We start from the raw sequence: 576716 nt of genomic DNA, 5'->3' as shown, positions 1-576716 counted from the left end.
GCTTCATGTGTGTGAGGTGAGCACCTTACCACTAGGCCATATCCCCAGCCTCTATCTTCCTGTTACCCATTTCAGACACACTGGCCTTGCACTCTCCACTCACAGGCAATGCCTCAGCGCAGCCAACGGGCCCTGACCGGCCACCCTCGGTCACCGGGGTCAGCCTGTGACTCTCCCCAGGAGAGCTGGGCAGGGGGCAAATCTCCAACCAGCCTCTGGCGGGGCCAGGGCCTGTGACCAGCTCCTTCACTCCGCTCTCCGGGCCTCCTCCGGTGTCGGGAAGAAGCCATGCACTGGGGAGCGGTGGCCTGCCCAGGGCTCAGCTCCGCAGTCCCCACCAGCCTGAGCCCATTCCCTGCCCTGACGCCACACCTTTTAATTGCTCCAAATACATATGGTGGGGAATCTGAAGAAAGCCATCTGCGGTGGCTTCCTGGCTTCGGGGTATTGTGTGCTGACAAAGGTGTGACATAAATTGAAACTCCTTTTGCTCAGAGCTGGGTCCGGAAAGTCCGTGCAGGGAGAAGGATTTCTCACCATGCACAAACCGAGCATTGTCAACAAAATTACCTTTTCTGATTAAAATCTGCATCGCGGGGCCTCCCGCAGTTGCCAGCATTTTGCTGACAGGAGCGACTGTGCGTCCAGGCGGCCGGGAAGGCCGTGGTGATGGGTGGTAAACCGGCTCGGCTCACAGGCCGACACACGTTGACTGGTTCATTGTGTGTTCGTGGCATTCTCCGTGCAAATCATGCACAGCCAGGCTCACTGCCGGCTCTCCAGCCACGGTGCACGCGTGTTCACACTGACCTCGGCGCCTCCCGGAACGCACACGTCCAGCAAGGAGAAGCATGCCAATGAAAACAAGTGTGCAAGCCAGTGTGCAGAATCATCTGCGGCATGTTCATCTCAAACAGTATTTCCCTTCACAAAAGCATTGCTCTTTGAGAGAGGAAGGACGATCAAGGAAAGGATGAAATCTAGAAAGGATTCAAATTCACCATCCTACCAGGACTAGCGTGCCTACAGCTTGTCTTTGTAGGAATTTAGTTGCTGTCTCCCTCACCCCTGCCCCCCCCCCGCCATGGCCCACCTCCAAGACCAGTTCTGAAGTCAGGCTAATAAAAATCCACAAACACCTCTGCACAGCCTTCTTGACAGAGGAGTCCACGCTAATTACTTCATTTCACAAATGCAGAATCTGAAACCAAAAACCCAAGTCTTTTATTTGTTCGGGATTTGATTTTTGTCCTCAGAACACCAAAGACTGCCTTTTCATTCTGCTCAACTTTCTGATTATGAGTAAACACTTCACAAAAGCCAACATCAGCCAGAAGGACATAAATATGTTTTGTTTTTTTCAATCATTGTCTAACCATTAGAATAGATTGTCCTTGTCTTTCATTTTGTAAATCATTTTGTTGCTTGGGTAATACAAAATAGCTTTGACTTGCAAAGAAAGGCACAGGGAGAGGAAAGAAAAAAAAAGAGAGAAATTTAGCAAAATGATTGATCTGCAGTGATATGGCTGGTATTTTGATAAATCAAATGAAGCCAAGTGAACAATCTAGTCTACATACAATGAACCTTGCTCAGTCCTCTTCTGGAACACCAAGGCTACAGGCAAAGCCAGTATGCTGGGCAGAAGAAACCACGACAGCGCTGAAGTCTCCAAGTTCAAAGGCTCAGCCCACCTGAGGCAGAAGAGACAAGCCACACACTCCACTCAGCTCAGCAGAGCTCAAGGGCTTTGGGCCTCCTTTCCCCAAAAGTCATGCAAGTATTTTTATGCATCAACCTAAGCAGGTTTCACCTGGGAGGAAATTCCCCCCCAGCACCGCATAGAAACAGGAAGTGCCCTGTCTATTTCTTTGAATACTTACCAACGGATTCTATGAGAAAAGTCAGTATCTGCAAACCCAGGAGAATCAACTTACGCTCCACAGTGAGACCCTGTCTCAAAGAATGAAAGGGCTGGGAATGCAGCTCAGTGGTAGAATACTTACCTAGCATGTGAGAAACCTGGAGTTAGGTACACACACACACACACACACACACACACACCAATCAATAAAGGAACAAACACAAGAGGAAATTATCCTCAATTTAATGGACTGGCAGAACCAACCACCCTCTGCTAATGTCCAGCAAATGTGCTCACAAGTGGGCACACTTGGCTATGGGCAAGAGGACAAACCAGACTAATGGTGTAGTCACTACAAGCAAGGCCTTCGCACCCAGGAATCACGGACTAAAGGGTAGACAGCAGGCCCTGCTCTGGCATTGGTGGAGATCCCCAAAGGGCATAAAAATCCTGGTCTCTTCCATGAAGCGGGTTAAACACCTACCCTCCTTTTGTGTCTGTGTGTCTCTCAAGCCCCCCACGTCCCACTTGGGCAGTCTGGATGTTCTTGTGAGTGCTCCCCAGGGTCAAAGTCTAAACCATGCCATAGGCACTGCACTGCAAGGAGGTGAGAACGTGCCCCTGCGATGAATCACAAAGCATTCTTTGTGACCCAACCCCACCACCATTTCCAAGAGATCCCAGAAGGAGAAGGCACTTCCTCCCGGAAATGCCTCTGTTCTCAAGGAGTAGAGCTGGTCATCACCAACTGTCTTTCCCCTTGGATCCCTGAAGACAAAGCTGATCCCAGTCCTTGATGAACAGATAATTTCCCATCACTGATCATGGAGGCTCCAGATGGACCAAGCAAATAACCGGGAACTTCACTCTTCTCGCCGGGGCCAGGTTGGGTGGCCTGTCGTTGTCATTCACGGGACAGGAAGGACCCAAGGGGCGTGGCCTGCCATGCTCACCTCTCTTTTCTGTTCACTTCGTGGCCTCCCGTCTCTCCATTTTTCTCTTGGTATGGAGTGTCTTTTCACTACCTTCTACTCTCATCCTTTCCTAAGTTCTAGCTCGCTCTTTTGGGTTGGCAGACACCAGAGGGCAACATAATCTCACCTTCTTGCCAGTTCTCCTATCTCACCAGTAGAGGGAAGAGTTTGAGAGAACCTGCAGGAGCTTGGAGGGAATGATTTTGAAATATGGGATTCATCAGTGTGACAGAGCAGCTCTCAAAAGCACGCAGTGCCAAGGCGTTCAGTTCCCATTGGTAAATAAGCTGTCATGAAACTGTTTAAACACATATGAACTCATCAGAGTGATTCATCGACAAGACTTCTGTCTAGGCTGTGTTTTTCCAACTGGGTTCCTGTAATACCTATAATCCTAAGTACTTAGGGATCTGAGATCTGAGGATCCTGGTTCAAAGCTATTCCAGCCAGTGATACATTTCACCAATTAACCACCAGAAAGCTGGAAGTGGAACTGTGGCTCAAGAGCTACGGTGCTATCCTTGAGCCAAAAAGAAAAGAAAAGAAAAGAAAACATAGTGCCCAGGCTCTGAGTCCAAGCCCCAACACCTGTGTACACACACACACACACACACACACACACACACACACACACAGTAGAATTTCTATCCTATCTATTTCTATCCTCCGTGATACCTAAGGACATGTCTTCAAGGTCAGATTCTCTATCCTTCATTCATCATTTATACTTTTGAGATCTTATTCTCATTTTGGCTCAGAGATCATTGGTAAGGCGTTTAGCCCTGAATGTCTGGTTTGGGGTGCACAGTGCTTCAGCAGTGTCCGTGCTTTAAGGGACCATATGGGCTGATTTGGATAAGAGAGGCTGAGAAGTCAGAAGCGATGAACCCTGCAGAGCCCTGGGCAGTAGGAGCCCATGTAGCCCCCCTCAAACGTGGGCTCACTACTTGCTCCCATTCTGCCAAGTGCACCAGAGAACGTAGAGAAGGTTCCTTTGAAAAGAAATATTTGCAAGGGAAGGACTCCTAAATTAGATGTATGCCACTGAGTTGATGTTTATCCAATAATCATCCTGACCAAGTAAACATTAAAACTTTTAACAAGTAGGCAACACAGAGCTAAGCGAACTGCTCAGCCATGGCAATTTGCTTTGACTGTTTGGACCTAATTACCTGGCCTGGAGATTTTCTGCTTGGTATCCCCAGTATTTGAACCATATCCAAAGCCAGAGTGTTAGATGCCAGAAGTGGTCTTTGTAAGACCCTAACAGCCTGTGGCTCTCTTCTTCTTTAGATGGAGTTTTATCCTAGATGCTGGACTTTTTGCCTTCTTCGCCAACCCTTTTCTGATCATAAATATGGGTTCTCATCATCCTGAGGTCCAGAAAGAGACTTAAGCATTCCCATGAGTCATTTGAAACTGGGGCAGAATTCTTGATGTGCACATTTGTGACTCTGGAGAATGGGCCTCAAAACTTCCACTAAGCTCTCAAAGGACTCCAGACCTTCCTTCTCACTGGACCTTCATGTGGACGAGGCCAGAGGTTCCCAGTGAATGTTCAGGCATGGTGTACAGGTGTGTGTGAGCTCTGGGGGACTGGGCGGGGGCAGGAATGGCCACAGCTGGGCTTCTTGTGCCGAGAACTGGGAGAACTGTCCTGTGACCCGGGGCAAGGAAACCCCGTAGCCACTGCAGCAATCTGCGCAGAGCTCCCAGTCGCCACCCGTGCCCTCTGTTTTTCCCCTCTCCCCTCCATCTCCTTAACTACCCAGAGGGAAGCTCTCCACCCACCCCCCTTGCTTCCCTCCCAGCCTCCCAAGCTCACAGAGGCTTCTTCTAGTTCATCTCAAGATTCTGTGAGAAAATGAAGCTGCCTGTCAGGCTGATGGCACAACATAACAAAGACAGTTTCACACATGGTACCCAGCCAATATGTAGATCTTTCATGTGTTGATTTACAAACAACTTTTTAAAAAACGTTCTTCCTTTCTCCTTTTTCTTTTTTTTTTTTTAGTCACTCATGGGGTTTGAACTCAGGGCCTGGGCACCGCTCCTGAGCTTTTGAGCTCAAGGCTAGCATTCTACCAGTCAAGCCATAGCTCTACTTCCAGTTTTCTGGTAGTTAATTGGAGTAAGAGTCTCATGAACTTTCCTGCCCAGGCTGTCTTCGTACCACGATCCTCACATCTCAGCCTCCAGAGTAGTTAGGATGACAGGCGTGAGCCACTGGTGTCTCGCTGTTCCTTTCTCTTTACCTGACCCATCTGATCCTAGATAGAGCTCTGATCTGAACCTTCTAGCCAACACTTCATTTCCAAAATGTCTCCTCTCTGGGAAGGGGCTATAGCTTAGTGACAGAGTGCATGTCTAGCACACACAAGGTCCTGGCTTCTATCCCTAACAGCCTCTAGGAGGACTAAGTGTATACTAACTGTGCTTACTAACTGTAAGCACAGTTGCTCGTGAGGAGGTGCTGTGGTATACACCGTCTGTGAAGGTCAAGAACACAGGTGGTGGGCCCCTTGGAGGGGTAGGGGGTGGGGCGGGTCTGCTAAACCTGTCACTGCCCTGAAGGCCCCAGGTTTGCAGAGTTCACTTTGCTACCAAATGTCACAAGTCCACAAAGATGTCTTTCCTTAACATCTATCACCAGTAACTCTAACGCCACAGATCAATTTTTAGACTTGTTCCAATGGCACAGGGTCTCAAGACCTTCTTAAATATTGAGGCTGAGACAAGTCACTTCCTTCTTAATGAAACTGACAATCATATCCAACTCAGGATCGCTCCACTTGGAAAGCATAATCCCTGGCAAATCCTTTAGGAAAACAGTGAATTGTGCCTGAAAATCACTCACATTCATTTTTAAAAAGTCATCTAGAGTGATTAAAAAAAAGACTGCATGATAGGGTTCCTGAACTAAATAAATTATACATAATATATCAATTATTACCTATTCATTTTAGAAAATAAAATCATGCATAGATAGATAAATTGCAAAAGAATTTCAGTCTTGTTTTTGTTTTTTGCCAGTCCTGGGCCTTGAACTCAGGGCCTGAGCACTGTCCCTGGCTTCTTTTTTGCTCAAGGCTAACACTCTGCCACTTGAGCCACAGCGCCACTTCTGGCCACTTTCTATATATGTTGTGCTGAGGAATCGAACCCAGGGCTTCGTGTATATGAGGCAAGCACTCTACCACTAGACCATATTCCCAGCCTCAATCTTGTTTTTAAAATATTTACTGGGTTGCTAGGTACTGGTGGCTCATACTTGTAATTCAGCTATCTGGAGAGTGAAATCTGATGATCAAGGTTCAAAGCCAGCCCAGACAGAAAGCTCTGAGAGACTCTTATCTCCAATTAACCAGCCAAATGTCAGAAGTGGAGCTATGGCTCAAGTGATAGAGTGCCAGCCTTGAGCAAAAAAAGCCAAGTGAGTGTGAGGCCCGAGTTAAAGCCCCATACTAGCACACAAAAAAATTATAAAAATACAAAAATTGCTGGATTTACAGAAAATGAGAACTGAGCTCTCCTTTGTGTCCATATGGTAATAATCCATCATTACAGGATTACTGGTCATAATTCACTACCCTACAGTTGATCCTACCCCAGGACCAACTTTCAAGGGCCAGAGGACTACATTTGGAGTAGAGGGAAATGAGAGCACAAGCAAATGAACATAAACAAATGAAACACTTCCATTCATAGACCTCAAAGTCAACCTCCTGCTTACGCCATAAATGTTACACAGCTTTAACTTGATGGATATGTTCAGACCCCAGTTGTCAAAGCCCTGAAATTTTACATATTACAACAATTACCAATGTTTCTGATTTTGGTAACAAGAGCCATTTGAAATGAGATAGATACTCATGATGTTTATTTATTTCCTGTTAACTTGAGTCACCCAAGTTTGTACATAGTAAACATTTTTTACTTTTGTGTTTTTTTTGTTTACTCAAGTTTAAAAGTACAATGTTTTCAACACCTTTGTATTTTCCTTTCCATTTGATCTAATTCTGAAAGTTGCTCTCCTATGTACTCCTGCTGTGGACCCCATCAGAGGAAGGCAGAAGGGCTTTCTAGAGCTGCAGCTGTGTATTGGTCAACGGCAGAGCACTTGCTGCGCATGTACAAGGTCCTGGGTTCCATCTCCAGCAGTGAAAAAAACTTGAAGGGGCTGTTTACTGATACTAACCTCGTAACAGCTTTGGTTTGTTTCGTTTTTGAAGCAGGACCTGTTATGGAACCCGGGCTAGCCTTGAATTTGAGATCCTCCTGGCTCAGCCTCTTGAGTGCTAGGGTTTATAGCTATGTTCCACCATCTCTGGCTTTAAGGTTTTAAACACAATTTTTTGTTGTCGTTGCTAGGATCTGACTCGAGCGCCTTGCCGCGCTTCCTAAGGAAGCACTTTACCAATTGTGCCTCCAGTGCTTTTTTAGTTATTTTTCAGATTGGGTCTTGCTTTTTTTTAAGCCCAGGCAGGCTGGGATCACAGCCCTTCTACGTAGGGAGGAGATCGCAGGCACCTGCCACCACACCTAACTTATTGATTGAAATCAGGTCTTGCCAAGTTTTTGCCCAGGCGGGCCTCAAACTGTGACTCTTGACCCATTGTGCGGGCTTAATAAGCTTTTTTTGCCCTAGTTTTCAAAGCCCCCTGAGCATCGTTATACCACCTTGTCCCCCCAGCAATCTTATGAGGAGAGGGGCAGGGAAAATGTAAAGCTACTGCTGTGGTCTGAGGCCCAGCATCATGGAGTTGTACTCAGCCCCTGCTGACAGACATTTATCATCTAATAGAGTTTCTCTCTTAAAACCTAGACGCGCAATAAGAAAACTGAGCAGAGAAACAATTCCATGCACCAAATAGCTTAGTGGGTTCCTGGACTCAGGCAGTGTCCAAACCCCAATTATATCTTGCTGTTCCTGGGCTGAGTGACCTGCATCTTGCCTCCTCTACAAAGCCTTCCTTAGCTGGGGCCTCACTGGCTCCCACCTCCTGAAATCCCAGCTACTCAAGAGGCTGAGATCTGAGGATTGAGGCTCAAAGCCGTCCCTGGTAGTAAAGTCCATGAAACCCCATCTCCAATTAAATGGCAAAACACTGGACTGAAGTCATGGCTCAAGTGGTAAAAGGCTAGCAGTGAGCAACAAAACTAAGCACAGTTTAATACTGGTATGAAAAAAAAAATAACTAAAAGGCCCTTCTTAATCCACCTGCCCCCTAGTTGTTCATGGGTACTCCACTGAATCCCATGTAACTTTGTAACTACAAACAATCCTGAGCAAAAAAGCTAAGGAACAGTGTGCCCAGGCCCTGAGTTCAAGCTTCAATACCAGCACAAAAAAGAAGAAAGACAGAAAGACAGGGGAAAATGAAAGAGCTGAGGCTTAAAGATGCTCATCCGTTTCATCAGTTTGCCCAAGGTCCCAAAGTCAGGAAGGTGCAGGGTGCAGGTTGAGAAGAGGAAGCGCTTCTGCTTCACCACCTGCATTCAGCTAGAGCACAATGCTAGGCCATAAAAAATCATCCATAAACAAAAGCCCTGATGACACGCCTTCATTTTCCCCCTCACTGATTCGGAAGTCCATGTTTAAGGGAAAAGAGAAAATGCTTGCAACAATTTATCTAGCACTCATCAGAAAAAGATGTCACCAAAGAGCAGATGCAAAGTGTAAGCCCCAATCTGGGTGGAAACAGGAAGTCGGCAGGCGAGTGGATCATAATAGCTCCCTCTAGGAAATTCTAAGACCAGAGGCTCAAAGCAGACCATTGCCGAGTTCTGAACAACAACTCCATTGGCCTGTTAGCTTTAAACCCCAGTATCCAAGTTGTGATCTTAGGAAGGCTTGTTAGGAGAGTTTGCACAAGAAAGCAGCGAGGACAATCGAGTTCTGGCCTTTCCCAAACACAGATCAGCAAGCAGGCAGCGCAGAGGTGTTTAATTTGGAAGTTGATAGCTGCCTAAATTTGGAGATCTCCTGTAGGTGCACAAAGAGTCCTCAATGGCGGCTGGCAGAAATCCTTAGAAAAACAAAACAATCCTCTGGGTTGTTGGACTCACACGCACTACTTTCACTCCCCAGCACACGGTCACTGAAGAGGCTGTTTTGATTCCAATTACAGGGGTTCGTGTGGACTGCCTGCGGTACAAATGTGCATGTGACAATGGTGACAATGGTGACAATGGCACTGCTTTGCTGGCTGTCCGGTGTGATTGCAGACACTGCTGGCAGCTGGCTCGGTTCGGAGTGTGGAAAGGCCACGGGAGATGGTTTTGTATAGGCTTGTCTTCTCCCTGCACACATGGCTCCGTCTCCTCACCAGAGTAGAGGCTGGATTGAGGAGGATTGACTCTGAATATGGGAACATATCCTCCACCCCCAGGCTCCTCTCTCCAAGTCTTAAGAGCCTGGACTTCATTTCGGGGATCCTGGCTGCGCTGGGCCCCCTGTGAAGCCCAGACTGCTACCATGTGCAGCACATGTGCGCGCAAGCCAGCAGCTGTGGGAACGTAGTAAATCCACTCACATACTGACATAGCCCAATGACTAATTCAGGCTTAGTGAGGAAACAGGGCGTCTGACAAGCAGAAACAACTGAATTACATTTGGAGGGGTGAGGAAATGACACCCCCAATGGGCTTGATCTCACCATTTGGTTTGGAGTGGGAAATCCGGGCAAGCTCACTGTGGGAGGTCACCCAGATGTCAGCCCTGCCACCCACCAGCTCCGAGTCTGATTATAGGAAGAGCCGGGCAGGTGTTCGGGGAAGGGGAGGAAGAAGTGTAGGAGATGGTAGTTTTGACTAGGCTGGATATGAGTTAAAGATCTGAAGAGAGAGGCAGTTTCATTTGTAGTTAGATACGTGGGCTTTACAATGCAGAGAAAACTGGGTTCTGATCCTGGCTTTACCACTTTTTCTATGACCAAGAGTTATAACTCATGCCTCCGTTTCCTCCTCTGTAAAATGGGGACAGAAATAGGATTCCTATCTAATGGGGCCACTTCAGGAATAAATAAGAACATTACATAAAGTACTGGGCAGGCATATGAATGTATAAAGCTTGGTTGACAATGGACTGTTAATGACAGGTATTAATCACAATAGTAAATTTTCTTTTATTTGTTTGGTTGTGGGGCTTAAACTCGGGGCCTAGGCACTGTCCCTGAGCTCTTTTGCTCCAGGCTGGCACTCTACCACTTGGAGCCACGGTGCCACTTCCAGTTTTCTGGTGGTTTATTGGTGAAATCATCTCATAGACTTTCCTGCCCAGGCTATCTTTGAACTGTGGTCCTCATTTCTCAGCCTCCTAAGTAGCTAGGATTACAGGTGTGTGAGCCACTGGCACCTGGGCATAACAGTGAATTTGAAATGATGGAAAAGGTACTTTGCATTGTTCACTATGCTGATAGATATTCTACTAATCAGCCTAGCTCCCGAGACCGTACGGAGTGAGACATAGGACGAATGAGTTCGAAAGGTCTATTGGACAGCATGGTATCCAGAGTTAATAAATAATGTTCTCTTAGAAACTCACGAGGGGAGTACACATATATCTCACCACAAAAACTGGTAAGCATGTAACATAACACATACATTTAATTAGGTTAACACAGCCAGCCCTCATGTGTGCCTATTTCAAAATGTTGTGTAACAAATACAATTTTTGCTTGTCAATTAAAAATGATTACGATTTTTTAAATGCCTCACACTTACTACCTAAAACATATTCTTATCGCCCCCTCACTAGAACAGAGGCACCACCAACACTAATGATTTGGGAACCATGCTTCTGGCCCTAGCTAGAAGGTGTTACTAGGACTCTACTGAAGTCTGTTCTGAGTCAGACCTCTGCAAACACTTCCTCCCTCCTGTGGACACGCGTTCCCGAAAGACAGAAGGCATGGAAATGCCTGAAGCACAGACAGGTCTTCAGCCATTGGGTTTGGGATGCTTCAACTCCAGAATTTACTCGACTGGATATGGTAAAATTCTTCACTAGGAGCCAACAAATATTGTGCATTATATCAAGGAGCACAGCAGTGGCCGCGATCACCAGATTTCTATTGACAAAGTGCACCCACCGAGAATGCCCCGTTCCACTTGGATACTTTGAGCCCACCAATCAGAGCCCGCCAATGCGCCCTCCTCCTTCCAGGAGATAGCAGGGAGCGGCTTGTTCACACAGGGCTCCCCAACCCAGAATTTCATGGCTGTAGCACCTTATAAACAAGCTGACCGAATGAAAAATGAATTATCCACAACTAATAACCAGTAGTAAACTGGAGCAAATATGGATCTGATTATGAGAAGCAGGAGAAGTTGAAAATCTCCATATGCTTCTTGAAGCACTCTGCCCCGCAGCTTCGTCCTGGGGGATGGCCACAGTGGGCTTTGCCCTGCCCCTCGCAGCCTTTGGACCCCAGGGCCCCCCTCCCCCTCTTCTTACCCTCTCCCTCCCACACGCTCTTGGGCCTAAATCTTGCTTTGTTGTTTTTTTTTTTTTTTTCTGGGCCACATTTTGTTTGAAGCCCCTATGTTTGCTGTCTTGTCGATGTCAGAGTTTGAACTCAGAGCCTTGCAGATGACGTGCTCAGCTGGCACTCTACTCACTGAACCAGGCCTCCAGCTGAGCTTTTCGCTGCCTAGTTTGGAGATGCAGTCTGGGCTGTTTGGCTGGTGCTGGCCTCCAATCTCAACCCGTGACTAGCAACCCCCAGCCCCCCAGGAGTTGGATTACAGTCATGAGCCACTAGTGCCAACTCCGTACTTTCTTTTCATAGATGGACTTTGGGTGCTCTCTCCCAGGATCCGGGTGCATTTCAAGTGCTTGCTTTCTCTACGGCATCCCCTGCCCGACGTTGCTTGGCTGTGGTGCACGAGGGGAATTTGAGGAAGCATCTTCCAGGTTTTCTTTGGACTCCCTCCTTCCGTGACTTCCTACCCCACTGACGGTCGGTACCCATCAACACAAGCTATTTGAAGGTGCGGGACAGAAGAAACTCTGAGGGCGGCTGTTTGCCGACACCATCATGAGAGCCGCCTTCAAGAATTTAAAGCAAGAGAAGTATTGAAATAGAGCCCCCTCGTTTATTATTTCTTGTCCCTCGGGTGGGCACAGGAAGTGCTGAGCAGAGGGAGGGATGGACACATCACTCTAGGGTCACTGGAAAACTCTCAAGTTTCTACCTAGGACCCTAATTTATGCCACAAGCAGGAGAAGGGAAAGTAGGAAAGGAACAAAACATTCTGTAGATGAAAGGCTGGCTGCAGAGGAGGGGGGGAGGGAGGGAGGGAGGGAGGGAGGGAGGAACCGTGAGGCCTATAAGGGAGGGAAAGCTGAGGGGCCACACAGGAAGGGGGAGGCGACCTTGGGAAGGAAGCCATATCTGCTGTTAGGATCCAGGATCCAGAAAAATCTCACATGTCTACAGGAATCAAAAGCCCAGCAGCTGAAAGAAAGAGGCTGGGACTTAACTTCCAGGCAGGGCCCAGCAGCACGGCACAGAGCAATGTCTCACCCCCCCCCCCCCACCTGTGCCACCAGCGAAGCCTTCCCAGAGCCACCGGCCCAAGGGAAAAACCAAGACGATCTGGGCAAGAGAAATGGGTACAAAACTCACCATGCACACCATTACTGACTCATGTCCCCCAAATAAGGCCGAGAGGACAACTTCTCCAACCAGACTGGAGAAAGCTCCTTCCCCTGGGCGGATTGCTAGCTCCTGGCATCCCCTATTTGGGAGAGGGGGCTTTCAGCCTTGACATTCTAGGGGCTGCTACGTGGCGCTGACAACAATGAGCAAGACAAACCTGATTTGACAGTCTTGGGTGACACTCATTCGCACTTTCCTTGCTGCATGCCCAGCCTCTTACTGGTTCACAATTACAAGCCCTCCTGACACACCACTAAATCCAGCGAGAGACACTGGGTGGGTTTCCTGCTGCAAGAATCTCACAGGTGTGTCTGCGAGGCACAGCTCCTCTGTGGGGCTGGGAAAGGGTGAGGACTCAGCTCTCCACAGATCCCTCCCTCCCTCCCTCCTCCCTCCCTCCCTTCTTTCCTGTGCCATTACTATGGCTTAAAGGCAGGGCTTTGGATTTTCCCTCTAGCTTCTTTGCTCAAGGCATGGTTCAAAGCCAGTTCACACAGGAAAGTTCATGAGACTCATCTCCATTAACCATAAGGAAGTTGCAAGTGGAGGAGTGCCAGCTTTGAGTGAAAAGGCAGTGCCTAGCCCTGAGTTCAAGCCCCAGTACTGACAGGAAAAGAGGAGAGGAAAGAGAGGAGAGGAGAGGAGAGGAGAGGAGAGGAGAGGAGAGGAGAGGAGAGGAGAGGAGAGGAGAGGAGAGGAGAGGAGAGGAGAGGAGAGGAGAGGAGAGGAGAAAGAAAGATCAAGGAAGGGAGGGAGGGAAAGAGGGAGGGGAGAGAGAGACAGAGAGACAGAGAGAGAGGACTGTGCAGAAGTAGAGAAGTAGGGGAAGATGAAGAAGGAAGATCATCCGTTCCTGAAGATCACCTGTTCCTGAGGGCCGAGGGGCAGTGCCAGCTGCGTCTCATAAGCCAATGTGTTTAATGCAGGTGATTGGCGGAGTGGTTATTTACTATTGGTTTTGTGTTAATAAAGAAACTGAGGCTCTGAAATAGCAAGTATCTCATCTAAAGCCCCGACCTACCCTCTCTGGAACCCGTGGTTTGTGCACAACTCTCTTACACCTTGGCCTGTAAAACCACAAAGCTATGAGGCAACTAACTATTCAGGACCCTAAAGAAGAGTCATGTGCAACAGTGTTTCAGTCAGTAATGAGTATTACAGCAGTGGTGCTATAAGACTATGTCCTCGAATGACATAGCCATCTTTATGTAAGTATTCTGTGACGTTAGCATGATAAAGACTAATAATGTTTCTTATGTTCCCAGCATTCAATAATGAGTGTGAATAACATTTTTGCGTACTTGAGAGCTTATGTAATATAACCAGAATTTGGCTGGAAATAAAATAACCTTTGCCAGGTGCTGGTGGCTCACACCTGTAATCCTAGCTACTCAGGAGGCTGAGATATGAAGATTGAGGCTTGAAGCAAACTCTGGAAGTAAACTCCAGGAGCTATTTATTTATTTATTGCCAGTCCTGGGGCTTGAACTCAGGACCTGAGCACTCCCCAAGCCTCCTTTTTTGCTCAAGGCTAGTGCTCTACCACTTGAGCCACAGCACCACTTCTAGCTTTTTCTATGTGGTACTGAGGAATCGAACCCAGGGCTTCATGCATGCTAGGCAAGCACTCTACGGCTAAGCTACATTCCCAGTCCTACGGGAGGTCTTGTCTTTAATTAGCTGCTAAAAAGCTGGAAGTGGGTCTGTGGCTCAAGTAGTAGAGCACTGGCCTTGGACAGTGCCCAGGCCCTAAGTTCAAGCCCCAGGACAGGCATGGAAGTGGGTGGCAGGTGTGGCAGGACCCTGAGGACCCCTCAGCCACTTAAGTGGCCAGCCTAGGACACAAGAGACGTTGGGTCAGGACCCCTCAGCTTGAGAGTGGTCCTGTGTTTCCCTTGTACTGTGGTATAAGTCTCACTTCCTATGCATGCTTTAAACCATGGAAGTTCAGAAGCACACTGCCTACGGCTTTGTGTTCTTGCTTTAGCTTCTTTGCTCGAGTCATGGTTCAAAGCAGCTCACACAGCAAAGTTTGGGCTCCAAGGCAAACTGACTGGATGAGAATCCCACTGCCACCACTTCTTCGCCACACAGGTGAGCTTTGTGTGTCTCCCTCTCCCCATCTTTAAAAGGCGAATGAAAAATAGAATGTACCTCAGGGAGTAGTTGTGAGAAATAAATATTAGTTTAGTCAGGCACAAGTGGTTCGTGTCTGTAATCCTCGCTAGTCAGGAGGCTGAGATGTAAGGATCATGGTTCCAAGACAGCCTGGCAGGAAGGGTCTTAAGACCCGTATCTCCAATTAGCTAGCAAAAAGCCAGAAATATAGGTGTGGCTCAAGCGGTAGAGCACCAGCCTTGAGTTCTCTTAGGGACAACACCCATGCCCTCAGTGTAGGCCCCAGTACCACAGGGAGGAGGGACATTTTCTAGTAGCAATCATTCAACAGACATTAACTGACCCAATGGGTACAGCCCCACGGGCTATGCCACTCATTTATGACTTTGCTATGAGCAGCACCCCCCGGAATTGTGCAAGTACGCTTGCCACTAGCTTTGCTGATGACAGAGCCTAACACCGCCCCCCCTCCCTCCATCAGAGCTGCCCCCTTCCCAGCGTTCCCAAGCACGCTGTAAGCACTCTATTAGAAGAGTCAACATGGTCTGGTATGGCTTGCAGTTCATCTGGATGCGAGCCTCCCTCGCTGAACGGAGAGCTCGTTGTGCTTGGCTGGAATCTTATTTCTCTTGGCATACCATGAGCTACTCCCCAGCTCACACAGACGACCGGCCTGACTAGCATGCAGGGCTGCCAGAGAGCGCCAGAATGCCGGGCAGACAGACCAACTTCGGGATACAGAAAATAACCTTCACTAGATGCAAGTGAGGTCAAGTTCCCCCAAGTACAGTGCCCGGCACACCTCTGTCAAGGTAGCAGGGGCCTCTGAGGGGTCTGGCGCTAACACAGGTCCCCCGGTGCCACTGAGAATGACAGCAATTATCTAAGTTGGGCTTTGTTTGATTTGTGAGAGTCAAAACCAGGGAATGTGGCCCAGTTTCTCTTTTGAAATTGTTCCCTTCGTTATATTTGAATCTCATGACTCTTTGCTTTGTTTCAAACTAAATATCAAAAGTCTTCTCTCCTCTCATCTCCCTGACAGTTCTTCAATATACTGTATTAAAAACTCTCTGAGGACAAAAAAAAAAAAAAAGACTTTCAAGTGATATTTAGGACCTTACCACCCCTCGCCTTTCTTCATTTGTGAATCGCTTGGATGTCTCATAACACCAAGGGGGGAAAGTAGCAAAACGCGTTGCTCTTGTTACTGCTCCTGTCTCACAGAGAAAACAATGCAGCCACTGACGGTGGCCGTGGCCGTGTCATTTACACCTAATGCCAATGGCTTGCTCCACTGATTTGCACACACTCTATAATAAGTGGGATATGTCATTCCTATGTGCAAAAATGATTTGAAGTGAGGGGCTGGCGGCTCATGCCTGTGATCCTAGCTATTCAGGAGGCTGAGATCTGAGAATCACAGTTTGAAGACAGCATGGACAGAAAAATCTGTGACTCTCATCTCTAATTAACTACCAAAAAGCTGAAAATGACCCAAGCTAAGGGTTAATGGTTCTGGCGCACACGTACACACAGAAGCTACAGGACATGAACTTAATACATGTTGCTTAACTTTGCTTTTCTTTGTGTCATAAACTTGAGACACAACTGAGGACTGGGCTATCAAGGTTATTGAAAGATTCTCTCATACACATCTATTCGGCTGTTTAATCAACACTTCTCAAGTATCTATGCATCTACTAAGTACCCTACATGGTCACTGATTAAAGAAATGTCACTGGGCTCTGGTGACACAGCTACGCAGGTGGCTGAGATTTGAAGATCACAGTTCGAAGCCAGCCTGGGTAGGAAAGTCCATGACACTCTAAGCCCTATTGAACCACCAGCAAACTGAAAGGGGAGCAGTGGCTCAAAGTAATAGAGCAGTAGACTTCAGTAAAAGAACTCAGGGACAGTGCCTCTGTCCTGAGTTCAAGCCCCACCCCCCACCCCCACACACAGTCTTGTTAGCCTTTCTATCAGGATTCTTAGCCTTAGCACTGCTGGCACCTGGCTAGGTGATTCTCTGTGGGGGAGGCCTCACACCTTTAGGGTGTTCAGCAGCAGCTCTGGCCTCTTCCCAAAGGAGAGGCCTCAGGCAGAGATGCCAGTGGCACCTCCGGCCCCACTATGACAACCGAAAGGCTCTCCAAAGATTGCAAAAGGGTGAGTAGCTGCCAAGAACTGACAAGGGGAAGGAATGAACAGGCAGAGCACAGAGGCTGTTTAGAGCACTGAACTTACTCTGAATGATGTTGACAAGACCCTCAGAAATACAGGACCCTAACAACTTGCCTTCGTGTCAGCGGTAGCCTCTGAGTGATAATGATGTTAGTGTGGGTCCACAGACTGTAACAAATGGACCACCTGGTGGGGGGGTGTGGAGAGCTGGGGAGGCCAGGGGAGAGGATGGAGCATGGGAGACACCTCCACATTCTGCCCAATTTTACTTTGAACCTGAACATGCAGATAGGTAGGTAGGTAGATAGATAGATAGATAGATAGATAGATAGATAGATAGATAGATAGATTTTTTGTGTGTGTGCCAGTCCTGGGGCTTGAACTCAGGGCCGGAGCACTGTCCCTGGCTTCTTTTTGCTCAAGGCTAGTACTCTGCCACTTGAGCCACAGCGCCACTTCTGTCCGTTTTCTATATATGTGGTGCTGAGGAATCGAACCCAGGGCTTCATGTATACGAGGCAAGCATTCTTGCCACTAGGCCCTATTCCCAGCCCATGAATATATTTGTATACATGTAAAGTGTTTTGGGTTTTTTTCAGTGTTGGGATCAAACCTAGAACCTTATACATAGAGCTCTGCTACTGGGATACCTCCCTGGCTCTAGGCTTTTTGAGATAGTGTCTCTCTTAGTAGCCTAGGCTATCCTAGAACTCCCACCCTCCTGCTTTAGCCTTCTCAGCACTGGACTACAGATAGATACCACCACACCCAGCCACCCAGCTAATTTTTGGGGGGTTTTTTTGGCCAGTCATGGGGCTTGACCTCAGGGCCTGGGCACTGTTGTTCAACAAAACTAGTGCTCTACAATTTTGAATTACAGCACCACTTCTGGTTTTCTAGTGGTTAACTGGAGATAAGCGTCTCACAGATGTTCCTGTCTGAGCTGGCTTTGAACCATAATCCTCAGACCTCAGCCTCCTAAGTGGCTAGGATTACAGACTTGAGCCACCAGCTAATTTTTTAATTACTTTAAGTTAGTAAAAGTCTTGTCAAATATCTTGGGAGAGGGAGCAAATTACTATTTTTCTTATAATACTCTGCTCACAACCAATACTTTTTAAAATATGGTGGTAAAGTGTTTATAACCCCCATATTAGCCATTTTCAAATGTATAGTTCAGTAGAGTTGAGTATACTCCTAACATTGAATATCCATTGCTACCTTTTTCATCATCATAAAGTGAAACTGTACCACGGAGCAAGTTTCCCATTTCCCCATTCCTCAGCCCCTGACAGCACCATTCTAGTTTCTGATTTGGGCATTTCTAAGTAATTGATGGAGTCCTTTTGGATGGACTTACTTCACTCACGTACTGTCCTCTAGTCACCTATGTTGTAGCAGGGGTCAGGAGTTCTTTCCTTTAAGGGATGAATAACGCTGCAATGTGAGTACAAACTACATCAATTTTGTCTATCCATTTATCTACACTTGGGTAGGTTTAGGGCTACTATGTTTGGAGGGTTGTTGTTTTTTTAACTATATTTTTTGTATTTTCTTTTTGGCACTAGAGATTGAATCCTAAACAGCACTTGCTAGGTTTGCCACAGATCAACATCCCAGACCAGGACTGCTGTGGATAAAATGAGAATGCGAATATCTGCTTGGCGGGGGGGGGGTGGGGGGGTGGGGGGGGGTGGGAATATGGCCTAGTGGCAGGATTGCTTGCCTCATCTACATGAAGTCCTGGGTTCAATTCCCCAGTACCACATGTATAGTAAACAGCCAGAAATGGTGCTCAAGTGGCAAAGTGCTAGCCTTGAGCAAAAAGAAGCCAGGGACAGTGGTCAGGCCCCAGGACAGGCAAAAAAGAAAAAAAAAATCTGCTTGGGTTCATGCTTTGAATGTTTGTGATTACATATAGTTAAGAGTATACACCTAGCAACGGGATTGCTAAATGTGTTTTTCATCCAATCACTTTTTTTTTTAGCCATAAGAAACATGGTATGGCAGTGAATTATTCAACTACTGGTAGAGGAGGGCAGTGGCCAGATGGCTGGTAAGATCCGCTTAGGGCTTCCACCTCCCTTCTGCATAGGACTTGGGCAAATAGCATTTCAAGAATTAAACAGGGTAATTGGATAACACCGTCTATAGAGGACGATTACATGCATCACAAGTGAGGGTAGCGCTGAGGAATCACTCGCGTTCTCAATATTAAAAAGTTGCCACTCGGATGACCCTCCTAGACCTTCTAAAGTATTACTGGAGACGTTACTGCGTGTACGCTTAGGTGTGTCTACCAACTGATTAATCCAGTATCATAAGGTAGGATAATACCTGCCTCCCGGTTTGCCTGTTATGGATACATCCGTTCCCACAGTCCTTCTGCCTCCTCACCAAGGGCACTGTACTGTGGGAAATAGCCCCAGCCACCATTCCTAGAGACCCTGACCATCCTGGGCTTGAACACTGTCCCGGGTGCTGTCAAGGCCAGCACTCTTAACACTTGAACCACAGCTCCACTTCTGGCTTTTTGGGTAATTAAGAGGAGATGAGAGTCTCATGGATTTTCCTACCTGGGCTGGGTTCCAATTGTGATCCTCGGACCCTCCTGAGTAGCTAGGATTACAAGTGTGAGCTAACAGCACCTTGCTAGGAATAGGATTTTTTTAACACACACACACACACACACACACAAATAATTGCTGGTATACTGTAAAGAATATATGATTTTACCAACAATTCACAGAATAGCTCAGGATGGTGAAAAGCACCAAAGAAGAAATTTCAGGCTAGAGCCCCCAGTGGTGGAGAAGGACTCCCCACCTTCTCTTGAGCAAGGGCTGAGAAGCAGAAAGCAAGGAGGACGCTAGCGAGTTTCTGAAGCTTTGGGGGTTTTCACACAGCGAGGATGCCCATATTGTGTGATCAGATCAAGTGAAATCATCTGTCAGCCTGTCTGTTCACATAGCTATGCTATTCATAGAAAGCGTACCTCTTCCCCATATAAAACACCATATGCCTCTTCTCTTACCTAATTAGGTGCAGGTTTGCTGGGTTCCTAGGGACCTATACTGTTTTTCCAGGTCTGTGGATGGAGGGAGAAATAATGCCAGTGACTCAAGGGGCTATTTCTGGACCTTCTGTAGAAGACCCTGCAGGGATATCAAGAGCAATAGGGAACTATAATAATTAACCATAATAATGAACAAACATGAACGTGTGTGAGGCTTGAACTCAGGGCCTGAGTACCTTCCCTTAACTTTTTGCTCAAGACTAGTGCTCTACTATTTAAGCCATAGCTCCACTTCTGGCTTGGTGGTTAATCAGATAAGAGTCTCACAAGACTTTCCTGCTCAGGCTGGCTTCAGACCTTGATCCTCAGATCTCAGCCTGCTGCATAGCTAGGATTATACAGACATGAGCCACCGTAACACATTTGGGCTTTTTCTCTTGTCCATGCATACAACACTCCTCCATGATCTCAACTAAAAAAGTGTAAAGTTCAGCCAGGCACCGGTGGCTCAGGCCTGTAATCCTAGCTACTCGGGAGCCTGAGATCTGAGAATGGTGGTTCAAAGCCAGCCTGGGCAGAAAAATCCCCATGAGACTCTTATCTCCAATTAGCCAGCAGAAAACTGGAAGTGGCTCTGGGCCTCAAAGAGGTACAGCACTAGCCCTAAGTGAAAAAGCTCAGGGACAGTACTCAGGTGCCGAGTTCAAGCCCCATGACCCGCCTCCCCCAAAAAAAGAAACAAAGAAAAGAAAGCATAATGTTCTTTATGAGCACTAGTGGCTCACACCTGTAATCCTACTTACTCAGGAGTTTGAAGTCCAGAGTATTGCAGTTTGAAATCATCCCAGGCAGAAAAGTCTATGAGACTTTCATCTCCAATTACCAAGTAAAAAGCTGGAAGTGGAGATATGGCTCAAGTGGTAGAGCACCAGCTTTGAGCAAAATTGTCAAGCAAAAGCATGAGGCCTTGAGTTCAGCACACCTATTCACCACAACCCCCCCCCCCCCATGCACACACACACACCTTCCAAACCTACATCTCTCATCCTATTGCATTCTGGCCTAGTTCCTATATTCTGGCCCATTTCACCCTGGGTCTCTAGAACTTCATATCTTCCTATCTACCTGGCACCTCCTTATAAATTACTTTCTGTTCTTCACTGGTTCCAGCTCTTCCCCATGTCAAAATGCTACTGCATGGGTAAGTGTCCTCCAGTCTTTTCACTAAGCTGTGGCCACACTAGCTTGTTCTGGTCCTCACTCAGTAGTTGAACATGTCAGAGGATGTTCTGCAATATCTGGAAACATTTTGATAGATTCAGTAGGAGAAGAGCTGCTATTACCATGTAGTGGGTGAAGACCAAGGATCTACAAAGCACCCTATAAGGTAGAGAAAAGTCCCTTGTGAAAAAATAAGAACAGGGTAAGAGCATAGCTCAAGTAGTAGAGCAACTGCTAAGCAAGCAGAGGCTCTGAGTTCAAATCTTAGTACTGCAAAAGAATAACAACAACAATAATAAGTAGGTACAGATTATAGAGATGGAGTATTCTTTGTTATTATAATCCTTTTTCCTGGAAATCACATCCAAAGCTTCATTTAGGAAATACCACACCTGTAGTCCTAGATACCTAGGAGACTAAGATCTGAGGATTGAGGTTCAAAGCTAGCCAAGGCAAGCAAAATTGATGAGATGCTTATCTCCAAAAGTAACCAGCAAAAAGTCGGAAGTGGGGGTGTGTGGCTCAAGTTGTAGAGCTCTAGCCTTGAAGGAAAAAAAATCTAAAAGAAAATACCAGACCTTGAGTTCAAGATTCAGTACTGGGACACCCCCACCCCACTGTGTGTGTGTGTGTGTGTGTGCATTTTAATGTAGATGAAGGAAGTAAAAACAAACTTTTTTCTACTTAAACATTTCAGAGAAGAGAAGAGAGGAGATGGGAGGGGAGAAGGGAAGAGAGAGAAGGGAGGGTAGGAAAGACCCAAGTGGCAGTTGGGTCCCTAAAACCAGGCAAGGTCCAAGCAGTGGTTTACACAATAGCTTGGGCAAACTCGCCTAGCTTCTGTCCTTCACTACTTCAGTGGAACACGGGCGCCCTTTAAAAGGCAGAGTCAGACACACAATCCCTCCCTGAAAGGAAATGCCAGCAAACTAACCTCTCCTTATTTCTTGTGAGGAAAAATGATTTCCTTTGACTGTTTAGTCTAATAAGCAGGAATCTGGGACCCTCTGGCTCCATCCTCTGTGTTGTCATGGTGGGGATATGGGGCGGGAGGGGAGAGAATTCTGTAGGACTTTCAAACATCCAAAGCAAAAAATAAAATAAAAATCCCAGGAAGTCAAGACTATACTGTATAGCTACTAAGAATTTCTTTACTTTGTGAATATTTCAAGGTATATCAATTATATCCCCCCCCTCACTTTTCCTCTCAATTGTAGGACCAATCAACAAAAAGAATACTCACATGTAGAGACTGAGATCTGAGGATCATAGTTCAAAGCCAGCCAGGGCAGGAAAGTTCATGAGACTCTTATCTTCAATAAACTACTCGGAAAAAGCTGAAAGTGAGGCTGTGGCTCAAGTGGTAGAACACTAGCCTTGAGCACAAAGAAGCTCAGGGTGTGTGTCCAAGCCCTAAATTCAAGGTGGGAGGAAGAATATTGTTTTCAAAAGAACAGAGGCTGGGGATGTCTCTTGCTAGGAGAGGACTTGCCTGGAGGTGGGGGCTGGGAATACTAAATGAACTGAGCAACTATCAGAAAGAAGTCTGTCTTAACCTGCGGTCATCCCTGCCTTCAATTCCTGCCAGAGGACCTGGTCCAGTGAACTGCGTATGAGACAGAGTGCTTGCCTCACCAACTCAACTTCTCACACCTCCTTGTGGTTTAGCACCCCTTATATTCATTGAGTTTTATTCCTGGCAGGTGTCCTGGAGAGACTTCCTATGGAAAGTCAACAGTGGCTGAGAGCAAAGACACAAGCAGGCCTCTGGTTTCAAAAGGCAAGGCAGCCATACTCTGTGATGGGAAAATGGAACCAGGTTGATAGGGATTCCCTGGGTAGAAGCCAGTACAAAGGGCCAAAACTTGGGTCAAGAACAAGATGGCAGCCAAGAAGAAGGAAGAAGAGCCCATTCCGTCAGCTTGCTGGGATTAAGTTTGTGGTTTCAAAAAGTATCCAGGAAAAATCTAGAGAGACTTGCCAAAAAAAAAAAAAAAATGTCCAAAACCAGAGTCCTGGGTTGGGCTACTCTGCCCAGCGTGCAAAAGTCCCTAGGCTTACTACTCAGCACTGGGAGGGGACAAAAGAAAGAAGGAAGGGTGGTGGGAGCTGAAACTAAAAAGTCCTGCGCAGGAACACAATAGAGGGGTGGAGAAAAGGAGGTCCGGGCCCAACAGGCAGCACTGCTGGCAGGAGTCGGGATGGAGGCAGCTAGCAGCTGGACTTGGATGGAGCCCAGAAAACTTTGACTCAAAGGAGTTGTTTCAGTTTAATACCCTCCCAGAACTGTGGAAGAGGAAAAAAGGAAAGGGGGGGGAGTCAGAAGTCTCAAGAGGAAGGAGCTTTTTGTTTTAAAGGACTACCTCTTAGGCCTGGCCCTAATTTTCTGGGTTTGATTCTTAGTTTAGGAGATGTTTTATGTCACCCATGAGAGTCTGCATTTTTGTGGGATTCAAATATTCCTTAATTAGGTGTTGTCTCTTTACAGAAAGAAAAGACGCCTTTTATTTCATTTTATTTTGCCATTTTAATTTACTCCCTTTCGTGTTTAATAACTAGGTAGGGAAATGTTAAACAGCTGCTGTAAAATATTACAAACCCTGCTCCCAGGGAACAATGAAATGGAACTTTCCAACGCTATCTCCCATCCCAGATTATGGTGGCTGGAGAGAGAGCTCACAAGTCCCAGGTTTGGGGAGCCAAGGATTAGGGTGCTGGTTCTCACTATACCAGTGTGGTCTGGCCCCATTCTGTTCCCCTCTCACTAGATCTTCATGCTTGATGATGGGGATGGGTTGGGGGGGCTTGGGGTAGAGGTGATATTTAAATGGAGGGTCAGGAGTCACTGGGACTCATGCCTTCCCCAGTGATCTAATTCCCCCACTTCTTGTACAACACCATTCTAGGGAAGGTTCAGACTACTTTACTCCCACTCAAGAATTTGCCACTGTGAAACTCAGGAAGTCAGATCACCCCACCCCACCCCCCCAAAAAAAATCCACAACAAAGAAGCAGAAATGACCAGGAAAATGTTTAGCACTGGTCTACAAGACACTGGCTTTCTCAATATGTTCTCAGTTTTAGGAAAGGGACAGAAAGGGGGATGCACTATCGTCCTTCTACAGCTGGAAGTGGAGGGGGGCTTGTTCCCTATCTGTTTTGGGGCTGGCCTTTTCACAAAGGGCCAGTAGTTGTCTGCAAATTGCAGGAGCTTCCCAAGGGATGTGAATACAAATTCACAGGGCAGCCCAGGGCACTGGCTTCCTTCTCCTGAGCTGTGTATGAAGCCTATGCACTCATTTTGCTGGCAAAAGAGCCTGTCATAAAATGTAATACTGACTATAAAACAAATCAGCGCTTTGAAACGACTTGCTTCAGATGTTTTCATAAATCCCTAATGGCTCAGGCACTGCCTGCTATTGATAATATTAATGTGTTAATAGTTCCTCCAAAGCAGGAGTGCTAGTAGGTCTGCACACACACACACACACACACACACACACACACACACACACACACACACACAGATGGGAACACTATGAAACTGGAAGTCTATGATTTGGCTCTCCTTAAATTTTAGCTGCACTTTGCTGACCTTGGAAAGTCAGATGTAAGCAATGTGATAATCTAAATTCTTGGTAGGGGGGCTGGGATGTGGCTTAGCGGTAGAGTGCTCGCCTACATGCATGATGCCCTGGGTTCAATTCTTCAATATCACATAAACAGAAAAAGCTGGAAGTGGCGCAGTGGCTCAAGTGCTAGCCTTGAACAAAAGAAGCTCAGGGACAGTGTTCAAGCTCTGCGTTCAAACCCCAGGACTGAAGAAAAAAACAACACAATTTTTGGCAGGAGCTACTTTTAAGGTGGATTACATTAGTTCATTAAAATATATACTAGGCTTGGCACTTAGTATTATATTACAGGTTCATGCCTGTAATTCTATTATCCTAGCTATTCAGGAGGCTGAGATCTGAGGACTGCAGTTCAAAACCAGCCTCAGACTAGAAGCATGGCTCGAGAGGCAGAGCACTAGCGATATGCGAGAAAGCCAAGTGAGAGCACAAGGCCCTGACTTCAAGCTCTGGTACTAGCACACAGGACTATTTTTAAAAAGCAGTAGAGAGAAAGGGAAGAATGATAAAGAGATGAAGCTGATTAGAACTCACATGTATGTCTGTGGAGATGTCACAGCACAATCCCCTTGTACAGCTAATGCAAGCTAATATTTTAGAAAAGAAAGAAAAAAAATTTTTGCCAGTCCTGAGGCTTGGACTCAGGGCCTGAGCACCGGCCCTGGCTTCCTTTTGCTCAAGGCTAGCACTCTGCCACTTGAGACACAGTACCACTTCCAGCTTTTTCTGTTTATGTGGTGCTGAGGAATCAAACCCAGGGCTTCATGCATGCAAGGCAAGCACTCTATCGCTAAGCCACATTCCCAACCCAGAAAGAAATATTTTAAAGGAATTAAGATAAAATGGTCAAAACAGTGTTTTTTTTAATGTTACCCATATTTTATCGCACTTTTTCCACTGGGTTTGAACTCAAGACCTCATGCTAGGTGAATGCTATACCCTCAACCCTTTTGTTTGGGTTTGGGTTTGGGTTTTCCACAGTCTCAGTTTCTTTTCTCAAGCTAATTTTAAATTTGAGGTCCTCCTGCCTCTGCCCCCTGAGAGGCTGTGATTATAGACATGCAGCACCATGCCTGGCTTTTACCCTGATATTTTAACTGATGAGGGAAAGTATACAACAGACATTAGACTCCATTACAACTCCCCGTGTCCTCTCCTGCCTTTCACTACAGCAGCCCTAAGCCCTGCAGCTCTGTCTCCCAAGTTCCAGAATATCAGCTTCGAGAAAAGCCAGTACGTGGCCTAGACCAGGGCCCAAGAAGTTTTTGTCTATTGGTGCTCCAGACCCTTCTAGAGCCCATTAAATTCCCCTTTGTGGTGTGGTTTCTGAGCTTCCTTACCAGCAGGCTTCACACCGATTGGAAGGTGTAGAAAACCTGCTTCAATGTTCATTTGGGGGCTGGACTGGCACAGTTAGCAAGGATAGCACTAGCCAAATCACAGTGTTTTCCCTGGACTCGCCTCATCCCTTGGTGCCTTACTCCCAGAAGTGCTTACCTGGAATGATTCTGCCTCCTCACAGGTTGAAGCAGCAAACTATCAATGCCACTGGGGTTAGGGCTTCCCTTTTGAAAGTACAGAAATGGCCAAAAAAAATCAAACTTTGCCCTTAGCCCTAAGAAGAGGCAAATGTGGTAGATCCTCCCTTAGTGTCTCTTATATGTCCTTTTCCAAAACCAGGCTGCCGAAAACTCTCAGGTTGCCAGATACAGATGGCTCATGCTCGTGATCCTAGCTACTTTGAGAGGCTGAGAACAGGAGAGTTGAGGTGTCAGGCCAGCTCAGATAGAAAAGTTCACAAGACTCCTTCTTAACCTAGAGTGCAGTTTTCAACCCAAGCTACATGGGAAGCTGGGATTAGGAGGATCACGGTGTCTGGCCAGCCCAGCCAGAAAAGTCTACGAGATTCTATCTTAGCTACAAACAAGCCAGGCCACAGCCCTTCCTTAGCGATTATGACACTCGGTAAGCACAGTGCCTAGTGGTTTTCACAACAAAGGACCCAATGGCGAGGACCCCAGTCAAATAAAGAGTAGGACTGGAGGATCCTACAGCCAGCCAGGGGCGCCCACTCAGCAGGACTCTGCTGAGCCAAGGAAGGCGTCAGGAGATACTGCCTACCCAGGGACATGAAGAACCAGCTCAGAGTCAGACCCATGGACAAAACATACCCAAGTGGTGGGTTAAAAACAGTTAGGGGAGGCTGGGAATATGGCCTAGTACTAGATTGCCTGCCTCGTATACATAAAGCCCTGGGTTCGATTTCCTGAGCACCACATAAACAGAAAAAGCCAGATGTGGAATTTGGCTCAAGTGGTAGAGTGCTAGCCTTGAGCAAAAAGAAGCCAGGGACAGTGCTCAGGCCTGGAGTTCAAGGCCCAGGACTGGCAAAACTAAATAAATAAATATAGGGCTGGGAATATGGCCTAGTGGCAAGAATGCTTGCCTGGTATACATGAAGCCCTGGGTTCGATTCCTCAGCACCGCATATATAGAAAATGGCCAGAAGTGGCGCTGTGGCTCAAGTGGCAGAGTGCTAGCCTTGAGCAAAAAGAAGCCAGGGACAGTGCTCAGGCCCTGAGTTCAAGGCCCAGGACTGGTAAAATAATAATAATAATAATTAATTAATTAATTAATAGATAAATAAAAAAAAGCAGTTAGGACTTGGAACCTGGGCAGAGATTCATAATCCACACATTACTGAGAAAATGCTTTGCTTAGTACCCAGAGTTTCTAAATGAACCACTTCACCAAATTCTCTGCCAGCTTGTAAAATCCGTCCTTGACTTGCTTCCTTTCTCTAAATGTTGCCGTTGTTCAACAGTGTAGGAGGTGGGAGATGGGAGGAGTCAAGTGGTCCTAACTCCGGTTGGGTCCAGATGTGTGGGTCTTGATTATTTGCAAAGTTGGATTTGGAGTTTTCTTGTTTGGTTGGCTTGTTGTTGTCTTTTTGAAACAAGGTCTGACTATGTGGCCCAGGCTGTCCTCAAACTAGAGATCTACCTGACTCAGCCTCTTCAGGGCTGGGATCACAGGCATACCAGCAATATGGAATTGCCACATCCAATACAAGGATGGATTTCCATATATTTAGAAGTATGTATAGGATTGACTGATTGGATGCACATTTATGCACCCACACTGCTGAAGCAGAAATGTGTGCAACAGACTGAAAGGGATCTGTGCTCACAAGGTCTGGGTTGGACATGTTGTCAAGCAAAATTATAACTTGCTTTGTGTATGTCCATTGACTTTTCCTGTTTAATTCTTCAGTAGGCCTGAATATTGTAACTACTTTGTCATGGGCTTATTCATTTGTCATGGGGAGGGGATAGAGACGAATACAAAGTTACAAAGCACTTTTTGTAGTTTTAAATGTGCTTCTCCCAAACAATTGACTGGCTGGCTGTGGGTTCTTGTCTGGATCCATTTCCTGTTCTTCTGGCTTTCTCCAGTTCCTAGCCTCCGCTGAGAGTAGCTGGACAGCCCAGCCGCCCTGTGGTATCTTCAGCATTCAAGTAGATAGGGAAAGCCTATTTTGAAACAGAATCCCAGCTGCCCTCTGCTGCTTTCTCATCCTTATATCTAGTAGGCAAACAATCCCTAAGACCCTGGGACAAGTGACCTATGTCAGCTTTGGAAAACAGGATGAGTAAGAGGAACAGAGTGAGTGTAGACGAAGGAGGCCTGGGATAAAATACACTTCTAGGAGCTCAAAGTGTTGTCATGGGGTTGGCTCACAAGACAAGAAGACTTAAGAGTTCAGGGCAGGGCCCCTAGCAGTGACAGCATCACTTCCCAGGTGCCACGGGCCTCTCGCACATGCCCAGACACAGCTGGCGGAGCTGAGAAGTCTGGGGCCACACCTGAGCTGACCCTTTCCCTTCCTGCCTGACCACATCACTCACTCAACTGAAGCTAGGGTCTGGGTGGGTTCACTGGAGTACAAACTCTCCAAACACGGATTGGCCTGAGGGAGATCACAGAGTCACCACCAAGACAACAGCTGCCTAACCCTTTCACTGCCTTTGAGTCAAATCCCAGATCAGCCAGGCCAGGCCAGGCCCCAAAGACCAAGAGCAATCCAAAGGACGACGCACGCCCTCATGGAGTGTACTTGAGCAAGTGACCGATGGATGGCTCCCCTGGGATCGCTTGTCTTCCCACTCGTGGCCTGCAGGTCCCTAAGTCCTTTCCTAATCACACAGCTGTTCACACTCTCCGGCTCCTTTGGGAACCCGCGCTTGTGAGCCCTCCTCCATTTCCTGAGTCAGGATCGCCTACAGAAGTTGAGCGTGGAGGGACTTCTCCAAGTTGGATGCGAGATCTAGACTGGGGCAAAGCCACGAGGGCGCAGTGCCCAGGCGTCTGAAACTCCTCCTCGGCTGTGCGCAGGATCTGGCCGGCGCTGGCGCTGCGGTGCCCTCGGAAGGAATCACGACTCCTCGCGGAGCCGTTGCTCGCATCTTTCCGCACACCCCCCCCCCGCCCCCACTTGCTAACCACTCGCCCAGGACCGCGGCCCCCACATGAAAGTACTTTTGCAGCCCGCACACCCAGAGAGCTGCCCCTGCGCACACCAGGCCCGCACCTCCCGCCCCGTGATCCGCCCAGATGCTCAAATGGATGGGATCACACTTGCATGCGCGCTCACGCGCACGCACACACCCACCCCACTAGCGCACGTGCGTGAGCCTGGCCGGTTTCCTTTTGTGCTTGTTTTGCAGGCCAGGAGTTTCTTTCTCTGATCTCTTCGATCACCCCCTTCCTTCCCGAGCTCCCTGGTCCCACCCCCCATCTCGCCCTTTGCCCGGGACCGAGAAGAGGCCGCAGCCGTGCGCCCCACTAGGGCTGAGTTCTGGGAAAGGTTGGGGCTGCGGGGTTGGCCTCGGGCCTGTGCCCTGTTTGTTTTCCTTTCGCCCCCTGAATGCTAGATTAAGACGTAAAGATTACCCGGGCCGAATAATGCCGAGAGTCAACACTCCAGCAAACAAAAGTGCTTGCACAACTCGCCAACCCCGCTGGGACTCGGCCGCGGGTTGGGGGGGGGGGGGGGAAGAGAACGCGCTCCTCGCTGCTAATTACAAATAAATGATGATGTGCTCACTAAGTAATTGATTTAATGAAGTTCCTATGAAACTATTAAACCCGGGTGGAGGTCAGGCTGGAGGCGCCCCAGAGCGCCCATTGAGGGCTGTTTAACTCCGCCAGGCTCCTCGGAAAGACATCGGGGCTAATAGGTGAAGTCACAGCTGCGCGCGCCCCGCCGGCCGCGGGCACCCTCGCGCCCTCCTCGTGCCGCTCCCGCGCGCCCCGCCGCCCGCGCCCCGCGCCGGCCAGCTTACCCACGCCACTCCCAGCCCCGCCGCCGGCTCCCGAGGGGCCTCTCCAAAGGGATCCCCCGCTCTCCTGAAGAGCGGGAAGTTGCACGCTGAACTGGTGCGCACCGCCGGCAGTCGGAGGCGAGCACGGCCGCCCACTCCTCCCGCCCACCCCACCCCCGCCGCCCGGCAGCCTCTGCAGCCAGTGTGCCACGCAGGGTGCTAGCGCGCTCTTGGCAAGGCGCCTGGGGGACAGGCGTGTGCCCCGGGCACGGGCTGGGCAGGGCTGGGCTGGGGGGGGGGGCGTTGTACGTATGTGGGTGTCGGTGTGTACATAGGTGTAGTTGCGCGCATTCGGACTTCCTGGGCCCGAAGGCCAACTTTCTGCATCTTTTGCCCTGGCCTGGAAACCTACTTGGGGGACGGGGGAGGGGGGAGGGGGCGGGGAGCAGTAGTAAAGTCGGGAGAGAAAGAGAAAGTACCACCAGAAGATCACCCCGGCGGGTGGTTGGGCCTGGGAGCTCCAGTCTCAGGTTTGCTGCGATGGCCTTCGCTTGCCTCCCCGCCCACCCCCCCACCCCCAACACCCAGGTTCCTGTCTGGACCCCCACAGACATTTCTCCGCCCTAGAAGGACGCCCCAGATCCCACTGGGGTGGAGGGCCTGTATCTCAGGGCCCACCACCAGAGACACCACCCCTCACGTGCCTGGAGAGCCCGGCCTCTGCTGGAAGGCTAGGAGCTATTTCTCCCACGTGGCTCTTGGTGAGAAGGGGAGCTTGCTTCCTCCAGAAGGTCAGGCAGAGCCTTGAGGGGGTACATCCAAGATGGAGAAGCAGACGCTGCAAATGGATCTGTCCAGCAGCAAGGGGTTAAGTCACTCACATCCACACCGGAAAGCACATTTGACCACACACACACACACACACACACACACCTGGGCCTTGGGTAAAGAAAGAGGAAGCCCTTGGCTGGAGCTCCACACCAAGAGACCAGGGCACCCATAGGGGTTCAGTCTTCAGAAATCAATCGCCATGATGCCCTCAGCCACCGCTGTGCCCAGCCAAGATTTGTCTCTCCTTATTGAGAACTGATAGTTAACAGAGTTTCTTAAGGCATGCATGAATTTCACTTATGCCACAGTTAGTTGGCAGTAAGTATCGTTCCTTTTTTTTTTTTTAATGGTAGGAATTTCCAACTGCTGAAACCAATTTCTATTTGAATTTGAACCAAACACTTGGAATGGTGGAAGGGGGAAAGGGGATATTTTTGGTGTGACTGGGAGCCCACCTTAAGCAGAACTCTACTTCTGCCTGGGTCTTTGATTACAATGAGGGTCTCAACCTTTCATTCATTAGGGAATATTGACCAAAAAAAAAAAAATCTGTATTAAAGCTTACTTGAAGTCTCAGTTTGGCGATCTGTAAAGTTGGATCTGGGTGTTTGTTTGTTTGTTTAAATTATTATTATCTGGGGGAAGGTGTCTACATTTGTTTGTGTTCTAGGTAGAAGACCTGTAAAGGAAGAAGACCTGTAAAGGAGCCTGTTTGGCTGCAAGCTTTTGTAGGTCTTTACAGAACCAGTCCTTTTGTAAAATAACGCCCCGCCCGATTGCCTAAAGGATATTCCACCCCCACACACACACCCCCACCCAGGGCTGGGGTTTTAAATTTCCCCACGCAGGAATGATAAAAGAGAAGGGATGTGTGAAGGGGAGTCCCGCGTGGCCCTTGTTTGCTAAGCCGCGCCCTCCAAACTGCGCCCAACGCCAGCGCTCTCCGCCCCCTCCCGGGGCGCTGTCCGCATTTGGTTCGCCTCTCCCCTCCCCTCACCCCCCCCCCCGAGTCCCTCCCTGGTTTTCCTTGAACGCCTGCTGCCGGCTGAAACCCCCCCCCCCCCCCCCGCTCTCCTCGGAGCAGGATGGGCGCTTCTCTTCAGCCTGCAAATGAAAAGTGACATTTGCACTGGGCTCCGCCAACGCGTGAGCCGAGCGCGCGGACACAGGCCCATTGACCGAGCGCGGCCCAGGGGCCGGCGGGCCCGGCGGCCTCCGAAGCGGCTGCCTTAATTAATACCATCTTAAATAGTCCAAGCGGCCACCGAAGACAAAGTTGAAGAAAGACTTTAAGGCTGAGTGCCCCTCGACAAGCTCTTTCTCCCCCGTGTCATTCAATATTTAATGCGCCCGCTTGTAATGCTACTACTGGTGTTCCTTTCTCAGCAAGGACATTATTTTTTCACGGTGCCCATAGCCAGGGAAAGCCCTTTAGGCAAAGAAAATCAAAATGTTTGTTGTTTTGGATGACTTATAACTCTTGTTTAACACAAGCACTTTCAGGAAAGTATAACAGGCGCAGCCTCCAAAGCAAACAACACAATCCTTGTGACAGAGCGGGACACAAAAAGCACATTGTCTTGCGGACTACCCCTTTCTCCGGTGCTAGATGGGGGCCTGTCTCCCAGTGAACACCACGATGCCATTTCACTTTTGAACTATTGTTTTTTAGTTATGCCATGTGGTCAAAAGGAGCGAGGAGGGGGTTGTTTCCAGACTCCTAAGACAAACGAGTTGCCTTTTCAATGAAATCCCCCCGCGATCCTTGAAAACCGGGAGTTTAAATGTCACCTCCGCCTTTCTAATGGGCACAGGGCTGGAGGCGACCCTTCAAAGGGCCTCGGTGATAAACGACCCTTATTAAATATGGCCCGAGCTGCTGGGAAAGGAGTCCCGCGCGCGGGGTGTGCGCGCCCGAGAGCGCCCCTCGCTGGAGGACCCCGGAGGAACCAGGGCGCGAGCCGCCCAGGGTGCAGAGGGAAGCAAGCTGGGGTGGGGGAGGATGGGGGTGGGTGGAGGAGGATGGGGGGGTACAGTTGTAATACAACTTCTTATCTGCCGCCCCCAACACGCCCGTGCGCCCCATCCCCGGAGGCTCGGCGGCGTGAAAGGTTTGGTGCGTTTCCCGCCCCCCCCACCCCTCCTCCCCACCCCAACCCCCCCCCTCCCGTGACTTCTTTTTGTCCACGGCCGAGTGGCGTCTGCAAGTCTGAGCTGCGAAGTTACTGATTTGCAGGCTGCGCGTTAAGGCAGCCCATGTAAGTAATTTCTCCGGGCACCCCAGCAAAGGAGAACAAATCGCTGACAAAGGCGAGCGCTTTCGATTCAGCGGCGTCGTTAAGGCAACCCCAAAGTATTTCTCCTATAATAAGTTCCACTTCAAAGGGTTTCTCATTCAGCCGGTGACTGCTCCGCACTTTTATTAAGTCCGGGCTTTTTCACTCGGAGGAATCATCTGTTTGGTTATTTTTCATCGTGTTTATTTTTCACTATTCACACAGTACTTGTATTAAATAAACAAAGAACAATCGCTCTGCAAATAAAAGTGCTTAGGTGGGGAGGGAAAGAAGAGGACCTGAGGCTCTTAGTTACCCAGCCTCTCTGGCCCACAGACGCCCCTCTGACATTACCCACTCCCCACCCCCCCCACCCCTACTCCACTTTCTCCTCTTGGGTCTTCCCTCGCTCAAACTAGGAAATCCACAAAAAGAAAGAAAACACATACGTGCCCACCTAGATGTGCTTTAAAAAAAAAACAACAACAACAAAAACATATCCCGTGTTTCTGGGGCGCTGAAAATGGAGTGAGCTAACTTGGCATGGAAGTAAGGTCAGTGCAACTGTATCTTAATAGTGTCTCGAGTCCCGGGGACGCGGCTGCCAGCGGCTCGCGGGCCCTGCTCATTGCCATAGCAATCCTGACGCGCTCTGCTCCGCTCGGCTCTGCGTGGATGTGGCAGGAAAGCAGTCGTTTGAATTTCAAAGAACGTGCTTTTGGACTTCTCCCTGCCCGACTGGGCACTTGCGTTGGTTGGATGGCCCTGTGCGCTCTGGAGTGTTTGCGCGCGTCCGTGGGTGTGGGGGTGGGGGTGTGCGTCTGGGTGTGTGTGTGTGTGTAGGGGGGTTTCTGAGAGGTTTGGTTCACAGAGGGGAACCCGCACAGGCAGCCCCAGGGGCTTTTTTTTTTTTTTTTTCATAGTGATTCCCCTTTCCATTCCTCTATACATGGAAGTTTTTCTGTGGTGAGGTGTTGTGTTTTGGTATCCTGAGGCTGATGGGCAAGGAGATGGGGAGATGACAGAATGGAAATAGTAATAAGAGTCTGAATTGGTGTTTTGTTTTGTTTTGTTGCCTTGTGATCAAGACTTCCTTTAAGGTGGTCACTTGGGAAACCAGATTGTCTTTCCTTCTCCCTCCCCAGAGGTTTTATTTCTTAACCAAACTGGTATTATTAAAAAAGAAGAAAAAAATACTGCTGGCCAGCATCTCCCCTCCTGTTTCATAGCCTAAAGATGATAAATGAAACCACCATGGTCTCAAAGATTCCAGTGTGAAAAATATCCATTTTAAGAATGTTAATCCAAATATGTTTGTAAGTAGTTGGGCTCTACTTCCAAGGCCTATGGGGCCCTTTTCCCTTCAAGTCCACAATGCCATGACACTTGTGTGGTCATCTCCAACCCAAGAGAGTATGCTTCCCACCCTCAAGCTCCTTCTCAGTAGCTTTGCTCTTAGGAGCATTAGCTTTACCAAAAAGCAACTGAATGGGAGACATATTTAACTTACAAATAATCATGTGTTTGAAGATTCCCCCAGCCTGGAAAACAAAGGTAGAGGGTTTTAAAGTGTTTTTGCTAGGGCCACGTTTTGCCTAGGGAAGATGAAGTCTTTGATGATAGCCAACTTAGTGTCAATAAGTGGCTTTCTTTGAGACATATTCAGATGGGAACGTCTTGCTTGCCAATTGCCATAGAAATCTTAACACACCATGAAGATTGTCCAAGCGCCAAGCCTTCCGTTCTGGACTAAATTACTTTGAAGTGGCTCAGGACGAGCAGTGGTCAATTTTAACTCTATAGACTGGACGGAGAACGCTGGGAGTAGGAGATTGTGCGTTTTAAAGCAGAAAATAAGAAGGGGAAACTTGTTTTATACACTCTATACAAGGTTCTGCTCATTGTCAGATATCTTTTATCTTTTATATTTCCCATGAATGATTCATGTCTTGGTGGCTTTGTGTCACCCCTTCTTTTCACAAGAAACTTCATTAGAGAGCTATAAGTTTTCCCATTGATTGGAGCCCTCATTTACGAGTGCCCCCACCCTCCTGTGCTGGTTATTGTCATCCGGCTTAAAACAACTCTTGGCAACCTGTTTCACCTCTACTACATTTAATAAACCTGACTTCTAAAAGCCACTATAACCTTTTGGAGAAATGCATATTGGCATTGTTTTTAACTACTTGCCTTTTATCAGTTTTGCGCAAGGGAACAAAAACAAGCAAACACTCAGCCTAGCCAAATCCAGCAATTTAAGCCACTTGAATATCTTGTTGCCACAAATCTAATTCTCCTGAACATCTGCCCCAAATGCTCAGGCTAAGTTCCTTCTATTCACTCATTTCCAAAATAAACAATTTCATTTTGATCTCCCCCCCTCCCCCATGCACTGGGATAATTTGATGCCCACTACCTAATTTCTCTATCAACTCTTTACCAAGTTTGCCTTTACTTTCTTTGTCTGGAAGCTTCTCACTGTCCCTCCCTCTTTTCTTTAATTATTTTTTACTTTAGAGGTTAGGCACCAAAGATATGCTAACATTCTTTTTAGCTTTTTTTAACTGACTAGAATCACTAAGCATATTAACTTCAAGAAATGAATGCAATAACTCCTGAGATTTGCTCTTCTGCAGGGATTAGTCTTCATAAATACCTGGTACTTTTCTAGATTACAATGTAAGTTAAGCCAAGCTATAAAAATATTTTATTGCATGAGAAAAGTCTAAACGGTCAAGGGAGAATGAGCTCATGCTCATTGCCTTAGCAACTGCTGTTGTAAAAGAATGACAGATATGCCACTAGGTAAAATGTACCAATACGTAGGAAGAATACCTTTATTACATTTGTTACTTCATAATCATTCTTGCTTCCTTCCTTTCTATTGGAGGTACACTTTGTTTTATGTGTATCAGGAACCAATAAATCTGTGGCAGAATTAACCTATGCATGGCAAAATACATAAAATACATAATCCTTTGTTTCATAATAAATAACCTATAGCATAATAAAGAATAGTGCAAACTACCATTAAAAAGTTGTATAAATAAAAAAACTCATTATACATCAGGAATTACTTTGTTCTACTAAGCGTAACGATAAATTATCCACCCAATATTCATACCTTATCTTTTTCCAAGGTGAAAGGACTTTGAAAGTGAATAATATAAAAATCAAATAAACTTTTAAAATGTAGAATTATTTTATATTCAAGTTTTAGGTCTTTTTCTTTATGAAGGAGGGTCTGCATGTTTCATATTTACTGCAACAATCTGAAGACAACATCAAAAGGCTTTCCAAGATACAGCACCATGCACTGTACTAATTAATTCTATCAAAACTCTACTTAATCTCATGAACACATGAAAAAGACATGCAGGAAGAGTCTTAGTTCTTCACATTACATTGTTCATTCAAGTTTAAAAATATATTTTTCCATTTTCTTTCCTATTTTTTTAAATAAGCCATGGGCCATAAATGATCATCTTTCACCAAAATGTATAATATAACTCTTTGGTGTGCTTTGAACTCTTCCAGGGGGGGAAAAAAAAGATGCCTAAAAATAAATTAATTCTGCTGTACAAATAAAAGTGTTCACATACAAGTTATTAACAATGACAAGACTACATCAACCACTCATAGCACACAAAACAAATTTCTACAAACCCTGGGGAGGGGGCGTCTTCAGGGTCTCTGAGGATAAATTAGTGCTCTTTAGTATATTTGTATGATGTCTCTGATGGACTACATTTTGCACAGGAGATGTGTTGTACCAACCTAAAATAAATTGACTAAGAGTTATTGTCCTAGGTCCTTGACCTTTTTTATCCTAGCTTGACAGCTCTGGCAAAGGTCACACATTCATCAGTGTTTGGTGGTAACTATAAACCTTTTAAAAATTTAAATATGTATGGCAACTCCCTCCCCTTTTAATGTAAATCATATATACTCCAGACTGTCATTGTAAAATAGAATTCAGTGCTCAGTGCACAGGTGGAAGAGAATGCACTAAAAAGGAGTTCCAGGCATCAAAAAATATTTTTTTTAAAAAAAGGTTGATACAGTAGTATAAAAGAGGGGTTTGCCTGTTTTTAAAAACAATAGCTTTTCCCCCAAAATAGGCATGATGCCATGTTCACATCTCCTTAGACTTGACTGTGAATGTTGACATCCCAAAAAGCTTAGGACCAAAAACGATCTCTATTACCCAAGAAGTTTTAACACTGGTAGGCAGCATTTTGAGATTTTAAATTTAAAAAAAAAAAAGACCAAAAAAAAAAAAAAAACCCAAACAGAAAGAACAATAAGTTTCTTAAAAAAAAAAAAAAAAGAGGGGAAAGCAAGCACTTGAATTTCTTGTACATTATAAAAGGTCACAGTTTCACAGTTGTCTATGCAGCAGCTGTTTTTCTCTCCATTTCTGCTCAAACAATCACAGTAGCACAGTATATGGAGATATGTTAAGGTTGCTGCACTGTTTTTAAGTCATACAAGGGTATCGAAGAAGTAATCCTGTATAAAAATACCATGTTAATGTGAGATCAGTAATAAAAACATGGAAATTAAGCAGTGTAAATATTAGAACTAAAGATTTTTACAAATACTTTTGGACACAGGCACAGTCCAGGATCTGTTGGCAATGCAGCAAGTGTGTGGTTTACAATCAAGAGGCCTTGCACAAATCAGGGCCCAACAAGAAGGCTTAAAAGCAGCCCCTGTTATGATGTCAAAGGCATCCAAGAGGCATTCTGGGAAAGGCAGGGGGGCTGGTTAAGTTATGACTTAATTTTTTTCCTCCCATACATATGTATAGCATTGGTAGTATGTTTTTTATCGCCATCAACCTCTCCATTTGTTTTCCTTGGTACAATATGCCCCTCAATCCTATCCCCCTGTAGTGTACAAGTCCAGCTTGGTTGCTTTTTATTTATTACTATTTTTTCTTTCTTTTTCTTCTGAGGTTCTCAAGATGGAACCCAGGGCCTCACATGTGATAAGAAAGCACTCTACCACTGAGCCACATCCCCAGCCCTGTTTGTTTTTAAAGGACAGGGGGAAAAAAGCCCAAATATCTTAATTAAATTAATTAAATGTACAAACACCATAGGGTTTCATACTGAATAAATAGGGCTAATTAGACCCGGTGGCAAGTCTGAGTCATGAGTTTGTCTCAGGCTCAGCTCTGTCCCAGGTTAGGACATGGTCCAAGGGCTTGTATTTATTATTTCACTTATTAATACAAATACATTCTAATGTATAGTCCGCACAACTTCGGGGTTCCCATACATTTCCTCGTCTTCTGACTCGGAGGTGGTTCCATTGCTGGAAGGTGTGTGGAGGTGACCGGGGGCCCCTGTGGCCTGGCAAACGTACCACTCGTTGAGGTTGGTCACTTGAGGGGACAGAGTGCTGGAGCGACTCCTGGCTGGGTCCAGCACAGGTGACAAGGGAGCACCCACCGGCGTCCCCACGGCTGAGTAGGCGAGAGTCCCCGGAGAGGGTGGGGGGGACTTGCAGTGAATCTTCATGTGCTTCCTCAGGGAGCTGGGGTGCGTGTAGGACTTGTCACAGCCTCGGATCTTACAGTAGTAGGGCTTATCACTGGTATGCACATGGGAGTGTTTCTTTCGATCACTGCTATTGGCGAACTTCCTGTCACAGCCATCGAATTCACATTTGAAAGGCTTTTCCCCTGCAACAAAACACAGGAAAGGTTAACAATGGCTTTCCAGAGACTTTTCTCTGGAGAGAAATCTTGGAGACAGGGGGGATGCATTTTCCCACTTTCCTGAATAGTAGTAACTCCCAGCCTCAGCCTCAGTCCCATTCCTATGCTCCAGGACACAGGATGCAAGGGAGAAAAGATACTGTCGGGAGAGGGCTGCCTCGACTGGCTTGGAGGCTTTCCTGGTCCTGAGTTAGTAGGAACCAGATGCCAGCCTCTGAAGAGACACTGGAGTCAGAATGAAATTCCTATAAATAGAATAAGGTCCAAGATATGTGCCACTAAAGGCCCACCTGGGACCCCCGATTTCTCCCTCCACTCCCTGTAGAGTCAGAACACCCAAAAATATAAGATCCATCCTGTCAAGACAAACACTGATGAAATGATACCGTAAGCACTCATCCTGAATTAACAGTGATCTTGGGTGCAATAAAATGAAAGTTATGGTATTAGGGTATTCCTAGAATTTCACTGATGGAAAGGAGCAGCCAGAGCGGGCATGGCATTCAAAAGGGAAAGAAACTACACGCTACTGTCTTTCAAAATAAAGTCACCTGTGAAACACACAACCCCATTACAAGATTTTATAAGGCTGGTGGGGGGGGGGGGGGAATAGATTACAGGCCTCCGCATTCCATGATCTTTCTCACAAGACCATGGCAGAGCAGAATCTGGGCAGACATGAGTAAAGATCACAGCCTCAGCAGGACCTGCCATTGACTTGTGCTCTGAGAAAACTGCTAAAACAATAATAAAAATACAGCATCTTTTGGCCTACCATTTCTTTAAGCTGGCCTGACCATCCCAGGGACACAATGCCCTAAACACAAGGTCACTTGTCCAGGAAGTTTAGATGCTTAGTAAGACAACTAAAGAAACCCAGCCATACTACATCCTGATGTTAGGAAAATCATTAGGGAAAACATCAGGTAAAAGTAGAACTGAGTTTCCTCTGTCATCTTGGTGTATATGAATTTGATGTGTTTAACTCCATAATTGAGTAAGTCCTCTCACACGTGGTATTGTATATTTCCTTTTTACATTTAGACCTTAAAAATCAACAGCTCTTCTGCTTTGTGTAGATAACTCATTTTTAAGACTATTAAGAGATGGTAATTTATATAAATTTCTCATTCCCTATGAATATTAATTTTCTCATTCCCTACAGATTCCACTGGAATCTTTTCTTTTAATTACCGATAACTATTTTAATGGCATTGTTTGCTAGCACATCTGAAAACACTGATACTTGTGCAACTTTTCCTATCGGTAAATATTTTAGCCCACATTAATATATTACCTTACAACTACAAGGAAAACTTAGTGATAATCACAACTTTTGAAAATGTTTAGAGTTGGAACAAGTTTAAAAATATCAGTGGTTAGTTTTCAGTTCTGCATTAGACTTTTAAATTGAAGCAATGCTAATTTAACATAGCCTCTAAATACACACACATATAACTAGATTTCTCCAATGAAGTTTAAGTATGTTATTCACTCTGCAAATGTGCAATGTTGTTTGCAATTCTTATCTACATATCCCAGATTGGGGGGGGGGGAAGCACTGAACATTATTGTTTCCTCCACTCCAAAAGAAAGAGTAGCAAATACAACCCTGTAAAGCAAGACAGGGAAAGCTTGAAACCAGGGGCTGGGGAAAGGAGAAAATAAAAAGAAGTATGATCGAATGACCCACGTGTCATTTACGGGGCCTGTGATGGGGGAACCCAGCAGCACATTCTTGTCTTGTTTACATCTCAGATACTGACAGGAGTATCTACAGAGTTTTGAACACCCAGTGCCCTGTGGATACCGCCCAGTTCCTTCTAGAGTCTGGATATAAACGCAGGGGAGGGCACGTGGGTCAGGAAACAGGCCTTCGTGAGTGGCCTGGGGATTAGTCCTTTGATCAATCTGTTCAGGGATCCAGCTAACTCCCAAAAAGGGAGGGAGGGAGGGAGGGAACTTGAAGATGGCTCCTTTCTAGACATAATATCCAGAACAGCAGCAGCCCAGGGACGGCCCCCAAAATGCCAGGTGTCAGGTGTGAGCTTGACCCAGAGGGGCCGGCACCCGTCCCCAGGGGAACCCCACACGCTTGCTCGCTTGCTTCCCCAGGCCGGCGTGGCCGGGCTGCAAGGGGTGGGAGCAGGGCAGCCACCAACACCGAGCCCACCGCAGCTCACGCTCCACCACGCCACCTCGGCTCCTGCGGAGGGGGCCCGGGGCGGGAAGGCCAGGCGCGCGGGATGGCCAGACTGTCCGGAGGAGATGGGGAAGGGGGGGGGGCAGCCGGCTCACTCAGGGCGCTCGCTGCCCGCCCCCCGCCGTGGCGAAGCGATGGGTACCGAGTAAGCAGCCGCCGCCCCCCCACCCCCCCCCCCAACCCCCCGGACCTGGGAGTTTTTAGGAAGATCTCGTGCGTTTCCTTTAGGAAAAGCCATCAAGGCAGAGCGATCCAATTAGAAAATAAGAGGATGCCACGGAAACACCAGGCTCCCGCCGGTCCCGTGCGCTGCCACGGGCCTGGGAGGTGTCGAGCCACAGGAACAAGGCCGCGAGAGCACGCGGTGACCCCGATGCCGCTGCTTCCCCCCCCCCACCCCCCCACTGCACGCAGCCCCGGCTTCCCGGGTGGCCGCAGGCCGGGCGTGGAGGCCCTTCGCACCCCCCCCACCCCCCCCCCCGGCTGCCGGCCCGCCGCTACCGCGCCGATAAATCAGTCAAGTGATTACTAAACGTAAACTCCAGCTCCTTAAGCATCCTCCGAGGAGTAATATTGTCGAACCTATAAATCCCGCCCGCACCGGCGCTCGGCAGCGCTACAGCCCGGCGCGCTCGCGGGGATCCTAGGCCGCACCAGACCCCACCGGGCCACCCTTCCACCGCCACCCCCCCCCCGTCAAAAGAAAAAAAAAAAGCAAGGCATGGAACGTAGCGGGGGAGGGTCCTTTCCCCCCCCCCCAAGTTACAAGGCGGGTAGGCCTCGGCGATCGCGGGAGGAACCGCTGTCCTCCCAACTAGCCCCGTCCTCGGCAGGACGGGAGGCCAACTCCTCCAGCACACTCGGGCGATCGGGACGTGGCCACTGCGTGCCGGCACGTGCCGGTGTGTCACTAAGACGGGGAGGGGGGGTGCGAGGTGAGTGAGGGCATGTTGGTGTCACGGGAGTGCATGCCCCCAGGGCGTGAGTGTGTGCTCCTAGGGGTACAGCAGGGCTGGGTTGGGTGGTGGTGGTGGTGGTGGGCCGTCTCCAGAGGGCCCCGAGTGTGCCGGATCTCTCCTCTCGCCTTCTGCACCCTGTCTGGGGAGGAGGCGAGGGAGGAAGGGTGGGAGGAGGGGGACACACACACACACGGACCACTCGCCCCGCGGCGAACCCCACGTGCCCCTCCCACAGCCGCCGGTCCTCAATGCCGTCAGTGCCGCGCGGGGGGCCTGCGGGCTGGTGGTGGCGAAGGCCGCGCGCGCGCGCGCGCCCGCGCGCCAGGACGACCCCAGCCCCGGGCACACTTTCTTTCTTTTTTTTTTTTTTTTTTTTCCCCCATGAGCCCTCCCCGTCCTCCCGGGGCCGGGCGGATGGGGGCGAGGGGGAGGTGGGGGGGGCTGCCGACCGTCCTGGGCGCCTTCCTGCTCCTGCTTCTGCTGCTTCTGCTCCCGGGTGGCGGCGGCGACGGCGGCTGGAGCGCGTGGCCGGTCCCGGCGGAGGGGCTGCGGGCGCGCTGGAGACTCCGCCGTGTGGGGGAAGCCAGCCCCGGCAAGGCCCCTGTGTATGCTATCGAATTACTTATTCATAGAAAAAAAAAAAAAAAAGAGGAAAGGGAGGGGGGGGGAGAGAAAAAAAAAAAAAGAAGTCACATGTCCGGGTTATACGTATGCGAAGAGAAGCAGCAGAAGGAGGGAAAAATGAAGGCGCGAGCAGGAGAGGAGAAGCGGCGGCGGAAGCGGCGGCGGCGCAGGAGGCGGCGCAGGCGGCGGCGGCGCGGCCGGGGACGGACACCCACCTGTATGAGTGCGCTTGTGGATCTTGAGGTTCTCGGAGCGCGCGAAGACCTTGCCGCAGCCCGGGAAGGGGCAGGGGAAGGGCTTCTCGCCCGTGTGCACGCGGATGTGGTTGATGAGCTTGTATTTGGCCTTGAAGGGCTTGCCCTCGCGCGGACAGTCCTCCCAGAAGCAGACGTGGCTGCTCTGCTCCGGGCCGCCCACGTGCTCCACCGTGACGTGGTTCACCAGCTCGTGCATGGTGCCGAAAGTTTTGGAGCAGGGCTGGGCGCCGCCGCCGGCCGGGGGCGGCGGCGGCGGCGGCGGCGGCGGCGGCGGCGGGGGTGGCCCGGCCAGCTCGTCCGGGTCGATCCACTTGCAGATGAGCTCCTGCTTGATTGGCTGCCGCATGTAGCGCAGGAAGGCCCCGGCCGCCCCTGGGAGGTGGTGGGGGTGGTGCGGGTGCGGGTGCGGCGCGGGCGCCGGCGGCGGCGCGTGGTGTTGCAGGTGGGGTCCCGGGCCGGCCGCCGCCGCCGCCGCCGCCGCCGCGGCCGCCGCGAGGTTCAGGTTTAAGTTCACGGCTCCGTAGCCGTGCAGGGCGGCGGCCGCCGCGGCCGCCACCGCCCCGTAGTGGGCATCCCCCGAGCGCGGCGCGAAAGGCGGCTCGCCACGGCCGTAGAGCTCGGCGGCCGCCGCCGCCGCCGCCGCCGCCGCCAGCCCCAGACGCATCTGGCCGTTGAGCGGGTGCGGGTGGCCGCCGCCGCCGCCGCCGCCGGGCGCCCCCGGAGAGTCGTGCAGCGCGGGGAAGAGCGCCGGGCCGCCGCCGCCGCCGCCGCCGCCGCCGTCCGGGCCCGCGTAGGTGCCGCTGGCGGAGATGAACATGCCGGCTGAGTGGGGAGGCGGGGCCGGGTGCTGGGGGGAGCTAGTGCCAGACCGCTGCTCCCCTCCGAGCGGGGCCCCGTGCATGGCCGCCGCGGGGGCCGTGGCGGAAAGGTCCCTCCGGAGGACGAAGTCCCTGCTGTGGCCTTTGCCGCTGCTGCCGCCGCCGCCACTATTGGTGGTGGTGTAGCCCGAGAGGGCAGGCGGAGGGGGAGGGGGAGGGGGTGAAGGGGAGGGAGGAAGAGGAGGGGCTGAGGGCGGGGGCGCCGAGGGCCGCGCGCCACCGCTGCCCCCGCCGCCGCCGCCGCCGCCGCCGCCGCTGCCGCCGGGGTAGGTGTCGGCGGCGCTGGGGTGCGCGGTGGAGGAGGCTGCGGCGGCGGCCGGAGCCTCGGGCTGCCCCCGGAGTGCCGGGGAGGGAGGGCCGAGGCTCTGCGCGCTCGCCCGGGCCATGTGCTCGGGGCCGCGCCGAGCGACGGCCACGCCGGGGTCAGCGCCCGGGTCCCGCGGCTGGAGGCGCGCGGCGGCGGCGGCGGCGGCGGCGGCCCCGGCACGGAGTTGGGAGTGGGCGGGCGGGCCGGCCAGCACCGGGAAGCCTGTCATGTTCTGAAGCGGTTGGGCCTGAGCCGTTGCCAAATCCGCTAATCTCAGCGCTGGCGGGTTCCTCTTGCTCAAAGGGGGCTCCATCGTGACTATACAATCAGGCCCATAGACCCTCACTGGGGGGACTTTTTTCCCTCTGTCCGCCTTAAAAAACATGTATATATTAGGCTCTCTTTAACTTCTTTTGTCCTGGCCTCCTAACTCTCCTTTTCCGGTTCCCACTCTGTCCTCCAGCGATTGGCAGAGTGAACGCCACATTTGAGCTGCACAGTGGGACCGAGATTTTGGAAATGGCACGGGTGGGATTGGAGGGAGCCGCGTGATTGGCAGCGGTCTCGGCTGCCCGATTGGCTCCCGTTCAGGCCCTCGGCTCAGCGTGTAACCGCCCCCGTGCTCTCGACCGCCTGCGCTTTCGCTTCGCGCCCCCCTCCTCCTCCCCTGGAGCTCGGCGTCCCCGCCTCCCCGGGGGATGCCCAAGTTGCACTTGCAACAAAGTTTGCGCTTGCCCTGCGCGCGCAGCACCCTGCACGGAGGATGCGCCTCGCGGAGACGGTCGCCTAGCACGCGGTCCGAAGGCACCGGGGCCAGGGACCGGAGAGCCCCCCAGCAGTAAAGGGGCAGAGGGGGGGGGGGGGGTCGATGGGTGGGAGGCCCCAAGCTCCAACACCTCCGTCTGGTAGCACTGCCCTTAGCTTCGATTTCTACCCTCTTGGAAGATCCCTGGACTGCTTGCTGAGTGACGAGGGTGAACATCCTAGTGGTAATGCCAGAAACTTCTTACTTGGACACCCAGTCTTCCTAACCACCCTGGGCTCAGACAGGAGATAGAAGGAGGAAGCTTATTATAGTCTATTGGTTGGTCGCAAAACATTTTTTGGTGATTTGGTTCTGCAAAACATCACGTGAAGTCCAAGCAAACCGTGTTCCCAAGGATCCATCTTCCTTCGACTTTGTAGCTCATGGAGTCCCTTTCAACTGGGTTCAAAGGAATTGGCTCTCTTCTCATCGGTTCTAGATCTGCCACTTCCAATTAGATCTACTGGAGGGGCGGGGGCGGCAGAATATGAGGCACAAGGCTAACTTTGGCATTTCTCTAAAGGAAGCCCTTAAATAATCAATTCCCTTTAAGCAGCATTTCTTCTTCCTACGCACTCTCCACGCGTGCCTCGGTTCCTTTGAAAGAATCACAAGCTAGAGTTGACCCCCAAGATATTTTAAAACCAAGAAATAACCTCCTTACTAATAGAATAACCTTTCACCTTCTTAAACTCAGATGTCTTACCAAAACAAAAAAAAACAGTTGTTTTGTTTTTTAAGCGACCAGGTCTCTTTCCATATGTTTGCTACCAAGTTACATTTTTTAAAGGAATAGATCCCTGCATCACTTTGGGGGGGGGGGGCAGGGGCAGACAAAGGTGAGGAGCCCCTCCCACACAAAACACTTTTAGTGCCTTAAAACGTCATTTCAATTTTTTAAAGAAAACATTTTAAAGTTTGTGATGTTCCAAAATTGCAAAGTATGGTTTTTTTTATATTTTTTTTTGCTTTTTTCATGAAATTATTTATAAAACATCAGTAATTAGTGGAATGTGACCCCCCCTCCCGTTTGAGGGGTATGATAAAACATGTTCCCAACTCCACTTACAATCCAAGGAAAAGTAGTTCTCACAAAACCATCATGTAGTAACTGTCCTAGGGAGAAATAGTTTCAAAAGAGTTGATTTGCTCATGCCATTGACACTGGTATGAGCAGTGCTTCAGGGAGCGCTTCCCTATGAGCCTTAGAATGTTATTTTCTTTGATAAAGCGGGCAAGCAAACAAAGGCAATAATTTTATGATATTTCTCAAATAAGTTTTTTCTTTACATTTAAATGAAATAAAAATATAAGAAAATTGTATGAGTAGAAACAACAAAAAATTTTAAATAAGCAGCAGAGACAAAAATCTATATATGTATTTGGAAATGACCAGTCCTTTCACAATTTTGTTTCAAAGACTTTAGACATCTTAAACCAACCACAACAGGGTCAATTGAGAACTATGCTATCTCCATGAGTGATTTATAAAGGAAGCATCATATTGGAAATTACCACTATTCTTAAGCATTTCAAATGGGTTTTCTTTATTTGAATTTCTTGGCAATGAGTGTCCATACTTGCAGTAATGGCAGCTTTGAGTTCAATCCTGCAGGTTATAAGCAAACACAAAACCCAAAAGGAATGAATAAAGAAAGAAGAAAATAAATACAACCTAGCCCATAATATAGACTGTTGAGCATTTTTATTGTGCAATAAAATGGGCACCTCCACCCCCTTCAAAATAGCTTTTCGTCAAAATTACAACTGCTTTGTTTTATTGAATTGCTGAAATTTAATGGTTTAATGGGTGGAGGCATGAAGGAAAGGCTGTAAAAATGTGAATAATGCTACAGCAGAGCCGTGCGGAATCTGGAACCCGCCTCCTTGTACAACTCTTGTTAAACACAGCATGATATGTATCTGTCATCGATTTAATATGTCTTAATTCAAATATAGCTCCCTGATCAATTTCTTTTTATGGAAGCCTTAAAAAAGAAAAGGCTTCTTAGGAAATAACAGAGATTTGGATAGAGACTGGAAAGAGGGATATTTACAAAGTGACTGTAATGAATATTTGCAAATTTATGACCAAATCCAGACTCTAAAATGATAATTGACTCAGGTAAATCGACTTGAGATGCTAATTCTTAAAAGAAAGGACTAGGAGCAAAATTTCAATCAACACCAATAAGGCGCCAATAAACCGCCTGCCAATTAAACCTGAGAATAGGCCTAGCTAGATGGTCCTCAGGAAGGCTTGTGGTGGATTTCCGGGATTGCTTTTCTTTATAAAAGAGCTTTTTATTTTGTAGACGCGCTTTTTGTTATTGTGATGACCTGCCTGACCCCAGGTGCGCTGTTTCTTTTTTCAAGCTATTTGGGAACCAAATCAAACCCCCTTAAATCCCGAGTTTCTAAGGACCCAATAACTGTCACACTTCCTAAATAAACACCAACAATTTCTAGGGCATTGAAGAAAATAATCAACTAGTTTTAAAAGCACCGGACTACAAACGCCGTTATCCTCTTCTGTGGACTTAGCCGACAGAACTGGTGCTTGGCATCGCATCGGGACCACTGCCCACAACTGTGTGCCCTGGTCGGCAGTGTGTGTGTGTGTGTGTGTGTGTGTGTGTGTGTGTGTGTGTGTGGTCAGCAATGCAGCACGCCACGGAAATGCCCTTTCTGGAATCAGTAAAGGTTTGGGGGAGTCCTCGATTTCCAAATCGTTCAGTTGCACCCCAAACCCAATCCTGCTTCCAGCCCCCAAACAAAGCCTCTAGGAGGCTGAGGAGGTGAGCAGCTCAGTAAACTCCAGCTGGCCGGAACCCGGCCGCCACTCCGCCCGCTCCACCGCTGCCTTTTGAGGCCGCGGGACCCGGTCTCCCGGGGATGCTCTGGCTGGCGCTCGCGGCTTCCCGCTGCGGGGAGGATGGGCTGCGTCTCCCCAGCTCCGGGGTGCCTTCGGCTCCTCACTGAACAGCCAAGTTTCCTGCAAAGGGTGTGGGCAATTAATAGACTAAGGGAAGTGAATTGGACATTTCCTGGCTTTTGAGTCTTTGTTTGATTGTTTCTGCTGCAAGGAGGAGAAGGGCACTTGGGAAAGGTGGGGTGGACAAAAAAAAAAAAAAAAAAAGGGAGTTGGGGGGACCCACCCGGCCGTCTTTTATTGCCCCTGAATTGCTTTACGACTCGCTGGTCCCGCGTGGTTTCTGAGAGGGCGGCCTCCCAGCAGAAGGGTTGGGTGCCTGGCTGTTTGGGAAAGTCTAGGGCCATTGGGGTTGTGTTGGAAGCGGGTTCAAGGGCGAACTGAGCACGAGCTCCTGGAGGAATCGAGAGACCTTTGAAGCTCGCCCAACAGCACCCACAGGTGCTCTACGTGGACAGGCATAGGAACTGCTGGCCTGCACTGGGAAGGGGGTGCTTGCTGGTCCTTCAGACCTCTCTGTTACACGTTCACGAACTGGAGCCAGATAGGCAGGAGGACCGGTGAAGCAGCATTTTCCCTCAGCTCTGTCAAGGACAGAAGTGATGGGGACTTTGAGTTCAAGAGCTTTTCTTAAATCAGCTTTTCCAAGCATCTAGGCAGCCAGATCTGAGTCCCATCTCTGGTCCCCTCCTGCCCCATCTGCAGCCAGAGGGAAACAGATTCCCTTGCCCTCACCATTCGGCATCTAGATCCAATGGGGAGCACTCAGGGGGGCTGTGCTTGGGCCCAGAGACCTTAGTACTCCCAATTGCCTTCTGAGTGTCTCCGAGGATTTCCTCTTTCCTGCCTTCCCAAGCTCTTGTAGAAGCTTCAAGTTTTAAGGATATGTGTGGAGCTACAAGTATCCCAAAATGTACAGGCTCAAATTTACTTCCGATTTTACTCATACATTGATATAATAGGAACAAGGCAGATCTTTCCATCTCTGGTACTGTGACCAGGAAGCTGGATTCCATGGGGTTTCTGTTTTGTTGTTTTGGATAGTCAAGTATTGGACACGTCATGTCCTATGTCCACTTGGCCTTTATGGTAAAAAGGTGTGGAAAATGTATACTCTTATTTCTCCAGTATTAAAGAACCAAGTGTATAAAATCCGCCTGTGGTGAACTATTCCCATCTGGTCCTCTATCATTTTTACCGTCAGAGATAAAGATTGCTAGAGAAAGGCCTACATTTGGCCATAAGGATTGGTGGTTTTTTGAGAAACATGTGTGTTCTAAAATATGTCCAGAAGGGCAAGTTAATCACCACATAACTCTAATATGTGGCCAAGGTAATATTTGTTTATATTGGTCCCGACATAGGCTGTCCTGTGCTTCATCCTTGTAGGATGTCTAGAAAAGAAGCAAGTATGGGTTTGGCAGGATTTTCTTTTTTAACTTCAGTTTTTTTGGGGAGGGAGGCAATTTCTCTTCACTCAACATCCCTTTCAGTATCTATACTTCAGTATTTATAGAAGCTGTGTAGATAAATCAAATACTGACATGTTGATGGATTTACTTGTGTAAGCAATATGGTTGACATATGGCATTGTTATTTATGAATGACAGCATAAATTGTATTACAAAGTCTATTGCAATAATACTGTGGTTTATTGGAAAGCTGCTGGTCTGTCACAGGTTTTCAACCTCCCTGAATGTTCTTTGCCTGGGAGCCCAAAAGATAACTAACAGTCCTCAGAATAATTAAACACATTCATGCAAGCTAATGCCTCCTGGGTTTTTGTTTGTTTGTTTGTTTTGTTTTACAGCAATAGAAACACTCTCATCAGGAAAGAGGGAATGAAGTGAGGACAGGTCTTTTCCTTTTGCAAAACCACCACCACTGTCACAAATACCCAGTTGAGGGCAGAGGGCGGCTGATGGCAGGCTTTTCCCCCCCTTTGACAAACACAAAAATAGCTGTACTACTACTAGTGAGTGTGTATTTGATAGAAGGATCTTTTATAAGCCCAACTATAGCATGGTGCATTTTAACTGTAGGAAGAGGAATTCTTTTGGCAAGCGGGAGAGAAACCAATCCATGACACTTTGACTAATGCCCCATTCTTCAAAATGGTATTTAAAAAGTTACAACACTGGCTGACATTGTCACAATTTCTCCTTCTTTTACATTAGATTTCTCTAAAATCCTCACAGTGAACTTTTGTTCTAGGTGGGCTTTGCACAGGGGGCTCTCCCACCACGTATATGGTCCTTAGTGAGTCAGGGGGTCACCTGGCCTGCCTAGAAGTGCTTGAGACTGCTGAATCAAAAGTGACCTGCAACTCACTATCCTGCTGACGATCTTATTGAGTTTATGAGCCTGTGATATAGAGGGAAGTGCTAGAATCCCATCAAAACCTTCTTCTCCCAACTCCTCCCTCATTTTCACCCCTTTTCTTAAAGAGGAAATTTAAGAACTGAAATATTGTGACTAACTGCTTCTTCTTTCCAATTTAACAGGCAGTTTGGTTTGTATGGTTTTTTGGCTTCATTTGCTCAGCAGTGTTTACTTGTATGTGTGAGAGACTATGGTCTGCACATGTAGAAACACAAAAATGCACATTCTGAAAAAACAAACAGCAACAACCACAACAATAAAAAATAAACCCTCTCACCGAGGCCCACAAAGCAAAGAGGTGCTCCATTGGTGAGTGCTTGGGGTTTTGATGGGATTTCTTCCTTTTCCTTTGATTACCTCTAGTTGCTGAGAAATGATCACTGTTGGTGTGAACAGGGGCCGGTTCTGCACCAGCCCCAGGCTCAAGCTTTGCCGGTTGCCTCGTGCAGTGCAGGGTCTATTAAAATTTCCAAAGAACAATTTTAGAGAATTTGCAAAAGGGAACAGTTGTGGTTCCAGAAAGTCTGCCTCTGCAGACTGGCCTCTACAAATCTGTCGGAAAAGTGAATTCACTCACAAGATGCAGAATACAATTTGGCCTCCCCCCTCCCCATTCAGCAAGGAATCCAAGTCCATTTTTTTAGAGGCAATAACTGAAAATCTTTGCACCTCTCCCTCTCTTTTCTTCCCTCCTTCTTTCTGCCCTTCTCCGTCTTTCTTCCCTCTACTTCCAAAAAAGAAAAAAAAAAACCTGACAAGAAGGAAAAGGGTTTTGCAGTTTGCAGAGAAATAAAGCACTTCTGAGAGGAGATGGAGACGTGACTTTGAACTTGGCTCAGCTCCTCTGTGTCCTGCAGAGAGAGGAGAACTGGAGCGGGAAAAGAATAGCCAGGAGGGCCCAGCCCGCGGGGTCTCCAGCGGGAATGAAGGCGTCTGCCCCACCGCCTGGCAGCGCGAGGCCCCCGGAATCTAGCTCGAGCAAGCGCCCAGCAGCGCCATCCCCAAATGCGGGCGCTGCAAAGGAGGAATCAAAGGGAAAGCAGAGAACGGGTCAAAGAGGAGAAGGAGGGAGGGGTGAGAAAGTGGTAAAGGAGGCAAACTTGGAAGTCTGTTGGCTTCAAAACAGGAAGGGAAGTGAGATCTTTGAATGTGCAGGACTGTTGTTCTCACAACCAATTTCTAGGAAAATACTTTTTGGATAAACCATTCCTAGGCCCTCCCTTCATCCTCCCCTTAAAAAAAAAAAAACCCACAAGAAACCCGACGAATACACGAGCAAAAGATGGTGAATTGGGCATTTGAAATTGATTCGAGGTAGCAGGGCACTCCCTTTCTGCTTGGAGAGCTTCTCTTCCCTGCTCTCGTCTTCTTTCCCCCTCTCTTCTGTCTTGAGGAGTCCAGCTCCGCAACTGCTTTCCGTTCCTTTTACACAAAAATGAGAGGCGTGGAAAGAGAAACATTTCCCCCCTTCCCGGAAAGGCGAGAATCCCAGGCAGGCTCCCTCGCTTTCAGCCCAGATGCCAGTCGTCGCCCCACTTCTGGTCCACACCCCCCCCCACAACGGCTGGGACTGGGAAGGCGGGGAAGGGGGGCGGGGGGGGGCACACAGCAGGGTAGTCACAGGGCACCTCACTGGAAGGGGACCGGGGTCAGCTCCCACAGTGAGCGGGACTCCGAATCAGACTTAACATGGGGGAGCTGCCGAGCCGGCTCGGAAGTCCCCGATTCTGCCCTGATTCCGCAGCGAGAGGATGCTTCCCGCGTTTTTGTGTTCATGTCACTTCCACGTAAAATAAGAGATGCATGTGGGTTATAGTCCCTCACCTCCAGTTTTATTCCAACGGGTAGAGATTTGGAAGGGAAATGTGTTCCAGGCCAAGCCAGGGAGAAGGACGCCGGGCTCAGGCCGCCCCTTCACACCTCGTAGTGCCCCGGCCCTCGAGGCACCTCCTCCGGGCGGTGCGACCCGGAGCGTCCGGACCAGTAGCCAGCCCCGAAGGCCTGGGCTGCAGCCGGGGGGTGGGGGGGGGGGCTCGGGCCGCGGGGAGCACCACTGACCAGGGGGGAGTCTGTGCCCCCAGAGTGAGGAGATTTCCCTTCTAGAAGGTTGAAGTCTGGTGGCTGCTTCTCTCCTCCCAGCCGCCCCCCCCCCCCCAGCCCGACCTGCAGCCAAACTCGGGCTTGAGCTTCAGCTCGGCGGCGGGAGTCCCACGTCCCGGCCCATGGTGGCCGCCACCGCCGCCGCCAGGGCTACCGGGCATCCACCCCGAGGGTGACACTCTTTTAAATGATTTCCAAACAACCTCCTCCCTCGCGGGGGGCCGCTGCCCTGTGTTTACGGCTGTAACCGGAGCAGGACGCGAGCCGCGGGGGGAGCTGGGCGAGCCCAGTGGCAGGTGGGGACCCCCGCTCGGCCTGGGGGGGGCGGCGTCTGGGGGGGGGGCCTGGTGGGAAGGGGAAGCGAAGCCTGGCTTCAGTTATGCCCACCAGCCTTCACCAGTCTTTGCCAGCACAAGGCCAGTTTATTAAGGGGGGGGCGGGGAGGAGGGTGTGCGTTTCCCCCCCCCCCCCAGCCCGCAGGAGGCCAGTCCCCGGGGCGGCTCCCCCAGGCCCGCGGTGGCCAGGGCCCCGAGGCGCCCTCTGCGTGGGGCTGGGGTTTTCGGTGTGGTTGGGGTTGGCTCGGATCCCTGGGGAGTTGGTGGCCTCGGTAGAAGGACGTGCGCGCGGGGTGACAGTGACCCCGCTCCCCGAGCCGGTGCCCATGCCTGGCGCGGGGCTCTGGGAAGCACCGGCCGGGAGCTCCGAGCCACCGCCGCAGAGGCGCAGCCAAACGCCGCGGGGCTGGCAGGCCGGGCGTGCGGGTACGTTTCCCCGGCCGTTCCCGCTGCAAAGAGCTCGGGGGGCGCCGGGGAGGAGGGGCGGGCTGGGTGCGGGGCGGAGGCGCCGGATTGACGAGGCCGCGGTGGCCAATCGCGGCGCCAGGAGGGCGGGCAGGGCGGGAGCCGCCGTTCAGGGGGCGGTGTGACCGAGAGAGGCCTGGCCTGGAGCGGGAGGGAGGAGAGCCCGGGCGAGGCTGGGGGGGGGGGGGGTTGGAGGGTGGGGGGAGGATGAGGACGCGGGGGAGGGAGAGGAAAAGGAGGAGACAAAAAAATAAAAGGCTGCGGCGGCTGCGCCCACCGAAATAAACAGGGGTGGTGGCGAATGCCGGCCGCCGCAGCCCGGAGGGGGGAACCGATCGCTGGGGCCGCGGTCTCGGCTCGGCCCGCGCGGGCGCGGTACATCCCGGACCGGCCGCCCAGGGCCAACCCGCCGGGAGAAGGGGTCGAGGGAGAGAGGGAGAGCGCGAGATCACTTTTTTTTTTTTATTGTTGTTATTGTTTTTCTCAACCCAGCCTCCCTCTCCTCCCCTCCCCCTTCTTGCCTACTCCCCACCCACCGTCTCCTTCCCCCCCCCCCTCCACCTCCCCATCTCTCCCGCCTCCTCCTCCTCCTCCTCCTCCTCCGGCACAACTTAAAGAAAGAGGGAGAGGCGCGGCTGTTTCCTTCATCTGGGGGAATTCGCGGCCGCAGCAAGTTTACTACTCGAGGCGCAGCCAATGCCAAGCCCGGAGGACGAGGAGGGCTAAGCACCGCAGCTGCGGCGCCGAACAATACCCGCAGCGCGGGGCGGCGCGAGTAGGCAACTCGGGGGAGGGAGCGACCGCCCCGGCACGCCGCGAACTGGGCGCCGGGTCCCCGCCCGCCTTCGCAGCGCCCCAGCGGCGGTCAGGTGGAGCCACGGGGGGTGCTGGACTCCCCGCGCCCAGCCCCGGGAGTGGAGCGCGCCTCCGTCCTCTCCTCGCCTAAGCTTCCTGACTGGCGCACGGCCGGCCGGCCGCCCGCCTTCGGGCTCCGTGGCCCTCCGACTGCCGTGATTTCCTTCCCCGGGTGCCGCTCGGCGCGGCCGGGCCCCGGGTCCGCGGGGAGAGCGATCGACCGAGCGTGTGAGTGCGTGCGCGCGCGAGTGCGCGCAGGGGTGGGGGCCGCGGCGCGGCGCTCGCCCCCCGGTGGCCCCCCTCTCCGCTCCGCTCCCCGCACCTCCCTCCCGCTCCCTCCTCCCCTGCCCGCCCTCCCCTGCCCTGCCCGCCCGCCCCCGCCGCAGCTCCTTTAATACACTTTGGTTCTGCGCCGGGCTTTGGACTCTTCTCCTCCACCTCCTCCTCCTCCTCCTCCTCCTCCTCCTCCTCTTCCTCCTCCTCCCGCGCCGCCGCCGCCGCCGCCGCCGCCGCCTCCTCCTCTTCCTCTCCGCGTCTTCGCTCGGTGCCCGGCTGCCCGAGGCAGATCCAGGCGGCGGCGGAGGCGGCGGGCGCACGAGCGCGGCTCCCGGGACTGTAGCCACCGCCACCACCACCGCCGCCGCCGCCGCCGCCGCCGCCCGCGCCCCGGAGCCCGGCGATCGCCCGACTCAACCTCACGGAACCCAGAGAAGGGAGCGGAGGCGGCGCGTTAGCGCGGGGCTCGCCGGGGTCGGCGGGGCGGGCGGGCGTGCTGGCCATGCTTCTGGACGCGGGGCCGCAGTTCCCGGCCATCGGGGTGGGCAGCTTTGCGCGCCACCATCACCATTCGGCCGCGGCGGCGGCGGCGGCGGCCGCCGAGATGCAAGACCGCGAACTGAGCCTGGCGGCCGCGCAGAACGGCTTCGTGGACTCGGCCGCCGCGCACATGGGGGCCTTCAAGCTGAACCCCGGCGCGCACGAACTGTCCCCGGGCCAGAGCTCGGCGTTCACGTCGCAGGGGCCCGGCGCCTATCCCGGCTCCGCGGCGGCCGCCGCCGCCGCCGCCGCTCTCGGGCCCCACGCCGCTCACGTTGGCTCCTATTCCGGGCCGCCTTTTAACTCCACCCGGGACTTCCTGTTCCGCAGCCGCGGTTTCGGGGACTCCGCGCCCGGCGGCGGGCAGCACGGGCTCTTCGGGCCGGGCGCCGGCGGCCTACACCACGCGCACTCCGACGCGCAGGGCCACCTCCTCTTCCCCGGCCTCCCGGAGCAGCACGGGCCGCACGGCTCGCAGAATGTGCTCAACGGGCAGATGCGCCTGGGGCTGCCGGGCGAGGTGTTCGGGCGCTCGGAGCAGTACCGCCAAGTGGCCAGCCCGCGGACTGACCCCTACTCGGCGGCGCAACTCCACAACCAGTACGGCCCCATGAATATGAACATGGGTATGAACATGGCAGCGGCCGCAGCCCACCATCACCACCACCACCACCACCCCGGTGCCTTTTTCCGCTACATGAGGCAGCAGTGCATCAAGCAGGAGCTCATCTGCAAGTGGATCGACCCCGAGCAGCTGAGCAACCCCAAGAAGAGCTGCAACAAAACTTTCAGCACCATGCACGAGCTGGTGACCCACGTCTCGGTGGAGCACGTCGGCGGCCCGGAGCAGAGCAACCACGTCTGCTTCTGGGAGGAGTGTCCGCGCGAGGGCAAGCCCTTCAAGGCCAAATACAAACTGGTCAACCACATCCGCGTGCACACGGGCGAGAAGCCCTTCCCCTGCCCCTTCCCGGGCTGCGGCAAGGTCTTCGCGCGCTCCGAGAACCTCAAGATCCACAAAAGGACCCACACAGGTAACCGCGGCCGGGGGCTGGGACGAGGCGCCACGGGGGGAGCAGGCTCGAGCTCTGAGTGTGGAGAGGGGTGTGTGTGTGTGTGTGTGTGTGTTCTGGGTGTGCGGATGCTGGACGCCGACAGCCAGCCGGGGGCCCTGGGACAGGAGATGTTTTTGTGTGTGCGAGCGAGCCAGCGGCTTGTTTTTGTTGGAGGATGAAAGAGTATTACTGGTCTGGGTATTTTTTTTTTTTTTTCCATCTGCGGAAATCGAGTTGAAAACGATCAGTCATATCAGATGGATGCTTGGGGTGAAGCAACTGCCTGGTTGGCTCAGCCTCGGTTAATAATTTCCAATCTAAAAAAGAACGCCCAAGATAAAACTGCTTTTCTAACTCGGTGCCTGGGAAGCGAGCCTGGCGCGGGTTTTGGCAGCCTGTGTGAATGTGCTTTTCTGCCCGGGAGTGTATGGTCTGTGCTTGAGTGGCTTGTGTGTGTTTTCCCACTCTTTTTTTTTTCCCCCCTCGGGGGTCCAAACGCCTTTCCCGAGAGGACTGTTTCCCATTAAAACGAGCCTGGTGTGAGCTGAAGCTGTAAAGCATTTCTCGTTTTAAAAGTGTTTTTAAAAGCCAATCTTGGGGTGAGTCGTGGGGACTTGACGGTGGTTTCGCAGCGGTTTGTGAAAATGCTGTAATGGGCACCGGAGGGTTTGCGATTCCCAACTTGGGGACCCACACACACACCTCGGTCGGCGCGAGCTCCACGCCGCTCGGCCCCGCGGGGCGAGAGCCGGGCGGGAGAAGAGAGCGAGCCCCCAAACCCACGCTCCTCCCGCTTCATAGATTATTCATCTATGGCCAGGTCTCAGCGAAAATCGTGCCAGACGATTTCCTAAAAGAAAGCCAAATGTTTTAGCAACTTCCCCCGTCAATATTTACTCCGAAGTGGGGATACGCCAGCGGCCTATTGTTCTCTTTTGGGTAGGGAGGGAGTGGAGGTGCGAGACAAGCTCTTAACAAGGTTTAAAATTTGAGAAATGTATTTGCATGAAATGCTCGCTTTTTGAGTCCTGTATCTGAGCGGATGTCTCTTAAAAAAAAACACAACAACACAACAATTTAGGTGCTAATGGAATTTAACGTTAAATGGTCCCCTTTCCAAGTGGAGCAGTGTTGAGTTCTCACACCTCTAAATGACTCCAAGCGTTTGGAATCCTGGCACCCGAGATGCGGCTTCGCCAGAGAATTAAAACAGGGAGATTTTCAAAGGTTTTTTTTTTTTTTTTTCCTTATCCCAGCCCCCAGCCTTCAGCTGGTATTTCTCTTCCACTCTTCGAGAGCTGCCTTTTCTTTTTACTATTTATATATTTTCTCCCCACTTGTTTTTTTTTTTTTTTGAAAGATTGGGGGTTGTACTGGAGTTCTGGTTAATTTAACTTGCCGAATTTTGGATGGAAAAAAAAATACTGGCTCGGTCTGTATCCACAGTCCGGGTCCCCCCCCCCCCCCCAAGACAGCCGCGCAGCAACTCCAAATGTAATTGCCTGCTGGCCCCAAGCAGACAGCTAGCAGCCCGCAGCCTGTGCGATTCTGATAATGCCCCAAATATTTTGTCACAATAACAGCTTCTCCATGGCGAGACCAACTTGCTAGGAGATGGGAAATCCAAGAAGCCCTTGGGGAAGGCGGGCCTGGCCGAAGGAAGTTCCCCCCTATGTTTGCTAGAAATGTGTGAAGGCCATCAGTCTGAAAATAGACAAAAATTACTAAATAGTCAGGTGTGTGAGTTGGAGAAGGGGTAGGGGGAAGAAAAGAAAAAGAGCATTTGGGGGGTAGAGGGGGGACCTGTTTTTGGGGGGGAGGGGTATCAGCTTCCTTCTCCCTCCACTCCCCTGACACATGGCGGCGGTTCTGCCCTGGGTGTGTGTGGGGGGGGGGGCAGCCTGGGGTTGAGGGTTCCCGGCTGGGCGCGTCCACCCCACTAAGCGCGGCTGTTTGCGCCCCCAGGAGAGAAGCCCTTCCAGTGCGAGTTCGAGGGCTGCGACCGGCGCTTCGCCAACAGCAGCGACCGGAAGAAGCACATGCACGTCCACACCTCGGACAAGCCCTATCTGTGCAAGATGTGCGACAAGTCCTACACGCACCCCAGTTCCCTGCGGAAGCACATGAAGGTACCCCCGCGGCCTCCGGGAGGGCCGGGCCGGGGCTTCAGGCCACCGGGTGGGCAGGGTCCCCGGGAGGGGGGGGTCCCGGCCTCACAGCAGCTACACTCACACCCAGTCCCCTCTGGTCCCCCCTCCCGGCTTTTGTCTCGCAGGTCCATGAGTCCTCCCCTCAGGGCTCCGAGTCCTCCCCGGCCGCCAGCTCCGGCTACGAGTCCTCCACGCCCCCGGGCCTGGTGTCCCCCAGCGCCGAGCCCCAGAGCAGCTCCAACTTGTCACCGGCGGCGGCGGCAGCGGCGGCGGCGGCGGCGGCAGCGGCGGCGGCCGCGGTGTCCGCCGTGCACCGGAGCGGAGGCTCCAGCGGCGGCGGCTCCGGAGGCGGCGGCTCCGGCAGCGGTGGGGGCGGCGGCGGGGCGGGCGGCGGGGGCGGCAGCGGCTCCGGAGGGGGCAGCGGGACAGCCGCGGGCCACAGCGGCCTCTCCTCCAACTTCAATGAATGGTACGTGTGAGGGGCCGGTGCCTCTCTCCCTCTCCCTGTCCCCCCCCCCACGCCCACCTCCCACACCCCCTCGGGTGTAGACCGAGGGGGGGGGGGTGGATGGAACCCTTGTGATCGTGTTGTTATTAAAATGACCAGATCTGATTTTTATGATGATGAAAATGATTTTACCAGCAGAAGGATTTTTAAAAGTTTTTTTTTTAAAGAAAAAAAAATTCTAGGCATGAAAGCAGAATATCCCTCTAGAGTCTCCGAAGCTGAAAATATGAAATAAGTTTTAAAAAAATAAAACCCACAGAAATATGGAAGCAAACCTTCCTGTCAACTCCTGTTCCCACTCTCCTTTGCCATGTTCTTCCCAGCCCTCTGACAAACTGTACATAGCGGATTCATTCCTTCTCCGAGGTGATTTTAATGGCTTCTTGGTGTATAGAAGTTCGTCCATTTGTAAACTCCGGGTTGCGTTCTTTTCCCTCTCCTCCCTCTTTCCCTTCCCCAAGTGATGGGCTTTTCTTTTCTTTTCTTTTTAGTTTACCCGGTTTAAGTAATGTGGAAGAAAATGGTTTATTTTGTATTGTGGTATTGAATATTGTGTTCCTTTTTATGAGGCAACTTGATTGTAAACTTCATGCAACTATAGACTGGAAAAAAAAAACCGTGCCAAAGTCTCCCTCCTGTTTGTTCAACATGCGTCTCATAGCAAACACATACACACCACCAACGCTTGTGAATGTATTTTTCTGTTAGCTGGGTTTACATGTGATGTTTTAGTGCTTTTGCAAGTTCAATTTGTTAGTTCCTGTATGAACGATTGTGGAAGAAAAATAAACGTCGTGCCGTTAGCTTTTTCCGTAATAACACCCTTCCTTCTGTAAATACCCGTTACCATATTTATCCATTTGTAATTAAATTATGGTATTAACTTGCTACAGAGGAAACAATATTTATAAAGAATGTTTCTTAACTATAAATATGTACAATTGTGGGCATAAACTGTTTCAGATTTTTTATTTGAAGGTTTTAAGTGGTTTGATCATTTCTTGTGATTTGTTTTGAGAGTAATGCATACAGAAATATAATAAAATGTGTTGAAACTGCATGAAAATACTATTGTTTTTTCCTAGTAGAGTTACTAAAGAAAACGGGAAGGAGACAGCTTGAGGGTGGAAAGGGTATATGGCTATGGGAAGCTTCACCGCCCATTGGGTGAGGAAGGTGTATGGTATGCATAGAAAAGAGGCCAAACTGCCCCTTTGGCTGAAAGTCCCAAAATTATCTCCTACATTCCTTTGTTTAGTAGCTGAGAATGAATTAAATTTTTGGAAAGCCCCTGTGAGGAATGGCGGCAGGAACCTCCTGAGTTTCTAATGGCTCCATTATCTGAGGGAATGCCTTTCTTTCTTTCGGCTATTTGGACTGGATTTAAGAGCACTAAACATTTCCTTATTCTTTGTTTTCCCCCTTCCCTGCCCCCTTCCTCTCCCTCCCTCTGAAAAGCCGAGGTACAGTTATTTTTAATTGCACATTTAAAACTGAGCTGAGTACTTTGTTTTTGAACTTGGCCCAATGATTATAGTATAAAAGAGCTCATTTCTACCAGAAGTTTTTTTTTCTTGAAATTTTCAGCACAGTCTTGCTCAAGACATCCTGCTTATCTTAAGCAAAGCAGCTCTGAACCAATAATCAAGACTTTCAAGAGAAACTAATGAAGAGAAAACATTTTATTGTATTTTATTTGAGAAGAGGATAGGGAAGCAACTAGCCTTGGCCCCAAAGAAAAGAGAACTGCAGCAAGGATTCAGTAAAATAAAGCAAGACAGATTGCCAGGTGGAAGTACAGGATCTGGAGCATGGTTTTCTGGAGCCCTTGCCCCCATAGGAATTGGTCAGAGTTTTCAAACAAGACTGAAGAAGGCAAAAAAAAAAAATTTTTTTTTATAACCAGGAGTGTCAGGACAGAAAATTATTTTTGAACCCCTGAGCCATCAAGAGCTCTTCCTTACCCTGGGTATCCTTGTAGCTTGGAGAGGCCCCAGTCCATCAAGAAGCTCTGCCCCCAGCAGTGAGAAGACCCCGAGGCAGCTCTGCTACACCTCCAAAGGATTTCTTAGTGCTGGGCTGAGCCAGCAGGGGCTGAGACTACCGTATTCTTCCCCTGGGGTGGCCACGGAGCCTTGGGACCAGGCTGGGAAGCCTGTGAGGGGTAGGGGTGTTGCCGGGAGAAGGGCAATGCTGACCTGGATGCTACACTACCTGTTCAATGGGGAGGAAAGCACTCCCTCCAGCCCGGGGCCTAACACCAAGCTCACTCTCCCCAGTGGCTCTGTGAACTGCCTAAGCACCAACTCCGAAGCAATCAACTCTCTATTAAAATCGAATTTATTACACCTAATAATATTAAGCAAAATTATTAAAATAATTGGCATATGTTACTGATCCTTGGGAGAGTTCATTGAACACATTATAAGCTGTGAGAAAAATCATTTGGGGCTTACCAAAGCCTGTCACCCATGGTGTGGAGGCACGGAGGGACAGGGAATCAGATTAAATATTCATCATAATTTATGTGAGAATCAAATGGCCTGTTTCTAATGCTTTCAACTTTTTAATTTGAGGGTGAGATGTTGGTTTTGAGACACCTCTCAAACTTTAGCATCCACCCAAGGCTTTGGGGCTTTTTTTATTCTATTTTCAGAATGGGAAAGGAATGAGCTCACAGCGCGGGCTTGAGGTACTCTTGATTCGGGTGTTTTCTAGACCTGTGGGAGAGCTACCCAGGGTATTTAAATCTGGGAAGTTGATCCCAGTTTTCACTAGGAAAACAAAATAGGAAAGGACGAGGCAAGAAAGGTCACAGCTCGAAAGACGGTTTACAAGCCCACCCTAGGATGGACCGAATAGAGTAGGGGGGTGGAGGGGTGGAGCAGCTTTCCAGCAAAATGGCTCCCAGCTTGTCCCTCCCATCCCAGGGCTTTGTCCAGCGCGACTGTAAGGCCTAGTGCTTCTCTTCTGCCTGTTTTTACACCATTAGAATCTCAGGGTCTGGACGAGGGGGAGAGTGAAGGCTATCCATAATATCAGAATTGCTCCACTTAATTCAAGCGGGGGACTTGTGGTCCAAAGCCTGCCTGACAATCTGATGCTTGGACTAGAGCTGAGCAGGCACGAGAGCCGCCTCCCCCTCTTCCCTGAGCCTCTACTCTAAATGCACCTGAATGCTAACCTGCTCTCGCCTTGACTCCAGAGCGTGTGTGCGGCGGTTCCAGCCCGCAGGAAGGCCTGGCCTGGCGAGACTAGAGCCTGGCATCTGCCCGCCACCGCGGTCAACTTGAACTTCGGGGGATCCAGAGCTCCCTCCCTCCAGGCCCAGCTCTCTCCACCACCAAATAACTTCTCTTAATGGGACATTCGCTTTATCCGGAGGCTGCTGGAGCTCCCTCGGGAGGTCCATCATCATCATTATTAATTATCCTGATCCTCCCTGTATTATTAATGACCCCAATGATAACTGGCATGGATATCAAACTTCTCCCAGCTCAGGGATGTCCTACGAAGTTTCCGGGCGGGTGGAGGTCACTCCCGGAGCAGAGGTCTCATCGGTTCTGCTCAGGACGTGGGCAAGGCGAGGTCGACCCCCCCCCCCCACAAGACTGGTAAACAAAACAAAACACCTCCCAGGCCCTGCACACCCACCCCACTACCCCAGCCCCTTTCCTCTCCTCCGCTGGCCCCTCTGCTCTTCCTCCACCCCACCCCCTAGCTTCTTTGTCTCTTCTTTTCAGACGGATGTTTTCAGTCTCAAGTGGTTTTTATCTTCCGCACAAAATCCTGAGATCAAGGGCAGATCACTGGCTGGACCGGAGGCTCAGCTTTCCCTGGGCTCTGCTATTCTACATCTCCGTGTTGCTAGAAGGCTGTCGCTGGAAGAGAGACGGTGGATTGCCTGGGTTGGGGCTGGGGTAGATGTGTCGGGATAGGTAGGGCCTTGGGGAGCACTGGAGTCACTGAGTACTGACCTTACCCTGTGTCAGTGGATGCCAAAGGGCATTCGAGGTTAAGAAATAAAGGGCCTTAAAGTAACACCCCATCACGACCTGGCTAAACTTTGGAGATATGTGTGTGTGTGTGTGTGTGTGTATCTTTTTTATTTTATGATGCTTAAACGGATGCAGGCTTCGGAAAGCCATTCTCAAGATCCAAAGTAAAGGTTCAACCCATACTTACTTGTGGATTGATTTGATCACGATGTGCTATCATTCTGGTATCTCAGTAACTTGGAGCTCGGGCCTACTGCTACCCCTAGCAGGCCACAAAGAATAGTTTCCATTTTTAATTGGCAGCTCAGAGCTGAGCTGGGAGAAATGTCACCCTTTCCTTCCCCCCCACCCCCAACTGGCCCAACTCCAGCCCCCACTCCCAGCTGATTGCTGCTTTTTTTTTTTTAATTGTGGGGGGTGGGGGGAGTCGGAAAGCCACCCAGATCTTGCCAGACTGGATCGAATGTTCGAACATCAACTATGGAGCCCATCCTGCTGGGCGCGCAGGAGAAGCGGTGTGGGTTTGGACAGGGTGTTGCAAAAGAGAAGTCCTGTAAACCACAACCAGAGCAGCCTGAGGGCCCGGGTTCACGGCCAAGGCTGTGGGGTGACTAGGGCCCCCTCCCTCCCGAGGGTCCAGGCCCCGCCCCTGAATGCCGCTGCCCACTTCTCTGTCCCGGGAACTCCGGGTTGGGGTCCTCCCCCTGCCGCCCCGCCCCCGCCCAGCACAGCCTGGGCACCCTCGGGGCCAGGGCCCTCCCCACCCAAAGCGCCCCCCCCCCCCCCCGCCCTCAGGTCCTATTGTTCCCAGGGGAGGACGAGCTTTTGAAGAAGTGACAGCTCGCTTCGCCTTCTTTCGCTAGTTGCCCTGCCCTCGTCCAGCATCTTTCCTGCCCCGTGGTGCGTGATGAGGTTTTGGGCACACCCAGCCGCCAGGCTTGGGGGGCGGGGTGGGGGGGAACACGACTGGGGAAACCACTTCCCTTGCACGCACGTGCTCAGACACACGCATACTGCACACCCCACACGGATCACCGACGCGTGTAGACGCTCGCCTGCCTGCTGTGGCTTGTGCGTCCCGCAGCCACGGGCTGCGGACCTGAGGCTGCCGAAAGGCGGGTGGGGGTCGGGAGGAACAGCTCCCCTTAACCCCTCTGCTGGCTCCCCTCTCTCCCACACCTTTCTTCCGGCTCTCCGAGGCCAGGACGCCACTGCACGGGACCCAACAAGGTCTTTTGGAGGGGCCACACGCCTGAGACACGCACCCCCAAATCCCCATCCTCAGGCTGAAGATGCTACTCGCGGTTGGGGGGGGGGGTTCCTCGGGCCCACTCCTAGGGACTGAGGCCTGGTTGCCCTGCCCACTACCACTACGCCTTCCCCTTCCTCAGGTGTGGATGTGTTTTGGGGAGAGGGGTCTTCTCGCCTCGTTTAATTCTGGAGGGAGGAAAGAGCTGACACCCCCGCTCCCCCCCCCCACTTGCTTCAATCTCTTCCTCTCCCCCCCATCCCCCAGGCTAAGTCACTCTCCCTGAGGAGCTGAAAGGAGCGCCCCCCCCCCCCCCCGCAGCTAGAGGAGGAGGGGGGGTTAGAAAGCATCACAATAATGTTAATAATGTCAAGGATAATCATCCCGGTGAGCGCTGCTCCGCTCTTGGGCTGCTTCTCAGAAGCTGGCAGAGGCCTCCGGGCACTCCGGGCCCCGGATTGGAACTGCAAGCGTTCCCTGAGCCCCCCTCTTTTTTGTGGGTGGTGGTGGTGGTGAGAGGGGCTCGGCTGTGGAGCCCTCGGGGGGGGGGGGGGCCGGGACCCGGGCAGGGCGAGGCGGCCGGACCTGCTGGGGGCCGCTCCGGAGCCTGGAGCCTGGCTGCCCAGCGCGCTGGTTCTTTTCCATTGCTTTCTCTTGGCCGACTGGGCCCGCCGCGGTGAGTGCGGTCGACTGTGGTTTCCGGAAACTCTTTGGAGTTTGTGGGGTTCCTGTGCCAGCTACCAGCACCGCCCCCCTCCCAGCCTCTCCCTGCTCGCCCAGGAACGGTGGGTTTAATGAGCGCCCAGACCTGTGGGGAGGGCGCGGGAGGTCAGGCGCAAGCAGGGCCGGGCACCCCACGCGGCTCGGGGATTGATCCTGCGGGGGAGATCCACAGAAAAGCCGGGCGTTTGCCCCGGAATACTGGCGAGCCAGGGTGGGGTGGGAGTTTTCACCACTCTGGACCCCTCTTTGCCCGCGTCGTGTTGATTGCACAGTGCGCTTGGAGTGAGCTTTCCTTGCGATGTCCCCGCCGCAGGCCCGGCTCTCCCCTGCTCTCCTCCTTACATTTTCCTGGGAAACGCCCAGGAGGAGAAAGACTCCGGAGTCCCCTAGACTTTCTCCCCCTTCCCAGGAGGGGTGTGATCTAGAGCCTGCAGCTCACGTTCCTAGCGGGGCTCGGCTCACTAATTTTGAAAATGTAGGGGACCCTATAAAATAAATTGTTTCAATGTGGCTTTGGCAAGTCTGTTTCTTGACTTCCTCACCCTTATTGTTTCAAAGACTTCGTGTGTCCTTGGCCTTTAAACTTCCTCTTGACAATTAGATCTCTTCTCCTCCCACCAGTGGGCTCCTTTCTACCCCCCAACGTGGGCATTTTGACTCCCAACTGTTCTTCTTTCTTAAGTCTCTAGAACTTGGTGCTGGCTTTGCCAAGCACAGTGTTCCAACCTAGCACCGAGTTCTTTGGCAAGCTAGCTCACCCAGTTCCTATGAACTCACTGTTTTCTTTGATATGGGTAAGCAGTAGTGAAATATGAGTCTGGAACCTATGGGAATTTCCAGAAGGATTTATGCTTCTAGCCTTGATATGCATTTGATAATTTAATTCTGTTTTTCCTAAAATAAAGCCATATTTGTTTTTTCCCCTGCCAAACGGTATCATTTGACAGTAGAACCCATGAAGAAATTTCAGTTGGATGATCAGGAGAGAAAAGAAACAAGTGAGCCCATTTCTGTGACATACTATGCACAAGTGTGTTGAAATCCATGCCAGAAAAAAAAAATCAGCAGTGATAGAATAATTTCCAGCATTATTCTAATCCTTAAAATTTTGGATAAAGTAAGTCCATATTTCACATCATTGCCAATAGATCCCAGCACTGAAATCTCCTGAGGATTCTGTTTCACTTACACTTTTCAGTTCAAACTTTTTTCCCCCTTCACACAATGATTTATTATGTAGGTAATTTTAGGGGATACAGTTTACAGCTTGAATTATTAGACTGAACACCTCTGGCTGACACCACAACGCCTTTTTTTTTTCCCTGCTTGCAGCTGTGAGTCACAACCCCATTTTCCTACCCAACCCACTGTACATTCCTTCACAATGTATACTTCCTTCTTGCAAAGATCAAACATGCTTTGGTCAAAGTGTTTATTTTAAAATACAGGAAAATTAAAACTAAACACAGCTCTACTAAAAAAAATCCCCAAATGTATCATATTTTCCTCCTCCTGTGCCCACAAAAAAGCAACAAATTGCACCACTTTCTAGAATCAAATTTTGAATTGGAGAACACACAGGCACAATACAGACATATTTTTCATTTTCTTACTGAAGCACACCAGAAAACCTCCCACTTACATTCATAATTGGATTCCTGTTTAGATGCTTTTAGTCTTTACTATTAAAATATCACAAGCCAGAAAATAACAACATATCATTAAGATGCTGACAGACATCTACTTTATTTGCCAAACTCCAAATGCCTTATTCCTAGTTGACTTTTCCATCCTAGCCTTTTCTTTTAATTATATCTCACAGAATATACTTTGAGGAGAGAAGGATATTTTGGAGTATTTGCCAAATGGAAAACAAAAGGTCTCCCAATAACTAAGTCATAAACAAGTTAACAGTCCTTTGGTGTCTGTACTTTCCTTTTTTTTCTTTCAAATTCAGGTGGAAAAAAAAAACACCACAAGATAAAATCACTTTTTCTCAACACTCAAATCCTATAGAGAGGATTTTAAATGTGGCTTTTGGTGGCAAGCTGCCTTTCTGTAGGGTATTTTGAATGCTTTCTTCAAGCTTTCCTCTACTCCCTTGTGAAAGAGAAATAGACTTTAGCCACCTCTTTCTCTGAGGCAATTTACTCGGCTTCTCCAGCCACGGACTTCTCTAACCGGGCAGAAACTGTTGGGCTGTTTTTAATCAAGTTTGGAAGCAGAATCTTTTCCCTCTGACAACTGTGCCCAGGGGTGGATCCGGCTGAATGTCTGGCGCTGCGGGCAGCGGGATCAGCCACCCGTTTTTCAGACACAACACCAGAGAATAGCATTGAAATAATCGTGTGCAGCAGAGATGTTTAAAACATGTTCACCGCTCTTACTTCCCACACTTCTGAGCTAAAAGGCAAAAGAAGCCCAAAGAAAACTTAAAAGGATACTCACTCACCTACCAGAGGCAGACCAAGAAACCATAAAGAGGCTTGATACCTTGGAAAACATTTCAAAAACACTTCAAATTACATGCTGGTTCTGACCAAAGGCTCTAAAGATGGTTTAAGATTTGATTGGTGAAAACTTTTCTAGAAACTAGCTTTAAGACTGGAGATTTCATTCTAGGAAATTTGGAAAATTGGAGGGCCTATAGAAAGTCATCGGTATTTCTTTCTCTTCTTTCTATCCTTTAAGGAAAGGCAAATTATAACACATACTATTTGGACTTTTGTTGTAAAAGAAAAAAAATATTTAGCCTTCATATAATAGTGAAGATTCTTGGCAGGGCTGGGCATGAAGAATTTTCAAAAACTGAAACAAAACAAAGAATCAAATTACAATCTTCCTTCAAAATACATTTCTTTCTTTGCTGGGCTCTCAAATGCTCTGTCTGATGATTCTTTATTTAAACAATCTCTTCAAATTAAAATGTATTGGCTATTTATTTCCTTTAGATAGCTTAATTTCAGACACATACATATTCCTAAAAGCCTTAAATGGAAATCAATATTTTTTAAAAAGTCTCAGCCAACATTTCATATGCCAAGCCAATGTATTCTGAACTTTTTTCTCATTTAGTATATTATCAGATATATATAAATTCTCACCTTGAAAATGTAAACTCTTCTGCCAATCATGTATAACTGAGAAACTAATTTTATAATATGCAATTGGAATGGTTTAAAGTATACTTTAAATGCTTTGAAGTCTGAAATACATTTCAACTACCTTCAAGTAAACACACACACACACTTCTTGAGAAAATTGTTTCAACTAAATAGCCTTTTCAACCATCTGACTTCAAATTACCTTCTAGAAGCATTTAACATAGCCATTTTTATAACAAGCCCAAACCACCATCATCTAAAGTTTCTGGATAATAGTTTTCTAAATCTACATGTAATTTATTAATTCAGAAATGTAACAATGGTTGACTATTGGGGAAAATCTTGCTTCATCTGCTTTGAACCTGTCACATAGAATGCTATAATAATTTATATGTGTTTTTTTTTTTACAATTGATTTCATTTGTTGATAGTATACTATTCTTTCATCCCAACATTCTTGTAAATGAAAATAGAATGTTAAGTGCCCAGGTTGAAAAACAAAGTGCCTTGTGCAGAAGCAAAAGATGGTTCCCTAACAGATGCTACTGGTGGTGTCTTTTCTGCTAAATCATCTCAAAGCTAATTTAACCTCATCATTTGTGTTTCTCTCTCTCTCTCTCTCCCTCCCCCCCTCAGGTTTGTAGTTCAAGTGCAGTCTTTACTGCAATAGTTTTCAGGTTCTGGTAGCAGGGATGTTACCTATTTGTTTCGTTTCACTTTGTGTTTAAAATGTCATAAAATAAATTTAAAAATCTTTTTAAAGAGAGTCTTTTCAAGAGGCACTTCCTTTCCTGCTGTCAGACAGTGCTGCTCCCCAACCTCTTGGCTGGAACCCTTGCTTTCGATTTGTTTCTTTCACACATTTCCCTAAAGAACGGGGCTCTTTGCGCTGTTTACTTCTGCTTTTCAAATGCATCGTTTCTATCCTGATCTTCCTCTGAAACGAATTACTATCGAAAGTGGATCAGGTTCGTTCCAAATACGGGATTTGGATCGATATTCCCATGCTACAAATATTTTTTAAATGGATTTTGTTGCAAAAATCCACATTTTGCGAAGTATTTTCAATTGAAATAGGGTTATCTGCATCTATTATAAACAAACAAAAAGTAGCTATTACTGTCTGCTAGACCTTCCTTTATTATTATTTTTAGCCCATGTATCATTACCTAACTGGTATGTGTTCTTCTGTCCAGCTCTCAATGATCTAGTTGAATTCTGGACATTGTGCCAAGAGGTGTATTTGAAGCAGATAAGTATGCATAATACAAATGCGTTTTGTTAGACCTGATGGATGCTATTTTTCTTTTAATAGGTTTGTAGCAAACTAACACAATAACACAATGTATTCCTTTTCAAGGTACATTGTTGAAACAGGTCTATTAAGCCCGCGTTGAGCTATTTCTCGCTTCTATTGAACAGTCTGTTGCTCAAACACAACAGCCAACAAACGCCAGCTGCCTCAACAAAAGTAGAAACCTAACCCTTTTATGTAATGTTTTAACAGAAAGGGTAGCTCTGTTTAATTAAAAACATTGATGATTCAGTGAAACAATGGAAACTCAAGTTCAAGTGGTGCTCTATTGATTTAAGATGATTTTTACTAGCAATGGGTATAATTCATCCCTCCTCCCCCTCCAGCTCTCTCTTGTGTAAAGGGGGTTCCTTCTTGGGGCATTATTTGGGTGAATAGGGAAAGACAGAGATGGCTATTGCCTTAGAAACCTGATTAACGCACGTTGCTTTGAGGGTAAGGTGTTTAATTTATAAGTGCACCCCATATTTTTTGTCAGTTTACTCGCGGTGGGGGAGCTTTGAAAGTAGCTCCTCTCAGCAGGTTAAAAAGTGAAGTCTGCGTCCTGGCATTTAAATGTCTTTGTTATTGTGTCAAGCAAGTTGTTGAAAACTGCATGCCCAGAATACTAAGGCAGCTAGGAGGGGCAAGTTGTGCGTGCGTGTGTGTGTGTGTGTGTGTGTGTGTGTATGTGTGTGTGCGCGTGTGTGCACACGCGCCCCTGGGCGCAGGGCTGTATGTGCGCGAGGACAATTAATTTCATCAGCTGCTTGCTAGCCGGCGAGGGGCTGACTGCTCCTCCCTGCAGAACCGACGGCCTCGGTGTTCAGCTCTGGAGGGGAAGCAGGACCCCCACCCCCCCACCCCCGCCCCCCCCACCCCCGCGCCCCGCGCGCCCGCCCGGGGAGGTTGTCTGCCCTGGGGAGCAGGGCCAGGGCATCCGGGTCTTTCTCTGGTTGGGGAGCCTTCGAGGATCCCAAGGTTCAGCGTCAAGTCCGCACCGCCGGGGCCGGGCGGGGAGGTGGCCCGTGGCCACGCGGGAGGGCCGCGGCCGCCAGGTCGGGCAGTGGCAGGTGCTTCCCGTCCCCGCCGCCGCCGCCGCCGCCGCCGCCATGCTGGGCGCCGGGCCTCGCGCAGAGCGGCTGGCGCACTTTCACCCCGCCATCCCCGGCCCGCATGCCGGGGCTTCACCATTCCTGGGCCGTGGGGAGAGAAGAGGGCTCCTGTCACATCCTCCCACAAAACAACCGCAGGGAGGCTCAGTGGTCCACGCGCGCGCGCTTCCAAGGCCAGGCCGAGGCTCCCCAGGGGGGCGGGATAGGGCTCTGGGTGGGCGCGGGCCTCGCGGGCCTCGCGGGACTCGCGGGCTTCTCCTGGCGGCCCAGGCCTGGCCGCCACTCCCTACAGGCCTTGCCCGGCGCGTGCGGCAGGCCGCCCCCCCCCCCCCCCAGCTGCACTTCCGCCTCTTCTCCCGACATGCAGTGCGCCCACAGGTGAAAGGGCCCCGCGCCTTGGCGGGCTTCCTGGGCCCGTGCTGTGGGCTGCTCTTTCCTGGACGGCGGGCGGTGGAGGCCTCGAAGGCCGGAGCGGGAGGTGAGGCCTAGGCGAGGGTGTAGCGGTGGTGGAGGTGGAGGCCCAGGTAAGGGCGAGGCAGGAAGTTGCTCCTCACCATCTAGTGGAGGAGGAGGAGGTCCAGGTGAGGGCGAGGCCTGGAGGCCGCGCCTGGCAGCCCACTGTGTGTGTGTGTGGGGGGGGGGGGGAAACCTGGGAGCACGTGGGCAGAGAGACACCCAGGAGGGGAACGTCCACCTGGGCCCCTCAGGCGCAGAGTGAATTATTTAAGCCGTTCCTGGTGTTTAAAGAGGTTTTTCAGTTTTTAAAGAATGTTGTAAAAAAATATCAGCCCTTGTTAACTCCCTCATTACATGTTTTTTTTGCCCCTCAGCTGAACAAGCCCTATTTCCTGAGACCGAGGAGCTATGTAAGGGTTTAAACATGTGTCAAGTGTCTTATAAATAATACAGATTCATAAAGAAGAGGAGGGAATTTAAACTGATACCTGGAGTACTTGGCAACAGCTACATTTTGCTGCGGGGTTATTTTTGGCTGTAGAATTGTGGTAAGGAAACCGCTTTGAGATAGTGGCACCTCCTGGAGCTCTTTCCTTTCTTTGGCTCCTTGGCATTGGGTCTGAATGTTGTTCTAGCCCTGGAGGAGCTACCCATGTCCACTCCATGAAAGAATATCCAGTGTTCTGCATGATGTATGTAATATTCAGGACTTTGGAGGTAACTTGTCTCCTCGTTTTTACCTTTTGCTTTTTTTTTTTTTTTTTTCCTTCAAAGTATTGTGGCAGTGCTGTGACTTTTCACCCTTCTTGTCAGGAAGAGGGTTAGTGCTGCTTCTAGCCAAAATGACAGTAGGAAAAGAGGAGATCTGGGTTTTCTTTTCTTTCTTCGTTTTTTTGTGTGGGTCCTGGGTCTTGAACTCAGAACCCTGAGTTTTTTCTGCTCAAAGCTAGCATTCTACCACTTGAGCTACAGTTCCACTTATTGCTTTTTTGATTGTTAATGGGAGATAGAGTCTCCTGACAGACTTTCTTGCTGGGCTAGCTGTGAACATGATCATCAGATCTCAGCCTTCTGAGTAGCTATGATTACAGGTGTGAGCCACCAATGCCCAGCAAGATTGTGATTTGGATTATGCCAAGCCATTTAGGTTTTTATAATTCTTGTACCTAGGAATGCTTTAAAAGGAAGGTTTTTCTGGTGTATTTTGAGAACTGAGGAAAATAAGAACAAAGGATTATTTTGCAGTAAGATGACATATGCTGGAGAGAAATTAGATTAACTGGGCTGGGAATGTGGCTTAGAGGTAGAATGTTTGCTTAGCATGCATGAAGCCCTGAGTTAGATTCCTTAGCACCACATGCATAGAAAAAGTCAGCCGTGGTACTGAGGCTCAAGAGGTAGAGTGCTAGCCTTGATCAAAAAGAAGTCAGGGACAGTGCTCAGGCCCTGAGTCCCAAGCCCCAGAACTGGCAATAAGTAAATAAATAAATAAGATTAACTTTTAGTGTTTTAGGTGTGGGTGTGACTTAATGTTATTCCTGTATGTTGATTCCAATGTAGCATTTTTCATATTGATTTCCATTTGGAGAATTTTTTTTCTATTTCTAGCTATTTAAGATTATCTAAAGGGAAATGTAGGGGTTAGGACATTGTCCCCAAGCTTTTTTTCTCAAGACAAGTGCAACTAACTGATTGGAGATAAGAGTCTCATGGACTTTTCACCCAGGTTGGCTTTGAACTGCTATCCTGAGATCTCAGCCTCCTGAGTAGCTAGAGTAGCTAGGATTACAAGCATGAGCCTCCAGAACTTAAAATATTTTAAAAATAAATTCAGAAGTACCTTAACATGAAAGCATTATGCAAAGAGTGTAGTTTATTTTCAGTGTAGTACATTTAATTTGATGAATTGGATTTGATGAATAGTTTACAAATCTATCTTTCTCTCAACATTCTTTTTTTTTAAAAAATGTGTGTGCTAATACCAAGACTTGCGCTCAAGGCCACGAGCTCTCCCTTGTCTTTCTTGCTCATGTCTGGCTCTCTGACACTTGAGCTATGCCTCCAGTCTGGCACTTTACTTATTATTTGGAGATGGAGTCTCCAGGACTGTTCTACCCAGGCTGGATTTGTGCAATCTTCCAGGTCTTAGCCTACCAAGTATCAATGTGATCCGCCCATGCCCAGCTTCTCCCAACACTCTTAATTTGTCTATAATGTCTCTTATATCTGGAATATATTGTTAAATTTTCCTTGAACTTAGGCAGTATGCATCACTAATATTCTTATGCCCAAGAATGTCTTAAGGTAGACATTAGTGGCTCATGCCTAAAATCCTAGCTACTCAGGAGGATAAGATCTGAGGATCATGGTTTGAAGCCAGCCTAGGCAGGAAAGTCTATGAGACTCTTATGTCTAATTAACCACCAAAAAACATGAAGTGGAGCTGTGGCTCTAGTGATAGAGCACCAGCCTTGAGCAAAAGAGTTAAGTGACAGAACCCACAAATTCCACCCCTAATCTCTCTCTGTCTCTCTCTCTCTCTGTCTCTTTTTCTCTCTTAATTGGGTGCCTGTGGCTCATGCCTGTAATTCTAGCTACTCAAGAGTGTGAGACCTGGAGGATTAAGGTTCCAGGTTAGCCTCAGTGAAAAAGTCCATGAGGCTCCATCTTCAACTAACTAGCAAAAAGCTGGACTGGAGGTGTGAATTGATAGCTTAGTGGTAGAGTACCAGCTCTGAGTAAGTACCAGACCTTGAATTTAAGCCCCAATATTGGCACCCCTCACCCCCCCCAAGATATCTTAGATATTTTGGGGGACAAGAAGTCTAGTAAACAATTAGACATATTTTCTTGAACTATTTATGTTCTCAACTTTGCATGCCCTATTATTGCCTAATCTTTGTGGACTATGGTTTTTGTCCGTGTCCAGATATCTCTTAGTGCATTGTCATTTTTTCTGGATATGGTTGGTCATGATTGTACTAGCTTTGGAGATGCCAAAGCTTTGCAATGTTCATTGTTGAGCATTTGTGATGTCTTGTGTTAGAGAGTTGCAAAATGGCCTGTAATGTGCTCCATTACTGATTTTTTTTTTTTTTTTTTTTTTTTTTTTTTTTTTTTGCCAGTCCTGGGCCTTGGACTCAGGGCCTGAGCACTGTCCCTGGCTTCTTCCCGCTCAAGGCTAGCACTCTGCCACTTGAGCCACAGCGCCGCTTCTGGCCGTTTTCTGTATATGTGGTGCTGGGGAATCGAACCTAGGGCCTCGTGTATCCGAGGCAGGCACTCTTGCCGCTAGGCTATATCCCCAGCCCCCTCATTACTGATTTTAATATAAATTGGTATTTTCATTTTTAGCCATCTTTCTTCTTAGAACCTAGGTTTGAATCTAAGATGGTCTGAGTTAGAGATAATTCCTTGACTCAAGATCTCTGTTACATTTAAAGTTACTCTTCTCTAGATCAACCTACCTGATCTTCTATTTGTTTAAGATAATGTATTTAATCCTGGGAGGTTTTTCAGTCTCTCATGTAAGTATACTTCATGTGGTTGCCTTCCTCTCCTTTTAGATTTGCTAAGTTATCTGTGAATTCCAGTAAGAGAAAAAGTTTAGACTGTGTAGCTAAGACATAGTTGGAACTATTTTCTTTCCCAGTACACTCAAACAAATGTCGGTACATACATCCCAGATAGGCAGATGAAAACTTTTCTGAGCTTAGTAAATACCTTTTATGTCTTTTAATGATAAAGAATGTGGAGGATGAATAGTCAATATATACATCATTTACTTGTTATTCATTCTTTAGCATTAGCCAATTATTGAAGTGACATATCTGAACTTTGTCTAAGATAACTCTTTGTTGCTAAAGTCAGGATATTGATTTTTTTGTGCTAGTCCTGGGGCTTGAACTCAAGTCCTGGGGACTGTCCTTGAGCTTTTATGCTCAAGGATTTCATGCCCAGGCTGGCTTTGAATTGCAATCCTCATATCTAAGCCTCCTGAGGAGCTAGCTTTACAGGCATGAGCCACAGGCACCCAGCTTTGACCTTATTCTTTATGGTACCACTTAGGCCATGAAAACACATTTTTCTTTTTGTAGGAAAGTGCTAAGTGCATAGTACTTAAATTACTGTCAGATAACTTATTGTCTGTGAAGCAAGTTTGGAAAATGACTAAATAGAAAGCAAATCTGAAGTATGAAAATAATTATTACTAAGTATAGTGCTGGGAATGTATCTGAGTGCTAGAGCATTTGCCTATCCTGTGTGAGGCCCTGAGTTGGATCCCCACCACTACAAAGAACTATTTGAACATCATGACACACAATTGTAATCCTAGCAATGGAGAGGTTGAGAAAGAGGACTCAGAAGGTGAATTCTAGGCCACCCTAAACTATACAATGAGCTCTAAGACATATTGGCAAGCATGGAGACTTTTCTTTTCCTTCCTTCCTTCCTTCCTTCCTTCCTTCCTTCCTTCCTTCCTTCCTTCCTTCTTTCCTTCCTTCCTTCCTTCCTTCCTCCCTCCCTCCCTTCCTCCCTTCCTCCCTTCCTCCCTTCCTCCTCCCTTCCTCCTTCCCTCCTTCCCTTCCTTTCCCTTCCCTTTCCTTCTTTCCTTCTTTCCTCTTCCTTCCTTTTTTGGCCAGTCCTGGGGTTTGAACTCAGGGCCTGGGCATTGTCCCTGGCTTCTTTTTGCTCAAGGCTAGCACTCTACCACTTGAGCCACAGTATCACCTTTGGCTTTCTCTATATATGTGGGGCTGAGGAATTGAACCCAGGGCTTCATGTATAGGAGGCAAGCACTCTACCACTAGGCCATATTTTACTTTCTATCTCAGAAAATAAGAACCACAGGAAACCGCAAAACAAAATAAATTATAATTAAATGCATTTAAATTTCAATATATTTTATAGGTATTTAAAGATGGGCAAGATAATATCAGAAACTGTAGAGGTGGACACTGATGAGATCTGAGAATTGAAGGCCAAAGCTAATTAGGGCAGACAAACCTGAAAAACTCATCTCCAGTTAATCAGCAAAAAGCCAGAACTGGATGTGTGGCTCAAGTGGTAGAGTGCCAGCCATGGGTAAAAAGTCAAATGAGAGCTCAAGACCCTGAGTTCTAGCTTCAGTACTAGCACAAAAAGAACCAAAAGCCAAAACAAACAAATAACTCCCCACCCACCCCTAAACACTGTAGGATAACAAATTTCAAAATGCCAAAATGGCACTTTGAAAGGACTTAAAGAGTATAATATGACCCAAACTAAACCCAGCTCAACTGTTATTGAACAATAAGGACTATACACAATTTCACTTCTTTTTTTTTTTGTGGTGGTGAAGATCAAACTTTTCAGAACCTGCTGGACACCCTAGCCCAACCAAAAGTTTCAGACAAAAAAGTAGACTTTACCTTACACAGGTTTGTGATAGTAATTATAGAAGTATAGGATGCATAGGAACAAGAAATATATTAAACACATAGGAGATAGTAGACCACAAAAAGAAATTATGTGCAAAGAAACAGACTGCCAGCATGTACATGTGAGGATGCTGAGACAATATATAAAAATAACGCTACTTTATTTAAAAGCATACTGGAGACAAAATTTACCAAAACTGAGATAAGACAAAATAGAAAGAACACATAAAGCCTGGCACTGGTGGCTCACACCTATAATTCTAGCTACTCAGGAGGCTGAGATATGAAGATTGCTTGTTTGAAGCCAGCCCAGGCAAGAAAGTCCATGAGATTCTTATCTCGAATTAACCATCAGGAAACTGGAAGTGGAGCTATAGCTTAGAGTGGTAGGATGCTAGCTTTGGACAGAAAAACTCAGTGACATTGCCCAGGCACTAAGTTCAAACCCCACAACTGACAACAAAAAAATGAATATAAATAAGACATAAAATGTGTGTATATACATGTAATTAATGTATTATTAAAAGTTGTTGAACAATTACCCTTATTCTGGCTCCTGGTTGAAATGGAATAATTGGTAGTAGAATATAAACACTATAAAACTGGACAAAATAACTGTTTGCTTACCTTTTAATTCTTGGATAATGGGTATCTGTTAGGGAAACAAAAGTTGAGCCTCATGATTTCCCTGATGCATTGTATGGAGGCATATTCTGATCCGTTGTACAGAAGATGGAGCTCATGTAGAATACACAATCTTTCTGACTTGAGAAGATGTAGATTGGATATTTAGGATGTTAAGCTTTCTAATTGCGAGGCTGGGGGTACCAGAGAGGAAGAACTACGTAGAGAAGCAGTACCAAAAATCTCATAAGGGCCCCTAAAGTCTTTGGCGGACTAGAAGTTGTGTAAGCATAGGGAGAGACTGTGCAAGACCTGGCGGAGAACAACTACGATGATCTGCTGAGTGGAGATTCTAGAGACCACACTGTGCTGGGAGATCTGGGCTTCCAAGCAAGCCAGATGGGAGACCCCTCATTAGCCATTCCAGTTAGCAGCTTAGGAGCATGGCTACTCTAACAGTAAAGGGATATATCTTCAAGACCTGTATGTACCAATTTTATATTTAATTAACCAGAAATGATTAAGCTGGTTTACCAGAAAAATAATCTGCAGTGCCAGAATGAAACTCTGCTTGAAGAAAGATATAATCCAGACTCAAAAAAATAAAGTAGTGACCACAATGTCTAACCTAAATGTTCAAAATTATTAGATACAAGGAAGCAGGGAATTAAAATCTATGACGAGGAAAAATTGTTAGTAGAAACAGACAGAGCTTAGTGGTTAAGAGGGTCCAGGTTTAATAGCACTGCAAAATAAAAGAATGAGTGAATATTCACAATGAAAGAAAGAAAGAAAATAAGCCACTGAGTTGACAGAAGTACCAGTATAAGCAGTCAAGGACTTAATATCCTTGCTGAGTATTCTTGTTTCCCCCCCCCCAGATTTCTCAAGTAAAAATTGGAAACCAGGAAATTGGGCTGGGAATGTGGTTTAGTGATAGAGTACTGGTCTAGCATGCATGAAGCCCTGGGGTTTATTCTTCAGCACCATGTAAACAGAAAAAGCTGGAAGTGGTGCTATGGCTCAAGTGGTAGAGTGCTAGCCTTGAGCAAAAGAAGCTTAGGGACAGTGCCAGGCCCTGAGTTCAAGCCACAGGACTGGCAAAACAACAACAGCAGCAACAATAGCAACAAACTATGAATTAAAGGAAAAGAAGGACCTAAGAACAAACATGTAGGGAATTTCAGCTGAGAAATAAAAACTGTCTAAAATAGGCCAGATGGAAATTCAGGAACTGGAAAGTGTGATATCTGAAAGAAAATTATATAATTTGAGCTTGATAGTAGGTGTGTGTGTGTGTGTGTGTGTGTGTGTGTGTGTGTGTTTAAGCATGTATCACTAAGTGGGCTTGAACACAGGGCCTCATTTTCTCACTTAATTATTCTGCACATTGTTGGTTCTCTACAGCTTGAGGCATACCTCCAATCCAGCTTTTTTGCTGGTTAACTGATGATAGTGTCTTGCAGACTTTTCTGTGTGGGCTGTCTTTGAGTTGTGATCCTTAGATCTCAACCTCCTGAGTGTCTAGGATTGCAAGTATGAGCCACTGGCACCCAACCTTTTTTCTTTTCCCTTTTTCTTTTTTTTCCCATTTATTCACTCATTCATTCATTTATTTTTGAAATGGGTTGTTTGAAATAGGATTATAGGTGCAAGCTACAACTCCTGATTTCACTTAGCAAAAGATAAAATCAGTAAATTTAAAGAGAAGGCAAGAAAAACTACCTGTTATGGTCTGCATATAGTTTGAGTGAATCCTGCAAAGCTCATATTAGAAGCTTGATTCTTAGGGTGATGGTGATAAGAGCTGGTAGGACCTTTGAAAAGGTAGAGCCTAGTAGAAAGCTGCTAGATCATGCAGGTGGTGCTCTCAGAAGGGATAAGCACAATTCTCATGGGCCTTTTTTTTTTTTTTTTTGCCATTGGACTTGAACTCAGGGCTGGACATTTTGCCTGACCTTTTTTGTTATTGTTGTTTTTGTTTTTTGCTTGAGGCTAGTGTTCTATCACTTTGAATCATAGCTCCACTTCCAGTTCTTTGGTTGTTGGTTGAAGATAAGAGTCTCATGACTTTCCTTCCTGGGCTGACTTCAAACTGCAATCCTCAGATCTCAGCCTCCTGAATAGCTAGGATTACAAGTGTGAGCTATCAATGCTCAGGTAATTCTTTCTTTTTTCTTTCTCTCTCCCTCTCTCTCTTTCTTTCTTTCTTTCTCTCTCTCCCTCCCTCCCTCCCTCCCTCCCTCCCTCCCTCCTCTCTCCCTCCCTCCCTCCCTCCCTCCCTCCCTCCCTTCCTTCCTTCCTTCCCTTCCTTCCCTTCCTTCCTTCCTTCCTTCCTTCCTCCTTTCCTTCCTTTTTTTTTTTTTTTGTCAGTCAGTCATGGAACTTGAACTTGGAGCCTGGGTGCTATCTCTTAAGCTTTTTTTTTTTGCTCAGGACTAGCACTCTACCACTTCAAGCTACTGCTCCACTTCTGTTTTTTGAGTGGTTAATTGGAGCTAAGAGTCTCATGGGGACTTTTCTTTTTTTTTTTTTTTTTTTTTTTGGCCAGTCCTGGGCCTTGGACTCAGGGCCTGAGTACTGTCCCTGGCTTCTTCCCGCTCAAGGCTAGCACTCTGCCACTTGAGCCACAGCGCCGCTTCTGGCCATTTTCTGTATATGTGGTGCTGGGGAATCGAACCTAGGGCCTCGTGTATCCGAGGCAGGCACTCTTGCCACTAGGCTATATCCCCAGCCCCTCATGGGGACTTTTCTGCCCAGCCTGACTTCAAACCCTGATACTCAAATCTTAGTCTCCTGAGGAGCTAGGATTACAGGTGTGAGCCACCAGTGTCAGAAAAACTTTTCTTTTTATAATACTGAGCCTTAGGTATTTTGATATAGCACCAGAAAATGGACTAATGGACTAAGGCTGAAATCTGAGGATTGTGGTTCAAAGTCAGCCATCTGTAAGACTCTTAACTCCAGTTAACCAGCACAGAGCTGGAATGTGAGGTGTGGCTCTAGTGGTAGAACCCTAACCTTAAGAAAAAGCCAAATGAGGGGTTGGGAACGTGGCTTATCGGTAAAGTGCTTGCCTAGCATGCATGAAGCCCTGGGTTCCATTCCTCAGCACCACATAAACAGAAAAAGCCAGAAGTGGTGCTATGGCTCAAGTGGTAGAGTGCTAGCCTTGAGTAAAAAGAAGCCAGGGACAGTGCTCAAGCCCTGAGTTCAAGCCCCGGGACTGCCCCTCCCCCCCAAAAAAAAGAAAAAAAGAAAAACGCCAACTGAGAGCCTGATGCTCTGAGTTCAAGTCCTAGTACCAGCACAAAGAAAACAAAAACAAAACTCTACACATTTGAGTCATTTAGCTTGCCTTGTACAAATATATTCCTAGGTATATGGATCTCTATGTAAATTCATGAACATTTCAAAATATTTGTGGTTGTCATAACTGAGGTGTGTGAGGCAGGGGTGTTTGCTACTAGCATCCTTGTAGTATATCGGGTTGTCCTGCACAGCAAAGGATAATCCAGTTTAGGAGGTCAAGAATTCCACTATTGAGAAACCTCAATATAAGTGTTAAATTAGGCTTCTCATACACATAGTTCATTGACCATTTTTGAGTCTTGGATAAAGTTTAGAGCTTATCTCCAGCAATGGTAGAATGAAGCAGATGTTAGAGTCTATCAAAATTTTCCCATGACTCAAGGCAGATTTTACTACCCACCTGTTCAGTTTTTACAAATTTTCTTTATAGATATCATCTAAAGAAAAGTTTTAATCGATTCCTCTACTTTCAGTAAGTAAGGATAAGGAAGGATTAAAAAAACAAAATTAACATGTCAAAGCATTTTCATTTTCTTTTATGTTTTCTAGAAGAGTTTGGAATGTCATCTTAAAAAATCCCAGAGCCAAGGAAGAGAAAATGGAGAAATTCCACGTCAAGAATTCACTGTTAAAAAATGACCCTGAGAGGGTGACCAGAGTTCAGGAAGGGGCAGGGAAGTGCAGAGGGCATTTCCATTCTCACACCTGTAAGTTATTAATGACCTTTGAAGTGATTGTTGATGGAAGCACTTGTACATTTGAGCTGCTTCATGTGTATACTTAGTGTATTCAGAGAAGTGCCTGGCTTCTGGAATATCTTCAAGCTGAATCAGAGATCAAACAGCAAAATCCATGACTAGGGAATATTGTGTAGCCATGTGACATATGGAAGGACCAGAGCATGGGAACCAATGCCTAAATAACTACACTGTGGATTTTTAACTCTGGATGATTCAACATTACTTTCATAACTTTACAAATATAAAAATCTCATAAAATAATGTCCCAGAGTTTCATGATTATCCAGCAGGGGTAACGATTTTATATGTTTTGGGTTTGATAAATTTTTTCTTGAAATATTAGAACCTAATTATCCTGTTATTGGATAGCTTAACCAGCATTGCTGGTTAAATATTTTAAACTCTTTCAACATTGTGTTTCCTGTTGAGAACTAAGTCAACAATTTTGTTTGCACTTAACAAAGACAGAGTCATGCCCAGTCTAACTTTCTCTCTGTCCTTGGGAGCTGATACATGAATGCATTCAGTAACTATAGTTTTCCTTTAAGAGGAAATGGCTAAATAAATACATCTGTGCCCTGACACCTATTTTTTCATCGATATTTCTTAAATTATTTTTCATATTTCTACTAGTGTATCTTTGTAACTAGATTAAAATACATCTGTGCCCTGACGCCTATTTTTTCATCGATATTTCTTAAATTATTTTTCATATTTCTACTAGTGTATCTTTGTAACTAGATTACCAATAATTGTTGATATGGCATGGTATTAAGAGACAATCCTAATGAATCCAGGGAAAATATAGATTATGATTTATAATATAGATTACATATTTATAATATAGATTATGATTTATAATCAGGGATAGTTTTACTATTTGGGCAAGGGGGCAGTACTTGGGTTTAAACTCAGGGCCTCCATGTTTGCTAATGCTCTACCACATGAGCCATACTTCTGGCCCTGCTTTTTGTTGGTTAATTGGACATGGAATCTCAAGGACTTTTTAAAAAATGAGGCTGGCTTTGAACTTTGATTCTCCAGATCAGTCTTCTGAATTGTTAGGATTATAGATGAGAACCACTGGCGCCAGCTGGCTCATTTTTTATTAAAGAGATTCAGAGTGATGGTAGAAGCTAGAAAGACAGTACGAGGGGCTGGGGATATGGCCTAGTGGCAAGAGTGCTTGCCTTGAATACATGAAGCCCTGGGTTCGATTCCCCAGCACCGCATATACAGAAAATGGCCAGAAGTGGCGCTGTGGCTCAAGTGGCAGAGTGCTGGCCTTGAGCAAAAAGCCAGGGGCAGTGCTCAGGTCCTGAGTCCAAGGCCCAGGACTGGCAAAAAAAAAAAAAAAGAAAGACAGTACAAAAGTAAACAAGCTCATGATATTAGTAAATTCTGAATAAAATCTGACCGGATCCAGTGATAAGAATGACAAATATATTATGGCCAAATTTAGTTATCCCACTATCTCAAAGTGAGTTTATCACTTGAAAATCAATTTTATTATAACTAGTGTAATGTGATTTACTAGACTACAATGATAAAGAATCAGAACCATGTAACCATATATATATATGTATATATATATATATATATATATTTTTTTTTTTGTACTGGTACTGGGGTTTGAACTCAGAGCTCTCACTCCATCTGCTTACTTAAAACTGGTGTTCTACAACATGGGCCACTCTTTTAGTCCATCATTTTGTTGGTTAATTGCTGATTCAGTCTCTCAGACTTTTCTACCTGGGCTGACTTTGAACTGAGATCCTCTAGATCTCAGTCTCCTGAGTTAGCTAGGATTGCAGGCATGAGCTGTGAGTAACTCAGCCATGACTTAATGCATGGAGAAAAAAGAGCCTACTCTTCATGAGCTAGGAATATGAAGAAACTTAGAAACTTCCACACATGATAAAACCTATCCAAACACAAAAAGAGCAGCAAATAGAATTAATGGTGAAGTACTGGTAAAATCTTCCCTACTGTATTAGGAATGAGGATGCTTCAAATCATCATTCCTGTTCCAATTTTTAGTTGAGAGTTATTCTCAAGTAATTTGAGAAGAAAAAGTAAGCATAATATCTGCAGAGAAGACACCAACATTCTTTACAGATGGTATGATTGTGATTGGATTGTTAGAAGGAGTAAGAATATTTAGCAAAGTTGCTGGATACAAAGGCAGTATTAACAATTCAATTACATTTAGGGGCTGCTCAGTGGTAGAGCACTTAACAAGTACTTTTCAGGCCCTAGGTTTCATCCACCTAGCTCAAAACAAACCAATCAACAAAAACTCTCCATTTATATTTAAACACCAGGAACACTCTGTTAGAAATACAATGAAAAAGATTCTGTTTATTATACTCCCCCAAATTACCGGATAGTTTAGAAAATGTAACAAAACAGGTTGTTCAAGAGAGCTAAATAAATATAGTTATTTTTTGTAGATGAGCTAGACCCAATATTTTAAGAATGATAATTCCTTAGAGAGACACTAAAACTCCTTTATCTCTGACAGAGTTTTTCTTTTTTCTTTTTTTTTTTTTGCCAGTCCTGGGGCTTGGACTCAGGGCCTGAACACTGTCCCTGGCTTCTTTTTGCTCAAGACCAGCACTCTGCCACTTGAGCCACAGCGCCACTTCTGGCCATTTTCTGTATATGTGGTGCTGGGGAATCGAACCCAGGGCCTCATGTACATGAGGCAGGCACTCTTGCCACTAGGCCATATCCCCAGCCCCAGAGTTTTTCTTTTAAGGAGCGGTATGTATAATTGATATAAAATAACAAAGTCTAAGAATATACTGCACATATCTGAGGAAAAAGAATAAGATTATATTACATCTTAAAATTTCCTATACAGTTAGAGTAATTGAGACTGTTGAATTGGTACAGAAATAAAAGAAATAGAGCAGTGGAATGAAATAGAGAACTCAGAATCAAAGCACAATACATATTGACAATACATATAGTGTGGGTACTATAAGTCAGTAGATATAATAAGGTTATAAAAAATGGTCCAAGTACAGTTGATTATCCAAATGGTAGGAAAGCAAAGTTCCCTATCAAAAACCAATATATAAAAATTAATTCACAGCATATTAAAGATTTTAACATGAAAGACAGAGCTATAAAAAATCTGAAAATGTTATCTTTATGACTTCAGGAAAAGAAAGATGGTAACAAAACACAGTGTTCAAACCAAAAATGAAGGATGAATCAATCAGATTACCTCAAAATGCATTTTAATTTGTCTAAAGACAGGCATCGAAAACAGTATAAAGGGTCTGGGAATGTGGCTTAGTGGTAGAGTGCTTGCCTAGCATGCATGAAGCCCTGGGTTTGATTCCTCAGCACCACATACACAGAAAAAGCTGGAAGGGGAGCTGTGGCTCCAGTGCTAGCCTTGAGCAAAAGAAGCTCAGGGACAGTGCCTAGGCCCTGAGTTCAAGCCCCAGGACTGGCAAAAAAAAAAAAAAAAAAAAAAAAGAAAGAAAGAACATGAAGCAATCCCCAGCTGTAGGGTAGTTGTACTTGGAATACAATGATAGGGTTATGATTAGGAAAAAGCACTGTGTGATGGGGGAAAAGCCTTCAAGTATTAGCAGTTTGCTGTAAGCTGTATTCTGGGTATACAGGTGTTACCATTTTCAGAATTGTATGATTATAGTATATGTTCTTATTTATGTGATACTTTTTTTCTCTTTTTTCTTTTTGGCCAATCCTGGGGCTTGGACTCAGGGCCTGAGCACTGTCCCTGGCTTCTTTTTGCTCAAGGCTAGCACTCTGCCACTTGAGCCACAGCGCCACTTCTGGCCGTTTTCTGTATATGTGGTGCTGGGGAATCGAACCCAGGGCCTCATGTATATGAGGCAGGCACTCTTGCCACTAGGCCACATCCCCAGCCCTTATGTGATACTTTTCACATTAAAAATGGATAAAAAGGGGCTGGGGATATAGCCTAGTGGCAAGAGTGCCTGCCTCGGATACACGAGGCCCTAGGTTCGATTCCCCAGCACCACATATACAGAAAACAGCCAGAAGCGGTGCTGTGGCTCAAGTGGCAGAGTGCTAGCCTTGAGCGGGAAGAAGCCAGGGATGGTGCTCGGGCCCTGAGTCCAAGGCCCAGGACTGGCCAAAAAAAAAAAAAGGATAAAAAGAATACTTAATTAAATTTACATTTATAGTGCCTATTGCCTTTTTCAAGGGCATAAACAAATCATGAGCTTGGAAATTAAAAAAAGTAGGCTTTTTTCTTTTTTTTTTTTCTTTAGACAAAAAGGCTTTTTTACTTGGATGTAACTTTAAACTTACAGAAAAATTGTAAGAGTGGTACCAAAACTCCTGTTTGTTTGTCCATCATGGGGCTTGAACTGTGGGCCTGGGTGCTGTCCCTGACCTCTTCAGTTCAAGGCTAGAGCTCTGCTACTTGAACCACAGCACCACCTTCGGTTTTCTGGTTAATTGGAGATAAGAGGTTCAAGGACTTTCCTGCCTGGGCTGGCTTTGAACCGAGATCTTCAGATCTCAGCCTCCTGAGTAGCTAGGATTACAGGCCGGGGCCACAGGCACCCAGCTTCCTGTTTATTTTTTAATGCAATTGATTAAATGTTAACTTTGTATATTTGTTTTATTATTAAAGAGATTAACATATACACAGTTGTGTCTAAAACTTTGGAAATAAGCTGTATACATTATTTTATTTATTTATTTATTTTGGCCAGTCCTGGGCCTTGGACTAAGGGCCTGAGCACTGTCCCTGGCTTCATTTTGCTCAAGGCTAGCACTCTGCCACTCGAGCCACAGCGCCACTCCTGGCCATTTTCTATATATGTGGTGCTGGGGAATCGAACCCAGGGCTTCCTGTATAGCAGGCAAGCACTCTTGCCATATTCCCATATTCCCTGTATACATTATTATTTCCTCAGTAAAAGGACATATTCTATTTTTAATCTTAGTTGCCAGTGTCAGGAAATTTAACATTGAAACAACTCTTTAAAAATGAACCTGCCATCCAACATTCATTTCAACTTGACAAGGGCCCTCACACTGTACGTTGCTGGCATTTGAGTTTTGCCTCCACTAGAGGTTGCAGTGCACGTATTGCATTTAATTGTCATGCTTCTTTAGTCGATTTTATCTGGAATTATTTTTCAGCCTGTCTTAACTTTTATGCCAATGCTATCTTTGAAGAATGTTGATTTTTCTCCCCTGGTCCTGAGGCTTGAACTCAGGGCCTGGGCACTGTCCCTGACGTTTTTTGCTCAAGGTTAGTGATCTACTACTTGAGCCACTGTTCCTCCACTTCAAGCTTTTTTGGTAGTTAACTGGAGCTCTGCGTCTCAGGAACTTTCCTGCTTGGGTTGGCTTTGAACCATGATCCTCAGATCTCAGCCTTGGGAAGTAGCTAGGGTGGATTCCCAGCACTGCAAAATAGCAATGGAAAGTCTTGTGGTTTTTGTCCTAATAGTATTTAAAAAAACAACAAACCAATCCTGGGGCTTGAACTCTGGGTCTGGGCACTGTCCTTTATCTCCTTTTTACTTAAGGCTAGAGCTCTACCACTTGAGCTATAGCTCCACTTCCAGTTTTTTTTTCTGTGATTAATTGGAAATAAGTCTCATGGGCTTTCTTGCCCAGGCTGGCTTCCATTCAGATCTCAACCTCCTGAGTAGCTAGCATGGGGAAGCATGAGCCACTGGTGTCTGGCTCTAATAGTAATATTTATACCACTATCATAATTATACAGTCCTCTCCTCTTTCTTTTTTTGTTTTTTATTTTTATCTTTTTTTTTTAAACTTTTTTTTTTTTGCCAGTCCTGGGGCTTGGACTCAGGGCTTGAGCACTGTCCCTGGCTTCTTTTTGCTCAAGGCTAGCACTCTGCCACTTGAGCCACAGCGCTGCTTCTGGCCGTTTTCTGTATATGTGGTGCTGGGGAATCGAACCTAGGGCCTCGTGTATCCGAGGCAGGCACTCTTGCCACTAGGCTATATCCCCAGCCCACTTTATTTTTATCTTTCCTTATTATTTTACTTTGTTGCTGAGGCTTGAACTCAGGGCTTCTTGTTCTCACTTGGCTTTTTTCACTCAAGGCTAGAGCTAGATTGAGCTATGCCTAAAACTTCCAGCATTTTGATGGTTAATTAGAATAAGCTCAGGAACAGTGCCCAGACTGATCCTGAGTTCAAGCCCCAGGAATGGCAATAAATAAATAAATAAAAATTTAAATTCTGAATATTTTTGTGACTATGTTTGAAACTGTGTGTGTGTGTGTGTGTGTGTGTGTGTGTGTGTGTGTGTGTGTGTGTGTTGGTACTGTGGCTTGAACTCTGAGCCTGAGTGCTGTCCCTTAGATTTTGTTGTTGTTGTTGTTGTTGTTGTTCAAGGTGAAAAAGCCACAAGTTCACTTCTGGCTTTTTTGCTGTTTAAATGGAGATGAGAGTCTCATGAACTGGCTCCAGACTACAATTTTTAGAGCACAACCTCCTGAGAAGTTAGTATTAAAAGCTTGAGCCACCAACCATCTGGCTTGTCTGTAACTTTTATATCTGAAGGTTGTTTGGTTTGGCTTATGTATTCTGTTTTACAATATCTTAAATATGTCACTTCATTATCTTCTGGCATGAACTGTTTTTTTTTTTTTTTTTTTTTTGGCCAGTCCTGGGCCTTGGACTCAGGGCCTGAGCACTGTCCCTGGCTTCTTCCCGCTCAAGGCTAGCACTCTGCCACTTGAGCCACAGCGCCGCTTCTGGCCGTTTTTCTGTATATGTGGTGCTGGGGAATTGAACCTAGGGCCTCGTGTATCCGAGGCAGGCACTCTTGCCACTAGGCTATATCCTCAGCCCTGGCATGAACTGTTGTAAAAACATAGTCTTCTAAAACTATGCTTTTGGGGCTTGATATTTTTTTCCCTAGATGACTTCTCTTTTTTTTGGTGCTGATCCTGGGGCTTAAACTCCAGGCATGGACGCTGTCTCTGAGCTTTTGTGGTGAAGGCTAGTGCTCTACTTTAGTGACAGCTCTATTTCTGACTTTTTGATAGCTTATTGGAGGTAAGAGTCTTATAGACCTTCCTGCCCAGCTAGCTGGCTGTGAACCTACCATCCTCAGATCTCAGCCTCTTGAGTATCTAGAATTACAGGTGTGAGTCACTAGTGTCAAGCTTTTTTTAGGTAAAAAATTAAAAAAAAATTGTCTTCTCTCATGGCTTCTATGATTGTATTAATTTCTTTTATCTAGTTTTGAATATTAGCTTATAATTTTTATCTGGTTTGTTGGCATATGTTTAACTTGCTCCTATTGTCTTTAGTGACATTTTTTGGTTTTTATTTCTGTTCATTTTCTTGTTTCTGATAGTAACTTTGAGATATGGCTGCTCTTCCCTTTGTTACTCATTTTTATGGGCATTTAGTTCTCTTGAACCTTTAAGATGGGAAGAATGACCCTAAGTAACTTTACTAGCTTTGTAGTTTCAATTTTTCTCCTCTGTTGTTTTCACAAAGATTTCAAAAACAGTGCCTTGTTCTTTGTGAGATCTCTTGGTCTTATTTGTTGCCTAGACCTATTGGTACCTTTGCCCTTAGGGTCCTGTACAAGTCAGTTTGCATTGTATTTCCAACAATTTCATCTCAGTGTGGGCTTTTGTTCTATCTTGTTGCTGATTCTGTTCCTGATACTGTTTCCATCCATGTTCTCAAGCTCATCACACTTGTTCCTAGCTGCTTCCTTTACAAATGTTGATATTACCCATATCTGAGGGTTTCTGACTTTTTTTTTTCCTTACCCACTTCTATTTTGGTGTTATGGAATATACTTTATCACTTAATTTTTAATATATGTATTTTTAAAAAATAATTTTGGCTTTTGTAAATGTTCTATATATATATATATATATATTTTTTTTTTTTTTTTTGGCCAGTCCTGGGGCTTGGACTCAGGACCTGAGCACTGTCCCTGGCTTCTTTTTGCTCAAGGCTAGCACTCTGCCACTTGAGCCACAGCGCCACTTCTGGCCATTTTCTGTATATGTGGTGCTGGGGAATTGAACCCAGGGCCTCATGTATACGAGGCCATATCCCCAGCCCTGTTCTAGATATTTTTAAAAGGTGAAAAAGCCATCTTTATACACATGAAATGCAACAATGGAGCTAGGTGTCAGTGGCTCATGCCTGTAATCCTAGTTTCTTAGGAGGCTATGACCTGAGGAGTACAGTTCAAAGCCAGCCCAGGCAGAAAACTGTGGAACTCTTATTTCCAATTAACTACTGAAAAGGCTGGAATTGAAGCTGTGGCTCAAGTGGTAGAGCAGTAGCCTTCAGTTTAGTTCAGGGACAATGTTCAAGCCCCAGGATCTGCCATCCTCCTTCCCTCCCCCCCCCCCACGAAAAATAAAAGGAAAGAGAGAAAGAAACAAATTGATTTAAAGTAGAACAAATTCTGTTAGCTTTTAGAAACTGTATTTTGACCTTACTTATTCAATGGGATATATTCTAAGGGCAAAAAGAACTACAAATAAATATTTATTTAGTAAACTGTTATTTTGGTGTAGTATTTTTATTATTTTACAATTTTTTTTTTTTTTTTTTTGCCAGTCCTGGGCCTTGGACTCAGGGCCTGAGCACTGTCCCTGGCTTCTTTTTGCTCAAGGCTAACACTTGAGCCATATATATGTGGTGCTTGGGAATCGAACCCAGGGCTTCATGTATACGAGGTAAGCACTCTTGCCACTAGTCCATACTCCCAGCCCCTATTTTACAATTTTTTAAGGTTGTTAGGTTTTTAGTTTGCTACTATATTTTGTTAGACTTTGGAAATGCAGAAACTGCATCACGATCACCATCTTTTACAGTATCTTTTAAAAAGCTTCATCACAGGCTGGACATGGCACATATTTGTAATCTTAGTACTTGGGAGTCTGAGGCAGACAGATTGCAAATTCAACTCCAGCCTGAGCAACATAGTGAATTTGAGGGTATCCTGAATTATATAGTATGATGCTATCTGAAAACAAAGGTGTCAAAAACTGTCATTCTGTGGTTTATCAGGTATTGTTAAGATAATTATTGTGCTAACTAGTAAATGTGGATTTGCTTCTTTTACTTTATCAATAAAACCTTACTCTGAAAGTGGAGGTGTGACTCAAGTGGTAGAGCACCAGCCTTGAACAAAAAATTCCAAGTAAAAGAGTGAGGCCCTGGGCTGAGAATGTGGCTTAGTGGTAGAGTGAGTACTTGCCTAGTGTGCATGAAGCCCTGGGTTTGATTCCTTATTACCACTTAAACAAAAAGCCGGACATGATGCTGTGGCTCAAGTGGTAGAGTGCTAGACTTGAGCAAAATCAGGCTCAAGGACAGTGCCCAGGCCCTGAGTTCAAGCCCTAGTTCTGGCAAAAAGAAAAGATAAAAAAGGAAAAAAAAAAAAAAAAAAGAAAGAGTGAGGCCCTGAGTTCCAGCTCCAGTACCAGCAGTAAAAGAGACAAAAACCCCACAAAAAACTCAAAACCCCAACTACTTAAAGGTAATACAAAACATTATGACCTAACAAAACTAAACAAAATCCCTTTAAAACCCCAAAACCAAAACAAGACCTTTTTTTAGTTGATCAGAAATGAGCAAATTTCTGTTTTTGAATCTTTGAAGTTCATAAATTTTCCGTCTCTTAAATTAATGTCTTCGTCTGTGTTATCTTGTGTCTCCCTCTTGGGGGAGTCAGCCAGCTGACTTTACCTTTACTTCCATAGAGGCCAGACTCTGTTATTTCAACTGTGTTCTCTCATTTCCTAATTTTGGTCTTTTTTTTTTTCTATTTTGCCTTTTCTTTCTTAAAATAATATCCCCAAACTCACTGCTTTCAAAATGCATATAGTGCACCAGTGGAAAGCATATATGCCAAAATATATTGTCAAAATATGATGCCATAAGATGGCTCTTATGTTATCAGAGTAAAGAAGAAGGAATAAATATTTCATTTTCTTTTCTATTTTCTTTTTTGTTATCTTGAGGCTTGAACTCAGGGCCTGCCTGGGAGCTGTCCCAAGCTCTTTTGCTCAAGGCTAGCATTCTACCACTTGGAGCCACAGCTCCCCTTCTGTTTTTTGAGTGTTTAATGGGAGATAAGAGTCTTTTCTGCTTGGGCTGGCTTTGAATAGCTATCCTCAGATCTCAGCCTGCTGAGTAGCTAGGATTACAGGGGTAAGCCACCAGTATCTGGTGGAATAAATGTTTCTAACCAGAGAACTCTGAGAGAACTTGGCAGAAGTTCAGAGAACTGAACTAGGCCTGAGGAATAGCTAGGATTTATCAGAAGTGGAAAATAACTTACTGTGTTGTGCATTGAACCCAGGGATTGTGGATTGAACTCAGGGCCTCATACATTCTAGTCATGTATTATATCACTGATGTTTACCTGCAAAGAAATGATTCCCTTAAAATAGATTCCTTTTTCTCCCTCCATCACAAGATTTTCTCTGAATTGATCTTATTTTTTCATAAGCAATTGTGACTTATAGAAGCTAGGAACATATATACTCTTATTGGTGAGTGTGGCAGTAAATTAAAAATAATAAATTAAGAATTGTGCTGGGTGCTAGTGTCTCAAGCCTATAATTCTAAATACTTAGGAGGCTGAGATCTGAGGATCATGGTTCAAAGCCAGCCGGGGCAAGAAAGTCTATGAGGCTCTTACTTCTAATTAATCACGAAAAAGCTGGAAGTAGAACTGTGGCTCAAGTGGTAGAATGCTAGCTTTGAACAAAAAGAGCTCAAGAACTGTGCCCAGGCCCTGAGTCCAGGCCCCAGGATCAGTAAAACAAAACAAAAACAAAATAAAACAAAACAAAATTTACTTACAGTAGCACTTGAGAGGCTGAGGCAGGTGGGTTGTGAGTTAAAAGTTTAGTTTACATAGTGAGTTCTAGAACAGTTTGGACTATGTAAGAATGGTTTCAGGGGCTGGGGATATGGCCTAGTGGCAAGAGAGCTTGCCTCGTATACATGAGGCCCTGGGTTCGATTCCCCAGCACCACATACATAGAAAACGGCCAGAAGTGGTGCTGTGGCTCAAGTGGCAGAGTGCTAGCCTTGAGCAAAAAAGGAAGCCAGGGACAGTGCTCAGGCCCTGAGTCCAAGCCCCAGGACTGGCAAAAAAAAAAAAAAAAAAAAAAAAAGTGGTTTCAGAAAAGCAAAAGAAGAAGAGAACTTCAATAATGAGTCAGTGATGAACAATATCAAGATTATACAGAGAGGGCTGGGGATATAGCCTAGTGGCAAGAGTGCCTGCCTCGGATACATGAGGCCCTAGGTTCGGTTCCCCAGCACCACATATACAGAAAATGGCCAGAAGCGGCGCTGTGGCTCAAGTGGCAGAGTGCTAGCCTTGAGCAAAAAGAAGCTAGGGACAGTGCTCAGGCCCTGAGTCCAAGGCCCAGGACTGGCCAAAAAAAAAAAAAAAAAAGAAAAGATTATACAGAGAAGTAAAAGTTGAATGCACTCTGAGGTAAAGCAGTTGGCTTTAGTGATTAGGAGTACCTAAAAATTCTTAGTGATTTAGTTTGTTTTATTTTACTTCTGATAGTGATTGCTAAAATTACATTTTTAGAGTTATTTAATACTTAGGAAATTCCTGTAGTCCAAGATATTACTGGACCCTAGGGCCTGGTAACAAACATAATGGGATCTTGTCTAAAAAAAAAAAAAAAAGGTGAGGTGGGGTTGTGGCTTAGGCAGTGAAACACTTTCTTCGCATGCCAAAGACCCTGGATTCAATCCCTAGTACTATTAAAAAAAAAAAAAAAGAAGAAAGAAACATTCACATGGTGCCAAAGCCAAATATTTGAAATATATCCTTCCAAATTCTTCTATCTTATTCCTTTTACCCTTTTGATAACACTCTTTTTAAGTTTTTCCACATTCAACTAAGTCTGGTTGCTTCTACCCATACCCCAACCCCCTATCCTTCAGGATGAGAACAAACATTTACTTTCATTCTGCAGTTTGGAGCGTGTGTAAACTTTGGCAGCTGATGTGTCATGGGTCAGAAAGCTGGAAGGGTCAGTGGCCACTCGGTCATCCAGTAACAGGTCATCCAGTCAGCTGGACAGGATTTGATGACAGTAAGAGTGTTCTTTAGTTTGGGCAACAGTGAAGGGGGCCTTTTTGTGTGTGTGTGATAGTTCTGGGGCTTGAACTCAGGGCCTGCGTGCTGTCCTTGAGCTTTTGTGCTTAAGGCTAATGCTCTACACTTGCTTTTTGATCCTATAATGTAGTCTTACAAACTTTCCTGTCCAGACTGTCTTTGAACTTCAATCCTTAGATCTTAACATCTTGAGTAGCTAGGATTATAGGCATGAGCCACTGGTTCCTAGCTTCTTCATTTCCTTTCATAGGTATATAGTACTTCATAGTGTGAATACTCTGGTATATGTTAAGAGGGAAGAAAAGTACTAGGAAGCATTCAAAGCATGGGAAATCTGTAAAAGTGGTCTTTTACTTTTACCTTCTTATGGATAACTCAAGGGTCTTAGAAGAGACTGAGATGCTTGGACCAGTAGAGAGATGGCTAAACAGAATATTATCACAAGATCGCCTCTGGTCCTTGTCAACAAACCTTTGTTCTCTGTGGTGAAGAGGAATGGGAAGAATCTGAGAAAAGAATAGGCAGTTTCATTCTGTTATTCCTCGCCTAGCATGACCTGAGGTCCATCTGCCTCTCACAGGAGAGCTCTCCTGTGCAGTGTCACTGTCATGTCAGGGAGGTCCTGCTTTCGCCTTCATGAGACTTCTTCCCTTATTGTGGCTGTTTTTTCTCTTGACAGATGAGATGTACCCTTCAGAAATCTCTGAGCTGAGTTAAAAATAAAATAATTTAACTCCAAAGTCCTGTTATACCTAAGCTATCCAGATTTATCCTATAGATTATTTCTTATCTCATGTTACACTCAGTGATATTGTCCAATTAAGCTTACTAATGATAATGTGCCAGCAAGTATGACATAATAGTATAGACAGCAATATTAATATGTGCAAAGTCTTCAGTCTCTCAGTGGAGAGAAAGAATAGGGAAAGTGGAACATAAAAGCTGTTTACTACTCTGTTTACCTCTCTACCCCTTCTCCTCCCTCTTCTCAAAAGGAAGAGCTGTCAATAAAATTGATCATATTTATCTGATCTAGTCATATAAAGATTAGGTCACTTGTATCACCTTCCTGTGGTCGTACCTACGCTATCTCTGTAATCTTATCTGAGTACATTGGAAACCGTGTATACTGGTATTAGAACTAGGAAATTGAAAGGGAATACCAAAATTGAGAGACACAGGGTAAAAAAAGACAAACAACTACAAAAGCAATACTTGCAAAACTGTTTGGTGTAAGTGAACTGAACACCTCAGGGGGGGAAAGGGAAAGGGGGAGGAGAGACGGGGGTATGAGGGACAAGGTAGCAAACAGTACAAGAAACGTATCCAATGCCTAATGTACGAAACTGTAACCTCTCTGTACATCAGTTTGATAATAAAAATTTGAAAAAAAAAGATTAGGTCACTATAGTTTAAAGGATTATTTATAACCAGGTGTTGGTGCCTCAATGCCTGTAATCCTAGCTACTCAAGAGGTTGAGATCTGAGGATTACAGTTCAAAACCAGCCTGGGCAGGAAAGTGCATGAGACTCATTTCCAGTTAACCACCAGAAAACTGGAAGAGTTGCTGTGGCTCAAAGTAGTAGAGTACTAGCCATGAGCAAAAGAGCTCAGGAACAGTGCTCAGGCCCTGAGTTCTAACACCATGACTTAAAAAAAAAAGATTATTTACAAAGCCCATGGGGGGAAGATTTGAACAGTCCTGAAAAAACTACAAAAGTGGAGTTGAATAGAAACACAAACCCTGTTCTTGGATAAGATCACCTAGTACCATAAGCCTCTCAAGTTTTCTCAAGTTAACATATAAATTTAATCTAATCTGAATAAAGAATGCCAGTAGTTTTCTCTAGAACTCAATTCCAAACTTCACATAGGAAAATGAATATGCTAGAATTTTTACGAACATACTCAAAAGCAATAGCAGTAGAAAGGAGCTGGCTTTACCCCACGTGAACATTTACTATAGCTGGGTGATGGTGGTTCACACCTATAATCCTAGTGATTCAAGAGGCTGAGATACGAGAATTGAAATCTGAAGCTAGCTGGGACAGACAAATCCAAGAGACTATTTATCTCCAGTTAACCAGCAAATAGCTAGAACTGGAGGTGTAGTGAAAGTGGTAGTGTTAGCTGTGAGATGAAAGGCCTAGCAAGAGCAAGAGGCCCTGAGTTCAAGCCCCAGTACTAGCACAAAGAAAAAAAGGCAAATATGAAAAATTAGGAAAAGTACTCGGCATCGTTTCCTTATATAAAAAAACACAAATTAAAATTTACTGAAATACTATTCTCGATTTATCAGATTCATAATGTTGAGAGACTATACTCCCTGGTGTTCATATACATTGCGTGATGACAGCTCTTGTTCTCAACTATCTTTTCCAGGATGTTTATGGAGCAAACCGCCAGGAAGGACAGAAGGTATTTGTTTCCTTACAAAGATGATAAAGGTGACATTTTTCAGTGGGGAAAAGTTTGGTAGGACTTTTTCAAAACTATTAATAAGAATTGTGGTTTCCTAGACTTGTTGGCCCAAGCCCACCAAGCTATAGCTTCCACTGGGCCCTTCTTGTTATTACTGTCAGATGGATGGCAAAGGGAACCATCATCCACACGAAGCTTAGGCTCCTGCAGTGCTCTGAGGAATAGAATCTTTGTCTCTGACATAGGAGTCTAGTGTCTTCCACCCTTTCCCACCACGTTGTGCCAGGCTAACCTATTAGCCTGAAGAGAGGTTAAAAGTCTAAGAACCTCCTCAGTTCTCATAGAAGTCCACATACTCTGTTGGTAAATCTGCAGAAAAATAGGTATCCTTATTCAGCTGGTGTGATTGTAAAATTGCAAAACCCACTTAGAGAGAAATTTAGTTATAGCTAACAAAATCATAAGTGTAGGTACCCTTTGACTCAGTAATTCTAAAAATCTGACAAAGTATGATGTACACAATGTTGTGCACTGTGAAATTTTATATAAAAGCTGTAATATTTATTTATTTATTTATTTAGCCGGTCCTGGGGCTTTCAAGTCAAGGTCTAGGTGCTGTCCCTGAGCCTCTTTGTGCTCAAGGCTGGCACTCTACCACTTGAGCCACAGTGCCATTTCTGACTTTTTTGAGTAGCTTTTCTTTCTTTCTTTTTTTTTTTTTTTAAGATAAGAGCCTCGAGGGGACTTTTCTGCTTGTGCTGGCTTCAAAGCAAGACCCTCAGATCTCAGCCTCCCGAGTATCTAGGATTACAGGCATAGGCCACTGGTGCCTGGCTAAAGCTGCCATTTTTTGAATATAGGTAACTGCTGTAAGTTTACAAACAGTGCATATACACATCCACAAGGAACTATAAGCAGCCTCCTAACCTACTTTGTGCCAAAGTGTGATTTCTGGCTTCTAAGATAAACCCCCCAAGCTCCTTAGTATAATAATCACTTTTTGCAGGATCTCGTCTTTGCCTATTCCTCATGATTGGCCTCTAATCACTTCATTCAACCAAGTTGAAGCATTTGACTGTACTTTTTTTTTGGTCTTTTGTTTTTTGGTACTGGGGATCGAACCCAGGACGTTGCACTTGCTAGGCAAGTGCTTTGCCACTGAACTACATCCCAGCCCCGAGTCGAAGCATTTGTAATTTGAAAAAGCATGCTGCTAGATGCATGCTTCATTATTACAGTTCTTTGTATTTTTTCTCTTTGAAAGTCCTTTACCCAGAATGTACATATGTCTATCATTTCATTAGGTTTTGAGACTCAGCACAAGTGTCTCCAACTCTGTAAAGGCCTTTCCTGACCTAAATAGTTATTTTGCTGCTGCTAAGAAGGGCATGGCTTTATTTTCATTTAACTTGTGCCAATATTATGAAATATGCACACATAAAAAGTTTAACAAAGAAACTTGCCTAGGTGTCAGGCACCATTGGACCATGTCAATAATTCTAGTTACATCTAAGAGATTGAGATCTGAGGATTGTGGATTGAAGCCAGGGTAGGCACCAATGTCTGTAAATTCCATCTCCTATTAACTAGGGGAAAAAAATGCAGAGCTAGAGGTGTTGTGATAGAGTAGCAGCCACGAGCACCAAGCTGAGTGAGCTGAGTGAGAACACTAGGCCCTGGAACCAGTAAAAAACCCAAAGCAAAAGCAAACCAATTAAAGCGACTATGTCCCTACCAATAAACCATATTGTGACACTTTTCCATTCTAACTTGTATTTTTCTTTTTATTTGTTTTGGGTGGTAATTTTTTTTTTTTTATTCAGAGTTTTGATATGTAGACCAGGCTAGACTAGAACTTAAGTTTCTCCTGCCTTACTTAGCCTTCTGGGCACTATCATGCCTAGTTTAGGTGATAAAATATTAGTAGCTATAGTTGTAGCCATGCATATAGAACAGTATTTAGCATAGTGGAGTACACTGTTATACAGAGGCGAATGGAATCTCATGCATTTCTGAGAATTTTTTTTATGAGAACTTCCATAATGGTCAGGTTCACATTGCTGGGTCAATAAATTGTGATGGCAATGTCACTTGACATCATGTCTACTTCAAGCTTCAGTTGCTGTAAAGGAGCAAAGTTGTGAATATAGCAGGCTCCCTGGTCTAAGTATGTATATACTATTTAATTTTGGATGATAACTTAATGAGTAGGAATCTGCAGTAGCAAACAACAGAAGAATCTAGCTAGTTTAAGTATAAATGGAATCACCCTGTGATGGTAGGTCACACCTGTAATCCCAGCTACTCTGGAAGCTGAGATCTGAGGATTTCCGTTCAAAGCCAGCTGGGGCAAGAAAATCAATAACCACTGGAAAACTGGAAATGGAGTTGTGGCTCAAAATGGTAGAGCACAGCCTTAATTAAGCACAAATGTTTAGGGACAGTGCTCAGGCCCTGAGTTCAAGCCCCATGACTGACAACAGAAAATGTGTGTGTGTGTGTGTGTGTGTGTGTGTGTGTGTAAATGGAATGTATTTTTAAAAGATTTAACTCCCAAGATCTTCATAGGGCCTAACAATTAACTAGGAGGATACATAGCCAGGAAAAATATGCCCCATTGTGCCTACAATGGACACTGTATGGACGTTTGATGGCAGAATTTCTGCCACTGGTGTTTCTTCTGAAGTCTTCTACTCTTTATAGTAACTGCTTCATCACCTTGCTATATGGGCCAAGCTGCTGCTGTAGCGCAGTCAGTTGTCTGAACTCTAGCTGCTAGAGTCTATCTTGGCAAGAACTTATCATGAAATGATGGTAGACGCTCATAAAACATGGCACATGTCTTTGACAGCAACATGCTGCAAAATGATCTTCAGGCTAGCCTCAATGCTCAAAGTGCTGAATATATGTCTCTGTTGGGATAAGGGTAAGATTTAAAAAAAATATATATATAAATATGTAATTGCCTAGTCTGCTAGTTTTTAAACTCTTGGAGTCAGGCAATCTTTCTGTCTCCTGCAGGAATAGCAAGGACGACAGGTATGTACTTGTTAATTAATTGATCAATTAATTAATTTTATTTATTTTTAGGTAATGCTAAGAATTTTACCCAAGGCCTCTGATAAATGCTCTGTCACTGACTTATAACCCATACATACATACATACACATACATATGTATATGTATGTGTGTATTAAAAATTATACATATTGGTGGAGTACAGGATGTATAGGAGTACATTGTGGCATATCAATACATGTGTATAACATAATGATCAGATGAGGTAACTGCATATCATTTTAGACATATATAATTTCTTTGAGTTGAGAACATTTCTATCCTCTGTTTTGTTATTTTTAAATATTCAATTATGTTCAACCTTAATATTTAGCATATCGCAGCTTTGTAAGAAATAAAAGGCAAGTTTTTTATATTACCATGGAATATTCACAAAAAGTATGCAGAACAGTACTGGTTCCTGAATTATATTTAGAGACATGCAAATTGCATTTGGACAAGTTTTTCCTGGCCCATTTTTATAACATCTGTGAGCTACGATGTTAAAAATTATGTATGTATGTATGTATATATGGTTTATTTTTGCAGTGATGGGGATTGAATTTAGGGCTTCATACATACATACTTGACAAATTATCTTTCACTGAGCTGCACCTATAGTTCTATTTTGTGGGGGTGAGGTTGAGACATAATTCAGCCATGTAACTCAGGCTTGCTTCCAACGTATGAACTGCTGCTTTCAGCCTCTCTAATGCTAGAGTTACAGATGTGTGCCTAGCTTTCTCTCTCTCTCTTTGTTTCTTTGGTTCTTGGTACTGAGATTTGAACTCATGGTTCTCTCCTTGCTAGGGAAGCAGTCTATTGCTGGAGCCGTGTCTTTAGCCCTTCTTTGCTCTGGTTATTTTTTTTTTTCTTTTCTTTTTTTTTTTTGCCAGTCCTGGGCCTTGAACTCAGGGCCTGAGCACTGTCCCTGGCACTGTCCCTGGCTTCTTCCCGCTCAAGGCTAGCACTCTGCCACTTGAGCCACAGCGCCGCTTCTGGCTGTTTTCTGTATATGTGGTGCTGGGGAATCGAACCTAGGGCCTCGTGTATCCAAGGCAGGCACTCTTGCCACTAGGCTATATCCCCAGCCCCTGCTCTGGTTATTTTTGAGATAGGGTATTGCTTCCTGCTTGAACATGTGCCTGGACCACTATTTCCCAAGTTTAGTCTTCCTATTGTAACTGGGATGATTGTTATGTATTACCATACTCAGCTTTTTCCACTGGGATCGAGTCTTGCAGACTTTTCTGCTTGAGCTTGTCTGGAACCACAGTCCAGTCCTCCTGATCTCATCTTCCCATACAGTTAGGATAACAGGCACTCACCACCATGTCCCCCCTCCCTCCTGCCCATTGATTGAGAAAGGATTTTTCATGTATTCTCTGGCTGTCCTTGACCCTCAAGCCTCTGAATCTCATCCTCCCACATAGTTGAGTAGGCATGCGCACTGAAGCCCCCTGCTTCCAGTCCTTAAAAAAAATCATTTTAGAAGCATTGTTAAAGAGACAAATAAGCAACAAAAGTGTATATGGTTCTCCATATTTGCTCTATTCCTTTATAGGAAATGTTTGCCAATCAGTTGCCCATTATTGAATTCTTGGAGTAGAAATGCTTGCCACACTTTTAGACATCTTGGTGGTTATTCATAGGGTAAATAGTGTTCTTCATATTTTTACTGTGAAGACAAAGTGTATATGTATGTGTGTGTGTGTATTGTTTCTAGGGCTTGAACTCAGGTCCAGGTGCTGACCCTGAGCTTCTTTTGCTCAAGACTGGTGCCCTACTGCTTGAGCTACAGCTCTACTTCTGGCTTTTTTTTTTTTTTTTTGAAGTTTACTAGAGATAAGAGTCTTGACTTTCCTGACTTTCTAGGCTGGCGTCAAACCATGTTACTCAGATCTCAGCCTCCTGAGTAGCTAAGATTACAGGCCTGAGGCATAGCTAAGATTACAGGCCTGAGGCACTGGCATCTAGATGAAGACAAATTTTTTAAGCAATGGTTTACTTCAGTTACATTAGTAGTTAAAATTTTGTCACATTTTGGATTTTGAATACTTCCTCACTGCCAACATTTATGAATTATATAACTTACTATTATGGATTTCTTCATTCCATTTTCGGGAAGAGATCTACTTTGTTCTGCTCTTAGTTCTTAGTTCTTCTTCCTTCTAATATGTGTATAGCCATAGCCACACCAGGAAGGGAATTTTTGGAAAGGTTCCAGTCTAACATACCTAATGAATATTAGGACAACTACCACTGTACCTTTATGCAGCAAATAGTCAGGCAAAATTTCTCCTCACATGGTATAGTGATCAGAATTTGTTCAAGGAAATTGAGCCATTATAAATGTCATGGTTATGGAGTGTGGAACATGGCACAGAGTAATCCGCACTTAACTTCACTAAACACCAAGCATATATAGTTCAAAGTTCAAGGTCTCCTAGTGTATAACAGTCTTGATATTTGTTGTGTATGAGGCTGATCAAGCCTCAACCCTGTCCTACAACCCGGTCTTCTTTCTGATCTAGAACTAATATATGACAGTAAAGTAGGGCAGTTGTAATAAGAGAATGAGAATTGAAGTGATTTTTTTTTGTGATTTTTCTTTTTTTTCCCGGAACCAGGGACTGAACCCAGGGCCTCTCGCTTGCCAGGCAGGCGCTCTTCCGCTGAGCCAGATCCCCAACCCCTTGAAGTGAGATTGGCATTAGATTTCTTAAGTGCGACATGAAGCCAGAACAGGATGTAAAGATGCCTAAGGAATTCTAAGAAATAGCTCTCTAGGCCTGGACCTGAGATGCGGTAATATGGCCAAGCACACCCAGAAGGTCGGCATCATCGGTAAATATAGCACCCGCCATGGTGCTTTCACTCGGGAAGATGGTGAAAAAAAAAATGGAACTCAGCATCGCAAGTGCACCTGCTCCTTCCGTGGCAAGACCAAGAAGCAGAGGCGAGCTGTGGGTCTCTGGCACTGTGGTTCCTGCATGAAAACAGTGGCTCGTGGTGTCCAGACCTACAACACCGATTCTGCCATCACAGTCAGGTCTGCCATCAGAAGACTGAAGGAATTAAAAAGACCAGTAGAAGCGCTGCCATCTGAGATATCCCTACCCTACAATAAGTGGGTCAATTTATATAACAACAAAAAAAGAAATTCTGAGAAACAACTTCTGCTTCCGCCCATGGTAGGATAAGTTACTAGCTCTCCCACTGTGGACACAAAATAGGACAAAATATAAGGAACAACCTATTGACAGACATTGGGGAACAGAAAGCGGGCACTGGGGATGGTAGGCATCCCATGTGACACAGCACTGGATCTACAAGCTAGCAGGTATGCACGTGGTAGCTTATACTAAGTACAGTAGGTACAAGTTCAGTAGGTAGTACTTCAGCAGGTTATTACAGTGCCATAATTTCCAAGGAGATTCCTCTGCAGGGAGGGGCAAAGGGCAGGACTCCTGAGTGCTGCGGATTGGATGATCCAAAAGCGGCTAAATGTTGATTTGCTGAAGCAAACTTTACCCCCCTAGCAGGCCGCCAAACTCAGGCACCTTCTTTCCTCCGGGGTCGCGCCGCGCGCGGGTCCGCGGCCTTCGGGTCCTAGCGCGCGCGCGCGTCTGTGCGCGCGCGTACGCGCCTCGCTTGAGCGAGTTGGCAGCAACCTCCTTTCCCAGCCCCGGCTGGGAGGGGGCGGGGCCGAGGCTCCGTGACTCCGGATTGGCCGAATCCCCGGCGCTCCCCTTCCCCGCCCCTCCCCCTCCCACGGGGTGAGAGGTCAGCCGAGCACCGGTCACCGGGGAGTACCATGGCGGGGCTCTGGGTGGGAGCGGTGGCCCTGGTGGCGGCCGGCGGACGAGGGCGGCGGCCACCACAACAGTTGATGAAGAGTGCGGGCTTATGGACCCTGAAGGTGAGCAGGCTTCCTCTGGGTGGCGGCTACGGGAGACCGACCGCCGGCTGGGTCCCGGTGCCGGGACCGTTCGCGACGACGCGCCATCCCCTCCCCTTTGGGCGCTCGCTCACCGGGGTTGCGCCACCGTCTGCCCTGTGTTCGCCACCTCCATCCCCGAGTTCGCGCCCGGGGCCCGCGGGGGAAGCGGCGGTGGGCGGTTGGCTCCGGGAGGCCAGAGGCCTACGGAGGCTGCCGGGCCATCTGGAATCCACTTTCTCCCCCCGCCGCCGATGGCCTCCGGCGAGGGGCCCTGTGCTTGTTTTTAAAAGAGTCTCTCACAATTACCATGTTCTCTTACCTCTTTCCTGCTTCTTTGAAAGGGACATTGTGAATTGCTGTTTAAAATAGTTAGGACTCTGAGTTTATCCTAACTTTAAGTAGTGTATCGTGTCAGCAGTGCGAATAGATTTCGCAAGTGCCTGCTTGAATTGCATACCGAAATGTGGCCTGTTTTATATGCCCCGGTTAGCCTAACTAGAAACCATGTTTCACTACTGTGCACCCATAGGGTGTCATGGTGACAGCTTGACCTACATGTTAGAGTATTTGTGTGTCTCAACTCTTTTTCACTTCCACGCGGAGTCTAGCAATTTCTGGGTATAGATGTGCTAACTTGAGGGTTTATTACGTCCTTTGAACACAATTCTTTAAAATCATGTTCTCTGAAAATCTGTCTGCCATCTGGGTAGGCTTCTTTTAAATCCTTCCTTCCTTATTTCATTTCCCTCCTTCCTTCCTTCCTTCCCTCGTGTGTTTGTCTCTGTCTCTTTCATTTTAAAGCTTATTGTAGTTGGGCTCAGGATGGCACATACCTGAAATCTCTTCACTCAGGGGCCGAGGTGGGAGCACTGTTAGTTTGAGGTCAGTCCTGGATACATAATGATACCCTGCCTTAAAGGAATCAAGTCCCTTCCCTCCAAAAGGAAGACCAAAGGGAAAATTTGTTTAAAAGATTGCTCTGTATAGGTCAGGTGCCAGTGGCTGATGCATGTAATACTACCTACTCTGAAGGCTGAGGTCTGAGGATCGAGATTCAAAGCCAACCACAGCAGGAAAGTTTGTGAGACTTTCATCTCCAATTAACTATCCCAAAAGCCAGAAATGGAGCTGTGGCTACAGTGGTAGTGCTAGCCTTGAGCAAAAAAAGCTCAGAGACAGTGCCTAGGCCCTGAGTTCAAGCCCCTGGAGTGGGTGAGTGCACGCACACGTGCCCACGTGTACACACAAACACAAGTGCTATATAATTTCATTTATGACCACTGATGGGATTAGATTGGAAAACATTTTAAAGATGACCTACCCACCCTCCTTCCTTATTTAAAAGAGGGAACGGAGGCCTAGCTAAGCAGGGTGAGAGCTTGGAATAAGCTGGCATCCGTGTTCACTTAGTGTCACTTTCAAGATGCCAGTCTGTGCTGTTCTTCCTGTTGCCATGTAGCTTTTGTTCTTTATCATTAATACTGTCTTTTATTCTTTGCCACATCAGTTGCATTTGCACAAGAGGCACTATGACTATGATATTTGGACTCATGCATTTGCACAAGAGGCACTATGACATATTGAAAATATTGAAAAGGAGTGTTTTTTCTTTCTTTTTTTGGCCAGTCCTGGGGCTTGGACTCAGGGCCTGAGCACTGTCCCTGGCTTCTTTTTGCTCAAGGCTAGTACTCTATCATTTGAGCCACAGCGCCACTTTGGCTTATTTCTATATATGTGGTGCTGAGGAAAGGAACCCAGGGCTTCATGTATGCGAGGCAAGTACTCTACCACTAGGATAAATTCCCAGCCCCAAAGGCATGGTTTTGAAGTCAGTCATATACTCATTGGACAGGACCTCAACTTTTCAGCTTCTTTTTCCAACAAATCTGTTTTGAACACCTCCTATATAAATTTCAGCTCTAGGGAGATAGATGTGGTTTTCTATCCTAGAAATTTTAGTCAAGTAGTAAGAGATAAGTAACTGCCATTGCGGAGAAGTCCTGGTGCTGTAATAAAACTAACTAAAAGGATTTGACCAAATAATATTTCGATCTCTATTCCCTATGTGACTGTTCTGGTGCTTTAATTAATCTATTAATTCCTCACTATTATTATAGAATCCCCACTGACATAAGATGGAATGATCTCCTTATAATGTATGCCTTTTAGGCCTAGCTTCCACATATGAGTGAAAACATAATATTTTGTTTTTTAGCTTGCCTTATCTCAATATGATGTTCTTCTAAATGTACCTTATTTTTCTTTTTGCCAGTCCTGGGCCTTGAGTTCTGGGCCTGGGTGCTGTCCCTAAGCTCTTTTTGCTCAAGGCTAGCACTGTACCACTTTAGTTACAGCTTCACTTCGGGCTTTTTCTATGATAATTGGAGATAAGAGTCCCATGGATTTTCCTGTTCGGTCTGGCTTGGAACCGCAATCCTCAAATCTCAGCCTCCTGAGTAGTGAGAATTACAGGTGTGAGCCACCAGCCCCCGACCTATATGTAAGTTTTACTTCTAATCATGGACCCCCAAACCAACCACAAATTCCCCTGCATTCCTAGCACCTGAACATGACTTTTTGTTATGGTCTGAATATGATATGTTCAAAAAAGGCTTATGTATTGAAGCATTGGTTACCAACTAAGTGGATTTTAGGAAGGCAGATGGATCATAAGGACTATGGATTAGGTCATTAATAGATTCATCATTTGATGGCATTATTGGGAAATGGTGGGAACTTTTAGAGGTATGTAATTTTAAAGGCAGTAGGTCATTGGGGATGTGTTCTCAGGGGGCTATCTTGTCTAAGGCTCTTTCCTGTCTCTCTTCTTCCTGTCCACCATGAGATAAACTGCTTTGCTTTACTACAAGCTCCCTGCCATTATATACAACCTTCCCTCAGGTCTATGGCAGTGGTACCCACTGGATTGAAACCCCTGAACTTGTGAGCCAAAATATGCCCTTTCTCCTTTTTGATTAATTCTCAAGTATTTGTTATAGTGATAGAAACTTGCAAAATGTACTCTTGAAGGCATGTCACCCCAAATGCCTAAGAGGAAATAATGTGTTTCTACCTAAAGAAAAAAATCCTGTATTTATTTTTCTATGTGTTCTCCAAACTCACTCATGTTAAAAAAGTTTGAATGAGAATGGAGAAGGGAGAGCTATAGAGGGGCTGAGATTGATTGGAATACATTGTAAATGTGTGCAAACTTAACAATGAAATCTTCCCCCACCAGAATGACTAATGTAAGCTAATAATAAAAATAATGAAACAAATAGGTTAAGAAATTATCATCTTTTAAATATCTCCTTTTCCTAACTCTCTTTTTAGAAAATGACCCTAATTTTCTCCTTTATTTAAAAAAGGCCTGGGTGCTGGTGGCTCACGCCTGTAATCCTAGCTACCCAGGAGGCTGAGATCTGAGGATAATGGTTTAAAGACGGCTCAGGAAGAGAAGTCCCATGAGACTCTTCAATTAACTACTGAAAAACTGGGAGTGGGGGCTGTGGCTCAAGTGGTAGAACACTAGCCTTGAGCATAAAGAAGCTCAGGGACAGTGCCCAGGCCCTAAAGTCAAGGCCCACAAATGATAAAAACAAAAAAAGGGCCTACTGCAACTTTACCTTTCTTCTGAACCTGATCACAATGATATTGCTCAAGAGTGAGGCTCTGAGTTCAAACCCTGGTATTATTACCAAAGGCAAAAATTAAAGGATGAATCTACAAAAAGCAGGTGACTACCTATGTAAATCTATAAACAGTATGCTAAGAACTAGTTTCTGCAATAATCTTGGAAGGATTTTATTCTCAAATGTCTTGTGAGAAGCTTACCAAAATGTTAGCAAGTTTTACTTCTGGGCAATTCTAAGTTTTTCATTTATGCATAAACATTCTTCTTCATGTTTACTAACTAGAATGAACTACCAGTTTCAAGGAACCTATAACTTAAGCACTCAAACTTTGGGAATGAACTACCCAGTGAGACTGCCATTTAAATGAAATGCAATTTGTAATTGGTCTGGAATCATACTATCCTAGTTTCAAATCTTCCTCTGCCAATTGTGTCCTTATGTTCCCTAACTGCTCTGAGCTTTGCTTTGAAAATTAGGATTTATTTTGTGCTGGTCCTGGGGCTTGAACTCAGGGCCTGAGCACTGTCCCTGGCTTCTTTTTGTTCAAGGCTAGCATTCTACCACTTGAGCCACAGCGCCACTTTGGCTATTTCTATATATGTGGTGCTGAGGAATCGAACCCAGGGCTTCATGTATATGAGTCAGGCACTCTACCACTAGGCCATATTCCCAGCCCCTCTGCTTTCTTTCTTGGCTGACTCTTATCACTTGAGCCACGCCTCCAATTTTAAATTGGGATTTTTTTTAACCTAGTTGATATATGGATAAAAATAATATATTAAAGCCATATAAACAATACATGAAAACTAAATAAGGCATACAATAGCTCTATAAATTATAGCAATTATCATAAAACCAACATCCTGTAGCCATTAAATGTATGCAAAAGAAACAAGTAAATTATTTAAAGGAGACGTGTTTAAAAAGCTGATACAGTAAGCAACATCCTGTAGCCATTAAATGTATGCAAAAGAAACAAGTAAATTATTTAAAGGAGACGTGTTTAAAAAGCTGATACAGTAAGTGGTGCTGTGGCTCCAAGTGGTAGAGCGCTAGCTTTAGCAAAAATGCTCAGGGACAGCAACACGACTGAAAGTGCTGTGCTTACTCTGTGGGGGATGTGTCATTGGGATTTGTGGGGAGAGTGGAAGCAGAGAAAGCAGGTGGCTGCTGGAGAAGTCCTAAGCTAGAGATGATGGTGACTCATGCTTGGGGGGGTGATAGTGCTAGAGTAGATGAGAACTGGTCAGATTTGGGTTGTTACTTTGGAACTCAATCCAAGATTACCTGCTTTTGGGTTAGGAGGGAAATATACAGAAATAGAGGAACCAGGAGGAACCAAGGGTAACTTTGTTTTTAAAAAATTGGTCATGGGGCTTGAACTCAGGGTCAGTGACTGTCCTTGAGCTTTTTTGGTCAAGGCTTGTGCTCCACCACTGAGACACAGCTTCACTTCTGAAGAGTAACTCTTTTTTTTTTTTTTTTTTTTTTTTTTTGTGGCCAGTCCTGGGGCTTGAGCTCAGGGCCTGAGCACTGTCCCTGGCTTCTTTTTGCTCAAGGCTAGCACTCTGCCACTTGACCCACAGCGCCACTTCTGGCCATTTTCTGTATATGTGGTGCTGGGGAACCAAACCCAGGGCCTCATGTATACGAGGCAAGCACTCTTGCCACTAGGCCATATCCCCAGCCCTGAAGAGTAACTCTTAAATGTAGACTTAAAAGTCACAAATTAGCTGGGTGTCCATGACTCACTTCTGGAATCCTAGCTACTCAGGAGGCTGAGATCTGAGGATCCCAGTTTGAATTCAGCTAGGCAATGAAGGCTGTGAGGCTCTCTCTCCAGTTAGCTACCATAAAGTCAATTGTGTAGCTTTGGTTCAACTGGTAGAGTGCCATCCTTGAGCATAAAAGTTTAAGGGCAGCACCCAGGATCTGAATTCAAGTGCGTGCACGTGTGCGCACGCACACACACAGACACAGGCACACATGCATACACACACACACACACACACACACACACACACACACACATCACCATGTGATTTAACTTATATGAAATCAACAAATCTCCAGAGAGGCAGCTCCAGAAAGGCAGAAAGAGGATCAGTGTCTAGGAGGAGAAAAGATGCTAGTGACAACTGTGAGTTTCTTGCTGGGTGCTGGTCACTCATGCCTGTATTCCTAGCTATTCAGGAAAAGTCTATGAGACTCTGAACTTCAATTATCCAGCAAAAAGCCAGAAATGGAAGTGTGGTTTAAGTGGTAGAGCACCTAATTCACTGGGAGAATTAGCCTTTTTTTAAGGGCTCAGTAGCTGCAGTTGGCTAGTGGCTATCATAGCCCACAGTGAAGTTCCAGAGCATAGATTGTGCCCTTTGGAGAACCCTGTGTTAGTTTTTGGCTGTGGGCTGGGAACAGTAGCTTCCAGGCTTGTTGGATGGAGACCTTGATGGATGGTTGTGGAAAATCGTTGAGATGAGGGAGGAGTTGGGAGCCATGGAGGGCTCAACATGGCAGCTGGAAGACACCACATTGCTTGGGGAAGAGGGTCTGCATGAACATCAGCAATACACGCCAACAGGTAGACTGGAAAGAATGGCCTGGTGGGGGTGAATGATGAATTGGAGAGTTAGCATGTGTAGTTTCCTGGCATTCCAGCTTAGGACGGAGGCAGAACCCAGCATATCTTGAGATTTGAATAACTCTCTCACATGTGAGATGTTCAGCTTAACTTCTGGCAGCCAGTGAATACAGGGATGGCTACTTAGGTTCTGAAGACTAAACATTCTGTACTTAGGATAAATTGCGAATGGCCTCAGTATGTTTAGAGAGGACCATTTTCTCAGAAAGTCAGATGCTAAAATCAGCTGAATATGGAAGTTTAAGCTTATACTCTTTAGCTACTTAGGATTTGGGCATCATGGTTTGAGACTAGGCCAGGCAAAAAGAAGTTTGTGAAACTTCATCTGAACCAGTTGCTAGGTGGGTGATACTCACCTGTTATCCTAGCACCATGGCTGATCACCTTTCTCTCAACTCTAGCAGCTTGGGGAAGCACAAGTAGGAGAATAATACTAGGTGGGCCTGGGCATACTTAAGAAATGCCAGAGTTGGGCTGGGGATATAGCCTAGTGGCAAGAGTGCCTGCCTCGTATACACGAGGCCCTAGGTTCGATTCCCCAGCACCACATATACAGAAAATGGCCAGAAGTGGCGCTGTGGCTCAAGTGGCAGAGTCCTAGCCTTGAGCAAAAAAGAAGCCAGGGAAAGTGCTCAGGCCCTGAGTCCAAGGCCCAGGACTGGCCAAAAAAAAAAAAAAAAAAAAAAAAAAAAAAAAAACCAAAAAAAAGAAATGCCAGAGTTAAGATAGCTCAGTATTTACATTTAGGCCAGAGATCTTAATAGCTACATGATTAGTCTAATGGTAACTCCTAAATAGCTCTGGTATAATTTTAAGAAGGGAAAAGCTGTACTTGTATTTAGTTTTGTGTAATACTTTTAACTTAATTTTTTGGCACTTTGCAGTTTATTATTATTGTTTTTTATTTTTTGTGCCAGTACAGGGGCTTGAACTCAGGGGCTGGCCACTGTTCTTAGTTTTTTTTTCAATTTAGGAAGTGCTGTAGCACTTGAACCACAGCTCCACTTGTTGGTTAATTGGAGGGAAGAGTCTCACAGACTTTCCTGTTTGACTTGATTTTGAACCACCTTTGATCTTAAGGGCTCCTGGCCAACACTTTGTAGTTTATAAAGACTCACTTATCCTTTTAAGAAACATCTTGGAAAGCCAGGAGGTGTCATCATCTACATCTTAGAGATGAAAACTGGAGCTTAAGGAAACGATTTGCTTCATGTCTTGTAGATACAATGTAGTGGAGCTAAGATATGGCCCAGGTCTTTTGACTGTGTGTGGGTCATGGCACTTTTCATGGGCCATGCTGTAAATAGGCATTTCTTTTCCAAGTATGAAAAATGTAGGAAATCTTTCTTCCTGAGGAAGGGAGTAATAGTATTATATTGTTGGTAAATCATTTTGTACATATTGACTATTCTCTTTTGGCTTTGATAGTCTCCATACTTGTTAAATGAAGTTCATTAAAATTTTTTCCTTGTAACTTTTCTTCTGGTACCAGGGTTTGAACTCAGGGCCTTGCGCTTGCACAGCATTGTCCTCTAGCTGGTACTCTTATCTCCTGAGCCATGTCTGCAACCTGACTATTTATTGGTTAATTGGAAATGGCATCTTGAGAACTTATATGTTTAGGCTGGCTTCAAACAATCATCCTCTAGGTCTCAACTTGCAGAGGAACTAGGATTACAGACACGAGTTACTTAAACTTTTTTTTAGTTTGTGATAGGTCTAAATTCTCCTGCCTCAGAACTTTTGTTGTTAGAATTTTATCTGTTTGTCCATCTGTCTACCCAGCCACCCACTTATTTATTTTGGTAGTACTGGAGTTTGAGCTCAGGTACTTGATTGCTGTACCACAGCCATTTTTGCCTTAATTTTAAGGTAGGATCTCACATTTTCCCAAGGGGCTGACTGCTGATCTGGGAGCCCTTCTATCTCTGCCTCCCACATAGATTGGACTGCTGTGTGCCACCGTGTCTGACATATTTGTTGAGATGCTGTTGTCATACAAGAATTTGATTACGAGACACAGAGAAGCCACATTTTTAGAGGTTGAATCAGGTGTCTATTAAAAAGCCAGCAACTGCGGGTGTATTCATGTCCCCCCCCAAAGAAACAGAAACCAGGAAACAGAGCCACGAGGGTAGTAGAGAAAAGAAGGAGCAGAAAAACAATCCCAGTCAACTAGACCAACTGTAATGGAGAGCTGAAGAGGGATGCCATGGTGACTTGAGGAGAGACAGGAGACATGAGGCAAGCCGCAATGGGAGCTGAGGTGTTGGGCCTAAATAGGGTCGTGGTCAGGAGGCAGGGTCAGAGGGAGCTTGAGAGTTCAAAGAGTCTCATGAGTTCATGGTACAGATCTGGCAGGTCTTGGACCCTATTTGTATAAGTCCCTGCCCCTGCTTCTAGGAATTCAAGCATGCCTGTCACCTGGGGGTGGGGATGGGATTTCACGATCATCCACCAAGATACCTTGCAAGATGTCACCAGTTAGACCCAATATCCATATTTCAATGTCTTACTAACATTTTGTCTTGTCTGGCCATGAATCTTAGTCCTTCCAATCTGCCTCCCTATTAGCTAGGACTATAGGCTTGTGCTACCACAGCTGGCTTTTTGGCTTTTTGAATTTTTCATTTTCAGATTTCTGTGAGGTCTTGTCAAGAGTAAACAAACAGGTTTTATTATGCTGACTCTAAACCAGTTCAGACTTGCCATGGAAAGGGCTCACATCTTGTTTTATCTGAGTACTTAATCTGTTCTCTTTCTGCTTTAATGATTCCTACTTTTTGTTACTAGGGGCCTCCATGCTTTTTAAAACTTTGGGCCACATTTTTACAACTTCATATTTCTACAAGCTGTGTCATTTTTACAACTTCATATTTCTACAAGCTGTGTGCTTTTTTTTTTTTTTTCTCTCCAGTTGTGGGGCTTGAAATCACAGCCTGGGTGCTGTCTCTGCACTCCTTTGCTCAAGTTTAGTGGTCTGTCCTTTTGAGCCACAGCTCCACTGTTTTTTTGAGGGGTTAATTGTAGATAGGAATCACATGGACTGTCCTTCCTGGGCTGGCTGTGATCTTCAGATCTCAGCCTCTTGAGTAGCTAGCATTACAGGTCTGAGCTATCAGCATCCAGCTTGTCCTTTTTTTTTTTTTTTTATAATGTCATATGGTTTCTTAGATAATCAGAAGCAAGTATTTAAAAATAGCAATGAAAAAATTTAAGAAAAAAAGAGAACCTCATTTCACTCAGGTGTACTGGCACATCTACTATTTGATCAGGTGTCACTTGTAATAGAGTAAATTAGTTTTAGAGCTATGTGGTATAGTTTGTTGTTGTTGTTTTTTTTTTGTTTATTTAAAATTGTTGATAGTGGGCCAGGAGTTTGGCCTAGTGGTAGATTGCTTGCCTAGCATGCATGAAGCCCTAGGTTCAATTCCTGGGTACCACATACACAGAAAAAGCTGAAAGTGGTGCTGTGGCTCAAGTGGTAGAGTCCTAAATGTGAGCAAAAGAAGCCAGGTAGAGTGCTCGGCCTGAGTCCAAGCCCCAGGACTGTAAAATAAATAAATAAATAAAATAGATAGTGTTCGAAAGTAAACACAGCATTCATTTGATTCAGACATTCCTCAGTTCTTGGCTACTTAGACATTTTTGAATTTTTCTCTTTGCTTGTGTTATATCTAGCTTAGTCTGTTCTTCTTAAACCCATCTAATGAGATATGATATAGTCCATACAATCTGAGATATTTATTGAAAGCTACCCAGAAACATAATGTGTAATTCATACTTGTCAAAATCAGTGGTATTGTGGTAGGGAGTAGAGCTGACTCCATCTTGATTAGGGAAAGATGGTAGCAATTGTTAAAATGAAGTTAAATATTAAGTCAACCTGACCGCAAAATTCTGCTTCTGTCAATGGCTTGCTTAACTCGTTTGTTGCTTGCTCTACCCCCTGCGTCAACCCCCTACATCTGTGCTAGGCTTTTTCATTTATAAACCCCAGCTCGCGGACTGTTAGGGGGTCACACTTTTAGCTCCCAAGACTGTGCTCTGTCCTTCACTGTTCAGTTCGTTTTTTACTTCCCCAATAAATGGATCTTTGCTTGAAACTGTCTCTGCGTGGTGGACTCTGGAGGGATGTGGGTTTGAGTCCCACTTGGGGTACCTCCCCTGGACTCTGTAACAGTATTAGTTGTTTTTTGTTTTGTCTACCTCGGTATAGTTCAGCAGTGAGATCATTGTCAGGTCTTCTTGACTCTCAAGTTTATTTTGAATGAAGTTCATGTTTTCAGATAAATTCTCTGAGCTCTCATGTGCATTGGGTTTAGAATTTATAATGGCTCTCTTAGTAAGAGACCTTGGTGAAAAGTCACCTTAGCTTTTATTTTTCTAGTAGAGACCTGGGGGATTCTAGTGGGTTGCTTTAGTTGTAGAGATATTGTGAGGTTGAGTTAATACTCAGTTTAGTTAGTACTTAGGCTGTCCATTCTTTCCCCAGAGTTCTTTCTCTGTGGTAAGCTTCAATCTCTTGTGTTGGGTTCCTCCCCTCTATCCTTCTTTCCATTCCTCTTTACATCTCTTACCCTCCCTCCCTCCGTCTGTTTCTGTGTCTGTCTGTCTCTCTTTCTCTTTTTCTTTACTTTCCCTCTCTTTCCCTCCCCTCTCCTCCTCTTCCTAATCTTACATAAGTACACTGTGATTTAGTTGTACCTCTAGCCCTTGTAATGTATCTTGAAACGTTGTTTATGACTTTTCTGACCTTGTAGTATCAGTGTGCATGTTCAGGAAGATCTTTCTTTGGATTTACTTGACCTGTTTACTATTGTATTAAACTGTTGTGGACAGTTCTGATATTTTAGTTTCTTTTGTATGCTAAGGGAATATGTTTGCAGTTAGGATTTCTTTTTCATAATTAAGGTATATTGCTTAAGCTACCATTGACTGACAAAATAGTTTAGAACTGGAAAAATCACCCTGAAAAAATCTTTTTATACCTTCTTAGGAAGAATCTAACTCCTTTTCTCTTCTTTTTAAAATAGCATGTTCCACCCTATTCAAGACAGTGCCTAGTGGTGTCCCGTAGCCTGGGCTCAGCAGGATTTGATCCTAATGAAAAAGTAAGTATCTAATAATACTGTCAAGTGGCTAAATTGTAATAGTTTTCTTTTCCTTTTGCTAGGTACTGGGACTTGAACTCAGGGACTTATGTATACTAGGCATGCATTCTATTCTTACAGATAAGATTTCATTTTCTTTCTCTCTCTCTCTTTTTTTTTTTTTTGGTTGCTTAGGCCAGTCTTGTACCTTAATCCTCCTATCTCTACCTCCTGAGTAGCTGGAATCATAGATGTGTGTAACTTTCACTTTTTCTTTAAAAAAAAAAATTATAGGCTGGGAATATGGCCTAGTGGTAGAGTGCTTGCCTTGCATACGTGAAGCCCTGGGTTCGATTCCTTAGCACCACATATATAGAAAAAGCTAGAAGTGGTGCTGTGGCTCAGGTGGTAGAGTGCTAGCCTTGAGGAAAAAAAAAAAAGCCAGGGACAGTGCTCAGACCCTGAGTTCAAGCCCCAGGACTGGCCCCCCCCCCAAAAAATTACATATTTTTTATTTATCAAAATAAATTTAGAAAACCTCTGATTTATAGGCTCTACATAGGAATGTACTAGGTATTGGTGAAGAAGTGATGACAGAACTCCAAAGACTGAGCCACTCATTAAGCAAATCTGAGGAAGGGTGCAGCATAATGGGCACATCAACCAGCTTTGGGAAAGCAGGCTTGCAACTGCTCTCAGTTTATGTCTGTTATTTTGAGGCTTTGAACATTGGTAGCCAAATTTGCAAAATTGAATTCTAGATAATAGGAAGCAGGCTGGGTGGTAGCTTACTAGCTATAGGATGCTGAGATCCTAGGGTTCCCATTCATTATAGCCCAGGCAGGGAGTTAGATGAGACTCTCTCCAATTAACCCCAAAAGCCAGAAGTGGAACTGTGGCCCAAGTGGAAGGTGCAAGCCTTGAGTGCAAAAAATAAGGGACAGGGCTCAAACCCTGCATGCTCCAGAACCAGCATTAAAAAAAACAAAACAAGGGGCTGGGGATATAGCTTAGTGGCAAGAGTGCCTGCCTCGGATACATGAGGCCCTAGGTTCGATTCCCCAGCACCACATATACAGAAAACGGCCAGAAGCGGCGCTGTGGCTCAAGTGGCAGAGTGCTAGTCTTGAGCAGGAAGAAGCCAGGGACAGTGCTCAGGCCCTGAGTCCAAGGCCCAGGACTGGCCAAAAAAAAAAAAAAAACAAAAAAACAGGATAATGTTAAGTAGCTGACATTTAGAGTATATGCTTTCACACACCAACCATGATGCATTTATCACATAATAGTTACTTATAAGCACAATAGACTATGAAATAAGTTCTGATAGCATTCCCATTTTACAAATGGAAATTGAGCCTCATCACTAGTGTAAGTCACAAATTTAACTATGCAAAAGTCTACGTTAACAGTGATACTCGTATCATAGTGCTCTGTGCATCAGAAAAATTTTCTGATAAGAAAACCCTCCTACTTGCAAAACCATTTGGTTTAAACCAACTGAACAACTCATGGAGGGAGAGAGGGAAAGGGGGAGGGGGAGAGGGGGGAATGAGGGAGGAAGTAACAAACAGTACAAGAAATGTACCCAAGGCCTAATGTATGAAACTGTAACCTCTCTGTACATCACTTTGACAATAAATAAGAAAAAAATAAATAAACAACAACAACAACAAAAAAGAAAACCCTCCTGACAAAAGAAATGCATCTTTATATCAGAAGCACAAAACAGTCCAGCTAAAGGAGTCTTGGTGTATCAGTGTTTTCCATTAGGTACCAGGGAAACTCGGTTGATCTACCTTCATTCACCACATGCCAATATGAAACATATCATTGGATTTGCCAGGTCCAGATCTTCTTTCCCTTATTCTACTTGATCCCCAGTACTGCTGTATGTTTTTGAATAATCTCTTGAATACTGCTGTCATGGGGGCTAGTGATGGTGACAGACATCTTTCTTTTTCTTAAGGATGGATGAGATTATCCAAAAACATAGGACCAAGTTCCCAGGAGGACTGACCAACTCAGTTCTGTTGGTCTCTGAATAGGCGACATGCTGGTTGTGGTTTTATACCCCAGCAGTGGGGATTTAAGCATGGGGAAGGGAAAACAAGAAGGGAAAGTGCTAAGCACTTAAAACAAACAAACCAAAGCAACAAAAGAAGGCCATAGCTCACTATAATCCTTACTACTCAGGCAGCTGAGAACTAAGGATTGGAATTTGAAGTTAGGTTGGGCAGGAAAGTCTGTGAGACTCTATCTTCCAAATTTGGTGGTCATTTAGACTTCACATTGTTTTTAAAAGACAATCTATTTGGTGTGGTTTCTCTGGATATAAGCACAATAGGTACCTGTGTGGAATTATTGAAAATATATCCCACTCCAACAGTTACACTTATTAGACTTTCCTCTCATAGACAACTCATAACAGTAAGGATTTTCCAGAATTTAGAAAAGAAATTGTCATGTAAATTGTTAAGCATTTAAAATTTTTGTCTTTTTCTTTGCACTGGACCTGAACTGGGGCTTGAACTCATTCATGGCCTGGGTGCTGTCCCTGAGTTTTTTTTTTTGCCAGATCTGGGCCTTGAGCTCAGGGCCTGGGCACTGTCTCTGAGCATCTTTTGCTCAAAACTAGCACTCTACCACTTGAGCCACGGTGCCACTCTGGTTTTTTCTGTGTATGTGGTGCTGAGGAATCGAAAGGGCCTCATGCATTGCTAGGTAAGCACTCTAGCACTAAGCCACATTCCCAGTCTTTAGCCCTGAGCTTTTGTGCTCAGGACTAGAGCTCTATCATTTGAGCCACAGTGTCATTCCCAGCTTTTTTGGTGCTTAAAGAGTTTCACAGACTTTCCTGCCTGGGCTGGCTTCAAACTGTGATTCTCAGATATCAACTTCCTGAATAGACTATAGGTGTGAGCCACTGGGTGCCCAGCCTTTTTTTTTTGGCTAAGCACTGTTTTGAGTGGGTGGGTACTGGATTTGAACTCAGGGCTTCAAGCTTTTTAAGCAGGCTGCCTTATCACTGAAGCTACTCCACCAATTCCTTTTTTGCATTGGCTTTGTTTTTTTTTCTGGTGCCAGTCCTGGGGCTTGAACTCAGAGCCTGAGCTGTGTCCCTTAGCCTCTCTGTGCTAAGGCAAATGCTGTACCACTTGAGCTACAGCCCTACTTCCTGCTTTTTCTGTTTATGTGATACTGAGAAATTGAACCCAGGGCTTCATGCATTCTAGGCAAGCACTCTACTACTAAGCCACATTCCCAACTCATCCCTGAGGTTTTGTGCTCAAAGCTTGTGCTCTACCACTTTAGTCACAGCTCTATTTCTGGCTTTTGGTGGTTAATTGGAGATAACTGTCTCAAGGACTTTCTTGCCCAGTTTCAAACCTTCATCCTCAGATCTCAGCCTCACAAGTAGCTAGGATTACAGGTAGGTGCCACTGACGCCCAGCTGCATTGGCTATATTTGAGATAGGGTCTTGCTTTATGTCTGGGCTGGTTTGGATTTCAGTCTTCCTATTTGTGCTTCTCTTTGTCATTGGAATGACAGGCACACATCTCTGTGCCCAGCCATTGGTTGAGATGGATATGAACTTTTATGCTTGGGGTGGCTTTGAACTGTGACTTCCCTATCTCTGTCTCACAAATTTCTAGGATAAAAGACTTATAGAGTACTTTTGAAAAAATATTTTCTTTGTGTGTGTGTGTTTTAAATATCATTTGAAGATTTGCTTTTGTCAGGAGAATTTATCAGTAAGTCAACTTCCTACTGATTGATGATTACTGATCATCAGTTAGTCCATTAATGAAGAAATTAATCTGGTCAATAGATGCTTTAACAAAGTAATGGTAAGGTCAGAATTTAGTTGTTCCCTGGTTGTCAATCAATACTAAATATAACATCTAATATTATTCTTGGAAGTAAATGTTCACTAAGATCATATCTGTGGTTTAATTGTAGAAAAAATATTTTTGGGGGCCCCAAAATGAGATTTAAGATTTTCTATTTTTTTTCTCTTTGTAGACATTTGATAAAATTCTTATTGCTAATCGAGGAGAAATTGCATGTAGGGTGAGTAGAATTTAAATTATTTTCCATTTTCCATGAAATTTATTGAGTCAATTTAAATATTAACTTGTTAAAGATAACATTGATGTATTTTCAATAGGTTATTAAAACTTGCAAGAAGATGGGCATTAAAACAGTTGCCATCCACAGTGATGTTGATGCTAGTTCTGTAAGTACATTTTTACTTAGTTTAAATATAGACTGGATTTGGCTCAAGTAGAAAAAAATGTGAATTTTAATTTTCTCTTGGTCTGCAAAAGGCATCTTCAAACTTTAAAACTGTCTACTGTTATAGTAAGCAAAAGTGGAATCATCACAACATCCTCAACATCCTGTTTGTTTTTCAAAGCCTTAAAGCCTTATGATAAACTAAAACGTTGTTAGGTCAATTGTGGTCAGCAAGTGAAGTTTAAGGGAAGCATGGGAAAGTTAGATTTGAAATGTTTACTCAATGCTCCTTTATGAAAGCACGTTTCTGTAGCTTAACTCCAGTATCACCAGGGGAATGCTATAATTGTTTAACCTTTCCTAAATGCTTTAATGTGTTCAGCTGAAAGTTTGATGAGTGAGAGATAGCCTGATGTTAATTGGACCTGACCAAAAGGAGGTGTAGCATAAAGCAGTGAATGATATATAATTTTATGTGGCATTTTTAACACAGCAGGTGTTTTTTAAGCAGTAATGAGCTTTGAATGAATAGGAAAAAAAATCCCATGGGAAAAGAATGCAAATTATTAGATTGCGGAATGAAGTATTAATAGATATACTCTAAGTTACTGTTTTTTATTTCTCCACACTACTTTTGATAAGTAGATCTTTTGGTAATGTCAGCTTTCATAGTGTAGTAATTTTTTTTTTTTTTTTTTTTTTGGCCAGTCCTGGGCCTTGGACTCCGGGCCTGAGCACTGTCCCTGGCTTCTTCCCGCTCAAGGCTAGCACTCCGCCACTTGAGCCACAGCGCCGCTTCTGGCCGTTTTCTGTATATGTGGTGCTGGGGAATCGAACCTAGGGCCTCGTGTATCCGAGGCAGGCACTCTTGCCACTAGGCTGTATCCCCAGCCCTCATAGTGTAGTAATTTGATGCAAAGGATTTTCAAGTTCGACGGTGATTTTTAATTTTTGTCTTATTTAGAATTATTGTTCAGTTTGTCTTATTGTAACGTAAACTTTTTTTTTTTTTTGCCAGTCTTGGAGCTTGGACTCAGGGCCTGAGCACTGTCCCTGGCTTCTTTTTGCTCAAGGCAAGCACTCTGCTACTTAAGCCACAGCGCCACTTCTGTCCGTTTTCTATATATGTGGTGCTGGGGAATCGAACCCAGGGCTTCATGTATACGAGGCAAGCACTCTTGCCACTAGGCCATATTCCCAGCCCTAACTTAAACGTTTTTGTAACTATTTTTAAAAACCAAAATGGAAATAATTGCAAACTAGTATCCTGAAAACAAATGTTAATTTATAATTTGACAGTTGTATTTAAAATATTTTTTAATGAAAAGTAATTAAATCTGTTTTGTATATTTTGCTTGAAAAAAAAATTTGCTGTTGGCTTCTTTGCTAAAATTTGTTTTAACCATGAAAATTTTAGTACTAATTTACATTCCTTACAAAGTACTCATGAAATAATGAGAAAACCTTACTTTCATTACTCTGTTTCTTGATTGGTAATCCAAGATATTTACCAAAAGTCAGCTCCTTTAGAAAAAAGTTTATTAAGGTCACCAGCAAACTAGGCTGAAAATAGTAGTGAATAAAGCAGGAATTATGGTTCATAATTTAAAATATGATTTGTGAAGCCTCATAATGGGAGCATAGCATTCTCAGCCAAAATTTTACAGTAGGGACAAAATCAGGGAAACTTGTTCGGTTTCTGTTTCATTCACAAGAGAAAGGCTTTTAGCTGAAAAGACGAACTCCTGCTTGCTTGACACTTGATCACAGAAGTTTTCATCATATAATCAGTATCAGGGATGGGAACAATTCAGGCCATAATCATACATGTTGTTAGTGTTTAAGGTGAACATTTTAATGTAACTTGAATTATAAACTACATATTTTATATGTTAATGCAAAGTGAAATGTGAGTTGTAGTAGTAGGAAACTACAGCAATAGCTGATTGTGAAAGCTATTAATCTATCTTAAATGCAAATAATTTTTAGTTAAGTAGGAAAAGACTGGCACCAAAAAAAAAAAAATCAACTTGTGTCTGTTGCTTGCTCTTCCTCCATCAACTCCTTCCCTGCCATTTCTCTTCTTTCTTAACTTTACAAGTTGTGAAAACAGTTCCTAGCTTGAGAGCTGTACAAAAACAGTCCTAGGATTGAATCTGGTCTGCTTTCAGTGGGCAATATTGTGCTGATTGAAAATCAATAAATATTTGTGTAAGAAATAAATACTTGGGCTGGGGATATGGCCTAGTGGCAAGAGTGCTTGCCTCGTATACATGAGGCCCTGGGTTCAATTCCCCAGTACCACATATACAGAAAACGGCCAGAAGTGGCGCTGTGGCTCAAGTGGCAGAGTGCTAGCCTTGAGCAAAAAAAAAAAAAAAAAAAAAAAAGAAGCCAGGGACAGTACTCAGGCCCTGAGTCCAAGTCCCAGGACTGGCAAAAAAAAAAAAAAAAAAAAAAAAAAGAAAGAAATACTTGTCTGGTATGGTACTTGTCTGGGACAGTAGTACTGCCCTAGATTCCTACCTACAATATAGGCAAGTTCTTTTTTTTTTTGCTTGGTTGTGGAGCTTGAACTCAAGGCCCGGGTGCTGTCCTGAGCTTTTTTGTTCAAGGCTAGTGTTCTACCACTTTGAGCCACAGTACCACTTCTGGTTTTCTGCTGGTTAATCGGAGATAAGTGTCTCTCAGACTTTACTGCTTGGCCTGGCTTTGAACAGCCATCCTCAAATCTCAGCCTCCTAAGTAGCTAGATTACAGGTGAGCCACCAGCACCCATGGGCAAGTTCTTGACTGGTAAATTAAGGAATTTATCAGCAGTAAGCTTAATGATTACATTCAATTGTCTCCTTTGCTGCCTGCTCAGAAATCTGTTGGTGGTCTTTTTTTGTTGCTGTTGCTGTTGGTTGTGAACTCTGGACCTGGGTACTGCCCCTGAGCTCTTCAGCTCAAGGCTAATAAGTTCTACCACTTGAGCCACACATGTCCAGTTTTCTAGTGGTTAATTGGAGAAGAGTCTCATGGACTTTTCTGCCTGGGCTGGCTTTGAACCTTGATCCTCAATTCTCAGCCTCTTGAGTAGCTAGGATTACAGGTGTGAGCCACCAGCACCTGGCCTGGTGTGGTGCTAGAAAGTGTACACAGCCTCGTACCACTGATTTGCATCCCCAGCCCCCCCCCCCCCCCCCCCATGCCTAACGTATTTGAATCCTTTCATCTTTTATTTTTTTTTAAAGATACTTATTTTAAAGGCTGTCTTGATATTTTGATTTGCTAGGTGTGTATTTCTACTTCAGTTCTTCCTCATGGGGTGTGTGTGTGTGTGTGTGTGTGTGTGTGTGTGTGTGTGTGTGTGTATTTTTTTCTACATGTTTAGATTTTGGCTTGTCTTCCTATTTGATGTCTTTATTGTTGAGTTTGAAGATGGGTTGAGTTGTAGAAATGGCCATGTGGGGTTAGGTGTTAGGTTCATTTCTCTTAGGCACTCTAGGATATTACTGATCTGTTGCTCCTTCCCTCCCTCCCTCCCTCCCTCCCTCCCTCCCTCCCTTCCTCCCTCCCTTCCTTCCTTCCTTCCTTCCTTCCTTCCTTCCTTCCTTCTTGTCATGGGGCTTGAACTCAGGGCCTGGGTGCTGTCCTTGAGCTTTTCAGCTCAAGGCTAGCACTCTACCACTTTGAGCCACAGTGCCACTTGTTGGCCTTGAACTGTGATCCTCAGATCTCAGTCTCCTGAGTGGCTAGGATTATAGGCATGAGCCACTGGCACCTGGCTCTGACACTCATTTTTGTATTTCTTGGCATGAAGGTTTCTGAATTATTTGGATAGTGACAAGAACAAAGTGAGATTGCATACACACAGGTACCTGTTGGGTAGGCCCATGGTATCTAATTTGTAGAGGAGACTTTATCCTTTACTTTGACCACAGAGATACTGATAAAAAGTAATTGTTTCTTTCTGAGTAAAAGTAGGTTGATTCCCTGCCCCCTTCCTGATTGAAAATGTAACCTTCAGGCACCTGGTCTTTTACTAGGAAGTTTTTCTTTGAATCTTTAACTTAAAACAGAGTCTGGTTACTTTGTTAGAGAGTTCAAGCTTACTCCTTTAGGTTGTAACATTCTCATTTTTCAAAATTGTCAGTGGTATCTGCTGTTATAGATATAGTGTTTCTTTAGCTTTCTCTCTCTCTCTCTCTCTTTTTTTTTTTTTTTTTGCTATGCTAGGGATTGAATTTAGGGCATTGTTCATGCTAGTTAAGTAATCTACCACGTCCACTTTGTTTTTGTTTTGTTGTTTGCTTTTTTGGTGCCTGTCCTCGGTCTGGAACTCAGAGCTTGGGTGCTGTCCCTGAGCTCTTTTGCTCAAGGCTAGTGTTCCACCTCGTGAGCCACAGCTCCAGCTCAGTAGCTAGGATTACAGGCCTGAGCTGCTGGCACCCAGCTTCATCTTTGTTTTTGATCCCTGGAGATTGCTTGTCAATTCTGTAAGCTAAGCTATTCATTTAAAGAATGTTTGTTATCTTTAGTCTAGGATTTTTGGTGTTTGTAGGTAGAATTTGTGGGTTATCTTGTTGGATTGTACTACCTAAGTTATTCCTTATTGAGGAAGTTTTTTCCTCCTGTTGTTTGAGAAGACTGACCTCGAGCAGCCATAATGTCAGTACCTTTATGATGATGAGAGTAGTGCAGCCACATCCAGGGGATGAGGTCAAGTCAAGCACTGTAAAAGTCCTCGAATGGGAAATAGTCAGGGCTGGAAAAAGCAAAATGGGAATTAAGCCTCGTAATAAGTCTTGAATTCTTTTTTTTAGTGTTTCATTTTGCAGGCTCTAGGAAAGCACACTTATTATTCCTTGAAAAGATTTGTGGGTAATAGTTTACTAAGAGAAGATAGATCTAGTATAGGATTGTGTCCAGCTGTGATTTTGACTGGGATTGTTTTGTATCTGTAGATCAATTAGAATACAGCTCTTACAGCCTTAAGTTTTTTACCCCTGAGCATGTGATGTTCTCAAATGTACTTAAGTTGCTTTAATTTCTTTCAGGATGTTTTGTGGTTTAAATTACAAATTTATATGAGTATAAGTTTACAAGTTTATATGTTCTTTTTTTTTTTTTTTTTTTTGCCAGTCCTGGGCCTTGAACTCAGGGCCTGAGCACTGTCCCTGGCTTCTTTTTGCTCAAGGCTAGCACTCTGCCACTTGAGCCACAGCGCCACTTCTGGCCATTTTCTGTATATGTAGTGCTGGGGAATCAGACCCAGGGCTTCATGTATACGAGACAAGCACCCTTGCCACTAGGCCATATCCCCAGCCCCACAAGTTTATATGTTATTGTTATTCCTAAGTATTTTATTACTTTTAATTCCTTTATAAGCATAACTATTTTAATGTTAATTTTTTGTTGCTTGCAAATGTATACAAATACAACTTATTTTTGAATAATTTTTGTATCTTGCAAACTGGTTGAGCTATTATTAGTTCTAATGGTTTGTTAATGGATTCTATAAGGTTCTCTAAGATTATGCATGCCATGTGTGACAAGGATAGTTTTACTTGTTTCTGTCTGGATGCTTTTTATTTCATTTTATATTTTTCCTTGCTTTGATTTTCTAGAACAGTGTTGCACAGAAGTGTTGAGAGCAGGCATATTTGTCTAGTTCTTCATCTGCTTTTTGTTCCCTTCCTTCCTATTTGATTTTTGGAAGCTGAGTCAATCTTTCATTGCTGGGATAAATCCTGGTTAGTTATGTTATATAATCTATTGTATGCAATGTTGAATTTAATTGGCTAGTATTTTGAGTCCATATTTGAAAGAGATATTGGCCTGTCGTTTTCTTGTGATATCTTTAGTTGGTATCACATGGAACTGGCTTCATGAGTTGGAAAGTTGTCTTGAATCTTCTGCTTTTTGAGAAGAGTTGGAGAAACATTAGTATTTTTCTTTAAATGTTTGATAGAACTTACCAGTTCAGCTATCTGGGTCTGGGATTTTCTGTAGGTATTTTTTTGTTGTTGTTGTTAACAAGTAAAGAAAGAATTATTATTGGTTTATTAAGCTTTTCAATTTCTTTTGTCAATGTCTGTAGTTTTAATCTTTCTAGGATTCATCTAAATTATCTAGTTTGTTGGTATAAAGTTCACAGCATTTTCTTATCTTTATTTCTGTAAGGTAGGTAAGTAATGTTTCTTCTTTCTTGGTTTTAGACATTTGAGTTTTGTAATTACACAAGCGTTATCGAGTGGTGTACATTAAAGGCAAAAGCAAGGCGATGATTCTCAGTTTCTAGTTATACAATGCATTGAATAGCTTTTTAGAAATAAGAAAATTTCCTGTGGTGGTTGATGTAACAAATAATGAGGAAATCTCTAATATATATATATATATTTTTTTCAACAACATAGAAATAAAACCTTAAAAATTATAACTGGAAGAATAAGAATAAAGATGATAATATACTGTCTGGTATAAATTTAAAATCAAAATGTGAAGATTTACAGGGGACTTTCTATTTTTTTTTTGTCAGTTCTGGGGCTTGAACTCAGGGTCTTGTCCCTGAAGTCTTTGGCTCAAGGCTAGCCCTATACCACTTTGAGCCATTGTGCTACTTCTGGTTTTCTGGTGCCTGATTGGAGATAAGAGTTTGATGAACCTTTCTGCCCAGGCTGGCTCTGAACGAGATCCTCAGATCTCAGCCTCCTGAGTAGCTAGGAGTACAGGTGTGAGCCACCAGTACTTGGTGATTTCCTGTTTTTATACAGAGAAACTGAATACTTTAAATACTAATTAGCCCTAAATTAATCTGCACATCTTTTTAAAAAATTAAATCCTGATAATACAATGCATTGTTTTGCATTAACCAAAGAGTAAATGTACAATAATTACCTAGGAAATTCTGAGGAAAATTGATGGGGGAATATCCTAACTTACTAATTATAAAATTATAAATACTAATTATAAAAATTATATTCTAATTTACTAAATTATAAATTAGGACAAGAAGAGACAAGTGTGTAGAATAAATTTATAGATTTTAGGCGGTGCTAAACACAGCAGTGTTTCTTTATTATTGGTAGTTCTAGAGAAGATAAATATAAAGGACTATTTTCTTTCTTTTCTTTTCTGGCAGTATTGGAATTTGCTTTACTTGGTAGGTTGGAAGCTGTGCTTCCAGCCAGTTTTCACTGGTTATTTTAGGATAGGAGCCACACCTACCTCCTTTCTGATGTCATTGGGATCACAGACCCAAGCTACCATTTTCAGTTTCCCTTTTGTGGAGACTTTTCTGCTGGGTTGGCTGGGCACTGTGTGCCTCATAATCTCAGATTTCCATGGAGCTGAGGATGTCAGGTTCTTGCTCCTGTGCTCTGAGTTGAGAAGGAAGTCTTTCAAACTTTTCCATCCAGGCTAGCCTTGAACCTTGATCCTTTTAAATTGCTAGGATTATGGATTTGAGCCATTGGCACCTGGGTAAAAATGAGAGATTTTTAATGGTTTTTGTGAGTAAGAATTTCTACATGGGCAGGTACATATCACTTCATTAGTGTGATGAACAGTGGGAACAAAGAAATTTGCAAGTTCAGATATTATACCTAGGCTCCTCAGAATATACTTGGGTAACATTTATTATTTCATGTTCTATGTAATATGAAACCACTAAAGCTGGAGTTTTAATTTTTTAAAAATGAGATTTCATTGGGTTAAATGAAAAACATTGGGAGTCTAGTCTTCATTTCAAATGAGGAAGGTTATTCAGTCTTTGACCTCTTTTCTGCCTGTCTCTGAACTGAACTCATCAATGTTTCGTTGCTTTGAGTAGTCATGTTGACTTGAAATGAGAAGTATCTTATATTTACTGCATTGAAACAAAAACCTAAAATCAAGAAAGTACTCATGGTGACTTACAACTTACCCAGGCAGCCTGCTGTTTAAAATATGATTCCTGGTGAGTATTGGAGTCTCAGCCTTAGGATTCTGTAATGAGATTGAGTGGGATTTCCTGTGAACACTCTGGGATGATTGACAGGAAGGTGAGGGCAATCATCACTTTTCATGCCTACCCTTGATAATATTTCCCTGCTGGCTGGGAGAGACTGAGGACAAATAGAACTTCGAGATGTCTAAGTAATTAGTGTATGTTGGTTCCAGCTGAACAAACTGGAGGGTAATGATCAGATAAATGGAGATAGAATACATTAATGTAGGCTAAGGTATAGAAGACCTTAGGGAAAAACATCAAAATTTTATGTAGTAGTTGGAATATCTTATCTTACATCTTTTCATATATATCTTTGTTAGCATATTCTTAGTTTCATCCCAGAGATATAGAGATTATAGCAACTTAGAAATCTCAATCATTAATTTTTTTCTTCTTTACATGATTCCATCATATTTCTTGGTTGGACAGGAGTTAGTTTTTTTTTTTTTAAAGATAAGGTCTTTCTCTGTAGTCTAGGCTGGCCTGGAACTTATATTGTATAACTGAAGCTAGGTTGGAATTGTGATCCTTCTGTAATTCCTGATTGCTTTAAAATGCTCACCTTTAAAATCAAGACAAATAAAACATACACCAGTTTAAAAAAATAACAAAATCTGTTAAAGGACTTATTTGTAAGTAGAAATTATCACTGATCCCTAAATAGGAATAAATGACAAAGGTCAAGTTATCTTTTATATCAGGTAATCTTTTATTTTGTGCGTGTGTGTGTTTCTATGTGTTTATGTGAGTACACTTGTAGCTGAGGTGGTATGTATAGTAACATTTTTAGATTACCTTTACTAGTAAAGGATGTTAAAATGCTGGCCATCTTGTTTTATGTTTCCCAGTTGGGCTTAATTAGATCAGAAACACTTCTAGACATTTAGATTACAATAGGAAATCTATATGATCATTCATGCAAAAATATTTATAATTGTCATCCTTCAATAGGAAGTTTCCTTAACAATATAAAATGTAATGGCAAAACCTCTGAGTAGTGACCAAATTAATAGGATTAAATATTCCATTTAATTGAAAGGAAAGGAAAGGATTTATTTCATGAAGGTGATTTTGTATCTTGGAGTGTTTTTTTTTTCTACCTCTCCCCTCCCTCCCTAAGTTCCTGTGTGAGTCCTGGGGTTTGAACTCAGTGCCTAAGCTCTGTCTCTGAGCTCTTTTTTTTTTTGGTCCTGGGTCTTGAACTCTGGGCCTGGATGTTGTCCCTGAGCTTCTTTTTTTTTTTTTTTTTTTTTGGCCAGTCCTGGGCCTTGGACTCAGGGCCTGAGCACTGTCCCTGGCTTCTTCCCGCTCAAGGCTAGCACTCTGCCACGTGAGCCACAGCGCCGCTTCTGGCCGTTTTTTCTGTATATGTGGTGCTGGGGAATCGAACCTAGGGCCTCGTGTATCCGAGGCAGGCACTCTTGCCACTAGGCTATATCCCCAGCCCCCTGAGCTTCTTTTGCTCAAGGTTAAAGCTCTTCCACCTGAACACCCTTTCTGCCTTTTTCTGAGTAGTTTATTGGAGATAAGAGTCTCACATGGACTTTTCTTCCCCAGCTGGTTTTGAACCAGATCTTCAGATTTCAGCCTCCTGAATAGCTAGGATTAGAAGTTTGAGCCACTGGCATCTGGTTTTACTTTTTATTTTTAAGCTTTTATTAAAATGAGGTGATCTTTTCAAGGAGAATCTGTCATTATGTTTCTTTAGTTGTTTTTTTTTGTGGTACTTAGGAATGGATCCTGTATACTTAACTCTAAGTGCTCTACCATATATATATATATTTTTTTTGGCCAGTCCTGGGCCTTGGACTCAGGGCCTGAGCACTGTCCCTGGCTTCTTTTTCTCAAGGCTAGCACTCTGCCACTTGAGCCACAGCACCACTTCTGGCTGTTTTCTATATATGTTGTGCTGAGGAATCGAAACCAGGGCTTCACATATACAGGGCAAGCATTCTTGCCACTAGGCCATATTCCCAGCCTTAAGTGCTCTACCATTGAGCTCTTCAGCACTTCATTCCACGTTGCATCTTGAGATGCAGTTTATGTGGTCTAAGCTGATCTTGAACTCCTGTATTGAAGTTATCTTTTTACCTTAGTCTCCAGAGTAGCTAGGCCTGTAGACAAAGTTTTCGTGTGTGCGCGCATGCACGTGTGTTCTGGTTTTGGGGTCCCTAAGCTTTTTTGCTCAATACTGGCACTCTATTACTTGAACCACAGGTCCACTTACCAGTTTTTGGTAGTTAATTGGAGGTAAAAGTCTCATGAACTAGCTGTCCTAGCTAGCTTTGAACTGTAATTACACATACCTCAGTTTCCTGAGTAGTTAGGATTATAGGTGTGAGCCACTGACCCTGGCTAAAGTCTACTGATCTCATCTAAAAATACCTTCACAGAAATATCCCAGTGTATTTAACCAAAACCTGAGTAGTACTGTTGGCCTAGTAGAGTCAACCTGAGTAGTTAGGATTATAGGCTGAGCCAGCAGGTGCCCGGCTCTCAAAGGGTTTTTAAAATTGCCTTACAGAAAGGCAGTTCATTAACAGAAAATAACTTGAGGAGTCCATAGCCTCTCTTTTTGTGGGTGCTGTAGGTGGGGATGACGGTGACATCCTCAATCCTCCCAGTCTTAATACCTGAGTGACCAGTGGCTCTGAGGGCTGCCTGGGCTCCAGGTCCAGGGGTCTTGGTCTTGCCAGAAAGATCAGTGACATAGACAAAGGTGTCATTGAAGGATGCCAAAATGTGGCAGACACCAAATACATTTTCTCCTTAGCTTCCTGTGGTCCAAAACTGATAACTTGTTCTTTTTTTTTTTGGCCAGTCCTGGGCCTTGGACTCAGGGCTTGAGCACTGTCCCTGGCTTCTTCCCGCTCAAGGCTAGCACTCTGCCACTTGAGCCACAGCGCCGCTTCTGGCCGTTTTCTGTATATGTGGTGCTGGGGAATCGAACCTAGGGCCTTGTGTATCCGAGGCAGGCACTTTTGCCACTAGGCTATATCCCCAGCCCCTGATAACTTGTTCTTCCTTCTTTTCCTTCCCCTTGTGAGGTATCATTTCTGTTCATTGACACTACCAGACTCTGCCACGGGAAAGATTTCAAACTTAAAAGTTTGTCTTCTAGTGAAGCTAAAGACTAAGAATTCAACATGTCTTTAGACAAATTTAAACCATTAGACTTTTCTGTGAAGAGCTAATCAGGAGAAGAACGCATTTAGGAAGTTAACACATTTTCTTTTCTGCTATTAGTGTCATTGGAAAAGCTTATTTTACAGAAATAATATACTCTCAATTTTAAACGTTTTGATTATCTTTGGCTTGGCTAAATTACCTTCTCTGCATTTTTGGGCAAAATGGAGTATGATAGGATCCCTGGTAGGAATTTGTTCACATTAATATGGCTCATCAGGGACATTATATTTAATTGGAGATCCTGCAGAATAGTAGCAGGAGGCTGAAGAGAATTATTTAGCATTAGCAATGGCTCGTCTGGGAGTTGTGCACTAATCAAGGCACTGGAGTGGTAGCGGTGGGGATGATGGGAATTATGACGATTATGACATGTAAGCATGTCTGCATATGAACTGGACAGGCAATGAGTTAATCAAGAAGTATATTAAATGGCTCCCATGCTGATTCATTATTATCTACCATAGTGCCTGTCAGGATGTGTATTTAAAAAATACAATTATTGCTGAATTCAATATGTATGTGAGCTGAATCAGCCATCATTCTTTGTTTTCAATAAAATAATCTTAAGAGGCTGGGGATGTGGCTTAGTGGTGGAGTGCTTACCTAACATGCTTGAGACCCTGGGTTCAATTCCTTGGTACCACATAAATAAAGTTAAAACAAATAATTCTAAATTGACTTACATGTATAAAAATTGTATCACTGTTGGTTATGAGATTCATGTTTTAAAATATAGTTTTTTAAAAACATTTTATAATGTCTTTAGTTTCAGATTCATTTAAAAATTTGTCCTCACTGACATTCATTTTAATACTGTAATGCTGTGGCTTATTTTCAATAGTATAAACAGTTTAGGTTAAAAAATAAAATTTATATATCTTTATTTTCCATGATGAAAAAATAATTCTAGCATTTCAGAGGGGAATTAATGTTTAACACATGAAGTTACCGAAAAATCAAAGCATTTATCTTTTCCACCATGAAAACGCTTGAGAGCCAGAGTGGGGGTGGGAAGCATCTTTGCTGTGGTGGGTGGTCTCTTGTGCCAGGTAGACCCATTCTGTGCTCAGCATGGTTAGAGCCATCTGTCATGAAACTGTCAGTTAGAAATGCTAGAAATGTACATATTTTGGGGAAATGGAACTAATAAATTGAATTGCTTTTAGAAAACAAATTGAAATGCAGCATAAATCCATGAGCAAACTGGATTATTTTTGGGGACAAATTTATAGTTCCCATACAGATGAACACCCAAGTTTTTTTTTTAAATTGTAAGCACTGCCAAATTCAATAAAACTTTCTACCAAATGGAGACCTTTATATATTAACTTAATTAAAGCAATATTATGGATAATACTCAAAATGTTAACCTGTGGGAGGTTGTTATAGAAATTCATTATCTATGGAGTCAGTGTTAGTGGTCATCAGCAGCAGATTTCAGACTTACAACCAAGACCCTCCCTTTGGAGCTCTGAGCTCAGCAGGTTAAATTGTCAAAACCCGGCAAAGCTTCTTAAAAGACTGATAGTTTAAGCCCCCTGGAGTTAAAGGTAAACCAATCATTCCAGTCAGGAAGGACTATGACTTTATTTAGGAGTCAGGCAAAAATTCCATTTAGACAGAGAAAAAAGGATTTATATCAGAGTACCTTTATGTATGAGTTACTTTGTTCATTTATACGTCCATGTACTTTGCTATTGAACTTTAATAACATTCCAACTTTTTCTTAGCCCCCTCCCTGGTCCTAGGGATTGAATTCAATTTTTCTAGGCAAGCACTTAATACTTGAGCCATACTACTAACCTCTCACCTTTTTTTTTTTTTTTTTCTAAAAAAAAATTACCTTTAGCCCAGTGCTGGTAGCTCTCGCCTGTAGTTCTACCTACTCCGGAGGTTATCATGTAAGGATTGTGTTTTGAAGCCACCCCAGGCTGGAAAGTTCTTGAGATTCTTATCTCCAATTAACTCCTCAAAAACCAGAAGTGGAGCTGTGGCTCAAAGTGGTAGAGTGCTAGCTAGCCTTGAGTAAAAGAGCTCAGGGAAGGGACAGAGCCCAGGCCCTGAGCTCAAATCCCATAACAGACAAAAACAAAAGCAGAAAAACCCAAACCTCTCCAAACTTTAAGTAGTTGTACAATGGAGTTGCCACTTAACAAAGCACTTTGTGTATATTATGAATACAATGTATTTTGATCAGTGTCAGCTCTTTTAACATTAACCCATTCTTTCCCTCATTCTTAATTTTGTAGGCTATACCTTAGATTTTGTCTGCATTTCCCCCTGCCCTTTTCTCCTTCATCAGTATACTCTTTTCCCTTGATCCTACCCCACCCCCATGTGAGTATCCACTTCCTTGTGTTTTATTTTGCTGAACATTGATTTTGACTACCTAATGAGTTACGCTACTTGAGCTCTCTCTTGGATCTAATGTATTTAAGTTAATACACACATACACTTACATACCTTTGCATATATTTACTTATGAGTTTTTAAGTTAAATCTAGCTTCCACATAAAAGGGAAAACATGGCTCCTATGTCTTTTTGGGCCTGACTTTACTTAACATAATTATTTCCAAGTCTTTCCATTTCTTTACAAATAGTACAATATCATTCTTTCTAATAGATTAGTAAAATTCCATTGTGTGTGTGTGTGTGTGTGTGTGTGTGTGTGTGTGTGTGTGTATGCCACATGTTTTCAATCCATTTGTCCATTGATGGACATCTGAGCTGATTCCATACCTTGGCTATGGTGAAATGGTGAATAGTGCTGAAATAAACATGGTTGTGTTGGTGGTTTTACTGTATCCTGGTTTGTAATCTTTTGGGTAAATGCCCAGAAGTAGAATTGCAGGATCACAGAGTAGTTCTATGAGAACATTCTCTTTAGCTCTTTAGCCCATTTATTAATTGCGTTGATGTTTTTTGAGAGTTTAATTTTTAAAGTTCTCTGTATATTCTGGATATTAGGCCATTGTTTGATGTGTAGCTGGCAAAAATCTCCCATTCTGTGCTCTGTCTTTTTTTTTTTTTTTTTTTTTTGGCCAGTCCTGGGCCTTGGACTCAGGGCCTGAGCACTGTCCCTGGCTTCTTCCCGCTCAAGGCTAGCACTCTGCCACTTGAGCCACAGCGCCGCTTCTGGCCGTTTTCTGTATATGTGGTGCTGGGGAATCGAACCTAGGGCCTCGTGTATCCGAGGCAGGCACTCTTGCCACTAGGCTATATCCCCAGCCCGTGCTCTGTCTTTTTTGCTTGTTGGCTCTGCCCTTTGCTGTGCAGAAACTTTTTAGTTTGACGCAGTCTCTTTCATCAAGTCTTTCTTTGATTTGCTGTGCTTCAAGTTGCTTGTGGACTTTGTCCTTTATAAAACAGAAGTGGATGTCCTAAGACCTTCTGAAGATTTTGTCAATAATGAGAACTTTGTCCCTTTACTGATACTAAATTTTAAGATCAAAACAGTAAATATGAGTTTTTTTGTTTTATTTATTTAAAAGATTTCTCTCTGATGTTATTTCCAATGTACCCTATGAAATTATGCCTTTTTCTTTTGTCTTTCTTCCCCATGCTTTTATCCCTGTTGTCACTGTAACTGACTTTGGTACACTGGGTATTGTGTGTACGTTTATCATAACTAGGGAAAGGGAGGGCTAGGAAGGTGGCTTAGCGGTAGAGTGCTTGCCTAGCACTCAACACCACATAAACAGAAAGAGCTGGGAGTGGTGCTGTGGCTCAAGTGGCAGAGTGCTAACTAGCCTTGAGCAAAAGGAAGCCAGGGACAGTGCTCAGGCCCAGTAGTTCAAGGCCCAAGACTGGCCAATAAAAAATAAATAAATAAAAGAAAGGGAAGGGTAACACCACAATGGAGAGATGAAGGGTAACAGGCAACCAATGCAACAGCAGTATTTACAAGACAGTATGTTTTAAACCAACTCTGCATCTCAGGGGAGGGCGGGGAGGGAATTGGGGAGGGGGGAAATGGGGGAGAAAAATGGAGGAGGAGGAAATGTACTCAGTGCCTTACCTATGTAACTGTAACTCCTCTGTACATTACTTTGACAATAAAAAAAAAAAAAGATTTCTGATGGGAGTTTGAGAATGTTTTAGCTCAGTAGTAACTTGCCTAGAGTGCTTGATGGGCCCTGGGTTCAATCCTTCCTCCCTCTCTCTCACCTTCCCTGTCTCCCTCCTTCTCCCTCGCCTTTCTTGTTTTCATAACATATTTGGTATATTTAAATGACAGTTTTAAAGAAAACAAATTTCAGAGTTATTAGTACCTGTGGGTATGAAAAAGTACCTAATTATGGTTTTATTTTCTCCCAAGTATTTGTGAAGGATTGGAAATAGTATCTTTTTGAAAAAATAATGAAATATTTGAAAATACAGCCTAACTTTATACTGATCATTCAGTGTTCATAAGGCCAACTTAACGCATGTCTATTAAACATCATGAAGATTCGTGAGGAAGGGGAGTATCATTCTAAATAGTATTGTAGGGGCTGAGAATATAGCCTAGTGTCAAGAGTGCTTGCCTCATATACATGATGCCCTGGGTTTGATTTCTTAGTACCACATATATAGAAAAGGCCAGCAGTGGCGCTGTGGCTCAAGTGGTAGAGTGCTAGCCTTGAGCAAAAAGAAGCCAGGGACAGTGCTCAGGCCTTGAGTCCAAACAAACAAACAAAAAAAAGGAGTATTGTATTTACCACTTACTGAGAGGTTACATATCACTTATCAAGTATTTATGGCATACTACTAACAAGGCACATATTTATGCAAGTGGACTTTTTAAAAATTGGCATATGGTATTAGGGTCTCATGCTTACCAGTCTTGGTTGCTCAGCTGATGCTCCACCATTTGAGCCACATCTCCAACCCTAATTTTTGCTGGTTATTCTGGAGTTGGAGTATCATGTACTTCTTTGCCTTGGCTGTCCTTCCAACTCTGGTTTTCTGGATCTCAGCTTCCCGAGCTGTTAGGATTTCAGGCATGAGCCACTGGTGGGAGGCAAGGGGGCCATTATCATTATTTTAGAGCAAGGAAATTAGTACTTACAGATTTTAAAAAATGGGTTGCCAAAACTTGTGTAATTATATCTAGTTCTTAAGTTGTATCCTTTTTCTATTGTAGCATGCTGCTTTCCATAACATATAAGGAGAACTTGTCTTCTTTCTCAAACGAAAGTATATATTACATTAATTTATTTATTGTGCCAGTATTGGGGCTAGAACTCAGAGACTGGGTGTTGTCCCTGACCTCTTTTGCTTAAGTCTAGTGCTCTACCACTTGAGCCACAGCTCCACTTTAGGCTTTTTTTTTTTTTTTTTTTTTTTTTTTGTAATTAATGGGAGAGAAGAATCTCAAGAGCTTTCCTGCTTGGGGTGGCTTTGAACTGTGATCCTCAGATCTCAGCCTCCTAAGTAGCTAGGTATACAGGTGTAGGCCACTTGGTATCCTGCTTTGAAATTTGTTATTTTAAAAGCTGGATTTTTGTTAGCGCCTTTTGTGAGCCAGGTGCTATATGGACTGTAAGTAGAAAGAGAGCAGGAATGATTTTGGTTCCATGGTACTTACAGCCTAATGGTAGAGGCAGATATAGACTAAGAAAACATGTAAATAACTATAAATTATGGTGTTATGAAGGGAACAAAACAGTTGTTTACAGGAAATCTTGGGGCCGTGGTTCTTCATTAATATAATAACCAAGGAAATTCACTGAGTTTGTAAAACACAGAATGTCAGGAGTCATCCACCAGCCACAAAGCTCACTAGGCAAGCAGGATAGCATGTGCAAAGGTCCTGAGTCCTGTGCTAATGCTTGCTTATATCCAGTTCTTTCCACTAAAAAAGTTACTAGTAACTTCTTTATGACAAACCCAATGGACATGTCCCCATTTTCTTAAGATTAATTTCTCAGCAGTGTTTGGCAGTGATGATTATCTTTCTTCATTTTATCCTCTGGCTTTAGTGATATCTCAGTCTCTTGATTTCTGTTCTACTTCTGTGGCTCTCTTCTGTGTCTTTTATGTGGAAATGATTCAAGAGTTCATAGGTAAGTGCTTATTCATTCTCTTTTTCTCTCTCTTGCCTTCATTCTTGTTCTTCCTTTTTCTTTTTGCAGTCCTGGAGCATGGACTCAGGGCCTGAGCACTGGCCCTGGCTTCTTTTTGCTCAAGGCTAGCACTCTGCCACTTGAGCCACAGCGCCACTTCTGCTGGTTTTCTATATATGTGGTGCTGAGGATTCAATCCCAGGGCTTCATGTGTACAAGGCAAGCACTTTTGCCACTAGGCCATATTCCCAGCTTGCTCTTCCTCTTTCTATATGCTATTCCTAAAAGGTGTTATCCCTTTTTAACTTCCATTTCTGTAGTTTTAATCAATTCTAGACTCCTAATTATTTCTTCTTCCCTCTTTTAAAAAATGTTCTCATTTGTAATTCATGAACAAATCATTATCTTATATAATTTTGAAACCTAGTCACATCTCTTCAGTGATTACTTTCTAATATAGAGGAAGCCTCTTAGTACTAGTAAATTGTCTCTGACTATATTTTATCTGAAGAAGGAAAACATGATAGTTGAATAAAAGACTCCTAAAGAAGTTCCATTTCTAATATTTGAGACTGCCTGTGAATATTACCTTGTACTGCACAGAGGCTTAGCAGCTGTGATTAAGGATCTTAAGATGGGAACAATATTTTTGGATACCACACAGCTTGATGAGATCACAAGAGTCTAAGAAGGAGATAGGTGATTAATGGCAGTGGTAGGATGGGTGAAAACTGAAGAAAGAAGATGCAGTTTTATAAGAGACCTGAGTCAAATGATGAATTAAAAAAAAAGGGGGGGGCGGGGCGCTGGGACTATGGTCTAGTGGCAAGTGGGTTCGATTCCCCAGCACCACATATATAGAAAACGGCCAGAGGTGGTGCTGTGGTTCAAGTGGCAGAGTGCTAGCCTTGAGCAAAAAGAAGCCAGGGACAGTGCTCAGGCCCTGAGTCCAAGGCCCGGGACTGGCCAAAAAAGAAAGAAGAAATGGCTACCTGTACAGACTTCAGAAGGAGCCAGACTGCTGTCACTTAGCTTTTAGAGCTGTAAGATGCTTATCTGATTTTTGCTATACAGATTGTAAGATGACAAAATTGCTTGGTTTCTAACCATTGAAGTCTTTTTTTGGTAGTTAATTGGTGATAAGAATCTCATGGGCTTTCCTGCCAGGGTTGGCTTTAAACTGTGATCCTCAGATCTCAGCCTCCTGAGTAGCTAGGATTACAGGCATGGGCCACTAGTGCTTGCATCAGATTTCTTTTCTTTTTTTGCCAGTCCTGGTCCTTGAACTCAGGGCCTGAGCACTGTCCCTGGCTTCTTTTTGCTCAAAGCTAGCACTCCACCTCTTGAGCCACAGCACCACTTCTGGCTTTTTTTGTATATGTGGTAGCAAGGAATCGAACCTAGGGCTTCATGCATGCTAGGCGAGCACTGTACCACTCAGCCACATTCCCAGTCCAGTGTATTAGAATTTCTTAATGCGTTTTAGAATTTTGGTCTGTAAGCTCCTTTTTGTGTGTGTATATGAACTGTTCTGCCAGGGTTGAGTTTGAACTGAGATCCTCAGATCTCAAACCTCCTGAACATCTGGGATTATAGACTTGAGCCCCTTGTACCCAGTGCCGTTTTGCCCCTTGTGCCGTTTTTTCCCCTAATACTTAGATTTGTGTATTTTTGGTGTAGTTTCAAGCATCATGATAGCAATGTTACCTTCTTACAATCGGACTTGTTACTTGGTTAGGTTGGAGGACAGACCACAGTCTATCCTGTATACCAGGACCACTCAGTGTGCTGAGGCATTATTTTCCTAGCTCTAGAAATCTAGCTGTAGCCAGTTATCCATCTGAATTGGAGCAACTTACTTTGCTACTTGTTCCTATTTTCTTCCAATTATCCATAATATTATTTGCCAGGTTGGAGTAGCAACGGAAAGAGGTCTGTTAGCTATATTTCAGGAAGGAACAGGCTGTATAAAGGTGGCCATGGTAGATTTAAATGAATTGTTCATCTGATTCGGAGCCTATACTAAGGAATAGAGGCTTAAACTCAGGTGTCTGCATCAGATAACAATTAGTGATTGCCATCTTCAGTCCTTCACTTACTCAGTAAAGCACTACAGAACACACTTTACAGGGAGGGAGCAGGTGTGGTATATCCAGTAGAAGGGCAGAAACCTTGTGTGTTCATATGGGAAAGTGTTGAGTTTAGATAAACCTTACAGATAGTATTTTCAATGTCTTCCTTTGTAAACTATTGTTTAGTTGCTTCCAAATCTTCTGTGAATCACTCAGATTAGTTTCCAAGTCTGCTGTATTCCGAAGCCTGGCAGAGTACCTTCAGGGAACTATTCTAATGAAATGTTATGGATCCTGATGCTGCACTGATGTAGCTTGGCAGGGATGCTGTGCATATGAACATTGGAGTTCAGTTTTAAAACTACACCAGTTTCTTTGAAAGTTTCATATATGGATGTTCCCTGACTTCCCATTGCTTATCTCACAAGTTTTTGACTTTATAGTGGTACAGAAGTGACACATAATCAGCAAAATCTATAATTCAAGTATTGAGTTTGAGTCTTTCACCAGGCTAATGCCGTGCATGTATACAGTGTGATCCTTTCTCCTGAGGTTCTTGCAGTGTCAGGAGTCTTCTTTTCAGTCCCTAAATCCTGAGGGGAAACAACCCATACTACATGCATACCCTTGTAGCTAAGGTAAGATTTGTAGATTAGATACTGTGCTTTGGATCTGAAATGTTTCCCAGAGGCTCAAGTGTTCAATACTTAGTCCCTGACTTGCACTGTTGGCATGTGGTGGAAACTTTGAGAGACAGGAGCTAAGTGGCAGGTTTTCCTGTCATTAGGGCCGTGCCTTTGGAAGGGATGATGGGATCCTAGCTCCTTTTCTTCATTTCTCCTTTTGGTTTTGGCCACGAGGTGAACAGTTTGCTCCAACACAGGCTCTGTACTAGGATGTACTATGCCGCCACAGGTCCAAAGCAATGGGCTAATTGGTCATGCACAGAAACCTCCAAACTATTAAGCTAAACAAACCAAAACCAAACAAAAAAACCATGTACAAACTTGAGAGCACTTTCCTCCTCAGCTTTTTTTGTTCAGGGATAGCCCTCTGCCACTTAAGCCATGGGCTTTCTGGTGGGTAGTTGGAAATAAAATTTTCATGAATTTTCCTGCTTAGGCTGGCTTTGAATGTCAATCTTTAGATCTCAGTTTCCTCAGTAACTAGGATTACAGGTGTGAACCATTAACAGCTGGCTGAAGAGTTATTTTTATTGCATTTCAGAGGTGAGTTTGTCATGATGGTGAGGACTTGGTGGAACAGAGCAGTGTACACTATGGCAGCCAGGAAGCAGCCAGGAGAGGACGCAGGGACAAGGTAGCCCACAAAAGCCACTGTAGTGATCTACTTCTGCCAGATATGTCCCTCTTTCTGAAGTTTCCAGAACTTACCAAAATAGTGTCACTAAGCATGGTGAGGATCAAACGTCTAAGTCCAACACACATAGCTTTGTGAGGGACATTTCATATTCAAAGCATAACACCAGGAAGAGACTAAGATCTAAGATCTAGATCTAAGATACTAAGATCCTTACCTGATAAGTGATTATTGGAGAAAGATTGAAATATAGTCAGAGATGTGGTTGCAAGAATTGCTAGCTTTATTTTAAAATAAAAAACAACTATCTAGGTGTTATTTACAGGACCAAACAAATCCCCACTTTGTTTCTTTATCATATACCTGTTGCATTAAAAATGGTTGTTGGTATAAAGAAAAACAAGTAACAACTTTTTAAAAAGGAAAGAACTATTTTTCTCTTTTAGATTAATAAATTATATTGCTTAGTGATGGTGTGGCGTAGAGAAATTGATTTCTAGTAGGGATGCTAGTTGACAGAGCTTTTAAGTGTGTAGTGTATAGTGTTTTACTTTAAAATATTTTCTTATAGAAATATATGTGTGTATATAGACTGGTAGATTTAGACAAGCTTCACAAACTTGGAAATTAGAAATGATGTCCAATATTAGGAAAATGGTTAAATGTATGTGGCTCATTCAAATTACTAGGAATATAAGGTAAGCTCTATGGTACGGAAGCTGGACATGGTGATGTGGAGGCTGAAGCAGCAGGATCAGGATTTGGAAGCCAGCCTGGGCTACATAGTGAGTTTCATACCTGCCTGGGCTACTTAGAGAGACCCTGTTTTTGTTTTTTAAAGGAACTCTCAGAAACATGCTAACACAATTGCAGAATAATGTATAGCTTGATTCAGTTTATGCCAAGGAAATATTAAAACACAAAATGAGTTGGGAGTTCACAAGCTCCACCACCACCACCAACTCTCCCCCCTCACAAGACAAAATTGTGTTTATGTGTACATATACATAGGAAAATGCTTATGTTAGTGTGGGAGGACATGTGCAAAACTGATAATAGTTGAATGATAGGAAGTGGGAATAGGAGGCTTTTAGAGGTGTGAGAGTAATGGTTGTTACTTTTACTACCTATTTATTCTTTTTAATTTTTAACTTATTATGAAAGTGATGTGGATAGGTTCTACTTATTTTTTTTAAACCAAATTAGCATCTATTCTTTTTTTTTTTTTGATCGGTTGTGGGGCTTGAACTCTGTGTCTGGGCACTGTCTCTGAGCTCCCACTTTGAGCCACAGCACCACTTACAGTTTTCTGGTGGTTAATTGGAGATAAGCGTCTTATGGACTTACCTGCCTAGGCTGGCTTTGAATTGCGATCCTCAGATCTCAGCCTCCCAAGTAGCTAGGTTTACAGGCATGAGCCACTGGTGCCTGGATAGCATCTATCCTTTGGTAAATACACCTCCATGATTTAGTAACTAATATTTTAGGAATATGGTGATGATTGCTTTTGTGCATATTGCCATCATTTATTGGCTCTATACAATGAGAACTGCTGGTTGGGCTCTAGTAATGCTTTAGATCTTATGACTTTTGGTGGATACTCATATTTTATTAGAATTGTATTAGTCTGCTTTGTATTACTGTGACAAAGTACTTGAGAGAAAAGAATATATAGGAGAAGAGATTTATTTTGGTCCATGGTTGCGCTTGGTCATGTTGCGCTTGGGCCTGTGATAAGGCTGAATCGGTTTCCTGCAGGAAGTGTGCTTACCTTATGGTAGCTGGGAAGAAAAAAGAGGGCCAGGGTCTCTATATACCTTTTAAGAGCATTCTCCCAAATGATCTTCTTTCTTTATCTAGGCTTCACCTCCTAAAGTTTTCACCATCTCGCAACAGTACCAATAGCTTAGGGACCAGATTGTTAGCATATAAGCTTTTGGGAGATGTTTAAGATCTATGCCATAGCACTCACATTTAGCTGTTCCTATGTTTGCAACTACCCTTGTTAAAAACATACACTTAATTACAATGGAGATTATTTCTTAATTCTAGAATTTTACTTTGCTATTGTTTCAGAAATCTGCATTCAGAAAGATATCTGTGTATACTAAGTCTTTACTAGCATCTGAAAGCATATGAGATAGCTTCTCTTTAATAGGTAAAAAATGACTCATTATTAGTATTTTTTCCTTTCTTTGCTTTTGTTTCTATACCTTTCAAATAGTTTTTCTTCAGGTGGTACAATTTGCAGGGGATGAAAGTCATGGTCTTAGCTGGTGCTGGAAGCTCACACCTGTAATCCTAGCTACTCAGAAAGCTGAGATCTGAAGATCCCAATTCAAAGCCATCCTGGGCAGGAAAGTCTGTGAGACTTTTATCTCCATTTAACTACTAGAAGACCAGAAGAGGTGCTATGGCTCAAAGTAGAGTGCTAGTCTTGAGTGAAAGAGCTCAGGGATAGCATCCAGGCCCTAAGTTCAAGCACCATGTCTGACAAGACAGAAATAAAAAATAAAAAAAGAAAGTCATGGTCTTGTGCATACTAGGCAAATGCTCTACACTTCCAGTCTCCAAGTTTAGTGGTTTTGATTAAGACAGTATATCTAGGTAATATAAATATTTACTGTGTGACACTTCAGAGAAAACATTTGCTAAACCCCAACTACATGTATATGTATATATATACATACACACACACACACACATATATTAGTTCTGGTATTCTTACATGGTGATAGGAAGAGAGGCAGATGACACATACACATATGGGTTGCATTACAGAGAGGAGCCCTGACTTAGGGATTGTTTTCAGAACGAATCTTTTACTGTAGAATATTTGCCCCTGGTCTGTGGGGAGCTGTTGAGGGAATAGAGAAGGAGGGAGAGAGGGAGATATCTATGAAGAGAGACACTTTCTCAAGGGTGTCAGATACTGTTGTAAATGTATAGAACCAAGAAGAGTCCGTGCCTTGTTTGTATGACACGCAGAAATGCTGAAGATCCATGAAAAATTCTTTCTTTAACTGAGCCCAGGATTCAGGATCTTTGCAGCAAGTCACAAACAACATAGGGCTTTCTTCCTCCAGGAATAAAAATCATACTGTGATTGCTTGTCCTATTTAGTTGTCTCTGTGATAAGCTATAGCATCTATTCAATATCAGGAACAATTTATATTTTGCCAATTGGTACATTCAGTGAGGATGGTCTGTGGTAAGCCAGCTCCATGATAAACTTTCCCTGTCAAAGACATGTGACTACTAGGTTTTTTTTCCTCTTCGGACCTTCATGAGCTCTAAGATTGTCATGGCCATGTCCAGATGAAGTCATGGTTTCCATTTTACTAATCTGGTTCTTCTCATCTGTGAGCATTAGTTTGGTGCTTGTGATGATGGCCAGACCATCATCACAGAGGTGGTATTCTAATTTGTGTTTTGCTTTTGTACAGACAGAGCATAAAAGTGTTTTTACCTCGCCTTCCAGGTCCAGTCAGTTGTTCTTTTTGGTTAAAACATTCTAAGCATGGTTTTAAAAAGTATTTACAGCCCTCTGTATCTCAGTCAAGATCAAGTTCTTTAGTAAGTGGGCTTTTTGTTAGTGACATTAATGGTTTATTATTTGTCATTATAGGTATTAGAAATGCAAGTTTATAACTGAAATTAATGCTGTTCAAGATAGTTGCAGCTAGGAGTTGGTGGTTCACACCTGTAAACCTAGCTACTAGGTAGAGGCTGATATCTGAGGATCTAGGTTTAAAGCCAGCCAGGATAGACACAGCTAAGAGACTTTATCTCCAATTAACAAGAAAAAAACCTGAAGTGGAGATGTGTTCAAGTGTCAGAGCACCAGCCTTGAATGGAAAAAGTCAGGCAAGAGTGTAAGGCTTTGAGTTCATGAGTTCAAGACTTGGTACCAACACATGCGCGCACATACACACACACACATACACATACATACATACACACATGTTGGATTGATTAGAATAGAGCTTTTGCTTGTATAAATTAAAATTAAAACTTGAGAATCTTGGGAGACATTTATCATTAAAGATGGTGGATTATACTAGAATCCCAAATATTTTGGTGTACAGCCCCTTAGAGTGGCGTAGTTGTGGCTTTCTGAGAGTTCTGCTTTTGAAATATTGTTATATCTCCCTTGAGTGATCTTTTTATGCAAGACAGTGATCACATAAGAATTACGGCTTTAACCAAAATATGGAGCAGGTTGTATGAGCTAGTTATAGCATCCTTGTGAAGAAATGTTAATGTGTGGAAGTTTGTATTTAGTGTTGTTCAGTACTTTGTTACTATTTAGGTGGGTGGGGTAGGGGCAGAACTAACATTTACCCAGCTTAAATCATCTGTGTTCACCAAAGAGTTATAAAAAGAACTTAGGACTTGTGTAAGACCAACTTGGCCCCAGTTCATCGTTTATGAATCCACAGAACCTGGCAGTCTTCTGAGATTTCTGTAGTCAGTATAGTCTTCCCTGTTCCCAGGGTACTTTCTAACACTTAGTTCCCCCCCCCCCCCCCCCCGCCCCACACTATCAGTGATTCCTCCCTCTACTTCTATCAGAGGCTTTCTTGTCTCTTCATAGATAAAATGGAAACTTCGAAAGTTTAGACCATTTAATCTCCCCAAATCTGAAAAGTGATCTGCATTTATATCTATTCTTAACATTCTCCCGCTACTCCAAAAAGGTGCTCCAGATCCTACAAGCCTACTTTTTTCCTTTTAAAGCCTACCTGCTATTTATTATTTATATGGGAAGTGAATGCCATTCCTCCCTCCTCTACTGTCCCACATACCCGTTACTGCTTGTCAGAAACATTTTACTATGAAACGTTCCATATCTCAGGTGCTTCAAACATTTAACCTTGTATATCTTACTTCTCAAAGACATTTCTTTAGTTTTTTTTTCCCTCTAGGATAGTAATAGGAACAGAACAAGCCCAAATCACATCTCAGCTATCGCTTTGCCTCTCCTAGCCTTTATATTAGCTCTTATCAGTAGCCTCTATCTGAACCCTTACTCGCCTTTATCTCTTTCTTCCCCTTCTGTATTATCACACACAATCCTTTCTTTATGCTTTATGGTTGGGTGTCCCCCAGACACGTAGAACTGCCTTTTACTAAGGGTTTGCTTAAGACTTGGTGCCTGCTGCCCATCTTTTCCTTGATTACATAAGGAGTCTGCATATGAGAATACAGTTCTGGCTCTGCGGTTTTGTGTGTGTGTGTGTGTGTGTGTGTGTGTGTGTGTGTGTGTGTGTGTGTGTGTGTGTGTTTTGTGCTGGTCTTGAACTCAGGGCCTAGGTGTTGTCCCTGAGCTTTTTTTTTTTTCTTCTCTCAAGGCTAGTATACCACCACTTGAGCCACAGCTCTACTTCTAGCCTTTTGGTATTTTTTTGGAAATAAGAACCTTTTCTGCTTGGGTTGGCTTTGAACCACGTTCCTCAGCCTCTTGAGCAGCTAGAATTACAGGCTTTAGCCACTGCTACCCAGCATAATTTCTAGTATACTCTGAGGACTTTTTTTGTAGTTAAACAAAAGAATGAAAAGATACATGAGAAATATCCATGTAAAAGTGTTGAAAAAATGCAGTTAAAGTACTGTTAGGGTCCCTACCTTTTTTACTTTTTAATTCGTTCATTATAGAAATTTTGGATATCTAAATACATACATGCATATATGTAAGTGCTAATTTCTTCCATACAACTGTGAATTGCAGATATATAATGAAGACTGAGAAGATTTCATTTGGTATAGTTGGATTTTTACCTTAAAGACTAGTAGCCACCCCAAAGACAGTGGTTTTACTATTTTATAATTACTGTATTACAATTTGTTAAATAAATTACCATGCAAATGAGTTAATATGCTTTTAGCATATACCACCATAATGAGGAGCTTGAGAAAAGAAATCAAAACATAGTTTGACTCCTAGAACCTTATGATTTGGTGGAGTAAATAAATCATAAGGAAAATCATGCACAAAGCAGTTAAAAGGAGATTGTTAGGTGGCATGCAGTTAAATGCCAAAATTTTACATTAGATACTTGGGAAAGAGCCAATGACTCTTTAATAAAAGGCACTATCTTAGAGAAGTAAATTATATGAAATAAGTGTGGATTTAGCTTATTTTATTTTTATGATTTTCTCCCTTTTTTGTTAGTACAAGACAAACTCAGGGCCCCGTGTGGCAAGTGTTCAATCACTTGGGCCATGTGCACACCTTCGACTTAACTTAAATAGTGACTATCCTTAATTCCTTGGTTAATGCATTCTTTATAAAGGATCATTAAATATTCAGTTTTTCCTTTATAGAAAACAAACTAAAATCCACAACCATAATGGCTAAACAAAGTTGCTAATAATGGGATATAAGATGGACAGAGGACAGTAGAAGAGGTCATTCTGGTCTGCAGGCAGGGAGAAACTTAAGGTTAGGAATAAGCCACGCAAAGATAAGTGGAGACGAGAGCCTTCTTTTGAACACAGAAATATTGAAAAGCCCTTTGCAAGCATGGCTGCCTTTCTTTGCAATTGATGTTATTAAAGGAATTAGAGTGTATATAGTGAAGTATTTTATATTAAGCTAATTGATCTACAAACCGCTTGACTAAGTATCTCTTAGCTTTTGGTGCACAATGTAAGTTTTTACTTAATTAGGAAGTATATTTTGAATTGATTAAAAAAATCTGAGCTTTCTAAAAGACTACATTTCTTTTTATTTTTTCTATTTTTTTAGACCTCATTTAAAACAAAGTAGCTTTTTAAAATTAGTTCTAAGACTGTAAATTATAGATACAAACACTCTTTTTAAAAATTAAATATTTTGGCTAGGGGATGGGTCATACATGTTCAGGTATATGTTTTTGCTCTAGTTCTGTGTATTGCTTTGTAAAACAATTTCAATCTGATTGTGAGTTCGTTGAAGTGGAAAACTTAGGAAAAGCCAGTCCAAAAATAATACCAATCCCTTCCACATTTGAGAAGAACAGATTTGTTATAAGAGTTAAAATTTTTTATTCTTACCATCGGATGACTCCCTATCCTCTATGAAGCAAAAATAAACAGATTTAAAACATTGTCAAGTGAGTAGTCTGAAAAATGGAGTATACATTACTGAATGCTGAATAGATTTAGGACTTAATACACATATCAGTTCTTTTAGAAACAAATGCAAAATGGACAGAGCTCAAATGTGAGAGTATTTTAATGGTTCTCAAGATTTTCTGGTTCATGTGTTGTGATATGGAACTCTTTGGTCCCGGGCTTTCATTGGTGCCTGGTGCCGACCTGGTGCTGTGCAGGGACCCTCGCTGCATCCCTCCATTCAGCCCCTAATTACCCCAACGTCCTGGGGAGTTGGCTTAGAACTGGGCATGAGTGCTTCTTATTAAAACACTAGGCTACCCTGGCTACATGTAACACGGTGGTTTTTGATATCACACTTATAGATGAACAAAATAAGAAATGAGTTGTTTGCTGTGATTTTACTAAATAGGTGGAGGGTACTATGGAAATTATTTGGTTAGACAATGGATTAGGCTTGTAATAAATGAACTCTGGTAATATAGTTCCTGTGCTCCTTTTGCATCGTTTTTTAAATGCATATTCAAAGAGAAATATGACTAGGGTGATGTGTGAAATAATCAGATTTGCAACTTTTGTGTATATTTGCGGATGATTATAATTCTTCTTTGCTGAGAGCATCTGTTAATACGGGAATCTGTCTCTTCAGGTTCATGTGAAAATGGCCGATGAGGCCGTCTGTGTTGGCCCAGCTCCCACCAGTAAAAGCTACCTCAACATGGATGCCATCATGGAAGCCATTAAGAAAACCCGGGCCCAAGCTGTGAGTCTGAATGAACCTATCTACTGCAGCTGTTTCATATGTAGTGAGCAGAAAGCTAGAGTTTGTATAAAAAAAAAATAAGAAAGAATGATTGAAAATGCTGTTGCAGTTAGTTCATGTCACATGAGTTAAATGTGGCTGAATTCGCTACTGGAAATCAAAGGCTTTGTAGCATCTGGCAGTCTTGGTCGCTGATCCTGCAGGTGGCTGCTGGATTCAGCTTTCACACCAGGGAGCAGTTTCAGTTCATTTCCAAATTTGCTAGGAAAAAAGAAGTCCCAATTAGTTTTGAGTATTAACTCTTTCAGTGTAATAAGAGAATTAAAAAGAAAACAATTCTGTGTTATAAACAGGATCCAAGAAACCCTGTTTTAATTCCATTTTAATCATTTAAAAATTATGTACACATAGATACATTGGACGAAATATAAGCAGTATATTTGCCAATTATTTTAGTTTTTTAGTATCAATAAAATGCCCACACCTTACATTGATAAATCAGTAATTTTCCCCACCTCCAATATGATTTGAATGAAGTAGACACAGTTTAAGGGAAAACTGTTTCCTGATATCAGGGATAGTATTTCTTTAAAAAAAATTTAGTAGCAGAGAACTAATTACATAGAACATTGAAAACTATGTGGAGTTATCTCTACAATTGAATGGAAGAAGACAGCATTGGCAATTAGCCTGGAATGTTTCTATTAGAATTTACATTTCTTTTGAAAGAATTTTTTTAGTTGTATGTTTTAATAAAACTCTGAATTTATAAACTCAAAGATGTTTACAGTTTATTAGCATAGTTAGTGGAAATGAAACTCTTTTAACCTTTCAGCTGTAGCTTGTCAAAATGCCATTTCTAGTTGAATGTGTTTGTAAAATTGGTGGAATAAAATTGTTCCTATAGTGCAGTATTTAAAATTTTTCTCTACCATGTATATATACATATGTAGCTATTTCTAAGTTATAGTATTGGCTTCTTTAGAAATTTGACTTTCATCTTAGCAAGCTTGTTTTAATAGAAATGTTTTTAATACTGATTGATATTGGAGTAGCTAAATTTATATTTGGCTTTTGTAGTATAGTCAAAAATTACTTGATCAGAACAGGGTGGCAGAATTTAGATTATAGTCATGTGGCTTGCAGGGGGCAGATAGCATAGTTATGAATGGTTAAATTTGTGCTAAGATGAAAAAGAAAAATAGATGATAGAAGAAGAAAAATTAGGAATACAAAGCAAAAGTAAACCCAAACGCAAACCCCCATTCTAGTGTAGTTTGATGGGAAAGGCTTCTAAGTTGTCTGAGTATCTTATGCTTTAGGTGAGTTTTGGGAAATAGCAGTTTCTGGTACTGTAAAAGCAGGGGAATTCAGAGTTATTCATTCATCTTGCCAAAGGTTTCTGTAGTGTAATTCTTTGATCTACCAGCCACTGTGAAATTATCCAAAGTTGTTGGTCAGAATCCTCAAAAAAAGTAACAGTGGGGAGTTCTGTGTTGAATAGTGTAGAGAAATCAAGTATGGTGCGGATGCTGATTATAGCTAGAAAAAAGGAGCAATTTGATTTGTACCCAGACATGGGAGTTAGAACTGATCAGTGAGAGATGTAATCTTACTTAAGGATTCAACCAGTTAACAGAATATTGCACTGTACATATTTTATATAAACCTTGCAATATAATATGAAAATATTTTGTTTTTGATTTTTTAAGGTTCATCCAGGTTATGGATTCCTTTCAGAAAACAAAGACTTCGCCAAGTGTTTGGTAAGTGTAGAACTAACTAGAAACCATTAGCTAGATAGAGAAAGCAGTACAGTGAGGCTATTTATTTATTTATTTATTTATTTATTTATTTATTTATTTAGAATGCTGGTCCTGGGGCTTAAACTCAGGGCTTAGGTACTGTTTCTGAGCTTCTTTTGCTCAAGGCTTAGTATTCTACCCCTTGAGCTACAGTGCCACTTTTGTTGTTGTTGTTGTAGTTTACTGGAGATAAGAATCTTATGGATAAAAATTAAACAACAAAAAAAAAGAATCGCATGGACTTTTCTGCCTAGACTGTTTGAACTGCAGTCTTCAGATTTCAGTCTCCTGAGTAGCTAGGATTATAGGCATGAGCTACTGGCGCCTGCCTTCTAGTGAATTTTTTAAAATGTGGATAGTGACAAATTATAGAATTATAACCAATTATTTGAAAAGTGAAGTTGTTTATAATTACTTAAGGAGTAATTATTGTCAGGCCACAGTTATAACAATGGAAAAGTTAATTACCATTGTCCCTAGTTTATTATATACTGCGTGGTCTTTAAGTCTGAAAATTAGAAACTTAAAATATATATGTGTAACATTGTATGGCGATAGTGATTTAACTATACTATGATTATTGAAAATGGAGTTGGAAGATTCTACTTTTTTCCTTTTGTTGTTAATTTTGGCCAGTAAGATCAAATTTTACTACTTCTGTTTTGGGAAAAGTATTTTCCTAATGATCTGAATGTTCTAATATCATCATATTGATTAGCCAGATTAACCTGTATTGCTGTTAACTGATTTTCCAAGTGTATTTATTACTATATTTAGGAGGATACTACAGCCTTAGAACTTAGGTACTAAAAAGTGATTTTGATTAATATTTGTAAATGTTCTGGTGATTAGATCAGTTATACTAGATGTTAAATTGTCTTTCTTAATCCACTGTTGTACTTTTTGGTATCTTGTATTTTACTTTATGGACTCAAAGTTATTTGAAAATATCATTTTCTAAATGATTAAAATCTATAAAGTTAACTTACACTCATTGACTTCTAGTAAATAGTATATTTTGGCCAACTTCATGTTGTAAGAACTAAGATCTAAAAAGGTATCTGGAGAGAAAAGCTTAGATGGAAGGATTCAGGTTTGATTATAATGCATATTCCATTTGTGTGTGTGTGCGTGCGCGCGTGCATGCTGCTTTAAAATTTTTTTTCTTGGAATTTTGATTGAATTTCTTATAAAATGGTTTGAATATACATGTACTTGAATTTACATGTACTTAAATGTTCATGTATAATATTACCTATTAAATTTAAGTTTTAAAAAATTATTGTTATTATAGAGGTGATATACAGAGGGGATATGATTAGACAAGTCAGGTAATGAGTACATTCCTTTCGTACAGTGTCATCTGTTTCCTCACTCTCTCCCCTCCCCTCTCTCCCCTCTCTATCCATGAGTTGTATAGTTCATTTTCATCAATGTCCAGTGTGCTCTACTGTTGTAGTTTTTCACCCTTTTTTCTCATATTCTGTGCCCTCCCTGCACCCTCCCACAGATATGCATGTGATAAGGTAAAGAATACAGAATCATCAGAAAAAGAAACAAACCCCAAAAGTCCTTTGTTTTCATATCTTAGGAGTTTGTTTCAGTATGTATATTATTTTATATACAAATGGAAAGGCTCTTGGGTATTGCACCTTTGTGATTCTCTCCTAAGACTATTTTTTGGGTTTCACTTTATGTAAGTATCTGGAATCCGTGTAATTTATCATATCCCAGTCCTTTTAGATCTAACTTCCGCATATCAGAGAGAACATGTGGCCTTTGTCTTCTGATCTTGACTTACCTCACCCTCAAATGTATGCCAGTTAGGGTTGGCAGTTGTTGATCTTAAGGGCTTGGATTATACCATTCTAGGCTTTCCTTGGTGTTTAGAGTTGGTGTGGAGAGATCCACAGTGATTCTGATTCTCTTTCCATTGCAGTATAGCTCCTTTGATTTTGCAGCATTTAAAATCAGTTCCTTGCTTTTCAAGTTTAATATTTCTAGTAGTGTTTGTTGGATCCTGTCTACTGGGGGTTCTGTGTGCTTCTGTCACGTGGGTGAGATGTTCTGTCTTAAGACTGGGGAAATTCTCTGTTATTATTTTACTGGATATGTTTTCCATGCCTTTAGCATTAAATCTCCCCCCTCTTGATCTCTTGGCTGAGTCTGCCTATTCTTGGATGTCCCTTTGGTAGGTTCTGAGTATTTTTTTTACATACCTTTGACTTTTTGTCCTAGCTTCTCTGTCTCCTGTTAATTCTGTTTTCCATTTCACTTATTCATTTACCTATGCATTCCACTATGGTTTGCAGTGTGGAAACTGAACTTTTTATGCTTCTGAGATCAGATCTCATAGTGTTAATTTTGTCTTTTTATTTTTTTTTTTGGCCAGTCCTGGGCCTTGGATTCAGGGCCTGAGCACTGTCCCTGGCTTCTTCCCGCTCAAGGCTAGCACTCTGCCACTTGAGCCACAGCGCCGCTTCTGGCCGTTTTCTGTATATGTGGTGCTGGGGAATCGAACCTAGGGCCTCGTGTATCCGAGGCAGGCACTCTTGCCACTAGGCTATATCCCCAGCCCTAATTTTGTCTTTTTAATGAGGTATATAGCATTTCTATTTTTATCTCCGTATCTTTTTGGGAATCCTGGATCATCTTTGTCATTTCTTTTTTGTACTCTTGAGATCTTTTTATTTATTTTTGGCGTCTCTTTTATTTAATTGGTCGGTTCTATCATCATTTCTTTAATGGTTCTTTTGACCTTCATCTCTTCTTCACTCTCACTGGGGGGCCTTTCCTGGATTGTTGTTGGTTTTTGGATTTGGATTGTTGTCTGGGCTCCTCATGAATCTTGTATTCTTTCATTGTGATTTTTGCATTTGGGCTTGGGATTGTCAAGGCTGTGACTTGGTGGCTGAGCTTGGTCTGCTCATGCTAGACAGGTGATGGCCTGTGCTTGGCCCAGGCCGGCTCACATTGGGTGAACTAGCTCATGCTTGACCCTTGGGTCAGCAAGTGCTTGTGGGCACATGCTTGGCTTGGCCTGGCCTTGGGCCAGAGAGCTCTCTGCCAGCTGTAGGGTGCTCCATCTGGTTTGCAGTGGAGGCTGGGAAGGCTAGGTTCAGGCCTTCAGGATGGGCATGGCGGTTCAGAAGGGGTGAGCTCCCAAGGGTGTGCAGGTCAGGTTTTCCTGCTGACAGCTAGAGCTATGGAGGACGCAGGGTTTTAGTGTCCTCCCAGTTTGAGTCCCTGTCGTCTCCTGTTGGAAGTGGAGAGGTGGGGGTAGGGGGAGGAGGAAGGGCTCTGGCCTCTTTGTCCTCTTTGAGCATGGGGTCTGGCCAAGCTCTGTGGGTCACCATCAGCTCTGGTCTCCATGGGTGGGGTCCCTGGCGGGGTGCTCACCGATCCTGGAGTTGGCTGTGGGCTGACTGGTGGCGCCGTGGGAGATCTCTGGGCCTGGGCGTTGCACTGCCCCACCGCTGGTCTCTGTCTGTCCCGGCGCTGTCTGCGTCTGCCCTCTGCAGTAGGGCTGGTGGGCCTCCGAGTCCCCAGCAGCCACGGGGCTGCCCGCGTGGCCTAGCTGTGCTGCTTTCGTGGGGTAGAGCCTTGGGGGAGGGCGCTCCGCAGGCATCTTTGGGTGTACAAGTCATACATTTTTTCTATTCCTGTGATTCTCTGTTTATGTGTTTGTTGTTGTCCATCTCTTGGGGAGAAGTGCGTGTTAGGACCCCTAATCTCTGATTAGCTAGAGCTCCAGTGGCTCCCTATTGCAACGTGTTGCCACCTCCCTTTCGCCCAGATTTTCTTCCTAATCTTTTCTATTTCCTTTTAACAACAGTATGCTTCTAACTAAGCCTGATTACATTCTGTGGCCAAACATGTCTGGCACCATGCTGTCATATGCTTTTCTTTACTCACCTCACTGGAGACACCTGTTTTCTAGAAGCCACATTTGCAACTATCTAATCTTGAAGGAATTGCTCACCTCTTATCTTTATTGTTAGAGTAACTTTACTGGTCTAGTGACAAATGACCTTTCTCTAGACTTCTAGAGCACTTTTAAAAAGAAAATCTGAGATGGAGACTCGGTATTTGACACTTTCGATCTTTGGCTGGCACTCTACCACCTGAGCCAAGCCTCCAACCCCCTAGTACTCTTTAAAAATTAAAAACAATTCTTGAGCTGGGGATATGGCCTAATGGCAAGAGTGCCTGCCTCGTATACATGAGGCCCTGGGTTCGATTCCCCAGCACCACATATACAGAAAATGGCCAGAAGTGGTGCTGTGGCTTAAGTGGCAGAGTGCTAGCCTTGAGCAAAAAGAAGCCAGGGACAGTGCTCAGGCCCGGAGTCCAAGGCCCAGGACTGGCCAAAAAAAAAAAAAAAAAAAACCAAAAAACAATTCTTATTTGATTATACTACCCACCACATTGTATTAGAATTATTTTTATAGTTTAATTTCCCATTGCAACGATAGCCTTGGTTTTATCAGCCTTTGTTTTCCCTTTATCCTACATTGAACATACAGTATGTTCAATGAATATTTATGGAAAATTAAATAAATAATACTAGATTAAGAATTAGAAAGGAATTCAACTTGCAAAAGAGCTTTCTGCTACAAAAAAAGTCTGGTTTGGAATGAGAAGTCAGTATTGAGGTCTGCCTTTGTTGTGAAAATGTGTAGCTGGTGATAAGTAGCTGTCATTTTTTGGTGTTTATCAGGGCACGGTTCTTATTTGGTGTGTAATTTCCCTACTATTAGATATTTTCCCATCTGAGTGTTCCACTTAAGATCTGTTTTTAAAATGCCAGGTTCTGGTAAGTTCCATAAAAATAACACAAAGGAAATTAGTTACAGATTTTGCTTACAGATTTTGTCATGCTTTATAAACATTGCTTATGTGACTATTGTGATACTTTTTATTCCATCCTGCTTCCATTCTTAGAAATTTGGTGATTTCCCATGTCATGGTAGTTCATTGCTTTACTGGTCTCAGAATTTGTTAAGAAAGACTAGAAGATGAGTAAGGCTGTTTTTACTTCTTAAAATTTGACATTGTGGAGCTCCTTTCTTGAAATATTATATCTTATATTTGAAATTTAATCAAATATGGAGATTTCCATTAATTTCTGCTTACTTTTATGCTATGCACAGACAAAAAGTTTTCATTTGTAGCAAATCTATTTGTGCTGTATCTACTCTGTTGATTTTACTTAACATCTGCAACTAAATGCTTTCTTAATTTTTTCTGAGTATGTGTGTGTGTGTGTGTATAAACACACACAGAATTTAAGTCAATTTAAGTCTAATTTCCCCAATATAAAATATACTAAACTTTATAAGACTAATATCCTTCAGGTTCAAGGTACATGAAGAGAAGTTGGGTTACCTATGACTCCTGTACATTATTTGAACAAAATAATATCCTTATTACTGCTTAAATAATTTATGGAGGGCTGGTAATATGGCCTAGTGGCAAGAGTGCTTGCCTCATATACATGAAGCTCTGGGTTTGATTCCCCAGCACCACATATATAGAAAATGGCCAGAAATGGCGCTGTGGCTCAAGTGGCAGAGTGCTAGCCTTGAGCAAAAAGAAGCCAGGGACAGTGCTCAGGCCCTGAGTCCAAGGTCCAGGACTGGCCAAAAAAAAAAAAAAAAAAAAAAAAAAAGGAACAAACAAAGCTACAAATAACCCTAATGAAGAATAGCAGATTTCAGTAATTTTGAGGTGCGGAGCAAATGGAAAGTATTTTGAAACTGCTTTTTTTCTTGTGTGTGTGTGTGTGAGTGTGTGAGTATGTGTATATGCACATGCACTCATGTACAGTCCTGAGGGGGTGGGCATTGTCCCTGAGCTTTTTGCTCAAGCATAGTGCTCGACTACTTGAGCCATAGCCCCACTTCTGGTGTTTTGGTGGGCAAGATATGAGTCTCATGGACTTTCCTGCCTGGGCTAGCTTCAAACAGTGATCCTCAGATTTCAGCCTCATGAGTAGCTAGGATTATAGGTGTGAGCCTCAAGTACCTGGTTTGAAGCTATGTTCTATTCTATATTTTTCCCTTTAGACTGTTTTTTTTTTTTTTCATTCTGAGCAGTAAATGACTAGCAACAGGAGAATATAAAGACTATAAGAACTTAGAAATTAAGTTTCAAAAAAGATTTGAAAACTAAGACTCTTCATTCTTGCAATAAAGGGGTTGTTAGTGTAAAGATATTTTATAGTCTTTATAGTTCTCTTTTGGTTTGGATATTTAATATGATTGATTATATCTGTATATAATAATCATCATTATTGGGCTGGGAATATGGCCTAGTGGTAGAGTGCTTGCCTTGTATACATGAAGCCCTAGGTTCGATTCCTCAGCATCACATATATAGAAAAAGCCAGAAGTAACACCGTGGCTCAAGTGGTAGAGTGCTAGCCTTGAGCAAAAAGAAGCCAGGGATAGTGCTCAGGCCCTGAGTCCAAGCTGCAGGAATAGCAAAAAAAAAAAAAAAAATCATTATTGCATTATCATTTTAGTACATAGCATTGTTATAGTGACTAGGTTTATAATGCATTGATGTTTTGGATCTAAGAACTTGTATACTATATTTGGGTCTTTATTTAAAAGATATATAAGTATTTATTTATAAGATATATAAGTAATTATAAGTATATAAGTGGGGAGTACTCATCAGGAATCAGCACTGGAGTAAAGAAGGGGAATATGGAAAGTTGGTTTGGAAGTTGTATTCTTTCTGTCTCCTTTTCTCATAAGACTTTTTAATGAAACAAGGAATGTAACTATTCCACAAACAATGACATGATTAAAAAACAAATCCTTGGGCTGGGGATATAGCCTAGTGGCAAGAGTGCCTGCCTCGGATACATGAGGCCCTAGGTTCGATTCCCCAGCACCACACATACAGAAAACGGCCAGAAGCGGCGCTGTGGCTCAAATGGCGGAGTGCTAGCCTTGAGCCAGAAGAAACCAGGGACAGTGCTCAGGCCCTGAGTCCAAGGCCCAGGACTGGCCAAAAAAAAAAAAAAAAAAAAAAAACAAATCCATTGGATTAAGCCAGGTGCCAGTGGCTCATGCCTGTAATTCTAGCTTCCTAGGAGGCCAAGATCTGAGGATTGCGGTTCAAAGCCAGCCCTGGCGAAAAAGTCTGAGAGATGCTTATCTGCAATTAACCACCAGAAAACTGGAAGTGGTGCTATGGCTCAAGTGATAGAGTGCTAGCCTTGAGCTGAAGAACTCAGGGACAGCGCCCAGGTCCCGAGTTCAAGTTCCACGACTGAACAACAACAACAAAAATCCATTGGATTAACTAAAATAATTTTAAATAGCTATGACAACCAGGCAACGGGAGATGTTTTGGGGGAGTTTAAATTGTTTCAGCTCCCTCTCCCCTCTTCTACCCCCTATCTAAAATTTGAAATTATTTATAAAAATTACAACATAAAACATATACATGTAAGTATATATTGTTTTATTTAGCAAATCTGCTCATTAAGAATCTCGCCTGCAAAAGATATACTTGAGATGATGTTCATTGTCAAGTTTTTCTTGTGATAGAAAAATTTGGAAATAGCTCAAAAATTTTTCATCTGGAAAATGACGAGAATGACAGCCACCCTGCAGGGTTGTTGTAAAGATTAGAAACAACATACTTAAAGAATCTAGCGCAAAATCTGTCATTGCCTCGCAAATCACCTTAATCATTATAGATGGGAATAATATTACTTCCATAGATGAGGAGAACTACCAAAGAGCTTTTAGGGAAATGAGAGTTTTAAAATTAGTGTGTTTTTTTTCAATTAGAAGTGTTTTCATATGCATTTTGGAATTCAATTTTTTTTCTTGTTGAGTTGAATAACTTGATGTAATACCGACCGATACTGTATACATGCATATAGCATTGTGGTTTACAAAATACTTTGGTGTGAATGATTTGACAAAGTTAGCAAGTTTGCAAATATATTTAATAATTTTGTATCCCTAAATAATTTTGAGTGAATTTAACAAGATTTATGTGATATTCATATTTTTATAGTAAGACGCAGACCTTGCAAATCCAGAATAGCTTATAATTTATCTATGAGTAACTCATAGATGTATATGTATTATATGTGACTCATTTATATGTTACAACTTAAAAGGTTGAGAACTGTTACTACAGCTTATTTTGTAGACATCTACTTTTAGCTATATAGTGTCATGTTAACATGATCAATTATTTTCCATTTTGAGCAGGCTTTTGATTTTAGTTATATTAATATTTAGAAATTTGAGAGTATAAAACTTTAAGATATTTAAATCACTTTAATACACTGATGGTTTGTTCCATTTTACCTCCTTTGAGGCACCACTACTCCTGAGTATACTTTTTTCTTTTTTGTCAGTCCTGGGGCTTGGACTCAGGGCCTGAGCACTGTCCCTGGCTTCTTTTTGTTCAAGGCTAGCACTCTATCACTTGAGCCACAGTACCACTTCCGGCTATTTATGTTTATGTGAGGAATTGAACCCAGGGCTTCATATATACAAGGCAAGCACTCTACCACTAGGTCATATTCCCAGCCCCCAAACAGTATTTTTATTTGCTAAAGTTTGTAAGGAAAGTGAGACTGGGAATGTAGCCCAGTGAGAGTGCTTGGGTAACTTGTGGCAAGACCTGGGTTCAGTCCCCCAGGCACAGATCCCTGTACTTAGGAGACTGAAAGAGGGGTCAGTGTGGGCTATATTAGTGAGACACTGCATAGCAGAACAAAATAAAACACCAAAGCAAAACAAAAACCCATATAAACAAATAAATAAATGTGGACTACCTAATTGTAGATGCATTTGTGTTATTCCTATTTATTCATGACACTATTTCTAATTTATTACTTTGCTTGTTTTTTTTTAAGTTTTTATTATAAAACTGATGTACAGAGAGGTTACAGTTTCATACGTTAGGCATTGGATACATTTCTTGTACTGTTTGTTACCTTGTCCCTCATACCCCCCTCCCCCCTCCCCCTTACCCTTTCCCCCCCTGAGGTGTTCAGTTCACTTACACCAAACAGTTTTGCAAGTATTGCTTTTGTAGTTGTTTCTCTTTTTTTACCATGTGTCTCTCAATTTTGGTATTCCCTTTCAATTTCCTAGTTCTAATACCAGTATACACGGTTTCCAATATACTCAGATAAGATTACAGAGATAGTGTAGATACAATCACAGGAAGGTGATACAAGAACATCATCAATAGTAGAAGCTACAGATACACATGGGATGTTGAAAGTAGTTACAACTGTGAGATAACAATCGTTTCCATAACATGGAGTTCATTTCACTTAGCATCATCTTATGTCATCATAAGGGTATAGCTATTGGGCTCTTGTGATCTGCTGTGACTTGCCTAAACCTGTGCTAATTATTCCCAATAAGGGAGACCATAGAGTCCATGTTTCTTTGGGTCTGGCTCACTTCACTTAGTATAATTTTTTCCAAGTCCTTCCATTTCCTTACAAATGGGGCAATGTCATTCTTTCTGATAGAGGCATAAAATTCCATTGTGTATATGTACCACATTTTCCTGATCCATTCGTCTACTGAGGGGCATCTGGGTTGGTTCCAGATTCTCGCTATGACAAATTGTGCTGCAATGAACATTGTTTTGCTGGTGGCTTTACTGTGATTTTGTTTGTGGTTTTTTGGATAGATACCCAAAAGTGGGGTTGCTGGGTCATAGGCGAGTTCTACATTTAGCCTTCTGAGGAATCTCTATACTGCCTGCCAGAGTGGCTGAACCAGTTTACATTCCCACCAACAATGAAGTAGGGTTCCCTTTTGGCCACATCCCCTCCAACAATTGTTATTGTTAGTTTTCTTGATATATGACATTCTTACTGGGGTGAGATGGAATCTCAATGTTGTTTTGATTTGCATTTCTTTTATGGCCAGTGATGTAGAGCACTTTTTCATATGTCTCTTGGCCATTCTCATTTCCTCATCAGAGAAGTCTCTTTGTAAGTCTTTAGCCTACTTGATGAGCGGGCTATTGGTTCTTTGTGGTTTTGTTTTGGAGAAAGGTAATTTTTTTAGTTCTGCATATATTTTAGATATGAGGCCTTTGTCCGTTGAATGGCCGGTAAAGATCTTCTCCCAGTCTGTGGGCTTTCTGTTTATCTTGCGAGCTATGTCCTTTGCCGTGCAGAAGCTCTGCAGTTTGATGCAGTCCCATTTTTCCAACCTTTCTTTGATTTGTAGCCTTTCTGGGTCTTTGTTAAGGAAGTTCCGTCCTGAGCCAAGGAGCCCAAGTGTTTCTCCTACTCCTTCCTTTAGTGTTTTCAGGGTGTCTGTTTTGATTTCGAGGTCTTTAATCCATTTGGAATTGTTTGGTGCAGGGTAATATATAAGGATCTAGTTTTAGTTGGTTGTATGTGTTGAGCCAGTTTTTCCAGTACAGTTTGTTAAAGAGGCTATCTTTCTTCCAAACTATTGTTTTAGCCCCTTTATCAAAGATTAAGTAGGTGTAGTTCTGTGGGTTCATTCCCGGGTCTTCAATTCTGTTCCATTGGTCTTCAGGCCTGTTCCGGTGCCAATACCAAGCTGTTTTTATTACTATAGCTTTATAATACAACTTGAAGTTGGGTATTGTAATTCCTCCAGCACTGTTCTTTCTGCTTAGGATTGTTTTTGCTATTCTAGGTCTTTTATTTTTCCATATGAATTTCTGGATTGCTTCCTCTATTTCATCAAAAAATGGTGTTGGGATATTAATGGGTATTGCATTGAATTTGTAGGTAGCCTTTGGCAATATTTCCATTTTGATTATATTAATTCTCCAAATCCAGGATCATGGGAGGTTTTTCCATTTCCTTAGTTCTGACTTAATTTTGTTTTTCAAGGTTTTAAAGTTCTCCTCAAAGAGGTCTTTCACTTCTTTGGTTAAGGTTATTCCTAGGTATTTTATGTTTTTGGGGGCCATTGCAAAGGGAGTTGCTTTCCTGATAACAGCCTCGGTCTTCGGGTCGTTAGCATAGAGAAAGGCCGTTGATTTTTGAAGGTTTATTTTATATCCTGCCACTTTGCCAAAGTTTTGGATCAGCTCTAGTAGCTTGGGGGTAGAGTCTATGGGATTCTTTAGGTATAGGATCATGTCATCTGCGAAGAGAGAAAGTTTAACTTCATCTTTACCTACTTGGATCCCCTTTATATTTTCTTCTTGCCTGATTGCTCTGGCTAGGAATTCTAGTACTATGTTGAAGAGCAGGGGAGAGAGTGGACATCCCTGCCTTGTTCCTGATTTTAAAGGGAATGGCTTTAGTTTTTCACCATTTAGAGTTATGCTTGCTGTTGGTTTGTCATAAACTGCCTTGATTATATTCAGGAATGTTCCCTGGAATCCCACTTTTTCAAGGGCTTTTAGCATAAATGGGTGCTGGATTTTATCAAACGCTTTTTCGCGTCTAGAGATAAAACCATGTGGTTCTTTAGCTTGCTCCGGTTGATGTGGTGGATTACATTAACTGACTTGCGTATATTTTTTTTGGCCAGTCCTGGGCCTTGGACTCAGGGCCTGAGCACTGTCCCTGGCTTCTTCCCGCTCAAGGCTAGCACTCTGCCACTTGAGCCACAGCGCCGCTTCTGGCCATTTTCTGTATATGTGGTGCTGGGGAATCGAACCTAGGGCCTCGTGTATCCGAGGCAGGCACTCTTGCCACTAGGCTATATCCCCAGCCCTGACTTGCGTATATTAAACCAACTTTGCATCCCTGGGATGAATCCAGTTTGATCGTGGTGTATGATTTTTTTGATGACCTGTTGAAGTCGATTGGCCAGAATTTTGTTGAGAATTTTTGCGTCTATGTTCATCAGGGAGATTGGTCTATAGTCCTCCTTCCGTGATGGGAAGTCCCTGCCTGGTTTTGGGATGAGGGTTATACTGGCTTCATAGAATGAGTCTGGAAGTGAACGTTCTCTTTCGATTTCATTGAAGAGTTTGAGAAATATTGGTGTGAGTTCTGTTTTGAAGGCCTTGTAGAATTCTGCAGTGAATCCGTCTGGACCTGGGCTTTTCTTGGATGGGAGATCATTTATTGCCGTTTCTATTTCAATACTGGATATGGGTCTGTTTAGAAGGTTTAAATCTTCATGGTTCAGTTTGGGGATATGAATTTTTTCTAGGAAATCATCCATTTCTTCCAAGTTCTCGAATTTGTTGGCATAAAGGTTTGCAAAATAGTCCCTTATTACTTTCTGAATTTCGGTTATTTCTGTGGTGATGTTACCTGTTTTATCTCTTATCTTGTTTATTTGAGTGTGCTGCCTTCGTTTTTTGGTCAGGTTTGCCAGGGGTCTTGTCTATCTTGTTGATTTTTTCAAAGAACCAACTCTTTGTTTTGTTGATTCTTTCAATGGTTTTTTTTTTTGTCTCTAATTGATTTAATTCTGATTTGATTTTAATTATTTGCTTCCGTCTATTGATTTGGGGTTTGGCTTGTTGTTCTCTCCAAGAAATTAAGGTGCTTCCTTAATTATTGAGTTGCTGTTTCTCCAGTTTGTTGATGTATGCACTCAGAGATATAAATTTTCCTCTGAGTACTGCCTTTGCTGTGTCCCAAAGGAGCTGGTACTTTGTGTCCTCAACTTGGTTGAATTCCATAAACATTTGAATTTCCGTTTTAATTTCTTCAATGACCCTCTGATGGTTCAGCAGTGTGTTGTTTAGTCTCCATGAATTGTAGCAATTTCTGTGGTGGCTGTTTGAGTTGAGCTCTAATTTTATTCCATTGTGATCTGAGAGAATGCAGGGAATGGTTTTGATACTTCTGAATTTGTACAGATTTTCTTTGTGCCCTAAGATGTGATCTATTTTGGAGAATGTTCCATGTGCTGCCGAAAAGAATGTGTATTCTGTCCTTGCTGGGTGGAATATTCTGTAGATGTCGATTAAGTCTAGTTGGTCTATGCAATTGTTTAGTTCTGTGGTTTCTTTGTTCAGTTTTTGGCATGTTGATCTGTCCAGAGGTGATAGTGGAGTGTTAAAGTCCCCAACTATCAATGTGTTTGGGTCTATGAGTGTTTTAGAGTCAGTAGTGTTTGTTTGATGAAATTGGGTGCTCCTGCATTTGGTGTGTAGATATTTAGAATGGTTATATCTTCCCGTAGGAGAGATCCCTTTACTAGTATGTAGTAACCTTCTTCGTCTCTTCTTACCTTTTTTAATTTGAAGTCAATTTTGTCTGATACTAGGATTGCAACTCCAGCCTGCTTATGGGGGCCATTTGCTTGATAGATTTGTTTCCAGCCTTTCACTTTTAGAAGATGTTTACTTTTGCTGGATAGATGTGTCTCTTTGAGGCAGCAGAAAGATCGATCTTGATTTTTGATCCAACTTATGAGCCTATGTCGTTTGATTGGAGAATTAAGTCCATTAATGTTGAGAGTTAGGATTGAGAGATGATCGTTTGTTCCTTTCATTATCACTATCTTGTTTAAAGCTGTGTCTTCCCATTTCTTTTTTTTTTTTTTTTTGGCCAGTCCTGGTGCTTGGACTCAGGGCCTGAGCACTGTCCCTGCTTCTTCTTGCTCAAGGCTAGCACTCTGCCACTTGGGCCACAGCGCCACTTCTGGCCATTTCCCATTTCTTGATCTGATGTTTGCTAATTAGGGTTCATTTCTCTGTCTGTATTGGGATCTTGATTATTATCCCTGTATAGTACATCTTTGAAGACTTTCTGTAAAGCTGGTTTGGTGGAGATATATTGTTTCAGTTTTTCCTTACTGTGGAAGACTTTTATTTGTCCTTCGGCTATGAATGAGAGTTTGGCTGGGTACAGAATTCTTGGTTGGTAGTTATTTTTATTTAGTGTTTGGTATACTTCATTCCAGGCTCTCCTTGCTTTCATGGTCTCTGCTGAGAAGTCTGGGGTAATTCTGATTGCTTTTCCTTCATATGTGATTGTTTTCTTTGCCCTAACAGCTTTGAGTATTTTTTCCTTGCACTCTACTGAACCTCTTTTGATCACAATTTGTCGGTGGGATGTCCTATTCTGGTCTGGTCGATTTGGGGTTCTAAATGCTTCTTGTATCTGTATAGGCCTTTCCTTCTGGATATTTGGGAAGTTCTCAGCTAATATTCTGTTAAATAGGTTGCCTATCCCATTAACCTCTTTCTCCAAGTTTTCCTCAATACCTATTATCCTTAAATTGGGCTTCCTGATCGTGTCTTGAATCTCCTGTAGCGATCTGTTTTGTTGATTGGACTGTATTTGTATTGATTTTTGATCTTTCTCCATAGAATCTAAGGAATCTTCAGCTCCTGAAATTCAATCCTCTGCTTCAGTTAGTTGGGACTGTAGGCTAGCTACTTGATTTCGAATCTCTTTTGCTTCTGACTGGTCTTTCCTGATAATTTCCATGTCATTTCTTAGGTATTGTCTGGACTTCTTTACTTCATTAACTTCATTACTTTGGTTTTGAGAGTTGTCTCTCAAATCTTTAAGCTGGTTAGCTATCTTTTCATTTGACTCTTGAAGTTCATTTATCTTTCTATTTGTGGATGCCATGAAATTCTCCATTAATTTTTGCTTTGCCTCCTCATGCTCTAGAATAATTGACTGAAGAGATTCAAACTTTTCATTTATCATGTTTATCAGTAGACTTTGTAGAGCTTTTTGGGGGTTCTCTTCTATGTCTTTGATTGACTGCTCTGCTTCCTGCTTGTTTTGAGTGGGGGATAAGACTTCATTGTTTGCCATCTTTCTTGTGTTTCTTCTGCCCATTTGAATTGGGGATGCCAGTCTACCAGCACGCTTTCTCTGCGATTTCAGGTCGTCCGTGCTCAGCCGCCGCCTGGTCTCTGCTGTGTGCTTTACCTGCGTGGAGTGCGGGTTGCTGTGCCGGGCGCTGTGCCAGAGCCGGCACTGGCGTGGCGGTGGGACACCGCCCAGAGCTCGAATCTGTGTTTTCAGACTAGCAAAGTCGATTTTTCCTTCCTGGCCAGAATCCCTGTACTGTTAAAACTTACGCTGGTTGTCTTTCTAGTAGTAAAAGTTTCTATGGGGTGAGAAAACTGCGGTACTGGAGGGAGCTGAGCTAGTGCACAGCAGCTCCTCTGCTGTCTTCCCGGAAGTCTTCTTGTTTTTTTTTTTTTTTTTTTTGAGAGAAAAATATCTAAATAAATGTCACATAGTAGTAAATGAGAAGAATATAGACCACATGCATATTGACATGTTTCAAACTGCCTTTTAGATGGATTGGAGCTAGACTGAGCAGGGCTTGCACACTTTCTCTCAGTTTTGTGTCCAAGGAACACTATTTTCTTTTCTTTCTTTTTTTTTGCCGGTCCTGGGACTTGAACTCAGAGTCCGGGTGCTATTCCTGAGCTGCTTTCTGCTCAAGGTAGCACTTTACCAATTGTGCCACAGTGCCACTTCCAGATTTTTCTGAGTAGATTATTGGAGATAAGAGTCTCACAGAATTTTCTCCCTGATGAGCTGGCTTCAAACCGGGATCCTCAGGTCTCAGTCTCATGAATAGCTAAGATTACAGGTGTGAGCCACTGGTGTTTGGCTAATATTTTCTAATATTTCTTCGGATATACTTTTTCAACAATTTGTAAATTATATATAAGGATAATTTGTATATATATCACCTCAAACTTCTATTTCTTTATGGTAGAACACTAACACTCATCTCTCCTAGCTATTTGAAAAATAGAATAAACTGTCTTGGTATAATTTCTGATTATATTTGTCTTACACATATGATGTTCAGAATAATTTATAAGATGAATTATATTTTATAAAAGCCTTTCATGAATTTCTTTTTTTTTTTTTTTTTTTTTTTGGTGATGGTACTTGTGCTTGAACTTGGGACCTCATGCTCTTGCTCTTGCTTAGCTTTTTCTGCTCAAGACTGTCATTCTGTCACTTGAGCCACACCTCTGTTTCTGGCTTTTTGCTGGTTAGGTGACCTGTCTCTGAATCATGATCCCAAGATCTCAACCTCCTGTGTAGTTAGGATTACAAGCATGGGCCTCTGTCACCTGGCTCAATTAACTTTTGAAATGTTTAAGATCATGGTTTTTTTTTTTTTTCAAATTTTTATTATCAAACTGATGTACAGAGAGGTTACAGTTTCATACGTTAGGCATTGGATACATTCTTGTACTGTTTGTTACCTTGTCCCTCATACCCCCAAGATCATGGTTTTCTTTCTGATTATTGACAAAATTCAACTAACAATTTGTAGAAGAGTTATAGAATGGTGTGGAGGACTAGATATTCTGAAGTGAATTCCTAAAAAGGGAAAAATCTTCCTTTATTTCTAGGGTCTTTATTTTTTTTTTGTTATTGCTGGTACGGAGGGTCTGGGTGTTGCCCCTGAGCTTTTGTGTTCAAGGATAGGAATCTACCACTTGAGCTACAGCTCCATTTCTGGCTGGGGTGGGGTGGGGGGTGTTACTTAATTGTTGATAAGACTTCTGAGTCTCTAGGATTACCGATGCCAGCCACTGGTGCCTGGCTATTTCTAGGGTCTTTTAAGGTAAAGATGAGTCAAATACTTTTAGTACTGGGTAGTGTGGTTTCAATAGGTTAAAAATATGGCTGGGCATTGGTGGCTCACATCTGTAATCCTAGCTACTCAGGAGGCTAAGATCTACTGATTGCAGTTCAAAGCCAGCTGAGGCAGGAATGTTCATGAGGCTCTTCAATTAAAACTAGAGAACAGGAAGTGGTGCTATAGCTCAAGGTAGTAGAGTGCTATCCTTGCACAAAAGAGCTCAGGGACTGCACCTAGGCCCCAAGTTCAAGCCCTAGGACCCCCCCCCCCCCTCAAATCCGTTATTTGGTAAGACCAGAGTTTTCTTTCCTTTGCTTGAGGTAACATGATTTGGAAGTGTTTAGCCTTCCCTCCTCTTCTCTTTCTACTGTTCCGTTGCAGTAACTAGCACTGCCTGGAGTCAGAAACAGAAAAGATTCTTGTGCCACTTCATAATTGTGTGATCTTGGACATGGTCTTGGATCATTCTTAACTCTAAAGATGGAACTTTGTACTTGGCTGTTTTTGTGATACGTATTTCTTCATCTATAACTTTATGTAAGAAACTCTCTCTCTCTCTCTCCCCCCCTCTCCTTCTCTCTCCCCCTCTCTCCCTCTCCCCTCATCTCTCCAGTCCTGGGCCTTGAACTCAGGGCCTGAGCACTGTCCCTGGCTTCTTTTTGCTCAAGGCTAGCACTCTACCTCTTGAGTCGCAGTGTCACTTCCAGCTTTTTCTATTTATGTGGTGCTGAGGAGTGGATCCCAGGGCTTCATAGCTCTTGAAGCTGGAATATTATTGGTTCAGAATTTTAAAATATATATATATATTTTTTGGCTTGTCCTGGGCCTTGGACTCAGGGCCTGAGCACTGTCCCTGGCTTCTTTTTGCTCAAGGCTAGCACTCTGCCACTTGAGTCACAGCGCCACTTCTGGCCATTTTCTGTATATGTGGTGCTGGGGAATTGAACCCAGGGCCTCATGTATACGAGGCAAGCGCTCTTGCCACTAGGCCATATCCCCAGCCCCAGAATTTTAAAATATTTTGATAAAATGTTTTTAAAAATTATAGTGATTATTGTTTTACATTTTGTTTTTCCTTAGTCTGTTTATTTTTTGTGTTGTTCCTGGGGCTTGAACTCAGTACCTAGGTGCTGTCCTTGAGCTTTTTTGCTTAAGGCTTATGTTCTACTACTTGAACCACAGCTATGTTTCTGATATTTTGGTAGTTAATTGGAGATAAGAGTCTTATTTTAGTCCATTTTAAATATTTGATTTTAACTTATTTTTATTATACATGTACCATATAGTATACACACATAAGTGCGTGCACACACACACAGTGTAAACCTTACTCTGTTACTCTCCTAAAATCATAACAATCAGGATAAAGAATGTATCTTTGAGCTTTCCGCGTGGCCCATCGCTACCCTTCTTCTGTCCTCTTTCCATGCCTTTCTGCCTCCTCTAGACAAACCTGATTCTGATTTGTTATTGTAGGTTGTTTTGCATTTACGATTTATACAGATGGAATCATACAAGGTGTGTTCTACTTTGGATTGGCTTTTTTCCCCCCACTCAGCACATTAATAAAAAAAAGATCCATCCACCTGTGGGTATATACTAGTGTATTTCATTTTATTGGTAAGTAGTACTGCATGTTGTGTGGATATGCCAGTTTTATTTACATCCATTTGTCTCTTGATGGATATCTGCATGGTTTCTTCTTTTTAGCTATTACAGCTAAAGGTACTCTTTTTTTTTTTTTTTTTTTGGCCAGTCCTGGGCCTTGGACTCAGGGCCTGAGCACTGTCCCTGGCTTCTTCCCGCTCAAGGCTAGCACTCTGCCACTTGAGCCACAGCGCCGCTTCTGGCCGTTTTCTGAATATGTGGTGCTGGGGAATCGAACCTAGGGCCTCGTGTATCCGAGGCAGGCACTCTTGCCACTAGGCTATATCCCCAGCCCTAAAGGTACTCTTAATTAGGAGTTTTCTGGACCTATGGCTTCATATTACTTTAGTGAATTTCTAGGAGTAAAATACCTAGATGTTTAGTCTTTTTAGAATCTGTCTACTGATAAGTACGGTATCATATTTCTACTAATAGTGTATGTCAGAGGTCTATTTAGTTTACCACCACCTTACCATACTTCACTGATAAACTAAGTAGGTATATTAGTTTGTTGTTGTTCTGATCTGCATTTGATGTCTAATGATGAGCTTATTTTCCATGTCATATATCTTTTTCACTGGAGGCTAGCACTCTACCACTTGAGCCACAGCTCCACTCATGTCATATATCTTTATTGATGTGTCTGTGAAGTCTTTCTTTTTCTTTTTTTTGTGGTGGTATTCTTGAGGCATGAACTCAGGGTCTGGGTGCTATCCTTGAATGTTTTTGCTCAAGGATGATGTTCCACCACTTGAACCACAGCTCCACATCCACTTGTAGATGCTTGGAGGTTAAATAGAGATAAAGAGTTTTTTCTTACTAGGCTGACTTCAAACTGATCCACAGATCTCAGCCTCCTAAGTAGCTAGAATTACAGGCTTGAGCCACTGTCGCCTGGTTCTGTGAAATCTTTTACCTATATTTTTAGTTGGGTTGCTAGACATCTTATGATTGAATAATAAATAAGAGTGATTTTTTTTTTTTTTGGTGTTGTTGTTCGTGGGGCTTGAACTCAGGGCCTGGGTGCTGTCACTGGCTTTTGTGCTCAAGGCTAGCACTCTACCACTTGGAGCCACAGCTCCACTTGCAGTTTTCTAGTGGTCAGGTTGTGATAAGAGACTCACAGCCTTTCTTGCCTTGTCTGGCTTGAACTTCCATCCTCAGACCAGGATTATAGGCATGAACCACCAGCGCCAAGCCCTACTGTTTTTTCAAAATGGTTTTTCAAAAGCCCTGAGTTAAAAACATGTATTTTAGCAAAATCTTTTGTCTTCTATACATAGTTGTTAATATTTTTTCCTTTTTGTTTTCTCAACAGTATTAGTGCTCCTCAACTGATGATGGGGTTTTGTCCTAAGAAGCTTATTGTTAAATTGAAACACATGTAGGAGTAGTTAGGATTATAAGCATGAGCCACTGGCATCTGGCTCTAGTGTGCTTTTTTTTTTTTTTTTAAGATCGACAGAGAAAGATAAAAACATGCTAGGAATACTGACTCATGCCTGTAGTCCTACATATTCAGGAGGCTGAGATCTGAGCTTTGCAGTTTGAAGCCAGCCTGGACAGGAGAGTCTGTGAGGCTCTTTTCTTTAGTTAACTGTCAGCCACAGTATAGCTCCAGTTCAAGTGGCACTATACCAGTCTTGAACAAAAATGTTAAGAGACATTGCTCAGTTCATTCCAATTCTGAGTTCATTCCAGTATGGTCACACACACACACATACACACACACACACACACACACACACACACACACACACAAATCAGACCTACAGAAAAAAATGCTAGTATTATGAATCTCTGTATATTTGTAGAGTTCTTTAGAAAAATCACAAAGCAACATGTTAGATATTTTTCCATTTTATTCTGTTGCTACATGTATTTTGAAAGTTTCATTTAAATTGTTTTACTGTGAAACCAATTTATTCAAATATTAATGCCGTTGCCTATTCTTATTACATTTCAGAATTTTCTACTGTAGTTACAGATTAAAATTATGAATAGACTTCTCATCTTACATTATATGCTTTAACAAATGAAGCCTTGCTCATTTTGATACCTAAACAGTTGATTTGTGTAATTTTTAAAAAAACATCTAGACTTGTCAGAATCTTTCTGAAAAGATTTCTCACCAGTATCCCCAGATAAGTCTTAGATCATTAAATCTAGGGTTTGTTGACTGAGTTAATGAATATACTAAAAGACTAGTACTTTGTTGATTCTGTCCTTATAATCAGAGATCCTGTTGGCACTCACAAGTAATGGTGAAATAATGGCAACTTTTTGAATAGGTTTACAAACCAAAGTTGACCATCTGTACAATAATATTTTGCACAGTAATTTTAGTCAATGAAATGTGAAAATTTCATATTTTCCTTAGCTTATGAGATATTAAGAATGGCAACAGGGTTGCTTTGTTACTGTTTTGCTGCCAGCTTTAATTGATGTTGAATCATGACTCTGTGCACACAGGGTACGTAAAAGGTTGCAGGCATCTAGTGAGCATTTTTCCTTTAATGTGCTCATTAGTGGTGGTGAGTCCAGGTTTCAGCACATGTCAGTAATTTACATTTCATTGTGGAGAGGCTGCCCTTGTTCCACAGTTGTTTCTAAGTCTGATGAATATATATTGGGAATAAACAGAGTAGAAGAATTGAAAGCCAAATACCCTGCTAGGCCTTGCGGTTGGTTCTGAAGCTCACCAGTGGAACTCTGGTTAGCAATGCATGAAGTAGAATGAAAGGTAAAGATAAGGCCTACAAACGTTGTCACAGGTAGACTCTCTCCTTAAATCCTTTTTATGACTATCTCTCCATGTTATCTTTCCCAAATTGTTCTTCTTTTTTTATTGATGCCAGACTTGTATCAGAGTGAATATACTGTGTTTTAGACATGGGACTTGAACTGTATAGGATCCACCTGGTTCTTTTCCCCTTGCAACTGTTGAGCCCAGTGTGATGCTTAGGTAATGCTTTCCAAAGTACAGGGCTTGGCAGGCCTTGAATCTCCCAGGGTTTGAATGATTGTGATTGGGATCTTTGTGGTGATGTCTTCTGGGATTCATTTTCTTCCTCTGCTGACTGATAACAGCTTCTCTGACTCTTGAAAGCTTGCATGGATCAGTCAAGGGGAGCTGACTGTGGAGACTGTCATCAGTGTTGTAGAACATAGGAACAGTACTCTTATTAATGTTGACTTAGAAATGATGTGTTTCGGAAAATCCAGAATTTTTGTGGTAGACAGCTGTTGTATTATAATATAGCATTTTTTGAACACAAATTTTTAAGTTGCCTCATTCATGAATGAAGAACATTAGAAAACACTAACCTAGTTATCTAGACATTGCTATGATTCTTCATGTGTTGTTTATTTTAATGTAAAATTTAGATTTATTGGAAAAAAGTAGATTTTAATGTTGCTAATATTTGTATGATCCGGTCTATATAATTATTTATTTGAGTTGCTAGCCATTTAATATAAAAACTTTCGCTCAGTGTTTATGATGAGAACCTAATATGAGTGAATTCATGATGCATAGTATTGAAAAATATCTGTATTCAAGTTAAGTTCTATTTTATGATGAATCTAGTTAGAGTTTTTTTGATGCTTAGATTATTTATCTATAGCTCATTATGTTTTTATATTATTTTTTATAAGAGAGTTGCAGTAGTGGAATCATGTGTTTTGGGGGAAATTAAGATAAAATGCTGATCTTTAGGCTATATCAGAGTTCTGGTGAGTATAGGCTTTGTAAAAATGTAATACTAAATTTGACTTCTAGATGACTACTTGAAATTATTCTTGTTTTGGATGCTTGCCAGATAAAAGCCTCGTGGAATTAGCTCTGGAAAATCAATTACAAAGTTGTAGAGGATACCAGTGACTTTGAATATTTAACTGTCCAAACTGTCATCTATCTATGTTTAAAAAAAAAGGTTTTTATCCAGTTAGAATTAAAAGTGACATCTGCTTTTAGTTGGTGTTTTATTTTCTTCCAAGTCAGTAAAAATTCAGTAAGACATGAATTATCAAATTTTGCAATGCGAAGCAACTTGTCAAGTGATTGTAATGTACTACCTTGACCATTTGTACAGATGGGAAGTGTTAAAATGCGGATTAATCTTCCAGAGTTCTGATTAGGGCTTTAGAAGACTAAAGCTTATGTAACCCATGCCTGCTCTTTAAATGGAAGATAGTATTTATTTGTTAATTTTGTAGACTTTAAAAAATTATTGGCAAATTGCTTCTTTAATAGTGAACATTTAACTTTTCTAGTGACATTTGGTCTAAGACTTAAGACATATAAAGCAATGTAGAATTTTCTGTTTCTTGAGTCTCTTACTTATTAGATACATTAAATTGAAAGGTCTAAAAGTGAGCTTTAAATTTTATTCTTTTATATAGATTCTTCCTGGTTGAGAATATGAATTCTGGCAAAAGGAAACCTTAACACACTTCCTGTTGGAAAAGAAAATAAAATTGATTATTTCTGTTTTTGCCATTTCAAAAACATTTTAAGATACAAAGCCTAAGCATAAAGAAATCCGGTTTTTCAAGCAGAACATGTAAAAATAACTCCACTTCAAATATTCTCAGAATAAAAAAAGACTAAAGAAAATATTGTTGTTAAACTGGTTATGTTTTAATTTTCTACTCAAAATGAGAACATAAACATTAGGTACTCTCTCTAGTTTTTAATTTGTGAGACTTTTAAAAAAAGTTTTAATTAATTAATTAATTTATTTATGTGGTACTGAGGAATTGAACCCAGGGCTTCATGTATGCTAGGCAAGTACTTGACCACTAAGCCACATTCCCAGTCTAGTAGTCTCTATATAAATTATGTCTGAAAGTTTACCTTTGAGAGACTCAGTTATCTCTGGTAATTATTTATATGAAAGTGGAGTTTCCTCTTTTTTGTATTTGAATGATTTTGTAAATTTGGGGTAGAAATTTTTTTTCTCCTTAGAAACTTTTTTTTTTTTTTTTTTTTTTGTATCCTTAGCACTTTTCTTTTGAAATTGTGTTTTTTTTTGGCCAGTCCTAGGCCTTGGACTCAGGGCCTGAGCACTGTCCCTGGCTTCCGTTTTGCTTAAGGCTAGCACTCTGCCACTTGAGCCACAGCGCCACTTCTGGCCATTTTCTGTATATGTGTTGCTGGGGAATCGAACCCAGGGCCTCATGTATATGAGGCAAGCTCTCTTGCCACTAGGCCATATCCCCAGCCCCATGAAATTGTGTATTTCTTTAGATTTTTAAAAAAATATTTCAGTAGTTGTACAAAGGAGTTGCCATTTAAGAAAGCAGTTTATGAATACAATATATCTTGATCAGTGTCACCCCTTTCACCATTTTTACCTTCCCTCCCCCCACACCTCTTTCTTATTCTTGTTGATTCTGTAGGATATACATTGGATCCTTGTCTACGCCCCCTCCCCTTCTTCATTTGGCTACCCCTTTCCCTTTGCCCTCACCTCATACCTTTCGAGAATCCACTTCCTGGTGTTTTATTTCACTGAACCTTAATTTTGGCTTTCTAAGGAATAACACTATTTGAGAACTCCCTTGTGTGGTGGGGAGTAGAGCTGACTCCATCTTGATTAGGGAAACATGGTAGCAATTGTTAAAATGAAGTAAAATATTAGGTCAACCTGACCGCAAAATTCTGCTTCTGTCAATGGCTTGCTTAACTCGTTTGTTGCTTGCTCTACCCCCTGCATCAACCCCCTACATCTGTGCCACGCTTTAACCTTTATAAACCCCAGCTTGAGGACTGTTAGCGGTCGCAGTTTCAGCTCCCCAGTCTGTGCTGTGTCCCTGGCCGGTCAGTTTGCTTTTTACTTCCCCAATAAATCCATCTTTGATTGAGACTGTCTCTGCACGGTGGACTCTGGAGGGACATGGGTTTGAGTCCCACTTGGGGTACCTCCCCTGGGCCCCATAACACGTTGAATCTGTCATATTTCAATGAGTACATTTGTAAACAAATTCAAACCTCCAATGTATTTACTTAAGAGTTTGTAAGTTAAATGTAGCTTCCATGTGGAAGGGGAAAAATTGCATCCTTTGTCTCTCTGGGCTTGACTTCACTTAACGTAATTATTTCCAAGTCTTTCCATTTCTTTACAAATGGTACAATATCATTCTTTCGAATGGATGAGGAAAATTCCATTGTGTATATATACCACATTTTCTCAATCCATTCGTCCATTGAAGGGCATCTGGGCTGATTCCATACCTTGGCTATGGTGAATAGTGCTGTAATAAACAGTGCTATTGTTGTTTTGGTGGTTTTACTAGAATCCTGGATTGTAATCTTTTGGGTAAGTGATCAGGAGTAGATAGTTTTGTGTTAAATTTTTTGAAGAACTTCCACACTGCTTTCCAGAGTGGTTAAACAAATTTACATTTCACCAACAGTGTATTAGGGTTCCCTTTGGGCTGCATCCTCACTGGCATCTGTTATTGTTTTCTTGATAATGGCCAGTCTAACGGGTGAGGTAGAATTTCAATGTTACTTACTGTTTTTATAAAGGTGATACACACAGGGGTTACCATTTCATAATTCAGGTGATAAGTATATTTCTTTTTGGACAGTGTCACTCCTTTGCTCTTTCCCAGTCTCCCCCCTCATCCTTGTCTACAAGTTATATAGTTCATTTTCAACATGGTGTCTAATGATTACCACTGCTGCATTTGTTTACCCTCCCCCCTCCTTCCCTCCCTCCCTCCCTCCCTTCCAAGCATAAATGATTTAATTAGGCTCTTGGTAAGTTTAGAACACTGTTTTGTGAGGATAAATTCCATTGGTTAGAGCAAAAAGAGGTAGCATGTAGCCCTGAAAGCTGAGCAATATCTTTAATTTTGGGTACAGTTGGTGAGTCCACAGCTTTCCAATCAACTTTGTGCTGCCCTCTAACCCCGTCTTTATCTTTTTCTATGTTGGAGATCTCGCCTTCCTGATATCTGGGCTTCTATAGCTACTGCTTCTTGAAGTAATTGTTGGTGAGGTGTTTGGGGATTTTTTTACCTTGCTGATAATCAATTTTTGTGGAGATGGCAATAACAAATCTCTGATGTGTTCTATGCAAAGGAACATGACTGAGCACAGAGGTTCAGTCACAATGAGTAAGTCACTGCCCAGCTGCTTCAAGTAAACCATTCTCTTGCCTCTGTGGTGCCCAGTGAGGACAATGAGGATGGTCCCTGGAGGGATGCTGGCTTGCAGCCTTTGCACATGCTCACTGAAGGGCTTCTTGCCATGGCTCAACAGCTTCTGAGGACATCCTCAGGCATTTTTCAAAGCTTAATTATTCAGAAACCACCACCATTCTTGTTACCTGGTTTTGAGACAGTTGCAAGAACTTTCTCCTTCTTTCCAACCTTGGATTTAGCATCCGAGTTCTTCCTCTTGTACATTGTTTTTCTGGGAAACATTGCAGATCGAGAGTTTCTGCTAATTCCTTGGACGAGGACTGGGTTTTGGGTGCAGTGGGGCCTCCCTTTCCTGGTCTTTTTTTTTTTTTTTTTTTTTTAAATTAGCCTTAGGGATAGTCTTCTTCACCTTGCCATCACACCAGCCTTCCTGGCTCTTCAGATTTCTTCTCCATAGTGTCTGGTTTCTTGGCCTTTTCACCTACCATCTTGTGAGACAGAAAAGCGGTCCCTCCATTTTTGTGCCCTCTTTACCTCCCAAAGACAGATAAATGAACAAGCAAGCAAAACAAAACCAATACAAACCCTTGTTTCCATTTCCTACAATTTACCTTGATAAATATTATTTTTGTATGCTCAAAGGCACAGAGACATTGCACCTTTGTGCTTCTCCCCTAAGAGTATCCATACCTTTGGTCTAGAGTCCATATAATTTAACATGCCCTGGTGTTTTTTTGAAACATATGTATTGAATTCTACCACTGTCATATTTTTATACAAACTCCTGTACCCATGATTTGTTGCTTTGCTCTTTTTTTTTTTTTTTTTTTTTTTTTTTTTTTTGGGCCAGTCCTGGGCCTTGGACTCAGGGCCTGAGCACTGTCCCTGGCTTCTTCCCGCTCAAGGCTAGCACTCTGCCTCTTGAGCCACAGCGCCGCTTCTGGCCGTTTTCTGCATATGTGGTGCTGGGGAATTGAACCTAGGGCCTCGTGTATCCGAGGCAGGCACTCTTGCCACTAGGCTATATCCCCAGCCCTGTTGCTTTGCTCTTTAATGACCTTGAGAAGCCTTGTATTTCTTTTCTTTATAAATTTGATTTTTATTGCCATCAATTAATTTGCTGTTTTCTTCTTTGTTTCATGTTATATCTACCTTGTCTTCACCTGGTAATATGTTCTAGTATACTGCAGGGTCTTTCACTTGAGTTTTTAAATTTGCTTTATTATTTAGCATTTTGTTTCCAGGATTTTATTCCCCTCCCTTCCCCCACCAATATTTGTGATTTACTATTAACTGTTTTCTGTTGGGATTTATTCAAATGTTTCTTCTTTTTAGTTTCACTAACCAATTTTTTTTTTTTTTTTTTGCCAGTCCTGGGCCTTGGACTCAGGGCCTGAGCACTGTCCCTGGCTTCTTTTTGCCCAAGGCTAGCACTCTGCCACTTGAGCCACATATATGTGGTGCTTGGGAATCAAACCCAGGGCTTCATGTATAGGAAGGAGGCAAGCACTCTTGCCTCTAGGCCATATTTCCAGCCCCCACCCCCCTTTAAAAAAAAAAAACAACAACTCAAAGCTAGTACTCTACCACTTGAGCTACAGCCCCACTTCTAGCCTTTTTTGAGTAGTTTATTGGCATCTCAGCCTTTCCTGCCCAGGCTGGCTTTGGACTTTGGCCCTCAGATCTCAGCCTCCTGAGAAGCTAGGATTACAGGTGTAAACTACCAGCACCTGGCTTTCATTGACCGTTTTTATAGTCTTTTTTTTTACTTCTTTGTCTTTGAGATCTCCACTCTATTATCTTTACTTTCCATTACTGTGGGATTGTTGACAGCTAGAGGAGTCATGCTGTCTTTTGTGTGGAAGTGTGTATGTGTGTGTTTTGATGTTGGGATTTGTGCATCTGAGCCCAGTTTATTGGTTGGAAACCTTGTCACCTGTAGTCTTTCACTGACGTATTCTTGTTGTCTCTGCAGGCTGTGTAGTGGCAGGGTTGAGGTGGTGTTTCCCACCAGTGGACCTGGCATATGGCTCAGTATCTGTGCATTTGTTCTTGTGCTCAAGAGATCAGGCCTGATCCCTAGCACTGCTCAGATTGAGGAAGACTAACAGGAATCTCTTGTAGAATGGTCAGATATCTGTTTTGAGTGCTAAAAACTTTGTTTTATATGGAGAGGCACAATTCTCTCTGCTGACAGGGAGCTTTATAGCCAATGGACTGGGTAGGTTCCCACTTTCTCCACAAGGCCCTCATGGGTGTGAACATCCAGAGCACTGAGTTCTCTCTTGCAGTAGGGTAGCTGAGGACAGAGAGACACTCTTCCTGCAGGTCTCGTTGCTTTCAGACTGCCCAGCAGTTCACCTTCATGTGGGGGAAGGAGACTGTGTGTATTATGTGACCTAAAACATTTGGGCCCAGTGTTCTCAGTCCTGCCAGGCAGCAAGCACACACTAGAATGCAGTTCCTAGAAGTGTGTCTTAATACTTTCACTTCTTCCCCCACCAGCAGTTTGCCTCTGTGTGTGTGTGTGTGTGTGTGTGTGTGTGTGTGTGTGTGTGTGTGTGCATTAGCAGGTCTTAATGCTGTTAATCCTTTCCCCACTAACAGTTTGCCTCTGTGTGTGTCTGCACATGTATGTTTATATGTGTGTATGCACGAACTCCTTGAAATCATGTGATTTGGGTGACCTGGGATCAAGGCTCTCAGACCTACCTACCAGATAACTCAGGAGGAAAATCTCGAGTTACTAGTACCACTGCAGCCATTGCATAAGCACTTTGTTTCTGCCTTGACCTTTAGCCAGTGATACTCATTCCTGGTTAGGGAGGGTAGCACCTCTGACCACTGTATTTTTCACTTTGGGAGTTCACTACTACTTAATCTCAGCATGACCATGTCATTCCATCTATCTCTCCATAACTTCCTTTGGTAGATGTCTCCTTCCCAGACTCTATGTGAGGGTGTTTCAAGATCACCTGAGCCTTGATTGTTCATTTTTAAGTCCTCAGAATAGCTCATTGTCAATTAGGTAGCCTTTCAAGATGAAGCTTTGTGGTAGCTTTCTGAGATGAGGAGAGTCATAATGTCTTCCACTCAAGTTAGCCTCCCCTACCAGAGCAACTGTCTCACCAAATCCTGCACTAGGTTTACAGTTTGTAGGAAGTATGGGATTATCCTGCAGCTAAAATTGCCAGTGTGTCACTAGGGCTGTCTTGTTACTCTGTGATTGTGTCTTTGATGTCTCTTCCTTTTCCCACCCTCTTTGTTCACTGGGATAGAACTTGGGATTGTTCGCTGCTTTTCCTTTCAGCTTTCAGTTTCTTCATGCTTTTCAGATGGCCTGCCACGTCTTTTTGTGATTTCCAATGTTCTTTCTGTCTTCAGAATTTAGTCTTTGCTTTAGTACCTGACTCTTATTCATAGACTCTACAAAGTTGATGTTTTAATCGAGCTCCCACAGTGTTGTCCTTTAAAAAGCCTTATTGTCTTGACTTTCATATTCTGGTAAGCCTAAATTTTTTTTAGTATGTTTTTCAGATAAGGATCAAATCTTATTTTTATCCAGTGATTCCCGAGGATTAATTAAAAACACCCTTTTGCACTTCTAAAGTATACTTTTATAATCATCTAAATGTCTTTATATGCATGTGTCTGTTTTTTTGATCTCAACTATCTATGCTATTATTGCAATGCCAAATTTACTAAAATCTCATAGCAAATTTTCTATTCTACTTCAACCTCAAGATGTTTTGGACATGTATAGGCCTCTTGTTTCAAAAAAGAAATTTAGTAGCAGCTTATTAACTTGAAAAACACTTGTTGATCTCCTTTTGTTTGGAACCTCATTGAAACTGTAAGTCTGATATGGAAGAAATAACCTCATCATGTTACTGAGTGTTCTAGTTTAAGAACTTAGTGTATCTTTCCATTGATTTAGATTTTCTTAAATTTCAGTAATGTTTATTACTTTTCTTAGAAGTAGTTTTGTAGAAATTATTTATATTTTCATGTTTTTGTTTTAGAGACTTGATTTGTAAATGTTACATTATCCCTTTCATTTTAGCCTATTATTCTGTGTAATTCAGAAAGCTTTACATTGTGCAATTTTTTTTTCTTCCCAGCTTTGGTGCATTGTTGAATTAGATGCATCTGGTCACCAGTGATCAGATGTCTTGATATGGCTTTACCCAAGTTTTTAATGAAAGGAAGGAGCACAGGAAGAATAGGCCTTTTATAATTGGGCATAAATGGACATTTTTACAGTTTGGATATGATATTTGAAACATATTTATAATGAATAAACTAATTTTTATAGTGTAACAGTATTCCTCTACCATATTCAGTGCATGCATTTAGTTAGGGCCACTGGAAAGAGGTTTTTGATGACTATGAAATTTCAAAGCACTTGTTAGAGGTATTTGTACTAATGGATGGGGAATGTATTGAAATATGGAAGATAAAGTAGGATTAGTATAAAAGAAATCTGAGAATGTGTTTTGTATAGCCTAGTAGTCCTATTTAATCATATTAGCTTTACATTATCTTCAGTACATATCAATTGAGAATGTGGATAATGAATTAGGAAATAATATGGAGTAATTGATTTAGAGTTTAAAGTTTTTTGCTGGGTACTTTATTGTTCCTGAGAAACACAATTGAAGGCCTACCCTAGCAGAGAAGTTTGTGAAGTTCTGTCTTCAAAATAACCAGCAAAAACCAGGGCAAGAGGTATGGCTTAAGTGGTAGAGGGCCAGATAAGCAAGCAAATAAGTGAAGTGAGTTGTGATGTCCTGAGTTAAAACCCCAGTACTGCTTACACATACTCCCCAAGAAAGAACTTAAATTTTCTCAGATGATGAATTATTACAGTGGTAATATATGCATTCATATATATATAGAAATAGTGCCAACAGTACTAGATTATACTTAAAAATGTTTGATTTTCCTAAAATACTTGAACTGCATTCACCTAGAGTTATTACTACTTTATGTAACTAAAACAAATTGGTGAAAGGGAATAAACACTGTAAGAATATGAACCATATCTTTACACATGAGGGTGAGCAGGGGAAGGAATTTTTGCATGTTAAAGCCAGGTAGATCTGCAGCGTGCTAGAAGTAGTTTTGTAGACACAGAACATACTGCTACTTTTAGCCCATTCATTTTCACAAAGTTGACCCAAGGTGGGGATAATATATTTTATATGTGATTTCTGGGTGATGTATAACATCACTCCGAGTTTTATAAAGATATAAAATATTTTAGATAACTCCTCTTTTTTTTTTTTTTAAAAAAAAAGGACAAGTGTGTTTATGTGGTTATTTCACAGATATATCTTGGTCATTTGATAGTTCCAACAATTTCTAGGTTTTCATAATTTTTCAATACTGTAACATTTTAAATCTATAAAATTACCAACCAACTCATCAACCAACAACCCCAACCAGCTAACCAAACAACAACAGCAAACCCCCGAATAGCCTGAAGTCATGTTACATATTGTTAATTTTAACTTCTTTGGTAGATTGGCTAGTTGGAATGTATTGAACTAAATTTCTTTGGGTTCTGTTAATAATAGCAGAATGAGGACAGGAAAATCGATTTCAAATTAGTTGTTTCATGAGATCCTTTTATTTTATTTTATTTTTTGGCATGTATCAAGAAGAATGTAGCCTTCTCTTACAGTAGTCGAAAATGTCTTGTGACTAATTCATAGTGTATGATAAAAGCATGGTGAGGTAATTTTATTTTTCTTTTCTTTTTTTTCTGCAACTGTGTCTTGACCCCAGGGCCTTCTGTGTACTTAGTCAGCTTTTTTATTCATGGCTAATCCTGTACCACTTGAGTCATGCCCCTACTTCAGGCTTTTTGCTGATTAACCTGAGATAATCTCTTAGATGTGTCTGCTTAGGTTGGCATTGAATCTTAGCCTTCTGAGTAATTAGAATTATAGGCTTGAGCCGCCAGCACCCTGCTAGTTTGGAATTTTGAATGGTGAGGTAGGTAGAACAGATGGTATGCTATTCTCAGATTGCACTTTTGTCTTTGATGACTGTGCTTGTGTGTTAAATTGACTTCTTGTAGATATTCCATTCAACTTCTGGCCTGGATGTAGAAGCGAAACATTTAGGAAAGGCTATTGAAGTTTATGTATAATTAAATAGCATTATGAAAAGAAAGTTAAAGCCTTGTCAAGTGTAGCAAATACAGTGTCAAAATTGAGCTTTTAAAACCAAAAAGCATTCTTAACCAGCATGAATAATACTTCCTAAATACCCTTTTTCTGTTAGAAGTATTTAAGGCACTGATTAAGTCAGTAAACAATTTCAGTCCTGTTAGTTGTACTTCCTACCATGTGACAGTAATGATCTCATAAGGTTTCTATTATAAGGTGTGGTTATTATTGGTTTGTTTCTCTTTTACTGAAGACATTGCCAAGGCTAAATATCTATACCTTCTTTAGATACCTCCTTTTGGTAGTCTTATGAGGAGGAAGTCTTTTATGCTCAGAATGGAGCTTGTTTTCCATACAAACAAACCTGTCAGTTCTTTTAATTTTAGTTAAGTTGGCCTGAAAACAGTACAATCATTTTGACTACATCTAATTTGTTTGTTCTTCATAAATCCACTGCCATATCTCCAGTTTGTATTACTATAGCTTTCCTTCCCTCTTTCTTCTCTATTTAGTTCCTTCTGCTGTTCCGTTACTTATGCCTTTGTCTACGTTCACTCCACTAATCCAGTGATAATCTTCTATCGCCATCTTTCCAGTTGGAGCCGTTTGATGTTATTGACAAGTGGCTCTACCAGAAGTACTCAGAATTTCTTAGTGGCTTGTCATTGCGGTTTGAAGGTAGCCCAGGCAAGAAAGTCCAGTTAACTACCTAAGAGCTAGAAGTGGAGCAGTGGCTTAAGTGGTAAAGTGCCAGCTTTTTTTTTTTTTTTTTGGCCAGTCCTCGGCCTTGGACTCAGGGCCTGAGCACTGTCCCTGGCTTCTTCCCGCTCAAGGCTAGCACTCTGCCACTTGAGCCACAGCGCCGCTTCTGGCCGTTTTCTGTATATGTGGTGCTGGGGAATCGAACCTAGGGCCTCATGTATCCGAGGCAGGCACTCTTGCCACTAGGCTATATCCCCAGCCCAAGTGCCAGCTTTTAATGAAGAAACTAAAGACAGTGCACTCAGGGCTTGAGTTCAAGTTCCAGGACTGACACAAATAAAACTGCACTGTCCCAGCTTCCTGTTCCTCCCTGCCATCAGCTCTGTGAGTGTTAAAGGACTATACCTATATCCATATCCGCTGATGCTAATTGAAGTGCTAGCAATTTTTTCTCTGCTTAAACTGCAAAATTGCTCATCTGAATTCATAGTTATTATGTTATATTATAAACTTGAACTGGAAAATATTTTGGAACCTAACAGTAATAGTTAATTTCAGTATTCATGAAGCATTAACAAGAACTGAATCAGAAAGATATAGGAAGCAATTCATTTTAAATATCTAAATTATAGGGATTATAAAATATAGGTGTTTTATTAAAGATACAAAGGAAGAGATTACAACTTCAAAACTAAATCATTCCTACAATCAGTTTGCATGAGGAAGACATCAGTATTGCATGCCACACTTGGAATTTGTTGTTTTTTACCTTGTTTTCTGAAAAGATGCATCTTAAAAGTACTTTAAAATTTGCATTTGTATTTTTAATTAAAGCATTATTAAAAAGCAAAATTGTAACATCTGAGAAATGTAAGAAAAGTGATACATTTGGCAATTTTATTTTATTTTATTTTTTCCAGTCCTGGACCTTGGACTCAGGGCCTGAGCACTGTCCCTGCCTTCTTTTTGCTCAAGGCTAGCACTCTGCCACTTGAGCCACAGCGCCACTTCTGGCCGTTTTCTATATATGTGGTGCTGAGGAATCGAACTCAGGGCTTCATGCATATGAAGCAAGCACTCTACCGCTAGGCCATATTCCAAGCCCCATTTGACAATTTAGTATTATTTTCATAATTCTCTAGTATTAAACTATAAATTTTAGTAGCTGGAGATTAAAATTTATCCCAATACCCAGTGTTGGTTTGTTGTTGTTGTTTTTTTTTTTTAACTTCAGTTCTTTCGTGCTGTTATTGCCAAACATGTTATTGAGTTTTCTCTGGCCATCTTCTCTATTGCTGTCTATCTTAATGATTACTGCCAGTTCTACCAGTCTAAGATTTTACATGGTAAAGCAAATCTGTGGAATTAATCATAGAAACCTCTTTCTGTTTTTTCATAGAACATCTCTAGGCCCAGGGAAGACACAAAATACTTCATTTGCATTCCTAAACATTAGGAACTTAGAATGAGTCTGAGCTGTAAATGTTATTGCAGCTACATTTCATGCAGAGAAAAAAAAAAGCCTGATCAGGTTTATTCTAACTCATCTCTTTATAGTAGACTTACCACAGAATATATGATGTTGAAGCTTAACCACTACTTTTCTGGAAGTAGATTATCAGAGAGATAAAAATAATAATCAGATATGTACAGAAGAAATGACAAACACGAGCAAATTTTAATCTTCATCATTTAGGCATGGAAGAACAGTTTCAAATTTAACACACAACGTAGTAATTTGAATTTAAAAAATTTCTTAAAAAGTTTGCAAAACTTATTTCAAGTACAAAGATATCCAGACATCTAAAGTTTAAGTGATTTCTAATGAAAGAAAGAATACCAACAGCCTCTTGTTTACCTTAACTCTTTCCTTGAAACCCTAATACACTTGATAGAAGATACTGAATATTATTCTTGTTTAATTTTAGCTGAGAACTAGAAATGGAAACATTCTACTGCCAAACATTATAATAGAGTGTTTGCTTACCAGCAGTGCCCACTCTCAGCACGTGTGAAAAAACAAGGTTTTATGTTTAATCATATTGCTTAAAATATACTTAACTAGAAGCCTGATTTCTGGCAATAGTTATAGCAGAGAAAGTTATGACTATTCTCTTTCCTTAACGCAGTACTGTACAGAGCTGTCATCTGGAAGTAATAGTACCATTTGGGCACATTGGGCCAGGTAGACACTTAATACCGAATATACATTAGACTAAATGAAATCCAGATCCCAATAACATTGAAAGAGAAAAGACACAGGTTCCATTGGTTAAAGAAAGTATATACAATGTTCCATAAGTGAAATACAGTTTGTAAGTATGTTATTAGATTTCAAGTGAATTTGCAGTTAGCATCCCAAATGACTTAAAACTAACAGGCTTATGCTTTTATTAGAATTTTAAAATAGAACGTTTGTGCACTTCTCCTACGGATTTTCCACAATAATAAAGTTCTATTTTTATCCTAAAGAATGACAGGATTATTACCTCCTCCTTCAACCCAAGGCCTCTGAATGGTCGGGCAGACATTGTACCACTGAACCAGACCTCAGGTCCAAGTGACTTCTCTGTATGTGGGAGATTGGGGACTGAAGGCATCTCTTTCTAGGTCATTCTGTCCTCCTCTCATAGATACCCTCCAATTAGAGTTAGAATTAATTGTGATTTTTACCCCAGTCCTCTCTAATCACGTATTATCATTGCTCCAACTTTGAAGGTCGACGACAGTATTTTGTAGTAGTGGCAAGGCTCTTCTCCATAGGATTGGTGTTTTTGTGATCATGAACAGTCCATTAGGAATAGTCTTCCCTCCTGTGTATTTAAGCGTTCACCTTATTGTAATGTTTATTTTTGAAAGCACACTGAGTTCAGGTTAAAAACTAATGACCAAAATTGGAATGTATTGGAAGGAGAGATGGTATAGAGGCTGGATTCTCTTCTGCCCGTCAGTGTTCAAGCCAGTGAAACTGATATTTTTGTACATTATGGTTTCCTCCTATCATCTCTAGTGGCATTTCACCAGTTTGTATAAAATGGCAGGCAGTCTTAACTGCACATCCTAGCTAAACATGAAAATGCATTTATTTCCCAATTTTTTCAAAGCAAACTTTCTGTGAAGAGGCTGGCAAACTAGCCTGGGAAACACCTTATTTGCCATGGGTGTGCTGCTGTAGCTGGTTCATAGTTGGGGTATTGGTTTCACTTCTTAAAGCTAGTGGCTATGTTCAGATTGTCTTCAGAATCTTTTTTTTTTTTTTTTTGCCAGTCCTGGGGCTTGGACTCAGGGCCTGAGCACTGTCTTTTTTTTTCTTTTTTTTTTTTTCTCAAGGCTAGCACTCTGCCACTCGAGCCACAGTGCCACTTCTGGCCATTTTCTGTATATGTGGTGCTGGGGAATTGAACCCAGGGCCTCATGTATATGAGGCAAGCACTCTTGCCACTAGGCCATATCCCCAGCCCCCCAGAATCTTTATTGTAAAAGACATATAGGAAAACTACCTAAGACATTTACCTCTAATAAACTATTACAGGGTGACTAAACTTCCAACTATTACCAATACCAATAACCTGACTCCTAGAATGCCTGACATGTGAACCCATCTCAATATTGACCTCCAACCTCTCTTTGTGTATTCCATTACTTTGGCATTTATAATAGTCATGTTCTTGGATTTAAAAAATAATTGTCCAAATGTACATGTTTAATCATCATGATTTAAGTCTTTTCTACTCATTTTAAAATTTGATATGTCTTTTGAATCTTTCTTAGTATGTAGACTGCCCCCCTCTCCTTGCTTCTCTTCCCTTTCCTTACCTTTTATCTGTTGAAGAATGTCAGCATTTGACCTGTAGAATTTCCCCTCATTGTATTTTCCTTCATTCTGGGCTTTCCACAAATTGGAACCTGTACTCAGAGATGGGATCAGATTGAGGTTGAGTTCTTTGAACAGGATTGTAGGAGGCACAGAATGTAAGTCACTTAATGTCTCCTTAGCTCTTTTGACATCTCTGCCTTTGATACTTAATGTCCATGGTTAGTAACTTATTGGATAATAAGATGTTCATATCTTTTTGTTTCATTAGTTAATTGAAGCATATTTATAGAGACTTTTTCCCTCAGGTATTGTTTACTTACTGAATTAGCTTACATAGGAAAAGCAAGATAATGCTTACTTTGTTACCTTATTGTTTTTTAAAAATAGCATTTGAGGTAATGAATTAGTGTCTTATCCTGTAAGCTAGGTATTAAAAAAATTACCATGAGCCAGGTGCTGGTGGCTCACGCCTGTTATTCTAGCTACTCAGAAGGCTGAGATCTGAGGATCATGGTTCAAAACCAGCTCGGGCAGAAAAGTCCATGAGACTCTTGTCTCCAGTTAACTACCAGAAAACCAGAAGTGGTGCTGTGGCTCAAGTGGTAGCGTGCTAGACTTCAGCTGAAGAGCTCAGGGACAGTGCCCAGGCCCAGAGTTCAAGCCCCACGACTGAAAGTAGCTCATGATTTGATCACATCTCTCTCTCTCTCTTTTTTTTTTTTTTTTTGCCTGTCTTGGGCCTTGGACTCAGGGCCTGAGCACTGTCCCTGGCTTCTTTTTGCTCAAGGTTAGCACTCTGCCACTTGAGCCACAGCGCCACTTCTGGCCGTTTTCTGTATATGTGGTGCTGGGGAATCAAACCCAGGGCTTCATATACAAGGCAAGCACTCTTGCCACTAGGTCTATATATTCCCAGCCTCCACATTATCTTTTTTTTTTTTTTTTTTTTTGCCACTCCTGGGGCTTGGACTCAGAGCCTGAGCACTGTCCCTGGCTTCTTTTTGCTCAAGGCTAGCACACCACCACTTGAGCCACAGTACCACTTCTGGCCTTTTCTGTATATGTGGTGCAGAGGAATTGAACCCAGGGCTTCATGCGTACGAAATGAGCACTTTACCACTAGGCCATATTCCCAGCCACCACATTATGTTTTATAGCTTCTTTCTTATCTAACAAGATCTAGGTTCATGCTTCACATTTCCTCCTCAGGGCTTTTTACTCAGACAGGTTTTGGAGATGCTAACTTGGTTTCTTTTCTTTCTTTTTCTTTCTTTCTCTCTTTCTTTCTTTCTTTCTTTCTTTCTTTCTTTCTTTCTTTCTTTCTTTCTTTCTTTCTCTCTCTCTCTCTCTCTTTCTTTCTTCTCCTCCCTCCCTCCCTCCCTCCCTCCCTCCCTCCCTCCCTCCCTCCCTCCCTCCCTCCCTCTCTCTCTCTCTGATTTATTGTCAAAGTGATGTACAGAGGGGTTACAGTTTCCTATGTAAGGCAGGGAGTACATTCCTTATCAAACTTGTTACCTTGTCCCTCATTTTTGTCCCGGCTTTCCCCTCCCCCCCCGAGTTGTACAGTTGCTTTACAGCATATATTTTTCTAAGTATTGGTGTTGCATTGGTTCACCTTTTACCCTTTTGTCTCTCCATTTTGATGTTTCCCTTCCCTTCCCTATTCTGATACACGTATATACAATACCTAGGGTACCAAAATCAGTTACAGTGACATTAGGGATAAAATCATGGGGAAGAAAGACAAAAGAAAATGGCATAATTTCACATGGTACGTTGAACATAACAACAACACAATAGTTTTGGAGACAACATTTAAAATGCTAGGTATGGACATTGCTATTGACTGACTTCTTTCTAGTGGGCCTTTTATGTTGACACAGCTAAAGTAAAATATTTGTATGAATAGGTTTGTAGCATGTATTTTTCAAGCAATGTATGTATAACATATAAAACACAATATATTTTGTACTGACTTAATTAAATACTTAATATGTTGTTATAATCCAGTCAGGCTCCCGTGAGATGATGTAAGAAAACTTCTAAAATGTTTTCAAATTAGACCCATCAAGATGAGCATATAAAAAGTATCTGCACACACAAAAAATTATAGCAGCATAAAAAGAAAAATAGTATCTACACATATATGTACACATATATATGCATGTATTTACATAAACATACACATGCACATGTGTATGCATGCAAGGCATATATGTATATATACACATTTATGTAATAACATACTGTATATGTAATAACATACTGTATAACATAATGTATGTTATATACATGTGCATTCCTATATACACATACATCTACTATATTTTCTCTTTCACTTTTGCAGTGCTGCAGATCATACATGAAGCTTCATGAATTCTAGATAAGCATTCTACCACTGAGCTGTATCCCCTAGTAATGATATAGCTGCAGCTTTGAAATCCTGTTTTATTACTCATTTTTTCTTGTATTAAACTCCTTATGACAGCACTCCTTATGCCACCCACCAGAAATTCCATGTATTGTTAGCAGAGAACCAGAATCTATGTTTTTTGGGCAGTTCAGCAGTTTTTTTTATTGTTCTGTCTTGTGTGGGATCTACAGCATATACGTTTTCAAAGTCTGAATTTATGCAGAACAGTTTTCTAACTAGTAAGCTACTCTGAATAAATAAGCTCTTTTTAATTTTCAGAAATGTGAAACTTCCCAACATAAAGCCTGATGTAAATTCGAACCCTGTTTCTCATGCTTCTGTCAAAATTTTACCAGAAACATTAAAACCCCACAGTATTTAGGAAATGAATGGAAGCCTAGAGCAGTGATTTCTGCTTTTGTAATTTATTTTTTTCCCGGGAATCACTATTAAAGTATTTTCCAATAATGATGAAAAGCTAAAAATAAGTGGAGAAATCTTCACTTCTTTCATAACCAAATTTGTCTGTATTTAGTTACTATTCATGGTAGAATTGAAAGAAGCTAACAACTCCTCTTCTTTTTCATTCTTCTTCCTCTTCCTCCTTCTTTTCTTCTTCCTCCTGGTCCTCCTCCTCCTTCTCCCCTCTTCATTCTCTCCCTTCTTGCTTCTTGCCATAATGGTTAACATAATAATGGCACTGGTGACTCATACCTGTAATTGTAGCTACTAAGGAGGCTGGGATCTGAGGATCACAGTTCAAAGCCAGCCCAGGAAGGAAAGTTTGTGAGACTCTTATCTCCAAAAAATTACTTGAAAAGAAGAAAAACAAAGCTGGAATAGGGCTGTGGCTCAAGTGGCAGTGCATTAGCCTTGAGCAACTGAAGCTCAGGGACAGCACCAGGCCTTAAATTCCAAGCCCGAAGACCAGCACCCCCCAAAAAAAAAAAAAAAAAAAAGATGCAGAATTAGCCAGAAGCCAGTGACTGAGGACTGAAATCCAAGCTGCTCAGGAGGCTGAGAACTGAGGTCCATGGCTTGAAGCCAGGTCAGGCAGGAAAGTCCATGAGACTCCAATAAATTACCAAAAAGCTGAAAGTGGAGTTGTGGTTCAAGTGGTAAAGCACAGCTAACCTTGAACAAAAATGCTCAGGGATAGCACCCAGGCCATGGGTACAAGCCCCAGTATACCTGTGTGGGCATGTACACACACACACACACACACACACACACACACACACACACACACACACACTCTTAACAGAAGACGATCTGGCCTTAAGTTCTAAAGCACATAGATCAAGTACTCAGTTCATTGAAGCATGTTCCATCATTAACAAATTGTCTTTTTTCTTTATTTATTTACTTTACTGTAGAATTATGGGATTCAGAAGTCTAGGATGCTCTTTTCCTGGTTTTCTGTAATTTGCATATAAAGGCCAATCTAGAGATACTTCCAAAAACAGAATGATAAAAAAAGAAAGTGCATTGAAACATTTGTAGTTATTCAGCCCACCACTATTTTTCTTTTGTGTTGGAATGGGACAAAGAATAGTCACTAAATACTTGATGTGAACATTTTCCTGGATAATTTTGCATTTTGGAATAAGTTTTCGGAAATTAGAATCTATAAGAAATGTTTTTTGTTAATCAGTGGTCCAGGGCTCCTGTTAATCAGAAGTTTACTTTATAATCATAATGTATTTATGATCTCATTTATATTCCTCTTCATCTCTTTGTGTGGGTATTGTGATTACTTGATTACATCTGTCTGGCATAGTGGGTTTTAAGACAGCATTTATGATACAATTCTTCTAGTTTAGTAGGCAAAATGAGAATATGGAAAGACAGTTGGTGGTTGAAGCATGATAGTTTTCCTTTTGCCTTCATGTAGTGTTCAGTGAGTTTCAGACTTGGGATAAGAGAATGGAGTATCATTTTTTTTTTTTTTTTGGCCAGTCCTGGGCCTTGGACTCAGGGCCTGAGCACTGTCCCTGGCTTCTTTTTGTTCAAGGCTATCACTCTGCCACTTGAGCCACAGCGCTACTTCTGGCCGTTTTCTGTATATGTGGTGCTGGGGAATCGAACCCAGGGCCTCATGTATAGGAGACAAGCTCTCTTGCCACTAGGCCATATCCCCAGCCCCGGAGTATCAGTTTTGTTCTGGTCTGGAATTATTCTTTCATCTCATTGGAAACATAGATTAAATTGAAGTGTAGGTCTCTCATTTTTTTTCAGGTAGAATTGCTACACTTTTTGTGGGTTTTATATTTTTTGTGGTTTCCCAGGTTTATCTTATTTTTTAATGAAAACAAGGTTCTGTTAAAACTTGGATACTTTGAGAGCATCTATTATGCCAAAGAGTTTTCTTACTTAGAATCCCATCATTCATAACACTGATGATTGTAAATATTTGTGTTCCTATATTATATATTAAAGGTGTGTGGACTTTGCTGTCTGATTATTTTAGTGTTGCCTCTTTATCAGAACTTTTGCTATTATGTAATACCTAACAGTTGTGACACTCCTTGTTTGGAGCTTTATACTATTATTTATGGGGTTCAGGACATGGTACTCCAAAATGACACTGGTGTGTGTGTGTGTGTGTGTGTGTGTGTGTGTGTGTGTGTGTGTGTGTGTGTGTGTGTGTGTGTGTTTATATATTTTTTCTTTTTTCTTTTTGTTGGTCTTGGGGCTTAAACTCTGGACTTGGGTGTGCTGTCCCTAAGGTTTTGTGTTCAAGGCTCACACTCTAACACTTGAGCCACTGTTCCACTTCTGGCTTGTTGGTAATTGGAGATAAGAGTTGCATAGGCTTTTCTCTCCAGGCTGGCTTTGAAATGCTATCCTCAGTCCTGAACTGAGTAGCTAGGATTATAGATGTAAGATGCACCTGACTAGCATACTTTTTTTTTTTTTGGTCCACTCCTGGGGCTTGAACTCAGGGCCTTTACACTGTCCCTGGCTTCCTTTTGCTCAAGGCTAGCACTCTACCATTTGAGCCACAGCCCCACTTCTGGCTTTTTCTATATATGTGGTGCTGAGGAATTGAACCCAGGGCTTCATGTATACGAGGCAAGCACTCTACCACTAGGCCACATTCCCAGCCCCTAGCATACTTATTCTTGACACATCTTTTATAGTCACAGAATATCATACTGTAATTTATTTCTTGTCTGAGATCTGTTCATATTCTTTTGATTTTGTTGATATCTGGTCATTTTCACCCATATTATCACCCACATTTAGCTAAAGGCCTGGCACAGAGTTAGTTATTTGTGTTCTTTTTAGGCACTGTATTGCAACACATTTGAGGCTATAGAGATTTCCAAGGTAATTTAAAGAGGAACTTACTATTCACATTGGATGACAAGGTCTTATATATAAATATCACAGAAGTTGGTTTCAAAATTGTACTGTCAAAATTAATCAAGAGTTTCTCATTAATTTCAGCTTTCTGTGTGATATGGTTTTGTTTTCATATATCTATGTACATGTAATATACACTAAATAGTATTAAATATTTTAGTGTTTTGGCTCAGATGCTTTAAAGTAGTTTTTGTTGTAGCAATATAGTAATTACAAATTTGTAGTTATAGTATATAATTATACATACATGTTTGGATATCCTTTTTATAAAATCACAACTCCATATCATGCTGTGTAATGTTTTTGTTATAAATTTCAACTTGTTTTTCTCCACAGGCAGCAGAAGATGTCATTTTCATTGGGCCCGATACACATGCTATTCAAGCCATGGGTGACAAGATTGAAAGCAAATTATTAGCCAAGAAAGCAAAGGTTAACACAATTCCTGGCTTTGATGGAGTAGTCAAGGTGAGAAACTATTTTGCTCAAATCTTTATAGTATGTCCTCAAGTCCAGCATTCTGTGAAGAGAATATGGGTAAAATGTATGTTTTTTTACTATATACAAGACAAAAAAGTAGTGGTGTTCAACTTGGATTATTTTTCGTGGCATGAACTGAAAAGAACAAGAAACTAAGCAATGCATATAATGAATCAGCATTGACTCGTATAGGAATAAACTTGGTGATTAAAATGTGTTATCAGATATCTGGATTACATTTAATGATAAAATGATCTGTGTATTTTCGCCCTGAACTTCTTTCCATATATATTAGATGTATTGCCATTCTGTACAGAAACAGCTATGAATGACCAGATCACTTGCTGAAAAATTCTGAGGAGGATGCCCAGCAATTGGAATGTAGCCTGCTTTCCTCCACAGAATTTTTTTTTTTTTTGTGAGAAGAGACTTTCTCTGTAGATATTTAATCTTGTGAGTTGAATTAGTTTGCAAGCATTCTTCATCTTAGTGTTTATTTTTTATTCCCCTGGCATTTCCTATTGGACAATTTTTCATTGTATAGAACCATTTCAAGCACTGCAAAGTAGCTACAAAGATTGGTCTCTGCTTCATGAATAGCCTCAGCTGCTTGCCTATATTTACCTGTGCACTCATCCCTCCTTCTGTCCATATTCCACATCCCCTAACCAAACAAACTGAGATTGAAAATATTTGCTAAAAAATGTGCTTGTTCCAGGGGCTGGGGATATGGCCTAGTGGCAAGAGAGCTTGCCTCGTATACATGAGGCCCTGGGTTTGATTCCCCAGCACCACATATACAGAAAATGGCCAGAAGTGGCGCTGTGGCTCAAGTGGCAGAGTGCTAGCCTTGAGCAAAAGGAAGCCAGGGACAGTGCTCAGGCCCTGAGTCCAAGGCCCAGGACTGGCCAAAAATAAATAAATAAAATAAAATAAAATAAAAATGTGCTTGTTCTAAACATGTATAGATTTTCTTTCTTGTCATTAATCCCTAATGCTATTTATCTAGCGTTAATACTGTAGGCATTGTAAGTCATTAGAGGGAGTGTATATATGTATATCTATCTATCTATCTATCTATCTATCTATCTATCTCTATCTATCTGTCCATCTATCTCTATTTCTCTCTATATGCAAGTACTACACCACATTTTATAATATAGGGGACTTGAGCATCCTCAGATTTTGCTATAGCTATGTGTGTTTGTGTGTGGGGTGTTCTACATCTCCTGTATTGCCAGTTCTTCCTCTTATACTCTGATTGTATTTGCCCAAACCTTTGTGGAGTATAGTTTGTTACTGATTTTCTTTTCTCTGTTCTCTACAGTGTTCCCATCTTTTGTCTCTTTTCTATTCCCATTGCTATTAAAAATACTGAACCAACAGATATGGTCACTTGGCTAAGCAGGAAGGAAGTATGATAAACAATACTCATATGTTTAGTAGAAAGGACATTAATGATTTTCACATATCAGATAATTCTTTACTGCTCTAGAGCTACTTACTACCTTTTTCTCTTCCTTTTTATAGCTGAACATCTTAGAAGACTTGCCTTTACTTGCCTTTTTTGTCTATACCTCTACTTAATCTATAATTTACTGCAACCTTGATTCTTTCTCTACTTAATCTATAATTTACTACAACCTTGATTCATTCTTATTGCATTTCTCTTGCAGTGCTCTTCCTTTCATTAAATCCAGTATATGTATATTATATATAGCCCAGCTTGGCTTTGAACATGCAAACCTCCTGCTTCTGTCTCCGAAGCCCTATGATTACAGAGACTTACTGCCATACCCAGCATAAATTCAACATTTTTTTTCTAGTACAAGGATTTGAACTCAGTACCTAGAGTTCTTGGTTGGCTTTTTCCACTCATGGCTAGTTTTCTTCACTTGAGCAATACATTCAGTCCAGATTTTTGCTGGTCAATTGGAGATAGAATCTTGAGAACTTTACTGGGTGGGCTGGCTGTGAACATTGATTCTCAGGTGTCAGCCTCTTGAGTAGCTAGGATACTTAACCATCAGGGAAATGTAGATCAAAATGACTTGGAGAGTCCACCTTTTCTCAGTATGACAGTCATCAAGAAAATAATAAACAAATGTTGCTGAGAGCACAGGAAGACCCTTTTGTGCTAGTGGTAGAAATTAGGAATAAATTAGTATGGCCACTGTGGAGATCAGTGTAGAGGTTCCTTATGAAACTAGAAAATGAAATAAATATCTGTGATACAGCTATAGAAATTCTGGATATGTACCCAAAGGGAGAAAAGTCACCATATAATATTGATAACTGCATACCATGTTTATTATGACATGATTCACAACAACCAAGTTGTGGACTAAGCCTAGAAGCCTAGCAGTGAATGAATGGATAAAGAATATGTTAAATACACAATGGAATGTTATTTATCCATTACTATGACATTTTTTTTTTTTATAAAAAATATAGTAGAGTAGAATAGGGAGTATTAGGGAATAGGGAAGAAAGCAGGCTGGGATAAGTGTGGCAGATATGTCAGTATTATCCATTATTTTATTATATTAGTAACTTCTGTCTTAAAATGTTTTTACTCCCACCTCCCCTCCTTTTCTTATATTGTTATTATAGATTATTATTTTAAATATTTATTATCATTTTATTAGTTTTGAAATCAATTCTCACTGTAGCTCAGCCTGGCTTGCCTAGTACTCACTATGGCTTTCACTTTATTTTTTAAAATAATCACTTCATTAGAGAAACTAATGTTTATAAAATGTAATTCTTTTTTCTTAAATTTCATTTTATTGTTAAGTTGATGTACAGAGGGGTTACAGTTTCATATGTTAGGTCTTGGGTACAGTTCTTGTACTGTTTGTTACCTCCTCCCTCATTCCCCCTCCCCCATCCTCCATTCCCTCTCCCCCAAGGAGTTGTTCAGTTGGTTTACACCAAACAGTTTTGCAAGTATTGCTTTTGGAGTCGTTTGTCTTTTTATCCTTTGTCTCTCGATTTTGATATTCCCTTTTACTTCATTTCTAATACCAGTATATACAGTACCCAGTGTATTCAGATGAGATACAGCGATAGCGCGAGTACGACCACAGGAATGGATACAAGAGGATCATCAACAAAAGAAGCTACGGTTTCACATGGCATGTTGAAAGTAATTACAGCAGTGGTATATCACTCGTTTCCGTAACATGGAGTTCATTTTACTTAGCATCATCTTATGCGTTCATAGGGGCATAGCTATTAGGCTCTTGTGATCTTCTGCTGTGACTAGCCTAAACCTGTGCTAATTATTCCCTATGGGGGAGACCATAGAGTCCATGTTTCTTTGGGTCTGGCTCACTTCACTTAGTATAATTTTTTTTCCAAGTTCTTTGATTTCCTTATGAATGGGGCAATGTCATTATTTCTGACAGAGGCATAAACTTCCATTGTGTATATGTACCACATTTTCCTGATCCATTCGTCTACTGAGGGGTATCTGGCTTGGTTCCATATTTTAGCTATGACAAATTGTGCTGCGATGAACATTGTTGTGCTGGTGGCTTTAGTGTGTTCTTGTTTGTGGTCTTTTGGGTAGATGCCCAAAAGTGGGGTTGCTGGGTCATAGGGGAGCTTTATGTTTAGCCTTCTGAGGAATCTCCATTCAGCTTTCCAGAGTGGCTGAACCAGTTTACATTCCCACCAGCAAAGAAGTAGGGTTCCCTTTTGGCCACATCCCTGCCAACGTTTGTTATTGTTAGTTTTCTTAAAGGACTAAAATGTAATTCTTGAGTAATCACTTGATATCAAATTTTTGCCTTTAAGGAGTTTAGTTTTGTTGATTTTGTGAAGGTAAGAGCAGAGTATTAAGAGTAGTAAGCATAGATGTGGAAAGCAGGATTCCAGCTCATTTGACCCTGATTTCAAAGAGCTTTAAGTTCTCTTATGGAGACTTTCAATGTATTCAGACAGTTTAATGCATTTTAGTAATACTAAGTTCAGAGTGCATGAGGAACTGAAATTGAGTTTTGGGGTATCACGACAGATTTCCCAGTGAAAGTAATAGCTCAGAGATACTTGAGGTATGAAAAGTAACGAGTGAGCTATAAAATGAGCCTGATGGGGGACACAGCTCTGTTGTCAGTGAAAACATTGCAAAACCATGGTAACTCTAGATATCTCCAGATGTTCAGCGTGAAGGGCTATTTTAGGAGCAGGAGTTAGAGAGGAAGCTTAGCTTATAGATAATGATGGCATGAATGCTGTGGAGCTGATCATGGATGCTGTTCATGTGGCTTTGGGAGCCTGCTAATAGTTTCATGCAGAAGGATTAATGTGAGACAGTTGTGGGATTTGAAAAATTGTTTTGTTTGCTGTTTAGAAAATGGATCGGCAGAGAGTGGTATTCAAATTAGAACCCCTTTTCTTTAGTTTAGGCAAGCAATGACAGAGACCTAAGTTAAAGTACTGGAATACAGCAAAGTAGATGGTGTTGAGGAAGATGGTGCAAGGTTATTTGTTGGATTATGGGATCTATTTGTTGTCAGGTAACTCTGGGAGAGATTACCAATGATTACACTACTACATTTCGTTCTACACTTAACAGCACATCAGTTTTTCTTTTTTTGGAAAATTCATTTAATACTTTTGTTGAAAAAATTATTTTTAAGTTAAAATAATTATCTTTAGTCAGGTGCTGGTAGTGCATGCCTGTAATCCTAGCTACTCAGGAGGCTGAGATCTGAGGATCAGGTTCAAAGCCAGCCTGGCACTAAAGTCCATGAGACTCCTAGCTCCAATTAACCACCAGAAAATTGGAAGTGATGCTTTGGCTAAAAGTGGTATAGTACTAGCCTTGAGTGAAAGAGCTCAGGGACAGTGCGCAGGCCTTGAGTTCAAGTCCTATGACCTATAAAAAAAAAAAACAGAACAAAAAGAAAGCAGAGTATTAAACACCACTATATTTTTCCTGCTAAACCAAGAATAATTAAATTTTCTTATCATACATTGAATGAAAAGGGTTTTCATTGTGTCATATGCATATGTGCTTATAATGTACTCACAAAATTCAATATCCTATTTCTTATCTCTCCTTCACCTTTTAGACAAATTTTACAAGGTTTCATTATTCTATTTTCATAAATGCATATAAAATATTTCAATTCACTCACCTGCCTTTACCTTTTCCTTTGGCCCTTCCTACCCTTCTGGTTTCCATCCCTAGTAGTGCATTTTATATTAGTATCTCTGTCTGTCTGTCTGTCTGTCTGTCTGTCTGTCTGTCTGTCTGTCTACCTGTCTACCTACCTACCTACCTAGGTGCTAATCTAGGAGTTTGAAGTAAGGGCCTTAGATGTTGTCCCTGAGTTTTTTGGTCAAGGCTAGCACTCTGCCACCGAGCCACAATTCCACTACTTGCTTTTTTGGTAGCTAATTTGAGTTAAGTCTCATGGACTTTCCTGCCTGGGCTGGTTTCAAACAGCAGTCTTCAAATCTCAGCCTTTGGAATAACTAGGATTATGGGAATGTGCCACCAGCACTCATCTTGCATAATTTATTTTGAAGGTCTGGGTTCCTCATATGATAGAGAACATGGAATATTTGTCTTCCTCAGTCTGGCTTTTCTCTCTTCACATCTCTAATTCTATCTATTTTTCCAGGAAATGGCATAATTTCATTCTTTATAGCCGAATAGGACTCAGTTGTGTATATGTAGGTTTTTTTTTCCCCTCACATTTTCTTTGTTCGTATTTTCGTATTGTGATGGTGCTGATATAAACATGGGTGTACAGGCCTCATTTTATTGTTTGCTGACTTACATTCCTTCAGCTCTGTGTGAGGATTGGTACTGTAAGGTTACGTGACAATTCTTCTTTTAGTTTCTTTAGGAAACTTCATACCTCCATAATAGCTGCACTAAGTTACATTCCCAGCAACTCGTCTTGCACCTCCATGCTTGACAGCATTTGTTACTGTTTTCTTGATTATAGCTCCTCTGACTGGGCTGAAATAGACTCAGTGTCCTTTTGATTTACATTTCTTCTGTGGCTATGGATGTTGAACATTTTCATGTATTTAGTAATCATTGGTACTTTTTCTTTTATGAACTGTTTGTTCACTTTATATGGTTATTTTTTAGTTGAATTGCTTGTTCTTTAGTGTTTAATTATTGGAACTCTTTGTACATCCTCATAGTCCTTATGATAAAGCTGGCATCTGGATCTAATGATGCAGGCCTGTAATTCTAGCCCTCAGGAGGATTCCAGTTCAAAACTAGCTTGGCATATATGGCAGGACCCTGAATCAAAATACACAACAAACAGAACAAAATGGTGCAGCCAGAGTGAAGCCTGTCCTTTCCTTGCTGCTGGGCTGAAGTTCAAGTTTTTAAATGTGCTTTCTGGAGACCCTGCCTTACTCTGTAGCCTCCCTCCTAAGAAAAATAGTGGTTTTCATTGTTTCTTTTGTTAGCCTCTTTTTTTTTTTTTTTTGCCAGTCCGGGGTCAGGGCCTGAGCGCTGTCCCTGAGCCCTCTCTGTGCTCAAGGTTAGTGCTCTACCACTTGAGCCCTATTGCTACTTCTGGCTTTTTCTGTTTATGTGGTACTGAGGAATCAAACCTAGCACTTTATGCATGCTAGGCAAGCACTATACTGCTAAGCCACATTCCCTGCCCCTGTTAGCCTCTTTTTAAAGTCACTGTACCACAGGTTTCTAGGAGTCTATTTTCCATTTAGTGATTTTTTCCCCCCATGTCACATGACCACTTCATTACTTTTCGGTTGCATGCTTTGCAAATGTTATGTACCTTATTACATTTAAGCCCCGTCCCCCCTTTTTTACAAGCCCGTGAGTTACACAAAAACTTAGATAATGCTTAAAATTTTTTTTTGCTGTGTTTTCTGGGCCCTTTATATGGCTGAACTTAAATGATTTTGTGAGAAGAGAGTTCCTGTTTGAGCTTAGCAGAACAGAGTAGGATGTGCTGAGAGGCTAGGGAGAATATCTGGGATTTGGGGTAGAGGGTTCAGGATTTGATGGGATCAGGTGGGTCTGAGACTTGTGGTTTAGGCAGGTATGATTAAGTATTAAGACCAAGCTAAGGAGTTTGCCCTTGTTTCTAAGACAGTGGGAAGTCATGAAAGTTTAAATGGATTTGGGAAAGCATTCTGTTGTGTTTCTATTTGTTTGCTTTCTAGTAAGTGTCTCACTCTGTAGTCCAATCTGGCTGTACATTTGCCATCTTCCTGCCTCAGCCCTGTGAGTGTTGGATTTACTGGTGTGCACCGCCACATTTGGCGGCTAGTTTGTTTTGACAACATTTAATTCCTTAACGATCATTACACATTCAACTATGATGAATTTAGTTTGTAAAGTGTGAAAGTCATGTGAAATTATAATATTTTTTCGTAAAAAGGTTTACCATGTTCCTGAGAGTATATAATGTTAGATAAATCTCCACCTCCCCTGCCCCAAACCTCTTAATTCTGCATTTGAGTAGTAATTTAAGATGAGTCTTTTGTCCATACATAAACTTCCATATGTATTCCAAACAATATTTCTATTTTAATGTAGGTAGGTCATACCACATGTATTGCTGCATTCTTTTTCCCCCACAAGGCATATTAGGTACATCTTGCATATATAATATATTCAGTGCCTAAGTTATCCTTTGAAAACAGAATTCTGATGCAACTTTCTCTTGCATAAACCCAAGGCCTTTGGGATTTTGGAACACATCTGTTAAGGACTGGCCAAAACATGACTATACCTCCTTCACTCTTATCTTCCTTTTCTGCTACTGCCTTAGTATGTTTCAGTTCTAGCCTCATGGGCCTTCTTTCTATTTCTTCTATAAACATAGTATGTTCCTTTCTAGCCAGAGTTTTCATATATGTCTGTCTGTGTAGGTTCCTTTTCCTCTAATCTTCCTGTGGCAGTGAACCGTTTTTGTTCTTAGGTTTCAAGTGTTACATCAGATGGATACTTTCTGAGTCATGTGTCTCAGTTTTCCCTCTTATTCCCTCTTTTCGTACTCTGTTTCCACACAATATTTATTTCAGTTTTGAAATGATTTGCTTATTTTCTACTTTCTTTTATAAGACTACAGAAGACTACAGAAGACTACAGAAACTCCTATGAGAGCATGTACTGTTGATGCTAAGTATGTGCTTGGTTACTATCTACATGAATGAAAATGTGTAGAACACCCCATTCTTTTTAAAGGCAATGTAATATTCCATTATAATGATTGTAACATTTATAATATTAGTTTCTTGTTGAACGCCTGTAAAAATTGTTTTTAAGTTTTATTGAAAAAGCATGAACATATTGAAAATAATTAATTTGTTTATATGCCTCACAGCAGGAAATAATAGGATAACTTCCAGCAAATAAAATAACATTTTTCTTTTTGTAGCACCATGGTTTAGGTAAGATTTCTAGGTCAAAAGGCACATGTTATCAAACTTCAGCAGATATTGACAATTACTTTTAAGAAGATTGTGCCATTTCCTATGACATTAATCATATGAGAAATGCTTGCTTAACCTTCAAGTCAGCATGTTTGGACATCATCATAATTTAATTTGTTAGATGAAAATGGGATCTCATTGTTTTAACCTGCATTTCTGTAATTATCGTTACTATTGAACATATTTCATTTATATATGAAATGATCTCTTAGTCCAAACTTTATATTTAATTGTCTGTTTTTCTGGTGATTGATGGTCTTTTTCCAGTTGTTTCAAAGTTTTGTTAAAACTTCATCTATAGCCTCACATGGAAATTACACAATATCACATGTCATTGCCATTGACTTTGGAGCTCTATGAGGCTTTTCATCTTTTTGAAAGCAATTTTATATAACCCAATAATAAAACTATGTTGAAAGACCATAAAACTGGGTATGTGTAGTAGTTTTTTTTGAAACGATAGAATTTTCCAGTGTCTAGAACATAATAGAACATAATATATCCTTAATAAATTTTTGGTATATGAGGAGTGACAAGTTAAACGGCAATTTTTAAGACAGTTTGATTTTACTTGACAGTTCATTTACTAGAATTTGATTTTCATGGTGAAAAATAATGTTAGTGTACTGAAAAGATTGTTTTCTTGTAGTTCACAAAATCTGAAGTGGATAAAGAAATTTTAGAAGTTTTGAGACATGTGTATGTGACACACCTATAATGTGTATCTATAAATAAGTGACAGCATATAACTAATGAATTCTGTGTCTTATATTCTAAAACTTGATTGTTCTTTCCAAGTATAAAACTTTTAAAAGTCAGTTTAATTCCTCTCAGATTATCTTTTTCAAATAATACCATTACACTTTTGAAAGAAATGCTGAAAAGTTTCCCTCTAGGTTTATTATAATCCTGTCTTCATCAACCATCAGTCTTCCTGTAGTTTGTTGGAAAGGCACTAATTGTTCACATTTGGCAGGTTTAACACTTCCTGACAGAGAGGCTATTAAAAGCAAGTATTCTCCAATAACTGTCACTGGCTGGAACAAAGAACCTTCCAACTCAATGTATGGAAACCACTAACATTCTTAAATGAACCTTTTCATGGATTTTTATCCTTTCAAGCTAAAAGTTGGGGAATGTAGAGTCAGTGAAAACAGCAAGGTGTAATAAAGCAGTAAACCTTGATTTTTTTGGGGGTAGGGTGGGAGGTATAGATTTATCTCTTGACTTGAAAACAATTGTTATTTGGGAAATCTCATTAGCAGATGTGACTACTTAGAGTAAAAAAAGACTTAAAATTGATGTCGCTTTCAGGACTGCTTTGAACTTAACAAGCACCTATTTGTGGAGCAGACTAGCTAATGAAAGGAAATTAAATTTTTCTGACAACTTCCCCTGCTAACCTCCTTATCCAGGGGATGTTATTAGGTACTGAAGACTTTTAAGGAAGATATTTTTTTTTTATTACACATAAATGAACCAGTTATAAGCATTCCCTACCTCTTTAGGGAGGGATTTTGACATGATTGCTCCACATTTAACATGTATTTTAGCTTAAAAAGCAGGCTTCATTTCAGTATTTGAAATTTTCTGAAAAATCAGCCAACATGGGTTAGTGGTTTCAAAACGCTATTAATAGTTTAGCTAGTGTCCCTGAATTACAAAAGTAATTGACTTGAGAAGGAGGCTTGGAGTTTGGCATCCTCTTTATTGTTATATGGTAAATGTGTCAAGACTAGTCTATGTTGGTTGTGTTAGGAGCGAGTTAATGATCAATGAATGACTTAGCTTTAGGGGAAGTTTTTGCTTTTCTAGCTACTTGAGTTACAGGTGGCATTGTTTGATATTTTCAGTAGCTAATTCTTACACCAATAAACTCTTACTTTGTACTGTATACAAAGGTATTTTCCTGTTTTGGCTTTTTGGAGTTTATTTCAGTTTGCCAGCTTGTTAATTGAATTTCATAAGTAATAATCTGCAACTATAAAGATAAAACTTGTACCATAATGCATAGAGATAGACTAGATAAAGGAAATTACCAGAGGGATTAAAAAATTGGTATAGGTAATGGAAATTTACTTCTTTATTTCTGGAAAATTGAATGAGCTCCTCCCAAACAATAGAGAATCTACTCCCCCTGGTGACAGAACCTAGGAAAACATGATAAATATCAGACAGAAACAAGCTGGCTGCAGACAAGCTTTAATGATCTGATTTATGATTCAGTATTGATTGTAAACATCTAAATTCTGCCATTAAATTCTGGCAACTGCACCAGATCATTGGCGATTCTGGTAGTGCTTCCTGCCAGCTCATTTCAAACTGCTTTGAGTTTCTTAATATAATAATGACGAGGTAGAATTTACATTCCACTTATGGTATTAATTTTACATTTCTCTGAATGAAAAGGGTTAGAAGGTTGTAAAATTGAGCATTAAATGAATCAGAGGAGACAGTAGTGCAATATATGACTGCCCTAAAGACATTGTGCAATGCCTCATGGGATTAATGTTGAGTCTCATTTCCTGCTTTTACAGGATGCAGATGAAGCCGTCAGGATTGCAAAGGAAATTGGTAAGTTCTTAAATTAACTTTGGTAGGGTTTCTATGTCTTTCAGCAGATATGCTTGAGTAAAGATGTAATAAGTAATTCCCATAGAGCAAATAATATTTTAATAGTTTTAGGTTTCTGATTACTTGGTGCACTGGAAAAATTTATCAGTTGAATGACCATATTTTGTTATTAAAGTGGACTCTAAATAGTACCTTAGCCTTAGTACTTTTATAAGATTAAATCAGTGGTTAATTAAAAGAATTAATTGCCTAATCTTTAAGATGAGATTTAATATAAATTAGTATGTACACAGTTTGAATGTATGTTGAGGTCATTTGAGTATAATAAAGATATGATATACAAGATTTTTCAAAATTTTACCTTTTCCTAAAATGTTAAATATCATAGCAATAACCTTGCAAGGGAAAATAAAAGAGAATGTGAGAGGTTAGAACTGAATATCCTAAATCAGAGTAAGAGGTAAGCTAAATGACATACTTAATGGCTGTTTTACTTTTTAATTTCAAAATCTTACATTTATCAGAAGTATTCTTATTTCAATATCTGCTAAGTGAGAAAATGTGCAAACCTATATGGTTGTCATTAATTAACAAAGGTATTAAAACGTTACTAATTTTATGCATCAAATCAGTTTTTTTATACATTTGACAGAAATTTGTGAATAGGTGAGAGAAATTTGTATGCTTGGAAGTCAGGAACTCAGGTTTTTTAGCATCTTACACCAACATTTCCATAAATCTTGTGTCTTCATTCAAGTTGATTATCTGTCAGTCTTGTCTACAGTTGGAACATTTAATTTGGAAAGGTTTATGTATTTATACTATGGACAAATACTGACCTAAAAGCGATCGCTTCATCAAAAGGTACGGTTTTTTTTGGAAATGGGACAGGCTAGGATAGCAGTTCTTCAGTGGTGTGAAAAGTTTGGCTGGTTGCATCCCTGTTTCTAATTGGATCTGGCAGAATTATTTCAGATTTGTTCATTTGCAAACATCTAAATTCTGCCATTGAATTCTGGCAACTGCACCAAATCATTCGCAATTCTGGTAGCACTTATTAAGTACATGTTGTTGTTTATTTGTTTTGCAAAAATGCCCTGGGGTTAAGGTAAATCCATAAAAAAAAATCTTAATTTTATCTGTCTGTAACATCTCTTTATTTATTATTAAGAATTAACATTTTAAAAAAGCATTTTAGTATTTAACTTCTCAGTTAAATTAACTAGATCGCTAAAAGTTGCTGTGTATGGTTTATAAATTACTGGCTTCTTCATTGCCTGAAAGCAATGGCTATTGATTTTGAGTCGACTTTCCTAAAATAGTGTAGTCACATACAGTCTTAAACTAAAATTCTTTACCTAGTTGTACCATATATATATATATATATATATATATATATATATATATACACACACACACACACACACACATACACACCTACTAGGACATAGTAGTACTATTGTAATATTATCTACATAAAAACTATTTGGAGCTGGGGCTCAGGCCTGTAATCCTGGCTACTCAGGAGGCTGAGATCTGAGGATCACAGTTCATAGTCAGCTGGAGCTGGAAAGGTTGTGAGAATCTTATCTCCAGAAGTGGTGCTGCGGCTCAAAGTGATAGAGAACTAGCCTTGAGCAAAAAAAGTTCAGGGACAGTGCCCAGGTTCTGAATTCAAACCCACAACAGACAAGAAAAAATAAACAAATGAAAAACAAAACTATTTGGAGGAGGCTGGGAATATGGCCTAGTGGCAAGAGTGCTTGCCTCATACACATGAAGCCCTGGGTTCAATTCCCCAGCACCACATATATAGAAAATGGCCACAAGTGGCACTGTGGCTCAAGTGATAGAGTGCTAGCCTTGAGCAAAAAGAAGCCAGGGACAGTGCTCAGGCAATGAGTTCAAGCCCCAGGACTGGCAAAAAAAAAAAAAAAAAAAAAAAAAGCGTTTGGAAGGCAACCTAGAATTATACTGCTGTGCCACATTTTGAATCATGAATCTTTACTTGTGAACATTTCCTTTGTATAAATGGTGTACTGCAGATAGCTTTACTTTTTTTTCCTCTTCTATCTTTTTATTACCTGTAACTTTTAAGCTAATGAGTTAATCACAGTAGGTCTCTTCTGAATAGTTCTTTTTTTCTTTTTGCCAGTCCTGGGGCTTGAACTCGGGGCCTGGGCACTGTTCCTAAGCTTCTTTTGCTCAAGGCTGGTACTCTAGCTAGAGAGTATTCTACCACTTGAGCCACAGTGCCACTTCCAGCCATTTCTATCTATGTGGTACTGAGGAAGCGAACCCAGGGCTTCATGAATGCTAGGCAAGCATTCTACCACTAAGCCACATTCCCAGCCCTCCTGACTAGTTCTTACCACTTTGTTTTCCTCTTTCAAAACTAATGCTGGGTCTTAGCTCCTTTTCCGCCCCCCTACATAGGCCTCCTAAATTCAGTGCAACTCTCTTTTCTTTAGTTTCTTCTGCTTTCCTATCTTGTATTTTATTTATGAAAGAAACAATTGCAGTTCTCACTATTAGAGTTTTGCTTGTAATAAAAGAAAGGAAACTCATAAAATTTAAGGCAAAGTGATACAATAAAGAACTAAGGTTATCAGCATTTATTAAGCTTTTGATTTTTTGTTCTCAGTCATTACAGAAACTTTCCATAAAATCTTCTCCTTCAAGTGCTAGCTTCCAAAATAAATGACATATTAAAGTCTTGTAGGTTCATTTTTTTTTTTAGCAATTCATCAGTTTTATTGGTAGATGTTATATTGTAACTATGTAATGATTTTGATGAGCAATTGTGAGTTCATTTAAGAGTTGAAGTAGCTGGGTGCAGACACAGGTGGCTCAGGCCTGCAGTCCTAGCTACTCAGGAGGCTGAGATCTAGGGATTGAGGTTCGAAGCTAGCCTGGACAGAAAAGTCCCTGTGAGACTCTTATCTCCAATTAACCACTCAAAACTCAGAAGTGGCACTGTGGCTCAAACTGGTAGAGTGCGAGTCTTGAGCAAAAGAGCTTAGGGACAGTGCCCAGGCCCTGAGTTCAAGCTCCACAACTGACAAAAAAAGAAAAAAAAGTGTTGAAATACATACTGTTTCTGTGAGAAAATACATTCCCAGTTTTAAGTAACTGATTTCTAACAAAATCTTTGACTCTATTCATTTGAGTTTCTGGTTGTTCTATGTGCCATACTTGGCACACAACTTTTTCTTTTTAACTGTATTAGGGATTAAACTTTGGACCTTGTATATGATAGTCACATACTCTAGCTTAGCTTTGAGTACACTCCCAGCCCTGTTTTTGTGTTACATTCTCTCTGTAATCTATACAGCTTTTCTGGAAACAGAATCTAAGCTAATAAGTTGAAAATAACTAATAAGCATTGATATATTAGAGGATTTTTGCATTATAGTAGCTTCTATTTATGGAACATTTCCCTCTGTGTGCCAGAAACTTTGGAAATGTTATTTCTAATGCTAATTTTTGGGCTTAATTATTTTTGTTGACATTTATAAGAAATTAAGGATTAGAAATAGTAATTTGCTCCAGGTCACTAACCATTGATTTAAATGTTGGCTCTAAACATCATAAATTTTTCATCATAACTTTGGGTACCTAATGAGGATTCAGGATGTGACTAAAATTAGAGTTACTATTTTGTACAAAATACTGTAAAATACCTAAGGAAGTTGTATGTGGAGTTAAAGAAGCAGTTTCTAATCATTGATGTGGTATGAGACAGTGAAGACTTACTGTATTACTTCTGTGTGTTTGTTTTTATACTATCTTGCCTCTCTCATTTACACTCCTGACTTTTTCCTTTGACCTCTGAGTTTAGAGATATAGAGCTATCAAAATCTAGTTTATCTTTAACCCCAGTGATAGACAACAATAATCATTGAGCTTGATTTAGATTTAAATTTGATCTTCTTTTAACCAAACCAAAAGTCATTAGTATAATGAAGTCAAGATTGATTCTTGAAAGGAAGTTACAAATTTAATACCTGTTTTTTTTAAAAAAAATTTCCAGGTTGTTTTGATTCTATTTCTTGGCTTTTTTTTTTTTTTTTACAACCACAAATCATACTCAAGAATGTTTTTTTTTTTTTTAACTTATTCTAAGGGCTAACATACATCATAACATAACATTCATTCTTTTCCTTCAAGCCCAAACCCAATTTCTGTCTTGCCTCCCTCTCCTCCTCATTAGTGTATTGTAAGTATATTTTGGGGGACTGTCAGTTCTCCATTCCACATCTATCCCACATTCCTTACTCCCTGTCTCCCTTATCCACCATTCACCCCCATACTACCGTTGTCTTTTAAGGACTATGACAATGGTCCTCCTCCTCCTCCCTTTTCTTAGCCTCTGCACATAGCAGACATTATGGTATTTTAAAACTTTAAGAACAACAATCTCATCTTGTCCTACCCTGTCCTTGCTTTAAACCTAGTACTTAGGTACAAACCCCATGTGGATTTGGTGCTTCCTTTCTCTCTGGTGTCATGTACCTTAGTCACATTGGCTCACTAGAACACACCAACCAGGGTCTTATAAGATATTATTGAAGGAGGGGATAGAGGGGACCTGGAAGACTCCTACTTAAATTCTTACCCGGGAAGGCTCATGAAGTCTTTTCTATATTGATTTAAATAGCCTGTCTTTGCAAGAAGATGTCTGATGTTGCCATCTAGCTATCTTGTCTTAAACCATATTCCATGTTTCTGAATACTACTCATGACTTGCTAATCATACTTTTGTTCATTAACTTTAACCCAATACTGGATTGTGAAAAATTGTAACCTTCCTTCCTTCTTTCCTTCCTTCCTTTCTTCCTTTGTCTTTGTCTCTCTGTCTCTCTCTCTCTCTCTCTCTGTCTGTCTCTCTGTCTGTCTGTCTGTCTGTCTGTCTGTCTGTCTGTCTGTCTATCTATCTCTCGTTCCCTCTCCACTCCTTTTTTCCTGCCAGTACTGGGGCTTAATCTCAGGACCTGGGTGTAGTCCGTTAGCTTTTTCACTCAAGGCTGGTTGGTGCTCTGCAAGTTGAACTACAGCTCTACTTCTGGCTTTTTGGTGCTTAATTAGAGGTAGGAGGTTTATGGACTTTCCTGTCCAGCTGGGTTTGAAATCTTGATCCTTAGATCTGAGCCTCCTCAGTAGCTAGGATTATAGATGTGAGCCACCAGTGCCTGGCTTCATGTAGCATTTTTGAAATAGTCTTGTATATTCAGCATCAGTAAGATACAAGGACATGTATTAATCATTATATTTGCAAACAGAAATAGATTCTCAAAAGACATAAAGCATGTTGACAGAACTGAAAGATGAAATAGTTCTTTAATAATAGTTGGTGACTTCAATAACATACTACAAATAATGGATAGAAATGCTTAATCAACTAGACTTGACAAAAATGTATAAACCATTCTAGCATCTAACATCAGAAGAGAGATTTTTCTGAAGTATTAGAAGAAATATCAAAATTATAAAGATCAAATTATAAAGAATTTTAAAAGGGAAAAATAGCTAATGAGGTGTTATCTACTTTCTGCAAAGCTCCTAAGACTTAGTTTGATATAGAACTATCCTTACCCTCTCTTACCTGGATGGATTTTCATTGAAAATAATGTGGAATTCTCTGCCAAAAAATTCTATTCATCTTTACAAATGATTGTCTTAAGTTCATTTAGTTACCATTTTGTAATGGAATTGACCACTGGCTGGATTTGTTGTAATTTTAATGATTAAGACGATGTGTGTCACAGAGTATATAGTCAGGAAATGATTTTTTTTCAGTGAATAAAGTGTAAACACAGAAATGAAGAAATCACATTTTAAAATTATTTTATGATACTTAAAGATTGTGACTTGGTTGTAATTTCCTCACTTTCTGATCTCCAATTTTTACTGGAGAAATCTGAGAATAAACAGGAATACTCAGCAAGTAGATAATTGAAACCAATGGTCTAGGATTATTCAGGCAGATTCATTTATGTTCTTATTGGTTACTTTCAATTCTTTTAGGCTGACCTTGTATTTATTAGGCTAGACTAATGGAAGTTTTTATGAATATAATAAGATCTAAATGTTTGAGGACACTTCACTGCTTTGACACTAATCTATGAGCATGCCATCTTATGTTGTTTGAAAATTATGCTTTCCCATCATTCATGTTAGTTTTCTCAGGCCCCTATCTTTGTTTCCTATTAAAATGTAGAGACTGTGGCAGTTCTGTTTTCTTTGGCTATTTTCCTTCTAGCAAGCAATGTTATTTATATAGTTGTTTATATAGAAGAGCTCATTGTTTATGTTTAAGAGGGACAAATACACTTGAGGTAATCCTAAAATTGTTTATTTTCTGTATTCCATACTAGTTAGAAATTTTTTTCATGTTATTTATGACTGGTTAGGTCCTGGTTGTGTCCTGGCACATTTTAGATCAAGGCAGTATATATTTGCATCAACTTTTAGTATATTTAACACTTATTAAAAATGAGTACTAAGCCAGGCACTGATGGCTCATGCCTGTTATCCTAGATACTCAGAAGGCTGAGATCTGAGGAAGATCATTGTTTAAAGCCAGCTGGGCAGGAAAGTCCAAGAGATAGATTATTATTATTGTGTGTGTGTGTGTGTGTGTGTGTGTGTATGTATGCATGTATGTGTGTGTGTACTTACTTATTTATTTTTGCCAGTTCTGTGGCTTGAACTCAGGACCGAGCACTATCTCTGAGCTCTTTTGCTCAAGGCTAGTGCTCTTCCACTTGAGCCACAGCACCACTTCCCGCCTTTTCTGTTTAGGTGGTACTGGGCTTTGTGCATGATAGGCAAGGATTCTACCACTAGGTCACATTCCCAGCACCCCCTCTTCCCCCAATAGATTCTCATCTCATTTAACTACCAGAAAACTGAAAGTGGCACTGTAGCTCAAAGTGGTCTTAGACAAGTTTTTTTTTTTTTTAAAATTTGTTTTTACACTCAGGGCCTTACACTTGCTGCTTGAGCCATATCTCTAGGCCCACCTCCCCCCCCCTTTTTTTTGTCAGTTATGGGTCTTGAACTCAGGTCCTGGGTGCTGTCCTTGAGCTCTTTTGCTCAAAGCTAGTGCTCTACCACTGCTCTACTTCTGGTAGTTAATTGAAGATAAGAGTTTCACCGACTTTTCTGTTTGGGCTGGCTTTGAACCATGATCCTCAGATCTCAGCCTTCTGAATAGCTAGATTACAGGCATGAGCCATCAGTGCTTGGCTTAGTACTCATTTTTAATAACTTAAATATACTAAAATTTTGATGCCATTATATACTGCTTTAGTCTAAAGTGTTCCAGGACAAGTAGCACACCTTAGTTTAAATTGATACTAATGAAACTAAACTAAATATAACTAATTTGTAGTTAAAATACAATAATGAAATCAGTAGGCAAGTCTCAATTTTGATAATTAGTGATGCTTTCTCTATGGTTTTGTGTTCACCATTATTTTTCATTAAATGTCCTACAATTTGCAGATTGTCTCCTTAAGTATGTCTTGAATTCATCAATGTTTCTCCATTTCTACTGTTCTTCTCTGTAAATTGGTGTCATTTCTTGTTTTTATTACTGTAATGGTCTTCTAAGTGTACTATTCTATGATAGTTTAGAATTTATTAGAGATGGATTCTGAAAGTTCATTAGATAAATAACCTCCAACACACATGGGGAAGTGAAGGAAGGTAGTCTTAGGATGAAATTAAATTAAGATTCTTTGTCAAAGACCTCACCTACTCCTATAAGAGAATATTGAATAATAGCTGATTTTTTAAAGTGGTCTCAAGTTGGAGAGAGGCAATTAAGTTGTTACATCTGCATCAACTGAACACTGGCTGTTGGCTGGTCCTAGGGTGGGGGAGTTTAGTCACTACAAGTCTCTAGAAGTGGAGGGAAATATCCTGACTTTAGATCTGAAAAGAGAACTTTGTTTTATGATTTTGATACAATCTTTCATTTCTGAGTACTATCAGATTGTCATTATGATTTCTGACTTGTATTATTTAACAAAATGTTTAAAGTAACTGAAAACTTGAACTTTTTGTTATTTGTCATTTAATTGCTTTGTGGTAAATGGAAGGATATTGTTTCATTTAGACTCATATTTGTTGAAAATTGCTTCTTGGTAGAATAAGTCTAAATGCATTTTTCATATGTGCCTGAAAACCTGTGTCCTCAAACCATTGTATAGTATATTTTATTGTATGACATATTTCATAGAATGTTTGGTTATCCTAATCAGGCTTATTTTACTGATACTTTTGAATAATAGAACCATTTTGGGAACATGTAATCCCTAGTTTTTCCTTTCTTATCAGGTTTGCCTCTGTTAAATTAATAAACATAATAGTGTAACATGTATGGCTAATTTTACATGTTACATGTCTTGGCTAATTTTACTTTTTTTTTTTTTTTTTTTTGCCAGTCCTGGGCCTTGGACTCAGGGCCTGAGCCCTGTCCCTGGCTTCTTTCTGCTCAAGGCTAGCACTCTGCCACTTGAGCCACAGCGCCACTTCTGGCTGTTTTCTATACATGTGGTGCTGGGGAATCGAAACCAGGGCTTCATGTATGCGAGCCAAGCACTCTTGCCACTAGGCCATATTCCCAGATCCCTAATTTTACTTTTTAACAAAACTTAAAAAAATATCAAAACAGACTAAAATTTATTATTTTTTGTTCTCAAGTTTGATTTTATGTGATTTGCTATACTTATCCTTGCATCTTTTCTATCTTTTCATCTGTTAGTGAACTGTCATTTCAGTTATATTCCTTGTAAAGATACGTATAATCCTTTATAAAGATGGGATATTTATTTATGTGTATTCAAACTAGCAAAGCATTTTCTTTCCCTCCTCCCCTCCCTCTTTCCACCAGTGCTAGAGATAACCCAGGCTCTAGTTATAGCCCCAGATCCAGTATTTTGTCTTTTATTTGAGAGTTTGCTTAATTTATACTTACTGTACTTACTGTTGTGTTTTGAGATATGTATATTAACTGCTCTTTTTGTTTTTTATTGTTTAGATTGTTTTTTCATTCTTTTATTGGCTTCTTTGTGTCTGTGTATAGGCATATGCACATGCTTGTATGTGTGTTTTGTGTTGGGGCTTGAACTCAGGACCTAAGCACTGTCTCTGAGCTTTTTTTGCTCAAATCTATTGCTCTACCACTTGATTCACTGCTACACTTCTGGCTTTTTTGGTGGTTAATTGAAGATAAGAGTCTCATGGATTTTCCTGCCCCTACTGTCTTTGTTCTGTGATCAAAGCCTCCTGAGTTGGTAGGAATGTAGGTGTGAGCCACTGGCTCCTAGCTCTTGGCTTCTTTTTGATGATTAAAAGTCTTGTAGTTGGGCTTCAATGACTCACACCTGCAATCCTAGCTACTCAAGAGGCTGAGATCGGAGGATTGTGGTTCAAAGTCAGCCCACGCAGGGAAGACTGTGAAACTCTTAACTCCAGTTAACCACCAGAAAACTGGAAGTGGCGCTATGGCTCAAAGTAGTAGAGTGATAGCCTTGTGCAAAAAAGCTTAGGGACAATGCCCAGGCCCTGAGTTTAAGCCCTTAAACCAACCAAAAACAAAAACATCTTGGAAGTGACGCTTTGGCTCAAGTGGTAGAGCAGTAGCCTTGAGCTGAACAGCACAGGAACAGCGCCCAGACCCAGAGTTCAAGTCCCAGGACTGACAAAAACAACAACAAAAAATATCAAACAAACAAAAATCTCGTTCTTATTCCCTCTTTTCCTCTTATACATCTCCACTGTGATGACAAGCCCATTCTCTCTGTCAGTCTCTGTCTCTGTCTGTCTGTCTGTCTCTCTTTCCCCATTTAGATCTAGTTTTATTTGTTGTTCTTTTCTGTTTGAAGTAGCCTTATTTATTATTAAACTCACCACACATATTTTCTGGTGATACTGGGGTTTGAATTCAAGACCTTGTGTTTGCTAGGCAAGTGTTCTATATCTAAGCCATTCCTTAGATCCTTTGCTTGCCTCTGCCTATTTGTGCAGTGTTTGCTGTAATTCAAATTCAAATTCAACTTGGAAATACTCCTTCAGGTATCCTTCCTCTTTGATAACATTTGAAGTTGTCATCATTTTGAATTTTAGTAATTCAGGCAAACATGTAAGAATGTAATGTTGCACTCATCTGATGACATGTGCATTATTTGCCGTTTTTACATCTTCTTTGTTGTATATCCAACTCTTTTGCCATTTTTAGATTGGATTATCAGCTTACTGTGGAATTTTTCCAAAGCAATGTAAGCCAGGTGCTGGTGGCCCATGCCTTTAAACCTAGCTGTTCAGGAGACAGATCTGAAGATCTCAGTTCAAAGCCAGCCTGGGCAGGAAAGTCCGTTAGACTTTTGGATAGAATTTGGATAGAAATTATTTATGAGATATACGTATTGTAAATATTTTGTTTTCCTACTCTGTGGCTTGTGTTTACATTCTTTTGAGAACATTACTTTCACAGCAGAAGTGTGTGTGTGTGTGTGTGTGTGTGTGTGTGTGTGTTTTAAAGCAAGGCTTAATATCAGTCTTTTTCTCTCATGAATTGTGCTTTTGGTTCTACATATAAAAACTGACATGAAGCACATTTTTTTTTTTTTTTTGGCCTGGGCCTTGGACTCAGGGCCTGAGCACTGTCCCTGGCTTCTTCCCGCTCAAGGCTAGCACTCTGCCTCTTGAGCCACAGCGCCCCTTCTGGCCGTTTTCCATATATGTGGTGCTGGGGAATCGAACCAAGAGCTTCATGTGTAGAAGGCAAGTGCTCTTGCCACTAGGCCATATTCCCAGCCCCCATGAAGCACATTTTGCGTCTTTCATGTATCATTATTTTTTTTATCCAATTCTAGCCGTTTTACATATGAGACTGTGCTTCATATTTCTATTTTATTATGCATGCATATTTGTCATAGCATAATGTAAACTCATTAGAATGCTAGGCCATAGAAAGAATGATGTCATATGTCCTTTAGGAAGGTTTCACTGATCTTGTGTACTTGCGTGTGGATATCTTTAGGAGTTGTACCCCAAGGTACTATGGTGGGTTTTATAATTGTTGTGATAATGATTATAAAGAAAAGTGAATAAATTTGTTTTTGCAGTCCTGAGGCTTGAACACTGGGTCTGGGCACTGTCTCTGAGCTCCTTTTGCTCAAGGCTAGCACTAGATCACTTGAGCTGCAATACAGTTTCTGGAATTTTTTGTGACTCAATTGGAGTCTCACAGACTTTCCTTCTTGGGCTGGCTTTGAACCACGGTCCTCAGATCTCAGCCTCCTGAGTAGATAGGATTGCAGGCATGAGCTACTGACCTGACTAATTTTTTTTATTTATTTTTTAAGTAAAAAGAGTCTATAAGAGTTGCATGCTGTTCAATAGTTGTATTCCTATACACTACTCTAAGAACCTTTTATACATGGTTCCAGGCAGGAAGTACAAAAATATTCATGGAAGCATTGTGTGTATAAATAGAACCATATGAAATCTGAATGTACATACACAGTACAATGGATAATGTTATGATAGGTTCCTGTAGTGGTGAAAAGAAATAATATATGGGCACTTAAATTGTTAACTAGTATGTTTATTTAGTAACTATTGTTTTTCATGTTATTCTGTAGATACTGTTTCAGCTAATGGAGAAGTAGCAATAAAAACCATTAAAGATTTTTATCTTCATTTTTTAAAAGCTTATTTTGTAACAAAGTAGGAATTGATTAAAGTAAGGACCATTAATATTCATTCTTACCAGTAGGTTAAATACTCTTTTGCTATAAAATATTCATGGCTTCAAAATAGCAGTTTACAAATTAGTTGCTAATTATAATGACAGAATGGAATGTTTTCCATGATGAAATTTAACAGATCTTGAATAGCCAAACTTATCAATAAGGAGACAAATGGAGCCCCTTTTCACTCTTTCTGATGTTATACAAAAATTAAGATACAATATTATATGGTAGTTAAAAATATTGCTAATCTAAATTAGATGAATAAATAATCAGATATATTCAAATGTTGAATATTTTTAAAAAAGCAATTTGGAATCTTTAGAAATAACATTGATATGAAGAACATCCTCCTGAACAGTAATTTGCACTCCCCCCACCTCATGTGAACCATTTTCTGTTACAGGAACATAAAACAGTATGCTAAATACTTTTTTGGGAGGGAGAGGTGGTGTGGTATTAGAGTTTTAATTCAAGAGTCCTACACTAGGCTTGATTTGTTTGCTTAACTACTTGGTTCATGCCTCTACCTAGTTTGTTTGCTGGTTGTTTTTCTTTGGATATAGTCTTTTGGGCTTTTCTTCTCAGGGTAGATTTGAACTTATCTCCTTATCTCATCCTCTTGCGTAGTTATGATTAGAGGTGTGAGCCCCTAATGCCAAGCTTCTATTTTTCACCTAAGGATATCCTTCCTGTCTATTGGATATCTTTGTTTTTCCTTGAGCCTTTTATTTTTTTCTTCTGAGGTCCCATTTCCTATTATTGAGTGTTCTATCTAGAAATATCTATAGTCCTCTTATTGAATGCTTTCAGCTACTGCCACTGTCCCTGAAGTATTTCTTATTTTCCTTTTACTTTGAACTTTTCTTTTAGTAAAGAAAGGCCTTGCAATTATTTGTAAGCTTTCCACTCACAGGAAGTTATATTTGCTTTTTGACCTCTGAGCAATTTCTGATTAGCACCATTAAGTTAGAAATAGGGTATTTTGTCTATTTTTCTATTTTTCCTTTTCTATTAGTTGTTATAGGCTATGAACATTCAAAAAACTATATGTAAAAAAGATAATAGATTTCCTCATTGAATGAGTTGATGAATGAATTAGATTATGTCATGGAGATGTCATTTTATCAGCTTTTAAATTACAGGTTGTGCCCAACATGTGTAGTAGGAGTTGCTTGAAGAACAAGGTTTTTTTTTTTTAATTTATTTTATTTTTGTCAGTCGTTGGGCTTGAACTCAAGGCCTGGACACTGTTCCTGAACGTTTTTGCTCAAGGCTAGTGCTCTCCCACTTTTAGCCATACCACCACTTCCGATTTTTGGGTTTTAATTGGAGCTGAGTCTCATGCACTTTCCTGCTGGGATGGCTTCAAACCACAATCCTCAGATCTCAGCCTCCTGAGTAGCTAGGATTACAGGTGAGAGCCACTAGTGCCCGTCTCATACAGCTCTTTATTGTGTCTCATATCTATAAACATAGAGTTTTCAGTTAGTGTGGAAAGATGGTTGTTCTTAACTTGAAATCTATTAGGAGAAAGTTTCTAAGCTTCCTGTCTCCATTCCCTTATTTTCCATATTCAAACCATTGCTGACAAACCCCTAAAACAAATTTTAGGTCTTTGTCTGTGACAAACCAAATCCAAGTCACAACTGTTTGTCACTTGGACTACTTTATAAAGACTTTGTAATCAGTTTCCTTGTTTCCACAGTTTAGTCAGTCAAAGCAATCTTATAAACTACTATCAGGGTTCTTCTTCTATATAGTACTTTCCAAATTGTCCTACCCTCAGCAATCTTTTTCTTCATTTATTTTTCTGAGAGTTAGCTCTTGTCTGTTTCCTCAGAAAAGCCTTTTCAACATATCCTTATGTGTTGTTTTATTATAATACCAATTTATGTATGAATAAATTGCATTGTATTAATATATATTATAATTATACTTACATATTATATACATATTACATTATAGTAACAATGTATTTTTATATTTATATACAATTTATGTGTATATATACACAGTGTATGTATGTGTATATGTATATATATAGTGTATATAATGTATGTGTGTATTTAGGTGCATGCATATCAGGTAATAGGTTCCAGAAGACCAGAGGAGTTTCTAAATTATTCATCTCTTGATATATACTTATATGTATATATATATTAATTGAATGGACTTTAAAACTAATGAATTAAAATTTGATGGTAGAGTTAGAATGAAGACTGCTTACTTTGTGATGGAAAGCATGACACATTGGGTGTTGGGAGTCAAGGATGTCTTGTCCTGGCATTGTACCTGCTCAACTCATGCAAATTGAGTCCACAGTTAGAAATAGAAACATTTTAATCATCTTTTTTTTTTGTTTGTTGATTGTGGGGCTTGAACTCAGGGCCTGAGCACTGTATTTGAGCTTTTTCTCTCAATGCTGGTGCTCTTCCACTTTGAGCCACAGTGCCACTTCTGGTTTTGGATTGATTAAAGATAAGAGTCTCACACACTTTTCTTGCTTGGGCTGGCTTTGAACTTTGATCTTGATCTCAGCCTCCTGAGTAGCTAGGGCTCTAGGCATGAGCCACTTGTACCTGGCCATTTTAATCTTTTGATAACCTAGATTCTTATACTTCCTTAATTCCTCCCCTCTCCCTCTCCGGTTTGGTAAGTTTCTTTTTGGAAGTATCCCTTTCTCTTTAAAGCTAAAGTTAATTTCAGGCTGGAGGTGGAGCATCAGAAGCAGGTTACATCTGTGACTGGGTAGAGGTGTGAGGAGGCAGTAGCAGAAGACATCCGGGGAGAGGACTAATAGTGAAGAACTTCAAAAATAGCACTGGGATCTTGAGATTTTATTTTTTTTATTTTAAAGCAGTCTCTTAGCCAAAAGTAATTATTTCAGCACTGGGGAGTTAGAGGGCTGGGGATGTAGTTCAGTGGAATAGCCTTTGATCCCTATCATGGTGTTAAAAAAAAATAGAGATTTCTACCTGGAAAATAATAACTTACCAGGCATTGAAATTGAGCTAAAAAGAAAACCTTTATATCATTTTAGAATAAAGCTCAAGAATTAAACTTAGGTATAATCACTAACTTCTGATTTCTCCTTCCCTCCCAGCTTTTTTATGTTTGTCTTGTTAGATGTCTCTTAGAGAATCTTCCTGTTTTATCTCATAGGTATAGAAGGTTTAATAGTATATTGCCTTTTTCTTTGGGAAACAAAATTGCTTTGTTACACATTGTTTCAATCATGATTTACCTCATCCTTTCTGGGCATATAATAATTTCTTATTAATGATATTTTGATGTGTTTTGTGAGCAAGAACAGTTTCCCCATCTGCTTTGCAACTCATAAATCATGCTATAGTGCAGGATCTAGAGTAAATGACTGAGATTAGTACTGGAGTAAAAAACCCTGGAAATGTCTCAATTCCCTCAGAGAGAATTGAGCACCATAAAGACAGGGATGTGGAGACCAGGACTCTTCTGTTTCCTGCTGTATGGATGCATAATTTGTGGCCATGAATTAGTGATGTGTTTGTTTGCATGTTGTTTTTTTTTTGCCAGTCTGGGGCTTGAACTCAGGGCCTGAGCACTGTCCCTTGCTTCTTTTTGCTCAAGGCTAGCACTCTACCTCTTGAGCCACAGTGCCACTTCTGGCTTTCTCTATGTATGTGGTGCTGAGGAATCAAACTCAGGACTTCATGCACGCAAGGCAAGAATTCTCCCACTAAGCCATATTCCCAGCCACTTGTTTTTGGTTTTTGTTTTGGGAGGAGAGATACAGATCCATTCCTTCAAAAGATATTAAATTGCTGTAAGCAGGATTTTGCAGGCCTGCAGTCTTTGAATTAGTAGTAGGAATTCTTTACATCTCAAAACACAGGCAAAATTTCGTTTACCAATTTCAATCTGATTCATTTCTTTGAGATTCATCATGAGGCAAGAAGCACTGAATGAGACAAATACCACTCTTCAAATGCTCCTCACACAGGATCAAACATCACAAAGAGCTTATGCAGGATTCAAGATGAAAGCATGCTAAAATCTGCCTTACTCAGCCCCCAGCCTATGTTTTCACTTCTCTCTTTTTTTTCCCCCTGCCATTCTTCAAATAGGCTATACTTCAAATGAGTTTTGCTCATTTCTTCAACTTGTCCTGTATCCTCACCTCTGTATTACTTTTATATTTCCTGACCAAATGTTTAGATCCTGCTCATCCTTCATTTAAATGACCCTTTCTGTATTATATTTATCCCAATTCTTTTTCTCCAAACCTTCCTAAGATCCTTTGTTCTTTGGAGTCCCAATGGTGAAATTAATTGAGTCCTTTGCCTCTCCTAGGATTTTAAGGCCCTAATGTAAGAACAATATGGTATTTATCTTTGTTCTTTTCACTGTACTTAGCATTGTTTTAAAATGATATTCTGCATAAATTTGAGCAAATATTTTTTGTTGAATTATGAAATATTTTGGAAGCAGTTCTATTTTAACTATGCTGAAGTTAAGGTGATGTTGTGTGGTGAAAGGGTCAAAGGTCTGTGACATTTAGCCTTTCTCTTCCTTTTTTCTTCTTTAAGAATCCTATAGCTAGAGTGTAGTGCTATGATAGAATCTCAGGCCAGGAAGAGTCCTTTAAAGTTTTACTGATTGCTTTTTTCTTCAGGAAAAATCATTAACAAATGGCATTAAATGTATGAGTATTTACCAAGTTTCTAGAAGTCCTCTTTCCAAAGATACTACCTTTTCTTGATTTATAATAGTAAAATTTTTTAATAACTAAATAGTCTTGTAAGTAACAATTTTATGCTTTTATCTTTCATGAAACTTTTAACTGGAAACACCCTTTGTTTTGGATTTTGCTTTGTACTTTTCTGATAACAGAGAATGGATGAAATAGTACAATTACTTCACCATGATTATTTGTGAGCCCTGGGTCTTCTGCTCCAGCCATATTTGAATTTTTCTTATACCATCATGCTAGTTCTTTCTAATAGAAACCATAAGAATTTTCTGTGATGTCTAAAATGGAAGTACTTGCAAATCATACTTTTGGACAAAAGGGAATTTAATTTATTAGGCATGTAAGCAGCAGTTTTGGAAGTCATATATATTTGTGCGTGTACAAATGCTATGTGAGATGTTTCTTCTACCTTTGGCTATTTAAAACTATATTCAGTTTTGAAAGTCACTGCCAAATAATTAACATATATTCTTTTGATATAAGTACCCTTTTTTCTCTTGGAAAAAAAGGAATAAAAATATATATGAGCATCTATGTATATGATCATTACATTGGTGTTGTTTTCCTAACTCTAAAGAAAGGAACTTTTAAATAAATTAGTTATCTTCTTCGTTATTGAACATGTGGTCAGTTGTCATGTTAATACATCCAAATGATCAAAGTCTGAACTTCTGTCTCATTCTTCCCTGCTGTTAGGCTACCCTGTCATGATCAAGGCCTCAGCAGGTGGCGGTGGGAAAGGCATGCGCATCGCTTGGAATGATGAAGAGACCAGGTGAGAGGCTGTCCAAAATATACTTTTGATGAAAATTGCAGTTACCAGAGTTTTATTAAACTGACAGGTAAACAGATACCAAAAGCATAATGGAGTAATTACAGTAACCATCTAATTTTTACTCCTTAAAGTGGGAGAAAAATTGATACTATGCAGAAACCTTCCTTATTTATATTTTGATGATTACTGTCTTATTATAGAAGGGTTTTGGAAGTTTTCTGTCATTAACAATGTATTTATCATTTTGTTTTTACAGGGTTTTGAAAAAAAACTATAGTTACAATTCTATCTTGTAGTCCTTTGGTGGCAAAATTTGGAGTATTGTCTAAAGAGATGAATTAAGTTTAAGAGCAATTGTATTTCATTGAGAGTTTATGTATTGGCTCAGTATGTACTTGCTTTTTTGCTAGTCCACAGAAAAATAGTGTAGTGCTTGTATAATTTATAGTGTGAAATAAATTTTCTTCCCTTCTGTGTTTGAAGTTACTGTATGTCTTTTTCTTTCTTTTTTTTTTTTTTTTTTTTGCCAGTCCTGGGGCTTAAACTCATTGCCTGAGCACTGTCCCTGGCTTCCTTTTGCTCAAGGCTAGCACTCTGCCACTTGAGCCACAGCGCCACTTGTGGCTGTTTTCTATATATATGAACTATATATATTTTCTATATATATGAATTGAACCCAGGGCTTCATGTATATGAGTCAAGCACTCTTGCCACTAGGCCATATTCCCAGCCCACTGTATGTCCTTTTCTCTGCTTAGAATGAGCTCTCTCTCTCTCTCTCTCTCTCTCTCTCTCTCTCTCTCTCTCTCTCTCTCTCGTTTTAGGAATCAAAAACAATTTTTTATTCATTTGTTTGTTTTGAGATAGGATCTCATTGTATATCCCAGGTTGGCTTCAAACTCCTAGCTCTCTTGCCTCAGTCTGAGTGTGGGGAGTAAAGCCATAGCTGGCTAAAGGTAATGTTTTATGGAAGTCCTTTTGTTAAAGAAACCAAACAGTGCATGATGACATCATATTAATTAGGAAATAGTTATTCAGGCAACTGCCTATATTAGATTATTTTAAGGAGCTCTGGACCCATTTGTATTCTTTGTTTTTAGATTTGGCCACAGGAGAAATCCATGTTGTTTTTGGAGAAGACGGAATAAAAAAGCCAAGGGGTTACTAATGTCCTTTTGATTTTCTTGCCTTCTCTACCCAGAAATAATCTGGTCTTCTAAATGATTAATTCTGCTTTCTCTTCCTTTCCTCATGGTTTTAGACATATAGCAGTGAATAAAATTGGAAAAAATCATTGTCTTTAATTTTATAAATTAAGACAAGGATTTTTAACTTTGAATTCAGGAACACATAAAATTTAGGAGAAGTTCATGAATATGGATGAACAAAACATGTACATATATTCCTTTAACCAGCCTGCACTTTGCATTTAGTGTTTCCTTCAATATGGCAACTAACTATTAGAAAAATCACATATTCTTTGATTCCATTATGGTGTTAAAGATCTTTAAGTTGACCTGTTTTCAGAGCTTATGATTTAGGAAAAAAGTACTACCTTAAGTACGCATACACACACAGGTATGTGTTTCCCAGCCTGGAACTCTACCACTTGGGCCATGCTGCCAGTCTGGCTTTTTGCTGGCTATTTTGGAGGTAGAATCTAGCATTATTTTCTGTCCAGGCTGGTTTCAAACTGAGGTCTTCTGAATCTTAGCTTCCTGAGTAGCTTAGTGAGCCGACATCGTGCTATCCTAAGTATTTTGATGTCTGTATTTCAGTATAGTTCAACTCCTGTATAATCCTTTGATCTTTTGCATTTTAAAATTTAAAGCCATCTATAGAATTATTTATTCGTGTGTGTGTTTATGTGCATATGTGTGTATATATTTATTTGTGGTGCTTCAGATCAGACCCAGTACCATGTTCATATTAGGGAAGCACTATATCACAGAGGCTATATCCCCAACCTGCTTATTAGTACATGTATTTTTTAAGCGACAGGACACTGGAGGCTCACACCTGTCATCCTAGCTGTTCAGAATCTAAGGATTGTGATTCAAAGCCAGCCTGGGCAGAAAAATCCTCAAGTCACTCATTTCCAATTAACTACCCAAAAGCCAGAAGTAGAACTGTGGCTCAAGTAATAGAGCACCAGCCTTGAGTGAAAAAGCTAAGGGACTGTGGCCAGGCCCTGAATTCAAGCCCTAGAACTGGCAAGAGAGAACTGGGTGCAAGAGAGCCCCCCTGCCTCAACCTCCTGATGGACTGGACTACAGGCACATACCACTGCTGTAACTAGCAGATCCTGTGCTGCTTTTGTTTATATGCCAGTCCCTGTGCCTGTAGGAGCTGTCCCTGAATGTTTTTGCCCAAGGCTGGCTAGCACCCTGTCACTTGAGCCACAGCTCCACTTCTGGCTTTTTGTGTTTTTAGTCCCATGCATTTTTTTAAAAGCATTTTGAGCATTATTATTGCCATTGTTATTACTATGGTGCTGGGGTTTGAACTCAGGACCTCCCTCTTTCTAGATAGATGCCCTACTACTTGATCCATGCCTCAAGCGGTTTTTAGCTTTGGTTTTGTTTTTGGGTAAGTTCTTAATTGTTTTTCTAGGAGCTTGCCTTGAACTTTTTATTCTTGTATCTATGTCTCCCACATAGCTTGGATTACAGGTGCATACCATCACGTCACATTTTTTCAGACTACTCTTAGTAACATGTTGTTTTATGGGAGAGATTACTCAGAAATTTATTGCCAGTAAGATTTTCTGTACTGTTTTTGATCCGTGAATTTTAACTCAGAAGTTAGTATTTCCAGAAGTTACCATACCCATTCATTTGGCATCCTTTGGTAAATAACCCTTTCTTGATAAGTAACAACATATTGTTATAAAAATATTCATCTAGTTTATAGCAATAGATATTTTCTATGTAAAGATATTATTGTCTTCAGCTTGATAAACTGTGAAACTTTTTTTAGATTAACAAAAGTGTGTCACCATTAGATATAATAATACATGTTGTTTTCTTTAATAAGTAACTCATATCCCTTATATGGAAAAATAAAAACAACAGAATAATTGAGAGATGGTTTAGTAAGCACCAGATATTATCTTCTATAATTATTTTGTGTTAATATCATGCCAAACTCATTCACTCCCTTCTCTCCTACCTCAATAAAGAAATTTCTTTTTGCATAAACCACACATAATTTAGTTCTTTGGGTGCAGTGTAAAATTGAATATCCATTAGTTGCTTTTAACACTTTATTCAAAGGAGTATCTACCTCTTGTAACATCTTTCCTTAGCTTTTTGAGGAAAGTGGCATCTGTGACTTGTCTTAGGATCTTTATATCATTGGAAAGATTTAAAAAAGAATATTTGATATTGATATATACCAAATCGAGATGAGACTCATGAAGGTTGTTGAATATGGTCCTGTAACCTTCATCATCTTATCCCTATTGAATGAAATGTGTGGTATGAATGAACTTGAACATGTCTATGGGTTTTGCATATCTATACTAGACTTGAGGTACCATGAGGTCAGTTTCTTCCTTTTGCATTAATATACCTGACTATAGCTACATGTTTGGTGACCAACAAATCTGTATAATTTGAATGAATTATAAATTGAATGAAATAGAAAATGGTTTTTGTTTGCTTGTAGTGCTGGGGATTGAACCCAGGGTCTCTTTTGTACATGCTAAGCACATGTTCTACCACTGAGCTACATGCCCATCTCTAAAGGTTGTTGTCAATACAAGTTGCCTTTACCTTAAAAATGTGCATGTAACATTTTCAAATATTTTCAAAGCCATTTTGATGGCTTTGATTTTTCTACTTTTGGTGTTCTTGGTTTAAAAGCAAAGTTCTCAATCATTACAGCAGAGGCAAAGTATAAAGTACTGTTTTTTTTTTTTTTGAATTATATCCCATCTAATAAAAAGTGGGTTAGATGACCATTGGAAACAATGATTCATTATACTTCTAGTTTCTTTGAAGTTTGCAGTCTTCTGAGATGTAGACTCAATTTCCTTAAATCAAAATGTAAGTGAAGACTAAGAATATGTAATACCTTTCTCTGAGGTGGCTATAATAAGACTTATGTTAATATTTTAAATTTGTCTTCTTGTCAGTGTTTACCTGAACTGTTACATGTTTCTAGCACAAAAGCAAACACACCAGATAGCTATTTTTAATATTGCCAGATGGTCTGTTTGCACAAGAAAGGATTAGGATAACTTGGTTTTGATGTTTTTAAATACAAATATTTAATCTGTAAATAAACTGTTCATTAGAACTAGAAAAAAAATTTAAATGTTATATTCTTAATGTATCAATAGCTTAACAACAACAATTTTAGTTACCTTTAGGTAAGTTTGAATTTTTAATGAAATTACTAAGCCCATTTTATTTTAATAAAGATGATGTAAATTAGTTTAGAAATAAAATACAATAATGAAATTTTTGTTTCTAATTATTTTGATCTGTTGTAAAGGAACTAAAGGTGTGATGCTCTGTATGGATATGTGGAGACAATTGCATTTCAGTGTATGTACTTAAACTGGCAGGAAATGCTCTTGAGACTCTTCAGATTGTATTTTCAGTCTTGACAAGTGCATTGGCTGTTGTTCTGGGCCAGTTGTGCAGCTGACCAGACACTTTACCTTTTGTTATATCTTCTAACTTCTGAGAAATGGATGTGCATTTTTATAGTCTTTTGGTAGTGGTACTTAAAAACTAGTAAAAAAAAATCTTAATATTCTATTTCAGTTGAAAATCTCTGCTCAATGAAGTTAAATATTTCACTCCAAGACACAAGGCTATTAAGTGAGAGAATTGCATTACAATTAAATTTAATTCACTTATCTGTACATTGATCGAGTTTATTCCTGCTATGTTCCAGTGTAAGCCAATATAAATGTTTGTTTCTGTTTTCTTTATAAAGTGAGGACTATATTTGTTTTATTATTCTGAACTTCCTTTTTGCTTTACAGAGATGGTTTTAGATTTTCATCTCAAGAAGCTGCTTCTAGTTTTGGTGATGATAGGCTACTAATAGAAAAATTTATTGATAACCCTCGTCATATAGAAATCCAGGTTGGTACATTTTTAAGATGATTTGTAATTATTAGGACTTTTAAGTAGTATTATGTAATCTTACAAGAAGTGCATCCTTTCTTCATATAGAATGATTTTATGAATTCTTTGGGTATGTTTGAATAAATAAAATTAGATTAGAAATAGATTTTTAGAATTCAGTATATTTTTGTTGAAATGCTAGGATGTTGATTCAGATGGGAATGAGACAAAATCACAACTCCTAAAGAACAGTCATTCTAAGATGTTTGACTAGGCAAATGTATTTCACCTATAGAATCATTTAATCTCTGAGGACTGAGCCATTTTGGAACATTTTTCCTAACTTGGACTCTCATTTTAGTCCCTCACATATCTGTGCCTCACTGTAAAAAAGACATTCTTTTGTGAACTTGATAACAGAGATGTGGAATTCATTTTTCTGTCCAGATTAATATGCAATCCAGTTTTTAAGTAGTTATAGGTGTGCATTTTTAGCGAAACAAAGCAGGATTTCTGAAATATAGAGGACAACTCTGCTGTTTTTGTCAGAAATTCCTTCATGCTAATTTTACAAACTATGACTGTGGATTGGTATGTAACACTTAAAATTGACAGAAGGTGAACATCAAATTAGAAACTATTTAGTTTTAAGTATAATTTTAAGTTAATTTGATGTGGATAGAGAATTAGAAAGACTAATTGAAAGGTGATGTGGTGACATTGTCCCTTCAGATGGGGACATAATGTAGTACTATATTTGGTAACTTTATGTAGATATCATTTCTGGGTAGACAATTTTCATTTTCAAATTTTCCAAAGTGAGAAAATATGTGGAAACAGATAGCATCAGGTGATAGTTCTGAACCATTGAGTATATGGAATTTCTGAGGCTAGCAAGTTTTACTCTTGTGGGTTTTTTTTGTTTTTAGATTTTCTAATGAGATATTACATACGGTAAAATAGAAAAGTCTTAAATATATAGTTCGGTAAAACCATATAAATGTATATACATATATACATACATATGTAACAGTCATATAAATCTAGGTATTTTTTTTTTTAGCCAACAGTTTAATCATACTACTTTGCAGTAGATTTCTTTCCTTGTCTAGTATTAATAACTGCTGTTCTGACATCTAACATAACATTAGGTTTTTTTGTTTTGTTTTGTTTTTGAGATTGAGTCTAGGGCCTTCTGCCTGCTAGACAACCATTCTAATACTTGGTTATTTTTCTATCTCTGTATAAAGTTTTAGAATACATAATCTATGGGGCAAAAGGAATAACTCAGTGGTAGAGAACTGCCTAGCACTTGTGAGACTGACTTTGATCACCAGTGTCATAAAAAACAAAACCAAAAATGTTCATATTGACAGTATACTTTATAATGTTAGATAAGTGTAACATTAAACTCATATCTGGCTTTTTTCATACAACATCATGTTATTGTAATTTTCTATAAGTTTTATCACTTCCTGTCTTTTTGTTTTCATCATATCTTTTTGAAATTAATATATATTAAATTTTCACACATGCATGTAATGTACTTTCATGGAATTTACCTCATAAATTGCCATTTTAAACCAATAAACTATTTTAAACTAATGATTCATATGTTTAATTATTCTATTTTGATACATTTTTATAAAGTACTTTGATCATAATCACCCCTCATCACTGTCTCTTTATGCTTCTCCAACTGTTTTCCTTTTCTGAAACAGTCCCTGTTTACACTCATGCCATTTTTTCTTATTTATTTATTGCCAGTCCTAGGGCTTGAACTCAGGGCCTGAGCACTGTCCCTGGCTGGCTTTTTTTTGCTCTAGCCCTCTACCTCTTGAACCATAGCACCACTTCTGACTTTTTCTGTTTATGTGGTACTGAGGAATTGAACCCAGGGCTTTGTGCATGCGAGGCAAGCACTCTACCACTAAGCCACATTCCCAGCCCCATTTTTTTCCTTTTTGAAAAATATAGATTGTCCATATTACAGAAAATGTGGAGTATTTGTCTTTGTCGATCTGGATTATTTCACTTAACATGATGATCTCCAATTCCAACCATTTTTCTGCAAATACATAATTTCATTCTTCTTTATGGTTTAATATACTTCATTGCATATTTATATTCTACATTTTATTCATCCATTCATCTGTTGTTAGGCACCTAATAGACTTCATAGTTTGAGTCTTGTGAAGTGCTGGGGCTTTGCAAGTATCTCTATTGTGAGCTTTCTTACATTTCTTCCAGATAAATGCTCAGGAGTGATATTGTGCCATACTGCAAGATTATATGACAATACTGCTTTCAGTTTTTTGAGAAGCTTCCATCTGATTTCCATAGCAGTGACACTAGCTTATATTCCCACCAACGGTATATAAGGGTTTCCCCAGCCTCTGCATCCTTACCAACGTTTGTTGTTTGTTTTCTTGATGATGACCATTCTGGTCACTCACCACTGGTGAGATGGACTCTCATTGTCACTTTGATTTGCATTTCCTTCATGACCAAAGATGTTAAACATGATTTTAAACATTTATTGGCTATTTGTACTTCTTATTTTGATAATTGTTTAATTCATTTGCCCACTTATTAACTGGAGTTTTTGTTTGTTTGTTTGTTTTGCCAGTACTGGGCCTTGGACTCAGGGCCTGAGCACTGTCCTTGGCTTCTTTTTGCTCAAGGCTAGCACTCTGTCACTTGAGCCACAGTGCCACTTGTGGCCATTTTCTATATACGTGGTGCTGGGGAATTGAACCCAGGGCTTCATGTATACGAGGCAAGCGCTTTTGCCACTAGGCCATATTCCCAGCCTCGATTAATTGGATTTTTTATTCTTTTGGTATGTAACTTTTTTTTTTCTGGTCCTAGGGCTTGAACTCAGGGCCTGGATGTTGTCCCTGAGTCTCTCTGTGCTCAAGCCTAGTGTTCTGCCTCTTGGGCCACAGCACCACTTCCAGCTTTTTTTTTTTTTTTTTTTTTTTGAGTAGTTTACTGGAGATCAGAGTCTCACTTTTCTGCCCAGGCTGGCTTTGAACCTTGATTCTAAAATCTCAGTCTCCTGAGTTAGCTGGGATTACAGGTGTGAGCCACTGGCATCTGGCTTGGTATTTGACTTTTGAAGCACTTTGTATATTGTGGATAATAATATTTTATCTAATGAATATTTGGTGAAGATATTCTCCCATGCTGAAGGTAATCTCTTCACTATACTGTTTTTCCTTTGCCTTTAATTTGATGTAATTCCATTTGTCAGTGTCTGTTCTTACTCCCTAGGCAATTAGAGTTTTACTAAGAAAATTGTTTCCTATATCTATATCTTCAAGTATTTTTCTCTCTTTTTCTGTGGTAGCTTCAAAAGTTTCTGATCTTACATTAAGGTTTTCGTCCATTTTGAATTTATTTTTGTGCCAGGTAAGTGATAGCATTTAGTCTTAGTCTTATACACGTGGCTAAGTTTTCCCACCACCATTTGTTGAAGAGGCTGCCTAACATCAATCTAAAGAATGTTTTGAGAGGTTTGAGTATTACAAACCAAAAGGTATTGCTGGGAAAATGTTAACTGGGCATACTTACTCAGTGGGTTTGGCTATGTGTTTTTCAAAAGATAATATTCTCAGGTTTTAGGTGATAAACATGGAAATGCCTTGTGGATTAATGAAAGAGAGTGCTCAATTCAGAGAAGAAATCAGAAGGTGGTGGAGGAAGCACCAAGGTAAGAATCCTTAATGAACAGTTATAACATACTTCTATGTATTTTCTAGATTTGAAAACTTTTATTCTTTAAAATTGCCCTAATATAGACTCTACTAATGCCTATTTTTAAGTTGAGGATTTGTTCAATTATCTTCATTAGTATATTAGTATATAAAAGAGAGTATTTGGAAGAGAAGTGAACTTTTGCTACAAAGTTGGTTAGACAATCATCTATGATTTGTACCAGCTTTGAGATAGTGTAGAAACTGCTTGTGTTTTGTGGTCTTTCTAGATTATATGTCTTCCATGTTCTCAGTAGGGAAAATTTCATAGAGTAGGTCCCTAATTTCTTATCTTGAAAGAACCTATGGGGCATGTATGTTGAAAATTTCTTGGTGGAATTCTGGTAGACATATCAGAGCAACGTTGGTACTTCTCTAGGCCACCATCCATGTGCTTTGTTTTGTTTTGTCCCCCCCCTCCACCCCCTTCTTTTTTGTCAGTCCTGAGACTTGAATTCTGGGCCTGGTCAGTGTCTCTGAGCTCATTTTGCTCACTTGAGCCACAGGGCCACTTCTGGTTCTTTCTGAGATTAATTGAAGAGAAAAGTCTCACAGACCCTCCTGCCTAGGCTGCCTTCAAACCACGATCCTTAGATCTCATCTTCCTAAGTAGCTAGGATTACAGGTGTGAGCCACTTGTGCCCTGCTTATGTTGCAATTTTATACTCATTTTTAATTGATTACTGATTGGTATTTGTATATATTCTGGTATTCTTTTTGTTCTTAAACATCCCCAGTTGAACGTGCAGAGTTGTTTTAAATTACCATACACTAAAAAGTATATCTAATTGTAGCTTTAATTATCATAGCCAGCATGCCTTGATATAACATGAGGACAGTTTTTAAAAAAAATAATCGCTATTTATTGTGATGTACAGAGGGGTTACAGTTTCATACGTAAGGCAGTGGGTACATTTCTTGTTCAATTTGTTACCTCCTTCCTCATTCCCCGCCCTCCTCCCTCCCCCTTTCCCTCTCCTCCCATGAGCTATTCAGTTGGTTTACATCAAATGGTTTTGTAAGTATTGCTTTTGGAGTCATTTGTCTTTTTATCCTTTATCTCTCGATTTTGATATTCTCTTTCCCTTCCCTAGTTCTAATACCAGTATATACAGTATCCAGGGTACTCAGATGAAATACAGTGATAGCATGGGGACAACCACAGGAAGGGGATACAAGAGGATCATCGACAAAAAAAAAAAAGCTACCGTTTCACATGGCATGTTGAAAGTAATTACAACAGTGATATAACACTCGTTTTCGTAACATGGAGTTCATTTCACTTAGCATCATCTTATGTGTTCATAAAGGCATAGCTATTGGGATCTTGTGATCCTCTGCTGTGACTAGCCTAAACCTGTGCTAATTATTCCCTATGAGGGAAACCATAGAGTCCATGTTTCTTTGGGTCTGGCTCACTTCACTTAGTATAATTTTTTCCAAATATAGGGACAGTTTTTAAAAAAAGAAAACATAAATATGAATGAGGTTTTTTTTATCATACTGTAATATTAAAAATTAAACTCTATTTTGGTTGAAAATAGGGTCCTCAAATCCTTTGATATTGTTCTCATTGAGTAATGAGGAGAAGGAACTATCTTACCTCTACTTGATTCTGGACCCTGTGACTTCTTGACCAATAGAATACATAGAAGTGGTGCATAAACAGTGACTGGCACAGACCTCATGAAACTCTCCTCTTTTACTTACTGTGTTTTGGGATAGTTACTGTTAAAGACAGCCACCATTATGTGAAGAACATCCCAATGCAGCTAACATGGAATGATACTCTTTGTCTCATGGCCTTGGCGTAGGCCCAGGACTTAAAAAGGAAAGAAACAAAAAAGAATGAACCTAGTAGAGAAATGGGCATACAGCGTAGATAAACATAATATCATGAACTCTTATGTTGAACAAGGAAATTTTGTATAATGCACATAAAGCATGACTTGATTTATGTTCTGAGTGCAGACTTGTGCTTTCTGTGTTTGTAGCACTTTTTTGGATCCTGAGACTCGAAGAGCAATGGGAGAACAAGCTGTGGCTCTTGCCAAAGCAGTGCACTATTCCTCTGCTGGAACTGTGGAGTTCCTTGTAGACTCCAAAAAGAATTTTTACTTCTTGGAAATGAATACCAGACTCCAGGTAACAACAGCAATATCTATTCTTCTCCACACTTCTGTCTTTACCCCTCCTTACCCACTCTTTTTTTGTTTTATAAAGTTAAAAATTGGCTTCATAACTTAAACATTTAGTTTTTATAATTATGTGAACACCTGTCAAGGGGGAGAGATAAGTATCCTATGAATTTAGAGGTCAATGTCTAGCCCTTCTGCTTTGTTACTGTTCATACTTTGTGTTGAAAATTGTCCTTTGGTTCTGTTTTCAGCCTTTCAGACTGAACTGTATTTGCAAGGGTTGATTTTCTGTTAAGAGAAACAGAAGGGGAGGGATTACGTGATTGCAAATTTTTTAAAGGGCTGGAAGAAGGAAGGAAACCTAGGATAGACTCCTGAGACTTAACTCCTACAGCTTAAGTGTCAGCCAGGCTCCCAGAAAACTTGAGTTGCTGCCTCTTCCTGAATTAGAGAAATTGAGTAGCAGTCTGTTTTCTTGAAGATGTACTTTCCTAGTTCCAGTTAAGATTTGAGGAGGTGCTGTTTCAGATGGCTTTCTTCCTTTTCCTTTGCCTCTTAGTCTCCTATTTAAAATGTGAACTACACACATTCAGAATGTACACAGAACCCAAGTGGACTGTTGAACAAATTAGTTTAAAACAAAAAGCCATCCAACTATGAACTGTATCTAGAATTATGAAGTTAGTGCATCTACAGCTGCTGCTCTTCCTTCTTTCTCTTCTTCATCCTCTTCCCCATCTTCCTCCTCTCCCTTCTTCTCTTCCTCCTTCTCCCCCCCTTTTTCCCCCTCCCTTTCTTTTTAATTATTCTTCATCTTTTCTAAAATTATCTCCTATTCTGACGTAACACTGTTTTTGGTCTCCATATAGTTCTTCCTTTGAATTAGGAATACCTAAGCAGCATGATCAGTTTTTGTTTGTTCCCTTATTCTTTTTAAAAAAATTAAATGAATGGGATCATATTATGTTTATTCTTCTGTGCCTCACTTCAACATTATATTTGTCTAATTCAAACAGCTTGTTTTGCATAATCCTGGTGTGATATTTCTTTGAAGGAAATGCTAGCATTTATTTATCTATTTAATTTCTGTATACAATTTGTTTCCATTTTTATTGTATTTCTCTTGTTTTCTAGGGCTACTAGAATGATCATAAACTGGGCAGTTAAACACAACAGAAGGTTTTTGTCTCACAGTTTAGGGTGTCAAAGTCTCACATCATGGGGGCCCCTAGGGAATCTTAGAGGCCTCTTCTGGTTGGGGTGATAGCTGACAATCCTGGTTACTTCTTGGCTTGTGGCAGCCTCAGTCAGGTCTGTGTTTTCGTTGTCATCTGTGCACCTCCAGTTCACAGTGCCCTTTTCCCTTTTTCCTTAAGGATATCACTCATTGGATTTAGCAGTCACTTCATTCTAGTATGACCTTATCTTGTTTACTCCTGCTAGGCCTGTACTTCTAGATAAGGTCACACCTGTGGGTTCTGGGTGGACATGAGTTTTTAGGAAATTCTGTTCAGTCTAGTACACCATTTCTAAAAGACATTTGGCCTATTGTGGCATAAATAGGTTTCCTGGGACTGGGTTGGGTGGGTAGTAGGTAGTTAATAGTACAAGCTAAAATAAGTCATACTTATGCTCCCAAATGGGCTCAACTTTTCTTTCTTTTAAGTGTTTAATGAAGTTTGCAAGAGAATCGTTGATTCATTCCAGGCAGATGCTGAGTAAGGCTCATGTTTTTTGTTATAGATGCTATATAGTTATCCTTCTTACACATTATTGATTTTGGGTTTTTATTTTTCATTTCCTATTCCATCCTTAGTTTTATGATTTTTCGAGTTTTCATGCTCATGCCTCTTCCTCAGAAGGACTCCTCTTTCTTGTTGCTGGACCCTTGTTAATGGGTGGTAGTAGTGGCAGGAAGGATATTTTCTCTTCTCTCTGGCTTGGTGTTCTCCCTCTTCATTAGTCCCCTAAGATTATCCGGGCAGTTTTCTTCTGAAAGTGGAGGTCCTGTGCTCAGAAGAACCTGTTGGGCCTCTTTGTGAAGCGGGGCTTGTGATGATGGTTCCACGGGGTGTGGGATGGCAACATGGACTGCTGTCCAGTGGTATGTGCTGGCCATTAGCACTTGCTGGCCATCATCCCCTCTGCCTGTCGATGTCAACAGAGAGGGCACCCATGTTGCAATCATCATCAGTTGCCTAGGGATATAGCTTCAACTTCCACAGGGTCCTGGCTGCAAATGGTGTAGAAGCTGTAAGTTCACTTTGAGGGCCATGGCCCTAACGCCTAAAGGTATCTTGATTCACTTGCTGTCTCCACTTCTGTTTAACCACTGCTTTGTCTAATCAGTCTTTGTGACCTTAGGTGGGTTTTCTTAATCGTCCTATTTTTTCCCCAGTGAGAGATATGAGCCTAAAGTAGGCTCTGCTTATTTCTCAATGGTTATCTTTTTATTCATTCTTTTTCTCTGTATTCAGATATTATACATGTTTCTTCATAAGTAACATGTAATGTTTTTAGCTATGTTTGATAATCTTTGTCTTGTACTTGGACCATTTGCTCCTTGGAAAGTTATCTACTATAAGCTCTGATTTTGATATAATGGCACAGCCTTTTTTTTTTGAGATGGGGTTCTACTATGTCCTTCAGGTTGACCTCCAACTCCCGGGCTCAAGTGAATCTCCTGCCTCACCCTTCCAAGGAGTTGGGACTGCAAATATGCCACTGTGTCTGGTTTAATATATTTGGATTTAAATATTCTTAAATTTACATTTAAATATTTACTTGTGACAAACTTTTTGTTAACAGTTGTTACTTTTCTTAGAATTCTTCATTTGGCTATAGTACTTTTTCCCCCAACTCTTTGAAAGTATTATCCCACATTGTCTGGCTATTTTTGGTGAGACATACTATTTGATCTTATGTATAAGATGTGCTCGCTTTGGCAGCACATATACTAAAAATTGGAATGATCTTATATATAAGAATAGTATTTGATAACATTTGTGAATTTGTCTTTTTTTGGGGGGGGGGGTTGGCCAGGTGGCTTGGCCCTTGTTGATTACATTTTACTTTGAATTTGTCTTTTTTCTTAGATTTTTTTTAGAAAAGTTTTTCTCAGGTACATGTATACTATGTATTTAGAATACATTAAAATAATGTATCAAGATGTATTTGAGATAACCTAAATATTTAAAACTTTATATAGTTATTAATTAGTACTCTTTGCTTAAAACTTAGGGTACTTTCTGTGCATCCTATACTTGTAAAAAAGTTTTAGAAGTGACAGAATTTGGCTTCTAGAGGTAAATTTGACTTTGATTAAAGATGTCTTTAGAGTGTGTGTGGGGGGGTGTATATTAGATAACTAGCTGGGAAAGCATTTGTTAAAAACAAATTCTCATAATGAGGACAAAAATTTGTGATATGATTTTGAAGTGTGTGCTGGTACTGGAAGTTTGAACTCAGAGCCTCCAGCTTGCATGGCTCACTTTCTCTCAGCTGGCACTTTACCACTTGAGCTACACCTCTAGCCAGCATTTTTCTGATTAATTGAAAATGAAGTCTTGAGGAATTTTCTGTCTGGGTTGGCTTCAAACCTTGGCTAAGCATTTGCCTTTTATTCCCTTACACAAGAGATACAAGAGTGGTTGGTTGATATATGTATTTATGGGATTTACAATCACTGCTTTAGGACAGTTTTTTTTTTTTGGTAGGTTTTGATTGGTTTTATTTGTCTATTTTGTTGGCTATAGGGTCTCATATTATGTTACTCAAGTTGGGCATAAATTCAAGTAATCCTGTCGCTTCAGTCTCCAATTTAGCTGGCATGCGTTATCAAACCATCTCTTACTTCTTTACTTTTCCTCTTTGTTTCTATCTCATTTGTCTTACTCCATAAATTTGTTAAAGTTTGTCCCACAGTCATTTTGGGTATAAGATTTAATGCTTGGTATTTTTATTAAATAGTTCTATACAGTGAAGTTAAAATCACTTAGGTACCAGTTTTGTATTCTAGGTAACTTGACAGCTATGTTTTTTTTTTTTTTGCCAGTCCTGGGCCTTGGACTTAGGGCCTGAGCACTGTCCCTGGCTTCTTTTTGTTCAAGGCTAGCACTCTGCCACTTGAGTCACAGCGCCCCTTCTGGCCATTTTCTGTATATGTGGTGCTGGGGAATCGAACCCAGGGCTTCAAGTATACGAGGCAAGCGCTCTTGCCACTAGGCCATATCCCCAGCCCCGTTTTTGTTTTTTTTTGTTTTTTTTTTTAAACCTGTTTTTTTTTTTTTTTTTTTTTTTTTGTCTTTTCTTTTTTGGTACTGGGGATTGAACCCAGGGCATTGTACTTGCTAGGCAAGCGCTTTGCCACTGAGCTACATCCCAGCCCTGACAGCTATGTTTTATATCTTTAAAAAAAAGTTATCCTTAAGTTTTAGGGACAAAAATCATACTAGCTCTGACCATCATTCTGACCAGTTTTGTGCTATTTAATATCACTCTGGTACATTTCTCTCCTTTCATGACTAATTGTATTTCTTCTCTCTCTTGCATTTACTTGCAGTGACTGTGATCCTCTCAGTTATCAGGAAGAAATTAATTTAGTCTTTATAGAATGCATTTGTGTGCAGATTGATTCATCATGGTAGATCATATTCTTATTCAATAAATGGGAATTGGTTTAAGAACCAACCATGGACTTTGTAGTGTTAGTAAAGACTTTTTCACAAAGATTTCTTCCTGATTTTTTTTTTTGCGGGGGGGAGGGGAGGGGGCGGTCATGGGGCTTGAACTCAGGGCCTGGGTGCTGTCCCTGAGCTCTTTTGCTCAAGGCTAGTTAGTGTTCTACCACTTTGAGCCATACTCCATTTCCTGTTTTCTGGTGGTTGATTGGGGATCAGAGTTTCATGGGCCTTCCTGTCCTGGCTGGCTTTGAACTGTGATCTTTAGATCTCAGTCTCCTGAGTAGCTAGGATTACAGGCATGAGCCACCAGTGCCCAGCATCTGATATATATTTAAAACAATTGAAATGTTATTTAACAGTGGATATTCTCCTTCAATTTTTTTTACTGACCTTAAATTATCATGCCTAAGACACATTTACCAAATTCTTTTGCTCCTAAGATATAGTTTATCTCTAATTAATGTTTCAGTTTGAACCAGAAGGGCTATAAATTTCTTCCCTATCCCCTTGAAATTTCCTGATTGAATTGCCACTTTTTCTAGTTTCAGAATTTGTGTATTTTTTCTTGTGAGTAGCATACCATCTTAACTTTGCTAATTTTTTGAACAGTGAAATTTGAAATAATAAATAGAACTTCTCCATAAAGAGATGGACTGCTGAGAAAGTAAATTCAGTGTATGAATACGTGGATCAGTTTTCTGGCTTTGTTCTCAGTCTGATCAGAGTTTATGTCATAAAATTACCTTTGCTATCCTCCTACATATTTGGTTTTTAATTTTAAGTCACTTTTTGTGGCTTATATATAAAATTCAAATGGTTTTGTATCATAGGAAAAGTTCCTTCTGGGGACCCTAATTAGCTCTCCTCAGAGCCTGTCTTTTTGTCAGTGCACATTTATTTGTAAGAGTTAGACTTTTCTTTTTTCCCTGAATGTACCTTTCAGTTTAACCTTCTGTCATTTCAATCGCTTTGCAGGCACAGTCTGTTGTAGTTCAACCTAGCTATGAACTTGTGTTCTTCCTGGCTCAGTTTCCTAAGTAGCTGGATTGTAGGTGTGTGCTACCAGTCCAGCTTTGTTCTCTTGTAATGAATATCCAAGTGTCCATCCACTCACATACCCACAATTATCGTTTTTCTCTCATCATTTCACTCAGTCTTGTCAATTTCTCTCTCTGCATTTGAAAGATGGGTAAATGGGAATACTCTATTAAAATATGATTTGTTAAATGCTATTTTAATGAAGTCTGTATAGCTTTGCTTGGATAATTTATTTTTCTATTTTGTGGAATGGTAAGACTCAGAATTGGTTTTAAAAAAAACTAAACAGGGCTGGGAATGTGGCCTAGTGGTAGAATGCTTGCCTCATATACATGAAGCTCTGGGTTTGATTCCTCAGTACCACATATGTAGAAAAAGCCAGAAGTGGCTCTGTGGCTCAAGTGGTAGAGTGCTAGTCTTGAGCAAAAAGAAGCCAGGGATAGTGCTCAGGCCCTGAGCTCAAGCCCCAGGACTGGCAGAAAAAAAAAATCAAATCTAAACAGTTCAAAAGAATGTATAATACAAAAGTAATTCTCCATACCATTTATTTTCCTGGTACTAGGGATAGAACCTAGACTCAGGTATGCTGGTATGCTAAGTCCTTATTCTGCCACTGAGTTCTACTCACACTACTCTAACTTTTTTGTATCATAGCCATTAATTTTCTTCTGTAGAAATAATCTTTGTTTTACTTAACACTATCTTCAAGAGTGTGGCATATTTCTCTTCATTTTAATGACTTTATTCTATCCAGTCATACAATTTTACTAAATTTTTGATGATGATTTTTCCAGTAATTTGTTATTATAAAGTAGTATCGTTATCAGCAGTCCTTTCTATCACCAATTTGTACATGCTGATACAGAACTTCCAGGTAAAGAATACATACTTTGTAATTCAATGTAAATGTTATCAAGCTGCCTTTTATGGGAGACCTTGTGTCTGTTCTTGCTGGCCAAAAGTGATCTTTTTACATTTTGATGTTTGATAGTAAAAAATGGTATATTTATTTTTATTTACTTGTATGAAAGAAGTTTGAATTTTTTCTTCATAAATTCACTTGCATTTTCAGTTCTGTGCATTGACTCTTACCCTTTTTGGTTTCTTATTTATTTGGAGCTGCTCTTTTTGTTGTTTATTTTTTTAGAAAATTAGCCTTTTCTGTGTGTTAGGAAATGATGTTCCATGAATATTTTCATGTTTCCATAGTGGGTGAAGAGACAATGATCCTAAAGATGGAGAGCTCTGGAAAGAATGTTGTTTTTCTTTCAAGAGCCATTTGTTGACAGTCCACATAGATAAGTAGAGACCCTCTATTTCACCAGAATGGATTTGTTCATACTCCAGAGAAAATTTTATTTTTTACCTCCCTTCTTCTCTCTTCTTTTCCCTCTCCCTCCCTCTCTCTCCCTCCCTCCCTCCCTCCCTCCCTCCCTCCCTCCCTCCCTCCCTCCCTTCCCTTCCTTCCTTCCTTCCTTCCTTCCTTCCTTCCTTCCTTCCTTCCTTCCTTCCTTCCTTCCTTCCTTCCTTCCTTCCTTTCTCCCTTCCTCCCTTCCTTGAGGGCCAGACATTTCTGCAACTCTTGTGTAAGCCACGAGTCTAGTATATTAGGAATTCCAGTCCTATGGTGCATGCCTCTGTGCATGTGTAGGAACATCAGGCCATTACCACGTACTTGTGAGTTTGAGATCTGAGAATTACAGTTCAAAGCCAGCCTCAGCAGGAAAGTTCATGAGACACATCTCCAGTTAACCACCAGAAAAATGGGAAGTGGTGCTGTGGCTAAAAGTGGTAGAGTGGCTAGCCTTGAGCAAAAGAGCTCAGGGACAGCACCTGAGTTCAAGCCTCATGATGACCTCTCCTCTTCTCCTCCTCTCATCCCTCCATTATATTTAAAGTAGTAAAAGCAAGGTTTCTCGTACCAGACTTTGGTATGTTCTTGAACATCTCAAGTCATTCTGCTGGGTTTCCCAGAAAAGTGGGACATGTTAAGGCCCTTTCATATCATGTTTACTCATTGGAAAGTTGCAGGAGAGAGTTTTTGTTTATTAAGTGTATCAGTAAGCAGTCAGGTACTTACTGTGACGGTTTTATTTTGAAGCTTATTTTTCTGCTTTGAGTTCTGAACTCTTAGCTACATTTTATTTTTTCACATTGATTTCTATTTATTTGCTAGGGCTTCCATAACAAAGTACCATAGGAGTGACTTAAACAATCAACACTTCTTTCTTGTAGTTCAGGTGGCTAGGAGACCAACATCCATGGGATTGGTTTCTTTTGGAGCTCTCTCTCCTTCGCTTGCAGATAGCAGTCTCTGCTTCTTCACATGGTTTTTCTGTTGCATAGTGCCCTAACCTTTTCTTCTAAAGGCTCCAGACTTACTGGATTAGAGCCCACTATAGTGACCTCATTTAAACAAATTATCTCCTTAACGGCCCTGTCTCTTAATACAGTCACATCCTGAAGTAGTAAGAGTTACAAGTGCAACATCAGAATTTGAGGGAAGGAGGACACAGTCCAATGCATAGCACCTTATTATTCCTTTTTCTTTCCCTTCCTTTCCTTCCTTCCTTCCTTCCTTCCTTCCTTCCTTCCTTCCTTCCTTCCTTCCTTCCTTCCTTCCTTCCTTCCATTCGTTCTTTCTTTTTTTCATCTGTTTATTCTTGTATGGACTAATGGGAGCTCCATAATGGAATCTGCACTGCTTTCACAGCTCCTCTTGAATATAGCCATTATTTTCAAGGTGACTTTACAGGAATGGTATGTTTGGGCCTATTTCCCAACATGCTTTTATCTTTGATTCCTATGGATCAAAATCATAACTTAAGGCTGGGAATGTGGCCTAGTGGCAGAGTGCTTGCTTAGTATGCATGAAGCCCTGGGTTCGATTCCTCAGAACCACATATACAGAAAAAGCTGGAAGTGGTGCTGTGGCTCAAGTGGTAGAGTGCTAGTCTTGAGCAAAAAGAAGCCAGGGACAGTGGCTGGAAAAAAAATAAAAGTCATAACTTTAGATCTCTTTTGAAATCCTATATTCGCAGGAGGTAGAGTTTCAGAGGTATGTATTTATGTATGTATGTATGTATGTATGTATGTATGTATGTATTTATTTATTTATTTATTTATTTATTTATTTATTTTGCCAGTCCTGGGGCTTGAACTCAAGGCCTGAGCCACTGTCCTGAGCACTGAGCATTTTACCTCTAGGCCATATTCCCAGCCCCGAGTTTTAGAGTTTTAATAGGTACATTTTGGATTCTGTTCTGAACAGAGTCTCTCTGAGTTGAAAGGGCCGACCAAAAATAATGGCATCTATTATTGTTTTGGGCAGGAATAACAACAAATTGAAAAAATAGAAGCCTAATATGAAAAATGCCATTATGAAACTTAATTTTATATAAAACAAGTTTCCTCATATTTTAACAAGTGGTCATACTCTTACTACTTTACTAAGTTGGCTCTCCAAGTTTTAAGTTTATAAAAGGTAGTTTCATATACCAACTCTTTATGATTGTTGCCATCTTAGACTTGGTATAGTTTAATAATGATGTAACTTAAAATTGTATTTAAAATGACATTATTTGAATATTAAAATTTGTACCAGCTTCTCACCGTACCTCTTGTGTCTCAGGTACCTTCTGTGTAAAGTGACAGTGGAATTTTTGAAAAAGTATATTTTGGGGGAGGATTTTTATAAATTCCAGCATACCATCTGAATATTAATTTTTGGATATGAATGTTGGATTTTAGAAGCAGTTCCAGCTTCTACTTAGGTTAGTCATTCACTTAGCTGCCAAACAATTGCAGACAAATATCCCCATGCTCAAAGTACTTTGAATAATTCCCTTTATCCTCCCCTTCCATCATGACTAAGTTAACACATCTTTCACCAGTGTGGCTTCTTTCCACACTTGATAACTTTCTCCTCTTCTAGAGTTCTTTGGATGATAATTTTCATTTGAGAGTGAAAAATTCAGATTTGCTTGATTCTTGCTCTTGAGGAAGAGTTGCTTATTAGTTTGAATAACTATTAGGTAGATCTCACATTAAACTATTAAATATTTAAGTCATTGAAGAATTATCTGCTTTTGGATAACTTTTTACTTAAAACAGTAAGAAGATTCTGACTGAAGAACAAAGAATGGTGTTCAAGTTAAAGGCTTTTATTTTAGTTAGGTTTCATAAGCTAATACAAATCCTTTAAGTGACCTAGCTCTTATGTTTATTAATTTTTATTTGTCAATTATTTGAGACTTATAAAAAGTTTTAAAAATACAATGATTTTTCTAGCTTTCCTTCATTAGTATCTAACTACATTTTCTCCGTCTATGTATCTGTATAGCTCTATCTGTAGTCATATGATTTCCTTACTTGAAATATTTCAGACTAACTTACAGGCCTTATACCCACTTATTCTTAAAAACAGCAAAACATTTTTTCATAACAATAGTGCCTTCTACTCATATCAGAATTGTAAATCTCATGAATGCTTATGATAATATGAAAAAATCATAGGTCTAGATTATATATTGTTTGTTACATTCTCTCACCTCTACTTCTTCCTTCTCTCTGTCTGTCTCTGTCTCTCTCTCTGTAACTTCACTGTCTTAAAGTCTCAGTTCTCTGACTGCTTTCATGTGCTGATACCACAGGTGTGATACCTTTTAAAGAACAAATGATATCCCATGCTCCTTACTGTTTCTTAATCTGTAACAATTCCATAGTTTCTTTTGGTTTACTTATGATCTTAACATGTCTGAAGAGCACAATCCACTATTCTGCATAATATCCCTTATTGGGGGGTTGTCTGTTTTTCTATGACTCACCATTGTAGGAGAGTTGTCCTGCAGTGGTGTTCCTTCTGAGGGGATGCTTCTGTGAGTGGCACAAAGTGGCATGAGGTACCTGCTTACCCCGTTGCTAGTGATGAGCTCTCTGTCGAATTTCTTCACTCACAATCACTGTTTTTTCTTTGTCATTAATAAAGAGTCTTTCAGTAAATATCTTCTCATACTTTTATCAGTGGTATCACACTTCCTAGCTTGTATTCAATGAGGTGTCAGACAAGTACAGTATCAGAATTTATTGTAATTTTTAGAATCATAAGGTAGATAGGTAGATACTGTGATTTTTGTAAATTACAACACACTGCCAAAAGATTTAGTTTTTCTACGCTTGTTACAGTACTGTTGTACTGAAGCATACAGAAATTAATCCACTGCTGGGTGACTGAGGCTCATGCCTGTAATCCTTGCTACTCAGTAGGCTAAGCTAATAACCATGGTTTGGAGCCATCCCAGTCAAGAAAGTCTGTGAGACTCATATCTCCAAATAACCACCAGAAAACTGAAAGTGGTACTGTAGTTCAAAGTGGTAGGACACTAGCCAAAGCCAGAAAGCTTAGGGACAGCTCTATGTTCAAGCTCTCCCCACTCCCCCCCCCAAAAGAAATTAGTCAAAACCTAATGTATCTCAAGTTTTATTTTACAGGCTTAATATTTTGGGGGAGATAAATTTGGTAGCAGTGGATAAGTCAGAGGGAGTAGCAGGGAGGTCTAGACACTAATAATAGTGACATGTTGATAATGACCAAGACAAAATTAAATTATTCATTTATTAAGATAGACCATTTATATGTTACTTAGCTTGGCCTCAAACTCTTATGTAGAGGTAGTCTTCCTGTCTCAGCCTCCTGTGTAGTTAGAACTATAGTTGAGACATATTGCCACTGGCCCAGCTCAGAAATAATTACATTTAAATAGCAAATAGAGACATAAAATGCTAGCTTTTTGTGACCATCTACTGTAGGGTGTATAGAACTATTTGTATTCATTCTAGTCACTCAGTATGATTGTATCCCATAATATGGCATTGGATTCTTGTGCTTTTGTTTGTGGTGAGTTAGGGAAATTTCTGGCTGAAGCTTCTTCATCAAGGTAGAGCACACTGCAAGGTCTATTAGTAGAGGCCAAGTCAATCAGTTTATATTAGCAAAGATTTTTTTTAAAAACAGTCTTCATTTAGATACATGTAGTCAATGTTCACAAAATGATTAAAAATTAACAATATGAACAGATTGATTTAATAATTAATAGATCTTGCTGTTTGGTTCTACCTTGATGAATATAGTTCTACTAGAAATTTATCTTTGAGCACTGGAAAGTCCTAACTTGGTAAGTGTTGTACCTTCCTTCCTCCCCCCCCCCCCCCCCCGCCCCTGACCCTTTTGCTTGGTCTTGGGCCTTGAAATCTGGGCCTGGGTGCTGTCCTTGGGCTATTCAGCTCAAGGCTAACACTCTACCATTTGAGCTACAGTGCCACTTCCAGTTTTCTGGTGGATAATTAGAGATAAGAGTCTGAGGGATGGCTTTGAATTGTGATCCTCAGATCTCAACCTCCTGAGAAGCTAGGATTACAGGTGTGAGCCATCATTGCCCAGCCTTGCACCATTTTTCTACGTGTGATTTCTCATCTCTCCTCCCCTCGTCTCCCCTCCCCTCTATTAAGGGAAATGGTTAGGATTGTTGTTGTTGAATAAAAGTGAGACTTATTTACTCAATATGTTTATAATGCAACATTAAAAGATTATCCATTATTTTCCCATGCTGAGTGGCTTTAACTGAAGTTTAGAACTTTGTAAGCAATAGGTCAAGTTATAAGAGCATACATTCCTGTTCATGTATGTACGTCTTAGTGAATGTTTTTCACATATGTATACTGTGTGTAAGTGTGGAAGGACAGATACCCCCATGAAAAACTCAAACATATTGAACTATTTTGTGACATTGACAATTTGGAACTAAATAGATATTTTAAATAATTTTTGTAATAATTGTACCTTTAAATGTTTGTTATTACTTCAGTTTTAATTGTTCATGTTTCCATTATACCAGTATACATTCCATTTGGAAACAAAATGAGTCTACTTTTTGATTCATTTTTGTACACTTATACAGATGTTTGCTAAGTCAAAAACATTGTTTTATAATTTATTTGAATCTAAACTTCTGTAGTGGTGTTTTTAAAAAAGGGAACAGCACATGATTATACTGCCCATTTTATTTTCTCGATGCTTATTTATACCTGCTTTCTTATGAGGAAAGGCAGGAAGGGAACATCTCTGGAGTGATAGAAATTCTAGCTCCCTCTACTACTTAATATAGGTGTGTCTGGACTTGATGCCTATCAATTCATTGATTCATTCATGACATATTTACTGTCCTCCTATGTAGTATTTACTTTTCTGGAGACTGGTCATAGAAAGAGGAAATTATTAATTCTTAAACATTTTTTCCTCTGGCAGGGATGTATGTAGAATATTACTATAAGACACTGGGCACATATTAGGTTTACTTTTTATAAAGTTAAGAGTTTGGAGATGGCTTTTCACATGAAACCTGATTCTAGAAAAATAAAGGGGCTTTGTGTTGGTTTCATATCTTACCTACTGTATAGTTTTCTTTCTCACAAGATTCTAAGTTACTTAAAAATATATATTTAAAATTATCTAATAAGATCCTTTTATTTAGTGTCACATTTATTTTACAAAGGGTAGATGCTTATTTTAGCAATGATTTGTCATTAAAATTATGTCAAAATGTCTTAAGATGTTGTTGAAACTGTAAACAAACTCATAACACACACAGAGCTAATTATGGATGCCATCTGTTTATTTTTACCAGGATTTTTTTTAGACACTATGGCATTGTCTGCTTATGATAAGCTTCAAGATGATTATAATGACCAAGTCCTGTCCTTCAATTAGTGTGATTGAAGATGGGAAGATAATTTGTTTGTTCGCTGACCCTTTCCTGTGTCCATGTATGAAATGTGACATGTCATAAAAAAAAACTACTGTGCCATACATCTTGAAGTACTTACTTTTTAAAAGGAAGAAATTTATATCGACATGGTAGATATAGCCAATTTAAAAAAATTATTTGAAATTTTAGATTAAAGACAGATCACTTGCTCTTTTTTAGTATTATATGCATGGCTTTATTTTAATTCAAGTTTAGGAATTGGTAAGTGACCAGTCAGCTTATAAGGACATATATTTCTGTCTATGTGTCTGTATGTTAGTGAATAGTTTGCACATATGTATCCCTTGTGTTAGCATGGAAGGCCAGGTACTTCCTTTACAGCATCAGCCAAATAGTTATCAGCAATTTGCTGAGAGAGCAGAGTGATTCCCTAGCTCTGTTTTGCTATTGTGCATGCTAAGCACTGCTCAAGTCAGTCTACAGGGAAGGGAAAGCAACCTGAAGGCTCCATCTGCTGCTTTCTGCTATGCTGCATTGATGCAAGATTACGCTAATCTGGCTGCTTGTCAGGACAGGTTAGTGAAAGCATGCAAGTGGGTGAGATTCAGTCTACAGTAGTGCTTTGGAAAGTCAGAAGCTGCCCTTGTCTATGCCATGTGAACTGTAGCAGAATAGGTTGATTATCAGTTACATTAAGAAGTTAGTGTTTCAGTTGAGAATTAGTTTCAAATTAAAATTATTAAGCTTTGTGGGACCACAAATAAATTGAAATTGGGAAAAGTAATATGGATAATTTAAAAATACTTTGTAGAATTAATGTTTCTTACCATCATTTGTGTACCATGTTGTATTTATTTTTTAAATTTGTTTTCCTGTTTTTAGTCAAGTATCACTAATGTTAAAATATACCTAACCTCATTTTGCCTAGAAACATGTTTATGTGTATTTAATTTACCTTTTTCTTTATGTACTGACTGGCAGATCTTGGCCTTGCAGGTTGAGCATCCTGTCACAGAATGCATTACTGGCCTGGACATAGTCCAAGAAATGATCCGTGTTGCTAAGGGTTACCCTCTCAGGCACAAACAAGCTGATATTCCCATCAACGGCTGGGCAATTGAATGTCGGGTTTATGCTGAGGTAAAGTGCATGGTGTTGGGAGAAGGAGGGTTGTGTCCAAAGTCAGGAGAGTAAATGTAGCTAAAAACAAGTAAAGGTAGGTTTGGTAACCTGTAATTAAACCAGAGGAAAAGTTACACAATTTTTACTTTGCTCAAAATATTTGTAAAGAATTGAACTTAATTATTTTTGGTTAGGGAAGGAGCCACCAAAATGTTAAGAGGCAACAAAGTATTAGTTAAATATTTTTGAGCTTGAATTGACCTTAGTGTTTGTTTATTTCTGTGGGCTTTTTTTCTCTTTAAGAGCTTACCCTGGGTATACATTAGTTGTTGATTTGATGCCAGTTCTTTCCCAACAGTTTCTTTTCTAAGTTTGTCCTTGATGATTAATTGGAAGTAACTATTGAAATTTAAATCACAGAAATGTTGGTAAAAGATGTATTCTTAATTCATAATTTTAATTATGGGTTTTACTTATCAAGTATTAGTTCAATACTTTTACAACTTAAACAAGTCAAATGATAAAGCACTCAGCATCTGAAAATGGTTTTTTCAAATGATTACAACAAGAACACAAGGTAATATTTGTATCTTCTTTCACTTTTTTTCAGACGTCAAAATTTTGGTAATCTAAAGAAATGCACTATTTGTGCAAAAGAGTACCAAAACTTGTTTTGAGATCTTCTGCAAGTAGCTTGAAACATATTTTGTCATGGTTGTTACTGCTCTTGCTCTTTATATTAAGTTGTATGCCTTTCATAAGACATGGCACTTATTATTTATTCTGATGCTTGTGTTATTTACAAATAGAATATGTATCTAGAAGCAAATGCAGTTTTTTTCAGGTTATTTGAAGAACACAGATTCTCAAGTCTGAACATATGTGAGCTGTTTTGAGAAGTAAAAACAACAAATATCTTTAGTGCACCACATTTGTTGTTTTTAACTTGAGTATGTTTTGATGTAGAGCCTAGGTTATTTTATTTTTGCCTAAAGCATTCTAAGTTTTCTAAAAAGTTGGAATTTGACCAATTTCAATAAAGTATGATCAAGGTCAGACTAAATTCTGCTTGAAATTCTGTTTGATTTTTAAGCATGCTTCTAAGTTGTCTACAGAATAAGACTAAGTAATATTCTGAAATCTGTGATTTTGTAAATGCTGTTTGTTAAAAATAGAGCTTTAAGTGCTTCCTCAAAGACTGTACTTCCTTTCCTTTGAACTTTCAGGACCCCTACAAGTCTTTTGGTTTACCATCTATTGGAAGATTGTCTCAGTATGAAGAACCCATGCATCTACCTGGTGTAAGTCATTGAGTTGTAATACTAACTGAGGTAAAAATCTTGATTTATGTTATACTTTTATGTTAAAGCATGTCAACACCAAAGGGTGTAAATTGAAAGATAAGTGAAATTTATGGGCAATCAGTTTTTGTGTTAATTTTTTTGAACTTTATGATCAAAATAATTTACAGTGGTCCCATTCTTTCGAAAAGTATAATGAAAAATTATGGAATCTTAAGAATGGAAAACGAATTTAAATCTAAATTAATATATCTCCCTGAGTACAGTCAGATGTCAAATTTGAGCACGGAATGAGCTCATTAATTGAACTGGATTAAGGAAAACAAACTGTATCTCATTCTATTAAGTGCCATTGATATGAAGTTATACATATTATTTATGCCAGTTGAGAAAAAGTGATCACTATCTTTTTCCATAGTTGTTTTATATTTTCTAACAATTCATTTAAAGTGGTCTTGTATAAAAGGACATGAACATATCCTTTCTCTTCATCAAGTTAATAAGTGCTTATGAATATGACATCATGCTAGCTAGAAGATGACAAGACTGTACCATCTGTGACTGTGATTATTCAGTTTGATTACTGGTAAGAAGATGGTGAAAGATTACAGGAAGAATTCTAAATTTGGAGATGTTATTGGATATGTGATTTATTTCACTTTTTAAATTGTTTTTGTCCATGTGCTTTCTAAAGGGACCTGACCCTTTCTAGGCTTGGGGACTCCATGCTGTGTTCAAAGCCTGAGGCAGGAAAAAAAATTGTAAAGATTTAACAGGCATTATGTGACATTAAATAGCAGATGAGAAAACAAGTATCATAGGGACACATCTAAACACTTTTTTAATCAAACAAAAAGTATTAAATAAGAATTCATAATGATTACTCCAGTTGTTAGAAGTTTTCACCATGTTGTAATAGCTAACAGAATGTCAAACATTTTGCCCTCGCAAGTTTTTGCAATTTGCAATTTTCAAACGTGAGACCTGTTGAAAGTACAAGTGATAATGGACAAACTATACCCCCTACAGTCTTTGTCCCACCAAATCTTTCTTCAATTAATGCTGCAGCAGGAGTTTTATGTAATAACATTTGCAGTTGTGAGCCATCCATAGAAAGAAAAAACAATTAAAATGCCTTAAATGTTCTGCTTACTGCTGTTATTTGCTTGTGTGAATGTTGCATGTCAGCTAAATGGACCAAGGAATAGATAAAGTGATTGGGGGCAGGAGAGTGCGCACTAAGCTTTGTCTATCATTATTGCTGGGAGCAATCAAATTGATGTCAGCAGGACAGTAGATGCGTTGACAGCTGTAATTATGTATCTCCATGGTGATCACTTTTGGCCTGTCATGGAGGCCCACGAGTCCCCTCCCTTGGAAGCATTTAATCAGATTGGGCTGTCACTTGTCAGGTAGACATGGCGGGCTGGGAGTTGTGCTTAGGGGGAGAGGTGAATTGCGAATGAAGGGTGGGAGATGTCTGATAATTTCCAGGGTCCACTGTGCTACTGAAGAAAAAAAATTTAATTATGCTAGAGATTTCTGAATAGTGGTTTGAGAAGCACATAGAAGCTCATTTGTTTTCCCTTCTTGCTTTACCAAACTAGACAAGTCTGTTTAACTTGGGAAAACATTTCTGGCTCTTTTTTGGTCACAAGAGCTCATGTGTGACAGTTAACTTATGGCCTGTGCCTTTCATATGCATATTTAAGCCTCAGATTTATCGATATGGCAGAGATGAAGATTTTTCTGTATATCTTTGGGCATCACATTGTGTAAATTTATTGTCAGACCACAATTTTGTTTTTCTCAGAGCTTTGACTCCAGTCTCATTTAACGTTTTTCTTAAAGTGACAAATGTCAATGTCTATAGCTTTGTTTATATTAAGGAATGAGCACTTGTTTGACTTTTAATTGGTTGCTAGAAATAAAAAATAGTGGATTATTATTCATAAAAATCTCCATAAACAGTAAATTGTAAATTGGTGTTTTCAAGCTTGTTACAAATTTAAATTAGATATGTTTATTTACTTGTATGTGTTGATTATATATGATAAACTCAATTTTATCTAGTATGTTTTTTAAATTAAATTGCCTTCCTGTGATTATAATTTTGGTAAGTAACAATGATATAGTTATCTCTAGGAGTCCTACAATCCTTAGTTTTTAGGATGATATTATTCAAGATAATTACAAAATTTAAGTAAGGAGCCACAGGAGAATAGAGTATTTTTTATTGTCTATGTTACTTTACCAGTGGGTTGAACATCAAATTTTCTCACAAGTTTTTTTAACAGTTTATAAAGCAAATGCATAGGATATGTTTAAAGTGAAAAGTTTTAGAATTTGTACCAGTTTCAGTTTTGAATACAGCTTTAGCAAGCATGCTATGATTTTAAAGGTGAAATGGTAGCTGGATGGGTTATTTAACATTTTGGTACTACAATAAAAAACTTAAAGTGCACAAGTTTTTTTTTTTTTTTTTTTTTTCTGTTATGTGACCTGATTGCCAGTGGCCATTTTGGAGCTACTTAAATGTTGAGAGAAGATAGTCTGTAATTTTATTGCTTTCTTTCCAAGCTGCCCTAGAAACTTTTTTTGGAGTAAGTCAACTTTGATTTCATAAAGTTTAGTTTTTGTTCTGAAATACATTTTCAGAAAATAGAAGGCCAAGTATATTTTGTATGAATGCTGAGTGGTATTCATTCAAAATTAAGACTTTCATATATGAATGTAAATACAAATATCTGAAGTTTTGTTTGGGTTCACAAACACAGAAATAAAAGCCTTCTGGGTATGTTACAATGTTGTCTTTTAAAACCTCACAGGGAGAATAATAGTGGTCTGATTTTTTTCTTTTAAGGGAAAATGAAACTATGCCTTATCTTTTGATGTCACCATGTAATAAAGCCATCATCATACCCTCATGTGGATATCCTAGACAAGAGGTTCTACATGTGGTCCCTTGATAATTGCCTAAATTAAAATATTAAAGGCCTAACAGCCGCTGTGTTGACCTTTTTCTGCCTTGCTGCAGACAGATGCGCTGCTGTTTATTAGGAAGGCTCCTTCCCACAGGTGACGAGCTGCACACGCGTCCACTCTTCTCTTCCCACCCCTTCGCAACATTGGGCACCGAAGTCCTGCTGTTTAGCAGCTTCCATTAAATTCCTCTATTCTCAAGATCCCTAGGTTGTACCTGATGGCCTTAAGTATTTTGATTAGCTTTCAAATACTTCAGATTCCAAAACTTGGTCAGAATAATTTAATAAATATTCTGTCTTCAGCAACTGCTCATTTTAAATGTTTTACATGGCTAACCTTTGTGCTTTACTGGTGATACCCAACTGGGAGATGAGTCAGAGATGTACTAACTTGTTAGCTGGTTAACAGCAATCAGACTTTTCAAACGGATACTTTGAACTTGGCCTATTTTTCCCCCATGAAAAATCGCAAAACCAGAACCCTAATTGGAGCTATGTCTTTACAAAGCAAGTGATGGGGAAAGCTGTGTAAACATGAAGCCTCGGGAGACTAGTGGTAACAGAAAAAATAGTGTTCTTCAGTCCGGAGGGTGAGGCAAAAACGAAAGTGTTGCAAACATGAAAGGCCTGGCAGGTTCCTAGGGCTCTGAGGGATGAGCTTGGCCAGGGCCTCTCGCACTCCCAGGAGGATCCAATGGAGAGTGCCACGAGACGGGGCAACATCCGTGGCAGGCTCCAGCTGCAAACACCAGAACGAGCTACAGGTGCCCTCCAACCTGGGGATGTATGGAGGTGGGAAACAAAAACTATATGCTATAGTGCTTATGAATAGATCAAAGATTAACCTAGTTCTCTGTACTTTTAGGTTGTTTTTTGTTTTCTGGAAGCTAGAATTTTATAGGAGATTGGAGCTTTTCATTTTTTTTTCCTGTAGAAATTAAACTTCTGGTTAAAATTAACCTGCCCATATGAAGTTTTTGTGTTTTCTTTTCTCAGGTCCGGGTTGACAGTGGCATCCAACCAGGAAGTGAAATCAGCATTTATTATGACCCTATGATTTCAAAAGTTAGTTCCATTTCTTAACAACTTCTTCTACCTTCTTCTGAATACTTGAGCCTTTTTCTGAGACATGTGGTACAAGTAAACAAGTACTATATACTGCTGTAAAAGTGGAAGCAGAACATATTTTTTCTTACCATGCTGTCTAAGTCAAATCATACAACCACCACTACCACTGCCTGTGCTCACACTTGTGTGCATGTGCATGCACACAGCACACATTCACACACTGCATGATCTGTGGGACGAATTGAACTCTCTGCCAGGGAAAGGAATTGGTTTTACCATTCCTGAGATTTACCTATGAGGAGCAGGTGATATCAGGAAGTTGGGCTTGTCACTGTTTGTTAGAGCCTTTTTGACTTTTCAGTTTTTGCAAATCACTGCTTAAAGAAATTTGACATGATTAAGATTTCTTTCCCCCTTTTTTGTGAAGCCGGGGATGGGACCCAGGACCTAGTGCATGCCAGATAGGCCAGTCTACCACTGAACAGTGTCCACAGCCCAACTAAGTTTTATATATGACTACAAGATGTGATTTCGCCTACTTATGTTTTCTAACTTTAACTTTGCAGATAAAAAACAACAACAGTTCTACTTAAAGATTTCAATCTTTGAGTTTTAAAACTTAATAAAATATGAAAAACTACAATAGTTAAAATTGTGTGTTTTATTTGAGAATTCTGTGTTCTCTTAAGTGTGATGTTAGGTCTCTGTTGAGAAACGATTTCTTTAATAAGCCCTATTTCTCAAGACCCTTTTTCTTCAAGTGTGTTTTTCATTTTGTTTTATTTTGTTTCATTTTAGTGCTGGGGATCAAACCCAGGGCCTTATGCATGCTAGGCTAGTCAAGTGATTTATCACACACCCTGCCTCAAAGTATAGTTTTAGGTAGTTACAGGAACAGTCTTTTTTTGTGTTTCTTTTTTGGCCTATGTTTTTAACTAATATTGTTGAAGTGAATCTTAAGTATTTTGCTTAGAGAAGCACTACATTAAAAAGTACATAAAATTTCAAATTAACTTTTAAAACAGCACTAATTCTATTTTTAGATGAATTATTTCTCTGTTCAGAAAAATGCTCTAGAAATTCATATTTAAACTGTACTAGTATTGAAGAGCTTATAAAATTTACAGAAGTAATTGCAATCTTTAGATGAACTATGATAACCACAGAAAGTTAAAGGTTTGTTATCTTACATATGCTATATATAGATATTAGATCATATAAAGCAGAAAGACCTGCTCTTCTAATATTTTCTGTGCTATGTTATGCTTGGAACTCATATTTAAAAGTTTATCTACTTATTTTTATTTGTAAGTTTAAAAATATTAGCTGTTGTGGGTGTTAAACTTAGAAAACTAGAAAAGCAGAAAAAATATAAAGAGTTGTCTAATTCTACTACTGTTTCAGATGTTTACATTCAATTCTAAGTTGGTATTTTTTTCTTATATTGCCCTTTAAATCTTTTCTATGCTTATTTGTATTCACTTTTTGCCCTAAATAACTCTGTATAATGACAATGAAAATGAAAACACAGATAGCTTGATTTTTTTCCTCCCTAAAAACATTATTGACATATTTTAACTAAATCACTGTGAAATATTAAAAGGGATCTTGGGAAATCTGTTATAAAATATTTTAATTTTTTATGATATTGAATCATTGAACATATAGATGGCTACATAGACTTTTTTCTGTTTGTTTTCAGCTAGTTACATATGGCTCTAATAGAAAGGAAGCATTAAAGAGAATGGAAGATGCACTGGATAATTATGTGATTCGAGGTAACAATCCAAGTATTTGATGTCTCATCATTGTATATGATGTTTAGTTATAAAAAACAGCTTAAAGTTTTAGTAGAGAATTCTATGAAGGAGTTTCTTTCTTTGTAAAGAGTTTCTTACTCTAAAGAGAAGTCATAAAATCTTTAATTAAACTCAGATACTAAGGAGTGGCTTTGTATATTTTAAATTATTTAATTCAACTTACAATTTTTAACATACCTATATGAACATGTACTACTTTGTTGTTATATACTGTATGTAAAATGAGAGATTTTTAGAATTAAGAACTATTGGTCAGTTTGCTTTGATAGCAGTTAAAAATATTACTACCTAAGGATTTTTTTCTGTGTGTATGTGCGCGCATGTATATGTCATTGCTGGGGCTTGCACTCAGGGCCTCATGCTTTCATTTGCTCACTGCTAGTGCTCTACCACTTGCACACCTCTAGTTCCTTGTTTATTTATTTTTGAAGTGAGAATCTGAAAATGTACAGAGATATGAAACATAGTGACCTACATTTGGAGGTAGGGAGAACAGATCCTTGCTTTTCCTGATCAGAGTAAATTGTAGACTGTTTTCTAGGAAATATAATTTTCTTTCCTCATGCACTTGCCTGATAAGTTCTTATACCTAACGAAGTATGATTCTCCAGGTCATTAGCATGTATAAGGCTAATTGAATTGTGTGGGAACCTTACATTCAAATAATGAAAGCAAAATTACATTAATAATGAAAAGATCACTTTAGCCTAACATAAACCATCATCAACTTCAGACTAGTGAACTTTAATATCAAATTAAAAATTAAAATATAAGTTCACCTTGAATTTTAAAAGGATAGTGAAAGTCTAAGAATATTCTGTAGCAAAGATTGGGTACTGCTATGTAGTTCTGCTTTCTTTCTCATGTCACACTGGATATCACAGTGGGACTAGAAGGGGCTAAAGGACTGCTGAAGTGCTGAGTATGATTGCACAGCTTCCTTAAGAATAAATGAGACATTTATGCAAATTTGGAAAGGATTTCCTTCAAATGGACACTGCATTTAGGTTCTGAGGGCTGTTAAGTAGTAGGAAGTAGAAAGAATGCTCTGTTTTCAGGGTACTTCTCAGTTCAAGTAAGGAATGGAACATGGAAAGACTTTATTTTCCACCTTCACCAAGTGTCTCTGTGCAGTGAACAGTTGATACAACTTACAGTAGCTACCAGTTGCTACAGAGAGCAATCTTGTGACCTACTTTTCCCCAGTAAGCATCTGAAAAGCCCTATTTTTCATATTACCTAATACTCTTTGATATAAAACCTTATTAATTTATTTGTTTTATTTATTGTACTCTATATCTAAGTTCTCTAGTTGCTATTTTCTTAAGTGAGTTAAATACCAAGAAGGGTACCCTTAATCTGCTAGCTTTGTAAGTATCACATGTAAAAATGTATTTCATTATATAGACTTTGTTCTGGTTTTCTTGGCTTTGGTTTTCTGCCTTTGAATTGTCATATAGTAGATAGAAGCCAGACAGGCCTGTCACCAGGCCATTTAGCACTTAGGTCATATTAGTTTGCTTCTTCTGTGTTTGTCATACTCTACATTTAAAAATTGTGTCTTAATCTCTTCTTTCTAAATTAGTAGTGGGTACTAAATGAAGTTAAGTATATAAAGGGCTTGCTACTATACTGCTTCAGGTTGTCCAGTAACTGTAGTTCCTATCTTTTCCCCTTTTCTCAGCACAATTATAAAACCACATATTTAAAAATCATGTTAGCCAGGCACCAGTCCACCACACCTGTAATCCTAGCTCCTTAGGAGACTAAAACCTGGAAGATTGTAGTTCAAAGCCAAGTACCAAGCAGACAAGTTCATGAGAACCTATCTCTAACCATCAGAATGCCAGACTGGAGGTGTGGTGCAAGTGGTAGAGTGCCAGTTGTGAGCACAAAAGGCAAACGAGCAGAGACGATGAGTTCGAGTCCTGGTGCCTAGTGCATGTGTGCGCATGCGTGCACACACAACACACACACACACACACACCCATGCCTCAAACCAAAACAAAAATCCTAAAGCAAACACTGGTGGCATGATTCAAATGGTAGAGCACCCGGGCTATAAGTTCAAACCCTACTACTTCATTAAAAAGGTAATAAAAAATAAGAATCTTATGTCATAAAAATCACATAATCAATTGGTGATGCAAACTTTATCGATTTATAAGTATGAAACATCTTAGGTCATCACTGCCACTGATTGCTGGGATTCATACACTCATACTGAAGCCTGTCTCAACATTGTTCCAAAGCATTGTCCAGCACTGTAATTAAACTGTTGTGTAACTAATTGGTAAATGTCATATTATCAGTAAGATTTTTTTTTTTTTGGCCAGTCCTGGGGCCAGAACTCAAAGCCTGAGCACTGTCCCTGAGCACTGTCCCTGGGTTCTTTTTGCTCAAGGCTAGCACTCTGCCACTTGAGCCACAGACCACTTTTGGCTTTTTCTATATATGTGGTGCTGAGGAATCGAACCCAGGGCTTCATGTATACGAGGCAAGCACTCTTGCCAGTAGGCCATAATCCCAGCCCCTCAATAAGAATTTTAAGAACATGAGATCACTGATGGTGCTTCTCTTGATTAATTGCATATTATTGATGCTTAGTAGCGTCTGGCACATGGTAGATAGTGATCTTTAATTCCCCTAATTTTTAAGGATTTTCTAATGTACTCTTTGTGAAAAGCACATGACCTTAAAACAACCTATAGGCACCATCAAAATGAGGTAAAAAAGAATATTGGGAATTTAAGAGGGGATAATGTATCTTCCTTTTCTCACCACTCCCTTTTCTCCTTTAAACATAACATGAGGACTCCTTTAGGATTCATGAAGACTGCCTTCAGATGAGTTAGAGGATGGGCTTGCTCAGGCATTTCAGGAATGTTCTTGTTGAAGTCTTTGGGGGAAGTTAATATGGTATTAGATTTTAAAATAAAAGTTCATCCTTTTTGATCCAGCTGCTTGACTTCTGGAAATCTTTCCTGTAGAATTAGATGATTGTAAGATGATGGTCACAAGGGCATTTACTACTGCATTGTTCTAGTAAATACTAACCCAAAACAGAGCACTAAATGAACAGCAAGATGGGGTAAATGGCAGTACAGAGTTAACATAAAATACTATATAACACATTCATCTGTATTGTTACAGGCACCAATATCTGCGTGCCTTTTCATATTCACATTATATATAGAAACAAATGCCAAGATAAGGAAACAAGAGACCTGTCTTCTTTTTTTTCCCCCCCCTTCTTTTAATTTTTTTGATGATTCTGTCTTCTTTTCTGTATGTATGGTGTGTTCAAGTGTATATCTTCAGGAGGGCTGGGGGGGATGGTATAGAACTCGAGTGAAAAAGGGTGAAATAGTGCAGCAGTGGAGCTCACTGGACACTGATGAAAGTGAACTATACAACTCATGGGTGGAGAAGGAAGGAAGGGACTGGGAGAGAGAGAGGGAACAGAAAACATTGTACAAAAGGAAACTCATTACTTGACTCATGTAAGTGTAATCCCTCTGTATATCACCTTTATAATAACAATAAAGTAAATTACTTAAAAGAAGTAAAAGAACAAATTTCAAGCAATGTTTAGTGTATTCTAATTTTAGTTAATCTGCTCTCTTATCCTAAAATATTTTTGTTATGTTTGGACGAACACAGAATAGGTATATGTTCATTTTGGATTGATAGTGTTTAATAATGAGTTGTTTTCCTTGATATGCTTTTTTAGACTTTTATATATTTTTAAAATCTACGGGACAGTTGAGTGAATAGTGTGATACACACTTAAATACCCTTCCCTTGGATTAATCAGTTACTATACTTTATGGCATACTTTGTTTCTTTATTTTTCCGTATTTTATTTGGCTTCATTTCTTTAATTTTGGGAGCAGTGGTGGGATTTAAACTCAGGGTCTTGTGTTTGCTAGGCCATTGCCTCTACCACCTGAGCCCTTTTTACTTTAGTTGATTTTTAAAATCAAGTCTTGATTTTTGCCTCAGAAATGGAAGACCACGATGCTCTGATTTATACTTCCTGCCGTAGCGGGGTGACAGACGCACGCCCCCGCACTCCGATTTCTCATGAACTTGTTGCCGAGTTTGTCAAATCAGAGTCCCGCCTGATCGCAACCCAAGTAACTAAGGATGAGCTACTACCTCTGATTCTTTCCCTTTCTTTGCCTTTTTCTTTTCATTTTCTCTCTTATTTTTTTCTCTTCTCCCTCTATTTTCTATTTTCCTGATTCATTTGAAAGAAAGTTGCAAACATCACAACAGCACTCTGGTACTTTACAATGTATCCTAAAAATAATAGCATGTTTCCACAAAGCCACAATACTCTTCTCAGTCCACAGAATAATCCAACAATAAGCTATTAGTGTTATCTGATGGAGTGTCATGATTGCAGTCTTTCCAGTTGTCCCTCAAAGCTAACATTTTCATCTGCTGTTTGATCCCATCCATGCTACAAAGTTTATGAATTATCTTTTTATATCTCTTTTTTTTTTTTGGCCAGTCCTGGGGCTTGGACTCAGGGCCTGAGCACTGTCCCTGCCTTCTTTTTGCTCAAGGCTAGCACTCTGCCACTTGAGCCACAGCGCCACTTCTGGCCGTTTTCTGTATATGTGGTGCTGGGGAATTGAACCCAGGGCCTCATGTATAGGAGGCAAGCACTCTTGCCACTAGGCCATATTCCCAGCCCCTTTTTATATCTCTTAATCCCCTTGTCCCTCTATTAACTTCACTTCACTGATGTTTGAAAAGAATCTGGTTGGGGAGTCACCTAACCCTTTCCTCTGGCTATACAATTTACAAGATGGATTAAGTGTGATTCTCAAAGTGTTTTGGAATTCAGGTTTTCAAATTAGGGATGCTCATATGGTCGAGTATATGTAAATACTCGAAAATCTGAGAAAACTCCCTACTTGAAACACCCCTGGTCCTAAACATTGTAAATAATGATGGCCTACGGAACATAGGGCAATAGACTTTGTGATTACTGTTTTATTATAAAGGAGACAATCTGAGAAAAGCCAAATGGAGGAGTGTAGAACTTCTGTGCCATGTATCACCTTCCCACTACCTCTAGTGTTCACCAGCATAGACACACTCCAATTTCTGCCCTGTTGGGTTTATAGAGGCTTTGTATAAGTAGGTGGGATTACATCACTGGCCACTAGTAATTAAGTCCATCTCTTTCCCTAAGTGAATAGGGTAGAAGTGGGGATGGATGGATGGTGGGGCTACAAGTTTTACCTCACTCATTACATGGTTAGTATCTGGCTACCTGCACCATTCCTCTTAGAGACACTCATTAGCATAAACTCAAGTATGGTTGAATAGAGCTTATTATGAAGAACAGATGGTGCTTTTCTCACCCCTGTCATTTAGGAAATTCCAAGGGTATTTTGAGCTCAGTATCAGAAACCTGGAACATCTATTATCCACCTATCCATTCATGATACACACACACATATATACACCTATACACCTATACACATGTATATGTTATACCCTACTTTATAATAATATCATAATCACTTCCAAGCTGAAAACCTTGTAACCTTCTCCCATTTACCTCTCAGTAGCCTCCATGGCCTCTGTAGTCTGACTTACACTACTGTCTTTCATAAATACCCCTCATCTACCAATCTCAGTAGTTTTTGCTTCTTAGATAGCATCATCACTTCTTTGTTTGAGGATCTTCACACTTAGGCTTTAGTTTAAGAAGTTGTGACAGAATTTAAAAAATACAGTGACTGAAGAAAGATGGAGTTTACCCCATCTTTGTGTGGCAGTAAAGTGAGAAAGAAGCTGGTCTGGTGGGGACTCATTCATCCGCAGCAGGTGGTCTCACTTTGGAGCCTCAAATGGCTGCTTTTGTACTGATAAGTATCAGCAAGAAGGTGGCCAAGGACTGCATGCTCACTTCTTTTCAGGTCACAATGTAAGAAGGATATCTTTATTTCTGCTTCCATAATGATGTCTAATCATATGGCCATACCTAGCCACAAAGGAAGCTATGAAATGTAGTTGATATCAAGGTGGCATTCCTAAACCAAGCTAACAGGAAGAAATCCTTTTAGTAAAAGACAGAGGCTCGAGAGCTGATACTGGCAGAAGACTAGAAAAAAAAATGTGTCTGCTTATTTGTAGAAATCATGTACACAAAGCCAGAACTGATTAGCTGCTACATTTGTGGGAGGCGGATGTGGAATGTAGTAGAAATGTTTGAGGGTGGGAAGACAAGGTAAATGAGATAAAGGGAATCTCTGATTATACTTTTTTTTTTTTTTCTGAAGCAAGTTCTCACTGTGTAGCCCCATCTGGCCTGGAACTTAATGATTCTTCAATTTTTAATGATTCTCACTTCTTGTATCTATGTGAATATTTTAGATAAATGAATCTATTAACATTTTGGAAGAAAGAACTCAAAACAGAATAAAAACTACTACTGGACTATATTCCAGATGAAGAATTGAATCATTCTGAAGGAAAGTGGGTGGGGAGAGGACTAACTAAATGACTTTAAAAAGTTATACCCTTCAGCTAAAGAGAAAATGTGTATAAACAATGCACTTTGTTACTAGGTTTGTTTTTCATAGGTGATGGGTTAGCAGTTCTGGAACAGTTTATGTATATTCTGGGATGGGGAAATAAATACATTTATTGTGGATATTAAGAACCAAATTTTTCTGTCAGTGATGGTGATAACAGATGTTGGAATGTATCAGGATAGACCAGACTCTGTGTGTGGTATTATGTTGAGATGGGATATGAACTCAAGAGTTTTAGCACAGATGATACATAGATCTATAAAGATATTTGTATGTGTGTACTTGCTTGTACTTATTATATATACATATAATATGTATACATGTATGTAAACATATACATATTGTACATGTCATCTAGTTCACTTTTTCTCAACTTGACGCTATTGACATTTTGGCAAGAGTTTTCCTTTTTGGATGGATGTCCTGTAGGGTATAGGTTTTTTGGCAACAAACTTGGACTCTATATACCATATTACTTAATGAAGCCAGATTACCTAATAAAATGATTTCAGGAAGAATATGTGATGAGCCTGAAACATCTGTGTAAGAATGTAAACAACTGTTCAAAAACATAATGATCTGTCAAAAAAACACAGGAGTAGCTTCCAGGGTCAACCACTGGTCCAGTCTGGAGAAACTTCAGCAACAAAACAGATACTAGTAGATGATAATCCATTGACTAAAAAGAGTAAGTTATGACATAAAAAAATATGTTGGAAAGGGTGTCATATAGGGAAAAAAGTCAAACTATCCCTTTTTATAGGTGACATGATCCCATAACTAAAGGACCTACAAACCACCACTAAGCTTCCAGAGCTCATTAATAACTTTGGCACTGTAGCTGGATACAAAGTTAACCCAAAGTACAGACAGAGAGGGAAATCAGAAAAATCCATTTGTAATAACCTAAAAACAATTAGGAATAGAGGGCTGGGAATGTGGCTTAGCTGTAGAGTGTTTGCCTAGCATGCATGAAGCCCTGGGTTTGATTCCTTAGCACCACATAAACAGAAAAAGCCAGAAATGGCACTGTGGCTCAAGTGGTAGAGTGCTAGCCTTGAGCAAAAAGAAGCCAGAGACAGTGCTTAGGCCCTGAGTCCAAGCCCCAAGACTGGCAAAAGAAAAAAAAAAAAAAGAATAAACTTAACCAAAGAAGTGAAAGGCCTTTTTAATGAACACTATAAAAATTTGAGGAAATACAAGAAGACAGCACGTCATGGACAGACCTTCTGTATTTGTAGAGAGGTAGAATTACCATTAAAATGGCCATACTGTCAAAGATGATCTACAAATTCAACTTCACCTACTTCACTGAGATAGAGAAATAAAATCCAAAAATTTATACAGAACCACAAAAGACCCTGAATAGCCAAAATAATTTTAGGCAAAACAACAACAACAAAAAAACCACACCAAAAAACAATGCTAGAGGTATTACAGACCAAACTTAATTACAGAGCTGTAATAATAAAACAACTTGGTATAGGCATAAAAATAGGCCTGAAGACCAATGGAATAGACTGGAAGTCCCAGAAATAAATGCACAGTATTATAGTCATCTGATATTTGGCAATGTAGCAAAAAATACATGTTATAAGAAAGACAGCCTCTTTAATAATTGGTGCTGAAAAAACTGGACATCTATATGTACAAGACTAAAATTGGTTCTCTGTCTGTTGCCTTGCACAAACACCAACTAAAAATGGATCAAAGACCTCAATGTCAGACCTGAAACTTCAAAACTACTGCAAGATGGAGTAGGAGAAACATTGGAATTTATTGGTATGGGCAGGAACTTTCTCAAGAGAATCTCAGGGGCACAGCAAATAGTAGAGGGACTTGACAGATGAAATTACATCAAACTAAAAGGTTTCTGTACAGCAAAGGTCATAGTTACTAAACTAAAAAGACATCTATCAGACTTGGAGAAAATCTTTACCAGTCACACATTTGACAAGGGCCTAATATTCTTGCCACTAGGCCATATCCCCAGCCAAGGGCCTAATATACTAAAGTATACAAGGAACTCAAAAAACTACTCCCTCCAAAAAACTAATAACTCAATAAATAGGAACAGGAGCTTAATAGAGACTTTTCAGAAGCAGTAAGAATGGGCATAACACAAATGAGGAAATGCTCAACATAAAGGTCATAAAGGAAATGCAAATCAAAACAACATTAAGATTCCATCTCATCCCCAGTAAGATTGGCCAGCATTGATTACTTGAACAATAACAAATGTTGGTGGAAATGTAAACTAGTATAACTGCTCTGGAAAGAAGTTTGGAGGTTCTTCAAAAACCTAAACATGGGGCTGGGAATATGGCCTAGTGGCAAGAGTGATTGCCTCCTATACATAAAGCCCTGGGTTCAGATCCTCAGCACCACATATATAGAATAGGCCAGAAGTGGCGCTGTGGCTCAAGTGGCAGAGTGCTAGCCTTGAGCAAAAAGAAGCCAAGAACAGTGCTCAGGACCTGAGTCCAAGCCCCAGGACTGGCAAAAAACAAAAAAACCCTAAACATAGAACTACCATATGCTTTAGTGATACTGCTCTTGGGCATCTACCCAGAGCATTACCCAGAGTGTGTTAAAGACAATTGCAAATCCATGTTTATCACCTCAGTATTTACAATAGCGAAGTTATGGAAACAGCTGAGATGACCCATAGCAATTAAGTGGATCAAGAAAATGTGGTGCGTATATACAATGATTTCTTTTTTTTTACTCATCTACTAGAAAGAATAGTGTTATGTCATTTGCAGGGAAATAGATGGACATAGAACAAATCATGTTATGTGAAGTAAGCCAAGCTCAGAGAGACAAACTGTTGATGTTTTCTCTCATATGTAAAAGCCAGATCTAAAATACAATGCATGATAACATATATAGGGCTTAATGCATTTACACACGAACTGACTAAAAAGGATAGTATGCTTAGGGGAAGAACACAAAGGCAACTAAAGTACTGTTTATCAAAACAAATAGTGGAAAAATATTTTGGAGAGTGAGCCAAGGGAGGACACAGGAATGGAGAAAAGAAGGGTGAGCAAATATAACCATTATGTTCAATGTACATTATGTTAAAAATTATGTAACTTGAGGAAGAGGAGGAAATGAAGGAAGGGATGACATCCAAGTAGGATTGTAGCTATAACCTAACATGGAATTTGTAACCTTTTTTGTACAAGTACTTAATAATTAAAGAAAAAAAACAACAAAAGTTGGGTTGGATAAGTGGGAGAGAGACACACAAATTTCTTATAGATTTTTAACTAATAAATGTAGGAAAAAGCCCCAACATCTGACAAATGCTATTTAAGTAAAAAATCATCAGCGGATACTAAAATTAAATGGAAAATATGAGAAGCTTATCATGCTTTCATAATATTCCTGCATAACATACTTACTAATTACGATGGAAAATATATGCATTTACATGCAATTACTGTACACTAGGAACCTAACCAAATACAAGATTAACTTCATTGGTGATAGCATAAATTTGCCTGCATTCATGCCTTTTGGTGTTATTGCTCTGAGAACATCATTTGTGTGGTGTTCTTGCTGAAAAGTGTAGCTTGGATATAATCATGAGGAAACATCAGACAACCATTCTGCAAGACCGTCTACAAAATAAATGGTTTCTGCTCTTCAAAAATGTCAAGGTCAAGAAACACAAAGAGAAGTCAAGCAACAATCAACTTATCTAGATGAAAGCAAACTAAAGACACATGACAACTCTTTGGGACATGTGATCCTGCATCACATCCTGAACCAGGAAAAGGTGTTTTTCTTTTTTCACTAAAGGTCAGCAATGGGACAATTAGGCAAAATTTAACTCAAGTTTATATGTTAAATAATGATACCATTTCTTGCAAATTTTCTAAAAATCTGAAATTCAACCAGAATAAACTAAGTTTCTAGAATTAGGAAAGAGAATCTTCTTCCCTACCTCCTAAGATGCCCTTTTGATATTTGCTTATCTCACAAATTCTGAAGAATAAGTGGGTTTAAAATTGTTATGTGAAGGCCAGAGTTAGAATAATTTGCTGTCTTGTTTGAGAACTACTGGGTTGTTCATATATGAATACGTTTCCCCCTCTAAATTAATGGCGAGCTCTTGTTAAAATAGAGAATGTTTGAGTAAAACTGTAGTTTGGTTGAAGTTAATTTCTAAGTCTCCATGAAAGAAACAGTGCCTTTTGATCTTGGCGGTGTGCACAACTAATGTCTGGCCTGTGTTTTGGAAGCAGCAGGTAGTCAGGAGAAGGCTGCTTCTGGGGCCTCTCTCAGTGGCCTATTCATGCTTTCCCATACAGATGGGACCTGGTGAACTTTGGCAGAGGTCATTCCTCAATTCCCAATCTAAAGCTTTCAGGCATAATTTTTATGAGTATGTTACTAATAATATTGTTGAAGTTAGAAACTAACTCTCAAAGAATACCTTTACTATCTACTTAGTGTTTATATAAGGAGCTGTTCAAATGCCATTGTCTCTCCTAGGATGTGGAAAGACAGTAAACGAAGTATACCATGGTAACTTTTAATAGTTGAGCGATTTTCCCATTCATACAGATGCTTTGAACTTTTATGTGTACAATAATTTTTCTAATGATTTCTGTTTTGGCTTTAGAATTAATATACAGTACCTTTTTTGTTTTGCTTCTTTGTTTTTGAATAGTCAATTTTACCGTTAGTTATTATTTCACATGCAATCAGTAGGAAAGATAAGCAGATTAAATCTTAATTTGGCATGGTAATATGTAATATGTCATTATGAACATTAAAGAAAAATGTGTTCGTTTTTTAATTTAATGAGTGGAAAGCACATTTTTCTAGTACTGCATTTACAAGTCAAGTAGAACAACTTATAAGAGCCCATGCCCATGGTTGAGTAGGTCTGTTCTTTGGTTTCTAAGATATAGATTAATATTTGCTTATGATTCTTTTGAGTCACATTTTCTCAAACCAACATTTCCTTTTTAACTTTGATTGTAGAATAAAATCATAGCACATTATGCTGTAAAATTGCATACATACTAATTTTTTATATGTCATCAGTCACAAATTGATGTTATCAGAATAATCTTCTAAATAATCCTGAGAAAATAAGCTGATTGAAAGGCACATTGAACAAAGATTCACATTATCATTACCTACTTTTGAAAGTCATGCAGTATTTCACTGAAGACAGCCTCGTTCCAACTGTCTTGTCATAGGGCACACAGAGAGCTAGAAAATTTTTACTAGCACCACCAGGCTATAAAAGGGAAACCTGTAAATGTAAATATAAAACATTAGATATGTAACTGAACAGTACTATTTTATCTAACTTAGGAAGGAATCTCTCATAATCTGTCAAAAATCCTGGCAGAATACCTTGTTAACTTACGTGCTATTTTGCAAAAAGCTTATAAATCGAAATTTTCATATTTAATGAGTACATAGTACCTTTAGAAAAACAATAAAAATACTGCTGCATCTTGGTTTTCTGCTTTTCATCCTTTCCAGTTAATCTCATAGTATCTTATTTTTCCAAAACTTCCAATATTGTAATGTGTGAATACTCTGCAGTATTGGATTCCTTTATGTGGATGGCCCCCTGTGTGATTGGAGGGTATCTACCTCTGCTGTACATGTTTTGGTCTAACTGCTTTCCTGAACTTTAATCATTCAGTGATAGGATAGTCAATTATCTTAGGAACATTCAACTTGCCTAAGATGCAAAAGAGATTTCCTATCAACCTTTGTCTTGTGGGTACAGACATCTTCTGTCATACTATATATAGTAGCAAAAGTTGAGTGTTGTACTTGACTTCTTTCCCATCCTTTATGTCAACTAAGTGTCTCTGCCTTGTCTGCCTTCCCGTCTAGTGCAAGTCCATCTCCTTTTTCTATCTATTTTGTCAACACCTGTCTGTAGGCCACAACCCTGTCTTTTTTCATTATGCAATATGAGCAGGTGCGTTTTCCTGTTTTTATTCTTGCCTCTTCACACGTTTTCCATGTAAGTCCCTGTTCCTGCGTGGCTCCTGGAATGCATGAATGTGATTGTCCACGCTGCTCTGCAAGGATGGTGAAGTCTTCTCATGACCAACTGGATCCTGGAGGCTCTGGTTGGAGTTTTGGTTGCCTTTGGCTTTAGACTCTATTTATTGCCACAAGTGTCTTCTTTCAGTCTGCCTTGAAAAAATAACATAGTTTGCTTTTGACAATAGTGAAAAAATTAAACACATACACACATACCCTCCCCTCCCCCCAAAAAATAACTTTAAGTTTCTCCTGGGCATTGTCTAAAACATCAACTACTCATTTTTGCATTTTGCTACATATTCCTTGGTATTGCAGTGTGTGCGTGCGTGCGTGCGTGTGTGTGTGTGTGTGTGTGTGTGTGTGTGTGCATGTGCATGGTTTTACCACCTAGTCAGGAAAATCTATCTTGTCAGTCCCTAATATTTCCTTTCTGGCAGATGAGATTATTTTCTTCAGCAATGCTTTAGCTTTATATGCTTAGGATACATGACTGGGGGATTAATTACCCTTTTATGCCTTTTCCTCTTTCAAGATGTCTTGTCTTTTAAATTGTTGCCTCCCTACTTTGTTTTTCTAGGCCTTCTGACATATTGCTTGGAATTGCTCTTTATTTTATCTGGGCAAAGGCTACCTATTTATAGGTAAATGTCCTGTGTTTGTGTTTTTTTTTTCCAATGATACATAAGGTATATTGGTGTCATCAAGTATTTGTTAAGTATGTATTTATAAAATTCATTAGAAGATTTTTCCCTGTTTGAAAAATAACGTTCTTAGGAATAATAGTTACGGGCTGTGAGATAAGTCATTACCTATGGAGCAAGGTTGGGATAAGGTTACATTTTTATGGTCACATGCTACAAAAGATATTTTATATGCCATTATCTTTATATGATAACTTCTTTCAAATATGCTCTAAAAGAACAATATTGATACTAAATTCTGATACTTTCTGTAAATGTTTTGCAGTAATTTGGATAATTTAAAAATTACCCTTTTCTAAAATTTAGACATACTGTATCTTCTGAGTCAGGAACAGAGATGTTCAAAAATTCCTTAACCATCTCCCTAGTGGTTAAAAAATAGTGGACTTTTTTGTGTATTTATTGGCCATCTTTACTTTTGAAGACTACTTGTTCTGTTCATTTGCTCATGTATAGATTGATTAGACAGTTTGTCTGGCAATTTTTGTTGTTGTTGTTAATCATGGGGCATGAACTCAGGGCCTAAGTGCTGTCCCTGAGCTTTTTCACTCAAAGTTAGTGCTCTGAGCCACAACACTACTTCCAGTTTTCTGGTGGTTAATTGAAGATCAGAGTCTCACAGACTTTCCTGCTGGGGCTGGCTTCAAATCAAGATCCTCAGATCTCAGACTCCTGAGTAACTAGGATTACAAGTATGGGACACCAACACCTGACCAAATAATTCTTTTTACTTCTTTATATACTCTGAATATTAATGCTCTATTAGATGCAAAGATTTCATCTTTCTGTAGACTCTCTTTAGTAACTTTTTATTTCCTATGCATGTAATTTGATGCAATTCCATTTATCAATTCTTGCTATTTCAAAAAGTTATTATGTATGCCTATATATTGAAGTGTTTATGTTTTTTTATCTAGTAGTTTCTATTTTAAGTCTAGCATTAAGGTCTTATCCATATTAGAATTTTTTTTAAATACAAGTTGAAGGATAGGGGTCTAGTGTTAGTCACCTACAGGTGGATATTCCATTTCTTATTAGCACTGTATGTTAAAGGAACTTCTCCAATTTATGTTTTTTGGCACTTTTGTTGAGAATCAGATGGTTACAGCTGTGTGGATTTATTGTTGTCTTCCATTCCATTGATCTACAAGCCTACTTTGTGCTGGTACCATGCTCTTTTTGTTACGATGGCTTTGAAGTATAATTTAGCATCAGGTAAAGTCCAGCATTACTCCTTGTTCAGGTTTTTTTGGGAGGGGGGAAGGGGGAGCAAATCTCAGGTTCTTTTATGCCTCCTTATTGAATTTAGCTTTTTTTTTGCTAATTCTATGAAGAATGTTATTGGATTTTCATGGGTATTTCATTAAATCTGATCACTTATAGTAATGCAGCCACTTTCACAATATAAATTCATACAATTCATAAACATGGGGAGATATTTCTAACTTGTAGCTCCTTTAGTTTCTTTCTCAAAGGTTTTGTAGTTTTTATTGTAAAGGTATTTATTTCACTTCCTTGGTTAAGTGTATTCCTGTGTAATTTTTATTTATTTAATTTTTAGGTAATTGTGAGTCAGGTTGTTATCCTGATTTCTTCCTTTCTCTTTTTGGTGTGCCATCAGCCAAAAGTGCAGTAAGCAAGCAAGTACACAGAACAGGCAGGCTGCTCCTTTTATATCCCTATTGCAGTAGCCCCAGCCCCTCTGCTCAGATTGGCTAAGCTCAGGTTCACAATCTGCACGGGACTGGCCAGTTTTAAAAGGGTAGGATGTATTTACACAAAGTGACCATTAAAAGACTTTGAGATAAGACTAACAGCACATAGTAACCTCAAAACATACTCCTACAATTATTTTCTTGAATAATTGTAGGTGTGTCTTAGTTGCTTTGCCATTTTGAGACAGCCAGTTAAGACAAAAACCTTACATTTCAGAAGTCCTTCCTTCCCCCAAAGCATTTCCTCCGTCCCTTTCTTCACTTGCTGAATAAGGGACAAGGACCAAACCACTAGGCCAAAGTAGGATCTTCTAACCAATCCACTTTGAAAGAAAAGATGAATTTTCTCAGTTTACCACCTTTTAATTTTCTGTTGCTCTCTTCAAACTCTTCTAATATTATTTGACCTCCTCATCTATATTTAACAATTAGTATAGCACAGAAGTTTGGATAGGGCAGTCTATGAATCTATGAATTAGTTTCTGTATGGGTTAGTTCCACAACACTCAATTAAGGAATTACTGTTTATTGTATATTGTTTTTGTATCCTTTGTATCCTGCTACTTTGTGTTTATCAGATCTAAGTGTTTTCCAGTAGTATCCTTAGAATCTTTTTTTTTTTTTTTTTGCCAGTCGTGGGGCTTGAATTCAGGGCCTGGGCACTGTCCCTGAGTTTTTTGCTCAAGGCTGGCACTCTACCACTTCAGCCACAGCACCACTTCTGGCTTTTCCTGTGTATGTGTGTAAGGTCTACCCCTGGGAGGACTCCATGCAGATGCCCCCCACCTGTTTAAGTCTGTGCCCAGTACCTGAGTTACCTAGGTAACTGGCACAGCTGGAGGCAGTTACCTCCTCCTTCTCTGAGGTCACATCCAATCTACCTGGCCATATCTCCCACCTTTTCCTATATAATCCAGCTCAATACAGTCCCTACTCTCATTCCTTTTCTCTCTTACTCTCTCTTGCTCTTTTCTCTTTTTCCCTTCTTCCTTCCCCTCTGCCTCCCCACACCTCCATCTTGTGTGGGCTAGCAGTTTGCTCTCCCCCCCCAATAAACTCCTTTCTGCCTGAACCATGTGGCGGGTTTCCTTTCTGGCTAACCTTACATGCAGTACTGAGGAATCCAACCCAGGGTAGGCAAGCACTCTACCCCTAAGCCACATTCCCAGCTATCCTTTGAATCTCTTAAGTATAAAATCATATCATCTGCATATAGAGATAATTTGACTTTTTTTCTGTTTTCTTTCCATTTCTCTTACCTTACTGCTGTGGCTATGATTTAGCCACATTGAATTGGAATGGAAAGTAGACACCCATCTTCTTGATTTTAAAGGAATTGTTTTTAATTTTTCCTCACTTGGTATAATTTTTATTGTGTTGACTGTATAGCTTTTTTATATTAAGGTTCTGACCTTTGGTGTGTGTGTGCACGCACATGCATGTATACATGTATGCTGGTACTGGAGCTTACACTTGGCCTCACACCCTCACTTGGCTTTTTTAGTCAAGCCTGGTACTCTCCCACTTTAGCCAACTGTCCATATCTGCCTTTTCTCTGGTTAATTTGAAGTAAAAGCTGCACAGACTTTTTGGCTAGGCCTGGCTTCACACTATGATGGTCTGATGGTCAGATCTCATCCTGCTGAGTACCTAGGATTATAGGCATGAGCTACCAGTGCCCTTCTACTAGCTAGTTAAGGTCCTTTTATTTCTAGGGCTTTTATCATGAAAGGATGTTGACTTTGTTTTTTGGCAGTTGGGGGCTTGAACTCAGAGTCTGGGCACTGTCCCTGAGCTCTTTTGCTCAAGGCTAGCACTCTACCACTTTGAGCCACAGCTCCATTTCCGGTTTTTGAATGGTTAATTGAACATAAAAATTTCAGGAGGACCTTTCTAACTGGGCTGGCTTTGAACTATGGTCCTCAGATCTTGGCCTCCTGACTTTGCTAGGATGACAGGTGTGAGCCATCAGCACCCAGTAGATGTTGACTTGTGACAAAGGCCTTTTCTGTTGAAATGATTATATGAATTTTTTCCCCTTGGTTCTACTTGTGTGTCATATTTTAGCCAGTTAGAACCATCCTTGCATCCCTGGAACAAAACCAACTTGTTGGTGATATATGATGATCTTTTTAGTGTGTAGTTGAACTCAGTTGTAATGAGTTTTAGTTATTGAGTTTTGCATCTATTCCATCAAGAACTTAATGGCTGTATAACTTTCTTTAGTTGTATCCTTATCTGGTTTTAGTATCAGAGTAATACTGCCTCTTTGGTAGTCTTGGTTCTGTTTCTGTTTTATGAAAGGTTGAGAAGCATTGATATTACCCTTTAATGGTTTGATAGAATTTGGCAGTGAGTCTGACCTGTCTTCAGTCTTTATTTGTTGAGAGACTTTATAACAGCTTCAATTTCATTGCTTGTTTTACATCTGCTTAGGTAACGTATACTCTCTTCGCAATTTTGTTGAGTTATATGTCTAGAAATTTATCCATTTCTTTAGATTTTTCAGTTTCTGCGGTATGTTTTATAATATTTGCTATTTCTTTTCTAAGTTTGTTGATTTTGTTTTCCTTTCTCTTCCGGTTAGTTTGGCTAAGAGTTTCTCAGTCTTGATTATCTTTTCAAAGGAGCAACTTTCTTTCCTTCCTATTCTCTCCATTTCATTAATTTTTACCCGAAATTTTATTATTTTCTATATATTAATTTTGACTTTATGCTCTTTTTTATCTATGATTTAGAGGTTTATTATTAAGTTGAGACCTCTGATTTTTTAAGATAAGTATTTAATATCCATAAACTTATGTTAGGACTGTCTTCACAGTGTCCCAAAGGATCTAATAAGTTCTGTTTTTAACCTTCATTTCTATATAGGAGTTTTTTAATCTTCTCCTTTACAATTTCTTCAGTGTTCAAAAGTGTATTATATTATCTTTATGTGTTTGTATAATTTCCTTTGTTTTCAATTTCTGATGTTACTCTATTATGATCTGGTACAAGATCTGGGCCAAAGAAACAAGAAGCAATTTACAAGCCTCTATAATGTGCTGCAGCTGGATTTGAAATGCCTTAGCACATTTCCTTTTATTTTTGGTAAACATCGTTGGGAAAATGGAGGAGAACGGAAAAAGAATAGGCCGGACTCGATAATAGTCAACAGGCGAGGACTGTTTATTGAGGAACAGTGAGGGGCACAGACCTTCCTGAAGGATTATTGTAGGTTGTGCCTGGAATTGGATTTGGGGGTGGGCTTTTATAGGGCTTAACAAGGAAGCAGAAAACAGAAAATAGGTTATAGTCTCTTAGGGGTTCAGGAGGATGTCCTTGGCCAGGCGCACAGTGGAATGCTCCACCTGGGGTGAGGGGCTGTTGTCCCTTGGAGACCAAGGGTGGTGTCCTTAGCCAGGCCCAGATTGGAATAACCTGCCTGCAGACAGGCATGTAATCAAGCCTGTTCAAGTGCACCTGTCAGGTGCGCCTGTTGTCTTGCTTGACCTTGGGGAATAAAGCAGGAGTCAATCCTTCATATTCCATCTTTAGATACATAAAATGATCTGGGCCGAGAGGGAGAAGAGAAGTCAAGTCTTTCAAACATCCTTGTAATCTTGGTGGTCAAGGTCTAATACTTTTAAAAGTCTTTTACTATCATAGAATTCTCCCATGCCATTTGTATTTCTCTTGTGACGAGGGCCTATTTTAATTTTATTTTGAAATTGTTATTATATAGTATAAGACTTAGGTATATATCCTATATATATGCATATATATGTGTGTGTATATCTATATCTATCTATCTATCTATCTATCTATCTATCTATCTATCTATCTTATCTATCTAATTTGATTAGTTGACCATGTTTTGTTGTTCCCCATCCCATTGAGGTATGCTTGAATTAAAATGGACTTCTAATATTTTATTTTTAAAAATTTGTTGTTATTGTAGAGTTGATATACAGAAGGGTTACAGTTACTTTAACCAGGTAATGAGTATAGTTGTTTTTGAACTGTGTCTCCTCTTCCCTCTTTCCCAGTTTTCCCTTCTGATCTCCACCCACAGGATATACAGTTCATTTTCTACATAGTGTCTAGTGAGTGCCACTGTTGTATTTGTTCACCCTTGTTCCACCTTTTCTGTGCTCCCCTTTACCTTCCCAAATACAAACTGACAAGACAAAGGAAAGAAAACATAAACAACAACAATGGCAATTTAAAAATGTCTCTTGTTTCCGTTCTTGGAGTTCATTGCCTAAAAAATTTTATATGTATTTGATCATTTTTGATGTGAAACTATTATTATCACAATTGATATACTGAACATTTATTTCTATCATCCTCCACCAAAATTTCCTCATACAGTTGTCTCTCACTATATTGCGTTTCACTATATTGTAGCTTTACTGTATCACGTTTTTAAAAATTCTATAATCTAATTCTAATGTAATTTTAATTCTATATCATGGAGGTTTTGCTATATTATAGGATTTTGCAGTATCTAGGTATTTATATGGAGCATATCAAGTGTTTATAAGAGTGTGGGAAAGGGGCTGGGAATATGGCCTAGTGGCAAGAGTGCTTGCCTCATACACATGAAGCCCTGGGTTCAATTCCCCAGCACCACGTATATAGAAAATGGCCAGAAGTGGTGCTGTGGCTCAAGTGGCAGAGTGCTAGTCTTGAGCAAAAAGAAGCCAGGGACAGTGCTCAGGCCCTGAGTCCAAGGCCCAGGACTGGCAAAAAAAAAAAAAAAAAGAGTGTGGGAAAAGTTAATAAGAGAGTGGGAAAGGTTTATAGGAGAGTGGGAAGCATTTACAAAGCCTTAAAAGTAAATAATAAATATAGCGCTGCTACTTTGCAGATTTTCACCCATTGCAGGAGTATTTGGAATGTAAGCCCTGTAATAGGTGAGGGATTACTATAGTCCATCTAATTCACTTGTTTCTGTCACCTCCAGGATTTCCCTCATAGTTTACACCATACTGTTCTTTGTTCCACTGTAACCACATACTCTTACTATATATGAGTTTGCATTCTCCAAAATGTTATACTACATACTAATTTTACCCTGGAAGTGCTGGAAATTAAACTTAAGGCCTCTTGTGTGCCAGGCTAGTGTTCTATCCCTGAACTATACTCTGAACTCCCATACATGTGTTGATTTTGGTCTTGCTTTTTTAATGAGGTATAATTATAGAGCTTTATCTTTGTTTTTTTCATGTATTAGTGAATCATTTCCTTTTATTGCTGTATTGCCTTCCATCATATCTACAAACCACACTTCATTGATTTATTCACATGATAACGAATGTTTAGATTGTGTATGAATCATCCAATGAGCATACATGATAAGTATGTATTTTTTTTTCAGAAACTGCCAAACTGTTCCAGACTGAGTATGCAATTTTTATATTGTCACTACAGGATGTGAAGATTACATTTATTCACACCTTGCCAATGCTTGATATTATTCACCTTAATTTTTAGCCTTAGAATTAGTGGTTTTTATTGTTTTAGTAACAGTAATATCTTCTTATTTTAGCCTTGTAAATTGGCATGTAGTGCCTTCCTTCCTTCATTGTATTTATTTTTTTGTACTGGTACTGGGGCTTGGACTCTAAGCCTCATGTTCTTGCTCAGCCTTTTCACTCACAGATGGTTCTTTATCACTCAAGTCACACCTCCACTTCTGACTTTTTGCTAGTAATTGGAGGTAGAATCTCACAGGCTTTTCTGCCCAGATTAGTTTCAATCTGTAATTAGATCTCCTGAGTAGCTAGGATGATAGGCATGAGCCAACTGGCACCAGGCCTATTGTTTTCTGTGATCATAATGATTGTGAACAACTGTCTTGAGCTTACTGGGCATTTTCTGAAATGTCTGCTTAGATCCTTGCCTGTAATTTATTTTATTTTATTTTTTATTTTTTGCTGATCCTGGGCACTGTCCCTGAGCCTCTTTGTGCTCAAGGTTAGCACTCTACCAGTTGAGCCACAATACCACTTACATATTTTTCTGAGTAGTTTATTGGAGATAAGGGTCTTAAGAACTTTTCTGCCCAGGCTGGCTTTGAACTGCGGTCCTCAGGTCTAAGCCTCCTGAGTAGCTAGGATGATAGGCATGAGCCAACTGGCACCAGGCTTATTGTTTTCTGTGATCATAATGATTGTGAACAACTGTTTTGAGCTTACTGGGCATTTTCTGAAATGTTTGCTTAGATCCTTGCCTGTAATTTATTTTTTATTTTTTGCTGATCCTGGGCACTGTCCCTGATCTTCTTTGTGCTCAAGGTTAGCACTCTACCAGTTGAGCCACAATACCACTTACAGCTTTTTCTGAGTAGTTTATTGGAGATAAAAGTCTTATGAACTTTTCTGCCCAGGCTGGCTTTGAACTGCGGTCCTCAGGTCTAAGCCTCCTGAGTAGCTAGGATTATAGGCATGAGCTACTGGTGCCCAGCTCCTTGCCTGTATTTTTAAAAATGTTTTACTTGTTGTATTATAATTATGTGTCCTTTATGTAATCCCAAATACGTTTCTACATTTAGATAAAAATACAACTTATTGATACTTTTATGATTCATGTTGTTTTTGTGTATGAGATAAGAATCTTTTGTTCAACCCAAGGTAAAAGTCCTTTTCCTCCTGCATTTTTTTCTATAGGTCTTAATAATGGTTTTAGGTTTTATGGTTAGGTTTGTGGTCCATTTTTGAATTAATTTTTGTCTCTGGATTTGGAGTTGAGGTTCATTTTCTTCTCTTTCTAGTTAGTAGTTTGTGGTCTTGTTTACTGACAAATCATTTATCTCTTCCAATGAGTGGACTTGGCATGACAAGCTTAAGTTTCTATTTAAAATTTTATTGATACCTTGCATTCAAATATTTGTTACTATTACTTGAAGTCAAGGGATAAGTAATATGGAATAATTTTTTCTAGGTCATAGGACAGTGATGATGTTTCTCTATTAAGAATTAGATGTTTGACTCATTTATTGTTCTCCAATTCACCCTGATATTTTTAAATTTTTAGGTGTTACACATAATATTGCATTACTTCGAGAGGTGATTATCAACTCCCGCTTTATAAAAGGTGACATCACCACTAAATTTCTCTCTGAAGTATATCCTGATGGCTTTAAAGGTTTGTATGTGCTAGAATATTTTAGTTATCAGAAGCTTTTTAAAAGATCTTTTATGCCTTAATGTAATGTGAAGCTTTAATATGTAGAAATTAAAGACTTTTGGGCTTATAGTTTATTAATGTATACAGTATTCTAGGCTATTAATGTTTATGATTTTGAGTGTTTAAGGATGACTCATGAATGTAATAACCTGTAATTTTGTTGAATGAGAAATTCAGCTACGTGAAATGTTCTGTGAATCTAGTTCATGGTTATATAGCTAGATAGATTGTTGTCTTACTGATCTGGTTCTTGAAAGTCAAATCAGATTTTATTCTTTTTTTAAAATTTAATTTAATTTTATTGTAAAGGTGATATACAGAGGGGTTACAGTTACATAAGATAATGAGTGCATTTTTTCTTGAACAATGTTATCCCCTCCCTCATTTTCTCCCATTTTACCTCCCCCCACTCCCATAGGTTTTATTCTTTACTGACATGAGTATAAATAAGAACTCATCTTTAGTAATATATATCTTTATAAAAACTAGCACCGATATTTTTAGGAAATTGGACGCTGATCCTATTAATGATAATGAAGATGCCTAAAAAGATGGTTTTTGTTTTGACATGTTTTAAATAAATGAAATTTCAGAGAAATGAGTCCGAAATTTAGTACTGGAAAGTTATGAGACTATTTCCAAGTGGTAGAAAATAACTTATCAAGTGGGAACGAAGAGGTAATCTTTAGTGAGCATTGAAAACATGATAACATGTATTGTTAAGACCCTCAGAGGTTACCTGAAACTTGATAGAGATGATATGGAGGTAACAGCCAGAGCATCTAGATACGTTGTTAATGGATGGACTTGGGAATTTAGTTAGTCTTCCATTTAGTATTTCAGTATATAAAATGACTTACATAGTCATATTGGGAGCTATATGTCAATTCAGTTTGACATGTAGATGAGCTCTGGTATGTATTTTCAAAGCAGTTTTTAATTCAGAATTTTGTAATATTAACTGCCAGAAACTGGTTTTGAACCTTCTTTGAGAATATCAATGTTATATAGAGTTTAATCATTATTATTGAGAAATTAAGCTGGTAGCTATAATTCTAGCTACTCAGAAGGTTGAAATCTGAAGATGGCAGTTCGACCATCCTGGGCAGGAAAGTCCATGAGCCTCTTATCTCCCAGTTAATCACCCAAATCCCAGAAGTATGGCTATGGCTTATGTGGTAGAACACTAGCCTTGAGTAAAATCTCAGAGACAGTGCCCAGGCCGAATTTCTGCCCCAGGACACCCTCCCACCCCCAGACAATTTCGGTTTTTTAGGCTTTAAAAAACTCATTATTTATCATGTTCAAAAGCATAAAACTTGTGAGTTTTGAAAAATACAAATTTTTACATTTGTAAACATTATACCCTTAACATAATTGCAGTTTTATACTTGAGTGATTATTTCATTAGTATTTATTGTTTTCATGAGGTCTGAACTATTTAGATTACTGATTTTTTTATTGTAGTACCATAATAGATACTAAGTATTTACTGAATTCATAAAAAATATCTTCTTCATAAAATCGATGAAAAGGGATAACTTTTGATATTTAAAATTATCTGTACACATATCGAGATACTTAGTTTATTCTGTTTTGATTCTGATACTTTGCTTGTCCTTTCTATAGTTTGGATTAAAAGTTGTAATAAGGTGTGAAGTAGACTTGGGAACTTTCAAAGGCTTTTATGTCTGCCTCCCTAATGCTTCTGTGAAGGTGATAGGATAGGAAACAGCAGGCAGGAGAAAAAGGTGAAAACTTTTCAGACCTTGACCTTCAGAACAATGTTACATATTTCTGTGTATATGCATATACATTTACATGTGAGTATATGTGTATATGGGGCACTTAAAATTTCTAATTGGGGTTGATGACTCTGTACTGAACATTTAGCCACAATGAAAAATGTTCCAAATGCTCTAGAGAAGGGGTTACCTTCAAGCTTAGAAATTTACTTAGAACCTTAATATATCAGTTTTCTGATATGTTTAATTTTTATTTCCTTATCAAAATCCTTTATGGTAAGGTATTATCAGTATTGACATTGTAACTTTTTTCCTTAGGCTATACTAAAAAGGATCACAGTATTGTAATTGTCAGAAGTTGTTAAAAAGAACCTTTGCAATGATTACTCTCAGTCTTTATTTTTCATGTGAGACAACTAAAGCCCAAAGAGGCTGGTTGTTAAGGCTAAACAACTAGTAAAATAATGAGATCAGAAGATGGTCAGTGGGAGAGTGGGACCGACCATGGGGGAAGTAGTACTTTTGATTAAACTCAAGGCTTTGTGCATGATAGGCAAGTGCTTATCACTAAGCCACATTCCTAGACCCAGTCCTAAGATTTTCAGTTCCAGTTTGAGTACTATTTTAATTGCGATACTATCCAAATTCATAAGTCATATTTTTTTCAATTGGGATATTCTACATGTTGTCATATTGCCTCTAACGACTTTGAAAGCACATGCCTGTATTTGCCATTCTTAATGTGTATTTCTTATCCCTTGTGTTATTTTCTTGCGAGTTTTTTCTTCTTTCTGAATGGCTACTATCTCCAGTTCTTCCCCAGGTTACTTTGTTTATCTTTCCTAAGGTTTTTCCCTCAGAGCAGGTCTTACATATATTAAACTATCATCCTTGACTGTTTAATATATATGTGCTCGAAAGAAACAGCAGGAAGTGGCAACTGAAGTTAGTGCAGGATCTTCTCAATATGTTTGAGGCCAGGTCATTTTGCCCCTTCGGGATTACCCATCTGCTTCCCATCTGTCCCCCTTTCCCAATCACTGTTTATAGGCAAGTGCCTGTCTTTATGACTGCATTAAAAATTTCTACACTACGTGTTTATTTTCCCAAATCTATTTGTGGACTATGACAATTTCACCAAAATTTCTTAGCTTTGAACTTTTTAGATCATTGTATAAAAAATTTAATAATGGGATATATACAACATTGTTCTTGTTAACTATTTAGATTTTAATGTTGAAAAGCTATTTTCATTTGATTCTTAACTAAAGGAAAAAATTAAGAAGATATTTTAAGATTCAGTTGGCCTATAATGAGCATTTCAGACTTATTTTTTCTGTTTTCTTCGTACTCATTAACCTCAAGCTCCATCAAAGTAACTGTCAGGATTATAATTTTCTTCTGAAAGGTTAGATTTTTGGTAAACATTGATTCATCATGAAAAGTATACAATGAGTTATGCTTTTCCTTTATGCGCTGCATTTAGTCAAGTATATTTATACCTTTAAAAGTTGTATTAGGATAATTTGGACTGAATTTCAGTCAGCAAAGTCGTTCAGTAAAGACTGAAGTAGGCTCTAGAAGAAGATAAGAAATGGATAATTTATTTTTCCTGTCATTAAGGAATAGCATAGGACCAATAATCATGGAAGAGCTCACAGTACTACTAGACAGCATAGAGTAAGTGCTGAGAAAAGATAAAAAGAAAAATGTCTCAAGAACAGAGAAAAAAGAAAACAATTTTGAGTTAGGAATTTAGGGTGCCTTAAGGCACCCTAAGGTATCATTTTGAATTGTGAACATGTCTCCAAGAACGCTTCAAGAAGCTGCCATATTGCATCGTGAGAGCCATGTGTGTCTATTTTCCTAAGCCAACCTCTTTGATGTCTGTTGGTAGTTTGAAATCAGCCATGGAGAATATTTCCTTCAAGGAAATTAGTAAAAGCCCCATACTGAGGCTTATTTCTTCCCTCACACCCCAGTTGGTTTAATTGTTAAACATATACCCAACAAACCATTGTTTAACCCTTTGACCTAAGAATTGAGAACAAACAGAACAGAGCCACTATTGTAAAGTGGGAAAGGATACCTATCTAGAGAGGAGGCATAGATGAATCCATGAATACTGAAGGTGCTTGATTTTAAGATGGCTATTGTGGAAAATAGATGACTTTGCACACTGAAGAATAAGAAGAATGCTTAAGTTTATTAAGTTAGAAAGACTTGAACAACTAAAAAGTGTGGTTTTTAGACACAAAACATTTTAGCAATATAGAATATAATATGGTCACTGTTAAGAACTGAATGAGAGACCCCCCAAAATAAATGGGAGAAGTAACAATTAACAGGCCATTTAACAAAATGATGAATAGGAAGCTGAAATGTGCTTTGAATGGGGAGAGGCTAGCACAAGGGGGAAGATGTATGGAAAAAGGAATGGTGGGTGAATATCATCTTAATACTCAATGTACATATGTGAAAAAGGAAGTGAGCAAGTGATGTGACTGCTAGGACAAAGGATAGAGAGGAAGGGAGGAGAATGATCTGAAAGGGGTGAGTCTGGTCAAGATGCTCTGTACACATAAATGGAAATGTTAAATTGTAACCCTCTTGTTCAATTATTTGTAGACAGATAAAATTAATAAAATGAAAAATAGACAATGGGAGAAATATCAGAAACATGGCAAAAATGTAATGAGAATAAAATGCAGAAAATAAGAGATAAGGAATGCAGGTATAATAGAGTGTATGTATCAGAATTTCATGGGAAGAAAAATGGACAAATCAAAGATAATTTCGGAAGGAATAATAGGGGAATCCTTTTTCACAGTTCTGAAGAAAGCTTAGAGGTTATGTTGGAAAGCTTCACTGACTGTCAGAAATCAGGATTTGTGAAAAATAGTTTTTCCTCTGGGTATACAAAAAAAAAACACAGTTTTTTAAAAATTTCTAGAAAGAAAAATAATAATATGTAAAGCTCTCTGGTTGAATTCCCAGAACTATTTGGTAGGTCTCATGCTTGTGTAAGTGTTGATGTATTATCTGGGTTTGTCTCACAGAGGAATGATGGGATTTACTATAGTCTTCTGTTTTATGAAACACTTCTCCATAGAAAAATGGTTTGTAGAGTTAAAATAATTTATGTTAATTTTGGACATTTTTAGTTTCATTATCATTTTGAATAATTTTTGGATATAATGTTCACATTACATCATTTCTTTGAAATAAGTTCAGGTAGCTACTTATTGTTTTTGTCAATGCGTTGTAAAATATTGCTTTTGTTGTACTGTACTGTTTGATGCTCTGTCTTCTCTCTGGTATATAGTACTGTGGTAACTAGTATTAGACGTTGTGTTATGTTTGCAGAACTCTTGAGGGAAGGGCTCACCTGTATTTTGGAGAATCTGTTTTCCTTTCTTGATTCACACCTACTTCTTTTAGAATTCTGCAAATGGGGCAGGCTTACCTGTTTGATAACTCTCAGCTATGCCACCTAGTCTTACTAGGCCAGTGGAAGGCCTTGAGTAAGACTACTTGGCCCAGGTAACTCTTTCGAGGTTTTCTTTTCTAAGTGAGCAGACGTTATTGTCTTATTAAACTCTTATACTCCTGACCTGTGTGCTATACTAACTCCATAATAGAAGCCTGATGAAATGCTTGTTTTTGAATTGATAGTAATGTTGTAGTATAGAAGCACAGATGTTAACATTATATATGGATGATTGATTGATGAATTGATTTCCCATAGGACATATTTTATCAGAGAGTGAGAAAAAACAGTTATTGGCGATAGCATCATCATTGTTCGTGGCATCCCAGTTACGGGCACGTCAATTTTACCAGCATACGAGGTATGGCAAGTTTTTGAAAACAGAATGAGTAGAAAATACTTATAACTTTATCTGTATGAAAAAGTCAGTGAATGATCCACTGATCTCAGTTCTAGAACTTCTTATGGGTCTTTGGGGAAGTATAATGAAATCATACCGCTTAACTGTAATATTGTATATATTTCATTTTAACATTCTTTTTAAAATTCAGAAAAGAAAAAAGAATCTTGCTAGTAGAGGTAAGAAGATACTATGAAATTAGATGGTAAATATACTCATCTAGTTTGTATTTGTTATTTCTGCTTTGTGGTTTCAGTAGTCTTGAAAATGGCTTTAAGATAGAGTATTAGGAATGAATCCAGACAGTTAAAAATACATACAAACACATATACATCACAGAAACTATAGCTACAAATGGGAAGTAAAGCCATGTTCCCATAATTATTGCTAAGCACTAAGGTATTCCTCTGAGCTTCCAGAGTTATGTTCAATTTATTTTCCTTTTCCACAAGAAGAAAAAAGAAGATAGCAAGTGACCAAGTAGCTTTGAAAGCACAAGCTAGAAATTTATATTCTTTCCTAGGAAGCAGGTACTTTGATGAGGAACTTTGAGTTTAAGCTGTATCTGTTCCCCTTCCTACTTCTATTTGTGTATATTACTTGTACAAAGAAATTTTATTGTGATATTCTATACTTTCAAATATTCTTTGATCATCTTTACCACCTCTACTACTTTAAAAAATCTCCTTACATACATTTTTTTCAATCATTTAAAAAGGTTTCACTATCCTGTTTTCATTGGTGGGTGTGAAGTACTTTGATCATATTCAACTCTCATCTTCACTCTCTCATTTCACCCTAGCCTGTATCTTTTTTTTTTCTTTCAAATTTTTATTATCAAACTGATGTACAGAGAGGTTACAGTTTCATAGGTTAGGCATTGGATACATTTCTTGTACTGTTTGTTACCTTGTCCCTCATACACCCCGCCCCCTTCCCCTTTTTCCCCCTGAGGTGTTCAGTTCACTTACACCAAACAGTTTTGCAAGTATTGCTATTGTAGTTGTTTGTCTTTTTTTACCCTGTGTCTCTCAATTTTGGTATTCCCTTTCAATTTCCTAGTTCCAATACCAGTATACACGGTTTCCAATATACTCAGATAAGATTACAGAGATAGTGTAGGTACAACCACAGGAAGGTGATACAACAACATCATCAATAGTAGAAGCTACAGATACACATGGGATGTTGAAAGTAGTTACAACTGTGAGATAACAATTGTCTCCATAACATGGAGTTCATTTCACTTAGCATCGTCTTAGGTGTTCATAAGGGTATAGCTATTGGGCCTTGTGATGCTCTGCTATGAGTTGCCTAAACCTGTACTAATTATTCCCAATAAGGGAGACCATAGAGTCCATGTTTCTTTCGGTCTGGCTCACTTCACTTAGTATAATTTTTTCCAAGTCCTTCCATTTCCTTACAAATGGGACAATGTCATTCTTTCTGATAGAGGCATAAAATTCCATTGTGTATATGTACCACATTTTCCTGATCCATTCGTCTACTGAGGGGTATCTGGGTTGGTTCCAGATTTTCCCTAGCCTGTATCTTAATGGCTAATGTGGTTTGTTCTGTTAAGAGGAAGCTTAACATATAACTTTTTGTAAGTTATGATTTGGTATATATCCAGGGAGAGATGAGGATTTAGAGTGTCAATGAATTACTGAATGGTTGGGAAGAAGAGGAAAGTAGTTGAATCAGTTGTTTTTCTGTGGTTGTGATGTTTGGGAGGTAGCCACCAACTATTTGTGGCAATTAAAAATAAACCCAAAATCTAGTGTCTCAGTTATGCTACATATATTTCAAGGGCTTAATAGCCACAAGCAGTTAATGGTTTTTCATTGGGCAACACGAGAAACTTTCATCATGACCTCTCTATTTCCACCGAGTTCTGTGGATACTGCTGTTTTAGTTGAATATGCAGGAAAGAGTCTAGCTTTGGTTTTCAAGCCCTAACTTTATACCTTGCATCAACTTTTATTATTCTCTATTCTTTTATTATTATTACTACCGTATCTTTGGTTATTATGTGGACCTTTGCTATTTTAAGGTCCTAAGTATAACTAAAAATGACCTGTTTTTTTTTTTTTTTTTTGTGTGTGTGTGTGTGTGTGTGTGTGTGTGTGTGTGTGTGTGTGAGTGTGTGAGTCCTGGGGCTTGAACTCAGAGCCAGATTGTTGTCCCTGAGCTGCTTCTTTGCTCAAGGATAGTGCTCTACTGCTTGGGTCACAGCACGACTTCTGGCTGTTTCTAAGTAGTTTATTGGAAATAAGATTCTTATAGACTTTTCTGTCCAGGTTGCCTTCAAACCATGATCTGTTCTCAGCCTCCTAAGTATCTACAATGACCTCAGCTGAACTGATTGATTTTTTTTTAATGTATATGTGCTATTTTTTGAGGTTGCTGACTTATTCTGGGGCAAGACTGAATAGAATTAAAACAATAAAGAGGCCCCTGGTGCTGGTGGCTCATATCTATAATCCTAGCTACTCAGGAGGCTGAGCTCTGAGGGCCATGGTTCAAAACCAGCCCTGGCAAGAAAGGCCATGAGACTCTTACCTCCAGTTAACCATCTAAAAACTGGAAGTGGAGCTGTGGCTCAAGGTGGTAGAGAGCCAGCCTTGCGCAAAAAAAGCTCAGGGACAGCTCCCAGGCCCTAAGTTCAAGCCCCACAACTGACAAAACTAAATGAAATTAAAAAAAAAAAAACCAAGAGTAAAAATTTTCTGTAGCCTCACAGTCCTTCAATAATTACTTTTTAAAGTTTGCTTTTTCTTTTTTAGTACATACATGTTCAGCACATATATGTCACATAATTAGATTCATTCTAGGAATATAGTTAAATTATCTTTTGAACACTTACTATTATGTTGTGACTGTTTCCCCTATTTATCATTAAGAGGTCTTTGGAAACATTTGGCCTGGGAATGGGGTCTGAGAGTTGACATCCAGGTGTGGCTCCACAGTGCTTCTGGGTATGTTGATGTAATGTTTTTGCTTCCAGACCAGTAGCCCATGGCCCTTCCTTTATGTTACTTGTTTTGGCACTGGTCTTATTTTCCCAGTTCCTCTGTGGATTTTTACTCTTTCATCATTTATGAGTTGGAAAAATACATTAATATGTACCCATAGTATTTAGATAGTAAAATGATAGCATGTATTTTAGAAAAAAAATTAATGTCAGAAACAATAGTAGTCTTTTTAGGATGACTATACAATAAATTCGATGGACCTAATTTCTTACATAAATATACAGTGACTATGAAAGCATTTTTATTTATAATCATTCTTTAATACTTGGAATTGGGGTGAGAGTGTAACTCAGTGTTAGCATGTGTACTTAGCATGCATGATGTCCAGGGTTCAATTTCCAACACCAAAATTGCCATTAAAATAAAAACATTTTCAACTAGCAGGACATAATCTTTAAAAGCTCTATAAAATGATCACTTTATATTATGTGAAACCAAAGTGATTGTGTTGGTATAATAGTTTGGCACAGTAATTTGTTTCACTAATTGATAATGATTATAAAAAAATAAGTGTAATATTTTATTTCCTTTCAGTAATCTTTAACTTAATTTGGCTCATAATGCCTGTTTTCCTTAGATCCAAATGTTGTTCATGGACCAGGAATTCTCCTTTCTGAGAACCATGGTAACCTGCTTTGTACTGGCTCAGGTCCATCCTTGCTACTTCACACTTGTCAGACACTAGTGAGAAGCCTCTTCTCCCTTCGCCACATAGTTTTACTTTCTATTTGTTCCTCCACCACCCCCCCCCCCCCCGTATCGATTCCTTTCTTTTGTTGGGTTTTGTAGCTGTGCAAATTGTCTTCTATCTTTTCCTATGTTTTGTCACTCAGCCTTCTTAATTCCATGATTATTTTCTTTCTGGTAAACTATCTAATTTATAATTATCATGATACTTTTTGTGGTATTGGAATTTCATCTTCCCTTCATAGTGGAGTGACTGATGACCAAACCTCTCATCCCTAATAGAGGGCATACTTGTCATCTTTTAAGAACTAGGGAGGGGACTTGATTCACTTTAGAGCTCCTCAGGACCAAGTGTGGGCAATATTATTTACTTTCATACAATATATATGTTCCAAGGTTTTTAAAAGTAAATGTTAGCTGGGCACTGGTGGCTCATGCCTGTAATCCTAGCTACTCAGAAGGTTGATATCTGAGGATCGCAGTTCAAAGCCAGCCTGTGAGACTCCAATAAACTACTCAAAGTGATAGAGTACCAGCCTTGAGCACAAAGAGGCTCAAGGACAGTGCCCAGGCCCTGAGTTCAAGCCCCAGGACTGGAAAAAAAAAAGTACATGTTGACTCTGTTTTATAAACGTTTTTGCACATATATAGTATGTTAATTTTTTGGCTTTTTTTTCTTTCTTCATTCTTTTCACCATCACCCTTCCTCACAGGATGTGTTCAGAATCCTAAACATTTATTTTATGAATAAACAATTAGAAAATAATTAGCAACATTTAACATTTAATCCATTCAGGATTCACTTGTGGTTATTGATTGATAAGGAAAACTAATGAAATTGATAGCAGACTAGCTATAGAAACTCTAGGAGCTAAGTCTAGATAGGGTCAGCTTCAGAGGACTATTCCTAAGAAAAAAGAAGCCCTTCCCAGAAGTTACCCAGATCCTACTTCTCAGTTCTCAATGACTAGAAATTAGTTTCCTGCCTATGGCTAAGCCAGTCACTGAAAAGGAATTGGAATATCATGACTGTCTTAGATTAATTTTTTGATGTGAAATACATGCTAAGTAATCAATTAAAGTAACATTTTCTATTCATCATAATTTTGTGTCTTCCTTTCTGTAAGTCATAATATTTGCTTTTTCTCCATCACTTTTGGCTAGAACTTCTACTAGGTGTGAATGTGTAAGTGCACAGACACTGGTGTTAGAGACATGGAGTATTTCCTAGTTTGGCCAATTCTGAGTCACTATTTTAGGATAAATTACTTAATCCCCTTGGGTCATGTTCCTCATTAATAATGTGGAGATAATAATAATTTATAGAGAGTGTTACTGTGAATGTACAATGAGATATACTTATAAACACATTGCTCATGAAAGTTAGATGCCTCTCAACAATTTTCTCTTAAGATTGTTTTAAGTTGGGCTGGGAATATGGCCTAGTGGCAAGAGTGCTTGCCTCCTACACATGAAGCTCTTGGTTTGATTCCCCAGCACCACATATATGGAAAACGGCCAGAAGGGGCGCTGTGGCTCAGGTGGCAGAGTGCTAGCCTTGAGTGGGAAGAAGCCAGGGACAGTGCTCAGGCCCTGAGTCCAAGGCCCAGGACTGGCCAAAAAAAAAATTTTTTTTTTGTTTTGTTTTAAGTTCTCAGTAACAAAATAATGTGTTTGAAGGATGGCGGCAGCAATTACACTCATTTCACTCTTGCTAACTGGAATGCCTTGATAGTTTAAACACCAACAGATATGTAATCTGTTGGTTTGAAATCTCCTCTCCCCCTACTTGAGACAGATTCTTGCTATGTAGTCCAGGCTGGGCTTGGTTGGACTCAGGATCCTCCTTCCTTGATCTCCCAAGTGCTAGGATTATAGGTGTGTACCATCGTGCCTCGCTGAGATATTTACATCTTGTATTAAAATTTTATCTTTCCTTTCTTACTGGATAAGTGGGTCAGATATATATTAAATGTAAATCATATGCCTTCTAATGACGTCTTTTGATCATCATGAGTTTAAGTTAGAGAATTTACCAGGGGGCAAAATGATTAAAAGAAAAGTAAGGACATTTTTATTCCCAGGCATTACATTCAGGTAGAAGACAGATAAATCAGGTCAGTGGTATCCTGTGGTATGACTGAAGATGGTACACCTTATGACTGCGTTTTCAAGGAAGAACAAACAGGGAAGGGATATAGGGAAGGAATGTAAATGGTGGATACATTAAGGTGTTAATGTAAAGGGAAAGAATGTTTGGCTGAGAATATTATGCTTAGGACAAAAGAAAAAAGGAGGGAAGGAATGAGTCCTGTCTGTATCAGATGGAGACTCTTCTGATGAGAGAAAGTAGCAAATGGAAAAGAACTTGATCTTTATGTATGCTTGGCATTTTTGAAAAGTAGCAAGAAGCCAATGTGGTTTAAGAGTTTTTGTTAAACAAGTTTTAGTTGTAGTAGCAATGGATCATCTTGAAAATAGGTTGTGGTAAAGACTTATTTAGGCTTAAAAGCCAAAATCTTAGTGAAATGGGAGCCATTTGTACTTTTTGAGGTTCTTTAAGAAAAGTTTGATGCAGCATTATATATTAACAAGATCAAAAGATTGTTAAGGAGGAGAAATAGCAGGCAGGAGACCAGTGAGAGGTAGCAGAAGTCAAGGTCAGAGCCTTGGGGAACTCGACTCCAGGAGTCTCACACGAGGAGGAATCCTGCGAAGGAGGCCCGGAAGGAGCAGCAGAGGAGGGTGAAAAGCTAGGCTTGGACGAGTTCAGGGAGCCAAATGAAGAAAGAATAGCCAAGAGGCAGGAGTTCAACTGTAAGGAAGCCAATGTGATGGGAAAATGAGCATTCATGAGGGAAGATTGACGTTGTTGAATATTTGATGTAGGTGTGTTAAAATGGAACAATGAAGCCTACTCAGACTGGCTTGGGATATGGGGAAGGAGGGATAAAGAAAAGTGACAGAAGGCGTGAAACTGAGCTAGGTACATTGTATACTTATATGGACTCCCTTGAACAACTAATTGATGCTAATCAAAAATGTGGAAGAGAAGGAAAATGACTGTTGGTCATTGCATTGAAGTCTAGAAGTCACAAGCGAACCTTACAAGAGCGGGTTTAGAGGGTGCCAGGTGTACTGGGAATAAAAGGTGAATTGATGGATGATTAAGAAAATGCAGAGAGAAATTGGAGATAAGAAATATTGGCTTCTCTTGAAGATTTATTTGCCTTTTTGTGAGTACAGGAAGCTCATGCTTTGCTCTGATTTTACAGAAAAGGGGCCATTCTTAAAGGCTGTCCTTTAATTTTGCCATATTAATTCTCTTCAGGAGAGTGGTTTTCAAAAATTATACATTAGCACTTTGAAAATTAATATGATAGAACATTGCATGCATATAGAGTGTCAAGATAGATTTTATTTGTGCTCACTGACATTTCAGAGTGTGATTGTGTACCCTGCATCTCTTAAATACTGAGGGTACATATACCAAGTGCACTGTTCTATGCAGGGCATTTCCTTCAGTCACTTGCTTAGGCGAGAACATTTCTGGAATTGCCTGTGGATCTTTTGGCCCCCTCAGCGAGCACTGAATTGTCAGAGCTGTTGATAGAGAGCTTGGTAGAAGGCGCACTGAGTGAGGTGTCAGGGGCTTGTCTCAGCTCCATGCCCATGTGTCAGGGTGGTGAGGCCTTTGCCAGCATTTCAACTCGTGCTTCATTTTCTTCCTCTAAAAAATGGCAGCTTTGAAATGGGTTGGCTACTGAAGGCTTCTTCAGCTCCCATCCTATTTGAATTGCATGAGGTCACAGATTTTAGTTTATTCTCATAATTTCCTTTTTTTGACATTTGAGCAGAGGTTAAAGACTCAAAAAATGGAACACTATGGCTTATGATAATGTTGATGAAAATAGTTCGGCCTGAAAGGTTAAAAGAAAGCACTCACTTTTGTGAAGGATGACCTTGGCTGCGTGCACTGTGCATAACCAGCGCTTTGTACTCAGTTTTGGTAGAATACACCAAGTATCTTGACCAGCTGCACAGTCTGCCATCAGTTCACTCTTTCAAACACAGCCACACAAGGGGAAATCACATTCACTTGATTTCCCTCTCTCTGCTATTGTTTTGTCTATATCTGAATTGTATTTTCCTTCTTCCTGTGGCTTCCTGATAAAATGAAGAATCGATACCATAGTGATTTTTACCTGACAGAAGCAATTATGTGTGTGCCTATGTGATGGTGGTGCTGTTCTTGCTATACAACAACAAAAAAAAGTGGCCTTTCTTGGTCTCATAGATATAATTCGTTCACCTGTTATTAAGTTTTTGAATTGAATGATTACAATTTCAGGTTTTGAAATGTGATCTTAACTATTGAATGACAACTGGGGAAAGGAACATAGGAAAAAGTAGCCATGTGAAAATAATCCCCAAGGAAAATCCAATATTATTGTGCAGTTGCATATTGGCTTTTAATTTAAATAAATGTCTTCTGAATTTAAAAGGGTATGGCATATTATAACACCAGCTATGAAAATGAAATACAACTTTTGTATTATACTTGTTTTATGAATATTTCTGATAAGTCACATTGAGACAGAGAAGTTGTACTTCTGATATATAACTGACTATAATAAAAACAACACTTTGTAAATTTATAAACATATATAGCTGTGCTGTATATATTTGGAAGTATCTATATATCTAAATATATAGCTATGCTTTATGTATTTGGAAACATGTTTCTGTTGGTTCAAACAAATACCCTAAAAGCAGCAAGAATATAGAAAAATAACCTTAAAAAACTGTTTGTTAAGAGAGTCTCAGTTATTTAATGTGACTGTCTTAGATAACTTAGAAATCTAAGTGATCTTAAGTGCAATGTATTGGTTAAGTAGATAAAATAGCCATTTATAATTTTTGCTAAATATTACATTTAAAATATTTTTCTTCAATTTGATTGTATCATGAGGGCTGATTGGAAGATAGAATAAGCTCATTGTTGTGGAGAATTTCTCTGTTCCCTGCAATGATTCCCAAAGCTCTTGCACACTTCATCAGTATTATTGTAATTCTTTGGCTGCAGGATATTTGGCAGCTGTTACACCCCACTGGCAAATCCTATTCATACTTCGTTCCCATTCACCATTGCCATTGGAGAATCGATTTCTCTCTCCTCTACTCTAACCTTTCCCAATTCATCTTGGATTGTTCAATGTGAAACATTTTAATTTCATATCATACAGCTATTCAGCTCACAATCCCTTTTTTAACCTGTCACTAGGGTAACAGCATAGCATGCTTTCTTTAGGCAATCAAGTTTTTATTTCACATGCTTAATGTTGCATTAAATGTTTGCATTTTGTTTAACCCCCCTTAAATACATTGAACTCTGGATATGTTTTATAGTATAATGAAATCCTTGATTTTTGAATTGAAACTAAATCAACACCATCAGTGCATTTATAATAAAATGCCAAAAGATTAATTTACATAATACAAAGATTATTATTAAAAATCCAAGTTAGCCCATCTGTATAAAGCAATTTTCTGTAGGTAATGAAGCAGTATTTGTATATGTTTTATGTTCAGCCTTGTTCCAGAAAAGGATTTAAAATTGGTTTAGAGAGATTTGTTAGTGAGATATATAGAAAATTTAAAAGACTAATGGAATTAGTGCTAATGGGAAAATATATCTTTTGAAGATAAGACGAGTTTTCAGTAGGTAATGCTTTTTTTCTCTGTGAAGATAACGATGTATATATGTATTGATGACGGATAAAGTTATGGGGAGTGTAAAAGTGAGGCTGAAGGTCTGTCTAGATCCACCTGGGCAATAATAGTAGTATCTGTTTGTCAGTTCACTGTGGTATCACCTTAGAGATGAGTGAAGATGAAAATGCACATATTTAAGTTTTGATTCTTTGAATTGTCTTGACTAGATGGGATTTCCCTTTTTTCAAATAATCTTTTCAACTTTATGCCTAATAGTTTCAGTGAAACTCTTACATGAACAAATTGTATGGAATTTGGAAAATACTAAGAAATACAAATAAAAATCAAAGGTGAAGAAGGATAGTGAACTGTTATTGAAAAACATTCCCTTCTTTGTTGTTTGTGTCCTAATGTAACCAATAAAGCTTTCACATTAATCAGTAGGATAAACTCTGAATTATACTTTTTTGAAAATCTTCCCTTTCTGTAAATTTCTCTCTATATCCTTTAATGATGATAACCTTTGCCATCAGAATTTGAGATGCATGGGTTTACGTCAGTAACAAAATATTCTCTGTCCTTAGAAAATTTTAAATTAAATAGGATAGATGGGCATAAAATCAAGAGTTCACAACTCTGTAGACTGCCAGCCCAGGAAAGAAAAGTCCAGGTGGTCATGAGAGAAGGAACCTAGTTTCCTGTTTGCCATACTATTTTATGTAAAACATTCAGGTTTTTTGTTTGTTTGTTTGTTTGTTTGTTTTTTGCCAGTCCTGGGGCTTGGACTCAGGGCCTGAGCACTGTCCCTGCCTTCTTTTTGCTCAAGGCTAGCACTCTGCCACTTGAGCCACAGCGCCACTTCTGGCCGTTTTCTGTATATGTGGTGCTGGGGAATTGAACCCAGGGCCTCATGTATATGAGGCAAGCACTCTTGCCACTAGGCCATATCCCCAGCCCAAACATTCAGTTTTTGACAGAATTACAAGACATGCAGAGAAGCATGCAAATATGGCCTATCCACAGGGTAAGAAGAAATAAATAGTAGTTGTTTAGGGAGCATCTAAATCTTGAACTTAGGACACAACGACCCTAAATAGCTTGTTATAAATAAATATGTGTAGAGAACAAAATAAAATGAGAGCTGAAGAATTAAAGGGCAGTTATGTCAAGCAGTAAGTAAAAAATATTGATAAAGAGATATAAATGATAAAACAGCAAATAAAAGTTTGGGAGGGGCTGGGGATATGGCCTAGTGGCAAGAGTGCCTGCCTCGGATACACGAGACCCTAGGTTCGATTCCCCAGCACCACATATATAGAAAACGGCCAGAAGCGGTGCTGTGGCTCAAGCGGCAGAGTGCTAGCCTTGAGCGGGAAGAAGCCAGGGACAGTGCTCAGGCCCTGAGTCCAAGGCCCAGGACTGGCAAAAAAAAAAAAGTTTGGGAGGTGAAAAGCAAATGACTAAAATAGAAAAGTATTTATTATATGGGTTCAAAAGCAGAATTTTCATTGGCAGAAGAATGAGTGAGTCTTCATCTGTGAAGCTACATCAATTAAGATCTGTTGTGTGGTAAACAAAGGAAAATGAAGAAGATTAAGTAGAGATTTACACATAAAAAGACAAGATCAAGGATAGCAACATGGAAGTGTTATGGGTCCCACATGGAGAACAGAAAGGAACAGAAAGAAAATTTTAAGAAATCATGGCCAAATTTACATTTGGTGAATAACATTAGTCGGTATATTCAAGAATCTTGCTAAAATGCAAGTAGGAGAGATCCACACTGTGCAGATCTTGAAAGTGGTAAGGAAAAAAAAGCTGATTCATCACATAAAATTGATTTTCAGTAAGATTAAGAACTTCCCAAGTTTTGTGGAGGCCAGAAAAGATATGTAGATTGCTCTGTTGAAAAAGGTCAGCCACAGATGTTATATTAGCAAAATTATCTTTTTAAAATGATGGCAACGTGAAGGTCTTTTCAAGTTAGTAAAACCTGGGAGACTGGCTGCTGGCAGTCTACAAGAACCAGGAATGGAGGTCGTGTACCAGCGGCCCAAGCCTGGAATCCTAGCCACTCAGGAGGCTAGGATCTGGGGTAAATCCCAGAGATTCTTATCTCCAGTAAACCAGCAAGAAGCCAGAAGTGAGGGTGTGGCTCAATTAGTAGAGTGCCAACCTTGAGCAGAAAAGCTAAGGGACAGTGTCCTGAGTTCAGGCCCCAGTATTGGCAAAAAAGAAAGGAAGGAAGGAGAAGGAAATGAAAAACAGTGAACAAATAGTTTAAATACACATAAAAGGTACCAGTGATGATAAAAGAAGACACCATAAATGTGCTTTTACTGTGTGGCATCTTTCCCCCATTTTTCTGACTTAAAGGACAAGTGTACAAGCAGTAATTACAAGATGAGGAACACAGAATAAGAGAACAAAAGGAGGGCAGGACATATTTTCTATGTACTATTAGATTTGAGCTGGCATCAATCCAAACTTTGTTTCATTGTTTACATATATATGTATATGTTATACATACATACACACACACATATATATATATATATTTGTAAATTTTATGGTTCTCAGCACAAAGAAATAGTAAATTCTTAAGGAAGTGGAAAAGCTTTTTTTCCTGATTTGACCATTTCACACTGTATACATATGTCACATTATTATATTCTACCCAATAAATATATATGTAATAAAAGAGGAAAGCACTTACCATACACAATTTATAGACATTAAAATTGTAAATCTTAAGTCTGATTTTTCTTTTCATAATCTCTGGTGTAAACTGCAAGCACCCTGTTTTGGAGTAAAGTTTACTCTTCTTGTCTATACTCTACCTCTTCCTCCTATCCTTCTTAGCTTTAGTAACCACTAGTCTTCTGTCTACTTTTAGGAAATCACCTTATTTAGTTCCATGAGCATGTGGTATTTGTCCTTTTGTTTCTGGCATATTTCTTCCATTATATTGTCTATCTTGTCCTTGTTGCTACAGATGATGGGATTTCATCATTTTTTATGGCTGAATAGTATTCCACTACTTTACATATAGCACATTTTCCCTTATCTTTTTATCTGTTGCTATAATAAGCACAGGAATACAGGTATCTTTTCCTTCCTTCCTTCCTTCCTTCCTTCCTTCCTTCCTTCCTTCCTTCCTTCCTTCCTTCCTTCCTTCCTTCCTTCCTTCCTTCCTTCCTTCCTTCCTTCCTTCCTTCCTTCCTTCCTTCCTTCCTTCCTTCCTTCCTTCCTTCCTCCCTCCCTCCCTCCCTCCCTCCCTCCCTCCCTCCCTCCCTCCCTCCCTCCCTCCCTCCCTCCCTTTCTTCCTCTTGAACTCTGGGCCTGAGCACTGTCCCTGAGCTGCTTTTTGCTCAAGGCAAGTAGTCTACCACTTGAGCCACAGTGCCACGTCTGGCCTTTTCTGTTTATGTGGTGCTGAGGAATTGAACCCAGGGCTTCATGCATGCTAGGCAAGCACTCTACCGCTAAACCACATTCCCAGTCCCAGGTTGGTTAGTTTGTTTGTTTGTTTGTTTATTTATTTATTTATTTATTTTTGGCCAGTCCTGGGCCTTGGACTCAGGGCCTGAGCACTGTCCCTGGCTTCTTCCCGCTCAAGGCTAGCACTCTGCCACTTGAGCCACAGCGCCGCTTCTGGCCGTTTTCTGTATATGTGGTGCTGGGGAATCGAACCTAGGGCCTCGTGTATCCGAGGCAGGCACTCTTGCCACTAGGCTATATCCCCAGCCCTCTTTTTTTTTTTTTTTTTTTTTTTTTTTTAACCTTCCTCAAGCCTAGTACTCTATGACTTGAGCCACAGCTCCACTTCCAGCTTTTTCTTTTTTGGTGGCTAATTGGTGATAGTGTCTGTCCAGGCTGACTTTAAACCACAGTCCTCAGGTCTCGGCTTCCTGAGTAGCTAGGATTATAGGTGTGAGCCACTAGTGCCCAGCCTGCACATAGTTTTGTGGTTGGCTCCTCTATACATTCTCAGGTGCTTGGACACACACAGTTTAAATTGCATGTAGGTGGAATTCTGACCCTCTGTGCCTGTTCCTAGCTTTGAAGGCTTCTCCGACTGCTGCTTTTCTCTTTCTTCTGCAGTGATGAAGTTTAATGTTGCTTAGGAATAGAATTTTGTTTGTTTTGGCATTTACCCTCTGTTTAAAATTCCTTTAATCTGTTCATTCCATGTTTTTAAAAATTCATTTCGATGGTTGATGGCTCTGTGAAACATCTAACATGGATTTATTGTACTACTAAAACATTCCTTTGTGACCCTTCTTCTGTCTTACCTTGTCAAAGTGGATTTTTCAGCAGGTAGTTGAATTTTTGTCCTTCGTGGACACCTCAGATTTTACCACACACACACAGTTGGGGAAATAAGAAACAACTCATATACTAGATCTAAAGTTTCATTAAAATTGCTATTTCTTGTCTCAGGCATTTTAAATGGGCCATCTGTCCAAACATCTTTCTGTCTCTCTCTCTCTTTTTTTTTTTCTGATCATTTCCTCGACTTATTCATGAGCCATGGGAGGGCTCCTTTGTAGTCTCCATGTAGCTGGTTCTGTCTCCCCCCACTGAATACATCTATGTGCTTGCATAACATAGCTTTTCACCATGCTGGAAATTCTCTGAACTTGGTTCAGATGAATGGCCCACTTTCTGAAGGCCTTTTTCTTCCTGCAAAGATTTGTATGCAGGAACTGACCTCAGTGACTGTGGAATGCAGCATATTATCCTGATCATTTTACAGACCACCCACTGGGAAAGTTATGATGAAGCATTTTTTGATGGTTCTTTGACCATTAGCATTGTTTTAACTGTGTACTTCACACCCACATAGGTAGTGGGACGAAGGAAAACCAGTTTTTGAGTATCTAATAAGATGTTTTTAAGATGATTGCAGGACTTGGTAACTAAAGGTGCTGTCAGACTAAGTCTGTGTCTTCATAATAGAATAATAGTAATATCTTTACATTAGTATTCTTGGCATGCTTTTAAGTAGAATAGAATATTCTTGTAAATTAAATGTGTCAGCATTAAAATTGACCACAATATTTGACAGCTTTTCACTATTAAATACAGAAAAACTAGTTTTTATCAAGCAAGTTGTTTCTGGCTAGAAACGATAATCAAAGTGGATGGGCCTGGGTAAGAGCTATGAGAGTGTGTGTGTGTGTGTGTGTGTGTGTGTGTGTTTGTGTGTGTGTGTTGCTAATTATGTGAATTTTTCTTTACTGTGCTTTTTAAGCTTTGCTTGTTTTTTGAAATCTTACCTTCGTATAAGCATTTCACATTAAGTTGCTCAGGTTGAACCTTTTGGTCCCATGGCAGTCGTCTTCACTTGAAACGCCTTTTGGTAGAGGAAATGGTACTCTGTATCATGGCTATGGGGAGCTGAGTGAAGCTCAGGGCCTTTTCCTCATTTTTGCGGAGAGTGTTCATAGCAATTTCCCCTTGGCTCTGTGTGTGTGTGTGTGTGTGTGTGTGTGTGTGTGTGCGTGTGTGCGTGTGCGTGCATGTGTGTATGTGTGTATGTATACTGGTCTTGAACTTGAACTCAGGTCCTGGATGCTGCCACTGATCTTTTGTACTCAATGCTAGTGCTCTACCACTTGAGCCACACATAGCTCCACCACTAGCTTTTTGGTGGTTAACTGCATATAAAAGTCTCATGGACTTTCCTGCCTGGGCTGGCTTCTAATTGTGATCTTGGGATCTTAGTCTCCTGAGTAGCTAGGATTACAGGCATGAGTGATTGGTGCTCAGTGGCTTTTTTTCTTAAGTCTGGGCATCAGAACTGGCATGTGCTGGGCCAGTGTTCTACCACTGAGTTTGTCATGAGCACATGCAATTTCTCTCTAAAAATTTAGAATATAGCTAGATTATTACGACAGTCATGACTGTGCTTGTTGAATTGAAATGAGTCTCATTTAAAATAATGATTAATATGCTCCTAATAATATGCAGAAATAGAGCATGTGTGTTTCTAGGTTGACTATACCATTTATACTTAATTATTGTCTATTTCTGCTTCAGAGAATGTTTATATTTGTTCGTTAGCTGAAATATATGTCCAACTTGTCCATTTCATTTAAACTAAAACAAAATTATTATTATGGAACTTACTGCTATTGAGCTTTTTTGCTCAACACTCACTAGTGCTCTGCCACTTGATCACAGCTCTGCTGCTGGCTTTTTGGTGGTGAGTTGGTGATAAGAGTCAGATTTCTCTTCCTGGTCTCCTTTGAACCTTGATCCTCAGGTCCTAGCTTCCTGAGTAGTTAGGATTACAGGCATGAGCCACTGGTGCCCCACCTTAGCAAAATTTTAAAGCTATGGAATGGTGGAAGGCAAAGTTGATCTGTGGAAGACTGAATTGAGGCAGGGAGTCCATACTGTTGCCTCTAATTGAAATCTCAAGGTCTAGTTTCATAGTGAAACCCCTTACTTACCTTCCCTTATTAGAGAAGTGTCACTTTGGAGGTTCCAGAGGAAGCCCAAGTTTCCCGTCACCTATTTGGCTTTGCTTCTTCCCATTTGGGGGAATATTGTTCAGCAGTGTGGAAGGTGTTCCCAGGTGCATTGTTGGAAGAGTAAGGGCTGAGGCATAGACATTAGGGCTTTCACTCAGAAGCCTGGTCATTCCATAAGGTTCCCCTACCCCCCCCTCCGGGGGGGGCGGTAAGCTACAACATATATGAAACAGATGTGGATCAAAATAAAGCAATGGAAAAATAAATAGTAGCTAGTTCCTGAAGAGGGGCAGCTCGCCTTGCCGCCATCTGCAAGATCGCTTTCTGTGGGAAAATGTGTCCTGCCTTGGAACAGGATGTCAGGAGCAGCCGCTTCCCAGCTCCTCTGGACGCCAGAAGATGAAAAGGTCTCACTAGTCACTTGAAAGAGTTGCTTACATCAGGCCACTGTAGTTGGAAAAACATCACAGTATTTAGTGCAGGTGAAGTGGAAGGCAGTTTCTCTGAGAGGTAACATCCTCCTTGAAGAATCTGAGAAGCAATTGAGAGTCCAAAGCTACTGTTGTAAAGGAAGGTTTTTCAGTAATGGAGGAAAATAAGAGGACTACAGGTAGCCTCTCCATTATTTAATCTTCAGTATGTCTCTCTTAATCCCGCTACTATTATTACCTTAATTTGATATATAAGCAAATTGACTCTGTGTGAAGATCTGGCATGATGGCAGTTTGTTTTGTATCAACTTCTGTGAGTTGGCAGAGCCTGGGTGTACAACCAGTGTGCTTTTTCCTCACTACCTATTAACTTGGCTTAAAAGGAGCTGGCCTTGATTACGTGTGTGTGTGTGTGTGTGTGTGTGTGTGTGTGTGTGTGTGTGTGTGCCTGGGCTTGAACTCAGGGCTTGTTCCAGAGCTACCACTTGAGCCACAGCTCCCATTTTTTGGGGGGGGCGGGGGGTTAATTGGAGATAAGAATCTCAGACTTTCCTACTCAGCTGGTTCCAACCTTCAATCCTCAGATTTTAGCTTCTTGAGTAGCTAGTATTACTGGTGTGAGCCACTAGCACCTAGCCATGGGGCTGGCCTTTTAAGAGAATTATTAGAAATAAAATTGGATCCAAAAAGTGAGGCTTTCCTTTTAAGGACTTGAAGGACAGCTAGCTCATTAAAGATTGAACTTATATGCTATAAAGTACTAATTTTTAGTGCTTAGTAAATAATAACAGGCATTAGTATTTTAAATAACACTTAAATTCACTTAATTCTGAAGTCATTACATTTTGTTTCTTTAAAAATGATGAAGGCCACATTCATTTTATAATTTATTTTTTATTTTTTATTTTTTTGCCAGTCCTGGGCCTTGGACTCAGGGCCTGAGCACTGTCCCTGGCTTCTTTTGCTCCAGACTAGCACTCTGCCACTTGAGCCACAGCGCCACTTTTGGCCATTTTCTATATATATGGTGCTGGGGAATCGAACCCAGGGCTTCATGTATACGAGTCAAGCGCTTTTGCCACTAGGCCATATTCCCAGCCCCATTTTATAAAATTTTTGTTTTTTGTTTTTGGGTGTCTTTTCACTCTCTTCTCAGAGGCTACTTTGACCTAGTTTTTGGGGCGCTTGTAACACTAACCATGCATAGCAAATGACTTATGTGGTAGGAAGAGTGTTGTTCAGAGATCTGGAAGCCTTCTTTAGATTTTAGGTGTTCTCTAAAACCAGCGTTACAAAGGACACAGACCATGTTTTATTTCTTTCTGGTGGTCTGTAACTAGTGCTAACCTCTTAGTATTTGTTGAACTTGCAACTTGTTTTTAGAGTCTAGCTCATATACTGTGGTAATTTTTTTCTAATTGACATCGTAAAAGAACATTCTATATTATAATAAGGTATGGAGGTACATTTTCAAAAACATGATTATAGTCTTTGAATAAGAATAAAAGCTGGGTTCTGGTTGCTCATACCTGTAATACTAGCTACTCTGGAGGCTGAGATCTGAGGTTCATGGTTCAAAGCCAGCTGTGGCCAGGAAATTCCCCAAGACTCTTATCTCCAATTAACCACTGGAAAACTGGAAGTGGCTCTGGGTCTCAAAGTGGTAGAGCAGTAGCCTTGAGCAAAAAGAGATCAAGGCCAATACCCAGACCCTGAGTTCAAGCCCCATGGCTGACCAAAAAAAAAAAAAAGAATTAAATGAAACCAAAGTAATTCTGTATACCAAACCATGCTGACTTGGAAATTTATTTTATTTCTTTGAAGTTTAAGGCACATGCATGGTTATTTATTTTATTGCAAGTTTTCTTTTTAAGAAATTGCCTTGAATAATAACAAATATTGAAAATTTTACTATTGTTTAAGGAAGATTAACTTGGGAGAATTGTCACAGTAAGTAGCTCGAACTCCTGTTAGACAGATGATGGTAGTAAATGGGTATGATGTGCTGTGGTTATCCCAGAGTGGCTGCTCTGGTCCTTGCTGGCCTGTTTTTGAAGCCTCTCTGGTTTTAATCCAAAAACGTGTCCCTTCCCAACCCCTCCCCAAAAGTAGAATATTTTAAAAAGAAATGTTCTGAAATACACTCAAGCAGTTTTATTCCACACAATTAACATGAAAGGAAAATTAGTCTATCACAAGTAGTATAACATTCTTAACTTTCTTTTTTCTTTTTCAGAGTGCCTGTTATGAAATCAGATGTGGATACCTGGGAGCTTTGGATAAAGCTGCAGGATGAGCAGCATACTGCCCTAGCATCCAGCAGTGGCTCAACATTCTCTGTGAGTTTTAGCTCTTTTCTTGGTGATGTTGAAGTTATTTTCCAATACTTAAAACTACTTCTAACCTATTCAGTGACTATTTCTTTTTCTTTTTTGCCTGTCATGGGGCTTGGACTCAGGGTCTGAGCACTGTCCCTGAGCTTCTTTTTGCTCAAGGCTAGCACTCTATCACTTGAGCCACAGCGCCACTTCTGGCCTTTTCTATATATGTGGTGCTGAGGAATCGAACCCAGGGCTTCATGTATATGAGGCAAGCAATCTTGCCACTAGGCCATATCCCCAGCCCCCAGTGACTACTTCATTTGAATATACCGTTTTCTTATGCATTTTCTCTCTCTCTCTCTCTCTCTCTCTCTCTCTCTCTCTCTCTCTCTCTCTCTCTCTCTCTCTCTCTCTCTCTCTCTCGGAACCTGAATGTAGATGAACTTTTTGTTCTCATGATAATTAGGAAGCATGTTCCTATATTTAGCCACATTCTAAACCCACTTCCTGATACTAATTTTTGTTACATGTTTATTGAAAAGTAATATTTTTGCCTTTGCTATGGAGAACATCTTTAGTTGTAATTCCAAATGTCTGACAGCTATGATAGGTGACCATTATCTTCACATTTCTTGTTGTATACTGTCCTTGACGGTAAGTTTACCTTTGGAGACATTTTGTTGTTTGAAGAACTTTAACATTTGTACCATGGCCTATAATTGTTTGAATTCTAGTCTACAATGAATAATGTTCAGAAAGATGTTGGTGTTTATATAGTAGTATGAATGATGTTTAAAATCTGTGGTTGGAAATCATATTGAGTTGTTATTTTAATTTTTATGATTTTGTATGTTAGCCCAACCTCAAAGAAATCGCTGAGTAGTTAATATAATGAGCATGTGTTTAGTTCCCATTCTTCTTCTGGTTAAGTTCTACTAAAATATTATTTTGTGTTGCAGATACAAATGACTTTTTAATCAGAATATTAAGCAGTATCTGAGAGACAAATTAATATGATTTTACTTTAAAAACTGATGATGCTTGATGGGTATGGTACTTTTTTGTTCTTAATAAGAAAATACTATCAGTTGTGAATTAATGGGTGCCATTAATTCAATAGATACTTCCTGCTTGACTACTATGCCAGATATGGGTGGGCTGTTACCTTGGAGAAGCTAATATCTTGTGTAGTGGTCAGACTCACAAATAAGATAAACTTACTGATTAAGAGCATTTTCCTTGGTTTTCTTGATACTTTGATTCATTTTATATGTCAAAATGCCTTGTTTATTGAAAGGTCTTTGAGTCAACTCTCTTATGAGTGATAGCAAGGATGGAGTTAGACTGTTGACTCTATGAAATCTTTTGTGATCCTTCACATTTCTTCTGTCTCTGTGATATATTTTAAAAATAGTTTTGCAATTGGACACTCAACCATCTATCAGGTTAAACAGTAAGTGATATAAATTGAGTAGCAAATGTTATTATTATGGTGGAATGTCTTCCTGGGGTAGGTTAACTGTACAAAAATTTAGATTTCAGCACAATTTTCAATTCCATATAGAGTCACCACTGAGGCCTTCCTGAGATCTGGTAATCTAGCATAGGGTTTTTTTTTTTTTTTTTTAAAGTAGTTCCTTGCCTTAGACAACTGCTCAAATCATATGTTAGAGCTGTAACTTCTTTGTACCTGTCTTCTATTCCGTGGTCTCTGACTGCTCAAGCCTGTGTCTTTTTTTTTTTTTTTTGGCCAGTCCTGGGCCTTGGACTCAGGGCCTGAGCACTGTCCCTGGCTTCTTCCCGCTCAAGGCTAGCACTCTGCCACTTGAGCCACAGCGCCACTTCTGGCCGTTTTCTGTATATGTGGTGCTGGGGAATCGAACCTAGGGCCTCGTGTATCCGAGGCAGGCACTCTTGCCACTAGGCTATATCCCCAGCCCTCAAGCCTGTGTCTTTTCCTGTGTTTTTTCCTATAAAATTATCTCTAGCTTCATTGAATTTGAAATTTGTGTATTTAATTTTCTCCAGAAAATATCCACCCTGATACATGGCACCAAATACTGTTTATTGCACTTACTGGCCCTGCAGCTATAGCCTGTGCAAAGTGTATTCTCTAGATAGTGAAGTCTTTTTTTTCCTGGGCATGTTTCCCTCAGCTTAGAATGACAGTCTAGGGAGGAGGGGGGGGGGAGATGAGGAAGGAGGTGACAAATTGTACAAGAAATGTACCTACTGCCTTATGTATGAACTGTAACCCCTCTGTACATCACTTTGACAATAAATAAGTAATTATTCAGGAAAAAAAATAACAGTCTGGATCTGGAGTAATGATTCCAGAGATAGTATAAGCAAAGTCATAGTGAAGTTCATATAAACCTCTTAAGATATTTTAGATGCTTTAAAATATGAGATAATTTAAATGAGGAAAATATAACAAATGTGCAGATCTTCTGAACAGATCTGCTATTTAAGAAAAAAAGAATACATAGCCAGATGCTGGTGTAATTCTAGCTATTTGGCATGTTGTAATCAGGTAGGTCCTGGTTTAAAGTCAGGTAGAAGTTTTCAAGACCTTCTTCCCAACTCTCTTTGGGCACAGTGGCTCACATCTGTCATCCTAAATTATATGAGTGGTGGAGATTGGGAGGATTATAGTACCAGGCCAGTCTGAGCAGAGAAGTCTACAAGACCCCATCTTTCAGAGGGAAGCTGGGCATGGTGGCACATGCCTGTCATCTAGGAAATGATAAGATGCTTGAAATAGGCAAGCATATTCTAAAACAGGAATCTATCACCAAACAACCAGCAAAAACGGAACTGGAGGCATGGCTTAGCAGTAGTAAGCTTAAAACCCTGTGTTCAAACTTGACCCAGTACATCCAGTATAAATAGACAGACAGACATAAATTCTCTCTCTGTATCATCTCACTCTGCCCTTCTCCTTTCCCCACGAGGTGGTGGCTATCCTGCATGTATGTGCTCCTTGTACCTGTTACGATTTTAACATAAGTTTGTACCACAACAATGGTGAACAATTCACAGACACACATACTACTTTAATGTCACTTATGTACATCTACCGAATACACAAAACAAGAACAGTTCTGTTTACAATAACACCCTGAAGAATAAAATAGGAATACGGGGCAGGAAATATTCAGTGGGCTAACAGAGTGTATAGGAAGCCTTGGGTGTAATCCCTACTACCACAAAAATGTTAGAATGAAAGGAAATAAAAGACTTATAACTGGAAAATATAAAATACTAAAAAGCATTAAAAAGGCACAAATGAATAGAAAGAAATCTCATGTTGAGGATTAAAAGAGTTAAATTTAATATGGTGATGATATCAGTACTACCTAGAGAAATTCATAGATTCAACATAACTCATATAAAAATCCCACTGTTAACTTTTTGCAAACATAATTTATCCAAAAATTCATATAAAATTTCAAGAGATCCCACATAGCAAAATAATTTTGTAAGTAGAAGAACAAAGTTGAATTCAACGTCCCATCTGTATCTGTAGCTTCTATTATTGATGATGTTGTTGTATCACCTTTCAGTGGTTGTACCTACACTATCTCTGTAATCTTATCTGAGTATATTGGAAACTGTGTATACTGGTATTAGAAGTAGGAAATTGAAAGGGAATACCAAAATTGAGAGACACAGGGTAAAAAAAAGACAAACAACTACAAAAGCAATACTTGCAAAACTGTTTGGTGTAAGTGAACTGAACACCTCATGGGGGGGAAAGGGAAAGGGAGAGGAGAGAGGGGGGTATGAGGGACAAGGTAGCAAACAGTACAAGAAATGTATCCAATGCCTAACGTACGAAACTGTAACCTCTCTGTACATCAGTTTGATAAAAATTAAAAAAAAAAGAACAAAGTTGAAGGTCTCATAGCTTCACATCTTAAAACCTATTAAAAAGCTTCAGAAACCAAAACACAATGATACTACATAATGAGAGAGAATCAGACAGTGGATTAGAATTAGGAAGCCTAGAAATAGACTCTTGTGTGTCTAGTCAAATGATTTCTGACAAAGTGCCAAGTCCATTAAATGGGAGAAAAGATTGTCTTTTCAACATATGATAATGAGGGGAACTGGATATTCACAGGTAAGAGAATGAATTTTGACCCTTAATTTACTCAATATGCAGATAGTAAACTCAAAATAGACTTAAATGTAAGAGCTTACACAATAAAACTTTTGGGGAAAAATGGAGAAAACTTTATGACATTGGATTTAGCAATGGTTTCTTGGACATTACACCAAAATCATAGGGAAAAAAGAAAATAATAAGCTAGACTATACCAAAATAAAACACTTCTGTGTATCAGTAGACAACCAACAGTAAAAAGGCAACCCACAGAATAAGAGAAAATAGTTGCAAATCATATATTTAATGTGAGGTTAATATCCAGACAAGAAATGTACTCACTGCCTTACATAAGAAACTATAATCCCTCTGTACTTCACTTTGACAATAAAGGGAAAAGAAAATTAAAAATGGAATAAATACAGGTAATGGAATACAATTCAAGAAAAAGTATAATAAAGAAAACAGTAATTGAGAAAATGTCTACAACTCAATAGCAGAAAAAAACACAAACCACAGTTAAAAACAGTAAAGAACCTGTAATGTAATTCCTGTAATCCTATCTGCTCAAGAAGCTGATTATCAGAATTTGAAGCCAGTTTAGCAGGAAAGCCTGTGGGACTGTTAACAATCAGTAAAAAGACAGAAGTGGAGCTGTGGTTCAAGTGGTAGAGCACTAGCTTTAAGCAAAAAAAACCTCAGAGTGCCCAGAGCCTGAGTTCAAGCCTTAGGACTGACACACATGGGGGGTGGGGGGAGTGGAAGGGAGGAGGAAGGGAGAGAAGGGTAATGGAGCCAGACATCATGGTGCTCACTTGTAATGCCAGCACTTGGCAGGCTGAGGTAGGAGAATCATGGGTTACACATCAGCATGGAACTACACAGAGAGATGTTGTATCAGAAAATGAACAAGTGGGAACATGGCTTGACGTTTTTCCCAGAAAGATATTTTAAGTGTCCAGTAGGCATGAGAAAGATGCTCAGTATCATTAGTCATTAGGGAAATGTTCATTAAGCATTTATCACAATAAGATGCAACTTTCTACCCCACTAGAATGAGAAATGTCAGAGTAGTCTAGATGTATAAGAAAATTAGCGTAGAAATGTGATATCTCCAAGGATAGAAAAATGAGAGTTGTATGTCCATGCATTTAAACAATTTCTTGGCCTGATGTTTCATAATAGTTACTAGTAAACTAGAAAACAATTACATATAGTACTGGGTTGAGAATTAAAGTACCCAATAACCTTCTCCCCTTTCAATTTTTTGTGCCAGTCCTGGGGCTCAAGCACAGGAGTGCCCCAAGGGCTTCAGAGCTGACTTTGAGATTTTCTGCTCAGGTTAGCACTCTACCACTTAAGCTACTTCTAGCTTTCTTGAAGTTCATTGGAGATAAGAGAGTCTCACAAACTTTCCTGCCTGGGCTGGCTTCAAACCGCTATACTCAGATCTCAGCCTTCTGAATAGCTAGGATTACTGGTGTGAACCACTAGCACCAACCACATTATTGTTTTTAATAGTTATTTTAGCCTATTTTGATGGAGCAGCGGACTACTTTGGTTTTCATTTACTGAAATTTTACCTGTCCTAGGACTGCCTTAAGCACTTCACATGCATGCATTCATGTAGTTCTTTCTGATAGGTAGACCTGATAGGTAGATTTTACCAGCTACAGACGAATTTACATATGAGTTTGGAAATTGAGGTTCAAAGAGATGGTTATACAGTTCGAGAAATTTAACTGTGCTGGACTGTGGCTAAGTCATTGTTAATATAAGGAATAATGTACGTAACACTTTTTTTTTCATTCATAGGTACTGAAGATAAGCAGCCGTTACAAAATATTTTAAAGATATTGGACCTAAGATGTAGCTCAGTAGTAGAGCACTTACCTTGGCACCCTGGGTTTGACCTCCAGTACCACACTCCCCACCCACATTTTTAAAAACCCTGTTACTTCCTATAGATATTAATGCATTTTTCAAATTAGTGATAAAATTAAAAAATGATTTTCTTACCCATGATTTCACTGTTTTATCAAAGTAATTATAAGTTGTTTGGTCCCTAAAAGGTTTGAGAAAGATAGGTAGATAGATAGATGGGATTTTTGTGTCTAAAAGAATTTGTGCTTTTATTTTGTTTTCTTAATAATGCTTGCTTTGGTTGATGTGAAATTTTCTCATCTTTGATGCCTGTGGTGGAGGGAGGGAGATGTTGTAGTTGTGTGGTATTCATATACTTGAAATTACCACCCTGTGTTTTTCTTTACAAAGAAATGATATAGTGATAAACAGAATAAAAATAATAATTACATATGGATGCATAATAAGAAATAATTATATAGGCATTATTTGAAGTTTTCTTTCTCTGATATAACCAACCCCTTCCTAACCATGTATTTTTTTTTGTAGATTTCTTAACTAATAAAACATTTCACCATAGTTTCTTTTGATGTTTAAGTAGTATTTAGTTATTTGGTTTTAAGTATAGCTGTTTAAGTATTTGTGTACCAGTTTTATTTTTAAAAACTAATTGAATAATAGAATATACTAATAAATAATCTTGTGTACAAAACTTCACTTTCTTTTTGTTCTCTAATATAATCTTAAATATATATTTAACATGATTTTATATGTGCATTCAAACCACAATCTGTGTTCCTTTTATATTATTATAACATTAATAAAATGCAAAATCATGCCTTATTTTACTTACACAGGTATATAAGACACATAGTTATTTTTAAAAATAGTAATAACTACCCTTTTGTCTGTAATGTCATTTTTAAGACTAGGCTCTTCTTATTATTTTTATTTTATTTTTTTGCCAGTCCTGGGGCTTGGACTCAAGGGCCTGACCACTGTCCCTGGCTTCTTTTTGCTCAAGGCTACCACTTGAACCACAGCGCCACTTCAGGCTTTTTCTGCTTATGTGGTGCTGAGGAATTGAACCCAGGGCTTCATGCATGCTAGGCAAGCACTCTACCGTTAAGCCACATTCCCATCCCAAGGCTCTTGTTCTTAAAGATGAAAAGGACACCAGCAAATGAGGTCATTTAACTATTACATATATACCTACTTCTAAACTTTTATTTAAAAATATCATCTGTGGCTCACATGTAGAGGAGGCAGATATGAAAGAACATTTTTGAAGGAGCATCTTAAAATGAATATTGCAGTATAATTTTAAAATACTATGGTCCTATTTGGAAATTGACTTTCAGCACATGATAAGTAGGAAAAGTTAGGGTAAATATTTTGAATAATGGGATTTATCAGAAGATGTCCACATGTTTTTCTTTTGACACAATTAAATATTATCCTCATGTAAACTGTTTCTCTTGTCAGATAACATTTTTACTTAGGCATCCACCAACTTTAAAAAGTCTGCTAAACAAAAAAATCTAGAGAGAAAAAGTTGTATTTGAGAAATGATAGTTCTGTCAGTAGAATTTTTTTTCTTATTTATTGTCAAAGTGATGTACAGAGGGGTTACAGTTTCATGTTAGGCCTTGGGTACATTTCTTGTACTGTTTGTTACCTCCTCCCTCATCTCCCCTTCCCCTTCCCCTCTTCCCCCATGAGTTGTTCAGTTGGTTTACACCACATGGTTTTGCAAGTATTGCTTTTGGGGTTGTTTCTCTTTTTATCCTTTGTCTCTCGATTTTGATATTTCCTTTCATTTCCCTAGTTCTAATACCAGTATATACAGTATCCAGTGTACTCAGATAAGGTACAGTGATAGTGTGGGTACAACCACAGGAAGGGGATACAAGAGGATCAACAATAGAAGCTACAGTTTCACATGGCATGTTGAAAGTAATTACAACAGTAATTACAACAGTGATATAACAGTCATTTCCATAACATAGAGTTCATTTCACTTAGCATCATGGATCAGGAAAATGTGGTACATATACACAATGGAATTTTATGCCTCTATCAGAAAGAATGACATTGCCCCATTCGTAAGGAAATGGAAGGACTTGGAAAAAAGTATACTAAGTGAAGTGAGCCAGACCCAAAGAAACATGGACTCCATGGTCTCCCTCATAGGGAATAATTAGCACAGGTTTAGGCTAGTCACAGCAGAGGATCACAAGAGCCTAATAGCCATGCCCTTATGAATGCATAAGATGATGCTATCAGTAGAATTTTACAAAGTAAAAACACCACATGGACATTTATTTTAGCTAGGAGCTGGTGACTCATGCTTATAGTCCTAGCTAGTCAGGAGGTTGATTGCTGAGAATTGCAATTCAGAGCCAGCCCAGTCAGAAAAGTCCTTAAGACTCTTATTCCCAAGTAACCACCAAAAAGCTATCAGTGGAGCTGTGGCTCAAATGGTAGAATACCAGCCTTGAGCAAGAAGCTAAGGGAGAGCACCTAAGTCCTGAGTTCAAGCCCTAGTACTAGCATACATACACATAGAATACTCATTTCCTTGATAAAATTTTCCATGTGAGGAATAAAATGACTGAGTGTGGAAGTGAGCATGAACAGGACAGAATAATTCTTCCAAAGCCTTCTACTTTTCCTTCTTGAGGTGTATAAACCACTCAGAACAATAACTATGAAGAATGAAGAGGTGTGTATGTTTTCCTAAGTGAAATATTGTGAGCTCAGTCCATAGTTTTGCTTGGGGCGGGGGAGTCCCAGAATTCATAATATCCTGGCATTCAAACATCACTGGGGGTGTTTTAGAGAACCAGTGATTCATCCTAAAAGTCCAAAAGTAAGTTCCCCACCTGGAGCTGAAGATTAGCCCTTCAGAGCAAATGCATGCAAATCAGCTTGGTATGTGATGGAAGGGGGTTCAATAAACAAGGCTGTAGAAAAATCAAGCCTGAAGAGCAACCTGCACAGCTTGATCTGTTGACTTTTAAATTCAGTCTTTTCAGTGGGAGTCGGACTCACTTTTGAACCATAGGACAGAATTTTCATAAAAATGTGAGGATCCTGCCCACGTAATCTGGAAAATTGCCCATCTAATTGGGTGCACAGCTGCACCTGTGCCCTCTCAAATGGCTCAGGCATGTTGTGCTCAAGAGCCACACAGCTTGTTATGCTGCTAAGTGAAGAACAAAAGTTAGTTGTAAAATTGACTTACTTGGGAAATGAAATATATGAAATGATGAGATTGGCTGTTATGGTATTAGAGTTGGCAAATACTATAATTAAACCTTCAAGTGCTTTTTTTTTTTTTAGCATGTTCTCTCATTTCTGACACAAATTTTAAGATAAAATGTTAATGTTGACACCAGATATTCAGCTTTAGTTCAGTCCAATTTTATAATCCTTGGTAAAGTAGATGTTGTTGTCCACTAGCGTATTATGAGTACTGGTCTAATTTCCACAATAAAACATTAATTTCAATTATTTCTTAAAATACTTTATTATGATAGTGGTCCTTCAAACTTATCTGAAATGAACAGTGAAGCCATCTGCTAAAATATTTGATGAGTGACTCAGCCATTTAGTGATTTTTTTTACATATTTATAGTCACTGTGCATTTATTTATTGTAATATAATTTAATGGTTGTTCACTGAGTATGTCCTATGACACAGTTTCTAGAGAAGCAGTGGTAATCAAGAAAGAGAATGGAGGCCGGCCCTGGTGGCTCATGTATGTAACCATGTTTGCAATCTGGGATAAAAATGGAGAATCATGGGCAAAAAGTTAGCAAACCCTCTTAGCCCCCATCTCAAAAAAAAAAAAAAAGCCAGATGTGGTGGCATGTATGTGTAATCCTTCCTATGCAGGAGGAATTACAGTAGGAACTTGGTGTTCTGAGCTCAGCTCTAGGAAAAAAAAGTGCGATCCTATCTGAAAAATAACGAAAGCATGAAAAAGGCTGAGGATGTGGTTTAAGAGGTAGAATGCCGGTCTGCCAAGCGTGAGACCCTGAGTTCAAAGTACTGTACTGCCAGAGTGGGGTTGAGAATATAGCTTACTTTTCATCCCCCTGTCATTTGTTGAGGATAACAAGCAAATCTGTGTCTATAAAGTAGGACAAGCACATGGTATTGGGAGAGTGGGTGATAGGGCGAACCAAGGCGGGAGCCCCAAACCTGGACTTGGAGATGGTTAGTGGAGGAAACTGTCCAGCATGTATAGAAAGTACAAGGAGACATCTGATGTGTTGGAAAATGGAAGAAGTCATGAGCAACTGGGGACTGGAGGCCGGCGGGTGGGCAGGGCGAAGGGCAGCGAGAGGTGGGGTGTGGAGGAACAGCGGGGAGAGCTGCAGAAGCCTGTCAGCCCTGTGAATGATCCTGGCTGGAGTGGGGCTGGAGGGCAGTGCAGAGGCCCGGGCCTTGCAGCAAGCTGTGCACCAGGGTGTTTGGGAAGACCACTATGACTAAGTGCACTTCTGGAGAGGAGTTCACAAAAGGCAAAGCGGGGTTGAGGAGAGCTGCAGGAGGCTATAGCAACAGTTGAGGTGAGGTGATGTGAGCCTTGACTACCAGTGCTTTGACAATGGACAAAAACAGATCAGAGTGAGAGAGGTTTAAAATTAGAATCAGCTCTAGAGATATAGATAGAAGATAAAACCAGCATGGATTGAGCTGTAATAATAGTAACTAATATATGTTTAGCACTACGGCATATACAATATGCCATTTAATATTTGTAGTCACTATATATGTGTGTGTATACATATTTGCGTGTAGATCTTTTAATCTTTACATCAATAATACTTTAGGTCTAGGAAGCTGAAGTGCTATTAGTATTTTCATTTTAAATGTGAGGAAACGGAAGTATAGAAAGACGAATCCCTTTCCCCAAAGTCACACATCTGGTAGCCCAGTGGATATTAAGACCCAGGATTCCAATTGTGGTTCCTGAGTTCCCACCTCTGAAGTGCTACAAAATCTCAGAGTGTAAAGGAACAGACTGTTTTAACCAGATGAAGTCAGTGGTGCCAGTAAATATTGTGAGGTCTCATTAAATAAAAACTGTCCATTGGTTGGCTTTAGCAAAACCAACTGAGAGCAGTTTCACTGGTGTAATGGGGATAGAAAAAAAATTGTATGATGGAGATAAGTGAACTGTGGCATGAGTGACTGGCCTAAGAAAGACAAGAGGGCATGGAGGTGAGCACTGTTGTCTGACAGGGCCGTAGTGTAGAGGAAGGATTTATTATGAAATTAGAGTAAATGTGAGCTTTTACTGCAGATTGAATGCATACGCATGTTCTACCATGCAACTCTATCTCCCAGCTCAGTGTCAGCATTCTTAAATGCTATAATAGGTGCCAAAAGGAAGAAGTAGTTAAATATCAAGGGCTAAATTAAAGAGAGAGCAGAGGTAGCTCCATTCTTTTTTTTTTTTTTTTTTTTTTTTGCCAGTCCTGGGCCTTGGACTCAGGGCCTGAGCACTGTCCCTGGCTTCTTCCTGCTCAAGGCTAGCACTCTGCCGCTTGAGCCACAGCGCCGCTTCTGGCCGTTTTCTGTATATGTGGTGCTGGGGAATCGAACCTAGGGCCTCGTGTATCCGAGGCAGGCACTCTTGCCACTAGGCCATATCCCCAGCCCCGGTAGCTCCATTCTTATCTGAGGGAGAGGAAGAGGAGATAGAGAGAACGTTGGCCATTTATTTTCTTCTAGCCATCTCTGAATGAGCAATTTTGAATACTGATCAACAGTTTTCTGAATTCCAAGTTGTTTTTAAATTGATAACTTATAAAAAGCAATGTGTGTTTTGATTGAAATATGAATGAGTAAATTTGTCATACTTTTTTTTAGTTGTTGTTATTAATTGTGGGGCTTGAACTCAGGGATTGAGCATTTTCTCTGAAGGCTAGTGCTGTACCACTTAGAGCTACAGCACCACTTCCATTTTTCTAGTGGTTAATTGAAGACAAGAATCTCACAGGTTTTCCCGCCTGAGCTGGCTTTGACCATGATCCTCAGATCTCAGCCTCCTGAGTTGCTACGATTACAGGCATGAGCCACAGGTGCCAGCTTTGGCAAATGAACTCATTTGATCGAATCAGATTCTGTCTGTGTGTGTGTGTGCACGCTCGCGCGCGTGCACGTACGTGTGTGTGTGTGTGTGTGCACACTGGGGATCAGGACCTTGCCTAAGTTAGGCAAATGCTGTAGCATTGAGCATTATCCCCTGCTATGAATGTTTTGAAACTCTTTACAATGAAAGTGCATTTTACATTTTACTAAAATTTTAATAAGGCTATGTTTAGTTAAATTTAATTTGTTGATTTTTCTGGTACATGTTATATTTAATATGTTGAAATGCATTTTTACAGAATATTGTTTAATTACTTTTGAGGACAAATAAAACTGAAATACTTAAATTAATATATGTGCTTATTAAAATCATTTTATTATATATAAACTGATTAATTGATCCTTGTGTTATCTCAAATTTTCTTATATTCTTGGGAAAAGATAAAATAAAATGCTGATTTAAAGCATTTTCAGTTTTTTAAGCACATGCTTTCCATTCAGAATGTGGAATGCAGTTTTAGTCTCTCATAAGTCAAATTTGGAGGCCATTATTTGTAAGCTGATTACTTTCATTTGTGACTAACTAAAGATAACTAGTAAAGCAAGCTCAAATTAATTTACTTACATTTGGACTTAGAAATCAACATCTTGAACAACAGCAAGAAATTAATCAGCAGTGGAAACTGCAAAGCATGATATAGTGGCTTTGTGATGGACAAAGCTATGTTACTGTGGCATATTTGCAGCAGGAGGGCAATTGGCCCATCTATGTAGATCACCTGTCTATCTCAAGTTTTTCTATAGCCTCTCAAAGAGGAGGAGACTAAAACGGTCTATCCCTTCTGCCCTTTTAAACTCTCAACTGAGGCCCCTGTAAAAAAGAGACTGTCAAGTGAGAAATGTATACCTTTGTTTAATGTAGTTTTTACCTTTCTAAGAAGAAACGGTTAAACCTGAGTGTCTTGATGAGGGGTGGAGAGTCCTGGGAGAGGTGCGAGGGCATATCAGGGTGAGAGAAGGGTGGTGAGCAGGGATGGTTAGGAGGCCTGTATATTTCTTCTCACCATAAGGATGCTTCTTTTCAATGGTGCATCAGTGAGGCCACTCTCTTGAAGTGTTATAAGGCTCAGAGAAGCCTGCAGGCACCTGCCATTCCTTCACTTAAAGTAATCCATATGCCAAGGGCATATTTTAGGGGTAATTTGTCCTGTAAACTCACTCTTTCACCCACTGTAGAGTGATTTCCACAACTTCTAACAACTTTTACAGCAGCTTCTATTTACACACATTGTGTATTTTACTAATTTGCTTACAGGTGATTATTAAAGTTAATACTAAATGCATTTTAAAACTGTAATCCATATATGTTCATAGAGTATATCAGTCCTTACAATTTTTAATTTGGTATGGCATTTTAAATTTGATTTTTATTCAGCTATTCTATTTTTTCACTTTATTTTATTGCTTTGCAATGCAATGGGGATGAAATCCAAAATCTCATGTACTACACAGGCACTCTACCTCTTATGCTACATCCTTAGTCTTTATGCTTTATTTAAAATATGTCAAATTATAATCGATACTCATGACCTGAATATATATATGCATATATATGTATATATATGTGTATATATACACTTTTTCTGAAAGTGTCATTTTTAAGTTACCTGGGATCAGCCCTGTTTGTGGGTAATTTTCTGTTGCTGAATGTGAAGTCTTAAGTGCATAATACCAGGCAATATTTTGAAACAGATCATACCAGTATATAAAAATCTACTCTTCTTTTTTTTTTTTTTTTTTTGTGTGTGTGTGTGTGTGTGTGTGTGTGTATGTATGTGCCAGTCCTGGGGCTTGACCTCGGGGCCTGAGCACTGTCCCTGGCTTCTTTTTGCTCAAGGCTAGCACTCTGCCATTTGAGCCACAGAGCCACTTTTGGGCTTTTTCTGTATATGTGGTGCTGAGGAATTGAACCCAGGACTTCATGTGTATGAGGCAAGGACTCTACCACTAGGCCATATTCCCAGCCCTCTACTCTTCTTTTTACTGTAGGTTTTGTTTGTCAGGAATGTAGCACCAGGTATTGTTCCTAGGAACTTAGGCTCTGTAGTAAAGTTTCTTCTGGCCTGAAACTTGAGTTAGAGCACATTTTTCTAAACTGCCATGGAATACTCTAAATTTTCTTGAGTCAGAGGAAGTGGAAAAAGAAGGTAGCTCACATGTCTCCATTATGTGAGTAACTAAGTTGGACTTCAAACATATCTATTTAGTGTTTCCATGAATTCGAATTTTGGGGGGGGTGGGAACCCTAGATTTTTAAAGACTAGGAATTTGGTTTCCTTGCGCCAGCTCCTAACTCAATAGGAAAGAACATACTTGGCTGAGAAAACTGAGTAACCTACCCATGATTACTTGGTGAGGAGAGAAGCCAGAAGCCAGAGCCTTCTGATGGCTAAGTACCCCTCTCCCCCTTTTTTTGACAATCTCTTTTTGAGGAACGTATTTGTTGTTGTTTGCAATACTTGGGTTTGAATCCAGATCCTAGTGCCTTCTGGGCAAGTGTTCACCACTGAACCTAGAAACTGAATTATAGCAGCCATGTGCATGGGGTCAGTTTTTATCTTTGTTTTTAGGAGGGTAGTTGAAGTCTTGCATTTCTCCTATGTAAGAAGTTTGTCACCTATAGTCACATCTAATAACTGTGTTCCTTAAGAAAAATGTGATTGTTATGATTATATCACTCACTGTGACAAATGATAGAAAGTTACAAAACCTTGAGAGAATTGACATTAAGATAACCTTATTCTCTTGAGATAGTACTCCAAATTCTAGATGCAGTTTTCTTCTACTACCCCATAGCCCAAGTAATAGATGTGAAATGGAGTATTTTTGTTAAACCGCTGTTTCCAGTCCTCAGTTTCTTCTACTGGCTTTTATTAGCCACCAAATTCTTAACATTAAAATCCTGCTTTTATGTATGAGAAGAAAATAGTAGCTCTAACTGTGGCTAATTTTTAAAATTATTTTTTGACCACATATACCTAACAAATGTGTGAAGCCCTTTAAATATTGATACATCTTCTTTCTCTTTTTGGGGGGTGGGGGAGAGGTGGTGGTCATTGAGAAGATCTATGAAAGTTGAACTGCAGACCAGAAATTTTGAATAGTGGTAAGTAGATATGTTCAATCTTAACTCGGATTTTTCAGTAATGAAATAGTGTAAACTCTTGACATTACTTTTATAGAGCTTTGTAGTTCATAAAAATAACATGGCTGTAGAGCCTCCATGTGCGTCAGCTGCAACGGAATGTTTTGATGTCTTCGCAAAAGGCGGACGAGTGCTTTCCTTTGAAATGTGTGAGGCAGTTTGAGATGCAGCTCCTCAGATGGATTTAATTAGTCCTTCATAGGACTGGATGTCCGTTTGTTGCAGCTGAATTCTCATTTCATTCACCCATAACTAGAAACACCTCTCTTCAAACGGGTTTCTTCAAAGAAACAGGGGTTTAGGGTTCTATGTTTTACTGCTTTTTGATGTTGGTTTCCCTTTAACTGAGAAGACCTTATGTTTATACAACTGTTATTATTAAGCAAACATAGCTAGCCTCACCCAGGTTCCTTTTGTACCCAGACTGGTTATTGGTGGCATTCAGAGATCTGTAGAATAGATTTTTCTTGTTAGGTGATTACAGCAGCTGTGTGTTTACATATTTTGCTTTCGAGAAGCATGAACCCAAAATATGGACATAAACTTGTGGAATAGTTCCTTACACCCCAAATTCCAATGTCCATATATGGTAAAAATGAGCAAGTGAAAATGTAACCCAGTGGTGGCTTGTTTTAGAAGTGAATCAACAAGAATGGTTGACTGACAGTAATTGTGGTTAGATTTGCATGCTTTTCAGTAATTATGTTGAAAGAATGAGAGTAGATTCTTTATAGAAAAAGTATGCTTTTAAAAATACACTCTGCTATTGATACTTTAAAAATTCTCCCCAAGCCTTCAGATTTCATTTAGGACAGCTACTTGAATTTACACTGCCAGTAATATTCTTTCTTCTCTTTTCTAGGGAGTGTGTCTGTGGTTTGGCACACTCTGTCATCAAGGCAGCTTTTATCTTTTTTGCCCACCATTCTAATTACATTTCAGGGGGCTGTGATCTCTCCCAGAATCCTGTTCACTCATTGTGTCCAGGGTAGATTGCTTCGGGGGTTTTGGGAGCCATTCACACATGGACACAGGTTTGCATCTCTTAAGTTTCTTTGTGCTAACATCCAATTTTTATAAGAATCCTAAAAGCTACTCTTAAACTTCTTATTACTCTTTGTCTTTGAGGAAAGACAAAGTTAATTTAGATTTTTGAAGCCTAAAATTGTTCCAAAGCCAGAGCTCACGTCAAAAAAGATGTAGTAATAGACCCCACAAAGTCTTCTGGTGTCTTGTTTCAATATTTCATCCAAGAATCTAGCATCTCAGACTTGTATTTTTCCTTGTGGCTGAGCTATAACTGTACTTTCTCATTCTTATAAAACTGTGGTAGTTTCTAAAACATAGAAGTAAAAAATATACCACCGTTGAAGACACTTAAGATCACATACAAAAACTTAAAAAGATAATAAACATATTTTGAGCAAGTATAGCAGACAGAAAGAGATTTATAGAAATTGCCAATATATATTTGGCTAGCGGTCTCTTCTTGATTATGTGTTTTGTGACTTGTGAATATTTTATGAAACTCCTGGTGTTGTGATAATGGTAGATGTGGTACAGAAATATTTTATCACATTAATGCAAATTTAATAATTTTACAAAATCTTAGGTATGATTTAAAGTATCCTTTAATGGTTCTGCCTTGGTACAGTATCACATGGTTTCATAATGTTTTTATTTATTGAAAATGCTGTAAAAATCTTGGTAGAAATACATGTTGAAGGTCATAACATTTGCAAGTAGTCATTTTTATCCATTTGCAATATAGCTTGTTAGGGAAACCTATTGCTAGTAGTTGAAGCTAATAAGTAAAATATTTCAGTGGTCACATTTTCTATTATGCAAACTGGGCAGTCTTACAAACAAGAAATATCAATCACATCAGATATAGGGACATAGACAACTGTATTCTTCCTCTATTATTTCACTTTGTAAAAATGTACCCATCTCCTCTCAGCACTTAACAAAGTTTAATTTGAAGCTAGGTAAGGGGTGGTGAAGAAACAATAACTTCATTTGAAAACAGCAGTCTTTGAAGACCAAGAAACTTCCTCTGCCCTTATCAGTTATGTAACCTTTTAAGAACATTCCTTAACCCCTGTGAGCCACTGCCATGCTTGTGCCTGAGGAAGTACTGGTACAAAGGAAAAGATAAGGGCCAGATGGACTTGAATTCAAATGCCAATCTTGGAATTGCTGGCCATGAAACCCTGGCTAGGGTTGGTTATCTTTTCTGAGCCTTAGTTTCCCTTGTCTCTAAACTAGTGATAATATTCCTGGGTTCTTGTAAGAGTCAAAGACAGTCCTATATACAAAGTAGTACAGTGATTAGAATGTGGAATTTAAATTATGTCTCCTAGCTTTGTAACATTATACATACGTATGTACATGTATACATACAAACCCATATATAACTACCTTCTAAAAGAATCAAATGTTGCTTTTATTTAGCAACATTATTTATTTATTTCCATTGTATGAAAAAATTTGTGGAAAGTTTTAAAAATAAGAAAATTTATTTTTAAAGAAAAGTTTGTATATCTAGGTATATGCAAACATCAATAGGACTTGTGAGTACCAGTTAATATCCTGTTCTTCATGTTATTCATTTTCTTTATGATACATTTTTTGAGTATATAATAAAATACATGCAATGTATATATGGAATGTAAACTATATGGAATGGTTGATTTGGCACAATTTTCTCAAGTGAAGCTGATGAACCCATCACAGATGTGTCTGCTCTTCCCTTCCTTCCTGCCCCAGGTCCCTTTGGTGATGGATGACCCATGAGATCCTGCAGTTTCTCCTTTGCCCACTGTAGGGCGCACCTATACTGTTTAGGTGCAGGGTGGGCTGGGTCCTGTTCGTGGAGAATGTCCCTTCATCATTTAGAGCCTTTATTCATGGTGCTCTCATGAACTCTAGACATCATGACTTACCACAGCAATTACAGATTCACCATTCTTTGCAATATAATATTGGTCTTTGCTGTTGTGCGTTTACCTCTAACTGTCCTCTCCAACAAATACCAATGGTTGGGTTGAGATGTAATCAGGTCATCTTGGGTTTGGATGTGCTTCTTTGCTTGTGGAAATCTTGGGCAGTTAACTTCTCAGGTTTGTCATCTGCAAGCTGTAGCTAATGGTACCACTGGAGGATTGTTGTGAAGAGTCAGTAAGTGTAGTACATACTAAAATAACTGATTTAATATTATGTCCTGGGGCTGGGAATATGGCCTAGTGGCAAGAGTGTTTGTCTCCTATACATGAAGCCCTAGGTTCAATTCCCCAGCACCACATATATAGAAAACGGCCAGAAGTGGCGCTGTGGCTCAAGTGGCAGAGTGCTAGCCTTGAGCAAAAAGAAGCCAGGGACAGTGCTCAGGCCCTGAGTCCAAGGCCCAGGACTGGCAAAAAAAAAAAAAAAAAAAAAAAAAAAATGTCCTGAACATGCTCTATTTTTTTTTTGTTTTTGTTTTGGTTTAACTTATTTTCTGAATGAGTGACAAATTTTAACAGTTGGAATTAAAACGTAAAGACGTTCATAATCTGGATATCACCAGTGTGGGAAGTTCTGTTTTGATTCAGTGGTGTTCCTCTGCTTTTTTTTTTTTTTAAGGGGGAAACACTCTTATTCTTAAAGGGGGTTATGGTGTTTTCTAACTTGTTTAAAGCTCAACAAAAATTTCAGAGTTTAGTACAAATGACTGTCATGTCACTATGCTTCTACATTTGGTCTTGGTCATATTTATTAAGGCAGCATTTTGCTTTGTCATTAAAAAAATTAAAATCTGTTGATTAAATTTAGATATGATGTATATAGGTAGTATAGGGAATAAGATTAAAGAGAACAAGTACAGATTATGAGCATAGTACATTCCTTTGTTGTAAATGACTGGAGAACCTCATTGAGTAACTACAAAATTAATGTAGTTGGACAAAAATACTTATGATTAGCTTTGAAATCTAGTGACAGTTAATTTGAGAAGTGGCTGAATATAAATTTCTTTAATCCTTCAAGTTGATCATGTTTAATTGAAGAAGTTATCTTATTGCTTTCATGATAACAAGTTTGGAAGAATTTAAAATTTTGTTTGTAGAATACTATTAAAAACACCAAGAAAGTGTAAGTAAGTGTTGCTAGTAATTGGTGAGGTGGTTGGTAGTGGTGTTTCTTCTATTAGTTTATCAAAGATCGAAGGTCTCTTCTGTTCTACTCTACACAATTGGTTTGGATGTATCGATTGACATTTTACTAGAAGTTTAATCTAAATCTGGTCATTTAGTTTAATCCTACTCCACAGTATTTTACATATTCATATAGGCATACCATACCATATCACACATTGAGTACTTTAGGAAAGAGGTGTTTCATTCTTGCTAGGGTATAGATAGCCTAATTCCAGCTTATAATTAAGCTTCAGTACAAGAAATGTACTAACTTACAAGGAGGATATTCTTGCTAGCATTCTGTATATATCATTTGCTTATTCAAGCATTAAAACTTTAACAAGAGGAGGTAATTTTGCTTAGATTTCTTGATTTGAATTGTTCTAGTATTTGGCACTGGGTGGAAAAAGGAAAAAAATCATATTGAAAGCATTGTTCTGTTAATGAAGTTGCTTGTCCTTTTTTGTGCCAAATTTGGCAGGTAAAATTACCATTTATTCCACTTGCTAGAGCTGGAGAATAGATTGTTGAGGAAAACTAGCAATTTAAGTAATGACACTAGATAGTAGATAGAATGTGCTACATTATATACATCTCCCATACTTTTAGATATTGACATGCAATTTTTATTTCTCTTTAGTAATGCGCTTTGTTTTTAACCACTATGTTACTTCTAGTAGCTTTCATCAGCTACATTCAATCTGCTTCAATTGTAAAAGTAAAACTAATTATAATAAAGCAAAGTAAAGCATTTTATCCAAGGATAAGATTTGTTGTATTCATTCTCTCAAAAGTATTGCATGATTTTAAATTGTGAGCAATTATTTAAAAGTAAAAGTGAAGTAGGGACTAATATGATTATATATAATGCCAAATATTAAATATGCTTTTCCTGTTCTCATGTGCTTCAGATTTTAGTTTGTAAATTATAAGATATCTTAATCCAAAATGTTGTTCTCTTAAACTGGGAAAAATCCCAAAAATATAAGTAAGTGTTTCTGGGAGATGAGTCATATGTTTAAAGGAAATACATAAATTTAACGTTTGCCAGTTTTAAAATATCTTATTTCAATTTATAAATAAATGTATTTGTAACATATTTATTATATATATTTATTTGAAATGAATATATAATATCCTCAGCTTCTCACATGTTAGGTTTTCCACATTTATAAAACTTAATATTTAAAAATTAGTATAGTTATAGTTTATAATATAATGGCTAAACTTCTCCTCTCCACTACAAAAGTAGGACTAGAATGTAATTTGGAAAAGTATGTCTTATAAAACCCAATTGGTGAATTTGTAGATTTGCAAATGTTAACTCAGAACCAACCAGTTAGTGCTGATTATTACTGGACTTGTAACCATCAGTCACTCCTTTCTGCAGGGTAAACTAACTGGTAAGCAGGTGCAGATGTTATGAAATCTAACATTGCAGTTGACACTAATTGGCATAGTTGTTGGCAGTCTTATCAGAAAGCAAAGGGCTGAATGGTTGAATGGGTTTAGAGAACTTGAATGATAATAAGCGTTTTTATATGCATCTTGAATTACTTTTGTGACCCAGACTAACAGGAACACTTTATTCTGACCTCATCCTTCAATAAATAGAAATTGGAGAAGTCATAATATGCAGTGTATGTGATGACTGATTGTTTTTCAGGTAACCTTTTACGGCTATCTGCTCTACTGCTTTCTTGTCCCCCTCCCACCTCAACCCTCAGGGATCCCCCTCCCACTTCTGCTTCAGTAGTTGCCAGAGTCTTTGTGGTGAAGTAAATGGAAATGGCTGCTATTACTGGATATTAATTTATTTGGCTAATTTGATGCATGTCATTGCATAGGCTAAACCTAACTATTGAATTTATGAGTGAAACAGAAGTCTGGCACTTGCAGGTGGGTAAATCAGTGGGAATACAGCCAAAGTAAGACTGCCTTTGAATAGATAAGTTTTGAACTAGGATGATGGGTATATTGAATTTTTAAAACAAGCTATTCTCTCCATTTCTCTGTGTGTTTACAGTTTTCCAGAGCAGAGAGGTGGCTGTTTGTTTAACTTGCATGGTAGTCTTATCCATTGTTGGAAGGTTTCTATACTTGCCTGATCTTTCCCTAACCCCCCCCCCCCCCCCCCACTCTTCCTACTGGGCCTTGAATTCAGGGCATTGTGTTCTTGCTAGGCTTGCTTGCTTAAGCTTACTATTCTTGAATTCTTCTACTTGAGCCACACTGCCAGCCAGGCCTTTTGTTGATTATTTTGGAGATGGGGCCTCGCAGACTTTTCTGCCTAGTCTGTCTTTGAACTACTATGCTTCAGATGTCAGCCTCCAAAGGAGCCGATTATAAACTTGAACCACCAGTGCCTGGCTTGCCAGTCTCTTTTATCAGAAGTTATTATCTATAGTGAGAACTACATGAATTAATAAACTCTCATTTATACTTGTGTGAATGTGTTGACATTCCAGCAAATATGCATTTTTAGGAGCTTTTTGAACACCATCTAAATCAATGGGATGGTTGTTAGGTTGGTTGGATGGTTTCAGTTTATTGGAGTGGCCCTTTGCCTCTGGTTGCCCATCTGTAGACCACCCTTCACCATAAGAGAAGTCCTCAGTTATGTAATGCTGACTCTTAGCTCTTAATATTAGAAGTATTGTTATTTACTCTAACTTTTATTGTAAGGGTGATGTCAGAAAGGTTACAGTTTAATAAAAAGGATAATGAGTACATTAGAAGTATTGCAATTTATGTCAATAGAAACTCTTTGCAAAAAGGAAGTAGTGTCCCTTAGCTGAAGAGAGATTGTGGGGAGGGGCCCTTAGCGTATTTTGTTCATGTAGCGAAGTAAGGAGGTTTGTTCTGGCCAATGCCATCATTGGTCACATGGTGAGTTGTACTATCTGGCATTTTGTCTTCATAGGTGTCCCTGAATTCCTAGAGGAAGGGAAGTCCCATCCCCAGGTGATGGGTGTTCCTGAATCCCTGGAAACAGGGTGTGAACTTGACCTATACATTACTGAACCTGTCAGTCAAGTGCCTGGGACTGGATGCTTCCTGTGACACTGCTTCCTGACCTGACCTATTTAGGGTGAGATAAGCTCAAGCGCCATTACGCCATTCCACATGTCTCCATGTTTGCATCCTGTGTCCTATCTCCTGGCTCGTCTCTGGTCACCATGGCGTCCCACTTAAGCTCTCCATTGGGTTTGAATTGGTTTGGTGGTATTGTTTTTGTTCTATCTTTCCTCTCTAGACTGTTTCCTAATGTTATATAATAAATTATCTGAGAAGCCACAGATTGAAGGACCAAATCTTGGAGTTTTTATTAGAGAATTAGCAGTCTGCTGACAGGCAGTTGTTACAAAGGCCTGCAGCCCACAAATACTATTAACACTGTCAAGAAACAGGCCAGAGAGGAAAGCAAGAACAAAAACAATACCAGCAAACCAATTCAGCTCCAATGGAGAGCTGACTTGGGATGCCATGGTCACTGGAGATGAGCCAGGAGACGGGACACAGCACAGGAACATGGAGACATGAGGCATGGCATAATGGCGCCTGAGCTGGCCTGCCCCTAAATAGGGTCAGGTCAGGGGGCTGGGTCACAGGAAGCACCCAGTCCCGGGCACCTGACAGATAGGTTCAGTAACCCTGTCTCTAGGGACTCAGGAACACCCATCACTGGAGAATGGGACTTCCCTTCCCCTAGGAATTCAGGCACTTCCATCAAGGTAAGATGCCAGATAGTGCAACTTGCCATGTGGCCAATGATGGCGCTGGCCAGATCTGACCTCCATATTACACTAACAGCATTAAGGGTATTTACAGGCTGCAGGCCTTTGTAACAACTAGCTGCCTGTAGACTGCTAATGCTCTAATAAAGACTCCCAAGATTTGATCCTTCAAAATGTGGCTTCTCTGGTAATTTACCTCACAACAGTCGGCATTTCTGTCTGGTTCTCCATGCTCTAAATAATGTAGAGTCACTTGTATTAAAAATTAGTTGATAACGAACCATTTAACAAAATGAAAATTAGGAAGTTGAAATATGTTCTTGTGGGGAAGAGGCTAATGAATGGAGGGAGGGAAAGTCTTTAAAATACTGAACACCATGTAAAAATTGAACTATAACTTGAGGGTAGGAATAGCATGGGGGAAAATGAGGAAGAATGATGGAAGAGGTGACATTGATCAAGATGCATTGCACTCATAGCCTGATTTGTGGACTTGAGACCCCTTTGTACAATGACTTAATAAAAATAAATAAATATTAAAAACAGAACAGAAGAAACTCATTGAGTTATTTACTTCATCCAAAGCCTCTGTTTTGCTAGTGGCTTCAGCTTAGGAGTGAAGTGGTAGAGAGAGTCACTGAAACACTGCTTTCATTTGAACTGCTTCAGCTGTGATTGTGATGTTTTCCCTCTTTTTATAATCTAAATGAACAGTTGATATCCATTTTGTATTCTGTTGTTAATGCATGTCTCTTGAGATTTACTTCAAATAACATTATAGTAAACCTTAGAATGTCAAACTTTAGCTAATGAGAGATAGAGAAACAAAAATAATTTTTCAGACTGTTAATTCTTTTCCCACAAATTTGGCTTATACTGAGAATTGAGTTGATCTTTTTCTTATTTCTAAGTAGCCTTGCTTGAAATATTTTAGTTTTTTAATGGTATCATAAGAAATTAAAGTACAGAAATTATTTCACCATGTTGTTTTTTTAAATTAGTTACTGTCTGGAGATCTTTAGGAATGACTATAACTTGCTCATTACTTTCTTGTACTAGTCCTAATTGTTTTCTGCCCATTCCTTTCTTTGCTAACTTTCAGTTTGGCCACAGTTTGGATATTATTTCTGGTAATATCTACTCAAACACACACACAACTGTGATAGAACATATGTGTAATACTATGCATATAAGACACTATATATAGTATTATTTACATGTAGTATATGACATATAATTGGATTATTTATATATAATATATTTTAAGTATATATTTCAGTATTTATACATAATACATATTTTAAGTATATATGTGCCATACTCCTTTCCCAGATTACTAGAAAAGTGCCTAAATTAATCCTTCTGTGTTTGAGAACACATCTTCACAAATAATAGGCCTACTTTGTTCACACTCATCACTCCAAATGGTTTAACTATTTGAATAGATAATTTTATTTCTGTGGATATGAAAGTGAAGCCCTAGAAATGGGTTAATTTGTTTTGGGGTTCTTTCTTATTGCCTGCTTTTCTTTAAATGTGTTATATTAAGGTATGCTGGACTATATACACTTTGGGTAGGCAATGAGGTGTTTTTCTCTGTGTAGATTCTGTTATACATTTTTGCCTTACAAATAGCTGAATGGGTCTCTCAGTATAATTGGAATAACTGGTATTGTAGGCATTTACGGATTTTTAAATTCAAGTATTAGAGTACATATAAAAATATTTTGACTTAAAATTTCCTTTAACAAGACCGTGATGATGAAAGACGCTCTCTCTTTGCCCCATCTACTGCGAGAATGAAGACCATTCTCAGCAGTCAGACTGTCCACATTCCAGAGAATGTTGACATCACTCTGAAGGGACCCACGGTGATCGTGAAGGGTCCCTGTGGAACCCTGCAGAGGGATTTCAACCACATCAACGTAGAACTCAGTCTCCTTGGAAAAAAAAAGAAGAGGCTCCAGGTTGACAAATGGTGGGAAAACAGAAAGGAACTGGCCACCATTCGCACTGTCTGCAGTCATGTACAGAACATGATCAAGGGTGTTACACTGGGCTTCGGCTACAAGATGAGGTCTGTGTATGCTCACTTCCCCATCAGGAGAAGGGGTCTCTAGTTAAAATCCGAAACCTCTTGGGTGAGGAATACATCTGAAGAGTTCGGATGAGGACTGGTGTTGCTTGTTCCATATCTCAAGCCCAGAAAGATGAATTAATCCTTGGAGGAAATGATATTGAACGTGTCTCAAATTCAGCTGCTTTGATTCAGCAAGCAACAGCAGTTAAAAACAAGGATATCAGAAAGTTTTTGGATGGTATCTATGTTTCTGAAAAAGGAATAGTTCAACAGGCTGATGAATAAGATCTAAGTTAACCCATCTTCAGAAACACCATCCAGGATCCTGACAACCAGTTTGTGATACTTCAATGATGCAATAAAATAATTCTATTGAAAAAAAAATTTCCTTTATTTAACCAGAGTTACCTTGGGAAGTTTTAAAATAGTATATTGCTAATGACAGTGGTGAACAATCTAAAGTTAACTAATTTGAAAAATAGTCATTAATATGAATCATTATGCTTATGTCAATTTTATATCTTGGTACTTTTGTTGAAAGCTGCTTTCAGAGCTATCCAACAGACCTGTCATCAGAAAGATAAAAGTTAGATTTTATTCTTTCTAATGTAATCACATAATTTAATAGATGTTTACAAAAGTTGTATCATGCTTCAAGGTCCTCATGTGCTAAGCTCATCATGAGGAACATGAAGGAATGCTGAGCTCGGTGCCCATGTGAACTTTTCAGTTTAGTTGGGAGGTGTTAAGGTTAAGACAAGATTATCATATTATAAGACATTATTTGATAAATACATGGATATAAAAATATCACAGAAATTTAAAGCCAAGACTGACCAGTTTAGCAAAAGACAAGGGATGATGTGGGTGTGATTAAGGGTTTTCAAATAAAAGGTCAAGAGCAAATGTAGCAGAATAAATAGCATACATAGCAAGTAAGGATGGATGGAAGGCCATACAAAACATTTATTAGGAATACAGCTGTGGAAATAGTAGTGCCTGTGCACATCTGCAGAATACAAGAGGAAGAGGGAAGATAAATCAGAGCAGTAGGTTGCAGGCTTCAGACCATTACTATAGTAGTTTGAGCTAAGAAAGTCCCTATGATGCAATAAAGCTGTATTTCCCACTGGCTAGTGGAAATGAATGGAACTGTAGCAAATTGGCAACAGGGCTCTGCGAAGATTTCCTAGTTTGTGGCTCCTTCCCCTCTCCACCCCCCGCCCCGCTTTCTTTCTTTTCTTTTTTCATTAGTAGGGTTTTGAACTCAGAGATCCATACTCACCAGGCAGGAACTATCATTTGAGCCATTCCACCAGCCTTTTTTTGGGGGGGGGGGGTGGAGAGATGTACTAGAAATTAAACTCAAACCTTGAAAGTGATTTTAGTTGAAAGTGACATTATCTGAACGTGCCTGAAAGGCTGGCAGTTTTAACATGAGTCACGCTTTCATCCCCTATTTGCCTTTTTTATTTTCAAGGTAGAGTCTTGATTTTTATGTCCAGGCTGACTTGGACTATGATCTTCCCTTACTTGTGCTTCCCCATAGCAGTGGGAACGACAGGCTAGCACCACTGTGCCCAGCCATGGAGTAAAATGGAGTCTCATGAACTTTACTGTCTAGCTGGCCTTGAACCATGATCCCCCAATCTCTGCCTCCATAGCAGCTAGGGTTATAGGCTTGAGCTACTACACCTAGCTCCATTAGCCCTTTTTGCAAGGGTTATTTTTCTGAGACAGTTTAATTTTTTCTCCTGATTAACCTGGACCGCAGACCTCCCATTTGTACTTCCCCACATCTCTGGGGTGCCAGGAGTGCGTCACTGTGCCCAGCCATTATGATTCCTCCATATCTGGGATGGCAGGCCCTCATACCACTGTGTTCAGCCATAGATGTCCTCCATATGAGGATGGCAGGCCCCCATACCACTGTGTCCAGCAATTGTGATTCCTCCATATCTGGGATGGCAGGCTCCCATACCATTGTGTCTAGCCACTAATAGAGATGATGAGGTCTCATCAACTCTTTTTGCTTGGGCTGGCCTTGAACCATGATCCTCTGATTCCTCCCTCTCAGATTATGAGGGTTATAGAAGCCTTTGTGAGACCAAGTCATAAATATAGAATAAACTCCTGGTCCTGGATTGGACTTTGGGAAGTATTTTTTTATAGCTAGACATAGAAACTGATTTGGATAATTTTCTTGGTGGCTAACACTGTAAGGAACACAGTTGGAACAAACCATTTAGTCAGTGATAGCGAGGGCTGGGGATATGGCCTAGTGGCAAGAGTGCTTGCCCCGTATACATGAGGCCCTGGGTTCAATTCCCCAGCACCACGTATGTAGAAAATGGCCAGAGGTGGCGCTGTGGCTCAGTGGCAGAGTGCTAGCCTTGAGCAAAAAGAAGCCAGGGACAGTGCTCAGGCCCTGAGTCCAAGCCCCAGGACTGGCAAAAAAAAAAAAAGAAAGAAAAGAAAAGTCAGTGATAGCTACCTCAGTGGTGGTGAAGCGCGTTGACGTGACTTCCTGAGTGATTCTGAACACAGCACATCACCACTGTGAGAGTCCTGCTAACGTGCACAAATTGTGACAAAACATGCTTCCAAAATGAGTTACAAAGAAATTTGTTTTTCTTTAATACTCATCTTCGTGTCTTAGTTCAGGCTGCTGTAATGAATATACCATAGATTGGATGCCTTATGTGAAAAACACTTAGGTATTGAGTCTGTACGCAGGGAAATCCGTGGTCAAGATGTTGGCAGAGTTGATGTCTGATGAGGGCCCACTCACTCCCTTATTCAAAGGTGGCCATCTTATTGCTAAGTTTTTGTATGGCAGATAGCAGAGTGAATTGAGGGGGAGAGAGAGCATGCAAGTGAGAGCACGCAGTGCTAGAATGATTGACCTTAGGTAGACACCAAAAGTAGGTAAAGTTAGTAGGAAATAGCATGTGTATGGAGGAATACAGGAAGAAAAAAAGATTTAGACATCTTTGTGAATGTCCTATGCCCCACTTGGGGAATATGTGTTGGCTGTATGTGTTCTCAGGACTGAGTTATCAGCTCAGGTAATAGATCTTATTAGAGGATGTCTGTGGTAGTGAAATGCATAGGAAAATTAAAAGAGATGTTAAAAGGAAGTAGGTGAAATTATGAGGTAAATAATGGAAAAGGAATGAATAGAAAAATAAAGAAAAAGGAAGAACAATCAAAAGGAGTTTTTTTTTTCTTTTTTGTTATTAACAGAAACACACAGTTCCCCTATGATCCAGAAGTGGAGCTTCTGTTCCTTCCATTAAGTTTATCTACCTGGAGTTAGTTTTTCATTAATGTGTTATAACTTACAGTGTGGTCTGTAGACAATGACCAATCCAAAAGAAACTACTGCCATAATTAAACTGTGGGCAAAATACTTACTGTAGGATACTTTTTAAAAAAACATAAAACTGAAACTACAGTTTGATTGATCAATTAATAAGGTGATAATTAAACAGAAACTAGACAACCCAAATTTTGATTTTGCACTCACATCATTTGAGATATACTTAATTACATTTATGATACACGTATATTTAATAAAATTTTTGTGACAGAGTGATGGAGTTTAGTTATGTCTAATTCCTTGATTTTTTTATTACTATTATATGTATTTGGGGGAGAGAAACAAGACTGTTTCCAAGATTATAGTGATAAAGAATAAATTTATACAAAATGCTTGTCTGCTTTCACAGAATAGCCACTTCATTCTCCTTTGGAAGGTCACAGAGATATTACAGTTGTATTTTATAATAATATTTTCATAAGTAGAAAAATAGGATAGAGAAATCTTATGGTTTTTTTTAGATGAAGATATAAGCCTGGGTAACAGTTGATACTGAAATGTTATGAAATATTAATTATTATAAGGGTACAAAAATGTTTGCCATGTTTTAACTAAGAAATAAAATGCTAAAGCAAGTAATTTAGCAAAATTAGTATATTTACCAAATGATAAGAACATTATATACTTCTTATTGTCAACATCCTACTATATATATTTGTATTTTATTGAGTGGGCGGCACTCAGATTCCTTTGTCAGTGGGGAAGTATGTATACACTTTGTCTATTTGACTTCCTATTGAACAATCTGGAGTGCTTATGTGTACCAGTAGTGGTGCTTGAACTCTGAGCCTTGCATTCTTGCTTATTACCTTTTGTGTTTTTGTTTTTTTTTGCTCAGGGCTGGTTCTCTGCTACTTGAGCCACTCCTTCACTTTCAGTTTTTTACTGATTAATTAAAACAAGAGTCTCATAGATTTCTCTCTCTAGGCAGGCTTTGAATCCCAATCCTCAGATCTCAGCCTCTTAAGTAGTTAGGATTACAGACATGAGCTACAGGTGCCTACCTGAACAACTGTTTTTTGTTAGCAATAGTTAAGACATAAACCCTTAAAAAAAGCAATAAATATCTATATTTTTAGAATAGTCATCTTTTAGAGTACATACAGGTAATGAGAACCTACTTTACACTAGCACTGTTTCTTAGAATTTACAATATATTTGTTACTTTTGCTTTTGGCATGATTTAAGCGAAGTACTCTGAGGAGTATTGCAAGGTAACCTCCTTCCATAAATTGCTGTTAATTTATATGTCTCCTTTAATTTCCTTGCCTGTAAAAGTGGAGGAAGAAAAAACTGAGTTAGAGTATGTATTTTAACGATTCTTTCCAGTGTACAATACAAGTCAAACCTAAAAACTGCAGGTCCTTTTCCACTCTGTGTGTGTGTAGCATAATCTTTCTTTTTTTATTTTTATTTATTTATTTATTTTTTTGCCAGTCCTGGGGCTTGAACTTGGGGCCTTGGCACTGCCTCTGAGCTTCTTTTTGCTCAAGGCTAGCAGTCTACCACTTGAGCCACAGCGCCACTTCCAGCCTTTTCTGTTGATGTGGTACTGAAGAATTGAAGCCAGGACTTCATGCATGCTAGGAAAGCACTCTACCACTAGGCCACATGCCCAGCCCCACACAATCATTTTTAAGATATATTGTGCCAAGCATAATGGTGCACACCTGTAATTCTAGCACTTGGAAAGCTGAGGCAGAAGGATTGAAAGTTCAAGGCCAGTATAGTCTACATAGTGATACTTTCTCAGAAAAGAAACAAATAACAAAATATATAAGAAAAAAAATTTAAAAAGATCTAGTGTGAAAGCTTGTTTTAAAGGCTATTAAAGATTATTCCTTTCTAAAAAATAGCATAGCTTGATACCAAATTTGCTTACTATTTGTTTTCAGAAATAGAAACAAGATTTATGATGCAGTCTTTTTAAATGGTGGAGTATCTGTGTTTTCATCTTAGGTTTATGAAGAAGTGAGGTTAGAGTTGCAACAGAAAAAAAGGCATGTGATGGATTGAAAACATTTCAGCCTGGATCTTCCCAAAGTTGTATTACTTTTAGGAAAAAAAATTGGCATATGTTTTGTTTAGTGTTACATTCCTATGTTAGGTTTTAAAAATGTTTAGCAGGTGCTTTTTGCAACAGAAGCTATAATATTTTTCCTGTGTCATGAGGCCATCTGAGGAAGTGCTTTTTTTGTTTTTTTTCCTGTCAAATGCCAAGTTAACTTAGGGTGTGTCCTTTCTTTTTCCCTGATGGTGACGAACATAGGAAAATTGAATGTTCCAAACAACTCATGGAGAATGTTCCATGTGAGCATCATTTGTATTATAACTACAGCTAAATGTTTCAATGGAATGCAAATTACAGTAGATTACCAAAGGTGGAAAAATGTCTTCTCAAAATTGGACAGAAATCATGCTTTTGAACTGTTGTTTTAGACATCATAAACATTCTTATTTTGAGTAAATTTCAACTAAACTCATTTCTTTGATTACTCTGGGGGAAATTTTTCAGAAAATAATGTGTGTGGAGATGAATTTCATGAGTTCAACTCACCACAGCCTTGCTCTGATTCATTTAAATTTATAATGCCAAGACTTGAAATGAGTGTGTAATCTTTATGATTGCCCAGTGATGAGATATCTAATGTCCTTACACTAGAGACTGCATGTTTCATTTCCTTGTGTTTTTCTTTTTTTGGGGGTGTACACTTCTCAAAAGCTGAGGGAACTACCATTTTCAAATTCTTAAAACAATCTTGGGCTTTGTAAAGTGTTCACTTTGCTCTTTACATGAACGTACCCTGGCTGTGGAGAGGAGACCGTTTGGAGATAGCAAAGTATCTGTGGGAGTCCAGTCAGCTGCAGGAGTCCAGAGGCAGCTGCCGAGGGCCAGTGTGGGCCGTGCTTGCAGCGGTGCAGCTGGAGGGAGGGCTCAGTGTTGGGGAGTCATTCTAGTCCTCTCTTATTTCCTAGTTCCGAGGTCCAATCCTTGCCTATAGTCTGCCTAATTCTTCTCCTTTTTTTCCACTGTGCCCCCTGCGTTGTCTTCCTTATGAGCTGCAGACCTCCCCTATGTCAGCCTTTTCTGGAACGTTTCACCCCTTTTCTCCTTTCACTGAAGGCTTATGGTACTTTCTCTCCCCCAAACAGGCGCCTCAGAAATGTGAAGTGGCATCATTCTAGATAATGTTCCTCTCTCTTATAATTCTCTTCTTGGAAACACATCCCTTCACCTCACTACACCATTTTCCTCGCGGTGGCCTTCAGATTCCTTCCTCTCTATTCCTCTTCCGGAGACTGAAGACAGGCAGCCAGTTCCTGTATTGTCTTCTCCATGTCTGCTTTTATCTTCTTTGTCTGGCTTAGATTTCCTGACCGGTGATTACAGTTATTTGCCTACAGGTACCCTCAGCTACTTTACCACTTCCTTCTTCCAACAGTCACCAATCCAAATGAGCTTTAGCCTTCCACTTTTCTCTGTGCCTCCATCTAGGCACTGCGCCTTGCTGGAGAATATCTCATACCGAGGAGGGCTCACCACTTCATGCGCTTCATAACGTGCACATTCGAAGTATCTTAGAAATTATGATGAAACCTATAAAATCGAAATATTGGTAATTATCAATAACTGTAATTTCACTTTGGACTTAACATCTTTATGCAGTGTATATCACAGAAATATATATTTACTAGTTACAAATATTTTAATGTATATTCGGATATGTGTAATTGGACAGTGATGTTTTTATTTAGTAAAAATGAAATTTCTTAAAAAAAAAAAGGCTAGGTATGGTCATATATGCCTATAATTCCAGCACTTAGGAAGCTGAGACAGGAGGATTGTGAGTTCTGCCAGCCTAGTTTACATAGCAAGATCTGTCTCAACAAACAAAAGGAAGTCCCTCTTGGTGAGATTGATTGAATATAGTCTAAATGTGTATGAAGGTGCAACAATGAAGTCACATTTCCCATCTAACTAACATAAGCTGATAAAAAGGAAAAGAAAATGCCCTTTAAGTTCTTACATGGCACAGAATACACACTTATGTGACATACTTCAAGACTACTTTGGCTAGATACAAAATCCAGGAAGATCATTTCCTCTTGTCAGTATTTGAATCTATTGCTCTGTGATTTTTCTGTATCTGTGTGGGTCTTGGACAATTACATGGAAATAGTTTATTATTACTAAATAGTTGTATAAAAGGGTTACAGTTCCATAAGTCAGGTTATAAGTACAATAATTCGTGGTCAGTGCCACCTCTTCCTTTGTTCTCCTTTATTTTCCCTTTCCTACACTTGGCCTCTAGTCTGATGAGACTTTTCACTCTTCTTTGTACATAATTCCTTATGTCTGCCATAATTATTTCTTTAGCTTTAAAATTCCATAAACAGGGGCTGGGAATATGGCCTAGTGGCAAGAGTGCTTGCCTCGAATACATGAAGCCCTGGGTTCGATTCCCCAGCACCACATATATAGAAAACTACCAGAAGTGGTGCCGTGGCTCAAGTGGCAGAGTGCTAGCCTTGAGCAAAAAGAAGTCAGGGACAGTGCTCAGGCCCTGAGTTCAAGGCCCAGGACTGGCCCCCCCCCCAAAAAAAATTCCATAAACATCATCATTCTACAAACTTTGCTTATTTGAAAATAGCATATCTTTGGCTTGACCTTTTTTGCTGTATATAACTCTTCAAGAAGACAATTGTCTTTTTTTGTATGTCTTTTCTTCCTCCTCTGCGTCTGTGGTCTTTCACTGCAAATTGTTCTATGTTGTTGGTCCTATCTGTTTTGTTGAATAGGGCTTCTCTATGTTCTGGTGTTTCTTTTAGTCATTCTATTTTTGGTTGCTTCTTAATGTGGCTTTTATCTCTATAATGTTATTTTTTTCCTTTTTTTCTCTGAGTTCTACCAGCTTGATTTTCATTTCCTTCTGTTGTTATATAATCTTTTCTTTGAACCTTTGTTTTTCTTCTTTGAGCTTTTTTTTTTCTTTAAGAAGGGTCATGTTTCCTATGGTTGCCTTTGAGACTTTGGGAAATTATTTATCTGAACTCTTCCTGTGTTCCTTTGAGTAGTTCTTCTTGTGCTATATGCTCTTAATTTATTTACCTTTTTCTCTTTATAATTTTTTCTAAATTGTATGCCAAGATGCAACAGTGCTTGTTTTCTGATTATGGCTTATGTTGTAATGGAAAGGCTCACTATAAGCATAAGTAGACTGTGGCTTTTCCTTGAGCTTAATACCCTTATTATCTCACCAAATCTGCCCTTTCTTTTCTTTGTACTGGACTCAATTCCCATTGAATGTTGGCACTGAGAGGGTAAAGTGGTGGCTGATTTTTGTTTTTGTGTAGGTCTTGGAGCTTGAATTCAGGGCTTAGGGACTGTCCCTGAGATGCTTTTATTCAAGGCTAGCACTCTACCACTTGAGCCATAGCTCTACTTCCAGCTCTTTTGTTAGTTTAGTTGGAGATACAGTCCTCATAGACTTTTCTGCCCTGATTGGCTTCAAACCCAAATTCTCAGATCTCAGCCTCCTGACTAGCTAGGCTTACGGATATGACCCATCAGTGCCCAGCCATGGTAGTGGTTTTTAGGTGAGGTTCTTAGTTTAGTAACAATTGCCTCTTATCTGTATTGCTTCTTTAGCCAGAGGACTGGGTATGAACAGTATACGTGGCACAATAACAGGAGTTACTTCTTTTAGTCCAGCCCAACTTTGCATGGTATTAAGCTGTAGTTCTGAGATATGGAATCTGCCTCACCAGCTACGCACACTAGATTTCACATGTAGTATGGCATCAACAGAATCATTTTATCTGTTGTTCACAATTGTATTTCTCGGAGAATCTGATTACTGCTGGACCCAAGAAGGCATGTGGTAGCTTTTAGCATGTCCTCTTCCCTTCTTTAATATACATAGGTGCTGTTCATATTTTATCCTTGCAGTTATGATGACTTCCTGTTTCAGATTTTTTAATGTAAAAATTTGTACTCCTTACATATCAGGCCTATGAGGAAATGTAGTTTATTTTTCAATCACATATAATCATTCTTATAATAAGGTATGGGAGAGGAAAAACATGGAAACAGAATGAATCTTAGCCTTTTTTGGTATAAATATTCTTTTTTTGAGTAATCTAGTGTTTGTAGTCTTTTCTGTCCCCAGCTGCCCCCAAGGTGAACCTGATGTGCACGGGCTTTAGAAATGGTGACGATGGTAGTGGTGGTTTTGAAGAAAACTTAATGTTGTCCTTGCAAGTCTTTGCTGCCAGGCCATTCCCTGTTGAGTAAGGATTCATGAGCTCATTCAGGCTTTTTGGGCTTTAAGACACTGAAGAGGCTTGTGCTACTCATAGAGTCTGTTATTTGCTTGAAGTCATGGACTCCCCCAACATCTGCATTCCATGAGCTTGGGTCATCTATGTAGCTTTTTCATCCCTGTTGCACTCACACCATTTTATCAATGAAGCCGAGTGCTGAACTTTATTTAAGAAAGCCTATGCCCTCCCCTAGTCTTTGTCCTCAGGCCTGGGTACTTTGATGAGCCAGATACTTGTTAAAATGTTTTCACCCATCTTGTTCCATTTTAACTGTTCTCAGGGGTCCAACAGAAAAGATAATGAGGACTCTGGTATCTAATTTTAAGGAATGAATGTCTGATTTAAAGTGTGAGAATTGAAAATGGGAAGGGGAATTGTTAGACAATGCTATGAAACCTAAGTATATGCAAGTGTCCCTCTGTTAGATTGTAATAGACTGTAATGATGTTATTTGTTGTCTCATGTTAGAAAAGTATTATTAGTAAGTGAAAGGGAAGGAAGAACTTTAAGTTAGTTACTTTAAGTTAGTTTTTAAAAATTGCTTTTGTATTATTTATATGAAAATTAAGTTATTTTCCCTAAGAATATCTCCCATTGGAAAGATTGGTTTTTGCCTTTCTATCTTCATGAATGATGATTTTATCATCATTTGTGTTTGGCAAAAATATGATAGAACTTTGCAAAGTTTGAATGGACTTCAGATACTCAATGCCAAAGATTCTTGCCCAATTAAAGCTTATATGTAATTAAGATAACAATGCAGAGTCCTTCATTAAAATTAACACAGAAAAAGTTCTTCCTTGGTCCTTGGAGAGGATATTATATGCAAGCCCTGTTGTGTGGGTTGCAAGGTGTCACTGGAATTTATATGCATTACTTGTCTAATTGCAGTAAATGTAGCATGTCCAGATAGGTTTTGAGTTAGAAGGCTGTTTGTTACTTCCTATAAATCATGTGAAGCCCCGGTACTCGGAGGCAGCTGTTCACAGGTCCTTCACCTCTCCCCAGAGATGGCTGGGAAGACTCTGTTGTTGGACCCTGTCTTTCATGGCTGGAGCAGTAAACATGACAGGTTGTTTGGGAGCCATCTGTTTAAAATGGCTGCTGCTTTGTATGCAGCAATGAACTTGAGATCAGTTTTCTGTCTTGCTTCATGGTAACAGTCTTATTTGATGTCACAACAGGTGGAAGTTGGCGGGTCGAAACTAAAATTGACCAGTACGTGGAACCTGGCTTTGCCCTTACTGTCTGTCAGCATTGATGGCACTGAGCGGACTGTGCAGGTAAATGTTCTGATGATTTACTAGAAGCCTTCCTTAAGTTGAAAACCTTATCAGTGTTAGCCTGTGTACTTAACATACAAAGGTAGTGAGGAAAAACTGTGGTTTTTTTTTCATGTTACAGTTTTTATGCTTGAAGACAGTTTATCTTATTTTAGAGAATCTTGAGTTCTGCCTTAATTTGATAACTTAATATTTTTAAGACAAGCTAAGAAGGCTTTATGAATGTATTTTGTTGTAAATAAAGAATCTGTCAGCTTTTTTATTTCCTGTGCCAATCCTGGGACTTGAACTTGACCTGGGCACTGTCCCAGGTCAAGATAGTGCTCTACTGTTTGAGCTACAGCTCTACTTCCTCCTTTTGTTGGTTAATTGGAGACACAGGTCTACAGACTTTCTGGCTCCGATGGATTTGAACCATGATCCTCAAGTATAAGCCTCTTACGAAGGTAGAATTACAGGTATGAGCTATGGGTACCATTTCTGCCGGCGTCTTTAAAGATTAGATGAACATTTTTCTTAGGCATTTTAGAGTTTTGTTTTTAAAATATGTCTTGCATGTATTTATGTTTTTCTTATCAATGTAATTGATATTGTGTCTAACTAGGTTGGTAGACACAAGCTAATAAGCAGTCTGACTTTCCATAGTACATACATTTTTTTAAAAAGTCAAACTTAAAAAAAAAGACAAATATTTCTGAACCTCTTTGCCCTCAAGGTAAAATGTGTTGAATTGAAGGAATGCCTTCATACCGAGAATTGATGGGATGTTCTGTATAACTAGTGACCTCCATTTTAAAGTAGAAGCTATGAAAAGGGGTCGGCCAAAATACCTTCATCTCATCTCATATTTGAAGTTTAGAGTTCCAGAGGAAAAACCCAAACAAAAACAAACACATGAAAATATGGCTGTTATATGTGAGTAAAGGTCATAAATTCCTCATAGTGCACTCATTTTTCAACTTGATTTTACACAGAAAGCTAGTTAAAAAAATTTAAACCTAAAGAAATGGAGAGATCATAGATAAAGACTTCTCTATACCTGTTCCCCATCTCTATTTGAGATCGTGGGGACAGAGGATTCATATTTGATGACTGAACTAATTTTTGGGACAATACAACCAATTGCTGTCTCAGTGGGTCCGAGTCTTGTATTTTGACTGTGATTTTATGCCCTGTCTCTAAATTTTTCCTTATATTTCCTTCCGTATCTTATCTCACTGTCTTACCTTATAACTGGACTAATTATGAGACTAAAACTCTTAGAGCCATGGAAGAAATAACGCCATATCATTTCACACCACTTAAATTCATTTGTTATTATATCTTCAAGAAAGCAGAATTTAAATCCAAGCATTCTTGCTTGTAGGATCCGTGCTGTTAAGCATACCACTATATACTAAGGCCAGCTGTGATCACAAAATTAGGCAGAAACTGAGCATAACTTGAGCCCTGGCAGTATGACCCCAGAGTATGTGATTTTCATCATTATGCTAGAAAATTTATCCATTTTACCCCCTCAGAGTTCCTCAGATAAAAAATTACTTCGGTTGAAATTAGTGATACTCAAACCTCGATATGTTGCAGAATCAACTACAAGACTCGTTAAAACTCAGATCATTGGACCTTCCCAGAGTATACTCTGGTTTAGCTGCTCTGGGTTAGGGCTACATTTCTTAGTTTTGTTTTTTGTTTTTGTGATGCTGGAGATCAAGCCCAGGGTTTCAGGTATGCTAATAAAGTGTTCTATCACAGAGATACATCCACAGTCTCCGGTCTAAATTCTTAGGTATTGCTGATGATACTAGTCCAGATACCACTGTTTGGAAACAGTGTAATCACAGACTAAGCCGAGGCCAAGGGATGAGCCAGCAGGGTGAGTTAGGAGCCAAATCATGCAAAGCTTGATCTAGTATGGTCTTTCCTTTGTTCATGGAAGAATTTTTACTAAGAAAGTGGTGGTAGGAACACAAATGTGGGTACTAGGACCTTGTGGACCTTGGCTATGTTGTGGAGAGCAGACTGAAGAATGAGCTTGAGATTGGAGACACAGGGTAAAGTTTACAGGCATTAACGTAATGGTGCTGAGGATCATTTAAGCAGTAGTGAGAATGACAAAGGGATTTGAAAGTGTGGCAGAAGGAAAGAATTGGTACCAAGCTTTACAGCTATTTTTGTTGATTTTCCTTCTACCTGCCTGAAGATAGATACATCTCAAGGTATGTTGCTGGCTCCTTTTCTGTGTCATCCAGTCAGATTACACTCTCCACTCACTTAAATGTTTTTCATTGATAAATCTCATGGCGTTAGTATTACTCATTATTTCCTTTTAAAGGATTAGTTGCATTTAAATCTCATAAGTTATTGAAACATTTTAATTGGTCTAAATTTTCTCTTTTTAAAAATTCCTGTTGCCTTGCTGAGTTGCTGTAACATGTAAAGACTTATTTGGATAAACAGGTGGGCAGATGAATTGTTAAAAGGGTAGTCATCATTTTAGAATATCAGAAATAAGTCTTGTCTTATTTTAGGAATTAGATTTTTTTTCTTCTAAGCCTTCCGCAAATTAAGGCATGCTTCTAAATAGCCTTCTTAGCTATTTTATGTTCTCTATAATTCCTGACTTTCCAACATTTGTACAATCTGTACTCTATTTCATAAGGCAGCTGGTAGAAGTCTGCAGATATTGAACTACTGTAGCTCCTTGCTTATGAAGCAACTATGTGCTTCTGTTTCCTCTAGGTAGGTAAGCTGTTCTAGACCAACAGTACCACCTACTGATAGGTATAGCTAGCTAAATATAGAATAGGGTCTGCCTCCAGCTGTTCTATTTCCTCTTTCTCAGATTTGTGCACACCAACACCCTCTCTAACCTGCTGTCAGTCATTATTCATTTTTCACTCACTTCTGCTTTACCCCATCTTTTCTCCACTCTATCACCTAGTTTTCTTTTAAAGTGCCCTTTTTCTTCTAATACTTTTAGGAAAAAAACCTTAATCATTGTTTATAAGCAGCAGTATAGAGCCAGTGATGTTGCATCTCTCTGAAAGGAGGAGGAGGTTCTGTATTTTAAAATGGAATAATTTATAATAAAGAACGTAAACTTTGAAAATACTTGAATTAAAGAATCTCATTAATCCTTTTTCTATCTTTTTATCTAATTATTAGGCAAATTTTCACTCAAATAACATCATTCACCAACAAGAAAATGACAGTATTTTGTATTTATTTTCTGGTGTGCTACATATTTATTGGTGTTTTCCTATTATTTGTATAGCAGATGTAGAGTGCATCCATAATGATGTTTATTAATAGCTGCTAATGGTGCGATATGAACTCTGGCAAACCTTCTATTTCTTTTGTGGAAGAATATTTTAAGACTTCTAAACTACCTACACTATTGGCCTTTTCCAATAGAAATTGAATATGAGCCATATGCAGAGTTATCAGTTTGTTAGGAGCTATATTTCAAAAAGAAGAAACAGTGAAATTAATTTTATTGATGTTCTGTATAAATAAATACATTAATATATTCTAAAATATATGCAAGCAGCATAAAAATTAATACGAATCTAAAAGAATATAGATGACTAGCATATGTACAACACAGTAGCAATTTACACAATAAACATTTAAAGTGGAATGAAGTTCTCAACCAGAACAAGAAAAATATTGTATTGCCTCTGTTTAAAATAAAATTAAATTAAGATGAAAGTTGAATTCCTCAGTCACATTTCAAGGTTTCAGAGGTCACGTATGTACTGTGACTAGTTTAGACACCTCACATGACAAACCTTTTGTTTTTGGCAATACTGAGATTTGAAGTTAGGGCCCTTATTGTTAGGCTGGTGTTCTACCCTGTGAACCATGCTTTCAGCCCTGCCTTTTGCTAGTAATTTTGGTGGTAGAATCTAGAAAACTTTTCCAAACCTGGAGTGGCTTTTTACCGTGATACTACAGATCTCAGCCTCCTGCATAGCTAAGGTTACAAAGGTTACAGGTGTGAGCCATTGGCACCTGGCAATTCCAGATAAGCCAGAGAATGTTTTAGATGAAAGAGATACCTTTTCCCCACTATTTCCCCGTATGTCACCCAAAGTTTTGGATTTTATCATTTATAAATTATTTGCATTAGTAGAATTATTTAATTGAAGAATAAATAATAAACTAAATTCAACTTGAACCAGAAGATGGGTGTATCATCTCAACGACAAACTTTCCTAATTTTAAGTTACAAACTTTAAAAAAAATAGAGCCTTTTTACAAAGTAGAATGATTTCCTGCCTATAGCATGTAATTGAAGTGATGAAACAAAAGAATGCCAATAGGATGCTACATGGCTAGAATCCCAGCACTCCAGAGGTGGAGGCAGGGCCGTCATCCATTCCAAGCCAGCCTAGGCGACCCACCAAGACCCTGTCTCAGCAAAACAGAAATGCAAATCAAAAGATTTGCTGTGCCCTGTTGGCATTGAGCTCATTGTGTTTCCTTCATTCACCCTGAAATCTTTGTAGAGTGGCGAATGCTGATAAGGAGAAATTACTGCTACTACTCTTACTCCTACTAGGAATATGTTCTGCTACTGTGAAGTAACTTTTTAACCTTGAGAAGGGCTCTTAAATTTTTACTTTTGAGCAACTCAGATTTTTCTATTTTCTATAGAATAATTTGGCTGCTGGATTTTAATATACTTTTTTTTGTTAACATTTTACAGACTACAGTCTTCATTTTGTGTAGTCATGTTGTTGAACATTTTGCAAACAGGGCTGACTAACTGCCATGGGCCTGTTTCTTTGTGTGGCTTGATTTCTTCTATCCACCTGCTCACAGCGGGTTGTCTTCAGGACTGAAGAGTAGCTAAATATCTGGAGATCCTGCTAAGGTCTAACAATTTCTGCATTTGTTTGATGTAGAGCTGTTCACTGTGTATCTTTGAAGATTTTTTCCTTTCTTTTTCATACCCTTGCTTAAAGATTTTCAAGATAAAATAAATTTATTATAAATAACAGTACAAATACGATTGTAGCACTACTGCATTCTATATTGAATAGGTCATTGGTACTCAAGTAAGTGGAACTAATTCTCCATGGTACAGCAGACAAATATGGAATAGTGTTCACAAGAATCATGCTATTTACTGTAGAATACCAGATTAAACATATTACTTATGAATTGACTAAAATATTAGATTATATAACATAATGCTTAAAATGCTTAGTGGACATAGGTAATGTAGAATATTACCCAAATCCTTGAATAGTGTGGGTTTACAACATTGCATATTGTGCAAATTCTCTGTAAAATATTTATAAATGGTGTCTATACAGAATCCGAATAGATTTTGATATTTAACCACTTGTTTTCTGAAGAAAACTAATTATTATTATTATTATGATTTGGAGTAGTTGCAAATGTAACATAATGGGAAAGTGTTCTAAACTTTGCCTGCCTCTTTTCCTCCCATACATACTTTATTTTTTGTTCTGAAAAATTAAGAAAGGTAAAATAAGCTATTTTCTTTTTGGTATTTTAGATTAAAATACCTCCCACAATGTCTGAAAACAATATAGGCTTACATTTTTGCCAGTATTTTGCCTGTTTTTGGTGTGCATGCACATCAAAAAAGTGAATCAACTTTGTTGCATGTTTCTAGTCCTAAAATAAATGTTTTCTCATGTTTTAAAGATGTTTTTCCTCACCCTACCTCTTAGAAATAATTAGCTGTTATGTTGTACTATATGCATGTGATTATTCTAGAATCACCCAATGTAATATGAAACCATATATTTAGAGAGTGTAGGATATATAAATATACAACTTACAGTAAGTAGACGTTAGTAGGTTTTTTTTCTAAAGAAGTAGGAAATGAAAGAGTAATTATTAACCATCTCCTTTTCACATTCTTGAAAACATCAATTATGGTTACACATCTTAGAGACAATCTCACCAACAGAACAGAAATAACCCTTTATTATGCTTCAAAATTTAATCACAATTTAACTTTTGGGATGTATGTGTGACACTTGAAACATTAATTTTGATGCAGGTCTGCCTGCTTTGGGGTGATAGTCCTGAGCTCTTAGCAGTTGTTTATAAGAATGTTTTATGATTAATACGAGTTATTGTAAATTTAACACAGGAAAATATACTTCTAAACTCTTGCCTACCCCATCCCCACATATACACTTTTCCCCCTGTGCTATCTACTAGCTAGAAAATTACATTTTAGTAACTGCTAGAGGAAGGGAATTTCAAATAGTATCAACACTGATTGTAGTTAACGTGGAAAATAATACAGGCAACTACACTGAAGATCAAGACAAAGGCCATAGTAATGGCCTTTAAAGAACATTATCAAGTTAGAAATCATTGAGTGGGTGGAAGAACAATCATTCTTTCTTCCTCTTGCTATTTGGTACCATTCTCTTAAAGGTGATATTACCTACCTCTGGTTTTAATATCACAGGAAGATATTTATGGAACATTTGGGTTATTGTTTTGGAAATGCTTTTGCAAGTAATCAAGAATGCTAATTTTGTGTAGATTTGATTCTAGCAAATGTTGAAATCATTTTTGTTAAAAAAGCCTCTAAAATTTACCTTAAAAGAAATGAAAAGTATGTTTTGTAAATGTCAGAGTGGACTATAAGAAAAATAAAAATTTTATCTGACTATGAGTACCATTTTATGTAGGAAAAGGAGTCAAATATTTGAACACATATTTTAACAAGGGTGGATGGCATGTGTTTTATGAAAGTAAGTCTTAATTCTTTTTTTTTTTTTTTTGGCCAGTCCTGGGCCTTGGACTCAGGGCCTGAGCACTGTCCCTGGCTTCTTCCCACTCAAGGCTAGCACTCTGCCACTTGAGCCACAGCGCCGCTTCTGGCCGTTTTCTGTATATGTGGTGCTGGGGAATCGAACCTAGGGCCTCGTGTATCCAAGGCAGGCACTCTTGCCACTAGGCTATATCCCCAGCCCCTTAATTCTTAATAAATTTTTTGTGTTAGCTTCTCAAATGGTCACTTTGATATTTGTTTTGGCATGCATTTGATACAGCATAAGCACTGAGTATTTGTGGGTTTGTGGACTTTAGAACTTATTTTAATACTTTACTGTTGGAAAAGTGTGTATTTCTGAGAAAGATTAAGCACCACTTCTGAATGAAATGTCACTTCCCTGTTTTCCATTGTATCGGGCTTTGCTGCTGAGATAGGCTTTGTCCCTCTACTTTCCTTCTTAGCAGATTGTAAGGTAAAAAGAAAAGGAAAGGTCTATACTCATTCTTGCGTATATCCTGGTGACCTGCTTTAAATGGGATACAAAGTTAATGACAACTTACTGGTACTTTTACCTATGGACATATGCTGATGGTGTGTAGAATGTGAAAATCTCAGCTTTTAAGACTATTTCCCTGTTAATTGCCAACTAATCTGTTTGCTTGGGAATGACTCCACCGTGTAGAGTAAGGAAAAGGCTCAATGATGATGCCTTAATACCTCCTTCCAGGAAGGGGTTTGCAAGGTAGAAATGCTATTGGTAAAGCAGAAACAGAACAGGCTCTAGCAGAGAATGTAGATGTGAAACATTTACGTGCAACAGGAAAAGCAAGTGATCTTAGTACTCGATTTAGATGAAAACCCTGAGAGTGACTGGAAGCCATTAGTCAGAAGGGTTCGGAGTACCTCTCTGAAAGGCCATTGTTGAGCTGAGACCAGTGAAGAGAGAGAGGTTAGTCACGAAAAAGCCCAGTGTAGGCAGATTGCTTTTTATGTTACTGTGCTTTATCATCCTGGAGGAAAAGTAGGATAATCTTTTGGATTTGTTGTATGCTTTCAAATTCTATGATCGTGACAGAGAGGCAAAAGGGGAAAGACTAGGCAGGTAGGGGAGACTGTGACCTGGTGGAGGTGACAGTCCCTCTTCTTCCTAGGGTATGAAGACAGCCCATGGAGGTAACCTCCCCTCCTCCTGAAGACCTTAGGGAATCCAGATAGCAGGGCTGGTGAAAAGCAAAGCCCCTGATCATGCTGGAGCAGGTGCGGAAACAGCTGAGACTCACCCAGAAGGACTATAAGAGAGGGACCCCATGAGACTACATCAGGCTACCCATTCCTGGGCCCCCTCCTTGCTCTCTTGCACTGAGAAGTGTGTTTGCTCCCCACCCCTTTGCCTGGGAAGCACGTGGACAGGACCTCATATGGCGTAAGGCGGCCTTCCCAGTAGAGTGTGGCTTGGCTGCTGCCAGTAGCTAAGAGGCTTGTCTTAGCTTCTCTAGCATCTTACTCTCTTACTTTAAAATAAACTTTGCTTCAGCTCCCACATCTGTCTTATAATTCTTTATGTGTTGGAAAGAAAGAACTCAACACCACTAGATGGAATCAATCCTATGAAAGAATTACTTTTAATGCTACTGTTGTGTTTGCTTACCTGTGGACCACCTGTCCACAGTTTAAAGTGTATCTGAATGATTACAGTAGTGTGTGATACTACTAGCCTGTCTTCATCCTTCCCACAGACACGTGTCATTCTAAACATAGGCCTGTCACACTCCAGTTCTCCATAGTGGAACATTTTCCTAGTGTGTAGAGGGCTGTAGATTTGATCCCCAGTACCACAAAAGGGAAAAAATTTTTTTGTCAAAAATTGTGTATTATGGGCTGGGGATATAGCCTAGTGGCAAGAGTGCCTGCCTCGGATACACGAGGCCCTAGGTTCGATTCCCCAGCACCACATATACAGAAAATGGCCAGAAGCGGCGCTGTGGCTCAAGTGGCAGAGTGCTAGCCTTGAGCGGGAAGAACCCAGGGACAGTGCTCAGGCCCTGAGTCCAAGGCCCAGGACTGGCCAAAAAAAATAAATAAATAAAAATAATTGTGTATTGTATATAAAATATTTTCAAATGTGTATATAATGTAGAATGGCAAAATCAAGATATTTAAGATACATATTACTTCATCTATTTTTTTGTGTGTGTGTGAGAACACTTAACACTTACTCTATTTGCACTAATCGCTATGGTCACCAAGTAGAATGGATCACTTAATCATATTCTAATTGAAATTGTACATCCTTCGATTACTAACTCTACCACTACACCACTCTAAGCTTCTACTAACTTTTATTCCCTGCTCTCAACTACTTTTTTAGATTATTTTAATGAGTGAAATCATAGAATATTTGTCTTTCTCTGTCTTCTGTCATTTAACATACTGTCCTCGAGGATTAATACCATTTAGGAGTCTTGAGTTCTTTCTTTCTTTGTTTTTTGTTTTTTTTTTGGCCAGTCCTGGGCCTTGGACTCAGGGCCTGAGCACTGTCCCTGGCTTCTTCCCCGCTCAAGGCTAGCACTCTGCCACTTGAGCCACAGCGCCGCTTCTGGCCGTTTTCTGTATATGTGGTGCTGGGGAATCGAACCTAGGGCCTCATGTATCCGAGGCAGGCACTCTTGCCGCTAGGCTATATCCCCAGCCCCGAGTTCTTTCTTTCTAACAAACAGAAATGTTGCAAATGACAGGATTTCCAGCTTTTAGGCTGAAGACTGATAAGTGTATGTGCACATTTTTATCTACTTATCCCTTAATGGACAGTTAGGTCATTTCCATAACTTGGCTGTCATGTATATGGTGCATTACACATGGGAATAAAGCTTCCTCAGTATATGATATGGTGTCATGTGTAGCTCTGTTGAATTTTTTGAGGAACCTTTGCCCCATCTCCTTCTCTTCCCCTGCCCCTCCCTCCTGCCTCTTCTCTATCTTCCTTCACTCAAAGTACTGGAGATTGAACTCAGGATGGTATGCACTTGATTAGCTTTTGTTTTTTTTTTTCTTTTTACTCACAGGCTGTTGCTGTACCACTTGGAGCCACACTCTCTAGTTCTAGCTTTTTACTCCTCAACTGGCGAATAAAAGTCCCACATATTTGTCTCCCTGGGCTAGCTTTGAACGTTGATCCTCAAGTCGTAGCCTCCTGAGTAGCTAGGATTATAGGTGTGATCCACAGGCTCATGGCTGGTCTTTTATCTCACAACAATTCATACATTTTATAAGATGGACTTACATTAAGTTATACTGATTTTATAATTCTGTTATTTTGTCTTCATTTCTTGGGAGATGGGTCCTAATTCATCTACCAGGGGTCACTATGGTCCACAGATGGATGGGTGAGTGAATAGATAGATGGAAATAAAGAACGGCCAGATGTGGTGGCACATGGCCATAACCCCAGCTACTAGAAGTTTCAGTGGTAGAATCTATGTAAAAAATAATAAAAGCAATGAGTGGAGACGTGGCTCAAGTGCAGAGTGCTGGTCTACCAAGGGCAAGGGCAAGGCTCTGGCTTCAGTCCTACTACTGATAAAATGTGTACACACATACAAACCATCCTGCCAGAAAATTGTTTCCCATCCAGAAATACTCATTAACTACTTTACATGTCTTAGAGTTTTTCTGTAATATATAGAATTTTTTTAAAGAAACTCATTCTCAATATACTGTTTTGTTTTTTTCTTTTTGCATTTACCAATATAATACAAGGAAGTATTTCTATTAGATTACGCCTGTAATTTAAAAAGACCAAAAATTCAAGCTCCTGCAAAATCTTTAGTGTTGCATATGGGTGCCCAACCACTATAGCCTACAAATTTTCCAAAACCAGAAATACTTCTGGCCCCACACATTTCGGGTAAAGGATGCTCACCACTTGTTTTGCCGATTGCTTAGCTAACTTGGCATTTTCTGCCTGAAGAGCTATATGGTAATGGTATTTGTGTAGCTTTGGCTTTCTGTTTATTCATAATTTTTAAAGTATAAATTATCTGAAATAAAATTGATGGGGCAAGATGATGGGCAAATGGGTTTTGATATTCCTACACTTGAGTGTAGAGTATTTTGGTAACAAGTCGTGTCAAGTCACTTGGCAGTACTTGGAGATGTAGGGTAGTTCTGCACTAAGCCCCTTTCCTCCTCATTGCCTCAGCCCCCAGCCAGGAGCCCAGGGCTCTCCATGGGGTCTCTCCAAGTTGCACTGTTACCCTGAGATCTCAGAAACTGCAATTGCTTAAACCTCCACTTCTGGGAGGAAACTCAGGATACGTTTGTAACAGTTCATTGTATTCAGTTGAGTAAAAGCCACTAATAACTGTCTTAGGGACTTCAAAAAGAAAACCATGGATGTTTACTTAGTACTACTTCCTTTGTCAATCACAGAGCTCTCTCTGAATGACATACAAAAAAGGAAGAATCTTGAGACAAATGTTAGGATTAAGTTGGGCAGTTTTACAACTGAGGATGTTCCGGAAAAAGTGTGATCTATGTTCACTGTACTATTTAGACATACAATTATCATACAATTAGACATACAATTATTTTTGACTTTTATGAAATTCAGATGAGGAAAACATGCATAAATAGTTACGTGTTTACTTTGTGTATGTTTAATTTACAAATAAATGGTTAACATAGAGGCATTCTTTTTTCACTATTCTCTGAACACAAAATAATTGCATTGTTCATTTTGTTCTTTTAAATAAATGGTCATTCATTTTAGCAACATTAAAACAGCCATTCATCTTATAATTTCACCCACTTAAATGTACAGTTATATGACCTCTAACCTGCCCAGAAAGCAAAGTTATCATACAGTTATAGAACATTTTCACGCATCCCCCAGGCAAAACCCCACTGCAGTTATTTTTCAGTTACTCCTCATTCCTTCCCATCCCTCCTTTCCTGAGGCAACTACTAATCTACTGTGTGCCTCAAGGTTTTACCTGTGCTGGGTGATTATTGACTGGAATCATATAACACTGTTACTTTGTGACTTACTTCTGTTGGAACATGTATTGGTGCTTCATTACTTTACATGACCAAGTATTATTCTGCTCTGTGGAGATAACATATTATACTGTATTTTTTTGTTCATTCAGTAGTTGGTAGACTTGTGGGTGTTTGTGGAATGATGAACCTTCATTACAAGTTTGTGTAAGGATGCAGTTTCATTTTATGCTTTTATTTTTCCAGTGTCTTTCTCGAGAGGCAAATGGAAGCATGAACATTCAGTTTCTTGGTACAGTGGTAAGTACTACAGAGTACTTTGTACCCTCTTATAAGAAAAGTGCTCAGCTCTTTTAATCCATGTGTTTCTACCTGACTTCACTGTAGTTTTATATTGTTCTTAGATTGAGATCTGTCTTTAAGTTGTTTGTTTCTTAATGTATTGAAGAAATTTGCATGATAGACTTTAAATAATGAAGATACTTTTGTTCAAGAGAAAGTACTTTTAAAATTAATTTATTGATTGAGTCTTTTAAGTACTTTTTTCTATTGAAGATTTTCTCCATGTTTTTAAAATAAAATAGGAACTTTTTTTATCATCAAGATGATGTACAGAGGGGTTACAGTTACATACTTAAGGTAGTGAATACATATATATTTCTTGTCATACTTGTTACTCCCCCTTCCTCATTTTCCTCTCGCCTTTCCTCCTCCACCCCTCCTCCTTGGTTTCATCATTTTTTTAAAAATCTTCCTCTTGATGGACATTGTCATTCTAGTCTACAATGCTTATAAGCTCTAGGATTATTAATAATAAAACAATTCCTTCCAGGTCGGGTGATATGTACGTTTCTTTCCTTTTGCTTAGTGTAATCTGTTCCTTCTTTTTCTCTCATTTCTTCCCCCCTTCCCGCTGCCCTTGAGTTGCTTAGTTTGCTCTTAACAATGTCCATTGCAGCGGTTGGGCCTCCTCTACTGTACTTTTTCCCCACTCATTCTGTGCCCTCCTCCCAATTTCCCTCATATGTACGTGCGTATACACCATATGTGAGGTAAAGAATATAGGGTCCTCTAAATACTATAAGACTAATTAAGAAGAAGTCTTTTGCTTCCTTATCTTTGCAGTTATTTTCAGTCTGGATGGGACATTTGTTTTTTCTTTTTCTTTTTTTTTTTTTTTTTTTCTTTTTTGCCAGTCCTGGGCCTTGGACTCAGGGCCTGAGCACTGTCCCTGCCTTCTTTTTGCTTAAGGCTAGCACTCTGCCACTTGAGCCACAGCGCCACTTCTGGCCATTTTCTATATATGTGGTGCTGGGGAATCAAACCCTGGGCTTCATGTATAGGAGGCAAGCACTCTTGCCACTAGGCCATATTCCCAGCCCAGGGACATTTGTTTTTTAAAACATTGAGCTTGACTTTTTTTTCTAGTTTTCTCTGTTAGGTCCTTTGAAAACTACCTTTCTAGTAAAACACAATCATAGTTTTATGTCTTCATTTTTGGCCTAAATACTATCAATTATTTTATATATTGCTGTGATTTATAATCATTGTTTTATAAATGGGGCTATATTTGATGTGATAGTAGCTGTGATATATTGTACTTACCCTTGAATCCTAGATGTTTGATATTTAGATTGTTTCTGATTTTTTTTGCCATTATGAGTGGTATTTTAGTAAATAACTTTGTTTTACACTTTTTGTTCTTGATGTTTTTAATTATTTTCAAACATGTAAGATAGTTATGTTAAGATTGCAATTATTAGTAACACTGATCATTATTATTTAAAAATCTCTTTTAAAAGTCACTTTAATTTTAAATTTTTCTGTTTATTCCCCGCACATTTCAATGATTCTCCCTGCGTTCATTCATTCATTGCATGTGAGATCAGCCTAGTTGTATGTAAATAGGCAGGCACTTGCTTAATAAATATAACCTAAGCTTTAGGCATTAAACCTAAGGCTTATGGTTATTCTTGCTTTTCTGATTAATAAAGTGGTATCTGAATAAACAAAGTGAAAATTATGGAAATGTCAAGAGAAGTTGTAGTAGCTAGGGTTCCCTAGACAGAGTATGTGCTGCGAGTTTGTGTGTATATAAAGAAAAAGAGATCTCTATCTTAAGGAATTAGCCTATGAAGTCATTAAGGCTTGGCAGATCCCAAATCTTCAGGGAACATCTATAGGCTGATAGCCCAGGAAAACATTGCAGTTCAAGTCCAAAGACTGAATTCCTCCTCCTTGCAGGTCCGTTGTTTTCTATCGAAGATTAGAGGAGGTGTCCACCTAAAGTGTGTGGGATAATCTTACTCAGTGTCCACTGATTTAAATCCAAATTTCATTAAAAAAAAACAACATCTTTACTGAAATATCTAAGAATGTTTGCCTTACTATCTGGATAGTATGGCCTCTCTAAATTGAACTTAACCATCATAAAAGTATATATCCTATTCCCTACAGGTATTTTAGTTACCTAACAACTATATTCTTCCAGAAATAGAATTACAGATCTTTCCATGTAGCAGTAAATCTAAGACAGAAAGAGGGAAAGAGAGGTAGAGAAAGAGAGAGAGAGAGACAGCAAGGCAGTGCTCACATTCGGCTGTCTTCTCCGCTAATGAAGGTTCTCATGCTATCATGACCTCATCTAATCTGAATGAGGCTCAGATGGCCCCTGCTTCATATCCTATCACATATGAATGTATGGGGTAAAGGACACAGCATTCACTCCATAACGCACATTTAATAAGTGAACTACATGTCCCAGAATTTTTCCAGAATATTTCTGTTTATTTTACATAATAAGTTGCTTGGAGGGTTTTATTTTTTGTATTGTTTTGTTTGCATACTTGGTAAAGCTGTAAATCTGCTCATCAGATAGCTTAAGCTCACAAAAAAAGGGAAGTGATAGTGTCTTGCTGAAGCAGAATTCTTTCTTGAAGTATGCCAAACAATAGGATGAATGTGGAGGTTTCTTGTATGTATTTTTTTTTTTTTTTTAGAGGGGAGTGGATGGGGGTGAGGTTGTGCTGGTACCGAAGCTTAAATTTGGTGCCTCTTGTTCCCACTTGGCTTTTTTTGCTAATGGCTAGTGGTCTACCACTTGAGACCCTTCTGGCTTTTTTGCTGGTTATTTGGAGTCTTCTTGAGTTGGCTCCAAACAGAGATCCTCACATCTCAGCCTCCTGAGTAGCTAGGATTATAGGCATGAATCACCAGCTCCTGGTTAGCAATATATATGTATATTTAATTTAAGAATGTTGCAGTTACCATTTTATTAAAAAATTGCATTGTAACCATTGCATTTATTTGTTTATTTATTCATTCATTCTTCACTCATGGGGCTTGAACCCAGGGCCTGGGATCTTTTCTGTTCAAGGCTAGCAATCTACCACTTCTGATTTTCTGGTAGTTAATTAGAGATGAGTTTCAGATTTTCCTTTCTCGGCTGGCTTGGAGACGTGATCCTCAGCTCTCAGCCTCCTGAGTAGCTAGGATTATAGGTGTGAGCCACCAGTACTCAATATCTGTTTGATTTTTAAAAGGCTGCAATATGAAGGCAAGCACATCTCATGGGACTGATTTTTTCTTGGAAAAACAATGTTGATTGCTCTAAAGGGAAGTTAAGCTTAGACTCCACTGAACAGCCTCTTTATGTCTGTGTATTGGCATTCACCCAAGAAAACTTGAGGAACTATCAGATTCTGTGTCTTTGAAGCTTAGCCAGAGATCTTAATGAAACTAAATGATGCTAAAGTTCTTGAAGCTAATTTAAATCTCAAACTGTACATTTTAAATTAAGTTTTTATTGATAATAAATATACTTTATTTCTTATTAGCCTTGAAAGCTTGAGAGATAATATCATAGAATAAACATGTTTTACAAAGATTTACCATTAAGAATGCTATTAATATGACCCTTGATACACCAGGACAATTAGATTTCAAAGTAAGCATTTGCAAAGTAACAGCGATTAATGACAACCATCGAAAACAATTTTGAACGCCATCATTTTAACTCAGGAGGGTAAACTTAATATGATAATTCATCTAGTTGAATTGTATCAGCTTAGCAGGAAAGTATGTAAATATGTGACCCTTACCTAGCTTCTAAATGGATGCTGTGCTGATAGATTTACCAGTTCCATTAAAGAACTTTGGGGAACTTTGGAATTTCAGCAATTGTTCCCTTGGAGGCTGAAAACCCAACCTGATCTCATACTGGGACCATTCTGGTCTGCATATTTCCATAATTTGCCTTTGCTACTGATATGACAGCAAGACACAAATAACTGTTTCTAATAATATCAGATGGAGTTGTGGAGGACAGCGTTTTAATGCAGTGAAAGACCTCCCCGTGGGGTTGTTATTGCTACCATAGAACAGCAGCTACACAGTGGCAACTGCAGTCTCTTAATTGATTCGTTTAATTAGCAAGAGCTGAAGCTTGGGCTGTATCTTGTCATCTGATACTGCACAGCCTAAATTTTGCATCATTTGTATTTATAGATCTATATAAACATCACCAAAAGTTCTGCTGCTTCTGGAAATTCACATATAAGTAATAAAATTTAGTACAGCAAACTCCCATTTGTCTGAAATCCAAATATTTGGAAAATGAAAAGGACTAGATTTGTTACCATTGTGTTTCTTTCCACCTTCTCTTTTATTTTATTTATTTATTATTTATTTTTTTTGGCCAGTCCTGGGGCTTAGACTCAGGGCCTGAGCACTGTCCCTGGCTTCTTCTTGCTCAAGGCTAGCACTCTGCCACTTGAGCCACAGCGCCACTTCTGGCCATTTTCTGTATATGTGGTGCTGGGGAATCGAACCTAGGGCCTCATGTATATGAGACAAGCACTCTTGCCACTAGGCCATATCCCCAGCCCCCCACCTTCTCTTTTAGAGTAGTAGATGATGTCATGTGTTTTTGTTTAGGTACCATCTTCAGAATTAAATGTTGAGAGAACTTCATTAGTCGTCATGCCTTACAAATGATAGCAGTCCTTCAGAATTCATGTCAGACTCTACCCTGTCCCTTTCTTTGCACCTGTGGAGTTGAGGAATTATGTGGTAGCATACCACACTGATACCAGTTATCTGCCCACCTGAGCCAGCCTGCTTTTGCAGCCACCCTGAGTCCTGCTGGATTTCCTGCTGGGACTTGCCCTCCTCTTCCACACTAGGCTGCTCCCCAACTTCTTGGGATGGGAACAAGAGAGGAAGGTGTGAAGTGTGCAGCATAGAAACAAGAGCCTTTCTCTGGCATATCCTTCTGGCTCCATCTTTGTTAGACCAAGCTCTCCTGTTCCTGACATTGGCCCACCCAACGCGTAAATGCAGACAGTGGCCACCAAACAGATTTCAGCAGAGGACTGATGAAGCTTCCAGATATTTAGACACATTCTCATAATCCTCAGCAACAGGTAAATATATGGCATTGCATCCCATATTTCTCCTAATTTGCCAAATCTCAGCCAAACTATGGATAGAATAAAATAAAATAGTTTATACGTGTCACCTTAACTTCAAAAATTAATCGTAGTATCCACTCTAAGAATGAACTTTAGGAATATAACTTAGTTTAATTCTGTTGAAAGTGGCATGTTCCATATAATATAAAAGTTTTATCAATGCCTGATTTATGCTACATTATGGACAAAAATTTGAAATAAATAATTGGCAGCCTCCCATATTATATGCTAGGAAGTGAGCTAGATGAAGATGACTTCGTTTCTGCACTTAAGTAGCATACTGGTACCCAATGTGGTGGTGCATGCCTTCAATCCCAGCACTTGGGAGACTGAGAGAAGAGGACTGTGAATTTGAATCCAGCCTGGGAGTTGTAGTGAAATCCTGTCCAAACAACAAAAAGGCATGGTAGCCATGGGGTGAAGACAAGACAAATGATACCTTGACAGCTGATGTAGTAGCAGAGAGAACTGTACATTTTGTGTTACTCTCCCATTGTTGCAGAACTGATACAAAACTTCAAGCCAAAAAACATAGCTCTCTGGTGGAGAAGCTTCATTTTGCTAATTGAGTAGATGGCAATAAACCTATGGGGAAAAGAAGCTGCATTTCACATCTTATTAGCCATTGCATTTGATACTGAAGCCCAGCATCTAATGCTGTGATGGTAGTCCGGTCATTTTCTTACTTGACTGATCATGTACTGTGTGAAAGACATTGAGTTCTGGCAAACCAAGTAAAAGACATCCTCACAAAGTTACCTATGATACAAGATGGAAGCATCCAGTAACTGTGTAGTGAGATAAGAGTGCTAACAGATTAAAGTAAGTGAAGGCCTCAGGTTGTCCTGAGTGTTTAAGGGAAATCAGGTTGGCTATTGGGGGTGGCAGGTAGGGCCACAAAAGCCTGTTTAGGAGGGGAAAATAAAATAGCAAGAGCTAGATAATGCAGGACCATGCTATACAGAATGGGCAGTATTCTGTAGGCCTTGGGGCTCATGGAAAGGAGGAAGTCACTATGTCACTAGATATTGTCTTATCTTCTGCTTATTGACTCAGACAGAAAAGAATGACACCAAAGAAAGGATGGAGTAGTTAGATTTTGACATTTCTGTTTTTTCTTTTTTGCCAGTCCTGGGCCTTGAACTCAGGGCCTGAGCACTGTCCCTGGCTTCTTTTTGCTCAAGGCTAGCACTCTGCCACTTGAGCCATAGCATCACTTCTGGCAGGTTTCTATATATGTGGTGCTGAGGAATCGAACCCAGGGCTTCATGTATACGAGGCAAGCACTCTTGCCACTGGGCCATATTCCCAGCCCCATGACATTTCTATTTTGAAAAACCATAGAGGGAGGCATCTGTGATGTAGACATATTGGTGCAGAGATGGGAACAGAGATTAAGGTTGAGCTTGTTAAGTTGGGACTTTATCAACAGTAGAGGTAATAGCTGAAGGTGGTCAGAAGGTGAGGTGGCCCACAAGGACAACAAGGAAGCAGAGGGCAGGCTCAGATAGGAACTCAGAAATTCCTACATCTGGGGCTGGGAATATGGCCTACTGGCCAGAGTGCTTGCCTCATATACATGAATCCCTAGGTTTGATTCCTCAGTACCACATATATGGAAAACGGCCAGAAGTAACGCTGTGGCTCAAGTGGCAGAGTGCTAGCCTTGAGCAAAAAGAAGCCAGGGACAGGGCTCAGGCCCTGAGTCCAAGGCCCAGGACTGCCCTTCTCCTCCAAAAAAAAAAAAAAAAGAAAAGAAAAGAAAAGAAATTCCTACATCTAAGAGGGAGTCTTTTACAAACTTATGAAATTATCTGATGTCTAGATCATGTATATTATATGTGACTGTTCATTATTTCACAGTATCTACTTAGAGTGTCACTAATTATTTCAGATTATCTCAACATCCTATTGCTATCTGCCCCAATTCTTAAAGTACAATTTTAATAAATAACTCAGTACCTTACATTTGTATAATGCTTTAGAACTCTAGAAAACTTCTACCTATATCAGTTCATATAATTCTATTCCATTTCTAAGATAAATAAGTCAGAGAGCCCCTAGAGTTAGTTATAAAAATCAGACATCTTAGGATGTTATCAGTTAAAAAATAGTGTTAGTTATATGCTCAAAAGAAGTTTCTGTGATACTATAAGGATGTCAGTGAGTATTGAAGCTGACAGGAGTAGGGAGAGGAATAATAAATAAACAAAATCTTATTCCTGTATTTGAATCTCAGATCTCCTTTGTACTTGCTCTGTAAACTTGAAAGAATGAATGAATCTCTCTGATCTTCAATTTTCTCATAAGATAGACATTCCTGTCTTCTGTGGAAATGACAAGTGCTCAATAAATAAAAGTAAAATGCCTAAAAATACCAGAAATACCAGAAATTGTTATGTAATGGTTCACTTCTACTCTCCTTTTGCTTCATTTGATTTGTATTTTCCCCTCCTTTTTCTTATTTGCTTGAAGATATATTATTGTCTGAAATTTGATCTCAGTCAAGTCCACAATTTGGTGCCTAGTTGAGTCTACAGAAAAAAAATCAGAAATGAATTTTTATTTGAAAAGTCTCTTTTTTCCTTTGTTCGATGGTTATGACCTCTTAGGAAACATGTTATTTGCCATTAAATGCTAAGTGTAAAGCACATACTTAAATGTGTGCCTTGTGGTAGCAAGAATGCATAAGGACACCTGTTTCATTGAATAGTAGTGAAGGAGATCGAGAGCAAATCCTGATCAAAGAAGACTTCGGTGCCTTGTGATTGAACAGTGCTGTTTAAGATAAGTTAATTGGAAAGACAAATGGTTCTGCTATGTTATGATGGTACTCTGAGACTTTCTCACACTGACCTCAGTGTAGAGAGATGCCACCTTAGGTAGAACATTTCAGGGCACCATGGCATATTACTTTATTTGTTGATCTTTCATACCACTACATATTTCATTGTTGCTCTTTAATTTACAGTGACAATGATGTGGAAATGGTGATGCTTTTCTTATAGAAGGCAAATACAGGGTTCTCAAACTTACCACATGTAAGAATCTTCCAGAAAGCTTGTTGACAATATAGATTCCCAGGTCCCACATCCAGAGAAGCTGCCTTCCTATATTTGAGGTGAGGCCTAGATCTGTGAGCCACCATTGCCCAACATTCTTTATTATCTTGATTGTATCAAAATTTTATTTCAAAATGAGCAAATTTAAAGTCCAAGCTTACTCATCAGTTGAGTTTTCTTATTGAATCAACTTGTTACAGGCACACTTAGAGTGAAAGATCTATTTAATCAAGGTACAACCGTTAAAAACAAACTGATGTGAGTACACATCCCAGTAGCCAGTGGATGCCTGGGTCTGCCAAGAACCCCTTCTTTCCTCCAGTTCCCAGGCAGGTGGCCAGGATTTAAGCAGCACCGGGGCTCACCTGGCTTAGGTGGTAGGCAGATGAGCCTGAAGCTCAGACCCGCCCTTTCACAGCTACCTCACACCTGCCTTTTGCTCTGCTTTCTTCCACCTTTCTCTTCACAGATCTCAACAGTATACAACTCCAGTTTTGACTTCCTCTAGCTGACACTCGGGTCCCTTGATTGGGACCCCTTGGCCCTGCACCTTCAGGTTCCGATGGCTCATTGTGCCACTTGCTTGTGGAGTTTTTAGCACTGGGGCGCCAAGAGGTACCTCACTTTCTATTTCTATATCCCCAAAGTTCATATACTTAGGGAGGAAAAACACCTCATGAAAAGAGTCCTGAAAGAGCTTATTTCTAGTCCAAATAGTGCTTTAAACTGGGCGTGTGACCTTCTGAAACCTCAGTTTTCTTTGTTGTAAAATGAAAGCTTGGGGTCATTGACCTCTGGGTGTCCCTGGGCCCTGCCCTACCCGGAGAACGCTTGCTTTAGGCAGAGTAAGCAGTTTGCTTGCAACAGTAGCTGAACATCACACATGCAATGTATTATTGTCCTTGTCTCTCTTTTGATTTCCTTGAGTTTTTAGTCTCATTAGGGGAGACATCACTGACTTATCTATCGCACAGTGACATCGTGTCCTGTAACTTAATTTCTGGGGACAACACATTGTGCTGCTACAGGCTCAGTGCTAATAATGATCAAGATTATATGTTCTGCTTACTGTGACTTTTTTGTGGTTTCTGGGGGAAAAATGCAGATGCTTTTCAATTATTCTAAGGGAATTTTGATTAACCCCCTGGGTAGAGTTCTCTGTACCACCTGCCATGGAGAAGCGGGTTTTATTGAACAGAAGGTATAGAATTGAATTGCTCATATTTGTTTTCTTTCTTGAGCCTATGGTATTATTTCAAACTTAAGCATTTTAATAAATATTTAATAAATATCTGTCTAAAACAGGCCAAAACTATTATAAACTTAGTCTCGTTTCTTCTTCAATAAATCATTCTGACATTTTAAGTGGAATTTCCAAGTTAAACACCCTCATTTTTCCTTTCTGTGTGCAATAATTAGGCTTTTGTTTTTATTTTTGTTTTGGTGCGGGGAGTGGTGGGTGCTCTACCACTGACGACGCTCTCGGTCCCCGGAGGTAGTTTTCACTGCACAGCCACCACGCCGCACCACACATTCTAAGTACCAGCCCTTGAAATCTATTATAGCACCACTATTTTTGCCATGAATCTTACAGATATTTTGCTTGTTTACTAGTTTCTTACATATCCTTTTTTACCTTTTGCCAGAATACTTCATGCGCTTTATTCATAGAGAATTTTCAAATGTCTAACCTCTAATGACCTTTAAAAAACAGTCTTATCGAGATGTAATTCACTCATGTGAAATGTGCAAGTCAAGTGGCTTTTACTCCGTGTAGAGAGCTGTGAAGCTACCACCATAACCAATGGTAGAGCATTTTATTACCCTTATGCCCAGTAGTAGCCACTCTCATTTTTGCCCAGCCCTCCAGCCCTGGTAGCCACTGTTCTTTTCATAAACAAAGAAAGAACAGTCTGCACCTTTCATAGAAAGGAGATCATATAATATGTGGTCTTGAAAGAATGACTTTTCACTTTTAGAATGTTGTTTTCAAAGGTTCACCATGGTATAAAGTGTCAGTATTGTTTCTTGTTATGTCGAATACCATAAAATATGAATATAATTAATACCATTGCATTATTGATGAGTATTTGTGTGGTTTTCATCTTTTTAGCTATCATGAATAATGTTATAACAGGTTTTTATGTGGACATACATTTTCATATTCCTTGGGTGTACACTGGTAGTAGAATATCTGGATCACATGTATCTTGAGGTTTAACTTCAGGAGGAACTGACAGTTTTCTAAAGCAGCTGTACCCTTTCCCCAGTCCCACTAGCAATGTGTGTGTGATCTGATTTCTGTGCTTCCACACAGCGTGGTAGTGCATGACTGTAATTCTCATACCAGGGTGACTGAAGCAGAAGAATTGTGAATTTGAAGCCACAAATTCTCTTACATTCTCACCAATACTTGTTATCATTGGCTCTTTTATTAGAGCTATCTCAGTAGATCTGAAACAGAACTTCCTTTTAAATATTCTCTCCATAGGAATCCTTCTTGTTCTCTTGAAGTCATCATTAATGCAAAAATAGCCCAACTTGTGGATTCATTATTCTGCTTTTTTAAAGAACAAACTTAGATCTCACAAAACAGTAGAAAAGACACATTTTAAGTTACTATTTAACTCCTAGTACGTTTTCTTCCTCTTCCAAGATGTTTTTGAAACCAAGCAAGCAATCCTTTTCATTTAACAGCATTGAAGAGGAAGCTAATCCTGTTGATACATATAGTACTGGTCGTGGGGCTTGAACTCAGGGTCTAAGTTCTGTCTCTGAGCTTTTTGCCCAAGCAAATATGCTACCAGTTGAACCATACCTCCACTTCCAGCTTTTTGGTGATAAGAGCCTCACTGGCTTTGAACTGTGATCCTTAGATCTCAATTACCTGGGTAACTAGGATTACAGGTGTGAGCCACTGGTGCCTGGCTTTTTCTTTTTTGTGTGGTTGTGTGCCAGTCCTGGGGCTTAGACTCAGGACTTGAGTGTTGTCCCTGAGTTTGTTTTTTTTCTCTCTCAAGCCTAGCAATCCACTCTTCTTCTTGAACAACTTTAAAATTTTATAGTTACTATTTCAGTAGCATAAGTTGTTTGTATACAAATTTACAGAGTGATGCTTGGGCACCTGTTTTAAAATGAGGCATATTACTAGTTGATTGAATTAGTTGATTGAATTACTAGTTGTTTGAATTAGCATCTCGTACTGTCAGTAACCATACTATCTCCATTGGCCAGAGTGAGACTAGAGTGAGAAAACTAAATAGAGTAATACATGCTCCCTGAATTCAAGTATTGTTCTTGGCACCATGTAATGACTCAGGAACTCTAGCATTGTGAAAATGTGGTTCACAGCCAAAAGTAAAGTCTCATTCCCTTTCTACAACAGGATCCTGGGAGCTTCCTAGTTGTCCTAGCTGTTTCCTGAGGGCAGCTAATTGAGATCTGGAGTATCTCTAGTTCCTGTTGTGAATTCTGCAGGCAAGAAAATTCTGTGCTCTGTCTTCCACATGGTTATGATTTCATGCTCATTATATAGCTTCCAGTTTTCAACTACTGTCGTGTCTGAAATGGAATGTTAAGAATCCATGACTATTTACCTGGATGATCGGGACTGTCTTAAGGGATTCTCAGCTTTAGAGGTTGATGTTTTGAGAAGTTCTGATACTCAAGGAGGGTGAGGTGACCTGTGCTTGGGTCTGAGTGTTTTCCTAGTTGACTTCATTCTAGTAGAGTGGCCCTGAGCCACACCACTCTGAAATGGCTTGAAAAGCACATTATCTACATTCTTGAACAAGAATTAGGACTGCTCTGATGACAAGTCTCTGATGGACTTAGGATTGTCAACTGTCTTCTCTGAAGTCTTGGATGTGAAATTTACAGCATTTCTTTTTAGTTGGAACAGGTAGCTTCCTGCTTTAGTTTTCCAGGTTTTCCTCTAGTCTTCACAGCTCCAGCTTGGAGTTCCATCTTTTCCTTCTACCAGCCCCTTTGCCCGTGTGGAGGAGAAGATCCCCACGTCTAGAAGCTGAAGAGTACTACCTGCTTCTAGTGTGGCACTCTCATCCCAAGTCCCTTGTAGTGCCCCTTTGTGCACCTGCACTGATCACTGAAAACATGAACATGGAATAGCAAGGCGCATCACCATTACCAAGTCTCCATGGTTATAAATGATGTTATTGTTCCTTCTGGCCACTTTGAAGTCCCTGCCACTGCCTCTGGCGAGCTGGGATTCCTGAGAAGTGTGCGCCTGCGTCTAGTGCTCAGCCACACGTCGACTCACTGGGTAGTTATTACGTGTTGTGTGCCAGGCAGAACTTTGATGCTGGCGATACAGAGTTGGACTCTCTAGTGTGCATTACTGTGATAGAGAAGAATGACATTCATCAAGTATGTGTACAAGGAAACACCCAGTGTTGGGCAGGTGCTGAGTGGGCTTCAGGGGAATTACCCTGGAGGAGAGGTTAGGAGTGTACTCTGGTACATGGTGTCTGCCTTGAGGTCTGACTAGTGTGCATGAAGAAGGAAGGGAAGAACTTTCAACTGCAGTGCAAAGGCCCTGGGGCCAGAGAGACTGGTGTTATACTAGTTATCACAAAAACAAACTGAATGGAAAGCTCTCACCAAAGAGCCGAGTTTTAAAGTCACAGAATCACCTGAGCCCTTAAGGATACTGTATTTATAGTAAAACAAAACAAAACACTTTCCCTAAGAAATAGCTCACTCTTTGTTAAGTACTCATGGACTCACAGTGAGGTCTCATCTGATACACCTGCCACAAAGTGAAAAGCCCAAGTGGAAAGATGCACCGACTACCCCTGACCTCCTGGGCAGCCACGCTTCGCAACAAGCCACACTGTGGAGTGTCTGCTGTGTGCACTCCACTGAAGGGCTGCTGGGACTCAGGCTGCCCAGCCTCCTGGGAGCACCTGCTGTGTGGGGGAGGCAGGTCCAGACTGTCGGGCTGAAGCTTGGTTCCCACCGAAGGTGATAAGGTCCCTAAACCATAACGCCTGCTTCATGACGGGTTTTCACTGCATCCGTGGGGGTGGCGCACTGGTACGGTTTGCCTGGCCAGTCTAATAGGCATACTGGTTGGCTGGGAGGTCAAAGGAGCAGATCCTTACCCCCATGCCCACCTGTATCCAGCTGGCACTCAACATCGCAGTAAAACCCAAGGCAGAAAAGCCCCAGCCCAGTCACACCGTATTCAAATCATGTAAGAGTACATAGAAGGTCGTTCTGTAGTTTTGGTTTCTGGTGAGCTAACAGGCAAGGGTTATACCCTGGAAGAGGAGAACCTCTTAACTGCCCTTTTGAGTGAAAAGTTTAAAAAAAAAAAGATTTAATAAGGAAAGAAAATAATAAATTTAAGCTGAGATGGTGAGAATGAATCATCTAGCCATGGGATTGAAAAGGAAAAAAAAAATGCTAGTTTTATTGTCATGTCTCAAACAGTAAAATTTGAAACTTTATTCCAGGTTTGTATGCACAGGAAAAAGGAGTGTGTGCAAGGTATGGTCTGTCGGCAGTTCAGGACTCCCACTGGGCATCTTGGAATGTATTTCTTGTGAATTTGTGGGAATTAAATACTGTACTATTTTTAATGTTATATTTTAGATACTATTATATGTTATCAACTCCACTGTTTCTAATAATGGACCAAAAAGTGACTAAATTATCCAAATTTGGCTTTGTGCTAGTATCATACTTGGCTTACTTCACAACCCTAAAGGTGGTTAGCACGATATAAACTTGGTCTAGAGTGATTTCAATTCATCACTCAAAAAAAAGAACAGGATGGAAGTGCCATTTTACTTTTATAATTTTTAATCCATCATTAAAAGTACAACTTGCTTTATGATCTGAGGAAATACCATCTAAGTCTTGATATTAGGAACAAAAGTGAGCCTTTCAGGGGGAAGAAAAAGAGGGGAGCTTAATCTGCATTAGGCCTTTGATGTATTTCTAGGTTTTAAGAAGCTTCCCGCAGCTCGCAGCGCACTGATTCAGCCCGGGCAGCGCGTCCCGGCCCACGGGCCTGCTCCTCCCGCCCGCACGCAGGTGGCTGGGAGTCACCTTCCAGCTGGCGGCAGGATCGGGCAGCCCGTGGCCTGTTCCACTGTGTGTGCTTCCACAGTGCTCGCCCCTCCTCTGCACCAACACTCTCAAGTTAATGATGAAGACTAAACTGTGTTGCCCCTTCTCATCTTCCTTTGAACGCTTCTTTCAGATGAGGCGGTGGTTGGGCTCTCTATGGCACCCAATTAATTGAGACAGATAAAAATCTAGTTGAAACAGGTTGCTAGCTGCATTAGATAAAATTTGCTTTTATTACTGTGTTTTTATTTTTTAATTTCATTAATTTTATATTTTTGTGTTGGCATTGGGCCTTGCGCTCTCTTAGCTGTTTTGCTCAAGGCTGCTGCTTTTCCACTTGCTGCCCAGCTCCACCCCCAGCTTTCTGGTGGAGCTGAGAGTCTCATGGATTTCTCTGCCTGCACGGCATCAAACTGGGATCCTCAGGTCTCAGCCTCCTGAGTAGCTAGTGTTCCAAGTGGAAACGAAAAATGGAGTCCTGTTGTTTGAATTCTTGGCATTTTTAGTTATTCCATCTTATTTCTCTTGGCCTAGTGTACTAGTTTAGAGGTGCTGCTGTACTCTATTAACAGAGCAGCTTCTAACACTCAGGTTAAAAGGTATGGGTCTCAGGGTATGGTATGGAAGAATTGATGGGCTGATATATATATATATATATATATTTCCCATTTTTAATTGTTTTTATTAGGAGTTGTACAGAGGGGTGTACATTCTTAATCCTCTTTCTGTTGATGGTTGTTATTACCCAAGCAATGCTTTGTCCAGCTAGCTTCATTTCTGAAGGAAAACAGTTTGGGTTTCAGTTTCACAAGTGAAAAAACAAAGCCTGCAGGAAAAGGAAATAATTCATTAGCAGAGGCCACTGTACTGAGCAGGACAATCTCTCTTCAAAGATTTTTGTTTTGAGTGCTGTAATATAATGTTTAATAAATAATTTACTTCAAAGGACCTCACTACGAGAACATGAGCTGCTTTCCTGCTATTCTTGTTCACTGGCTCGGTTTGACTATAAGTAGCTCATATCCGGTCCTCTGTGGTCTCAGGTGGTCATTTGTGTTTATGATCCAAAAACTGAAACTCTAAGAACTGTGTCCCTATTTTAAGTTGCTAGCAAATCCACACTGTTCTCCAGTAATCACTGGAGATGCTCCTGAAATCCTTGACACATTGACCCACTACAAGGATAATGCTTAGATGTTTAATCAGTATGGTGAGAATATGTCCTCCCAAAATAGCAAACTAAATTTATCAAGCCAGGGATAGCAAAACTCATCAGAATGCACTTAAAAGGTTTTTGATGTATTGTGATCCCTCCTATGCTTCCATTCTTTATTTCTAAACAATGTGCTCAGTGTCTTTGAGATAAAGGCTGCCCTGGGTTACAAAGAGAGCACTGGAGATGTTTGAATTCATCTCCCCCCACCCCTCCCCCCAGTTATATTTGGCATATGTAGAATTCGAACCTCTAGTATTACTTGTATCTCCTAGATATCACCAAATAGAAGGGACTCAGAAAGAAATCATTGTTTTTGCACTGTCATTTTTCACCCAGTGGCATATTCGTTGAGAGTGGCTCCCTGGTGATTCAGGCGCAAACTCTGTGGTTAGGTGAGGCTTGCTTTGTTGCTTTTCATTGCTGCCTATTTGATGCATTGATAGGACCCAGGGCTGCACTGAAAGATACAGGCTTGAGACAATTTTAATTTCACACTGGCTTTTCTCAGTCCCTCCCTCACTTCTCTTTCTCTCAGTTTAAAATCAAAAGGACAGGATGGCTTTAATATCTCAGTTAAAGCAGAAGGAGTGAGGACTGAGAGGAGGAAGGGGAGTGATCAGTGTATTGAAGAAAGAACCCATCCACCCATCACTTTTATGACGGCAGCCAGGCTGTGGGGATCGGGGCTGGGTTTCTCTATTAAACACTTTGTTCTTTAAAGCACTGGCTTGTGAAGCCATTTCTTTCTTTCCCGTCTTTTGCCTCCTTCAGTGTTTACTCAGAACCAGCTTGCTTTGGCAACCCTGGTGGTAAGGCAGGTCGCTTAAATGAGGGCAGCTGAGATCCATGCTGAACTTGAGCAAAACCTGTCATCACAGTTACTTACAAAATTGTCAATGTATGAACAGCGAGCATTTCTAGAGCTCCACTATTAGATGGGTGGATGCTTTCGGATTGTGAACTCCACACCTTTGTCTAGGGTAGATAGCCCATGATAACAGTTCCTTAAAAGTTGTATTCCTCTTCTGTTTGTAATCTGATTGCCAGGAATTCTTCTCAAGGGATTGTTTTCCTTTCAAGAGATTCAAGTTTCTAAAATTCACTGTCGCCTTTGGGAAAGAAAGGCCAGTCATCCAGGCTCTCGGGAATATAGTCACTGCAGGTCCCTGGGTCCAGAAATGTCTCCAGTTACATAGTAATTCTGCAGCTGTCTATACAGGGGGCATTTAGTGTTTATGAGGCTCTTTTCTGTGTGGGTGTGAGTACTAGGGTTTGAACTCAAGGCCTTAGCTTTTTCACTCAAGGCTTTTTCCCTCTGGGAAGTGGAGCCACAGCTCCGCTTTTGGATTTTTGTTGTTGTTGGTGGTGGTGGTGGTGGTGGTTAATTGGAGATAGGAGGCTCACGGACTTTCCTTCCTAGGATGGCTTCAAACTGTGATCTTCAGATCTCAGCCCCCGGAGTAGCTAGGATCACAGGTGTGAGCCCCCAGAGTCTGTCTGGCTGTGGGTTTTTTTTTCCTGTGACCCAACACAGGCCAGCAGGCTGTGGAGCCCTCTTCTGACAAACCTGCGGGTATCTCCGAACCAGTTACAGATTCCCACCCTCAGAAATCATTCTGTACATCTAGGACCCCACAACCGCTTTTCTAACGAGTTCCATGGTGCTGCTGCTGCCACTAGAGAGAGTGTGCTTCGGGAGACAGCACCTCCTGTGTTTGGTATATTTTGTGTGCTTGTGCAGATTGTATTGAGTTTTGAAAAACAAATACTGTCACTACATCACCCAATGACAAAGATGTGTTCTGAAAGAAAAATGTGTCTGTTGTGATTTCATTGTTCTACAAATTTGGTAGCAAGTATGTACACAAGTTAAAACAGCTACAGTGTCATCAGATGATGTAACTGGATGATGTAACTGTCCATGTTGTTAATTCTAAGGCAAAGAAATGTACATTTTGAAACTGAAGGATAAACGTAACCACTAAGTACTATCTGAAAGGTGGTATTTTCAGTGGAAGAGAGTGGTATTCTCTTTAGTATATATGTATGCACCTGATCTATGAAACATAAGGAATTTTTAAAAATACCATGTGAGGGCTGGGGATATGGCCTAGTGGCAAGAGTGCTTGCCTTGTACACATGAGGCCCTGGGTTCAATTCCCCAGCACCACATATACAGAAAATGGCCAGAAGTGGCGCTGTGGCTCAAGTGGCAGAGTGCTAGCCTTGAGCAAAAAGAAGCCAGGGACAGTGCTCAGGCCCTGAGTCCAAGGCCCAGGACTGCCCCCCCCCCCAAAAAAAAAATATCATGTGACTTTGCAATGATCATTTTTGCCTTTTTAAAAATCAGACAGAGGCTGGGTGCCAGTGGCTCAGCCTGTAATCCTAGCTACTCAGGAGGCTGAGATCTGAGGCTCGTGGTTTGAAGCCAGCCCAGGAAGGAAAGTCTGCAAGACTCTTTGATAAACTACTCTGAAAAAGCCTGAAGTGGAGCTGTGAGCTCAAGTGGTAGAGCACTAGCCTTGAGCACAAAGAGGCTCAGGGATAGCGCCCAAGCCCTGAGTTCCAGCCCCAGGACCACGGGGGAGAAAAGCTATTCACAGTAGCAGCAAGCAGGTCCAGACTTACGCTCCTAGGCACAAATGCAAAGGGTAATTTAGCAAAAGAAGAAGAAGAAGAAGAAATTTAAAAAATAATAAGCAAAAAGAAAGAATGCAAAGAAAGTACTGACTCATTGCAAACAGCTGGAGAACATTACCCTTGGGATCGAGGTTAACTCAATTGTGAAATAATGGCCAAAGCTCACACTCTTAATAACTTTGTTAGCCCTGGAGAAAGTGCCTCCATTTAATGTAGATGCTTGGCAGAAGGTGCTGCAATTAGAGGCGGGCTCCGCAGGAGGCTCCAGATTGAAAACTCTTGGTTTGTGCAAGCTCATTTGCATTTGTAACGCTCTTATTTTAAATCTCTTCTAAATGTAAATATTTGGGGTTTCTTTTCTCCATTTTTTCAAATAAAAATATTCTACCAAGTCTGCATGTAAATTAGCAAGCCTCTGGAGGAGGCTGCCACGGATCAAGTGGGATCCTCCTAGCTGGGTTGTCACCTGTGGAAACCTGGGCAGAGGTCCACCTAGCGGTCCAGCTGCACAGGTTGTTGGGGATACAGAGTGAGGACTTGGAAAATTTTCATTTACTTGGAGTGGAGATGGCTGGATGTGTCTCTTGCCAGGAGTTTCTTGCACTCAGTAGCCATTGAAACAGACTGTCACTTAGAGCAGAGAGACAGTGGAGATGGCAGAACAGAAGGGAGGTCTGCTGCTCCTGAAGTCCAGTTTAGCCCAGCTGATTCCCTTCAACTTGAACGTGACCTTGAACTCAGGGTCATTTGCTTTGCTTGCTCTACCACTTGAGCTCCATACCTCCACTTCCAGCTTTTGCTGACTGTACAGTATTAAGAGTTGGTGTCCCTTAAGTCAATGTTGGTGGTTTTTTTATTATTTTAATGGAGTGGTTGATAATATGTGATGTTTCCTAAAGCTCCCACACTCACCATTTTCAGAGAGTATTCCATTTTCCAATGACATGGGTACCACTGCAGCAACCCTGACTTTAGGTTTCAAAGTCTTTCAATATGTTACAGACATTGAGCTTTTCTGCTTAAGCATCTTTCAATCATCTTGACAGTTTTTCCTACTGCCACACCTTGACTTTTCTATTCTAATTCCTAGAACATACATGTATGTATGTGCATGCACACATAGGCATCTGTCTGTATGCTGGGGATTTTAACCCAGGGCTTTGTATATATGATATATGATAGTGCCTTACCACTGAGCTGCACCCCTGCTCTTTTGTACCCCTGCTGTTTTACTCCAAGGACTGCTCCCATCTTTCCTACTCTAAAGGCCTCAGGCCTCTCCTGAAATACTATCACTTTCCATTTTCTCAACACATTGACAGAAAAAAAATTGCCTTTATAAAGGCTCTTAAGGCAATGATTCTCAAGGCACTTTCCCTCAACCTTTAGGAATTATTGGCTCTCTCTGGAGACTTTTTGGTTGTCACTACTGGAGGAGTGTGCTGTAGAATCGTTGAGGTAGAAGTCTACCATGCTTCTGACTACCAGTTAAGAAAATTGTCCTTTAAGAAATCTGGGCTTTTAACACTTCTAAAGAGGGAAAGTAGACAGTTTAAGAATTTTGTGTTCTGGCACTAATTGAAAGACATAAGTTGGATATACTTGAATATACCCACTATAAGAATGTAAACTACTGCTGGGTGCTGGTAGCTCACGCCTGCAATCCTAGCTACTCAGGAGGCTGAGATCTGAGGATCATGGTTCAAAGCCAGCCTTGGCAAGAAAGTCTGTGAGACTCTTTCTCCAGTTAATCACCAGGAAACCGGAAGTAGCACTGTGGCTCATGTGGTAGAGCACTAGTCTTGAGCACAAAGAGGCTCAGGGACAAAATCCAGGCCCTGAGTTCAATCCCCACAACTGACCAAAAAAAGGAATATAAGCTATTTACAAAACCATGTATCCTGTTGTTGGAGAATTTCATTAGAAATGTTTTTCAGACCAGAGTTTGTAGCTCAGTGGTAGAGCCTAGGATGTGTGAGGCTCTGGCTTTGATCCTCAGTATGTGTTTTGAGTTTTGTTTTTTTTTTAAGAGGCAGTTGTCTCCACAGGTATAATCGAAATTTTCATTTCGATATGTGGCTGAGCATAGGAAATCACTTTCAAGAATGTATTTAGTTCCTGTCCTTCCTCAGAATGCTTATACTAGACCGCGCCATACTTGGTTCCATGACTTCTCTCCACGTGGTCATGCCTCAGATGGGAGTGTACACTTCCTGATGGCAGAGGCAAACTCACGCTCCTCTTTGTCATGTCTAACTTATTACTTGTGAAGTTAATTTGTTCTTCTCATAGCAAAGATCCATAGCATAGAGATGGTACTGCTGCTGGCAGTAGGCATCAGTTGACAAATTGTGCCACATAAAGTCCCTGATTTTTTCGGTTAATTTTTATGTATTTAGAGCAAAGATGGAGGTTTTAGTTTGTAAATCCTGTGAGAATAGCAGGTGGATACATAGCTCAGTGTTATTTGAGCTGTTCTTTCTCATTCAGGACTGAACAGTAAAGAAAATACCTTTTACTGCTCTCCTGTCCAGTTTGTTGGGTTAATTTGGGAGACAGTGTCAGGACCTGGAGCTGTGCCAACTTCCAATTAGCACTCCCTGTAACCATTGATTGCACTTTAAAAGTAATGGCTGCAGATTTTCTCAGCTTCCCTGACACAGAATCCACAACTTTAACCCCACACCTACTTATCTTATCCAAAAGGAAAAGTTCTTAGGTTTAATTTTTTTTTAATTTTTAAACTTCTCTTGAAATAACTTCAAACTTAGCAGAAAAGTTGCAGAAACAGAACAGACTGTCCGTATAATTTCACTCTGATTCTCCAAATGTTAACATTGTATTGTAGTTACATTAATGTGTTCATTCTCTCTTCTTCCCATCTATATACATGTGTTTTTCCTTTGCACCATTTCACCAAAATGCTTACTAATGCTTAAGAGTGTATTCTTCAACACAAGACAACATCCCCATTTCTAGCCACAGGGCAATACAATTATCAGTATCAGGAAGCTAACAGTACTGGTTCAATAGTGTTTTCTAATCTGCAAGCATTTCAGCTAGTCTGTCAAACTACTGGCTTTTCTAGCAGAAGAAATGAATGCCCTTTTCTGGTCTAAGATCTATTGTCAGAATTGCACATTACATTCATTTTTTAATTTCTTTTTAGTTTCTGTTTGTCTAGAACAGCGAGTCCTGAGTCTGGCTTTGTGATTTTAACATTTTTAAAGCTAGCCTGCCTATTTTAATAGGAGTCAATTAGTTTGAATCGATCTGAAGTTTTCTCATAATTCAATGTTATATAGTTTTAGTAGGAATGCAACTAAAACAATGTGGTGTCCTCAAGAGTTTGGAATTGGGAGACCCTTGTCTAATACCTAGTGATATTAGTTTGATTACTTGGCTAACCTGATGTTTGTCAGGTCTCTCCACTAAAAAGTTAACTTTCTTTTTCTATTTGATTAGAAAACCAAACTGATATTTAAGCTGGTGATTTTAGTGTGATATGGAGACCCAATACCTGGATGTCATTTATCCCAGGATTTTAGGGGAAACTGATTGATGACACCTCAGCTCTGACGGAAGGAATGACTATGCCTCAGCCAAGCAATGGAAAATAGGGAGAACAGTCTATAAGGATATAAATCCATGCAGGCATGAAACTACCTAGTGCTTGAAAGGGCTAGCACCTTAAATTCCAGGCTGAGTTCTCAGATCTCACAGACCCCCCAGTGGCGATCTGAGCGCGCTCCTTCCTTCTGAGGAGGTGGGAAGCGAGGCAGGAGCTGGGTTCTTCCTCTGGCAGGAACTCTGGGATCTCTTTCATCTCTGAATGCCATAGTTCTCTCTCCCCTAATTAACACAGAGCCAACAATAGCAGAGAAGTGGGGGATCCAATGGAGAAACCACAGAATTTGACAGCAAAGATGTTAGTGTCAGGATGTTCAATTTGATAGCACTGGGAACTCGTTTTTTTTCTCATAGAACTTAAGAATTATCTTTGCAAAAATTATACCACTGCTTCTTCTTCTCATTCTTATATTATAAAAAATAATGAAAATAGGCTTGGCTGTAGCTCAGTGGTGGAGCACTTTGCTAGCATTCATAGGCACTGGGTTTGATCCCCAGCACTGAAAATTTAGAAAAGAATGAAAATAAGAATATGAAAAAAAAATTGCACATACAAAGCAAAAATTTACCTAAATTTGACTTTGAAGCACAAATATATCCAAGATTTCCACTATTCTTTGACTTGAGAGAGAAATGTAGATTATGTAATGGTAAAGTAGTGTCATTCCTCTATCCTCTTTGACAGGCCTTTGTTTTAGTGGAGACAGATACTGCCTTACTAAGGCCTATGGCAGCAGTATAGTCAGAGCTGCCAGGGCTTGCCCAGCTCCTGTCAAGAAGCTCCTGTCATTCTCTAAGAATTCTCAAATTAAATTCATGCCAAGTCATTTCCTCTGCTCTCCTGTCCATGAGGTCATTGATGCAAGGTGAACATTAGTGACACTGTGGACCTATGTCTAAATTTCAGTGATGTCTAGACAAAATAAATTACAAAGGAATTTAGCTAGGTTTCTGAGACCTGGTAAAATTTCTCCCTGAGAGAAACTGGAAGATGTGAAAGCTCTTATTACTCTGTTAGGATGTGGAATGCCATTCTTTCCCCTAGATGCATTTACAGTGATCTGCTTTGCCTTTTTTTTTTTTTCCAAAGTGGAGATGTGTTGCTTGCCCCTTTTCCCACAAATTACAGATTTATTTTTTTATTCATAAATATCGAGTGTCTTCTTTGTATCAGGTATATGATCAATACACTTACAGATGCTATTACTGTCTAATGGGGAAGACAGAGAGGAGTGGCACAAATGCATGCCATCGTCCATATTAGTGACCTTCAATTGAACCATGATCCTCAGTTCTCAGCTTTCTGAGTAGCTAGGATTAGAGGCATGAGCAACCAGCACTGTTTCACAGCTATTTATTTATTTATTTATTTATTTATTTATTTATTTATTACTGGTCCAGGCTTCATTTTTTTCTAGGCCACATGGCTTCATCCTCTTCTTTCCAGTATTAGTCAACCTTTTTTATTTGGCAGAATTATTGGACAGCCTGTAGGATGTCTGGAGACAGCTAGGACCACCCAGACCTTAGGTGAGTTCCAGCCTTCCTATCATGAAGAATGTGTGTTTCCAGCTGGTCCTGGGTAACTGCCACATCCACATTTCCATTGCAAAGCTTCAAGGAAGCCCGTTTGTCCTATCATGTCTAGTGGCAAAAGCAAGATGAAAGCATATGTGAACTTTGTCATACTTCCTAAGGTAAACAAATCTTACATATAGTTGCCCTTAAAAAAGTTTACCAGGTCTCAGAAACCTAGCTAAATTCCTTTGTAATTTATTTTGTCTAGAGAAGGAATCTCACCACCCAAGGAAGGAGCCAAACAATTCTAGTTCCGTCCACTTTCCTCTGGTCCTTCTTTAGGATGAAGTGATTTATTCTGAGGTGGACGGAAAGATTCTCCCTATTCTACAAGTATTTCAGGAAGATTCCAAGACAGACTTATTCAGGGTATAATTTTATGTTACAGACATCTATTATCATTTGTTCAGGATTCTCCTTCGTATGTGTATATATATATATATATATATATATATATATAAAATTTGATATTAAAGTTCTTTTCAAGAAGTTTATACTTAATCATTTTTGTAGTAATTTTATGCATCCCATTAGACGTTATCTTACTGATATTTGTAGGACTTTTAGCTACCCCATAGTTTTTAATAAGCCAAGACATTTAAAGAGCAGTCTCTGATTGACCAGATCCTGGACATTTACAGCTTCCCATCTGAAAATCTGCAGACATTTAAGAGGACCTATCTCTCAAAGGACATTTTGAGCACTGTGATCTCCTCTACCCTGGGTTACTTACGGACCAGAAGGCCTCTGTCTGTACTCACGTAGCCTTTTCTCTATGTGCACTCCTACTGTCTCTTCCTGTTCCTTCAACACCAGCCCTGATGGATAGGGTCCCAATCTTCTGACCTTACTAAGCCTTAATTTCAGCCAGCTTGATGGTAAACACTTGTAATCTTAGCACTTGAGAGGCAGAGACAGGAGGATCATGAGTTTGAGCCAGCCTAGAGTACATAGCAAGACCTCATCTTAATAACTAGCATCCAACCAAAACAGCAGAACCCTCTTTCTAGCCCCCATTTCCAAATACATTATATAGGAATTATGGCTCCAATCTTAATTTTGTAAGGGCATAGTTTAGTCCTTAACTGGGTACGTGTGTGCTTGTGCTAGGCATTATGCCAGATACGTTCTCATCTCATTCATATCTTCTTTCCTTTTTTTCTTTGTCCCTGTCATGTGTGTATGTGCATGCTATATGTAGATCAAACCTAGGGCCTTGTGCATGCTAGGCATGAACTCTACCACTGAGCCTCACCTCATCGGTTTAAATCTACAAAGTAGTTTCACACGTTTGTTTTTTCCTTTTGCTATTTTATTTAAAGCGCCTCAAGCTGAGTTTGGTGGCTCATGCCTATAATCCCAGTTGATTGGAATAATCCAAGTTCTGCCCCTTTCCTCCCAAAGAGTTCCTCAAAAGGAGTAGTGTTTCTCTTTATTTAACAGATGAGGGGACTGGGGCTTAGAAATAAAATAAGACACTGTAGGTCACACAGAGTCAGAACTCTAGTTCTGTTGCTTGCCCAACCTATACTCATTACTTGTTAGATTGCTCTCCGATTATCCCATAGAAGGATGAATGTGCCACTGAGAGCAGACACTCCTGCCTGGAACACGAGTCATAGCAGCTGACTGTAATGCTGTCCCTTCCAGCTAAGGTTAGAGTGAGTTAACTTCCCCTGGGAAGACGGTACCAGAACCGAGATCTCCATCCATTATGACTTGTGGTGCCCACCCCACACCAGTATCTCCTGGGATCTTGTTAGAAATGCAAGCCCAGGCTGGACCTGACTCCAAAGGTGGGGGGTGGTGGTGGGGAAAACCAGTGCATTTTAACAAGCCCTCAGGAGATTTCTGGGGTACCTAGTGTGAGAAGCACTATGCATGCAATCACAGCAGCGGAGAGCCCTTTTCAGAACCAGGTAACGCCTCCTCTTCTGCTACTGTATTTATCAGACAACCACTGGCTATAAATTAAGTGTTCACACTAGAGTTATTGGACATGCTGGTTCCCTGTGCAAGTCTATTTTGTATTATAAATTTGTAAGATGATTTACATATCTGTTTCTTCTGAGCCTGACAAGAAACCCTCCATCTCTGAGTATCCAGATAGAGTCCAGTTTCTTGCCTGTGACCCAGAGCCCAGCCTCTGATCCAGGGAAAGTGAGCTAAGAGATCCCATAGAGTAGGGGTGTTCAGCAGCTGCCACCTAACCCATATGCCCACACTGCCTCCCATGTTTTCAGCTCAGGTGAAAGGGGAATATTCCTGGTATCCAGATTATAGATGCAAGTAAAGTGTCTACTGCTTATTTCATTGGTTCCTGTGTAGCATTATTGTAAGTAACAATTAAATTTGATTAGTCAGATATCATTTACTTATAAATGAAGACATAAAGAAATGATCCTAACTTGGGTGACTAAAGAACCTGGCTGTTGCTTTTGGCATTTTGGGCCCTGTAGAATCCAAAAAATTACTGATTGATTCCTATTTATAAAGGTAAGAACAGCTTTATGCTGGTTGGCCGGGATTTTAGGATCAGAGGCAAGTACACTTTCACCTGAGAGTGAAGGACAGGAGTAGAGGGAAAGTTCTTGTGGAGTCATCACAGCCAGGCAGAGTTACCTGTTCTGTGCAGTTAATATGTAGCACTATTGAGATAATTAGAAAAAAAAGGAACAAGTTAGGAAGGAGAAGGCAAAGCACTTGAATTTTCAGGACAGCCCTGGGAGAAGCAGTAGAAGCTGGGGTGAAGAAGGCCTCACTGAGGAGGAGAGAGCTGAAGTTTGGACGACAGGCTAGCAAGCCGGTTGAGGCTGTAACATTCCGGTATCGTCAAGGGCCACATCTGTATTATCATGGGAAGTCAGAACAACATGGAGGTGGTGTGTGGGGGGTGGGGTGGGGGTGCTCCTCTCTCTCATGTATAATGAAAACTAATTTACTTAAAGTTTTTCGTGTCTTTACCATCGTTTCACTTAAATTTTTCCCTCTATAGATACAACAGTAACAACATAAAACTGTTGTTATATATAATGGCCATCAAATACTTCTATGTCATGCTTGTTTTCTGAGCATTCTTCATAGAAGAACAACCTTATTAAGTAGCCACAATTTATATGTAAGGAACCTGAGGTTTAGAAAGTTTAATCAATGTTTCTAAGCTTTTAATTAAAAGCCAAACCTGAATAGTTTCCTAGACCTTAAATCATTCTCTGCTGCCACCCAAACTGTAGGTTTGCATGAGGGGCTAAAATAGCCTACTGTGTATGGATCACATTCTCAGTAGTTTATTTATTTATGGCATTTTGCACTAGCTAAGCAAAGAAACACTACCACTTTTACTTTTGTTTAGAGTCCCCTTCAATTTTCTGGAGTTAGCCTTGGACTGTGATTCTCCTATATGCATCTCCCAAATAGCAAGTTACATGCCTGCTTTAGAGAGAGAGAGAGAGAGAGAGAGAGAGAGAGAGAGAGAGAGAGAGAGAGAGAGAGAGAGAGAGAGAGATATGTCATAGCATTTATAAATGTCTTTTCTCTTTATCTAGAGTGGTAGGGTTTTCCCCTGCTTTCTTATGCCCACATGTGCTTGTTATGTAAATGTCTTTTGAATGAATCAATGAGTAAACGAATGAACTAAACTGTTTCTCTGACTTACTGGGCACTTCTATAAGTGTCTAATCTGCTGCCTAATCTAGAAAGTCTTAGTATTTGTGGAACCAGTCCTTTCTTTTATCTCAGAGCCAGTGTGATAGTTGAAGAATTTAATCTTTTTGATCACATATATGAAGCCATACAGCTAGAGTTAAAATTAGGATGCTATAATGTCCTCCAACATGCAAAATGCAAAAAAAAAAAAAAGTCTACCATTGTCTCACATGGGGGCAATTAGAAATCCTTGGAAGCAGACCAGAATTTATATTAGGAAAATACTGACACTAGCTGCTACGCAAATCTGTATAAATTTAATCTCCAACACAATCACAGGCACACTTATCATAAAGATTTCAAGAGGTGAAAATTTGTACTTAGAAGTTAGGTTCCCTAGGTCAAAAGTACAGTTTAGTCCTATATGCTTCCAAGAATATGGCTTTCAGTTGCCTTTAGTGTGGCCCCATCTCCTTTTCTCAGATTGACTTTGTGGCTTTGCAAGTCTTATCCATTTCAGCACACAATGCATGATACAGATGTTGTAAACAGTCTACTATAGCACAGCCTAAGTTTCTAAGGTAGGTGAAATTACAGACTGTGGAATTGCTAAGCAGTCCTCTGAAAGAGGTCGTTCCCACTCTTTTGGACTTGTTTGGACATGTGTGAGGACTTGTTGGGTTGTTTTCTGATTTGATTTTCTTCACCAGCAGTCTACTACACAGTCACAATCAAATCTAGTTTTGTTTGCTTTGCCTTTCTATATCTTAGTTTCTGGATTTCTGTCTAATACAAGTCAACATTTGACATAGTCAATTCAGAATTTCTTCAGTGGTTGTGATCTTCATAGTAGTGAAAACGTTTTGTCATGTAAGCAATCACAGACAGGCCAGAGCACTGTTGAAAAGGTCCCAGCGCCGGCTACCTTCCCAGCATCCAGTGTTCCAGCCTGAGATGAGAAACCTGAAAGGTGGGGGCTTAGTATTCTTTGTGCCTCCCCCTGGGTTCATTTATTTTGTGACAGCAGTACTTTAACTTGAGATGAGCAAAGAGGAATTTAAATAGAATAGAAAGAGAGGGTGCGACAAACTATACCAAAATGGTACACTTCCCTACCTGTGTGCCTATTTACATAATTGTGTTGTTATAACGTTTCCTGTACTTTTCTGTAAGTTGATGCTGCCCTAATTATAGATTTTCAAGAGAACACTCCATTGTACCCCAAATTACATGGTGCTTTTAAAAAAGGTACCCTCTTACTGGTTTACCAACTACCTTATAAACTTGTAATTACACAAAACAATTCAGGGTACAGAATAGAAACAGCCTGTACTGTTAACAGATGTTGGTATTGTTGCATAATTGAGTACAGGCCTTTCAAAGATCTATAATATTTTTTCTGTGTGAAAAATAATGACTCATTATACTCATAATGTGTCACTTATACTCCCGATCAAACAAAATGCACATGTTCTACTTCGGGAGTTCTGTATAGTTCTTTGTAAACGGACTTGCCTTTGTGGATTTGAAAGTGCCATTTACTTCAGCACATTCACTGCTTTTGTGGCCTGTGCACCTACTCGTTAGACAGCCTGTGGGCACCCGAACCCCTTCATCACTGTGCACCTGTGCGCTGTGCCTCCCAAGTGTTGAGCTCCCAGGCAGGGGGACACGCCCTTAGCAGAGAGGCTCCCTCCGAAGCCCCTGGGCTCTTCTCAGTCCTCCCCTTCCCACCAGAATGTCATGTGATGCTCACAGGCCTACGGATGGGCTCACTTCCTTAAGATGGGCTGAGGTCTATTTCCTTCTCCATTTGGGATCTGTGAAGATGCAGGTGATGCAAATGTCAAGGCAAGCCGCCCTAGCCATGCACAAGAGGAAAGAGGTCCCCCTGTTAGTAACTGCTCGCTCTGATGCCTCCCTTTCAATTTACTGTATAGCACTGTTGTTCAGAGAAAGGAAGCTGCTTATCTTGACACAGTAGGGCTAGATAGAGACATGAGATTATAAAAACAAAAAAGGAACCAGTGCCAGTGGGTGGCTCCTGCCTGTAATCCCAGCTACTCAGGAGGCTGAGAGTCTTGGATCCAAGCTGGCCCAAGCAGAAAAATCCCCATGAGACTCTTGTGTCCAAGTAACCACTCAAAAACCAGAAGTGGCTCAAATAGTCAGTGCCAGCCGTGAGCACAAAGAGGCTCAAGGACAGTACCTAGGCCCCAAGTTCAAGCCCTACAGCTGACAACCCAACAATAACAACAAAACAAAGCAAAAACCAACAGGAAAATGGACTGGAGTTTTGTTTGGGGAAGATGTCTGCATTTTCATCTCTGGAGGATGTTGTCTTTGTGCAAAGATACACACAAGCTACTAACTCTTCCTCAGGGTACTTGATGTTATCCTTAAGGTACCTCTTCCTTTTCTCTGAAGAAGCTATCCTATCTTAAAAATTTCACACAAATTTTGAAAAACAGGTTGTTGAGATGGCTTGATGTATTTTTTGTTCTTTTGTTGGAATTTTTCTTTCTGCCTCAGATATTTACTTCTTCAGAAAACTGAGATTGGCCAGGCGCTGGTGGCTCACACCTGTAATCCTAGCTACACAGGAGGCCGAACTCTGAGCATCATGGTTTGAAGTAGACGTGGGTAGGAAAGTCCATGAGACTCTCATCTCCAGTTACTCATCAGAAAACTGAAAGTGGAGCTGTAGTCAGAGACAGCACCCAGATCCTGAGTTCAAGCCCTGCAACTAACAAAAAACCCCACAATAATCAAGGAAACCTGGGATTATTGCTTATGCTCTTATAATTGCTTGTGGCATATTTAATGGTAGCACCAAAGGCTAAAATTCAGGGCTGAAGTGCAGCTTTGTAGTAGAGTAAGTACTTTGTATCTACAAAGCTCCAAAACAAAAACAAACCAGAAAACCTTCAAGTTTAGTAACCAACTTAGCAGTTACAAGATAAATATCCTTAATTTAAATTGATTCCTAAATGTCAGTGGAGTGTTGAAAGTGGCACATTTTGTCAATACTGCAACCTATTGACGTCATCAGTTTTACATCACTAAATAGCCAGACAAGTGAATGGTTTTCTTTTATTTAGTGTTTAATGGTGTTTTGCAATTAGAGGGAGCAAATGCTCAGGGTCTGGGACACAGAATCAAAAACCATATATTTTCTCCTGTTAACACCAGCATGACTGGCCCTGGAGTGCTGCGCAATGCTGGTGGAGCTGAAATGGCCTAAAGAGGTGTGTAAGAATCGGAGCAGGCCCTTCATGCTGCCTCTAAGTCTTCTCTCTCCATACATTGACATTATGTCACCAACTGCACACTCGGTGGGGGACGGGACTGCCTGTTCCTCCTTGTTTTGTTGACTTTTAAAGATTTTTTTCCCCTCTTTTATTTATAGGGAATGATCCCAGGGAGGTAACAGTGTACCTCTGAGCATCATCCCTTACGAGAAAACCAGAAGAAACGTGATGTTCTATGTAGTTTTTTTAAAATTATGTATAATAATGAGTCAAATTTGAGTTACTAAACTTGGACTTTGCAATGTGGCATTAAATAATTCTTGCAGACAGCTCATATACAAGGGCCACTTTTGTGCGAACTGTGACTGGCTGCAAGCAAAGAAGCTCTCTACCCCCCACCCTGGGTTTTTATCGTGGAAACTTAAACCAGACTTTCCAGTTTCTTGGGATATTATTTGATTTTCTTGGAAGTTATTATGGCATTTGTATTTCACAAAGCTAAATTATGCATAGCATTTCTGAATTGTGCATTTGTGTATTATTTAGAAGTTGAGAATTTGGACTATTAGCAGATCCACTGCCTTTGTTCTCTGTAAAATTTTGTTGTAACAGTGCTAATTGCTAAGCAGCTGAATTTATGAAAAAGTGCACAGCAGTAATTTGCACCTTACTGCTGCCTTGCTATTTACAAAATTGAGAGCACATATACAGGGCACATGCACTTGATTTATGAACTTCCCAAGGGCCTTTTAACGATGGATCACTCGTGATTTGACTGTGTTCAGTATTTGGTTTCTACATTTGGGCTTGAAACATTTATATTACACTGATAAGAGCCGTTGAGTATAAAACAGGACATTTTAAGAAGGAAGAGTAGAATTTTGAGATTAGACACTGGAACTATTAAATTACTATTAGCTCTTATTTACTTATTGCTAGTTTTAGAATAACCAAGCGGGGGTGCTTTGAAGTTCCTCAAGTGAAATCTTGAGCTGGAGTATTCAGATTTGAGGAGTTTGGGTGCTGGTATGCTGAGCACTGCATGCATCGTAGATGAAAATGTTCTGTGGGGCGCACATCCTGAATCAAGGTTTCTACATAGTTAAAAGTCTGACAGATCCAACCAGCATACAGTATCTCTCTGTCTCTTTTTGTCTCTCCCTCCCTCCCTCCCTCCCTCCCTCCCTCCCTCCCTCCCTCCCTCCCTCCTCTCCCTCTCCCTCCCCTTTTCCCACCCTCCCCTCCCCCGCCATCCAGAAGAATAACTTTAGCTTTTGTAAAAACTTTTTTTTTTTTGCCTATCATTGGGTCAGTTAGTTTACAAGTGTTCCATATTAACCCTAGGGCCCAAGTGCAGATAAGAAGTTCTGACTGAAAGTACACACTCCATGTGTTTATAAATGTGTTTTCCGATTAATTCTACACATTGTTATTTGGATTTCTGAGAGCCTAAACTTTTAAAAGAAATTTGTGTTTATAAATAACAATGTGGAAAAAATTTTTTTCTTTCCCAGTGCCAGAGTGTTGCTGTACTAGAAGAAATCTGCAGAGGATTGTGGGCAGAAAGCAAAGGTTTCAAAGGAACCTCATCTCCATATGGTTTTCCTAGATAATCCCTTCTCCTCCATCTTCAGCTCTCATTCCTTTGCTTTCTTGCCTGTGGCTACATTTCTATCTCTGCATCAATTAGCACAGTGATTTATACAACAAGCAAGCAGTTTAGAGGTAATGGTACACAATTAACATCTCATTCCACCATAAAGGGTATGCTAAATACCCCAGTCATTGCTTTCTCTGCCTGGAATTGAAATAAGTGTTTGTCCTAATTCATATGCTATCTGATGTGAAGTGGGTCTGCTTTGTACTGCACTACACCATTAATCTAATTATAGATAGCTGCAAATGAAGTGCTGTCGGAGCTGGGAGATTGAAGAAAATAGCCTTTTGTCATTTAGCATGACTCTGTGAAGCAAGATCACACTTTACAGGGCAATGCTGCAAAATGGAAATCTCAATAATATTGCTGCCTGTTGCATCTTTTCTAATTACTACAGCATTGTAAACACAACTGGGCGCTGATATAAATAGAGCTGTAGATATGCTGTCATGTGGGTTGTAGGAGAAAGTCCTCCGAGTGCTGTTGGATTAAATGATGCATCCTGATTGACAGCTACCTTGAGACTGTGCTGATGGAGTTGTCACAGCTAACAGGCTGCGCTGTGTGCAGCTGCATGAAGCCCCTCACTATCTGCTCTTCTACTTTCTTTGCGCGCTGGAAGGCAGCTACGGGCTTTCAGTTCAGTGTGTCTTTAGTATTGTTTCTTGGAGATTTTTGAAGTTTTTATTTAATGAAATTAGCTGTAGGATTTGTGTTCAAGTAGAGGATAAGTGTGGCTTTGAACCTTGATATGATTTTCCTCAGGGGTTGACTGTATCCCACAAAGAATTTATGAGAGGAAAATGTTGACACTTATTGTTGTAATTCCAGCCAAGTGTTTTAATTTACATCTGATGGATAATTAATTTCTCTACCTTTCCCATATACAGACTTAACTGATGTATCATTTTTTAGCTCATCACTTCTGCCACTTTAAAAGCATGATCATTTCCCCCAACTCTAACCCTTAGGGGAATACTTGAGCATTAGCTTTCATCCCCTGGGAAGGATGACTTACATTAAAGTCTAAGACCTCTGGGACAAGAAGGTATGAAACCTTGGCTAGGAAGAGCAGCTCTGAAGAAATGTGTCTACCACCATACTTAGGGAAAAGGGGTTGTGGTATAGGGGTACAGATTTTGGCCAGTGCTTTAGGGTATTAGGATAAGTAGTGTAAAATAATTTACGATAGAGGTTCATCAGTGTCTCTTAACTACGTGTTGACTGAAATGACCAACCGTTGACATGAAAAAAACATATTAGCACTGTTGATCAACTATTTTGATTGTCACTGGAAGAATGACTAGAGAAACTAGAGCTGAGCCCACTTTATGGGGGACAAAACACGAGACTCTGGAGTCACAACTAAAAGCATCGGTAAAGCAAACTGAGCTTACCTTGTGAACAGCTTACCAGACAGACCCAGGAGTCACATCCGACCACACGGGGTCTGTGAAATCACTGTTTCACCTAGAGGCCTTGGAAAGGAAGATATGGGTTAAACTCCACACGAGGAGATAAAATACCCATTAGGATGCCATTCCATGTGCCCATCCAATGGAGAGGATGCCATAGAACAGTTGTCAGTGGTGGGTTTTGGGCACAGGTGGACATGCTGGATGCTCCGGTTAACTAAGTCCAGCTCACCCAATCTATGCCAGCTTCATTTTTCCCCTACCCTTATCCACATCCGTTGTAGAATGCCGCCCCTCCCCCCACCAGCCCAGACATAAGATCTGCCTTTAGCAGTGTGACTCTGCCCTTGATGATGGTACCTGAGGGGCAGGTGGGGCACCTCCCACCCCAGCCCCATGTGGGTACAGAGGTACCCCTGGGAGACAGTCTGGTGCCATTTTCCTTACTCCTTTATGAGAAGTCGGCCTTGTCAGCTCCTCTGGCCATAAACTCTTTGGCTCTACATGACTTTGTCTGCACGGTCTTCTGGGATAATTTCCTTTCAGAAACTATCAGTAGTGTGTGTGTGTGTGTGTGTGTATCTGTGTGTGTGTGTATCTGTGTGTGTGCTGGTCCTGGAGCTTGAGTTCTGGGCCTAGCCACTGTCCCTTAGCTATTTCACTCAAGCCTGATTGATGCTCTACCACTTGAGCCACAGCTTCTCATCCAGCTTTTTGGTGGTTAATTGGATATAAAAGTCCACAGACTTTCCTTCCCAGGCTGGCTTTGAACTGCAATCTTCAGATCTCAGCCTCCTGAATAGGATTACAGGCTTGAGCCACTGGTTCTCAGTTTATATGTGTTAATTTTAAAAGGCCGTCCCACTGCATGCCTTTTAATTGTCAATGTGTTAGGGTTTTCTGCTTCAGATTTTCATGTCTGCTGTGATTCAATATCTTTCTTTTAAACTTTTGAGAGAAATTTTCTTGTTAGACATGGTTTCACTTTTAGATACCATAAAATTAATTTGCTTGGAGAGCCAGGCTGGGGTCATTTTACATAATTGGGTCATTAGATGCCACCTCATTCACTCCCATTATTGTCCTATGCTGATTGTCTGTCCAGACCAAGCCCAGAGAGCCACCTGTTCTAATTTACCTGGAGTGGTGGTTTGTAGACCAGTGAGTCCTCTGCAGCCGGCAGAACGAAAGCCGTTCTACTGCCGGACCTGGACCCCATGACTTCCAGCCCTGGCAGCCTGTGAGCCTTCTGCAGACACTTCTCCTGACACAAGCAGGATGAAAACCTGCCACCTCCTTGGGCTGGGCTTCTCTATCCTGTCAGCTAGTCTTTAGAACATTGGCGTATTTCCTTGAAAACAGCAAAAATTTAATATCTGAACGTGAGGGAAGATTAAACACCCAAATACCCATGGGGAATACTACCCACCTTGGAGTCACCTCAGGGGCACTCTTCTTACACTGTGGCCCCAAAGAAGCCAGAGACCACCAAATATAGCAGTTTGAGTCATAAGCCCTGTGGCCTAGTGTGTGTTCTTAGATGACTTATTTTCTAGGCCATCAAAAACTTCTTAGGCTCCTCACCAGGTCAGTTCACTCAAATGGACCCATATGTCCTGTCCTGCCTAAGCCCCATTTGGGCACACTCCATGCAAACAAGACGGCCTGTTTACTGGAGGAGGCTTTTGAAGAGGGCATTTGTGTGGGGATGTGGACAGGAAAGGGTCAGAACAACATCAAAGGTAATCTTAAGAAGAAAACCTTCTCTCGGCCTCCTTTTTTTATATTCAGAAAGGTCACTTTTAAGTCAACTATGAGCAACTGGGCCTCTCCTGAGGCATTTACTTCGTTGTTATTTTTTACTTGAGATTACAATAAGTCATTTATCCCCCAAACAGATTTAAGAACAATAAACAAATACAAAAGGAAAAGGAACATCTCATCAATAACAAAGACTGCATCTAAAGGCCTTGAGTTTTGTTCCTCTTTTACATCTCTTTCCAAGCAAAGCAGGAACCCTACAGAGAAAGGAATCCAGAAGATATGAAAGTTACAAAAATAGAAAAAAAGATTCCGTCTTAGTCAGGATTTGGTCACTTCTTGGGAGAAATGGTGCTGAGCACTTAATTCTTATTAGGACTTATTTGTGATAAGCTAAAAATGAGTCCTTACATATCTTGTGTGGTAAATTGTCATTCTCATATTATCTTGTAAGTATGAGGATACTTTTCTTGATGAATTCCAAGTTCTTATCTTGAAGTTGAATTGTGAAGGAAAAAAAAAAAAAAAAAAGAAAAGCAAGGGAAAAAATAGACCTGTGTGCTACATTGAAAAATGAAGTGCAGTACTGACCAGTCGCAACCCAGCTGGTGATGCCAGTTAGAAAAGTAACTTTTCAGTTGACTCCAGTGATCCTAGATTTCTTCCTAAGACAGAGGGAGCTCAGATACTAAAAATGTACAATTTGGCCCAATTATGTTTTCCCCTCTTCTTCTATCTCCCCCATAGGCTTAATGAAGGACTTGGCAGTACAATTCATCAGTGATAAATAGTCGCTCTGCCCAGAATGTTTATTAGACTGACAGCAGTGTGCACTCTCCTTGCTTTTTTCCCTTGCCACTTATGACTCAGATGAATTTTAATAGGAGCAAAAAGCTTTTATTTGCACTGTAATTTCACTTAAGGATCATATCCTTCAGAAACTGGCAGACGCCTGTTAAGTCTTGATTGCAAAACACACACTCCAGAGTAAAGAAACATGCAGAAGATGTTATTATTCAACCTGTCACAGTATTGCAAATCTACTTGGAACCTAGGCTATCAAAGCTCTTTGCCGGAGCCCTTCCCCCACCTCTTTTAAATAGGTCCAGCAAAGAGCTCACTTGGAGATTTCCTCTGTCCCTGTGCGGAAATCAAAGGGTGAATTAGACTCCTTCTTTGCATCCCTGCCATCCTGATGCCACAGGAGGCTTTGCGGCCCAGCCCTCCCTCCCTACAGTGGAGCTGCTCCAGGGGCCTCTTCGCTCACCCCCGACCCCCACCAGACACTTGGTGGGAATCCAGAAGTCTTCTGGTAGTGGCTCCAACACTCTGCAAACCATGCTACCCGTTTCTGTTTGCATAGATCAAATTGTGACTCACAGAGCTCTAGGATGTTTCCTGTTTAGTAAGAGTTCTTATTAGAAACATTTTGTGCAACAGGAATAGTTTAAAGATGTCCCAGTTGTTTTGAGAGCCCTGTGCAGAAGATGTCGTGAAAATGCATGGTTGTGCATATTGTTTTCTTTCTGTGTTTTTAAAATCCTGTAATGGTCCCTCCACCTAGAAGGTACTCTCATTGTATCTCTGTATCCTAATCATCTTATTGTAGCAAAAAGACTACACCTAAAAACAAAAGCTAACCTTCTGGATATAAATATAACATGATCTGTTACCGAATTTTTAAATTTAATTTTAAGGATTGTTTTGCCCCAAAACACACACTGAAGCCCTTTGTCTTAACTTGCTGATCCAGCCAGGGCCGCAGTCCTGGTGGGACACAGGTTTGAGACAGCGATCTGCTGCCATCTACTGGCTGGTCTTCACAGTGTCCTTCCCGACCCCGCAAAGTTGGTAGTAAAGGGAGTAGTAAAGGGAACACGAGTACAATTCTCAACTGTTTCCTTTATAAATTCTCAGATGTTCTTCAAGATTTATGTGATTATTATCTATTAGTAATTAACAACTGTAGTACTTCTTATTTCAAAAGCACTTTCTTAAATAACTGGCCTACATTGTATGCCAGAGATGAGTCTGTTTTGAATAGGATTTGAAAATAATTTAAAGGACAGTATGGCAATTTGAGTTAAAAAAGCTAAAACTGATTTTTGAATGACTATTACTTTTGGAGGACAATTCTTCATTTAATAAATTCCTTACGGTTTGGTTTTGTTTCCCTTCAAGTACAAGGTGCATGTCTTTACCAAACTTGCGGCGGAACTGAGCAGATTCATGCCGGAGAAAGTGGCCGAGGACACGAGCAGCATCCTGCGCTCCCCGATGCCCGGCGTGGTGGTGGCCGTCTCCGTCAAGCCTGGAGACATGGTAAGGGCTGCGTCCGCCCCAGGGCACCGGTGACCCTCACACTCCCGGACCGGAGGACCCGCCCTTCCCGGTGCTCACAGAACAGCCCCGTCTCCCCGTCTTGCGTTTGAATCGCCCCCCGTGGCAGGCTCCCAGAGCCTGTCCTCTAGGTCTGGGAGAGGAAGGGAAATGAGGGCTTTTCTTAAATGCGTTCTTCCAGGGAAGTATTTGATTTAAAAAAATGCCATTTATTCCCCAGGACTCTGTGCTCAAGCACGCCTTAAAAAAATAACTTACCCTAATAACTAATCCTCTGGTGGGGAATTTCTGAGTGATTTCTGGACAAAACGTCTAATTGGGAATGAGAGTTCAAGAAAGGTTAATCCTGTAATCTGTACAGTACTAGCAAACTTCCGGAACATGGGAAGTAGAGTTTAGAATCACAATTTTAAGTTTTTCATCTTGACCTGTGACAGTAAAGCAAAAGCAAAGCCACCTTAATGTTTACTCGTGTGTTCAGTCTCGAGGTAACTAGCTACGGATGAACTGGCACGTGTTGTTTTTAGAGCACATTGATTAGTACCAAAAGTAAAAAAGAATACAGGATGCAACCACGAGATTTCAAGAGGTGCTTAAGTGCTTGCATTTTTATTTGTGTCCAGCACCCAGGCATGGCAGACTTCCATGAGGCACAAGGGATTCTGTTCTGTATCTCAGTGAAGTGGGGCTTACATAATTTGTTTTATAAAGAATGTGTTAAAATGCTCCCCGATTTCTTTATTATTACAGATAAAACATTCCCTTAACATTGAAATAAACTTAACACAGCTGGCATTGGCTTCTAGAAAAATATTTCATAGAAGAATACCAAGTACAAATGATCAAGTTCAGTTATTTTATATGATTAGTCCTGAAATTGCTATGTGAAGTTGGGAAGCGACTTCCCTTTCTGAGAATTCCCGGCCTTCCCAGACAAGCCAAGAGGCCAGGTTAGATGACCGCCTCCATTTACTTTGAAAGCATGGAAATTCTTGGGAAAAACAGCATGGACCGAGGCTGCTGGAGGCAGATAAGAGGCTGCGGGAGGGAGGGTTTGTGGGATTGATATGCACGTGTTGAGCTCAAGGGGAGGCGTTTGCCTCGTGTATCTTCATTCTGCTAGGTTGGGGTAGTAAGGTGCTCCTGACCTTGACATTAACAGTCATACATGTAATGCATCAGAGAATCTGTGGAGTCTTCTAGTGTCCCCATGTCTCAGTAACAGGTTGGTAAACAGTATGAAGGATTTGTGGTAATTTTTTTTTTGTTTTTATTTTGCTTTTTGTTTTTTCATTCTTCAGATTTCTCTGGAAGGCATGTAGTCATTGTACTGGGGGTCTGAGCTTGTCAGTTTTCATAGCCTTAGTTAAAAGGTGTGTGTGTGTGTGTGTGTGTGTGTGTGTGTGTGTGTGTGTGTGTGTCTGTCTGCAATAAGTGTTCAGCTTAAATCCTTACTTTGCTAACACCCAAGTCCAAGATTAATGGCTAGTAGTGGGAGGTAGGGTTGGAAGGAAGGAATAGGCCCCTGCCTCCAGAAACGAAGCACTGAAGGATGAAGGCTGCGGTCATTACACACACACACACACACACACACACACACACACACGCACGCACACGCACACACACACACACACCCTCTGCTCACTTGCAGTTGCTCAGCAGGTGGACGTGCCGTTGGCCCTGGCATCACTCTTCCATACACTAAAAAGGTTTATCTTCATCGTTTGCATTTCCTGCTCAATAAGTTAAGGCAGGCTTGCCAGGCATTGGTAAAAGGAGCGGGGTGATTGTAGTGCTTGCAGCATAGGGGTAGCCACTATCAATCATTAAACACTCAGGATGGCTTAATTTGAGAAATCACTATTGCAGCTCTGTCACTGCAGAGCAGCAGGGCCTGGGCTTTATGTGTTTCTTCAAGTCAGAGTTCTGAGGGCCATACATTGAAGGGGCTTGTCGTCTTGGTATCCCTCGCCTTCATTCTAAGTGCTCTTGCCCAAGAGTGCCTAGTGCACAAGGGGAAATGCATGTGTCCTTTAATTTCTCCCTTTGGGTCCTTACAGCACCTCCTTTCATATTCTGTGCCACAGTGTTGTGATAAAACACAGTGAGAAGTTTAATTTGATGGCTATCATAACAACACATTTTTATAAATTTTGTCTCATGTAATTAAAATGCTAGAAACTTTACTTGGACCAAACGCATACCCTTTCTATAAGGCCTGTATAACAAAATACTACTTGAAACATTTCAAGTTTTGCAGCTTAAAGTCATTTGAAGATTGCAAGACATGTTGTGTTTTTCTTAGCAATGACAGTAGCTGAGTGAGATTCCACTCTTACTGGTAGAAAGATAATGGAATCAATCTTCTCTGTCATTTCAAGGAAAACAAGAACCCACAAACCACCAAGGGCCTACAAGTATTCTATTCTTTCAATCATTCTATTCTTCTTTATGTATAATTTTGTTACAGAAATCATTTCTATGCTTCATTTAAGTAAAACCCAACAAACTGGTAAATCTCTCAATAAGTTCTACAAAATGTCACGTAAATCATACATAGCAAACAACTTGTGAAAACCAGAGACACAAGAACTTTGGGGGCTGTGCAGAGGGGCCCGTGAGTTCAGAGGGCCGGCATGTCGGTCACTGGGGACACTGTCCTGTCCTGTACAGAAGTTTCTGGTTTCAAATACTCAGGGCTCACACAGCAGAAGTTTCTCATGCCTTTCCGTTTCTGTAATGAACTATTTAATACTAAATGTAACAGCCACATGACTACATAATAATTTTTGAATGTATACGGAAGGAATGTTAATATTCAGTAAAGTGCAGGTAGACTGTGAGGAGGAGTGGATTATTAAAAAACCGTGAATGAGTCAGTGCCCGTGGCTTATGCCTGCAGTCCTAGCTACTCATACTCAGGCGGCTGAGATCTGAGGGTCCCAGCTTGGGCAGGAAAGCCCCTGAGACTCTTATCACTAATTAAATATAAAAAGGGGTCTGAGAATATGGCTTGCCTCATATACATGAAGCTCTGAGTTTGATTCCTCAGCACCACATATATAGAAAAGGCCAGAAGGGGCGCTGTGGCGCAAGTGGTAGAGTGCTAGCCTTGAGCAAAAAGAAGCCAGGGACAGTGCTCAGGCCCTGAGTCCAAGGCCCAGGAAAAGCTCATGGACAGCACCGAGGCCTTGAGTTCAAACCCCAGGACCCGCACACAGACAAACAGACAGACACATACCCATCCACACATACATACACACAAAGTTCACAAACCACAAATTTAATTCAGAAAAATCGATAAATTCACTTTTATCTCTTTTCTGTATACCTTCTGAAAATGTTTTTTCAGGGATAGTCCAATTCAAAAGATAACCTGTTTTTTCCATACATGTAATGCTATCATGAACTGGGAATACTTCTGTAATCAAATTTAGTATTTTAATTTAATTTTTAAATCTTGTCTTTATGATATTCTTGAACAGAAAATATTTTAAATACACTTTTAAAAATGCCTCTTAGAATAATGGTATAATACATTATGTCATGTGTTAACAGTAAACTTCAGGCCTCTAATTTCAATGCATGATTTTCATTTTTGAATTTGAAATATAAAATAAAAACTATTTTAATTTTAAGTGCATTTGTTTTTTTGTTTTGTTACCACTCCCCCCCCCCCTTTTTTTTTGGGTGCCAGTCCTAGGAGTTGAACTCAAGGCCTGGGTGCTGTCCTTGAGGTTTTTGTTCAGGCTAGTGCTGTACCACTTGAGCCACAGCTCCACTTCTGGCTTTTTTCTTTTTTCTTTTTCTTTTTTTTTTTTGTAGTTAGTTGGAGATAAGAGTCTCACAGATTTTCTGGCTCAGACTGGCTTCAAACCAGGATCCTGTGATCTCAGCCTCCTCAGTAGCTAGGATTACAGGTATGAGCCACCCTTGCCCAGCTTTGTTAGCTTTTTGATATCAGAAAACAACAACAGTCCAAACCAATAAAATAGAGCCGTGCTAAATAGATATTCCGTGGTACATTTATTTATGATTCTCTCAACTTACGTGTAAGTTATGTGATCATCTTAGAGTTTCATAACATTTTTCATATAATGTATCAGAAAATAAGACAACCCATAAGAAGGCTCTATATCAAGATACATGGTTTTCTTTTTGATCTGCAATGTGTGACACTGGGTAAAATAACTGGGAGGTACCTGTTGTTGCTGTTTCTTACTGTTCATCTGGCTTTCATGAGCAAGACAGCCTTTGTCTTTATGTTTATGCTTATGTTTATGGGGGCCAAGATGCAGACCCACTTGGTGTTGAGACTGGCCTTGATCAGGGGGCCATTAGCTGTTTTAGACTGTTTCTGTCTTGAACAATGCCTTTTGTGGAAAAATGGTGTCCATATAGCATACCAGTAAATGTAATGCTTGTAGTCTGGGTAGAAATAGTGTTAATACCCAGGTTTCATCCTTTTTTTCCCCTCCCCGGTTGCTTCTACTCCCTTGGGGAAAGCCTCAGGCACATGTGTGAGTAGACTGTGAGAATTGCAGGTCCCTGGTAGAGCCTTGTACACACACACACACACACACACACACACACACACACACACACACACACACACACACACACACACCTCCCCTTCTACTCCAGAGCTTAGCTATTTCAACTTACAGCAGATCTTAAGGAAGTGGCAAATAAACTTGGTGAGAGTCCTTTATTTATGTTTTTCATTTTGTGAAAGACAACTTTGACAAGTCCTTCGCTCTTGGGTGTCCCCAGAGCAGGGTGGACTGGGCCTGAGCACAGACTCACGTGCCCCTCCGACATGGCACTTGGGCGCCTCGTGCAGCCTGCGAGCAGTAACCGCATCCTTCTTTGGCAGAGCTGCTGTGTGTCTGTTGGGTGGTGGTTCCACTTTCTGGGTACTTTGATTTACAGTCATAAAATGATGGCAGTAAGTAAATGTACATGCCGTCTAGCAGTGGTGATTTCACAGGACGCCAGTTTTGTTCCCAGTTCCCACATTGTGTTCCCTCATATGTAGACAGAAGGTTCACACATTCACTAACATTTAGAAACTGTTACATCATGAACTACACTACAAATGTTCAGAAAGTCACGGAGAATAACTGCACAGGCATCATGTAGTCTTTGTTGGCCTTTCCCACATTCGTTTTGAATTTTACTTAGCAGTCAAACATTGTATATATACCATGAATTTGCCACGTGGCTGTTTCCCAGTCTAACTTGCCCTGTCTTCAGAGGTAATCATTCTTCTGAATTTGGCCCTTTAATCTATTTTTTTTTCAGTTAACATTTATATTTACATTTCAGGGACAGTTTTGGTTTGTAGGATAACAGGGAATTTTGACAATTTAACTTAGTGATAATTGTCAGAATACTATAAAAACACTTCAGTGGATCAGTACATTAAGTGCTGTAGGGGTTGTAGGAGAGTCTTGTGCCAGCTTGCGTTTATTTTAATTTTCAAGGAATGATTGTGAGATCAAAGAGCATGTTATCTTTGTTTTAACTATTTTTGAAGATGGTCATTCTCAACCTTACCAAGACTGAAAATATCTTTATATAAGAATTGAAACCATCATTTCGTTGAGTCTTTTAAAACAGCTTGCTTCACAAAAGTAGGCAGTCTAGCGTGACTTCTTGCAGATATTGCAAAAGATACCAAATTTTAACTAGCTTTCTTTGTAACTGTAGGATTTGGGTCTGGTTTTGAGCTAGATTAAAGGGCAGTAAGTAGTAATATTGTTCTCTATTTTGAAGAAAACTGAGCTTGTTTCACACTGGCCACAGTATCTATTCCTTTCCCGAGCACCCTGCTCCCACAGCAGCTCCGTCCCGGGGAGACCCAGATGAGGGACAAAGGCAGCACCTGGCAGACCCCGCCACAGGCCTCTGCTGGGCATGGGGTCCTCACAGGAGGCCCCCCGCGTCTCCGGAGAGGGGCCTGGTGGCATTCCTGGCCGCTGCTTCTCCTCTTTGTAATTTCATGACGGTTTCATTTTTGCTTAAATGCTGAAATCTTGTGGGGTCCTTTGGGAGGAGTACATGTCTGCTCCAGGAAACAGCCTATCTTTGCAGCTCAGAAAGAGGAAGTTGGGATAATCAGATTCCAGCCTGCCTTTTAACAAACCCAAGCTGCCTTCTTCAGATCTCAGGACCTTAAAATGCATGGCACATGGGCACCTGTGTTTTGAGTGGCACAACCTCTAAAAGTGGAATGGAAGGTTTTTTCACTTGTGTGGTGCCATCAGCAGGGTTGACATTGATCCCTGGTTTTCGGGGGGCCCAGTGCAACAGAAGGGGAGACTGCAGCGGGCCGGTAAGCTTCTGAGCCTTCTGTCTCACTTGGCAGGAGCACAGAACATAGGACAACAAAAGAAGGCTCCCTTTTTCCATAAAAATTTGTCCTCCCTCCTTCCCCTCCCCCAAAAAGGGGACTAAATTTTTCAGCTGCACACAGCGATTTGGTGCTCACTGTTGCAGGGAAACAGTTGCTGTCTGAACAGGCAGGAAACAGTTTTCTTTTAATTGCCGAAATCATTCGGAAGTGCTTCATGCCCTGCTTCTATACAGCAGATGCTGCGCATTAATTGGCCTGCGTAGAAGTGACCCAGGGTTCCTTGCAGCGGGCCCAATTTTAGGCAGAGGGTTTAAATCGCTTATTTATTATTTTGTATAATCTGGCGTACATTATGTGCTTCTGCACGTGTTGTGTTTCATGGTCTGCAGTTTCTAATGTCTTGTGGGTTTCGAAACCCGTGTTTCTCTGGTAATGTACTAGCAGCAGGTAAGCTCAAAATACCATCCATCAGGAGCTGATTTTTTATCCAGATACTCCAATGACTGATGAACCTGTCTTTTGTATGAATGTTTAGCACAGTAGAAAGCCATATGCCACTGGCACAGTTTCCTCTGCATTCTTTATAGTTGCTGGTGAGTGGGCTTCTGAGGGGGGAACAAACTCGACGCCATTTGTGTCCTCCTGCCTCTATTTAAACAATCGTACCTTTAAAACGGCCCTGGTTTGGATGACAAAAGAGGGCAGGGGCTGTCTTAAAGGAAACCCAACTCCCATAATGATTTTCTTGATCAGAAGTCTGACTCCACACTCTTAATAGGGAACCTTGTTTTGTTCCTCCCCGTCTGTTGCAAACAGACCTCAGCCCATTAGAAGGGCCTCCCTTGTGTGGGAAGACCACAGCTGTTACTGTAAATCTCATCCAGTCACTGTATCACCCCCATTTTGTGGCTCTGAAGGATGAAATTGAGAAATGGAATACGGTGCAGTCATCCTTTACGTCTCCAATTTTAGGCCTTTGCCATCATTTTCATGCTTTTATTCCAAATCAAATAACATTAGCGGGCTACCCCACCTTCTGATGAGTATCCAGTCCCAAGCACAGCTTTCAAGTCTCTACTTTTGGGGGCTTTTTTTATGCTTAATGGAGACACCCTCCTCCTCCCCCCCCCCCCAGCCTCCTTTCTCTTTCCCCGCTCTGTCTCTGAGCATTCTTAGGGGCAGTGGCAGTTTACAGTTGGAGCGATTCGTGTTGTCAACTGTGTCCCTGTCAGCTGTGCTCCGGGAGGGGCGTGTGCAGGAGAAGCTTGTGTGTTTTTTAATCTTTGAGGAAGGAGTGAAGAGGACTTGGTAGACGGGGACCAGGGGCTTTAATCTGAAACAAGATGTGGCTTAAATCATTAGCACAACAAAGCATACTATAAGCTTCAAGATAAAAGTCTCTGGGGAAAAAGTCCTCTGTAAATAAATGGAACTTGATAGATTTCCATATCATTTATAACTTCCCTTAATTACACTTGGAAGACTTGCCAGCAAAACTGGAAAATTGGCAGCCTCTATCCATTAGAGTCATTTTGCCGACCATGGCAAGCAGCTGGCTTCACTAGATTTTATTTCCCATCACTCACAATTAATCATCAGCTGGAGATGTCTGAAACTCTTCAGCACAGAGCAATGCTGGGTGACATTCAGACCCCCAAACATGTGAAAATCTGCTGAGTAAAAGGGGTGAGTTCTCTCTCAAGCTTACTCATTTAGGGACAAGGCTGGCTCCCGCTTAATGAGCACTGCTCTGATAATCAGATGCGAATGTGAACCTTGACCCCATGTCAGAGGAGAGGATGCAATAAGCTGGATGAAAGATACACGATTCAGGCCTCCAAACTTTGCACTAATTACACAGGGAGTGCAGAAATACATCAGACTGACTAGGCTCATCAGAAAGACTTGCGAGGCTTGTGACCAGTTCCTAAGCCTAACATTGGAGACATCCTGTCACATTCATTAAGTCTTTATCAGATGATTCACAAGAGTGTTAGGGAGACGTGTGCACACACATGTTGCAGGAGCGAGCCCTGCCGTGGGCGCTGTCTGGCAGGGACTGCAAGCTCAGGAGCCTGGGACCGGTGATGCCCTGGCTTCCTGAGCCCCCCCCCAGTGCTCGTAAGGTGCTGCCGTGGTGGGGTCAGTGCCCGGCACTCTGGCCCTGCTGTCCAGGCATATCCACGTGGGGTGGGGAGACCCGCTTGGCATGCCTCTCCTGGGAACCGGCCCCAGGCTTGCTGCCTCCCAGGCCCTGGAGCTCATCTTCCAGCCACAGAGACTGCACAGGTGGTTTCGCCACCACATCCTATGACATGCAGCGTGCGCTGTAGCTCTATCTGCATCCCTGACTGGACTGGGGATTTTTTCGGTTTGGTGTGTGTGTGTGTGTGTGTGTGTGTGTGTGTGTGTGTATGTTGGTATTGGGGCTTGAACTCAGGTTGTCAGGTTTTGGCGTGGCCTCTCTGCTCAGTGTTGGCACTATACTGCTTGGGTCCCATGTCCACATCTGGCTGTTTGCTGCTTAACTGGAGATAAAAGTGTCATAGCTCTTTCTGCCTCACCTGGTTTTGAACCATAATCTCAGCCTCCCAAGTAGCTAATATTATAAGTGTAAGCCACTGGTCCCCAACTCTGGGTTAATTTTTGAGTGTGTATACATGTGTGAACAAAGGTCATGCTGTACAAAATGTATCTATCACTATCTTATAAGGAATAGTTTCTAAGAGCTACCTCCAAGTTGGGTGCTGACGGCCCGCACTTGTAATGCTAGCTACTCAGGAGGCTGAGATCTGAGGAGTGTGGTTCAAAGCCAGCCTGGGCAGGAAAGTCTGTGAGACCCTTATCTCCAGCTAACCACCAAAAAGCCAGAAGTGGAAGTGTGGCACAACTGGTGGAGTGATGGTCTTGAGCAAAAAAGCTCAGGGACAGCGCCCAGGTTCCAAGACTGAAATAAATAAATAAATAAATAAATAAATAAATAAATAAATAAATGCATATACATATATACATGTACTACCTATGTATATGTATGAATATGTGTGTGTGCACGCGTGTGCACTAGTGAGAGAAGACAGCCTATAAAACCAATTACTCCAAGTGAAGAGAAGGAGAAATGGATGACTTTGGTTCTGAGTATCACTATGTAATGCATGTAAATCAGCAGACACTAGTGAGGCTAGAAGACAGTTGGAAGGCCAGGATCTAATTCTGCACGTTGGGACAAACTACTGGTCAGGCAGAAGAAGACAGGTTCTCTTCCAGTCAGGAAGACACCCTTTCATCAAATTACCAGTGCCACACAATCAGAGACAGACTGTTTGAACACTAGTACTTCTGATTGTCTCAGGCTAAGTCAGAGGTTTGGGGCCCTAGTGCACCTCGCCTTGCTACAAGCACTCAGAGCCAGCCAGGGAGAAGCATCAGTGAGGAGCAGCAGCAGAGCCCCCTAAGCTCATTATCCGGCTCTCACGGCTCTCAGGCCCCTGCAGGTCCTGGAGGGGCGATGTGGCCCAGCCCGCTGTGCTTTCTCATGTTGGCTGTGCCCGGCTCTGTTGAGTTGGCCTTTGCCCACTGGGCATGGCCATGGGCACCTCCAGGGTTTGCTTTGATCTGCAGGTTCACTTAAGGAAGTAGTGGACTGTTGTGATAAGCCAGCACACCCCAGGAGGGGTGAGAGGCGGTGCGGGGCCCAGCTGCTGGCAGAGGGACAAGGCTCTGCCCACCTCTGACAGGCTGGTAGAGTGGGGTAGAGAGAGCCCCGGGCGCTCACAGGCCTACAGAGGCAGACAGGCCAGGGAGGCAGGTGGGAGGCCAGCTCATAGGTACTCCCGGGGGACCCGTCTGTCTGTAGAGGGAATCGCGACCAGAGCCCAGACCCCAATGTTTGGATAGAATTTCAGTGGTTCTCGGTTGAGCTTCGGGTCCATGATCCATTCCTCAGGGTGCCATCCTGCCCTGTTGTCTGGGTATCTTGTCCGTGGGTTGAAGTAATTTGGCTCTGGCTGCTGGACAGGCTCATGGCGCGGGGTAGGCCGGGGGCAGGAGCCACGGGGCTTTGCGATCGGGAGCTGAGTGGCAGGGGCACTTCAGCAGACCTGTCCTTCTCCTGGCTTTTTTTTTGGCTACCAATCACCTTTGAAGGAAAAAAGCAAGCGCCTGGAATGGCTGTGTGTGGAGTCACCGCTCTGACACCTTGGACTTGGGCCCCCGTGTCATCTTGGCACTGCAGCTCGTGCCCTCCATGTTTTGAAGAACAGCCCTTGCGAGTCACTGTGCGCAGCACATAGATGCCAGGTGAAGCGAATCAAAAAGCGGCAGTGAGCACTGTGTTCAGAGCCCCTCTCGGTCTCTCTCCTCAGTGCCAGCACCGGCGCCTTGGCATCTCCTCCCTTCCTATATTCTTGTGCCAGGAGAATGCAGCCCCCCACCTGGACAGCAGAGGAAAGAACGCTCAGGGCGCAGGCAAGCGGCACTGCCAGCGAGACAGCTTGCGCCCCCCGGGGAGCCGGGGGGGACTGGGGGATCATTTGGGGATTGCAGGAAGGAGCGCTCTCCCGGCACTCGTGGGGTAGTAGCCAGCACAGGCGCCGCGGCAGTGTGACTGTCCTGCAGCCCCATCCAGCAGGCCCACCAGACCCCCGGAGTCCCACTGCACCGCTCCAGTGAGCCACAGGTCCCGTGCCAGAGCGCTCCTCAGTACTCACGCGGCAAGGCCAGAGAAAACGGGACCCAAAAAGTGGCTTTTAGTCCCAGCTGATTTCTGGATGGAGCCTCCACTTTCACCCCCGTGGGTTTGTACCCAGCTCTGCCTGGATTGTCCTCACGGTAAGACACAGGTGCTAGAAGCACCCGCGGGTCTCCTTGCAGGACCAAGCGCAGTGCGAATGCGACCTGCAGAGGAAGGGCAGTGGTCCCCAGGGCGCTGACTAAGTACGCCGCTCTTCCCAGCTCCCCAGGAATAGAATCGGAGACACGCCTTCAAAAACGAGCTTGGCTGAGCTGTTACTCACATTGTGTAATTCACCCCTTTGAGTGGTGAGCCCAGCGGTTTTAATCTAGGAGTTCTGCAACCATCACAACTCATCCTGGAACATTTTTAGCACCCTCGTGAGAAACTTCTTTTTCTTGGTCATGGGGTTTGATCTCAGGGTCTGGGCGCTGTCTCTGAGCTCTTTTGCTCAAGGCTAGCACTCTACCTACCACTTTGAGCCACAGCTCCACTTCTGGTTTTCTGGTGGTTAAGTGGAGATGAGCGTCTCATGGACTTTCCTGCCTGGGCTGGCTTTGAACTGTGATCCTCAGATCTTAGCTTCCTGTATAGCTAGGATTTTATGTGAGAGCCCCCAGCACCTGCTGAAAGAAGCTCTTTGTCCATCAGCGTTCACTCACCTATCCCCGTCCCGGCCACTGTAGAAGCGTGTCCATTGTGGACATGGCGGGTGAGTGGGAACATTCTGGTTTTCCGCCCCGCTGTGGGATGCAGGTCCGCAGGGCAGCCCCACAGCAGCGACACTGAGCCTGTAGTATCGAGGTCATTTCCTAATGCGTGAGGACTTAGGACGAGGAGGAGTCGCCTTTCTCCGCTGTCCCCAGAGGGTGCAGCTGGAATGGGGAAGCATTAGAGGTTGTGGCTGTTTTGATGAACATTTCAGCATATGTGACAAAGTATCCTATAATGGCTTCTCTGTAGGTATTATCACAAAATTAGAATGCTTTAAAAAGCTCAGTCCATTTTTAATTCATTTTCCAGGTAGCGGAAGGTCAGGAAATTTGTGTGATTGAAGCCATGAAAATGCAGAACAGTATGACAGCTGGGAAAACTGGCAAGGTATGTCCCCACGTTCCTTCCTGCCACGGCCTGGTGATGGAAGCGGGGCCTTCGGTCTGGAGGAGGGGATGCAGGGGCCGGGTCGGCACCGCCCTCGCTCCAGGGCGGACCGGTGCCCTCCGGAGCGCTCCCCACTGCATCGGCTCATCTGCCAGCGTGCTCAGGTAGCCAAAGCACAACTGCTCTTCACCTTAATGTCTTTCAAATTAAGGGATCTTTAATTTTTAATGTTTACATCTGTCTTGGAGACAGTTAGTTATCTGATACTTAGATGACACTGCAGGAGTCAGTTTCACAGATTGCAAGAATGTAATGTAATCTTCAAGATAATTTCCCCACAAAGAGAGCAGTCTACATAGATGAAGAGTCTACATAGATGTACACATGTGGAGCTTGGGGATTCGGAGAACAGAGAAAAATAGGTCAGTGCTGAAATGTTTCGAGTGAAGCTTCTTGGAGGTCCCTCTCTGTCTCTGTCTCTGTCTGTCTCTCTCTGTCTCTGTGTCTGTCTGTCTGTCTGTCTCCCTCTCCCCCCCACCCCCGTTCTCATCCCAGGGATTGAACTCAGGGCCTGGTCGCTGTTCCTGAGCTTCGTTGCTCAAGGCTAGGCTTCCACTCTGCCAGTTGAGCCACAGCTCTGCTCCCTGCTTTTTGGTGGTTACTTGGAGAGGAGAGTCTCATGGGCTTTGCCGCCTGGGCTGGCCTCAACCATGATCCTCCGTTCCCAGCCTGAGTGGCTAGGATTACAGGCGTGAACTACTGGCACACAGCGCAGGCTTTCTTTGCAAAGCAGTCACTTCACTGTCTTCCTATGACCATAGAGACCATAAGTAGGAAAATGGCCCTTCACCAAAAGCTGTTTGGACCTGAGTTTGGACCTGTCTGCCTCGTGCAGGATGACTCGGGAGGAGGGGAGCAGCCGAGGCTGCCAGTGGCCCGCACGGGGGCCATACCTGGAGGCAGCGCGAAGAGAGAGATGTTAGTTTACAACTGAGTTCGTGTCCGAAACACAGCGTCCGTCCATCTGGTGGTCTGTCACCCCGAAGTGCAGTGAAACTGATTCCGAGAGGAAGGCCAGGGGCCGCCTGCGTTCTCCCTAGAGAGAGCAGAGGCCCCTGGGCACAGGACAGCAGGAGCTGGAGTGATTATGTTAGAACATGTCCATCCATGGAGGGAATTTGGCCAAGTTGTGGCTAGGCTGAGGTGCTGATGCGGGGGACACCAAGCCCAAGCCGGGGGGTCCTGTGTGCTCTGCCCCCTCTCCCCAGCTGCCGGGAGCTGAGCGTCGCTGCTGGGGGCCCATGAGTTCTGTCTAGCTGTCGCCCCTCCTGTCTATCTCCTCTCCCCCCTGCGCCCAGGCATTGAGTGTCACCCAGTGAAGCGCAGCAGCTCAGGCCCCGCCGAGGCTCCCGCGAGGGTCACTGTCCTCTTAGAGAATCAGGTTGCAGTGCACGCACATCCTCTGCTCTTAGAGCTGGGCCACCGTGTAAAAAGTCAGCACCAGTGGCACCAGGATCATAAAGCAGCAGAACTTCACCCCAGGTCGCATCTGCTGAGTGAGGCCTCTGAAGAGCCCGTTGCATAAGTTCACCTTGTTCCTAAAACAACTGGAGCCTGTTCAGTGCCACGGAGGGCCAGGGACACACGCACGTGCGCCAGTCCAGCTGTTGCTGGCTTTTGGGGTGTTTGCCAGTTAGTTAGAGCCCAGTGCTCATTCTCACACCAAACACCCTCCTTTAAGAAGGCAGATGGTCACCTCCTGATGTGCCCCAGCCCCTTCCCTACTCCCTGTTTTAAATTGAGCACACATTTGGCAAGCAGAAGGTAGTTATGTTCAGGAGAAGCCAATGGGTGAGAAGACACGGGTCCACGTCTAGACTTGCACGCCCTGTAGGGCAGCCACAAAGCCACCGTGGTTCCTGAATGTCTTATTTCCCTTCAGAGGGAGAGAGGGGGGCAGGCTACACAGGTTCTCCTTTTAATTCCTACCTGGTTCGATTCTGTATTATCAATTCTCAAACCTTTCTACAACTCAACCCATAGCAGAGTGGGTGATCTGGGGATACGGATGTCACCAGCATGGACATGTCAGGCTTTACGACTGGCCAGGCCCTGGGAGTCCACTGCCAGGGTCCACCAGTACACCAGAGCTGAGATTCCCAGAGAAGTTTCCTTGGGCTCACAGGAAGAGACAGAGAGGGAGAGGCGAAGACGGCCTTCCTTCATCCAGGTCTCTCTGGATGAGCAGAGCGGCTTAGCCGGCTGAGCCCCAGCTCCCAGGCCTGCCCGTGTGCAGCCTGGCAGGAAGTAGGGGGGCTGCTCCCTCCTGCTGCATCGCCAGTACTCACTCTGCCCCCATCTCTTCAATTCAAGGTGAAGCTGGTGCACTGTAAAACTGGAGACACCGTTGGAGAAGGAGATCTGCTCGTGGAGCTGGAATGAAGGATTTACAGTCTTATAGTCACCACCCACCCTAATTAGCCATTTGTGTTATTCTCTCACACTCAACTTATTCAGGCATTTTACGGGAATACTCCTGGACAGCAGGTTTTACATCAGCATATTTATTCCTCAGAAGAAGCAAAATCAACATTCTGCCAAAAAAAATCACCAATGGAAATTTTCATTGATATAAATACTTGTACATACGATTTGTACTTCTGCTGTGAGATTTCCTAGTGTCAAAATTCAATCAATAAAACCAAGCATTTGTCTAAATATTAGTCTGCCCTTTTTTTTTGAATGAAGACAATATACACATAGGCGACAAGCTGTGCCAGTTGACTATAAGTACTAATCTTTCACTGATTCTTTACATATTAAGTTCTAGGCTTCCTAATCGTATTACATGAACATTCGCAGTCTCGTCACCTGGTTGCCTTCCTCCGTACACGATCGAGAGCGAGCTCCTGGGCCTGGGCGTCCAGGCCTTGCTCAGGTGAAGGGCGTCGGAACCCCTTCCCGACGTGTGGACGTCCGCTGGCTCTCGCTGGGTGGCTGACCCCTGAAGGGCTCCCTCTGGGGCCTGCTGGCCGAGCCGGGGCGCCCCCCCCCCCCATTGCCAGGGGGCAGCGTTCATCAGCTGATGCTCATCCTTGCTCTTCTCTGTCGTGTGAAGCACATTTCCAATTAAGAAAAAGAGGCTAAAAATACTGCTCATACTTTGGTGCCAGATGCAGTTAGCGACCACAGTCTACCATTAAGTTGAAGTGTAAGTGAGCGCTCCAATGGAGAGCGAGGTTACTGAGGACCAGCAGCTGCACTTTGATTTGCTTCGGCAATTCTCGGAATCCATTTGCTCCTTGCTTGGAAGCAGAGCCGTGCACACTTGAGCCTGCGCTGACAGATTATCAGATGGAGGTGGGTAGTAATTGGTACTTCGTGCCTTGCTAACATTATTTTAAGTGCTGTTTGTATTTGGAAGTGCAGCCTTCTGTCAGGGCCTGAGGAACAAATTACTAACGTGTTGGTTCTTCTCTGAAAGGCCCACCCCCAAGGGCTGCGCCCTGAGGAGGCGGTGACGGGCGGGGCGGCCGCGGAGCGGCTCCGGAGCATCCTCACGCCGTCCCGGAGCTCAGCTGCGTCTACGGCAAGTGGGTGGCAAGGATTTTGCCCGGTGACAATGAAAAGGACCTTCTATCCAAAGGAAGTATACCAAGACAAAGTGCCCAACATAGCACCGCCACATGGACGCTTGACCTCCTGGAAAGTCGGGTGTCATCTTCACTGGCTGTCGCGAACGGCTGCCGCGCGGCTCGGGACCCGCGGGGGCGCTGCGGGGGCTGCCGGGCACACCCAGTTCTTCTTGAGCTTGTAAATGCCGAGCCATCCGAAACCAGCTGGGGGATCCGTTTTTCCAGGTGCCCCGGGCCAGCATGCAGGCTGCCGCTGACCCCACCCGCAGCCTTCGCAGCCCCCAAAACTGTCACCCACAGACACAAGCACGCTGAATGCCATGTAGCGGAATTCAACCCCGCCCGTTCCTCATCAGTCCACTCACGTCTGCTCAGATAGGAAGGTTTGAAGGTATAATCTTATCAAGGTGTCCTCTCTCTCTCTCTCTCTCTCTCTCTCTCTCTCTCTCTCTCTCTCTCTCTCTCTCCCTCTCTCTCGGTTGCAGAACTGGTGCCGCTGGGAGAAGCGAGCGAGGCCTGGCCTTGCTTCCAGGCCCCATCCCCGTGTCTGCCGAGAGGCCCCTCGTGGGTGACGGGCAGCCCCGGGCCTCCCGGGCCTTGGCCGCTGGCCCGGCTCAGCGGTTTTCCCGGGGATTGTAGCGCAGCCCGTGGGCGCCCTCGGAGTCGTAGCTGTCGAGGTAAGGGAGGTGGACCCACTCGGGCGCGTACGTGGCCGTGCTGTACACGAAGCACTGCACGCTGTCCCCGGGCCCCGCGCCGCCCTCCCACTCGAGCACCCGCACCCGCACCGGGGTGCGCTGGTACATGTCGGGGCAGCCCTCGAAGTCGTCCAGGAAGCGCAGCATCTCCTCGTCCACCTGGTAGATCTCGCCCTGCACGCAGCGGCCCCGGCCCGGCAGCTGGAGCAGCCTGGGGATGTTGTGCTCGCCGGCGATCACCAAGGGGTAGGGCTCGGCCGTGCAGCCCCGGCCCCGGAAGGCCGCCCAGCCGTGCGCCCCGTCCAGCATGACTTGGTGGTTCGGCTGGCCTCGCTTCAGCGTGCCGTACACGAAGACGTGGGCCATCGGTGGGGCCTGCGGACGGGAGAGAAGGCGGGCGTGTCATCGCTGCCACCAGGTCTGGGGGGGCCCAGGGCCCAGGAAGGCCAGGGGGCTTCTGCCGGGCTTCCCGGCTCCCCCCCCACTCTGGCGATAGACTTGGGGACTAGAGCAGCACCACGCCCCACGAGGACTTGCGCTGTGGACAAGGCACAAAGTCACCCAGGCCATTCCCGGCCTAGAGGCGGTGGGCCAGACCCAGCTGTAGGGACCAAATGCGGAGTGTAGAGAAAGGGACCGTCGTTGACTGGGTGGATGGCCTGGAGGATGGCCAGAGGGGCATCGCCTCGCGTAGCCAAGTCCTGGGCTCGGCCCCAGCACAGAACCCATAGCAATCTTTCATGTATGTGCAGATGGCGCTTTGAGACTGGACTCATTAGGTTTCCATGGCTGGCCTTGAACTCCTGGGTTAAACGACCCTCCTGCCTCAGCCTCTGGGCAGCTGGGACTACAGGTGCATCACTACACCCCGTCTTCCACTCTGTGGCTAAGAGGCCGGCACAGCAGTTCTCAAAGTGACCTGACATCTGACTGCTTCAGCAGGAAGAGGGGGCATGTCAGCCCTCCCCCCCCCCCCGCAACCCCTCCCCCCCCCCCCCGGCCACCATGCCAGACTCTGAGTGCTTCCTAGAACTCACTTCAGGTCGCTGAGCAGGTCTGAGAGAGCCCCGGGCATAGCCCATGCCAGGTGCCAGCCCCGGCCTCTCGGGTGGCAGCCACGACGCCGTTTTTAAGGGACAGAGGGTGTCCCTTCTCATCTTCACACTTAGGTCTCACCCGCACATCATGCCACCCGCTCTTCCTTATACCTGGAACCTCGCTGGCCCCAGCCCGCCAGGGGGAGCAGCCCGAAGGCTGGGGACACCTTGCGCCCCAAGACGGCAGCCTGGGCGAGCAGCGCTCCGCCCCCTACCTGGGCCTTGGTGCTGGGCTGAGCTGGAGGCTCGGAGATGCCAGCCTCGGGGGGGAGGCGGGAGCCGCGGGCCTCAGCTGGGCTCCGCTGCCCCGGCGCAGGCCTGCAGTTTCCAAGGTCTTAGGGAGTTTGTTTTCAACTTTTTAAAAAGGGTCTTAGAAATGTGCGCCACAAATGTCATAGTGAGAAAGGCAAAAGACAAGGGGAGGGGAAAGCATAGTTGAAGTGTTCTGTGGCAGAAAAGATCACGGGAGGAAGACCGCGCCAGACCAGCCTGGCGGACACAGAGCCTGTGCCCAAAACCAAAGGACATAATGAAGCTCACGGTACCAGACACTGCAAGAGACATGCTGAAAGAGAGGTGTGATAACAGTAATAGAGGGGGAAAAGGTGATCAGAGTATGCAAATGTGGAAATACACACACACACACACACACACTGAACAGTCGATATATGCTAAGAAAAGTGTGGAAAAATAGGAATTAATAAGCAAGTCCACAGAGGAGAGAATCACCTGGCTATGAGAGTCGACCCACGTTTTTGTTCTGGTGCCGGCTGTGTTGCCGAGTGGAACTTCAAGGACAGCCCCCGCCCGGCCCGGCCTTTCCTAAGCGGCTCCTTGTGAAAGTTAATATTAACGGCTCACCTTGACCCGGGCCACAGACGGTTACCTAACAGCCCAGTAATAAGTGACTCAACAATGCGCCGAAACTCAGGAGAGGGGCCGCACCTGGCCCTGCCTCGGTCCCATGGCCTCTGGCCAGTGCTGTTTGGTGCCAGTCCAAGGCCCGCGCCGGAGGCAGCTCTGGAGATGGATGGTGGGCACTGTGGTGCTGGCTCCAAGGCAGGCTGCTGGCCTAGCAAAGCCCAGCCCTGCGGCCCAGCACAGCACAGAGGGTCCACAGGACCAAACCCGCTTCCCAGGACGCCTATAAATAGCTTTACAAGTGAAACAAAACCCTACCGCCTCTCCACACCCCAGAGGCCATACTTAGAAGCCCTTCAACAGGTCCATTTGGTGTTCCCACATTGCTCATGGAACTACAACTTCTATCATTTGAACTACTACTTTTTAATGTTTTATTTATTTGCTTATTGGTAGATCATGGGGCTTGAACTCAGTGCCTAGGCGCTGGCCCTGAGATCTTTTGCTCAAAGCTAGTGCTTTACCACTTTGAGCCACAGTGCTACTTCGTGTTTTCTGGTGGGTAATTGGAGGTAAGAGTCTTATGGGCTTTCCTGCTTGGGCTGGCTTTGAACCATGATCCTCAGATCTCAGCCCCCCGAGTAGCTAAGATTACAGTCACGAGCTAACAGCACCCAGCTATTTTGATGCCTTAAATTATGTCTTGCCTCACTGTCGCGAAAGCACATGGGCGCAGTGGTTTAAAGCAGACATCAGAACTCAATTGCCTGTTGGAATCCTGGCTTTAACACTTAGTAATGGTGTGACTCCAAGCAAATCACTTAACCTCTCTGTGCCACAGCCTCACCGACTGAGAAACGAAGGAAGCAGAGCAGCCTCCTCTGCGGCCCGCAGCTGTGGCCGCTGGAGCGGACACACCGAACGGCCCCACGCCGCCCTAGCCTGCCCAGTGCCCGCCTCCCGCCGGGGCCGCACCGGCCCACTTCTGGACACACACTCGGCGTCGGCGTGGAGCCGTGGGAAGCGCCTCTCGGCTGACCGAGTGCGCTGCTGGCGTTTCCTTCAGTTCTCCTTGGATTAGAATCGTGCCACGTTTGTTTTGCTTGGGCAGCTTGGGTCGCAGGCGCCCAGCCTCACCTTTGCTGAGTGCATTTGGAACCTGTGGCTCGGGGCCATCGCTTGCTGTCCTCAAGCTGTCTATGCTGGAGCTCATCCCCTTTTTGGGGACACCCCCCCTCCCCAACTGGAGACACTACTCCTGCCCAGGTTAACAGTGCGGCAGGTGTAGGGTCCGGGCGCACCTTAGCATCGCGGCGTGTCTGCACGTCTTGTGCTGCCCGGCTCTGCTGGGGCCTGGGCTTGTTCTCAGCAGGTGTTTGTCCCTCCGCCCTCATTTCCTGCCGCCTGTTCGCAAGGCGATGGGGGCTCAGGTGGATTTCCTCTTATTCATGTTGCTGGGAATGTCAACCAGAAACTCAACTCTTGAGCACAGGTTCTGGGCATTTCTTCCTTCCTCCCTTCTTCTTTCTCCCTCTCTCTCTCTCTTTTTCTTTCTTTTCTTTTGGTTCCAGTCCTTGGGCAGAAAACCTCAGGGCCTGGGCGCTGTCCCTGACCTTTTGTGCTCAAGGCTAGAGCCCTACCACTTTGAGCCACAGTGCCATTTCCAGCTTTTTGGTGGCTAATTGGAGATGAGTCTCAGGGACTTTTCCTGCCCGGGATGGCTTTGGACTGCAGTCCTCAGATCTCAGCCTCCCCAGTAGCTAGGATTATGGGGTGAGCCACTGGCGCCCTCCCCCCCTCTTTGTGAATCTGAGGTTTGGGTGCTGGGCATCTGGAGTCCCCCTCCCTGCCTCCACCAAAGCTCTTCTCTCCTTCATCCCAGTTCACTTATTGTCTTCATCTTTCAGTTCTGCTCATTTAGAACATTCCTTTGCCCTGTGTACTGCTAGCATCCTTCTCCCACTGTTTTTAGCCTATTGTTCTTCCACAGCTGTCCTTTCTTTAAAGCTTCTTCTCTTCCTTACCCCTTTCTTCCGACTTCCCGTCTTCTCTTTGTGTTGGTATCAGTTTCTGGAAGACATTTCCTTCTAACGTCTGGCCTTTCATACTAAAAACTGACACCCTCTGTGTCACTCTGAAGTGTGAAAGGGGGGCGCTCCCGGATGGCTGTCCCCGGGGACAGGATGGGTTGACTCCGGACAGTCTGGGTTTGCGGAATTTCCTTCCATCTCCATTTTCAGGATGCCACCCACAGGGCCCCTCCACCGGGCCTGCGTTCCCAATCCCAAGGCAGCGACTGAAACGGCCGGGCAGAGGGCGGGGAGGAGCGGGACTCCCTTCACCTGCTCCGGGGACAGAGAAAGGGGAAGAGGAGGCAGCAGCTATTAGGAACGCAGGGGGCTGAAGGTGACACGGGGCACCGTGCGGGCCACGTGCCCCGACACCCTGCTCTAGACCGCCATGGCCTCGCCCCCAACACCCCCGAGCACCACCAGGTTTGCACTGGGTTTGACAGACACACGGTTGCTTCCGATTCTCGGCAGCGTGAGCAGTGGCAGTGCACACAGCTGAGAGCCCGCCCTCCGTTCCTTGGCCAGATCATCTGGAAACTGTCTTGATTGCTCCGTGTCTCCTAGTGCCGCCGCAGCCCTGGCATTCCCAGCAGCCGTGCCAAGGGTTCGAATCCTCCCGTCCTCCCCAGCACGCGTGCTGTGTTGCTGCACACGGCCATCCTGACGGGGGTGAGTCTGTGTTCCACTGTGGTTTTGATTTGCATTTCCCTGATGATTAATGACCTCTTTACTGTGTTGAAGTAATTTCCTTTTAATCCTTGTCTGAGTGTTATTTATCATGAGACAGTGCTGAATCTTCTTAAGTGCTTTTTTCTGTATCAATTGAGATGAGTGTGTGGTCTTTCTCCATCAGCCTGTTCGTGTGGGGTGGTGCATTGCGGTAATTGATTTTTGTCTGTTGACCCATCCTTGCACTCCAGGAATAAATCCCACGTAATGGAGACTGGTAATGCCTGGGATTTGTGTGTCAGTCTTCCTCAGGGATGCGGGCCGTAGTGGGCTTTAATGCCTGCCTTTGATACCAGTGAGTATGAGAGTGTTTATTCCCTCCCAATTTTTTAAGAATGATTTCACAAAGACTGGGGTTCATTTGTTAACTCTTTGGGGGAATTCACCAGGGAAGCTTTCCTCTAGTCCCCTCCCCCTCCCCCAGTACTTCTTGGTGCACTTGCTAGTTAAAGGTCAGTGAAGACTTTATTTCACGATTCCGCTATGCTAAGTTGTGTCTTTTCTGCCTTTTCCTCTTGGTATGCCATTGCCACGCACACTTGTTCATACTATTCTCTTACAATCGTGTGTGTGTGTGAGCACGCTTGTGTGTGCTGACCCTCAGGCTCTAACTCAGGGCCTGGGCACTCTACCACTCGAGCCACAGCTTCACTTCCAACCTTGTGGTGGGTCATTGTAGATAAGAGTCTCACAGACTTGCCGCCTGGCCTGGGCTGGCTTCGAACTGTGATCCTCAGATCTCAGCCTCCTGAGTAGCTAAGAATATAAGTATGAGCCGCTGGCCCCTGGCTATAATCTTATTTCCAAAATGAGCTCTAGTGTTTCATCTGTATTTTCAAGTTTAATTGTTCCAGACATCCGTTTTGTTTTTGCTTTATAAAAAGCAAAACAATTTGGTTTTTCAAATAATCAACTAAAAAAATATGGGATCCAGGAACTGGTAGGGCTCATGCTTATAATCTTAGCTACCCAAGAGCCTGAGATTGGAGGGCCACAGTTCAAGACCAGCCTGAGCAGAAAAGCTTACAATACTCCTTAACCAGGAGCTAGATGTGGTGGCACACACTTCTTGTCTTGGATACACCAGGAAGTCTGACACAGTTAGATCAAAATTCAGGCATATGTCTAGGCAGGAAACAAACCCCTATCTCAAAAACACCCAGTATAACAAAGGCCAGAGCTGTGGCTCAGCTAGCACCTGCCTAGCCAGTAAAACCCTGACTTCAACCGGTGCTACCAAAAAATTAAAAGAGCGAATAAGATTTTAATATTGGCTGTAGTCATAAGATACCTATCATCTATCTGTGTAACTCTTTATCCATCTGCATATACTGTGGGCAGCGCAGGGGTTTGAATTCGGGGCTACGAGCTTGTTAGGCTCATGCCCTACCTCCTGAGCAGCTAGGATTATTGCCATGAGCGTTCCCCGCCCCCATCTATCTATCAAGATCTATATATTTCTATGACACAGCTTGGTCAGAGAGTCTCAGGCAAAAAGGCAAGTTTGGATGAGTTAAGGGAGCTATTTGGGCCTTTCCAGAACAAACAAAGACTGCTGTTTGTGTGTAGGTAACGTGATGTCCCCAGGTCGCCATACACCGAAGGATGTGTGTTGTGCTGGACCAGACCTAGCAGGTGCCCAGCCTCCCGCAGGCAGTTCCGTGTCTGCAGGTGGGCAGCTAAGAACATTGTGCAGCCAACCCGTACACTGCTGCGATAGGGTGAGAGGCTGAAACTTAAGTCCCGCCTCTACCCTACTGCAACTGTAGATCTGTGGAAGTCTTACTGAAGTCTGTTTTCTTCTTTTCAAAACCGGGTTCAGCCATGCTCCCGTGGCTCACGCCTGTAATCCTAGCTACTCAGGAGGCTGAGCTCTGAGGATCATGGTTCAAAGCCAGCCCAGGCAGGACAGTCAGTGAGACTCTTACCTCCAATTAACCACCAGAAAACCAGAAGTGGTGTTGAGGCTCAAGTGGTCGAGCACTAGCTGTGAGCTGAAGCGCTCAGGGACAGCGCCCAGGCCCAGAGTTCAAGCCTCCTAACAGACCAAACAGCCACAACAACAAAAAGCCGGGTTCATTGTATTTCCCCATGAACTGATTTCTGTGAACTGCTGGCTGAGTGACAGCTCTATGGATCTGCCCAACATGAATTCTTTCTTCCCCTCCACCTCTCCGTAGCCTCCCACGGTCTCATTCCCAACTCCATCGTTTGTCAAGATCTTTCAGAAATACATGCTAGCTGTATTCTTATACACTAAGCCCTAAGAAGGCAGTGAATACATTATATCGGGGAGAGGGAACAAGGCCTATCAAGTGGTGGTTGTGGTCTTAATGATGAACGATCAGGATTAGGGCATAAAGTATGCACTGCAACTCGGTTATAAGTTAGTGATTGTCTGCACAATGTGATAGCTCATTTCCATAAGGGCAAACCAGGTGAAAGAAACTATCAGAAAGCTTAACAAGTGTATCCTTGATGATATAAAATAAGTTAGTGAACACTTTCTGCACTACACAGAGTTTGGCACGTCTGGCTTCTGCCATACCTTTCCGGATTGTGTTTTGAGTGACACACACAGGTCCTTCAGGAAGCAGCCTGTCCCTGTGGGGATGAAGAAAGATCAGAGTTAAGCACTGAAACAAGCAATTAATTCCCATTAGAGGATTAAGGCACTCGTGTTCACTTTGAATCAGACAGGCAAGTTGTGAGCAAAGTGGTGTACAACCAAGAGGTTGTCAAAGTGAATAAATTAGAGAACTAAGGCTCAGCACATGAGAGGCTGGGCAGGCACGTGACTGGGCCAGGACATGGCAGGCTTTCATGTCGCGGGGCCGAACCGTCTTTCCCCTTGCTTGGAAACCCAGGACAGTACGGTGTGTGCCGCTGCTCTCCTGACTCTCACAGACACGTCCGGTGGAAACAGGTCCGGCACCCTCCAGGCACAGGTCCCCTTAGTCCGTGGACCCCAAAACCCACATGCAGGACATATGGACCTTCGCTCTGGAGGATTTTCCATTGGGTCCCAGAGCCTGTGAATCAAGGAAGCTCTGGGCTGTGACATCACCGATGTTCCAGGATGAGGGGGAGGGGTGCCCTCAAATCCAGACTGGCCAGGAACAACAGGGACCCCCAGGGTTCAGCCTGGGGGTGGAACAGTCTTGGTTCAGCAAACTCTTGACGAGTTTGACACTGTCAGTATTTACAAAATCAAAACCACCGTCGGGCCCGGCACTGTGGGCCATGCCTCCAAGTGAATGAGTCGGAGGCCCGGCCCATCTCCACTGTCACAAGTCTCGCCTAACTGTCACACTTGTCTGCTTTATTTTTCTGCAGCCACCTGGTGGCATGCGCATAAAAGGCAGGATTTAAAACTGTATTAAAATAGTGTAAATAGGCCTGGGCCACACTCGAACGCACATGTGCAAGGGGACCCACTCCTGTATTCATCTGCGAAAGGACTAAGTGCGCATCACCTTCCATCATAAAATGAGCCTTCACTGATGGTAGGAAAACCGGTCACCTACGAAACGCTGGCTGTCGCGTGGTAAACCCGGCCCCCACCCTGCGCTCGCAGCGCCACTGCGGACGTGGCGGGAACAGGCCCGTGGCGGGGCCAGGCCCGTGGCGGGGCCAGGCCCGTGGCCGGGTGTAGGTGGCAGGAAGTGCGGGCCGCGGCTGTCTGCTCGGCCACTCGCGGAGGGAGGGAGGAGAGACCTGAGGACCGGAAGCTCCCGCCCCAAGGCCCCCCCGGGCCCCCCTTGGCTCCCGTCAGGCCCTGCGTGCGGAGCCTCCGGCCTGTGGGCCGCGGAACTGAGCGCCGGTCACACCGCCCTGTCCCTAGAACACCGCGCGCCGAGTGCCGCCCGCGCCCCCGGCCGCCGGATCAGCCCGTGGGGTGGGGGCCCCCCACCCTCCCCCTCCCCTCCCTCCCTCCGCCCAGACTGCGCGGCGGAGACTGTCTCTCCAAAGCTTCTCGGAACTGTAGGAAACAGGTGAAGAGACAGGACGGCGCGAGGCCCGTCCGCCCTCCACGGCCAGTGGGGGCCGCCTGGCAGGACGGCCGGCCCCGGCCCCGGCCCGGCCCGGCCCGGAGGGCGGACAGGAGAGGCCTCCCTCCCCCTCGTCCACTCGCCGGCCGCCCAGGCTGCCCGGCGTCCCCGCGGCCTCGCCGCGCACTGGGCGTGGGGACCGCTTTCCCAGGTCGCCTGGCTCACGCCCGCCCTCCCTCCCCTGCCCTCCGCAGGGGGCACCCGGCCCGCCCTCCCTCCCCTGCCCTCCGCAGGGGGCACCCGGCCCGCCCTCACCTGCCCTCCTTCCCCTGCCCTCCGCAGGGGGCGCCCCTCCCGCCCTCCCTCCCCTGCCCTCCACAGGGGGCACCCGGCCCTCCCTCCCCTGCCCTCCACAGGGGGCACCCGGCCCTCCCTCCCCTGCCCTCCGCAGGGGGCGCCCGGCCCTCCCTCCCCTGCCCTCCGCAGGGGGCGCCCCGCCCGCCCTCCCTCCCCTGCCCTCCACAGGGGGCGCCCGGCCCTCCCTCCCCTGCCCTCCGCAGGGGGCGCCCCGCCCGCCCTCCCTCCCCTGCCCTCCACAGGGGGCGCCCGGCCCTCCCTCCCCTGCCCTCCACAGGGGGCGCCCGGCCCTCCCTCCCCTGCCCTCCGCAGGGGGCACCCGGCCCGCCCTCACCTGCCCTCCCTCCCCTGCCCTCCACAGGGGGCGCCCGGCCCTCCCTCCCCTGCCCTCCACAGGGGGCGCCCGGCCCTCCCTCCCCTGCCCTCCACAGGGGGCGCCCGGCCCTCCCTCCCCTGCCCTCCGCAGGGGGCGCCCCGCCGGGCCCGGCCGCGGGCGGGCGCAGGGCGCAGCCTTTCCTCGCGTCCCTCTCTGCGGCGTGGCTTCCGGGGTGACTCTGGGGACGCAACACCGTGGCTCCCCTGGTTTTAAGCAGGAAAAGCAACAGGGTGCTCGGTGCTCCGTTTGCGGGGTCTCGGTTCCCGGGCCACGTGAAGGTGACGCCCACGGTTTCCGTGTCCGAGGTTCTTAGGTGAGAAGGACTTGCAGCACACCAGCTTACACGCACACGCACGCACGCACACGCACGCACGCACGCACGCACGCACCTCCCAGGACGGGCTGGAGCCCTTCCTCCACGTCTCCTTCCACTTCCAGGGACGCGTGGATGCGGAGCGGGCCGCTTCTGTCGGTGGGGCCGAGCTGTGCCGGGCTTCGCCCCGCCCCGGCCCGCCCGACGAGCCCCGGAGGAGGAGCCGGGCGCCCGGGCCCGTCTCCGGCAGTGCTCCGGGCTCAGACCCCGCCCCTCGGCCTGCCCGGCCTGGGGAGACATCGCGGGCCTCCCCGCCATTCCTCTTTGTTTCCCCGACCCTGGGCCAAGGGCTGTTGTTTCTCTCATTTCGTTCTTGTGCCCTGTGTGCGCCCCGGACGCAGCGTCCTCAGCACAAAGAGCGATTGTGTGGGAGCCGGGCGCGTGGCCCGCGCGCGCGCGCAGCATCGCAAGCACCTGACACACCAGACCCCCCCATCTCCTACAGGGCCCGGGCAGCGCGGTGTCCCTCCAACCCCCCCACCCCCGCCATGAGGCTCAGCCTGCCGTGCCGCGGGTAAGCGCTCACCCGTGTCCACCAACCCACAGCTATCCCAGCCGTGGACCCGTGGGCCTCACCCTGCGCCCGTGGACCTCGCCCTGCGCCCGTGGGCCTCGCCCTGCGCCCGTGGGCCTCGCCCTGCGCCCGTGGGCCTCGCCCTGCGCCCGTGGACCTCGCCCTGCGCCCGTGGACCTCACCCTGCGCCCGTGGGCCTCACCCTGCGCCCGTGGGCCTCACCCTGCGCCCGTGGGCCTCACCCTGCGCCCGTGGGCCTCACCCTGCGCCCGTGGGCCTCGCCCTGCGCCCGTGGGCCTTACCCTGCGCCCGTGGGCCTTACCCTGTGCCCCACACTGCGCCCGTGAGCCTTACACTGCACCCGTGGGCCTCACCCTGCGCCCGTGGGCCTTACCCTGTGCCCCACACTGCGCCCGTGAGCCTTACACTGCACCCGTGGGCCTCACCCTGCGCCCGTGGGCCTCGCCCTGCGCCCGTGGGCCTCGCCCTGCGCCCGTGGGCCTCGCCCTGCGCCCGTGGGCCTCGCCCTGCGCCCGTGGGCCTCGCCCTGCGCCCGTGGGCCTCGCCCTGCGCCCGTGGGCCTCGCCCTGCGCCCGTGGGCCTCGCCCTGCGCCCGTGGGCCTCGCCCTGCGCCCGTGGGCCTCACCCTGCGCCCGTGGGCCAGCCCGGCTGCTTTCTTTCTGGCCTGCTAGGGCTTGAGCTCGGGGCTTGTGGTTTGGAATGAGCCCTGCGTCCGCGGGCGCCGCCATCTCTGGCCTGGTTCCGAGCTGGCTCTCGTCTCATGACGCCGCCTGGGGCCTCGTGGTCGCGGGGACCGGCGGCCCAGCAGTGAGGAGGCTGCGGTGCGGTGCGGGCAGGCAAGGGCTCCACCCGTCCCGCGGGGCGGCGCCCTCCTCCCCCAGCAGGAAGGACGGGGCTGAGTCGCCCGGGGGTTAAAGGTCATCCTGGCGGGAGGGGCAGCCACCCGGGCTCTCCGGCCCGCCCCTGGGGGGGAGACGGGGCCCCCCACATTCCCCTGGCCCCCCAGCATGTCCGCGGTGCTGCTCTGCTGGAGGAATGCCGGCCCGCCGAGCCGCCACAAGAATCCCTGCCGAATCCACGCCTTCCCCGCTGCGCCCGGGCTCCACGGCCACCTCGCAGAGGCAGACGGGGCGGGCTGAGGCCTCCCCGCAAGCGGCCCGCGCGTCAGGAAGGCCTGGGCACCCCCCCCCCCCCCGCGTGCTCCCCCCGGGGAGAGGAGGGACCCCGCGCCCCCTCCCCGCCCGGTGGTGACGGGACGTTAGCAACCACCACCCACAGCACCCGGCAGCGGACAGGTGAGGCCCGGGTCCACCCGTGACCCCGAGAGCCACACCGCGGGCGGCCGGGAGCTGAGGATCCAAGTTCAAGGCCAGCCCTTGAAGGGGCGCTGTGGCTCACAGTGGTGGAGCGCTGGCCGCGAGCGAAAGAGCTCAGGGATGGCGCCCGGGCCGGGTTCAAGCCCCACGGCCACCGCGACCACCGCCGCCAAAACACCCCTGGCAAAACCCCCTCCACACAAGTGCTTCAGCAGCCGTGTTCGAGGGTGCGGGACCCCGCGGTCCACAGCGTGTCCCGGAGTGAGGGAGGGGACCACGGAGCGGGTGTCCCACAGCCGCAGCAAGAGGCGACGCGCAGAAATCAGCCTTCAGGGCTCCACGCTGTGTAATCCACTGACATGACACCGGAGAAGGGGCGTCGGGGAGCCGGGGCGCGAGCCCCCTGCCCTCAGCGGAAAGAGCAGGGCGAGGCCCCCCGCACAGAGCCAGCGGCAAGAACGAGCGCTTAGAAAACACCGAGGATGCTTGTGCTTTCACGACAGGCGACCCCCCTACCGCAGTCACACCAGAACCCGGGTTCCCAGGACCTCCAGGTGAACGGCCGCGGCGTCCGCAACGGAAGCGCTACACGAAGATGCAGGCAAAGCTGCAGAAACGAGGTCACGGCGTGTCACGGACAGGCCCGCGGCATTCACTCTGCCCGGCGCCTCCATGTCTGTGGAAACCGCCCCTAATGAAGAAGACACACCCGCGCCTGGTGAGCGGCGCCCACGGCCCAGTGCCCTTGCTGCCTGCCCGGGCCGGGCCGAGCCCCCCACCCGGTGCAATCCCCCGCGGGGGGCTCCCCACCTTCTCCAGGATCCCTCGTCTCGAGTCTCTGCTTCTGCAGCGCCGGGCACACCCACACCGGTGTCACCAGGTCTTTTCCACAACTCCTCTTGGGTGGGGAGTGTGTACCCCCATCTCACTCAGAGTCGGGGGGCCCCTGGGGGGCAGGGGCTCTCAACGCATAAGGATGCTTTGTCCTGAGCGGTTTGAGAGGCCTTCGACTCAAGCATAGATTCCAGCCCCGTGCCCACGGCTTCCACGGCTGTAATCCTAGCTGCGCAGGGAGGCTGAGATCTGAGGACACGGGTTCGAAGCCAGGCCAGGCCGGAAAGTCGGTGAGACTCTCCTCTCTTAACGAATTAGCCCCCAAACCAAACCAAACCAAACCACCACCACCACCAAGGAACCTCTGGAAGTGCAAGTTTGGCTCAGGTGGCAAAGGGCTCTGAGTGGAAAAAGCCCTCAAGTGACAGCACAAGGCCCCGCGCTACAGCTCCAGTGCTGGGACCAAGAAAAAGAACTAGAGAATTCTGTTAACCCCAGAGGCCGGGCCTCCCGGAGCCCGCTGACCCCCCAGAGCCCGCCGACCCCCCAGGTCTCATGGCCAAGGCTTCAAAGGAAGACCCTGCCCTTGCTTGATGTTGGGCTCATGGCCACCTTCACTTAGTGGGCGATGTCCCTCTTCAAACACGGTAGGGGACAGGGAGGAGGCCGGGGAGGAGGCCGGGGAGGAGGCCGGGGAGGAGGCGGGGAGGAGGCCGGGGAGGAGGCGGGGAGGAGGCCGGGGAGGAGGCCGGGGAGGAGGCGGGGAGGAGGCCGGGGAGGAGGCCGGGGAGGAGGCCGGGGAGGAGGCCGGGGAGGAGGCGGGGAGGAGGCCGGGGAGGAGGCGGGGAGGAGGCCGGGGAGGAGGCCGGGGACGAGGCCGGGGAGGAGGCGGGGAGGAGGCCGGGGAGGAGGCGGGGAGGAGGCCGGGGAGGAGGCCGGGGACGAGGCCGGGGACGAGGCCGGGGACGAGGCCGGGGACGAGGCCTTGCCCCCAGCCCCTGTGCCCGCAGGGCTGGAATGTTCCAGAGAGCTTACAGTAAGGCAATGAGGAAACCAACAGAGAACAAGTCCAAAGGTGCAGCCAGGCTGCGTGCATGCCCGGGCTGCTGGCCACTGCCCAAGGTGACCCCGGCCAGCCCCCCCACTCCCCCCCCACTCCTCCCCCCACCCCGGCCAGCCCCCCCACTCCCCCCCACTCCCCCCCCCCAAACCTCCCCACGGGTGGTTTGCTCTGGGCACAGGGTCAGGAAGTGGAGGCCACGGCGGCTGCAAGGCTCCCCAGGGCAGCAAACACGAGGCCCCGGGGCTGCAGGGGGGTGGGGTGGGGGTGGAGGGGTGGGGTGGGGGGGAAGGGGGTGCGGTGCACCCCACTGCCTGCAGACATGTCTTGGTTTCTAATCCATGGTGTGGCACCAGAAAGAACAAGCAGCTCGGAAGAGAAAGAAGGCCGCCAAACGATTGCATTTGCCCCGTGGCTGCAGCTTGGGGTTCAGGGGCCTTGAATCCGACCCCCCCCCCACCTCCCCACCCCCTCCCCCCTACCCCCCACCCCCACCCCCCACCCCGGGCCCGGGGCCTCTGGGGCCGGGGATTTTCCTTCTCTGGCTGGGGCTCTGCCTCCCGCCGCCGCGTTTCCACCCGACAGCCGCCCCCCCCCCCCCCCCGGCGGATCCAGATCCCCGCGGCCCCGACCCCGACCCCGCCGCGGGGCTCCACGGCCCGCGCCGCGTTCCAGCTCCCGGCCGGCCGGCGGGCGCGCTCCCGCGGCGGCTGCGCGCGCGCCCCTGACCCGGGCCCGCGGGGCTCCGCCGCCGCCGCCACCGCCACCGCGCAGCCTCCGCCACCGCGCAGCCTCCGCCACCGCGCAGCCTCCGCCACCGGTCCCCGCGCGGCCCGGCCCCGCCCCGCCCCGCGACCCCGGCCGTCCCCTCACCTGAACCCGCCGTCACGCGGCCACGCCAAGGCCGGCCACGTGACTCCCGGCGGCAAGGCCCCGCCCAGCTGGACTGCCGGTGACCCCACCTCCCCCCTATCCCCCGCCAGCGCCCCCTGCAGGCGGGACGCGGCCTTGCACACCGCGGGGCGCGACTTCCGGTCTCTCCTGGCACTCCAGCACCAAGGACGCCGCCTGCAGGCGGAGTGCAGCACTGCCACGCGCCGCGATGCCCCCTGCAGGGAGGGCGTGGGACAGCAGCCCCCAAGGGCGACCCCTGCAGGTCACGCGCGGTACTACGGTGAACGGCGCCTCCTGCGGGCCCGGTGAGCGTAAGGGCGTCCCGGGCAGGTAAGACACAAACAGCAGCACCACGCGCCCCCCTGAAGGCGAGACGCCGCACTGTAGCCCAAAGGCGACCCCTGCAGGCAGAATGGAGCACTACACCCCCACCCCCTCCCCACTGTGACACTCCCTGCAGGTGGGACACGGAGCACCAGTCCACTTCGGCCACTGCGGGTCAGTTGAGGCGCTCTATCAAAAGGGCACCCCCTGCAGGCGGGACGTGGAACTGCAGCCTTGAAGGCGACCCCTGCAGGCGAGACCTGGCATTGCAGCACGATGGAGCCTCCGTGGTGCCCTCGCTCCACTCCCATTCCCGCCAGCAAGCAACCTGGTGCACAGGCATTCGGGTCCCGTTCTCCATAAACACTCACCTGGGGCCCGCGGCAGACACAAAGCCCCCGCCGGTGCCCCTGGCATCCACGCTCAGCCGTGCACCAGGCGGGCACACTCCCGCCACACCACATGGAAGGCGAGCCTCGGCTCCACGACGAGCCGGACACCAGGGCCTCCCCGGGCACCAGGGCCTCCCCGGGCACCGGTCCTCCCGGGGGCGCGAGGCCTCCCGCTCTCCTCTCCGTACCACCGAGCTGACCTGACAGAACAGGGCTGGGTCCATGGCGTTCCTATTTCAAATACTACAGCACAGACTTGGTATTCAGCAACATTTACTTAATACAGTCCACTTGCCGGTCATTTCCCATTTAAAAAAAAAAAAAAATCAAGATGAAGTCAAGAAAAGTAACGTGTGGGCAATGGGAGTGAAGGATTTATGGCCCAGCCGTTGTATTCGCGAATAGCTTGGTTGAAAGTGCACCAGGACTATTTTCTTTGCTTTAATCGATAGCAAAACAAACAAAACCAAAGGTTGCCATACACAGGGAAAAGGAGCTCTCTCTCCCTCTGACCCACCTGGCCCTCGCCCAAATAGTACTGTGCTCTGGAAATTGGGCAAGAATATATTAATGAAAGACACACACTGGGAACAACAAATTTGTGAAAAATACTCCTTGGACCACAGAAGTACGTGCAAATGAAAGTCACTTAAGGAAGAAAGCCTGAGCGAGCATCCGATGAGACTCATCTTTTTATAGGGATGTGCAAGGAACACAGACATTTATGTCACAAGTGACCAAAGTTTAGCAAACCAATTAATTGGACTTGATTTCTCTGAGCCCAACTGATAATGTCAAGACTGTAATAGCAGGAATGAGGGAATGCACCAGGACAAAGATGAACAAGTTTTAACCAAGCCCCAAATCACTTTTTTTTTTTAACCATAAATACCTCTGATGGTAGAACAGTGTTTCTCCACTGAGGTATGTGCACTTTCCTGAAGTTCTACAAGTATGTGTGTGTGTGTGTGTATGCACATGCACATGGGTTACTGCATCACAAACCTAGCGTCTTGGGGCACGGTGGAGGCCTCCCCCCACCTAGCCTCTCGGGGCTGCCTCCCTTTTGGAGACCTCCTTGGAGCCTCACTGGTCCTGACACCAAGAAGACTTTACAGTTTCAACATAGATTCCATTAATTAGGCGAATTTAGAAAATGTGTGCTTTGTGGAAGTGGGGATCGAACTCAGGGCTCCTCGCATGTTCAGCTCATTGCTCAGCCGGTTCTCTACCACCGGACCCAGGCCTTTTCCTTCTTGTTCTGGACACAGAGTTCCATGGACTTCGGTGCCTGAGCTACAGTTGAACCGTGACCTTCTAGATCGTAGCTTCTGAGTAGCTAGGGTTATAGGCTTGAGCCACTGGTGTCTTCTATTTCCAACCCTGGCTCTGAAATTTTGTTAAACTCCACAAGCAACAGGATTTTTTCTTTCTTTTCCTTCTGTCAAGTTTTCTTTTTTTTTTTTTTTAAACTTGGAACAATTGGTCTCGCTGATAAACAATTAGCATAGCAGATAAATTAATGAGAGGAGGAAAAACAACCTTACATAGCTGAATTCACTCACATTTAATCCGAAATTAATGTTTTAAAGACGTGGGCTGCTGTCGGCATTTTTATTTATTTTTTGAAGAAATCAGACCTTTTCCCCACAGATGATAAGCAGTATCTTTTCAGAAAAACATACAAAATTTTCTAAGCAGTTATAGTTGTGAAGAGATGGTTTATTTTTTGCCCATCACTTACAAGTTCAGGAATAACACGCAAAGATAGAAGTAAATCATGGGATTCTTTCATTAGCTTTGGTGAAACCCGGAGAGAACAATTGTAAGAATTTTCAGAAGTAATCTGACCAGTAGAACATGCCAGGACCACCGAACCCAGGGACCTTGCAAAGCGCCATCGTCTGCCACAGTCCATTCTTTCTCGTGGAGACATTCTACTACATGAACTTCCATCTTCACAACCATCTTGCTCATTAGGCATGCTCTTACAACCTACGTTTCGTTATCTAAAGAAACTGAGGCTCGGAGGTGCTGTGCTCAGGACGGGGTTCCTGGGTGCTGCGGGCCTGGCTGGTGCAGGTCTTTACGATGCAGAGTTCGGTCTGTGATCTGTGGCCATCCGGCTCTCATCAGCCCATGAAGCCCGCGAAGCCCCTGCCTCTCCCAGCCTGCACGCCCCAGACCCGACGCTTCCTCACCACCGTGCCTTGGCACACGCCCTTTCTTCTGTGCAATGCTTTCATAGCTTTGCACAAGTGACATTTTAGGGTAGAGGGCTGTGTTTTTTTTGGGTGTGGAGCGGTTACCCCAGGCGGCATTCCCCCATCCCCTGGGCCTTACCACGCCCCGAGGGCCAGGCTGCCTCTGGTGAAGAGCAGGTTAGAGGCAGGCATCTTCAGCTAGTTACACGACTCCACTCTTCTGTCAACATCCGCTCCGTTCTCTGAACCCGGAGCTCCAGTGGACAGCTGCCCTCGGCCGTCAGGGAATGGCCACCCGGCCCCTGCCTTCCTAGGTGCACGCAGCAGGCACCCACGCACACTGCGCCAGGAGGATGCGTGTAGGGTACTGGGGGCTAAACTCGGGGTCTCTCGCATGCCACCTGAGTCGCTGGACATGTGTGCGTGATCGTGCACCAGGACGCGGGCTTGAACTCAGGGCCTGGGCGCTTGTCCCTTAGCTTTCCTGCTCAAGCTGGTGTTCTGTCCCCTGAGCCACGTCTCCACTTTTCGCAGGTAGAGAGCACTTGTTAGCAAGAGCTCAAGGTCCTGAGTTCAAGCTCCAGTACTGGCACAAAAAAATTAAAGATAAAAGGAGAGAGGGAAAGAAAAGTAAAACAACAACAACAAGAAAGGAAATAAAGCAAAGAGAACTGGGGACCTTTCCTTTCCATTCTGTTAGGAAGGAGACCCCAGAATCAAAGAGGGGGCGGGGTAAGACAGTTCTTGAGTTGACACCCAAGTTTTAGTTTTAGGAAAAAGAAAAAAGATCCTGAAGGAGCTTTTAGAAGAAATACTCTCTCCTCACTCTCAAGAAACAAGTGCCATTAAAAAAAAAAAAAGACATTTCCTTTAAAGAATCCAACACAGCATACAGTGCATGTGTTATCTGTTAGGCTAAGGCCTACAGGGAGATAAACAGCAGAAAGCCTCTCTCCTTAAGAGATCTATAAATCACTGCTGTGGTTCTGAGACCACTGAAGAAATGTCTGGAGCACAGCACACTCTTTTCTGATATATTTCAACTACTACAAGTCACAGGCATTGATTTACAACTCTATCCACATTGCACTCCCAAAGGGAGGCACAGAATCCAGCTTCCCTCTGTGATTCTACAAAACAAGACCCAAACCCACCATGTCACGCCTGAGGAGAGACCACTGGGTCACTCTAGACACTCCATTAAAGGGAAAGGAGGATTAAAAACTCTACTCTCTTGAACAACATCTGTTAGGAAGCGATGTGACATTTTCATGGCAGTTTGTATAATACTTTTACTACATAAGAAACGATACACATTGCATAAACCATTAGATCAACAACAACATATAGTGAAAAACCAAACCCAACAGGTAAATACAATTGTTGAACCAAATAAACCATGGAAAAAATAATCCAATTCATAAAAACACCTCAAAATACCCAAATATGATTCCTTTTGAGAAAAAAATTTACCTCTTGCCTTTCCTGGATAGACGGATATGAGTAGTTCCATTTAGCAAAATGGGAAACAGATTCACAGGTAAAGTGAACACAGTACACACAGATGAGCCAGCAGAAGTAGGAGAGGCTCCCAACGCCACGTTCCCTGTGTAAGCCAGGGCATGAATGGAATATTCTATCAGGAGTGACAGTTTCCAGAGAATACAGTATCATCGCCTATGTCATGAAATTGCAAAAGTAGGAGAACACACTCAAAACTTACAAAAATTTAAAAATTTTCAGTTATCTGCCCTACTCAACACAGAAAAATGCAAATAAATAATTCCTTATAAACAGAATACATGGTACACTGGTGCGAAGAGATTAAAAACCCAACATTTAACTCTCTCTTGTCATTAAATAAATATGCTAATATAGACATATTTGCTATTTATATACATCGTAGTGGTCTGTCATTTCCTGGTCACAAGGCTCACATCCCAAATTCAGGTTTAATGATAGTCAAAGCCACTCAAGATAATTTTTTTTTCTCATTTTCTGTTTAGTTAAAAAAAAAAAAGGTTTCACTTTTGGGATTTTAGAATTTGGGTTGTCTGAAAAAATACAATTTCGATGCAAAAACTGTTATCAAGCATTCAAGAGTATATTGCTGGTGCTATAATCTTTTTTGTTTTTTTTTTTTGCATGTCTTTGTCTTTATAAAAAGAAAGAGTGAAATAAACGTGTGTTAAGAATCTTAAATGGTTAAACGTAACCCCTTGATGGATACGCTTCATGCAGGTAGAAACTCAAAACCCAAAGGAGGCCCGTCAGCCGCCCTTCCGCCTTTGCTCTAGCTTTTTCCTGAGCAGGCTGTAGTTCTCCCTGGTCCCTGCGGCCGCGGGCTCGAGCTTCAAGGAGATTTCATAGTGTTTCTTGGCCGAGTGGAAATGTCCCCAGCGGTGATACAGAACAGCTGGAATGGCAGAGGGTGGAGTTCAGTGGCGGTGCCTCTGAATAACCTTCTACCAAGAACTACGACAGACAGGGCCGCTATGGGCCCCCCTGCCGGGCCCTGGAAGGGCTTCCTAGCAGTAGAAGGGGCGCCGCCACTTTGGGTGACACGTTACTGCAGGTGCACTCGGCATCTCTGTGCTGGGCCGGGAGTCTGGGAAGGGGAGTCTGGTCAGGTTCTGACACTGTCACGACCCCTCTCATCCTCTTAGGTGTCAAATGGGGCCACACCGGACCTGGGAGGGGAGGGAGGGAGAGCTGGCCAGCCCCCCTTCAAGGGCTTGCGCCCCAGCCCCAAGGGCGCACGCACAGTACCTGCTTCCCTTCGGGGGCGCCCGGTGCCCGGCCTTACCCAGATTGCCGTGGTAGCTGGCGGTGTTGGGGTTCGCCTTGATCGCCTTGAGGAACAGGGCTTCGGATTCCTGGACACGAGAGAGGGGCAGCGGGTGTGAGCGAGTGAGCACACCCAGAGGGAAGCCCGCCATTTCTGGGTGAGAAGCAGGTTGGGAGTTTTCTTGACTCATTTCATGTCTTCACACAGCTGCTCCCTCAACCCCGGGGGGGGGGGGTGGGGGGCTGTGGTGGGTAGCGGGTGGGAATGGAGGGTTGGTGGGGAGGGGAGGGCTGGGGTGGGAGGGACTGAGGAGGGGAGGGGGGGTCCAGGCAGCTGGGAGGGGGGAAGCAGAAGTCTATGGAGGAAGCTGCAGAAAGGTCTGGATGGGGAGACGGGAGGACAAAGGGTTGGAAGTTTGGGGTGCGGGGTGAGCCTGTCAGGACACAGGCAGTGTGACCCCTGGGGGCATCGGTGGGCCCCGAGCTCCCGGGCGGCACAGAGGGGGTCCCCTGCACACACACACTTCTCATCTACAGACAGTGTCAGCCAGGCCTGGTGGGGCGGGTTTGTCTCAGCCTGACAGCTGACTCTGTCACCATAACCCCTCTCTACATCACCACCTTTACAATAAAATTTAAAAACTTAAAAAGCCAAGCCCGGTTTTAAAAGAAGTTGCTTAAACTCGTACAGAGTGGGGGAACCTGGATGTATTCTGACTCACGGAGCATGCGCTGCCTCTCCCAGGGGAGGAGGGGACCTGTGAAGCGGCGTCTGCCCCTGGCACAGATGTTGGCGTAGATATTCTGGGAGAAGTCAGCACGACCCTGTAAGCCGCACCCTGAGCGGGCTTCCGGCAGTGGGGTCCCGGGAGAACTGACGGGCACCCGGCGGCAGCGGTGGGAAAGGTCGTTAGGAAGAACTCCCCAAACTTCCCTCACCTCAGGGAGATCCACACAAAATAAAACTGAGTGCTTCCAAAAGCCACCTCTGGAGCAAAGCCAGAAAATGCTACAAGTGTACAGAGAAGCTACTATATTCCCTGATGTTCAAACAGGAGAAGCAAACATGCAATGTCTTTCTCTTACAGAAAATTATACCAATAAAGACCAATGAACAGAGAGAAGTCGACAACGGTGATGATATTAATCACTTACCATCTTTAGGCCCTGGGTCTTACTTACCTGTAGCTTCATAGTGACCAAAACGACACATAGCTATTATGATTCTAAAAGCCTGATTTTGCTGATTTAACTTATTAAAACATTCATCACTATTTTAATCGCCTATTAAAATACCTGTGACTATTTTAATTACTAATTAAAATATTAGCTCTTAGTTCTAGAATAAAATAGCTCCCCGGGGCCACAGCATAGGAACTCCCCGTACCATCGGTGTGGGGTGACCCAGAGCTGGCTAGAAACGTGCACCCCTCAATGGATGCAAGCCCCATGGCCAGCCCCCTACGAAGGAAATGGAAACAACAGGCTCCTCCGTAATCCCCAAGCATAGCACAGGGAGGCTACTGGCAGTGGATGTGGGCAGAGTTAAGCCCCCGCTCACTCCTCACCAGACCTAGGAACCCTGTGGAGCAGATTTCCTAGCCTTTGGGTTGTGCTGGGCTTTGCTGATGACCTCTAGAGGGAAGCAGCAGGAGCCAGCCACAAGTCACCCAACGCAGACCATCAACTGCAGGCCAAAGGCAGCACCCACAGATCAATGCCGGCACCCCGCAGGGAGGGGGGGCGCACAGTGCCCCCGGAATGGCCTGTGTGGTCCCCTCATTCCCCACGGCTACTGAGGCCAGCACCAGGGCTGCGTCCTGATGAGAAAGGGAGAATCGTTTCTCCCGTGAGTCAGTACATGCCCATCCTTTGGGCAACTTCTCTGGAAAACAAACTGACCACTCCTGGCCTAATTCCATGCTGAACTGGGCAGAAGGAATGCTGACAGCTCCTGTCAGCGGCTGGCGTTCACTGCGAGAGATTGCAGCCTGGGGTTCACTCACCTTGTATTTCTGGGATTTCCCCAGCACGTTTGCCAGGGAGAACATGAGAGAATGATCGTTAGGTATCAATTCCAGGGCCTCTCTTCCAACAGCTTCTGCTTGGGCTAAATTACCTATGAGGAACAAAACAAAAATGATAAAAATCATGTTCATACGATACTTGTGGTTTTTTCCCCCCTCTTTCCATAATTAGCAGGGCTCATATGCATTATGATTAGGAATAAGCTACTTAGGAAAAACCCATGTAAAATGTGTGAAACCTTGTGCGGCGGAATCGCTGCAAGTCGGCCCAATTCTGACACAATATACAAACAGCTCTTGATTAAATTTGGTAAAACCACATGAAACAGAGTTTTCATTTTCTCCAGACACAAGTTATCCTCAAGCAGAAGAAAACTAGTCTGCAAAATAACAGGAGGGCAGTCATACTAATTTCTGAACGTTGTTCATGTGGATGTAAATGCATGTTCTCTATTTTTCTTAGAAATAAGGATGCTTTTCCCCCCTACTGTTTAGATAGCTTGTTAACTTTGAATTCTGCCACATCACCATGATTTTTTATTTTTTTTTTAGTGCCAGATCTGGGGCTTGAACTCAGGGCCTGGGCACTGTCTCTTAGCTTTTTCTTTTTAAAAATCAAGGCTCGTGCTCCACCACTTGAACCACACTTCCACTTCTGGCTTTTCTGGCAGTTAACTGGAGATAAGAATCTCAGACTACTCAGGGCGGGCGGCTTTGAACTTTGATCCTCAGATCTCAGCCTCCTAGGTGCCTCCTAGGTGATTACTGGCAGAGGCCACTAAGCACCAAGACCATCATTCCTCAAAGAATGTTGGATTTTTTTCCTTAAATGAGGGCAACAGGGTACTTGGGATGTATTTCAGTGGTAGAGCATTTGCCGAGTATGTGCAAGGCCCTGGAATCCATCACCAGCACCACAAAAAAAAAAAAAAAATAAGAGCAAAATAACTTCTTATTTGTCGGCTCTAGCCCACTGTGGGCCAAGTCAGATCATCAAGTCATTAGCACTGTATCTCAAATTAGCACAGACTGGAGGATGTCCCCTGAAGAGTTCATGCGGTTGGCCTGCTCCATTTATCCCAGAAGCCCAGAATCCAGCCCTGCCTGGGATCTGCATGGATGTGTGGCTGGACAGTAGGCTCCAGAATAAATAAATACAGCAGTCATACTTCCTCCCATGATGTGATACCAATAGTAAATGCAATTTCATTTTCCTTCAAGTTCCTATTCCATTATACCAAAGGAAACGATAGAAGAGGCACTTTTTTTTAATTTTTGGCCAGTCCTGGGGCTTGGACTCAGGGCCTGAGCACTGTCCCTGGCTTCTTCCTGCTCAAGGCTAGCACTCTGCCACTTGAGCCACAGCGCCACTTCTGGCCATTTTCTATATATGTGGTGCTGGGGAATTGAACCCAGGGCCTCATGTATACGAGACAAGCACTCTTGCCACTAGGCCATATCCTCAGCCCAGAAGAGGCACTTTTTAATACAAGTATTTAACCTTTTTTTCAAGCTGGAGGGGAGGGTACAGTTCCTGAGTAGACAGTGCTGTGCTGCCAACCAGGTCCTCCGCTCTAACCTCCTACTCACCTGTATTGTCCAGGAGGATGATCATGTTGTTCCAAGCCAGGCTGTGCTCCGGCTTCAGCACGGTGGCGTTTCTCCACGCATTCAGAGCGTCCACGTGGCGATTCAGATCTGCATACTGAAAACAACGACCCCAAAATCAACATGCCAGTTCTCCTGCTCCTCTTCTCAGACCACCAGTGAACCCAACAAAACACCCAAACACACAAAGCAACTATCTCACCTCTACGGAGCTTCTGATTTTTCCTTATCAATCAATCCCAATGAAGTAGGCACTGTTTGCCCCATTTCACAAATGGAGCAACTAAGGGCACAGAGAAATGAACCACTTACCCAGAGTCACATATCTAGAAAGGGAAGATCAGGGATTAGAACTAGGTGGTCTGCCAGGTACCATGGTAGTTTCACACCTGGAATCCTAGCTACCCAGGAGGCTGAGGATCAAGGTTCAAAGCCAGCCTGAGAAGGAAAGACCTACTCTTATCTCCAACAAAAAACAGAAAGTGAAGCTGTGGCTCAAATGGTAGATCACTCGCCTTGAGTAATGAAGCTAAGGGACAGTGTCTAGACCCTGAGTTCAAGCCCAACTGATGCCCCCCCCCAAAAAAAACCCAAAAAACAAAATCCCAACACACACACACAACCTGCTCACTATTCTTTTCCTAGAGAGATTCCATAAAGTCCATCTTTGATAAAGTATTATTTAGAATAGTCAACAAGAATTTTACATGTCTAAGTCACTTAGTGAAGAATGAAGTATGGTATAGGAGCCCCTTCTGTCACACCTCAACCTAATATAAAAATTTGAGTAAAAGACACATTTTTGTAAATCAACTCCTTGGAAAAGACTCCTATGCAAGACCTGGTGGCTATCAGGTGCCTCCCTGCCTCCCCTAGGAAGGAGAGAATCATTTGTTGCTTTGAGAGAAATTTTCATTTAATATCAATTATATAAAATGTCTGCCTCTTGGTTAGCATTAGTCACTAAAAGCCACAGTGGAACAGAGCGATGTGCTCTAGCACGTGAATCCTTGGCCCTCCAGAACTGAGTTCAAATAAATACACATTGTGTCCAACTACCCTTGGTGCCTTCAACACTACAAGACATTCAAATAATGATAATGAACAGAGCTTAACGTGATTTCCTTCCTTCGTGTCAAGTGCATCTTTCATTAGAGAATTAAAGGTATTCTGACTTGCTCTATGATGCACAGAAGACTGGTGACAAATTATGCAAGAAAAAGAAAAGTTTCATGACCCATGGAAACATTTGCAAATATCCCTTTGTCAGAATTTCCTACAAGTCAAAGAATATGAGATTCTAAGATTTCACTCTTTAAAATCATTAGGAAATTATACAAAAAGACTCAAAATATTTGAACTTTTGTATATATTACATATTTATTTATAATAATTTGGGATGCTTGGCATTGAATTGTCTCTCATTATTAGATGTCCCAGTGTTAGGCATTTGAATCACTTGAACAAATCCATGGTGACACTGTAACATAACCTAGGATGGCCAACATAACCACCAAATTACAGAACAATGGTGATCTAGCAAGAATGACCAGGTTGGAAGTAGAAGGGTATAGATATTCACAATTCGTCCTTTGTCCATTCTTCTAGACTCTGCTCTTGAATGCTGGGGCTGAGGAGCTATCTGCAAACTACATTTCCCAGGCACTGGGGTCATTTGGCTCCTTGCTAGATTTCTGCCAAGAGGTGTTACAAGCATCAGAGGAGCAGTCCTCCCCCCCCCAATTCTTAATTTCTTCTTCTTTTCCCTGGTTGCCGTGGGAGTGGCTATGTTTGCCCCTTGGTCCAAAGTTGGAAATGGCGAACCTTCCTTCATGATCTCAGTGGCAGCTTCTGCTGAGTTCTTCCATTCTGATCGCTCCTTTTATCCCATCTATTCTCCAAACCTGAGGGGAGGGGTGTCCTTTTTGTTATCCATCTCTGAATTAATATTACCTTTCCACTTCCTTCTTTCAACTACCCAATGCCTGCCTGACCAATCCCGTGTTAAACCTTCTGCACGTGGAATACTTAATGAGTTCTCTTCTTCTGAGCACTGATGCAATCAGCCCCTGCAGAGTGAACTACCTCCTGCATTACCTCAGGTCACTGTTATAAAGCTCTCTAGAATAAGCAACAGAGCCCAAAGAACCCAGCTTTTCCTAATTTCCTATTTCACAAGAGAAGTGAATTATATTCTCTTTTTATCACAAACCAGAAATCAAAACAAAACTCTCTCCCCTGTTACAAAAAATCAGACTTCTAACAAATACACCTTGAAGTTATTAAGCGCCTCTTATTTTCCAATCTATAAATGGATGGGTTGAGCTGTTAAAGATTAAAGTCTTAAGGCTTTTAAGCTGTCAAATGGGCAAAAGCTGGACAATTAAGCCACAGTAGAGAGTAAAAGCCTTAAATGAGCAGGACGGGTGAGTGGAAGGGACAGCAGGAACGTCATTTCAGGGCAGCACAATTAGTAAACATCTCAGGGTCTCTATCACTTCTGTGCTACAAATGATCTATCTTCAGTGAAAGTGTAATGAATCCCAGCACTGGTGTATCCAATAAGAGCTGGAAGTTTACATTCTGTGCTCCTTTCTTTGGCTGTAATACTTACAATAAGAGGCTCATTTAGCATAAATTCTCTATTTCTAAGTGCCAAAGAACTGTTGAAGAAGAAGGCTATGGATCAACTCAGTCATTCTGCAAACAGTAACTTGAAAGCAGCTGCACCCAGAAGAAAGAAGATTAGGAATGAAAGAAGAACTCACAGGGACATCAAGTCTAATATCTGCCACTCAAGAATCAGTTAAAGCCAGGTGCCAGTGGCTCACACCTGTAATCCTAGCTACCCAGGAGGCTGATATCTGAGGACTGAGGTTCAAAGCCAGCCAGGGCAGGAAAGTCTGTGAGACTCTTATCCATTAACCACCAGAAAACCGGAAGTGGCGCTGTGGCTTAAGTCGTAGAGTGCTAGCTTTGAGCTGAAGAACTCAGGGACAGCACCCAGGCCGAGAGTTCAAGCCCCATGACTGGCAAAAAGAAAAAAGTACCAGTTTAATAGACACTGAACAGAAACAGCAGCACTCTGGCCATCAGCGCATAATAGACACTAAACAGAAACAGCAGCACTCTGGCCATCAGTGCATCTGTTTAGGTCATACACATGCTCCTGGCCTCCACACAGTGCCACCACTTCCTTAGCTTTGTGAGATCACAGGCATGCAATTCTGAGATGCAATAGGAAACAGAAATGCACACAAGGCCCAGTGGTTCCAAAGCCGATGTGGCACAAATAGAGTATTATCAACCCATCTCCCTGCTCAAATCTCTTGCTGTTTCCTGGGGACAGTCACCTTGCTGCCATCCTGATAAAGGATGGGAAGTTTGAACGGGAACAATAAACACCAAGGAGCAGCGGACAGGTGCAGCACCGTGTCTGTGTACACCGTGCTGAGTACCCTGCTCTGTTACCATCCTGTAGTAACACTTGTTGACAATGAGACCACAAGTGGGGACTCCCTACTTCTCCAGGTGAGCCAGAGGCCTTGTTTGCATCTCATTACGGCTGCAGCTTCCTGTATGCACCTCTTCTCAAATCACCTTCTTAGCTCTGAGGACAGTTTATGAGGTAAATCATTCTCCATTCCCTAAGTCTTTGAAATGTTCACCAATGTCTTGGAAACTCCACAGTTGAGAGTGTATCCTTAGCATAATCATTAAAACAAGTCCATTAACGTGTCTAAGAGTGGAGGAGTGGGATAGAGGCACTTGTCTAATTAATTGCTTTATGATTACGTCTGCTGATTTAGCTCTTGTTTAAACAAATCTGTTCTGTTAACGCCTCTCTGTCTGTGGGTCCACTCCCAGATTGTTTCTTCAGTGAGACCAACTACTTCCCATTCATCTCCTCTGACAACACTGCCATGGGTGGCCAGGAGAAATCACTCCCCCCCCCCCCCCCCCCCGCCACTTCAGTAATCACATAGAGATGGTATCTCCCTATAGTGCCTCACAACTAAAACATGTTTTATATTTGTTAAATAAAGACATGCAAGCCACTTTAAAGTCTTTAAGTACAAACATTATGCCCACTTAAGTGACTTTGGTCAGTCTTCACCATTCATTAGCAAGTGTCTCATCTGTCATCTTGTTTCCTTCATTCATAAAATTCTATTTCCATAACTCACAGAATCATGATAACTATGTCCACAAACAGTTATAATAAGAACAGGGACATTCAAAGCTGGGTGCTGGTGGCTCATGCTGATAATCTTAACTATTCAGGGGCTAAGATCTGAGGCTCAGGGTTCGAATCACAACCAGGCCAGAAAGTACATGAGAGTTATTTCCAAGAAAAACCAAAAACCAAATTAAAAAAAAATGGAAGTGGAGCTGTGGCTCAAGTATGGAGACCTAGCTAGCCTTGAGGAAAAAAAGTTCAGGGACACAGCCAAGGCTTGCAGTTCAAGCCCCAAGACCAGCAGAGAAAGGAAGGAAAAAAAAAAAAAGAAAGACAGACATGCACATTGTGGTAACAAAGAAAGCCTGGTCTTTCAGAAATTTAAAGCAGCGAATGCTTTCCGGGTTGTCCCCCCTTCCCCCCGCCCCAGACCCTTCAGCTCTGATGTGAGCTTCTTCCTTCCTGTTACTATCTAGACAGGAATGCTTCCCAGATGCACTGCCAGAGACAGCGTATTTATTACTATTTAAAAAATAAGAGATTTTCTGATGCTTCTGATTCTCTAAATCTGATATGGGTAGGTTTATAAGTATGAGAGTGTCAGGCTACATGACCACATATGGTTTTGATAATACAGCTCCATGAAACAAAGAAGTTTCAGGCATTTAAATGAGGATAGACAGACTCCTCCTCCTCCTTCTTCTTCTTTTAGAACACTAGGATGTTATTCTACTTGTGAGGGCAAGTTAAAAGTCTGGAAAGTTCTATATAAATTTATCTTAAAAGCCATACTGACCTGGGTGCCAGTGGCTGACTCCAATCATCTTGGCTACTCAGGAGGCTGTCAGCCTAGTGAGAAAAGCCCACAAGATGCCATCTCCAAAATAATTTGCAAAAAGCTGGGTTGGAGTTGTGGCTCAAGTGGTAGCAGGCCAGCTGAGCAACCAAGCTGGTGAGGAAGTGGCCCTGAGTTCAAACCCCAGTACTAAGGCTGAGGGTATGATTTAAGGAGTAGAATGCCAGCCTACAAAACAAGCCAAAGCAGTGAGGGGCTCTGAGTTCAAGTCCCAAGACAGACAGAAAGAAAAGCAAAGCAATGCAACATTACGATGCATCTATTCTAGTATGGCTTACATGAACAACAAGCTTTTCCTTTAGCAATTTCTTCTAATAAATCTAAGTATATCAGGGACATAGATATGATTTCTTGAAACCAAATATGAGTTGCCTGAGGAGAAAGTAGTTATTTCTGTTTAAAGAATCTTGCTATTTGTGTGTCTCATTTTCTTTGTTAGTGAAATTAAGAGAAATCAGATTATCATAAGTATTCCAGCATTGGCCTCGAATATAAAGCTTTTTGGATGTGTTATTTCCTCTTCCCAGCATGGAAAGGCAACGCCTTTTTAATTAAATGCCCTGATTTCCAATGTGGTACTTTTTTGGGGGAAAAAATGTGCCTACAGAGGAAGAGATTCAGATCTCACATTTTCAGTTTCTATCCAACTTGTGCTTTAAAACCAGAGAAACTAATTTTTACCAGGAACTTAGCCCTGGGAGTACTGTTTACCAGGGCAGAAAAGATTTAAAACATTTTAATTTATTCCTTAGTTTAACCTATTGCCTTGGTGATCTCTTAAGCCTGACTAATTCAATTTGGATTGCTCACTAATTAGAGCTTCAACATTACACACAAAGAAACCAAATCGCTACCTTCAAATGAGATAAATACATGTGAAAGAACTTTATAAACTGGAGAGTGCTGGATAGGTTTTAAGACTGTCATTTTATTTCACTGAAGGGGAAACCCAGCCTTTCCTTCGGCAGGCCCAGGCACCCATCCTTACCAGCCGCCCTAGGTTGTAGTAACAATCGGGGTATTTCCTCCTGTGCTTAATTGCTGTCCGGTAACTTTGCTCTGCTGCCTCAAACCGTTTCAGGCTGTTCTGCACGATGCCCAAGTTCATCCAGGCAGCGGCAAAGTCTGGCCTACAAGCATGTTCAAAAAAAAAAGAAAGAAAAGAAATAAATAAAGCAAAACAAGAAAAAGAAAGGGTTAGGCAGAGGTGCTCACTTCTTTGTCCTTGGCATTATTATAAAAACAAGGCTTACTGAATTTGGACAGCCAATGACAGCAGCTCTTCAGCTTCCTCTAGCTTGTTCCTTTCTTTTAAGATATTTCCAAGATTATTCATAGCATGAACATACTTGGGATTTAACCTGGAAATTGAGAGAGAAACCAAGTTGCTGCTATCTCAGGAGCTGGCAAAGATATCTCAAACTTGGGGTCTTTAAGAGGATGGGTTTGGAACCCTAGGAATTGAAAACAATACATGCACTAAAGTGAAATTTGTTCTGTGAGAGCATGCGCAGTACCTTACTGCCTCCCGGTAGTATTTGATGGCTGCTGTCTGGTTGCCTTTATCAGCCAGGTTTTTGCCAATGTTGTAGTGAACCTGAAAACAGAGATGACAGTTTGGCTGTTGACACATAAAACTTCTGTGTTCAGAGCCCTAACATCAATCACACCTTCTAATGGAAGGGAAAGGGATTTAAAACAAAATCACCCATCAGAACTTTTGCTAAAACCACACAGGACTTGAGCAAGCCTGGGAGAAAAGAGGGCACAAAGTGAGGTGACAAGTAGATATCACTAAGGTGCAACAGGAGGAGAAATAATAAAAGAACTCACCAGAGAAAACTGGAAAACCATGAAACCAGGCTGTTTTATTACTAAGCCTTAAATTCCCATACCCTCCCAGACACTCCATTTGAGTCAAGCATACAACTTCAGGAGGAACACACAGGGTTCTGTCTGCTCACTTTGTCCAACTACGTTTTTTACTTGTATGACATCTTTCTCTGGTGGAATTGCAAGCATTTTGGTTTACACCCATTGTGGGAGGGACATTTATGGCCCTCCAACATTCGTATGTTCAAGTCTTTGTGGGGTGGTCAGATATGAGGGTGATATTATTAGTACCCTGGAAAATCCTCTGTCTTCCCTTCTGCTATGTGAGACACAACAGTGGGAAGACAGTCATCCCCAAACCTGGAAGAGAGTCTTCACCAGACACCACACTTCCAGTTCTTGAGCCTTCAGGTAATGGGAGATGGATGGTGACTGTGTATGGCACTGTGCCAACAGCTGGGAGAAGGATGGGAGAGCAAAGGCCCAGAAAATCTCTGCCTCATGGTGTCCTTGGGTATCTTAGTCTGGCAAGAGTGGCTCGGCCTTAGGTCTTCTGGGAACATGTTCTGAGGGACGGATTTTCTGGATGAGATTTGACGGTGCTCCTTGGTGGGCTAATGGTAGAGGGTATCTTTAGTTATGTGTTATGGATACAAAACAATGTCCCTCAAAGTGCACAGACTGGGCGCCCAGTAGCTCAGAACCCAACTGTTGTATTATAAGTCTTCAAAGAGGTAATTAAGGTAAAATGAAGTCACATGGGTGGATCTTGATTCAACCTCACTGTCACTGGTGTCTGTTTTTTTTTTTTTTTTTTGGCTGGTCCTGAGGCTTGAACTCTGGGCCTGGGCATTGTCCCTTGAGCTCCTTTTTGCTCAAGGCTCTACCACTTGACCTCCAGCTCTACTTCCGCTTTTTCTGTGATTAACTATAGAGGGAAGAGTCTCATGAGCTTTCCTGCCCTGGCTAGCTTTGAATCCTGATGCTCAGAGCTCAGTCTCCCGAGTAGTTAGGATTAACAGGTGTGAGCGCGGGTGCCTGGCTCTGGTGCCCTTCTTAGAGAAGGAAATTTGGACACACAGACAGAAACCAGGGATTCTCATGGCAAAGGCCACATGAGGACTCTGGGAGGGGAAGGGGCCTCAGCAGAAACAACTCTGTGACACTAGACTTCCAGCCTCTGGGAATTTGGAGAATAACCTTCTGCTATTTAAGCCGCACAGTCTGGCATTTTGGTATGGCAATCAGAGAAAACTAACAAACACCTTGAAACCCAGCAAAATGCTTTAAACACATCCAAGGACTTTTTGTTGTTGTTGTTGTTGGGTGTGGGTGCTGTTCTTGAGCTCTTGTGCTCAAGGCTAGCACTCTACCACTTGAGCCACTGCACCATTTCTGGTTTTCTGGTGGCTAATTGTAGATAAGAGTCTCAACAGCCTTTCCTGCCTGGGCTGGCTTTGAACCATGATCTTCAGATCTCAGTAGCTAGGTTTACAGGCATGAGGCATCAGTGTCTGGTGTAAGAACAGTTTTATCTGAACACTGTATGGAAACCACTTCTGAAAATAGAACCATACCCTGCGTGACCATCCTATGCTACTTCCTCAGATACACTTGTATTTCTAGAAGGGTACACACAAAATGACCTTCAGTGAGAACACACGTAACAGGTTCCTTTTCCCCTGCCCATTTTAAAGTGCTTACCCAATCTGATGAAAGCAATCACAAGCAGAGAGATTGCAGGTGATGTCAATGTGTGCTTACTCCTGCATCCCACACAGTGTAATTTAAACTTCCTGGACCATAGCATTGTACCCTTATATGCATTTTCACCATTAAGTTATAGCCTGGTGGCAGCTCAGTTAAGGTCAGATTGCATGTTGTGAAAAGTGTGTTATAAATGGCTTGACTTTGTGCTTCCCTCCAACCCCAGATTGGAAGTGTGACTTTCTTTCCATCCCATGCACAAAAGAATTCAAGGCTGAAGAATGCCACCTTCAAGGGAAGCCCTGGTGGTGCCTAGAACACAAACACAGCTTCCACTTGGATGCCAACATGACTCCAGCTGCCTCTGCCCCCACGCTCCTGCTGTTCTCCTTTGTGCTCAGCAAATTCTGGTTTCTCCATAAAAAGCTCAAAGAGTTCAGCTGCCCTCTGCAGTACGGGAGTGTTCTGTGAGAAGCTCAGAACAGAGGCTAGAAGCTCGGGCAGGCCCTCTGGAAACTGGACTGCAGTATTTGCATGAAATGAGTTAAAGAACTTACTTCAGCCTGAGAAGGCCATCCATAATTAAGAACTCCTAAACAGCCTCACCCTATGGACCAGGGATTCTGTGAGCAGTCAATAGTTGTCTAGGTTGTAAAAGACAAAAAGAGGAACCTGCCCAAACAGGTTACTTGAAACCGTGTTTACAGAATGAGTGATTTTTGTTTTGACGGTATATGTGAAAGAGTTTTGAAAAATTCCACTTCTTCCACTTTCCCTCTAGCTTCTGTGTTTCATATGTCAAGGCAATGAACCAGCTCAGAACTCAGATCAAAACAACTATCTCAACGGAGGAATGAATAGTGCAAAGAAAAGCCATCCACAATCAAATGCTTTTAATACCAGAGCTAAACTGGTTGCTGCAAAGATTCTTCCAACACTGGATATAAAACTTCAACCTAAAAAACACATGAAAATCCTCTAGGTGCTCATGTGGGATATGACTTTTCTTATTCAGAGTTGAAATTTGATATTCTGACTTCCATCCATCAATGAGAGTTGATAATAAGTGTAAATTATTTTTATGCTTTGAAAACAAAAAATGACTTGCAAATAAGTTAGGTGCTTGGAATCCCCATCCATAGTAGTCTCGGTAAATTCAATTTCTGTTTAGTCCAATTCAATACCTAAGATTAAGTGCTTGCCATAGGCAAAGCATTATGGGCAGTTCCCATGCTGGTCAGGGACCAGCAAGTATCCACATTGATATTGTAAACTTTAAAAAAAAAAACACAACATTTTAGCCTCAGTTTTTAAATTTGGGCCTAAATTAGAGCCAAGTGGCAACTGCTTATATAAGAGTCCATGCATGTTAAGTGGAAATCAGTATAGGAAAATAAGTACTCTGACGGGGCTGGGAATATGGCTTAGTGGTAGAGTACTTTGCCTAGCATGCATGAAGCCCTGGGTTCAATTCCCCAGCACCACATAAACAGAAAAAGCCATAAGTGGCGCTGTGGCTCAAGTGGAAGAGTGCTAGCCTTGAGCAAAAGGAAGCCAGGGACAGTGCTCAGGCCCTGAGCTCAAGCCCCAGGACTGGCCAAAATAAATAAATATTAAAAAAAAAAAAACCAAACTAAAAAAACAACTCCGTTTTCTTAAATGAGATCTCTTCCTTGAAACTGATCTAGCTTTTTTTTCCATAAAAGAAATACAATTACATGACACTTGAGTTTATAGTGGAAAATTTAAAATAAAACAATTTTTACCTTGCTTATATTGAATAGTATCACTGGAAAAAGTTGTTGGGCAAAGGACTATTACCAGTGGGTCTGTTTGAAGGTGAGGTCACATAAGGTTTAGGTTACGAAGGGAAATAGAGCATGACTGTTTGTACACTTAAGTGTCTTCCAGTCTACCTGGGTGAAGTCCCACATGGATAGACTTTCCAGACAGACATCACGTATGTTCCAGGCTCCTCATTCATACATGCTAGGTCTAGCTGGCCACCTAAATCAAATGCCTAAGTAATATCAACATGATCTTTCAATAGGTTAATTTCTCCCATCTGGAAACACAAAGAGAGCAAACTCCTCTGTGTCTAAAAACTCTAACAGGAGGAAAATAGAAACTAGTGATAGGGCTCTATAAAGAGACGATATAAAGTGAAGGAACACTCCCGCTACTCATATAGTAAGCTTAAAAGGTGTACCTATTGGCAAATATGAAATTAAATCACAGGCACTTTATTTTTAGTAGCAAAAAGAGAAACTGATCACTCAGCAAATCAAAGATTAAAAGCTCAGAGTAATTCACTTTTATCTACGTCTGTTTCTCCTAATTTTTATTAGTACATATTAAGTACCCCAGCATTTATCTCTCTTAACTGTAAAACATGAGCATGACAGTTTAATTCAAGCAAAGAACAAAGGGAGGGTCAGCACCTTTCTAACTATTCTTCACTTCAGGCAGTTCAGTAAGATGTCAACTCTTCATTATTTTTACTTGATATTACTGTTTTCCCTTAAAATACAGAATAAAGAAAATGAGACAAAATCCAGAACTCCTTCGACTCTTGTTCCAGGAGGGTGATATTTCAGCATCTTGGGCAGCTCTAATGAAGACAGCCTAAGAGGTGTCATTTAACGATAGGAAGTCTATACTAACAGCAAAGTATTCTTACCTCGTGCCTTGGCCTCCACTTTCAGCCAACAGAATTCCCTTCCTGCTAGTTCACCTGAAGTCCAATCTAACATTAACCTCTGAAAGCTAACATTTCTTGAGCATCCCCCATATACTCACTCGGCCCTCACAACGAGCTGAGAAAATAAACGTTATCCTCTTCTTACAGAAAAGGCCACGGGCAGAGCAAAAAGACACAGCCGGTTGAGTTAAAAGCTTAGGTTCATCCAAAATACAAGTCGAATGAATACTTACCCGACGGCCTTACCAACTTTGAAATGCAGCCATCTAGCCTCACCTAACCTGGTCAGCACTTGCTCTTGCCAGGGTTCTGGCTTTGACAAGTCACGCTAACTGGTCAGGATGTGTGCCCTGTGCAATTCTAGCCTGCAAATCTGACGACACCTCCCTTGCCCTCTTCAAATGGTGACCGGAAGCCATCCATTTTGTGGATGTCTGGTTTTAATGCTTTCTTGAGGATTATTTTGGCTAAGTGAAATTCTAATAAGTCTTATAAACATCATTCAAAAAACAACAACAGGGCTGGGAATATGGCCTAGTGGCAAGAGTGCCTGCCTCATATACATGAGGCCCTGGGTTCGATTCCCCAGCACCACATATACAGAAAACGGCCAGAAGTGGCGCTGTGGCTCAAGTGGCAGAGTGCTAGCCTTGAGCAAAAAGAAGCCGGGGACAGTGCTCAGGCCCTGAGTCCAAGCCCCAGGACTGGCAAAAAAAAAAAAACAAAAAACAAAAAACAAAAACAACAACAACAGCAAAGAAAAACTCAAGTGTTTGTTCATGGTTCCATTCTGGATACTGTCCAAGGGTACACTGCCTTCTTACTCAGAAAGAGGACTTAGAACAACTCCTGGTAGTCTTTCTAAAAGAAACCTGGCAGGCAAGGTACCTTAGCATTGAGAGGGCACACAGACAGGGCGCTTCTGAAGAGCTGGTCCTCGCTCCGCCACTCCTCACTTCGAATCACGCACCTCAGCATGTTGGTGAACAAAATGCCCAGGACCATGGTAGCGATCAGTTTCTTAGGAACAGAGAGACAAGGCACGTGTCATCTGGTGAGCCGTGTGGCCGGGTTTTGGTTGGAAGTGGCGCTTCTCTAGGGAGATACCTTCTTCTTACTGTGCTTGCTTAGGGCTCCGAATCCAAAGGTCAGCAGCACACAGTACCCGGCACTGGGGAGGTAGAGGACTCGCTCCGCCACCACAAAGCCAACCCGGAAGAACAGGTTACTTGCAGGAAGAAATGGGATCACGAGAAATCCCAGGCCCAGGGTGAGTATTCTGGAAGGGGAAAAATACATCATCAAAACAGGTATTTCCAAACTTCTCAAGAAAAATAGCCTACTCAACAGGAAATTAGTGACAAAGACTTTTCTCTTCTTCATGCCGCCAACTGAGAAAAGGTTCCTTCATCAGCAATAAAATGTCACCAGTGGAAAGGAATAAGACAAAAATAGGAACTAAGGCATTTAACATCAGGTATGATTATATTGTGAGACCTTATTAATTCACATATTCTGTGTAAATGTGTGTGTATGTGTGTGTGTGTGTTGGTATTGGGGCTTGAACTCAGGGCCTGGGTACTATCCCTTAGCTTTTTCCACTCAAGGTTTGTGTTCTACCACTTGAGCCACACTTTCATTTCTTTTTTGCTGGTTAATTGGGAGATATTTCTGCTTAGGATGGCTTGGAACCAACACCCTCAGCTCTCAGCCTCCTGAGTAGTTACAATTATAGGCAGAAACCACCAGCATCTGGCTAGTTCATCTTTTCTTTTTTTCTGTCATTTGTGGGGCTTGGAACTCAAGGCCTGGGTGCTATTCCTGAGCTCTTTTGCTCAATGCTAGCACTCTACCACTTTCAGCCACATCTCCACTTCTGTCTCTTCTTAATTAGAGATAAGAATTCCATGGAATTTCCTGCCTGGGCTGGCTTTGAACTGGGATCCTCAGATCTCACCCTCTTGAGTAGGTAGGATTACAAGCGTAAGTCACCAGCGCCCAACTGTTCATCTTTTTTTTTTTTTTTAACCATGCCTCAAACCATATAGGAATTAAATTGTTCAGGAGACAGGGCCCAACAAATTTAATGTAGTTTTCATGGAAAAATATAGCTCTAAGAAGACTCGTGCAGCAGTTTATATTTTACAAAATCTAAGGTTTTTCTGTTGCTATATTACCATAAGTCAAACAAAAAGAAGACTGAACACTGAAACACTTTGCAAACTAGTGGGTCATTTCCAATGTCCCCCTATATGATGCAAGGAGATGATTGGAGAAAAGCTTGGTCAAATTCAGTGGCTCTTTCTTGTGCCTAGACCATTAAAAAAAATCCTACTTCACATGTAGATAGTGAACTGACTGGGACTAAAGCTTGATGCCCTGTAAGAATCACGAACTAATTTAAGACACAGATGAACTTAAAACACTCATTTATTTGGAGACATTGCTAATCTAGATCTGTGCTATGCTTCACAGAAATCACCTGAGTTTTCATTTTCATGAAACATATTCATCTTTCCCAATTCTTTTTTTAAAATAAATTACATTTTGTATGATCTTTAGCTATACAGTTGAGTTACCATTCAACAAATCAGTTTATAAGTACAATGTATCTTGATTTTCTTAATAATTAAAAAAAATCCTTTATTGTCAAGAAAGAATAGTCTCTTTGGGGTGGCAACTTATTTTGTACTCAATGGCAATAAAAGGAATCCCCCTCACATTTACCAGGGTTTTATTTTTAAAGGAGAATTGCGAAATAACGGGCACAACACACATAAATTACATTCTGTTCTGACCACAAATTACTCTTTACCACCTACAGGGAGCGGATCTCCAAGTGCTACTTCTCAGGGGAAGGCGGGGGGGGGGGGGGGGGGGCGGGGGGGGGACAGGAAGCAGCCATCCATGTACCCTCCCTCGGCCTGCCTGGAAGGGAGGGAAGTCATCCTCACCATTAATATGTATTTGGAACAAATGGCCTGAGACATTTTTTGTCCACAAAATCGTTACAGTGATCAGTGCTGGATTTAGCAAAATGCTTCAGCCTTGACCCAGGGTGGAAGTTAAAATTCCTCACTGCCTCTTACCTTCTCTTGCGGCTGTCTTCCGAGCACAGGGCTTGGCATATTAGGCCAATTAGACAGAGCCAGAGTGCTGCTAGCGCAATTACCCGCCAGTCACCGATGGACTTAATGAGGGGGATGCAGCCCATTGACCAATCAAAACACAGCCACCAGGGACACAGCAGCAACCAGGCATTCAATGAATAGTAGTAATTATAGTTTATGGCCTGTCAGTCAAAAGGAAAACAAACACTTACTTGATACTGAACTCGAAAGAACATATATCTTAACTTCACTTGTGAGGCATTCACGGGCTCCTGTTCAAGGATACAGCAGTTGTATAAAAATGGAATGCTGCCGTTTAGATCTTGGGCATGGGATTGTAGTCTGCAACTTATTAAATACATTCAGAGCTTAATCTATTAAAAATACAGCCAGGCCACCACACCACGCAATACATTTGTTCAATTTTCTGGCCAAGCAATGCATGATGGATTTATGTAGTGATGTCGAAAGCCTGTGACCCAGGAACACTGAGGCCCCAGGGTTAGTTACCCATTTGCTAACAACTGAGAACAGAGGCCTGTCTCCGGCTGTCCTCTTCATTTCTCCCTGTGAAAGCTAGCTCAGAATTTATGGCTTGATAGCCTTTAGGAAAACAGGTCAAACCTCAAAGAATAAAGCATCTTGACACTGCTAAGACTCTTAAAGAGACCCCAGATATTGTTACATTTTGTGTTAACGGATAATTTCCTCTCTAACAAACAAGGGAGCCAGGGGTACTTTAAAAAGACAAGGAACCTGATGGGAGACAGAACTGACTTTTTCACTTTCATTAGAAAGGATACGGTTGGACCTCTGAATCTAGGTTATGCCTGGATTTAACCTACTACAGATCCCATCAACCATGGGTTGAAACCACTTCGAAAAATACAATGCCAGAAAGTTCCAAAAGGCAAAACTTGACTTGCCTGTGCAGCGAGGACTCCACCCATCCAGGCAAATGAAGTGACGCACAGGCATGTGACCAGGTATTTAAATATGAGTGAGAGATGTTTTTTTTTAAAGCGTCCAGAGGGTGCGCACAGGTGACCTGCACGCACCCTGCCATCTTATGTAGGGACTGGAGAGCACTCCTGCACTGTGGTATCCCTGGAGTCTCCCGGACCCAACTTCCCAGAAACAGCTCCTCACAGATACCAAGCGGTAACTTCCAAGGAGCTCACTGGCACCCTCTCAATGCCCTACTGCACGCTGGCTTCATCCTAGACTCTCAACAAGCAGGGAAGTGTCACCATTCATCACGGGTGCCCCGAGGCTGGCAGGGCTGGTGGTGAGGAGGATCATGAAGGAGCTGGGGATTCGGCAGCTCTGGGAAGAGAGCGGGCTCCAGTACTCACCCTAACCAACATGCTGTCGGCAAAGGAGGCCGGGTTGTCCACCTCGGTAAATGCTGGCGGGCCGGTGCCCATGATTCTCCAGCGCACGTAGAGCATGCCAGCTCCTCCGGCGGTGAGAAGGGCCATTCGGGAGAGGAGGCCTCGGCTCCTGGGCACACCGACATTCTAAAGGGATACAGAGAGCCCCTGTTGCTTAGGATTTTCAACTCACAGGTTCCCACGCGCTGCAACTCTGCCTGAATGACTGACACTGTGCTTGTAAAGGCTACATTTTTCTCAGCATAAAAAACCATGAGAAACACTCGGAGAGCGGCATTTTAAATTAGTGAGTACTTGACATTTTCTACGTCTGGGCTGGAGACAGAAGTATATAACTCACCTCTAATGATCTGTCCTTGCGAAGCACCTTCTGGATCATTTCCAGCACACTGAGTTTGCCTATCACCAGCACATCAAACACAGCATTCAAGCCCTGAGGAAGCATGGGGAGGCTGGTCTGGGTTAAGGATAATTATACTCACACTTTTATTATTTCATCTAGACAAAGGATTCAAAGGATTAGATAATCACGGACAAAACTTCAGCACTTAACCACTCCGTATTCATCGGAAATTAGCTCATGTTAATAGAGCACAGTTCTCATTTAGTAAAACTGCTAGTAATGATTTGTAGTTGATATTTAGGAGTACTAAGCTTCAAGAGAATTAGAAATTTAGGGCTTCCGGGGGGGTCCCCATCCTACCTTGTCTCAAACTTTAACAGTCCCTTAGAGCGTGTAACAGTGGTTAGATACCTGGGCAGTAATTCTGCTTAGGAAAATGAACAACGCCGCAGAGCAAAACTTGAATTGCTGGCTGATTTGGGTCATGGGGGGCAGGGATAGGCACACGTTTCAATATCAGAAGAAACTTTGGAGATCTCATGGGCACAGTCCTAATTGTTCATGTGTCTATTCTCCTGGGCACATGGCTGGACTACAACTCCCAGCCTGCTCCACAGTCAGATCAGGTCATGTGACCCTGTAGGAAGCGGTGATACTACCATTTTGGAGGTTTGGTTTAAACGTTTGCTTTCTTCTTCTAGCTAGCTGGGATGGAGATGTACAGGACAACTCTGGAAAGTCTATGCGGAGGATGGTAGTACCTCTGCCAGCCAAGCCATTGGCGCTACTGTGGCTCTGCCTATGTCAAGAGCTCATATTGGCACAATGACTGCTTCTTTCTAGCAGGTAAGGGCTGCTATGACAGCTAGTAAAACTATGGTTTATAGGCCAAAGTAGAGATGAGGCTCCACTCTTCACCCTGCCATAGACTCTCTATAAATGTCCCAGAAGCAGGCAGTAAGATCCAACAGAACTCATGGCCCGATCTGGAATAAAGGTATCTTAATATACATGACTTGGGTCTTTAATATGGGGCTTCAAGGCAAAAGGGATCAGAATTTATCAGAAGTCAGTGGTAATTTGTGGATTTCACAGTAAGGATGACAACCCTACTTAACCCTCTCCCACGAATGCTGGGAGCCGTTAATTATCTAATTCATGGGCCAGGGCTGGGTTAAACATTTCAATCTTGATTGTACTCATTCATGTGACACATGGTCATTGTGGGTCACAGAATACCATTTCTGCTTGTTCTACACAAGGCAAGAGCCCCCTTTGGAGTTGCCGCTGTCTTTTCCTGTTGTTCATTTTTGTTCCCGGAGCTGTGGACAGTCACTAAGAGGTGATTGTGGTCACCAAGGCCGAGTAAACCACAAGGCTGAGACTCCTCTCTCCCACTTAAAGGCAGCATCAAAATGTGCACATTCCATTTATGTAAAGTCAAACCCCAAAATGCTAATGTGTTTGGGAGGGGCCTCAGACCTGTTAAAATGCAATGCTGACCCAGAAGGTCTAGTTCTCAAACCATTCTTTATGTTAGTCTAAAGTGTTACAGCACTGTTTCTTAGCAAAATGGTTCTGTCCCTGACAATGTGGATAATAGGGACCTCCCCACATGGGAAATTTTCAACAAATGGTAAGTGATACACTTGCTTTATTTATTTTTTTAATGCATGCTTTATTATTTTTACTTTTTTTTTTGCTGGTCCTGGAGGCTTGAACTCTGGGCCTGTGCACTGTCCCTGAACTCCTTTTGCTCAAGGCTAGTATTCTACCACTTGAGCCACAGCACCAATTCCAGATTTTTCTGTGAGTTAACTGGAGATAACAGTCTCATAGATTTTCCTGCCCTGGTTGGCTTTGAGTCATGATCCTCAGATCTCAGTCTCCTGAGTAGCTAGGATTATAGGCATGAACCACCAGCACCTGGTTTGCACTTGCTTTAATTAAATGACTGAAGCAACAGTTGGCTGTAGAGTAAACTGATATGAAATAACCCAGCTATCAAAACAGAAGGTGTTATAAAACATATTGTCATATTTATTTTCTCCCAGATAAATTTTCTATAACATAGAAAGCATACAGAGGGCTGGGAATATGGCCTAGTGATGGAGTACTTGCCTCTTATACATGAAGCTCTGGGTTTGATTCCTCAGCACCACACATATAGAAAAAGCCAGAAGTGGTGCTGTGGCTCAAGTGGTAAAGTGCTAGCCTTGAGCAAAAAGAAGCCAGGGACAGTGCTCAGGCCCTGAGTTCAAGCCCCAGGACTGACCAAAAAAAAAAAAAAAAGAGAGAAAGCATATAGACACATTACATGTTCTGTTACCACTCAAGATGGTGGTTACTGACTTTGAGCTTTTTCATTTTAGAAAGACACCATTAGGTTGCTTTTGCATGAGGGTGAGACACTAGCTTTCTTCCTGGAGCTTCTGACTTGTGCTCACAGTTGGAGTGATGGTTCACACTTAACCAGACTGAAACTATATCTTTAAAGTATATAGTGAAGCTGTACCTTGTAAGTATAAGCTATACTTTTAGAGGTATACCTTAAAAGAGAGTAAGCTGTACTTTAAAAAAAATAATGTTGAGAAGTTTGGCTTTAAAAATTGGAATACAACGTAACAGAAACAGATTGAACTTTTTTTCTTAAGTTTTTCTCCTCTGGTTAAAAATGTTTTGTATCTAAGATTTAGTTAAATTTCCTAAATTAAGATGTATTTTTAAATTTAAAAACAACTTAAATGAGCTGGGTACCAGTTGCTCATGCTTATAATCCTAGCTACTCAGGAGGCTGAGATCCGAGATCATGGTTTAAAGCCAGTCCAGGCAGGGAAGTCCATGAGACTCTTATTTCCAATTAATCATCAAAAGGTTAAATGAAGCTATGGCTCAAGTGATAGAGCACTATCATTGAGCAAAAGAGCTCAGGGACAGTGCCCAGACCCTGAGTTTAAGCCCCAGGACTGGCACATCCCCTAAAAAACAAACAAACCCAAGATGATACATTTACTATATAATATATAAAGGCACTTCAAGGCTCAGAGGAGCTTTCCGATGCATGAGAGTGAAGCCCAGCTAGCGTGGTAACAGCATTTCTTCATTTCCAAATCATACTCTTGCTATCTCCTGGACCAAATGCATTGCTGGGCCAACATTCTGTTGCAACTACAGTTGCTGAAATATGTGGGAGCAAACCAGAAAACACAAACCATTTTCTTCTTTGATACAGGAACGTTCCAAGAAAATGAATCACAGTTCTACAAGAACGTCCTGCACATTGTTTCCCACAAGCTGCTAGCCAGTCAACATGTCAAGCAAAATGCCCCAAATGGCAGAAGACAGAAATATGGTCAGAAGAAGTATGACAGTACAAGCCATTGGTCCAGCAGTGTCTGACCTCAGACTGGCAAAAGGTACAGAATTAGAGGAGGTCACAGAGCAGGCTGGCCACAGTGTCTGTAGAGAAGAGAGAACAGATGTGCGAAAGGAGCCCAGCTGTGTCTGAAGTCTTACCAGAACAGTGATCCCTTGCTCTTTGCACAGCATGGCCACTGCTCCCAGAAAAATACTCAGCAACACCCAGAAAGTGGAAGAATGAGTTCCCTCCTTGTTGCCTGCCAAGAAGAGACGAATGCAAAAGTCATGTAATACACTCTGTCCTGTTAATATCAGGAGGTAAAATTCCCGTGCACACCACAGACCAAAAGCAGTTTGGTTCACAGTGTGCATTTCTGCCCTTCGGGCTGGACGATACCTCTAAATGCAGGCATGCATCTCTCCTCTTCCTGAGATAGACCAGAAAGAGGCAATATAATATCCCAGAGTCCCTACTGGGCAAGGTCCCTCTCCCCAGCCTGCCAATCACATGAGACCACTCTGACAAATTGTTTTGAGGATTCGGAGACTGTAAAGGATGCATCTGGTGGCAGGATGACCCCAATGGTCACTGTTGCCATCATGAAGGAGGAGCAGCTCTGAGTCTCTACTGTTCTAGCGCTCAGGGCTAGGCTTTCTGCTTCAGATGAGTCTGTTGGCCCTGGCCTCTTCTACCGATGGAGGGCTGGCCCTATCAAGCGCCCGTGACAGGGAAAGCCATGGGTCAGGTGGGCTGCCAACCTGCAGGAAGTCCAAACACTGATAGATGTGTGACCTGTAAGCAGCCCAGGAGGGTGGCAGCCACTGAACCCTAAGCCACCTTCCTTCTAATGAGGCAGATCTGGCCACAAGCAACTTGGGAGCCAGAACTACTGCTGGGAGGGGCAGAAGGGCATACGCAGACCCATCTCTAGCCTTCCTTTGAGCCCTGGCCCCTTATCTAACTAAATGAACACATGCAGAACCTATAAGGGAAGCTAATCATTCATTTGCCCAGGTGCCTTGGGTCATTTCTACCTACAACCAGAGCTCCAGCTCTTGATTTCCGACTCTGTCAATTACTACATGACACTGGGCAGGTTACTTACCTTCACTGTCCCAAGGTCTTTGTCTAAAAGATGGGGGCAGCCTAAGCTACCATGACATAGACTTGACAGGGAGAATTATAGTAGAATACCTTGTCATTTGTGTTATAAATTGCAAGAAAGCAAAACATGTATCTCTGGAAAATACATGAGAAACTGACGGTCATAGTTTTTAAGACATTTTTAAGGAAAAATTGGGATGGGAAGGGAGGAGGTTTTACTTTTCATGATATAACCTTCTGGTACCTTTCAAAGGAGAGCATATTAAAAATCATATATAGATGGAAAAAACCCCACACGTCTCTAGACATTCACAGAGTGAGACCAAAGGAGGATATTCATAGGGGCAGATCACAAAAGCTCCACAGCTACGTGCATATGATCATATAAAATACTTTATGAAATGAACTTCAAGAAATGGAAAGAGGTTTTTGTTGTTGTTGTCTTGTTTGTTAGTCTTTGGGAGGGCAAACGGGGGCATAGAAAAGGTGGGACAAAGGGTGAACAAATACAGCAGTGGTACTCACTAGACACTACGTGGAAAATGAACTGTACAACTTGTGCCTGGGGACAGGAGGAAAAAAACTGGGAGAGCTTGAGGGAAGGGGTGACATGGTTCAGAAAGAAATGTACTCAGTACCTGACTTATGCAACTATAACCCCTCTGTACATCACTGCTACAATAACAATTAAAAAAATATATATATACATATATATATATATTTTTGCCAGTCCTGGGGCTTGGACTCAGGGCCTGAGCACTGTCCCTGGCTTCTTTTTGCTCGAGGCTAGCACTCTACCCCTTGAACCACAGCGCCACTTCTGGCTGTTTTCTGTATATGTGGTGCTGGGGAATCGAACCCAGGGTCTCATGTATACAAGGCAAGCACTCTTGCCACTAGGCCATATCCCCAGCCCCAGTAAAATATATTTTTCAAGGGTTAGGTACAGTATGCTACCTCTTGTATAGAAATTAATAGGAGGTCTGTTATACAAATAAATAACCATAGTCAAACTTTATAGATATAACAAATAAGAACAAAAAAAATTTAGGCCACAAAATCATATGAAGACATAAACATTTAAAATAATCATGTGGGACAGGGCTAGAACCACAGCAAACATTTGATAAATATTGCACACACAAAAGAAAACCCCAGCAAAACTCCCCCATCGAGAGGAGATAGAATTTCCATGAAGTTCAATGCACTTGTCAAGGGTGTGGTTGGCGAATCATTCTGTTGTGATATGCGCCAGGCATATTGTGTAGTGTACACAGTACAGCTTCTTATTAAACCGCTTGCTCTAGAAGCCAACAGTAAGTGTGTGTGTGTGTGTGTGTGTGTGTGTGTGTGTGATGCAGAACATCAAAGAGGGGATATACACACTTTGTGACTCCTTAGGAGCTAATGAGCAAAGCCCCAGGGTGGAAGGTCTCACAATGTACCAACACCTGCAGGCCTGATCCGGGTGGAGGTGCTTTTAGCCTCCAGCACTGGACAAGTGGATGTAGACGTTACCAATTTATTTATTAATTTAGGAGAGGAACACAATGTCTGTGTGCATCTGATCATGCAAAACAATATTTTTTATCGAAATGAACTCCAGGAAATGAAAACAAGAGGTTTTCTCTTACAAAAAGAACTCTGTTAAGATGATAAAGCCTCAACAACAACAACTGATGAGTCAGACATGGCGGTTCACAGCTGCACTATTAAGTTACTCAGGAGTCTGAGATTGGAAGATTATGTTCAAGGGCAGCTGACACCAAACACAGACACACACACACACAGACACACACACACACACACACACAGAGGTTTAGGAGACTTCTCAACCAATAACTAAGCACGGATTGTGTGAGGCCCCTATTATCAAGGCTACGGCATGGTAGGCTGAGACCAGGACTTATACCTGAAGTTGCAGGCTCATCTGGGCAAAAAATGTTTGACAGACTATCTCAACTGGAAGATCCTAGACACCAGGTCATGCCTGTCATCTCAGTCATGAAAGGAAGAGTAAAATAGGAGGACAGTGGTATAGGTGCAAGTCTAGGCAAAAAGTAAGATGCTATTTCAAACAGCCAGTACAAAAGGAGGGTGGTGTGTGTGTGTGTGTGTGTGTGTGTGTGTGTGTGTGTGTGTGTGTGTGTGTGTGACTCAAGTGGCAGAGCACCTGATCAGTAAGCCGGAAGCCCTCAGTTCAATTTCAGTACTGGTAAAATAAATAAATACAATAATGATGAAGTCTGTATGTATCCAGCTGAACCTACGGGCCCTTAACAAAACATAAACAGGGCTCACTTCTGGCAGGATTCACATCTGCTGCCGCCTTTGGGCACAGGGCTCCCGTTCTGAGAGTGGCTTTCACTAGTGGCCTTGCTACAGTGACCGCCACGCACCGCCTTTCCCTGGATCTACATTCCTTTCCAGTCACATAAATCAACTCCACACGGTCTCCCTTTGCTTTGCTTACTTAGTCTCCTCAGGCTACAATGCCTCTGGCAAAATCCTACCATCTTTTAAAGTCACTCAAGCTGTGAAACCACACCTTTGCCCTGCCAGGCAGTCTAACTTCTGAATTCATTTTCTTTGTTACAGGCAGAACAGTAAATGGTCCTCCTGCATGTCTAATCGCTGCTGCGGGCAGGTGTTGCCACCAGACTCTCTAGATTAACTTAGGACAAACCACAGCATCCACACTGTCCTCTAAACAATTTAGCATAACAGTCTTTCGTTGATTATAAACCCTTGGCTCTCCCCTGACAGGTTTCTCCTTGTCAGCACTGCTGACACGAGGGTGACTTGATGCCTTGCTGTGGGGGAAGTTGAATGTCGTCCCTCATTTCTACCTACTGGATACCAGTAACACCTTTGGTTATATCACGGACATTGCCAAATAACCCTGATGGGGATACCTTCACCAGCTGAGAACCACTGCTCTAAAATGGAGGCCTCACGGGGGGGGGGGGGGGAGCGGGGGGAGGGTGTCATTCCAGCACCCACACCTGGATCTTTCACGAAATACAGACTCAGGTCCTGCTGTCGGGAATTCTGAGGATGGCAGTGGGCCATTGCCCGTTTGACAAGCTTTCCAGACCATTTGGATGCCCTGAGCAGCTGGCCATAGCACGCCTGCACACAGCTGCTTCACTGGCACCATGCCTGGCCTGAGAGAGCGTCTGAAAACTGTACGGACCAAACCAGCCAGCAGCACCTGGCTGAAGGAAGCAGAATCCTTTCTAGGAGGCTTCCAGCAGGGGGCCACCTGCCCTTGACTTGAGGAACTTCAGCCTTGGAAATAAACTCAAAGCACAACCTATTAGAACACAATCTGTCTTAAAACTCTGAGTCATTAAAGAATGTTCTGCCTTATGTCTAGCCCAAGTTCTGCCTCACTAAATTACCTGAGTTGTTTTCGTGGCTTGGGGTTGGGAAATCAAGCTCTAGTTACAATGTGTGTGTACGTATATGGATATATGCATGTATAAGTCAGCATAGTTAGTTCCATCAAGCATACTAAGGTTTGTAGAAATTAGTTATATATATGTAATGTAATGCCAAAAGATCACCATTATAACCACAACAACTTAAAAAAGAAGCCCATTATAATACGCATGACTCCTGCATGATTACAAGGTTATGTGGGCCTACCATTTGGGCATTTGCTAACCCTCACTAGCAGGTTAATGTGGTCAGGCCACTAAGCTTAAAAAAAAAAAAAAAGGTCAAAATAACCTTAAAGGTAGTAACATGTTGATTAATTCCTATTCGGGTATGATTCTGACAAAGTGTGCACAAGTTTGACCAATCAACAGAGTTCCAAACGGCACAACCCAGAGTGACCACGGTCCTCAATGCCCCGGCCTGTACAATGGAAGCCTCGGCCTTCTGTTACATAGCAGAGCGGGATGGCCTTTGCCAGGGCTGGGTGGTTTTCTTCTTGGAACAAGTCCTCCTGAGGACAAGCCAGACCATTTCAGGGTATTTTCACAGTACCAGATTGTATGGAGAGCCTTCGATGGTGACGACGGATCCCACTGACTATCATCTATGAATAAATGGTAGTATAAAAGACAGCCACACCCAAATTCTACACCCAGAATAAGAAGGAGTCTTCATGCTGACTAAACATTCAGTCCAGCTATTCACTGGAGACCACTGCACTTACTCTGCTTCCTGCCTACTTCAATCTTTTATCTGGATTTGGTTTTTTTTTTTTGGTCTGATCTCTGGATCTGGGTGCTGTCCCTGAGCTCTTCAGCTTGAGGCTAGCACTTTACCACTTGAGCCACAGGGCCACTTCTGGTGTTCTGGTGATTAATTGGAGATAAGAGTCCCACAGACTTTCCTGCCTGGGCTGGTTTTGAACTACAATCCTCAGATCTCAGCCTCCTGAGTAGCTAGGATGACAGGCGTGAGCCACCGGTGCCCCATCTGGATTTGCATTTTTTCTTAAAGCTTTCTCACTCTTATAAGTTGCGTTTCTCTTCTTTGCCTAAACAAAATTTCCTACTGTTCCTTGCTCTTAATTTCAAAAGCAAATCTCTTGAAAAGTGGAATTGGCTTGTCTTTTACTGTAACATGATTAATTTTTTTCCCCCCATAGGCCAGGGCCTTTGATAGGAAACCAGTTCCTAGTTCCCCCACTAAAATACTCAAAGAACTACTCTTGAAGGCATCCTGTTAACATGAAGCTAAATCACCACACAGATGTGAAAATATGGGCTAGTATTCGGCTCGTCCTGTCTAGAATGCAAATGGCTTTCTCCTTGGATAGCTAACTCAGACTTTCTAGGATATAGATAATACACAGAAGTGAGGTTTAAAACTCAGGCCTCAAGCCTGTCAGGCAGGTGGATCTACCATTTGAGCCATTCTCCCAACCCTTTTTTGCTTTAGAGTATTTTTTGGTAAGATCTTGCAATTCACCTAGGGTAGGCCTCAGAGAGTGATGTTCCTACTGTGTCTCTGGTATCTGGGGTTACAGGCACAGGCCACCACACCTGGCAAGCAAAGTCTTTAGAGTTATTGAGTGTTCTTGCTATAATTTTATACTTCTCACACCCTACAACACTTCCAAGAGTCCTTCTCTTCCTTTAAGTTTCCAACACTGCCTAAAACACACCCAACAAATCAGAGATGAAGGTATGGTTTCTTTGTTGAAGGTTCATCGGTTTTAGTGATCATTAAATACTAGGCATCACTTCTCAAACAGTGGCAATTTCAGATCAAAGGCAAGATTTCAATGGCCAGTTATTAACCCAGTAACATCTTCATTTGCAGAGAAGCGCACCCACCTCTCTGTCTTGGAGGCAAGTCATTATTGCTAATGAGTACTTGAGATCTGCCTTCTCCCAATGGAGATGTGGCACAATGTAACACACACATCTGACTCTCAGACTTTGGATGTAGTTTATATTTTTCTATTTATTGCACAATGAAATTAATTGTTGACATACTGAGCTATTAAGGTATGTTATTAAAAAGCATCTCACCTCTTCCTTTTTATAATGTGGTTACTAAAAACATCTAAAATTACATAGAGAGTTTTCATTTTATTTCTGTTTCAGAGCAGTGTGTGTGGGGGGCCTAGGTAATCAGAGTCCCAGCTCATAGCTGTATCCATTCATACCTTTAAAAACATAAACTGATTGCCTATTTTGGTCTAACCTATCCTATAATTTCTGCCAGATTAACCACTCAAGATTTTATCAAGAGTCATAAGACTAAGGACGTACATGTGCTTTTTTGAGTTTTCCACCAGAAGACTTAACATTTTAAAATTATATCATGTAAGTCTCAGGGTCCTTTTACAAAAGTGGAGTCACTCTGTTCATGATAATAAACTGAGGTCAACCTATATAATGTTGGCAAAATATTTCTAGTACTGGGGTGAGCAACAAAAGTTCATCCCTGTAAAACAAAACCAGGGTACTGGGTTTGAATTCTGGGGTGGCCCAGCTTCTTAGAATTTTACCCACATACTTCCCTGAATTGAGATTTACTTTGAGTTTCGGTTTATCAAAGTGACTAAGGCTAATAATTGCCAACACATAACATAGCCTCGATGAGTTTGGACTTCTGTGTCTTTTATTACCAAGTAACATTAACCGTTCTTAAATTTCAAATCTGAAGATTTCAATAAGGTGAATGAGTAGATAGCACTATACTACTTATTACATACAGCAGGGACTTAATAGTTCACACCATTACTACTTAGTTACTACTCAGTCAATAGTTTCCTTTATTTCCATGCCTATCAGAAGTCTTCTTATATTGTAATATTTCTTATGGATTTATAAGAAGTAATAATACCGTAAAAAGCTAGCAATTTTCCTAGTGTAAAAAGAAATACTGCCAGAAGTTTTTTTCCCCCACTTTTAACTTAGCCTTTGACCTCTTTAGCACTGTAAGTAGTCTCATTAGGTAAAAGACTCTTAAAAATGTTTTTTTTTTTAAATCACATGAAGAGTATTAAAGACGGACACCAGTGACTCAGGAGACTGAGATCTAAGGATGTGGTTGGAAACCACTTCAAGCAGACAAATCTAAGAGACTTTCATTTTCAGCAAGCAAAAATCTAGAAGCAGAGCTGTGGCTGAAGTTGTAGAATGTTAGCCTTGAGCAAAAAGCTAAGTGAGAGTCACAAGGCCCAAAGTTCAAGCCATAGTACTGGTACACACACACACACACACACACACACACACACACACACACACTAGAACAATACAAATATCACATTTTAAACTGAGAAGTAAGTGTTAAAAACAATAAAACTAACCTCCCGTGTAGTCAGATTTAGGAATGATCTCTGTTCAGAAAGAAACCTCCCAAGACAAGAATTCTCATGTGGACATGGCTCCGCATGCGCAGTCAGGATGTCTCCCTTACCCACAATTCTCAGGCTCCTTGTCCAGATTACTACATTTGAAGCTCCAATGACTCAGGAGAGAATGGGGGAAAAAACACCCTTCTTAAGCACGCCGCCTCTCTCATGTTCGGAAGACCACTCACGGGACTATGATTACACACCATAGCAAACCTCACCAGTTTAAGATACAGAATGTAGTAGAGATTTGCCTTGATAATGCCTTCCTTGATTCAGTCCATGGTCTGTTATCAAGGACAATTCAACCCCTTAGGTAAGTGGAGGTAAAGGCTGATGGTAAAGGAAGTATAGGGAAATAAATAAATAAGTGGATAAATAAATAAATAAACAAAGCAACGCACAGAGAGACACTTGTCAGCACTAACACCCACAAGTGCCAACAGATGTGACCAATTAAATGACGCACGTGCCTCAGACTTGGCACTGCTTCCAGGGGGGAAGCTCTACTTTCAGCAAAAGAAGCACATTGTGCAAGCTAGCCCTCTCCCTGGCATCTCTGCCTAGTGTAACTGGCACGTCGTGGTGTGTGCGGGAACCGTGCCACCCTGACAGGTGGCCATGACTCTGTAGCTGCCAGAGTCACACAATGAGCATCGGATTCACACCCCAAAGTTGGGCCCAACCCAGCCTGCTTCCATGTGCAGAAGGAAAGGTGGACTTGCTGTCCTCAAATGTGGGGGGAATTAAGCATTGGAGGAACCAAAGAAACATGAAGGCAGAGAGAAAGAGCAACCTGTCCACCACTGTCGGCATTCAGTCAGCAACAGCCCCAATTCCATAAGACGTGGCTGTCCAGCAGCTGCCTGGCTCTGTAAGTTGAGAGGTTTAAGTCCAAGAAAAACAAATGTCTTAAATCAGTCTGAAAGCATGAAGGAATTATAAGTACTTTGTGTTAGGCTAAGGAAGTTAAAAACAACAGAGATTCGATCTCTCGTATTTGGCGCTATGAATGATAGTTTAGGATTAAAACAACTGACTGTGTAACACAGCAAATCCACTCCTCAATGGAATAGACTCTCTTCCTCAAGAGACAATTCTCAGTATCATTCCAATGAGATGCCTATTTTAAGGTATTAGCTTAAAAGTAAAAACATTTTTGTGATTCTAACAAGCTTACTGTGTACAGATTATGTTTCCAGTAGGAAATATCAGGATTTAAAACATATAAATATTGACACAACATCTCATGGCAAGAATAACACTTTTTGTTTCAGGTACTCAGAAATAATGAGTGTCGGTGAGGTCATCTGACTTAATGATTTTTTTCTTTTTGTTTTTAGCATAAGTGTGCTGCATTTACAAGGAAGCATGCCTTTTGATTCAGTTGCAAAAGGCCTTGTTTGGAGACATACTTAAGTACACAAAAGGAAAAAGGAAAGAGAAAGAAAACAACAGTAACAACAAGAAAAAAAAAACACACACAGAAAGAGCCCTGGAAATGGTACATGAATAGATTTTTTTTTCCATTTTCTAAAATGCCAGTATTACAGAGCTCAGCACAGAGCTGCTTGCTAATAAACTTAGGCAGTTTAAAAATTGTCCAGAGCTTTATAATACAGACACTGTGTCTATAAAGAAGGCTAATGAGGCTACTCAAAGAGAGATGTGGTCTCTGAAAGAGCTTTTTAACTAGTTAAATCATTAATTTCAGAGTACTTCATTTTTTTGGTCCTTGTAAAATAATATTAAGTCTGTTCCACTGTGAAAACCTTTTTAGAAATTCATGTTTATGTATAGCTAATGCCAGGCCTTTATTAAACTTTATATTCTGATCTAACATGTATGAAGACCAAATCTTTAAACAGTTCACTTTAAAGATTGAGCAGCACTATGATTTGCATCCCAGGAAATACTGGATTTAACCTGCACCATGAAAGAGGTTTGCTTCTCTGCTGAAAATGCATGAATATGGGCAAGTGGCACAGGAATTGTCACTGCAATGACATGAATATCTTTTGGTCACTTGGCTTTTTGGTTACTCCATTTCCAACTGTAAAGCAAATATAGACACTTAAATTCCTATGAGTATGAAAAGCTCTGCTCTGTAAGACCAAGGGATATTTAGCAGAGATTAGCCAAGAAATTAGTGGTACAAAGGCCACAGCCAACATGAAAAGAAGGTGACACTGAGCAAAGGCTAAGAGGTGGGGACAGGAGGACAAAGTTCACAGGGAAGTACGGAGAATGGGGACATTCTGCTCTTAAGGCATCGGGCTTAATGCCAGCTTTATTTTAAACAAGATATACGGGGCTCGTGCTGGTGCTGGAATTCAATGGAACCATTGTTTAGCCTGTGCAGGCCCTGGATTCCATCTCTAGCACTGATATAGGTAGGAACACACACACACACACACACACACACACACACACACACCAAGTCTAGAGGCCCTGGATTCCATCTCTAGCACTGATATAAGTAGGAACACACACACACACACACACCAAGTCTAGAGCCTTGTCCAAACATCTACTTTTGTCTCTCTAGGATTGCCTCCCTATGTTCTGGTACAAAAAAATAGCCTTAAAGTTTGGCTACTTATTGGTGATGGAATGAACAACTTAGGTTGGTACGTCTCTATTGGAGACCGCATGTACTTACACCAGAATGAGACTGACTTTTGTACACAGGACTCTGACTTCTCCTCTGGTATTCTGTTTGTGGATAATGTGTACGTTTTCCTTTTGGTGCCAGTACTAAGGCTTGAACTAAAGGTCGTAAGCCACTTGAGTCACACCTCCACTTCTGACTTTTTGTGGGTTCACTGGAGATAAGTGTCTCCCAGATTTTCCTGACTGGGCTGGTTTTCAAGCCTCCATCCTCAGATCTCAGCCTCCTGAATAGCTCGGAGCCGTCAGCACCTGGCTACCGTGTACCTCTTGAGACTCCCAGGCACCCTTTGTGCAAAGTTAAACATTAACATGATACCTCAGGATTCTTCCAAAAGAGTTGTTACTTACAGACAACGGAGCACATTCCATTCTTTACACGTTTAAAAATGAGCAAAGAAAACGGGAAACACAGGGATGTTACTGAAAACACTGTGCCTCTGTCAAGAGAGAAAGGAGAGGGCCTGGGCCACTGGGGCTCACACTGGATCAGTGAAGTCACACTTGTGAGACAACATGTGCTCTAAAACATAGCTCAGGTGCCACGTGAGGCCCTCGACCGCGACACTCTCATATCAACATGGGCACCAGCATCATTGGTCTATGCGTTACGACAAAAGCAATGGAGGAGACAGATGGGTCAAGGACAAATTATACCTCTGGACCCCTGTTTTCTCATGACCATGAGCAAACAGACAATTTCCCACCTGTTAAAACACCGCTTCACAGGACAACATGTAGGCTGAAAATTAAGAAGGCAAACATAATGCTTACTTTCTCTAAATGCTTTACAGTAGCCAAGGAAAGATAACAAAAAGAACAGGGCACACAGGAGGTCTGCGCGGCCGACAACACCAGCAACCTTAAAAGAAGGGGAAAAGAAAGAGATTTACGTAAGACACATAAAACACATTCCCCTGACATATAAAACAAGCAGCACTAGCCTCATTCCCCAATGCATGTGCAACAGTGAAGGGATTCTGCGGTGCTGTCTTGCAACTGGCGCTCTTCAACTTGGCTCTGGTACTGCTTGGACAAGGTGGGCTGGCTTGCATAGGGCTGTTCAAGCTGTGCCAGGTGCACGCCAGTAACACGTGCCCAGCAGAAGCTGTGCTGTTTAGTGCATTACACCAAGCTCTTCAGCACTGGGCCACTCCTGGCCCCACAGTGGGTTTTTAACTGAAAATGTATTAGCTCAGAGGCTATGATATTACAAAAAAAACCTGTTCAGAAACACGAAGGACATAAAAGTGGGAGATGCATTTATTAAAAGCCATCAGTTAGCACAAAAAGGACCCAAGGATGACCTTGCTACGCTGCCTCTGCTATCTATCCCTACTTTCAGGCTCAAATGGAGTCAATGGGTTAACCTGAGGACCAAAGAGGGGCAAGAGTGAGTCAGAAGACAGAAACGGAAGGAGTTGGGAGATACCCTACCGAGCAGGACGAGCCAAGCTCAAAAAACCCAAATTCTGTATTTTCACTCATACGTGGAAGCTAGATCTAAAAGATGGACACATACATGCATACATATACGTGTACATATAATTATTTGTATGTCCATTTGTATAAGTACATATATGGATAAACATCAGCACGAATCTAACTAAGGATTACTTTTTAGAAGTTGGGAAGGAGGGAAGGAAAAATAATAGAGGGTGAAGTATTTTGAAATACATCTGAAAGGGATAAATACATTGCCTGCAACTATAAAAACTGAACAAGGAGAAACTGCTGAAATGGAATGGGAAGGGGAAGAGGAAGTGGGAGGAAGAAATGGAGGTGGGGGAGGATGATTGGGAGATACTGTAACCGTGTGTGAAATGCAACAATGAAATTCCCTAACACGTACAACCAATGTAAGCTGATTAAAAAATAATAAAAGAAAACAGAATTTCCCACCTGTTCTTTCTCCTCATTTCAACTGTGCAACAAGAAACCTCAGATTCAAACCAATCCTAACTCACATGTCATTAATTACAAATAAAGAGAGTTAGTCGAACTCTTCTATTAGTGCCAAATCTACCAAGGTCTTCAGTCCTCTGAATTTTCGGATGTAGAAACATAAATTCACTCTGCAAGTGTGGAAGAAATCCGAAATTCACTCTCTCGCTCTGAATCCCTCCCTCACAGGAGTGTCCTGTGGGAGCAGTAATGAAGCAGATGTGGGGTGGGGATTCCTACCAGCCTCACAAGTGACTACTTAGACTCAGAACACATACAGCATGAGCTCAACGGCACAGAGAAGTGGCCATGGGCAGGGCCCGCCCTTCCACCTTGTGGATCCCTCCACTTTCTGCCTCCTGAGATGAGGGCCCCCGGGGAGAGGTTCCCTGAGCAGCTGCTCCCTGGCAGCACGTCCTCAGCACGGACTTCAGAAGCCCAGGGCTCACGTCTATCCCGTCTATCCCACGACCACCCATGGTGGACTCTAAATCAGTCCTGTACGTAGCCCGGGGCCACTGCCTCACTGTAAAGCAGGGCTTGTTCTAGATGGGACATCATGCTGTTTTGATGGCAATCGTATCAAGGAAGTATTTCGTAAATCATAAAGCTGTCAGCTACCACAAGAAAGCTGCCTCGGACCCTTTGCTAAAGAAGGGTTCTCTGTTACTGGCCTTTCGACCACCAAGCCAGGCAAATTAACCATCACCCTTTTAGAGATGGGGTCATGACACAAACTGCACAGACACGGTGCATGAAGTCAGCATGAAGTCTCCCCAGGGTGGCGGAGAGAAACGTGGCTGACCTAGAAACAACGGACTCAACTGTAAGCAGAGGGCGCGGACTATGTCTAGAGCACACCGGGGTGTTTACCGTGGAACTCGGGAACCAACCAAAGTGCAGGAAGGAAGTTTGTCTTAGTGACCAAGACGGCTCAAAGACACCTTCGGATTTCTTCCACACTTGCAGATGTCACACGCAGGCGTGGTACTTACACACTCGGTGTGCACCGGATGGACAGCAAACAGCAGGGCTGCCAGCAGGGATGCCCTGGGGGCCAGGTGCACCCTCCGGCCTTTACTGGTGTACTGCAGACCACCAAACAGCACCGAGAAGACGTCCACCAGGAGGACAGAGATGCCGGCATGCAGGAGGATGTTGACCACGTGAAAACCCACCGGGTAGAAGCCGCCCGACAGGTAGTAGTTGATCCTACAGCGGACACAGGATGGTCACACTGGATGCATGGACAGCGTTCAATGGAACAGCAACAACAGCCCGAAGACTTGGTGCCTCCGTGGTGAAAACAGCCCCAAGGTAATAATGCCTGTCTAGCTAAACAGCCTGAAATGTTGTGAGCACGACTGACCACAGAAGGGAGAGTGGAAGAAATGGCTATGTCTCAGGAAAAGGAACACTGAAAGAAAAGCTAGATGTGTGTGTGCCGTGTGTGTGTGTGTGTGTGTGTGTGTGCGCCGGTCCTGGGGCTTGAACTCAGGGCCTAGGCACTGTGTCTGGGCTTCTGTGCTCAAGGCTCGCACTTTACCATTTGAGCCACAGCTCCATTTCTGACTTTTTGCTGGTTAATTGGAGATAAGCCTCAGACTTTCCTGCTTGGAATCGTGTCCTCAGATCTCAGTCTCCCGAGAAGCTGGACTTCTAGGCATGGAGCCACTGGTGCCCAGCAAGATCATTTTTAAAGTGCAAAAAAAAAGGAAGCACTTAGGACTGGGTATGATGACACATGCCTGTAATCTCAGGAGGCAGAGACTGGAGGGATCCACAGTTCCAAGGTAGCTCCAGCAAAAAGCCAGCAAGACTCACTTCAACAAACAAGCCTAGCATGGAAGTGGACCTGTCGTTCCTGTTATGTAGGAAGCTGTAAGGAGGAGGGTTGAGCTCTGAGATTGGCCCAGCACATGTGTGGGATTGTATCTGAAAAATAACTAAAGCAAAAGAGGGCTGGTGATTAGTTCAAGTGGTAGAGCACTAGCCTACCAAATGTAAGGCCTTGAGTTCAAACCCCAAGTACCACACAAAAAAAGGAAGGACTGCATTCCTAATATGACATGATAGACTGTCTGGAGCTACCACTCAGGACCTGGATTTAAGGGTCGTGCACCTTAACCATGAAGCAGTGCTCCTAACATCAAGCTAGCCAGCCTTTCTCAACTAACATCCTGCCCTCCTCCTCTCTGATTGTGAGTCCTAGTTTTGACTGCTTCTCAGAGGCTGGTAGTTCTAATCCACTGTTTTGTGCTTCTCTGAGTGATCTACGCACAAGTATTTAAATGAACCCAACCAATAGGTATGGATGAGAATGTTTGTACAGTAATGAGACTTGTGTGATGCAATTGTTCCCTGATTCATAGGGGCAGAAGGTAGTTTTTAATTTCATTGTCATCTGTTCACTGTGACTTCGACCTTACTTTTGTTATGGAAGGGCCCCCTCCCCGCAATTTCATCAGAAGCCTCCTGTTGCTTTGATACATAGCCCCTGTTCCCTGGGTGCTAGCCAGGCAGTAAAGGGTGCATCTAAGGGAACAAAGTGTGGAGCCCTCACTAATTTGAGCATCCTCCTCACCCAGGGCTGTGTTAACGTTTTCTGCAGCTTCCCGGTCTTTGTGCGTGCTGCAGGAGCGAGCACTTGGAAATGACATTTCCTCAGGCTCTTCCTCTGAGTCTCCCTGGGCTCACCTTCTGAGGCTTGAAACGAGTATGGCATGCTTAGAATACAGGCGTGTCTCTGCCTACCTAGGAATCACTGACTGGCCCCACCGGGGCTTTTGGTGACACGGTCATGCAATGTTGCACAGAAGCCTCGGACAGCCCCGAGCTGTCACCTCACCTGAAAGTCAGGACGGTAAGAGGCCGGTAGGACTTGTGGCTGGTGTTGCTGCTCAGTCTGCTGCCCCAGAAGTCATGACGCCACAGGTCCCCCAGAGGCGTGTCGGCCCGGAGATCCTGCAGGACACATCAGGGACATCAGGATAAGAGAGATACGATTCTTCCCCAGCCCTCACCAAGCTGACCCATGAAAGTTCCTGTGTATCCTCAATGCAGCGGGTCCTGTGCCAACCAACGCCACCTCCCTTTGCCTAGCATGGAGCAGGCCTCTGAGCAGCGGGCGCTCCTGCAGATATGGTCTATACGATAAGAGTCTTGGGTGGCTGCTCCACCCCAGGCAGCCTGACAGCCGCCAATGGCTTCCCACAGCCTGGAACAAAGCTGAGGTCCTTACGGAGCTGCTCTACAGCCCCCACTGGCGCACGCCGCTGCCTCGGCACGCCTGCCCCACCCCAGTGAGCTCACCACAGAGGCTTTTCACCCAGAGGCCTCTGGGGACAACTCAGTCACCCTTAACTCCCCACGGCTTCACTCCACCGACTACGGCTGGGCTGTGGAACTGGCTGGCTCCTGAGTGGATCCTGACCCCCGTGCGTGGATCCCGGACTTCTCCCACCTGTCACTCTGGTCCCATTTCCTGTAACTGTGGGCACACTGGTAGCTTATAATCACCACCGTGTCTGTACCATGAGGCTGAGGATCAGCAAGGCCTGGATCATAGGCCTGGTGTACCAGAAGTATACAACAACAAGAAAAGGTGTTTAATATATATGCTGAATGAGTGGACAAGTCAGCTAAATAGGATCAAGATCATCTTTCACACAGTAAGACTAGTTACAAAAACAACCCCAAGATTAAAAGTGTGGTTAGTTACTTTTTTAAGTTTTCATTTTGACGAGTGAAGTACAATTAGGAGATTGGGAGATTGGGGCGGGGAGGGGGGGAAGGGACATCTTCCATAAGTGCTTTAAAGATAAAATTCTGTAAACAGTAACAAAAATCTTGCTGCTGAGGTAATACTAATGAAGCTTAAAAAAAAAGTGTCTTTTTTTTCATTTGGTCGTGGGGGTGTGTGCCTGAAACCCTAGCACTTGGGAGACAGACAGGGGACCATTGTGATTTAGAAAGGCATCGTCGACAAGGAGGGAAAAAGTAACGAACGTGACTATTAATTTTCTCCTTAAAGCGGAAGACTAGGGTATGCAATGCACTACCCAGTCCATCGGGGGGGAGCCCTCTTTCCAGAAACCAAACTCGCTGTGCTTCCCTGAACAGAGGGAGCCCCGGCAGGGGAGTGGGAGACTCATAGACCTGCCAGGGTGCTGGAAAACCGGAAGGCACGAGGCAGCCAGGGAGTGTGACCAGGTCACGCCACTGGACACCTGCTCAAGACGGCCCTCATCTCTTCACCTCCCCTTGGGCTCAGCAGGTGAGTACCTGATAGGAGGGCCTGGGCAGGTGCCAGCTGCCTAACAGCGCAGTCTTTAACATACACCAGAATGCCCCACACAACAGGTGTCAAATACCAGGTGGGCTCAAGGAGCAGCAAAGGTCTATACTGTATAGCTCAAAGCCTTATACTTAAGGTACTTAATGCTCCAAAGAAAAAGTCTTGAGAAGGGGCTGGGAATATGGCCTAGTGGTAAGAGTGCTTGCCTCGTATACATGAGGCCCTGGGTTTGATTCCTCAGCACCACATATACAGAAAATGGCCAGAAGTGGCGCTGTGGCTCAAGTGGCGGAGTGCTAACCTTGAGCAAAAAAAAAAAAAGCCAGGGACAGTGCTCAGGCCCTGAGTTCACGGCCCAGGACTGGCCAAAAAAAAAAAAGAAAAAAGAAAAAGTCTTGAGAAGAGGGGACAGACACAAAGTGGGTTGCTTGGCACCCACTGCCTTTTACTGGGGATCTGAATCAGAGGCCTTAGGCAATTGGCCAATCCCCACCCCAGCAGCTGGTTCAGTGTTTGGTGATGGTCATGGAATCCATCAACTAACTTAGCAGGTTCAGTGACAGAAGCGGGAACCTACCTAACTTCTGACTCATGGCCGAAGGGCTGGTGCAGTGGTGAAGGGTGAGGCCCAGCAATCCACTCTCCCTCGCAACAGGAAACAAGCACCGGGGAGGCTCTAAATATTTGATACGGCGCAGCCTACATACCGCAGGGCGCACGAGAGAAAGGCGGGTCAATTTTTCTGCATGATTGATGGCAACAACCAATTGGGTCTGAAATGTCTCCTATCCCACCGTTTCAAAGAAGATCATCATCTCATGGAACAAAAAAAGGCGACTCGGCACAGCCAGAAAAAGGCATCTGGAAGACAGTCTTCCACTCCACCAGCAGCCTGCTCACCCCGCGACAGGCCGGGTGCCAGGGAGGCAGACATGACTTCCATTAAGCAGGGGAGGACAAAGCAAGCCTGGCAAGTCAGCACAAGGGAGCACAGAGAGGCATGCCAGGAGACACTCAAGAGCCACGAGAGGCTGCGCTCGCCTCCCCTCACACAGGAGCGAGGCCCAGGGACCCCCTCCACCCCCTGCCGTCCCCACACTTCTGTCCTGCCCACTGTCTGGAACTTCCCAATTCACAGTTCATAGATCCACTCTCACAAAATGAAGTACTGATGAAGCTTGGTTAGAAAAGTAAGTCTGTGACTGGGGAGCCTAGGATCTAGTTGCTTAGAGCTACTGAGTCACTCCCAGTCACCTATGGTAACTGATGGGTGAACTTGAAGGAAAGAACAAGTGAAGCACGTAAAAGTGTACATGAACTTGGGAGGCAGAGGTCAAGAGGATTCTAGTTTAGAGCTAGCCTGGGCAAAAAAGTGCTGTAACTACTTGAGCCATAGCCCCCACTCCCCCAGGAAAAAGGGTTGGGAGGTATGGCTCAAGGATGGAGTGCCTGCCTAGAAAGCTCAAGGCCCTGCGTTCAAACCCCACCCCCACCCCCAATAGCAAGCCAGCAATCAATCAATCAATCAAACAAAAAATGTAAACATCAACTAGTAATGGTGGTAACATGCCCTGACACTGGAAGGCTGGGGCAGGAGGCTCACTAGTTCAAGGTCAACAGGGGATACACGATAAATAAGTCCCAGGCCAGCCTGGGACTTTGAAACAACACTGTTTCAAAGAAAACAAAAAAGAAGAAAAAAAAAAGGTAAGACTTATCAATAATGCTGTTTGTGCCATCAAAATGGCACAAATAAAACATCTGCGCTCATCTCCCAAGATGCCTTATAGCAGATATGCATGTCACATAGTTTTCCATGACACCAGTAAATAGGAAAATGACTTCTTCATGTGGTAAAACCCAAAGCTTGAAGTTTTTACAAGCATTCAACTATAAAGAGTTCCCATGATTACATGCCCTCTGGAGAGACAGGTGATTCCTTCCTGTCCCATCCACTGGCTAAGCAGCATATATAAACTGCTGGCTAACCGACACACAGGCGACAGGTCACAAAACCATCACGCGTCCAAGCTCCTTCTCCTCTGGGCTTTCCACTGTCTGCCCCTACATTTCTCATTCTCTTTTTTAGCACATTTGAATAGTTCCCTTTCTTTCGCACGAAGTCCTTTTTCTTTCCTAACTCTGGTCATCATGTGAAAGAGAATTCTGCCTTTCCCTGGACTGACACAGCTGCAACTGGTGACCAGCACTGTGCTGGATTCTCCAAGTTCAGCAAGAGGCAGTCTCTAAAAAGGATGTGAGCTGCAGGGTGTATGCCCGGGAGCAGGCTGCCCACCCCAGCAGATGTGGTTGAGAACACGCCTTACCTCAGTGGCGGCTCACCCCCACCTGTCATGGCAGCAAATACAAGATATTCTTTCCTTCTTCCTCCTTTGAGGGGGTGGGGTGGGGTGGAGGGTGACAACTGCTTTGGTATTTTTCGTAAAACCCCAAATATTCAACCAGAATACCTGACATACGCCTGTCTTGGAATCTTTCTGTAACAAGTATGGATTGGACCTCATGAGTTAGGCAAGGGGAGGCAGACCACAGACTCTGAATTATGGCGATAATACAAAAAAAAAAGAGACAGAGCTAGAGTCAGAAAGGAAATGCATAGCACAACTGGGGCCCAAAGAAATGCTTAACCCAAATCTAATCAAGAATCCTACGCTAAACCGGGTGTTAGTGGCTCACAATTGTAAACCTAGCTACCCAGGGGGTGGAGATCTGAAAATCGTGGTTAGAAGTCAAACCTGGACAGACAAATCTGAGGCTCTTATCGCTAATTAACCAACAAAAAGCCAGAAGTGGAGGTATGGCTCAAGTGGTAGCGTGAGCCTTGAGCAAAAAAGCTAAGTGAGAGAGTGAGGCTCTGAGTTTTAGCCCTAGTACCGGCACAAAAATAAATAAGTAAAACTCAGACTACTACATTAACTTAAAAGATATTTGAGACTCAGGCAGGTAGGGACAGTAGGTTTCCCAGAAAAGTGTTAAGATACAAACCTTATTGTTAACAATAGCTTCAGAGTCATCAAAGACAAAATCTCCATCATAGCTCCGTGCAAAACACAAGAGGGAAACTAATCCCACTACTAACTTGGCCCAGAAAGGGGCAAGGACAGAGGATGGGATGATGTGATCCAAATCAGCGTCCAGCTCGGCCATTTTGAAAACTGTGGGCTGTCAGCCTCTGGCTCCAGCATTATGCTGGTTAGAAATCTGCAAGAAAAATAACACTGCATAAATATTTATTAACGCATTGTTAGGAATGCTTCCGCAGTAGCCATCCTTACTTTAAGCAAATAAGAGCTAGATAGTAATGTATGTTGAGGTTTCATAGGATGTCACCATTAAAAATGTTAAGTTGTGGCTCTTAAAGACTTTAGTGGGCAGAAAAGTCACCCAGGACACAGATAGATTCCTAGGCCCCATTACAACTATAGAATTAGACATTCATCCAGGTGTCTGTGGTTCACACTTAAAATCCTAGCTACTCAGGAAGCTGGATGAATGAGGTCTGAGGATCATGAATCGATGTCAGTCGGGGCAGTAAAGTACATGAGACTCTTTTCTCCAATTAATGAAGTGGAGCTTTGGCTCAAGTGGTAGAGTATTAGCCTTGAATGACAGTGAAGAACAGTGCCCAGGTCCTGAGTTCAAGGCCCAATACTGGCAAGCAAACACACACACAGAATTAGATGTCATTGGGTTAATGGGCTCTATTTTAGAAACAATGATTTCATGGAATGCTGTATTTGTCAACACCATAATCCAGATTACAAAGCTTTAGAAAAGTTAGTGTCAACTTGGTCCAGTCAAGAAAAATCAGTAACTGTTCGGCATGGGTAGACTGGGCATCAGGGGAGGGTACAGTATGTAAATCACTGCCCTGACTCTGACATAGCTAATATTCTGCAGGCTCACCTGCAGTCGGAGGGAAATCCGAGAGGGAAATCCTGAGGCAAGGACACATGCCTGTGATTGGGTGCTGGGCTAGTGGCGCACACACACACAGAACTGATGACTTTGGGATAAATATTTTGTCCCAGAAAAAGCTAATTAATCTGTGTCCCAGAGCAGAAGAGGTGAAGCGATTCTATATGAAGACATAAACTTCAAGTGAAAATCAAGATTAAAATGTATACCTTGTATTTTGGTTCTGGGGCTTGAACTCTGGGCATGGGTAGTGTCTCTGAGCTTTTTTGCTCAAGGCTAGCACTCTACCAGTTAAGCCGCAGCTCCATTTCTGGCTTTTTGTGGAATTGGAGATAAGGCTCTCTTGGACTCTTTGGCCTGGGCTGGCTTTGAACCTTGACCATCAGACCTCAATCTCCTGAGTAGCTAGGATTATAGGCGTGAGCCACTGGCACTTGGCTCAAGCAAAATATTTTGTTCCAGTCTGGCTAGTAGTTGTATGGACTTGTGCATGACTCTAATCCTAACTTCCAGAACTTTCTAAGCAGTGAGAACTGTCTGTCTTAACAGCTTCCTGACCTGTGATTCAGTCAAACAAATTTGCAACTAGGCAAATCAGGTTTATCTGTCTCTATGTCTCTGCCACACCTTGACAGCTGTTTTCTGTAGATTTGCCAGGACCATAGCTGGGTCAAACTGCTCGATTCCCATCTTGTTTAAGTGTGTATGCTCTCTGGATGCCTCTCATTTCCAAAGCAAGGAGGAGAGTATCTATGCTTACACAGATGTCATGAGGACAGTAATGGATGCTCAGGGAGACTGGTAATTCTAACTATACTTTCTTCCACGAGAGTGAACAATTTTTTTCTTTTTTTTGGAAAAAAAACCTCCTTTGCTATTGGCTTACAGGTGTCAGGGCTCTTGTCTACCCTACTAAGGGAGTAGAAGGGAACCCCCGGCCTGGGAGGCAGTTTAGCTCCAGTTAGTTCCAAATTTTCAAGTGGATATCGGATATGATGCAAATCGGCTTGAAGTTAGCCAGTAAGAACCCGAGGCTCACAGGCATCTTTTCGACAGCCTTCAGTCTCAGTAAAGGTGGAGACAGATCAATAGCCAGCAGGGTATGCCATTCTGTGACCATACTGATCCTTTCCAGAGGCAGAAAGTCCAAGTTTACAATCCAGAGACAAAATACTGCAATTCTCCACTGCAAATCACCTGAGGTAAACCATGCTGGGAGAACCATCCACTTACTTCTGCAGCCTTTTTTTTTTCCTAAATCCAGATTACAGTTACAAACACAATTCAGGTCACCATGAAGACCCTAATTACTGTGTTTACGTTTCAGCTAAAGAAACTGCTCCTGCTGCTTTAAAAAAAAAAAAAAAAAAAAAAAAGAACGCTAGGAAGACACAGTGCTTTTACACAGAAGGAATAAAGGTGTTCTTTGATTTGGGAAAACCTGCATAGGGGAAAACAAATAGTTTATACCAATTTTAAGAGTGTAAGACAGCAGCTGGGAGCTCCAAAAGCTTGTGTGACTATAGGGCACTGGTGGTTCACACCTATACTCCAAGCTACTCAGAAAACTAAGATCTGAGGATTACGGTTTGAAGCCAGCATAGGGAGACTGGTCCAGTAGAAGCTTATCTCCAATTAATCATAAAAAGAAATGGGAAGTGGAGGTCTGGCTCAAATGGCAGAAGACCAGCTTGATGAAAAGCTAAGGGGCAGTGCTCAGGCTCTTAGTTCAAGGGCTAGTACCAATATTTGAATACTCCATAAAAGTGTGCTATGAAGTTCAAATAGCTGTTAAGGAAGACTACTGATTCAGAGACTACTGTGCTCCTATGTTAATGACTGTGTCTCTTCATCTTAGACTCGACATGGTCACACCACAGACTCATTTTTGCTACTGAAGCAACAACCAGTGCAGATGTAACATCGACTTCCTTCTCTGGAGTGCCCCAGTAGCTCAGGCCTCCACCCCTGTAAAGTCAACAGATGCCTGAGTCAATCTCAGAATGATTCTCTTCTCTTCTGCAGGGATGGAGTGGAACACGGAGTTTGTGTAGTTCTGCCCTCCAGGCCCTTGGCACCATTTCTCAGTCTGGCAGGCTCTCTCCTCTTCCCATCTACATCCACATCCTGTATTTCCTTCTCAGGAGACTCCTACATCTCGAAGGCTCCTACTTCTTTGCTGTCACTGAAAATACTCACGAATGCCCTTTTCATTTACTGTTCACATGTTTGCAAGAATAGTTCAGAAAATGTCTTGCAATAGCAAATGCCACATACACACCAAAAAAATCTATAATGTTGCCAGTGGTGTTTCACACCTGTAATCCTAGCTAATTGGGGAGCTAAAGTTGGGATCATTTTGGTTCCTGGGACCCTAGCCAGGCAGGGTAAAAGGTTTGAGAGACCCCATCTGAACCAAGAGCTGGGCATGACAGTATTCTCCTGTCTTCCTTATGCTCCTATCTTCCTAGCTATGAGAGAGGCTAAGACTAAGAGGCCTGCAGTTGCAGGCCATCCCAGACAAAAAGTTCACAAGACTCCACTGCAACAGGAAAAGTTGGGTGTAGGCTGTTATCTCAGCTATGGTGGTCATAAAGCATAAATAGGAAGATCAAGGTCCGGGTTGGCTCTGGGGAAAAAGTGAGACCGTATCCCCAAAATAACCAAAGTAAAAAGTACCTGAGACTTGTCTCAAGTGGCAGAATGCTGGCTTAGCAAGTTGGGAGCAAAGTCTCTGGAGATAGACACAAATAGACTTGGTGGCTGCATGACCTTGAGCTTTCTCGGTGTGCCTAAGCATCAGTAACTTGAGTACTACTGCTCTCTTCAGAAAGGTAAGGTAAGGCTAGTGATGTCCATGTAAGCAGTTGGTTCCTGTTCTTGCTATGATTCTGGAGAAATTAGTTCCTGGTGCCTAGTCCCTGACCTTGTCTTGGGAATACCCATGTCATGTTTACTCCTGGGGACAGCCATTGGCCCACCAATGGCCAACAACAGCCCATCAGATGATCGGATAATCTACCACGCTTGCCATCCTTGGTGAGGCATGTTTGTATCCTGTACCACCACAGTGATCCCGGTCTCGGCTCCTCTTCCTCCAACAAGAAAAGACCTTTGATCCACAATGAGATTTGACACTGGGGAAAGAAGCATGTCAAGAAACCAGAAGGGACACTTCCATGTTTTGCTTAGACCCTAAGTTTCGTGTCACCGCTCTTCTCCAGGTGCCATCCGGCCGGGAAGCTATGTCTTCCCTGAGAGCCCAGTTCCTTGGCCACAGGTTCCCCTGTGGAGGGGACTGGGCAGGACCTTGCCTCGGTTCTGGCAGGGTTCCATTCCTCAGAATTCTAATATGAAACCTCTGTTTTTAGGGGCTAAAATTAATTAATCAACCATGACTAAAAAGGTCAAAAAGGGCTCAAATAAGCTCCAAAAGCCAAATGGCACTAAAATGTGAACACAGAGATAGTGGACACAAAAGCCTGGACTGCAGTACACAGAAGCGTGAGACCCAATCTAAGTAATTCATTGCGGCCACCTATTGTAGAAGCTTCTTCCACGTGCAAGGGAGGGCAGCTGGCCTCGGTCTGGCCTTTCTATCTCATCAGGAACAATCCATCCACACAGCCAGCTGCCCTTCTCTCTGTAAGGCTAGGACAGACGTGACAGTGCCTCTGAAAGTCTGATTCAAGACCAGGTTGGTTTCAACCCAGCCTCTGTGGCGTGGTAGCACCATGGAGACCGGTAACTGCGGTTCCTACCTCAAGTGTCTGTAGCCAAGGGAGCCAGCCATCCCCACCACCCTCCTCCAAGCCACGCTGAACACAATGATGCCAACCGTGTCGTGTGGTGACTGACTTCCTCTTTCCTAGTTCAGTGGTGCGCTAGGGTCAGGGCTGCCCATATATATATAGCAAGGATGTCTGTGTGCGGCTCCACATTTAATTCCTGTCCCACAAAGTTTGCAGCTTGCTATCTTGTAGCCATATCCCCACGCAGCCCGCCAGCATCACTCGATCCCACCTCCACCGGGTGCAAGCCGGCCGGCTGGGTCACGAAGGCAGAGGGAAGGGGCCAGGAGGGGATCCAGTCACTCCTTACTAACTCTAGCCACTCCTAGCATCATCCATCTGCTCTGGGGAAGAGCAAAGTGTGGATGGATGACTCAGTGGCTCTGCTCGTCCCTTCTCCCTTCTTTTGTGTGTGGTTAAAATAAGAACACACACACACAGACACGCGCGCGCGCGCACATGCACACACACAGCCCACAGTCACAACATCCAGACCCGACGCGGGGGTCGGGGTGGGGGGGGGGGTGGGGAGTTGGCAGGAGGTGGGGCCGAAGCTGCACCACCCGCCCGGCTTGCCCAACTCCCGGCCCGCAGCGGGAGGGGGCAGAGTAGCGCCGCGCGCCCGCCCCGAGCGCCCGAGGAGCCGCCCGGTGACCCGGGCAGGCGGCCAGCCTGGTGCCGGCGCCCACACCTCGGCCAGCGGGCGGCCCGGCGCGGGGACCCCGAGGCCCAGTGGCCGCTCCAGGCGGGGAGTGTGCCCGCGGGGCCGGCGGGGTGACCTGGGCCCCGCAGGGGGACGGCCCGAGCCGGAGTCCGGGGCGCGGCTCCGGGGCGCGCGCGCCCCACTCCGCCCCTTTGTCCCAGGTGCTAGCCCCGGTGCGCGCAACGCCCGGGCCCCTCCGCGTCCCTGAGCGGGCTCCCCCCACCCCCCAGCCCGGGTCCCAGACCCAACTCCTCCGGCGGCACGGCCGGCCTCAGGACTGGACGCCGCCCCCCCCCGGACCCTCGCACGCAGCGGGGGGGGGGGGGCCCGCGCGCACTCCGCGCCCAACTCCGCACACCCCACGACGCGCTCGGCCCTGCCGGGGCCGCCCCGCGCGTTACCTGCAAGGAGCCCCAGCCGCGGCCGCATCTCCCTCCCGCGCGCGTAAACTCCGGCGGCTCCCGGGGCCCGCCCGCAGCCGGCAGGGGAGGGGCCTCCCGCGCGCCGCCTCACCCCCGCCGCGCCCCCCCCCCCGCACCCCGCCGCCCGCGGCTCCCCACGCGCGGGCGCTCCCCCTCACACACCCACTCCCACCCGCCCTCTCCGCCTTCCCATTGGCGGCTCCTCCTGTCACTTACATCACAGCCCCCTTCCTCTTCCATCATTGGTGGATGGGCGGGTGACGTCAGACCCCGGGGCGCTAGTAGGAGGCCAAAGAGGCGCTGGGGGCGGGACGGACTCCGGCGGGGAGGAGGAAGCGAGCTGAGGGGCGCGCCGTGCGGGCGGGCGGGCGCGGGGCCGGGCGTGGCCCTAGGGGAAGGGGCGGCCCTGGCGGAGGCGGGCTGCGGCGGGGACCCGGCGGCGGGCCTCGTGGAGCCTCTCCGGGGCCTGTCCAGCGCGCTGCCCTCGGCGGCGGGACTGCAGTGTCCCTGCGGAACTCCCCCCAACTCCAGACTTCCCCACGCGGGAGGAGCCGCGCGTCCCCACGCTCGGCCCCGCAGAGGGGGGGGGGGGGGACGCGGGAAGTGCGTGCTCTCCCCCACTCCCCCCTCCACCCCCGGGACCCTGCAGCCCGGCAGAGGCTCCGCACCCTGCCCAGGGCCACGTTGCCATCCACGCACCCCCCCCCCCCCAGCCCCTGCCCACGCGGGGCCGCCCCGCTCCGAGCCCGACTTGCCCGCCCGGAGACGCCGTGGCTGCCGGCTTGCAGAAACCCAGCAACTTCCCGCCTTCCCGTCCCGCGAGCCGCCGGGGTGGGGGCGCCCGCCCTCCGCAGCCTCCACCGGTGCAGACTCTTCCTTCCGACGGAAATCTGTGCACCCTCAGCGCCTCATCGTTTCCAAGTTCATCCCCTCCACGTGCTCGCCCGGATGCCGCCGCCTCCTCCCCCCGGGCTGGCTGGACCAAGTCGCGGGGAAACCCCTGCACTTTCCTGTCTCCAGCCCCACTCGTTTCTTGATTTCCACTCTGGGCTTGTGCTACGCCTTGCTTTCCCGTGTTACCTCATCTCCCCCTCCAAGTCCTTCTGCATCTTCAGGGCCTGTGTCCTTGCTGTGCCCAAACGTGTCCCAGACTGGCTGTCCGTCCACCGCTGTGTGCCCCATCGCCTTGGCCTAGGCTGGGTGACCTCTAAGTTGTAAAGGGCATCATCAGTCTTTACCTCTGACTTCAGCATTTCTCCTTCCATGATGGAATATGCTGCCAGCATTTCAATCAATACATCTCAAATTTGCAGCTCTGGGCCGTTTGTCTAGTTTTCTCCTTGTGTCTCAAGCGCTTCAAATGGAACACATCCAAAGTTCACCCCATTTTTTCCTCCTCTTTCCTCCTGCTGCCCTGTGATATCCGGAGCCCCAGATGTTTTCCAAACGCTTCCTTCACGCGGTATCTAACAAATCCCCAGGATTCTTCCTTCCTAACATCTCTTAAGTGTGTCCACTGTTTAAGTTTCCACTCTTTACCCATAGGCTGAGCATCCCTAATCTGGAAATCTATAATTCAAACTTTTTTTTAAAAAATCACTTGAGTAATAATCGATCTTAGTTTTTGGCGCATTTCAAATGTCAGATTTTTCACATTGGAAATGGTCATTTAGTATTCAGTATTCTATGGAACAGTCCCAATTTAAAAATCTTTGAAATCTGAAACACTTCCAGTCCTGAGCTTTTTTTGACTAAGGAATACCCAACCACAATGGTATTCAGCAGTGCCTGGGCTTCGGAACACACCCTATGATGCCACATTGGAAGATAGCTCTGGCCATAGGGGAATGATTACTCCAGGGACATGAACAAACATTACAAATCAGGCTGGATTTGTTCCGTTGATTATCTCTAGACTTAAGAAAGTGATGAGAAAACCTAAAATAGGGCTGTGCTTATCACTGAAGCTCAGAGAAATTCTGTTGAGTTTAACACATGCAAAGGTGCGAAACATTCTAACAGGTCGCATAGACCCGATTTAAGGGCTATACATTTATTGGAAGAAAGTGGGTTAAGATGCAGTCCCATTTGTTAAATCACAGTTGAGTTGTAGTCATTGGTTGGATGCAGGTAGAAGTCTGGGAAAAACCAACAAGAGTACTTTATGACAATGGTATGAAATTTAAGGTGAAGCATTTTATTATTATTATTTGTAAATTGTGAGCTACACATTCATGTCAATAACATTTATAATTCATATATGGACATATATATATGTCTACATCTTTACCCAGGGAGCCAGTTGTTAATTTTTTTTTTTTTTTTAACCAGGACAACTGTGACTGACATAGAATCACCGGCACCATGGTGGAAAAAAAAGGCAGGCAAAAACGTTAGTTCATTTTATTATTGTCTTTCAGTTGTCTCCACACAATGCACCCCTTATTCCCTACCCATAATAAGGTGGTTATGCCTCCCATTATGGCTCCTCCAGGCAGGTCATGGCTTATCCTTGCTTTTGGCTCAGTCTGGTAAGGACAGGAGAAGCAGAACTGCTGTAATTAGAACTGATCATACAATCCACATTCTCATCTCTAGGAAGCTGATGTTAGAAGGGTTGTGATTCACGGCTAATGGGGGTGCGGAGGTAGTGAGATGAAGTTTGAGAGATCTGATCTCAACCAATAAAGTGCTGACATGGTGATACGTATCTTTTCGCCCCAGCTATGCAGGAAAAGCTACTAGAAGGATGCAGGTTCAGACTTGCACAAGCAAATAGACAAGCTACTTAAAAAATTACATGAAAAAAGTTGGAGGCGTGGTTCAAGTGATGAGAGTTTGCCTTGTAAGAACAAGGCCCTGAATACAAAACCCAGTACTATGATCACACCTCACTAAAAGTCTTGTTAATATGCAATGAAATTCACTTAACAGTGGGCTAATTCTTTCCTTTTTTAGTCTTGTTTTTCAACAACACACAGCGTGCCAGTTGTCTGTGAGCTGCTCTGCTGAAGGCTGAGGTTTCCGAGCAGAACCGTTCATATGCCCTCCGGGAAGAAACAGATGTCTAACAATTGAAGGGTAGAAGACAGGGAATACAGGAGACAGGCTGAGAACCTTGTGAGACATCAAGGAGACATCAGGAGAGAAGTCTAGGCTGCTGCTAGGCTGAGCACACAGACAATGAACGCTGTAACTTTGTGTGAGCTTAACGGAGGGAAAGGCCTTATCCAGAACCCCAGGGGAGGAGCACTCCTTTGGTGGTGGGGTGTGGGGAGCACTTCATTTCAGGACCTAAAGATCTGCAAGGACATCTCAGAAGTGAGCGGAGCTGCCATTCTCACAGTGAGATTATGCAGCATCCGAGGCTGCAGACAAGAATCAGCAAGGAACACACTATGTAAAGAAGAAGCCAGGAGACACCAAGCACAGACTTCCCGTGGTCCCCTCCTTGTGGAGCTGGGTAGGCAGCTCTAGGATCTCCCATCAGCACTTTGTGACAACCCCTGTGAAGGGTTGCCAACCAGGAAATTTCCACAAGCCCTGCGGGTCAAGGATGGTAATAAGGCGTTAGTCACATAGACAAGACCAGTAGCTCACATTACTGACCTGAGTTTCCGGTCTCTCCAGAGGTGAAGTTGAGGGAGCCTGAGGCCCCGACCATAAAGTACATTATTAGTGTAATCCAGCATGACTCAACATCCCATGAAAGAAAACTGAATTATCAAATGGAATATTCCAGAGGCCTGGCGCTGACCTCCCAGGAACGAATTAAACTTTTTTTTACTTGCACAGAGGTCAGCATCTCAGAGGCAGCTGAGAGAAGATTCCACAACAGAGAGTGAAATTTGTTGGCCCAAACTAAGGTAACACAGGACCATGGAACCCAAGAGCAGGCAATTTCCAGAAGGAGGGGCAGAAGTGGGAAATTGATCCAATAAGATGGATGTTAAGGAATGTCCTTCAAATTTGGCTATTACCAGGTTATTTCTGAGCTTGCACATGGTAATATGACCTTTAGGAAATTGCGTGCATTGAGGAAGAAAGATCATAGAGTGCTCTAGTCTATGTGGGCTATAGCAAAATGCCAAAAATTGGCCCCTTTATAAGCAACAGAAATTTCTTTCTCTCAGTTCTGGAGGTCGATAAGGCCAAGTTCAAGACACTCGCAGATCTGGTGTCTGGTAAGGATCTATTTTCTAATTCACAGCACCACGTCTGGCTTTTTCTATATATATGTGGTGCTGGGGAATCGAACCCAGGGCTTCATGCATGCTAGGCAGGCACTCTACCACTAGGCCACATTACAAGCCCCCAAACAGATTTTTTAAATGACAAGTGTTTGCTGAGATGTAAGAGTCAGAAGAAAGAGAAGTGAAAGGGAAACAGATAAAAAATAAGTTACATATATTGTCTTTGACGAACCTAAAAGAAAATTTAATCCCTAGTACAGATTGGGATATATATTTTATTCCTTGAGTTGAAGAATATTTAAGTATTTAATATTTAATAATATCACATTATAAACCTCTCATGGTGTGTTGTCATATTTCTGAAGTTTCTTATGCTTTCCATCTATAGTTTAATAAACTTGCTATTTATTCTCACACTAGCTACCTATTTTTTCCATTTCTCCTAAAGTTTCTTTTTCTCCAGAGTACCATGATCATCTCTATTTATAGAATCCCCAAATTGCACAAGAGTTGGTGAGAACATTTGTAGGTCAATCAATATTTCCCAAGTTAAGGATTTTTTTGTTATAAATATTAAAAATGCCTTGTAGAAGATGGCTAAGTGATCTTTTTATTTGCTTAATCTTAAAACATCACATTTTGCATAGTATTTCCATAAATTTTCATGTTGATTGTATGTTTTCTACACTAGATGTATAATAATAAATTAAGCAAACAAGCTGGGTAGTCTACATAGTTAGATTTGCATCTAAACTTTGATACCTGAAGGAACTGTAGAAGACAACGTGATCTCCCAAAAGGTCACACTACATTCTCATTGTACTATAGTTCACAATACATTGCAAACTAATATATTATCTTGTGTCAATATATAAAAGCCTCAGTAAGTCTGTTTCATATACTTAGTCATTTGGCCCTTGGTGGTGTCCCTTAGTTTTTTCCCCTCCACTTTCAGCTTTTTGGTGGTTAAGTGGAGATAAGCGTCTCACGGACTTTAGTGCCTGGTCTGGTTTTGAACCATGATTCTCAGATCTCAGCCTTCTGAATAGCTAGGATTACAGGGGTGAGCCACAGTGATCGCCATACCTTTTCCTATAGATGCGAATGCAGAGATACAGAGAGGTTAGAGAAGAGCTGGTATGTTGTAAAACTAGGGGTGAAGGCCAGACAACCTGGCTGGGGAAGGGGTGGTGGTCACATCTTTACCCAGTTCACTTCCTGTTCCCTACATGGCGTAGGGGTGTATATCAATCTATCATTATAAAAACGACTTCTCACACTCTGCCTCTTTATCTTCTCAGCCTTTTCTTCTTCTTTCTTAGTTCACGTCCACAAATTTTTGTTCTCTCTAACCTTAAATCTTTATTTGGAAGTTGTGTGAAAACCATATAATGGTAATGGATGATACCGATAGGAGTGAAATCTTCTCCAGTAGTGGCAACAGGCATAGACACAGGATACATGTTACAGGTATAGACACAGTATACATGTTACAGGCATAGACACAGGATACATGTTACAGGTATAGACACAGGATACATGTTACAGGCATAGACACAGGATACATGTTACAGGCATAGACACAGGATACATGTTTTCACGGATTATTTTGCCTAGGATATCCTTCATAGCTTTGGGGACTTGCCTCTTACCTTTGGAACCAGCGTGGTAGCACTTCTCCCTGCAAAGATTGACTCGTGCTTTCTCTTGGGTCCTCAGTGAGTTCTAAAATGGTGTTCAGTGGCTTCCCATCTACTCATGGTTCATGCAGAGATTTGTTTGGATGATGATTTGTACGGTATCTGATTCTCTTTCTATTTTCACAGCAGAAGCTCAGAAGAAAAGGGTTTGTTGGATTTAATTCAACTTCCATATTTAAAAGGACTATACAACATATGCAGAGTACGGTCCTCAGGACATTTAGTTAGTAGGGGATTTGATATTGAACATCTCAAGAGCTGTCAGTCAGATAATGTGCAACTCCCAAAAGCATAATTTTAATTACTGGGCAAGCGTTGGAAAGGGATTTTGAGTTAGTCAGAGAAAGAACTTTCTAATGATAAATATCTAACAACAGAACAGGTTAACTTAAAAAAATCCTCAGCTTCTCATTGGGCTCAGGCTGTTTAAGCCTATACCAAGTGAGGAAGAACATTTGAGCAAAGCACTTTTTTCAATTCAAATGGACAGTGACTTCCTCATAAGGATGTCCTGATTTTGAAGATCAATGTGCTGCTAAGGCATGATTTTCAAAAAGGCGAAAACCCTGGGGGCTGGGAATATGGCCTAGTGGCAAGAGTGCTTGCCTCCTACACATGAAGTTCGATTCCCCAGCACCACATATATGTAAAACGGCCAGAAGTGGCGCTGTGGCTCAAGTGGCAGAGTGCTAGCCTTGAGCGGGAAGAAGCCAGGGACAGTGCTCAGGCCCTGAGTCCAAGGCCCAGGACTGGCAAAAAAAAAAAAAAAAAAAAGGCGAAAACCCGATTCCCATACATGCATAGAATGAAGAAGGGTCAAACCATTTATTCACCTTTATAAAAAGGAAACAGGAAGATAGAAAGATGAAGTTGAATGAGAATAGGAGGAAAGGAATTATTTCCATCAGAAAAGACATTTTCATGTTGACTACTTTGGAATAAAACTGACTAATACTATAGCAACTTCTAGGCTTATCTGTTTACTAGTCAGAAGGAATTTGCATTGCTTTTGGACAAAGGTCTACAGCAGATGTGTAACACCACAGGGATGGAGATTTATCTAAAGCAGCAAGTAAACCACTCCCCCCCCCAAAAAAAAAACCCAAATGATAATCTTCTAAAATAACTTAATATTTGTGTAAGCCTGTTAAATACTGTCCTGATATATTAGTTTCCTATAGCTGCTATATCAGATGGCCACAGGTGGCTGATAATACCACTAATTTATTCTCACGGGAGGCTGGAAGTCCAAAACCAAGGTGTCGGCAGGGTTGAATCCCAGAGGCACTGAGGAGTTCTCTGCCTCTGTCTGTCTCTCTCTCTGCTCTGGTGTTTGCGAGCTCTCTGTAGTGGTCCTTGGCTTGTCCATCCATCCCTCTAAACTCTGAGTTACTCTTTCCTGTGCATCTGTTTCTATGTCTGTCCTATTCTTTGAAGATATCCGTTTGTTGGATTTAGGGGCCACTGTACTCCAAGGGCCACGTCTAATTACAAATACAAAGCCCCTACTTCCAAAGAAGGTCATATTAGAAGGTTCTGGGAAGAACATAATTTCTTTTGTGGGGAGGAAGGCACTATTCCCAGTGTTTTTTGAAAGTCATTGAATGTTATTTAGTCAGCTGGAGCTTGCTGCTTCCTGTATATTTAGTGTGATATATAAATATATTAGTATATATTCATATATAATATATATTCTATAACATATACTCTATATAAAATATATATTCACATACATATACATATGAAGGAAAGATACAAAATATGTTTCTAATGAAAATCTAAGGTATAGATCAAATAAGAATGCTGACCATAATGATGTCGAAGTCTAATAGACAGTGTAGGTGTCTAGTTAGTCTGTCTTTTGGAAGAAACCACTTTCATAAATCATGGCTAAGAAGTGAAGAGTGATCCTAGTTTCTTCCCCAATGAAGATGAAACTGGGGTCATCTTCAGAGGCACATCCCCAGTGACTGGATGGGCTCCGGTGAGGCCCTGCTTCTTAAAGCTTCTACCTCCCTCCATGGTGCTATATACTGGGGATGGCCTTTGGGAGACATTCTAGACTCAAAATATAGGAGGTTTATATTTTAAAATGTTACCTGTTTTTAAGACATTTAAATGATATAGAAAAATAAAGAGCGAAAGCAGTAGAAATCCTACATGTAAGCTGATGGTGCGTAGACACATTTGCACCCAACTTTGCGTTCAGTCTCATATGTATGCCCTGTAACCAACATCATTACTCAGGTTTCTGTCACAAACCTATATTCATTTTGGTAAATGTAGATCTAGAAATCACTTTGGATGGTCCAAGATGATCATATTGTGTAGATATACCATAATGCATCTCCTATCAAGAGTCCTTTAGGTTGCTCTGACTCCTCACCATTCTTTTTTTTTTTTTTTGGCCAGTCCTGGGCCTTGGACTCAGGGCCTGAGCACTGTCCCTGGCTTCTTCCCGCTCAAGGCTAGCACTCTGCCACTTGAGCCACAGCGCCGCTTCTGGCCGTTTTTCTGTATATGTGGTGCTGGGGAATCGAACCTAGGGCCTCGTGTATCCGAGGCAGGCACTCTTGCCACTAGGCTATATCCCCAGCCCCTGACTCCTCACCATTCTAAACCCTGCTGAATATCTTTGTTCAGTTTTTACATTTTTGCAATTATCACCCTTAGGTTATTCCTTGAAGTGGGATTTCTGAGTGGGAATGTGAAAACACTTGGCAAAGCATTTTGAGAAGGACTATATCCATTTGTATTTCTTTCAATGAGCCATAAAAGCCCATTTTCCAATACCATGCCCAAGTAGATTGTCATAATATTTAATCTTTGCCAGACTGATAGGCAAAATGATTTAATTTTGTTTTCAAAACTATTTCAATTTACATGTCTTCTCTAGTACCCTAGGATCTGTTCTTCATCCTATTTTATATATTTTGATTTTAAGTTATTTACAATGAAAACTTGTAATTTAAAATTACAATATTATATCTTTATTAGTGATAGAGAATGTATTGACTTCTGTCAAATTGTTGGGGACACACATTTGCGTGGTCCTCCCTTAATCTGTTTTTGTGTTTTCTCTTACTGTTTTATTCTGACAATAGCCAATTGGACAAAAACAAAACAAAACAAAACAACAACAACCTCCATCCACCCAGAACTTTGATAAGCAATGTATACTTTTGAACAAGAGTGGAGTTAAGTTCATATTGGAACAAAACAAACTATTCTAATAAGCATAGAGCACTTCCATTTTTTAAAAAAGCTCCATCAGCTTGCCTGTGGCCAATGAAAAATGGAAAAAAATGTTTCATTCTTCTTATTAGATGACTTATATCTGGGTAGCCAGGTGACCAGTCACTTACCTAATGGCCTACAGTGGAAATTAATCAACATCGGGTCCTCTGTGTTAGAATGTCTGCATTGCTTTCCTTTAGAAAGCAAAGTGTGTGGATGACACATCCACACGCATGCAAACTCCCAGCCCGCTGTCAGCCTCGCCATCTGCCCTGGGAGTTCACTACCTGGGATTTTCCAGATGAGGTAAGCTCCAGATGTGTGCAGCTTCTGCTGTCTGGGATAGTGTGGGAAATCAAAACTGCAACTCTATCATTAATAAAGAGACTTCAGTCGAACAGTTACATAGCTTCAGATTTAGTTCACATCACATGAGGCAAAGGAAACAAGCCAAGAACTGTGATGGAATTTAATAGAACAACACCTATACACCCAAGCTGTGGGTTTATACTGAGGTTGAGATGGGTTTATGTAAGTTATAAATATAAACCCATCTCAACTTTGTGTCAACCTTATAGATCCTTCTTTTGTTGGCTCCTCAGCCATTCTCTCCCCATCTCTTTCTTATCCTCTTCCCCATCACCAAGAGCCAAACTCTTGAGACTTTTGGAAGTGATTGTGCTGAATCTTGATTGTTGTTGTTAGAGGAATCTCTCTCTCTCTATATATATATCTATATCAGAATTATACACTTAAAATGGACAATTTTATATGTAAAGTATACATCAATAAAACTGATAACAACAATAACAAGATCCAAATAGCTAGGTTTCCTCTCTGACCTTTCCAAAGATATCCTTGAAAAATATCCTGTAAGCTTTGCCAGTTGACCCATACTGTCAGAAGCACAAACTTATTAAGATAGCCTTCCACACAAAATCCATTTCCTCTCTAAAGAGAATTGTGAGGAGTGAACTTTATCTATGAACACTGTGTGAACTATACTCACCAAGTTTAACATTAATAGCAAAAACCAACTTCTTCCCTGCCTCTCTTTTTCTATCCTCTCCTTTTCTCCCTCCCTGTCTTTTCATCTCCCTTATTTCCTTACCACAAAAGATAAAACTGTTCATGGTGATACCTCAGTACCATTTTCAGACCAATAGCCACTGCAATTCCCCAAACCAAATAACCTTATTGTAAAATTGTGCTCCTTGAGTCCATAATTATTAGGAAATGGATACTATGGAAATGGATCAATTAGTTCATTGACATACTAGTTAAGTATCCGGTTTCTCCAAGGCCTGAGTTAGCTAGAAAAAAAGATGTGTGAGGTTGGTCCACACTGTATTTCCTCTCCTGTCTTTGTCCTTAGTCACAGAGATGACAGTAACTGTTATCGTGTTGCAGATTTGAAGGCATTTCCTGGGTGTTTCCTGTGGGTGCAGGCAGCTCAGAAGCATCTTGCCAGTCAGATGCTTTCTTCTGTTCTTCATTTCTCTCCCTGGATTAGTTTGCTAGAGCTGCCATGACAAAGTATCACAACCTGAAAGTCTTCAAACAGTAACCTACTCTCTTTTGTTCCCAAAGGCCTGAAGTTGAAGTCAAGATATAGGTAAGGCCATTTACGTTCTGAAGCCTCTACAGGGACTCTTCCTCACTTCCTTATCCAGATGGCCCCTAGCATTCCTTGGTTTGTGGCAGCATCACTCTAGTCTCTGCTTCCATCCTTTTTTTTTTTTTTTTTTGCTTGGTCAAGGGACTTGAATGCAGGCCTGGGTGCTGTCCCTGAGCTTTTCAGCTCAAGGCTAGCAGTCTACCATGTTAGGCCACAGTGCCACTTCCACCTTCCTGGTGGTTAATTGGAGATAAGAGTCTCATAGGCCTTTTTGCCTGGGCTAGCTTTTGACTGTGATCCTCAGCTCTCAGCCTCCCGAGTAGTTAGGATTAAAGGCATGAGCTGCCAGTACCCGGCTTCCTTCCATCTTTAAGAGATCTTCCTTCTGTTTGTGTTCACCATTTTCTCTTTTATAAGGACGTGGGTCATATTGGGTTAGTACTCACCGTAATGAATTGATCTTAACTTGATTGCCTCTTCTGATACCTTATTTTCAAATAAGCTGGTCTTTGCAGGTACTGGGGGTAAGGATTTCAATGTGTGGTTTGGGGAGTGATAAAACATAATTGTTCCTCTCTCTCCCCTGCCCTTCTCGCCTCTCTTCTTCCCTTCCTGTCTTTCCCCTTCCTTCTCATCTCCTCCGTCCTATTTTCTTCTTTGATTAGTCTCTTCCTCTTTTATTCTCCTTTCTCTAAGTTGTTCCCATTTTCTCTGCAAACCAGACCACCTCCACTGAAGCCTCATTTCTCTCGGAACAGTGACACTGCCTCTTTGCTGGGGGTCACAGCAGCCCAGATGTGTACAAGGAGGGACAGGAGCACGGGCAAGTGTTTTAGAGTGACAAGTGTTTCTGCAATTGCTTCCCTGTCCTCGCTCCGTGTGTCCTGCGATCTTGGCTGTACCACCCATGCATAAACACATGGGAAGGACAGAGCTGAAAAAGAAGCAAGATAAGGATGGAACGCTTCTCTAGACAATTATAGCAGGCAGTGGATCTAATTAAGCTGAGATCTTTCAACCACTTTCATAATACTTGCCAGAATGTTGTCAGATTTGGCTAAAGTGCAGCAACACATTGCAAAATAAAAGATTACAGCTTTTAACTTTGGCAATAAAACTTTTAATAAATCCATCATCTCCATCGAATAATGGTTTCTTACTGGACAGACCACTATGTGGAACTGTGGAAGAATTCCAATAGATTAAGGGTGACTGCGGATGGATCTGATTTGTCAAACTGAGCCAGCTTCTGATGTCCAAGAGGCAGTACCTTCTGGCCCGCTCTCCTCTTTCACTCAAATGAGTAGGGATTGTAGCTGGATCTTAACTGACACAACCACATCGTCTTAGTTGTGGATGATCCAGGCTCTAGTTTTTCTTTTCCCTGGTCTGTGTTCATAAAAAAGCATCAGAGGAGGCCTCAGCCCTGATTCTGGCATCCCAGATGGTAAAATGAAGAGCATCCTAGTGCAGTGACACATTTCACACCATCTCCAGCAGACTGTGTACCACTGAGGCAGGCAAGATGAGCTACTCCCATCCTTCAGTTAGCCCAGCTGCTGTACACCACTGGCTGGGAGCTGGAACAATAGCATTGTATGGACTCACAGTGCTGAGGACTGAGATCAAGGTACCGACTCTCTCTCTCTCTCTCTCTCTCTCTCTCTCTCTCTCTCTCTCTCTCTCTCTCTCTCTCTTCTTTTTGGGGCAGTAGAGGTGGTTATGGAGTGAGTTGATTGTCACTAGCAGCCTTTGTATCATGTTTTCTTGTACTTCTTTTTCAATATGAATTTACATTTATTATAAGAACACTGGTGAGATTGACTTAGAGGTCACTGCAATGACCTAATTAGAAGTGATTCAGCTCTTTGAAAGGCCATCTCCCAATGCAATCACCTTCTAAGGCACTGGGAGTTAGGGCTTCAATATATAAACTGGGCAGGAGGAGCACAGTTTAGCCCACAGCAGCTGGGTTTGCCAAGATCGACTTAGAGTTCATGACTTCTAATATGGCTTAATTTCTTTCTTCCTAACTTCATTGCACCATCCAGAGTCCTGATGGGGCGTTCCAACCTAGCACGCCTGGGGACTATAGTAAAATTTAGGTATCTTTGTCTAGAGTATGCTTTTCCAAATAGGGACTAGAGAACCACAGCTCCTTATTTCATAAAAATTGAAGTTTAATCACTAAAATGCAGATTCCTAGGCTAGCTGAAACCTTATATACTGGAATATCTTGGAGCCCAAGAACATTAAACTGTGAAATTGTTACGTTGCAATCAGTTGGGAGTGCTTGACTTCACAAAACGAACAACTGATTTTTCTTAAATGATTTTTTTTTTGGAATAAAAGTTTGAGAGAAAGCAGGTTTCTGTGAGTGAACTGAGTATACCTGTTAGCATCATTCTGTTGTTGTGACCCATGGGGATGGACCATTACTAGAGCATTATAAGTGATAGCGATTGGAAATTATGGTAATCTAAATGTAGGGAATCTCATGAGAGTATGTCACACATGAGGTATCTGTACAGTTCATAGGTTTTCAGAAGAAGATCTTTCAAAGAGCATAATTTCTCTAGATACCATTTTCTAAAGCCGTAATAAATGTGCATGAACACATCTATACCTGGGTATGTGCACACTCAATTAAACACAATCATACACACACACAGAATCACAGGCAGCCTTCAGTATGCTGGGGAATTGGTTAAATGCTCCACTCTCTGTGAAGAGAAAATCTGTAGCTGCTCAAGTCCCTAAGATAACATAGCACAGTATTTGCATATAATTTGTGTTTACCTGCCTGAATACATTACATCTTCTCTAGATTTCTTGCAATACTGAATATAATGCAAACACTATGTAAATAGTTGTTATACTGAAGTCAGGTGTCTGCCTGAGATGTTGTTTCAGAGCCTCTGCGAACCCACCTGAGGTGGCAGGAAGGTATAAGAACACCTGAAATAGTTTTTGTTGAGTTGTAGGAAAGGAAGGAAAGCTTGAAGTCTCATGGCTGGCGTTGAGTACTAGACAGGCAGGGCAATCGAGCTCTGTTTCCTAGGGAATGGAATGTTCTGGCAGTCTCAGAATGAACTGTTAGCCTTACCTGTAAGGGCAAAAACAGGGATGCAATAAGCCAACTGGAGGAATAGCTTAACAACAGTGAGTGTTGAAGGCTTCAAGTAGGCTTGTAGGAAGTGGCAGCAGCAGAGATAAACATGGGGCATACATGAGTAGATTCTGGAGGCTGTCTTGGTCCATGAGGATACTGACCCCCAACACAAGAGAGAAGAACATGCAGATGACTCCAGCCCTTGAATCCTGGCATCTGGGGACCTGGGGCTGCTGTTTGCAGAAATCAGAAACCCAGAAACAAAGACTGTCTTAGGAGGAAGACATTCAGCTCCAATTGCCTTCGGACACACCAAAAGTATCCTGGATTCACATTTCTTTCCCTTTGCATCCTTCCCTCTTTCAAGAGCAGATCAACCTTCCCACGTCATCGTCATACATTATTCTTAGATCATCCCGGCTTAGTGCATGTTTGATCAGGTTCAGCCTCGGCCCTTCCACATCAAGGGAGAATTTACAAGGAGAAAATTGATCTCCTCATTGCAATGACACTAAGTCTCACAGAGCCGTGAGCTAAGTTCATTTCTGAGAGGTACTGCATTTTGATAACACCTCCAGCTAGCAAAGCTGTGAGCTGGAGGATTGATTTGTTAAAGGGTAGTGCCCGACAGCAGGAATGAGCTCATTGTACATTTAAAAAATTATCCTTTTTCATGATGCTAAGATATACTAATCATTCTGTGGAAGTGGAATGAGAGAATATTCAGACTTAGAAATTCTGAACAATAGAGACACAACAGAGCCTGTGTATCACTTAGATCATTTTTCTTACAGGCACAGTACTTAGCTTTATTTGTCTGAATTATCTGATGTTCTATTTTGTATGAGATAATGAGCCTTTGTATTCCGAACAGAGAAGTCATCAAAAGCATTCACTTTTAATTTAAATAGGAGTCAAATGTACCATTTTGGAGTGGAGATCACTATGCTTGTTAGCCATTCTGGGGTTTATTTGCCTTCTGGATTTTCTCGTGTTTCATGTTAGATGTGGTGCTGTTTCTATATGAGCAGCTCTCTGTGGTCATCCCAAGGGGAAAAATCTTGTCCTTGTCAAACAAGGACCAAACAACCCCAGGAATGATGGTGAACTGATTAAACCCAGTCATTCATGAATCTAGACCCGCCAATGATTTGAGCACCTGTAGTATGCTGACCACTAAACACAGGGTACACAGAGGAGTCTTGACAGTGTGGTTCCTGTCGCAGAGAGAGATTTGCAGGCCAGCTGGGATGGTAGGTATCAAAAGCAGATCATTTTGGGTGTCCTGCGGGACACAGAAGTCCTGGCTGGCTGAGGAGAGAAGAGGAACAGTTGTAGAGTGTTTCAAGCTCCACCAGTTCTCCCCAGCCCATTTGCATGTATGTGCCAGTGAGATTGAGCACATTGAGAAAGTCAAACCACAATGTCAAGCACCAGCCTCAGAAGCTGGCTCACTATCCATAGTGAAGGTAGCCTGCTGTCTCTAAGAGCCAGACCAGGAAAACCAGCAAGCTGTGTATAAGTCAGACTGGAGTAAGACAGACCCCTATGTGTAGCAAGTGACCCAAGAAACCAAACAGTATGCCCTCTAACCATCATCCTCAAATAGCTGGGATTTGCCTAACAAATAGCAGCATCTCTAATCTTTGTCTGCTTCCAGTTTAGGACCAACCAGAGGAAGTTGAATTTGTTCCCCAGCTAATTGCATAGACTGCTGTTCCCTTGTTAGCGCCACAGCTTCCCCAGGTTTAATGCAGAGATCTCCCCTTCCTCTGCTTACCTGAAAGCCTCTACCAAATTTAAGTGCTGCTGGCTGACCTCTGTGCTATATCAAACTCTGAATCAGTGGCCTTTGCTTTCTCATTGGTGTGCTCTTAATTTTCCATTCCCCCCAAAAGGCAGCAGAAAGATACAACACAGGGACCAAGGAAAGCATAATTTATCCTGTCCATGAAAGTTTGTAATAATCCCTTTCAGTGACTTCTTGAAAAAAAAAACCCATGGTACATTCCTAAATAATGCTTCTTTTAAATTCTTCGGCACTGAATGCTGAAAGAATCTGTGGACTGTTCTCAGAAAGACAAGCCGACTCACTTCCAAAGGGCCAGAAGAGCCCTTTGGATCAGTCAGGGGGAAAGCTGGACCGGCCAAGCTTCATCTTCTCAGCTCAGGACACGAGAGAGATCTGTATCACGGAAATGTCATGAGCTTGTCTAGATGGCAGGATTTGCTGTTGGACACAAGCCTGAAGAGTATTTGGGAGTGAGAGCCCTATATGCTCATTACTAAGGGCTAAAGAACATCACAATCTTGGGTTATTTGTTGCTCCAGGGAAACACAAACAGCACTGAGGATTTATATAATGAAGATTTAAGCCCATGGAGGAGTTGGGGCTATAGATTCCGGAGAATTCTGCTTGAGGATCAGATACCAGGAGAGGCAGGAGTTAGTAGCGTGACAATGCAGCTTCTCATGGTACACTGGAGGCACCTGTGCAAAGGTGTGGAAAGAATTTAAGTGGGAAAATCCAGGGTATCTCGGGAGTGTGGGGGATATGGCTTTAGGAAAGCACCTGCAAGGCACTGAAGGACTCCCTGGGAGGAGAGGGGGCTCATCAGGCAGATGGGACCATGTATGATGGACAGCAGCAAAGGAGGAGTGTTTTTTGGGTTTTCTCCTTTTTCTTTTTTCTCTACCTTAGGGCTTGAACTCAGGGCCTGGGCACTGTCCCTGAACCTTTTTGCGCTCAAGGCTAGCATTCTACCACTTGAGCCACAGTGCCACTTTTGGCTTTTTCTAGGCACTTTATTGTAGATAAGGGTTGCATGGACTTTTCTTCTCAGGCTGGCTTTGAACCGTGATCCTCAGAGCTCAGCCTCCTGAGTAGCTAGGGTTACAGGTATGAGCCACCAGTGCCTGTCTGGGAGGAGTCTCTTTAATAAGCAAATCAATGCTTGTCCACATGGCTGGTCCGAGAGCCAAAGTAGATACCCTTTCTATCCTTTTCTATAGCTTCATGGAGTTTGTTATTTGGAAACTGAATGTAGCGGAGTGAAACTTTCTACTACGTGGGGTTTAACAGCATCTAGAAATCAATCTGACTTATTATTAAAAAACATGGTGCTTTGTGTACCTGGGTTGAGGACTATGATTCATTCATGAATGAAGATATTTTCACAAAGTCAACAAAACCAGAACTGGCCATAGACCAAATTGGTACAAATTACCTCATGCCGTGTGCATTTGTAGCTTCAAGTTGGTCTGTCTTTATGGCAATAATCAGAATAATCAGAAGGCCAACTAGGGGACACTGGTTAGTAATCTAGCCACCCACTAGATCGTGTCAAGGAGTGTATTATTTTTACATTTGTGGGCAGGTGGCTTTGCTTTTCCTTTTCTTTCTCTTTTCCTTATTGCAGACTTTGCAGTTCTTTGTGTCAGGATTGTATATCTGTGGATTGGTTCGGAAGTTAGACTCCCCCAGGGAAACACACTGAGTAGGAGTTGAAATGATGAGGAGGTAGGGAACTGTTAAATCTGTATTATATAAATTTGCAGTGCTGTTTGCGTTCTTGGCCTTCGAGACAAGAAAGCTAGAACATATTTCTTCCTGGGGAGAAGTGTTTTGAAATAAAGCAAGATTTGGAAGAACACACTGTCGACATCGACAAGTTACAAAATGTGACTTGATTGGAAGTATTTAGTGGGTCTCCAGCAGGAAAAAATGAATTGGTCTTGATTTATGGCTTAACGAGGCAGCGTTGCAGCCTCTTCTTTTTTCCTGTTTTTCTGCCACCAGACCTAGCAGAGAGTTTTTGATGGCTCTAGTGGGGAGAATAGAGGTGGATGGAGGGACAATTGTGACAGTTCTTAGGATCCCGGGGGTGGGGGTGGAGGGGGAAGGCAGCTGGAGTCAGGTCCTGGCGGAGGGAGGTCATGAGCTCCTATAGCACCCTACAATCACCTCCACAGGATCAGCCTGTGGCAGTTCCTTGGGGAGGAAGTTGAGGTTGAAAACGGGTCTCTCTAGTGTGTCCCCAGGTGGTAAGGAACCCTCATCCCCTAGCAGGACAATGATCCAAGCAAGAATTCAGATGGAAGGCTAATTCTGTGGTTTGGTCCAGCATAGAAGGGCATGGCTGGGGGCAGACCGCTCTCTGTTGGTATCAAAATGGGAATCTGCCTGGAAGAGTTCCCTAAATTATATCCACACCCTAGTTTCTGAAGCCAGCAAAGATGTGTTATAACAGGGAAATAGGGATTTTGAAGATTTGATTAAAATACTAACGATCAGTTCACGTGAACTTAAGAAGATCATTGTGGATCATGGGGAGTGAGGTACAAGATACCAATGGGGTCGTGTGAGTTCTTAAAAAGTCAAGAACGTTCCCTGGCTGGAGTCTGTGGACAGGGCAGAAGGGAAGGTCAGAGACATGCAAAGGGTAGAAAGACTCCAATGTGTCATTGCTGGCTTGAAGGTCAAGGGGGTAATTAGGTGAGGAATGTAGGTGTCCTCGAGGAGCAGAAGGAGGGAGGTTATTGGACACAGAGACCTCAGTTTTACAGCCGGGAGGAATGGAATCCAGAAGCTGGGAAGAGAGCTGGTTCTCCAGAGCCTTTAGATTAGAGCCCAGCCAGACCAACACCTTGAATTTGGCCTCGTGAGATCCTGAGCCAAGAAATAGTTGACCTAGAGACCCAGGAACTATTAACTTTGTCATATTTCAAGCCACTAAGATTAGGTAGTTATTGCAGTAATTATAGCAGCAGTAGGTGAGGAATACAGGGTGGGAGATGTCGTGGTGATAGATCCAGGGTCTGAGGTAATGGAGAATTCTAAATCTTTCTTGAAGGTAAGGCAAGTGCTCTTCCACTGAGCTAAAGCCCCAACTCCAAAAGTGTGATCTTCTAAAAGGAAAAAGTCTTAAGTCAATGTTCACTTAATTCTTGCAATGTCACTTTGCAATTCCTAAGGTTCAAAGTTCCTGTGCACATTGGTAGAGGTTGTGGGATTGGAAACCAGGGGAAACATGCAAGGGATAATTAATGGTGCACTGTGTATAACAAATGCTTCTACACTACCTGTGGCTCTAAGTGCATCCTGTCTCTATACCCGACCCAGTGACTGTTGACGACATAGCCAGAACCTGCTTTCCTTCCCTCTCAAAGGCTGAATAAGCTACTGTGTTCTTGCTTCTGTTCATGAGTCATACCTATGCAAAATGAAGGTTATCACCTCCCAAAGGTGAACCTATTAATTGGCACTGGAAATTGCTTTGGGGGTCCCTCTAGGGGTTGTCTTTGGAAGATCCTCTAATGACTCCAGGTCATTTAGAAGGATATCCCTGCCTTGACAGGTATGAGCTGTCTTTAGGATAATAGAAGCTGTATTACCCACAGATAATTTAGGAGGAGGATTTGTAAGGAAATGGAAAGACCTGGAAAAATTACATTAAGTGAAGTAAGCCAAACCCAAAGAAATGTAGGTTCCATGGTTTCCTGTATTTGTAAGAACTAGAATAGGTCCATGATATTCTTAACATGGGATCTCAACAACCCAATTGCTTAATACATGTATAATGAAGTATACCAACATGAATTCCAAGAAATGGAAACAAGAGGTTCTTCTTATGTACTGTATATAGTTTTTATTTAATTTTTATTTTTTCTTTCATTTCTCTTAATTTTCGGTACCTTGTGTCTTGTATATAAAATTATTTGACCAGGGGAAGGGAAAGGGAATCACAGAAACATCGGGCCAAAGGACGATCTAATGCAATAATGATAATCACTTAACAATAGGTTGGATATCAACCTTACAACTTGAGGGGAGGGAGAGAAGGAATGGGGTAAGCAGGAGAAAATGAAGGTTGGGGTAACATTGTTTAAAAACAAATGTAATCATTACCTTATTTATGTAACTAACCCCCCTGTTTATCACCCTTTCAATAAAGGTAAAAGTTAACAAAAATAGGAGGCATGAGAACAGTTGCTTGGTGTTTTATTTCTTTTTTTTATTAGAATGAATTAATTGTATAAGGGGACTTCACTGTGATGACTTACATACAGGCATGTAATATACTTTGATTAAATTCACCTTCTGTATCACTACTCTTTCTTAATCTTCCTCCCTCCAGTTACTTATGATATCTGAAATTTCTGTACAGTGAGTGGCCACTTTCCTGTTATGATTCTATGTTGTGCCAAGATATTACTTGCCTGAAAGTGTCACCTCTGACTATTTCCAGCCTATCCTGTAATTTCTGCTCTTTATGTTTAATCTTTGTTTTTTATGTTTGTTTCTATATATATACATATATGCGTGTGTAGTTATATTTGGATTCAAAGCTACATGCTTTTGAACTATTTAAACAAAAGTCAAAATCCTGGTAAGAGAAATTGGAAAATAACCTGAAGTTTTGAGGGCAGTACCAAGCAAGGATTGAACTGAAGGCCTTAGTCTTGCTAGACACATGTTCTACCACTTGATTCATGTTCCAATCTTTTCGGTTTTTCAGTTTGCCTTTCAGATAGTTTTGAGATTTTGATCCTGGGCCAGCCTTAGACTCTATCCTCCTAGCTCTGTCTCCTGAGTGGCTGGGACTACAGGAATGTGTCCCCATGTTTCGTGAGACTTTTGTGTGTGTGTGTGTAAAAATGCTAAGAAAGTTTATTGGAAGTGAGTTCATCTTTAATAGAATGAATGCAGGTTACTTCTAGAGTGAGGCTGACCCAGATATTTTTGAATCAGAAAATCTAAGCTAAGGAAAACAAAACCTAGAATAATATAAACTTTCAGCTTTCTGGAGGCAAAGAAGAAGCACAACAAGACAGAAATGGAATGTGTTATAGATGTTCCAAGGGAGACCAGGAGGGAACACTGATCCATTGCAAGGGGATGAGAATTCTAGCGCGTGGGAGGCATTTTCATGACCAGGGCCTGAAGCTGGCCCATGAGCCAAAAGAGAAGCAAAAAAGGGCTGGGGGGTTGGGGGGTGGCTCAAGTGGTCGGTCACATGCCTGGCAAGTACAAAGCCCTAAGTTTAAGCTTTAGTATTTCAAGAAGTAGGTAGGTAAGTAAGTAAATGAGTAAATAAGAAACCCTAGGCCGATTTCCTCTCATGTTATTGGGAAGAACACCAGAGGACCCAGGAGATCACTGTGGCTTGCTGTGGTTAGCTGTGCTTGCTAGCACAGGGGGGCGAGCCTCAGCCTCAATCAGGGCACCCAGCACTGACCTCCCAAGTCGGTACTCATTTTTAAAGTTGGCATTTTAAAACCATCACGGTCACCTTGGAAAAAAAAATCACAATGACTGTAATTTATGACGAAATGATTTATTTCCTAGTTTGGATGTTGAGGATAGAGAGTTCACTTTGAAATTTATCTTATTTAGAATTTATTTGGTTCCTGAGTTTAATGGTGAATTCGATTGGGGTTATTTGTATTAATTTTTTTTTTTTTTTTTGGCCAGTCCTGGGCCTTGGACTCAGGGCCTGAGCACTGTCCCTGGCTTCTTCCTGCTCAAGGCTAGCACTCTGCCACTTGAGCCACAGCGCCGCTTCTGGCCGTTTTCTGTATATGTGGTGCTGGGGAATCGAACCTAGGGCCTCGTGTATCCGAGGCAGGCACTCTTGCCACTAGGCTATATCCCCAGCCCTGTATTAATTTTTTAAAAAACAAATAGGGATTTGTTTTACTCTCAACAAGTTTTGAGATAAATGGCTGGCTACATCCACCTGGCTGCACAAGTCTGACATAGAAAAGAATAGTTCTTGTATATGACATTTGGTTAGATACTACCACACCACCCATTAGTAGTTCTGCACCAATTTAACGCTCGACCAGAGATACAGGAATGCTTTTCACCCCCACTGTGGTCAGCAATGTGTATTATAAGCCTTCAGAAAATGTTTACTTTGATGAGTAAAAGATTCTTGTTAATGCTCCCTTTCGAATAATGTCTCATGGTTGACAAGCATTTGCACCATGCCCTCTGTGAAATGCCTGGTTGTAAATTTCACCTAGTTTGCTATAATGCAGTTAATGTACAAGGACAGGGTGAGAAAAAAAATATTTGAAAGATGAATAACAAAAAGAGATATCCACAATTCTTAAAGGGAATATTGACCTCGTAAATAATGGCCACAGCTCAGGAGTCTTTCCACAAAATGCCAGAGTAGTAGACTCTTTCTCCTCCCGTGAGTAAGAAGAGCCGGGGTAACAAAGGACAGACTATTTTCGGAAGCAAGAAAAAGAGGAAGACAACTGAGAATCAAGAAAGAGGGATAGGATAGCTGGAAAGCAGGGTGGCAAGGCCACCGAGTGAAGGAGGAAGCCATTTGCCGTTCCAGCCCTGCCTCTCCCAACAGGTGGGGAACCTAAAGCTTTCACCAGAAGGTAAGTGAGGTGGTCTTGGCAGCAGATTGGGAGATTAGGTGGGGCGAGCCCCTCCCCCTCTCCTGCAAGCCTTAAACTCAGCATGGAGATTTGGTGAGACAATGATTCCCTGGCATGATGAATCCCTGTTGGAAAAGAAAGAACTTTTTTTTTTCTTCTTCTTACAGCTCATAGCAGCTTCAAGGAAATGTTCTGAGAGAGGGCCGACTGTTCCAGACTGAGCTACACGGGGGACTTGAAAACAAGACACAGCCAGGAAGTCTTGGAACACCTGAGCACAGTATCTGGGAGGAAGATGGCGCTAAGAGGTGCTCCTGGAGAGGGAAAGGTCTCACATAAGTAAGCTGAGAAGTTTACACAGCCAGAGATTAGGAAGTGAAATGGGGCATGGTTGGCAGCTCCGCTCTGTCTGGTGAGAACCAGTTTTATTGCCTGACGATCATTTCAGAAACAGAGAACGAAGCCCATAACTGGCAGAGTTCTCAGGTTTCAGGAGCTGCCAGCTGGTTGCACAAATCCACTGCCAGACAAAGTTGGAGACTGAGCTACCGCAGGGATCTGAAAGCACGGAACCATTGCAGCTCAGGGAGTCTGGGGACATTTGGCTACAGTGCTGGCTTCAGGTATTTGCTGATAAACAGGACTTGAAGCTGAGCTTCTCTGGGGGGACTTGAAAACCGAGGAGCAACCATGGTGGAGGGAATAGTGGGACATCCTTAGCTATGTCAAGGTGCTAGACAGCTATGAGAGCAGTGTGTGGAGAGGGAGAAGGTCTGATGCGGCCCATCTGAAAAATGTAAGGACCTGGGAAATTGAGCAGAAACAGGTATGGCTATTAATGTCCTCCCCCTTCCCATTGAGAACAAGTTCCATTACCTGACAATCCCTGCAGAATCATCACCACGTCTAAGGCTGACAGAGTTCTTGGCATAGGCTAGTTCTTGAACTGTCTTCTGACTGCAGGAGCTTGGCAGGCATGACTGAGAGTTCTAAGCAGGGCAGGGGATCATGTGATATCCCCCAGACGCATCCTTCCCACAGGTGCTGAACGGGGTCTAAAAGAACTGAGCCATAGAACACCTGAGTCCCGCAGTTTGCAACTGCAAGTGCAGAACTTAGTCAGTACGCTGTCTATCTCCCCCTCCCCCCACACTATCAGAGGTGAGTGGGCGATACCATTGGGATTGCATAAATACTCTCTTTTGGGACACAAACTGTGGAATCATACAGCAAGTGTGAGCCTGCCTGCCCCATCCACTACAAAGACCTGTGCAGCCAGCAGCAGCCTCTAGTAAATGAAGAAGGGAGGCTTCCAAAGGGAAAGAAGCACCAACATGGACGACTTACCCGTTACCAGCCCTGTCCCCAACTTACATTAACACCAACCCAGGCACCAGGAACTAAAAAGGACTCTAGTTGCTTATTCTACCTGACTGGTGCCAGGATGAGTTCAAGCCTAGTGCTCCGGAAATGAAGGCAAATGTTTGACAACTGAGCCATTCCCCAAGTCAGGTGGCGAGAAACCACACTGCTACCCTGTCACCCCACACTTGTAACTGAACATTGAGAACGCAATGGCGAGACTAAAGGTGATTAAAACTTCCAACAGATGACTCAGATGCACAAATCTCAATATAGGAACACTGAATGGGAAGAAACAAGGTGACATGATAACTTCAAAGGTCAACAACTCCACAGTAATGGATACTAAAAATAGTGAAGAGGAAGAAAGCCCAGGCACGATTACAATAATGACGGAATTTACAATTGTAATTTACAATTACAATAATGATGAAATTAAAGAGGACACGTATAAAAATTTGAAAGAATTTAAAGAGAATACAAATAAATAGCTGGATAAAAATAAGGCAAACAACGCAAGATATCAAGGAGGAATTCAATAAAGATAAGAAATGTTTAACAGGTGACCCAATGCAGCAGTGATACTTATAACACAATATGTTGGAAATAAACTCTACAACTTGGGGCTGGGGAGTTGGGAAGGCCTGGAAAGTGGAAGAAAAATGAGGGAGGGGGTAATAAGTTGACAACAATGTAAATACTACCTTAAATATGTAACTGTAATACCTCTGTACATCACTGTGACAATAAAATTAAATGAAAAAACTTAAAAAAAACAAAAAAAAGAAATGTTTAAAAATCAAATTTTAAATTCTGGAAGTACAAAATTCAATAACTCAGATAAAAAAATGTGGTTGATCTGTCTACAGAAATTCATGCATGTAATCCTAGCTGTCGAGCAGGTGGAGATGCTGGGGTTGGGATTGAGAGCTGAGGCCAGCTTGGGCAAAAAGTTTAGAAAACTCCATCTCAACCAGTAAAAAACGGAGTGAGGTCGCATGTTCCTGCCACCCTAGCTATCTAGGCAGCTTAAACAGGAGGATCCTGGTCTAGGCTTGCGTGAGTAAAAATCAAAACTCCATTCAAAAAATAATGAAAGCAGGAGAGTCTGGTGGCGTGGATCAAGAGGTAGAGCACCTGCTCAGAAAGCATGAAGCCCCAAGGTCAAACTTGAATACAGTCTAACCACCTCCAACATAATTGAAAGCCTCTTAGGTAGACTGCATCAAACTAAAGACAGAATGGCAGTGCGTGAAGACGAGATCGATCAATGTATTAGAACAGTTAGGAAAAAAATTAAAGAGGTGCAAGTGGAACATGCAAGATCTCTGGTACACATTCAAAGATTAAATGTGAATCATGGGCATAAAGGAAGATGTTTCAGCTAACATCGTAGAAAAAAAGTGATTGATAAAATAATAGGAAAGTTCCCAGTCTTTAGAAAGAGTCAGCTATTTAAGTGCAGGAGGCTTTTGGCAACCCAAGAGGCACAATGAGAAAAGAACCACCCTAAGACATATTATAGTTAACATTTAGGCATACAGAACAAGGAAAGAATATCAAAACCTGAAAAAGAGAAGTGCCAAGTCACCTATAAAAGAAAACCAATCAAAGTAACAGTAGATTTCTCAATAGAAACTTGGAAAGACAGAACATGGGACGATGTATTTCAAGCTCTTAAAGAAAATAACTGAGAATCTAGACTACTCTATCCAGCAAAACCATCCTTCAAAATTGAAGTAGAAATAAAAATCTGTGGTAGATGAAAACTAAAGCAATTCAAAACCACTAAGCCAGCTCAGGAAGGTAAATGTAATCAGGAGCATATGAGAAAGAATATCTCAGTTAATGAGTTGATAAACAAACAGGGATTAATGAGGAACAAAACACTACAAAAACAACAAAATGACAGGAATTACTACATTCTTTTCAATATCAACTCTAAATGTTAAAATTCTCAATTTCCAATAAAAAGAGAGGTTGCATTACAGAAACACAAGACCTGACCATTTGTTGCATATAAGAAAGACACTTGAAAGAAAAACAGAGTGAAAATTTGAAAAAATATTCTCCAAGCCAAAAGAGCATGAAAGCAAGTAGAAGCAGCTCTACTCACGTCTGACAAAGCAGACTCCAAAACAAAGTTAGTCAGAAGAGATAAAGGACTTCATTTCATACTGGTAAAGGGAATACTTCATCTCAAGTAGAAACAATAGTTATATATACACCAAACATTGGTACATCCAATTTTATAAAACACATACTACCAGACACAAAAAATACAAATAACCCAAATACAATAGCTATGGGTGACTTCAGTACCCTCACTCTTAGATAAATTGGTCACCTGGTCAAAATTTCAACAAAGAAACTTCAGATTAAATTAAATTATTAATTTAATGGATTTCACAGATGTCTACAGAATATTCCACCCAACAACTATGGAAACTACATTGTTCTCACCAGCCCATGTCTTAGGATATAAAGCAAGTCTTAACAAATAGAATAAAATAAAATATAAATGACTTTCTGTATTTTGTCTGACCAAATAGGAAAAAAAGAAGTCTTATTTACAGATGATATAATCCTAGATTTAAAAGACTCTGAAGATCCCACCCAAAACCTCTTACATTTGGTAAGCACTTGGTATAAAGTAGCAGGTTATAAACTCAACATACAAAACCCAGTAGCTTTTCTAAATAATAACAATGAATTGACAGAGAAAGAAATCAGGACAAAAATTTCATTCATAATAACCTAAAAATATCTGGGAACAAATTTAAGCTAGGATGTGAAAGACCTCTATGGTGACAGTTATGAAACAGTGAAGACGATACTAGAAGATGGAATGGGCTCCTTATATTCATATGTAGGCAGAATAATAATGTGAAAATGATTATGCTACAATCCACAGATTTGATGTAATCCCCATCAAAATCCCAATGTCACCTTTTGCAGAAATAGAAAAATCGATCCCAAAAATTTATACAGAAGCATAAAAGACCCTTGAACCAAAGTAATCCTGAACCATACTGGAAGTATCTCACTGCCTGACTTCAAATTATACTACAGAGCTATAGTAAAAACAAAACAAAAGAAAGGGTGGTACTGGTACAAAAATAATCTCATATACTGGTGGAATAGATTACCAGATCTAGAAAAAGTCCAAGCAAGTACTGCCATCTGGCTTTTTTTTTTTTTTTTTGCCGGTCCTGGGGCTTGAACTCAGGGCCTGAGCACTGTCCCTGGCTTCTTTTTGCTCAAGGCTAGCACTCTACCACTCGAGCCACAGTTCCACTTCTGGCTTTTTCTATGTATATGGTACTGAGGAATCAAACCCAGGGCCTCATGTATACGAGGTAAGCACTCTACCACTAGGCCATATTCCCAGCCCAGCCATCTGACTTTTGATTCAAAGCCCCCAAACTATCAAACATTATGTACAAAAATACACAATGTACTTTGATCACATTCACTACATTAAGCTTATTGGCTTTATCCCTCCTTCTTTCCATTTTCCTTTATCTTCCTAGTGGCTGCCTGTTTACTTTTATAACCTTGATTATTGTTGTTTTGCTTTTCCTTTGCTTCTACAAATGAGAGAAAACCACAAAATACCCATCTTTGTGGACTGGCTTATTTCATTTAACATGATAGTCAGTTCCATTCATTCTATAGCAAACAGCACAATTCTATTCTTCATTACCTAATAAAACTCCACCTACACCAAACATACAGCTTTTAATAGTACTTTAAAATGTATCCAGTAGTTTGATAAATATTGTCCTTCACAAATGTGTATGTTAACAAAATTTCCATAAATATTGGGAAAATTAATATTTTTGCCTTTCTCTTTGACTAGAATTTCTATTTCATTTCCCTGATAGGATTTTATCCTCTAAATATAATGTAAATTTGTGTTTGGAAGGTTCTATTGCTCACTTCATTAAATTTTCTTGCAATAAAATTATGAGCATTGATTGGAAATGCTGGTCTGTTTCCTATGGATTTCAGGCTCTTACTGAACAAGAATAATAGTCCACATTTAGTTATAAAATAAATGAGAACATAACTGATCAAAGTAACACTATATTACAAAGTTTGTTAATAATTATTAAACTTAAAACACATTTCATTGGAACTGTTCCTTAATTGTGTCTGGCAGAATGCTGGCTACCTATAGTTCATTCTGACTTGGTGTCTGAAACCTGTAAGTTAGGTTTTATGGAAAGGGGACTTAAGGTTTCTGATGTTAACCAACCATTTTTGCAATGGAGAGATTACTCTTGATTACCTAGGTGAGCCTGATAGAATGGTAGGGGTCTTGTTAAATGGAAGAAGGAAGAATCAGAAAGATGGCAGTGGAGGGAACCAAGGCTTGATGCCACTGGCTTTGAAGCTCAAAGCATTGGGCCATTCTTTCCTAGAGCCTGCAGTGCCACGAGTCTGCGGACACCTAGATTTCCCTCTGGGGAGACTCAGGTCCAGACGTCCAGCCTTCAGAAATGGAAGATGATACATCTGTGTTGTTTGAAACCCCTTAAGTTTGTCTTAATTTGTTCAGCGGCAACAGGAAGCTAATACAATAGTTGACCATGGTCTATTGTGAAGGGGAGACTGATTTGAAAATTTAAAATAGGTAGTAGGAAAGTTTAAATATTTTATGAAATATAGTGAGTGTCAGGGCTGAGTATAATTGGGATGAAAGTGTTATGATCTAGTGAAGTAACTTTATAATTCTCTGGTTTCTTAATATAGAATTTCCAAAATAATGCTAATTATGTTAAAAAATCACATGACTTGCTCTTACTCCTTTTACTATGTAGATGCTTTCCTTACTGTTTTCTAAAATATCCTAGGCATGAGTGTTAAGAATTGAAAAATATGAGCCAGGCACAGGTGGCTCACACCTGTAATCCTAGCTACTCAGGAGGCTCAGATCTGATGACTGTGGTTCAAAGCCAGCCCGGATAGGAAAGTCTGTGAGACCCTTATCTCCAGTTAACCCCAGAAAACTGGAAATGGTACTGTCAGCACACAGGCCCAGAGTTCAAGCCCACTACCACCACCACCACCATCAACAACAAAAAAGAAAGAATTAAAAATATGGAAGAAGACCCTTAATTTTTTAAATTATTATCTTTAAGAAGTTGTACAAAGGAGTTGTCATTTAAAAAAGCAATTTATGAATACAATATATCTTAATCAGTGTCTCCCCTTTCAACATTCTTACCCATCCCTGCCTTACCTGTTTCCTTACTCTTCTTAATTTTGGAGGATATCCATTGGATTGTTGTCTGCAGAAGATCCTTTTAAGGTCTTAAGGATTGAACCCAGGGCTACTTGAACCATAATCCAGCATTTAGCTGTGTACATTGGTTTTTCATGCTTTTGTTGTGCCAAGTTGCAAGACCACCCCCAAGAAGACCACCGAGATTCAGACACTCCGAAATGCAAAAGCAAGGCAAGGCTTTATTTAACGAGCTGCCAACTCGGGCCTCGTCCTACCCACCGACACAGCGGAGGTTAGGAGGAAGCCCCGAGCTGTGATTACACAGGGCTTATAAAGGCAAAGAACAAGGTTAAAACAATCAGCTGTGCAAGCGAGATTAGAACACAGGTACAAATCTGATTGGCTCAGGGTTCGATTCTAAAATGGGGTTCACGTGGTGGGGCCTGACTTCAAAGTCTGGCACCTCATTTCCCCCTTTTTCTTTTTGGTACCTTGGGAGCCAATCATGGCTCCATTCTGTCCATTTCAATGGCTTGCATGTCTAGGGGATGATATAGAGGTAAGGCATGGGCCAGTAGGGCCAAAAGTAGTATCCGAAAATAACTCTGGTCCCTCGGTTTTAAAGGGGGGCTGATGGGTGAAGATCATCCATCTTCTGTAACTTCTTCAGGCTGACTCAGGGGCGTAGACCTTACCTAGCCAGGAACCTATAACCTTAGTCTCAGTCTTGAGGCGAAGGCAAAGCGGCTGAGTTGGGTGCTTGGAGACCTCCCATGTTCCATCACGGTAGTTGTCATCCAGGGCAAAGGGGTCAGCTGGCCTGGCGTGGAAGCAATGAACCCAAGTGGCGATGCCGTCTAGGGTCCCTTCCACCGTGGTTCTAAGGAGTTTAGTCTCCTGGGTAGGATTTCTTTCAGGATCTTCTTAGCCACTACATTCGCAGTCTCATGCTTTGTTGGATAGACTTCAACCCATCCTGAAAAGGTGTCTACAAAAACTAGCAAATATTTGTAATTTCTGTGAAATCTACTTCCCAATACACGCCTGGCCTATTCCCACAGAGGCGAGCTCCTTTAGTAATCTGTTGATTGGGGGCATTGGTAAGCTGACAGATCTTGCAATTTTTAACAATATACCTTTGCAGGCCTTTAACAGATCTCAATAAGGACACAATCTCAGGTCTACAAGCTTTCTTTACTAAACAGATGTATGAGCTTAAAATTCTCACTGCCAGTCAGGGCTTTGAGTAAATGCGGGGGGTGAGATTTTAATCTATCCTCTCATTTGACAAACTTACCCTTACTAACCACTATCACAGATGACTGGCAAATTCCTGCCCAGTAGACAGACATGGGCATTGGAAAGGCATGCTTATGAACTATTCTTCTAGGACTTCCCGGCTTTAACTTTTGAAAGGCCAACAGTAGTGACTCTAGGATCTGACACCATCTCTGCCATCCAAGCAGTGGCTTACTGCCTCTGGATGCTCCATCACTTTTGTCCCAGGAGGAGTGACTTTCGACTTGGACTCAGGGCCTGAGTGCTGTCCCTCAGCTCTCCAGCTCAAGACTAGCACCGTACCACTTTTGAGCTCCACACTACTCCATTCCCAGCACTCTGCTGGCTGATTAGAGACAAGCCTCTCACAGGGACCTTTCTTTGCCCGGGCTGGCTTCGAACCGCAGATTCAGATCAATGAGTCTTATAAGGGGCCACTTTACTCCAATTATAAGCAACAAGGTGGTCCACACAGAAGTAGTTTTTAAGCATGCTCTCTTACCTGGAACTTATTAAGGGTCAGTATTAGATCTTGACAAACTTGTAGGAATCACCTGTGCTTCTCTGTGGGCCTGCTGGAAACTGTTACAAAAAAACCTACAAAGAAGCTGGAATGGCAATTAAACATTTTGGTAGCCATAATTCTCCTTTTCTCACTTTGCAATAATTATTTAGGACAATTTTACTTCCAAATTTCTTCCAAAAGGCTACAAAAACAAAACAATTAATACAAAAGGAGGAAAACACACAGGCCTAAGAAAAGTTACGAGTTGGAGATCTCCCAAGCTGGCCCACAACCTCCTACAAGGGTGCAGAAGGAATGGACCCGAGTTGGCCCACAACCTCCTGTAAGAAGGAGTGGACCCGAGTTGGCCCACAACCTCCTGCAAGGGTGCAGAAGGAGTGGACCCGAGTTACGAGTTGGAGATCTCCCAAGTTGGCCCACAACCTCCTGCCAGGGTACGGGAGGAGTGGACCCAAGTTGGCCCACAACCTCCTGCCAGATAAGCAGAAGGAGAAGACCCAAGTACAAGGTGGGCGGGTTGAGTCTCGTTTAGGAGGCCCTCCTGGTCAGTTCCGGCCAAAAACCAAACTGACTCGCGCCCTACAAGCAAAAGCAAAACAGACAAATTACAGGACAAGACAAATGAACAGTGCTGTTTTCTTACCTTCGGAGTCTGGGATCTCGGGGTCTCTGGGGCTATCCCGGACGAAACCCCAAATGTTGTGCCAAGTTGCAAGACCACCCCCAAGAAGACCACCGAGATTCAGACACTCCGAAATGCAAAAGCAAGGCAAGGCTTTATTTAACGAGCTGCCAACTCGGGCCTCGTCCTACCCACCGACACAGCGGAGGTTAGGAGGAAGCCCCGAGCTGTGATTACACAGGGCTTATAAAGGCAAAGAACAAGGTTAAAACAATCAGCTGTGCAAGCGAGATTAGAACACAGGTACAAATCTGATTGGCTCAGGGTTCGATTCTAAAATGGGGTTCACGTGGTGGGGCCTGACTTCAAAGTCTGGCACCTCACTTTTTGTAGCTTGTATTTTACAAAAGCTCCTCTGCTCTCCCGGGAACCTGTCTTCAGACTTGAAATGTCTCTCGACACTGCTCAAGAGCATAGCAGCAATGCAGGTAAGAGAAATGTGTGTGAGGCTCGAAGGACAAGGTGTTCTGAGGGGATGCCTGGTGACACCATTCATTATTGAAGTCTTTTGTTTGCCACCAGGAGGGTTTTCTGGTTGGGCAACCATCTAGGCCAGGCAGCTGCATAGATCAATTCTCCAGAGAAGGAGGTAGCCCAGGAGACTTTACCAACAACCACAACATTTAGGGGTGGACTCATCAGGTTGAAAAGCAATCGAAGTGCCCCTTTCTGTGTTTCTCTTGTAAACAGCATGTAGTTGATTTTGTGCTTGCTTGGGTGGGTGTTTCAATACAAAATTGAGTAATCCTTCGAATGGATTCTTGAGGAGATGCTTTGGCTCTCTCATTTTAGGGTTAGTGATTAGGGAACTGAGTTAAATAACAATGGTCAGATGAACAGGATTCTAGTACACAACTATTGGTGTCTGGTCTGTTTCATGACTAGTCACAAACTCCAGGAGAGCTTTGATTATTTTATCTCTACTTGCCTTTAGTTATACCAGCTACAATGTATGCCCGTAAAATGGACATGATATTGAACTGGAAACTGTACCTTAGTCACATCTATTGAATGTACCAGTTCTTATTCTCTTCATTTGTTCTCTTACTCTGTTTTATTTTTCCATTTTTATCTTCTCTATGTTTGGGTATGTATGTGTGCTTTATATCTAATACTCACTTTTAAATATTTGAGGTCTGATGCTCACGTTTAAATCTTCGGTAATGTTTACCATGAATAATTATTTGAGAGCTTATCGTAATAAGCTTTGTCTGTAATTCCCTTCATGTCTTCACTGAGAAGATGAATGGCACCCTGCCAGTTTAGTTCCTAGCACACACAGCCTCACTGGCTGCCTCTCTGTTTTGGTTTTAAGTTTAAATACTTAGCATTTATCTCAATAAAACAAGTTTTACTGGCATATTTGTAACTCATTGCTTTACACATTTCATTTCTTCCTCCTGAACGCCCCCCCCCCACACCCCATTCCTCCTATGTCCTGATGATTCACCAGGAACTTCTTCCGGGGAGGCTCCTTGGAGAGTAAAGTTTATGAAAGAATGTCTTTATCTTACAGCAAGTAAGGCATTTGAAAAAAATGCCAGTAAACCCTTTTAAAAATGGCCCAAATGCTAAGTATTTTAGGCCGGGGGCCGCAGGCCCTGGGCCGTAATTTCTCAATTCTGCCCACCAAGAAGCAGCCACAGGGAGAGAATGGATTCCAGGTCTGCCAGTGATTTGATTTGGGACGCAGAGGCGATTCCACGGGCAATCGGCCTTGGGAGTAATGTGCTAGATTAGGTTTGGGTAGGAAATAGTAAGTTCCATGTTATTTTCCTTCGGAAACTAAGGACAATAGCCACAAGATCTGCTGTCTCCCTCCGTCAGGGAGCCTGCGAGTGGGCCTGACCCCTTTGCTTTAGTAGATAACACTTTGGTCCATTCTGCAAGCCTTTGGAGTTCCTTTCTTGTTATAACCATGGAATTCTTCCAGTTCTGAACTTTGCCCTCTCTGGAGTGACAATCATGATAAAGAGAAAGCCAGGGACACCACCCTGTTGAGAAGAAAGCTCTTGAGCCCATGACCGGGGAAGAATATTTGTTAGTGTGTGTTAGAATGTGTGGGATTTAAGGCACATCTTTTAAGACGGGTAATTGCAAGTGACAGGGCAAAGTTTATGACTAATGGTTTAGGATTAAGGGTGGACACATTGAAGCTAGGGGCTCCAGGCAAATATTGATATGTAAATTGTTTGATAAATGAGCTTTTTGCCAAGATGAAAAACACTATTGACCTGAGAGGAAAGCTGTTTTCCAGATACACAAACTATTTGCCCAGACAAATTGCTTTACAGGAATTTTCTGAACTAAACAGAAGATTTCTATTCACGGCCTTATCTTTCAAGGCGAAGACTTCCAAGGGCAAGTAAATAAGTTATGTTGTGATAGGTGGTCTTTGGACCTTTGGTCTTCATAGTCCAGCCATTTATGAATACAGATTTTCTCTGTCCTTAATTGTGGTTGACTAATTTTAAAATGTTATTGTGCAGATTAATGATGCCTTCTTACTATCTTCACTGTTGTATACCTCTAAACAATTATTTAAGTTCTATTTTATTTTCTCTAGGTTTGTCTTTTTCACTCTTACGGTATGAATCACAGAATGACAGAACTAGGTTTATTCTACAAGTCTTCCCCCCCAACCCCCCCCCCCCCCCCCCGTTTATACTGGTACTGGGCCTTGAACACAGGGCCTGGGCACTGTCCCTTAGCTTTTTTGCTCAAGACTGGTATTTTACCACTTGAGCCATATCTCCACTTTGGGCTTTTTGGTTGTTATTTAGAAATAAGAATCTCACAGAACTTCCTGTCCAGGCTGGCTTTAAACCTCAATCTTCAGACCGTGGCTGCCTGGGTGATTGGTGCCCAGCTTCTATAAGTCTTTTCATTTTGTGTTCTCTTAAGCAAATTCTTTGGCTCCACTTCCCAGTTGTTTTGCTTCTCAGTGGAGCTCATTCTGTTTTCCCACCTACTTCTTAAGCTCTCCATTCCAACAATTAAAAATGTAATGCTTACTCATTTTAAATGATTCTTTCTATTTTTGTGATGGTCCACATTTTACCTTGAATCTTTAACCGATATTTTGTAGGTGTTAAAAAAAATCATGTCGGGGCTGGGGATATAGCCTAGTGGCAAGAGTGCCTGCCTCGGATACACGAGGCCCTAGGTTCGATTCCCCAGCACCACATATACAGAAAACGGCCAGAAGCGGCGCTGTGGCTCAAGTGGCGGAGTGCTAGCCTTGAGCGGGAAGAAGCCAGGGACAGTGCTCAGGCCCGGAGTCCAAGGCCCAGGACTGGCCAAAAAAAAAAAAAAAAAAAAAAAAAAATCATGTCAATGCACAACTCTATTTCGTTTGTTTAAAGCTTTTCCCTTTGTTTAACCTATTTTTTTTCTTTTTGAGTCTGATTATGTACATGAGAGTTAGGACTCCCTAATGCTGACGGGGTGCAGAGAGGGTGGGCACCGCTGTTGGAACAGCTCGACCATGCTTCATGTAGCACAGGCATTATGGTGTGTAAGGATTTGGTGTCACACTGCTCATCTTCAGCTATGACACTGTGCCTCTTACTCCCAGAGTTCCCATCCCCACTGCCATAAAGGAGGCATACCTGTGTATCCATGGGTGAACTCTTCTGGGGGAAGTGGGACAGCCCAGGGGCTGCTTCCTCTCAGTCTGGTCACTTAGAGATCTTCCTTCTCTTTCTGATGCCCATCTTTTGCCGTCTGGCGTACCCCTGAAGTTTGTAGCCACATTCTCCCACCCATCCTGCATGGAAGCCTTCTCTCTTTATTCTATTCTTGTTGACTTCCTGACTTTAAGACATTCTATGCAGTTTCTGATTCATCTTGAGTTACCTTCCTTTTCACTGTTTCCCTCCTCCTCCTCCTACTCCTCTTCCTTCATCATCATTGTTGTCATCACCCTAGCACTGAGACTTGAACTTTCTTTTTTTGCTCACGACTGACACTCTGTCATTTGAGCCGTACCTCAACATCTGGATTTTGCTAGCTAACAGGTGATTAAGAGTCTCCAAGATTTGTCTGCCTGGGATGCTTTGAATTGGATGCCCAGATCTCAGCTTCCTGAGTAACTAGTAGGAGTGTGTGTACCTTTTGTATCTCTCTCCTTTTTTTGACTCTTTAAATTTTTTTATTATTATAAAGGTGATGTGCAGAGGGGTTAAAGTTACATAATCAAGTAAAGAGTACATTTCTTTTTGGGCAATGTCAGTCCTTCTCTCTCTCTCTCTCTCTCTCTCTCTCTCTCAGTTACATCAGTTATATCTTTCTAATGGTTTTCTTAAACTTCAGGTAGAAGTGATCGATAATCTATCACATAACATTTATTACCTTATACCCAATGAAATTAACCCCCAAACTGCCATTTACATAGTTGGAAAACTTTCCATAATTTTGGGGTACCCCTGGAGCATCATATGTAGGAATAATTAACCTGGTTGCTGAGCTATAGTTATGCCTTTGAAGTTTTTGGTCAAGATCTATTTCTGGTCCTTTCTTGTCCATTTCTGATTCAGAAGCCACGGTCACCAGTCTGCCCTGTGCCTGCCTCAATTTCTAGACACAAGCAGCCATCTGTTTCTGAGGTCTGGTCATCGTTCTTGGCCGTTAGGAAGGATGATCTTTGAGATGGATGGTCAGTAAGAGGTGGTGGACCATCATTCCCCCTTCTTCTGTTCTTGATTTCAGATTGAAGGGACTCACCCTTACGTATTTTCGTTCTTTCTACAGCTTTGTGTTTCCCAAGTGCATGGCTGCCGAAATCATTCCTAGCCTCTATTTAAGCTCGCTGTTCTTATATAGACAACCCATGGTGCCTTCTCATTTCCAATAAATTATCTTGTACATCTGGCTGTAATTGGAATTTTTTCCTTTTTGTAATTACGTTTGTTACACTAGGAATATCACTGCAATACTCTTATGTCGTTCAGCTGAGCTTTAGTCTTTCTAGATTTTCCTTGTAAGGATAGTTATTTAGTAATTAGGAAGATTTATCTTGATATGTATGTATGTATGTATGTATGTATGTATGTATTGTGTCTGTTCTGGTGTTTGAACTCAAGGGTTGGGTGCTATCCCTGAGCTTTTTTGCTCAAGGCTAGTGTTGTGCCACTTGAGCCACAGCTTCATTTGGGCTTTTTGATGGTTAACTGGAGAGATTAGTCTCATGATTGTTCCTGCCTGGGCTGGTTTTGAACTGTGATCCTCAGTTCTCAGCCTTCTAAGTAGCTATGGTTACAGGTGTGAGCCACTGGTGCTTGGTTTGGATTTTAGTTTTAAAAATAATTTAAGGAAATTAATAAGAAAAGACAATTCCAGGGCAGTAATTTTATATTAGTAAAAAAAAAGGTACTTGAATCAAAATTGCACTATTTGATCCCCCTAGCATTAACTTTTCCTGGAAGGAGCGAGGGAAATTATTTGCCAATCACAGTGATACCCAGATATTCTTTTTTTTTTTTTTTTTTTTTGCAGGAGGTTCGGGGCGTGGGTATTGCCTATCCCAGCATCTAGAAAAATGGAGACCTGGGAACACCTCTTTGCAGATGACCCTACTTTAAAAAACAGGAGAGCATACACGAAGACGACTTTTGTTATCCCGGTCACCATCACTTCTTTATTCCTTAGACTGTGCTGTGAGAATCTTAGGTTTGGGGTGATGGCAGCCACTTTGTGTCTTAAGGGCAAAAGCCAAGCATGTCACAGAATGGCTGACTCAGTGTTCCAAGCTAGAACTATCTATGTGTAGACTTCTTTGTACATATGACAACTGCCTCTATTTCTATTGATTCAATTCAACAGATGTTTATCAAGTGCCTACAGTCTGTTTGTCACAGATGTAAGTACTTTAAAAACATTAAAGGACAAAGATTCTCACCTTCATAGAGCAACATACTAGCTGCTTGTACTCATTACCCTGCTGCCTGCGGTTTAAAGCATTCCCAGATGTCAGTGGTGCATGCTAAACTTCGGTGGTTGGGTGCAGTGGTTCACTGGAGTTAGCTACTACTAGTTTGCAGGACTGACTGCTAAATTTTGAGGAATTTTAAAACATAGTGGGTCAAGGTCAGAACATTCTTCACAGTAACCAAAAGGTGGACACGATACAAGTTTCCATCAACAGAGGAATGGACAGACCAAATGTGGTATATATGTGCAAATATAATATGATGTTGGTCACAGGAATGGAATATGCTACAACACAGATTCACCTGGAAGATATTATGCTAAGTGAAATAAATGGCACAAAAGAGAAATGTCAATTATGATTGAGATCTCAGTGATAGGGAGGCTGAGGCACAAGGATCATGGGCGAGAGAGAGATAACATATAATCTCATTTATATGAACTATCTAGACAAATTTATAGAGACAGGAAATAGGTCTAGATTATCAGCAGATGGGGATGGGGAGACATTGTTTAATGTATATAGATTTCGCTTTGGGATATGAAGTTCTGGAGTTGGATGGTGATGTTGGTTGTGGAACAGTACAATTTTTTTTTTTGAGAAATAAGGTATTATGGTATAGCCCAGCTATAGGTCAGTTTCAGGCTTGAAACTCAATATCCTCTTGTCTCAACCTTCCAGATGCTGGGGTATGAATGTCCTTAATGCTACAGAAATATTCAACTGAAAACGACTGCAATAGTAACTCCTACATAGTTTACCATAAAGTAGCAGTGTCCCAACAGGGGTCAAATGGCAAATTTTGTTATGTAGATTTTGCCATGATTAAAAAATAACAATGCACTATGGCTAACACCATTGAATGAGACATTTGAAATGGGAAAACTGTAAGGTCTCTAAATTCTGTCTCTGTACAGTTGTGAAAAATATGACCAAAGACTGTCATGGTTGGGCACTGACCAGGGACAGAGAACAATAGGCTGAATTGAGGTACATGCTGGGATGTCCCCCACTTTCCCTTTTCTAAACCGCTGATGAGGCTCCATTATCAGACAACGGGGTGAAACCATTAACAGGCTTTGCTTCTAGCCAGCTCCACTTTTCTGAGTCTGAGCAATTTCAGGCTTAGGAGGTGGTAGGCCCAGGATGGCTACCCTGGGCTGACCAAACACTGCTCCAGCCCATGTGGCAGCCTGCTCTCAGTGTAGGTTCAGTTTCCTGTGTCTCAATCAGCCTCCATTTTGGTCAGGTGCCACCGGCTTTATGTCACCACCACTGCCCGCACTCCGTCTAGACTCTACAAATATACACTGAACATAAATAAAGAGCCAGCTTTGGGGCCTCCGAGCAGGCTCATTATTTATGATTCTTCATTCCCCTCTCCCAGGGCTGGGGCTAGTGTTTGCCCTGGCAGCCTGATTGAAAGGTAGTTCTTCATGATCATAAAAACAAGTTGAAATCCTCTCCTGTGATCCAGCCTGCGGCTACCAGCTGCAATCGCTGCTTTTACATTATGCATGATTCTGGACTGCTGCTATTGGAGGGAGAAGATATACAATTCCATTTGTGATCCCCAGTGTTATGCGAAGCATTTTCCAGGCGACTCCTGCTAATTAATGTTACTATAGAACTGCTTACATATTTATGTCGCAGTCTTTGCTTGTGAAGATGGCACAATGGTCCACTTAGTTAGGACTGATCAAGCCAATTGACAACTGATTTGAAAGCTGCGAGCTGTGGCATCTGAGTGTGTGACTTTGACAATGCAGCTTGCTGTCATTAAGCAGGAGGGAGCCCACAGAGGTGGCTGTCCATGGGAGGTGCTGCCACACACACACACACACACGTGCCCCGGCAATTCGGTGCTGTCTGTGTCTCTGTGTCCCTGAGCCTCCTGCCATATTTGTGGCCTTTGGTACCTAGTGTGGGTTGGTAGCTACAGGGATCTGTTCCATAGTCTGTGACTAGTTGAGTTCCAAGCCCAGCCTGGAATCACATATGTGCAGGCAGCTCTGATCTCACATCCTTTGTCTTCTAGTCTCCTCTCTCTCTCTCTGCTTCCTTTCTGCTTTTCTTTCTGCTCAGATGTTGCTCTTTTCTCTCTGCTAGTGCATCCCATCCCAGGACTCCCCAGACCTTAATGTGGCCTCGTGCTGGCTCTCTTTGTGGACTTCTCAGGTTTGCCTTCACCCCAACTCTGGATCCTCAGTCCCCTGTAGCTTGACCACCCTCCCTCCCTCCCTCCCTCCCTCCCTCCCTCCCTCCCTCCCTCCCTCCCTCCCTCCCTCCCTCCCTCCCTCCCTCCCTCCCTCCCTCCCTTTTCCTTCCTCCTTTCCTTCCTCCTATTATACAGACAACGAATGCCCCCTTACTAGGCTCTTTGCTGGGATAAAAAGAATGAAGGGAAGGGACTAGGTCTGAAAAGAGACTGCAATAGGAGGTAGTATCTGTAGAGTAAAATTGACTAGGGTGGGAGGTGTCATGCATTTTCTGATTTCCTAAAACTTAGCTGAGTACTTTGTAGATCAGGCAGTCTTTAAGACATGAGGGATTCAGTGCTGTGCAAAGCCCATGTATGTGGGCATTGCCTCCCTGGGCTTAGAAGAGGGAAGGGATAATGATTAGGGATTGAGAGGGCTACAATAATTCAGAGCAGGGAGATCTTGTAGACTTAGACTCACAGAAGCCCTCATCAGAATAATCCTGCTGAATTTGAGAAAGCTAACTAGGTGGAAGAAACAGAGACTAACTGCTTTCCCTTCTAGGCTGGTGTTCAGAGGTTTGATGTGTATTTTACACAGCACTTACCCATATTTGTTATGGAGGCCCAAATCTCCTCTCCATTGTAGTAGCCTCCAAGAGGCAGAGATGAAAAACGCTTCTTTGTCCAGGGCAGCAAATTCATGATATCTGGAAAGCCAGAGAAAAACTTGAGACTGAACTGCATTCAGGGAAGGGTTCTGATGTGTCATAATGACATATATGTATATATACATATAGGATATACATATCGGACTCCAGAGCTTTAAACGGAAAGCCCCTATTTGGTTTCATTGACACTAGACCCTACAATGTGGCAATCTCCAAGACCCTCTTGTCAGGAGTTCTGCATGAGAGATAATGTATTCTTTATTAGTGGTATATTCTTAGCTGGTATGGGCAATAGATACTGAAGTTTCTTATGTTGAAGCCTTGGACTGGGCATACTGGCAGCTTCTAGAAACTACTGCCAAGGATGGGAGTTTTACTTATCCTTAGGACCTTCTAGAGGCTTTTGTGCAGACCCCTCAGTTTGGATGGACAATAGACCAAGAGAGGGGTAAGTGGCTTGCCTAGGTTCCCACAGTTAAGTGAGCTTCATGTCAGAACCTGTACTTGCATGTATGTCTTGGACAGCATAGAGCTGAGGAAGGGCTATGAGTTACTAGGCAGAGCAGCCAATAGGAAACCAGCCGTACTTCTAGTGGGTGGGACTTTGGGAATTTCAGAATTCTCCTGTCCAGGACCACTGGGAATAAGCTCTTCGTGAACATTAGAATCAATCAAAAATGTGTTAGTCAGCTTTCCATTATTGTAACACATGCCTTCGACAAGAGGAAAAGACTCATGGTTTCAGAGATTTCAATCCGTGGTTAGTTCCATTGCTTTTGAGCCTGTGACAACAAAGAACATTTTGGTGTGGAGTAAAAGGTGCACTCTTCCCGGTTGTTTTTTAAATGGCAACCCTTCACAGTATGGGGGATCTGTACTTGCTGGAAAAGATGGCGGCTTCCTGCTGAAACCAAAGCTATATAAATTTTACACAGAGAAATGAAGTAAACTGTTTTCATTCTTTCCTGTTTTTGCATGACATTTTAAAATTTGGTCAAGGGATTTTTTTTTCTTTCTAAAGACAGATGAGCTAAGAAAACCCATTTTTAAACATCTAAAGTGCCAATTCAACTTGAAAAAAAAAAAAGAGAGAGGAAGGGCCAGAGACTCACTGTTCCCTTTGAGGCCACCTGCCCCCAGGCCCACAACCTAATTTTCACCAGGGTTTCACTGTGCCCTAACTAGCCTACTAGCCCCAAGTCTAAAGGGTTCCGCCATCTTTGCATACTGCTGCAGGCTGGAGGTAAGCCTTTAACACTTGTGACTTCGGAGGACATTCAAGTTCCACTCCAGCAGAGATGTTTTAGTGCCAAACAGCAGATTGGGTTCCTGGATCTCTCTTATGGAACAAATTGCCCGAATCTCTGATGTGATAGAATTTGGAGATATAGGAGGTGCAATATTATGATAAAGAAGAAATCTATTGTTGCCTAAGCAACACAGAAAAGCTGCATTGTTGCCTTGAATGCAGGACTCTTGGGGACCGGATAGGTGGAGGGGAGCTGAGCCAGCAGCAAAGCTCCCAGTGTGAGTCAGTGAAGCCCAGTCAAGCCGACAGGACAAGATCAAGGGAGCAAGCGGCTGGCATGGCACAATTATGAAACCTAGAAACTCACTTAAGTATGGAAACAAGAATCCCAGGCAAAAATATTTGAAAATTCTCTCATTTGACACACTTATCCAGTCTCTTGTCAACAGATGTTTGCATGCCAAACACCACTGTGTACCTTCCTCCATACTCACACATATCTGTAATACTTACACGCAAACACACACATGTACATACACATGCATATGCACACACATATCTACACACATTCACACACACAAACACAGATGTATGCACAAGCATGTACACACATGCATAGACCAAGACACATACTTGTATATGCACAGGCACACAACACACATTTATGTGTGCAGATACGCAAGTGCACACGTATTTGCACACATGCATATGCACAAACACACATGCATATACACAAACACATGTATGTGTGTGCATACATAAATTCACATGTATGCACATTTACATGAACACAAGCACAATCATGTATGGTCTATACATGTACACAAACACACACTCACAGAGCTGCCATGATATCAATCATGGGCCTGATTTCACATCCGTGTGTTCCTCTTTCCCTCCCTCAGGTTTGTTACTTTCAATGGAGACTTAGAAAGCCATATATATGTGTTTATATGAACATATATGAACGTGTATATATACATACATGTATGTATATATATGCATATGTATGCACACACATATATCCCTTTCTTCTGTTACCTTTTAAACTAGAAATCGAAATCACTCTCTTGGATTTCAATTCAGAGGAGCAAGCCTGCAGCCCTTGGTGAGTTTTGGGGCTGGGAACTTGAATGAAAATAGCATTAATCATAGTCTCTTAGTCTCCATTGGTGCCCCTCATCCTGCATGTCCCTTGCTCCCACACTGAAAGAAATTGGTCTCCAGCGTGTGCGGAGATTTAGAATGGTGTGCATCCTGTCTCCTCTGCCTGAATCACTTTCCATTTCTTTCCTCTCACTTTCTCCCCGGCTCCCCATCCATCACCTCGCGCATTGCCTGCAGCTCCGCCTCTGCCCCATCCTTCCTTGGAGGGGCTCCAGGAGCTTGGAGGAGAGACTTTGATGAACTTCTGAAACACACAGAGCACGCACGTGGGGTTCAGCCACAGCCTCCTCTGAAGGCGGAAGTCTTGGAACTTCTCCAAGACAAGGGACAGAGGCTGGACTAAGGTCAGGCACACATTGTTTCTCATTTTCCTCCGCAGAGCCTTCCATCAATGCACTGCCCTTTGCCTCCTGGCTGGGTACTCATCTTTGAGCTGCCTTTGTTGGTGGTTAAAAGCTTTCGAGGTCTCCAGACCTTTCACTGGGATGGGGGTGGGGCAACAAGGTCGGCTGCCCTCTGCTACTGTGGGTGGCACGGACAGGGGGGCCGACCCTGCACCTGAGCCGCAGCCATGTAAGGTGAGGATACATATGTTCCTCTGCCTTGGGGACTTAGGGAACCCCAGAGGCTGTCTGGCTTCTTCATTTAGCAGGATGACAGGACCTGATGTGGAAAACAAGACTCTACAGACTCAAAACCTTGCTGAGAGGACACAGACCCTCCACAGAGAAATATCATGTGCCAGCCGGGGCTGAGATGAGGGTTTCTGTTACCCCCCCTCGTAATGCTGTCCCATCATGGATCTATCAGGAGATTAATCCTTTGACATGATCCAATTATCTCTCAGTCACTACATCCACCAGCTTTGGAGGAAATCTTCAACACACGAGCACCTGAGCCCTTTGCGATGACAGTTCATCTCCAGACATAGAAGACTTTATATCAACTGTGATTTGTGCCTTGCACACATGGCTTCATGAACATATCTAGATTTAGTCCATGTACAGATGACAACATGGGTGTTCAGTAAATGGTTCTTGAGTGAGCCCGTGCATGCAGACCTAAGTAATTGCAGAGAAAACACAAAACTCATTGTCTCTGGATTATTTAGGATGCTGGTGCCTTGTTGCCCCGCTCTGCTAATCTCTAAGTCAAAACCGGATTATATATAGTCTTACTTTTCGTGAGAGAGATGTCAAATGTTAGGTGTCTTGAGTAATCCAAGAGGCAAAAGCAAGGAAACAGGAGTGTTTGGTTGAATAATTAGCCATACAGTTTTCAAAGATGCCACCATTTTTTGTAGCTTGGCATGGAAAAAGAAAATCTCACTTTGAGTTAGAAATGTATGCCCTGAATAGGTGAAAAAGATAAAAAAAAATAATGATTCAAAATAATGCCTTACTTATCTCTGCATTTTCCAAATGTGTTGTAATTGAATTGGAGGAATTATTGAGAACAGATGCTAAGCAATGCTCTGTGCATACCCTACAGAGAGAAAAATGAGAGACTTCACTCTACTTGTCCAAAATCCATTTAAAATTTTAAATTGCCTTAATTGTTGCATATTTTTGTGTAATAGAATGGAAATTTACGGAGAAGAATCCAATGGAAAACAGTAGGCTGTGTGCAGGGCTTCGGGGTTTTAGAATGTCATAAACAGTAGCCAGTTCTATGGGTAGTCACTATCCGATAGGGATGTGCTTTTTTTTTGTTTTTATATCACATTTCTTTTAACAGAAGAGCATTTGCGCTCTCATATCTCATCATTATTTACGTTCTAATCACGCTCTCGTGATGAGTTCAGAATGCAGGCATTTTTCATTAGCTGCTTTGCCATGGCAATTTGAATTGGGGAAACAGCCCTGGCTGCCTGGGCCACTGGGCTTGCTTGGGGCTTTCTTCCTTCTTGGCTATCATTGACCTCCTATTGGGATATTCATCTTCCGATGTGCACTGGGTGGCAAATGGGACCAGAAAACTGCAAATGCTCAGTTGGGGAAGAGAAAAGATAGTCTGTCTCCAATGGTTGGAAGTACAATTAGATGCTGATAGACAACTAAGAGGCTGGAAGACAGGGTTCATTACAAATGACACAATCTTGTCTCATGTAGCCAGAGGAAGCTAAGTGGAATGTAGTACCACTGTTGACATTGTCTGAGTTTTTATTAGCACAGCCATTCTGATAGCAGCACATCTTCCTTTTCCTCCTCCTCCTCTTTTTTCTTTTCTTTTGTTTATGTGTCAATACTGGGGCGTAAACTCAAGTATTTACTCTCTCAGTTGGCTTTTTCACTCAAGGCTGGCACTTCGCCACTTGGCCCATACCTCCGCTTTAGGCTTTTTGCTGGTTAATGGGAGATAAGAGTCTCACAGACTTTTCTGCCCAGGCAGCCTTCCAACCTTGACCCTTAGGTCTCAGACTCCTGAGGAGATAGGATTACAGGCATGGGCCACCATGTCCTGGCTGATAGGGGCACATCTTCTGATATTTCAATAACAGTCCTGGGTTTTCTATTTCAACCTATTATGGATGAATGAACTTGGTGGTTATAAAATTTGGCTTTGGTAACTCTGGTGACAACTGCAAACAAAGCACAGGAGGTTTTCAGTACAGTTCAGTGTGAATTAGACAACTACTGAAGAACAAATGAACACTGAAGCCAATTTCATAGGTCCAAGGGCTAATGTGATCCAGTCATTACTAAACTCAGTCTTTATGCAGCTATTTCACTAAGGATATCTAAAGAGACCTGGGTTCTAGTAAATTAAAAATAGATATCTGTGTCTTTTGATCGTGGGCAGCCCCATCTATTATCTGATATAAAACTAACCTTAATTATCAGGAATCAGTACAAGGAAAAGGAAAGGACCATAATAAGTGGAGACAAAGAAAGACCACACACACACACACACACACACACACACACACGCATACATGCACACACACACATATTTACACTCATGTAAAGACTCCTAAAAATATCCACCTGTCAAAAGTATTACAGGAATGGTGGGGATGAGTAGAAAGAAATTGAAAAGATCTCACAAAATGTCATAAAAGAGTCATTATGTTAACGATGGAAGACATATTATCAATAAATACAAAGGTTAAGTATAACAAGTATGTAAAATATTATGACCCATTATAAGTGACAGGGGAGTGATTTGAGTGAGTGGGTCTTTGGTCTCTGGGCAGTACAGAAATAAAACCAGGAACAGTAAAAAAAAAAAAAGCAACTTGAGCAGAAGGAAATTTTATTGCAAAGAGAAAGATGTAGCTGCTCATGGAAATGGACAGGGGGCCAGAGCTGGTGATCCAACTTTAGCTGTTCAGGAGTTTAACTTATCTTCTTCTGAGGAATTTGGGATACACATATACACACACACTTATATACAATATTACATATTATAGTATTATATATGAAATATTATATAAATATATTGTATGTGATAAATAATACATCATATGTATCATATATAGTAAATATAAATATTATATATTAAAGATATAGAATATATACCATTAATGATTAATTATATAATATATGTATTATATATGATGTATATCATATAATTTTAAAACAAATTCCACTATATACATCTTTTCATGAAACAAAAAGAGTCTTGTCAAGTCATAGGAGGGTGACATCAGCTATTTGGAGAGTAGAGAGTCAAATGCCTTTGGAGGAAGAGGCTAAAGGGAGAGAGTGGTGTAATAATTGGCTCAGAGTTTGGCTGATTAGAGACTTGGGCAGCCAATGAAAGGTTGTCACTGGTAAACCTTCACATTCATTAGTATTGTCATACATATGAACAGAAAAATAGACTAGATTTACATTTCAACTTAAAACTGTTCCTGGCAAGTTGTCTAGTCTATGAGACAAACCCTGGTTGAGGAAGATGATGGAAGAAATAAAGAGGAGAAAGTGAGAGAGAATTCCAAGATGGAGCCGCATTCTCATGTGAGTACAGGAAAGACAACAGGGTCTTGTGTGAGGAAATCAATTCCGATGAGATTCCTCCACTTACACTTTTTTCCTTTTAAGCAAACTTTGCTCTTTGTTCTTTCTTTCTTTCTAGTCTATTTTGTGTAGCCTCCTGAATTCAGCTAAGAGCGACCCTTGACATAGAAATGGCTCATCTCTGTCTTCAGTTCCTTTTCTTTTCCACTTCATTTCTGAGTCAGTAGACAGAATGACAGCATAGGCTTGTGCCTTCTTTGAAACCTGATTTCCTAATTCTTGATTTCCTCTTGAATGTTGCCCATCGAAACGGTGTGGTGTCATGGAGATAGCATGAGAAAAATTGTTTCACGGTGCTGTTCCTTTGATTGTTTAGCAGGGCAGAAATGTGCCTGTTTTGTTCTTGGAGCCTGATTTCCACTTCAGTTTTCTGTTTATCTTGATTGCAAACAGAAATGTATACCTTATAAACATCAGAGAATTCTCCTCAACAGTCGTCAGAAAATCCGGTTACTTTTGATGTTCTTTCCACATGACTTTGTAACTGAATAGGTGACAGATGCATTTATTTAGTGCATTTCGGATACAACAGGCTTTTTCTGTGGCAGGAGAGGTAATGGAAGAAATTATTTGTGCCAGTTACTGTTGTGACATGCAATTAAATATTCACTGTTTCACACATCCTGCTGATCTCTGCTTATCAGATTTCACATGAGCTTAAGCCTTTAATGTTTTTAATGCTAAAGCATATAAAAGGCACCTACAAGATTCCCTTTATTGCATTAGTAAACTAAAATACCCTGCATTTTTATATTTAACTTTAAAAAAAAACTAACAAAGCTAAAATACTACAAAGCAATCTTAAGTCATAGTACGCACTAGGAGAAAATTTTATTTATTTTTTACTCATGTTTTACAGTTTGAACATGAAATGTCTCCTCCAGGATTGTATGTTGAATGCTTGGTCAAATGAACCTTCTGAAGTTGTAAGCCAAAATAAATCTTTCCTTCCTGAAGTTGTCTGTCACAGGATGAAGAGTGTGACTAAGGCACTACGTCCACTTTGATTATCCTGTCACTCATTAAAAGAGCAATGACAATGCATCACCTGCTGAACTAAGTGTTCCCCGGTCCCCTCCTTAACCTTCACTTCAGATCTCTGGGGCCAATCCCATTCTGATTTCCATTGCACAGGTTTATGTGAACCGCTAGTCTCCACAAAACCAAAGAGAAAAACGGAGAAACTTTTATACTTAATTTGATTTTTTCATAAGACCTTCTGTTTCCTCCTCTGTGTGACTTTGTCCCTCAGTACGAACTCAGGCTTATCCTTTGTCACTTCCCAGACTACTTCATTCTCTCTGTAGACTATATCACCAAGTTCATAGCTCGGCGATGCCTCTCTGCTTAGTGACAAACACACAGCCCCCAGCCTGTCAGTGTCTTCATCCCCTGTCTAGCAGTCATGCCAACTAAGTGGGCATTCTCCCCACTGCTGTGCGGTACCGTCCTGACTCTGCTGTCCTAGTGCTTCCTGGGTCAAATCCCTTAAGCAGAAGTCTAGTTAACCTTTACTCTTCTCTCTCGATCATTTCCTAGTTTGGAGTTGTTACCAAGTGCTAGCAATTTTGGCATAATTAAAAGTCATTTTCTCTTGGATTTGTCTGCCTGAGCTGGCTTCGACCACAGCACTCAGATCTCAGCTTCCTGAGTAGTTAGGATTACAGGTGCAAGCCACTGGCACCCACTGACTATATCTTGTGAAGGAATAGTTTAGAAAAATAGGGATAGTGTCTCATGTGTGACAAGGGATGTAATGCGATCATTTCAACAAATGGAATATGGTGGAAATTGATACTTATTTCCTACTTAAGAAAATTCGAGTTCCCCAAGCCTAGACTTTTCTCATATTATATAACCTACACTGTCTGGGAAAGTGGCAGAACTTTACAACATCACCCAGTGGGAACTGGTGGTTGGAGAACTGGCTCAAAATGCCATCATTGTGACTCCTCCTCTTGCCATGAGTCACAAACTCTCTGTTGTATCTGATCCAGAAATTTTGTGTTTTCAGCATCTACAAGATTGAGTAGTGTTAATTCATTAGCTTCCAATATGGTAAAAAAAATCACACTTTTCAGAGTTTTTGTTCTGATGGTTTATGCTTGTCTATTCAAGAGGCTGAGAGGATTATTTGTGTTAAAATTTAATTTTATTGTCAAGGTGATGTACAGAGAGGTTACAGTTACATATGTTAGGTAGTGAGTATATTTCTTGTCAAACTTGTTACCTACTCTCTCCTTTTTTCTCCCCCATTCCCTCGGTCCCAATTCCCCACCCCCCGAGTTGTGTAGTTAGTTTACAACATATTGTCTTGTAATTATCACTGTTGCATTAGTTCACCCTTTGTTGGAAGGATCACATTTAAGACCAGCCTCAATCAATGGTTGGGTGGGGTGGCGTGTACCTGTTTTTCTAGTTTCAGAGAACAAGTATAAAATAGAAGGACCGTCAGTCCATCCTAGGAAAAAGTGAGACCTATCTCAAAAGCAGACAGAGAGTTGGATATGTAGTTAGCATAAATAAAAAAAAGTGACTCTAGCAAGTGTATAACCTTGAGTTAAAACCCCAGTACTACCAAAACCAACTGACTAACCAACCAACTAACAAAACAAGGCTTCAACTCACTATGTAGTTCAGGATAATTTTCAAGTTTACTTCCTGAATATTCTTTTTCTCCCCCTTCTTAAACTACAAAGGAACACTTCTTGTGTTGTTCTGAACTATAAAAAGAGCATGACAGAAGAACTCTATTTTAAAATCACAGGATGCCATTAAATTGTATCTAATATCTTGGAGATGTAGTCTTCAAATTACCTACCGTTTTCATCTAGGTTTGTATCTGAACAGAAATGCACTGAAATGTCTGCTAGAAAGTGTATTTATCAATGCAAGTAACTTCGTGGGCTCTATTAAAAAACAATATGTATCATATTACTTGGAAAAAAATCACAATGATTAAGGTAGTTTCCCAAGGAACAAAGGAAGAAGTTTTCCTTCTTAATATTTCATCATGCCTAAAAGAAATATTTTTTTTCCACCCACAAGATTTTCAATTTAAATCGATGGAGCAAATATTTACCAAAGGCCTCTGCTGACCTGCTCATTGCTCTGTAATGGGACATCTGAAGAAACGACTTTTCTTTTGAAACTATAGTCAGCAGGAAGTTTACTAAGACAAGGCTGTGAAAAATTCTAAAACCTCACCATCGTGGATATTAGTCTTCACATTTTTTTTTTCTTTGGGATCCTGGAATCAATTTAGTTGAGCCTGCTGTAGTTGTATTTTGTCAAACAACTCGGATTTCTTCGTGTTGGTTTATTGCAGGTGTGGTATTTTTTAGAAGTGGCTGTAGCAATGTTTTGAGTTCATGTTCTTTCTTAGAGCCTTGCTATTCCTATCTACACTTGGAGCTGGACAGGACAGTTCGGAGAGAGGCTTTGCTACTATATGACTTAGTATCTAAGTCATAAGTGGCCATGACTTATCTGTAGTCTCTCTCTCTCTTTCTACAGAATTGTACCAATTTACACTCTTACCAGAAACATGTTTCAAGTGGCTCTGTGTCCTTGCCAGCTTTAACTTAATGCAAGGGTATTACATTGCCTTTTCTTTGATACTGATAAAAACAACAACAACAACAACAACAAAATTTCTCTTGATATGGCCTTTCGAATATCCTCTTGTAAAAAGACCATTGAATTCCTTTTCCCCCCCATGGGGCTTGAACTCAGGCCCTAGGTGCTGTCCTTGAGCTTTCTTGCTCAAGTCTAGCACTCTACCACTTGAGCCACAGTGCCACTTCCAGTGCCACTTTTTGGTGTTTGGTTGGAGATCAGAGTCTCATGGTCTTTCCTTCCCAGGCTGCCTTTGAGCCATGATCTTCAGATCTCAGCCTCCTGAGTAGCTAGGATTACAGGTGTGAGCCACAGGTGCCTGGTTCCAGAGAATTCCTTGATAGCTTGAATTTGTGATGTCTGTCTTTTTGAGACTCACTCTTACGTATTAAACTTAGAATATTTTGTGTCTTTTGTAAGAAAGTTTTTATACTTCAAGGTAGAAAAAATATATTTGTCAATATTACTTTTTGTTTGTAAATTATTGTTCTACTTTTTTTATTTAGATTCCTTTATGAGAGTTTTTTAATATGGTGTGAGGTAGGGAAAAATTCATGTTTTCTCTCTCATTTTGCTGTTCAGTTGCTATCTAGTACTTACAGTTCTTCTACTGTTGCCTTGCAGGGTTGCTAGTTGAATGAATTCTGTCATTGGTGCTCCATCAATTATCCTAAACATGTGAATAAACAACACAAGACCCTTCCCCTAGTTTAGTTGCAGGAAAACTTCCAAATAAAAATAATAGACTACGGAGAGCACAAGTAGTGGAATACTTTAAAAAAGACTAAGTCAAAGCCCAACAAAATAATGGGTACTTGCAAGAGGGTTGGGTGGCTCCAAGAGAAGAGGGATAAAAGAAAGAAGCAAGGAAGGGGGAGGAAATGCAGGCAAGAATTAATTATGTAGGCCACGGAATTGAGAAATGTAACAGAAAGGGTAGGTGAATGGGGGTGGAGAGGCTAAAGTGACGACACAGGTCAAGATGCACTATACACATACATTGCTTTGTTAAATGGCAAAAAATTAAACATGTAGTTCAAAATTAAGATAAATAAGGGAAAGGGTGGGTCGGGAGGGGTGGGTGAGACCGTTGGAAGGGGTGATCAAGATGCTCTGTGTTCATAAACTGCTTTGGCGAATGGCCACTCCTTTGTACAAGTGCTTAAAGATCTTAAAAATATTCAGAAAAAGAGGTATAGACAGAAGAACACAGTCTTGTACTAGGCTATACGTACTAATCTTAGTTTACTCTCTTACTTCACATGCATTATTTACTCTTAGTTCTCTCATCTACAAAACAAGAAAGGTAATAACTATGTTCCCCAACTGTTATGATCATTAGAAACAGAATAGCTAGGAAGACCTGTATACAGCTGGCTCTTAAAAAGGCACAGCAGGGAATGTGGGAATGTCACTTAGCGGTAGTGTGCCTACCATTCCTCAGCACCCCATGAACAGAAAAAGCCAGAAGGGGCGCTGTGGCTCAAGTGGTAGAGTGCTAGCCTTGAGCAAAAAGAAGCCAGGGACAGTGCTCAGGCCCTGAGTCCAAGTCCTAGGACTGGCGAAAAAAAAAAATAAAGGCAAAGTAATTACTACATATAAGGAAAGTGTCACCATGGAAGGATTTAAGAATCCATCTGTGTCAGAAAGTGCTAGTTGTCTTGGGATACGAAAGCTGCTTTCATTTCCTAGCTTGTTTTTGGAGCATTGGAGGGGTCTGAATCTGTACCAGGGATTGTGGTCTTTGGTTCCTGATAGTCTTTGACTTAAGAAAACTAATAGAGGTTCAGAAATCATATTGGTTTTAGAAAATAGATGAAGATTTTCATGGTTACTGTCCTGTCTTTCCTGTAAATATGACAAGTCTACGATTTTGTGTTTTGCAAGACTTTCCCCCCTATCAGCCTCTGTCTTACCCACCATTCCTCTCGTTCATCTTTTCTTCCCTTTTCTGGAGGGTTACAAAGCACGTCTCTGTATCTCTTTAGTCAACCACATATTTATCCTTAGTTTCAATCTCCCCCAGAAAAACAAAACATCTTTCTAAAAATAAAGCTAAACTAACATTTAGAAAGCCCCGGGTGTGGACATTTTCCCAGTGGATATTTAGCCTCCAGATTTCTATTTCACTACTTATGTTGTTCTTAATAACTTTGACCCTGCTCAGCTGTCCAAGAAGGCCTTGAACATATGATAATACTCATATCTAAGAAAGAAAAACTATTTATTTTGGTACTGAGTGTTTCACAACCACTTTTGCTTTTGGCTTTTGCTTTTAGGAAAGATCCAAGCTCATATTAAGGGGGTAGGAGAAGCTTGGCATTTTTTATTTACCTATCAGGCCAGAGTAAATTGCAAGAACACATGGCTGAAGAGTTAATTCTCACTGTGTCCAGAGAATCTCAGAGGCTCAGACTTTTACCTCAGCACTGGAATTATTCCAGGATATTGGCTTGAAGAAGAAGAAAAAAACCCACTTAGGTGACATGGGATGTGTTCTTTACCACTGGCCCTCTCTACTCGGATGACTGAGGAATTTGTGCTAGCTGTTTATGGGTTTAGGTAGATGAGAATTTCCCCTGTCCTTCTGCAGTAGCAAAGAAATACATCTCTCTCTGCAATTCACCAGCAGTCAGTATGAAGAATCAGATAATTGATTAATGACTATTATATGCACCTATCGCCTCCTCAGACTTCCAGTGAATCCACTGAAGTGAGTTGCTCCAATTTTTCACCTTGGAAATGTGAGCGGCCTCAGGTTCACCGTGGGGGAAATTCTGCTTACTTTTTTATGCCAGAACATTCTAGGAGTACGAGTAATTTTCCTTTTTAAGGGCCAGAGAGTAAGCCTTTGGAGGCTTTGCTGCTTATATGTAGTCACAGGCACACATTCACACATATTCTTGTACAACTGGTTAAAAATGTGAAGATGATTCATAGCTCAAAGGCAGCACCAAAAGCAGGCCTTAGGACTGCCGGGTTCCCAGATTGTCTGCTATCCTGTGACCAGGCGACTCTTCTTTACCCTATCTTTATTTCTCATGCCCAAAACCCCAAGTCAGGAAAGGTGAAACTATCATTATATTCTGTGTAATTTTTTTTTTTTTTAGTTTTCAGGTAAGAAAAGACTGGCAAGTTATAATATTTGAGATGCAACCTTTGTGATAGACCAGCTAATATCAAGTTACCTACACAGCAGCTTGGATCAAAGCTAAATCATTTATATTTCAAGCCAGTCAGATGGAATTTGGGAAGATATAAATATTCATAGAGATTCTATCACTTTGGTGATCCAATAACAAAGAAGGAATCAAGTATCTGTTTTCTATTTTCTGAGAATGGCAGCATTGTAAGCTGGGATGGAATGACATAAAATTTGCATTGAAATCATAGGCACCAAAAACCTCCCACAGAAACATTTTCTTTAAATGTGATCACTCAGCCCTGTTGGGAAGAGACTTGGGGCAGATGTTAATCGGAATACATTTAAGAGTGGCCAGAGGGTCACCTTTCCTGGACACTTGGGACTGTATTTGATTAAAACTGGGCAGGAACTGGCAAGACAGAGTCAAGGGCAGACTTCATTGTAGTGGAAAGTTTTGTGTAAATGAAATTTTATAAACTGAACTAGACAGACATTTCAGCTAATTGTGCAATAACTAACTGACAAGAGGACTGAGGATGTTAGTGTACCTCTGTGTGTGCCAATCATTTACATTTTTCCCATTTGTTTTCTTTATGTGTGTAAATTATTTTTTCTTTTGAACTATTTGAGAGGAAGTTGAAAAGCATGCCCCCCCAAATATTTCAGAGTATCTGCTCAAATAATAAAGATATTCCCTTTTATAAAAGCTTTGTTGAAGTCTTTTCACATACCATATACTTTGTCACATACTAAAGTATGTACTTTCAGTGGATGATAGTATATTCCCAGACATGTAGAGTTATTGTCCCTATCTAATTCTAGAATATTTTCAACCCCTCCCCCCAAACACTCCAATACCCTTAGCACCACTCCCCACTCCCCATTCCTGATTTCCCTAGCCCCAACCTAACCTTACAGGCTTTCTTCTTTGGGGTGTTTCGTATGAATGGAATCCGATTTTGCGGTATCTGATTTCTTTCAATTAGTTTAATATTTTCAGGGCTCATCCTTGTTGTAGCATGTAACACTACTCCATTCCTTTTGCTGGTGGCTGGATAATATTTCAGAATGTCGGTATGCCAACACTCATTCATCAGCGGATGGACAGTTGAGATGTTTCCACTATAATGCTGCTCTGAACATTTGTGTTCAAGCTTTCTTAGGAACATGTATTTTCAGTTCTCTTAGCTATGTATTTAGCAGTGAAATTGTCTGTTATTATGGTAACTCCATGTTTAACTTTCCGAAGAGCTTCTACACGAGTTTCCAAAGCACTTATGCCATTTTCTTTCCTACTAACAGTGTAGGCATAAATGTTCCAAAATCTCTACACTAATCTAATACTTTGTTGTTGCCAATAGCTTTAAAAAATTTTTTTTATTGTAAAGGTGATGTACAGAGGGGTTACAGTTACATTAGTCAGGTAGTAAGTACATTTACTTTTGAACAGCGTCCCTCTTTCTCTCCCAGCTTTCCCCCTCCCATCTTCCCTCTCTTCCACGTTGCACAGTTCATGTCCAACATAGTGTCCAGTGGGCTTCACGGGAGAATCGACTCATCCTTTGTCCCCAAATTTCTGTGCTTCCCCATCTCCTCCTCAAATCAGATAAGCTTATATACAAGACAAAGGGTACAGAAATCAAAAACAGCAACAGAAGGGAATAAACGAAAGAAAGAAGAAAAGAAAACAAAAAGGGCTAAAAACAGTACAATAAAAAACTTCTTGCTTCCATTTCTTGGTGTTCATCTCAATAAGCATCATTTTTAGGATCTTATGCACATAGCTATTGAGTGCTTGGGATCCTCTTCTAAGAATATCCTCTTTGTTCTCACTGTGGATGTTCGTGAAGTGATAATTCATGTGGCTCTAATGTTAAGTATCTATCTTCTCATGTATTCACTGGACATCTGTTACCTTTTTGAAAGAAAGATCTAATGAATGTCTTTGCCATCAACCAATGGAGTTGATTTCTTTTTGCTTATCTGTGAGTTCTTTATCAAGTTAGGATACATATCGTTTATCAGGCATAATCTGAAAATAGTTTCTACTTGGTGGATGATACTTTAGTTTCTGCATAGTCCTTTGAAGCACAAATGTTTCTACTTTTGATTAAGTCCCATGTACTTATTTAGTCAGTCATGCTTTGGGCATTATCTAGCCAACCATTGCTAAATCCAAGTTCATGAAGATTTATGCTAATGTTTTCTTCTGTGAGTTTTACAGCTTTATGTCTTACATGTAGGTCTATGATACACAAGTATAGCAGTATGACATTCTCATACTACTATAGAGTTATGAAATTGAGACACATTGTCGATTTGCTCATCTGTAGTTCAATTTTCTTGGCTGATCCAATTATGTCCTTTGCAAAATTTTATGTCTTCCATTCTAGGCCAGTTCATGGTTGTACATGGCGTGTAGCTTTCACATTTCCTTAATGCCTTTTAATGTGTGACAGTCCGCTAAACTTACTATATCATTCACAATAGTGATGTTTTTGAATAATAAAATGTGTTTTTTTTTAAAAACAGAATGTTTCTTATTTTTTTGTCTGATGTTTTTTCATGATGGGTTTCAGGAAAAGACTCTCTGGCTAGCTCAGAGACCGTTTATCATTTATAACTAATTTTAAAGCAGAGTCCTTTTGTCGAATGAATAGATCACAGAATTGTTTATTTGAAGATAGTTATTTAAATATCTGGCTTGGTTATAGCCAGGAAGAATTCTAGTTGTATTCTGGGCACTAGAAATTGTTAATCTGAGAACAAATGTGACCGAAAGGATCAGGATGATGGCTGCGGTGGTCTCAGCTGAATTCTCTTGTTTTCCTGAAGCAGACTTACATATATATATATAATATATATTATATAATATATATATAATATAATATAATATAATATAATATATATAATATATTATATATAATATATATTATATATAATATATATAATATATAATATATATAATATAATATATAATATATATATTATATAATATATAATATAATATGATATAATATATATAATATAATATAATATAATAATATAATATAATATATAATATATTATATATTATATTATATTATATATAATATATATAATATATAATATATAATATATAATATATAATATGATATATTATATATTATATTATATATAATTATATGTAATAATATATAATATATAATATATAATATATAATATATATTACTATTTATATATAAATAAATATATATTATATATTATATATAAATATATATGTAATCTTTCTTCCTAGTTAGTACAATTCTCTTACCTCCATCTAATTTGATATTTTAGTGATTAGATAACACGAATTTAAGTAAGTATACAACATGACTGAGTTATTTCAGTTTCATCGGAACTCTTTCCTTCTCTCGGGAACAGATGTGTTTCCCTCACACCCTACTCCCAATGAAATATCAAGCAGAAACTATTAACTAAAGAAGAAGAAAAATTTAACTACTTCATCCAGTCAGTTTGGACTCACCTTTGCGTAGCTGCATCTCTGCCTATTCCTGAATTGTAAGAGTGTTCAGTCTGAAAAATCTGATTTTCAGCCTCTCTGTAGACTTTCCTGAATCTCTTGTGGCCTATCTGTCTATAGAAAGAGTTTTGTCCCTATCATTAAATCTAGTTGTAAGGAGACAAGCATTTACTAGGAATGAGAGGAACTCAAGAAAGAGAATTGTTAGAAAAATTCTCTTTGCATGTGGCTGAAATACATTGTAAGCAATGTCAACAACATTAAAAGAAAACGCTGCCCCTGTATCTATTTTTTTTTTTGCACTTGACAAAGGAGATAAACTTTAGAAGAAGTAATGACCTCCATAAGAATAGCAACAAGTGGCAATGACTGCCAGTTGTTCAGGATGGGGACAGGATGATTTCCAAGTTCCGTCCTATAATCAAGATTCTGTGACATCTCTTTTTTTTTTTTTTTTGGCCAGTCCTGGGCCTTGGACTCAGGGCCTGAGCACTGTCCCTGGCTTCTTCCCGCTCAAGGCTAGCACTCTGCCACTTGAGCCACAGCGCCGCTTCTGGCCGTTTTCTGTATATGTGGTGCTGGGGAATTGAACCTAGGGCCTCGTGTATCCGAGGCAGGCACTCTTGCCACTAGGCCATATCCCCAGCCCAATGTGACATCTCTTTTGTCTACAACATATCAAGATTTTCCTCTCAACAATTCCCAGCTCAATAACTGGTCTACACAAGGGTGTCATAATAAGCTATGTATTAAAGATAATATTCTATTTACTTACAGCTTTCTGTTTTTATCATTGATTCAAGGGCTCATTTTTTACTTTCGTTTTGAAATGTTTGTGTTTACATGGCTTATTTGGTTGGGCCATCACATGAAGGAAAAGGGATCCTTATTAGCTTCCTGTATTAGATAATCCTCACCTATGAAGGCTGGGTGGAGCATGGCAATTTCACGGTAAAACTTGCCTTGAGAAATGGTGTGTGTTGTCACCCAGCATTTAGGAAGGGTGCCGTGTTTTAGTACACTGCAGACAGAAAAATGCTTTTTCCCTGGTCTCTGGTATGAAAGTAGATGCTTGGATTTAGTGTTATGGGCTGAATTATGCAGTATCCTCCTTATATGTTTAAGTCCTAATTCCACTTCAACATATCACTGTTATTTGAAGACAGGTGGATATCTTATCTTTGTAAAGGAAATTATGTTAAAATGAAGTTGTCAGGATGGGTGTTAATCTGACTGATGTCCTCCTAAAGAAAGGGAATTTAGACACCGACATGTACAAAGAGAAGGTGATGTGAAAACACGAGGAGAAACTGGCCGTCAACAGCCAAGGGGGGGGGGGGTTGCCTAAACCTGGAAAAATCCTTCCCTCAGGGCCCTCAGAAGAAGCCTAATCTGTTGATCTCAGACTTTCGGTGTCTAGAACATGGCAGACAAGTGTGTCTAAGAAATTCTGGGCATTTTGCTCTGACAATTTTAACAGAATAATAACAGGGTGAGCATCCCAATCTGAAAGGCAAACTATTCCAAATCCGCAACTTTCATTTTGGACATCATGGCTTTTAAATTTAGGGCACGAGGCAAATGCTCTACTTGAGTTGTGCCTGAAGCTCTTTTTTTTGCTTTTCATTTCAGATCATGTTTCATGCTTTGGTTCAGAGATAGCCTTGAACCAGGATCCTCCTCTTCTGGCTTCCTAAGTAGTTGGGATTATAAGCATATACTATCATGCTGGGCTCAAACTCTGAACCTTTGTGATGGCACGATATTTCGTTCGCACTGGATTTTATGTATTATGGATTTTATGTATTATATAAATATAATACATAAAATCACCATCAGGCTACTTGCACTGGGTTTATATGAATTATGTGCTTAGACTTGGACCTTATTCCCAGGATAGCTCATTATAGTTATGTAAATGTACCAAATCTGAAAACATTTTTAATTCAAAACATTTCTGGTCTCCCATATTTTGGGTAAAGAAGATTCATTCGATGTAAGAATCGTGAGCTGATACTCACCTAAGCAGATGAGAGGAGTAGGGTAGGAGGGCTAAAACCTGGATTCTTAGGGGCTGAATAAGTATTCAGGAAAGAGAGCAGCCCTTCCTGGGAGCAGTGTGCTCCTGCTGGTGGCCAAGGTTATTAGGGAAGAGGACTCAAGGATTAGGTCAGTCCCACAGGCCAGGTCAGTTACTTTTCCCATGATGAGTTTTAATTTTCTTTTCCTAGATGCTGACTTGGAGGGTTTGGTGTCTTAACGAGGCATTTCCCTTGGGAAACCAAATGATGTCTTTCACAAGGCATCTCTGGGCCTCCACTTGCTGAGTGATTGCCTCCTTCCGGTTGAATGACTGCCTACTTCCTGCCGAGTCATCACCCACTTCCAGTTGACAGGAAGGCCCTTTCCTCTTAATCAGTGGCCTTTCTCTGACCACACAGTTGGAACTTAGAAAATACTTCCATTTCTCTCTGCTTTTCATTCATTAGTTTACATTAAATTCTTACGTAGAATTAAAAAAAAAAAAACCACCCTGACTCCCCAAATTTGAAAACCCAGTTTATGTAAGTTCGGGAAATCTGACAACTTAAAAATGCCCACTACTCTAGGTTTTTGAGAATACTCTAGTGCCCCAAATCAGGAATTAGTGTCATTAATTTGGTCTAAGGGAGCCTGTCTTCGGCCTTCGGAGTGGCACGCAGAATGGTGTGTTTGTGAATCTCTAGCAAGTGGTTAGTCATGGAAACACACACAAACTCCTTGACTTGGGGACCACCCAAATCCTAGTTGAAGACCAGCTGCGGCAGAATGAATGTGTGAAGAGATGACATTCTCCTTCCAGAAGGCGAGGGAAAGAGAAGGGAATTGATTTGAAGTGTCTCTGGCCTGTTGTCAATGTGTAGCCTCCCTGCCCCTTTGTTCCCTGGGCATAATGAGGTGCTCTGTCCGGGAAGGAGAGTGGGACACAAATACTGCCTGGGACATCGAAAGAAACCCTTCCCTCCGAGACATGAATGAAGGGCACTTTAGAGAACTCTACAATCATCCAGGCATCTGGACACGCAAATTCCCCACCCCGGAACCCAGCACAGAATTGAAATTCTCTTGGCTTCCTGAAGCTTTCCTTCTCTATTCTATAACAGAGCCACCTACCTAAAGACCACCACGCACAATGTTTTCCTTCTGCCAGCAACGTAAGTGTCAACTAAGCCCCGGCACTCCTTTTGGTGATAATATTTGTTTAGAGTAAGAGGAACCTATGGATTTGGCCTCCCTCGCTTTCCATAGTCACAGGTGTGAGGACAACGTCCTCTACGTTAGCTACATTTTGGATGGCGTCTGTGGACAGCCCATTACATTGTAGGGTGCTCATTTTTGGGAAAGTTCCCGAGATGGTTAATTCCAGACATCATTTCTTTTTTTTGCTTCTAGTAATTGCTACCTCCATTCTGAAGAGCTATTTAAGCTTCTAGCTTGTAGCATCTAACAATGGCTCGCAGACAATCTTATTTTGACATGTGTGTTTAGGAGGGAAGGAAAAGTAAGGCACTTATTTGTAAGACTTTCAACATCTTTCTTTATACTGACTGTGAATGTTGAAAACACTTTTAATTTCAGTGCACATGGTATTTATGTTTTTAATATAAAATGTGTTTGTTTATTAGCATATGCAAGTAACTTAAATGTCAGGCCCTTCAAAATAAAGAAATCCTTCCATTTTTATCACATCAGAATAATGTCTTCTTTCTTGGGGAATGATTTCTATTATACATTGGTTCATTTTTAACCTTTATAATAAACCGTGGCTGTTGTGTCGGCATTTCAGAGCAATAATAGAAGCTAATTTATTTTTTAATTGTTACTTGGGTGAAGCAGAGTTTACAAGTCCTACATGATCTTGTTTTGTCTTCACAGAAATGCATGAGGCAGGGATTATTTGTTTCCCCACTCCTGCCTCCCCTAGGAAGCTCCCCGGGGAAGAGTGGTAATGTGGCCAATTCTCTTGGTTCTCTCTGCCAGTGATGACTCTGAGTTGTCTTAAGGAAGCTTAGTAAACAATTTTGGGTGGAAAAGTTCAGCTGAAGTCTACGTAGTTTATGATTTAAAAGGGGACAAACAGATGAAAAAGGACAGCACAATTCATATTATGCCAGTTGAAAGGACTCAGTGGGATTGAATGGGGTGGAATTTACAGATCATGTTCTGCCCCCCCCATGTTCTTTAGGCTTACCCCCAAAACATAGAAGTCCATGACAGATTATGCCCTGCCCCACTAAACCTCTGTGCTCCCCCTTAAGGATGGGAGGCCACGACACCAAAATATCACACTTCTGATTCTAGGTAACAAGAGGCTCTGTCGGCATTACCAGCTGCGTGACTGTAAACACTGCTAGAACTTTCAGAACTGGCTCTCTCTCTGCAAATGAGGAGAAATGTCAGTCAGTACCTTCTTCATGGAGATTTTGTAACTCCGGTCTTACGACTCAGTAAGACCTACCAGAAGCTTCCAGTTGTGCATTTCATGCCCTTTGCTTTGTCCTGACCATGTCTCTGAGCTCTGTTTAACCTCACGTCTAAGCACACACACACACACAAACCGGATTATACTTACTCGTCAGTCTCTTCCCGGCTACAGCTATACAGTTAGATCCGTTTCCCATCGCACGCTGCTGGTTGTCTCGCCATGTGTTCATATTCCCTTTAAGCCCCTGCTTCTCTCTGCTCCTCTCCTCCTTTACTTTGTTGAAGATGTCACTTTTCTGTTTGATTCAGTGACAACCGAAGTCCTTATGGTTAGAGTGTTACCTCTTTTCCTTCCTGGCAGTTAACCCAAATGAATGCCTTTACTTACCACGTGTCTTCCTTGACATCAATGAATAAATAAATATTAGCCAATAGCCTCCAGTTGCCTTTTGGATAAGTTTGCCTGTCTTGATTGGTATCCAAACTCAAAGAGAGAAAGCCAGTGATCTGGGGCCGGCCAGCTTCGATTTGAGAGCATGAGTGGCCTTATGAAATTACTGATGGTTTAATTTTGAGGCCCGAGTGTCTTTCCAGTATGCCACACCTACTCTTGCTTATTTTTGTTTTCCAAGCAGCAACTAAAGAGATAGCCCACCGTGCTTCATTAAACATTCAGATTAGTACTGCATTCGAGAAGAAAATGCTGTGGGCTGGGAATATGGCTTAGTGGCAAGAGTGCTTGCCTTGTATACATGAGGCCCTGGGTTCGATTCCTCAGCACCACATATACAGAAAATGGCTAGAAGTGGCGCTGTGGCTCAAGTGGCAGAGTGCTAGCCTTGAGCAAAAGGAAGCCAGGGACAGTGCTCAGGCCCTGAGTTGATGGCCCAAGACTGGCCAAAAAAAAAAAAAAAACCAAAAAAAAAATCCAAGAAGAAAATGCTTTTCTTTTGAGTTGTCATTTCGAGGTGTGCACGATCTGCCACTCGGGCCCTGTTGAGATGCAGAGGTGGCTGCTTGCTGCAGAATACAGGCACAGCAAGGATGAGTTGCAGCAAGTCTGCCTATTGCTCCACTCAAAGCAGCTTAACCATCACTGCCCACCAGTGCCCTTTAGGATGGAGGTGGCAGAATGTCAGCCTGCCTTTTGAGGCTCCTACAGGGTTCCTACCCTTCTATCGTTAAGCAAAGTTAAGAGAAGGAGGGAATTTTGCTTTGAAAACTTCCTAGGCAATAGGATAGTCTTTCAAGTTTAAAGTGCCTTTGGTGTGTTAGTTTTCTATCACTGTAACAAAAATATCTTAGGTAAACAACTTTTGAGGAGGAGAGGTTTGTTTTGACACCCTGTTTCAGAGGTTCAGTCTATGGTTGGCTGGCTTGGCCTGAAAGCAGGCAGTTTTGTGATGGGACAATGTAGAAGAGGAAACCATTCACATCACGGAGGCCAGGAGGGAGGCAGGAGAGAGGAGTGAGAGGGAGATGGAGGGAAAGAGGAATGGAGGGAGGAAAGAAAGGGAGGCAAGGAGGGAGAGAGAGGCAAAAATAGAGAAAGAGGGTGGGACTCAGAGGCCAGAGCACCAATATCTCCCGGTATGACCTAACTTCCTCCTACCTCTTAAAGATTCCACTCCCTGTCAATAGTGGCAGAGGCTGGTGACCAGGGTTTTAATGACTGGGCCTTTGGTGAGACACTTATCCGATCCAAAGCACCTGGGATCCGTTACGGTAACAGAGCCCCTGGTTGGCACTAACTTCGTCATTCCAGTGTCTCTTCACTGATCCTCTCTGGTCCTCTCACTGTTGATTTCTTCCCCGCCCCCCACTCTGTTGAACAACCTCTTTCTTCTTGGTAAATATCTCCTGCCCTTGCCCAAGCCTACTGGTCTATACTATAGACTTCACTATGCCTATCTTCACTTCAGGTAGCAGAAATGCCGGTCTTTATTGTTTTGTTATTCAGTTAGCTGACATGTAAACTGTTCTTTCCTGGAGGGCTGATCAGCAGCTTGGTCATGGAGCTTACTGACAGTCTAGACACTCTTTACCCCTTTATAGACCAGGCTTTTCTGCCCTTGGGCATTGTTCTCAAGATCCTAGTTCATAGCAAAAATCCTATTAATTAGCAGCTAAGTATCTGATGGCCCTTGATATGACCTTGGACTCTTCCTCCCCCATCCTCCACCCATAGGTGAGGTCCAATCTCAGGCTGCCTTCAGCCTGAATCCTGTTAGGTCTGTTTGAGGCAGGCTAGCATAGAACAGGTAGAGTGAGAGCTCAAGCATGCTAGAGGCAGGAGCTAAAATGTCAAAATTGTTAGAACTGCATAGTGAAATGTTGCATTAAACTTTTTTTTTTTTTTAAAAAAAGCACAACATTCCCTTTCTCAGCATCTCTGTCATGTCCCACTTTCCCATTGAATATACAATAGAGATGACTTCTCTTACCTTGCTTCAGATGAGTAATGTGTCTAGAACTTAAAATGTCTGGTGTAGCAAGTCTTTTGATCAAGAGTGCTATAAAGTTACAAGACGCAGGAACCCACGTCACAAGATCCTTTGATTAGTAAGACCAGGTTGGACTCAATGTTGGTATGCTTGAATGACAGTATCAAACTTTGCAATAGCAAAATGGTTAAGAGCGACTGGGTATCCAGAACAAAAGGAAACACTTATCCTAATACAAGTTGAAGCCAAACTCTCAGCCCACCTTTTTGCCATGCATTCTTCTGATGCCAGTGCATTTCATGAGCCTCTCAGTAGATGTGCCTGTACCCGTGTCTGAACATGCAGGGATTCCTTGCTTTGCTTTGCTTCACCTCATCTTGTGACTTATCTGAAAATTCTTATTCTGCTATCCAAGTCAAGAATCTATAGAGGATGATGAATGGAAGGTTCCTACTTTAAAAGAAAATCTCCTCAGATTTGCACCAAACCCTAATGACATATTGAAACATAATCCATTCCCGTCCCACCTTCTCATGGTTCCTCCCAGGTATTTTCCATCCTCTGATCCAACTTGTAGCCTTGACTATAATCTCCCATTGTCTAGCCTGAGTTCTTCACCGTGGGCTCCTTTCTTTGACTGCAACTGTTCTTCAATGAAATCTATTTTTACTACATGACTACCCATATCTAATTTTCTTTAGTTCTAAAATCAAAGCTCTACAAACCTTTTTTTAGTTGCTGTTGACGATGAGTAGCTAACTGTCTTTTATTTTTATTCTATACAATTCGATTTTTCTTTGTCTTAAAAATATTTCATCCTTTTCTTTGTAACCAAAAAAAAAAAAAAAAAAACACCCTCCCACATTCAGACAATTTTGATCACTTATCTGAGTTTGGTCTTCTGGAAACAATCTTTCAGAATACCTAGGCTATTAGAATGACAAGCAAAGGCCATACTTACAGTTCAAATTATTATAGAGAAATTGGCCATTCTGTTTTGATGTAATGTCCTTTCTCTGATAATAGGAAAAAGAGGATCACAGCTTATCTCAGGCTGTAAGGCTTTAGAATGGCCTGTAATTCAAGGCTTATCTCTGGGAATGCCTGACTTTTAAACATGTAAATCTTTTCTGGACTCACACGCTGACACCTGATATCAGATCAGGCTAAGCTACAGACGAACATGTCAGTTTTACTTTTGCAGGTCATCTTAGGAACTGTCAACCTAAAGGAAAAACCATCGTAAAGATTCTCCAAAGAATATGGGTTATTTATTTGGGACTAACAGACCATGCAATGGGGATGTGTATTTTATATTAAACTATGAGTGTATTCAAAGAGATTGAGGGAAGGGGAAGCTTTTAAAGGAATGTTATTATATCATATTTACAAATGATAGTTCTTAGTCATGATGATTAATAACAAGAGTGGCATCAGCCTGAGGTTAAATACAGTTGCTAGGCAGATGCATTTTTGGTACAAGGTTACAGTGGTCTCAGTGCAGCTTGTGGTCCTGGCAGAATATTTTGTGACACCAATTATCACAGAATCATTCGCAAGAAACTCTTTATTACCTATTTGTTTCCTTTTTTATCTTCCCTCCCTCCCTCCCTCCCTCCCTCCCTCCCTCCCTCCCTCCCTCCCTCCCTTTCTCTTTCTTTGTGATACTGGGTTTGAACTCAGGGCTTGGTGCTTGCAAGATAAGTGGTCTAACACTTGAACTCCAACCCCAGCCCCTGGATTATATTATTAAACATTTTACTAAATAAAGAAAGCCACATGTATTTCTTGCCTCAGTATCCCAACTCTCAATCCCGTTTCCCACTATGTAGAATATGCAATAAAGATAACTTCTCACACCTTGCTTCAGGTAAGTAATGTGCCTCAAACTTAGACTGTTGGTGTAGCAAGTCTTTTGCTCAAAAGAATGCCTATAAGTTTACAAGAAGCAGGAACCCAAGTTGTAAGATCCTTTAATTAGTAATACCACCCTGGAGCCAATATCTCCATGTCTGGTACAAACTTTCTAACAGTAAAATGATTAAGAGCTACAAGGTGTTCAGGACAAAAGGAAATACTTATGCTAAAGCAAGTGAAAGTTAAGCACCCAACCTCATGATAAATTCCCTGATGCAGGTATCTCTCTCTGTTGCATACTGACTTATTTTCCTTTGGATTTATGCCTAGGAGTGGTAGAATAGGATCATATAGTAGTTCTAGATTTAGGGTTTGTTTTTTTTTTTGAGGAACCTCCATACTGCCTTCCACAGTTGCTGCACTAATTTAGAGCCAGAAGCTGTGTAGAAAAATTCCTCTTCTCCTTCCATCCTTGCCAACATTTGTTGTTTATTTTCTGATAAAAGCCATTTTGACTAGAGAGAGGTAGATTCTCAGTCTGATTGCTATTTACATCTCTTTTATGGCTAAGGATGTCAAACATTTCTTCATATACTTATTGGCCATTTGTAGTTCTTTTTTTTTGAGCTTGTCTGTTCATTTGCACATTTATTAATTGGCTAATTTATTCTTTTGATGTTCAATTTTTGGAGGAAAGGCATGGATTTTAGATTTTTCTGATCTATAATTAACTTGGTGTTTTGTTGTTCTTTTGGTTGGTTTGATTGACATAGGTACATGAAGAAATGAGGTTTTTGAGCCAAACATAGTGGCATATGTTTATAATCCCATTTCAAGGTCGAGGCAGAAGGATCATAAATTGAAGATCAGCCTGGGGCACATAGTAAAATACTATCTCAACAAAACAAAACGAAGACAACAGCAACAAATAAACAAAAAGAAAGCAGGTCTTGTCACAGTTGTTTGTGAGCTATAGGAGTTAGGTCATGACAATGTGTCTATCGCTCCTCTATGACACCTTTTGTATCATATGTTTATTTATCCTGTCAGAAATATTTTCTGTATAATTTATTAGTTCTTCTATTTCTAGTCCAGGCACCAAGAAGAATTACATGTTTTCTCTGGCAGTGCCTGTAACAAATGTCAGCTTTATTTTCTTTCTCTGAGATCCTTATCTTTGCTGGTCACTGCAGGCCAAGAAAGGAATCATTTTACATCAAAGAAGTCTGGGACTCCATAAGCTTTAGGGCAAGAGTTGGGACAGTTTTCTTGGTGGCTGTCCAGGCAGCATCTCCACATATGGAGTATACAGTCTTCATTCCTTAGCAATGGGTTGGTCGAGTCTCATTATACAGGATTTAAAAGAACCATTCTTGGAGTGGTTACAAAGTAGTTTTATCCAAGTATATCATTACTAAGACAGATTCTTATTGAACATATGCAAATAACTATATTGCCATGAAAAGCAAAAGGACTTGGGAAAGGCAACCTGATTGCTCAGATTGATTTTGAAGTTGAAGCCAATATACAGTGTTTTCTACATTTTATGAATTCATTAGCTTGTAACATGCATCAAGATAATCTCTAGAGTATTTCCAATGAATTCTTAGAAGAGATTTAGAGCTGTATACCATTTCATAAGCATTTATTAAATGCTTCCTGAGTTTGCACAAAATTTGCCTGCTACAAAGAAATGATAGGTCAACATGCAAGGAAAGGTCATTCTATTTTTTTCTAGAAAGATTAAGATGAAAGACAAGGTCTTTTCTATTATGCCTCTCTTAAGGAAAGGGATACCAACTACAATGAAGTAACTTTTTCTGTTTCTTTTAGTCCACTTACTTTCTGCTTGGCTGTATTTCAGGTGACAGCAGGTGGCTATCACTAAGTTGGGTGCTTTTGTACTATGGAGCCCAAAGTTGTACCTCAGTGTCCTGGCACAGTCTGACAGATGATGTCCCTTCCAATCTTCTTGTCCCCACTTGGACACTTGTCCCTGTCCTGAGTTCTGCCTGTTATGATCCTGAAAGTATCCTCAGAATGGTGAGATGTATGTCATTTCTAAAGATCCAGGAATTCTCTCTCTTTTTTTTTGATTTACTTCCAAGTCTACCTTCTACTTACAGGTTGGCCCACTGACTGGTCTATTCTTGAGAATCCATCAGGAAAGGCCTAGACATTTGTATTGATCATAACTTTTTTATTTTCTGCATTTTATGCTTTGACATCTTGGATGCTTGCTAGCCTTGGAGGAAATGACTTCCAAGATGAGCTAGTTTCTAGCTGTGTAAGTGTCCCTTTCATCTACAAACCAACGAATGCAGAGCCCCTCCTTTTTTGAGCTCTTATATTTTGGGCCACCATCTGCCCTAGTCACTCGGATTTTGTACTCGACAACCATGAACAACTTCTATGTCCAGAGCCCACTGAAATCATTTGAACTAGCCATCCTAACCTTCTTTACTCTGCCTTACCTGGTTCTTCCTGCAGGAACGACAATAAAGGTGCTGGCTCACGTTCTTCTGCATGACCAACCCTAGTACTTTCCTCAGGAGGTCTGGTGTGGTACTCTCATGCTCCCTTCTTGGGACAAAGATTCTTGGGAACTTTGAGAATAATAGGCAATATTTCCTTGACTATCGTCTGCTAAGAGGTTAGGCTCATCACATCTGAGTGATGCTAACACACTAAGAAATTAGAACAAAAAAGAAATTAGAAGCACCAAAGAAAGTTAGAAACACAAGATGTTACTCCTTCTGAAAATGTGATGTGAATGGCTTCTATTTCTTAAAAAGTAACATGCTTCTCAGTCTATTTCTTTATTCCACCCTTATCCCTGCAGTAATCCAAAGAAGGCAAGGAGGGATTTCCTGTTACAAGGACGTTCTACAAGGTTTATTCCACAAGGGAGGATTTGGTGTGTATGCTGAGGCACTTCTATTCATAAATCCCCTTACTGTTGATTAAGCATTGAATTGAACTTGGAAGCAGAGACTACCATGCCTCCTATCCATCTGGCTGTGTGAACTTTCATGACAACCAACTCCTCAGGGTCTTGTAGTCTCTCTCCATTATATAAAGATCTTAGATGATATTATTTAATTCCAGAACCTATTTGTTTGGGTTTCAGCAAAACTTCATGCTTTGAAGGATATTATTATGTCTCAGTTGGGAACAGAAACCAAACAGATCCAAATATTTATATGTCTTTGCTGATAAAAAGCAATTGGCAGTGGCTCTCCAGTTTGGCTCCCAGAACATTCTGAGCTCAGATGCCCATCCTTGCCAACTCCTACCTGAATACCTATTAAATCAGGGTTTTTTCAATAATGACTTAATGAGGAGAAAGCCTCTTAGACAGCAAATTACACACACTTGCTGCTCACCAACCACCTGGCCTAGAGCTTGAAGCCTCTTTTCTCATTCAGGAATGACCAAATACAAAAGCCTCACAAGTAACATATTTGCTTCGAGCCTCTCTAGGTTTGTATTGCTAGTTTTCTGGGGCTCACAGGGCAAAGAACAGGACCACAAACTTAAAAGACCACCCTTAAATGCAGTTGCAGAATGTAGAAATATGAAATCAGTGTTTTCAGGACCACACGGTCTCTGAATCCTGTTGGGAAGATCTTACCTTGCCTCTTTTAGCTTCTGGAGGCTTCAGGCTTTCTGCATTGAACCTAAACCCTGCCTTTCTTTCCATGACTTCTTTGGGAGAACATAATAAAGATACCTATGTTTACATGGAGGATCCAACTAGAATCACCAGGACTGACTAGACTTCTGAGGGTTAGACTCCGAGGGTTATTTGGTTATTTATTACCTATTTTAGGGTGATAATAGATACTTCCCGTATCCTTTCTCTTGGGTGGGATCAGAGAACTTTTATCTTCTTCTCTCACTTCCACTACCTATTTCTTCAAGAAGAAAGGAAGAGGTAAAATTGAGTATTATGCTCTTTACAAAATGGCTATGGTAAATAAAACTCTAACTATTGGGAACTTAAAATATGACAGTTTTATAAAGTTCTTTTCTCAGCACTACATACCAAAAGTTCACTAATTTCTGCATACGGTTCTTATCCAGTTTGCTTCATTTTACTTCAGGTAACCAATTTATTATTACATTCTGAAGCTCTTGGCCGTGTCTCTCATTGTAAGGTTCACAGAAAAGGAAACCCACCACATGGTTCAGGCAGAGAAGAGTTTACTGGGGGGAGAGCAAACTGCCAGCCCACAGAAGATGGAGGCACAAGGAGACAGAGGGGAAGAGAGAAGAGAAAAAGAGAGAAAAGGAAAGAGAGCGGGTACTAGTGTTGAGCCAGATTATATAGGGAAAGGTGGGAGGTATGGCCAGCTGGACTGGATGTGAGCTCAGAGAAGGGGGAGGTAACTGCCTCCAGGTGTGCCAGTTACCTAGGTAACACAGGTACTGGGAAAGACTTAAACTCTGAATGGAGTCCTCCTGGGGGTGGATCTTACACTTATGGGCCATGAAAATGGAATCAATAGTCTTTTCTGCTTTGTTTCCTTGTTTCTTTTTCCACAGAGAGCTTTGTTTTAGATGACTAAAACATGATAGAAAATTTCCACTGGAAAGATGAGAAAAGATAAACTTCATCAAGATGTATCTGTTTTCAATTTTTCTATGACTATAATCTTTGGTCAATATCTTTTCTTGCTTTTGATGAGAAATGGAGCTTGTGAGATATATGAATTCTTTGATATTTCATTGGTATTTCTGAAGAAGGCTAAGAAAATTATGTGGCAGTTAGTGATTTTTATGTCTTGAGAACATTTTGTGTATATTTATGTAATATAGAAAGTCATATTATGGAATTTATCCATAGAGACATATTCTTGAATATAGGCATGAATGTACTCTATGGTAGACCTGAGGCCATCTGGATATTATAGTTTTGGTAACCATGATTTCTCCTGTACTTCCTTCAGAGCTTTGCAAAATTAATAAACAAAGCCCCTATGCCTATTTTCCATGTTATCCTTCAAGATTCGTGACTGTTCTGACGAAGCATGGAGGGGATAGGTGCACTGATCTTCTGGTTCAGACTAGATCCCGGCCAGTTGTGAGTGGAAACTGTCCGGCTTAGGTGTAATTATTTAGCCAATGTGTTTATAGGCCCCCCAAAACGATGAGCTTTTTATTCTGGTAGTACGTAGACCCATTGTTTGTATCAATTTCCAGTAAACTCAGTTAATTCTGGGCTTTAGAATTCTTGATTCATATGGGATATAATAAAATGTCTTCATGTAGATTTTGATAATGCCTAGATCCATAGAATTACCATCTGATCTTACTCTACTGCTCTTGGGCAGCCAAAGGAATGTAATTCAGTCTACAATAGAGGCATCCATTCCTTCATGTTTATAGATGTGTTAATTATAACAGTCAGATTATGGAATCAGCTCAAGTGTTCAACAACCATGGATGGATAAAGAAAACATCTCTCTCTCTTTCTCTCTCTCTGTCTCTCTCTCTCACACACACATGTATCACACATATGCATTATTCAGCCTTAAGGAAGAATGAAATCATGCCATTTGCAGGGAAATGGATTGAACTAAAGACCACCCTGTTAAAGTGTAATAAACCAGCCTAAGAAAGACATTTATCATATGTGAAATCTAAAAAAAAGAAAAGGAAAAAGCATTACATGAGTGTATAGCAGGGACTTTTTTTTTTTTTTTTAAACCAGTGATGGTGGGGAGTGAAAGAAGAAGGGTTATGGGATGAATTTGATGAGAGTACTTGTGGAAAATAGAGTGAGGAAATTTGTTAGAATTGCTTAAAATATTAGGAACGAATATGGTCCAAGTACTTCATATCCATGGAGCGAAACTTGCTATGAAATCTCATATGTGCCCATAAAGAATTTAAAACGAACTGGACTGTTCTACTGGGTTAGCTAACTTTTGACGAGGCCATGCATGGAACTTGGTGGTCCGTGTCTGGTCTTGTTCCTGGTCAATAAGGACTGCATTCTTGAATCCTAGCTAGGCCCTATGGGAAAGGAGGTTCTGGGCAGCTGTTTTCCAGAACACACAAGCATGAGGGATTTCTTCTGCAGCATCTTGTATGGTGGAATCGCCGGGCTCTGGCAAAATCCATCATTGCTAATGGTCACACAAACAAACGAGCAGATGTCTTTTTAGACCCGTCAGGGCACCACATGCTGCTCTAAGTCATCAGAGAGGTAGAGGTGAGCTCTCGCCATTGGTCAGAATGACAATGCCATGTCTTGGGGATGCCAAGTGGCGTGAGCCAGTTCTGAGGGAGGACTTGCAGAGGGTGTTTACAGAGGGGTTTATTTAAGGAGGAGACGGTTTTGGAAAGAGAAAAGCTCTCTGAAACCCAAGACAGGACTAGGCCCAGGACATTCCGATCCTTGCTAAACAAGAGCAACACTATGTATAATGAAGCAATTTTAATAATTATCAGTGGGATTTTGATGGGTAATTGGCAGGGTTTGTAGAGTTGCAAACAGGTAGCATTAAAGGAAGGTTTATTTTCATTTTCATTTCATCTATGTTCAGTATTGTTTATTGATGCTGCTTGTTTCAGAACTGCATTTGCCAATGCTTGCTTTCAAAGATACTAAAATGATAGTGGTTCTGTGTGTTCTTAGTTGTTAAAACTTTCCTTGAACTGGCTTGGTTATATTGTAAAAGCCAGTAAGAATTCTGCTCATAGCTAATAACAATTAAAAGAAAGAATTTTAATTTCTTTAGATATACCTCCTTTCTAACCAGTAAGAACAGTCAGCACAACAAGGTTAGGGTAGCTTTTGCCATGTATATTTTAGGACTTATGCCACCAACCTCAACATTTGAAAAATGACATATAGAAATTATAAAGTCAGCTTGACTCAACCCTTCAATGATACACATGTTACATGGGCTGTATATTTATGCAATTATATCACTTATTTTACAAGAAGGAAGATGTCTAAAACGCTACTATGTATGCTGACTACTAAGCTTTGTATGTGTTTGAAAACAAACTCAATAAAAATTAACTCATCTTTTATATTTTTATGTCATATAGAAATATTTTTTATGTGCAAGATTTTGGTAAAATTGAATAGGACTATTATTGCAGAGTCTCGGTGTAGCTTTATAAGACATTTTCTCCTCTTTGCCTTTTAATTTTTACTTACTTTCTTCTCATTTTGGCCTGGTATGTTGAATCTTTCATATCCCTTAGCTTCAGTATACATGAATTGATGGCTGAATAAATTAAGGGTAAACATACTGTTTGGTTCCACTAAAACCTGTATTTATTGCTGTGATTTATCTGACGATTTACATAAAGTGCTAGTTAGTGCAGCTGAAATTATTAATTCTTCAGAGAATGAGATGTTCAACTGTTTCCACAGCTCCAGGCAATTTTTCCACATTGATATGCAGGAATTACACAGACCACAACTTGTTTTTTTGAATTAAAATGCATCATTGATGCTAATTTTAAGGAAGTCTCTATATTGTACTCCTATTTAACCAAACATCACATTTCCTCATTAAAATATCAGCATCCGTAATGAAGTACTTTGCTTTATAATTTAAAATGTCCCACTATGTTGGATGCACATTTGAACATTTAAATGTAATTCTGCTAATGTACTGATTAATTTATGTTATTCTCTTCCACTCACGTGGCAGATTTTAATTGCAATTAGTTAGTTGCTGTCAGGTCTCAGCATGCCAGGGCTGGGGGGGATGTCCTGATCAGTATGGAACAATTACCAGGACTTTTTGAGCAGGAATAGCGTTAGAGAATATGAGAGGAGCCATCAAAGTTGTGAATCTTAATTCTCTCGGTAATAGCTATGCTTGGGGGCCAGCATTTGAGCTGAGGAAAAAGCCAAATAAATGGGAATTATCTGAGCACTATAATACAATTAAGCTGTCACAACAACTTTAGGGAGTAATCTTTTGTACTCTTTCCACGTCTGTCCCGCTGCTCCGGGGGGCTGGTGTAGCCGGGACCCCGCTTTCCCCAGCGTCCTGGGCTTTTGATGTGTGTGATGTACAGCTGTAACAAGGCATGGGGTACAACACCCGCCTTTCACCCAGTGTTGTTGAGCTACAAATTCATGTAATTAATTTTAAAAAGCCATTACTTTGATCTTCATAAATATGCCCAGGATTCAAATAGAAAACCTCGAGGGGCATTTTCTCAGAAGGACGCTGATAGGGCCAAACTGCAGTTTCATTAAGGTCTACTACTTGTCCATAAATGAGGCTCCCATCCCTTGAACCTCATCTTTTATTTCAGCGACTGCTATTACCAGCTGCACTGTTATATTATGCAGAAAATCTGCCTGCTTCGCCTGCAAACAAATGGCCTCGGTTCAATGAGCTATTTGTAATGCTATGCTAAGCCTTGCAATCTCTTGCTATAATTTGGTCTCCCTTCTTACACTTGCTATCTTACCATAAGTATAGGGCACTGGTATTTGGAAAAGAGATGGAAACATAATCTGCAAAGTGTTCATTATGACTGATGCACAGAGCAGCCTGAGCGCCTTGAACTTGGGTTCTAGTCCTCGTTTCCTTCTCTACTTGTCTTTCTCCACACTCTCAGCTCTTTCACGGGGATGGTATCAAGTGATTCCTAGCTTTCCTGCTATGGGGTGAATCACATCACACATGTAGGTAAGAGTTTTAAAAACACTGGTATGCGATAGGCATGTCTTATTGGTCTTGAGCTTTTTGTTGCCAGAAAGATTTAAAATTCAGACAAAAACTCCGTCAGAAAGAAATGCAACCCCCAAATGCTAGTCTTGCTTTTTAGTAGGTGTTGTCTGGGAACCCAAATGCACAGTCGAGTTTGACATGAAGGCTGTTGTTACGTGTGGTTAGATACCTGAGTTTGTAGAAGCGATGACAGAAGCTAAAGCTAAGCTCATTCCATAGACAGGTACCAACGTGGCAAATTATGTCTCAAATCTTCACAGTTTAACGTAAAGACTTCCGTGTGGCAGCTCATGATGCAGCTCTAGGGAGCTTTGGTGGTTGTGGTCACTCAGGGACACAGACTCCTGGATGCCCTATTTGTCTCCTCCCTTCTTTTAAACTGTGGTACGGTGGGTACACCTATCTACTGTAAGATTAGCCGTTGTAACCATTTCTAAAGTGTCAGCTGGGTGTTAGTATGTACATTCATGTCGCTGGGCTACTCAGAGGCTCTGTCTCCACATGTGCTGTGAGCATGCGTGCGTGCACAGGTCTTTTCCTCCTGGAAAAAAAATTCCTCTGGTCCAGGTGAGTCACATGGCCTGCCTGACTTGAGAGGGGGCTAGACGCACGGCCCATGGAGTCCTTTGAACCAAGGGGCAGGCACATTTGCTGAGCATCCCTAAGGACTTCTCATCCACGGACTTGGAAAAAGACTGTGCCCTCACCCCTCAGGCAGCTGAGCAGCCCTGAAACCTGGAAAGACATCGGGACACAGGGGAGAGCTAGAGGTGTGGAATATGGAGACTTCTTGCCTTCTAAAGATGTTGTGGGGACAGACTCACATTCTGGATTGCTGGAGAGATGGGAGCCTGGGCGATTGTGCCAGGCCATGTGCGGGACATTCCTTGCTTCTATTGAGTGGCAGGGGTGCTGGCTCCCTGGGGCTTGAACCCTCCAAAGAGGCCCCATGGCATTGCCCTCCTCCTTTCTGTGGACAATGGTTGCTCAAGCTGAGCCTTTGCAGTGAATAATGACGGGATGGAGGGTAGAAGGTTTCCAGATCCCTGGTATGCAGGAAGGCTGGGCTTGGAGCAGGAGACCTGCGGTGAAGAGCAGAGACCAGAGTTGGTGTGTGGCTGGATGGTAGACACATGCCCAGCACACGTGAGGTCCTGGGTTCTATGCCACACAGAAAAGGGACCGTGAGACACAGAGATCACAAGACACAGGGATCACAAGACACAGGGAAGAGCGCGGTGAAGGCCTGGGCCCTCTTTCCTTGGGGCACACTGTGTGAGCTGGGGCAGCTGCCATGGCCCCTCATCTGTTTAATACAGGGCTTAAGGCACCAGAGAGGAAGACCTCATTGTATCCATTAGTCTTGCGGATATGATTACAACAAGGACGTTGCGATGATCCAGGTAATCCTGGATCACCCAGATGGGCTCAGTACCGTCAGTACCGTCTAACGAGTCCTTAAAAGTAGAAGAGGGAGGAAGAAGAGAGTCAGAGGGAAAGACGTGAAGGCAGAAGAAGGATGGATGACAGGTGCCAAGCTGCTGGCTTTGAACAAGGAAGATGAAGCCTAGAGCAAAGGAAGGCAATCTGTTTCCAGAAGCCAAGGAGGGAAAGGATATGGAGCCTCCAGAAGGAAGGCTCTCCCGCCATCACTTTAATTGGAAGCCATGGTGTCTGTCTAACCTACAAGATGGCATGGTAGCTCCTTGGCCCCCACTTCTGGAGATTGGGACGTGAGATTTTGGAAGCTGTCATTTGGCTCCCGTGAAGACTGGCAATAGTGCAGAGGCTGTGCTCTGTGCCAGAGGCGACGTGATACTTCTTTGTGTACATCGTCTCACTCAGCTTATAGAGAGCTAGTGAGCAGACCAGGAAACTGAGGCTGAGAAAATGACTACAAAGGAATGCACACAGGTATCAAGCTTACCTTTTATGGTAGAAAGAACACAGGATTCAGAACACGATAGGTAATTTTGTGAAATCATCCTCACTTTGATTAGCCATGTGACAGTGGCCCCTGTATGTCTCAATTTATTTGCACACAGTCACGGGACAATGGGATTTGGGCCTCATAAACACAGAAGTGCTGATTAAGCAACGTCCAGACACTTCCTTCCCCAACCAAAAAAGCCCCCCAAAACAAATAAAAACATCTCTTCCTCCAGTCTCATTAGTGGATTAAATACGGTGGTAGAAAGAGCACAAGATTTGGAGCGAGACAAATTTGGGTTCAAATCCTAACTCATTCCATGGAACAGGCTTATTCTGCCAGATGGATACATTTGCTGCTATAATTTTCAAGTACTCCTTTTCTTCTGTTCGTTCATTCATTAAACGCATATTGAGCAGCAAGTTAGACCTGGCAGACATAGGGCATGGCTTCCGTCCTTATTTTCTCAGGGGATGGAACCCTCTACCTCTCGCCAAGTCTGCAGCCTTCCGTGTGAAGACGGGCATTATGAGCCAGAACAGGATGCCCCCAGTTAACTTTTCTTTTCCACCACACTCTTCAAGAACTTTCCCTGCTGCTTTGTAGGCAGGCACCCTTTATTCTCATTTGCAAGATCATTACTTTCCCCCAGTTTTGAGCAGCTGGCCCATTTCATTACATCCCGTTGAGAGTCTACCTCCTAAATGTCTCGCCTTCTTTGCTTTCCATCCCCACTAGCTCAGGTTGTGGCAATTTCTGAACCCGACACCAACCCTCCTCATGGAGTTTCTGCCTCAAGTCTCATTCCCTGGGGTCCTTGGCCCATTCCTTAGGCTCTCTTAATAAAGTCACATCATTCTGGCTAGAGAATGAGGATGGAATGGGAAGGGTCAACTGCCTCTGAGATTTAATTTATCCCCAGAGAGACCATCAATTGTAGCTGCTAGCTCTACTGGTTTTTATTGCTCAATTTCCCCATTACCTCTTGGGACATAGGCCCTTTGTTTAATTTTCCATCCTAACGGCTGAAACTAGGCCTGACGTGCAAGCGCTTGAAAGGCTTTTCTTCTCTCTATGGAGAAAGCAGAGGGGGACGGGGCAGGCGTTTGTGCTTGTGACCGGAGCCACTTGGTGAGCTCCGAGTTTCATGGCAGCCCAGGCCCCAATGGCCTTTTCTTTCGGGGAGTTCCTGCAAGCATCACAGGAGACAAACTCAAATCCCCAATTCCTGTGCTACAACCTGTCTTCTTGAGAGAGTTGGCACTAGGGCTCCAGTTTTTCAGAAACAACCACATTCTTTGCTTGGAAGGGTATGGCCTGGTCTGATGTGTAAAGTTGGCTGGCCACTTTTAGTGTACTTCTCAAACCAAAGGCCAACTTCGTGATAAGAATGACATGAACAGTAACCGGGGTATTATTTCCTGAGATGCAAATCCAGTGAAGTCCATGACTGTTTATGAACCATCAAGACCCCCTCATTGCCTTCTGCACCAAGTCCTTGATCATGACTTTCATATATTCCTCAGGGGTTTTTCAACACACAGTTCATTATGTAGCCATACTCAAATGCTTGGTGTCTTTGCCTCTGTGCCTTGTTCTTGCGGATCCTTCTGCCTGGATTTTCCAACAGGCTTATGCTTATTTATTCCTCATGTTTCAGTATGAAAATGAGGCATTTCCTCTTCTTATGAATGTCTCCCAGGTTTTTTCTCCTTTTCTTTGTTCCTGTAATATATGTAGAGCTCAGTAGGGGAGGAAAAATGCTTTTCCTTTACTCTCAGATTCAGTGACTAGGGGCCTGTGAATTATATTGACAAAAGACAGGTTAACAGGTGGAAAGGCATATTTTTTTTCTTTAGTTTAATATTTTTATGTGCACAGAGGCTTCACAGGAAATAAGGGAAAATCCAAAGTAGTTAGGTTGGAAGCTTGTATATCATTTTAACAAAGGGTCATACATTCTGGGGAAGTGAGCAGACAAAGGAAATGGAGAGTGTTAAACTTCTGGGGACAGTAAATTGTGGAAAGATAAATACATGGGGAAACGAATGGAAGATCAGGATTATTTTTGTAAGGTTTGTTTCTGCAGACTCATCTTGCTGCCAGCTTTTCATCTCCATGGCTGTAAAACTCCTGCAGAGGAGGGGATTTGTGGCCGCCCTCATTTCTCGGAAGTTTCTGCTCTTAGTCAGATAAGGAAATCTCTGGGATGGCTTCTTTCTGCATCTGTTGATTCGCAATCACTTCCAGCCCCAAAATAATCCAAACGGCAAAGCAGTGTATCTGGGAGTAACATATTCTGATTTCCTTCATCCTTTAATATGGGTAATGTCACATTATTTTGATAGTCTGTTTATCTGGTCTGTGAACTTGTCCAGGACAGAGATAGTAAATCGTTTATCATTGCATCCAGATCCTGAGGCTTGGGTCTGCCATTCCCACATTCTGATAGAATTGGTCTGGGGTGCTGCCCAAACACAGGATATTTAAAAGCTCTTTAAGCAATTCTAACCGGTGGGAAAGGTCGAGAACAATCTCTTCTTACCCATGTTTTAGATTCCGTTATTTCCCCAGAATTCTTCTAAGTTTGTGAGGGAATTTTACCTCAAAGGGTGTGAATGATGGAAGGGCGGATGTCAAAACCAACATCTGGCTTTGGTTTTGCTGTGGAGGCAGCGGGCGTGCTGGAAAGGTAGTGGGCATGTTCGATGGGGTACGTGAGCATAGATAGAACCACTTTGGGACCACTGTTGTATTTTAACTCTCACAATCACAATGGATTTTTACTTCTGTTCTGACAATAGGAGGCAGAAAAATGCTGGAGATCTTCTCACTGGGAAGCAACTAGATTTTAACCAAAATATATGTTTCAATGAACTGCTTAGCTTGAAGGATGGCTATGTTTCCCAGACCCCCTAAAGGAGCAATCTGAGTGGTGGTAGAAAGATAAAGGAGTTGCCCTGGGAAAAGATCCCAATAGCGGCACCTTGATCTGTACGTGGGCGCTAAGCTGAGAGCCCATAGCTCAGAGATAGTCTTGACTCACTGAGGCTGTTGTTTATTTACATACTTATTTTTTTGCCAGTCCTGGGGCTTGAACTCAGGGCCTGAGCACTGTCCCTGGCTTCCTTTTTGCTCAAGGCTAGCACTCTACCTCTTGAGCCACAGTGCTACTTCTGGCCATTTTCTATATACGTCGTGCTGAGGAATTGAACCCAGGGCTTCATGTATGCGAGGCAAGCACTTTTGCCACTAGGCCATATTTCCCAGCCTCCCCCTAAGGCTGTTTTTATTGGGTAAAACACACAGATGCAGGATAGTACAGAGGCAAGCCCAAGAATCCACAAAGAGGACCCTGACTGTGGGTTGAGAAATAATTCAGTAGCAATATGATTGGCAGAACTTTGGCTCTAGCCCCTGTCTGCCAACCCAGTGTTCATGGATGAGGAAGTGCAGCTTATCCTAGGCATGGTTGCAGGGCTGTGTGCCAAGCATTGAGGATGAGGAGAATTGATTGCCTTGAGGCCTGAGCCACGGCTGCTTTCCGTGGAGTTTTGCAGGAGGCCAATCTTATTTTAGGAGGCCAATTTTTGGTTATGTGTCTTGGATATCATAAATTTCACCACACATTGAGGATGCAATTTCAGAGGGGAGCCAACACTGGAGCCATAAAAAAATGATAAAAGAAGACACAAAACAAGAACAATATAAAATTTCTGAAGGTGCAAACTACAGTTATTGAATTGAAACAAATCCTCTTTGGGGTAGAGAAAACAATGAGTTAGTTATACTAAAGAGAGAATTACTGGAAGATGTATTTTGAAGGAATTACCCAAAGGGCACATAGAAAAAAGAAAATAGAAAATGTGGCAGAAAATTTAAGAAAGAATAAAAAAATACACCAAAAGTATAAGAGATTATAGAAAGAAAGGATAGAGTGAACAAAATGAGGCAATATTGAATGGGAAAATTGCTGAAAAGTTTTTAAAAGGTGAATATATTTATTCCATACTTTGGTATAGTACAGTGAAGCTTCAAAGTATTAAAGCCAATGAGATTTTAAAGTTGTCAGTGGAAGAAGGAGGTAGGGGGAAAGAGAGAGATCACCTAGTGAAGAATGTATTTGATAGGTGCACAGATGACCTAAAATATGATATGACAGAAAACATAGAATGCAGAATATGACAGAAATGTCATCTTAAAATTCTTTAAACATTCTTTTTATTTTTAAAAATCATTTATCTAATGATGGTATTTTTAAAAGGTGTGGGAAAACAGTTATTTTCATATTAAAAATATATAGAGTCTAACTACCAAATTAGATTTGAGTAGATCTCTAGAGAGTCATATCTACCAAAAGCAATCTACCAATCCAATGTAATGCCCATCAAAATCCCAATATAATTCTTTATAGAAATCGAGGGAAGTGGCGGGGGACAGGAAAACAGAATGTTAGAGGGTCGACAAAATCAAAATACAAAACATCAGTGAATGAAACTCACTGGGAGCTGTTGAATTACAGGGGGTAGTGAGATGGGGAAAGTGACATAATATGATTAAAGTACTGTACATGCATATGTGAAATACCATGGTGAAACCCCTCCGAAGGATTAACATAAAGTGAAAAAATGAGTGACAAGAATTTAAAACAGCTCCTGTCTGGGAGACGGGTGCTAGTGGAAGAGGGGTGAGGACAAAGGACGTTAATATAATTGAGATACTTATGTACATGTATAAACATGGAACACGAAGCTTGCTAAAATTGGTTTGGGAAAGAGGGATGAGGAAGAGTGGTAGAGGGGTGAGTCAGTCTGATCAGGGTAGTTTGTATGCATAGATGGGTCAAAATGAAACCCTGTTGTACAACTAATTGATATCAATAAAATGTGGGGGAAAAGAATATATGTCAGGAAGGAAAAGAATGATTGCAAAAGGAAGGACAAATTAAGAGATGTAAGGGAAAGGCATGGCCAGACATTTTTATTACATAAATTTAAACAAATATTTTATAGATGAGAGGATAATGATTATCATTTCTTTTATCCTGAAAAGAGACCCAGGATAGAAGTCCTCAACTATAAGCCTATCAGTGATGTCAGGGAAATGATAATGGTCACCTGAAAGGACCCTAAAGTCCATGTATTTTTGATAAAGAGGCTAAGATGTAATTTATCACTAGACTTAATTGAAATATGTGTTGTAATATTTCATGAGCATTAAAAGATCACCCAAGTCATTAAAGGGAAGAAATTGAGACATGATATGAAAAGAAAGACCCTTGGCCAACCCCATGAGACTATACAAAGAAAAATGGCACACTAAAGAGTAAGAAAGTAGAAGAAAAGACCTAAAAAAGAAAAATAAGAGAAAAATTAGAAAAAATACAACAGAAGCAAGTTCGATTGTATAATTGCTCTCAAAAATAATAAATAAAATGAACTCCCAATACAAAGCTGTCAGAAAAATGGAGTTGAGGGAAAAATCAAAGAGATCTAATGCCATAGCATTTCTAAGGAAATATTTAGAAATAATTTCCAAATATTCCAAATAAATAATATTTTCCATTCTGTATACACACATTTTACACATATATTCATTTATATATACATATACACGTACAAACATATAAGTCTGTCAAATATAATTGGAAAAAGTTATAACAAACCTATTTTTATAAGCAACAATGGATATTAATACAAAAAGGCATTATTATGGAATGAGAGGACCAATTTACCAGGAGGATTTAATATTTCAAATGTGTATACACTTGATAAAACGCCTTCAAAATATATGAAACAAGGGCTGGGGATATGGCCTAGTGGCAAGAGTGCCTGCCTCATATACATGAGACCCTGGGTTTGATTCCCCAGCACCACATATACAGAAAATGGCCAGAAGTGGGACTGTGGCAAAAAGAAGCCAGGGACAGTGCTCAGGCCCTGAGTCCAAGCCCCAGGACTGGCCAAAAAAAAAAATATATATATATATATGAAACAAAAATTGGTCTAATTTGAGAAACTAATGAACAATTCACCATTGTAGTGGGAGATTCTAACTCCTTCATTTTGGTAAACTAAGCAAATTGAAAAATATTTAAGGAGATTTGCTAACACAATTACCATGCTCAACTCAATGACTTGTCGAATTCTGCTTCAGTGTGCACTCTTAACAGCTACACATGGAACATTTATCAAAACGGATCCTCTAGAGGCTGTAGACAAGTATCAGTCACATTCAAAGCCCTGTGGCTATTCAGGTTCCACTCTCGTACCATAACACCATCACATTAGAAACCAGTAGCAGGAGTATCACATTGGAAAAGCTTCCCATCTACTTACAAGTTAAACCACACACTTCAGAAGTTAAAAGACCAAACATGAAATCACAATGCAAATGAAGAGAATGATGCGCAATTGGGAATCATCTAGTTTTATGCCTTGAAACCTGGAGACAAGGGACTAGGGGGACTTTGCAGGCTTCACAGTGGCTCTGGGAAACTGTGGGGAGAATCGATTGATCCTGAAGCAATTACGTGAAAAACAAGCCAATTCCTGACCTGAGGAGGGAGTTTGCTTCTTTTTCAGTAAAGGATGAAAATGTTCCTACACTGTGTTACATGGTGACAGAAAAGCAGCCCTTCAAGAAAAACCTCCAGATGTTGATTAGATTCCCTGACTGCCTTCAGAGATACCTCCTGGCATATGATTCCTAAGTTGTCACCACAGCTGGTTATAGGGCTCCTAAACAAATAGACAGGGGCTCTGGGTACCATAGGGAAAGACTTCTGAGGCTGGAAGACAGCCAGTTGCAGTGAAGTGTACAGATTCAAACCCAAGATACATTTGGACAAGGAAAACTTAGGTCTGTGTCATGGCTTCCCTTACTATGTATCCCAGATCCACTTTATTCCCTTGGAGGAGGCTAGAGTGGGAAGAGCCCGCTGGGTGTTCCTGCCTTAACCATGATGTCAAGGCAGGAAGGGCGGGTCTGCCCAGCTTTGTGTAAATCTAGTGAACAGTTTGCTAGATTCCTATCTAACCTCTTAGTCCAGTGATCTGGAGAAACCCCAGCTTCTTTCTGCATGTTAAGGCCCATACTACCAAGGTAGAACCTGTCAACCCAAACTCTTTCCCCATTTATTAAGATTAGACTGTAAACTAGACATGATAGAGAACATTTGCCTATTTCCAGTTCTCTGGATACAATTCCTCATATCATTAACTATAGTGATTAAAACTAATGAAACCGATGTTTCCTGTCTCTCAATGCTGGTAAGTAAATGCAGTACATGATAACATGAGCCAAAATGGTGATTATTTCAGTCTTTTGTGGGATAGCGCATCAACATGAACCCTGGAATTGGACCAGCTTACAGTGCCACTAGAGAGTCTTGCCTGGCATCCTAATTTGAGTTTTGAAGTATACCTATTTTCTGTAACAATGTTAAAGTAACTAAGCTGTTCTTATGCACTGAATGTGAGTTTTCATAGGTGGAGTAAAGAAGCATCTGTCTCTTCTTTAAAGGCAGTATTCAAAAGCGAATTGATTTGGGGGCTGGGGATATGGCCTAGTGGCAAGAGTGCCTCGTATACATGAGGCCCTGGGTTCAATTCCCCAGCACCACATATACAGAAAATGGCCAGAAGTGGCACTGTGGCTCAAGTGGCAGAGTGCTAGCCTTGAGCAAAAAGAAGCCAGGGACAGTGCTCAGGCCCTGAGTCCAAGGCCCAGGACTGGGGGAAAAAAAAAAAAAAGTGAATTGATTTGAAAAAAATGCCTGAAAAGAATAAAAAGCCTGAATACTGTCAACAAAATGAACAGAGTGCATCCCACGAGCAAATGGACATAAGGTTACTTTGTCTTATTCAAGCAATATTAAGGAAGGAAGACAGATGCATCTCTTGAGGTAAGAAAATTATCCGCATGGTGACTATGCTCTCCTATCCTTGAAAGAATTGATATTATTTCCCTGTCTGGCTTCCCAGTTGCTCCCAGCCAATACTATAATTAAAAGGCCTTTCTCCAAGGTACCTAAAGCTCTTTAGTGACATGGTCTAATTAATCCCCTTCACATCCCCTTAAATCTGCAAGCTCCCGGCCATGCCTGTGCCCAGAAGAGTCAGGCAGTGCATCTCCATACGTGCCTGGCCTGGCTTTGTGGAAAGTGACAGAGGCTGTCAAAACAATCCTCACTTTCCCCAAGCTGTGAACGCGGTCTCTTCTCAGAGCCAGGATGGACGGGGCTTGCCTGCTGGAAGGTCAAAAAGCCATCCGTGAAGGCCTCTATTTGTAATCTGCATATGCATTTGTCCCTTCGAGTCTCCTTGCCTCCCGATGGCTGGAGCCTAGCCTGTAGACAGGAGGATGTGTCATTTAGAAACCTCCAACCAATTCTGACTCAAGGCTTCTGTGATTCCCACGGATACTCAATTATCCTTCTCTGCGTCTCTTGTGAAGTAGACACACCATTTCTGGGCTGGCCATATTTCTGGTTATAGGTTCTGTCTTCAGTGGGATTCAGATCCAATGTAAAACCTTCTGACCATTTCAACCAGGACAACACGCGGGGCTGGTTTCAGTGGCATTTAGTCCACCTCAACTTTGCTTTGCCTTCTGCCCTGGTTCTTGCCCTGGAATCCCTGCAGTGTGCTCTGTACAAAGCACAAGCGCTGAACTGACTCTCATGCATAGTTGGTTGTCTTTCTTGTACATACTCTGTTCTTCCACCCGCCATGTTTTCATCATCCATCCAAGGTCTGCCGAGGGGATGGAGCACTGGGATATGAGCCCAGGATAGAGTCCTAGAACCAGTGCTTTAAAAATTCCTTCAGGGCTGGGGATATGGCCTAGTGGCAAGAGTGCTCGCCTTGTATACAGGAGGTCCTAGGTTCAATTCCTCAGCACCACATATACAGAAAATGGCCAGAAGTGGCGCTGTGGCTCAAGTGGCAGAAGGCTAGCCTTGAGCAAAAACAAGCCAGGGACAGCGCTCAGGCCCTGAGACCAAAGCCCAGGACTGGCCAAAAAAAAAAAAAAAATTCCTTCAGAATACTTTTGGTTTTACTATTTATGACAGTATTGATAGTCATATGTCCTTTATAGACTGATTATTACTTTTAAAATAATACTGTAAGCATTTGCCTTAGGGTATATCATGAAATAAAACTCTGAGAGTTAAATTGAGTTGAACATCACAGAAGTCATATTCTTTACAATATCAACTTCCTTTCTGCTCTTGTTTGCAAATAGATAGTCATTATTGTTTCATCACCACCAGCCTACCTTCCTTTGTTTGTTTCTTCCTTCTTTCCTTCTTCTCTCCCTTCATCATGTTTTCCCCTTTTCTTCTTTCTCCCCCTCTCTCCTTCCCTTCTTCTTTCTCTCCCTCCCACCCTCCCTCCTTCCTATCCCTTTTTCCTTCCTTCCTTCCTTCCTTTCTTCCTTCCTTCCTTCCTTCCTTCCTTCCTTCCTTCCTTCCTTCCTTCCTTCCTTCCTCTCTTCCTTCCTTTCTTTTTCCATTTTGGTACCTCACACTGTGCCAGGGTCAAGTTATATAAAGATGGGCAAGATACTCTTCTAGCTATGCCCTACTGAAAAAAGATTTATTTTTTTTGGGGGGGGGAATCTGTTTTCTAGACTTTTTTATTTTTTATTGTCAAGGTGATGTACAGAGGGGTTACAGTTACATTCATAAGGTAGTGAGTACATTTCTTGTCAAACTTGTTACCTCCTCCCTCATTTTTCTCCTACCTTCCCTCCTCCCCAATCCCCCCACCCTAAGTTGTACAGTTAGTTTACAACATATTGTCTTGTAAGTATTGCTGTTGCATTGGTTCACCTTTTACCCTTTGTCTCACCATTTTTATGTTCCCCTTCCCTTTCCTAATTCAGACAAACATATATACAATAGCCAGGGTACTAGAATCAAATACAGTGACAACAGGGGCTAAATCATAGGGAAGATAAACAGAAAAAAAAGTAATTTCACATAGTATGTTAAAAATAAAAACAACAAAGATAAACTGCTTGTTTCCGTATCTTGGAGATCACGTCACTTAGCATCATCTTATGTAATCAAATGTACATGGCTATGAGCTATTGTGATCCTCTTCTAGGACTATCCTAGACATATAATAATTATTACCAATGAGGGAAACAATAGAGTCTATGTTTCTTTGGGTCTGGCTCACTTCACTTAGTATGATTTTTTTCCCAAGTCTTTCCATTTCCTTACAAGTGGGGGCAATGATAATCTTTCTGAGAGAATCAAAGAAATCCATTGTATATATGTACTACAATTTCTTGCTCCATTCTTCTACTTAGGAGCATCTGAGTTGGCTCCATATTTTAGCTATGGTAAATAATGCTGCAATGAGCATGGTTGTGCTGGTAGCTTTAGTATGGCCTTGTTTGTGATGCTTTGGGTAAATGCCCCAAAGTGGGGCTGCTGGGTCATAGGGGAGTTCGATGCTTAGCCTTACTTTTTTTTTTTTTTTTTTTTTTAATAAGAGTCATGTAAAGGCATGATGCAATACTTCAGGATTCTAATCAGATGCTTTGTATAAGGTGAGGGGAAACTCTTGGACTGGAGATAAAATAATGCCTTAAAGAAACTGAGCATGCAAAGAAATTAAGGTATAGTTTGGAAGGCAAAGTAGAGAAACTCTCTCTTTTTTTTTTTTTGCCAGTCCTGGGCCTTAGACTCTGGCCTGAGCACTGCCCCTGGCTTCTTTTTGCTCAAGGCTAGCACTCTGCCACTTGAGCCATAGCACCACTTCTGGTTCTCAATGACATGGAAAATCATTAAGATATTGAGTGCAAGAAAGACAGGACTTCTTTGAGCTTGGCAAAGATTGGTAAAGATGGAGAAAGATGATTCTGCTTCATCTTGGAGAGACTGGGACAGAAACTCAGAAAAGGCTGGCAGAACTAAAGTAATATTTGTTGGAAATAACTAATAATTTAGAGCCTTAAAATATTCGTTCTACTGAACTTAGTTTTCTTGTTATTGCAAGTACATTTTAGGGAAATAATTTTGAGGAAAATGAATATCCAAGGACCAATATATTGTTTTGATGACTTTTTGTAACCAAAGATGTTGATTTATCTGATATTAATATAGATAGTCCAGATTTATTTGGGCTAGTATTTTTGTAGAGTATTTGAATATAATTTTCATTTTTATTATTTTTGAGTAGTTGTACAAAGCAGTTGCCATTCATCAAAACAGTTTGTAAACACAATACATCTTGGACAATGCCACCTCTTTGAACATTCCCACCCCTCTCTTTTAGTCCCCCTTCCTTCACTTTTCTTAATATTGTGTGATATGCATTACATTTTTAACTGTATTTCCCCTCACTTTCTTCTCTTCATCCCTTCTCACCATTCCTTCTTTTGTGCCTGTTTCTTGGTAGTTATTTTGTTGACCTTTGATTTCGCCTTTAGCGTGCCATTAAAAATAACCTAAAATGTCCACCCATGAGGTATCAGTAAAGAAAATAACGCACACATCTATTTATAATGAAGTTAATGACAAGTTTTAAATACAGTGATGAAATAGGTCAGTTGCACAATGTTTTTACTGCTTAAGATGCATTTGCCAAAAAAATGTGTCACTTACTTTGATGAAGGATCTCTGCTTTCTCCTGCTTCAATATGGGGAACTGTGTACTAAGTTGGACATCATCTACCTCGGTCCCAAAGAATGTTTAGGGGCATCATGTCGTCTAAACCAATTGAGTCATGGTTTGAATCTCAAGAATTATTCGGGAAAAGCTGGAATATTGATGTTTTTGTTTTCTTTTTGTGTATGAACACACTTTTTGGTAACTTGTTACATGAATAATAAGTTATAATTATTTAAAATTTTTAAATATTATGGAACTAATACAAATAAAATGGCCAAAGTAGTATTTAACCAGAACCAAGGAAGGGCAATATTGTGATTATAGAGTTAATTAAAATTTGGGGAGGGGGTTCTGAGGATACTTCAGCTCTTTCACATTCTTTGCCTTTTGAAAAAGAGTCATCTCAGCAACTTCATTTATGAATTAAAAGAATGAAGAGAGAAAAGATCATTTATTTTGGGAAACTCTACTCCTACCTTAAAAGATAGCTCTATCACATAATGTACAACATAAGGATACTAGACTAAAACAGTAAAGAAATCCCCTCAAATTCGAAGTTAATCCCCCACTATGCTACAATAAGCTTTTTTTTTTTTTTGGCCAGTCCTAGGCCGTGAACTCAGGGCCTGAGCACTGTCCCTGGCTTCTTTTCTTGCTCAAGGCTAGCACTCTGCCACTTGAGCCACAGCGCCACTTCTGGCCATTTTTCTGTGTATGTGGTGCTGAGGAATCGAACCCAGGGCCTCATGTATACGAGGCAAGCACTCTTGCCACTAGGCCATATTCCCAGCCCTACAATAAGCTTTTGTTCATAGAAATGGGAACAGTCACAGTCCCTTGAAACTTGCTGAGTTTCAGTGACCAAAGCTCAAGGATTGTGTATATGAAATGAAAGTAGCCAAAAGCAGCAGCCTCTGAGTATAAATTTGATAATTTGGCCATAAGCGAACTCTTCTGAATTTGCATCTGAAAGCACAGATTTGATTTTAAACCTGAATCACTCTGCTTTACCATAAGGTGAAGAACTGACAAATGCGACAGAATAAGAGGTGAATAATGTAGTACAACATGTTTCCTGACTGTGTATTTCAACCTGTATCTGTCTTGGAAATATTTCAAGACTAAGTTTAGCTATTTGGGGATATGGAGGTTGAAGGTAGCCCTCAAGGTCATTGCTATTCTCTGTAAAACACAATGCAAGTTACAGGAGGCCCAGTGCTATTTGAGAAAATTAAGTATTGATTGAGGAGTAGATATGATGTTGTGCGATGCAGTTATTAGACTCAATTCAGTGCTGTTAATTTGAGGTCTCACAAGTTCTACGAAGATTACGCCAGTTAACAATAGATTATTGAAGACTGGGGAGCCCTCATCCTCTTTCGCCTGATCACCACATCCTTTTTCTCAGATGCAGAGACGGCTATGCTCAATCGATATGCTTTTATTGAGCACAGCTTCGTATAGCCATTCCGCTCAAATATGATCACTTTCAGGACTTTGTGGCATTTGGCGAAGTCACTTTTCCTTTCAAGTACTTTCTGCCCATCAAGACAGGAGTTCTCAGCTAAACCATTTGGATTTCTAGTCCTCATGGATTGTAATGGGGAGTTTGGGAGGAGAGACATTCATTGTTTTGCTCTTAGCCCTCCTCTCTGCCCTAAAGTCATTTGAGTTGGGACAGACCAGGCTTCAGGCCTTGAGAAGGGGGCATAAGTATCTCTTAACTCAGAGCAAAGGATGGAAAAAAAATCCTCCATAAAATCTTAGAAGTGGAGAACACTTTAGAAACCACCTAATGGAGTCACATTTATTTTTGCTCTGAACTAGGCCTTCACACATGTTGTGCACACAGGCTATCACTCGAACCACATGCCTAATCATTTGGTTTTAATTGTGTTTTGAGACACAGTTTTACTAACTTTACCCCGGCTGGCCTCCAACTTAAGATCCTCTAGCCTGTGCCTCCTGCATTACAGGGATTACTGGCACGCCCCATCACTGCTGAATAAACTCTTCAGTTTTATAAATGAGGAAATTCAGGTCTGACAGGGCTGTGACATGCTCAAGATTCATAGGCAGTTGGTGGCAAAGCTGGGGGAGTTTTTTGGGCGTCACAACTCTGAATCTAGTTCTTCTCACTGTGTTATTCTATCTGCCCAATTGTTCAGACTTTGATCAGGGAGAGGATTTGAACACACAACTTCTTTTTTTTTAAATTTAATTTATTTATTAATTGAACACAAATTTTTTGACAAGGTGTTGTGCAAAAAGGGTACAGTTACATAGTAGGGCAGTGTGTACATTTCCAGTGATATCTTACACCCTGTTTTTCTTTCCCTTCCCTAGGTCAGGTAGACATATATACAATATACAATGTATCAAGAACATATACAGTAGCCACGTGGCCACGCCCAAGAAAGTTCGCCTAGGGGCTTTAAATGTAATGTCGATATAAGACCATATGTCGACAGTAGTCTTATATGATCATACATACATAGCTTTTGAGCTATTGTATTCCCCTGAGAGGTCAATTTTTGACCTATATATGTTGAGTAATTGTTTGGTTTTAGTTACGTACTGTTGGGTCGCTGCTCCAATCCTGTGGGGAATACTATTTGACAAGCAGTTTTAGTTTCACAGACTTGGTCTCTACTGTCTCTCTGTCTCCCTTTGTAAACAGTCATATATCAGGGAGATCATGCCCCTTTGTTTTCTGTGTTCTAGGCTTGTCTCCCTCAACATTATTTGTTCGAGTTCTGACCATTTCCCTGCGAATAACAATATTTCACCATTCCTACTCGCTATGTAGTATTCCATTGTGTATAAGTACCATATTTTTTTGGATTCATTCGTCTGTGGAGGGGCATCTGGGTTGTTTCCATATTTTGGCTATTGTGAATTGTGCCGTGATAAACATGGAAGTACAAATGTCTTTTTGATATCTTGGGGTTTGCTGTTTAGGATAGATGCCTAGGAGTGGTATGGCTGGGTCATAGGGTAGGTCTATATTGAGCTTTTTTTTTTTTTTGGCCAGTCCTGGGCCTTGGACTCAGGGCCTGAGAACTGTCCCTGGCTTCTTCCCGCTCAAGGCTAGCACTCTGCCACTTGAGCCACAGCGCCGCTTCTGGCCGTTTTCTGTATATGTGGTGCTGGGGAATCGAACCTAGGGCCTCGTGTATATGAGGCAGGCACTCTTGCCACTAGGCTATATCCCCAGCCCTATATTGAGCTTTTTGAGAAACCTCCATACTGTTCTCCAAAGTGGTTGTACTAATTTGCACTCCCACCAACAATGGAGAAGGGTTCCTCTTTCCCCGCACCCCCTCCAGCATTTGTTGTTGCCTGAGTTCAGAGTATAGGCCATTCTAACTGGGGTGAGGTGGTATCTCAGGGTTGTTTCTATTTGCATTTCCTTTACTAGCAGGGATGTTGAGCATTTCCTCATTTTTGAACACACAACTTCTATGTGAACTACAAAAGTCTACATTGACATTGGACAGCTTACCTCTGACCTGTTAAGATACATACAACCTTGCACACGGTTTTAGAGCACTGCCTAAGAATTGTGTTTTGTAGAGAGGGAAGTTTTAATCAACCCCAATTCACTGATGACAAAATTAAAGCCCAGAAATCTCTGGACATTATCTTCAATAGCACCACCCTGTATGTTAGACAGGCAAATACTGAGCCCTGAAATTTTAATTCGGGGCTCCTTCAACTGTTGTCTACAGCCTTGGTTGCCTACTTCAAAGTTCTGTCTGGGTTTGCTGCTTCCTTCCCTTCTGCAATGTCCTGTGTGGGCAATAGTTTAGCATGTACTCCAAGTTTAGAATACAGGGGCGACCTCTGGTCTCATTTCTGACTTCTGTAGCTGTGGAACATCACTTTTCTTCGCGGTTGCAACCTATTTCATAATGGCTATGACACACGTGTTATACTGTACAGGTTACATTTCATGACGTTCCTTCCTGGCAGCCAGCCGCCGTGAGCGGGGAGGAAGCACAGGAGCAGGAACTGCACCTTCCGCAGCCATCGGCTGTAACCAGCTCCTTTTCTCCCCCCAAAGCAATTCTATTCTGGTTGTAAAGAGCTTTGGCTGTTGAGCATCTTCTGAAGTGACTGCACTTTATCTTCTCCAGTCAAAATGGGAACCGTTTGTGCTGCCTTGTAATTCCAGAGCTGCTATAAATTGGGGTAATAGATTTTTCAATGCCTAGTGAGATAATTGTGTTAGGGAGATTGAAGTGAGTGCTAGGGGCTTGGAGGCGTAGCCCCTTTATCCTGAGCCTCGCCTGGTGCCTCCAAAGGCGACCTAGAAAGCAAGGCTGGGGGAAGCAGCTTCAATTCCTCATGCTAAATTAGCTCTGAGGTGCTTCTGGGCAAAGACTACCAACAGAACTGTTTTGACAGTGGAAATATTTAGAGTAAAACCTAACAAAGTAAAAATTTAAGTCCCAAATTGCCCCAACATGGAAACACTAGCCATTCTGGCTATAGTGACACCCCCAATTGCTGGAATGTAAAGTAATTCTCTTTAGAAAATGATTTCGCTTTGGGAAGAGAATACTGGTTGAAGGTTATGGCTCACACACCAGGGCCTTCAGATCTGCATCTCCAGTACTGCTGCCCTCAAGTGGGTGAATTAGGTTCCCCCCATCCCCCCAACTCCTCCTTTAGATTCTAGAAGCAGTGGTATTTACCAACAAGCTGTGAGGTTTAGGACAGGTTGCTAGCCAGCTCTGGAAGTGAAAGCTCTGAGGACAGATGGGGGATTTTTCCAGCAGCAGTAGCAGTGGCTAGGACATAGTTTTAAAACTTCCACACTCTCATCCTTCTGTAGACGATGCTCATGCTTTCGGAAAAGATCCTTTGTTACCATCGATTCTCAAGAACAAAGAAAATTGCGGATACAAGCTGCTGGTTGCTTTGACCTAAGGTGACTCAGCCCACTTTTTTTGTTGTTACTTTTTCCTTTGGCAGTGCTGGGAATGGTGCTCAGGGAACTCTTAAATACTATGCATTCTACCACTGAGACAACACCTTCATCATTTGCTCCTTTCTGGACTAATATTTACGGAATATATTTTATGTGTAGGCTTTATGCTTGACACTGAATATCTGCATTCATTTCCCAATTGGATATTAAGGAAGTAGTCTTCCTTATCTGACATAGTTTTGTTCTGAAAAATCAGCACAGTTAGTGCATACTAAACCATTGCTCCTGGGGAAAATACAGGCTAGCCTCTGGTCAGGCCATTATCATTAACCGAGCAACACATAGCCTATTTTGTATGTTTTTCTGATAAAAGACACCTTAACAGATGGGTTTTTTTTTGTTGTTGTTTTGGACTCACTATCATTGAATTCATGACCATACCTTCTCCCTGAAGGAAGGTTATTTAATATAGGTATATTTCCTACGAAGCTCCTGGCATCCTTCTTATGCTCGGGAAAACTTGCTGGCACTTCAGCACTAGGTTCAGCATTCACCTTAAACAGTGAAATCATCAAGGAAAAGAAAAATGTGGAAGATGTGACACTGAATGGATTGTGAAAATGATCTACTTACAGGATGAAAGCTGAAATAAGAAGACCGCCATCAGGGCATTTATTTGATTGCCACAGCTGGAAATGGATTTGTGGGTCAAACTGTCATGCCTCCATGCACATCTACAAATGCTAGAGAGCAAGGTTGCAAGTATAGTTTTAGGATGGAACGAGGTAGAATGGTTTACTTCCAAGGGTAATTTTATTACGGTAGAGCTCGATCAGTTTAGATTCTTAACATTTTGACCAATAATGAAGGAACTCTTTTTCTTTTTAAGGCTGTAATGGAAGTATGCCTTTGCTTTTGAACCCATAAGGCTCAAAGCGTTGAACATAGAACAAGAAATTTGATTCTGAGACGTTCCTAAAATAAGTGCCAACAAAAACAATGAACATATGTTGAGGGCCAACTATGTAGCAGACGCTGCTGGATGCCACAGTAAAACAATGTGAGTCCATGGTGCCTTACCCAGTTACACCATTGTGTCAGTGTCAGCAGCTAACTTGCCAGGAACACATTTCTGATTGGTTCAATTTCCACGTGGAAACCCTAGCCCGGGAATGTCCTCAGGAATGTGAACTTTTCTGCAAAGCGAGTTGTTGCAGCTGTAATAGGCTGAGCTCAGGTCTTCAAGGGCAGGCAGTTGGAGAAAGACACACATATACAGAGAATTCTAGGCCGAGCCCCGGAGGATGCTTTTATGCCAAGGAACACAAAGAAGGCCAGCAACCTTGGGAAGTCAAGGGGAAGGCCTGGAACAGATTCTCTTCCTCACAGTCTCAGAAGGAATTTACTTTGCTGGCAACAGAACCTCTGACTTCTTTCCCCAGAGCTATGAAACAATACCTTTCTGTGGTTTGAATCACCTAGTTGGTGGTACTTTTTAACTACAGCCCCAGGAAACCAACACAGAGGAGAACTCTAAGCGGTGGGCAGGTAGAAGCGAGGCAGGAAGATAGAACAGGGCCTGTGGTTTCTGTGACCACTTGTGACTAGAGATCAACCCCTGTTTGAATACCACTCTGAGATGACTCCTAGCTCCCCACCTGGCACCCTAAAAACTACTGTGGGTGAAGTAAATGAGTGCACCTCCTGATAACAAGGATGTTTTGCTCAGCTAAATAAGATCCCTCTAATTGGCACATGTGCTTAGCTGTCCTGAAGTGAACTTTAGGAAGAAATCTCTAATTGTGGCTTTATGTCTGTTTACTGTGTGTCATTAATATCCTAGGCCTTGTGGGAACGGATATGCAAAATTAGAGAACTTATGTAACCACCACCTGCAACTCAAAAGCGTTCATCAGGAAGGCTCTTCTCAGTAAGAGGACCCAGCTAACACCACTTGGATTCTACCTGCCTTAAATTGAACCAGACACCGTTCTTGAGGCCTTTGTGCTCTCTTGTCTCTGTCATGCTGGGGAGCTGATTCTCACTGTCCTCTGTCTTGATTTCACTTCAATAAACCTGTGCCTCTTCCCTTACTTGTGTGTATTTCACTCAGTTCTTTGTTCGGACACCAAGGCCTGCAATGATTCTCTAACCAAGATCATGGTTTGATCTGCGGAAGGATCCACTGCACACAGCAGATTCCTTTTTCACAGCAACATCAATGCTTGTTTCTTTCAGTAATGCTCTTCTTACTTACGTCAGATAGAAATCATCCTGCAACAAATATTTGCCTGTGAGAAATAATTCTGACGGATGAAGACACTATAGGCATGGCTAGCAGTGTTGTTGCAGGACAACTGGGGTAGAAATCTTTCTGAAGTACACAGCAAGTTCACTTTCAGAACTGAAACTGAGGAGTGATGGTCATGCCTGAGAAATGACCAAATGATTTTGAGATTAATGTCAGTCCAAGGACCTGAACATATCTATCTTAAGTGGGAAACAAAACACTCAGCAAAACTCCAATTAAGATACAGTCACATTGATTAGCAAACTGTCTCTGCTTCTATGCCAACTGGCATTTCAGTAAGATATTTCAAAGTAATTACTTGGAAAAATCTATAAAACGTTGAAATCATTTTATAAGTCATTTTTATGCACTTCTCCCTGACATTTAATAAGGTAGATCTTATTTGCACAATATTTTAGCACACATTGCAAGTAAGAAGATGTTAGGCAAATTGAAATAGTTAAAAGGAAAGGAGAAGATGTATATACAATGTTGTGGAATCTGATAAGACAACAGCAGATGTATCTGAAGTCCTGATTTTTATCTCCAACAATATTGTTTTTTTACTCATTTAAGCCAAAGTAAGTCTTTTCTATCTACTAGACAACACCCTAGGAACCAATGACCTTGCTTTGAAAGAAATTCAGTATTGAGTAGAATTTTTATTTTGTTCATATAATTTAAGCAACTTCATTTTTTTGGTAATATTCCAATTTTTGAAAGGGAACAAATCCTAATTTTACTTGTCATTTTCAAATACCTTTTCCATATCTACTGAGAATAGCTTTTGTGTGGGTGACTTTTATAGCACAAACTTATATTTTGCACAGTGTGTATGAAGACATATGATACAAGGAAAATATTCTTGTCAAAGTAGTATTAGAGCTCCATGCAACTTGAAAATCTAAAAGTAACTGATAGTTACTTTAATAGTACTAACTAATAGTAACTAATAGTACTGAAATTGTCTTATATTTCTTACCTGGTTTGAAGGAATGCCGTACTTTCATGTGTTCATATTATATATATGACCTAATCAAGTCTAAGATGGACTCATTTATATACACACATGTGGACACATACATATATGTGTATATATGTATTGGTGTTATACATACTTTGTATTTACATACATACACATATACATATATACATATGCACAAGTATATGTATGCCTGTATGCACACACATATGTATGTAGCACGGATTTCTTTGGGGGAAATATGACCAACTTGCTGAGATCCTTTCCCTATCTAAAGAAAATTTTTTCTCCTCTAGGCTCTCAGAAAAGGACTGAGACTAGTTCTCTTATCTAGTTGAAGCATGCATAAATCAAATTCCATTAAATTTTCCAAACAGAAGATGTGATTTCTATACTTTGAATGTTTTAAAGCAGATTCACACCAGGGTCCTAGTGAATTAAAAGGCCATCTTTATTTTCTTTCTTCAGATAACTGATTCATAATTCTAGAACATGCACTATTTTATTATATTGCATTTTATTATTATCTTGGGGAAGCAAAGGAATGATAACTTATACTTTTATTTACAACTCTGTTGATCTCTTTAAGAAAAAATTGTGATCAATTTTATTTTTAAATTATGGTAATATATAATATAAATTTAGCATTTGAACTGTCTTGAATTTTGTGGTTTAGTGGCATTAAGTACATTTTTAATGCTGAGTAACCATCTCTGATTCCTTTCCAGAACTATTTTCATCTTCCTAACTGATACTCTATATCCATTAAATAATACTGGATTCACACAATAGTTGTTCCTTGGTGCCTAGTTCTTATCCATTCAGTACACTGTTTTCAAAGTCCATCATGTTGTAGCATGTTCCAGAACGTCAACCCTTTTAGGACTGAATAAATGTCCATTTGAAGTATATGCCATAGTATAGTTTTCTATACCCATTAAATTATATTTTTATTCTGATTCCCCTCCAGATGATGAATCCCTAGAGGGCAGAGAAAAGGGATAACATTTTTTGTGATCCCAGCACCTAGCCAACCTAGCTCAGCTGAAGGAGTAAAAGGACCAATGCTCTTATTGATAATTGAAGGTCAAGGAAGGAGTTACAGAGCATCCAGCACTTGAACGCATTAGAACTTGAGAGTAGACGTGGGTCTATAGTCTGGAGACATGATGCTGTTATTTTCAGTTGTATCCTCAAAGGGCAGCTCTCTAAAGACCAAGTGTATAACACTATTCTTGACCCCTGAATAAGGACTACATGGGCTTTCTTTAGCCTGGGCCCTTGACTCATAGATAGAGAGGCTGAGTTAGATGCTACTCAGAAAGGGATCCTCTGACTCACTGCCTATTAGTGTCAGACAAAGTGAAAATGCTGAAATATATTCTGGCAAGTTTAATTTTTTTTTTCCTTATCTCGCATTTCACAATACCCTCCTTTAGTTCAGATAAACCAATGTGGCCTTCAACGCAGAATTAATATTGAATGGAATGAAATTAAAGTTGATTCTGTCAACTTAGTCGAAAGTGGCTCTTAATTGATATGCCTCAGACTTTGAAAATTACTTAGGGAATTCCTGCAAATAGCGAAATAGCTAAGCTCTGGTACCAGCTGACAATGGAAAGTGTCATTCTGGTCCTGCAGATTGGCTGTACTTTTCATCTTTTTCTGTCTGTGATTCACATGTGCACTCGTTTCAAGTTTGACAGTAGGCAAGCATGACTTTATTAACACTTGTGAGAGAAAGTCCTGGTGCAGACGAAGCAACTGTGTGGATGATGAAACCATGGAAACTCAGTGAGGAACAGGAGAGGCCTATAGTCCCACAGGTGCACACCTATGGGTTGAGTGGAGGTGAGGGAGGACTTCAGCATCTGGAGGCCGACAGGACTATGTTTGAGCTGCCAGTGGGCATTTATTCTGTGTGTGTGGCTGAGGATAGAACCCAGGGCCTTGTCCCTGATTGGCAAGTGCTAGGTCACTAAACTACTGCTCCAGCCCTCTCATCTCCATTGTAGTAGCTGGGTGACTATAGGTAACTTACTTTCTGGGACTGAATTTATTCCTCAAAGGGCTTTTTAGAGGATTATATTATGTATACATACATATAATATATTTAAAGTGACTATTTTACAGTGGGTTTAAGAACAACAGTTAATAGTTATAATTATTGTATTCTGGAATGCCTGCTATGGCTTTTTTTTTTCTGTATTAGGAAGGATGAGCCTGAAAACTTGTCTCAAAATGTTGAGGAGGTAAATGGATAGTATAGTATAGATTTACTCTTGTTTTTGTCACTGTGGGTCTTGAACTCAAGCCCTGGGGGCTGTCCCTTCATTCATTTTACTCTAGGCTAGCACTCTACCACCATGAGCCACAGTGCCACTTCTGATTTTCTGGTGGTTAATTGGAGATAAGAGTTTCACTGGGACTTTCCTGCCTGCTGACTTTGAACCATGGTCCTCCGATCTCAGCCTCCTGAGTACCTAGGATTATAGGCGTGAGCCACTGGAACCTGGCTAAGATTTACATTTTTGGTGTGAAAGGTAGATAAGACTGCCAGATTTCACTTATAAAAACCATAGCTCATTCAATTAAGTATCAATTTAAGACAAACAGTAGGAAGGTTTTAGAATAAGTCAGTTCCATTAAGTACTTGCAACACTCAGTACTTATATTTAAGATTCAAGTTTAACTGAGCATCCGATATTTTATCTTGTAACTCCGTACATAATGAATCTTATCTAAAAGATCCACTTTTGATCATTTCTGTAGTCTTTAAGGGGATTTTAAGACAAGATTTTAGAGCTTTGATTAATACACTGATTCAAGCTCCAATCGCAATGCAGATAAACAATGGCTTTGATGATTCCTAGTTTTGTGAGAATGGCACAACGTTCCAAGGGTAGTTTGGGGTATGGTGGGAAAGTGAGGGTAGGGCGGGGGGGGAAACGAAGGGTGCAGGCATCTGGGGTGGGATAAGGCTTGCCTTCCATATGCAATCTTTTCAAAGTAGAGTGTGCCTTCCGCATTCCTTCAGAAAGGGGAAGCGATGAGTCTCAGTGATGTGCTGGGTACTGAAACAGGTAAGTGGTTCTTCAGTGCAAGTATGTCCCAAAGACTGCCATAGGACATGCTGACACATGATCTGAAACTGATATTTGACCATATTGGACAGCCTTGGCAGCTGCCACTCCCACAATTACTATGGTGCTGTCCAAACCACTGGCCGAAAGCCACCCGGAGACCACTGGGAGGCTGAGCAGTGCCTCTTGTGATGTCTTTATCCTGTCTCTGGAACATGGTTGTCGACAGTATTAAATTACACATTTATCCCTTTCGTGTAGAACCATCAAGCTGAAGCTAGGGAATGTTGAAGCTGGAAGGAGTCTGTTGCATTCTGATCTCCCAAATGAGACATGTCAGGCTGGGGAAATGATGTAATTTCTACATTTCACAGAGCAAATCAGAGAATGAACCAGAATGAGAATTCTGTTCTCCTGACCTTTTACCTAGCACTCCCCTATACCATACCATGCTCACAATAATCAGCAGTTCAGAAATTGAGGGATTTGAAACTTCAAAGCCATCTTCTGGAATATTTTTGAACCCTCTCATGCTATTGAATAAATTAACTTCCGAGTTGGAAGGACGTTCTGCCCCTTGGGTTCCTCAGGGTAGTGTCTTTGCTAGGGGACCCCACCCCCCTTTCTGCCCCTCATATTTGTGCTCAGAGCTGTTTGTCAAGACTGTGGTCCACCTAGTAGCACTGATACAGGAAGGCAATGTGACACTAGGAGAGCATTGGGAGGGCTCTGGGGCCAGATAAAGCTGAGTTCCATCAGATCCTGCTATGGGAGAATGTGTGTCTTAAAGTAGGTTGGGGAATCTCTTGAAGACTCAGGATCTTTACCTGTAAAGTGGAGATATTAAAAATCTGCTGGGTGCTGGTGGCTTTCTTCTATATTCCCAGCTGATCTGATGATTACAGTTCAAAGCCAGCCCGGGCAAGAAACTTTGTGAGACTCTTAATTAACCACCAGGAAATTGAAAGTGGCACTGGGGCTCAAGGTAGTAGAGCTCTAGCCTTGAGCAAAAAGAGCTCAAGGACAGTGTCCAGGCACTGAGTTCAAGCCCCATGACTGACAAGAGAAATCTAACTGGACTGAATACATTAATACACAATTATCACAGAGTGTGGGACTACAGCTAGTGTACCATGAAATAGTATTAGTTACAGTGAGGGAGAACTTCCCTAGCCAACTCTTCTGCTGTGTCTGTCTGGTTTAGATGCTGCTTTTCCATGTGCTTCTGCAGACCCTGCACTACCTCTGCCGTCACATTTACCACAGAGTTGACATGCGTAATTTACTTGAAAGTCTCCCCGCTGTAGACATAGCACCTTGGAGTCAATAATCACAGATTTCAACATTCTTATTTCCCAGGATCATAGTACTTGCCTCCAAATTTGACAAAAAAGATATATATAGTATTTCTGGGTCCTCACAATGTGTCACTGGCCATGCAATTCCCGTAAGTGAGCTCCCTGTATCCTCAGGGCATATGGAAATATATGTTAACCTCCAAATATCTAGCTGTCTTTCTCTCATGGAGAATCATAGTTCTGCTACAGAAGTTTTAAGGAGAAACAGCAGAAGCCAGAGGTCAGGGTGGGGGAAGTTGTATCAGATGAATAGAGGCGTTTCTTCATTATCTTGTTCCTCACCAAATGAGTGCTGAATAAATTAATGAATGAACAGCTTATACACTGGCTAAAACCAATCAACTAAGCAAACAAAGGCTAATCACTGGGTGCAGTATTAATCCTCTGAAAGTAGCTCAATCTTTAATGGAGCCTCATTTGAAAATAAAGTACCAGTATCTGAAGTCTCCTAGTGTTTATTGTTTAAATGTGAGTTGATCTTTCCAGCATCGCAGTCAGGAAATGACTGCTAATTCCTTAGCCATTGATTTTCAGGTAGGTAAATGAAATCCTCAGTGAGAACAGGAAGCTGCAATGCTTATTCTGATGTCCATAAATTCTTACAGGAGTCAACATTTTATGTTTTCATGTCATAGGTGGTGTTTTTAATTGGAAATTTGCATTCTTTACTATTCCTATTGTAGCCAAAATTAGATACTTAATGTGTAAGCATTCCTGCACATGCAGGATGCTTACCTGCAGGAAGTAGCGGGCAGTTCCCAGTAGGACTTGAGAATTGCTATTGCCACGGAATTCTCTATCAGACATGTACCATGGTCCTCTAAGTAGGCTAGAGAGTCATGTCTGTAGTCTGGCATGGACTGTGTTTTCAAGTGACTTCTGAGCATCGCACCTCTTACAAATCCTTTGCTATCTGCAGAGAATGAGATCATTATGGTTTTGAAGATTGAGAAAATGTCTAAAAAGAGATCCACTCCTTCCCAAGGGTGGGAAGTAGCTGATACTAATGAAGCAGGCTTCTTTGAGTTTTCTTGGGGCTGAAATATTGAAGTCAGAGATAGAAGGGGCTTTGTCACTCATGTTTACAATAGAAGTCTTTTTTTAAGGGGTTTATATTTTCAGCGTTTGTCCTTGATACTCAAGGGCCTCTGAGCTCAGACCTTCTGGACTAGGCAATTTCCGCAGCCTCCTTTCCCACACAAAGAAATGGATGGCTAGACAGGCTGAGAATGCACTGAGTCCTGTCTGTGGGAGCCATGTCCTGGCATGTATTTGCTGCTGTGTGGAACTGAGAACTGGACTCTGGATCACCTGACTTCCATAGCCTCTTCGGCCCCAAAAGGAAATAAATGACTGGATTGAGTCTGAAAGTATCTACGAGCAGAACCAAGGGATCCCTTAGCTGTCTTCTGCCAGTCAAGGACTCGGAATGGTTCATTCCCTCTCACTCTCTTGACACATTTTTTGTTGCTGAGACGCAGGTGCTTAGTTCACCCAAGGCACAAGCTGGGGGTGGGAGATGTAGAGCAAGCAGAGCTTCACCACTCACAGGCTGTAAAACTCAGGGCAGTGGCTCCCAGCATACACAGAAGGGAAAGCAGCTCAGAATCAGAGGACCAACTCTCCTACTAGAATCTTCCACTGTTTATCTCCCTTTGAGTAGTGTTTGGAATAAAGCTCAATGCCCTGAGCATGTGAGCAAATGCTTTCTTATGGAGCCATTACCTCTGGTTTAGTGGTGGTAAGTAGCACTGTAACCCAGCCAGTATACTGTTCTGCCTGAATATTGAGAATATTTCACATGAAAAGCTACAGGTGACTAAAATTTCCAACCAGTTACTTGGCCTTGGTGTGCAAATCCCAATTCAGAAACATAAGATATATAAATAGTGAGGTGCCATTGGTTCATGCCTATAATCCTAGCAACTCAGGAGGCTGAGGTCTGAGGATTGTGGTTTGAAACCAGCTCAAGCAGCAAACTCTGAGAGACTTTTATCTTTAATTACCCAGCCAAAAGCTCTAAGTGTAGCTGTGGCTCAAGTGGTAGAGTGATAGCCTTGAGCAAAAGAGCCTAGAGATAGCATATAGGCCTTCAGTTCAAACTCCTGGTCTGCACTAAAAATCAATCAATCTATATGAAATAGCTAGGTAACATGCCTCCTTCAAAATTCAGTAACTCCTCAGTAACAGACTCGTAAGATATGAAGTGAATGAAATTACAGACAAATAGAAAGAATTTAAAAATTGTAATAATAGTCAATTAAATTAGAGAGAATATGAATAAATGCCTCCTAGAAAACTCAAAGAGATGAATGAAATAAAGAAAAAAAGTTAGTACTCAAAACTGGAATACAGAAATTCTGAAAAAAAAAAAAAAGAAATTCTGAAGGTGAAAAGCTCATTAAGCATATAAAAAACTCAGCTGAAAATCTCTCCAGAAGACTGGCTCAAATTGAAGGCAATATCAGTGTCTGAGGACAAGGTAGATGTGTTACAATATGAATCTTTACATAGAGAAAAAATTATAGAGAAGTACAAATGAAGCATGCAACGTCTCTATGCACCACTAAAAGACTAAGCCTATGGATCATGGGCATAAAAATGAGAAGAGGTCCAAATAATATGCACTGAAAACATTTTACAGAAAATTATAGCAGAAGTCTTTTTTTTCTGATTCTAGGACTTGAACTCAGAGAGCTCAAGAGCTCTTTTTGTGATTAAGGCTAGTACTCTACCACTTGAGCCACAGTGCCACTTCCAGTTTTTTCTGAGTAGTTTATTGGCAATAAGAATCTCATGGACTTCCCTGAATAGCTTTGAACTGCCATCCTCAGATCTTAGTCTCCTGAGTATCTAGAATTACAGGCATGATCCACCAGTGGCTGGCTTATAGCAGAAATCTTGAGAAAGAGATAATCGCTTAGGTACAATTGACTTTCAGAATACCAAACAGGTATGACCCAAATAGAATATCTAAAAGGCATATATATTATGGTTGAGACATTAGGTGAACAGAAGAAGGAAAAACTATTGAAAGCAGCAAAAGAGAACTGCCAAGTTTCACAAAAGGCAACTCCATAGGGTAACAGCAGATTTATTGACATAAACTTTAAAAGCAAGGGAGAAACTCATGAAATAAAGTTCTTAAAATACTTAAGCCCTGAAGAAACAATTGCCAACCTAAATTTGTATACTCAGTAAAGCAATTTTCCATAATTGAAGGACCAATAAACCTGTATATTAAAGAAAAACAAAAGCAATTTGTGACTTCTAAACCAGTGCTGAAGAAGATACTTAAATAAATCCTACACATAGAAGAGAATGATAAATGTAACCATGAAAATACAGGAAAGATAATTGTACTGGATAAGTACATAAGCAATTGAGTAAAGAATCAAGCATTAAAAAACAACAACAACAACAAAATGGCAGGGATTACTATATACCCTTCAATAATTATGATGAATGTTAATGGACTTGATAATTCTAGTCATACACACAGACTAGAGAACTCAGTCTAAGAAATGATACCTGATCATACTAGCAAAGTGATTGAACTTGGCTTCGTATAGGAAAGGCAGAGAAATAATTTTGCCCTATTTCCCCCTCTGTGTGGTGTGACTTTGAGCTTCTTTGAGCAAGAACTGAACAGAGATGGTTGTGAGGACCATAGCCACATGCTGGGCATGAGAACAGAGGTCTCATCTGCCAGGAAAAGTTGACCTTCAACTGGGATTAATCAACATCATGAAGTTATTTTTGTATTGTCTCACACCCATGAATGGATACAGAGTAGCTGACAAGGCATGGAGGAAGAATCATATGCTGATTAAAGTCTGGGTCAAGCCAACATCCAGAAGAATCTCAAGTTGGAGGCTAGCCTAGGATTCTTATTGAGGACTTGTCTCAAGGAAAGAAAATTATGGCTAATGTGTGGCCCAAATGCTGGAGCAGTTGGCTTGCAAAAGCAGAGCCTTAAACTTCCAATATTGAAAAAAAAAAAGAGAAGAAAGAGAAAAATGTTTTGGACAAGATGCTTTCTGAGTAACAATCTGTAAGTATTCACAAAACAAGGAGCCCGAGGAGGAAATAATGATACTACACCTATAAAAATCTGTTTGTGTGTGTGTGTGTGTGAATACATGAGTATACATAACTCTGAAAGGCTACAAGCCAAACTACTAACTTCCGTTAACTCTGAATTGTGGATTGGGGTGATCTTTCTTTTCTTCTTTAAATATTTCTGTGTTTTCTAATTTGGGGAAGGGCAATGAGCACGTGATATTTATCCCAAAATCTGAAGTGACACTAAACATGCCACAAACGCCTCTGAAAATAAAAACACATATAAATAACCAAACAAAGCATTGCCATGCAGAATATTGCTAGTTGTTGAATGTCATTTCTGAATTTGAAGAAAAGCACTGGAAATAATTTATTTTTCAGGGAATAGATTCAGAATACCTGACACTGAGGGGATTGGCAGGATTTGATGAAACTATAGCCACTATTTCTTAGAGAAGACAATTTGAAGGTAGGAAATGGTCTGAAATAAAACCCCAATATTATTCTTCCCTCTTAACATTCTTTCCAAGAACCTAATGATTACTACCAATTGTCTTAAAAATTTAAGAATTTCACGACTATAATCCTACTTATCAGGAAGGTGAGATCTGAGGCTCTGAGATTCTCATCTCCAATTCACCAGCAGAAAACTGGAAGTGGAGCTGTGGTTCAAAGTGATAGAGTGATAGCCTTGAGCCACAAAGAGCTCAGGGACAGGCCCAGGCCCTGAGTTCAAGCCCCACAATCATACACACACACACACACACACACACACACACACACACACACACTGAAATAAAACTTTGTTAGTCAAGTTCAGTAGGAATGGAAAATACGTTGATATTATCTGCCATAAAGAGAATGGAAAAATGTTAGTTTAATCACAGCTTTAAATTTAATGTGGGAGCATTGAAAAGTGAGAGAGACACTGTTATGCAGCCAGAATTGGAATGTGAACAACAAACCAACATACTCAGACTCAGGACAATGAAGTTATTTACAATGAAGCTAACTACAACAAATCACCCACTTCAAAGTTTCAAAAGAATTACTCAATACCTCTAAAATATCCCTCTTGGATGCATTCTATAAAATTAGTTTTGCTTTCCCTCCTGACCATTGGAGGAAATTCTGAGTTGGTTCTTGTACTGTTGATTACCCATGATGATTATGGTTTGTTTCTGTGAATTATCCAGGTGGGTAAGTGGACTCATTAAAAATTCTCTTACCAACAACAATAAACTAAATGAATCATGATTTTTAACTTTTGAGGTTTTAGTCTAGAAAGAAGAGACATTTAAATGTATTTAACAAATAACAGTGATAATAATAGAAGATTTGATTTTTTCAAGTACCTACGAAGCCAGGCACAGTTCCAGATAACAAGCTGCTAGAATACAGGTATTCTGTCCTTATTTTAAGATTTGGAATTAAACTTCAGAGAGGAAGAATTATTCTTTTGAGATCATGCAGCTTCTAAGAGGTAGAGATGAAATTGAATTACATATATATTTTAATTTTGTGTACTTTCCACTATGTGAAACTATCTACCATAGAGTACAAATGTAAACTATTGGTATTACTTCTTACTTCTTATAGTTTATTATTATCTATCCTCTCAACCATCCACACATGTAATGGTGAGTTGATACATCTAAAATCCCTATCTAAAGATACAATGAATCTTTAGAAGTCACAATGACATTGTTGAACTAAGAGGGCCCAAATCTTGATTATTTGGCCATATGCATTGCCTCTGTACACATTGGCATCAACAGTTCATTTTTTTTCTCGCAGAAATATGCTGTTGGCAGATTACAGATCTTGGTGATGGATAGCTCCTTCCTGTTTGTAACCTTCAACTCCCTTTGTGAAGTGTACTGTGGCTGCCGATATCCTGAAGGTCATTTGTTGCATTTCATGGACTTTCTGTCTTCATTGGTATTCTTATGGCTGCCTGATTAATGGATGATTTCTTTTAAGATAATGGACTAAAGAGAAACAGATTTGCACATGCAATTTCATGATGGGTGTGGGACAACAAACAAGCAAGCAGGCAGAACAACTCTGTATTCTTTGCATGTAGACACTGAGACATTTGAACACTTAACCTTGAAGTTCCTTCAACATACCATTCACTACTAATATTTTCTTGGTAGGGTTTTGCTTTGCTCTGGGGGCACTATTCTCTCATTTCCTGGTATATACACCCTTACCTCTTGTTTGGTTATTTCTTCCACCATGATTTATTTAAATAATGCCTAGCCATTACCACCACAGAACCCTGAACTCTTATTTTTATAGGGAATATATATATTTCATCCCTTAACAGGGGAATTAGTTAATTTAAACTTGTCTCTCATAACCTTGGCATGTCTCCCCTCTTGTCATCTCCTGGGCTACTTGGAGTATATTCTTTTTAAGGCAGAAGCTGGAAGTTTCCAGAGAGGTTAGCAGCAACACGCAGTGTGGCCTGGAACCCAGATCCTCCCAATCTCTGGGATTATAGGTGTGAGCCAAGGACCAAAAATTTAATTTTGCAAGGCAACTTGTATTTTGATTTTGTACTGGGAAATGAAAATTTTATAATTAGCTATGTCCACAAAATTCATGCAGCATCACTGTCATTTATCTCCAAGTGGTCAGAGCTGTCCAAATTTACTCATGAAAATAATGAATCCAGAAGATGCGGTGTAAGGACAGTGGAAATAGTAATTGTGATCACTACGCAGAGAATTACATCAGGCACTTTTACACAACATCATACTTTTTCCTTCATAGCAACCTGACTTCATATTGTTGCAGTTTTGTGGAAATGGAAAGTGAGCTTTTGCTGCAAAAAAAATAAATACAAAAAAATCCAGAGCACAATTTACCCAAATTGTTGCAGACCCGGCAGGAAGTAGAGCCAAACATCTGACAGGAATCTATGGCTCCAAACAGAGCTCTCCTGTTAGTCCTTCCTCAGGCACTGCCTCTTAGGAAGGACAATTGCAACACAG

General features: G+C 41.8%; 7 protein-coding genes, 1 non-coding gene and 2 pseudogenes across 12 annotated transcripts; 4 read left to right on the top strand and 6 right to left on the bottom strand.

Moving 5' to 3' along the window:
• Positions 1-38351: 38351 nt before the first annotated feature.
• Positions 38352-44386, bottom strand: Zic5 (Zic family member 5). The gene is made up of 2 exons (XM_048340794.1): positions 42832-44386; positions 38352-38794 (listed from the first exon to the last, which is right to left on the bottom strand). Exons 1-2 carry the CDS (start codon positions 44369-44371, stop codon positions 38352-38354), a joined length of 1983 nt encoding a protein of 660 aa, XP_048196751.1. The 5' UTR covers positions 44372-44386.
• Positions 44387-54430: 10044 nt separating this feature from the next.
• Zic2 (Zic family member 2) lies at positions 54431-58501 on the top strand. Its single transcript, XM_048340793.1, has 3 exons — positions 54431-55782; positions 57769-57932; positions 58079-58501. Exons 1-3 carry the CDS (start codon positions 54711-54713, stop codon positions 58430-58432), a joined length of 1590 nt encoding a protein of 529 aa, XP_048196750.1. The 5' UTR covers positions 54431-54710; the 3' UTR covers positions 58433-58501.
• Positions 58502-100827: 42326 nt separating this feature from the next.
• On the top strand, positions 100828-101314 carry LOC125347558 (60S ribosomal protein L37a-like). Its single transcript, XM_048340577.1, has one exon. The coding sequence runs from the start codon at positions 100925-100927 to the stop codon at positions 101312-101314; it is 390 nt and encodes a 129-aa protein (XP_048196534.1). The 5' UTR covers positions 100828-100924.
• A 578-nt stretch (positions 101315-101892) lies between these two features.
• Positions 101893-411971, top strand: Pcca (propionyl-CoA carboxylase subunit alpha). 2 transcript variants are annotated; one of them, XM_048341133.1, is made up of 26 exons: positions 101893-102033; positions 113367-113444; positions 117448-117495; positions 117593-117661; positions 146012-146125; positions 147838-147891; positions 190087-190218; positions 201216-201252; positions 218446-218524; positions 223524-223626; positions 227229-227323; positions 229361-229511; positions 243984-244127; positions 245336-245410; positions 249391-249459; positions 251165-251240; positions 273315-273425; positions 278961-279063; positions 297689-297791; positions 333941-334039; positions 346056-346109; positions 383413-383553; positions 395682-395759; positions 398133-398207; positions 411429-411434; positions 411956-411971. In XM_048341133.1, exons 1-24 carry the CDS (start codon positions 101929-101931, stop codon positions 398199-398201), a joined length of 2187 nt encoding a protein of 728 aa, XP_048197090.1. In that variant the 5' UTR covers positions 101893-101928; the 3' UTR covers positions 398202-398207; positions 411429-411434; positions 411956-411971. The 2 variants fall into 2 exon arrangements, with proteins under 2 accessions (XP_048197090.1, XP_048197089.1); XM_048341132.1 differs by lacking the exons at positions 411429-411434; positions 411956-411971 and having other exon boundaries at positions 398133-398477.
• Positions 127922-129393, bottom strand: LOC125348138 (40S ribosomal protein S14-like). Its single transcript, XM_048341136.1, has 2 exons — positions 128608-129393; positions 127922-128406 (listed from the first exon to the last, which is right to left on the bottom strand). The coding sequence occupies exons 1-2, from the start codon at positions 128687-128689 to the stop codon at positions 128132-128134; spliced, it is 357 nt and encodes a 118-aa protein (XP_048197093.1). The 5' UTR covers positions 128690-129393; the 3' UTR covers positions 127922-128131.
• LOC125348134 lies at positions 172864-173761 on the bottom strand (annotated as a pseudogene).
• On the bottom strand, positions 231745-231875 carry LOC125349777. The gene has a single exon (XR_007210589.1). It is a non-coding gene; the product is annotated as a small nucleolar RNA SNORA68 (small nucleolar RNA).
• On the top strand, positions 322770-338040 carry LOC125348137 (annotated as a pseudogene).
• Ggact (gamma-glutamylamine cyclotransferase) lies at positions 399979-414622 on the bottom strand. Of its 2 annotated transcripts, none has more exons than XM_048341135.1 (3): positions 414568-414622; positions 407400-407455; positions 399979-400467 (listed from the first exon to the last, which is right to left on the bottom strand). In XM_048341135.1, the coding sequence occupies exon 3, from the start codon at positions 400456-400458 to the stop codon at positions 400009-400011; it is 450 nt and encodes a 149-aa protein (XP_048197092.1). In that variant the 5' UTR covers positions 400459-400467; positions 407400-407455; positions 414568-414622; the 3' UTR covers positions 399979-400008. The 2 variants fall into 2 exon arrangements, with proteins under 2 accessions (XP_048197092.1, XP_048197091.1); XM_048341134.1 differs by lacking the exon at positions 414568-414622 and adding an exon at positions 404316-404320 and having other exon boundaries at positions 407400-407777.
• A 4132-nt stretch (positions 414623-418754) lies between these two features.
• Positions 418755-469154, bottom strand: Tmtc4 (transmembrane O-mannosyltransferase targeting cadherins 4). Of its 3 annotated transcripts, none has more exons than XM_048341129.1 (18): positions 469091-469154; positions 463263-463478; positions 458808-458923; positions 456955-457171; positions 454790-454877; positions 443571-443671; positions 440052-440144; positions 439673-439837; positions 438297-438499; positions 436315-436486; positions 436096-436227; positions 430484-430563; positions 430220-430327; positions 429955-430096; positions 423913-424027; positions 422302-422414; positions 420315-420384; positions 418755-419924 (listed from the first exon to the last, which is right to left on the bottom strand). In XM_048341129.1, the coding sequence occupies exons 2-18, from the start codon at positions 463422-463424 to the stop codon at positions 419779-419781; spliced, it is 2223 nt and encodes a 740-aa protein (XP_048197086.1). In that variant the 5' UTR covers positions 463425-463478; positions 469091-469154; the 3' UTR covers positions 418755-419778. The 3 variants fall into 3 exon arrangements, with proteins under 3 accessions (XP_048197086.1, XP_048197087.1, XP_048197088.1); XM_048341130.1 differs by lacking the exon at positions 469091-469154 and adding an exon at positions 468034-468053; XM_048341131.1 differs by lacking the exon at positions 440052-440144.
• Positions 469155-576716: the final 107562 nt, after the last annotated feature.

Source organism: Perognathus longimembris, chromosome 3 (genome assembly GCF_023159225.1).
Source record: "Perognathus longimembris pacificus isolate PPM17 chromosome 3, ASM2315922v1, whole genome shotgun sequence".
Lineage (NCBI taxonomy): Eukaryota > Metazoa > Chordata > Mammalia > Rodentia > Heteromyidae > Perognathus > Perognathus longimembris.
This window is presented reverse-complemented; position numbering and strand designations above follow the sequence as displayed.

What these genes read in the sequence shown, in the direction of transcription:
- Zic5 (XM_048340794.1), bottom strand. Translation starts at nt 44,371, where the DNA reads ATGGAGCCCCCTTTGAGCAAGAGGAACCCGCCAGCGCTGAGATTAGCG. An exon ending in CCACAAGCGCACTCATACAG is followed by an intron (nt 38,795 to 42,831) that starts GTGGGTGTCCGT and finishes GTTTTGTTGCAG; the next exon opens with GGGAAAAGCCTTTCAAATGT.
- Zic2 (XM_048340793.1), top strand. Translation starts at nt 54,711, where the DNA reads ATGCTTCTGGACGCGGGGCCGCAGTTCCCGGCCATCGGGGTGGGCAGC. An exon ending in CCACAAAAGGACCCACACAG is followed by an intron (nt 55,783 to 57,768) that starts GTAACCGCGGCC and finishes TTGCGCCCCCAG; the next exon opens with GAGAGAAGCCCTTCCAGTGC. An exon ending in CCCTGCGGAAGCACATGAAG is followed by an intron (nt 57,933 to 58,078) that starts GTACCCCCGCGG and finishes TTTGTCTCGCAG; the next exon opens with GTCCATGAGTCCTCCCCTCA.
- LOC125347558 (XM_048340577.1), top strand. Translation starts at nt 100,925, where the DNA reads ATGGCCAAGCACACCCAGAAGGTCGGCATCATCGGTAAATATAGCACC.
- Pcca (XM_048341133.1), top strand. Translation starts at nt 101,929, where the DNA reads ATGGCGGGGCTCTGGGTGGGAGCGGTGGCCCTGGTGGCGGCCGGCGGA. An exon ending in GAGGAGAAATTGCATGTAGG is followed by an intron (nt 117,496 to 117,592) that starts GTGAGTAGAATT and finishes TATTTTCAATAG; the next exon opens with GTTATTAAAACTTGCAAGAA. An exon ending in GGATAATTATGTGATTCGAG is followed by an intron (nt 251,241 to 273,314) that starts GTAACAATCCAA and finishes TTAAATTTTTAG; the next exon opens with GTGTTACACATAATATTGCA.
- LOC125348138 (XM_048341136.1), bottom strand. Translation starts at nt 128,689, where the DNA reads ATGATACCTCACAAGGGGAAGGAAAAGAAGGAAGAACAAGTTATCAGG. An exon ending in CCTAGTGGCAAAAGTGCCTG is followed by an intron (nt 128,407 to 128,607) that starts CCTCGGATACAC and finishes CCACAGGAAGCT; the next exon opens with AAGGAGAAAATGTATTTGGT.
- Ggact (XM_048341134.1), bottom strand. Translation starts at nt 407,511, where the DNA reads ATGGGAATTAATTGCTTGTTTCAGTGCTTAACTCTGATCTTTCTTCAT.
- Tmtc4 (XM_048341129.1), bottom strand. Translation starts at nt 463,424, where the DNA reads ATGGCCGAGCTGGACGCTGATTTGGATCACATCATCCCATCCTCTGTC. An exon ending in CTGTAAAGCATTTAGAGAAA is followed by an intron (nt 443,672 to 454,789) that starts GTAAGCATTATG and finishes TCTTCTTGGCAG; the next exon opens with GCAACAAGGAGGGAACTCAT. An exon ending in TCATTGGCTGTCCAAATTCA is followed by an intron (nt 430,097 to 430,219) that starts GTAAGCCTTGTT and finishes ACATGCTTGTAG; the next exon opens with GCCAGACTTTGCCGCTGCCT.